This window comes from Mastigoproctus giganteus, chromosome 2 (genome assembly GCF_048544385.1).
Source record: "Mastigoproctus giganteus isolate SK-2022 chromosome 2, ASM4854438v1, whole genome shotgun sequence".
Lineage (NCBI taxonomy): Eukaryota > Metazoa > Arthropoda > Arachnida > Uropygi > Thelyphonidae > Mastigoproctus > Mastigoproctus giganteus.
In genome coordinates this window covers 16,701,307-17,172,013 of record NC_143576.1, presented here as the reverse complement: position 1 = coordinate 17,172,013, position 470,707 = coordinate 16,701,307, and the positions used below count along the sequence as shown (strand labels likewise).

General features: G+C 40.1%; 1 protein-coding gene across 4 annotated transcripts; it reads right to left on the bottom strand.

Annotated features, from left to right (window-relative positions):
* Nucleotides 1–35,788: 35,788 nt before the first annotated feature.
* On the bottom strand, nucleotides 35,789–315,720 carry LOC150089187 (dachshund homolog 1-like). 4 transcript variants are annotated; one of them, XM_090388287.1, is made up of 11 exons: nucleotides 314,683–315,720; nucleotides 212,907–212,975; nucleotides 171,880–172,013; nucleotides 140,838–141,129; nucleotides 90,593–90,684; nucleotides 86,371–86,562; nucleotides 84,210–84,425; nucleotides 72,869–72,952; nucleotides 57,840–57,980; nucleotides 53,857–53,922; nucleotides 35,789–37,291 (listed from the first exon to the last, which is right to left on the bottom strand). In XM_090388287.1, the coding sequence occupies exons 1-11, from the start codon at nucleotides 315,504–315,506 to the stop codon at nucleotides 37,272–37,274; spliced, it is 2,130 nt and encodes a 709-aa protein (XP_090244413.1). In that variant the 5' UTR covers nucleotides 315,507–315,720; the 3' UTR covers nucleotides 35,789–37,271. The 4 variants fall into 4 exon arrangements, with proteins under 4 accessions (XP_090244413.1, XP_090244420.1, XP_090244429.1 ...); XM_090388294.1 differs by having other exon boundaries at nucleotides 86,371–86,541; XM_090388303.1 differs by lacking the exon at nucleotides 212,907–212,975.
* Nucleotides 315,721–470,707: the final 154,987 nt, after the last annotated feature.

The window sequence follows — 470,707 nt, the reverse complement described above, 5'->3', positions numbered from 1 at the left end:
TCAAATGAATATAATCTTCTTTTGGCCTTTTCATATTTTTTGATATTTATATGATGCGGTTTCTGGTAGTTTACCCGTGAATATATTTTAACAAAAGAAGTCCCTTAAGGCTCATCCTTAGGACCTTTTTTGTTGATAATATATGCAAAGGATGTAATTTAGATCAGCCGTTTTTCTCAAAGTATTAACAATCTCTCTCTCGCAAAGAATCTGCGCTAAAAGTGCATTTCATAAGCACGCACAAAGCATCTACGAATCCCTTTCAGAGATTAGACGCCCGGCAAAAAATCAAAAGGGCAAAAACAAATACCCAAAATGTTATAGGTATATAACAAAAGTTGGAGGGAAAAAAAAAAACTAAATCAGCATCTTTCAGGAGGATAATGCGAAGCTTACTGCGTAGAAAAATGGAGGGCTGAAAAAGACCGAAGAAAGGAACAAAATGACGTGGAGAATGCGGAGCGGTAACAGGCATATTTTAAAAGGGCCGGAAAACTCTATCATTATGTGCGAGATAACGCGCCATGAACGGTGGGAGTCTGCTTGAAGTTATTGAAATTTACATCACTGTCACGCACGAGATAGAGTGCGTTCGAGAAAGAGATATGGTGTCGAGGGTGGAGAGCTGCATTCTAGGGAGGACGGTGATTTATAGAAAGTTGGGATTTATGCAAAACTCATATTAATTTTCGGGCGACTGTTCGAGCAGACGCCAAATAACTGTTATTTTGGCAAAAACGCACAGTTGGTGTGTGCAGTCAGAAACCTGATTACACGGCTGAGGTTATTAGTTTGGATGAATTTATTTAGGATTCGTGGATTGGGTGCTTAAGGCAGCTTTCCAGCACGAGGGCAAGGTTAGAGCATAAGAGTCGGCAGTGTTAAGAGCGAATGCTTCTATTATTTTAGAAGCAGATGGAGTACTGAACAGACGATTGCACGTGAGCTTAATAGAATGCGGTGGGGGCTTGGTAAGGGCCGGATATCTGTTGAACAACATTCCATTAGTGAGTAGTATTCTGAACTCGATAATGGAAAACTCACGTACTAAGTTGGTGTAAATAAGGCACATCCTGTTTACCAAGATCCGTTAGATGATTCTCGCTATGTCTTTATTTCCCTTTGACTGAAATGGACTTAGGCAGGGCACAGCTGGAAGATATGACGACATGGACTAAGAAAATGACAGAATGGTACTCAAGAGAAAACCTGGAAGACAACGGAGATGGACAAATGAAATTCAAGAGTTCATGGGCAGTAAACAGATGGCCATTGCACAAAAGAAGGAACTGGAAAGTTGCTAGAAAGGCCTTCATCCTGCAGTGGATTGAAAATGGCTGATGATGATGAACCTTAACTTAATGGACTGCGAAGAGTAAATAATCACAGAAATTTTTTTTCTGTGATTATTTACTCAGTGCTTAATGAATGACGAAATTTGTGAGCGACCTTGTTTTTATTTTTTAAATCTGTGTTTAGAATATTGCAAATGGAAACAGAGTTTATCATTGAGGTTGAGTTTCCTCTGGATAGCTAAACTGCATGCTTATTGTGGTTGGATTTGTCTGGAGGTAAACATTTTTCTTGTACTGGACTGTTCTGGACTGATTCATGTAAAAATTGGAAGAAACACGAAGTGATGATAATTTAATTTAAGCCATATGCTTGGAGAAACTAGACCCAATCCTTGAATCTAAGAATATGGTCTCAGCAGCATTCCTTCCAACAATAGCATTTGCTAGTCAGGCTGAAAGCCTAATGAAGAATTACCTTTAAGTCTGTTATACCTAAAGGGTGTCTGCAGATCTGTTTTAAGGTTTATCCTCTAAACTGAATGGTGACGAATGGATTCACCATATGGTCTGCACACGTAATGACTATATAATGACCTTTGATGTAAGGAATTTAAAAGGATGGAAATTGTTAAAGGCTCAAATGAGAAAAGTACCTCGAATTGCATTATTAATATAAGTAAATATTATTTATTGGGCAAAACATTCTCTACCAACAAACATTGTATAAATAATGAGTAAAATCATCGCAGTGCATACTGGGAAAGAGCTACAAATGTCTACAAATATTAAACACCATCGGAAATGATGGATAGATTTTTTATTATATAACATGGGATCCCACCCAATTAAAGGTACAAATCGAAGTCTGTAGACGAAGTAGGCTCGATTATTTAATTTAAACTTCAACTGTAACTTTATATCTGTAAATTATTAGAGACAAAGTAATTTAAATAGATGGCGCTTGTGTTATCCACTTGTGCGTGCTGTACTATTACTAGATTGTATAATGTGAAGTATTCAGCCATGTTTGAAATGTGTTATCACCAGTGAAAATTAGGAATTTTTATAAATATTTTTAGTGCACGTGTTAACGAAGTTCCAGTCCAAATGTTTTCAAATTCGAGTCAGGAAACGTAGAAGGTCACGTCACAAAGAATTAATGTAAGTTTACCATTAAGAAGAAAGCTGCTGCGATACAAATGCAAGTAAGATTCGCTTAGTTGGAGTTATTTAAAAGATTATTTTCTCTATTATAGGTGACGAACTTAAAAATCTTGGTTTTCAGTATTTTTTCAATTTAATAAATATTTAGGAAATATCTCAGTATTGTAACGTTTTAATTCTATAAACTGTAGTTGGAAATCTAAACGATAACAGTTCACCCCCAACAGCCTTCTTCACCTTTCAAAATGTGCCATTCCAAGCTGAACCGGATGTTGGGCAATAGAGGAACTTTTATTGTTCAAATGTTAATTTTGGTATTAATCATTCAAACGGCAGCAAAATGGCTGAATATTGAGGATTATACTTTAATAAAACTTAGTGTGTGGGAAAGAGAGCAAAGATTTTGAATGACATCATAGCTACTAATTGTAAAAAATAAAGATTGTAATTGCATCAACAAATGTTAACTTAAATCTCACCATCTTTTTAAGAATTTTGTTAACATCAGTTGACCAAATAAAAACGTTGAAATTAAACTGAAAGCTAATTTGGAAAAATAAATACAATAATTTCATCGATTGTACTGATGCATAAGTTGCTATATTTTCTTTTAATTAAAGGACTGATTGAAGTATGGGTAAAGTTCAGAGGCGTACTTGGTTGAAAGTAAGCACCTGAGGCTTTGAATCCTCCATGACAATAAACTTGGAGTAATTAACTGATTCTAAGAAGCTATTGCTCTCCACTTCGGTAGAAACGGCGATTTTTAGGCGTAAATTGTTTTGCACCAATTAACAGCACCCTGAGAACAAGAATCTGTCTTTATTGAGTAGCAGGGACTCAACTAGAGGGAGGAGCACACCCTTACGGTTTCTTAAGACGGAAAATTGTTTAGAAAGGGTGCGGCCGGATAGGAGATGCATCTCATTGCTGAGAGGTTCACAATTACCGAAAAGGGCTTTAGATTTCATTAGACACCATCTCTTTGTGATCTACCAATTTGAATTCGCTATCAAAATCAGTCCATGAAATATTAGAGAAGTCCAGAGTGGATCTTGTACGTACGCAGTAGAATAAAATTATGATTTCTGATAAATAAGCCGAAAACGGTAGCCATAAATGTGCCACGGGTTGGTTGTCGGTTATTCTTCATCTGCTGACTGTTGAGTTCTTTCAACCCGAAGTCTTTAAGCATGAGAAATTGTGCGGGCCTCGCAAGTAATCTTGCGTAAGCATCAACTAAATACTTCGAAAACAATAAATCAAAGTGCGGGCCACTTTGATAGTTCAAGCGAAGGGCAGCTGAGGGATTTCGATAACTGGCACGTATCAAAAAGTTTGAAAGTATGCAAAAAATCTATAATTCATTGACCAACTGAAACAATTGCTTGTCCCCAAACACATCTCGTCTGTAATTACCGTTCTTTAATTAAGTAATTCGAGCTTTCTCTTCGGAGCTGCAATGGAGGGTTGAGGAAAAAAACTTTTTATCTTTGTGTGTTTAGATGATGGAAAGAAACGTTTTAATTTACAAGTAAAAAATCGAAATAGTAGCAGTATCTTTAATTAATTGTCTAGAAATTAAAGAGAACGTAGGAAAACATAGCGTGGTAATTAAATTCACATTATACTGACATAAAAAAGCTGGCTTTATCGTCCCACATCTCACTTCGCTTTAAACGGACGATTTGTCAGCCGCCTTGATCTTTCACTTTTCTCTTTCTTTCTTCTTCTTTCCTTGCATCTTGAAATTTTGCGATACTTTCTTAATTTTTACATTTTACAGCTGATAACCCATTTAAGTTTAAGCGATGTGTTTTCCTATATCAATCAGGAAAGTGTTCATGATCTTTTAATTTAAATTACGTTGTTTCATTCGTCCTCTCTCTGATGGACATTTTTGGCACTGCCAGACCTCTCTTTATGCTTTTCCTCCCATTAATATTTTATCTCCAGTTTTTAAATCCTTAATTAACTTTTTTCTAGCGTTTCTCTCTCTACCATTCAGTACAAGAGTTTACAAATATAGATCATCGATCGAAAGCGGTATATTAAAGAGGATGCTGAAATGTAAACGCACTGGGGATGATCTCTGGGTCTCAAAATCAACAACAAAATGAGGCAGACCATGGATTATAGGTAATTAGGTTATATAAAATTAATAACTTCATTTTCTCCGTGGCGCTCTAGGGAATTCAAGCTGTTTCCAGATTTCTGTTGAGTATTATGAAAAAGAATCCTCCCTCCTACCACCTCCCTAAGAATTATCCTCATTCTTGCATTAACTTCTTTCGTGGTAAATAGACCTGACATTATGATGATATTAGATTTTCGTTGCTGACCGGAGGAACTTTTACCCACCTATTTAACTGGAGATTGGGTCACCCAGGCTCTGGAGTTGGTACAAGGTTTTTGCCGAGTTATTTTCTATCACCTAAAATACAAAGATGGCGAGTGGGCCATGTACGAATATAAAAAACTGCTCAGAGTTGGAGAGCAAGTTATGTTCGAGTGGTACAGATTGAACTTCTCCATATTCATTCCATAGCAAACATGTTATGGGCAAATAACTTTTCTGTTGTCTCACCATTGGACAGCATTCTGATCTACGATGAGACAACTTGGTTTCGATCTGGGATAAATAAATAGTAGTTTTTGAAATCTAGTGAAAAAAAAATCAAATCACGACTGTCCCCCCTCTTACCACGTGGTGATTGCAGGAGACACTGCCTCCTCTCAAGGAACACTTAAGAAACTGTCTGTCACAGCCGCATTGAAGTAGAAAATCGAGTGCTTTTCATCCTTATGCCAAGGGCGTATTAGAAAGTATAAACATGCTCACTGTAGATATTTTTGGCTGAGAGAACGATCGGTATTTTATTTTCACTTTTTCTCTTCAAGCGGCTGTTCATTTTTTCATCTATGTTTGTTTTGTTTTATAATATAAGCGTCTCTTTCTAAAAAAAGAAAGATACGAGTTTTAAAAAGTAGCACCAGCAAGCTGTATCCCAAAATCCCTTTGTATCTACATGAAGAAACTTGAGAAACTGTAGAATGTTGATCAGATTGCGCTTAGTTAGAAACTGTTTAACGGATTCAACTGATGTTCTATTCGGTTTGAGGGTAACTTATTTAAATCTTGGCCGTCGCAGTAGCACATTGGATATAATCACCACCCTCCCCACAGTGGGTAGATAAGGCCAGGGTTCGAATCTAGTGATGCGAGAAATTTTTATTTTCACTTTTTTTTTTTAATCATAACTTGGCCGAGTTAATCGGTCTCAGGTAAGAGGCTGTAAGTTGTTTTTTTTTCACTGAAATTTCGAATTTTCTTTCATGAAACGGGTAAATCGGCCACAGACAGGATACACTCAGTTTACGAGCACAGTATGCTGATGTCTCATTGCCTTAGTTGCTCAACCATATATATTTAAATCTTCTTTAGTGGTTAGAACCATTGATGATGTTGTTACTTTGTTTCTTTGAAAAGAAAATGAATCTCAAGTTGTACTTTAGAAGCAAAATGTTCGTACATGGCCTGTTTTGTGCATCCCTTGAAAGGATCCTAGCTGTCTCTCGTTATATATGTATATTATGTTCCTGAGCATGAGAAATTTGCTTCTAAAACTTTCTCCTCTTACTTTCTTTGCACCTTTACCTCGCTGTAGCTTCAAATTTAATGACTGCTTACCAACTACATTATTTTCCTTCAAATCTCGTGACACTCGTCAGTTTGTCTGATGGCGCCATCCGATCTGTGCAGGAGTGTCGTAACAAAGTGTGGTAATAAATGAAAATTTCCTGCCACGTGCTTGGTATATGTAGATGTTGTACGAGAGACGGTTACCCTATCTTACAGTGACCATGTTAACAAGTGGAGAGTAATGTCTCAGGAATTAGTCGCAATCCGATGCCGTTCTTCGTTCGACATCATAAACTGTCAGCAGAGATGCTTCATCCAGGCCACGCTAGCTTCATGCCGACCCTGTGTCCAGGAAGCTTACAATAAGCGTTCAAGATTACGTCCGCTCCGAGAATGATATGTGGGCAGCATGTGACACCATATTGTGGACTCGTAATCAGGGTAAGCCTTTGGCTCCGTTAGCCATTCGTCTTGTCCCATCTAATTACGGCCCCATTTGTCCTGCACGAGCAGCAGGTTCTCCCCTTTCTTATTACCCTATCAAGAAAACGTATGAGGGTTTCACTCTCTCTTGGGTGTGCTCTTTCTGTGACAACGTACTTCAAGCCGGGCCCGCCGTTTTGTGTCGGATGGAAGACAATAAATGATTAAGTGAGATACCAAGGGATCGTCTCAATTATCGCCGTCTCGAGGGTGGAAACATGGCCGCCGGTATGACAGGGCAGTCAGCCAGCGAAAAAAAAGAAAAATCCAGAAATTAGTAGCAATGATTACGGCAGGATTAGCTGTGTGCAGAGTTATTAAGTACAAGAATTAGGGATGTGGCCAGAGCTGATGAAGTTTCGCCCTGGTCTCTTGGGATATATTTGACGTGCGGAAAGTATGTGTTGAGGACATTGCGAATTATCGCCTTTAATCTGGTTGAAAAATAATTATCCTTTTGGTTTCTCATGTTCTTGGTTCAGTTTTTCGCCTTGGTACTTTTGTTTTTACTAACTTTCCTCTTCCGAGGCTGTTGCTTTGGTTCTTGTTATCGTATTAATAGTTTTGACCAATTTTTTGATTATATCTGAGAAGGAAGTGCATCTGGGGTTTTAAACTTCTGCATCGTCATTGAACTTGTCTCCCACGAACTGTAACTTTGTGGCAGAGACATCTTTCAGATGTTTCTGCCACAAAGAGCTGTTCAATCAACATGGGAGTGAGAATAGTTCGGTCTTTTTGGCTGAATTGCTGTTTAACATTTTAATTTCATACAATTGATATCTTTTTAAATATCTGAACATTTCCAAACAGTTAAAGCCCATGTAACTCGTTCGAGTATGAACAATTTCCATCGTACCATGCACTTAATCTTCGCTAAATCTCACTTCATTTAACGACATCAAATTAATTGACGAATAACATTTTGTTGGTCCAACTGTGATACAATCTTAAATCGCAAATTCCATTAAAAAAAAAAACAGCTTTGCACTAATATTGCTAACTTTATATTGCTAAAATTGCATCTTTTGTATGGTAACCACAAACACGAAAAGTATTGGAATCTATAGTACTTTTGGGTGTTTGAGTTGTAGGTAGGGAAGAGAGAAGTTTTTCTAGAATTTATATGAATAGTACTTCCATTCCAGATGAGAAGGTCATTAATATACTTTTTTCCCGATAATTTGGCCAAGGTCGAGTAGATGGGAAAAAGTCGAGTTCCGAACTCGACTATTTTCCATCTACTCGACTCAACAACTCCTCAGAAAGTGTTTCGAGGAGTTGTTCAGTTGAGAGAGAGAATTGGGCAGATGAGTAAATAACAGGCTATTCAAAATTAGGTTGCCTCTAATAAGGAATATCGGGAATGAACATACAAGTACCACATTTAAAGTGGAAGGAATTTGTACAGTGATAGAGATGGTAGTAGAAACAACTGATGGCTGAGATACCGTTATCGAAAGTAAGTGGGGGTTTGGCAGATTTGGGATGGAAATGTAGAACATCAAGATTCTTGTTTATATCCGGCACGACCACCAGGTCAGTAGGGTTTACAATAAATCATCAATACAAATGTTAATCGTATTTAGCAGTCACGGGTTTGAATCCCCGGTCCACTCGAAGAACGGCTGCTACTGCACTCTCGCCCCTGACCACCCTGCTATGTCAGGTCTTAAATGAGATAGTATTTGCGAAATGAATTAAGAAATTTTTTGGAGTTTTAGATCTTCTCACAGATAAATTGGGCTCTATTATTAGTCTTTAGGTAGCACAGTGGATGCAATTACCAACCAAAACAAAACCGGGTAGAAAACCTGCGTTCAAATCCCAGAAACTGTTTTTTTTTTTCGTCTAAGACACGACCGAAAGTACGCGCAACTACAGACATAACATGCCAACGCCTCATAGCCTTAGTTGCTTCAGCGCTTAAGAAACGCACACACCCAACGGTAAAAAAGCACCGTTTATTTCTCTTTCTTTATTACTTTTTTTTACTGAGTAATAAGCTCAGTAAAGTACTGGGGAGGTTGGCAGTAATGAAAATTTGAGATTATTTTAGTTTCGTAGTGATGAAAGTTTCAGATTATGACGTTCATACGGTAAGATGTACACTGTATTGTCAAAATTAACCGAACACGCACATTTCAAAAGAACCTTTTATTAATGCCATATTTAAATGTGTCAACCGATACTTGCCCTTAATTAAACACTGTATCCTCGTAGACTCCGATAATTTTTGACAACTGGAAGGCGGAAATTTTTGTCCATTTTTCTTTCAACCCAATAGTTAACTCAGCTACTGATTGCAGTCGGTGTATTGGAATAGCCTGAAGCCGACATGCATACCAGATTGTCCGAAGGTGTTCAATGAGAATAGGGTCAAGGCTCTGGGCAGATCAGTTAACTGGGGGATGAAATGTGGTAAGATATACATGGGTGAGACGGGGAGAAGATTCGAAACTCGTATATGAATATGACAAACACTTCCTCTAAAGGGAACACCAAAGGATCCGAATTGGCGGACGACGAGCTTGAGTCTGCCAGGCATATAGTGATAGGAACTTTGCAGTGATAGAAGGAAAGAGATTTTGAAAAAAGAAAAATAAAAAAATAAGAATTTACATTGAGAAATTTGGCGATTCCAGAAGAAAGAAGAGTCCATAGAAACGCAGTGCCGCGCTAGGAAGTCTCGCAGGTTTTTTCCTTGTGGCAGAATAACAAAATTCTCCATAAAGCTATTTTTTTTTTACCTCTTCAACGCGAATGTTTCCTTCCTTGTTCATGGAAAATGTGTTCGAAGTTTACAATCACGATAAATTGAACTTGTAGCTGTCGCTTTCTCTGCAGTTACCTTAAGAAACTAACCAAACCCTGAAGATTCTATTGGCACGATAATTATTGAGATCAAGAAGTACAGGCACCAACATAATTGGCTGAAACTAAATCGACTGTCAGCCCTCGTGGTAGCACAGTTGGTAGAATCGCAGTCCTCCCCACGCCGAATGAAAAAGACTTTAGTTTGAATCCCGTCGATCAAGAGAGGAATTTTTATGGGCATTTTTCACATGGTTGAGTTAGTCGGTCTCAAGCGACGTTGTTTTTTTCTCCCAGAAACTCAGGTTTTTCGTCCAGCTAAAAAAAAAAAAAAAAAAAACCAACCACAGAACACACGCAATTTACAGACAGTATACACGGAGCAATATGGTCTTAGTCGCTTATGCTTAATTTATTAGTAGTAGATGCAACAGCATCTACTACTAATAAATTTCCCTATCGTTGTTCCTTGGTAGAGGCGCCTCCGTAGCCAGGTGGGAAGGAGCAGCAGTGCGTAGCACACGCTTCTTGATTAGCCCGGGGTTCGAGACCGTCACCACCAAATACGGAAGATGCGGCAAGGTCAGGGAATGACCACTGCATATTCCCGGAGCAATATGGCCTTAGTTGCTAATGCTCCTAAAAACCAAATAACAAATTCTGGGGGAAAAACCATCGACGGAAGACAACAGACGACCTTGGTAAATTGTCTTCTACCATTCCCAGTACAATCCACCCAATGCCTCATGTTGTCTTCTGTCAGTCTGTGCGGGGTAGAATCCCGTTGATGACGGGAGGAACTTTAGTGGGCTTTTTTCACTATATGGCTAAGTTAGTCGGTCTCAGGTGTAGATAGCAAGGTTTCCCCCCCCAGAAACTGGAGTTTTTTCGTCCAGCAAACAGACATATCGACCAGAGAACACACGCAATTTACAGACAAAATAAATATGCTTAGATATAATCATTTGCATGGGGACCCTAATGTTATAATTTGTTGTTGTCTTCCGTCAAAAGGATGTCAGAAGAATTTTGAACAGACTTGATGCCACGAAAGCTCCATGTCCTGATAGTATTTCTCCACTTGGTCTCAAAACCTGTGCTCCTGAGCTTACTCCTGTTCGCTGTCTCCTTTTTATATATTTTCTTATTCCACCTGTTTTTCCTTCTGCTTAGAAATCGCCTAAAAAGGGGACGAATCTCTTCCATCTAGTTATGTTCCATTGCACCTTCTTCTACTGTTTCTAAAGTAATGGAGGAATCCATTAACTGCCAACCTTCTTTACATAGAAACGTTCATCAGTGATCTGTAATATAAATTCCGTCAGTTTCGATCCACTAGTGATATAGTGATTTATGTTACCAATCTATAAAAAAATTCAATGGAAACGTTTGATGAAACTCAAGAAGTTTCTCTTGACATTTCAAATACTTTTCACCGTTTTTGGCATAAATGTCTTCTAAATCCGATTCCATCTTTTGGATTGCTGACTGTTGATGATTTTGGATATGCAATTTTCCCTACTGACCGTTCACTGCGGGTGATGGTGGACGGCTCTCTGTCTCGTAACTTCACTAATGCCGGTGGTCCCCAAGGTTCAGTTCTTTCTTCCACTCTTTTCCTCTTGTATATTAAAGACCTTCCTCCATTGACAGTAAATCCTAGCCATAGCTTTGCTGTTGATAGCACATTGCATTCCACCTTCCAATTTGAGAAACCTTGTCATGCACAAGCAGCTTCAACTTCTCCAATACCCACTGCCAATTCCTTAAATGCTGATCGCCAGGAAATTCTCCAATGGGACAAAGATTATCTTAGTTAATTTCAATTATTCTATTAAAATTCAGTTTGTCTCAGTCCTCTCGCAAAAGGGATTTTTCTGTGCTTATCTTGGACGACAATCAGATTTCTAAACAAGCTCACATATTACACTATTAGGGATTACCCTCACGTGAAATGTCTCTTTTGGTATAAGCATTACACAAATATTGCTTCCTCTGCATCTGAAAAACTGAGTTTTCTCTTTCTCAAGTTCTACTCATTCTGTATAAATCTGAAATCCACCGTACCTTTAAATATTATTCCCACATCTGGGACGATGCTCTGTAACCCCTGTCGGGATTCTACATTCCTTTGAAAAGAGGGCAGTTAGGTAAGTTAATGACTCATCTTTAACAAAGTCCCTCCATTCTGTTTCTGCTGCCTACCTTTTCTATAGATACTTTAAGACATTTCATTGTTCTTTTGCATTGACTCCCATAATTCCCACTCCCCTCTCTGTACCAAACCAGTCGGAACACGTGCTGCAACCAATCAGCATCCTTTTACTGTCTCATAGAGCTCTCGTGGGTAGCACAGTTCGTATTACCGCTATCCTCCCTCATCACCAGATGGTAAAGACCTGAGTTCGAATCCCGTCTATAACGACAAGTATTTCTGTGACTCTTTTTAACAATATGGCTGAATTAATCGGTCGAACTTTTATTCTTCTTTTTTCTGGAACAACCGCTGGCACGCATTTCCTGAAAATTACCATCTACAGAAGTTCAAGTCTAATGTCAACAAATATCTTCTTTCATCTTCTCAACTTTCAACCCACACATGGTACTAAATATACATTCTGCTCTGAAAGCGTTTCGGGTGAAAAATTCCTTTTCAAATTAAGTCAAAACACGAATCTGTTATCCGAGATTTAAGTTGTTAAATTGGAGATTCTCGAATTCTACCTTTTATTCTCCTTCCGAATTAAATATGGGCCACTAGATGGCGCGTCCTAACAACCTCGTGCCTTTATAAGATGTGCGTAGAATGGGCAAAAATGCCCATATTGTGTCACGTGTTCAGAGATGGGGCTCGGTTAGGTCTGGTACCTTTCACTTTCGTGATGCGAAGGCAGATATCATACACGCTATGTTGTCTTTTATTATTATGCAAATGAGACATTGGCTATCCAAACATATTAGAAAGGTATGTTTATCAGAGCGGGTCCAGAATGTAGTGGTGTCTGTTTGTCGTGGAAGACAAAAACGACAAGCCGGACGAAATATTATTAACTTGGCGACGAACATTGATCGTCAAAGGGTAATTCGTGACACGAGAATTTAGATTAGGTCACGAATCTACTGAGAAGAAAAGTGACGATATAGAATTGGATTCTCTTTCATCGTTTGCTGAACAAACACCAATTTGGGCACAGACTCGGATATCAGATGGTGTAACAACAAACAGATGTCCGATGCCTATTCATCTCTTCCCGAGTTTTTTCGATTACCACATCCAGTGGTTTTCCAAATATTACTGCGTGCGTACTGAACTCGTACATACACTTCCTACAAAGTTATGAGAAACGGATGGAAGTATAAGCTTTGGAAGGTTATTACGTTTTGATTTGGACTATGAGTAAAAGTAATACAAAAAGAATAATTAAAACGTCTTAAATTAATGTCCTCGTGGGTATATTGTTGGTGGAATTGGCGTCTTCTCCACACTGGGTGGAAAAGACCTGAGTTTAAAAGGTCATCAAAATGTGGACGATTAATAAAGGCATGTTGCGAAAAAAAATGTGATCATTCTTTATTGAACTACCTTCGTATATTCATGAAGCTGATCTACTGTTCATATTAGTAGGATTATAAAATAAAAAAATAAATTAAAAGTTAATAAACGAATTCCTTTAAGAAATTTAGTGAATTTTTTTTGTGCAGAAACAGAACGCCTATGAGAAAGAAAGTGGAAAGACTTTGTTAGAGATGAGTCATTAAGTTACCTAACTTCCCTCTTTTGAATGGAGTCTTGAAGTCTGAGAGAGGTTTGTGGGCATCAACCCAGATGTGGGAACAATATTCCATGGTGGGGCGAATTTGAGATTTGTGCAGAATGTTTGGAAGAAAAATAACGCCGAGAGCGAAAGAGAAAACAGTTTCTTAGATGAAGAGGAAGCAATATTTGTGACGTGCTTATGCAGAGAGAGAGAGAGAGAGAGAGAGAGAGAGAGAGAGAGAGAGAGAGAGAGAGAGAGAGAGAGAGAGAGAGAGAGAGAGAGGTTAGGATAATTCCTGTTAGAGATATGTGATCAAAGGTAAGGTCAGGAGCAGAAGAATCCTTTTTGAGAGATATTAGACAGGACTGTGTTTTAGAAGGATTGAAAAATCAACTAAGTTTTCTTTTCCCCACCACTGAGGACAATTACCTGAAGATCAGGATTTAAAGAATTGGAAGTGGATATTTGGGAAGTTGAACATGTTTTTGCACGGATTAGGATTTCCTATCAATGAAAAGAGCAGAAGGAAAAGCTGAACCTTGGGAAACATCAGAATTAGTGAAGAAGTTAGAGGATTTAGAGCCATTTATTATCACCCGCAGAACAGCGGTCAGAGAGAAAACTGGATACCCAATTACATAAACAGTTGGCAAACCATAAGATGGAAGCTTATATAGAAGACCTTTAGGTCAAACACGATCAAGAGCGTTGGAAATGTCAAGAGCAACTGCTTGTGTTTCATCAAACTTTTCTATTGAATTATTCCGTAGATGGGTAATATAAGCCACTATATCATCAGGGGTCAACACTCACCCCTGATGATGGAATCCATACTGGCGATCATTGATCAGATGGAACGTTTCTAGGTTTTATTCCATTGTACTAATTCTACTCTTTCTGAAGTAATGTATAAATCCATTATTTTAGAAAGATTTTGTGTATTTCTTATGTTATTAGTTTAAAAACTACGTATCTATAGTTTTTAAACTTTTAGGTGTTCCGATAAATCCGAGTGTTTGGAATGCTTTGCTGGTGATTTTAAGGACATGGGCATCAAATTTCGCACTGCAGGAGAAGAGAATCCCCAATTCGTTAACTTGGTCACACCTGTCGATGATCATAGAGTTAATTGTGTACTCCGTATTTATTAGTTGTGGAGATCTGCAGGATGAAAAAGAGATTAATTTGCACTTCGAGGGGTTAGGAGACAAGCCATTTAGAGATAGCCACAGAGAGAATTTATTGAGGGCGCATTGAAGCTGTTGAGAATCGGTAATCTCCTTCACTGCTGAGTAGATCTTAAGATCATCTGCATAGAGAGCGACTTGAATATTGGAGGTGCAAGTGAAGAAGGAATATCATTTATGAAAACAACGAAAAGTAGAGAATCTAGGGAAGAGCCTCGAAGTACTCCACGTAGTGGTATAAAACGGTCTGAGTTCACTTGATTGATGATAACGCTCAAGGAACGATGCATAAAATGTTAATGACACTAATGACAGTACGCTGCTGCAACAGGTTCTAGAAAAGTTGAACTGAATGGCCGAGAGGTAGCAACTGAAGTTTGACAAATGTAAAGTACTACATATGGGAAGCAGTAACCCCAGAGTAACGTATCAACTGCGTGGTACTACACTGATAGTGGTAGAGGGGAAAAGGACCTCGGGGTAATAATGCAGGCAGATATGAAGTTTTCTAAGCAGTGCAGACGGGCTGCAAGAGTAGCTCATGGTGTCTTGTCAATGATATACAGGAATTTTTCTAGCAGGGATAAGGAGGTGATTAGTCCCTTGTATAAGGCAATGGTCAGGTCACACCTAGGGTACTGTGTACAGGTCTCGAGGCCTCATTTTAAGGATGTAGAGCTGTTGAAACGAGTACAGAGAAGGACAAAAATATTAGTGAATGGAACCAAGGGTTGCTCTTACTAAGAAAAGCTTACGTTTTGCACATTACAGTGTCTGGAGACTAGTAACCTGCGAGGTGATCTGATTGAGGTGTATAAACCCTTGAATGGTTTTAGCATGCTCAATGCTGATGGGATTCTTCTTCTTGCTCAGAATAATCACCTGAGAGGGCATAATTCAAATTGAGGAAAGACATTTGTAGGATAGATGTGCGGAAGTTTGCCTTTAGCTAGCGGGTGGTTGATTGGTGGAACAAACTTCCATCTGTCGTTGTAGAAGTTGTTAAATAGATTCAAGGCAGAACTAAACAAACATTTGGAGCGAGTGGATGGGTGAAATGAGAAGGTTTTTTTTTTTTTTTTTGGCTGATGCTATATAAGTTTGCTATCTTCAGTCACGTATAGATTCCGTCAGTGTGGAATATATACTCCATCGAGTATAGATTCCACACTCCCACTCAAAGGAGAATTACCTGATTAGCATTTAATGAATTGATAGTGAATATTCGAGAGCTTGAAGCTATTTGTGCAGGGCAAGATTTCTCAAAATGGAAGGTGGAATGTAATGTGCTATCATCAGCAAGACAATGGATAGGATTTCTTGTCAATGGAATAAGGTCATTAATATACAAGAGCTAAAGAGTGGAAGAAAGAACTGAATCTTGGGGAACACCGGCATTACTGAAGAAGTTAGAAGACAGAGAGCCATCACCCGCAGTGAGTGGTCAGAGAGCAAACCCGATCCAATTAGAAAACACAGTTGGCAGTCCATAAGATGGAAGTCTATAAAAAGACTTTTATGCCAAAAACGTTGGTAAGTTTTTGAAATGGCAAGAGCAGCTGCTTGAGTTTCACCGAACTTTTCCATTGAATTTTTCTGTAGATGGATAACCTAAGTTACTATATCACCAGTGGATCGACACTGCAGAATCCATACTGGCGATCATTGACGAGATGGAAGGTTTCTAGGTATTTTAGGAGTTGGCGGTTGATGGATTTCTCCATTACTTTAGAAATAGTAGAATTAAGCGCAGTGTAACGATAATTGAATGGGAATGATTTTTCACCCTTCACCCTGGCTGTATATGACAAATTTCCAAGCGGAAGGGTGGAATAAGGACTTGGTGCTTTCTTGGCATAAATACTTTTCAGAATTCTTCTGACATCCTTTTGACGTAGGACCACCGGAGGCATTGAATGAAATGTACTTGGACATTGTTTACCAAGGTCATCAATATACGTCTTCGTGCGTAGCACAGTTGGTAGCACCACCGGTCCCCCTCACACCAGGTGGAAAAGACCTGAGTTCGAATCCCATCAATGACGGGAGGAATAAGATTGGATGGATGTCCGTGCAATTTCATCCAAAGTTAAATGTGCAATTAAAAGACACAGAATCATATCGCGATAATGTCTTGGACTGATCACTGTTCTAAAAGAATATATGCTCCATTACTGGTCTATGTGAAATCGCGCACATACACCAACCTTTTGATCGTACATTGTGGTCTACTGAATAGCACGTAGTTTAACCACAGAACACATGCGGCTGTTTTGCAAATTGTATTCCTATAAATTGGACCAAGTTTCATTGGTCAAAATTATGATATTCAGAATGACTCAGAAGTCAGTCACTTCTGAAAGTTAGTCCTTGCTCGATGATTATGCTAAGGGACTTAAAACGCTAAATATTTTTTTATGCAAATATTCTGAACCAGTATGAGAGATTTTCTGGCCCAACTAAGAATGACTTTGGGCAGCATACGCTTTGTCCTGAAGTTGAGACTTTCAATTTATTCCTGGAGGACCAGGTGTGAAATTCCGAAAGGGTGGCTATAGAGGACAATGGCATATATATCATTTCTTAATCCACATCCTAAAAATTACTTACAAATAGATGCTCTGTTAAACATGGAGATTTCCTACTTTTCCTCTAACTCGTGTATTGTTGTTGGTTTTGGGTTTTTAGGAGCATTGGCAACGAAGGCCATATTGCTCCATGTATACCGTCTGTAATTGCGTGTGTTCTATTTTCTGTGTACTGAACGAAAAAACCGCTGAAATGGCCCATAAAAATTCCTCCTGATTTTTATCTTTGGGGTGCATTCTACTAAGACAGTCCTCTTAGTCATCTCTGCATGTAGAACAAATTTATTTTGTGTGGGAGCATACGTGATAGTTTGAAGTTTAACTTTGGGCAGAACTGGTGGTGTTCCACGAAAGGAAATAGGGCCTCTCTTGAGATAGCTTTAAAACTGATGAGCGAAGGGAATGTCCTTAAAATGCATTTCTTCTGATCGCAAATATTCCTTTTAATAACTTACATCCAATACATTCTTACTCAATTCAAGCGCATCTCGCTGCAGGAGAAATTTAATATTTTCGAATAATTTCCTTTTGGTTTGGCGTGCCTGTTTAAATGGCTTATTTTATTATAATAGATTTGGCCCAAAATTTCGAAATTAACTAGGTAGAATGGTGCTTAGTCATAAATCCTTTTACCTGGCTGGATATCGCTTCTTTTCTCCTGAAGATTACTCCCCCCGCCTTTAATTTCCACCCTTGAACAGATAATGAAAGAGGTGCAGGCATTCAAAGAACTCTTTTGTAAACAGTGGAGACCACGTAGCGGACCGTTTTCTTGGGTGAAACAATTGACTCACACGAAATCACAATGGCTACCTTCTAATTCTTTATTTTCACAGAATGCGCACATTAGAATTTCCTTTCTAATTCTACCGGGTGAAAGCGCACGGGAAGCCACACTTGCCATTGTATACAGCTCCCAAATCACACCTGGAATGGCATAAATTTGCACAAAAGAAGTATTACAAAAGGTGCGGTGGGAGCCTTTTACATAATTAATAACAAGAGAGTTTCCATTTTTAAGTGTTTCGGATTTAAATATCTGTAAGTTATATTATTGACACCCAGCACGTTGTTTGTGTACACATGGTTCGTAAATGACGGCTGGGAATGAATAAAATTTACTTAACCACGGTGCATTCGGTGAATAGACAAATGGAAAGAAAGAGGAAAAGAAGATGAAGGCTGGTGGGTTGTTATGCGAAAGTGTGCTCATCAACAAGGGGGGAGTAACACAAACGTTTCTTTTTCCACTGGTTTTGAAGAATAAACAGTCGATATTGTTCTTAGAACTGCCATCCGAGATCTGTGGAGGCGCTGGAATGCCTGCAATGAAATCTTATCTGTCTCAAGGTGTAGGTGGTGCTGGAGGAATTCCTTAGTATCTGTGAAATGGATTCGGAATGTTCAAGTGTAAATATCGCATCAGAACACAACGCTAATTTAAGTCTTTCTTATGGTGATTTACAGTTGTGAGTGTTGCACATAATTTAAAATATTGTAATGGTACTCACCAAAATGAGGGAAGTGGTGTGTGATGAATGCTAGGCAACAGGACGAAGGTTGTAGACAATTGATGTTGAGGGAAGAGTGTCAGGAAATATTTTTAGATTTTGGAGATTAGAGGTCGAGGTGGCGAATGGGTCAGATCACCGGACAGTATTCTATACACAGGTGTAGAAGTAAAACGACTTTTTAGATGTTCATCTTGAAAATAACTGGGTTTTTTTTAGAGCTATCCCTTTATATTTGAACTTTAAACGGACTGAAATTATAATTAGGCGTTCACGAAACTGTTTAAAGAAAATACTGTAGACTCTGAAAAGTATTTGGGTCCACCCTACACACGAAGTAGATTCTAATGTTAGGGAAGAATCATTTATAAAAACAGTAGCTGCTGTCTTTGCTATTATAAGTCGCAGGGGTTAGCTTATTAAGTTTCACATAGGTTTTCGTTTTGAATATCTCTTATTAGTCCTTAATACGTGCCATTGCAGACTTGTTTGGCTTTCCAGATTCAAACAGACCACGTCTCTACTGTCCGCAGGAGTTGCACAGGGTCAGATGCCTACCATAATGAGAGAGTTGAGTTTCAAGAATACTTGGAGAACACCATTTATCAGAATGTGTCTTCTGAAGAACGAAATTTGGAGAAGAATATGCTATGGTCTGGAACTTCTAGTGGTTTAGAATTGGGACGTTGGTTATAGTGCCTCAAAATTTCAGTCACATCACATCACATTGATATTTTTGACAGTTTTACATAGTACGCTAAGGCAATTGTGGCAAACTTTCCAAGCTAAAAAGTCAGACTATACGCAACTAGTTAGGGTTTATTAAAAACCAGAATGGAAGTGCTCGACAGCGTATTCTTTCCGAAAATCTGGATTAGCGCCCACCAACGCTTTCTTCTTTGAGTATGACGCTGACTTTTTGAAGGAGTAGAGTGCATTATCAGATATTCACTATCTTTAATTTGTCGCGAGAATTCAAGGAAGAACAACAACAAAAAAATCACACTCAATATCCGAGAACCGACAGGAGGTGTTGTCAGAGCTCATAGTTATGATTGTATTGCAGGTAGTTAATCTGCATAGACTAGCCTCCACACAAACCTTTCAACACCAAAGTGAGTGCATCGCCATCCAAGTGTGCATCTTTCAAGTACTGTATTGGTATTTGAAGAAGTGGAAAATAATTATTTAACGAAACGAATCTTGATATACACTCTTTTCATCAGATGAAAGAAACTTAGTTACTGCCAACTCATTTTGAAAAGAACTGCACCACCACCCGAACAATAAGGTTTGGGTTTGATTCCGTCTGTGACTGAAAACATTTCTAAAGTCCTCTTCAGTAAAGTGGTCTGTAGTTAGCCGATCTCAGGTGAAGGGAATAGGATTCCTCGTGATTTATTCCTGATTCGAGTAAAACCCTACAGCAACAAGAATCTCAACTATGATGTACGGCGGATGGTTGCAGTTTAATACACACAGAGGAGGGGGGGTTATTTCCGTGTTGAATATTGTAATATGACCAATCGATTACCCAACTCCAGAGTACTGGTTTGAGCAGAATAAAATTGCTTGGGGAAGGTGTGCGACGGTTTATCCTTGGAGGGCTAATATCACTTGCCTAGTTGAAAACTGATGTATTCGTGGACTGGTGAAATAATGCTGTCGAAAAGCATCATAGGTTAAAAATTAAATTATATGATTTGTAAACTGTACATGCATTTTTTCTTAGTATTCCAGTTTTTTTAGCAACGCAATGCGCGCAAATTGTGTACTTGGTATTATAAGTTGTATTAAGCAACTGATGGTAAAATGCAGTTCCTCTACACGTGGAAGAGAGCATAGTGCACGTGCTTATTTTTGATTACTAAATGATAATACCGATTTCCAAGGGTTCTGTAGGTGTGTTTGCTGCTATAAGCTGGCTTTATTTTGTCCTTTTCAAATGTTTAAACTGAATAAATAATGTGGAATTACAGTGGTAACTTCTAGTTACGTAACTATTAATAATAATAAATGGAATTTTACAAATCAATAAGCTTGCCTTTGTACATTAATGAAATAGTAAATGAAAAGGCAGTTGCATTAATTGGTAATATGCTCTAAGTTTTAAGAAAAATTAAAAACTGTAGCTAAAAATTTAGTATAATATCATTTATTATTCAACGTGTCTATACATTTCATCCAAGGATACCTAAATTAATTTCTTTGTGGTCGAGTGGATTTTCAAGCACCACTTGAAATAATACCAAGAATTCGTTGGACTTCTAGGAATGAGTGAAAAGACATGATTTTCCCACCAGTATTTCCCATTCATCCTTTGTTGTGTCAATTAGCTTGGCGTTAATTCAATATAATCCATTAATTAAAATTCTTTACAGGAATTCAGCCTGTTAAGAATCAGAATCAAATTTGAATTGTGATTTCTTTATTTTGTTATTCAAAAACGCTATTGGTAAAAGTGAAAGCTATTCGATATTAGCGATAAAAATTTTGCCACCTCAAATCTTTTTTGAGTTTCTCTCTGTTTGATTGACTTAGAATATTGTTTTTAAATCCTTCATCAGAATGTAAATTAGACTGTTTGTTTTTCGGCTGGAAAACCCATAGAAGGTGTATTGCGTACTCTGGTTCAACGAACTGCAGTCTGCCCCTGTTATCCGTAAATTTTGAATACAGTTTTAAAAAGAAGCCATCGATAGACCTACAGTTCTTCTTCAATGGTACTGAAGAGGGATACTCCTGTTTCTGCAATCGTCCGGCCGAGGTGGTGGAAATAAAGATTCTCTCTCGCAACCTTGGAAATCTTATTGCATTGCTGACTGACTTTGCTGTCTTGGTGTCAATGGCAAGAGATTTTCCATTGAGGATGATAATTTGACTGATTTGTTTAACTAGATTATGAACTGTTCGTAAAAGCCATCTAAACCACAGCCCTCTAGTTTGTAACAAAAACAGAATTATAATGAACTGTAGATAAAATGTATATTAGAAAAAATGATTATTTAATTAATTATAGTACACACGTTCATAAATTCTTTCTTGATTTTCTTTCTGGCCTAATTATAAATTATTTTTCTTGAATTTCTTTCTGTCCTCATTATAAATTATAATCAGAATTTCCCTGACATTTCTAACATTCGACAAGTTACATTTTACACAATAACTGAAAACTAAATTATTAAAAATAAAAATTCACAGAATCCATAATTGTTTAAATTCGTTTTTGGAAAGCAAGTTGAATTTTCAGTTAATAAAGAGGTTCAGAAAGAACCTGACTCGCTTGAAAATTAATACAGAAACTTGGATTAGTTTGTTAAAGTAAGTCAATCCATCATTTTCTGAAAAGGATTAACAAAGGGCATAACAGATGCAAATCTGTGAGCATATCGAATAACACGGTGCACTCTCTTAATGTTTGTGGAATCTCCGTATGAACGAGTTCAGTGCACCGCGTAATGGAGAAAAAAAACTACCAACCTTATTGTTTCTATAAAGCACTATCAAATTTACGTAATTTTATCATTCGCTAAGCTAATCTCTCTCTCTCTGTATCTCTCCCTCTCTCAGTTGCTGTAATTCAATAATGACAATCTGCTGTGCCTAGAACAACTCATACGCATGTTTGGATTTTCTGAAAGGAATGCAGGGGAAAAACTACCCTCCAGACCTCTTCCAAGATATCCAATAATTATGCTAATCTAGGCATTTCACACTTGACTTTATTCTCTCCACTACTGTTCTTGTGGCTTCTCCCACATGCATTTCCTTTGACACCTTTGTTGACTGACGGGCGGCCTCAAGTTCAGACGGGACGAAAGTTAAATGGAACGCGATGGATGAATACTTTTCGGTAAACACAGTTTTTTTATTATAATTTCTTTGCCTGTTTTTCTGATGCACCTTTCACTTCCAGTGAGAGAACGCGTAGAAGCTTCTCCAAGTTGTAACGAATTCCTTGCGAAGACGATTCTTTTAAAGAATTAATGTAGCAAACGAAAGTCATCATATGCTGGCTGAAATCAGTTTATAAACGGAAGACTTCTTTGGACGTTCATTCTGTCCTCAGATTCAGACTCTTGTTATTTTCAGTTACTGGCAAGTGAGTGCCAAAGGAAAGTTTGGTTTGGTTTACATTTTACCATCCATTGTTTTTTTTTAGATCAGAATTGCTTGACATTTGATTATTAAAGCAACAAAAATAAAATTCTGTTAAATGCCAAACTGCTTACGGAACCACTTTATAACGCTAACGTCTTAATGACCTGTTAAGAGCGAAATCATTTTCAATATGTTGCATCAGCGACCATATTGCTCCATATATAATGTCTGTAAGTGTATTCTGTGGTCTATTTTCTATTTGCTGGACGAAAACTCACAGTTTCCGGGAGAAAACACCATGCAACTCTTGCCTGAGACCGATTAACTCAGCCAAGTTTTGAAAAAGGCCCATAAAAATGCTTCACGTCATCGACAGGACTCGAACTCAGGGCTTTTCCACTCGATGTGGAGAGGACGGCGATTCTACCAGCTGTGCTACCCACGGGGGCATCATCATTTTCAATGATCTGTTTCATTAACGAATTATTGTGGGTAATTTTGCTCATCTGTGAATTCAATTTTACGAACTTCCTTTGTGTGATTCATATTTGCCTTGAAAGCTCTTCCAGTGGATAGCTAAGGCTAAGGCCATTCTTAAGTCTAAAACGATGACTGATGTGAATTCAGGTTTCATTTGCGAGTCCAATGAGTGGAATTTCGAAAACGTGCGATCATTCTGTAGCAATCAAATAGTTTTTTTTCCACCTTCACTTTGGTGACTCTATTAGTAGTCCCTGCATATATATTCGGCAACCAAAAAATTAGAAACTTTTTGCAGTTGGCATCAACAGATAATTAACCGTTCAATATGCAAATGTTCAGTATGAACATTTGCGTACTGAACCAATAACCATATACCAATAACTTGTGTTCAGTATGAACGCAAGTTATTGGTATATGATAAATACTGTACACTTTCCTAGGCCTTCTTAGTCGTTCTGCGAAGACCGGTGATTGTACCGATTTTCAGAAAGTGTTATTGTTGAAGCATGTTTAGTAGAATTCACAATTTAGAAAACAAGAAATCGTTGGTGTCCCGAAGGCAACCATTTCAAAAGTATACAATGAGTGGAAGGCGAAAGCAGAATGCAGCTATAAAATGAAGAAATGTAGCAGAAAGTCGCTACTCTAAGAACGAGACCGCAGCAGTTTTAAACGAATTGTGTCAGAATGGAAGGTCCATCATCATGAGTGCAGCAAATGGTTGAAAAATTCAACTTAGGCAAAGAAAGATTGTGAGCAGTGAAAAATGATCATATAGTTCGATGATTCTCGATTTACACTTTTTTTTTTTTTTTGTTCCAATGGTAGGGTGAAAGTGTGGCGTGAACCTCATGAAGCATTAAATCCAGACTGTCCTGTTCACCACTTAAGCATCAGACTGTCATGTCCACCGCTCAAGCATCTGGAGGTGGTATCATGGTATAAGGTACGCTGTTGGGTACTGGCTAGGTTCGCTCATACTGTTAGAAGGTGGTGTTACTTCCAATGAATATCTTTCTGTCGTAGCTGACAAGTCACCCTACAATGCTTCATTTTTATTCGAATTGCGATGGACTTTTTCAAAACCACCACATAGGTATCCACCGTGCAAAAATTGCATCAGAATGTTTCCAGGAATATTCACGAGATTTCCAGTCTGTAACCTGGCTGCTTAATTCTCCAGATCTGAATCCAAATCAGAATTTGGGGTATGCTGGAAAGGCAGTTCGGCGTTGCAGTTCTCTGCCGGCCACAATACGGCATCTGACAAATATCCTGATAGTAGCGGACTTGGCGCATCATAGCTTTAGTCGTTCGTGCACCATAGAAACCAAAATCAACCCAAACCTGATGGTAGAATGGTCAACTCTAGAGCTAGATTCCCGTAATTCTGTAATTCGGGAAAAGGCGGCCCTACTAGATATTGAATAAAGGTTTCTAATTTGTGGCCAGCGACTTCATTTGCCATGTGTAAGGTACTAAGCCTTCAGGATACTCTTGTACGTTGAAGACTTAATATATCGGAGGTGGTCACCCAAGTGTGTGTCACAGCAAGTGTGGACATGTGGATTTAGATGTAGCGTCTGCAGTCCCACAGAGAAATAAACGAACTTCTGTCCCACTAAATAATAGGTTGATAATTTTCCTCATTCGGTCCAATACTTAAATAGCAAAAAAATCCAATTAAAAAGGTTTCTGAAACTAAGGATCCCGGAAATCACTTTGACGAATTAAGTGCATCTTTGGCAAATGTGTGTAAAATACTGTTAACGGCTTTGTAAAAACAGGATTCATAAAAAAAAAAAAAAAAAAAAAACCTATTACGCTCTTCTCTTCAAAGCCGTGTCCACAAGGTAATTCTCATTACAGATACGTACACAAAGTATCTGAAAGTATCCGTATGCGATGTATCTGAACACTCAGTAAGGCTACAAAGCAGGTTTATCCGGAGAGTGACTTCTTGGGGACCGATTATTTACCACACGGATCGCAATGACCACCTTTTGAACTATTTCAAACTGAAACTTCTCGAAGAAAGAAGAATCATGTACCTCAACTTTCTGCACACGATAAGAGACCTTCTGCATCGTATTTCCTTTCATATATTACTAGACTATTCGTTTTTCAAACAAAGAAATCAAAATTGGACTTGGCCAGAAATTATGTTATCAAACGTGAAAATTGAAGTTGATCTTTTTCTGGATTCCAATCAGTGTTAGAGAACACTGGACAGTTCAGTGAATGTTACTGTAGAGAACACACTTAGCAGCTTTAAATGCCAACTGCAGCTTAAGGTTTTCTAAAATGACTGCATACATTTCTTTCAAATTGACAATTTTTGTTTAGAGAAGTATATAGTTCTTAAATACTTCTCTTTCTTTATCGTCTACATAGTAAATGGAAATGCCTTCAATGCAGGGCTAAAATAAATATTACCAGTTTGTTCATGGGAGGGCTGAAGTGGCCAAAACTACATTCCTCTACTTCATGTTCAATAGCGGCCTTCTCTTTCTTGTACAGTGCAGTATGCGTTACATCTTTGGAGATTCCCAATGGGCGTCATTAGGAGATCCAATACTGCTCACATTTCGAAGGTACAGTTTGAAATGGTTTTTGTAGGTCAGCGCCAGACAGTCCACTGAAACGAATCTATTGACAGCTCTCCTGGAAGCATTTGAGTCAATGAATAATCTAGCTGCTTTAAGTTTGACTGGAGCGAATTCGAATAGTGTGTATGGGGGTTGCCGAATCCTCACTGTGTTAAGCAGTTGTAACTTTTAATGTCTTAAAGATCCATCACTCCAAGTCCAAAACAGTCTGGTTCATTTGGCTGACATGGTCTCACTTCCAGTCTTGATGTCTTTCTGAGAGAATCACAGTTATCGATTGCCTCAACCACTAGTCATCTCAGTTGCCCTAACTATTCGCCCTGTAATTCCGTTTTCTTCAAAGGTGTTACTTATGTATATGTCCGCTCTGATTTCTCGCTGGACGTTCCAAATTTGGAACGTCCTCTTTTTTGATCTCTTTTGCCTTAAAATCTATCTACCCATTCTATCAAAATCATCTGTTGCTTCTACAGTTCTCCCAACTCCATTAATCACTAGGAACCTTCTCACTTCCTTTCTTTGGAACTTTGTTTTTTCTAGTCTAACTTTAATAAGGGTGAGTTAATTCTTCTCTGTGATGTTAATGTTCATGACTCCAACTGGTTTAAATTTTTTCTGGTTACGCGGACTCATTTGGTCGAGATGCTGAGGCTTTTAAGTTTCTAACGACCCTGCGCAACTTGTTTGTTTACCTAACACACATCCAGCTCTCTTTCTCACCAACAACTCTTCAAAGTACAAATTAATGTTAGTAGCCCTCTAGGCACCTAACATTACACCTACGATCACAATTTGGTGATGGTCTCATGTCCAGTGGATCTCCCTCCCATCGTAATTCTCAGCCTCGTGTCGTTTGACATAACAAACGCGCGAAGTAGTATGACCTGCGTCGTTTCTATTCCTCTTTACCTAGGTTGGATTACTATTTTAAATCTTCTGGTAATGCTGTTTGCTCAGATACTGTTAGTGAAATGAGTCTTGCAAGGACGAAATCCTCATTACAGTACACACTCATGTCCTTTATCCAAACCTTGGTTTTTCCATTGTGCTAAGTCTGTTCAAGATAAGGACAGATAATATCCAAATTATTTTGAATAGGCAAAGAGTAAGAAACCCATTTCTTGTCCAAATGGTAGTAGAGCCTTTTAGTGTCTCGCTAAAGCTATTGGTCGTCCTCGTGGGTAGAACAGTTGGTAGGACCGCCCTCCTCCCCACACCGGGTGAAAAAGACCTGAGTTCGAATCCCGTCGATGACGGGAGGAATATTTAAGGTCTTTTCACAACGTGGCTGAATTAGTCGATCTCAAGCGATGTAGTATGGTTTTTTCTCCCGGAAACTCTGGTTTTTCTTCCAGAAAACAGAAAATCGACCTCAGAACACGCGAAATTTACAGATATAAAACATAGCCTTAGTCGCCGATGCTCCTAAAACCCAACAACAATAACAGCTATTGGTAGCTACTTTTGACCATCCATGCCTCTGATGCATTCTAATGGTTCTGTTGCTTTCTCATATAAAGATAAAAGCTGTTAATTAGTATCATACTTGTCCTTTAATTCTTTCATCAGTGAGCTCTTTAAATCGTCTCCTACTATGACGAAGTTCCACTCTTAACAGATGGACATCTGAAGAATGCTGGGCAATCTTGATGATGAAAAGTCTTTGAAACCAAATGCACCTATACGTATTTATCGCATCCATGCTTCAGAACTTACTCCTGATTTGTGTTGCCTTTCACACTCTCTTATTCCCCTGGTACTTTTTTTAACATCTGCATGGTATTTTTCTTGTATCTAGTCAATTGCTAAAAGGGTTGACAAATCGCTCCCTTCCTGTTATTACTCTTTCCAAAGTAATGGAGAAACAAATTCAAAAAAGGAGAATACTAATCCATCATCCACCAATTCTTGTACTACCACAACAGCTTCCATCTGATCAACAATTGGCAATATGGATTCCGTTAGTTTCGATCCACTGAGGATGTGTTGGTGTATGTTATTCATCCTTGGACTAATTCAATGGAAGAATTTGATGAAACTAAAGCAGCTTCATCAAGTACTTAGGTTAGGTAAGGTTATGTGTATATTAAGCGCCAAAGCAACTAAAGTTATGAGGCCTCAGTATTTTCCAAGTCAGCCTATTTTATGTTTCAACAGTTATCCCTCTAACCTATAAAGAAAATATTCAAAATGACAGCCTTGAGCTTGGATACACACTTGAACACGCCACATTATGGACTGCTTGAACTAGATGGACTACATTTAAAACTTTCAGGTGTTATTCGGATTTGCTTGCTGGTATCCTTGTTCAACACAATGATGAAGTATTTCACTCTTTCGATGGATATCCTTAAAAGATGTATTTCAGATGTCCTCACGGGTGAAAATTGAGCGGGCTGTGGTCCGAAGAACGAGAAGGCCAAGCAACAGCCTAGTTAGAAAACAACTTGGGGGAGTGGGGTTACAAAAAGTGTGTTACCAACACACTCCTCCAAATACCAAGCGTTTCTTGTGATAGAAAATTAGTTTCGATACGGCCTTGAAATATCTGATTGTAACACGAATAAAGCTCTTTTTTCCTTAAAATTCGCCACACATTTGAGTGCCCTGCACTCTCTGCTGGTATCCTCGGGGATCATGTCACTAGCATTTTCTTCCACGCAATTTAGGACCATTATTGTTATTCCACCCTAAATGCTCATTGGCTTACTTCCATCTGAAACTCGTGTGTTGAATGATCTTGAATTGAAATTAAGACCTACCTGTCTTGAAGCACGCGGTGTAATGTCTGTAAATTGCATGTTTGAAGTTTGGCTGTCTTGTGGGATGAAAAACCCGAGCTTTCTGGGAGAAAAAAGCATCCCAGCCTCACCAGATATTACTACTGGGCCATATTGTGAAAAAGAATATGAAAGCTTTTAACTCATCAAAAAAGATCAGGCAAGCTTTTAACTGTAACGTTTTATTCTGAGGGCGAAACTACTTTGCTCTATAATGCGATTTGTTATTTAGATTTACGTTTTGTTAGTCTGCGTAATTTTTGAACATTAAATTTAGAAGATTTTAACTCTGCTGTGAGTAGATATTTTCGATTTAATTTCTCTCTGGTCAAATCATTGAAAGATGTAACGATATCGCTGTTTTCAAAACTTGATTTTCAAAATAAAAACAGTTTAATATTGGATGAAATTATTTATGGTTTCAAAACAACTGCCGAATTAAGGCAAAACTGAGCACGCCCGAACTAGAACTAGATTTAGTATCTTTCACATAAGGTGTCACGACAACAGCGGCTGCAATCCATGGAGTTTGCAATTTTCCTCTTCGCTCCACCACCTATTTCCTGTCAACAAACTCCAAACGGAATTCACAGATAGTGTTCAAGAAGTATGGTTAATACCTCCCATCTAGACTGTTGCTGGCCAGTCGTAAGATCTCGGTGACAACCACCAATTCAGGAAAATCATAGCTTAAGGAATCATTTAAAAACTTGACAGAGTCTGAGAAATCACTGCACGGTATGAAAACAAAGACGATCGCGTTCAAGGGATGCACGAGTCTGAGACCGATCTTGGATGTCAGTTCTGTTTACTTCTCCCAGTTTTAAAAATGCCAAAACTATCAAAACGATTAGGATTTTTATTAAAGTTGTAATTTAAGTTGCGTTTAATAAAGCGATGTACAGACAGTAATTAATAAAAATTTCTAAGATCATCTGCTGGAGATACCTGTTGAGTAATCATTTTATTTTTTCTCGATAAAGACTCAACGTAAAGAACAGTAATTTGGTATGCAGCTTCCTTTTGAGGGATCTCAAAGTTTCGATAATGCTTTTAAATGATTAGTTAAAAAACTTATTTTGGGTTCATTTAGATAAGTAATTCTTATGGAAGAAATTCGTCTGTAAGGTAACAGAGAGCTCTTTATGGCGAGTCTTTGAATTCCAAAGTTTACATTTTTTTTTGTTATTTTTTCACTCTGTATTTTTTTCAAATTGTGATCATTAAATATTGAAAACTTCTCTGAATTTTTCTTACAAAATTATTTTTAGAAAAATCCTGAATCTTGTACAAAAAATGTGAGATAATGTATTTTAATTTTTGATGCAATTTGATGGATCTGTATAAAGGAGGGGCACAAAAATCCTGAAATTTTGCATGACATCATATATAGATGCCCAAAATCTGTAAGAAAAGATGAAATAACACTATTTCATGGCTGGCTACAGTGTATTAATCTGCGAATGGGTTCTTTCAACAGGATAATGCGCAATGCCAAAGTCAGAATTGTAAAGAACTGGTTCCAGGAACACGAGAGAGTGAATTTCAATTGGGCATGTGTGGGATGAGGCGGAACGAGCTCTTCGGAGTAGAGAATACTATCCAATTTGAAACATCTGTGAGAAGCATTTGTGTCAATATGGTCATTGGGACTATAAGAAATCTGTGGCAACTTCTTTCACCCACCCGTGGCTCCATATTCTTTGTAGAGTTGCATCAAACATGCTAAAAGGAGTGAAACAGTATCCTCATGATATTTGAGCTAGATATTTTATTAAAAATAAAATATCTAGCTCAAACTGTGGTTTCATTTTAATTGGATAACCCTATACAAATGTAGATGCGTTTAGTTAGTCACATGAATGCCAACTGGAAGCCAATGCTCCGCTTCTTTAGTGGACGCCGTTGACCGTAGAATTTTTGTATTAAAATTCGCGCATGAAATTGTAAAATATTAACGCAGTTTAACATCCAGAATGCTTTCAGCTCAATTTATGAGTAAAATTGAAGTTTAAAATTAATATCTGCCTCCGGTAAATATTGAATCCAAAGAAGCAGATTATTGCATTACCATCAAAAACTTAATCTAAATATACTTCGAGTTTTCTGAATTCAGCGTTTTTGCACTGCTAAGTTTATATAAATTCAAAACTAAATATTTTAACTCATGTACATGAGGATACAGCTAATGCTATGATTGCATATAATTTTTGGTTTCGTGTTGTTGCTTTCGATATATATTCTTTTCGTTTCTCATTAAAATACGCAAAAGATTGCTCGTTTTGATTTGCACAAAATCTCGGTGTGTTTTGAATCTTAATATCACTTAACTTATACCAGTGGTGGTAAGTAAGCAAACCTATGAACTCCTGACATTACAAATGTAGGAGTGAAGGGTGCACATAGGAAAATATCGGCAAAAATTTGGTTGTTATTGGGAGGAAAATCCCGAATTTCCAGAATTAAAAACTATGGAGTCCACTTCTGAGACCGATTACTTCGGCCACGTCGTGAAGACTATTCACGACACGAACTCTGGTGAGCAGAGGATCACACCTACTGGCCCCTTGTCATGGTTTAGATTGTCCGGGACTACTAGAAGTCGGCGGTGCCTTCTTGGTTCACACACCCTTTGCTGCATCTGCAAGATTCCAAGGAACAGATACACACCTGTAAAACTGTTGCTGTTTGCATGCTGCTCACCATGATCAGGTTGTTGGAGCTCTTGCACGTATTGTGTGCAGACGGTGGCCATTTTAATTTTCTCATCCTACCTGTAATGTGTGTATCCTCTTCACACGTATTTGCAGAGGGCCGAATTTAAACATGAGGTTTTCTTTCAAGCATGTGAAGAAGATAAAATTGTACAGTTATGGGTTTTTAAATCTAGTATGCGGATTATGTATTCACCTGATAGAGGTTGTTTTTAATATCAAACCTTGAACTGAATTTTTTTCACAGCCTATTTTATAATTTCAGATTTAATGGTACTGACTCAGAACACACGCCAGATAGCGTTGTATTAAAACTTATGGAACAGCTCACAAATCTTTTCCCATTTACATACGTCACTCCTACACCTATATCACCAGGTTACTGCTTTCTTTCATCATGACTGTACACATATCTGATGATATGCATGGTGATTATTGGTATTGTATTAAAATTCTTTCAGAAATTAATTTAAAAGTATAAACATCAAGGTGACATTATTTAAAACTTGGACGACTTTCAGAAGGGACTATTTTTGTAATTCTTTTAACAGCGCATGGTTTCTTTTTATTTTGTAATGGTGTTAAAATGGCATGGAATGTTCCATTTTCGTGTAAATTTATACATTAATAGAAATAAACAAAGAAATTTACCTCTCATGCAATCAAAGTTTAATTTTTCAGAACACATACAAAAATACAGTGTGACAAAAGGAGGAACACAAGAAAGAGATGTTGTAGTACTGCTACAATCTAGTGCGACCGACAAAGGAAAAAAAAAAAAATCGGTGAATGATCTATATACACAAGACAGTTGCTATGTCCCTCTGGGCCGGTTCGTGCTTTCCCACCAGCTAACACAGTTCCAAGGGATCAGGATCGGGATCTTAGTCGAAATGTCCATCTTGCGAAGCATCACTCCTTCACCTGTTCCCTCTTCTTATATCCGTCCCACCCACGAATTCCCCCCTTCGTCCAAAACGTTAAAGCGTAACAATCAGGCATGATGAGCACTTCGAAAATAACCAGTAACAGGCAGCAATCCCATAAGGCCTTTTACACTGATATGCTGGACTACCGGGTATAATAAGGTGCTGAGAGAAGGTAGTTTTGGTGCGAACGAATATACAAACACACACGCGCACACAAAATAAGATACAAATCGTATGGTCCCAACTCTAACTTCTGACCGACACATATACAGACATGCAGCTCGCTAAGCCTAACATTGCTATAAGTATCCAGAACTCAATGTACACACCTGCACCTACCTACCCGAGAACGTGTGCCTGAAACTCAGCGGAGAGGGAGGATGCCGCATGCGTATCAGAACTTTTTGACGTCTTGCCGCTGGTGCGGAGGGAGGTGATTAAAAACTTAATGAACAGTGCGGAGAGAAGTAGAGGGATCAACGACTGATGACACCGCGGTAAACAATGATGGCTGATGACTTTTGTGAAAAGTGAAAATGTCCTCTTGTTTGTGTGAAATCGGTCACTACAAACAGTAGATGAATGACGAAAAAAAGAAACGAAGAGAAATGTTTGCAGACTTGGGAAAAAGAGTCTGCAAACATCCTTTTTTATAACGCCTGTTGAAAACAGAATAAAAAGCCTTCTTTTTATTGCCTTCAATGGTTCCATTCCAGCAAAGATTTTTATGTTTAATATTAGTTTTCTACATTTTTGTTCAACAAAAGCCATTGGTACTTAAATATTTCGATGTTGAGGCCTTGAAAAAAATAATCGTTAAAGGCAAACCTTTATAACGCGGATTTTGCCAAAGCGAGCTAACCTGAAGTGACTACAACGCGAGAGAATTTGGTTTTTCTTGCGGCCAATTATTTTCACTCCCTACAATTAAGAATGCTGACCAAGAGGTTTAGTTTTTTCGTCACTGATCTTTAAGTAATTCCATTCGTGTGAAGTGTCGATCTAATGCGGATTATTACTCGTCAGGAAGTAAAACATTACATCACTTCCGGAGTCTTATGCAGAGGTATATACAAGACTAGGGATGAGTGATACAAAACAGGTTTAAATACAGTGAACAGTAATATGAACAAATACTGGATGTCGATGAAGTTGTTTTTTTTTTTCTTTTTGACTTTCACTCCAGATTCAGTCCGGTGAAGTATCACCGAGAAAGTTCGCAGGCTTTCTGCACTTAGAGGGACAAACAATCCCTCACTAAGAATGTCTTTTTTTGTCTTAAAGGACACGCTTCTTGCTTCCACTGAGGTGGTTTTCTTCTTTGATGTAATAGAAACTGGAAAAACAGCTTTAAATAAAATTCTGTCTTGTGGTGGACAAACAATTGTCTTTGAGCACGCGCACACTTTCCTGGCATACACAACACAAACTATATTGGGCACTTTGGTTTCAAGCATCTCCGACAAAACCAACCAAAGCTCACATTAAAATAATACTAAAGAACATAAAATTACATGGTTTTTGACAGAGATATAAACAGTATTTTATATTTAAAAAATCTTAAAAGATGATTCAGAACTACGTTCTCAGACAGACATGAAAGGACCTTGACTCTTAATTCTTTCTTGGGCATGTAATCGTTGCATACATTCAAGTTTTAGATTTATTTCAGTGGTATCTGTTCTTACATCACATATTAAAATGAGCTTCCAATTGATAATTACATATTTTTCACGTAACATATAATTACAGTCAGATACAGCATTTTATATATTTTTTTCCATAAATTAACAGATGTTTAACCCCAAAATAACGTTTGTTTTCTGGGATATACAACATTAACAAACAGAAGAAGGTTCCATTTGTAAAAAATGATATGTACAGGCAGTTTGAAATCTTTAGAAGGATTCTACCTTCTGATTTATCTAAAACTCGAGTTTTCGTAATGGTCTTCCATTTACTTTCAATTATAAATTGAAGCAAATTATTTAAAAAAAATCATCTGATAATTCCATTATATGTAATGCACTATTAAACAGGGGATATCCATTACTTATTTTTAAAATAAGTGCTGGGAATTGTTAGTATAACTACTTTCTGTGTTCCAGTTCTTAAAAAATCAATTGCTGATATGCTAGTATATGTACGCGATTAAACTTTCAAACAGTAAGAAATTAATTCAGCTACAAGCTTAATAGATGTAAAAGTGTGGTTATTTAAAGAGCTCCCCTACACCTTTTTTAAATTTATAACAGAGCTTTTTAACTACAAGATTCATTGATTAGCTGATGACCTTATTGGGCTATCGGAAGCCATGATAAACTTGGACGACTGATTTATTTTTGATCGTTTGTGTCGAGTATAATTGAAAATTTCCCACTTCCTCTGAACTGTAAGCAGCCTTTCTGTATATGTTCCCACTATACTTCGAAAAATACGGTATTTATTAACCATTTCAGGTGACACGGTGCAGTTTCTAGCTATTTTCGTAACATTCTGGGAGTTGTGCCAGACGTTAACCATTTCTGCTAAGATTAGACTGATTTTCAGTATTTCATTTTCTCATTTTATGTGTGGTATTTAAATTCTTTACAAACACCACCTTCTCGATCGAGAAGAGCGGAAGACATCTAATAATAAAATAATCAGCCGTTTATGGATGGAAATAGAAATTCAGCGACTTGTATACTATTTCAATTTCAGTTAACATTTTAAATTGTATTGATGCTGAATTATTATGTATATTTTTGAAAATCGAACCGACTTTATTGTGATTTGACCCTTTTATCAATTGACCGTCTTGTTTACCTGTGCGATGTATTAAATGTCTGCAGGACTGCTAAGCTTCTTTTGATTACGAGGAGGAATCAACCTTGAAACGGTTGCTTGCTATAATACGGTATTCAAACTAGAATCTTCAGAAGTTGGCCTGCAACTCATGCGAAAAGAGATTATGGTGAGTGTGCCTGGCCTTATACGAGTAGCTGAAGATAAAATCTGTGTCCTTAAGTGGATATAGAAGTCATGCGGAGACCAAACAAAATTATTCCTGTATATAACGGCGAATCATTTGAGAGAAGAGTGGTGGATTGATAGAAGAGTTATTCGTAAAGCCGTAAACTGTATTACAGCAAAACCCGGTTTCATTTTATTCACTCCATATTTTGCAACCGTTTTAGATTAAACGGAGGAATCAAATCTACATTTGAACAATTCCAATTTCAAAATTAAGCGCAAAATAGTCAACTTGGGCTTGCAGTTGTTTGATGATAATATGAATCTTAAAAAAAAAACTTTAGTTGTGTTGAGTACTTTTTTCCCTTTGGGGGTGGGTGTGCGCGCGCGCGTTTCGATCCAACGACAAATGTTCATATAAACGTTGTCATGCAAACTAGGCTTTTGAAGTTAATATTCAAGCAGCATGTTCTGGAACGTTGGAATAAGTTAATTACAAGGATGACCAAGGCGGAGAGATTGGCAAAATTTAAGGAAGAGTTGGACACTTTTGGCAATGGATATGCGACTTATTTATTTATTTATTTTTCTGTCAAATAAGATTATGGAGCTAATGGCTGCTTGAATTTTTAAAAATAGTTTGTTTCAGTGGTAATAAATAAATAAAACAAGCATATATCTAGTGTAAATAAACATTTTTATAGGTACGTGTCTGTTCATTTTTATCTAATTTTTATTATTAAAAACGACAGGTTTTTTTTAGTTTTAGGCAGCCATAGCTCTGTAACAGTTCAGAATCGAACACGTTTATAGCTTTTTACCTGTTTTCAGGTACAAAAAATAATGAGGGACTGAAAGGAAACATAGGGGAGAACGTAAATTATCAGTCGTGAATCCAGGTCTCTTTTCTTTTTCCCCTCACATGATTTTAAGCCAACAGGATGTTGAGTTGCAACTATGTGGGGGAAAATATTCTTAACTGAAATCCAAATTTTAAATGGCAGTGTTAGAAGAGTTCAGTAATCATTTTGAACATTCATTGACCTTTCGAGAATGTTAGAAAAGGTTTATCGTGGAAAGAAAATGCTGATTGGCCAGATATAGTGTGTGCCTATTCATCGCCTATTCTCTTGAACATGCGCTTATAGCAGTTGAATTAACAGGATAACCACAGCAGTACCGTTTAAAAGACCATCATCAAAATTATTTTAACCTCTGTGACTTCTGTTCTTCCGGTAGTTTTAATGGATTTTAATTTATTATCTTAAACCTGAAATGTAATAATGCCTTTAATGTTTGCTTAAGATTTTTGCAAGCGTAATGATTTAGACTCGGTCTTCTGGAGAAGCACTAACTTTAACAGATCAACTGAGAGTAACTAATGTCCACCCTTGTGTATTTACTCATTTAGAAGTCTCAGTGGAAAGCAAAAAGTGATTTAATTTAAGCGAAAGGCTGCATTTTGTTGAGGCTACAGGAAAGAGACTGTGTGGACTGTTTCTTTCTCTCTGAACATGAAAAGCGCAACTTTGCGTTATGTTTTCCTGAGTGATTCTTTACCGGGAGCTTAATACACTTTTTTAACCTCAGTGCATACAAATTCTGATTTGTAAACGCGTTTTCTATTTCTTAAAAATCATTAAGTCTAATAATGGAGGCCCTCAAAAGTTTGGTTTGTTAGAGATTGAGGTTCGCTTGACCTTGCATTGCTCCACTTGAGATAATATACAAAGAACGTGGAACAGACAACTGTGTCTAAGACACTTCCCTAAATCTACAACAATGAGCGTTCGCGTGCACAGCAGACCTATTGTTCTATCTCTGGTACACAAATAGGAAATCTTCGCTTCACAAACAGCGATGCACCTCACACAAGTTTAGCTTTCCGTGACAGCGTTGTGCTCCTTTGCAGCTAGTCGATCCGAACCTGTTCCGAACACCACAATCGACACTGGCGACCTGCAGAAGTCTTTGAAGTCATCAGATTTGAAACTTCACCCGCAAACGAAAGAACAAACATGGGAAATTTCTGGTCTAAGACTGACGATAAGAGAAGTCCGGGTACCACTCCGCGGTCTAGAATCTTTGTTTTGTCCTTAGATATGCACGGCTCTAAAGTGTGGATTTCCGCACAACTGGTGATAAGAGGACAACGAACAACTACAGTTTTATTTTTGTTTTATCCACTGATATGTCAAGCAACACGAAGTTCTTCTAACTTTTTTAAAGCGACCACGTGAGAAAACAGCCACTTGGTTTACACCGACATCGGACAATCTGGAAAGAAGAACAAAGAAATTTACAAATTAAAAGAATCCACTCCTTGTTTATAAAATTAAATTATTAGAGAGAAAAAACATTAAATCAAGAAAACAGCCAGTTATACAAAATACATTCAAAATATTGTTATATAATACATCGTAAGAAATCTCCTGGAGATGGTAGAACTCCAAATATTGCGTGTTCAATATGCTCATCGGGAAATTGCAGAGCAGCCAGTTCAAGTACTGGAAGTGGTGCGTTTGTATTAGGAAGTGGTAAGTTGCAATTACCAACGTCATGAAGTCCATGACCTTGCGAGTCAGTTAAAAATGCAGTGTGTGTATATAGTGAAATCATTTGGCATGTCTAGATCTAGACCACGTTGGAAAAGCTTCCCTTGCAAAAAGTTTTCCAGACCCATTAAGTGGAATATGTACTTTACAGCTAAAAGACCTTTCCACTCATTCATATCTAAGAATACGTAATTTTTGCTTATCTCATCTTATAGGAAAACAAATGGTTAGTTCTCTTGGATTCGATTCCTGGACTCTGTCTTCTGGAGAGTGTTTATCGTCTGGAATCCAGACAGTGAACATATTGATCAATCCTGGAAAAAAATTTCAACAGGCGCAGTATAGTCAAAGCAGCCTTTGCGCCATAAAACGAATTCTTTCTCCGTATAAGTGGACTCCTTTGACCCAGCTCAGACGAGCGATGTCATTCTTTGCGTTCATCTTGATTTCAAATACAAGTAAAGCACAATTTTGCAGATAGCAGTCACCAAACTAGATTTGCTTATGTAGTGCATCGATCTCATACTGCCGAGGCACTTCGCCACGGGTTGCCTAGGTATAGCACTACTTTAATAAGCAGAACTACCCCAATGAAAAAGTATATTGCAATTTATTTATGCTAGTGCGTACACTTTAAATAAATTACAATATATTTCTCCATTGGAGTAGTGATTTTTAATTTTTTTTATTTAAAGGGTTGTGCAATACCTCGGCAACTCATGGTAAAAAATTTATGTGAAATTTCATATATTCCACCTAAATATGGCGCATTGTCATTATGTACCATAGCTTTTTGAGTTTTTTTATCAAAAAACTCAAAAAGCCATTAATGATCAGGTTCCATCTTGTAAACTGATACCTTGGACATATTGAGGAAATCATTTCTTTACACCAACTGCAAAAACGTAACATACAGCATCTGTCACAGTGGAGAGATAAGGAGAATGACGGGTATCTTTTTCTTTTTTGCACTGGCTGAATGCACTTTATGATTAGTTTAGTGAACATCGTATTCTTTCAAGTTTCCTGTTACCTCATAAACTGTTTTCTTCCTTGTCAAGATGCTGTTAGAACTTGTATAAACAACACAAAACGCGATGCCCACACGTGCTGCAAATGAATGCACTTAGCCAATACGTTTCCTCGTAGTTCCGATAATCTTCAAGAGATGGCAGTTAGGTTCTTGAAGGACGCCACTTTCTTCATCGAGTAAGCGTTTCAATTAATCATTGCTGCGAACTCGGCTGATGGAAGTTCAGTTGGGTTTGGAGTATTGTAATTCGTACGGGACTGTCATAAAATGTAAGGAGTATTTCATTTCTGGAAAGACATAAAATTGAATGCTGATTGACTAACGAACGTTAGGTAATGAAACGCTTCACCGAAGGTTGATAAAAGCTTATAAGAAATGATGAATGTTTTTTAAAATACATATTACAGTGGAGTAGGGGGCCCTCTGGATGCCAAGCGATTCTCTGTGCTCTTGACAAAGCAATTACAAAACTTATACAGTTGTAATCAGTAACAAATCCAATTTTCTTAAACTAATCAGACTTCTTTTTGTGCTGTTTTTACTAACCGTACTAATTCTTGCCCTCCACTTGGCCACCAAGTGGAATTGCTCTTGTTTCCACCTGGCGCGGATGGAACCCTGAAAGGAAGAGCCTCCCAGGGCCAAAAGATCTATAACCCTTATGCTCATCGCCTCACTTGGACCGATATCAACCTGACCATGACACTAAATCTCCTAAGAAAATGAGAAAGGGTATCAGCACTCGAGATTTTCTCCTCCTTCTTTATAATGCACTCTGAAAAATCAGTCTTTCAAAAAAGCCTTTTCCGTTCCTCATTTAAAAGTGTGTGTGATCTGCAGTGGTTAAAAGACTGCAGTCAGGAAACTTAGTTTTGGAAACCACACGAATATCCTACTCGATGAGTAGTACAGAAGACGAAATTGTCCAAGAATCGCAAGGTCAGAAAGCTATATATGCCAAAAGCTATATATACACCATCATTCTAGTTCGAAAGGATGGAAAGCTCGTTCCAACTCTCAATATCATACTTTCAGCCTAAATTTGCCCAGTGTTGTTAACAGCTGGTTATTTAAACTGTCATATTTGTCCATTCATTTCGAATCTTATACACTGCTACAAATGCCAAAAGTTTGGTCGCTCACAGGCAGCATATTGAAGGGACTCTGTCTATTTATATTGTGAGTCATACGATCATATCCAGACGGATTTTACTGCAACAGTTCCTCACTGCCTAAATTGTAAAGGAGCTCATCCTGCATACCTTAAATTGTGTGACGTTTGAAAAATTGAAAATTAAATGCAAAAGTATAAGGTCGCAGCAAACAACCATTACTAGTTACACCAAAGAACGCGTATGCAGTTTTTGTGGCTAATCTTTTTTTCAACCATCTCTTTTTATGGCTAATCTACAGCCACGACATTTGCTGCAGTCTCTCAGAACATATTATTGGCTGATAGACACAGCCTCTTCTTTTTCCTGAAGTATAAAACACAGTCAATCCAACCAACAGCACTTCAATTACTATTCCACGTAGTGCATCTGTTACTTAGAGAACGTGTGAAATCTTTCTCCAAATTTAGCACATACTTTTAAAGAGCTTTAAGCATTTATTTTGCAATTATCGACTCCCTTCTGCTGAGGAGCTTTTTACGGACATTATCCTCCATGGGGATCCTCCCACATGGATAACAGAGGACAAATAATATAATCTTCACTAGATAATCATAGTCTTACCCTGTTTAAAAACTGGCAATCATATCAACATGCATTTTTCTTCAGGAATCACTTCGGCTATTGATCTCTCCATCTCTTGGTCCATTTTTTTTATCTATCTGTGGAGTAGGGTGCTTAATGATCTGTACGATAATGACTATTTTTCAATCGTATAAACTCCAAAAAACAATGTCGTCAAAATCGGAGGAATATATAACTGGGGAAACTTTCCTAAAGTCCGAAATGTTCTTTCTCAGACTCGTGTTAAAGAAGAAAGTCCTTGAGATTTTCTTCTTTGGACTGAGTGCCAAACTCTTTGCAATAAAAATAAATAACTTGAGAAAAGTCATTCTGAATAGAAACATACAGGAGGTGGACGAAATAATGGAAATATTCAAATATCTAATATGAAAGTAGAAGTTTTTGTAATGCGGATGGCGTATTTATGAACATGCAGTGGATTTTTTTTTTCTTTTTTCTGTTTCTTAAAGTACTGAAGGAAACATGATAAAAGGAGCACAAAAATCATAATTTCAGTCCAGTCGCCATTCATACTTTTTACAACATCACCCTGACTGTCTTGTGCCAACCGTCAAATATGGAAGAGGGTCAACAGTTGTTTGGACAGACATCTTGGTATTCTTTAGGTCCTACCATCACCCTGAACGGCCGAATTATTGCCACCTTGATATTCCGAATGACCAGGTCCATCCTATGGTGCAAACATTTTTTTCTTACAAACGATGCTATATTTCAAGATGATAATACTGCAACACGCACATTCAGATGTACCCAATCTTCGTATGAGGAGCATGAATCTGAGGCTAGCACTCCCATGGCTTGTCTTCACAATTACCAGACTTAAAGGTCATTATACCACTGTGAGCATATTTGGAGAGAAAAGTGAAAAGCAGGTTTCGTCCACTATCATCATTCGAGAAGCTTGAAACGTTCCTCCATGAAGAATGGTAAAATATTCTCTTAAGACAGTTCAAGATTTATTTGGATCTATTCCACTTAACTACAAGCTATTTTAAAAGCAAAGGTGGTCGAACACCATATTGGTTCATACGTTATAAATCTCTTTTATATCATTGTTTCCATTATTTTGCCCATATCCTGTCGTTCACATAACATAAAAGGCAACTTCTAGTCTCAATAAATAACATGGAACTTTGGATACCAATTAATTGTGTTTGTGATAAGAAGTCTTTTGTTATCCACGTTAAAAAAATATTCTGTTCACCCTGAATTCAATTAAAGCTGAAAAATTCAGATTATCCTGCTTTCTGAATGTTTCTTGATTTAATACTCCACAATAAACCACTTCAGAATACATCTGCATATTCGGAGAGCTATTTCAGCTATGCCATGGCATGCTGATCGGACACCATACTTCATCTATTTCGTGTTAATCAGGTCTTAGACGGTTCCTAGGAAAAGTGTCCTTGTAAAGATTAACACTATTTATTACAAGTGCCCTCAGAATAGCTCCAGGTGCTTTTAGAACGTTTGTAATCCGAAGACTATAGATGCAAATGGATCTCTACTTCAACTCAATTCTAAACAAAAAATCAAACTAACAGGAAATTACATGCAATCCATTCTTGTAAAAGCTCGCTATTGTCATGTGTACACAGATGGTTCGAATTATAAGCGATCCCCTTAGAGCCCCAATGGGACTCCCGAAATCTCTATATTTAAAGCAGTGCAAATGCATTACGAAGTTGGTGCATAAACTCAAAAAATATACTTTTATAAGACATAGGATGAATTTAGGACAATTTTATCGTGGAATTGCAAAACAAAATGTCTACCCAATATTTTCTGTATCAAAACAAAAGGAGCCAGAATTGATTATCTGAACTGGTAAAGGCCTAATTAGTTTGGATAACCCACGTCCCTCAGCGAAGCTACAAGTGGGGATGGTTAAAATGGAGAGTAAAGCAGGTACGGTGTTATTTCAAGACACCTGCGTTTACTAATCTATAAACATCAGGGAAGGGGGAGGCAAAAATAGAGAGAAACACTGTTATTTTGTTTTATAAGGCATTTACTGAAAGTTTAAGTGTATAGTGGAGTGAGGGGGGGACTTTCGTTAGTAGGAGGTGTTAGCGCTACTTGTGGGGTGACAATGCAATCGGGGAAAGGCTTAACGAGGGGAAGATGGAGAAGCCCTCATCAGGGAACGCCAGTAATGACCGGCTTCGTCGGCTAAATATACCTCTCTAGTCGAAACGCTTAGGTTGGGAATGACACTGACAAATGAGGGTTGGCTGCAAGTTTGGACTCCGAGATAGCGACTGCAGTTAACAGTGACGGACTTTATCAGTGAAACCTAAGTCTGCTCTTCTCGGCCGTGGAGACTGGGGTGGAGAACAGGAACTCTTTCAGTGCACATTCTCAATGGCCTGGGAATATGAACTAGTAGGGAGAAGGAAAGCTACTTGTGTCGTCTGTTATCGTACACAAAAATGCGTATTCGTCATTGGTACCAGTGCAGTGTTTCACCCACTGCCCTGCCGCGTGCACATAGTCATGGCAGATGGATCTGCGCATTGGGGAATGCTATCGAAAAAGGCTGATTATTGCGGCCCGCAATTTTCCCGTTACTGAGGCTTGACACTGTATCGCTCAACATGCTGGACGGATATAATGAGGGTGACATCCTATGAGGAGGAAATTGATAAATATTTAAGAGATGTTGAACATCCAGAATGTACTCTGGAAAAAAAAGGAACTGACGGCAGAAAATAAATTGTGTAACTTGAGATTTAAAAAGTAGTTCAAAAGGGAGAGACGTTGAAAGAAAAATGTGTGAAAAAGATGTATGCTATACCAGTTAATGAAAAAAAAGAAAAACACATTTTGGGAGAAAGGCATTGCGTGGGTACTCCAGTATAATATTGGACAAATCTTAAAAGACATTGTTTATTTCGCCAAATTAATTAAATCCAAATATTTTTGCTTGAATTACCGTTGTTTCCAATGAACTCGATTATTTCCAATAACTCGAATTTCACTAAAATAACTCGAAAAAATGACCGGATGGGTTATACTTTAAGAGAAGAGGAGGGCATGGGTTCTTTTCCATGACTTTTCTTGCTTCTTAGAGTAGTAGTGGGGAATTAACGTTTCATGTCAGTGATTTGATCAGATCTCTCTCACTAGTGAGCTCATGTCAATATTTAGATCACTTAATTTGAATGGTCTTGCTCGCCCCAATATTTTAATTTCAAATATCCTAAATACCAAACTCAAATATTCCACATTGTGTTTCTGATGGCTGGCAGTTCAGTTTTTTTTGAAATGCGTGTCCACGGCCCTTGTGCCAAAAACCTCAAATACAACAACTACCACGGTCCACCACTATTCATTCTCTACAGTTCGTGTGGTAAAATAAATCCCACCATGAATTGCAATGAGATGTCTTAAGGATATCATCTACACATTATCATAGGATTAAATTTCTTACGATGAATGGATATGCTAAATACATACGACCTCTCCTTGACTGGTATGATAGTTATGATTGTCGCATCCGTTCCTTAACCAGTAATCGATTATTTATTTACATAATAGCCTTCCCAGGTAACTGGGTGGTTACGATTGCTTTCTATCCAGGCCTTGTGACAAAAGGCTGGTCCGAATCCTGTCTAGATGGCGGGAATGTTTATGGGGACTCTTCTAAAGGAGACTTCAATTAAAGCTGTAGTTAATCGATCTCAGGCAGATAAAATAGGGGCTTTTCGCTGTTAAATATCAGGTTTTTCATCCAGTATGACATGCACATCTGCCTATAAACACAGCGACGTACGTGATACACTTCGTCCATTCAGAGTGCTTAATTAGGGGGTCGAATACGTAATTATTGTAATTATGAAAGATTTAAACTTTAAGAATAAATTTAAAATTTCGAAACTTAAGACCATGACCAAGAGGAATGCTGGAACTGATAAAGCAAATTGACATTAGCAGCGAAGTTTTCTCTCATAAATCGCACTGGGGGTTTATCCGGCGAACTTCTACTTTGAGACGCTACTCGAAGGCAACTTTAGTATCGCTCTTCGCTACTATAGCTCGTGCCCCGGGAGAAACCGCGTAATATGAGGTGTTTAACAGTGTGGTTCCGCTCGGCGGCGATCATTGTAAAACGAAGGAGAGCGAACGAGGACGGCTTTGCATTAAACGGGCTGTCGCCGTATTTTTTTCACCTTTGACAGTCGCCACCAACGTATCGGTGAATAATTCTCTCATATGTTAGCAGAGATAATAGGAGCGATAGGTGATTGCCTGGGGAAGGGCCACGTGAAAAGCACCAAGAATGGTGTATTCCTCTAAAAGAACACGCTGAGTGCTGCTCCGGCTGAGCGAAATGTCGTTCTTTGCCGGAACGGTAAGTTGCGAGCCGAGGCCTGTAGGGTTCGGAGTGTCTTTTATAACTGTCACCTAGAACCGGAAGTGGCAAAGGGTAGAGGCGGAAGTGAAAGCTTATTCCATTTATCACTGCTCCTCCCGCTTAATTTGAATACGATTTAACACATGTCGCGTTCCTGGTGGGCGACATCTTCTCGCAGGTGATTGATGACCCGGGGCTTAGGTCCCCTGAAGCGGTTTTTCGGAGGGGGGGAGGAGTAGTGCTCATTTCCCGCCACACACACAATTCGCAGTTGGCGACGTCGTTTTTTCTTTCCCTCCCCCCCACTCTTCTTCCTCAGCGCGTGCAAATGCCGGGCACCACCGTAAATATGTATGACGGGGAAACTTTCTTATCGTTACTCCCGCGGCGGACGCCGTTGACTTAAATTAAGAACTTCTACACTGCGGACGCCATGTTCGTCTTCTTGCCATCAGTCATTTGGCGATATGTGCATTACAATTTAGGATCTGTCTCCACCCCCCTCCACTCACTCTTTGTTCATGCCCACCTTCATTGTGCTGCATGATTAATGAGCTGCAGCCCAGAAGCTGATGCTTTTCTCTGCGTTTCCCTAACTCGGCCGGGTGCTGTCATCTCCGCCCGTGTCATACGAAAAGGAACGCTATAGCTGGTGTTACAATTCTCTCTCTCTCTCTTCCTTTCCTTCCCCCTAAGCTTCTAAGGTTCTCTCCCCTCGGCTTGCTCACACACACACATCCTATAATTGTTTTTTTTTTTCTGTTGCCGTATTTTTTGCCATACATTTGTTTATCTCTGTTTTTCTCTCTCTCCACTAAGTTATCACTCATTTGCAGCTACAGGTATGAGCATCGAGATCACGTGGAAAGAATAACACGATCCTTATTGACCATTAAAGAGGACGCTGCCCATACCACGAATATTAGAGGAAAATTTTGCTAAGAGCAGCAATGTTTTTCATCCCTAATCAAAATTCTCTTTTGAGAATGGTCATTTCAGGTTAGGACAACGCTCAATTTTTTCTCTCTTTCACGTATAATAAGTAACTCCCTATTTTAAAATTTGTACAACTTACCTTTCTCGATCTAATCCTTTTCTTGGAAGAAAATATTGCAATTCGGGTCAAGTTTATCAAGGTTTTTGCGGTAAACATTTCCCTTAGCCCTACTCCACAGAAAGATGTCACTACGGGGGTTCATGTACTCTGGATTTTTACTTTCCATCTCAACTCTGCTAAAATGAAACCGTTAATAAAACTGTAATTTCACTAAAATTGATTTAAAAATATGGAAAGTTATACGAAATTCAAAACAGGGAGTTACTTATTTGGTATACTATAAATTATCATTTTCCCGATAAATAAAATCGATGTAAATTTTAATCATGTGGATCTGTATAGAATTGCGTTAAGATCTAACCTCTGTATGGTATATCCGTGTTTAAAGATTTATCCTTTTGTGCGATTTATAGTTCTTCGTTTAAGATACTGATTTTTCCTTCTGAAAAATCGCTTTGAAAGATGGATAAATGACAGTTGTTTTGTATATATAGGACAGAAAAGGAGAGAAGTACGTCACAGCAAGATACCTAATGGAATTTGGAACTCTTCAACAAATCAAACAGGGGATATTCGTGTGTTGTGGCGGATCCCAGGGTTTCTTCCATTAGCCGCTGTTGTACATCTTGTGAAGAAGCTTGAGCCAAAGCCGGCCATTTGCACACTACAAACAAATGGCCGGCTTTGGCTCAAGCTTCTTCACAAGATGTACAACAGCGGCTAATGGGTTCACCACAACAACACACGAATATCCCCTGTTTGATTTGTTGGGGAGGTCCAAATTCCATTAGGTATCTTGTTCTGACGTACCTCTCTCTCAACAAATCAAACAGCCGGAAGTGCACTTTGGCTCGTTTCTTCATGTCAGGAGAACTTTTCTTTTTCTGAGCGAATTTTAATTTTCTTTTAATAAATCGCCGCTCGTGCCGCACGCTGCACAGCGCCCTATTATTTACACGTAGTTACAATCGTAATCCGTTATTCTGGTTGCTCCTATGTAACACACTTCAACGCCCCCCTACACTAAAACTAGACATTAAATTCAGCGAAAACCCCATCATACACAAACTCGACACAGTTATCAAAAATATCGAGTCAATAGCCGTGCCCTCTTGGCTCCATGCCATCGTCGCCGTGTGTGTCCGGCAGAGGCCCTGACACAACTGTTATTAGGCCTAGCTTACAACTGGTAGCATCATCAGGGTATCGTTTATTTAAAAATTGCTTAATGTCCCATGTGCTTGTTTCTTTCGCACGTGATTCCTAATGACAATTTCGTCTCGTAACGAGCCAATGTTCCTCCAATAATGGCGTCCTGGCCTGGCGATAATTACTGGGGGAGGGGGCATACTTGCACAGATTAGGGAGAAAAAAAAGTTGGCACGCCAAGCTTGCTACTCGACTATTCGCGTCTGGTGTTATGGTATGATTTCTGGATGGTAATGATCATGACTCCATAGCACACATCATGCGACTATTTTCATCCCTAAAGCTGAAAAAATACATTCATTTATACCACTGCTCTGCCCAGTCTGCTTATTGGAACGTGTGGGGCTGTTTAAGTACCCGAAAGCTTCACGTTAAATGAATTAAGAAGTTTCTCATGTAAATTTTTTCTTCTGTGGTTTCTCTAATTCTTGAATAAATCAGATTTCCTTAACAGCATACTTTGGATCTGTCCTAGCAGAAACCTATAAAATGATTAGGAAATTTCCTAACTGTTTGCGGAATGTTTTTGGACTGATTTGGGAGAGTGCGGGTGAATTACAGTTGTCAGTTTAGAAGAACAGTGCCCAGGGAAGAATCTGTGGAAAAGGCATGCAGCAGATGCTGAACGTCGATGAGACAGATTGGAGAGACTTTAAGGGATGGGTCATTGATCAACCTGACTGCTTTTGAATGGAGCTTACAAGCTCGAAAGAAGTTTGGGTGCACCACTCCAGATGTGGGAACAATATTCCATGGTAGGATGGATTTGAAATTTGTAGCACGAAGAGTTGTTTAGAAGAAAAGTAACGTCGAGAGAGAAAAAGAAAACCTAGTTTTTAGATATTCCTTGTGCGTAGATAAACTGTGTTATTAGGTCACAAGAACTTTTTCACAAGAAATCACTTAGGTCACAAGAACTTTTTCACAAGAAATCACTTAGGTCACAAGAACTTATTCTTTAATAAGTTAAATTGTTGTGGCCTAAGTGCTCTCTTGTGACGGTGATATTGCAAAGACGGCGGTCACTGAAGAAGTGGTAAGAAAATGCCAAAACGTTTGGCTCTATCATGCACTTATTTCCAAGTTGGAACTAAACATAATTAAACCAACGCAGGCTTGAGTGCTTTATTATCTTCAAAATAAAACTTGTGCAGAGGAGGAAAAATATTGGTGATGCTTATGCCAAGAAAGATTAGACGTCAGAGTAATTCCTAATAGAGATATGTGATCTCGTTTAGAAATTTGAGTCATCGCAGATGAACACTGGACTGAAAGATTGAAGTTAACGACTGGAGATTGCCATATAAAGATTGGTGGTGGATTTTCGAAAAGTTGAAGCTCTTTGTAGCACAAGGTTCTCAAAATGGAAGGTGGAATGCAGTGTGCTCTCATAAAAAAAACTGTGGATGGAATCAACGTTATTGGAGAAATCGTTATTGGTTCACCATCAATGCGCGGTCAGATAGAAAACTGGTTATCCAATTGCAAAAAAAAAAAAAAAAAAAAAAAATGTGCAGTCCATAAATTGGAAGCCTGTTTAGAAATTTAGAAGTCCTTTTATGCCAAACATGATCAAAAGTCTTAGAAGTATCTCTAGCAACCGGCTGAGAAACGTTATCGATAACCTAAATACTCTTTTATTAGAGTCTAGAAGCTTTCGAGAGGTTTCGGAGGCACGACCTTTCTCTTTCACTAGATCTTTCCATCGAATTTGTCCAGAGAATGTAACATAAGCCATTGGATATATGATGGAATCCATACTGGTGATAAATGATCAATGGAAGATTTCAAGATAGTTTGAGTTGGCAGTTAATGGATTTATCCATTACTTTACAGAGGAATAGAGGTAAGATGGGACGATAATTGGAAGTGGGAGATTTGTCACCCTTTTATTTAGCAACTGGCTGGATATGAGCAAATTTCCAAGAAGAAGGGAAAATTCCATTGGTGTTTTTTCCAGGTCCTGATGGCAATAGTTTCCAAGAAATGCAACGGCAAGTATATTGAGTAGCATACTAAGATTGTTGATAAAAAAAAAATGAAATAAATAAATAGAAATAATAAATAAATATAAATAAAATAAAAAGTTCTACTATTATTATACAATTCCTTGTAATTATGGAAAGGAAAGGTTCATTCCTTTCAAAGTAAAAGGTAGTTTGGTAATCTGGAATAAAAAAACAGCTGATTGGAATCCATCTAAGTATAATGGCTATCTCAACTGGTCTGTGCGATCCAACTTTTTGCTGCTTTTTCCTCTTCTTGAAGAAACAGACTGAGAGAGACAGAAGGATAACTTCGTTACCTCAGGTGTTGCAGTTTACTCGATTATGAAACCGTTAAAGTTTTTTGCTTTCGCTTCATTTCCCCTTTTCGTTATGAACGTGGGGGTTTCGTCTACGTAGCGAACTGGGCCTTCGACCATTAGGCACCGAATAGGGAAAAAATCTCCAACACAAAACTCTGTACTTGTAATAATGATGGCTGATTTTATTGTTCGGACTGTACACATGCATAATTAAACGGTTTAAATATTTTACACATACACACAGACATGACCTCGCGAGCGTCGTGATGACATGGGGCCTTCATTAGGAAAGCGTGAGAGTTTTTAATGGCTCATTAAAACTACTTGCCTCTCTGTTAGAGTTGATAAGAGACATTTAAATAAGGACAGGCCTCAAAGATGCAGTTAACATTAAAAGTTCCTTGAGATATACTAAAAGTTCTAATTAGAAATTATTAGTGCCGGGGGGGGGTGGAGAAATTGGATTGCCTGAGCCGGTTTATAGCGTTGGCTTTGCTCCAACATTTAGGCTTTTCTTTTCATTAGCGATTTAAATGTGCACGCGGTATGGCGTTCTTAAATATCACCCTTCTACATCACATAATTCCTGTCATCATTTAAGTCTCTTTTGAAACTCGGAGCTCCACTCATTGTGCGTTAAGTCCTAAGAACTTACATCAGTTAAATTCGTTGCTAGTGGTTACAGGTGCAATGTTTGATTTAGGGAGCAGCCAAATGAGTGTGATTTTTAGAGGAAATGCAGCAGTTGAAGTTGTGGAGTTTTCCAGTAACCAAACAAAGTTCTGAATTTCTGGCCTCTACTTCTGTTTCACTAATGATGATTCAATTAATGTAAATGAGGTAAGACATCGTTGCTGTTGATGTGGAAGATGGTAGATGAGAAATAAGTCGTCGGATCTAAATCTGTTTCAGCTTATTGTGTACTTCATAATGGACAGAGAAGCGAGAATTTTTGGGGTTAAAATGCATCCATGCGAGGTCTGACCAGATATTTCGCTTGGTTTAAGATACGATATGGTCTCATTTTCTCGTTATCGACTGAGGAACTGGTGTAAATACCCAAAATCTAAGGATATCATGAAACAGGACTGTGCAGTGCAATCTTGAGTTGTTAACGATGAAACCAGTGATTCTTTGGAATAGTCTAGTTCAAATTAAAGCATTTTTCCAGAAGGAATTTTATGACTTGGTACGTTAGCAGTCTAAGGATGAAATAGGGAGGTATCTTTTATCCGGTAGTACTTAGCAGACAACTTGATGCCAATTTATTTTTATAAATTAGCTCTTCACGTTGCTTTTCCCTAACTGTAATGCGGGATAATTAGATTCGATATGAATGGAAATATTGATTTCCTCTTTTTGTTTCATTCAGGTGGTGTGTGCGATGCTTCCAGCTGTTTTGAAGAGGAGATTTTGGTAATAAAAGTCAGCTGTTTTGTCAATGTCACTTTGTTAGTCGTAGTACTGTTTTTATGAATTATCTTATCTGTTCCCTCTTTTTGGTACTTATAGTAATAATAGTCCGAATCGATCCATTTATTATTTGCTAAAAATTCAGAAACATCAACATATAAACACCAGAAAAAAAGTGTACTTGTGTTTTTCATTTTGATCTTCTTACATCTGTGATTACGCAAGCATTTAATTCTCTTTGAAAGCTGACTGGGAACCATTGCACTTATATCGAGTGTTTATAAAAAGACAGAAAAGAAAAGCTGAAAAGAAAGAAATCGATGGCACACACCAGCAGTGACAAGGCAATTAAATACGGGCTCTAAATTTACGCTTTTTCTAGAAGAAAATGAAATAAAATTAACGAAAAGGAAAGCAGCTGTCAGGATGACAGAAAGGCGGAGCTCACAGAAGTCATCTGTCATCCCGACACCTGCTAGGTTTTCCTTTCGGAAAGTTTCAGCAATCGAAAAGTGAGATAGATTCATTTCAGAACACCGTCACCCCTGTGTTCTTAATTAGATCCAAATCTGCAGCTACAGAGGGAGGGTCAGTGGATTAATGCACGGGTAGAGACACTGAGGGGTGAAACTGTCAGAATACAACTAGAGTATATCTCGTTTGTGGGCAATTACTCCTATTATTTTTATTTTTTATAATTTTAATGGTCAATGGCTCCCAGACGTATTTGCGTGCAATGGCTTTCTTCGAATATAGTCGAATTTACAGATAAATTGGTAAATTAAGACAACCACCTTTTTTTGAGTTATTCCATTAATAAGTTCCTTTTACTTCGATGGTCACCATACTCTAACTTAAGGAGGGAACAGATGAGCTGCTAGGAGAGCGAAATTATGGTTATTAATTTCAGCCAGCAACTAGCCTTTTTATAACGTGCAATTCTAAAAATTCCTTAAAATCCCCAACAGCAACCACATTTAGAATTTCAATTATTCAAAATGTCTTTTGATAAAATATGGGCAATTTTTTCTCCTTTAATGGACGAATATTTGGGGAAAAAAAAGATCCCCTTCAAATTCTTCTTGATTGTCTACGTAATATTTGACACGCAGTTTAAAAAAAAGAAGTAAGGGAGAGCAGGCAGGAATATTAAATGAAAAATATACGTGAATTTTATACCACGAATGAACTCCTTTGTGTTTGTCCTGAACTATAAACAGAAAACAATTTTATTATTTTTAAATTGATTACTGTCTCGAAAAATCTTGTCTTGGTATGCAAAAAAGTCCACAATCCTTTGCTTCAAACATCAATTCGAGTTATTTTACGTCTTAAGGATTTCAAAATGGACTGCTGTCTAAGGTTCCGGCTGATGGTACAAAAACTAGACCAAGAAAAAATTGTGCTCTTCCTCTGTGCACGGTTCAGTTGTATAAACACAAAGAGACTGAACTTGGTTGGAGTTGCCGGGTTATCATGGCTGTCACGTGGATTTAATTGATGCCGGCCGACGATATTAACAAGCTGGCTTGAATATGCAACAGACCGACCCAATAAGGACCGTCAGAGGCGGAGTTTGACGCACGAGTTGAAATATATTCAACAGCGGGATGGCGCTGAATACTAATAGATCTCCCGAATTTCGCCCTTGATAACTCAATATCGCGCCGAATGATTTACAGTTTCTCTTAGATGGCGCTTCGAGCGGGCCATTAAACTGAGGGCCTGTGCCAAGGTTGTTTTTCATCCTGCTCCTCTGTCACTATCGATAATGGATTTTCTCCTAATGTGTTTTGTTTTGTTTGATGAGCGCGCAAGAAGGCAACTTCATATGTTCTGCTGACGCTCTTGATGTACGGTAACAGCGTTTCTAAACGTCTCCCAATAAACTGCCGATTTTTCCCGCCAGTCAGCTCCGGTATCACATTTAATATCCCTTCTGTAACGCTAGGATAAGAATTTTTCTGTTCTTAAATGACTCGCGTATTGTGTGGTTCAATTGGAAGAACGTTTGATTGCGCCGAATGGGCACAAGTGACCCAGCCTGCAGGTTGGGTCACTGCAAACTGTTTTTTAATACTCACACGACCCAAATTGGGAGAATGAAATTGAATTTTCGCTTTGCTAATTACCCTGTTCTTTGAAACCTTGCGCAAAATCGGGATTTTGGCCAAGGTCCCTCATAAAAAGGAAAGGGAAACGTTTAAAATGTTTCTCATTCTTTTATAATCATAATATACGTTATAAGGGAATTCTAAAGAAAAAAGTCTTCATGACTTATGTATGGCTGCAGTCAAGATCTCGGGCGTTGCACATATTTACATACATACATGTTATTAAACGTATTGCACAAATGGCTGGGAATGATTTAAAAGCCTCTTTTATTTTTCTTGAAGGTCAATGGCTGCTGGCAGTTTACTGTAATGGTTGATTAACATCCTGGACGAAATAACTTTGTTCGCACGATACATTTAGCGACGGATTTGAGATTTGGACACGTCTTCATCCGATTTAAACCCTGTCGCCCACCGAATTCGATCATGAAGGCAATTACAGCTACTTAATGCAGTAACACTTGTGTTGGTGACAGCTGCCTTACAGAGGTGGTAATGGAAAACGCACACCTGTGGAAACAGCGAACGCGGAATCATAAAAGAATACTTGATGACGTCACAGTTTGATGGCTGTAATTTCATTCGGCAATTTATGTTGAAAAACAATGGCAGTTCCAGGAAATGCGAATGATGACTGATTTAATCCCAGAAAAGAAACAAAAGAGGGCTTTTTGCATTATGGTTATAAGATATCTTCTGGTGTCCCCAGGAGATATCTTGTAAGCTCACAATAGACGTGAGTAATTTTCCTTGGCTAAGCTACTTGAATCTTGCCAGTCTCCATAAATGTCCAACGATGGCTGTTTTGTTAATCTGTTGGCGAGTTTCTTAAATTTGTTTAATTATGGGACCAATGGGCATCGATTTTCTTTTTCATGTTATGAAGAAAGCGTGTACCGAATGTTTGATATACTGTAATGATAAGCGTAATCAGTTTGTTCCACTATTGAATAACCAATCAAATACAAGTAGAGATGGACACCACACGAATATTTGAAGGAAGCAAACAGAAGTAAATTAAAAAAAGTCACTAACCAACCTTGCATTTTGTGTTCCGCTTCTGCCCGAGCGTTACGTTCTCTTTCAAGTTCTTGTGCAAGTGATTCTGAAAGAAAGAAAGCATACAATATGTAGATAGATAGATAGGTGGCCAGACAGATACTTACACTACTCCTAAGAAATGTTAATAAATTTTGTTTATAGTGATTAGCCTTTCTTAAGAGAAAATATTGCATTTGGGTTTTTTCTATCTGCCAAAACCATGCCATTTACTTATGGTACCGGACAGCTGGATCACTAGAAGGAAACTGAATAGAAACTAGTTCATTATCGCATTTCTGGAATATGTTTTCAGACTATGGCTTTCATTGGTGAACTTGAATACCTTTAGTTTTAAAAGTATTCAGTTCAACCCGATTTGATAGCAGAATTAATGGAAGGTTGGAGTCACTTGGAACGTTAAATTTTTCAGTCGGTGTAAGAGGCGAAATGAATTACAAACCTAGATGAAGCAATTTGGATCTAGATCAACCACTATGGATCTATGTCCAAAATGTTATTTCCATCCGCCATCTTTCTTAATTAATATCATCAGATCTGTTCGTCAGATTCCCAGAAGATTGGGAGTGAATCTTCCCAAATATTTAAGAGGCTTCGTTTGTTTTTTTAAATCCATTTCGCATTTCATTTTTTGCGCTCATGCATACGAATGCTATCCATGCTGTACATTCAAAAATATATCGCTACTCCTTTCTTTATATCTCCCGTTGATTAAGGCAAAATTTAAAAATATTTTCTCGTTTTAAAAGTCGGTTGAAAAACAAAACCGTGTTTATTTCTTGTCTCGAAATCTCAGTCCATCGAGATTCTGTTAAACTGCGCGAGGTATCGAACGATATTTGTAAGGCTAGGAGGGCGCGTGCCTGCCACGGAGCATTTTTTCAGTCAAAATCTTCTTTTTCATGCAAATAGCCATCGTTCAAAATGGTAATGGATCTGTCATGCGTAGTAGCTATAGGCTGGAGTCATGAAACATTGACACCCCTGTATCACCATCTTCGTATTTTACATGAAGAAGCCAGGGTCCGGGTACAGTCGTAAAGCGCCTAGTTGGAGGGCTAAATTGTTAATGTCCGCGCTTGAAACCTCCTAACATGGACGGAGTTCCTGTCTAAACAATGCACGCTTTTAGGAAAATGGCCACCAGGGAAAAACAGCGAACATTAGCTTCGACTTAATTCGTGAATCTACAGCCGCGGGTCGGAAGTGGTTTTATGCCAGTCAGGAGAGCCGCGCGAGCTAAAACTTTCCCGTACATCGGCTGATTTTTCGTGTGCCGGTGGCATGAGTGCACATCCTAGCTAGCCATCCTCTTGGGAGTGCAACCTGCTTATTGAAGACACTTTACAAATGCATGAATGTAGGCTGCCATGATTTCCATAAAATTCCATTTGCCCCCACCAACCATTAGGGTTCTGTTTTAGTAGTCCTGCCTTCCACCGAGGCCCAGCCAGTTTTCATACTTCCTTCAGACACAAGAAACCGTTTCTGCGAGCGTCCGCGTGTTACCACCGAACCCTTCGTGTTCCTCCCCCCTTCCCTGCTCACCTTTTATTGCCGCAAGACCTCCAGCTAGCCGGAGGGGATGTTAGAAATGTGCGTAGCTGTCGGCTAAGCTCGCGACAGTTGCTCGGCCAATATGAAAGTAAGCGTGTGAAAGCCTCGAAATTTAATTTCGTTCTCTTCATGATAATTGATGTCTCCCTAATCACGGCCAGTTTCCGACGAAGGCTCTGCAGGAGGGCCCCGCTTCTACGGTTTTGCAACTTACTTCTTCTGCCGTCTGTCGTAGCTTATAGGAGTCAGAAAATTGAATAAAGGGGGTTTTATGGCAGAAGCCGAAAAAAGATTAATGCGCTTGCTGCGACTGCCATCTGCCGACAACTAGTGAGCCCATTATTTAGCAATCCTTAAGTCTCCTAAACTCCTTTAAAATGCTTTTTGCTCTTCAACATGCCGTACTGCTTAGGTCATCCGGGATGCCGAGAAGTGAACCGGCCTGTTTGATTCTGGCAAGCCATTAGCAACACACTTAAAACAATATTAAATTCTTCAATTAGAAATGGGAAATCGATTTCGGATTCTACTTTGCTAGCGGCTCCCTCTAACGGATAAATTTAATAATACTCCAAAAGACCTCTCGGGATTCTAATGACAGCTTCAAAATTGCGTTGACCTTTGAATTACTCCGCTTCTCTCAGACATGGCGGCGAGTAATACCCGGATGTGTTCACATTCCCTAAAAAATTGACTCATATTGACTCGGTCATCCTTTTTGACTTCATGGTTTAGTGGTAAGAAGAAATCTTCAATCTGATACAGAACACCAAAGAAAACACTTTAGCGGTATAATTCTGTGTTGAATCCAGACCTTTTTCTGGAGTTACTCAATAGATAAAATTAAAAAGACTAAATTTTTTTGCATTTGCACCTTTTTTAAATCCTCTGTGTTTTCCAACTCATATTGGACAAGCTCGTTGAAATAAATAAATATATTTCTGTTTTGATTTTTATGAAATGACAAGCTGAAGCGTAAAAAGAAATTTGGGAGAGGCATGGGGCTTTTGGAAAGTCAGAAGGTGAGGGGAGAGTTTGGTGAAATGAAACCTAGAAATTTGGAATAGATGGGAGATTTTACAACAAAGAATTCAATTTTAAAAGGATAAATCTATGGTAATTAGGGTAATGTTATTTTAGGATTTTAACTCTTTAAGACTACGATCCCTTATTTTATTATACAGGGTCATCACGAAGTCCTTGGGCAGTTTTAAATTTTCATAACTTCCGTTCTATACATGATAAAGTCAATCTGTAAAAAATTAGAAATGTAATTTAGTGAAGTCTAATATGTACTAAGAGTGATTCATTTAGTTTAGCAAAAACTGTATTATTTTTTTGCAGAATTAGGCTTGACCAAATGGCTTCGATAGAAGAGAAAGTAAATCGTGCGCTGTGGTTGGCCGATAAAGTCTGTAATCGCAGTAATTAAAACAAAGACGCACCACACAGGAACTCCATAACTAACTGGATGAAAAACATTAAAGAAACGGGTTACGTCAATGATAAACCACCATCTGGAAGGCCAAGGACGGGTTGTTAATAGTGAGTTATTTGGAGCAGCAGAATTACTTTATTCCTGAACTAACACGTTTAGAACTTACAGGTGATAGCTCAAGGTGCACCTTGTCAATTTGTTCTCAGTGTTAGGCAGTTTCTGAATGAAAATTTTCCTAACGGATGGATTGAAAGAGGTGGACCGATCTCTTGGTCACCACGTTCACCGATTTTGGGCTCATTGGGACATATTAAGACTTGTTTCTTCAACAAAACCTCGCTCTTTAGACGATCTTAGGACCAGGATAACTATCAGGGTATTACTGAAAGTCAACTGCAAAACATCTTTGTAGTTATTAATAGAACTTCAGATTCGGACATGTTCAGAATTGTAATAACTTCATTCCCTCACCCTTTTTTTACAGATTGATTTTATCATGCGCAGAACGGAAATTATGAAAATTTAAAACTGCACGAGGACTTTATAAATAATCCATCGCTATTTAATTATAATAATTTAATGAATTTAAGGCAAAGGCCTCTTGCTGTGATCCAACCAACTATTATTAAATTGAGTCTGTGCCCTACCTATAAATATAATTTAAATTATTATCATTGCTTTAATTTGAATCGAGGCATTTTCAATTTCAAATCAAGGTTTGCTTTCTTTTGAACGCAATTTTCATTACCGAATGGAAGTTTTCCAGCTTGCGCAGTTCCAAATATGGCAAAGAAGAATCCGAACAATTTTCTGTAGTCCTGTTTTTCGCCGTCCCTCATATAGTCCGGGCACAATTACATTTAACCAAATCCTCCCCCCCCCCCCCTCCTATTGCTACCGGTAACATAATTACTTCATCAATTTCTCCCCTTTCCCGAGTTTAAGTGCCCTTCAGATGCGCCACCTACCGTTCAATAGACGAAGTGTCTCGGCTGAACTGTTACGTAATGCTTCCTCGTACTGAGCACGTTTTTTCATCTCGGACTCCAACTGCTCCTGGATTCTGCGTCGAGACCGCTTTTCTTTCTTCAGCCTTTTCTGATAGAGAACTGCGATAATAAAAAACAGATTTAACTCTGAATTCATTCAAAATACAAATTAATTAAAGTAGTTTGAATAATAGTTGTAGACGGATTCTCGGATCCAGACACTTTTCACGCGCTAATAATCCCAACGTTTTTCTTTTTTGATATTTAAATAACCTTCGTGACCTTTAAGAGTAAATGACCTCCAGCAGTACGCTTCGGGAGACGATCGTGTTCTCTTTTAAAAATCATTCTAAAGAAGAAATCCATTGTTAAAATCAAAAAGGTTTGACAGCCCTGACGTCCGTACTCCCCAACTAACCATTAATACGGCTGGGGATGAACTCTTGCATTACATGGAAAAAAAAATGTTGGGGGGCTGTTGGGGAGAAATGGGAAGTTCTGTTTGCTTTTTATTGGCTGTCTAGTAGCTGTTATGTTGGTTGGTGGTTATTGCTTTGACTCACTTCCAAGAGGGGATTTAAATGAGATCTTGGAGTTAGAAAAACTACTACGGAACTGATAGTATTATTTAACTCCTTGCATCCCCCCTTGTGTGACGAGGGGGGGGCACCAGTCTGGGAAAAAGACCAAATTTTTCAGAGCAGACAGCGGAAAAGAAGACCTACAAATGGACAAGGGTATTGAATGGCAGGTTGGCTCGGTGCATTCAGTGGCAGATGTCATTGGCATTTTACGGGATAAAACGTTGCGCGAGGAGACCGAGACGCAGGCGAGCATCAACTTGACAGTGATGAATGACCGTAGTCTCGTACTGCAGCGTTACAAGCGTCCCTCCGCTGTCTTGTGGGGCGCTTCTTCAACGAAGGTTCCTCCCAGTGCCCTGTCCTCTACATAGCACAGCCCTCTGCCTACTCCTATCAATAGAGAACCATGTTCCGATCGCTTGATCTCCCCCCTACCTCCCAGCGTACTGGGGGTAGTAACAAGACAAGTGCTGAGAGGTTACATGAACTGTTGAAATAAGGCCGTTCACTACCAGGACTAACTACTCCACAGCTTTGTTGCCTTTGCAATTGTTGGCACGACTTCTTTAGCGTGTTAGAGAAGAAGTTCCCTTTTATGATTGTTATGCGTTGAATTCATAGAAATCTTCTTCGGAAGCGAGTTTTTCTGAGCGCGATTAAGTCAGAACATCGGCAAAACAGTTAAGTATAGATGATGGGGCGATTCGCTGGGCCGTGCAGAAACAGTTTCTGACCCCATTTCGTCTTTCGTGCATTACAATAATTTACGAAACTGAGTTTAAGAACGTGTAGGGGTCAATCTCGATTGACTTTGCACTCGATGCGTGGAAATAATGTGGATGAGATTCTCTGTTTTGCGAAATCGAAAGAAATGGAACTTTTATTTTTAATATACTATACACTCTTTGCCGTCTGTGGGATGTTACATTTCTACGAGGAATTCGTGAGGAAAAAAAAAGTTTTAGGAGTCATTCCACAGAAGAAAGTGACTGATCTCTGGAACTGCAATTTCTGATTAATAAATGCATATCGTTGATAAAAAGAGGACCATTTTTCCTACTACAGTGGCAAATGGTCCCTTCAGCATTTAAACACCAATTCGAATTATCCGCCATCTGCAAACCTTGCCATTTCCTCAATAGTGCATATTGTAGGGACAGAGCAATCCAATGACCACGATTCTGTTGGATAGCTAGCAAATCTTAAGATTTCCTCTGTATTTCGATGGAGAACACAATGGACTTAATCTATTATGGTAACTGGAATTACCACATATTCTTCATATCGTGTATATTGCTAAGAGTTTTTTTACCATCCAGGGTGTATACTTTTATATTATATGAATCATATAAATTAAAAATACAAAAATTGTAAATCGTAATGCAATAAACAGAAAATATTAACTCAATAAATGGACATTTTGAAATTAAATAAAGGCAATTCAGTGTCCAGGTCTCTTTGTCGGGTACTCGAGATTTTGTACCTCGGACTACATGCTTTTAGATACTTTGAAGAAGTACAGAGGGAAAGTAGAGCCGAAACAAGCAGCTGAACGTGATGAGTCTGACACTAGGTACAGGTTGCGTCATGAGAATTCGATATTAATATTTTAATGGAAATGACCTCAGAAATCGCATCCAAAAGCTATGAACATTCCTTATGATTCGTTCGGTTTAAAAAGATACATCTCAAATGCATCTAGGAGAAGGCTGACAAAGATCGTTGAGGTAATGAGGAAATTCCCGTCTTGTACGAGACTGGGTAAGAATCTAGCTTTCAAAAGCTAGATTTTTATCTTTAGTTCCTTTGTAACCCCTTTGTGAAAATTTCCTTACCGGAGAGGACTGCTACAAGCGACTATGGAATGAGTATTCTCTGTTTTGCTCTTCACCGTGATGTTCAATGTACATGAATAGGGAGTAGCACTGGTAGTAGTGGTTGGATTTCCTCTGCAAAACAATCCAATCTTCCCAAATATGTGTTGCGAAAGTACGTACTAATCTTACCATGTGTGTGTCAACCAAGCCTGTTCAATCCAAGCCATTCATTTCAAATACAGCTTTTAGAATCTCGTGGAGTTCCGTTTTTCCTCCAGAAAATTTTTTATTTAAATTCCATCAGGAAATTCTGCAACAGAATGGGGATTACGAACATGACAGTTTGTGATATGATAACCTTCAGTGTGTAATTGTGTATACACTGATATATAATTAATGTTTTTTAAAATAGTAATACCTCTTTTATGACGTCAACTGCATCTACAACTATTTATTGACTTCATATGGGCAATATGCCATTTAAACGGAAATGACAGAGGATTGTTCTAACCCCCACCTCCGCCCTACCCTTCACTTTCGTGTGTCCTGGCATCCAAGATAGCTACAAATCTTGGTTTGCACTCCAGCCAAAGAGCTGTATGCAGCAAATATTTACAGATAAGGGTAATACATGGGAGAGAGAGAAAGAAGAGGGAAGGAGAGAGGAAATGGTTGGATAAAAGAGTAAAAATAGCTGCAGTTAGCAGCTGTGTGGTGAGCGGTCGGCGTACCACTCTACGTTGCTTTAATGGTTACAAGTGTCGCGATATTTTAGGTGCCTTCCCGATCAAGGATTTCAAGGAGCGAGAGACATCGGCGAGTGTTTGCTGGGGCGCTCGCAGCGGGACTCGATGAGGATGTGAAAACATCATCCACCTCCGCAAGTGCATATGTCAAGGGTAAACAGGCTCTTAATGGTAGTTCCATCCCAGTTAGTTTGCTTCAGAGAAGGGGGGAGGGGGGACTCGTCCTCGTGTGCGAGATTAAAGGCACCAAAGTTACGATTAAGAGCAGTTGGGAAGGAAAAACAGAACCAAGATTTACAAAAGATATTTTCTCTGTGTTACTGTCTTTTCTTGAGAGGCTTTCTCTCTCTTTCGATACTGCTAACAGCACATGGCAATTTCCATTTAGGAAAGAATTTATCTGTAAATTTATGCGCGCATCCATTGGTTATTTCCATTTTCAGTAAAAAAAGTGCATTCTTAGTGATTTTCCTTTTATTTCCTGTTATTTTAATTTTTAATATTTTTTGTGAAGCTTTAGTTCGGTGTTAGGCTTTTTTTTTTTTTTTTTTCTTTTTTTCTTTCCAACGTCTACGTCAAGACTTTCAGTTAGTCCGCTTACGTAGTTCCAAAAAAGGGACAACATTCGTGTTTAACGCTTTCTTAAAATCTTAAATCCCTTTAAGAAAAACACGAGAACATACTTTAAAGATAGTTCTGCATTTCTTTCATGAAAAACGGATCAGCCAAGAATAAATGTAGAGATCCGAGTTGGAATTTCTGCCGAATAATGATGAGTACCACTATCGATTCTCAGTGTTTCTTAATTTAAAAGAAAATCAGTGGATTCTCTAATCCCAAACTTGGAGTCTCTTTAGAGGACCTCACGACTAGCAGGGGGGCTAAACCTCTGCCTGAGTTAGTCTGTCTCAGGCGAGGGCAGTATGGTTTTTTCCTCTCGGAAACTCGGGTTTTTCGTCCAGCAAACAGAAAATCGACCACAGAACACACGCAATTATTAGTCAGCGTATACCGGCAATATGGCCCTAGTTGCTGATGCTTCTAAAACTCTATAACAACAACAGTTCTAAAACAAGCACAACCTCTGTGTGGAGAAGACCTGGATTTTATTGGCACCGGCAGAAACTTTTATGGCTGTTTTGAACGAAAGGAATCAGTGGCCAAGTTAGCTGGTCTCGACGAGGGCTTGCTAGGTCTCTCCCTCGCAACTGTTTTTTCATCCAACCAAGAAAACTCACCTAAATCAAGCAACTAAATAACTAATCGCCTTTGTTTAAAGACTAAACTCTTATTTTACTGTTTTATAAATGATATTTACAAATTCAATCCATGCTTTGATATCGATGAGCTGGAAATCCTGTTATTTCTGTGATATAAATAAATATTCAGTATGTCTTTTTAACTAACCATAAAATACGAAGTAGGTGCTTTATATTTTGCTCAAAATATTTCCTGTATTTTGAGTAAAAGAAAGTAAACGGATACCAATCAATATTTTATGAAGAAGTTGCCTTCTAAATTCTTTTCTTTGTAATGAGATTTCTAAGTTTTTTCTTTGTGGGTACACAAACACGCGCGCATCGGAGAAAAAAAAAAATTAGGAGGAAACACCCGGAAGCTGTATTACTTACTCCTCTCCACTGTTCTGCCCCCACCCTTCCACATACCAACGGCCATGTGAGCAACACATAAACCTCAAGTCTGTAAACAAGCCCTCTCTCTCTTTTCTTTGTATCATTCTCCACCCTAGGAAGAGAAGAGTCAAGAAAAAAAATAGAAAAAAAAACATTCCTGTCGTGTATACAGAAACTTGACAACTCGAATACAACTCGAGCTTCTGTCGTTTAGTTTTGCGAGGACATTTACATTCTCTGACCTGCATTCTCTTGTGCCAGTACCCTGCCAACTCGAACTTGTTCCAGGCAGGAGTGCGCTGCGCTAGGCTGTACTGGGCGTTTGATTTATTTCGAAACCATACCCATGTAAAAGTTGGTTGATTTAAATACGAGCTTTTAATGTTTTTAATTTCCTTCGCGTGGAATTCTACCACTTCACAGATGAGTCAAAATTAATAAAAATGGATCATTATTTCATTAGTGATGGTCTTTGCCAAATGAATACCATCGAATTCTTTCTCCTGTCCCACAATTCTCTAATGCGACCAATATCAGTGGCATTAATAACATAGACCTCTCTGAATTGTGAATATAGATTTATTTTTAAAAAGAAAACTTGAGGGCGGAGGGGTTAAAATTTTCGAGAACTTCTCAAATTTACCTCGATAAATTAGGACATTCGAAATAGCCTTCCTAAGTATGCATCATTTTTAAGAATCATTGAGGCTACCACATGAATCCTACAAGTTCCATCAAGTTTAATGTCCATAGTTCCATCGTGGAATTCGTCGATTTACAATTAGCAACAGTTCTTTTAAATCTCTGCTCTTATCTCATTTGAATATGACAGACATTTGGAGTAGCTCTTCCACTACTTCTTCAGCCAAGCATGTTATTCCAGATACCCAAAATTCCTTTTTATATCACACATCAGCAATTCCTTTATCTGATCTATCATTAATTTCGGTTTGCGAAATAGAATGTAGTTTTGGATTTCTTTATTGCCCAAGCTAATATGTGATTATCTTGAGTAACTGTAGAAGCGATAAATGCCTTAGCATCCATTGATCGTTGCGTTTTGCTTAAATAAAGATCTCCTTCCCGCTTGGCAACTAATTCAGTGTATCTAGGACAACTGAGCTAATTTTAATAACACTGGTGCTTTATTTTCAGTACTGATTCATATTACAGTACTTGCTATGGAATAATTTTTATTGTGAATGAAATCAGCGAGTTAATTGGGAGATTTTTATCTAGTACTAAGTTTACAGTACTAGATTAAAAATATATTATTGCATTTCAAACTTAGAATGAGAATTGTGCTGTATCTTTTTTTTGTAAGATCTGACCAGAATCGTGGTGGTCGTAGGAGTGCTGGACAACTTCCTTGAAGCAAACACCAACAAAGCAGTTAGATCTGAAGTTCAAACTACACACTCCCAAAAGAATACATAAAAGGGACTAGATAGATAACTTTGCGCTCTTTTATAAATTATATCTTGGGTAATATTAATTAAATAGACGTAATTCGAGCACAGTTTGCTGTAGTGAGAAGGCTACAGAACATTGTTGATATACGACAAAGGTCCCAATATATATACAAGTGTCTTAGGTGCCAAATTTCTGCTCTAAGGCACTGGATCGACTTATTTTGAAATTGGTTGTTGTAGGGTTTTAAGGGCATTAGAGCTTAAACCATATGGGGCCGTATATGTCTGTAAATTGCTCTATTACGGAAGGCCCTATACTCTTTATAGTTTCAAAATCAGTTAAGTCACAGAACTTGTCCACTTTCTCTCACAAATGTTTTCGTCAGAAACCTATACAGAATAAATAATTTCCTATTTGAATCTGGGAACAACCATATAAACAAAAGTATATGCGATTGTAAACTGATTGACTCCAAAACCCTTTGGACTATCGCCATTGCTCACTGATAGAATTTTAAGCAAGCCGTATTTTAAAATCACTATTTTTCTTTCAGTGCCTCTCTAAGGTAGTCAGAAATAAGAGATTTCATAGATTAATTAACCTGGCCTGGCTAATTATTAATCCCTGTGTATGAGGAATAGGCAAATGTAAGTAATACAACTGAAAGTAAGGACTTAAGGTCTTAAACTGTTCGATGATGGATAACATGGCCACATGCAATAGAGTAGTTTATTTGTCAAGGGGTTTAGACCAAAATTGTATATTTTATTACGTTTATTAGTAACTCTTTTTAAGTCAAGAAAAAATCGGGGCCTGTTATGTCCTGACAATTTTCTCATCTATTTCAACCCCAGGGGTTATTCGCGATGAATTATTAAGCGATACGGATTAACATAGCACAAAGTAGCAACAGCTTAACCAATACTTCAATACAAAAAAAAAGAAGATCGATGGAGATTTTTAGGGGGTTGAAAGCACAAAGAAAACGCTGATGTTATTCTTTATGCCGATCGCTGCAGTTCAGAAAGAAATGGCATCGCTTAAAATAACGGTAATGCCTCTCGCCAATTTTCGCCTACTGCGGGAGTTCGGTTTTATTGCTGTTTTTATTTAAAAATGAGAATAATGGAAATAGGTAACAGCGGGGAAGGGCCAAAAGAAAGGACGGGAGATGTCTGCCATTCGTGGGTTTGTCAGCACCTGTGCCATATTTCAGGCTAACAGTAAGGACAGCCATCACAATAAATACCGCCGACTTAACACTAAACCAAACGTACGACTGCTCACCGCCAACTTTCCCCTGAGACCGAGGTCCGACCCAAACCACAAATCTTAGGGAAAAAAGACCGGGCAGATGACTGTTAGCGAACGAGGCCGGTGACTTCTGTAGCCAGTTGTGTAATCCCGTGCATTAATTATTTTATGCAATGTTTGTCTGTCTGTTCCCAGTGGGTGGTATTAACTCCCTTTTCCCCCCTCTTGCGGTCTTGCAAGAATCGCTGCGATATTGAGACCTGCGGTATCTCAAAGGAATAAATCATGATTTGAAATAAGAATAAATGCGAACCAATCGGAAAAGCTCCTTCGTTCAATTGTGGAGTAAGAGTTGCGCAATTTTTTTTTCGTTTTAAATCGGTTTTATTCCTTACTTTTCGCTTAACACGTTTACAAAAATATAAATAAATATATTATCGGTTCAGTTTCATTCCAGTTGCATCTCAATTTGTTATTAAAGAAGATCGCTTTGAATTTATTGTATTGATCAAACTCTGTGTTTTGCCTTTACTTACGGTGAACCTGTGTTAACTTCTCTCTCTCTCTCTTTCATATCCACTTAGACTAAAACCTCAAATAGTCCGACCTTGGAAATCGGTCCTTTCCGATGGAGGAAGGTCCGATTTACCAAGATGCAGTTGCTCTAAGTTCGCAAGACCTTAGAGCCTCTCGAGTCCTGTGCGCCCAGAATTCAAACTACCTAAATCCGCAATTATCCGTTGAGTCCAAAGACAATGTAATTGTCTGTGGCCCTACTGGCCAAAGACAGATGCATTGTTTTTGGCTCATCCTGGCTGTTACAAGTCATATGGTGTGTGTGTGTGTCATCATTGACTGTAGAGGAATCATTTCTTCAGAGAACTTCCACTCCTTGATCCACTCGAGAGTTACTTCGACCAAGATTTTTCGTCTGTTCACAACCTTGGCTGTAGTTGGCTTTGGATTGACTGCAGTGATACTCAAAGGAAATAGATGTAATTAAAATTGGAGAAACCTCTTTGGAACTGCTTGCGCCTCACTGTGGACCCCCCATCCTGGCTGTTGCTGATAGTAGTGGTGTTTCTTTGGCACTTTTATGCGTTCTCTTACTTTGTATGTGGACCTAATTCACTAGTGAAAAAGTGTGAGATTATTTTTGAGAGTATTCGATAGTACACTAACTGCACTTGGAAAAAATTCCGTAAAGTTTAAGTATGTTGTTTTTTTCTTAGTATGCAGTGAGTGGGATATTCGTACCATGAATTTGCATCGTCACGTTAAAGGATGGTTGATCAAGGAGTTTTGTTTGTCCTCGTGGGTTGTACGCTTGGTAGGATCGCCTTCTTCCCAACACCGTGTGGAAAAGACCTGAGTTTGAGTCCCGTCGATGACGTGAGGAATTTTTATCGGCCTTTTTCACAATGTGGCCGAGTTAGTCGGTATCATGCGAGTAGTAGTTTTTTCTCCCGAAAACTCAGGTTTTTAGTACAGAAAACAAATAAATATCCAAAAATACTCGTAAATGATGTAGAGAAGGATTTTTGCAGGAATATAAAAGTGTTTTTAAGAAGGTGACGAGCTACGTAGTCTTGATGAAGAGAGACAATTGTATATTCCTATTCTCCATGGGAGGCGTTTTAAAACAGTTGTAAAATAATTCTGTTTATATCTTCCTGATAAATAGAATTTCCCAAAATCAGGTGAGGTGTCGTCCACTTTTTAACTGTCTTACTTTAAATAAATTGAACATTTCCCTTTTCAGAAATTATTTATTTCAGAGTAGTTCAATACCGAGGCAACACGTTGTGAAAGGAGACGCTGACATGTGCTAACAGAGGGAACTAAAACAAGGTAAAGAAAAAAATTTATATTTTTCACTAGGAATATTAAGATTCCTTAAACTAGGGGGTTCTCTCGCTTTTTAAATATTTTATTGCCAAATCGAGGACGTCGATGTTCTCATACAACCAGGGTACAGATGTAGTGGGGGGAAGAGATAGATTAGGGCTTGAATTAAAAAAAAAAAAGAAGTTTAATTGTCATTAGAATAAACGTGGGATGCTAATTCAGAAAAGAAGGATATTTCTTTGGAGAGTCGATGCTTGTTTAACTGGAGGATTTGTTAGGAAATTGGACTCTGCAATTGCTTCGTTAGACTCGTTTGTGGGTGTATTTCAATACATTTAAGAGGCCATAATAATGGCGGGCGATTTTCATTGCCTCAGTAGCAGTCTCTCAACTTCCATTATGACTGGAGGCTGGGCAATGGGGAAGAGGGTTATTTCCTCCAGAAAAAGAGACTTAACGATACGGTTATGACTCATAAAGAACCCGAGCCATTTATTGGTTTGCATTTTACATTTGTTGCTGACTTCGGAGACAAGCTGCTCTTCTGTGTTTCTCATTTACAGCCGCTACTCCTCAATGGGAGAAACGTTACTGGATTCGCTTGGAAATGAGTACGTGGATGAACGGGGCTTCGAATAATTCATTTAATTATAAAAGTAAAATTCTCCATTATGGCTGCTCAAGCTCGATCTCTTTCTTGTGGATTTCTTCCGAGTGTTGTTGGTGAGGATTATAAACCCTCCCCTCCTCCCCACTTAAACGTTATGGGTGTTCTTTAGTAGCTAAAGCCAAATCTTTTTTTTTTATCACCTCACGCATTCTTTTTGCCATCTTTCTCCTGTCGTGCACCTCTCTTGATCTCTGTTTCGACGCTCGAGCACCAAATTGAAACGCCATCGATTGCGTCCTTTTTTCTACCCCAAGTTGCTAAAAACAAGAAAAAAAAGTATTTAAGAGTTGGCGATACTTTCAACAGCTCACGCGCTGAAGGCCCTTAACATGGTAATTAAAACATCCCCAGGAAAGGGTTTATCCCGGCTATAAGCATCCGTTAATTGCTTGGCATAAAAACTTCGTTACATTTTTCTCCCCTCTCGCGTGCGATCCTGGATGATGAGAGCAACAAAGACGCTCCATCAGATGAGAAGCAGAACGAACACAAAAACCACTTACTAACTTTGTATTCCTCGGAGCTCCGGCAAGAGTTTTTAAGTCGCTGCTTACACTCGTGCTTTTCAGCCCCTCCATATGGATACATTATGCATGACTCTGTTGGAGGATGAGGGAGTAATGAGGAGCGCGCGGAGAGGGAAGCAGTCAGTGAGCCGCGTAGCAGACAGTTATAGGCGGCCTAAATCACACAGAAAGTTGTGGTGCCGATCACTTCAAGCCGGCTCTCTTGTGTCGGCCCTTTGCGCAACCGTGGAGCAACATAGCCTTGTAATCCGTATTTATGACGAAACATCGGTATTTGCATTCGCATTTTACTGCCTAGCCTCGCCACCCCGTGGAGGTGACGTATGCCATTAGGAGACAGTCCGCGCACCTCTTTCATAAATTCCATCAAGATCGCAAAGCGACGACGTACGCTTTCGAAATGGACCTCTTCTTCTGGTGCTTCGGGGAAACAGCTAATGTTCAGCTGGCTTGTTTAATACATCCTACAGCCGTCCTTCGCCCCATATAACGATGCCCCCCTCTTGGATTTAACGGTCAGCAGTTCTTTACTAAAGCTTTCCTTTTTTTTTTTCAGCAAACAGAAGCTGCTGTTCCCAGAGAATCCTCAATAAATAACGAAGAAGCCGAATTGGAAACAATTGCTACTGAACGGTTTTATAATTTGGACTTTTATTTTGTGCATATAAAAAGCTTGATGAGCTACTTTGTTTGATATTAACTGAGGTGATTATCCATTTCCAACATAGTTTTTCATTTGGAATATTTAGAGAGATAACTGAAGATCTCAAGGTCATTCTCCAGCGAAGGAAGGACTACCTGGTTGACTTCAGTCCTAAAACCTAATGATATTTCTTTGGCCCAGCCAATACGCTCAAAGACATGCATATTGGCAAGTAACGCGCTTGGGTACTTCGTTAGGTTTCGTCATGTAAGATTGGTTTGAGTGTTGATTCCAGCCGCGGCAGAAATTTCTACAGCTCGATTTTCACACTTGCTGTTATATTTTATTACTTGTTCTTCAGTGGATGTTTCCCCACTTTAGTAATTCCTCTCACTGCCCACGCCTCCTTACGGCAATAGTTGAGCTTAATGTTGCCATGTCGAAGGCGAAATGGCAAGATTGAACTCCCTACCCCAAAGAGTGTCACTTAATCAGTGATCAAACCAGCTCAACTTCCTCAAACATTCCTTCTGTTGCACATGTTTTCTACAGATACTTCCATGACCATAGTTCTCAATTGGTAGCGGTAATTCCGCAACTTTCTTCTAAATACGTAAAACACGAGTCCAACCACAGCAGGCATCTGCCCAAAGATCGCCTCCAAATTCATCATAGCTTTGTTTCTTTCTCCTCCATTACTTCTACTTCCATTCTTCTGCATAAACGACCTCCTTTAAAATATTGCAACCTGTACACGATTCAGATCCACTGTTAACGTGTTTCTTCTCAGTTACCAAAGCCGAGCTCATTCCTGTTTCTCAAGTACTCCAAATTTTCAATTAACTTCGTGTTTTAAACCACCATTAAAAAAATATCTGGGTCACTTTTCAGGTGAATGTTAAATTGACTATAAACAAATTATACACATGATTATAATCTGTATATTTGCTCTTATCACGTTTAGATTACAGTATCGGGAAGTGCCTCGAGCTAAAATATGAAGTTCTTCTCTTTTCATGAGCTTGCCTAGACAAGATAATTATCATGCGAAGCTGTATTAGCCTATTAAGAATGATAATCACATAGGACCTGTTGTATATGAATAACAAAATATTAACTAATTACACGTTAGAGGGAAATGGTGCGATCTTCTTCATTTAGTGTCTGTGATTACCAAAATCTTAAATGCAGCCATCATTGTAATTGGACAACTAGAGTGCAGTCTGGATTGAGGTAAAACTGTACAAGTTATTAGAAATAATAGTAGTATTCAGCATGTATAATAGATAAATCGCTGTGCTTGAAAGTCCCTGTTTTTTACTCTTAAAACTTACATGTGTGAAACGCGTCTCTGGTGCCTCTTCTAACTGACAGAAGAATGGTCATATTCTTTAATCTTTTTGGGAAACTCCCTTTTGGGTAATTTGCCAATGTTAAGGTTCCGGATATTTGAAAATCTGTTAGTGTCTGTTTAGTTGAATGGTTTTAGTGGTGAACAGATTCAACCAAATTAAAAGAAATCCTCTTCCTCCCCCTCTATATCGTTTCGAATTTAAGGAGTATCCCAACGGAGGACATCTTTTACCGCTTTCTTTCACCTGTTGAACTGTGACCTCAAGGTTCACCTGATCTTAGAAAACAGGGCGGATTAAATTTCACGAACGATTTCGCCGCTCACTTTTCCAGTCACTATCAACTTCCACCAGTCTTAGTATGTGCTACGGAGAGTGCGATCGACTCGTGATCACGTGCCTCCCCAAATTCGTAGAGCAAAGGGAAAAAAATCGACTGGAAAAAAGAGAGAGAGAAAGAGAGCCGAAACGCGACAAGCCAAGTGTATGAAACGCTTGAACCATATGCCACAGCGTCTGTTGACTACAGCACAGGGACTGTTACTCAGCCCCCCTTCCACCTCCGTCTCCCAGGATCGACCCGTATTGTCATTTATCATGAGTGCGGCCGACATTTTTCTGCCTCGCGAAGCATAACCCTATAGATATTTGCAAATCACTTAAATTTCGATCCATCTAAAGCTATTCTGCCCCCAGATATTATGTGAAAAGTAGTCTAGGAACATCAGCAGCCTCGGGAGAGTTTTTTTAACTCCCCCTCCCTCTCTTAGTCTCTTTCTTCGTGTCTTAAGAAAGCTATTAATCTTCTGCCAGCCCGGATGTCTAGTTATTTAACACGGAAGGAACGTGAAAGCGACAGTGAGACAAGAAATTACGCGTCGGCTGCCAAATGTAAACATCACCTGTGTATATTTAACGGGCTTTTCTTCCTCTATCTTACCCCACCCCCCTCCATCCTTGTTGGCTGCAAAATTCACCTGCATCACTTCGCTAACGGCTGCTACCTTAGTTGTTCTGTAGACACTTAAACACGAATTAGGCCTAACGAAGAGCAAATTTGTATTTGGGGAAAAAAAAGCTCCACCGAGGGAGTTAATATCCATTTACCATTTTGAACGGTTAATTTACATATAATAGTTTGCAGAGGCAATTTACATTTAGATTAGGGAACATCGAAAAAGCATTAAAATCTTTCTGGATGCCAAATCTTCACTTGAGCTAAACAGGCGTCTTCTAGAAAAACGAGGGCTCATCAGCAACTGACGGAGCGCTCTTTTACTTGGGAATTTTTTCTTAGCTACCCTCCATGGTGCAGTGCAGAAGTCGGTGGAGTATGTCAGGTTATTCTTTTGGTATCGAGAGATCACTGGAAGACATACTGTTGATAGTTTCTGGTGATCCCGGCTGAATGTTAAATGTATCAGCGAGTAAAACTGCAGGTACTGCTGTTCCTTGTCATGGGGCTCTTTAGTCATAAGGCTCATTTCTTACGTTTGATATTTGCGCGGAAGAAGAAAACGAACATTTATTTACATGTTCATATTCTCGACAATATGGTTTCACTGAATGTAGACATGACAGTTTGATGTCCTTGATCGATCGTGGGAGTCTTGAGCTATTAATTTCTAATTTACCACCTGCAAAAAATTTTCCGTTCATTCTTGATCTACGCAATGTTTTTTAGGGGGCCCAGCATGTCCCATATCCCCTCGTTTGAACGGTTCATTTGAACAAGTTATAAATCATGATTTCAGAATTCGTCATTATTCAAATATAAACGACATCATCACTCAAAATTGACGTATACGAAATACTCCACCACTCCAATTTGACGTATACGAAACACTCCACCACTCCAATTTGACGTATACAAAACACGTCATCATTCCAATTCGACGTATATTAAACTCCGTCATTGTTCAAGTTGACGTATCGAAACACGTCTTCACTAAACTCGACGTATAAAAACATGCCACCATCAAAAGACGTGCAGAAAACACGTCATAATCAAAATGAACGTATGCAAACACGTCATTACTCAATGAATCAATGAATCGATTAATAACTGCGTATATAAAGTACGTCATGGGCCAATTATCGCGTAATAGATACGTCACGACTCCATATTCTCCTATGTAAAGTACGTCATTACTCAAATATAATAAATTAGATTTGAGTAATGACGTACTTTCATAGTACTTGCTGTACATAATGCAGTACAGTGGATCATGGATGCCTACATCACAAATCTCAGGTAGGTATGCAGAAGATTCATCGAAAAATGGAATGCTATTTTAAAAAAGAACGAGCGCAGAATTTCGACATCTAATAAGAAATCTTCCCAAATTAGGAGATATATAAAAACCTATTAACTTGAGAGTTGATAAACTTTTAGCTGGTATCTCTTGAAAACATCGATTTTCATTTATCGTACAAAAGAGAAAAAATTAAAAAGAGAAAACCTAAAAGTAATAGAGAAAAAACATTATTTACATAGAGAGGCTAGTATAGTCCACTCACTTCTTGTCCTTTGTTCGTCCAGTAGTTGCTTTTCTAAGTTTTCTCGAATCTCCCTCTCTCGTAGAATCTCCATCTTCAACTCGGCTGCAAGAAATAAAAGAAAATACCCATCACTCGCTGCTCACCACAGAATACAACCAATAATTACAGCACAAAAAGTGGGCTTTGGGTCAAGAAGCCTTAAAGACCCGAGTACCAAGGTTATCTAATGCTAAATCTGAGTGTTATCAGTTTAATGTATTTCTTATGTTGATGAGGATGGTTCAAATATCAGATTTTTTTCCCCAAACCCTTTCCCCTCACTCTTTATGCAGTCAATAATGCAGACCCGATTTGACGGCTTCCACTCCTCTTGAATGACTGGTAAGACCCGCCAAGAGAACGCCACCGACCTACAATAAATTATAATGAAGGGGGATTCACAATCCGGTCCCTGTTGTTTAGATTTCGGTTACGTGCAAATTGTCTTCCCTGTTTTTTATGCGACGAAGGGAGGGATCCCTGGTGTTGGTAGAAGGTACCGTATTTTCCCAAAGAGAGAGGGCGCTTCGATCATTTGTGCTTGCGTGATATTCAGGGGCCGCTGTAAGGAGGCCAAAGACGAGTATATATCATTGCGGGCAGGGTTACGCCCAGAAAACCTTTTACAATTGATAGTATGACTTCGGCTCCAACCCACCCTCCTGTTGCTGTGTACAAATCTATTTGCAACACCGCGACCTGTTATTGGCTTGGGCACCAATCATCTATCGATGTTGCCCTAATGCTGCTATGATCATCAGTCGGAACAGCTTTCACCTGCAAGCCGAAAAGCGCACTGAAATTAAAGTCTTTGGTTGGTAATTTTTATTTGCTTTCTTTACTTTTTTTTCCTGCTTCTTAATGACCAACATTAAACAACGCAAGCGTTGTTATCAGACCAGTGTTAAAAGCAAAGACGTGTACAAATAACTAGAAAGTTCATTTGTTTAAACTTTGGATTTCTACGGTCGTTTACCTCGGTTGGGGCGATAACGTGCTTGCTGTTTTTCATGTTGGGGAGCGGAGTAGTTTTGCGCTTCTTTAGAGGGGACGTGATTCCGTTATAGTTTTTTTTTATAGGGGTATGTTTTAGGGCTTACTCTTAAGATTTCTTCACCCACAAGAGATAAACTACCCTTAGAACACACAATGTGCATTAACTAAAATCCCCAATGTCCATAACTTATAATTTAGGAAACGCGTTCTTCTACAAAACCGATTCCAATCATCACTGATGAACTAGTGGCAAGGAGGAGTTTCGTTAGAAGGTCAGAGAATATCAAAGATGAAGGCTCTGCAAAGATACCCCTCATTCTTAGCGAGCTCAGTTAAGGTTGTTAAGGTATAACTTGGTTGACCCTCAGTTGTTTTGGGTAATGTGTGAGTACTGATGAGAGAAATGAACTTTCATTGGAACTGGCCCACCTTCCCGTGGTGTGGACGAGTACCCAGAATCATTTCTCCAGGTTACTGATGCTTCTGGGTAGCCAAATGGCCACAACGTAACAACAAAACACACAACACACATAATGCACACAAACCTACTTTACCCACATATCTGGCCCATTTGCAGTGATACTCTTCTTCACAGAAATACCAGGCGGAGTTGAATTGACGTTCTAGGAGCCGCCCTTTACAAAAACACAGTCCACATGTTTCAGGTGCACAACTCTATTAAAGTTCTAGGTCATCATCAGCCATTTTCAATCCACTGCAGGATGAAGACCTCTCCAGCAACTTTCCAGTTCCTTCTGTTTTGTGCAATGGCCATCCATTTACTACCCAAAAACTCATGAATTTCATCTATCCATCTCGGCCTTTGTTGTTGTTGTTTGGGGTTTAATGGCGAAAGATCAACTTCGGCTATATTGTGCCTTCCGCCTTTGTCTTCCAGGTTTTCTTCTAGCTCCTTTTGGGTCCCATTCTGTTATTTTCTTAGTCCATCTGTCATCATGTCTTCGAGCTATGTGGCCTGCCCAAGACCATTTTAGTTCTTTAGTTTTGATAAGAATGTCCTTTACTTGAGTTTGCTGCCTAATCCATGTGTTTCTCTTCTTATCTAACAGTCTGATTCCCAATATAATTCGTTCCATTCTTCGCTGTGCAGTTCTCAGCTTCTCTTCCATTCTTTTGGTGAGTGCCCAAGTTTCACTTCCATAAGTGATGGTGGGGAGTATACATTGGTTCATTATTTTACGTTTCAGACGAACTGGGACATTACTCGTCCGTATGTGACTATATTTCCTGAATGCTATCCATCCAAAATTTATTCTTCTTTTGACTTCCAGCCACTTATCATTGTTACAGCTAATGATTTGTCCAGGATAAGTATATGAATACACCATTTCAATTTATAGTTCTGGATAGTGGTATTCAATTGAGAATAAGAAGCAGCAGATTTCTCTAATGGGAATGTGTTACCTATTCGAATTATAAGAAGAAGGCAACTTGCGAAGTATTTCTCGATGTGAAATCCTTCGTCTTAAAATTCAACTATGTGGTAATTATGCAGATGTATTGAAAATGTCAGAGTTTGAAGCTTTACCCATCTGGAATAGCAAATCTGTTACGTCATGCATTAGGAAGGTCGGTACACCGGAAGTGGATGGACCATAACGGTAAGCTCTGGTACCGCTACCAACTAGTAGCAGGTGATAAAATAGAACGCAGTTACACGGCTTAAACTAGTCGGCTGTGATGAATGGTCGTGTCTTTTGTATCGTCCTATTCTCAGTTTCTACGGCCGTGATCTGGAAAGAATCTCCACGCGCCTTTGATTTTATTTCAGTTTTATTGTGTCTCCCCTTCCTTCTGTGACAGAAACCATCCTCCTGGAAGACAGAAGAAGAGAGAAAATATGATGCCACAATGAGTATCTGAGCTGCTGTAATAAGTGTCACTCGGTATTCAAGGAACGGAAGTGTTCAGTGAAAGCAAGGGCCGGCGCAATTTTCAGCACAAAACAGATGCTCAGTTCAGGATGATGGCAGTTTTCCCGTGATCACTTTCCAATCAATTTGGTGAAGCATTCTAACTGCAAGCAGTCTAAGCGAGTATATTTAAATGAACGCGCCTCTCTTGGCGCAGCCAGAAGTCACGGGTTCCATTTCTGAAGCGATAACTGCCTTCGTCTCTTTTCCAGAAAGCTGTACCCAGTCATCAACTCCGAAAGAAGCGAAAGAAAGAGGAGAGGAGTAACTTTCTTTTCTCGCGTTCAGAGACAACGCAAGACTGCCTGAAATGGACTTTGAGTAATTGTGTTTTCCCTCGAATAAAATTCCTTTGGGGGAGGGGGTTAATGTTTTTAATTGTCTGTTAACGAGATCTCCAGTGGCACTATTTCCAAATAAAATCATCTCTAGCTGCTGCTTCAAAATAATGGAGATACCAGCAAAGGGTTGTTTGAAGGAGAAAAAGGGAAATTTATAAAGAACGTCTTCGAGAAGTATTTAAATATTGCGAAGACTATAAACTAATTCTTAATGTACCACCGCTTTAGGTTTTTCGCTGCCCTCCCCTTAAAGCTGGTCCTTCTCCACTGACTATGACAGGTGTGATGCCTTTATCTCGCCCCAGAGAAGGCGTATGTAAAACTTTGTTGCAGCGCACAAACATATGCGCGCGCGCGCGCCTGCATCCACACACATCGATGAGAAGCACTAAATGATGAATTGGCTCTAAGTACGCCCTGTGACCTTTGTGCCGTACATTAAAGTGACCGCTACCACAAGCAGGCGACACCGTTAAGACACTGCTTCACGAGCCGACAATGACACGGGCCTGATAAACAACCTAATTGACTTTTCGAAACAATAGGGGAGGGGGGTGGACTCCCTGTGACTAGGCGCTAACCTTAGGGGAAAAGAAGGGGGTGTCGAAAGGAGATAACGCACCAGTTGTCTCTTGATAAACTAGTATGCGGAGATCAATGAGTGATCAAGAAATGGATGCGCATCTGGTATTGTGTCCTCCGTTCTCGCGAGACCTTCGCACGACCAGCGAAGTTCACACGGATAACCGCTTTTCCAGGAAACTGAAGCACTTCCAAATATCTGCTGGCGACACACTTCTTAAATTTGAAGTTAGAAAATCGAACCTTAATGGAGGTAACTCTGGAGCATTTGATTATCGATTTCCGAATATAATGTACAAACTGCCAACGTTCACTACCATATCAAAAAGGTTCCATTTAAATCCTGGTTTTTTAATTTCGAGGACACCTTGTTGAAGGCTTGAAAATCATAATTTCAGAGGATATGGAAAATCACGCTGGATTCATACCATAGCACGACTAAAGTTCATCTACTGACGATTGTTTTGATGTTTCTCGTCAGAAAAGCTGGACATCATACACTTTCTTTCCATCATCATCACCCAGAAATTGCCACAGTATTTCATTTCTACTTTGCCATTTATTTAGTTTTTATTTACGAACAAAAAAAGGAAGAAAGATAGACATCTTTCTGGGTTGGCTTTTGTTTGGTGAAACAGCAAATATTGTTTCACTACGCTAAATTTCGATTTCAGTAAATCAGGAGACTTCAACATGGAATCGTGCTAACTGAAACTAAATCTGTAAGACCTGCTAGCCTAAGTGCAGAGGAGTATGACCATCTCCATGATAACTGGAAATTTATGGTCCCTTAAAGAGTCAGCAGTTAACAACGTTAAGCGAAATACTTGTTTTAGAAACGATGTTAAGCGAAGACCAATGGTAAGGCCTTTGGGGATCTTAACTTCCTACATTCAGCTTCTGCCGTTAATTAATTATAATCCGGAAAGAAGAATATGAAATAAGACACGTCTCACAACTCAACATCTGGACAGTAACTTCTCAGGAGCTGCATTATGTAAATTCTCCATCCATCGTTTTCCCAAGATTTCTGCATCTTAAATGAAGATAAAACGAATGCATTATTTATGTGTAAAATTATGTTTTTCGTTGGTTTTACGTGCAAACTGTGGGAGTCAACTTTTGCTTCTCTCTTCTTTTGGGTTTTGCGATCCTTTCACTGAACCTGTCGATTTGAACTCCTCCAAGCATCTGAAACCTGATGAACGATCCTACAGCCCCTGCTGCGCACACTCTATGAAATTCCACACATGCTTCACGAGCACTAAGTCAATATACACGGAGAATGGCCAATTCGACTTCATCTTCGTCTCTCACCTCTATATTGATGAACCTGCGTGGTCGATAAGTAAACTTTCATTACTCCTGAGTCATGAAACTTATGAGATACTTCTGTATCTTATATTTCTGTTGGTTCAAATATTAATCGAAGTTTTACCAAATATTTAAAATAAAAGTATCACATAAAGATCTAAACTAACAGACGCATAATACGCAGACGTATCTTATGAAAGTTTCAATTCCATTTTATTGTGACACTGTTTTATTTTAAGCTTCAAAGTACTGTATAATTGCCCTCTATTTGTTAGGGAAACGTTGACACCATTTCGATGGCTATGGTCATCAAAAAATTTACCATATTTCTCGTTACTAATATATACAAGGCCATTCCATCTCTTATAACCCTACACAATCAACTTGAGCTGTTAATTAAGTATTCCCCGCAAGACGTAGTCCTTGCTTAACAATGTTTCGCTGTAACGTTGACTCATTAAGAAACTATAATATTTTTTTCTGCCATACTTTCACCATTTCTGCCATATGGTAAAGACATTTTTAAGCATTTAATTAATTATTATTTTAAAATCAAACTATAACGCCAGGTTCCAATTACTGCTGGACTTTGAGTCGCAGATCTTCATAAACAGTGTATAAGTAGCTTAAACTGAACAGTATTTAGAAAAAGCCTCTTTTCTTTGAAAATACTTTACTGGCAATTTCGAATCATATATTTTTTTTCTTTTAGGGTTTTGTTTTATTGAGCTGTTCGGATTACAGAACAGCTCAATAAATTACAGACCAGATTTCTCTGCTTCAAGTTGGTTTTCTGCGCTTGTCTTTCCTGGGATTCTTTATTTGGTTACAAAGGCTTCTGGTACTTTTTTCTTTATTTAGAAAGCAGTGTTCATTGTACGTCTTTCGAAATAGAGACCGAGCGAGAGGGTGCACTGGATAAAGTTTCGCCGCATGTAACAAGGTACCGTAATAATAATAATAATAACAGTCATGCAGGTAATTTGGGATACGCACGTTGTTTTCTCGGTTGCTAAGTAACGCATAACTGAGAAAGCTGCCATGTTCATCGAGGGGATGGAAGACTGCGGAGTCTCTCCATTGTCATTTGCTGGTGAACAATCCGGTTATCCGCTTCTGTAAACAATAAAGAAAATTTATACCGCGAAAAACGTGCCTTCCATCATCTTCAGCTTGCAGATCTCTTCCAAGTTGAGCCAACAGCCACCGATAGAGGGCTGCTGCTGCGCGAAACAAAAGGCGATCGCCGCCTCTGGGGATAGGTTCTTCGTTTGATCGACTCTAGGGAGTTGGAAATGAATAACCACATTTGGCGGAAGGGCTGTTTACGAATAGGGACAAGGTGATTACAGCCTTATCGCCTGCCGCACGGGCGGTGGAGATGGTACACCAGTTAATGATTTACAGAGCGTGCAAGGGAGCGGCCCCAAAGTGCTCCTCTGTATTCCTTTGTTCACTTAAGACCATTATATCTCAGCCAAGGACCATAATGGACAGATAACATTTGCAAAACGACAGCCCTGTTCCGCTAAACGGCACTGTAAAACTGCGCCAACTTTTGCGTAGCGTTGCGCTCAAACGTATATATTACCACTCATAAAAGTGGAAGAACTCGTAATTTAATCATCTGGAGCTAGGCAACGGCAGGGAAGCGTAGAAAACTTCTATTCTTAATTAAGCAGTACATGCATTGTAGTCTAGCCTTTATCTCAACAGTTTAGGGCATATTTCAATGTGACATTTTTATTGGAATTTTCAAGCAACCGTTGCGCGGGGCTCTCAGCGTGAAATGAAAGGCCCGCTGATGGGCTTTCCTCTCCCCCCCTCGCCTCCTGTAACACACACACTCCTACACACATTCGTATACATACATCCAAGTCATAACCTGCACCTGTTTGTCACTGGCAACCAGTCGCACTAATTCTTGCCTGGCCTCCACTGGCTACATTAAGACTATGCAAGAAAAGCTCTGTTAATTTGTCAGGAATACCGCCCTCCATCTCTTCCCCCCTCTAGTATTTATGAAAGTCTTGCACAGCTCATTAGGACCTGCGACTAATTGCCGTATTTATAATACAACCGTTTCTAATGGCCTTTGTTTTTGTGGTGATAAAGGAGACAGAATAGCCAGGCCCCATACATCTCCGGTTATTACTGTCATGGCGTCGCTAAGAAGGGATGACGACTATATATTTCTCTCTTAATGGGACTCGCTTTTCTTAACTTTTACCCACTTTTTGCCAGTCAGAACATAAATGGCCGTGCCGGGGGAGTTTTACGATAATGCTTCAATTGTTTTTGATTCACAGAAGGAGACAGACGCCATCTGACATCCGTCATAAGTGACATCCAGTTGTTCTCAGACTTTTTTTACGTGGAGGAACGGAGGTTTTTGTTCATACAAAAGATTCAATCCAAGAAGGCCGTTTGTTTCAACCCATTGTGCCGCGCTATTTTATAATTCTTTTTCTTCTTACTCCTGGCGAGTTGGAGAATATTTAGGAGGAATTAGGAGAGAAAAGGGGCGTAGAGAATCCTTTGTTTTCCTCAAGGAATCAGTACGTAAAACAGCACGCCTGTCCTTGGCAGAGATCTGGAAATCCGATAAGACCTAGCGTAACTCAAACCTGACCAGATGCGAAATCAGCAGACCGAGCTGACACCAAATGTGTTACGTCAGCTAAGTGCAGCTTCCGCCTACCACAGCAGGTAACAGGAATTTCATTACACTCCTTTCTCTTTCTATCATTTCATTTTCTATAACTAACTTGTTATGTCAAGTGTTTCGTCCAATTTTCATTTGGAGGGAAAGACGGTGGTGATTAAGAGATCATTGTGTTTTAATGAAACTGGGGCAGATGGCAAACAGGGTTCAGCTGTGAATGCAGATGACAAAGCCTAGTTAAGAAAGGAATTTTTTTGTTAATTTTTAAGCAAACATGGAAATATCTTTGTTGATCCAGTTCATGTTTAATCGATACACATGGCCAATTTATTCCTCTCAAACCACACGATTTTTTTCCTCTGGAACTACGTTCTCTTTTCCTTCTACGTATACGAAGAAAAGAATAGTTAGCCCCACCATACCAATTGGGAACTGTTTGAGAATGAAAATATTGCTGTAAGAAGGTATCCGTGGTTTTAGTCTTAGTATATTCTAAACCCTAGAAGAGGGAATACAGAGAAATACGCGGGAAACAGCCAATTTCGCTGGAGTACATCCAGAGGCATTCAACATTCTTTCCACTTTAGAATAAATGAAGCGGGGCGAATGTAATGAACTGTGTTCTGAAAAGAATGCGATAGAATTAAGATCAGGTAGAATTAGAATTAAAACTGACGCACAGTCGGTTTGGATGTACAATGACCACTCACAGCCGGTTGTCCAGTGGTCCATCCGTCCTTGATAACTTTTCTCTCATTGGACTTGCTGCGCCACTCCAAATTTCATTGAAACCGGTCCAATAGAAATTCGGAAAATTTTTCCATAATGTGGAGGTTCTGGAATTACTTAAAAAGGGTAAATCGGATCGACAGCAGATTTTCAGGGCATACTTTGTCGATACCTGGGTGGTTTTAGGTTCAATTTAGATTCCACAATCTCTGGTTCCACCATTGAAACATTGCTGTAAATTTCTAACAACAGCTCCGATTATTTTCAAAATATCAGGACTCATTTAGAATACTTTAGGGACTTTGTATCAAATTTAATTCCACCCTTTAAAAAAAAAAAAAAAAACTACAATACAGATCTCCCCTCGCGATTATCTAGCAGGTGAATATCAGGTGGTTGGTGAAATTTTAACAAAACCGGAAACTATCACAACTAAAAAACCTTACTCCCTCCATCGAGATCAGTTAACTACAGCGTCGATTGAAGAGGACTTTAGAAATTCCTCCAGTGGCTGACAGGACTCGAACTCAGACCTTATAGAAAGAAGAAAGTATGTGATAATTAATATCCATAATGAAAAACGAGTCTTTAGAGTGGAGAAGGCGATCATTTAAGAAAGCCAGTGTCATTTGCGAACAAATTTTAAGACTGGCCTAAGCGAATAACACAGGTGTGGATTAGAGAGAATAAAAAACTTTATAGAGCGATATCGGTTGTGGATATTTAATAACATTAATGCGATTGCGAGGATCTTTGACCCACCCAAACTGTACAATTACTGCTCATTATTAAAATTTGTTACTTTGTTAGCGCTGGAATTTGTTTCAGAGAAATGGAGAATTAATTAATTTGACTCAGTTGTTGCCTTTGCCTCCTTTCCGCTTTAATTTGCCCTTCCATTATTACTTCCAAAAGATATTTTTTTGCCAAAAACTCCGTCTCATTTTATAAGTGCATCGTGTCGACATCACGTGCAATGGCTTAATTTCTTAACTGCCGCTAAACCCACCGCTTAAAAATAAATTATTGTTTTTATACCGCAAAAATGAACATTCTTTTTTCATGTGCGAACAATATTACAACAGCCTGAGGAACTAACGCTGTCTACTGGCTTTTTTTCTTCCTCCTTCGCAGTCTAACAAGATGATGAATTGCCATATGTGCTTGGTTCAATCTGACCTATCGGTTCCGCATTGCAACGGATGTTTTACCGGGACCATTTTCTAAATTTATTCCTTCACCTTACGTATTACACCGTTCGGGATGCGAGAAGGTTGTAATTCTCCGGGTTTTTCTAACTCTGCTTCTTCTGAGATGCATTTTAGCGAGTTTGTGAAGGTTCTGTGATCACGTTTTCTATCTGTCCGTCACACTACAGCTTAACTTAACAGAAAACGCCCAAGTTCATAAATTTTTCTGGAAAAGATCATGTTTTTCTCGAGTCTGATTTTTCAATGAAATATTTATAAGAGCGTTTCTGAGGGTTTGCAAACAAGGCATCATTCCATGGGAAAATAGTGTCCGGATAAAAATTGCTAAACTTAAAAAAATTAATCGTTTTAAAATTGATTGTGGTGTGGCCACGCAATATTCGTCATTTGCTGGAAAGATATTTGAACTCAGAAGAAACGAGCACATATTTATAGTGAAATTATCTTCATAAAAATTGGTCCACCCTCTCTGAATCCATTGTGGTAAAACTAGAGCGATTACTGATGCAGAAAATTTTATTTTGGACCAAACTGATGGTTGACGAATGGAGAAAGAAATTCTTTGTTATTCGCCCGATTTTGGAGTTCCTGCTCTTCCTCTCCATCATTAGTGTTTTACTGTTCATTTGCGATGGATGTTGTTCGGGAATAAGATACTGCTCGCTGGTATTTTACATTTAAATCAAAAAATCTTTAATACCAGAAGATAACTTCTCTGCAGTACATCGGTGTAATGCTGTGTTGCCACAGTTTGCTGAAAAACAAAATGATTGTTTTTATATTAAAATCCTGTGATATTAGTCAATGAACATAGCAAATGGAGTTCAAATAGTTGTTGTTTTTTTATCAGACTCACGTTTTGTTATACTAAATTAAAACTGATTTATTTTCAAGTTTTTAACATACAAACAATTTTATTTTTATAGCGTGATGGTGTTCAGCTTTATAAATACAGAGAATATATTGTTAAAGATGAGTGAGTCTAAAAACGAGTTACTATTTAAATTTTTCATGGTCAAGAAGAGTGGCTTTTTGGTCAATTTTCCTTCGCACCACACACGGACGATTCTAAGGTGAGTGACAAACCACCCATCACAATCTCGCTGAACTTTAAAAAGGTGGAATAGTTAAAGTACTGCCCGCGAACTAAGACCACAATGGTGAGGCAATATATTTGAGCACCCCTGGTCTAGAAGAAGGATTATGAACTTGTAAAAAAAAACACGATTAGCTAATTTTCGATGTTAACAGTTAAACGCCCTATCTTAGCCACCCTCCCTTGCCTTCCATGTCTGTTATGATTTAAAAAGCTGTAGTTGCAAGTCTGATTCTAGAAAGAGACAGCTGCAGAAAAGCTTACATTTTACCCAATCAAGAGCGGTCTCTTCACTTCCTTTGATAGGTTAGTTTATATGAAGCCACATTTTATAATATCCACATATTGATCTAAGGAAAAACGAGATATAAGAAGCTGGTGTTTTTTTTTTTAATAGGAGAAAAGTTCTTAAACAAATTTATTAAAGATGTGCATACGCTGCTTCCGTTTACCTTTTTCTAGGTTGATCTGTCGCTCTTGCTGCCGGGCGTTGTCTGCCGCTACCTTTAGTAACCCCTGGATGTTCCGTAAAAGTGTCTCCATGGAGGATGCGCTTTGACCGGCGAGTGTGCTGCCATCGTTGACTACATTTGGAAATGCTAGAGGTTGACTTGATGGTAGACGATCGGTATTAGCAGTACTGCTGACATCCGGGTTGTCACTCAGATCTAGAAAGAAACAAAAACAGCATGGCAATGTCACAGGAATTCGGAGCTTACTTCAAATTCCAGTAGCGCTGCTTACTATGTTTAGTGAACACAAACTTATTATGCAAAACTAAGTAGAAATTACCGTATTTATTGGACCATAAGATGCGACACAATTTGGAGTAGCCAAATTAAGGAAAATCATAATTGAAAATCCACACAGCCACAAAAAGATATAATTTTTAGCTGTAAAACTACTCGACCGTTCTGTTTCGTTCCATGGGGTGTAGTGAATCTCGTTCTAAAGCTGTTTCTTTTTCACCTAAAGGACTAGAATCACTGTGTGAGACTCGAAAGTTCTGCAGATGCGTGAACTAGAGATATGCAACCTTTTACAATCTCCTTGATTGGCTGTGGCGCTTGTAGCGGTGGATGCAAAACTGTTTTCTAACCCCACCGATTGGAGAAGGTCAGACATTTTGATTATTTATGTATCCTCCATCTTATCTTGTCTAAAAATCAGAAAAGGTGACTGAAATTTAATGTCCAACAGCTTTTATTTCACATTTTTACAGCTTCTTTTTATATCCATTTTTTGGTCCCCCTTTTCCCCCGCTGTTTTTTTACACTCCTTCTTTTGCCCCCCAAAAGCCTGCGATTTGGTCGAATACACCTTTTTTATCCCCTATCTGGCTGGTAAATTTAAGGAGAGGGGCACCCCTGAAGATTGCAAATTTCAGGATATACACGAAGAAGAAAACTGTTTAGAGGACAGAAATATAAACTCCCCCTCGACGGTTAAAGTATCAAGTGCAATTTCTTTGGTTTCGTCGAAGCTTTTCATCACATTTGTCTGTGAGTTAGTGAGTGATGTTACCAAGATCTCTAGTTGTTGTACACAAGCAATGGCGCCCTCATAATTTCACCGAGTTTCAAGATGGCATAAAAGGTGCCAATGAAGTCTGCTTTTACTTCCACCAAGAAAGCAGAATATTGAGTGACTGATAGTGTTGTTCGCTTTTTTGCTATTATCTTGATGTGGACGACTATTCTGAAAAGGAAAGTGACGTAAAATAGGAGTAATCTTCCTAAGTTTAAACTTCGACCTTAGTTATTGTAAAAGAATTTTATCTTTCATGGGAAATTCAATACACTTTTTCCTGGTCTCTTTATTTCGGTAACATTAATAATAAATTCACTCGCGCTGAGCATCCATGTACACAATTAGTAGACAGGATGGTTGTATGGCTACAGCTGTCCTTATTCATAGATAATAAATAATGTCGTACAAAAACGCTAGTCTCAGTAGAACATTTTTTCCAGCCCACGCACCGATAACTCAGTTAACTAGAGTGAAAGATTGGTAGTCAATTCTGTTTTACTTGGTGTTTGGCGATGGTCCCACTCCATCTGAGGATTCATTTATTGCTGACATACACTGTTTGGAGCTTTTGCTGCTTCTCGAGTTAATGAATTTATTTCGAGCTCAGTTTCAGTCTGAATGGTGAGACTAAGATCTTAACTATGGTCAGATGATCTGTGGTAGGCTTCTGAAACATGGGTTATTTAACTCACTGTGGTCTTCAGGGAACACAGCAGTACCAGTGAGTGTCTTGTAGGTTACTGCAGTTCGTTCGGAATGTGAACTTTTGTGATCTGTTACGGGTGTTATTGATAATCCTTTCAACTCGTCTGAGTTCCCCTAAACTAAGTGCTGCGAGTTAAATCAAAATAAATCTCTGTTTAATTTTGCATTCCTAGACAAAGAAAATTTCTTTTGTTTACATTAATCAATAATGTAAGTTAGTAGAGCATCGGCTATCTGGGTTGATGGAGAGAGGAACGGTATGCTTCATCTCAAATCATATATTACGCATATGCTGCATATCAATGGAAATGGACAATGAATGAGAAATTCAGATGTGTGCATGCGCAATTCAGGAAAATTCTTAAAATGGAGTCTTACCTTGTTCCCTGTCGTCCTCTTCATCATCGTCGCTGTCGTTATCATCGTCATCCGGACACTCGTTGTAGGCCGTTTCGCTTCCACTCTGGTCTCCTCCACCATTGCTGGCACCGGCGCGACTGCTGTGCTGAGAGAGGTTCAAAACCGGACTGTGGCCATTCGCCGAGGCTCCTGCAAGAAGCCAGAAGTAGCCTAATAAAGGCCACCAGATAAAACCCAGAATTAGATCGCTACCTTTGACTGCTGTTTCACGGTAGGTTCACCAGAGAAGTATCGGCAGGCGGGGACACTGTTGGTCCTTGCCCTGATTACAGGGAGGAGCGCTTTCGGTGCTGCCGTTGCTTGGCTTGAATCGTAGCTCACTACAGTTAGCATCGTTTACTCGAGAGAGAGAGAGAGAGAGAGAGAGAGAGAGAGAGAGAGAGAGAGAGAGAGAGAGAGAGAGAGAGAGAGAGAAGTTAGCTTTGAAATATTTTCAACCGAACCATACTTAGAATGACAAAGAGGAAATCCCATTATTCATAGTACTGCATTTGAACCAGATGGCATCCATTATGAAATGATTAAGCACATTTCACCAACATCTATGGATCACCTGCTCCTTTTAAATAACTGACGTTGAACGAAAGCGTGTAACCCTGTATATTCTTCTCTGGTATCATAGTGATGCACGATTAGCAGGTACAGATTTATTGTTCCAGACTTGTACACACAGTTTTGATGATGATTTGGTACTGATATTTTTGTACTATTAAAAATTTTTCTTATTTCTGGTGTGCCCCAGGTTTCGCCAATGATTACTGGATCTTGATTTCACAAGATGGAACTCCAAATAATTATTAGATTCCTTAACTGCACTCAAATATGACGTAAATGAGGCTTAGAAATATCCTTGATCTGTCCTAGGTTACCTTTCTCCGAGTATTTCTTGCGTTATTAAAACAGCCGAGTTAGCACTACGGTTGTCTGAGATCCAACTGGAGATTAACTTTTCTGTTGTGGCAGAAATTAGGCAAAAATATTACTTTACTGGTGTTCCAATTATATTAGGTGTCAATATAGAACTGGAGAATGCTATGTACGTCGACGATAAAAGTTTAGGATGGTTCATCAAGAGGAATGGAATGTATGACACATGGGTTCACTTTGACACAGAAATCAAACGACAAAGCAGGCTTGAAAAATTGCGTCTCCGTCCCTAAAGAAATTGAATGTCTTTAAATTTATAGGCAAATTCATGGTAACAAATTTCTGGGATGCTGAGGGTTTGTGCTTCTTGATTTCCACTGGAACAGTATGGTGTATGTCGCTGATGCGCCTAAAACCCAACAACTTGATTTCCTCTACAGAGGGTCTATCAACGCAGAAAACTATTAACCACAGTTTCTTTTTTCAAAGAAACGCATGGACTCTGACCAAATAAACGTTTCTTTGTCAAACCGTTTATTTGTGAACGGCTCCGGTCTAGTCGGAGTAGAAGCAGAAAATATTTAAGCCTAACTACAATTTTTGACAACTAAAGACATTGAAGGGGAGGCTGAATAAGGTGCTGAAGAGGCTTTTGAGTAAAATGAATGAGGAAAGCCTATCACCTTTCGTAGGTAAGGCAAAAATTATGAGGCACAAATATAAAATTTCAGGGAATAACAGAAGACATGATCTCAGAAAGTTTACTTATACACTTCCTTGCAACCTGGCCTTACTGACTCCTCACCACCCCCGAAAAGTGCTGTAGTGAATTTTCCTGCAGTAGTGCGAAGGAGATAGGCGAGTTTGGAGAATGATTTTTTGTTTTGCTTCTGAATCAAAATTGTGAATCTATGTTTCATTCGTGTTTCACTAGCTGGAGTGCAAAGCTCCCTGATTTGTACACGCAATCTCCCCATGCATAGATTATAGTCAGCCCTTCTCCATTTCTGTCCATCTGGTGATATCATTTCATCTAAAGCCTATTTAAGGAAGCAACACGTTTGATAAACCATAAACGTTGATACTGGTAAGAAGACTCTCACAAATTTTGAAATCAGTAATAATGTAAAGCATATCATAATTGATTGGCAGACAATTTAAGAGGGTCCGAATCTACCTTTGATATCTGAGTGTGGATTGCTTACGACAAGGCTCACTGACTCAGCTGCCTTCGAGGTATCTAAGTCAGCGAGCCCTTAGCTTAACGATTCTGCGAATTCCTTCTTGGAAAGAGTAGTATCTGGAAAAGAGAATCAGTTTCTAATCTATAAACGACGCCTATTAACTTTCTTACTGTTTGAAAGAATCTTTAGAGATTTTGTTTCGCCAATTTCTTCACCCAAAGCCTCAGTGGATGAGAAAATCTTAAAAACCCCTTCGCTTAATAAGGCCAATACAAAACTGTAAAACGGATGGTAGAAAATGAACGCTGACTGTAAATCCATGGTGGTGCTCTTGGACTGTGGATTATTGCGAACTGTAGTTTAATGTAGTGTAAACAGATTTATTAATTTTTGGCAAATAAACTGAAATATTTACGAAATTAAGGAGTGCATTATTCTGTAATGGAAAAATGGCCTTCACGTTGTAGTAGGAGTTTAAAATATCGTTTGGATATCTCCAGAATGAAGGAGGATGAAAATCACTGCAAAGAATTGTCCGGTAACGTCTAAGTGGGTTACAATCACACCAAAAATATGCATTCAGTGTTTTTGCCTTATAAAACTTTCGTGATACTCTCTGGGTTACAAAGAGTAACTTAGGCATCAGGGCCGGTGGCTAGTTACATTGGTCCATAGTCCTAAACTATGGAGAGAAAAAATTCTCTTCGATTATATGGCCTGGCTCTTTTAACCTTTTGATTAACACAAAATACTGCTCAAGTATAAACACCCAATAGTTGAAATTGATACTTTTTCCTTTAAGTTTCATCAGCAGCTCAGAATTATTCATAAGTAACTTTCATTTTCTTGGCATCCCCAGGAAAAACATTGTTGTTTCAGTTAATCTACAACATGGAGGATGTATTTAGCGATACCGATATACATAGACTGTTGGGCAGGAAGGATAGAATAATATAAGGAATAAATTGTTATCAGAGGAAGAACATAGCACTAAAGAATGGAGCATGCGAAACAGATGAGTTGTTCGTAGTAGAAAAGGGACAAGAGGAGGAGGAGGAACATACCGTAGCAGATTGAAACTGCTTCGCTTTTTCGCCTTCTTAATGAAGCGAGAAAACGTGCCGTACTCCCTTGCACCGAATAACTGAGCTTCGACCATTACTGGTTTTCTTGGAGAATATTTTTCTACTTAGCTGAGAGATGCTATTTTGGATAGCGATACGGTACAGCATGAATTCGAGGCTTGCTTGCCAATGATATCAATCTTCCGGCATCTGTACAGCCGAGGACTTCAACTGAAACTTTCATTACTGCGCACGTGCTGTAGTGGCATCGAAAAGCGTGGATCGTTCCTGTTTCTATACCATTCCAATCCTTCCATCTAAAACTACGTCCTGCGGTCTACACAGAAAAGATATCTCATGCGATGCAATTGGATTCGACTCGCGTTTAGTTTTAAACATGAAAAGATGGTCAATATGAATTTTATTTTTGTGTTCGGGGGAGGTTTATGCATTATTTCTGTATTTACTGGCTGAATCGCCCACTTTTTCCAATCTATTTAAATCTAAAACTAAAGAAAACAAGTTGAGTTGATAATTTGCCCACTGAAGAAATGAAGACCACGCGAAGTAAGGATATAAGAACTAATATAAAAAGTTAGCTTTAGAAATAATAAAAGAAACCAGTTTTTATTACCTAAGTAGAACACGAATATATGTAAGTCATGTGATTATTTTATTTAGAACTTCCGCAAGGGTTTCAGACCATTCCATGCGCAGACGTTGCAAGCAGAATTCGAAATTGCAACCCGTTGAGAATAAAGTGAAAAATATTTTCTTTAATTTTCCTTTCGATTAACACGTTTCGGATGCGGGTCCAATTTTAAGTGAACGCACATGTGCCGAACCTCTGGTGATCCTTCCGCTACGATATTCTAGATTATCGGATTCAGTTATGTGAAATGCTTTTCACCAGCGTGCATTAAGATTACATTTAGAAGTGATTATGGAAGAAAGTTGTCTGATTTTAGCACTAGTAGCGATAGCTGAAGATGTTAGGCAGTCAAAGGAACAGATGCGAAATACTGCGAAGGAATCCATAGAGAAAGATAGGAAGAGGCTACTTACCATTAAGGAATGCTTGGTCCTTCATCCTGTGACTGTCGAAGCCATACATCCTGTCTTTACTTTCTGGTATTTCCGGCCTTTCATCCCGTAATCTGTAATTTAGGGAAAGGAATTCGTTTTAAAGGCAGTTTGTATATTAGCAGTTGTATTTGTTGTTTAAACTAGAAATGCAGATTAACATTGCAAAGGGAACCACTCAACTTCAGTCTAATTTCTTTCACTGCTTATATTTTCATTGTATCAACACAGTAGTCAAGAATTTAATAGTTGTTCACAGTTCACCTGCACGCTTTTAATACTTTCTAAGGTAAGTTATTGTGGTGGGTCGCAGTAGCATTGCACTCACTTCTTGCCGCGTGATTGTGCTAACAGTATCTGCGCAGTGGACAATGCAAGATGACGTTGGACCCTCTCATTCCAAATATCGAAAGCTGTTGCCAGATTATGAAAGAGAACGTGAAACACGGTGAATTCTGCACAGGTGGCTTGCAGAGTATGGTGAGAATATCTTACGATGTACGAGTGTCATCATGGCGCCACACGTTTTCAGAAAGCCAAGAAACAACCATCAACTGATCTCATTCTCAGACCGCTATCACAGGTACAAATATTCTTTCCGTGCAGGATCTAATTTTAGTAAACAGACGCGTTATAGTGTGTGGACGATGGATGTCAAAGATATTGACGTTTGACTGAAGGAAAGGTGCATTGCTGTGTCCGCTAGAACATTTGCATTGGCTTGAGCTGGACGAAGATGCGCCCCTTCAAAGAATACGTGCTCGGGAAAAGACATAGGGACACCACTTTGGGTCAAAGAAGTTCAGCATGGTGCAATTCCACAAAGAGAACGAACCCTCATTTGACAAGGTCCAGTCCAGTGTCTTTTAGTATACCGAAGGAGTAATTCGTGTCTATTTTATCTCCTCCTCTTCCTCCTCGCAGGCAGAATTGGGTGTCTCTGGTGGTTTTCACTTGTTTGGGCACTGGGCAAATTGAAGGAGGAAAGAAATTCTAAACAGATACAGAACTCAAGCACCTGTAGTGTCTTCATGAACACCATATTACAACGTCAGCATCGCAACGACGATAAAATAAATGTGCCAGTGTATATAGAGAATACCCTGAAAACGAGTGACATAATTAAATTAATCTTAAATGCAACTAACTTAAATCCTTGTTCAGAATTGTTTAGAATCTAATCTATTCGACGCATGCAAACCTCTGGTGTGTGTCGTGAATGGTAATTTGCGACGCAGTTACAAACACCATGTTTAGACATAAAGTGATGGCTTCTAACAACTGTAACTCATCTTTAATGCTCTGAATGTGCACAGAAACATGGAAGGAAGGGGGGTTGCAAAACAGACAGCGAGAGATGCCATTCTTTCCTAATGAAGCAAGAATCAACATTTGCAAACGTCCTGTTCGGCTTGAGCGATGTAACTTGAGCGCCCCTAGCGGCGAAGCTTGCACGCCTTGCTAGTGACGAATGACAAAATAATTCATATTCACCAGGGTCTGATGAGGTGTGGGACTGTTTAGTCGTAATTAGCTCTGTGACGGAATGAAAGTTTAATTAACGCTATTCAATTAGACAATCCAAAAGGACATGAACGCTTCGAATGACGCTACGGAGGGGTATTCATGATCACGTAAAAGGAGACACAGATCACTGCCAGGACAGCCCACCAGACGTTCATCAGGTGAAACGACAGACGTCTCATCACTGCTGTTGACGCCGACAACTATTACCACGATCTGCGTAATATATTTGCCTTCAGACCATTGCAAAGGTTCCATTTATTCCTCGGAAAACAAACGTTTGCAGACTAATCTCTGCCTTTATTCCCTGTACGGAAACGCTATCAGTTAACGGAGATCTTTCCGCTTAATCACGCGAATAAAACCCACTTTCTGAAGCCTGTTTTTGTTTTGTTTGTAATCAGTAGTTCTGCAGAGGCTCGATGCGAAATGGGTGCTCCCACAATCACTCATGCGCGCAGTATAAGGGGACACGAGCAGCTAATAGTTAAAAATAATAACAAATGAGTATTCTTTGTTTAATCTGCAATGGATCCAACGCTCTATTTCCTTGTTCGTTGGCGTTTTATTGATGATAACCAATTCCTTTTACTCTAGTGCGTTGCAGTGTTTACCTTCGGTGGTTTTGGTTGATGGAGAAAACATCAAAGAGCCCACCTATTCTCCCGTACTCTGATAATCAGAAGAGCAAATAGAATGTCTCATGTGTGGCAAGTTTGTTGTTCGGACTCTCCAGCTCCTTTAAGATTAGGGACCTACTGAAGCGGTTATGTTCTGCCTGTGCCAATTTTGGCAACTAAAACGTGTTAGAGGTTTCGATTGTTCCAGATAAGGTAAAAGAAGTCAATTGGTGAATTTTGTCTTCTCAAGATAACGGAATATAATTTTGGGCGACTTAAGTTGTGTTGAGTTTAAAAGTCTTTCCCTTTTATATAAAGTTTTTTTTTGGATTCAATTTCAACAACAGACAGTCCACCCCATTCTTTGGTATTCTAATAACTAGAAGAGCAAATAGAATGTCTCATGTGTGGCAAGTTTGGACTCTCAAACTGAATTATCTCAAACCACCTCTGTGTCCTGTTAAGATTAGGGATCTACTAAAGTGGTCATGTTCTGTCTGTACCCATTTCGGCCACTAAAATATGCTAGAGGGTTTCGATTATTCCAGATAAGGTAAAAGAAGTGAATTGGCCAGTTTCTTCTCAAGATAACGGAATGATTGTGGGTGACGTAAGTTGTGTTGAGTTCAAAAGTCTTACCAATTTTAATTCTTTAATTTTTTTTATTTTGTGTGAAGTTTCTTCGGATTCAACTTTCCAGCTGAGTTTTTTCGAGTTCAATTCAAATCCGAGTTCAATTTTCCAGCTAACTGATTAAAATACTTTTAAAGTTCCAGATGAGACGCCACCAGAAGGAAAATGCCACCACAATGCATCCCGTTAAAGATAGGTGAAGCCATCACTGGTCCTCTCTTACTTAGAATCTACTACTCCAAAGACGCCTGGCTGCACTATTACGTTCAAGACTGAAGAACTGAAGAGATACCACGTGTAACAACCGGTGAAGGACTGCCTCATTTCTTTATATTTTGTATATTTCCCTCATGCTTATGTAATTTATAGCAATTTTGAGAAAATAATATCCTTTAATTCTTTTAATTATGTAAAATAATAAACACTAAGTTCTGTACCTGTCGGGTTTAGCATACATGGGCCCCATGTAACCGCCAGGCACATGTCCCTGTCTTAACCTCTGTATGTAATATCACCCCCCTAGCTTCTAGCTGTCCAGGGGGTGGCTCTTTGGCAGAGCAATAAACAGATTTAATAAATAAATAAATAAATAAATAAATGACCGATTTTCACGAGTGTTCAAAGGACAGTTCTCGGGTTATCAAAGTGGGCTGTGGCTGTTCTAGCAATTCGCCAGTATTGATTTCTAAAACCAGATGAATAGATTGCAAACACATGATGGAAACAGAGAGGAGGTTGGGAAATCTGAAAAATAAAGGAACTGAAGAACAATATTTTCAATAAAAAAGATAATAAAATAAATTAAAAGAGTGAAGTGAACGAAAAGATCACTCTATTTGCATAAAGCGAATTTTTTTTTTGTGAGAGAAGCCATGCTAGCCTCGATGTTTACATTACGCAGCGAATCTTTCACAAAGATTTACTTTTTTCCCCCCTGTCTTTAATGCCGTGTTTTTAAAACAGTGGAAAACCAGCACCTTTTATACCATAAAATGACTTTGTTAAACTTTGGACAGCCTAAAACTTTGTGGCGAGTGTCAAAGGCAAACCGGTTCTTCCGCCTTTCTTCCGCTAACTGCTTTTCGAACCGACTGAGGGAGTAAAAATAGCGGGGTGGAAAACAGATCGGGTGTTTTACGTTAATTAAGAGACCAAACAGAAGATTTAACGGACTAATTTTATTTGCTAGCTATTCATTAAACTTTGGTCGGCGAAGAAAAGGTGGAGGGAGGGACAGAAGTCCGGGGTTTTGTTCATATTGACTCTGCTCGATTCCTGCTCTGCAAAAAAATGTTGTGTTTTGAGAGCCATTGGAGAGTAATAACAGCGATTATTCCGTTGACTTTACTGCGTGAGACTTGAAAAGAGGTGAAAAAGTGTCCACCAGCAGCAAGTTCATTAACAGACAAAATAAAAACATTCATCAAGTACCGGAAAGGTTTTGTTTGTAGTCTTTTCTCCATCTGCGCGCAGGATTCGTCGAGTGAATACTAAAATGGTCATTAACTCTACCCTATTTCCACCCCTTGATCTATAGCATTGCCAGCAAAATTAACAGTCAGCCTTGGGAAATTGGAATGGAAAATGGGGGAGCGCGAGTACTGCTTCCGCAAGTGGAAGCCCACGTAACGTTTATTTTTGTTGCCTCCGAGTGTAGTAGTACTGTCTCGCTAGGTGGCATTGGCTGCATCGATATTTATAATCGTAGAAAAACAGAGGGAAAAAATATCTTACGCGTGATAGAGATTGCCAAACTTGGTAATACAAGATCGATTTGAATAACAACAAAATGTATTTTGAGTGTTCCTAAATCAAAAAGACAAGAAAAATGGATATCTGTTTCGTAAAAAAGGTATAAGGGCCCTCATTCAAACGCTTTTTATCTTTTAGAAAAATCGCACGGGTTTTAAACCACGAATAATCACGTTTTTCTTATTAACTTCATTTGTTTTTCATCCAGCAAAAGTTCGGATAATTTCGGGGGCGACTTGTCTTCTATCTCCTTTCGCTTTTTTTGAATTTTTGAAAATTATTTTTAAAAAATTAATTTAAAAAATTAGCTTTTGATAAAAAATCATTTAAATTTTGATTTTTTCGAAAAATCAAAAGCGATAAAGTACAAGACTTAATTTGTATATACAAGAATGCCAGGGATATTGTAAAAAATTAAACGAATTCATGCCTTTGTTCGAGTCAAGTAAATGGTGGTGATGTAGTTGGGATTATTGAGACTCAGAGATAAGATATGAATTTTATTTCTGTTAATATTGTGTTTTTAAGAGAAAGATATGGAGGAATGGGCTTAGATTAAAAACTGCCTGAGGGTGGCAAGAATGTTCCTTGAGTCAAATAAAGTTGAGTTTTCCGAAATGACTGGTGGTAAAGGGAAGATGATATCAGGGGTATATTAAAGGCCAAACGACTCGAGGTAAGACAAAAGTCTTTAGGCATGCTTGGTACAAGTGAAATAATGAAATTCGGTGTTTTTCGGCTCGATTAACTGGATGCAAATACGTAAAATGCCAAAATGGATGACAGGTGAGGTTATGATGTTAAAGGAAAACAAGGCTCCAGCGGAGGATGGCATATATTAAGCTATAATTAAAAAGGCCGAAACTGAGAGTGTCAAACCATTGGGAAGAGCGTTTTTTGTTTCCGGAAGTATCCCAAATTGGAACGAGCAAAAAGAAGTACTAGCAATAGAAATAGCGCAGAGAACATGACCGAATGCATTTTCCAGGAATGGGTTAGTATAATAAGTGTTAAATGTCTTCCCGGTGCACAAAAGTGGTGCTAAAGAGGAGTTGAGTAATTATAGGCAAGCGAGTCTGACTCTGTGTTAGTGGAGATCGTGGGATCTGTGGTTAAGAATGCGATTCAGGACAATCTCTTCAAAAATGGTTCCTTCAATATATCCCAGCATGGGTTGGTTAAGAGGAGGTCATGCCTGACCAATCTGGTAATTACTATGGTGTATTCATTAAACAGTTCGATATAGGTTTGACATTATATATGGGCGCCTCCGTAGCCAGGTGGGAAGGAGCAGCAGTGCGTAGCACACGCTTCTTGATTAGACCGGGGTTCGAGCCCGTCACCACCAAATACGGAGGATGCGGAAAGGTCAGGGAATGACTACCGCATATTCCCGGAGCAATATGGCCTTAGTTGCTAATGCTCCTAAAAACCAAATAACAAACAAACAACAAACATTATATATCTAGACTTTAGGAAAGCTTTTGATACTGCTCCACATGGAAGGCTGCTGTATAAACTGGAAGAAGTTGGAGTTACTGGTAAGATCCTACGTTGGATCGCTGGCTGACTAAAAATAGGAGAGAGAGAGAGAGAGATTGTCATAAATGGGCAGCCCTCAGGGTATTGACCAATTTAACAAGTGAAGTCGTTTTGAGCTCCGATTTTTTTGTCCCCTCTTATTTCTAATTTTCATAAATGTTACTGATAGGGGCTATGCAAGGGTCAAAGTTTAAAATTTTAGAATTTTCATATTTATTTATTTTTTGGCTGATGCAGAAAAAGAAGTCTGCTTCGTCATCATTTTGTCTTAATGGTATTTCGTGGTTAAAAAGAACGTAATTTTCTGGATTTAATGAATATATATGCAAAGTGCTCTTCTGTGCTCTTTTTTTTTTGTAATTTGTGGTAGACGTTTTTCACAACTAAGTGAAGCCTCATTTTCTGACTGTTTCGCTATTATTCAAGTATAGAATATATTAATAAATTATTTTAATTATTTATTATTTTAATTCTTCAGAGAAAATGTTTACTGAAACTTGGTTGAATCTATGAATGCTGTTATTGTCTTCAAGACGTTTAAAAGAATGATTTATTCAATACAAAGTAATGAAATGAATTTTCATTCTTAAATACTCGACTACTTTATATTCGAAAATGTGACCATTTTAAATGAGAGGAAATATTTCGTTCTTCTTTTTTTTTTTTCCGAAGAATAAAACCCCTGAAAATATTAATCCAGAAGACGAATGACAAGAACTCCAAATCCATCTTCAAATTAACCCAAAAGAATATATATCCTTTTGAGCTATTGTACTGTCATTTAAATAATAAAGTCATTTTATATTGAAGATCACAGGAATCCGTCCACCATATTAAAAATCTTCTTTCAGTGTCCCACTGTTTTTCCTGACGCTGTGGAAAAACCCAGGGGGTGGGATTTCAGCTATTGTTTCAGTGGTGGCTGTTAATCAATATCTTGATTTTTGATTGTTATTTTACTCCTCTTTCTTGGATGCGTTGATTCAGTGGTTTACCTTCTCCCCAAGAAGCATTTTGGAGTTCATCCCATATTGATTTTCTCCATCTACGTTCTTGTAGCTTTAAAAAAACGGATAGCCAGAGTGTTTGGAGTGAAATTAAGAAATCATTGAGCGGAATAAACCAGTTTTAATATCTGCATCAATGCGATAATCAATTACTTCCAGCATCGCATTTCTCTGCTCGAATCCGAATCGCCCGATTCCTCAATGCCATTCCTCCCTGTAATGGTAACTGCGATTCGGAATGAATACCATTTTTGCATTCGACTTTTCCATCCAATAAAAAAAGAGAAAACGGCATCAGAAAGGAGATAAGAATAATAGCTTCCCAATAAATACGATCGACCACCGATAATCTACCTGACAGGTCTGTAGCGACAGTTTAACGGAGAACCAATTTGCTGGACACAACCAAACATAACGTTCGCACTGAGAGGTAACAATGATGCCGGCCTAATATCAAGCTACAAGATATCATCTAGCTCCTCTGCAGTCGACAACCCCCCTCCCCTTTCCTCCCGTCCGCCTCCCTCGTACCGTGATAAATCTATCTCCTTCATCGGCGCTGTTCCCGTCACACGAATTACACCTTAAGAGTCCTTTCTTTGCTTCTCACCACTGCAGGCTTTCGAAAATGTAGAATCAATACAACACCCTGCTTGACGCAGACTTCTTTGAAAGGGCATGGGAAAAAGAAGAGTTATGATTTGTGTCAATATGGTCGGATTGTCTGTAATGAAAAAGAGAACACTTCGCCTTGCTGTGTTTGGTTTGATGTTTTTCTTTCTCCACCTCTTGTTAACCCCCTTCCCCTCTTTCCCTCTCTCGTCTTCGGCCTCCTCTTACCGAATTCTTCGCTTCGGAAAGTGAGCAAACACGAGCTCGAGTTGAGAGCACGGACTGTGAACACGGAGAGTATAAATTAAAAGGGAAAACCAGTTTAAAGAATGCTTAAAATTACATTTAGAGGGATTTCATTAATCATCGAAAATAAAGAAGTGAAACACATGCGGATGACTGCTGGGGACTGGGTTCCTGCCAAATGAACAACAGTGTTTCATTAAACACGAATGCAAATTACAACCGCGTTCACTTCACTGAACAAATGGATACCAGAGCTCCCGAGGCAATCCTGGCCTCCTATTAGGGACCGTTAATTTGCCCTCATTTGTCTGGAACCATATGTCAGTGCCAGGGCTGCTGGAGGAACGCCGTTCCTCACCACCAAGCCATGTTTGTTTTCACATATTTCGCTCGTGTTGCTACGCCACCCCTCTTGTCTTTACGAGAAAACTCTTAAAGGCGCTGTCAAGTCTGACTAGACGAAGCGACACCAAGCGACCGGGTTGGCAAATGAGAGGGATGTACCCCCGCCGCATTATTTTTACCCGTTTAATGTTGGACATCGACTTTGACCTCCGTTTTGGACCACACTGGATTCGAAGACAGTTGTCCCCTCTCTTATCTGTGGACTAATTCTTTTTTATGGTTTTGGGGAAGAGGACTATTTGAGGAAGAGGCTATTTGACATCGACAAGCCCATCGTGTTTAAAATCCGTCATCTGATGATGACAGTCCGTCCAATTGGAAAGCTTAATTGTCTTCGGTGTAATTCTAACCACATTGTCTTCGCGTTAATATTTATGATGTGTTTGGATGGTTGAGGAAAGCTTCGAGGTCTGTTACGCAATCCTTTTATTTTTCGGTCTTGGTAACTTTGCGCAGTGTCTGAGGGTTTTCGTTCGCCCAAAGAAATGGTAAAAATATACTCGCCACGTATGACCAGCAAATATTCATGTTACGTTAATTAACATTCCACTTGCGAGCGGGAATTTTTCAGCTTGTTAAAGATATCATTTGACGGGGCAATTAGGGAGATTATTTTCTCGAAATTGAGGACCAGCCGCGTAAATTTTAATTATCCTTAAAGGTGGATTTAAGTTCACACTCTTGTAACTGTATATTGCCTGGACGCGAGGGCAGCCCTTTTGGAAATGAAAACAGAAGTACGCGTTGGGTTCGAGAGTTCGACTGACTCACGGAGGGGAGTGCGCGATGGTGGGGATTTCGGATTTTTGCAGGGGGCGCAGCAATCGAATTTGTGGCTGTTTAGAAATCGAGAATTGTGCGCGTGATTTGGGTTTCTAATGGCAACACGAGAAAGCGTGGATACTTTTAACGGACTCGACGAGGATTTAAGGGGGACTGCGCAAGGAGGGTGTGGAATTCAAAGCGCTTAATTTCGCCAAAGAGACGCTCAAGAGTGGTTAGCGTTTCTGCCGTCAAACATCGGCGATGAAAAGGTCTTATTCATTCGGTAATTTCGGCCTTGTAAAAGGCAGAGGTCTTCTGGTCGAGGTCGGTAATCGCTGTCACAAGTGACTGCTGAATGCGAATGAAAGTCAATAGCTCAACAATGCACGCGACTTGCGCCATCACCAGTTGTCGCCTGTTGCTCACTCACGCGAACACGCATGCTCTCATACGATAGTATGCAACCGATTTATTGCTGTTTTTATAGAGCTTTGGTTTCTGCTAAAGACACCTTGATTGGGCACTCTTTTTGAGTTCAACGATGGCAGCTTCAGTTATTCCAGCTGAAGATGCGCAAAGGAACGAAGAAAAACATTGAAAAATAAATAAAAAAGCGTGCATTACATTATTTATTATTATTATTGCTCTGCTCATAAGCCCCCTTTGGATAGCAATAAGCTGGGGGGGGGGGTAATATTTATACGAAGGTTAAAGCAGGACATTTGTCCAAGGTTATGTGACCGGTGATAGTTCATCACCGGTCTCTGCTCTTTTCTGTCAATCTCAGTTTATGATGCCCAGCGTCTTTGAATGTTCGAGCGATCGACAGTGAAGATTGGTGACGCCTTTATTTAGTTTTATATTTATACGGCCATTGGTAGCTTTGGAATCTCGTTTTCTATCAGCTGATGTCGTTATAGTCATAATGGTTAAAACTTATGAATGTTTCCATTAGTTTCTGGAGTCTGTATGCATTCTGCTGGCAGAATTTATCGAGATCAATGGCAATCAAATCTACCGTGTTTCCTGGGACCATGCGTTCAGCCCTTTGAGTGAGGTTGGTGAAACTCGAAGTGCCCTGTGATTAGTCTAGCCAGTGCAAGGAGGTTAGCTGCTACAATGTGTTGTTTCCATGGGGTGACTTAGAGATTGATGTAGAGTTAGACTCCAGAAATAGTGTGCTGGTTGCCATCCGCCAGTTGGGCCATTTCAGGAGCCAGTATTCTGGGCTAAGAAACTTGTTGCAATGTGTCGTAGGGACAAAGGGCATATAGTTGCTGCATATAGAAATGTAGGATGGAGACATCGGAGGACGTACGACCAATTCAGCATCGTGTATTCTCGTTATTTCCTGGTGGTTTGCGCCCACAGAACAGATTACATTTTTGTTTTTGTGTTCAGGAGGCGAGCCTGGAATGCCAGCCCCTCATCCCCTAGGATACGCGTGTCTACATATTCTCTGAGTCAGTGACTGTAAGTCTCTTAGAAAAAATAATAATCAGGAGACGATCCTAGGTATGGGAAATAGGGCTATACTTCTCTTATAATTAGAATAATTCAGGTTTTTACAGGGACATGAAGATTAAAAATGAACACTCTTTAACTGCTTTAGCCCACTTTTGAAAATTTTGGGACCCTAATAAAAATAATAACAATTTAAAATGATTAATTTTGATTGGCGTTGCCACTTAAAAGTGTTGGCCGTTCCTCTATTTGCCTCTTTTGCAAGATAATTTACTATTTATTGTTTATTCATGAATAGTATTCAACTGTAAGTGTGCATGACTAATTATTATCAGAACTTGTTAATTATTAAATCAATGTGTGGCCTAAGGCAAATCCCATAGTTGTGGACAGTATTGAATGCTCATGTTTGGGTTTGGTTGAATTCAAAGAACGCCATTGGATAAAGGCAAAAAATATCCAATTCTTATTTATTTGGTTCTCACTTATTAACATTGAACGCTTTTCCTTTAATGTTTTTTCCCCTTTAAGAAGAAACGTCTTAAACCCTTGCGAGTTTCTTTTCTTCTGTAGTAAGAAGGGGGCACGTTACTTTTGTTAGGCAGTGTACTCGGCAGACTTGTGTACGTATGCAAATGACGATTTAAGAGTGTCCTTCATTTTGCAATAATCCCCGGCTGGTAATGTGTAGAGCAAAGAAGGGAGATGTGGCCTCCATTTGTTTCTCTCCTTCGGGGGCCCCTTCCAATCGTCAAATAGAGAAGCGCATCGTGTAAAATTAGCCCCGCGCCACTCAGCGAAAACTCAGTTGTCTTATACTTCGGGATGGTCGTCCCGTCTCTTCAGTTCGGTCATTATTTCTATATTATAGCGTTCCTCCGTTGGCAGGTTCATCTCGTGCTTTTCCGCCACTTAGGGAATGACACATTTATGAGCACCTAGTTTGCCTTATTTTTCCTACATCTCCGTTTCTCGCGAGCGGCAAAAACCGGGCGAACCAGCTGCTGCACACTAAGCACTCCAGTGTCGGATGACGCGTCTTCATCTCCAGGTGCGAGCTCGGGTGGGGAGGGAGGAAGAAAGAAAGAAAGTGACTGAAGGGGATGGGAGAAGAACAGAATACTCCCACAGCGCCGAGAGATGACAGTCCTTCGAAGGAGCCGTTCCTGGGTGTTTGGCGTTAACTGACTCCGCTACATTCGGTTATTGAGTTAGACACTGGTGACGAGAGTCGCAGCCGATATAACAAAGTTTCCTCTCTCTGTCCCTCCCCCTCCCCTTTCTCTTTTTATAGGTGAAAAGCCGGATGACACCGAATATCACCTCGCGAAGGAGTAGGGTGGGGTGGAGGATTACTGCGCAGGCTACAATTGCGCATTATCCTCGAAGAATATCATTAAAGGGGCAAACATTCATTTTCATTTCGCTCCCGCGCCTCGTAGCTTCTTGTTAGTCTGGCGACAATAGTTGGTACGGGGGGGGGGGGGGGTTTACGGATTGGCGCAACCACTATGTAAATCACTATGACACGTTTCCCCCCCTCCTCCTCCTCCTCCTAGTCGCCCACCCGCCCTCCCTCCCTGCCGTAGGCGAGGACACGGGCGCGTGTCGCCAAGCCGTGTGTCCGTAGCGCCGATAGCGTGGAAATTAAACCTGTATGAAATAAATTCTTCGAAATAATTTATCATGGTTTCCAAGCTGGTCATCGAGCAATATGGTGCGATCTGTCTTTTTCATTTCAAAAGATTAAGTCGAACGGACGGGAAAAGTGGTACACTGCTAGGAGCAGACACCGCTACTCCGGCCGTAGTAGTTGGCAGCTCGATGATTGATGCACGTGGAGGCAAAAAACCCTACTCTTCTTGTTGCCAAGGCACCGTTAGCAATCCATCATTCTGTCGGCTTAAATTAACTTGGAGAGAGATAAAATTTTGCGAGGATACCGAAGAAAAACACCTTTGCTGCGCGAGCGTCTACTATGCTCACTGGCCCATTGCCTCTTATCCCGAGTTTGCATTTCTCATTTGGAAACGAACGCGGCCGACAGTGTCTCTGATACTTTAGTGTGTCCCTCCGTTTGCCGACTCCCCCCCCCCATCCGCTCCGCTCTACCCACCCTCCCGGGCGGTAAGGCGACAGGTACAGACTCACCTCCGACATGACGCAAATAACAGAGAGCGAGCTCTGCAAAAATGGTCTTTGCCTGAAGCCGCCATTTTTATGGAGACCATCTTCTTTGTCACAGGCTGTTCCCACATTGTCCCCGCTTCCCCTTTCATGTCGCTCTTCCACAACACTGGCCACATCTAGCATCGTGATCCCCTTTTTTTGTCCACCTCCCCTTAATGAAACACGGACTTTCAGCATCAGCGTTTTTAAAAGTTCACGTGTTCTTGTTTTCCTCCCTTTTATTTCCAACTAGAAAACTTTGCAAAGTTAAGTTGTCGGCTCGTGCTTTCTTTTTGGGAACCAAGAAGAAGAAGAAGAAGAAATGTTTCTGGCGATCTTCTGATACGTTCCCTTTCGAGGGACTTTTCTCTCGTAATAATAAAAAAGGTATCGCTGCCGTTTTCCGATTTTAAAAGGTCGTTTGTCAACCTTAGAGGGAAATGGATGAAAAGCCGCGTTAAATATTTAAAACGGGTTGGTAAAATCAGTGGCGCAAAAGAGCCAGGTAAACACAAACAGAGAGTGTGCACGAGACAGGCCAGCCGTTATGATGTATTGCCTCGGGGCCTCTCTGGAGCAGTTACGCAAAGATCATGCCAGTGTACAACATACAGCTAACACTGGAACTTGATGTATTGGAGGTGTTTCCGGTGACAGACTACTGACCGTCTTGCGCTAGCAAATGCACGCGCGAGTGCACGACCTGCATTGGTTGCGTAAGAATTCCATTCTCGTTACTTATACAAAGATATCCATTTGTGTGAGGAGCCGTGTCAGTAGAGAGAGCGAGGATGCACGAGTGCAGTTGCGGATCAGGTATTTCGTGCAGGATTTGGGGCTTTCCACCACCTGATACGCGAAGATGCTCTCCCGATTATCATAATAACTCGGGGCTGTTTTTTATGTGTCCTCCCGTAGGCTTTAAGGCAAACACTTCGCTCTCTCTCTCTCTCTCGCTTGTTTTCTTCATCTCTTGTTGTTACACTAAGTGGGTGCCACTGTAAGATCGCAACCAACTGACCACAACAGAAAATGGCCATTTGTTTAGAGAAATCTCTAAGGGCAGATTTATCTCGGTACACGAGGCTGTTGGTCAGAACCTGCCATTTTCTTCGGCGTTATTTTACATACGAGAAAGAATATCTTCTAAGATGGCAGATTCGAAAAAGCAGCGATTTCTGCAGGGTCAACATCCATTGACACTTTTACAAAGACTTATGCAAGATCTGTGGAAGGCTGTTAGACGTAAACTTCGAGAAAAATGGAAATTGGCTGCATTATGAAGACATAACCCTAGGTCTTTACCCTCCGTGCTCAACAAATCTAACTCCTCTTGATCTGTTTTTGTTTTTGACTAAAATTTAAACTCAAAGGGAGATTTAAAGACATTTTGGAGATGTGACAAAACTCGAAAGAAGCACTGCAAGAGATAACTAAACAAGAGCTCCAAAAATGCTTCCAGCAATGATGTAATCTCCTGATAACGCGTCTCCTCTCAAAGAAGACGCAATGTTTTTGTTGCAGATGGTAAAATGCACTTCTTAGTAGCTTGCAAAGAATGTTATACGTAATGATGTTCTTGAAGAAGCAAGGAGAATGACTACAATCGTTAGTTAACAGACTTAACAGAGGGTGTAATAAATCACAGGCCCCCCCTCACCACACCTCAGGTTCGAGGTTCAGTCGTTTTCGTTCGTACGACTCTTTATGTTAGAGATCAAAAAGGACCAAGTCATGAACCTGGTGAATTTAAACGTTGCCATCCTTAATCTTGAACTTCCAGCCAGATGGAAGGTAGCCGGTGAATGCTGGACTATCAAATGGAATCTCATTGTGGACTGAACGGTCGCTTTGATCCAGCACTGGTTTCTAAATATCTCGAGCTGCAACGGCAAACGAGTTCAGAGTCTTGTCCGCTTTCAAATGATTTGAAAAGTCGAATCATTTGAAAGAAGACAAGAAGTCAAATCATTTTAATTCCTTCATTGTAACTGCGCGCAACATTCATACTGAGCCAGATTATCTTTCCCATTTTGATTATTAAATGGATTTTGTCTACTGATGATCGTCTATGTTGGATACCACTGCTTAAGGAAAGCTGGACTGATCAACTGTTGGAAACATGCGTGCTGGGGAAAAATCTTCCGATGTGGTTATCATCATCCATTCCGTATATTAACGGTATGACCTTTAAGATCCGTTTTATCGCTGTCTTAGTGTCGTACATGCCTTCTTCTTTTTTCTGCTCAGCTTTGCCTTGTACTCCTTTAAGGTCACTGCTGTATCTCGAAGACAAAGCGGGACTTTTTGAAGAAATGGGACTTCATTTGACACTTACCAAGAAATTCTGATATCTTAAGCTCTGTATTTCCAGCTGAGTGCACATTTAAGGATACTAATCGATTTGTTCCTGTCATCGCAACTTGCAAGAAAAACAGGTTTGACATCTGTCAAGTTCATCTCTCAGCAACGTTTAAAAAAACTTACTTTTTCCTTTATCTCAATACCGCTAGGCTTCTGATATCGGGGCTCTTTCGCGATATTGTTCTTAGCTTTTCGATCGAGTTTGGAAAGCTGATACATCAACTTAGAAATTTCTCGTTCTTTCTTTGAAAACTATTTTGACCACGCTCCATAATGACCTAGGAGTCCTACGCATTGGTTTCTTTACTCCAAATAATTTAATATTCTTCTTCTATCACTCAATTCGCGTGCATCAAACGCTCCTTTCAAAATACAGTTATTAAACAGTTGATCAGAACTATCTATAGTTTATATTTAAATCTTTCTGTACGTTTTCAGTGCTCTCGTATCTTCTAAATCAACTAAGGAGACGTAAAAGAAACGGGTTTTTCATCCCAACAACGACAAAACAATCTGACAGCAATTGGAATTTTCATAAGGCAACGGTTTATGACTTTGGTTTTTACCTCGGCACGGCGCTGGAATCGCTATTATCCCTTTAGTGCATAAATGCAATTTTTTCTTCCTCCTGCAAGTGTAATAAATGGCTGGCCGATTCCTCCTGCTGCACTGCTAGCGGTACAGAACACCATTCAATAATCCCCAACATTGGAACTGTTAAGAGCTACTGCGCCAAACCTCTCTATTCATGTGCGGCAGAGTTGTGAAGCCATTCTCTTCCCCCTGCCCCCCTCTGTTACTGCGTCAATCGATGACCTATCCCCCAGATAGTGTCCCCCTCTTTTCCTGCTGCGATCTTGTAGGCAATAGAAAACCCATTACTGCGATCTCGGACAAAACCTTTTTCCGGGTCGACTGCTTGTCTTCTTTCGAAAGCGACAGATGTCGTGCCAGTCGGTTCACAGATGGTTTAAAAAGAAGGGGTTAGTTTTTCCTAACTTTTTCCCTTCAGGTTGATACGCGATGGTGGTGGTGGTACAAAAGAGAAAGGCGTACGATTGCAATGCTCGCTGATTCCGCACGATAGGTGGAAATACGGGCCATCTAATCTCCACAGCCCCCCCCCCCCCCTCAACTGCATCTTACTATCTGTATCAGAAGCAAAAGAATCGGCGTACAGCTACTTATTATCTTTAATTAAATTTTGTATAATTAACTATGCAAATGAGAACACTTCTTGGTGGTGTATGGTAACAGCTGCCATCGGCGCCGAAACCGGTAGAAAAGTGCCCCATTTTTATAAGAATGACACAACAGAAGCGCCGACTGCTAAATTGCTCTTGCCTGAATCCACGTGCTGCTAGCGCACCCTCATTGTCTAACATTGGAAGATGACCACTTGGACAACGGCGCAAGTTTAAAAGCATCCTTTGTGGAATTCGCAGACACTGCCGCTGCTTTTCTCTTTTAAATTTCGTCCCGCTTTGAAAGGGAACGGATTCTTTCTTGAGGGATCATCCCTCGTGGTAGCGAAATGGCTAAGAAAAGGTCAGGGAGAAATACTCTGGGTTCTTTACGCAGTAAGGAATCATCTAGGAGCTTTTCTCCATAAAACAAACCGGTTTTTCATCCCAACAACGACAAAACAACTGTAGAACCCACCATTTTAGAGACTTAATTTAAAAAAAACTGAAATTAGTCTTTCAGTTGCCCAGGGTTGCTTTTAGAGGGCTTCGCAGTTAATTAATGCTTTACCTGAGAGACTTCTCGAGATATTTTTGGGCATAATTTACGAGATTATTTTATTTTGCCTTTTAAGCCTTTATAGTTTTTATGGTACATGTAAGGATTCCTCTTTGAGCTTATATTTGGACCTCTGCAGCCACCTTTGCAGTCTAAACTCGGCGAATGTCACGACTCAGTAACGTTCTGTGATTAATTTTAATTAAGTAAAAACCAATCGATAGTATTTCCCCTGGAGTACCCCATTAGAATAAGCAAACGACCTAAGAAAGTTTTTTCTCCTGACTTTTTTGTGATGTTTCGCGCATTCGTGTTTTTATGGAATATCTCGGTGGTACGACCTAAGAAATTAAAGGTCGCTCTCAGTTCTCATTTGTCGTCTAAGTGGGCTTCATTTTAATGCCTGTTGTAAGACAAACTGATCTTGTTTACTTTTTTGTTGTTGTTTTTTATCACCCTGCCATCTCCTCGCGATTGAAAGTTGTCTTCCGTTTACCGTTGTTTATTTTGTGTTCAAGTCTTCTTAATCTTCTCCTTTGTAATCTTCCCCAATAAACGGCATTTTCAGGTGAAGTACTGCAAGGTTCGGTTGGATCTTAAAAGGAGCTGTTTCTTGAGTTGCTTCCTTGGGGGGATGATAGCTTCTTTGATTTTCAGTTTCTTGTTCCCGTGTCTTCTAGAAAATTTCCATCTGCCTGAAACACCATGCATTTGGCGCTCCAATTATAGCGGATTTGTTACTCAAGCGACTTTCTCGAAGATAGGGGGATATATCCCCCTATGTCCTTATTTAAAAATCGAATAAGGTGAATGAATCGAAAGTTATCATTTTCGGTTCATTTCGATGGGGCCTGATAAGTGTCAGGCCCCATCTTTAACTGATGTTGACCACTCAACTGCTGATGAGAAGCAGAAGTACACTGCTGAAGAAATTAATAGAACACGTAGAAAAGGTGGTGTAACTCGTGCGGCTTGTGATGAAGCGGGACAAAATTTAATATGGTGGTGTACCATAGAACAGTGATGAAACGAAGAGACAGGAGAAACTTCGTACAGGTATAAGGGACATTTAGAGGGGTTGTATAAGAATTACCAAGTCACGTTACAGAAGTCGATGCTCGAAAATATGATCACATGACATCAGTCGTATGATCCCATCGAGCTGCTAAACAGGCCTGCAAGCGATGACTGTGCTCGATACAAGGGTGTCTATAAGATTCTGCAGCAACAAATCCCATTCTTCCACCACTGCAGACTTTAGCTGCCCAAGTGACCGAAGAGTTGGCTGTCGGCATGGCATGCGACGCCCAAAGGCGTCCCACACATGTTCGATTGGATTTAAGTCTGGTGATCGTGCTGGCCACGGCAGTCGTTGGATATCTTCAGTTTCAAGAGATTTCATTCATTTTATGTTGTAGCTTTTCTTGTATATTTTAGCCATTCTTTTATTTTTCATTTTATGGTAATCCCTGGCATTTTCTGCCGTGAAGGAAATTTGTAACTTACCGATGTAGACCTATATTTAAATTTGGTAGGACAAATAAAGATTTATTTATTTATTTATTCTTCCACCACTTCAGCTCTATGTGCAGTGTTAGGGTGCATTAAAATGAAATCTGGGGCAACCGTATCCCTAAGAAGTGGTGTATCAAAACATGAAGAATGGTTCGGCTGTTGATCATTGTTCTGCCACACACAAGAACACTGCCTCCACGGTAATTCCCTTTCTCTGATGTTGGAGGGGATGGTACCGCATTCCTCATTGTCTCCAGATGAAATAACGTCTAGAATCTGTTTATAGATTAAAACGGGACTCATCGGAAAAAAGAACTGTTCCTATTTGTCAGTGCTCCAAGTCACATGTTCATGGTACCAGTTTCCACGAGCCCTGCTGTGGTTTGGGGTTAATGGAATACAAACCACTGGCTTCCTTGCATAGAGTCCACTTGAATTGAGCCTTCTTAACACATCCGTTTGGAAATGTTTTCATTTATGGTTGCAGAAACCTCAAGAGCAGTCGATGACAGGCCATCGTACGGTTCCGTCTTGCTGTTAGAGCGAGATAGCGGCCTGTTCTGGTTGACGTAGCCCTCGGGTGACCTCGGACAGCTCGTCTTGTAATGGTTCCTATCTCCTGAAACTGCTTCTGTAGTGCGTAACATATTTAAGCCAACGTGCCACCACCGTCCACGACTGCCAAGCTTCAAGTCGTACAACGGCCAGCCATCTCAAAGAATCATCTAAACGACGATGACATGCCATTCTGAGCAAGCCAAAAAAACGGGAAATAAGTGATGTGGTCGCAATCCATGTTTTTATAGGTATGAATAATTTGCATAATGTGCGTCTCTATAAGGTGGTAGATCGATTACTATTGTTTTTGATATTGGGAATTTGCATGCCAGATTGCCTATTGTGTCAAATATTCATGATAAACATTTTGTTATGTTAATTTTGTTGGGCAGCGTTGTAAATGGTTCTAAGCATCAGCAGTTAAGGCCATATTGTTCCATAAAAACCCCAGTTTCCGGGAGAAAAAACCATGCTACTCTCGCCCGAGACCTATTAACTCACCACGTTGTGAAAACACAATGTCTTTTACACTCGGTGAGGGAAGGATGGCGATTCTATCAACTGTGCTGCCCACGAGAGCAGCTGATGAGAATCCAGTAAGCTCCAAAACACATATTCTGTTGTCTTCTATTTACAAACGTATAGAGGATTTGCGTTTCCAGGGGTTGATATGCAGTTTAAAACAATATTAGTAACTTAGGTAGAACGGTGGATAATTGTCGCTGAGTTGAACATTAGCCACTTATGGATATTATTTGGTTTTGTTCAATTTTTTTCCCCAATTTTTGTTGCAGTTTTGATTGATGCCATTGAAGAAGGGCAACCGTGTGGAAGTAATTCTCTATGTGGTAGTGGCAGTTAGAGAGAGGCTTCAAATGTGTTCAACACACTTCACCCAGGACTACCCACAATTACCGACTCCTGTGAGTGCAAGTTCATAGCGAAATTCAAGGAGACAGGACCAGTGATGGATAAAGAATGCAATGAACCATCACTGGAGAGTTTCTGGCGAAGCAGTGATGACAATAGTGCTTGGGAGGTTTGGCACTCAGCCCGAAAAAGATCTCTGTGCTACATGTCTCTGAAAACTAAAGTGTGAAATTGCGGTTTCGCTGCATCTGGAAGAGAAATCAGTTGCATCCTTACAAACTGCATATTTTTCAGGCACTTAATGGGGATCTTGGTCGACTCATGGAGTTCGGTGAGTAGACATTGTGCTCGACTCATGAAATTCCTAGAAAAGCTACAGAACAATTGTGCTTTTCAATAATGAGATTAATTTTTGTGTCGAGGAACCCTGCAAAGCACATTACTTGTCTAAAAGTAATCTTAACTGCCCTAAGGAGCAAAATGGCAGTAGTATTATGGTATGGTATGTCCTATAGAACGACCGGATAGCTGGCTTATTTTCTTTTGCAACGGGTGGCAGGAGAGATGCGCAAAGCTTTTCCAAGCATTCTAAATGAGGAGATTAATTATCTTAAATGGTTCCAACAATATGGCTCCTACTCATTACAGCTGGGCAGTCATGGGATAGTTCCCTGGACATTAAATTGCAAGGGGGGGGGGACCACTAGAATGCCACCACAATCCTCTGAGTATACACCTCTGGACTTTCACTTGTAGAGCTGTCTCAACGTCAGTGTATGCTGTGAAAATGCGCAATGTCGAGCATTTTAAAGAATGAATTCTCACCTCATGCAGTTCATCACGTTCTCCTGGAGTGATAAAACACTTGCATTGTTGAGTTTGTGAGAACTGTGTTCATACTGACCACATATTTTGAAATATCTCCTTATGATTTTGGACTTATTGGATACTGATTGGTCGGTATTTCAAGCAAATGCTTATTTGTATTACTGAAAATTCCATTTTGCAATTCATTCTTCAGCTTGTCATCCCTGACCCTAAGTCTAACAATTGGGTGGAAGACCATGGGAACAGTAACGAAGTATAGGCCTGTCTAGCATCACGGAATAAACACCATTTCTGTCGATATCTTTCAACAAATAATGATAATATTTTTTCCACTTGAAATATTTAGAGCCCGTTCATTTATGTAACCAAACCAGAATGGCCTAAAATAGAAAATCATATAAATAAATCCTAGGGTAAGTTAATTGCGCTTTTTGGGCAGGTACTTGATTCGTTATTTCGAGTGGAAAGCTGACTCAATACTACTTCAGTTTTTCACGCAGTTGTTAAAAATGAAACAGTATTTTGAAAAAACCACGCAGTCACCATACAGGTTAGCGAGGGATTCTCTAGCCCGTTAGAGTCACAAGAATATACCAAGCATAATCTTCCATTGTAATCGTGACAACTTCCAGAGGGAATCAGAAGTCCATTCTCGGTGGGAGGGAAGATGTAATTATTGTTGAAAATGCCTGATTTAAAAATTAGGCTAATAAAAGGCCACAAAAGGTTATTGACCCTGGTGGAAGGAGGAGGGAATTTCAAGAGCATAGTGTGCTTTTAAGAGGGTTTTCGGTGAAGAAAAGTTTAAGAATATCTTCTTTGGCTAAAAGAGTGCTATTGATGCGGTGGTCTTTCTCGGAGGGGGATGACCAACCGCCATCATATGCAGCCATTTGGTTTGCTTTTGTGCAACACTCAGTTGTACATGTGGGGGCGTGCCAGAAGTGCGAAGTTATTATTAAAATATAGGATGTCAGTAAAGTGTAGTTCACTCGCATGTTGTAAATTTTATGTCGTTGTGCCGAAGACCGAGCATTTTTCCACCCCTTCACCTTACGACCCCTTTTTCCGCAAGCATGTTCACGAGGCATCCGGTTGGCGACAACACTACACGTGACCGTGAACATGTGGTGATAAATAAAACGCGACGCTGTGGTGACACACGAGGAACAGTTGCGCGTGAGTTTGTGGCAGTCATTTGCAACAGGTTCGCATCCGTCTGTCTGTTGGCAAGGGGCAAGGCGATCAGCTCGTGCGTGTGATGGTACCTGTGCTTAGAGCTCCAGTGTCGGGGAGGAGAGAGAGAGAGAGAGAGAGAGAGAGAGAGAGAGAGAGAGAGAGAGAGAGTATCAACACGAGCAGCTGAAAGAAGCAGTGAAATGGCAGTATAATCACACGGCTGTCAATAGAAGCTAGCGTGTGGTCGTCGGAATAGGTGGCACGCCGTGACAGATCCGCGTTCTAGAATGATAAATGACACGAGACGAAAGCCTTGCTGGTTGCGGAGAGGAGGCCGCGTAATAAATGTCAACTACAATCAGGGATGCTTGCTGGGAAGTAGCCGTCTTGGTGTGCGACGCATGCCTTTGGCATCAAGGCTCGGAACTCGACAGTTCTGTTGATAAGGGCGGCTCTATGCAGCCATAACGGGCGCGTCTATTTGCATGAGCCATGCACGATGTCGTCGATGGGTACCCTAAGAGGCGCTTGCATAAAGCACCTGACAAAGCGGATGGTTCGAGGTCGACAAAAATCGTCGGTGCCATCGAGGACAACAGATAGCCGAGGCGCCTCCCAATCACCAATACCCCACAGAATACTCGGAAGGGGTCGGTGAAAAGGGTGGTGGGTGGGCTTTCATTTCAGCCCATCACTCTTCTTCATCCTCGATTCTTCAAAAACACCATTCTCAACCTTTCCACTTTATCTAACATTTATCTCCTAAGTGTGTACGCGCGCATCACTCTTAGCACGAGCGTTAAGTTATTCCGATTCCCTGTTGCCAGGATGTTAGGGAAAGCCCAGAGCACTACAGCGCACAGCTTCATCAGTATGAGGAACATTTCCTAAGAGTTGTAGTTCAGTTGCATTAAAGAGTGTTTTGCAAGTAGCGTGAGTGTTCTACCACACCCATTGTCGTGGATCAGAATGGCTTTCATTCTTCAGTCTTACGGTGAATGTCCAGAAAGAGTCCCACAAAAACTTCTTTAAGGTTGATCTGTAATCTGATGATTTGTGAGGGCCAATGGAACTGTTCAAAAGTCCACCTCTTTGTAAATATCATCACTCCCATTGGACTGTCCTGGAAGCCATTGCTAAACCATGCTTTTTACCTATCCTAGTGTCGATATTTCGCAGCTACGTTGTACCTATTGAAGGAAGCAATGTCCTCCTTCCACCTGAGAAAGGAAATATCAACATTACCATTCTCCTATGGTTTCTTTCAAATATTTCTACAGCTAAAATCTACCGAAGCCTCGCGAATTACTCTGAATTTTTTTTTAAGCTTGCACAACATACATACAGCTCGTGAACACACGCATTTGTGGTAATCATGTCATTTGTGTACAAATGACACGACTACCACAAAACTGCAGCGCTCAATAGGGAAGCATTTCTCTACCCTTCCATATCGGATGATCAATCCTATGTAGGTTTAAGTTCACAAACAGATTTTCATGATGTGCAAACTGAAAAATCCTGAATAAATCAGAGGGAAAGCCCTTCACTCTCCAACTGGTTGGATAACTGCAGCCCCATTCCTCCATCACAAAAGAGATTCGAACCAATATTTGTGATCCAGAGAGTTATCTTTCTGATACAAATAGGGAGTCAGGCACAACAAATAGCTGCCTTCACGATTTCATCCATGACAATTAGTAGACAAAGTTCAGAACCTAGAATAAGCTAATACGATCGTACTGCTACCACTGAACTTCATATTGTGTGTAATATATTGGTGAAACCGTTTTTGGACATACACCACGCCCAGTTGTGTCCATACAGTGTATATGGATGTTCAACGTTTCCGTTTTGTGTACTAAATGAGGCGATGAGGTGAGCAAGCACCACAAGAGACAGCTTCAGCTTCCGAGCAGCTGCGCTACCATGGTAACCCATTTTTTGGAGTGTTTTTCTGATGGTTGTTGGTCCCATACTTCTCCCTGCTCTGTCAACTCTATCTGGAATCACCTTAATAAGGATGCCTTCCCAATTCTTTTCGCCATCCGTTTCATTTTTCAACATGACCTGTGGGTCATTAATTGTGGTCTACGTTGTTTGGGTTGAATGGCCGCGAGAGGACCTCCAAGAGGACCTTTGATCTCTCGTCCAAACCTTCTGAACCCACTTAAAAAGCGGACCCTAATGGGGGAATTTGAATTTCGCCAGTTTAGTAGTGGGGCTACCCTCGCTTTTTCAACCTAATCCTCACCTTATCTGCAAACATTTATCGTTTGTTTCTTTGGGGCTGTCGAAGTGTCAGTGCTCGGATGGTTTAATGTATGACACGATAAATCGTCTCTTCCCGCCAAATAGGTATTTATCGTTGCCGATCGGGCGCATTGTCACCCGCGAGAAATATCAATCTCACAGGGCCGCTCCACTTGGCATTCTAAAATATAATTCGAGAGTCAGACCGACCAAGTTTCCTTATCGTGCCACATTAAAAGCAATGCTGATGATCGGTTGCGGGTATCAACACATCACCAAGCAGAATGGGCCCGCGCCACGAGTATATGTGTGTGTGTGCGGAGAAAGAGAGCTCGCATTGAATTTTAAAGGCCGGAGGCGGTTTTAAATGGTTAAGCTGGCCAGGATGTCAGGTAATGATTGCCTCTGCCCAAGGCTACCTGTATTTTTTGTCATTACGACTGAGTCGCAGGCAGCTATCTGCAACCTCTCAACCCTCTTGTTGTAATGATAGCGGTGTTTTCTGTGCAAAAGTCTGATTCGATTAAAAAATCGATTGGAAGAAGAACACCCCGAAACCGTTCATTCCTCATCAGCTTCCCCAGGGCGTCTGATTATTCATCAGTTGGCAGAAAATGGAAATGAGCTTCAGCCTTCCAACCCCAACACCAGCAGTTGTTGTCTGCAGTTTTTCTTCCTTCTGTTTCTCCCGTTAAGATGCGTGTAGGGAGAATTTCCATACTAGCGGCCATAGAGGGATCGGTGACATGCAATTAATGCACATCTCTCTGAATGCATTGGAGGAGATTAATGCTACTCAGCTGTAGCAACGAACACCTGGAGTAGAGGCTAGGGTGATTAAACCGATAAAATGCGAAACTTTGGCGGCTTCTTTACAAAAACGCGATCGTTCGCCGGTGTAGCTATGGCCCCATAGAATACATTAACCACCTATTACAGTAATTATTTCTTCAGTGGTCCCTTGTGTTTTCAAAAAAGCACACACACACAAGCGCAAAACACACGCACACCTACACGCCTCTCTATAATTGACCGGACACAAAGCGCTTGGTTACAGATTCTGGCTTAAAGGTAGGTATTCTTTGGAGATAAGGAGGTGCTCGTTGGCTGGAGAATTGGCCAGCTGTATCGGGGAGGTGGATTCGTTATTGGAAGCGAAGAGTAAACAGAAGAAAGTCCGAAGTGGCCATCTCCCCTTTGTCACAGCCATGGAGGCCCAAGTTGCAAATGGGCCGATCCGTTTCCCGAATTTCAAATTTAAGCAAATTTTGCCTTTGCCACAATTTCAACGATTTTCCAGTGAACCTTCTGTCTTCTATAAAATTCTGTCGGTTCCGATTAATGAGTTCCTGTCAGTGTTCTTTTCCATCTTTAAATTCGTATTTTTCTCAAGTTACAATTTCCTGCAATACCAACCAAATGTCATGTCAGCAAATTGTGTTTGGATCCTCATAGCATCACCAACGCGTAGGCCGACAATATTTAGGCAACTTCTCACACAAATTCTTGTAGTAATTTAATTTTTCTGACTTCCTTTAAAATTTTTCGGACCTTCCTGGTTTCAGCAGCCAACTTTCAAAGTTATCTTCTTCAAATGGTCAATGACATTCTTTTGGTTGTTTTCCGTGGCATGAAATCGTTTCCCTTTAATCTTCAGAAAGAAAGAGAAGGCCAGCCAGGGTCTGGTGTGAAGGGGGTTGATCTCATTGAAAAAATTTCTTTGCAAAAGAAAGCTTCGGACAATTAATCCAGAATGGGCAGATGCGTTTTCGGATTTCAACTGCGGTTTCATTTGCATTTTGTTATTATTTCTCAGAAATCTCAGCGGAGTCTGTTTGGAGTGAAATTTTCATTCTGGGGATGGCGGGGGGATTGATTATTTCGGAAAATCTGAGGATAATCCCGTGGTGATTATTAATGTCCATAATATTAGTGTATATGCAAATGAATTTGGAAATTTCTCCTTTTCTGTTCTTAATACCTAAATCTGTAAAAAATGGTTTTGGTGTTTTTTATTTTTAAACTAATGTGTATTATATTCTTTCCCATGGTGCTCGAATCGTAAAATACCCCATATTCCTACTCGTTGGACAACCTATATATACATGAGGGGGTTGAAAAGTTTTTAGCCCAATGTAGATCCAACGGTTGTAGTAAAAGACAATATTGCCAGTCTGTGCTGTAACTGTTGTGTCCACAGGAAATTTGAGGGTATTAACGATATTCTCCTTTACAGAGGTTGTTGTTGTGAAAGGTGAAGGTACATGGACTATTGAGAAGAATCAAGCGCCTTGCAGTCATCGAGTACCTTCATTTAAAGGGAATGTCACCGAAAGAAATTCAAGAGATGCAGCAAACATTAGGGGCTGTTTAAACCTTACATCACATCAAAAAAACTGGGTTGGAGAATTTAATCGTAGATGAGATAGTGTTGAAGATGCACCTCACAGTGGGAGGCGTGTTACTGCCATTCATGATCTGATCATTCAAGACCACAGAATAACAGTGAAGCACATTGGGACACAATTCAACATCTACCATGAGCTGGCTCACGATATTGTTGTGAATGTTTTGGAATGAAGAAGTTTCTTCGAAGTGGATCACTAAAGCACTGAATGTAGATCAGAAGCGGGAGGAAGTAAGGTGTCGTCATGAGATCGTGCAACATTTTGAAGCTAATGCAACTCAGTTTTGGGGGTGATATGTCACTGTGGACGAACTATGGGTGTACCACTTAGACCCCTGAAACAAAAGAAAAATCGAAACAACCGAAGCATCCCTCTGTCCCCCCCCCCTCTCCTAAAGAGTTTCAGGAGTAGTAATGTCGGGGATGCAGAAGGAATGATTGTGGTTGATTTCCCGGAACGAGGTGCCACTGTCAATTCCGAGTATTATTCTAATCTACTGAGCCTTTTCCGCGAAGAATTGAAGCTAAAGAGGCCAGGTAAAATTGGCCAAAGGAGTCATCTTGCATCAAACGATATAAGTAGTGTTGCCTCAGTCACAAATGCTCATACAGAATTGTGACTCAGGCAAAACTACATGACTATGGGTTTGAGGTATTACAGTATCCGATCATTCACCAGATTTGGCTCCATCGGACTATTTGCTATTTCGAAATCTCAAAAAAGACTAGAAAATACAGAAATTCGACAATGACAATGCTGTGATGGACGCAGTCAACGACTGGTTTGAGTCGAAATCTGAAATTAATCCAGTGGGTTGCGAAAGCTATAGTGAATCGTGTCAGAAAGTGTGTTGATTTAAGGGGGGGCTATGCACCATCATCAGCCCAATCATACCGGAGACAGTAGGAGCAAAAACTGACGCTTGGGAGTGTGTCCTAAGACACGAATCCTAGCTCCGTCAAGGTTCGTGGCCTGGTGGAGCATAATTACCACCGTATATACTGTTAGCATTGCGTTCTAATAAGTTGCCCGTGGAAATCAAGCGCCAAGTCCCTTGTTTACTTGCTCCGTCCGTCACGAGCATCTGCATCCACTTTATGCCAGTTACGACGATCGCCTGAGAAACATTGAATTGGTTTTCATTTGCCCCACTTGTTGTTGTGGCAATTTAAAATTAATGTTCTCAATTATTTACTGCTATCAATACATCCTCGAGGGACTTTCGAATAATATTGCGCAAAGTAAATTACATTTTCGTGTTCTATTCGACAAAACGAAACAGAAGGAGTCGCTGCAACTGTCGCTGGAGCTATTATCGCGTGCCATTTATTATTTATATCTTAATTTTTCATCTGTGCTAAGCACATATCCGATCAGACAAAAACCACAAGATGACAAGCAGCCTTGGATGTTCTCTTGCTTTACATCGCATGGGCGGATGGTACTTACAATATTATACAGTCCTCAATAGAGGAAACATTACCTCGTCTTTGGTACAATCGAAAAGCGTCAATGGAAAATTAAACTTATAAATTATTTATAGTTATGTATATGTAAACTTTTCAGACAATATAGATCAAATTAGTTTATTCCTAACAACAAAATTTGAATAGCGTGTAGGTTTTATTACCTCTGACTGAATGAAACCCTTTTGACGTAAATGAGATTTAAGATTTTTTATTTTTAGACTTCAGAATGACATTCGCTTCGGTCTTTATGGAATTGGTACAAAATCAATTGCAACTCCAAAACCCTTTTATTCCACTACTGTTTCTAATTCAACCCCAACAAATATAAGTTATTTTAGGATTATTTCGCTAGTTTTAATTCTACTTTTCTTGGAACTCAGCTTGGAACCAGTTTGGAACGTCTATAATGTGATCCACAAATATTATGTTGAATCTCTCTAAATAAAATGTATGAATTTCACACTTTGAAGAGGATCGATGTTCTATTAGCAGTGCCATAGCAAACTGTTTTCCGTGTGCCATCATCTGGCGTTGGTGACCAACAAGGTCACTCTTTCTCCAATGCTTTTGATACACATTGGAGGAAGAAGAGTGATCTTGTCGGTCGATCAAGAACACTCATACACGCTGTAGAAAATTCTCTTCCAACTACTACAACGTTAAGCGCCAAATGTCGTCTTCAGTATGAAAAGATTGAATCCCGAAATATGTAGAGATTTCGGGGTTCAGTCTTTCTGCCAAAGTAATTACCAAAATGAGAATTGAACAATGGACAAGTAACAAAACTGACTCCAAGTGTGATTATCGAGGTGTGAGGATGCGGCTGAAACCACTCCAACCAAACTGTACCCACAAAAACTTTAATTATAGTGTCCATACGCGCTTGAGTATGCTTGAAAATGCGTGTCCTGTGCACGCTGTGCAATATTTCATGAGCCTGTATGGCCTGCTACAAAAAATCAGCAGTTCTTTACAACCAATTAAAACAACATATTTGGCCCTGGAAAGACCATTTGCTGAGAGGAATTTGATATTATCTAGAGCAGATAAAACCGTATAAACTTAAAAATAAAACACTTTACAGATTTAACCAATATCATTTAGACCAATTTTATTTATTTCCTCCTGCTCTCAGTTCGGTTTGTTTGTTTGGGGATGAAAAATTGCAAGATGAGACCGATCTATTCCATATTGAGTCTGAAGCTGGACGAACATAGTAGGTGTACAGCCGAGTCGCGTATTCGGACCTGGATAATCTGTCACCCCAACGAGTGAGATTATTAATTACTCACCATGTGAATGTGAGGCCAGATAGGACCACTAAAAAGTATTATACCACCTTTAAATCTTGAACTTTGTTGGTAATCTCCATGAGAAACATGCATATTGGAAAGCAGAGCAAATAGAATAACTTTTGTGTAATTCCAAATACTCTTAGAGCTTAATTAGTAATTATAACTTTCAGTTATTTGGACAATCGGAAGATTGTTGTATTCATCGCAATGTGACATTCTGTAGTATAGTGGACATGATTCCGAAAAGAAAAATGTGACAAGTTTTGTAAAATTTGCGATTCAGACTAAAGCAGATGTACTTGTGTAAAGCAGGAGGGAGAAAGAAAGGGGTGGCAGAGGGAGTGAGACAAAGAAGTACAGCAATTAGTCAGCCAGGAAATTAATTAACACAAACTAGAAAAACAACACCTTTTTCGAAGTTTGAATATGGCCAGAAGGGACGTTTCTTCCTCTACGTGAACAAAAGTGTCAAATGAGTTTTGGGGTTGTAGCATAAACTATAGAATCTGCCCTTCTTTTTTTTATTTTGACCCTTAGGGGAAAGTTGTGCGAGTGATGTGTGTATAGAAGCGAGCTTCAGTTCACGAATTACTACAAGAATTAAGAAACGTCTTAAAAAGCGGGAAGATGAAAAAGAGGAAGTCTTCTTTAACACTGCTTTGAGAAGAGAATGCTGTTAACCGAAGGGTTGGCTGAACAGTCTCTTGCAGACAGGTTTTGAAGGAGATCTTGGATCAAGGTAAGCTACGTGGAAGGTGTCAAACACAATGCTAGGAACTTACAACTTATCTCTGGTGGTTTCCATGAGTTGGATAAAATTTCTTGTGACCTACATACGTTTCTTTAGTTTCACAAGTATGTGAGTTACGTTAGTCATTTTGGGCAGGGATTTGTTATTAAATCGCAATGTCACTTTACAGTGAACGAAAAGGAGTCCAAAGATCTCTTTAGTTTTTTTCCCAACACTCATGTATATTCATGTCTGTAAATTCATGTATTCTAGCCATGCTTTATTGTATGTGACAGATAACACTCCAGTTGCAAAAGGAAGAGCATTGAAACCGGCAAACTTTGTCACTGAGTGAGAAGATTAAAAATTCCTGCTATCAGTGATCGGATTCGAACTCCCACTTTTCCAAACAGTTGGCGAAGTTATGATTTCTGGAGTTAACACACTTTCAGAGAATATCTCAGAGGAAAGCCGCGTATCATTTTGAATCTGAAAAAATCAAGTGGAAGCAAAGGAGAGTACTCTACTCTAGAGGGCCCTGCCTGCCTGCCACCTAATGAAATCAAATCAAGAAGAGAACGTTGGTAAAACTCATAAATTTGTTTCTAATTGAGGCCTGCAGTAAGAATTTTAGTTAATGCCAGATTAATGGGATGGGGAATACATCTTTTGATCTAATGCCCCTTCTTGCCCATACGCCGCAGCTATTCACTTGTATATCCATCGTATATTAACCTTCGTATTCCGCTGACCCTTCTGATCTGAAAGTATTTTTTTTAGGTGGGGAGGTTATCGAACAAAATGAAACGTTCTTACTTGAACTGTTTTCATCGTGTATTTGTGCATGCGAATGGAGAAAAGATTTTGTGATGGATATAATTAATTTCATAGGTATGTATAATATTCTTGTAACCACCAAACGGACAGGGGGCGGTTGGAAACGTGAAGAAATTAAAAGGGGACTTTAAAGCGAAGGTAAACGCGAACTTTTAAAGCCGAGTAAAGGGTGTAGTTTATTTATGTTTTTATAATGTCGTTAATTTTCTTCAGATTTCCACCCCATCCCTCTGTTTGGTAGATGACTACAAGAATATTATGTGTACCTTGCTCTCAACCACACAAGGGGTTCTTATGCTTTAATTTTATAGGAATAAATAAAGAAATATTCTCAGTCAGAGTCAGAGGTCAACAGGAAAAATTTGAGAAACGTCAAGGGTGATCGTTGGGAAGTACTGGCACGTGCTTAGGATTCGTCTTGGTCTGTACTAACACTAAGCTCGCCATAATTTCATCCAGGAAATATGAATGAAAAGCCCGCACGTGCGTCAAATAGAGGTTACTCACGTGCTCGTGCTGTTGGCCACGGCTGCCCATGAAGACTTTTGGAAGGTCTTATGTCCACCTCGTACACGAAGGTTTCAGCTTGCGAAGTCTGTTAATATAGCACAAGATGACCACTTTGTGGTGTAGTTCTTATAATTTCGTTCTTAATATAACTTCGATAAAAACATTAAATTATTTGGCAACTGCACGGTATAACAAAATCACTTAGACTATATTCGAGATAATCAGTTCAATATTTATAAAAAAAATAATTTGTGGCACATGCCAATGTATGCACTGTATCGTGCCATATTGTGAGGGAGCAGCTTTATTAAGCAACTGTATGAAAAAAGCAGCAGCGCTACACTGAGTGGCCTCTTCTTTTGGTACACCTACAATACTTAATCTACTTGAAGAACGAGTAGATTCTTCCCACCTCTAAACCTCAGAACAGCCTGGATTTTTCATGGCATGGACTCTATGTCGAAAGCCTGCCACAGGGATGCTGGTCCATGTTGATTCAATTGCGTCCTATAGTTGTCGTAAAGTGGATAGTTGCAATCTCTATTCCGATGAGGTCATTCCACTCCATCCCACAGGTGCTCAAATGTATTGAGATCTGGCGAGTGGGGAGGCCCACAGCAAGCTGAATTCATTCGTGTTTTGGAGCCAATTCTGGCATTGTGATATGGTTCATTGCCCTATTAGAAGGGTAATGCGCCTGCTCTACATAATCAGGCCATTTATGCAGAGGTACAAGGTAGAGTTGGATGTACATCTAGGGGCCATGCCATCCAAAAATAAGTTGCACACATACTCTGCTGGAAGAACCCATTCGTATATGGATAGACTGCAGCCATGAAGAGATGCGCCTGGTCAAAATCATTTTCCACGCAGCCTGGCATTCAAAATGTTATTCCACTAGTAAATGGACCAAAGAGCATGAGTCTATAGAGCCTACCTGCTAGGTGTTAGCAGGATGAGGTTCATGGATTCGCGCGTTTTTGCTATATCGGTATGCAAGAGCAGAAGACAGGATTAGTCAACAAGGCAACGTCTTACAAATCGTTCGTTGATGGTATTGGTGCTCCCATGCACACAGTAGTGTCTCGCATGAACTGACTTCTCTTAATTTTAGCAATCGATTCTGATAAACATAATCAGACTTCTACCTATGGTTCTTACTTTCAAATTCCGATGCAACAAGTTACAATTTGAAAAGGGAAAACTTAGTGTTTTTGGTGAGGATTTTTGTAAGCTGTGCCGAGGTTGTCCAAGTATTAACTGATCGTGACATGTACTCAGGGTTGTAAATCTATCCTCCAAACATAATATTTTTTTTACACTTGTATTACAAACTTGAATTATACATATATATCCCTTTATTTTGACAATAAACGTTGGTACATCTTTTGATGTAGACGTGATAGAGACGTTTTATGGTGATCTTCGGAATCAGCGCATTTATGTCCTCTATATTCACTTATTTTCATTGCGGAGGTATGACAAAAAGTATTTTTTGTTGGCTAGTGTAATTTATCTGATGCTCCTTTAAATTTATTCAAATTACTCACTTCTACGGCACAAGATGGAAGTTTATTCCACAAATCAATTACTCTCTGGCTGAAAACAAATTTTCCCTGATCTATCCTACAGCCATCCTATTTTCGATTTAAATTCATGTTTTCATGCGTGTTTGTCCGATGAAAGGGTAAGGATGCCATCAGCATTTAATTTATTCAGTCCACTTAAAGCAAACACTTTAGTAAGGTCCCCTCATAGGTACATGGTTTCCAATCATTGCAATTTGCAGAACTTAAATCTTTCATGGTAAGAGCACCATTTTATATCCTTGTTGCTCTTCTTTGAACCTGTTCCAACATTTCAACATCTTACTTAAAATAAGGTTTGTTGTACATCTGTGTGCAGTACCCAAGATTTGACCTAACATTGCTTATACAACGGAATGAGTAGCTCCTTATCCCTGCTCGCAATTTTCTGTATATCATTGAAAGAACCCGATGACCTGCCCTAGCCGATGAACTGAGACTGGTGGCAGAATGTTGCATTGGCTTGTCTTGGACTTAATGTTATTAATGAACATGTTATTAGTGAAGTGAGTGTCTTCACTTAGAGCACTTCATGTCAGACTGTACAATTATCCCGAGATCTGTTTTGTTCTCCACCACTTTGAGTGGTACCAAACGATTGTTATGTAATTCTGGGACTGTTGTTGCCCATATGCAGCACCTTGAATTTGTCAATATTAAACTTCGATTGCCACTTCTCAGCCCAACTGCCTAATTTCTTTAGGTGCTGCAGTGGCATACCCTGATTCCTATCATAACCCACTCTGCCAGCCTTTGTATCATCTGCAAACTTAGACATTAAGTTTGATACCCTTCATCAATATCATTAAGGCCTCTGTAGCGGAGTGGTCAAGTGCGAGGGGCCACGCGCTTTGAGTGACCGTGGTTCCATCTCCCGTGACTATTAAATACTTATAATAATAATAAATATTCATTTATTGCAAATACAGCAAGCCCATCACAGCGCTAGTCTAGGGGTATAAATTCAGTACAAAGGAGACAAATATAAAAAAACAAATACATTAACAACGAATATGAATTATGAATTATAATTATGAATTGGAGAACATCACATTTGGCTCTCGGATGTAGTTACTCGGTTGCAGGCAGGCAGCTGTTTGTATTTCTCATCATTTGATTGGAAATGAGACTCCTGTAGGCTTCAGAGTTGAGCAACCTCGTGAAATCAACGTTGTGATAATTTATGAGGTGAAGGGATGCATTGGGGAACATCCCGTCCATTTGTTTTAATCTGGAGAGTTTGGATTTGAATTGTTGTTGGTTTCTTGAATTTTCTCTGTTGGTGGGAGTTATTATGTTGGCTAAGTTTGGTGAATCGGCTGCAGAGGTATTAACTTTGCAAGAAGCATGACTTCAGACTCGTTGGTCATCTGTAGCAGAGGCTTTGTTTTTAAGTTTTTATAAAGCTGTTGCCTGGATATTGTACGGGGAAAACGAAGTTTACTGTTCAGCCATCTAAGAACCCAATACTCTAGGGCAAGCATTTCTTGACGGTAACTTGAGGAGCACCAGACCAGATTTCGGAGGCATAAGACAGAATGGGAAAAATGCATCTCTAAACATGGTTTATGACTATTTTTCTATCTTGAATCGCTGCTGTTTCTTGCTTGATCAGCCATTTTGCTTTTAAATTTTTTTAGCAACATATACATAGTGAGAATTAAAGGAAAGATTTTTGTCAAAAACAACTCCTAGGTCTTTGTGAGCACAAACATTTGGGATTGGGACATCTGCAATTTTAATTTCTACGTGGTTTGGTTGTTTCTGGAAGGAATAAGTTATTTGAGCAGATTTGTTCGTATTTATAGTCATTCCGCACATCTGTAAATTCGCATCATGGCTAACTTTGGAAATGTCATCACAGGATTTGGAAATAATAAACAACTTTAAATCATCGGCATAAGCCAGCAGATTTTGGTTTTCTTGTAGAAGTGGTTGTAGAGATGCTGAAAATATAACACTGGAGAGAACACCTCCTTGAGGAATGCCTGTTGTGGTTGTGACGAGAATATTATCAGTATTAGTGGGGAAGATGAGATTTCTGTGATTTAGGCTCTACTGTAGATAGGATATAACCATTGTGTCAATGAGGAAATGATTTTTTTACTATTTCAATGGCTTTCTTGTGATCAATGTAGTCGACAGCACCTTTGATGTCTAAGTAAAAGACATCGCATTGTGCTTTATCCTAAAACGCAGTTTGGATGCGCAAAATGGTGTCATCTAGGCTTGTTGTTGTGGAGCGTCCTCTAGGATCAAAATGCACGTTGGCAGGTGCATTAGCGAAGATCGCATCCTGAAGATATGGCAGCATGATCTTGTCAATAATTTTAGCGATTATTGACGATACAGCAATTGGACGATAGCTTATATGGTTATTACTACTAGCCTGTTTTGGAATCAGGGTAACTCTAAAATCTTCCATAGTCTTGGAAGAAATGGCTGGGAGATGCAACTGGAAAAAAATATGAACTAAAGAATCAGTCTTCTTTCAATGTCTTTGCATGTCTTCATTGCAGATTTCAAAATTGCATGTTTCCATATTGAATCTTATACATTCCATGCTTGAGCCTGAACGTTAATTTGTGTACGCCTGAATTTTTTTGAGCTGAAACGATGCTCTGCTCTTTTTATACTTTGTGTGTTAATACAAATTTGTATTCTTGTGTTCTCTCCATCATATAAACCCCTCTGGCCCTCGGTTGTCTCGGAGTATAAAGAGAGAACTGATCTATTTATTACATATTGAAAAACACTAAAGGAGCCTAGCACTGAACCCCGAGAGAGTTCACTGATAACATCAGTCCAAGACAAGCCAATGCAACATTTTGCCACCAGTCTCAGTTCATCGGACTCCCATTTAGGTTTAAACCTCGAACAGTATGCTGAGGGATTCTTCCTCTTGCTCAGACTACAAGTGAGGGGGCATTAATTCACATTGATGAAGGACGGTTACTGTTGCAACAAACTTCCATCTGGTATTGTACAGGTGATCAGTTTGGAGAAATTCAAGGAAGAACTAAATAAACTGATAGAGGGGATGGACAGGTGATATGGAAAGTGCTGGCCTTTTTGGTTGATGTATAAGATTACTTTCTTTTGTGATTTGTCACTACTAATAGTAATATAAATTTAAAAAGCCTAGTAGCTTCTATGATTACTTCCATAAATTCTTCCCATTTAGAATTTTTTGTTGGTAACAACATCAGCTGGTCCCGCTTACAGGAATTTGATAGTTTGTATTGAATCATGTGTGTATATATATATAGGGTATATAGTTTATATATCCTATATATATATACGCACATTCAGCGTTCAGTGAATCACTATGTACTTAATACAGTGTTGGGCCACCGCACGGATAACACCACCATTCGCCTAGTCATTGACTCCACTAGATGTCTAAAAGCATCCTTAGAGATCTTCGGCCATGCTGCCTGCAAGGCTTTCCACGATGTCGGAACAGATGATGGCTACGTGTCCATACGCCTCACTTCCTGTTCCAAAACATGCCACAGGTGTTCAGTTGGATTGAGGTCAAGCGAATTTTGAAGCTAATCAAGATGGGTGATAGCTTCACTGTTGTTCCTCAACCCACTCGAGCACAGTGCGGGCCAGATGACATGGTGCATCATCTTGGAAGAACCCGTTTCTGTTCAGGAAAAAATGCAACATGGCAGAGTGCACATGGTCTCCTAAGAGTTGCCAGTATACTTCACCAGAGCCGACCGGGCTAGCCGAGTGGGTAAAGTACCTGCCCGGCAACCCAAAGGTCGCGGGTTCGATTCCCGCCTCGGGCTTGGATCAAAGTACTGCAAAAACCTTGGGAGGTGCAATATGGCCACAGAAGCCGATGCGCCAACAACTACCAAATCAAAAAAAAAAAAAAAAAAAAAAAAAAAATACTTCACCAGTGAAACGCTGGTTCATACGCACCAGGGGCACTAGTCGCCATATGAAGCAACCACATCAGCTGCTTGGATAGTTGTCATCGTGCACGATGGTTCCATGGACTCATGCTTCCTGCACCACACACGAAGGCGTCCGTCAACATATAGCACCAGATATTTGGACTCGTCCCACCAGCTCACTCATTTCTAATCCTCCAGTGTCCAACCAGCGTGTTGTTGACACCACAACATTCCCCGTTGACAGTGACCAGCGGGGAGAAGAGGGTGCTTCTTGGATCGTCCTCTGTGGAACCTCATACGTCTGGGTTTGCAGCGCATCGTAATTTGGGATTCTCTTCTTGCATTCCCATATTGTATTGCCATGCCAACTGTCGCACAGTGACCTGCAGTTGAGCTTCGAACAAACACCCTGCACAATCCTTGACACAAAATTTTTATATTGTTACTTATGAACATTTTATTTGCATAAAATATTCGATTATGAATTAATTAATTTATTGTCTAAACAGATTAATTTACTTTTCTTTCCTATAATCAGACTTAATTGGTTTTACATGGTCTCTCTCTCTCTCTCTCTCTCTCTCTCTCTCTCTCTCTCTCTCTCTCGAAACAGGCAAACGAGCCATAGAACACAAGATATACTGACGCTCCATGATTCCTAGGCGCTGCTTATGAGCAACGCAGTCCAACATTCATTCTATTATAACAGCAAATTTCTCGCCAATGTTTTTTTTCTTTTAAATATCTCGATATTCGTCAATATCCATCTTCAACTAATTTTCTCGATATGAAGGATTTGGCTTATGTAGCATCACCTGAAGTTTAATCCACAATATATGTGAAAATCTAAGACACCACCAGGACAGCTGTTTCGAAGCTATTGGCTTCTCATCAGCTGGTTTCTATTGGCATGTGACATTAATAATATTATAAAAATGTGACACAGAATCCTGTGGTAGATATAAATTAGTCTGTAATCAAGTCAGAAGAGAGGTTGGACAAACTAAGGCAGATTACGAGAAGTCTCTGGCAAAGAAAACAGCAAAGATTCTATGCTTATCTTAGCAGTGGAAGGAAGGGGTTGAATCGCAGTGCGCCACTTGATGTCTGTGGGTTAACTGTTGATGACCCTGCTCATGTTGTGGACAAATTTAATAGGCATGTTGCATCTACATTCACAATTGAGCAATTCTTTAGAGAAGGGGATGCCAGAAGTTTACAATCTCTAACGGAGATCTAAATGATGATTTTGTGATAACTGCACGGAATGTGGAGGAGAAATTGTTGAAGATGGATATAAAAAAAGGTACCTGGTGTGGATCGAATATATTATATTTAGGGAGACAGCGAAAGAAGTAAGCAAACCCTTAACCATAATTAGGAGAGCTTCCTTGGATTCAGGGGAAGTTTCTATGGACTGGAGATATGCAAATACATACCCCGTTCATAAAGTGGGATCAAAAGGCAACATGGGTAATTACAGACTTGTTAGCTTAACGTCTGTTCCAGGGAAAATAATGGTCCATGGCCAAAGAAGTCATGCAGGACCATCTGGACAGGCATGCAGTTATACTGCAATAAGAGCATGGATTTAAGGGGCGGTTTTGTCTAACCAGTCTGCTAGGTTACTATGATGCAATGACCAAGGACCTGGATGCAAAAAAAAAATAATTTTGACATGATATACTTGGATTTCAGGAAGGATTTTGATACTATTGCACATAAGATTGCTGTATAAACTGGAGCAATGTGGCATTAAGGACACTTACTGCTATGGTAAAGTGGAAGAAGAAAGAGTGGCTGTCAATGGACACTGCTCTTCATGTACCAATGTCATTAGTGGAGTTCCTCAGAGTTCAGTGCTCGGCTCATTGTTGTTGTTTTCAATATTTATCAATTATATTGATAGAAGTATTTATGAGGCTAAATGTCTAAGTGTGCAGATGATACAAAGGTTGGCAGAGTGGTTAATAATAGTAATGACGGTATTCTACTGCAACAAGAGTTACAAAAAATCGGTCGATGGGTTAAGAAATGGCAGCTGAAATTTAACATTGACAAATGTAAGGCAGTGCATATGGGTAGCAGGAACCCCAGAATAATTTATCAAATGTATGGTACTACACACAGAGTAGTGGAGAATGAAAAACACTTGGGAATAATAATTGTGCAGTCAGAAATGAAATTTTCTGAGCAGTGCGGACATGCTGCCAGGACAGTTCATGGAGTTTTGTCACTAATATACATAAACTTTGCTAGGAGGGTTAAGGAGGTGATATCCCTTTGTATAGAGCCATGGTTAGGCTGCATTTTGAGTACTGTATTCAGGTCTGGAGGCCTCACTTGAGGAAGGATGTTGATCTGCAGGAACTGGTGGAGAAACCGGAGAGGTGATGGAAACAAAAGGGTGATCTTACATAGAAAGGATTCAGTTTTGCAAATTGCAGCGTCTCAAGAGGCACCTGATATCTGATTGAGATGTTTAAAGCCTTGAGTGGATTGAGTAAGCTGGATGTTAATGATATTCTTCCACTTGCTGAGACTACAAACATGAGGGGCATAAATTTAAGTTGAGGAAAGATGGTTGCAGGATAGGTGTGCGGAAGTTTGCCTTTAGCCAGCGGGTGGTTTATTGCTGGAACAAACTTCCATCTGTTGTTGTGGAAGTGTATGGGTTGAATAAATTCAAAGGAGAACTAGACAAATTCTTTGAGGGTACGGGTGGGTGAACTGTGTAGTTTTTTTTTTTTCTTTTTCGTGAACCCAATCCCAAATTGCATTAAAATCGGACAGATAGAAATCAGGTAAAATTATTAATCCCCCCCCCCCCTCATACATATCAAGCAATATGGCGGATGCGCAGAAAAGAAACTTTCTTGGTTTAACCCTTGGGCACATGGAACTCGTTTCTTTTGAGGCGTTTACCTTGTTATCAGTTTACTAAATATATAAAAAATAATTTTCTCATTATATTAATGAGAAGATCCCAGAAATGCGTGTTTCATTTCGATTTTTATCAACGATTTCTGTTGATATTACAAAACATTGAGAAAATATCGTTTTGAGGTGTTTTCAGTGAAGTGAAGACATTACCTAAGTTATTATTGGTTTGATTTGATTCTTATGGCGCAAGGGTACTAATATTAGGGATCTGATGTTAGGATTCTTAAAAGGAATCAATATTACAGGCGTAAAACGCATTATAATTAGAAAGGACCGTTATATCTTGTTGCGTTTTAATCCAGTTGTAGAATTCGGTTTCTGCACGACTGCCCCACAGAAAATGTGTTTTGTTCGAGGCAGTCCAGGAGACATCCTTCAAGAAGGTGTAATACAACTTTGCAGACCTTTCTGCGCTGCCAAACAGCTGAGTTTATTTAACGCAGAGGCGCCTTACCATATCTCCTCTATAGGATAAAAAAGGCGCACCCAGAACTTCCCCTTCTTTCCAGTTTTTCGGGACGGCAGAGGTCGGCAGGGGAGAGACATCATTCTCTCGACGGAAAGCGAAATCGTGACTTTCGTGAGGACTGTTTCTATTAGCGTTCATAATTTTTTTCCGAGGGGAGGGGAACGCGTTGGCCAAGGACGCTCACATTTACGACAGTCCCTTTCTATCCCCGCAGAGATGTATGTGTGTGAGAATCCCTCCCTTCCCTCCGTACGATTTCCGACAGCCTTTACAAAATGCGCCATCCTACGGTCAGCTGCGGCTGACCCACAATCGCACTGAGTTATTGCTCTTGCGTGTGGTCATAACGTGCGGTCACAGCAGCCTAACGAACCTTCGGAGATGACGGCGAACAGGAAAGAAAGAAAGAAAGAAAGACCGCTACTAACTAACTAACTTCGGCCTTTATTAGCGACTGCCGTCTTGCGTGCGGTATCGCCGAATTTACTGAGCTAAGAACGATTTCTGTTGAATTTCACCCCCGACTGATGGCCTGAAGAGCTCCAAAGAGTGCAGAAACCCTATTATTGGAGCTCACTTCACGTTTGTTTGTTTTTTTTTTCTGCGAGCACGAGCTATGATACGCGTTATCCGACCACAAAGATCAGCTTCGTTTCACCATCGTGACGTCATACAATAAAGGGACCCCGAATGCACGTGAGAAAAGCGCTACACGACACCAAATTGAGGTGACAAATCGATACATTGAGCAGTATTTCATTTACTTTTCCGAAGGCCATTTTTGCGTTCTTTCTCGTGCGATTTATTAGCGTTCTGCGCTCCGGGACATCAGTTCGATGACAAGAAGTCCCACTGCGAATTCGAACCCGAAAAATGTAAACGGTTCTTTTGGACATCTGTTTCGAACGTGTGAAAAGAGTCAGAAGTTAAACGTTGGCCACTTGGGTTGCACAACCAATCGAACTTTCATTAGAATATCGATTTTTTTTCATTTTTAAGAAAAAAAAGGATCGCTTCATACTAAAGCAAAGGCAACTGGGTCCATGAGGCGTCTCTACATTGAATGTTTCCCAAAGCCAGTTTGTGTGTGATGAAAAACCGAGGACTTTTTTCAAAAGGATCCTGTTGCTCTCACACGAGTCCCTTCTGGTACTTGCCCATTATGTTTTTAACTCTATAATAAGTGAATTAAAAATATCGTACCTGGATAATGCATAAATACCCTACACTACCAAAATTAATGAGCCACTAATGAATAAACATATTGGGAAATTGTTAATTATGGAAACATTGTAGAAAAGGCAGTGCGGTAGCATGGATTTTTCACTGCTGTTATTGCGATAAAAGACTAATGGACACCACTAATGGAAACCAATCACTTGCCCGATTAGCCTAAAAACTGTTTTGCTGGAGAAACAAATGCTTCCATTGCCATATATGACAAATCGGTGGAAAGAGTCAAAGGGGATTCAACCTGTATTAAAATCTAATCTGTAAAATGATTTTCGAGTCAAAGTACTTTTGGAAATATATTAAGTGATAGCAGATGTAAGTTAGTTTGCTATATTAAGCTTATGAAAATACAAAATGAGATAACTGACGTCATTGGGCAACTTTTTATTTGTTCTTGAGCATGCCTAACAGTTCAAGTGTTTTGAAATTTTAAATTCGTTTTAGATTCTTTGCAAACGATTTCCCGTGTAGAATCCGTGTCAAGTGAACAGAGTCAAGTGGATAAAGCTGCTGATGACAGTGGATTTGTCCACGATTTTTAAGAAACGTTCTGGAGGTTCTTTAAACTGCGATTTTAAATCTGTTCACAACAGCGATTGATGGAAAAACGTAATTATCAGAAAAAACACAAAAAAAGTTTCGATATACGAATGTCTGAAGAGATGATTGTGGATGGTGCAGGACTTGGACCACTGGTGAATTCAGCTCATTATCATCTGTTTCTTGAAAAAGATGGAAGAGAGTGTACATAACTGTCGGTTATACCACTTCAATGTTTTCGCGTATCTCAGTTGAAGGTGAAGTTTATTCTGGTGCGTGCAAGACCCTTCCAAAGTGTGACATGTTCAGCAAAACTCCAGGCTGACACCTGTAAACTGTAAAAACCGCAGTCGCGAGCAAGGAGCATACATGAAACAATTACGATTATTTTGGGAATCTGGAGGAGTAGACTGGGGTTGGGTATGAGTGGGAAGGATCCCTGTTTCTACCCGTATTTATTACTTCGTAAGTGCCAGCGTCGGCTTCCTAAGTGCAGCGTTAATTACGCCGCCAACAACTCTCACTACAGCATCCCGACCGCAAACGTGCGGAACAGTAGCACGTGGTTGTGACAAGCAGCGTTCTCATATATTTTCTGATTCACACTACGAAAAGGGAACACCAAAGAACTGTGTGTGTGTGTGTACTATTCCGTTTCACGGTGACGTCCACTTTCCCATTGGTTTGTCCTTCTGCTCCCCCTCCCCCCCTCCACTATATCATCTCGGGTGCAGCGAAGATGAGGGGAGGGAAAAATGAAATGGTGTGCCCCGACTGCCAGACCGGAGACGTTTTATACCCAACCGATGGCAAAATCAATAGTATTTTCTCGTGCTTTTGTTTCGGCGTCACTTAAATTAACAGGTTTCGCTGAGGCAGACAAAGGGGATCGGCTTTTGAAAAGGAAGACTCAAAATTAACCGTTAACGTCCCCATTGTTTTATAAGAAACAGGTGTCATAAGCAGATGCGCTAAGAACAAAGTGAGAGCGAGGCACAGCACGATAATTAAAATGAACTGAAATTGTGCAAAGAAAAAAACCAATTTTGCTGCTCCTACAACCGCAGATGAGGTGATAAGGAGGTGGCATGCACCTAAGAGGGAACAGCGTTTACCACCCCCTCCTCTCTCCCTCCTCCAACCAGTTATCGCCTTGTTTAAGGAAAATTAACCGATACTCACTTTCCCACAATCCTCCAGCCAGCGCTGTTGCTTTTTGTTGAGATAATGCTGTTATAATGTGAGGTTTTATCAGGATATGCTGTTTGAACAGGAAGCAATGTTTTTTATTGACTTTAGATTGAGTTTCTCTGTTTATTGTAAGTGTGCATATTTCATTATCGCTTTAACTACCCTAGATCCCGCCTCCTTTTGTTCATGTTCATAACTTGTCTTTTATTTTTACTGCCACTGAAACTCGGTGCAAAAGAGTTTTCTAAATTACTTTCATCTTCGTTTTTTTCTTCCATCCCCCACCTTTCACTGCGTCTACTTAACTTTTGCTGCTTCTGAGAGTTTTGTAAACAATGCGCCCAAAGACAAAAGGGTGCCTTAAGATAGCTAAATAGCCTTGTAACCAGATATATGCCTCGAAGAATAATCGGCGAGAAATATAACACCATCGATATCTCAAACAACTTTATTAATCCTAAGTTGCGGGCTTCACCGTGATTAAAAGTCGCAATTAATAAGCATTACGCAAGCGACCCCCCTCCCCTTCCCTAACTTCTGTCAGCCACTGCCTCCGCACCATACAGATGTTCTTTGACAAGGGAGAAGAAAGTAGAGGGGAGGAAGAGGGTTATATGGCTGTGACAAAGCGAGCAGCTTTTTTTGCATAGTGATATTTAATCTTCGCTAAAGGTGGTTGCTATTTACAGAGCGCTTTCTTCATATTTACCTAAAGTGGTTAAGTTTGCTGGAATGGTGCGATTTTGATGTTCAATTCTTTTCGGGTTTCAACGTGTTGGATTAACCAAAAAAAGGACGTTTTATCCTTCTTTGATTGATAGGAAAACGTCATACGCCAAGCATTCGTGATAACTTTCATTCGGTGAGTATCGACCTGGTGGTCTATCGTCTTTAGGAAAAGTTGAGGACCTCGACTTAGTTTTCCTCTATTATTTTACACCTTTGTTTACACTGGAATACCTTTTTTCAATACAGATTTTAAGATTTTGGTCAAATTTTTCCATTTACAATTCGACTAAAACTTAGGTGGAAAAATCTTAAACGTCAGAGGCCATTGAGTAAAGGCCATTGGGTTCATAGCCATTGAGTAAAGGGTTAGAAGAGAAAAAAAGGAACTTGTTATATATTTAAATTTCTGAAGATGAAAATTTCATCTAATTTTGTGCTGAGATTGCATAAGTCCAAAAATAATAATAAATGGAAAAGTCAGTTTGGTGAATTTGAACTCCAGCAGCGAAAGATCGTTGGCCGATTGCAATATTCATTCTTCGAAATTTTGAAAACAAGTCGAAGGCCCTCTAATTCTGCACCTCTGTTCAAAACTGAGTTTTAAAGTTTAAATTTGATCTTCATTCTACAAAGTTAAGGCTATTGAGATTGGCTCAACAAGGAATCTAGAAGCAGTATCCAAAGGTAGGATTTAATAAAGATATTCAAAGGGAAAACAATACCAAGGGGAGTGAAAATTAAAAGTGAATCTTAAATGCTGGAGAGTGCTGTAGATGTGATGTGCTTATGCAAGAAAGGTTAAAGATTAATGCTTTTCCAAGAGGAGAATCTGATGTCATCTGGCGATCAAGGCGTTATTTGAGATTAAGTGCAAGTGAAATTAATTCTCTTTTTTGAGGAATAACACAGGATCTAACTTGCTAGTACTGAAAGTAATGAAATTATCGACCTCTATAAGAGTATGGTAAACAGTTGGGAAGTGGCTATTCAAAGGATAGTCGGATATTGAAAAACATTGGTTGTTTGTGAAGAACGAGCTTGTTAAAGTAAAGAAGTATGCGCAGTAGTATCATTAGCAAAACTTTGAATGGATTTATAGCCAATGGAGGAAGGCTATTCATAAAAGAAAAACGGTAAAAGACCACAGCGGTAGTCAGCCTTAAGTGGAAAATTAGAAGTAAACAACTGCCATCTATCACTCCCAAGAGGAAAGCGGCCGGATATCTGACTTACCACTCAGGTGAGAAAGATGACAAAACATAAGGTGGGAGATAACTGAAGGGGTCGTTTGTGCCATATTCATTAAATGCCTTTGAAATTATAGCACAACTTATTGATTGAGTTTCTCCAAATTTTTCTATAGGATTTTTCCAAAGATTGGCGATATAAGCCAGTAACATTCCCTGCAGACCAACAACAATGAAAGAGACACTGGTGATCGCAATTAAGTGGGAATTTTCATGACAGTTTAAAAGGTGGGTATTAATGGATTCTCCAAGGGCAATAGGATAATAACTGGGCGGTAAAGACTGATCCTTTGCTTGGAGCAGGCTGGATATGGGTAGAAGAGAAGATACGTGAGAAGACAAACTGTGAGCTAACTCTGAAGCCCCATAGAATAATTGGAGAAATACCATCAAAATAAGAAGGCGGGAATAGTAGAATTTGCCACGATTACTAGTAGTACAGGGTTTAGAAGTAAAGTAGGATGTTAGCTCTACTTTAATAAATGTTGTTTTTGAATCATTGGGACTCAAAATAGAGTGGAAATTTAAATAGACGAGGTTGCAACCAGTAACTTCGGCAAAGAATCGGAAAGTATTCCATCTGTGAGAATGATATCAGCGATGCGACCAGATGCCCTGGGTATGCTCTATGAAATCATTCGTTTCTTTTCCAGAGCATTTTCAAAGAGGTGACAATATAAGATCCTCTGAAATCGAACCTCAATATTTTAACGAGTATTTAAGAATATCAAGGCGCTGGTGGACCTGCATCTTATAGGACAACTGACGTCTTTTCAAAACCCAGTAGCCTTAGAGATTATGCTGCACCCTAAATTGCATTGAACTCACCATTCACATCAATTCATTTTTAAGTAGAATCGGAAGCATCTGATTTGGAATGAGAAGAGATTGAGCCATCTGTGCTTTTCTGGGAAAATCAAGATTGTACTTATAAACTGATTTTCAAAGAACCTGCATGTGCAGAAAATTTAGTAGTCGCTATCGCCCATCTAGCATAATCAAAAAGTTAGATGTGAAGACGATGGTTTTGGTCATTGAACCATCAGTAGTTATCAGAAATCAGATGAGCTCATTCACCCTGTTGTTAAATGCTGTTGGTTCGCACTTCAATTTAATGGATGGCAAGGCTACACCATACACTTGGGGGAGTGGCAGGTGTAGAGTGACACTTTAACTTGGATTTACTGACAAATCATTATTGATCTTAATCCCATAGAGAATACGTTTTCAGGTTTGGATCCCTATTTTTTTAATGAAAGAGGGACAGATGAGTAGAATTCAAGGTTATTGAGATATATTGACAATATTTTAATGCGGATTAACTGTCTAGGGCAGTAGCTTCCTAAATGTGTTCCGTGGAGCCATTGCGTTCGTCAAAGGGATCCCAGTGGTTCTGAAAATGCTTCTTTAGTTTTTAATATTTGATGTTTTATTTCATTTGCACACGTTTTAAAAACTCATTTATCGCTTCGATAAAACCACTGAATGATTTTTAAAATTAAAAAAAAAAAAAACAACAACAAACTCATTTTCAAATGTAAACTTAACTACGAATATTATAGTGATCCGGAAATGGAAGTGAGGAAGCCAAGAAATTTTGTTTTTAAATATAGTCCCTGATGTAAGGGAATGCTATGAAAAGTCTTCATTGGCTCCAGTGAAGTCCCAAACGATGTAAGAGCAGATGGACAGACAGACAAACTGATTATATTGAAAGCTAAAAATATATTTAAGTTCGAAGTACCAACGTGACATCTCAGATTATCAAATGAGCCAATGTTACCAATTGTGCTACTCAAATAGAAAACAGACTCAAAAAAGCATTCTTCGCCTTTTTCATCACTTCCAAATGCATCCAACTTTCCAAACGAAGCGCTGCTTTCTCCAAAATGTTAGGTTAATAAATAAATAAATTTTCAAAGTGGCCAATCTCTAATTGGGCGAATTAACCACGCTTAATCCAACTCCTAATTTGGGGTCTCGGTGCAAAATCCGTGGCGTGAAGAATTGGAATTTCCGACAGAGAGAAAGAGATTATGAATAGAAGGAAAGAAGAAATGATTCCGACCCGACTTCTATTTAGAGCAAATACGGTGGGAGACGCGCCTTTTTTCATGCACCCTAACCTATTTGCCTTCCCCCCCTCGTCCCCTTCGATGCCTTTTACAGGGAGGAGGTATTGCCCACCCAGAATGTGATTAATTCGTCCGTTTTCATTGTGAGACAAGCGGGTTTTTCTTTATCTCTACCACTTGCTGAAAGGAACTCTAATGGTGACACAAAAGAATACAATTTAGTGCACGTCATGGACCGCCATATTATCGCTCTATAGCCATCGCTAAGGATCCGCCCCGCGCCTTTCAACTGTCTCGGACTCGACTTTGCCGTTTCCGCTATCAACTCATTGTATTCATTCTCCGACATTGATGACATCTGGCGGGAACCTCCCTCCACCTGCCTTGCCGCATAAGGTAGTTTCCGAGACACACGAAAGAAGGGGATGGAAGGGGATGTCTAATAGCACGCGATGTTCATACAGATGAAAAAAGCGATCATGTAATCCAGTACGTGGGAATGTTCGAGGAGAGGCTCGCGCAGCAGAATAGCGCCAGGGAAGGTTTTATATAAACGTCATAAGCAGTGACCCCACCTTACTGAGCAAAAAAGAGACAGAAACCGTACGAAATTTTAGCCGACTGCGCGAAGATCACGAACACGTGGGAGCGTGTTGAACGGTTGTATAACGAAGATTGCGGACGCTGTAAAGATGGCGTCGATAAGGCGAGCAACACCTTTCGGTCGAATGTAGACATCTGCATTTTCAGCGCTAAGTAATCTCACGCGCCACTGTTACACTCGTGTCTTCGGGGTTCGGGGGGGCCGCCGTGGATTTTTCTCCCTCGAAACCCAGCCAGGACACGGCATAAAAGGAGAGGCGATGGCTATCTACTCCTTGGGGGTGGGTTCGAAGGAGAAAGTTGAAGCAACGAGTAACGAGTTTTGGTTATCTCTCAATCTACCGGCAAACAAACCAAATAAACAACCGGAAATGAGGTGGTAGTAGTTCCGTAAAGGGCTGACCAAAGATTTATGGCTTTTTGAGATGGGAGGATGGAAATGGGCCCACTATCAGTCAGTGGCCCCTTCTTGAAGTCTGTTGAATAAAACGAACATTCTTACTCAAACTCATAGTCGAATAATAATTTAATTATATTATGTTGAGGAATTTGAACTCCTTCTTAAGACAGCTTACCTAAACGAAGGACAGTCTGGAATAAAAGTTTCATTGGAGTTAGTTTTACTGAAGTAATTTAGGAGAAAATGTGTGGGAAGCGAGAGTCAAAGTATTGATGTTCTAGCATGGTTAGAAAAGTTGTCAGTTTTACATTTTTCAACATAAAGATACTAAATATACACTTTGAAAATCAAATTACTTCTAACAGTTTGAAACCTTCTATGAATTGAGTAAAAAAAACTCGACTTTCGGTGGACATATTTTCATAAAACGTCATATTTGAATCTCTCAGATTTGTTGAGCCATCCCAAAAGGGTCCCCCGTGAGAGTAGTTTCATCACTTGCTTCTTGTTTGAAGAGGTTTGGTTGCAAGAGAGGTCTTCGAGTCCGACCTTAGAGAATTTCTAAAAGACCTCTTCAATCGGGGATGTAGTTAGCCAATCTCAAGGTGGATGGAGTAGTTACTCCCCCGTGAGTTACTCCAGGATTTTTAGTCCACACAACATGCAAATTGACCCATGAACACACCTGCACAGATAAATGCACATGGCGCGATATGATCTAAGTTGGTTCACAAATCTCATCTCACGGATATTCATCAATTGCACATCCTGTGAAAAAGCTAAATTGGTAAACATATCAGAGTATCATATACAAGTTTAACACTTAAGCAGCGTTATTTCAATATTCAGCTTTTCCGTATTCGATGTACACTTTTTATTGCTTGGGGATTTGGAAAACCTTTTGAAATTATTTCTTGGGGCCAGGGAAGTGCACGCTCCTCATTACAATCACACTAACTGACGTCAGCAAAGGAAATGCAGTGCAGAGTGAGGACGTGGTTAGTGAAACTATATTTTTGGAATGGTGTCGCGGTTGAAGAATTACAGATTACACGGTTGTTTTGTCCTTCCCGATGACACTATTGGCCACCGATCCACGAGAAATGTCGAGATCCCAGGCAATCTGTCATCGTCTCTGACCACACCCTGAACGGTCTATAATACGGGCTCTGCTGAAAGGAAAAATGTAGAAGGATGGCCCGATTTTTAACGTTGAGACGTCTAGCCTTTTGTGTATAAGAAATGATGGAATGTATACATTCTATTTTCGCTTTGAAAAGAATTGGTGTAGGAATACTATTTCAGTTGCACAGCGATATATCTCCACCATAGTTTGGTTGCGTATTATTCTGTACAAGAGTGTATTCACGGGTCGGATTGATTTATCCACTACTTCGGTTAATTTCAACAAACACTGCTATTTGGGTCAGGTGAGCCATTAATTATTTTCTTAATAGATCTGGTATTTATTCATTTTGCAACAAATGGATTGCATCAGGCCAGATGGCGTCCAAAGACCATTCGTGTTCAAATGTAGAATTAATTGTACTGAGTTAAGCTGAGTACATTATATACAAAGTTAGAAGATGTTTATAATGATGCTGTTTTTGAGACTACTCCTGAACTTGTTTGGGACATTCCACCATTCCTGCTGACCCACTTAAAGCAATGTGAATCAATGCCAATTCAGTTTGTTGATGCTAATCATTCTGCAGGTATGAAGATATGTTTAACCACGCAAGCATCTGAGAGCAGTGTTTGTTTTCATTCCGTTTTTCCTATGAGGGGAAAGACAAAGATATTGAGTTAGATTATGGAGCTTTAAAATTCTAGTTCAAAATAAACACACCTCACAAATATTCTACATAAAATTCCTTACAGGTCCTCGATGCAGTGGCCCATGCGTGCTATGATAATAACGCCACCTGGTGACTATGCTTGTCGAATATTCAACATAAAAAACCCGTTCAATCGATTGTAAACAGACTGAATCGTCACCTACCGGGAGGAGTTCATCAGGTCCTGTCCGTGGGATTGCCTCTCTTTGATCACCGAACTGTCGCTGCGAGAGGTCAGACTATGTCCGTGAGCGTGATTACTGGCTGATAAAGGGAGAGACACGTTACCGGCCATCATAGAGTTGTGATGGGCTGCCGCATGGTTGAGTGCCATGAACGGGAGGGGGTTGATGTGAGGGGGTGCTCCACTTGCAGCAGCCGCTGCTACAGCTGCCTGAGCCGCCGCATGATGACTGTAACCGTTAGGAAGCATGTGCGTTTTGTCGAGTCGCTCACCTAAAAGAAAAAAAAAAAGAGAAAAAATAATAAATACCAAAGCGAGTCTGAACTGGTGGACATTATGTAAACAGCAATAACCGTATAATCACATAGGCGTTGGACCAAAGAATCCAGATTAAAAATAAAGAGAAAACCTAACTAACAACCCCCCTAATATAAAAAAGCTGCCCCCTCTATCCAGAGAACAAATCCACATCACCCAAAGCAGCATCAAGTACATTGAGTTACAACTCCAAGCGAAAGAATTGCATTTTTTTTGGTCTTATTATTCCAACGATTCTTCCATCCGCTAAATTTCTGCTAATTTCTCTCCCGGTTTTGTACTTTCTTTCAAATGAGTGCAGACAATTACAGAAAAGGCCCACTGGGATTAGAAAAGAAACTGTACCCTCAGAGCGGTTGGTCCCCGTGTTAATTTTGATGATTCTTTTCAAGTGTCACGCGAATAAGGGTCGTGTTTTTTACGCGCATTACGAGTTACCCTTGCACTGTGTGCGCTGCAAAATTAAAAAGCTAATAGTACTTCATATAATTAGACAGTTTCTTACTTTCGTTTGTTCCTCGTTTTTCTTTTGTACATGTGGCGTTGGATGGGCGGGTGTGAGCTCTATTGAGTTAAATTACTCCGCGTTGTAGGTTCATCTGACGCTACTGCTTGCGGCAGTCTTTACAACTGGGATTTTATTGCCCTTGAGCAAGAACTCGTCCTGACATATCGCTTACATGCGCCCAAAAAAAAAAGTCCAAAAACATTAGTTTTTAAACATTGGGCAACAGTTTTATACAAGGGTAAAAAATCTCAAAATTCTAAAGCCATTTTCGTGTGTTAATTGGCTTCTTGGAGGAATAGTCCTAATTATGTTTATGGCAATACCAATAACAGTCCAGATTAAGAATAGTTCGGACTGTTAATGTCTGAATCATTATATAATAATAATAATTATAATAGTTAAAGACAAATGCGTTCTCATTCATTTCAGTTAAAGTTTTTGATGTCTTTTAGAAATCGATTTATCTTGAGAAAGTTTAAGTATTCGTTGATAGCGAACATTAACCTTGGGAATAAAAGATAGCAGTGACAACCCCCAGATGGAGGGGAGGGCACAGCTAATCGGGTACAGAAACAGACATATTGAGAAGTAAAATCAAATTTTAATCCTTAGTGAAACTGAGAGGGGGAACACGGATCTAATTTCAGGTGGCACTAGTCCGTCCCTTTTCCCTCTCTTGCTGTGGTGATGACCTTCATCTCAGGAGAAGCTCACTTAAGCGTGACATTTCAGTGGTCGTTTATTTTACTAACCAACCGACTCACCAGATGGCGACACCACAGCTGTCTTCTGTTAGTTACCAAGGGAGGTCAAAGTGTGGTTTCCGGCTGATCTATTGGCGAGACAAAATGTGCAAACAGAGTTCTCTTAATACCTTTGGTACGTTTTTGAGTTGGAGATGTGATTTCTACTCTTAAGTACAAATTAACTACGTAAATTATTATTACTAATAAATTATTACGTATGAACGAGCCACAGGAGGCTATTTTTTAAAGATACTCCTTCGTAATGAATTTCATCTTTGGTGGGCGATCTGTGCTCAATTTTCTTGGACGGAATTTTCGTTGTTCCATTCTCCCCATCCATTCCAAATAAAGAATTCCCAGAGAGCATCAATGAGTGTGGTGGTGGTGGTGCGCGTTTGGGTTTCTTTTTGTTGTGGCCCTGTTTAATTAATGTTGGTGGAAGGCAATAATATGCTCGATGATTGGTTGTTCTTTGTTTATAAGGAGTTGAAGGACGGTTCCTTTTTTTTTCCTCTCTGAAAAAGTTGCGTTTCACAGAGAGAAAAAATCCAGCAATCTTCACATGAGGCGGACTGACTTGGCTATGATTATGAGCTTACAGCATCCCCCATCTGAAGTGTGAATCCGTTTGAAAAGTGGGTCAACCGTGAAAAGAGTCTTAAAATAATTCCGTCGGCGCTATCTGATTCCATTCATTCGCATTAACCTGAAAGCATTTGGGTGTGACTGCCCGAGGGTAGCGCAGCCTTCTAGAAAGTGATTACCGATTGTAAATTTGCCGACATGTCCAAAGTGAGAATAGATGCTTTCCTTAAGAGAAAACTGGGTGATCGCTTGTTGTATATCCCTCTGTTGTCCACCAGTTGGTGTCCAGAGTAAACAAAATCGCGTGGAATCATCAGCAAGCCAAGTTCTTGACTGAGGATAAGAAATCAGAGTTCTTATTTCTTATCCTCATGCTCAACAACCTTATTGACGTTGAATATATCAATCAGACAGGTTCAACGTCCAGCTCGTCAACTCTCAAGAGTTGAATAAAACTTACTCAGATTCCAACCCTGTTTATAAATAAGTACTCGTTGCCTACTTTAATTAGTGAATAGGGAAAATAAAGGGTAACAGGTTCGTGGAAAATTTAATCAACTTCGGTATGCTGGCTGATTAATTAGCTGAAATAAAAAATAAGAGGAAATAAAAAATGCTGTGATGTCAACTGTTATGTGCGAACTGTTGTCAGAAGTCAGAGTGAATGCTCATGGACATTGCAGTTTTTTCTTTTTTTTAGATAAGTTAATGGATAGAGACTTAATTAGAGGTTAACCATAAGGTTGAAAACAATGACATAACAAAGGCGGTGGAGGGGGAACTTTGTCTAGAGATGCGTGTTATGGTTAGCTTCCAAATCTTATTAAGATGTTTTTCAAGAGAGAGAAGCTGATAAAAAGTTCTTGCAAGCACGAAATGTTTTCCAGCTAATGTTCTCGTGAATATAGACAGTAGCGCCGCGTTCTTTTAAAACAAGTTGTAAAGGGCAAGGATTGATTCGAGGAACCAGCAGAAGTTGAGAAATACTCATCTAGATGGAACTTTTGCGATTTCCATACCCATCAATCTTGGTTAGTCTTGAGAGAGGGGTGTAGGAAGTTTTATCTCTCTTCGCGGGGGTTTTCAATCCTCGAAAGAGACGAACCAGTCATGGAATGCATCGTTTACAGAACTATTATGTTAACATCTCATGGCCTTAGCACACATTCTAAGCGATCAAAAGTAACCCAAATCTTCCTAAGAATGTATCCGTTCACAGTTTCAGACGATATTCCATAAATGTTAAGGATAACTGGCAATAACTTCGAACACTTCCACTGTCTTGGAAGAAAATCTCATTCATAAAAACCTAAGGAAAAGCTCAGGATGTCCTGAATATCATTTCGGCTACTGTACTTTAAAGTGATTGCCATTATCAGTAATACAACTGCTCATACCCACCTGAAGCAAAAATCCTCCGCGTCCAGCCTTTCTAAAGAAATTCAGATTACATTTGAATTAATGCGTGCTTGAAACGTTTGCGCTTTCAGAAACGTTACTTGAGGTTATTCTTCGCACCTTGACCAACTGGAAGATCAACATTCCCATGAAGAATTCCACTCAAAGATTATTCTAATTTTTAGCGTGCATATCGGCCCAAAAACAAAAACGTTTCGCTTCATGGCTTTCATTTCTGACTCAAGGACCCAAAACATTTTAGAAACTCTGCTGGTATCCATGCTGATTTGGATCTTTCGCAGTTCTCGACGTCACGTGGTTCAAGCAGTTTTACAAGGATGGGAATATGGGATATTTCAGGCTCAACCATATTTCCCCCATAATAAAATAATTAAACTCTTATTGATTCACTTCTATGAGAGGATTGACCCTTAAAAACAAGTTTTCGTGATGTTCACTCTGGGCTGTATTATTCCTGACTGAATGCTTTCAAATGAATTATGATTTTCCTTTCCAAACCTCACTAGATGCAAGTCATGATTAGACGTGTTATTCCAGCGGAAGCGTCGACAAGGATAGTGTGGAGGCAACCCATGTATCGACGTAGTGTCTAGGGTTTTTAATCAATAGTGAAGGTTCCTACTTTTGATTGATTGATAAAACTCGCAATGAGAGTAAGTCGGCTCGGAAGAAGATACTCCAGGAACTAGGGAAGTCACGCAGACATCACCAAACCCAAGTGGAGAAAGTACAAATTCTGAATCCTTTCCGCCAGATTCATAAACGCGTCCTCCGTGCTTTTTTAAAAACTATAACAAGTCAACCATCTGCGCTTCCTTATCCTGCTTGGCGGACCTGCAGGGATGGTAGTTTCGTTAATATAGAACGGCAAGAACCTCTTTACACCAATTCAGCAAGAAACTCAGACCAATGGGTTTACTCTGTTGTTTGAAACTACGCTTCTCGCGCGCCTTATGCGCAGAAGAATCAGTTTAGAATTGTGTCGAGTGGTGTCAGTAGTCGGTGGAGAATTTTGATAGTTCCTATTGAGAGGAACTACCGAAATTAGAGCAGGTAAGGATAAGAGGGAAGGTCCATCGGTAGATTACGGTTGGTTTGAAAGGAGACAGAGGGTTATCGTGAATGGTTATTCTTCACAGATGAGTCAAGTGGGGGGGGGGGTTCCTTTGGGATCAGTGCTCGGACCTCACTTGTCTTGTCTTTCTAAATGATGTCGATGAGGGAATACAAGGGACGCTATCGAAAGTTGTTGATGACCTAAAATGCTAAAATCTTAGAAAGAACAGAAGACTACACCTAACGATGTCCACCTTCAGGCAGCGTCTTGTGGAACTTCAATTCCAAATTCCATAATACACTATAAACAATCTGAAATGGAGAGAACTTGACTATTTCAGGTCATTTGTTAGCCTGTTTTGCCTAATTACTTTTAATTGTCATTTAAATACACTTACTGGCCAAAAAATTAGAAATCTGTATTCACTATCTAGTAGGGCGACCCGAATTGCAGTAGGACTGCCCAAATTACAGTTCGTGCACGTTTTGGCGTGGATTCCACTAGATGTGTGAGGGAATTAGCTTCGGATTTAACCATTCTTTCATCTGAACGTTTATTAGCTGCTGCTGTACTGTGAGGCCGAACTGCCTTTTCAACATATCCCAAACATCCTCAATTAGATTCAGATCTGAAGAATCAAGTGGGCAAGGTAGATGTTGGAAATCCTGTGATGTTTCTCTAACTATTCAGATACAATTTTTGCACGGTGGATAGTTGCGTTGTCGTCTTGAAAGATTTCGGGCGAAAATGAAGAATTGAAGGCGAATTTGGTCCAATACAAGAAAACGATATTTATTATAGGCACAATAACACTACAATTCATTCCGTACAAAAAGAAAATACCCCATACCATGGTATCACCTCCAGTCATTTCAGTGGTGAACACGAGACAGTTCGGTTGCTTGGCTTCATGAGGTTCACTTTACAGTTTTACCCTACCAATTGGTCCAACAAAAACACCACTAAGAACCTCCAGGAGAGCGTACAGTATTTGATTCCAAGTAACTTGCGATCATATCATGAGGGAAGCAATTTTTCCCCTATTGCTAGCCATTGTGAGATAAATGGCAGCAACTCCAAACGAGTAGGTTGGGGCTATGGGATAAAACAAAAGGTGTCTGACCTACGTTACTGATACTTTGGTGAGTGAATCATATAAGGGTTCATTTTGTTTTCTGGAGAAGAGTATAAGACCTTTTGGAGAAGGAATGATTGCTATTTACAGTAATTGTGTAATCTTTTCGGAGTCTATAATTATAAACGGTTAACGAGTGATTTATGAGTCAGAATTTCTTAAAGTTGAGTGTTGTTAATCCATTGCGTGCATTCATAAAATCGCTTGGATATTAAGGCTTGGAGGTAGTAACGCATCTAGAAGAAAGAACTTCCAGTATGTAGACAGAAGTATTCTACATGCATAGTATGTCCAGATATTTGTTTAAATAATCCTTTCGTCGATTTATGGGGAACAGCGGATTCAAATACAAACTGCCCATTCATAACCATATGGATGATGAGAAGATTTAGCAACGCGTGTCTGTTTAGGATGGGTATTTGGTGAGAATTCAGATCATTACAGGAAGCAAAATGGAGAATTCATTTGCTTGAATTCTCCATTTTGCAAACACAAAATTAATCTTAATTAGATTGCCCGTCTGAAGATGCAATGTTTTGCTCTTTTACTGAATGGAAGCCAATGAAGAATCAAATGGATCACTCGAAGCCTTTGAAATGTGGGCCAGGAGACGAATGCACGAAGTGAGTTTAACTGAGAGAGGTACAAATGGAAATGAATTAAGAGGGGATTCATGAACGTTATAAGGGACATCAAAGTCGCGTATTTCGGAAGCACTCAAAGGCACGAGGAATTTAGAATAACACAAATACACTATTGGACAAAACTTAAGGTATGAGAACAAAAGTGTCGTATATTACAAAATAATTGACGTGTACGTTTTGATAGATTTCAGACCTTAAAAGGAGGTATGATTATTGTGACCACCAGGCACCACTCATAACACACTCGTGCTCTTAATGAGCATGCTTTAAACACCTGATGGAAGCGAAGCATGGAGATATATTTCCACAAGATATTAGACCAGCTCTAATAAACGGACTGTTTCTCAAATATAGATAAGGTCAAGTAATGCTTGTAATCTCTAATTTCCCATGAAAGTGTCCTGTAAGTTAATATATAAACAATATCATAATAATTATTCTTGACAGATATCCCGCGTCAGTTTTCTGCGCTTCTTCATACTATCTGTTGATATGTTTTAAATAAACCCAAAGATAACCACATGTCCTTGCACATCAAGCACAAGTTCTTTTTGATTCAAGAAAATGACTGGTAGCATAACAAGGTGACCAAGATAATCAAATCTATTCTAGAATGTAATTTCCAATTCGATTTCTCTTCCTATTGACCGGTCTGACTTCTTCTGGAAAAATACCTCATTTGCCACATGTTCTGAACATCCTTGCGTAAATCTGAGGACTCTTAGCAGACGTAAGATAAGTATTTCAAGACTTTATGAACATTTAACTAAGCTGTCGTAGGTGGTGGGGGGGCAAAAAGCAGTCGGGGGTTATTTTCTCCCCGTGTTGTTTGTAGTGGAGTGGCCAAGCAGGTTGTGTATGCACTAATTACGCTGGTAAAGATTGTTCGTAGTAAATCAACGCGATTAAGGAGCTGGCTCCACTGTCGTGAGAACCGGACATGTGTGAGTAGAACGTGGAGTTCAAAGAGAGATGCCATCCGAGAAGTGGTTATTTATCTGTTTGCTTTACCCTACATAACCTGACTGTTTTGGGGCTTCAACAGTTTCTTCAAGAAGACTGTGGTGCCTCGGAAATCGTGCAGTAAATCTGCAACACGTTGGTTATTGTGGCTGTCCTGAGCAAAGCGATACTAAATATTAAAATTGCTGGTACTTCGTTGGTGTAATAAAATATTCACCCACTCGCTCGGCGAATGACCGAAAACAAAGTTCATTACATCGTTTATTCAATTTTCTAATTCATTTTTCTTTCTCCCTGCCTTCCTTTTATGTGCACTGACCTCTTCTCTCTCTCTTCTTAACGACTTTTCTCCCATTTTACGATATTAACATCCTTTAAGTTGGATATTACAAAATGTTCACAGACAGAAATTTTCCCTTTCGCGCGTCGTGGATTTACTCTGTAAGGATTCGATCAAAAAGAGGATTTCTTGTCTGGTGTGACCACAATTTCCATTGGCTCTTCCCTGGCGATCGTCACCTGTGGCGTTGCATCACCCCGACGATGATCGTAGACGAATATATGCTAAATGCTAGTACACCTAATTTCCGTTGGGACAAATTGTCTGCACCCCACCGTAGTACCACTTCCACCACTCCCCTCTTCGCAGGCAGCGACAGTACAGCCGGATATTTACCAACGACGGACGAAGCAGGTACACAGCCGACTTTGTGTACATAGTCCCTCTTTATCTCATTACACTGAGCTTACTAAAGCAAATTTCCCAAAGTTGAAGCGCTTTTGAGCTGCAGTTATCACAGACAGAAGCGTTGAGGCAAGAGCCAGACTTAGGTTTCAATACCCCATTCATCTCTGTCACCGCATCGCGGGCAGTACAAGTTCCACAACCGTCTACAGGGAATGGTTGAGGGGGGAAGTCTGGAGGTGGGGGACAGAGAAGTGGGTCCCGTCGCTGATTGTGGAGAGCCAGTTTAAACAATGACGCTTGTTCGAAATTATGACAATGTGTGATTATTGGCACAGCTGCTCCAGTTCTGACCTCCGCGCCTTCTCAGCGAAATCTGCTCTGCTTCAGCGTCTTGTAATGCACAAACAGCTAACCAGTTCGGGAGAGTGAAACTACACACATACAAACCGCGAGCGTGAGCGGTGACAAGTTTTCTGGTCTTTCTGCTTGATCCAATAAAAGTTGTCATTTTTCTCCGGATCCTGTAACTTGGTGGAATTATAACATTGTCCAGGAGTGGCTGCTCGCTGAAGAAATGCTTTTCTGGTTTTAATAACAGATCGCCATTCTGATGAAAACAGACAGATGGAGAGGGAGAGAGAGAGAGAGAGATGTATAATTGGGGATGTGGTTCAGCCGATGGTGTAGACTGCATATAAAGACCGGGCAGCAGATACTAAGATAAAAGATGGTAGTAATAATAAACTTAAAAGAACTGAGAGATTTATCGATTGGTGATTTTAATAAGAAGCATCGCTTATTTTTAAAAGAAACAATGCGAGTTCAGTCTATTTATGTCCCTGATTATTGTTTAATGCATCCTAATATCAGCCACGAAGTGCTTACAGCATCCCAATATCCAATTTGATATTCACTGCTTTTGGAGTCGAATAGAACGTCTTGAACTTTAACAAATTCTACCATTCTTGTGTTGAGCTGCTAAAGTGGAACTAGTTGGTTGTTCGTTTCCTTAAGGAATGTTAACTTGGGCTTCCATTAGGCAGAAGTTAAGGATTTTTGTGGAACACACATAACAATCAGTTGGGTCAAATGTTTTCATCCTAAAACCGATAAATTTTAATAATAAGACGAATATATCCATCAGTAATGCAAGTTTTAGCTTGACTGACTGTTCCTTGAATTTTTGGCCAAAGGCAATATTGCAGAATTTTATAAGGAAGCAAGTTTACCTCTATTTAAAAGTTCGTAAGTAGTTGAAATGTTTTTTAGGGATTCGTTTTCATTCTATAATTGCATTAGTAATACAAAACGTGCACGTATTTTATTTCATGATTTAGATGTAGTTATCTATGATAACGAATCCATCTCAAAGACAACACAATGATACGATGAAGTCTGGTCTCTTTTTCTCTCACGTGTCTGAGTTAATCGATCTCCTGCGGAGTTTGTAGGGTTTCATCCAAAATTCATTCATTCATTCATAACTACCCGCCTAATTTGCTATTGAACTAACGCTGTCTCAGTTAGCAATTAAATTGTCCTGTACATGAGGGGTAGTACATCCGTGAGAAATGGTGTTCGTTTGAGAAACAGTGCAATTGCAGGTTGGCGAAAGGATTATGGAATGAAATAAAAGTATTAGGAGATAATGTCATCACTAGAATGTGGTAATAATGGCCCTGGTAAAGATGATCCACCGGTAATTTGTACTACCACAGACCCACTTGAAGCTCTACTGATCAAGTGGTACGCAGCGTATGAAAATGACATTTCTGTGACATTTTTGCAGGTTTAATGAATGTCGCCAAGCGGGGTCACCTTCAGAATGAATGTCACGTGCATGTTCCAGTGATAAATCTACTTAACAGCCCCCGCCAGCATGGAAGTCAGCACCTTCTGCCAATTCGTTAAAGAGTTGAAATACTAATTCCAGATAAAGGACTTAACGCTAATCGGATTAGGGAACTGTGTAAGGACACACACACACACCCTGGACCGTAAACAGTGTCCCTCCTTTGTCTTCTCTTTCTTAGCCCCCACTCTCTTCCTTCATTTTGATTCTCGTAGCGTGCGAGAAATAGCCCTATTTCGTGGTGTTAAGAAGTTCCATTGAATATCAAATAATTATCAGTTTCAGCTCATCGCTTTATCCGAAGGTATTGTACTGTGATCGGTATAGCCATTTTGTAACGCGTCTAACAGTCAGCTGGGTATGAGGCATTTTTGAACGTGCTGTTTAAAAACGTCCATCAGTAACGCTTATGCGCTCACCAACGATGTAAATAGGATGAATCACGTAACATTCCCCGATAGTGGACACAATCATCATCCTTCCCATTGGGTGGGAAAGGCATAGGTTCGAATCCCGTCAATGAAGCCCCGGGTGCTAGGCGTTCCGTGGCCAAGCGATTTCAGTATTTGGTAAAGCGCTCTTTCTTATGAGTTTTTGCCATATGCAAATTATTTTGTTGTTCTAAATACCGTTTACTGCATTTCATATTAGAATAGCTCTTTCGCACTACGAGAAGTAGGCAAAGGTCCAGTAAGGAAAAACACCTTTCTGTTTCTTTTTCTTATATCACTAACACAACTAACAGTCGCTTGGTCACCTCATGGCATTGCTCTTGCCTCTCCGTGGAGGGGCCGAAAACCTGGTTGATTGTGGCAATCAAACCCGAATGAGAATGAAAACAGATGCGCTTCAAATGGACTATCCAACATTCTTTATATTGAGTTCACTAACGAATCAGTCACTAGATACACTGTCATCTTTTTATATTAAAAATATTTAGATTGTGTAGGCCGATTACCAAAAATGGTACGAAGACTCCAATCTGGCGTCTTATTAGTTGAAATTATCAGCGACGAACATCCCGAGTCTCTCCTGAAACTTATATCATTTGATGGAGTTCCTACCTCCTTATGCGACCCTTAAATCTTCCAAAAGTGTCATTTCATGGGGCCTTTTAAATAGCTCAGAGGAGGAGATTGTCCAATAACTACAGGACAAAAAAGTTAATCGAGCCAAGCGAATAATATTGAAGAAAGTCTGGAAAGTTTTGAAAAATTTATTCCTCCTCTTAGCATAATTTTTACTTTGTCTACACTTCCTTCATCAGTGAAAGTTGGATACCTATACTGTCTTATCCGTCCTTATATACCCAATCCTATAAGACGCTGTAAGTGTCAAAAGTCTGGATACTCCCAAATTGAATGCCGAGGAGGCAAATTGTGAATCAAAGGAACCTATTCATACCGATTGTAATGCCCAATATTTATGATGACCCAACTGCAAAGGCAATTATCCAACCGTTCCTAAATCTTGTGAGCAATGGAAACTAGAGGAAAATAAACTAGATATACAAGTTGAGAACAAAGTCTCATAGCCAGAAGAGAGAAACCATCTAAACATCTGTTACAAAATATGCCGAAACGTCCATATGCTGCAGATCACAGAAATACCAACCAATCTCAACTCAAACAGATATGTTAGTTCCTCCAAATGTGTCAATTTCGGAATGGGCTCGATCGCTACTGTAATCTGCATCTAAATCAATAATATTCCAGTCTCGATAGCGCTTAGTGCTCAATAAGCTCTAGTAATGTATCTGTATGTAAATACACTGCCGCCTATAAGTTTGGGATCACAGCATATGACAATTTTCGTTAATTTTTATTACACATTGAAAAAATAATATTGAAATGATTAATATTAAAAACTGTACTACTCTTTCATCAGAATATCCTCCACGAGATTTTATCAGTGCCTTTTATCAGTGCAGAAGTAGCATTCTGGCGATTAATTTTGTAATAAAAAAGGTAAATTGCAGCCATTAATCAACCCACTGCACGATGGAATCCTCCATAATCTGAAATAGACCATAATCTACCACGCTGGTCTAGTGCAGGTTGGCAGATCAACCGTATTTAGTAGTCAGGGGCTTGAACCCCGGTCTACTCAAGGAGCGTGGTGCTACTGCACTCCCGCTCCTGACCACACGGCTACAGAAGCCTTTTGGAGGAATTTTGTAATAGTGGCTTATTAGCATTATTCCAAGCGATCTGCAAGGTTCCCCATAAATTTTTGGAAGACAGGCAGACTTCACGGACGACTTCACTGTCTAGATGATCCCATAAAAGCTCTCTTGGGTTTAAATCAGGCGATTGTATGGACACGTCATAATTTGTGATACTCCCCCCTCTTGTTTAGTTGCTGGAAAGTCCCTACACAGCTTCGGATCATTGTCTTGTTGTAATATAAAATTTCTTTCACAAAGTTCAAAGGTTATTGCATGTTCAAGGATGCTTTTATAGTCTTCTTTTCTGAAAACTCCTTCAATTCTGACGGCCACCGACTCCAGAAAAACAGACGCAATCCCCATCATGATGGAGCCACCACCGTTCTTGACTGTAGGCACCAAATAATGTGGCACTATTTTTTCTTCAGTTGATTCTCACATAAACTCTACGCTTGGATCCAAAAATTTCAATTTTCGATTCATCCGTCCACAGTACGTTTTACCCCTCTCAGCTGTCTAATGTTGATGGCTCTTAGCCCAATCCAACTGTTTCTTTCGATTTTCCGGTTTTATTAAGTATTTTTGGATCGTTAGACGACCATTAAGTCCCTCTTGTTTAAGACGAAGTTTTGCATTGAATGCAGACAAGGGAGATTCTCTGTTCCTATTGAATTCAGCTCGAATATCAGGCGCAGTAAGTCGTCGATTGCCTTCAGAAACCTTTAAACTGACAGTCTCCTTGAATCGTAAATGGTAGTTCGTACTCCTTTAAGTGAAACACCTAGATTTTTTGCTAATATTTCTCGTGGAATAACTTTCTTTATAATCGCACTTAATTTTTCCTCAGTTCATTATTTCTTGCCACGTTTATCACGAAACACAAAAACCATACACCAAACGCTCTTTCTGAATGACGGGTGATCCATTTTATTATGTGCTCCTCTTACTCCTCAATTTGTATTATTGCACAACACTCTAGAATCATCTACAATCTTCTGTAAATGTTGAAACAATACTCCCACTGTCTAGAATATTCCAGAATCATCTACAACGTTCTACTATATTAAAGAATCTTTTACAATTTTCTACCACATCAGGAGTCGTCCACACTTTTCTGGAATATTCTCGAATATTCTTGAAATTTGCTAGATGTTTCTTAAATATTTAAGTTTTTTGAATTTTATATATAATATAAAATATTTTAATAACAATTGGTAAACAGGCTGGACCAACCTGTTTATATTGTAATCAAAGCTTAAAAAATTGAGAAAAATGAAATCTGATTCCAAACTTTTAGGCGGGAATGTGAACCCCTGGCACCACCATGCCGTGATGGGATTACTTATATATATCTTATATTGCACTTAAAGATTCTATTGTAGTCTATCTGCTAACAAGCGATAAATCTAACACCTCAAGTACCTGCTTCATTAAAATATCATACTCTTATTTTTTCGGCAAGATCGCTTACAAACAGTGTTCATGGAGGAGTAACCGTACTTAGTAGTCTCAAGAGTTCCTTACAAACGAATTCCTCTCCGCACCTGCTTATTAGCCGTTGTGGCACGTATTGTGATTGGCATTTCTTTAAAGCTCATTTCGATTTATCTTCCACCCAATCATCCATGTACAATCCAGTTAATGGAAAATCTTGTTTTGCAATTACCATCTCCTTTTTGTTTATTAGGAGACTTCAATGGACATCATCCATTATAGGATTCTCCCGTCTCAGACGGACGCGTATTTGTGCTTGACACTTGACAATCCTCTGTACAGTGATCACTAACCGATATTGTGTAGAATTCAAACCACCTATTCCAAAAACAGAAACCGAAACTAAATGGAAAATTTCCGAAGGATACTGTACAAAATATAGCAACCATGTCTCTTTGGATGATCCTATCATTGTCTTCTCCTATTGATACTATCACAACGCAGATACTAACAGCTGCCATCGTGCAGTCTCAATTAAGAAACAGTAGGCATACCAGTTACTGGTGGGATTAAAATTGTAACAAAATGAATAAAGAAATAAACGGCATGGAACTTCTTCCACAAATACCCCACCACAGCCAACCTTATTAATTATAAGAGACTTAGAGCCAGAGCACCTTACATCCTGCGAAAACATTCCTGGATACATTTTGCTTCATCCATCAACAAAGATACTGATGCCAGAATAATTTGGGGAAAAAAATAAATCAATTAAATGGTAAATATCCTGCGTTACACTCTCCTATTCTTAATTAGAATGGCAAGGAGATCTCTACATCTGCAAAGATTGCCTTAGGAGCTATGCTCTTTGGATTGTCCACCTGAGCTGCATATCAGCCGTCATTTCCAAGTCCTCATTAGCAATTCAAAGCTACTTGTCATTTACTCTGTACTCAACCACTAACACTATCTGAACTGAATTCCATGAATACCTCATCGCTATCTGAATTCCATAAATACCTCAAGAAACAGCGCTGCTGGTCCTGAGGGAATTTGCTATATAATGCTTCAACATATAGATCAGAAATAATTATCCTCACTGCAAATGTTTTACAATCGGATCTTTTCTAAACACGTTCCCCAGTTCCTGGCGACACTCCTCTGCATATTTATTCGTATTGTAAGTACGAATACTAGATGCATTCGTATTTACAATACGAATTAATTGTAATATAAAATTCATCAAAAACAGCATTCCAAACAGTGTCGACTTGTATGTTGATGGCCTTTACCATGTCCTGTCATTCCCAGACTGAGACACATTGAGCAGCATCTTCAAATATCAATAAATAACATTCAACTATTGATGACACAGAATGGATACAGACTATCAAACCATAGATCTGTAGCGTACATTTCTGCTGCAAGCACAAAATTCATCCTGAACCCGAGTTACATTTGGCCATTGAACCTCTTCCAACCGTGGCAGCATTTTTCTCTCAGGGCTAATATTTGATAAGAAGCTAAACTTCTAAGAGCACGTTGAACATCCGGGAACTATTTGCATTTAGAAAAGGAATATATTCTTTTTCTGCTTCACTTCCGGCCGAATGCAGCAGTTATACTGCTGAGCTCCAGCAATTAACCTTGCTCTGGAAAATATTTCACACCTCTCAATCAATAAAAGCATAATATATAGTGACTCAAAGAATGCTCTCTTAGGCTTAAAAGACACCTCCTCACCTTACAATTCTTCAATAAAGCTCATAAGACATGAGCTCATACGTCCTTCCCATATTCGAAGTAAGGTCTGAGTGGAAAAGATGGCTTCGAATCCTGTCAATGATGTGAGGAATTTTTCTGTGGCTTTTTCATAACTTGGCTGAGTTAGTCGATCTCAGGTGAGGGTAGCATGGTCACTTCTTGCCTAATGACCTGAAAAAAGCAGTGCAAGTCGGTTTCTTTAGTTTGCTTATAACGCTTTACAAGATTTTATCTTTATAGTTGTACTCGTTATAACAAATAATCTTCAAAATTTTGAAGAGCAGTTTCCTAGAAATTAAAAAGAGGTTCCCTCTCGTAACAGGATCATTTTAATCGCCTTAGACATAACAGAAGAATTCTCTAACAGCAGAAGAATGGTTTCGAGATCTTTCAGGATTGAACTCAGAATTGTTTTGACGGTCTTAAGGTTTTATTATGGAATTATTTTTTCCCTTGCAGCTCTGTTTGAAGGCATTGCAATTGCAGAGAATCCTTTCATCAAAAGCGGACTCCATGAGCAAAAGTTTACAAAGTCAATGGGACGTTCACCATGAAAGGTTGAATACAGAATTTTGAAATACATGAGTAATTATGATTTTATAATAGAATATTTAAAAATTTGGCATCTTAGGTTGACATCTAGAATACTGAGAATATACAGTTAAAAGGGATGTCAATTTAATGCAGTTTTTGAGCCGAGTGGCTTTGCACTACAGTTGCACAAGACGATAGGGGTCCGCAAAGACTTTCAATCTGTAGGCTTTTTCATTACAGAGTTTTTCCGGTTCAATTCTTAGTTGATTGAAGAGTTCTATTGTGTTTGCTGAAAAAAAGCGACTTAGGCTGTCCAGGTTTTTCAAGTTTCTTTGAAGAGGATGTCTTGTTTCAGCATTCTTGTGGCTTCTCGACGAGAGTGAAACAAGCCGTCAGTACTGGGAGTGTCTAATCTTTCTGTTAGCAGTTGGGCTAATATGAAAATGTTTGTGTTAATTGTCTGTTTCCAGGGAGGAATACTGAGATTGGAAAGTAGGATGGCTCTAGAGATAGTGAATGGTTCAATCCTGAAAGACAGTAGACCATTCCACAGCTGTCACAATGATCTGCCTTAATTCTACAACAGTATTTTGTACATCCATGATGAACCTTTAGAAAAATGCAACAGTGGTCGATTTATTAAACCAGCATAAGGGACAGGAATTTTATCGGAATTCAAAATTTAAAATTCCAAGTTGCATCTGGTCTATGATGCCAAAAATAATAGTAACTAATATACTCTTCCCAACCAAAATATCATTAACTGAATCCCTGTATCATGCAGGTTCTCTATGTGCCTGAATTACAACTTGGGCTGGAAGTAGCGTGGATTATATTACTTTTGGCCGAAAGGAATTGGATGTACAGCCAGAGCTGTTATCACCTTGAAAATGATTGTGGCCTTTGCTGTAAATATGAAGCATTGCATGGTCTCTTGATTTTTTTTTAACCAATAAGACAATGTCATTTTTAAAGGACCTTAAAGGAAATTCATTAAGTTCCGACTACTCCAAGGTCGTTGATAAGCACTAATAATGCAATAGAACCATAAACATTATTCTACGCAGACCGTTGTTTCCTTACCATATTAGATTTCCACAAACAACATCGTAAATGTAAAATTAAACAGGGAGAAGAGGATTAGTGCGATAATTACACAGAAATAATCTTAGAATCTCGAAAACAGTAAGATTTAGTCAAAACCAAATATTAGGAGAGACAGAAACTTGCCAGAGCTGCAACAAAAACAGGCAAAAAACGTTATTCTGTGTAAAATGGAATATTGTCTCAAATGTGCTACAATATCTTATAAAATATTTAAGAAAATGGAGAAAGATAAAGATGAATGGATTTGCATAGAACGTATCATAACAGAGATAAACCGAACCGGTAAAAAATCAAAAGCAAAACGATTATTGATGATCTCTGAGATAACAAAGTTTCTTTTGAGGAATCAGAGATAGAAATCCTTGCACCCAAAATAAACGTGCAAGACTCCAGTCGTACAGACGCCCTACGGTTAGTTAATAAGCTACTTTCAGAGCAGAAATCTTTAATAAATCGAAGCAACACATATCATCAATTCTCAAAATTCCATATAAATGAATGAGCCACAGAACAAACTTGATACGGTCATTACCAACCGGGACCTTCTAAACAGCAAGTTCGCAAGATATTAACAGCACAGCAAGAACTCATAATGATCGCGGAAAAAGCAAAACAACTGAACTTTTCGTTCAGTTCACTCAGCGAACAAATTACCACAATGTATGATTTGATGAGTTAATTCTGAGAATAACCACGCTTTAAATTGCAATGTGCACGGACTGGAAATTAAACCTCAAGGGGGAACACATTTAATAGTAGTCTGAACGTAGCACCATGAATGAAAATGCTGATGTAAATAACAGGGTCAATAAGAAAACTTCTGTCGCCAGATGATTTTCCATCGGATACAATTTCAAATAATAATAATGATGCCAGATCGATTCTCCGTGCAGATACTCTACTCCCAGCAACTGTCATTGCGAAGCACTCATGGTAATCAGTAGCAAACCATCGGTGCTTTCCGGGCGTGAGATAATTTTTTTCCTTCTTGACTCTTGTTGGAACCGCCATGTGTCAATAACAAATTGGTTGTGTACCGGGCACGGATCACTAACAGTGCTGCGATCCAAACTGATATCTCGTTGCCCAAAATATTGTAAACCGCTGCACTGTCCATGCAGGACAACACCAAGCCAGAAATCCAGAATTAGCCAATAATTAAGTCTGTTGCAGATGAATTGCAAAGCAAGTTATTACCTGTGTTAATTGATATATGCTAATATGCAAATCAAAGCCGGATGTTTCAAGACTCATAAGCCTCTCCAACTAACTGAACTAGTTAACAGAACCAACATTCAGTTCAACGCTGAATTTGAATATCGTTCAAATACTCAGGCAGTCAATCACCTTGCAGATGAACCTCATTTCCCTAATATAGCAATTAGCGAAGTCCCAGTAATGAAACCGTGCCATGCTCCTGAACAGATATATTAGCAAGTTACCTCTAAAATCGACCTCAGTTTTACCATCTGTGCTACTATCTGAAAAAAATTTTCCAAGCAACACCTTCATGGACAGAAATTCACACAACAATCTGATTGATAAAATCAGACAGCCATCTTTCACCTGATATGAACATATAATCTTTGGTTGAAATCGCTGCCATCCACCCTGTCTCATCTCCCCAAACGGCAGCTAATCAGCACCCTCAATCTTGTAAATTCGAGACCATTGAACAATTCCTTTTATCCAGCAACGGGTAGATGTAATTTGCATATCAGAAACTTGGTTCGAACCTGACCAAGAGTCAATAGCCTGTGAGCCTACCGCCGGATTTCCATCGTTCTTCACATCAAGATCTCATTCCAGAGGCATCGAAGTTGACCTAAAATTTGGTCATGCCACGTCTAATAACCCCTTATTCTATGAAGCAGTACTCTTCACAGTGAAATTTAATGCCTTTTTAATCGATTAACAGCAATTTTCATTCGCCAGTTTCCAGATATTGCAACAATTGATGTTGCTAGCGGCTGGATAATAAGTTACACCCCTCATCTACTCTGCGGCGATTTTAACCTTCCACGACATCTGAGCACTCTCCTACAACGACTAGTGAAAGATCTCTTCCAATGAATTTTCCAGTTATCAATGATGAACCAACTAGAGGCACTAGAGGGATTGTCTCGACCTGATTCTGTGTTCGGGTGCTTGCAGAGACGACACTCCATCAGAAAACTTCAAATCAGATCACGACCTAATTGCATTACTTCTGTTACTGCCTATGCCTAACTTCAATTGCTATAATACTGTGGAGAAGAAGGTCATATATTCTCCGACTTTTCTTGATCCCAATAAGTGCCTTGAGGCAGTGCAGTCTATTCCAAGGCACGTTCTTAAAGGATGTGATCCAATCATCTTCGCAGTTGATCTAATCACAAGATGAATAAATACACTCACTCTCTATGCGTCGGCCAAACCATGCGCGTTTCTCCAAGAACTACAGCTTAGTCGACCAAAGATTTATCGTGCAGTTTTGACAATAAGCAGTCCATTCACAGGTAGTGGAAAATCGCTGTCACACCCCAAGATCGAATCCTGTATTCCAGAGCAAAAGCTATTTCAACCGACTCAAGGCATCAGCTATAAAAGTTATACAGATGCTACCTTGTCTACGAGAAAAGCGCCATACTGTTTCCAGTCATTCTTCCGTCATTAATTCAAATTTTGATCCACATAACTAGATGGACTACGTTGCAATAATCAAAGCCAATTCCACTCCTGCAGAACTACTTCTTCAACACTCTGAGCTTGCTCCTGTTGATGACCTCTCCATCATTTATATTACAATAACTTATAAATGCTATAAACTCCCTGCGTCCATCAAATACTGCAGGCCAAGTTAAGACAACTCATTTTCATTAAGTGCCTTAGCCCCTACATCCTGGATGCATTGCTTTCAGTCTACGACTTAGTTTAATGAATAAAACTCAGTATAATGAATACCCTGTGATCCTACTGCCTGAAGTTCAAGTGCCAACATGCCCACACGTTTTCAGAATAATCTCAACTTCTTCCACCCTCCTCAACCTCCCAGAAAAGTACTCCTTCCAACATTAAGCCAACAGCTTATGCCACAGAAAGAGTTCCACTTCGCATCGATCCTTCAGGCCTTTGAAACTAAATCCGAATGAATTATTGACAATTAACAAAGATTGTTTAATAAATAATCTTTATATAAAGATTCAGCAATAATAAAGATTATTTATTTTATTTATCTCTTCTTAAAGTAGAAGTTAAAAGTGGAATCAATATGATTCTTATTTACCACCTGCAAATAAGCGGAAGATGCGTGACACATGTGGCAGGCCCACGTAAGGATAATATCGACTTTGTCATTCCTATTTGAATCCTGACAAAGTGCATTAAGGGGAGGGGGGAAAATGCGTCGGAAATTAATTTGGAGATGAAATAATGTGAAGGACCGAATACTAAAGATAACACAATGCCAGAGAGATAAATTATTTTATTTTAATGTACGTTTATTGTTTCGCTCCCTCCCCCATTAGAGTGATTCAGGGACCATTTTAACTGGGTGCTTTCAGCGATGTCTGATTGGAAACGGCACCGTGCACTTTTCCACCGAACACACAAAACAATGGGCAATGTCATAAAATAAAGACCGTATTTCTTTTGACAACGGTATTGTTCGATGCGAGCGGTTCTGTAGTGGTGCACTGTGAGTCATCATCTGTTAACATGGTCGTTTCCCTCCAGGCGGTTTTAAAACTGTCAGCCGATAGAGGGAGAGCGAAAGAGCAGTGTGACAGGAAGTACCACTAACACGCTCTCCCTCTGACGGTCAGACACACCAAACTCAAATCTTTCTGGACGGTTCCACACGTGGAATAATAATTCGGTACGCAGTGGTACACATAATGGGAAGATTTAAAGTCTGACTACGCTCGGGGATCATCTCTAATTAAAAAGAATATAAAATGAAACAGCCCTTAACTGGGAGCGTACTGGTTGGCTACCTATGGACAAGCGTATCAATAAGCCACTGAAAGCAGTCAACCTCATGTTGGATTATACCATTTGTATGGCTGTGATACTTCGGCAAATAATTCAATTTATTATGCTTTACGTTACGGGATTTTTGTCATTTGGTTATCACAACTCCACCAGCTACTACCAACAAGGAAATGTGGACAAGACTGCAGCTTATCCTTTAATCTCTGTGTGTGACGTCATGCGTAGTAAGTCTGCAAATATCGGTGAACAAAGGAATTAACTTTGGCTTGGTGTACAGAGCCACTTCAACTACTGGACCGTGGTGCGAGATTAACTCTGAACTGAAAAAAATGGTGTTGCTGAAGGAGTTCTGTATGCTAGGCTGGGATTAATGAACTTGAATGAATTAATGTTCACAATGAACTTAAAAAAAGAATACTGGAGCCAAAAAGTTAAGTCACAGCTATAAAATGTGAGATATCTTGAAAAATATTTAGTTGGTGGCATTTTATCCACTCCTTTGTGGAAGAGTGTTTATATAAGACGCTTCGTAATGCTGCGCACGTGCATGATTATTAAAAATTAAGGCTTTCATTGACAATCGTTCGCTTCCTAAATTTGTCCATTTAGGGCTCTGACCACCAAGCTTATTAATCAATATCATGATGATGATCACCCAAAATTGAGGAGATACTAATCCTGCATAATTCAGGCATTTCACTGGAGGTTTGACCACACATGACAGACAACTCTCACAAAGAGCTCTTCTGCTGTTCACAAGCCCTTTTGTCATAAATCCCACTTATTTTCAAAGATAAAGCTTAAGTTACGAAATCGGCTCTATAATTTTTAAGTTGAGGAAATAGGTGGAACCATCCATCACGATGCAACTCAAGGCCATTGCCACAATAGTTATCAATTTCACCGATGTTGAAGGAATATGAACGTGTTAAATATTCTTCATGGATTGCAACATGTTCATAATCAGTTTCGAGACTGAGCCTGAAATCATCTGTAAATAGAATATTGGCTTACTGGTCCTGGCTCTCCTGAGACTGTGTTGTCTGCATTAAGTCAGATGGGATTCCTGTGGCTACTGAGATCTCAAGAACTGCTTGGGTGTCATCTTATGGTGTCCGATATTGAAATTGCCAGTGAGATACTTCATCTCTCCTGATGTTTTTATGGTAACATTCAGAATGCCAATTATAAAACGTTGAAGGTTGTATCCTTTTCTATCAATAACCACCCACTGTTCTAATTCTTCCAATTCTAAGAAGAGAATACCTCCCAGTTCCTGAGTGTAATTTAAATTAGAAGCATGTTCTGGTTATATTTATCATCCTTATCGACAGTGGAGTGTGAGCTTTTAAATGGACACGCTGAGGTCTTAAAATTGGAAATCTGGAGATCATTACTCTTCTATACAAAGCGCACATTCCAGGCCAAGAATGGAATTTGTGCTCTTTGGCGACTTCCCATCGATATCTGATCTAGGAGATGAGCAAACTTGCTTCTGATCTCTGATTTTTTTCAGTCAGGGTCCTTCCAATGGACACAGGAGGTACTTGGACCTCAGGTCAGCAAGTTCAGATCACACACTCACTGGCTGCTTAATTAAATTGCATTGTAAAGTGTCATCTCTATAGTTGGTGCTTCATTTCATTCCTAATTTTAAAATTAAATTATTTTAAATTAATTAAATAGTAATTCTAAAACGTTCCCATTGCCCGTTCAAAATGGCGGATCCTAATTGGCTGGCAGATCTCTCAACAGGCTCGTAGAATTAAGTCAGAACTTATTTCTGTAATTAGCAGTGGAATAATCGCCATTTTCCTTTTTGTAAAACGAGGGACATTAGCGAGTGTCAACCTGACCTTGTGCTTCTCTTGCGGGACACGCTTTATTATTATTAGTTTATTCGAAATCATTAAGCTGTTGGGCGCCCATTAAAAGAAGGCTCGTGTAATTATTTTCGTAATTTCTTAGAGAACTGGTCTCTGATTACCTCGCATTTTGCTCTCCTTGGTTGTTTTAAGATGTTTATTCTTCGATTCATTTTACTTCTTAAGATATAATTGCTGTTAACGAGATTGTTATGTTGTTTTACTTATCAGTGTAGCTACAGGATACTGTAATTACCCCTCTTTCTCCATCTATATTTTAATTCTGAATCTTATTTGTTTGTTAAGTGCACAATTACACTTTATAAGCCTTTCTTTACACCGTTAGACCGTTTGGGAACATCCATCTTCGAATTTGGAAAATGCAATAAGGATTCTTCCCCTCAGGTGGCGGCTTTTTGAATTACTTTTGCGTAATTTTCCTTTGCATTGTCTCCATAGAATCTACCAAACATTCCAGTTAGTTTCTTTTGCAGATGCGTAAGAGTAGGTAAATTTTTGAACTGAACGATTGGAACCAGAGAGCGTCATACTATGTGCCGGCCCCAATTCGGCTGTTTCTCAATTCGGTATGAATTGAGAAAATGGAGTAGGATCTCCCTAATTGAGCGATTTAAACGTCTGATGATGTTCATAATCGGCTAGAGAAGAATCTCTTTAAAAAAGAGGAATGTTCCGCGTGTGACATAGTTCGTGTTTTGTTTATACGCCAAGGCACCTAAGCTCATCAGGCATCAATGTATTATGTGTGTAATAACCAGATGTTACAGAAAAATACCGTACAACTTTCTTCCAAAACCAACTTCCAAGATCCAGTCATGGCATTAAAAGGAAACTTTTAATCTAATTTAGCCATGGCCTAAGGAAACTCTTTCCATCGATTGGAACCCATATGTTTTCCACAGGTCGTTGCAGAACTGCGATCATAATCATTGTGTTAGTCGCCAGGGTCATTGACTTCCTAATCGCTTCCGGGAGCGAATCATCTGTGTCAAAATGGGATCCATTTTGTCACTGAATGAAGCTGTCACAATGGATAAAGTGGAATACAGATCAGTCATTCTTTTCCTCTTTATGCAAGGGAAAACATCCAAAACGATCCAAAAGAAATGGTCGCTGTTTATGGAGAAGACTGCTCAGGTTACAGTGTTATTGCATATTGGCATAAACAATCCAAATGTGGAAGAACTTCAGTGCATGACGAAGAAATCCGCGACCCCCAGCAACTGCTCTAACAAAAGAGTGTTGCAAAAATTGAAGCTGCAGAGTTGCAAACTAGTGTAAGATCTCTGGAGAACATCATCCATCAACAGTTGCATATGAGTAAATATCTGTTAGATGGGATACCAGGCTTCTAATCCCTTACCAGAAGAAGGAAAAGGCACAATGTCATCATGAAATGTTGTCGATGTGGCAGGAAAAGCAAGAGGACTTCTTTTTTTTTTTCGCAATTAGTCACCATAGATGACTCTTGGAGATTGGGATTCAACTCAAAGTTCACGAGTGTAAAGTTTCTCCTCTGAGATTAAAAATCTTTCATACTCCCATTTCTTGACAAAACTTTAACTTCATCGTTTTATAAAGTTCATGCAGAACTTTTCGGAGAAAGTGCAAAAAAATAATTTCCCTAAATACAGTACTTACATTTATGTATAACTTGTTCTAATCTTTTGGACATTGATATAAAAACACATATGTATGATATATGGCCTAAACTTTCCAAACCATTTGATCCTCGGATTATTTTTTGCCTTATTACAACAATAAAACAAGAGTCTTAAGATAATATACACTCGTGAGCCAAAACATTATGACCACCTCCCTAATAGCGTGTTGGGCAGCCTTCCGATGTGATAACCCCCTTTCACTCGGTGTGGCATCGATTTCAAGAGACCGCAGGTGTCCTCAGGTGTCTTCGACCAGCTCGACAGAAGGACGTTCTAGAGTTCGGCAACGGAACGAGGCGCCGGCGAATGCTGCCCTCTACCGCGTCCCACAAATGTTCGATGGCATTGATGTCGGGGATTTGGGGAGCACACAAAATGCTTGGATGCGCTCCTCGAACCATTCCTGTAAAATGCAGGTCTTGTAACATGGGGCGCTGTCCTGTTGAAAGAGTCTGGTGCCAACCAGATACACGGTCGCCATGTGGGGCAAAACTTAGTCCGAAATAATACCGAGGTAGGGTCTGGAGGTGAGTTTAATGGGGATGAGGGGAACTCAGCGTACATAGGGTTTGGGGCAAGGCGCCATCGGTGGCTCCCACAACTGCGCCATTAGTACCCTTTAAAAGAAAACAGTGCTATATGTAAATGCCAGAAATGTGTGGTTTATGTAGAGTTGTGTTGTTCTTCTGGCTACTTGGCTGCAGATCCAGCCCCCCCCCCCCCGGTGGGATCCAACATTCCTTGTACACGCCATTAGCAAGTGAGCCAAGCAGTTGAAATTGCTTCTCTGGCTAGTCTTCGCCAGGATCGCCTCAGCTTCCTGGACGGGAACCAAGTTCACAAAAATAAATAAAAAAGTTAGACTAGTGGGAGGAAGAGTGAAATAAAGCGGTGGGGGGTGCAGTGATAATATTTACCAAACCATGATACCGTCGCCGGGTCTATTTTAATTTCCTTAATCTCATCAGGCAGCTACAAACCATTGGCATCGATGTATCTTTAGGCAATACTCATTTTCAAGTTAAACCGCAGCAAATTTAAGTGGATCCTATTATCGCACCGAAACACTAAATTATCACAGGAAATATGGAACAGAGAGATCTGGAAAAACAAAGTAATGGAATGAAGTTGTAAAGACATTTGCTGATGGGCAGCTCAACCACAATACAAAAATAAACTTTCTTTTTAAAAGTATCTAAAAACTACCAGACAGTTTAGATTATCTCTAAATGGAAAATGATAAGAATTCTGGCTTTTAATATCCTCTCCACTTCCTAAAAAGAAATTAAGTCAATGCTATAGGGGCATTGAGTACACTCGGCTTTATTGGGGGTCGTGAATATGTCTTAGTGGGAAAATTAGTGGATCAGAGAGTTTAAAATTCTTTATATTAAGATATTTCACTCGAAGGAAATAGTAAATAATCTTCGATATTTCGGAGATTATTTGGACTTATGGCTGTCTTCAATAATGCCACAATAATTAATAATGGCAATCTTTACTTTCAACAGTAATCTGTCGAAATTCCTATATTAGAAGCTTATCTCCTCTTATAGTCTTAGCTTCTTTTCCTTCGATGGAAGATTTTCTTTAAGTGAGATGCAGACAGGTACAAAAAAGAAGCAGAAAAATCTTCAAAACCATGATATTGCGTCAAAGTACCTTTGGGGAAAATGGGGCCAATTAGATTTGCATTTATCGTATGGTGCATGTAAGCACCATCTTGCCGATACCGGATGGAAAGGACCTGAATTCGAATCCCCTCAGTGACGTGGAGAATTTTTGTGGGCTTTTATTCACAAATGGTAGAGTTAAGAGGTCTCGGCCGGCATGGTTTTTTCTCCCGGAAACTCGGGTTTTTTGACCAGCAAGCAGGCAAATCGACCACAGAACCTTATGTACAGTATCCGGTGCAATATGGTTTAAGGGTTTAAGTTTCTGATGCGCCTAAAACCTTACAACAACGACCTGTAGGTTCAAATTCACGTGATACCACGAAATACGACAGCATTCTTGTCTTCTTGAAAACTTATGGTGGTTTCACTTCATAAAAAATATATATATTTTTATTTCATTGAGTATTTCAAATCATCTTGGAAGGGCCATCACCTAGAAGCAAGTGCATTTTAAAGAGAATGTGAAACAGCGTTCTTTTCGATTTTGATTTTGGTGTACGTACAAGGAAAACCAGGAATTAATTAATATACCGATAGGCGTACTATATTTCAACTTAGCCTTGTCTATTAATTATTTATTTTTGGGATTGAAGTAAGCTGAATTATATGGAGTTTATTTATAATTGGTAGCAGAAACGAGACTCGCGTTTATGAACCTGGAGTGGGTTTTGTACCACCCAGTTTTGCTTCACAAATGGACCTCTCAAATACCGATTCAGTAAATTTCCTCTCGCTCATGCAGGGAGAACCGAATCAAGAAAATATACAGCCATTATCTTTGTGAGAATGACAGACGAGCAAAGGGCAAACCGTTTTTCTGCAATTGAATGTTTTATGTTTGCCTTATGTCCTTGAGCTGTTTCATTACCTATGAAAGATGGAAGAATAGAAAGGAAAGAATGAAATATCGATGAACATTCCTTTACTACCATACTGCTGACAGCCATGACTAAGCAATGAAAGCTGCCAAAATTAAGAAACTCTCTTTAAGAAGCAAGGCGGACTTGAAGAATTGAAAACAATCTTTTATTAACAGGTAAAGAATCCTGTTTGGCAGAAAGACTGGTTTATTGAGTAGCAAAGGACGGACTTGGTTTCATCGTGAAGACACAAAGAATAAAGAAAGATTTATGACTGACACTTCAGACATGGAGACAGTTCTGTAAATTCTAGAAAGCGTTCCGTGGGCGAAAGCTCTTAGTACCACACGTGGGTGGCCAACTAGGGGGGAATAAACTGACATGAATTAAGAGGAATACAGTATGCGGGTGATAAATTTCAGGGATAAACCTAATGGAAACTGTTGTCGACTGAAACACACAAAAGATTAAAACTGTTTTTATGTAATCTCTCCTTCTAAGATCGTCAGATACCTCGCTGTTTATCGAGGACTATTTAGCAAAGTACGTATCTCCAAACGCGCATGAATATTTATTCTGTCCTTTGTTGAAATTATCTAAATGAATCCATTAAGTAGCGAGGATAAATAAACCATTTCACTAACTTTATTCTTAGCCTTTCTTACTTAATGGCTTTTCTTCTGTTTTATTTTTTTAAACCGTTCTAAGGTCTAATTCGAGCTAATAAATACTCCCATCAAAGTCGATCTCTCAAATCAATGAAACTGTTACCCTTTAACATTCCATGAACTGCATGCCGATAAGGAACAAGCAGTAAGAGCCCTCTGGGAAACAATGATTCTTATCAGAGCAATTATTGATTTTTCACTTTCTCTCTTAACCAACATATGTTTCGGTGTCAAGTATATATGGACCACTGGGCCATATGAATGATATTGTAGAAAGAATCCAAAACCCCAATGGACGAAAGCAGATTGTCGCATGTATAATGAGGTGGGATCTCTTATACTTTGGCTCGCGACAAGTACAATAAGAAACATCTTAAGATTTTATTTGTATTTGGAATATATTTCTTATCCCCGCCATAAACAGGAGTCAAAGATGCTTAACTGTCTCAATTCAGTGGGAATTAATAGATTATTTAATTATAGACATTGAACTGTGGCCGTTATTTGCCCGAGATATTTGAATATGTCAGTCTGTGAATAATGCATTACTTTTACCTGAAACTCTACGTTTAGCGTATACAATAAAAGACTTGATACTTGGTTATCACTTTCCACCCGCTGTAATTTGATATTCCATGCGCATGGGCAGATCGACTACTCGTAGTACAGACGCTACTAATCACAGTTCATATTCAGAACAGTTGGACCAGTTCAACCGGCGAGTATCAAATGATGTTTAATCAGCTGTCCAGACCTTATCGTGGTCCATATGTTATTATCTTCGTACGAACAGATGGTCTCAATGATCCTGCGCATTCATTTTAGTTTCTCAATGTTTTGTTCGCAGCATTTCAGGGAGCAAAGGTCAATGATACATCCAAACGGCAAAGCGAGTAGATCCCATCATTTGGCTAGCTCGAAATTTTAATGGTCATGTCAATAGAGTCACTAGTAATCTTCATCTGTTGGTAATCACCTCTATTGAGCAAAAGTGTTTACACACAATTCAACTCAGTGCGTCTACATCAAACGATAAAAGAAAAGCATACTTTTTGTCTGTGTCCCCCCTCCCTTAAACGACGAAAACGGGGGATCCAAAGAAATCAGACGTCCATAACATCTGTTTACTGTACATTTGAATATTCACTTCACCATTTCTTTGTTAGATTCGGTTGCTTTCTGAAGGGCCCTTCGCAGCCAGTTCTTTTCCAACAAAGACACAAAACTTTTATGATCGCTGACATTCATCGTGGCCGCTTAAGACTTCCCACAAAACGATCCCGAATATACTTTCCTCATAATACAACGATTGTTCCATATCTAGAACTGCGACCAGCGTGACCTCCGAGGAGGCGAGCTTTCAAGTGTAAATTTCGAGATATTTTTCATCTAACGAAGTTGGGCAGAATTCCATTGGTTTCACACCGTAACAAAGTTTTCAAGTTAAGTACAAAAGGAGAAAGCCGGAACTTGGTGGAAGGTTCTCCCTGATATGACCCCATCACGTTTCAGTAGGAAAGTTGGGTACGGGTGGGGAATAAGAGAATCGGGGGGAAGCCATTATCGGCCTGTCAATCAAGCTGTCCATACGTCACAGGCACTTCGATCAGATGTGGTCGCAGATGTGGCACTGCCGTAGCTGCAGGGCGGGCACACTGCCGCAAGAAATGATCGGAATCATCCTGTTTTGTTAGCCTTTCTATTGGAGTGCCCCGTGGAAAGTACGCGATAAACCCCGGGGTTGCTGTGCTGCTGTGTCTTATCACTGCCATCTAGCAGTGAAAGCGACACTGTCCCCCGTGCGGACCCCCTTTCATCTCCCCTTCCTTATATTGAGCCATAGTGACGATCTCTCGTAGACCGTGACAAAACGCAAAACGTGCACACTTCACTAACATGCAGCTTTTTTTTCTCCTTTTGGTCATGTAATTCTTTGCCCGCTGACTTGACGGACGGCGCATGACATGGCGTATTCTATTTCTCCGCTACTGCCATAAAGCGACCATAGACGTAAGCGTTTTTTGTTTCTTTATTTCCGTGTCCAGTGGCGGCCGAGCACCTGTCATGTGAGTTTCTGCGATTTCTCCCCACTCCCTCTTGACCCATTGTCTCAAATACCACATAAAAGTGTCCCTTGTAGCTCGGTGTCCCCGTTTTATCTGAAACAAGATCCTTCCACATGATCTGGACCGTGATTGTTTCCAAGGATAACGCGGTAAAGTGAGCTGCTTCCGACGCGAAATGCTGAATATCACGAATAGCTGGAACTGTTTTCCTTCGGGGAATTCGCTGATTCCAATTTTAATAATGATGGTCTGCATTTCAAGATGTCCACTTTGATACGCAACAAAAGATGAAGTGTTGGATTCTTAAAACCAACCATTAGGGACCATTAGGTTCTTTATTTAAATATTGGAGTTCAGCAGGAAAGTTTCTATTAGTTCAGCGAATGATCAGCGTTCGAGTAGACCATTGTGCGAGCCCACAATATTTCCTCCCTTATTTCCTCCTCTTTTATAGTTCTGTGATTTATAGTTTGATGAAACAATGTCAAACACAACTGCTACCAAAGCAGATCAGCATGGCTCCCTTACTTGGATGGAGAATGTGTTGTTTGGAATATTCACTCAGGCAACTAAAGCGACAAGGCATTAGCATATTGTCTTTAGATTTCGTGTATTTTTTTCTGTTTTATAGGATTAAAACGCGAATTTTCAGAAAAAAAACGAAAAAAATCTTGTTCCTTTTTCTGGAGACTGATAAACTTGGCCACTGGTTGGAAAAGCCCATAAAAGTTGCGTCTCTCTGGACCTCAAGTAATAACCAACTTCTGTCGGCAACGGGAATCGAACCGAAGCCGCTTCCATACGATGTGAAAGCTACCACACTATCCATTGTGCTATCCGCGAGGACCTCCAATACTGAGGATATGTTTGAATTAACTCCAAGGCAATTTTAGCCACAAGACATTGGTGTATCATACTCTCCTTCATCCTTCTATCCCCAAGACGTCCTGCTCCACAAATCCCATTTCGCGACTACCTATCACGTGTTGAAGTTTTGATAAACACCTCTTGTATACACAGCACGAAGTTTTTAACCCTGTCCCACGTTATTTCACAAAAGGACTGATTGTAGCCCATACTGATGTGTTGAGCCTTGTATCTATAAACAGACCATTCTCCTTTGGATGCAAAAAAAACATCAAACATTTTAACATTTTATATATGGAGGCTGAAGATTGAACAGATGTTCAGATTTGCTGTTGTTTTCTTAATTACAAAAAGGTATCATTTGCTCAAGGATTTTGTAATATTTAAAAGTATATTTATGAATTCACTTTGATGATCACAAAGGGCACATAGTTCCGCCTACCTGTAATATGCCCGTTCTCGTAGCCGGTATAATCGCCATCGAGCCGAGACTTCTTCAGCAGCATGGTATGGTTAGGACTTCCGTGGCTCAATCCAACCATGGTCGCTCGCTTGGGAGGTCGGCCGGGCCTGGAACTAAACGGTTAGAGAGCACAGTTACGTCAGACAAACAAAGGGGGTAAATGCCCCCAGTTTACGCTTTATAAAATAACAATAAACAACGAATATGCACTAAGTATTAAAAGTATTAACCAGTTCAGTGCTCCCCAAACTTTTCTGTCAGAAGACCAGATTGGATTGTGAAGGAGTAGCACTCCAAGAATCCTTCCAATTGCTTTTCTTTGTACTGGAACAGTAGTAAAACTGGTGTTCCAGCAAAAACCAAACTTCGCTTTGAAGTAATTGAAACAGGATTATATAGTAGGTGGATTCATAGCCCAGAAATTGCACTTCTGGGTCCATGGTACAGTTTGGGAACCCCTGAATCGACTACAGTAATAATAAGAAACAGACACAACTACGTACATAAAAAAAAACAACCAAATGAATATTTATGCATCTTAAATATTACTTAGATTTCTAAAATTCGCCTTCTTATAGATAGAATGAAAGCAAGATTAACAGTTATTTGTCTTAAGTAATCAATAAATAGAATTCTTTGTGGCTCATCTTAAAGTAGCTGCTGTTTAGGTTTGAATATTTGATATTTCAGTGCGAGGAATTAGCAGATACCTGTATGCCCTAAACATAGACATGATTCTGTTTGTAGTTTCCACGAGACGTTGGTGAATCCTGTAGAAAGAAGTATCTTGGTCTTAGAGTTTGCAATAAAAGTGTAATTATTTTATGCTTTATTCTAATAGTCCGCGGTTTTCTGAATAAATTCTGGCTTTCTCCCAAGGGTGGAGCACGTCATAGAGTTTGGGAAAGCATCTTTAATTCCATCGAAACCAAGATGTTTGGAATAATTCATTTTAATGTCTGATAGTCCTTAATGAATTATTAATGTGCAATTTTTATTTATTTATTTTTTCTTATTTGGGTGTAGACTTGATCAAAGCAGATAACTACGTTATTTAAAGGTATAACTGGAGATTTTTCAAGGGATGTGGGCATCCATGAAGTAAAATAGCTTAAAGGTATGGACACAGTTTAGATTCTAAATTTCGAAATGTATATTTGTGACTTTTTAATGTTCAGGCAAGTACGCTTAAAGGAAGGTTTGGCTCTATTTTTATCAATAGCAGACCGTTTTTTTGAATACCAATGCATATTTGATAAGTCCCTCGACCAGTGAGATTATATTTATATATTCAGCACCAGTGTACCATAAATACACAGCCCCGATATATGAATTTTAATGGTACCACACAAAACATCTTAAAGGAGAGAAAAAGATGTAATCTAACTTACATACCTTGCTTATCAAAGTGTGATTTTTGTCTCAAAGAAAAAATGATTGGGATTGTTCCCCATCCCCTTCCGTTTGAATTCTGTCGTTCGGGCCTGAGGGGGTGATTATGATAGATGAGATGAAGACGGACTCGACAGGACAATGGGGTTGTTTTTAATCGCCGTCAACCGTATATGTTTCCAACATTATGTAAACATCCGTAATAATTATTCGTCATCAATATTCTTTTCAGCTGAGTATTGTAAATGCGCGAGCTTTTAAAACTGCGTACTCGCCAGTCGACAGATCCTTAAGCAAGAAGAAGGCTGCTCCAAACATCCCTCAGGAGGGCAATTTGCATAAGAGAATGTCTGCGTAGAATATCGGGTGCAGTTTCCTCCCTCCACCATCCCCTCCGCGACACATAAGAGGGAAAAAAATCACGTCTTAGAAAGAGTTTTCTGGGGGTTATAGATGAGAAAAAAAGACCTCGTTTAATGTCTCGGTGGGCTGTCTCCGTCTCCCATATTGATTACTCTATTAGTTCCCTTTTTTCTTGTTAATTTTTTAATCACCACCTGCTCCAAAAAGAGCCATAAGCGAGGTGCTTGACGCCACCTGGTGTCGTTCTTGGGGAACATAATTATCGCTCCTTGTGGTTGTTGGCATCGGTAAGTTTAAGTCTATCAAATTATTTCACCTCGTGTCAGCTTGACGAACATGATTCAATTCACCTGCATTTATACCAAACAAAGAGAGAGAGAGAGAGTGTGTGTCTGATGGCACGTGGCCTATTGAAGTTGACAGATGAATGGCAGAGGGCATATGCTAATGAGAATAAAAGGGTGTACTCAGAATACATAATATCACGTTTGACCTACATGCGGTTCTGAATTCGACTAGTGGGAATTTATCCCACATTCTTTTTTTGTTTTGTCTCTACCTTTCGACCCGCCCTTGAAGTTTACTCTTGGTAATTGCTTTTTTGTGCTTCTACTTCGTGGTTTATTGTCTTCGTAAACGTATACCATAACTTGATGGGCGTATAATCTCCAGTTCTGTTTTCCTTGTAATTGTATCTTCCATTAGCTTTCTCTATATTTTGACCACTGCCATACGTACTTCTTCATAGCTTTCGGAAGCTACCAAAATAAACCAGCCTCATCGTATTCTACCATGGATAAATGTTGCAATCCCTTCATTAAGGGTTTTGTATCTGAAGATGTTAACAAATCAGTGAAATAAGCTAAGTCTTCAGCTTCTTTTTGTCACTCTGATCCAAGACAATCCTGATGACTGCTGGACCGATTTAAAAAGAAAAACCTTATTGGACTTATTTTTCAAAGTGCTTCTCTAATATGATTCTTTTTAGATATTTGTTTTTACCACTTTTTTCCTAATTACTGCGAAGGTTTCATCCGAACTCACCACATCGCTGCTGCAATTCAGGGTTTTCACTTCTACTTTAATACATTGGGGAAAATATTGTAATGTCTTGATTTGGAGTGTCAGTTAAAGTCGCAGAGAAATCCTGTTTAGTTGGGAGATCTCTTTTAAACTGGACATTATTAAAATCCTCTTAAGTTACAACATATACGCGGTATTTCCTTTTGGAATTCTGATGACGACGAATGTTATGAAATTGTACTCACCCAGATACCGTTGTGTGTTTTTGAATTTCTCACATCCCCTTCTTTGACAGAAGTGGTTCGGTTCAGACAAAGAAAAATAATCTACATTTGAATAAATTCCTTCTATAAATATTGTATGTAATCGCTGAAAACGATTTCTTCTAATATTCCTTTGGAATTACACATATTTCATTTTGTGGCAGCTGCAAATCTCTTTGTAGAAGCAAATTGGGATGTCTCAATCTACAAAGTAGGCGGAGGTAATCAGTACACCAAGCACTGTCAACATTTACCCAACTTTATTAGAGTGTAAAAGTCTCTCGCTCAAGAGGTTTTGGTGGGCAATAAAGTCTATATTATTTCAGCAAAGTAGTATACTAAGAAAAATTTGCTTATGTGTTTCTGTCAAGATTAGAAGCGCTCATCTTGCTGACACCTGTGACATGAATGTCTCTCTCTTCTTCAGCTGCTTGTAACATTTAAAGAGCTGCCATGTTCCTTCCTTGATGGCTGAGTTAGTCCCTGAAAGGACTAACTCGGTCATCATGCCATGGTATTGGCATTCAGTGTACCTTACATTTGGATTCCCTGTTGACCACGTCTTCACCATCCATCTTCTTTTAGTATCAGTTACTGTTTGTTCCACGGTTCTGCGGAACACATTTTGATATCACTACCTGGACAACTCAGAATCTTGGATAACTATGGTTTCTTAAACTCTTGGTTATTTTTCTTTTCTATTTCAGTTTACCTTTGTAGATGCTCATCGAAAAAAATATTCCAAGTGAATTTATCCGTTTTTACTTTCAATTATTTCATTTTTTGCCAGATTCATTTATCTGTCACCTTAAAAAAAATGTTTTCGGTTGTTTGGACGTTATCATAAAATTCAATTTAAAATTGACGCAGTAATACCTTTAAAAGCGAGTTTCATGCAGAGGATTTTCATTCCCTATCATACAGATGTCCTTCAACGTCTGCTAAACGGCTTCCTAGAGGTATTTGAACAGTTTTTCTCAACTGGCATCTGTAACTCAATGTTTTTCTCCAAAATCATGTTCACCTCCATTCACGGTCCAGCTGCAAGTTTGAGAAACTAACTTTTTCTTACAATCTTTGTTCCTTGTAGCAGCTTTCCTCCACGAAGCCCCTTTTATTTTTAAAGGTTACAACTTACAGATATTAAAATCCAACGACTGCAACAGTCCTTGATCTTCGATTCATTCATCGTAGTAGAACACTGTAGATTAACAACTTTTCTTGTTTGGGACCACCAATAACAAAATAAAAGAAAAATTGTCCATCGTGTAAAATCTATCAAATTCCAAACAGCTCGCACTTTCGTTTTTTCTTTTTATATGTGAAGTAAGGTTCGAAGCTAATTACTTGACTAACCTTAAGTAGAAGATTGATAAATGCGTTCTTTCGTACATGGGCACAAAGGAAAAAAGAAAAAAGAAAGAAAGGAAAAAGAAATCCACGGATTGAATCCTAGCGTGTTGCAACAGAGCCAGGGATCAGCTTTCCCCCCTCACCCCCCTTGCTATTGTTCAACCGTAGCTTCAATAATGGCTTGTCGAGTCGATGAAGCTCTTTATGTACTGTTCTTATGACTGTGTATGAACGTAGATTTGTTGATCTCGATCGATAGGAGTGGAAAAGGAAGGGGAGAGGGAATGAGGGTATGCAGATGAGGAAACGCGATGCGGCAGGATACACGGGCCGTACCGAGATATTACCAATTATTGTCCGTCACAGGGGATTTTAAGGCAGCGAACAAGCAACAAGTTCTCAAATTTTGAAATGCAATTTGGGTAGGTTCCATGAAAGATTTATCTTCTGCGAGTGGTGGTAGGGTGCCACATAAAACGGCACGTGAAGGCTTCTGTATACAATATCTACAGCCAATAAGATCGCCTTGCCGGGAAATAAGTCGTGCAAAAGGGGAAACAAGCAATCCGTGACGCCGAAATTAAGTTAATAATAGCGTTCGGACAGCGTTCTTGTTACAGCTGGCTTCGGTACAAACTATTAACTCCGATCCCATTACCAGGTTCACGCAAGGATTCCCAGAATTCCTTTCGCTCTAAATTTGCTCTACGAATAATGAGATATTTTCCATCTCTCCCTCTCTCTCTTTCTCTTTATCTATCTATCTATCCGGAGCGTGTTAGGGCTGAATTACAGTGCAGCACAATTATGCTTAGTTAGGAAGAACTATGAAGGGAGATTAGCGGCAGCATTTTCCCATTTCTCTTTTCTCTTGCTCGCGATGAACACCAAATTTCCCATTAATTTTCCAAAATAAAAGCGCCCTCTATACATAGTAAGTTAAAGAGTTTAGTTTAGAAGACCAATTTGAAAGTAAAGTAGATGCTTGGAATATTAGTGGGAGGGGGGCGTCAGCTTCGAAGTTCCCTCTCCTTCCTTGCCAATTTAGAAGCAAATTTTACAAACTGCTTACCACGGGAGAATTAAATTTTGCTGGGTTGGTGTTTAATGGTCATACAGTGGGGGCTGGTTGACCATTATTTGGTTACCTGTATCTCGATGCGTTGGGGGAAGAGAAGAAAGGGTGTTCTCCCTACGCTGTCATTCTTAAGACTGATTGATCTGTTGATCTATTCCTTAAATTCGGTGAATTTAAGGAAACGGTTTTGTTTCTGTATTCTACATTTAGAAGTTAGTCTAAGATGGTGATACTGGTGAGGATTTTCTTCTAAAATAAACTTTAGCGTACAATCTACAGAGTCTGAAGTGTAGGGATTTGACAGGGCTGTATTTTCTGAATTATTAAATCAGAATCTCGTTTTTTGTTCAGATTGAAGCTTCGGTTGGGATTTTACTATCCAACAGGTGATCAATCCAAAGTTCTTTGATGAGAACTCTCAGGGAATCCAATTAATTTCGAAACTCTGATGCGGTTTGTGAAAAAGATATTGGAACTTGCTGAAGGCCTCATTTTTCACTTGGTATTGAGAAATAACGAAGCTCACTTTGATTTGATGGTTTCATTAAAGCACAACTGTCGGGTGTAGACTTCAGAAATGTCAATTCTTAAAGAGAATCTGAACGTCAATTCTTTAACAAGATTTAGCTCTAAAAGGGGTTTAAAGACATTGTCTGCTTTCGCGAATAGAATCTCTACTGTCAGCTGCCCTTAAAATGATATACGATTATGCCTTCAAGAAACTAAATGAAAAAACGCCTTTTGTTTAAGATATTTCTTTTGGGCAGTTGTTACAAAATAATGGGATTTGGGGCGCTTTTGAGAAGTCATTTAGGGATCATTAGAGTCACGTAAGAACGGGGAAGATACGTCTCTTCTCCTTTATCAAACATACACACCGTGTGCAATGGCCAAGGTAAAGTAACAAACTTTGAAGAAATATTGTTAGAAAAGACAGTTAATCATCCGTAATCCGTTGTCATCTAATCACGACTGCTACATTTCCTTAAATAGTTCTAACAGAGATATACAGTTATTATCGTGGAGAAGACAGCTTTCTTATACAAGCCAGAAAAAATCGAAGATTAAACTTGAGGAGAAGCTCCTATCAAGAAAACTGGCATTTGATATCATTCGTTTCCTGCGCATGAGCAGTAGGTGGTTATGATGTTGCCATTGTCAACCCACTCACCAGGATAGTTAATTTCATTGGAAACGTGTTTCCAGTTTTTGACAACCCAATATTTTCAAACTTATGACAGCACGCCATTTTGTTTTGCCTTTTACACAAAACTTAATGAATCATACCATAAAAACAGTGTTCCTTCTTCGTACTGTTTCTCAAACATACATCGAATTCATCTTTCTTTCCAGAGGTCCCTCCTTACTTCTTTGTTCCTTCTCCAGATGTGGCACGCTTCGAGGTTTTCCTTCTCTTCTGCGCAACGTATCTCTCTTTGAATGTCACCCAAATCTAGTTTATTGCTCTGATCACTTAAACTCCACATTTATCGCTTCGTTCACTTTCCAGTCGACGCTCTGGCATCGCGACTCCCGTAGTAGCCGAAGAGGTAATAAGTTGCAGAGTTGGACAAGGCCCGAACTGCCACAGCAACCTGCAGAGTTTCTTATCACACAAACATGTTTTCGCCATTTATTCTTCGCTACTTTGGCAGTGGGATAACAAAGGCAGAACGCGGACCGTTTTCGCAGTCTTCGAACTGTATGTCAGCTGGTTTGTGCGAAGCACCCCCCACAGTAGCGTTAGCCTGTTACGGAGAGATCGTCGGCGTCTACATAACTGTGCATTGTGGGTGTGCGCGCGTGGAAGCGTACTTCAATAGGTGAACGGCAACGATGCACACTGTGCAGAGAAAAATAATTTTATTGATACCCTGGAAGTTGGTATTATTACGTTTATCTTTCCTCCCGCGATGTCTTAATTTGACCTCCCACACGTCTGACATATTTAGCAATGGGCCCGCGTTATGATGTATTACGGCATAATTTATAGCGGCGTGGTATTGACCTTTATGCTGTGGATAACCACTGGGTCACCCGACCTGTCCTAACTATTAGGATTCCATTACGTTCAACCTCTCCAACACCTGGTACATGCGTCTTAATTAGCTCACTGGTATCCATTATGTTTACGCAACATATAGAAAACTAATAGCATTCACAAGTTGTCGCCAGCATGCCCCATTTATGCCTTTAATTCATAACGAGAAAGACGAGCTGTGCGAAGCAACTGACTGTGTACAACATGTCGTGATTATTGTACCACTAAATTTACCTTTCGCAGGAGAACGTTAATACAGACTCAAATATTGCGCAATTAATCGTGGCTGATTCGCCAAGTTAAAAATAGACCGGAATGTCTGTAAGGTGTGTTTATTCTATGATCGGTTTGTCTGTTTTGGATTTCTGGGAGACAAGAAATGGTTCTTTCTTTTTCTGTGATCGATTAACTCAAGAACGATGTGGAAAAAGCCAAATAAAAATTCTTCCCTTTGAGATAGGTTTCGACTGTATCACTGAAAGAGATCGAGTAGGTTTACTGATAAAAAACTGCGATTATAAACAGACTTTGCCCAAAATCTCAGAGGACTTGCTTTAAAACAGTAATGGACACACTTCAAAATCATAAAGAACCTCCAAGACATCCTTAGAGTGATTCTAAACAAAAGGTATCTACAAGGCACAAGAGCGGCTGCATCGTACTTACACATCAAGGACTATTCCTCAAGCAGGTGGGCATACCTGTATTTAAGGGGGTTGGAAATTAGCAGAACCAAATAGGAAAGGCTGCTGTGAAAAGTACTGAAGAGCAACTCCACAGAAACTTATGATGCCCATCAAATTTGATTCGGGGGATAACACCAGGGATCTTGCATTTACAACCACTAATCACACGAAGTGCAGTGATAAAGAATATTTTGCATATATGAGCACGAGAAGGAAGGGATCGAACCATACCGGCCCACTACGCGATAATTTTTGTTGGTCACTGATTACCCTAAAGGTGTTGGGCCAAATAAATTTTAACTCGTAAGATGAATTTCTGTGGGAGAAAAACATTGAGGAATTTATGATTAAGGTTGTACAGGATCATCGGGACAATAATGGAATTATAAGAGAAATACAATTTGGGTTTTTTAATGGAAAATCATATCTTGTTAAGTTGCTGTGGTTTATTATTAGCAAAGAATAATTTTGGAATAAATCGATGGGAAATTGGGAATAATTTTTGCTTTCTTCGATTAAATCATAAGGATATTTTCTTTTTGAGAAAGTATTAGTTAAATAATATAATTCTGTTTGTAAATCATTTCATTATGGCAATTTTAGTTCAGTGTAAACCTGCGCATAAAGAACATATTTTTTAAACACCATATGGATGATGTGAATGAAACTTTAGAAATTTCCCAGCGTGTGTCTTTTTTCTATAACTGCAAGTTTTATAGAAAAATATCCTTAACGATTTAATCCACGAAACCATTACACAAAGCAGAAAATAGATTAAAGAGTCCTCAGACGTTCCAACTCTTGGTTCAGCAGGATAATTTTAATTTCTGTGAAGAGCATTTTTAAGAACATGTAATTTTAATAATCGCAGTCCTTTCCAAATAATTTCATTTAACCTAATGCAACCAGTAAGGAGGTAAGTTCCGTAAAATAAGGTCTCAATTCGATTTCTTCTTGTCAGTTCATTCCTGGAACATATGGACATCGACAAAAATAATTATTTAAAAGATTGGAGGAATCCGATATGAAGTTTCCTCAAGGTTGTTGACAGGATGCTTCAACAGTACATGGTGTTTAATCTGTGATAGTCTGGAATTTCACAGATTGTGAAATGGAATGAATTCCATTGCACAAAGCCTTTATAGAGTCCATCTTGAGCACTGTGTGCAGATTTGGAACCACCATTTTAAGAAGGATGAGATCGGCTCGAATAGGAAGAGAACAGCAACATGTTATTGATATAAATACGCATTCTCACAGAGAGAAAGAAATGTGTTTGGTCGATTGCAGAAGTATCGAGGCCAGAAATCTTCTTAGGGACTTAACTCTGGTATGAATAAATTCTCCACCATTACATTGCGTCCACCAGTCTCTCGAACTTATTTTCTTGCTAGAATTTATAGCTTGAAAGATCTTCACCCAGCATTGTTGGTAAGTGTCCACAGGTCAAGCACGAATAGAGTGCTTGCCCCACTGATGTCTAGTCCAAGCTGTTACTGGAGGCTTACATGTTGTTATAAGATGGATTTTTTTTTACCACGCAGGCTATAAAAGAGGATTTAGAAAAAAGTAACGAAAATTTATTTGTAGTTTAAATTTTTAGCTATTAAAAAGTATTCTCTTCCATTAAAAAAACCATCTTCTAATAGTATTTCCTAGTCGATTTTAAAACCATCTACTTTAGGCGCGAATAGTTTAATAAAAAAATGGCGTCTTACGTACAAGACTGCAACAAGTAATTCGTTTTTAAATGTTGAAGGAAGAAACCTATAGAAGAGTGGAGCATGACTTCTCTTTCTACAGAAGAATAACGAATCACCTATTGCTCAAATTAAAGTTCACCAATGGTACAAATATTTAAAAGCAGACCATCACGCCGGCATAGAATCGTCCATGACGGATGATGATATTGTCAGCGTGAAGGACCGCTCTTTGGAAAAATGCACTGCACAAAATAATCGATACGTTGACTATCAGAGTTTTCAAGACTGGTATTCGATGCATCGGCTGTTCTTTGAAAGTACACGATCTGTCATTCATGACAAGCGTAATGTCAAAAAAGGTTTGTTCTCACTCAGATCCAAAATTTTTGACCATCCAAAGGAAGAAACACCGCTAAACGCTTAAAATCTTGAAATGCTGTGGAGTAGACTGCGATGAATATTTACGTTGTATTGTAACTGGAGGCAACAGCTTGAATTATCATTATAACTTTTAACCAATTAATGGAAGGGAGACATGGTCAGCTGGCCCAAGCGTGAACTCATCGTGGTGAAGGTAAAATCTTGCACTGAGGACGGTGGCTGGCTGCTGGTCGTAAAACTGGAAGAGGGGAAAATACTAGGCGGCCGCGTTAAAACTACTCAGTGCAAGCCCCAATGTAGTATACTGTCAGTTCATAATTGGCGGCACCATAACCAGATGACCAATATACACTGTGGTCACTTTGCAAGGTCCCTACCTAATAGCGAGTAATTTCCCCTTTAAACCTCAAGAGAATCTGGATTTGTCATAATGTAGACTCAGCGAAGAGAGAAGTGTGCTATAGGGATGCTATTCGTGTCTACTCAATTGTTTCCCATATGATATTTTGCTGCAATTTGGATGGTATTTTGTTGCAATTTAGATGGCTGCAGTTGTTTATTCCGAAGAGCTAGTTCCACTTCATCCTGCAGGCGCTCAACTGGATTGAGATATAGTGACTTGGGAGGTTGTCGTAGTAGGGTGAAAACATTCGCTTTTTTCTTGGATTAGTTCTGTACGATTCTGTCATCTTGGTTATTGGACCAATGTTGACATTGATCCAATAACTTAAAGTAACTTAAATCAAAATAACTTAAATCTTTCGTCTTGCCAATTCTCGTCTCGAATCGCAAACATACAGGAGCGTCTCACTTCATGGGAAGTGTATCCACTTGGGTCCTAGGCAGCCACTTACCTAACAAAGTGGCCGCCCAGTATATTATATCCAACTAGTATATAACACCGCGAACTGCAAGTCACCGACCAGCATGGCCTGTGTCCAAGAAATCCAGTGCACGTGTCCCACTTAATGTCGTCCATAAAATTTGGTGAGTGAAGTGGACTCGTGAATGTCTACATTGAATCTTAGACCAGCCTGCTACTGTTCTCTTCATAAATGTAGGTAGATTCTCTCTGCAGGATGAACAGCTGCACAATGATCACGAGAGCTGTTGGCAAACTCGCCTGTTGGTTAATGTTGAAATGGGATATGGATGGTGTCTAACTGATCTTCGATGGACAAACTGACTTGCCCATTTCCTTTATAATGTCTCTCAGTGAAATATGCGATGTGGTTCTCGAGCTCCATATTCATTTGTCTCAAGGTTCCGTTCAATGGAGTACATTAAAAGGAGCAGTTTTTTGAGAAAAGCAGAATATAGCAAATAGAATAATCTCAATGTTTCTCGAATACCACGTGATATTGGGTTAGGCAACGTGTTTCTTTATACGTCATCATATGTTCTGTTGCCTCCTATCACCTGGAAATTCATCCATTAATCCTTGCACCTGCATCATTGTGCAGCCGATTATCCCGATGGGCTTGTATCCATCGGGATAATCGTGTATTGATAATATGCTTATGAGGATGGGCGTAATTATTAAAACCTTCCTACGCATCATCATGAGGGATCGCATTCTCTATTGAATATATTTAAACTTTTCAAATGGTGTTTTCCACACTTCATTGTTCCATTATCCAACTGTTTTCCCATTTGTTGCGATTTTACATAAATAAATGAAATAATCTCTATTATTGTTTCAACATTGTACAATGCAGAAACATTTCTTGTACACAACAGAAACATTAATATTCATCACGAACACTGATATGATAGTTTGGTGAGTACAATTGAAGTACAGCTTCAGTTATATTCACCTTATACTGGCAGCTAATCTTTCTAAAAAGATTAGCTGCCAGTATAAGGACAAACAACCTAAAAAATGTTGTGATGCAATTATTTTTCGAGAACCGTGTATAGGTTTAACACTGTTAGTAAGAGACAAGAATCACTTGGATGCATCTATAAATAAATTCAAACAAGGAGACTTCATTTCTATGAATGTTGTCGACCGTTAATCTCAGTAACCATTATTCGACTAATCAAAATGGTGCTTACGGTCGCAAAGTCACATATATGGATTCATTTTCTCTGCAGGACTCTCTAAGGGAAGATGAGGTACATACAGCTTTGTGGTATAGATATCCAAATTATTTAAGATCCAGACTGAGAAGGGATTACATCCGGAAACTGAACTTTAAGCAGTACTTGTTGTCACTAACGGGGTGCACATCAACCTGAATATCTTTTTCAAGGATACTCAAGTGGATGGAAGCAATTGAAAGTGGGCTGAAGTCCTTTAGTCGGATTGAAGCGTTAACCTTTGCTAGTGAAACATCTGAGTATTGATTTTGTTGGTCCTGGAAGACTCACTTAAACAGAATGGAATTATACACACGGCTGACCAAAAATACGAATCTTCGTAATAACACGGTCGAAAAAACAGAACATCCAGTGTGCAGGAAATAAAATCTGAATTCTCCCAAGCCTAGAATTGTCCCATTTCAACTCGTACCATGCGCAGGGAATTGAAGAAACTGGGTATTGGCAGTGGCCTGCCTATTCGCAAGCCACTTTTTTTAGAGAAAAACAGAAAAATCCGCTAGCAGTGGTCCTGGAACTTTGTAATCGAAAAGTGGAACAATGGAAGAAATTCATGTAGTCAGACTAGTCACGATGCATTTTTTTGTGCATTGGTGGTAGGCAGTGTGGCGAGAACCTCACGAAGCGATGAATCCTGCTTGCTACCTGGAAGTCGTATCATGATCTGGGGAATGTTTTGTGGGTTCGGACTGATTCTGTTAATACCGGTGGATGGTCGAACGTCATCCAGGGAGTACCTGAATTTTGTATCGAATCTACTGCACTTAGTGTTGCACCTTTATTTTATGGATGACAATACAACGGCGCATCTTGCCAGAATCGTGCAAGAAATGTTAGTCTTATGGAGTCTATGGGATATGCTATTCCGAGATTTAGTTCGTGGCTCCGAGTACGAAATCTTCCAAGATTCTTTTAAACAGAAATCGTGTATTTATTCTAGGACTACACCGAAAGAACTGCGCGTTTAATTGGGGAAAGAAATAATCCCCATTTGGTTAGTGTTTGTAACGAGGTAACCAGCCTTTGCAAAATGTGTTTTATCAAATACTGGTAGTTGTACTTAAACAGATTTATCTTCTAAACGCAAGAAAACCGAGCCAAAGAGAAATAAGTTCCGAACGCGTTCTAACGAAATTAAGTACTGAACTTTGCTTTCACATTTTTACACGGACCAATTAAAACGGCTAATTAATAATTGGCTCAACGAAACGCTTTAATTAAAGAAAGTTCACTCATGTTTCGGTTACGAGTACCATGACAAGTGTGTGTGTACGTGCACGCGCCAAAGTAGAGGAAGAGAAAGCGAGACATACGGACAGAGATTCGCACGAGTTAATATGATTTCAGTAAAGCTGCCCAACTGCTTTCTGGGAAGTAAAATTGCCCAGAAAGAACTGCTGTCGACCTTCCATTCCAACAGTACATTTTGGACTCGCTTTTGTCTACCATTATCAGATGTAAAACTCAAGTGTGGAGTATTTTTATTCTTTTAAGACTGGTGACAATTCGTTTTGAAATAATGGAAATTAAGTTGCGTTTGCAGTTTCTGCCGCTCTACTCTAATTTACCGTGTGTAATTTATAGCGTGGGAAGGTCTTTGTTGGTGTATGAACTCTCTTTGCTTAAAACTCTTGAGAGGAAAAGACATTTTGTTCGTGCCAGTATGGCTTACAGCAGTACATTAATTATGGTTATCAACAACTTTCTATTCTTGTTCACTTCTTTTTAAAGCATAGGTAATATTGCTTTAAGAAACATCTTCTTTTACACCACCCAATCAAAGTATTCTGACATCGTGATATTTGTAAAAAAACACGAGTATTAATGAATAACTTAATGAGATATAGAACCATTTTGGCTCCAATTAGAGCACCGATCCGTTGTAAACGCTTTGGACTAGTTCCTTGTAGCAGAAGGAATTCCTTTTATGTCCATTCTTCCTCCTGTGTGTAGTAGTCTGTTCAAACAAGTGGATACTCCTGTCTTCAGTCGAAGACAGCGTATTGGCTCTTCTCTTGTCCAGCCCTGAATCCAATAAAACGCTTAACGGTGTTCTATCATTTTCATGTCTGGACTCCGGACTGAGCAGGCTGTTTGTTTGAGTTTGTTTTCTTCACACTGTTCGTTGTATGGATGGAGCATTATGGTGCTCGTACATGGAGGGGTTCTATTTCGATAGAACTTCTAGAGTGTAGGCGCCATGTAATTTTCAAGATGTCAATGCTCGACTCGAAATTAACGATTTTTTCATTACAGGTAACAGTCCTAGTCTGATCCCCCACACCGTGACCCTACCTCATCTGAATTCACTGTGGGTACAGTATGACGTTCCATAGGCATTGCCGAAACCCACACTCGACTGTCTAATTTGAAAGCTGTGCAGAGCGACTCGTTCTTTAGGATCGGGATCCAATGGTCCATGATCCAAGAACGATGGGCCAGGCGCCATTGCACACTTTGGTATGGTGAACAGCAGGTCCACTACAAAAACCTTTATCATAAATTTCTCTACGGATGTGGACACAATTACGTACACCTCTGTGGACCACTATAAATACCAGTCGTACTTTTAAACTTAAATATAACAGATCTTTATTACTATTAATTTTTATTAAAAGAAAAGACTCATATACACCTTAATTTACGAAATGAGTAGAGTATTATATGACTGGCTCTGTATGTCTAAATTTATAATTTAAACCGCCGATATAAGAGGATGTTCTTTTATTATCCATTTGAAATATGATTTATTTGGAGGCCACAGAAGATAAGATTTTGAATTAAGTTCAGCCTTACGTTGCGTGGAAGTATTAGTGGAAAAGAGTGCGCAAATTTAATAAAGTGGTGGTGGTCCTATAAACAAGCACTGAACAGAATGTAATGACTGTGGATCAAAATCGAAAAGAGTGGTATCACCTAGGGTCTTCGGAATCTGAAGAAACTCAGATAGAAATCTGCTCGAATTAAGGCTAATGATCGTTGCGTATAATTGCAACAGCGTCATAATGAATCGTGGAGACATTCAGCAGATTGTGTTGCCTGACAACAATCATTGATCTACGAGAGCCCTTGGCTTTTTATCATCTTTTCAAGAGTAATCCTCCGTAACAAACACTGTCACACCACCTGTAGACGTTAAGAAAGATTGGTGTGCAGGTGGCATTCTTCACCTCCCACATATTTGGGAGCACGTCATTCAGATGACTGGAGATCCTAGCGAAGGAATGCAATTATCAAAGATATGCAAATGAATAGCTCTTTCTGGACCCACTGTGCTTCCCTTACAAGTTCCACTAACCTCGCGAGCTTTCATTTTTTTCAAAGGTTTCACTATTTGGCATTCCACAGATACTATAGAGTCGCCTCCGTGACAGTATAATGGTTTCCCTTTTCATCCCTCGTTTGTGAAGGTCGAAGTTCAAATAGACTGGAGAAAGATTTTAAAAGGCTTTTTAAAAGAGTTTACAGTCCGCCAATCACATGCACAATTGTAGGATTTACATCTGCTAGGGCATCCAGCATTTTCATCCCGAAAAAGAGGTAAAACCATGAACACGTGTACTTCAACAACCATAATGTACATCGACCTGTATTAGACGTTATACCACGCTCTCAGTCGGAAAATGTCCTAAAAACGGGTTTAAGAACAATCAGAGAAATCCATCAAAACGAGAAGACTGATTTCGTTTAAGTCACGCCTGGAGAAACATCAGGGAGGCACCCAGGAGAGAATGTTTGATATAACAGAAAGAGATTGCTGAGGCTGTCGATACAAGAATTGGAGAGGAAAGTAAGAGTAGAATGCTGGACAGCTTTATCTTTGGTTAACTTGCAATAAAACCAGTGGAGTGGGAAAGCGAAATCAGAACAAGTGATAAAAGGCAGAGCTCAGATCGGATCTCCGATGTACAGAGCAATATTAAACTGAACTCGTGGAAATAAAACTACACAACAAGGAAGTGAACTTAAATCCATTTTAAACCACACGCAATCATATTCTGAAAGAAACAATTTGCAGAAAATTGTCATAAAGCGTGTGATCCAAGAATTTGAGGTCAGTTGGAAACAAGGACCGCTCGTGGCAGCTCCACTTCACTACGATGCTTCTAAAACTGAAAATATTCTTCCCATCTAAGCGGGACTCGAACCCAAAACCATTGCACACTGGGCAAGAGCGGTGATCATGCCCACTGCGCTGCCGGTGAGGGCAACTTTGTTTGCGCTATCATATTTAGGCGCAATAATCAAAATTGTAATTTCGAAAAATTTGTAAAATGATTAATCTGTACCCGCTTCACCGGGAGAAACTTATAAGCGGGCTTTGTTTTATGTCTACTGCTTGGAAAATCAACATTAATCACATTTCACAACACTGATGTAATCAATACGAATCTTTGATAAATGAACCGCATTTCTGGAGGATGGACGGTAAAGTTCCAGAAAACTCATTTGGTACCTTCCTCCTTATTTGAAAAACATTAAAACGTTTTTTTGCTCATTTGATTTACCGACTAAACATCAGTCGGTTTTTTTTGTTTTTAATTCGATCATTGGTAAAGGTAAGATTGAATTAACTTTTCTCTAATATGTTGATCGTCGTTGGGACATTGGATACTCGCGTTGTGCGGAATATTTTAAAGATAATCCGAGGGTGTTGCGAAGATTCGAAGCTAATATCGGATAAATTATATGAAAATAACCAAGAGAAAGTGAATACTTCATTTAGCAGCCCAAGTAGTGAAGAGGAGAAACTATCTGTTGAATCTCAAGAGATATGGAGTAAGAATACCGGACTTGTGAACTCAATGCCATAGTCGAACTTTATCAGGTGTCTAATTCTGGGATTGTTTGTTTTTGGTTTCTGTTTCTGATTAAAGCAGTCGATGTCTTGCCCACAATCACCTGTGGGTTCCTAGAAATAATTTAGGCACCCCCAGTACTAGTGAACCGTCTTTGATGTTCCCAAATTTGTCACTAGCCAAAAAGTTAGACATTTTTCTGAAGTCCAGTGCTGTTTCTGCACAGCAACTGTAGGTGGCGCTATTAATTACTTTTCTATCTTTCTTCTTAATAGAGGTATACAAACGGCTTACTTTTCCGTTGTATATTGGCGAAAACTCATTTATCACGACTAATACAACCTCTGCTCATCATCTTCCCGCTGCGGTGAGTTCTGGGATGCGTCTTTGCTGTGCCGTGTTCTTAATAAAAATAAGTAAGCTCTTTGACAAGGAGAAGGACAAAAAACAGGAAGAACTCTTTGGTGTCTGCACATTGTTTTCAGTTTACTTAAAGATTACGCCAGCTATTTGCATCTCACAGCTCCAGCTTCAGACCTTCTCGCGCGCTACGAAAAACCCCTTTTCTCTCTTCACAAAATTCGTTATGAACTGGGGGAGCTGATTGAGTCGAGGTAAAGCCGGCTATAGGGCTTCCACGCACTGCGTTCTTTGATAGGAATTACTGCGATCGGCAAAGGGTGAAAGGGATTGGCTGTCGGGAGTGATCCCCGGCCGACATGAATTAATCAGCATCCGAAGGCAGATTAATACGTGTTTGTGTGTTCGTTAGTCCGTGCCACATTTTCAAAACTTGCTAATTAATTCGTAGCCATTGTAGGCTTCGCTTTTAACAAAGCTCGTCTGCTCGTGCTGCTTTGCTTCGAAGACATAAATCAACGCCAGAGAGAGAGCTTGCCTGTGAAGAGGAGCCAGCAAAAATGGAATGCCAAACATCTGCAAGGTTCTCACCGACCTTCTCCTCTCTCTATCTGTCTATCTATCTTTCCTCTTTCTCTTTCTGGCTCTCTCCTCTTACGTCGACCACTGGAAGTGTGCGCCGCATTAAAACGCAACCCCCCACCTCCCCCTCCCTCCCTCCCGTCTTCCTCGTGCTCTCCCAACGACTCTATCAACAGCCTCATCTCGTTCTGTGTCAAATTTACAACTTTATTAGGTGACCAGTCTGCATGCCTGCCGTAGGTTAGCAGCGGTGCCGGCCGCTGCCCAGTAATGTGTACGAGCAGGCGTTGGCTTTATTAAGGGCTACAAGAAGACCATTTTACAGCCTCCCCGGCGCACAGAAACAGAACTCAAGCACTATTCAAATGGCAGATATAAAACCATTTTATTGCGGCCAGAGTGAATTAAGGCCACTTTCCACGGAAACCTTTCGCTTCTAACTCGGTGCCTCGAGCTTTACTAACCTCCCGAGTGTGTGCACCCCCCAGATCCCCTTTTGTCGCCTCTTGGAACTCTTTTTATTCGCTCGCTGTCCGTTCTGCGGCACTTTCCGCCCGATCGGCGGGAGAGACGGGCCACAGCTGCGCGGAATGTCATACACAGGTCGTTACGATCAGACAGGTCACTTACGGACACCAGAGGTCATGCTCTTTGGAAGGAGTGTCGGGGTCTTTAAGTGTGGAAACGCACGATCTTCGACTTTATATTTGTCTTAAAACACAAGAGGAAAACACACCAAGACGGACATGGCCAATAAATGTAATCCATGTCTCTGCCCCTTGCGAACATAAAGCCCACATAAAACGGCATTACGGCCGGCGTGCAACATAAAGAAGCGTTCCTTTCAATTTCCCATCATCGTCGTCAAATAATAAAACGTCTCGACATTTCACCGGTTGATAAAAGGCTCGCTCTCAACTAGCACACAGCATCGGCGAGCATTCCTGACATACCTGTGTGTAGGACCCACTTGGCCTTTATGTAACAAGCGGCCACATCCCCTCTCACGTGTCCTTTTGTAGACAAGATACCTCGTTTTCTTTGTCCTTTCCTCAAAGCTTTCGGCTATAAATTTAGAAGTGGTAGTAATGAAGTCTTTATACAATGAGCGAAAAAAGACTTCGACCATTATAAACGAAGGGACGCCCTCTGTCTACAAGGTACAATGTCCATTGTGTGTATGCTCCTTGGAGGTCATTTACAGGAAATGCTTCTTCAGCCAGTAATTGCAAGAAAGGGACTTCGCATATTTACCACACGCTTAGGACCAATGTAAATGTTCTGGCCCTCTGGTTAGCTGGGATGAAACAAGTCTCAGTAGCCCAGAAATCTTCCAAACCTCAGACATATTCGCATGATTCCAAAAGCCAATGACAGCTTATAAGATTTAGCTTTCTTTTTTACCTTTCATACTTCGTGGTATTGAGTATCGAATCAGCAAGATTGTCAGGTTTTCCTTCTTCTAACCACTGTTGCCAACACTTTCAAGAAATCTTCCTTTCTCCAATTTAAACGCAAACCTTCTAGACTAGTGGTAACTGTACTCCTTGAGGCGCCGATTGTCTCAAAAAACTAATCGCTTGCATATTTATACTTGAGCACATTCATGAAATATTTAAAACACGTCCGGCCACTTCTTCTAGGAAGGACAATTTTCATTCGTTTATTTATGTTTAATACGCGTGCTCATAAAAATCACACAGTTGGTGCAGGTGTTCTCATTGCATTATTGGGCAAAGCCCACTGCGAAACAGGATTCGTTTCCTTGGATAATTGAGGCTATAATCATTGGTTATAATATCATCTACTGTGACTCCATTTAACTTCGATAAACCTTGGAATTCCCAAGATGGAAATGGTGTCAGCAGCGCGAACTGATTGAGAAAAATACCAAAGCAAAATGTGCATATATTTCTTGCTGAATTGAGAAGGTCAGTTCACTCTGACCTCTCAAGTTGGCAAACACTTGAGTCCATGTCGTATATACATGTGGGTGGAAGGTGCTATGATAGATAGTTCTGTGATTAATCGCACAAAGATGTGAATCTCCTGACCTCCTGTACAGATAAAAGTTAAAACGTGGTGTTGTGTACATGACATTTTGTGGTAGTGGAAATTGAATGAAAACTTTAATTTGGAAGAGTGAGACTTGCAGATGCATTGTAATGTCCAACATATCCGCGAAAGAAGGTTGAAAATGCGTAAAACCCAGCAAGAAAACTTAGGAATTCGTGGACATCCTTGACATGTTCAAAGTGTCCAAGAACTTCAAAGCTCATCAGCGTGATTAATGTTCACTGTACAGTGGTAAAGCTGCGCCTCTTGAAACTGCTTCCGTCAAACAGCCTTCTTTAAACTTAACCATTTAGAAGTTTGATGTGTCGGATTGTTAAGTGCAGAATATGGCCTGTAGCTGGGTCAAACATCCCGTGAGTGATAAAATTTAGCATTTGTTGATGACCTCAGCTTCTATTCCATTTTAGAATTACAATATGCTGCGCTTATTGCAATCATCAAACACACAAAAAGGTAATATTAGGTTATATCTTTGTTTGTATTAACTGAGAAAAAGACTTTGGTCATTAGAGAGCTTTCCATCTTACTCGATCTAACAGCAGAAATAATACAGGTGTAAAGATAAAGGAAGTTCTAGATGGTACAGAGGATCTACGAAGTCCTGACTTTTTAAGTCTATTTTTCAAAATACAAAAAAAAAAACATAAATAAAATCAAAGATGGACTTGTGAGATCATGTCCGACTCAAAGAGAATTTAAAGGTATCTTGGGGGATGCTTTTATTTCGATCCAGCATCTAGTTTAAAGATGGCGGCTACAATACCATAAGCTCCATCCGTTCAGAAAAAAGTGGAATTGGAAACAGTTCATTTGAAAGGGTTGGCTAAATCCGGATTGTGGGTCACAAGGTAGGACAGCAGTCAAGGGTGACTCACTGCCCTTTCGGGGTCTGAGTCCACCGATGGATGGGGATAGTCCTCGTATTGGGGCGGGAAGATAGTAATTAGAGGGCTGGAAATAACCCCATGAACGCATTTATTGTTATTTCCAAAATAAAAAAACTTCTGTCCACGTGGTGGACTCATGAACGACCCCTAGATGCACGCACAAGGTGTAATTTTTCCCCAAATCATCAGTGACCACTTGGATTGGGTCATCTGACCACTGCACCATTTTTTATGACTTCTTTCGCTCGCTTCGGCTGCGAGGGAATACCAAAGCCACATTGCGGTGAAGAAAGGAATTGGAAAAATCTTTGTCGATATCCGCCATTCCACTCACTCCCGTCTCTCCCCCTGCCTCCCTCCCCGTTTCCCTCCCCAGCGCAAATAAGTGAAAAGCTAATAGAAGGATATAATTAATGGAAGCCCGAAATATTCCCCTTCTTTCGTCAATTTAAAAGTCCGAGAAAGCGCTATTTTTTGCTTCCTTATATTCATGGTCTACTTCATTTTTCATTAGCTTTTAGATGAAGCGTTTAGTTGAGATTTAATAAGAACTTTAACAGTTTCCAAGAACTGCCTACATTAGAGCAATACAATGATTAATTTTCGGGGCTCTCTTCATCCATAAAGGCACGAATAATTTGCGCGCGCCAAACTGCTCCTAGCAACTGCAAGTACGTGTATCAAGACGGTTGATTGGGTTATTATAATTTATCACCGAGCCTACGTTTCGGGATCGCACAAGATGACGTCAGGTTACGTGCAGCCATCTGATATTTGCTTTGTTAATGTTGCACGTGCTGTGTAAATAGCCTCGAAGAGCGCATCGGGGTACGCCAGGGTAGACTCTTGTATGACAATCGAGGTTCCCCAGTAATTTTCGCAACACACCCGCTAAGCCTCGCATGCCCTCTTCCCCTCACACCTACACACACGATCAAAGGTAATCACGTGTTTCTGACCATGGTGACAATCAGTTGCCGAGCAACGTGTTGGGTTCCCCCATCTGCCCCCCCATACAAACAAGAATGCCCGCTCACACACCCACACACGCACTTATGGTAAACCTCAAATCGATATTAAGTCTTCTGTATTTATTCGGAAATTTGTATATCAGGGCCGGCCGTCCGTCATCGGCTGCCAAGACAGTTTCCCCAATAAACCTGTCAACAGTGTCCGCTAATTGTCCCACTACATTGTGTAAAACTGCTGTCGTTATTAGATGCGAGCACTCGGCAGCTGACGACGTATCTGATGAACTAATGGACGGAAACTATCGAAATCACTCGACTTTTTTCCTCCTCGTGGCACGTTTCCTCCCCGACATCTCCCATTTCTCCTCGACCCATCGGCCGCAGTCTTTAAGCCATTTTTATGATTCGTGTAGCTTTATTATTAAATACATCCCCACTCCGAACAGGCACACGGCAAAACGGAACGCATATGAATTTTTCAGAAAGCATCGGTTGGGGGTCTTCCGCGGAAAGGGCATTATGTGCAACGTCGTAGTCGGAGAACGGACAAAGCGATGAGACACTTTCATTAATCAGACAGGGAAATAACGATATTTAATATCTTCTGCTGCCTTATGACCACACGGGCGTGCGGAGGCTAGCAGATATATGATATGACCCCTGCCAACCAGGACCGGAAACGAAGGGAGGAGAATGTCAGTAATGAACGACCCCGTGTTCACGGAATTAATATAATTGTGGAAATTTTCGGGCTTTCTTGTCGCAATTAGAAACTCTTATTTGCTGGTGAGAAGGTTGGGTATCGATGAACTCCAACTGCGCATCCGTCTTTTTGACTCTGAACATCCCCCATCTCCCTTTTCAAATAACACCATTTTACCACCATGCTTTCTTTCCACCTTCCTTGGTATCTCATTTCCTTGTGTCCGAGAAAATTTTTGACTCGAAAAAGCTCACTGGGAGGGCAAGAATCTCTAAGCTCATCTCGTATCCAATTTTTTAAATTTATGGAGTCTGTTGTCAATAATTAGCCTCTTTTGTGATCAACGCGTTTGAAATAACTCTTTCTGTTCGTGGCCCAACGAAAATGCTTTGCTTTCTCTGAGTTTCGCATCGGATAAAGTTGGAAATAAGTCATTAGGACTTCTTTGGCTCCATCAGACACACACAGTTCAAGGCTGTTTCTTCGTGTTCAATGCTCACATAAGAAAGATGGTATTTTAGTGTAAACTGGCTGCTGACGCAGTCTTTTTCTCCTTCTAGATACTAAGTCCACCCTGCGTTATGCATTCTCAACAATTCCGGAGGGTTCTACATTCGCAATCATACAAAAAACATTGATAACCAATGATATCCAACCCTTCAATAATTTTTTTTAAAAATACAATACCACCTGCAAATTTTATTTAAAAACTTAAAAAGCAGCCAAATGTGCTTAGCAAAACACACAACTAGAATAAACCTTAAAAAAATTACTAACTGGGATATCAAAGTCTTCAGATCGTTTTAAGGAGTGTGAGGATCTTCAAAAATAATTTGTAGACCAATCCGAGGAGATACGAGAAGTTATATGGTTGTTGACGGTTGAAAGTGCCACATCAGCGAGAATTTGCTACAGAAAAGGTCATTTATGATGAAATCAGCTCGAATGTAGCAGAGATTTAAAGATGGCGTGAACCCAAAACGTTTCACTGCCATCACCTTTTCATGGAAGCCATCATTTTTCAATAAACTTTGCACCGAATGATTATAATTTCTTAGGGTTCTTGAACGGGATCCTTATTGGGATTTGTTTTCATACTTGATCATGACTTGCGATGTGCAATATGGTAAAATGGACCAAAAAAGTTTTGTGGAGTAACCACACTCTAGTTTAATTTAAATTACGCCACCTATCGGCATACCCATGAAATACAGCATTCGAAATGACTTGCCAGAGCATCGTGAGCTTTTAAAGTATTTCAGTTGCTTTTCCACCTGGGAAGAACGGCGATTAAAACCACTGTTACCCTTGAGGGCGATCAGAATTCAGTGAAATCATCTCAGAGGATACTTTAGAAAATCCAGCAACCCCATGAGAACACTTAGATCATGCTTCTAGTACCCCTTTGGATTTTTTGGATTGGATTTTGGGGAAAAAAAAGAGTAATTATTTATTTTTTTTTAGAGTTATGTAGCAAAGATTTCTAAATTCGATTGGCTAGTTCATTACACACCGGTTTTCATGTACACACTGCACTATTCGAAGTTCGTTTCTGAAAGAAAAAATCGTGGAAGATAAACAAAATGAAAACCAATTTAAAGTATTTTCATCCCTTTCATTTTCTCACCTTGTTTCAGAACTCGAATAGGTTTAACCTGCTGCTCCCCTGTCTTTGCAAGGAGCCATTATGATTACAGACGACCAATGGTTGCAAAGAAAGTCAATTATTTCTTCCACCACCCTTGTTCTTAACGAATGACGAGTGATTACTAATTCTGCAAAGAATCATTAATCACGAAAGGTAATGAATTAATGGGTGACACAAAACCTCGGAAAAAGACAAAGACGGGAGGTGGAGGAGGAGGTCTGTCGCTATGTATTTCGATCACTGACGCCAGATGCAAACTCTGCCTGTGGAAGAATTTGAAATGAGGCAAGGTTTAATGTTACCGATAATGAACTTTTCATATAATCTTATTCAGAAAGGAAACGAAAGCAACTATTGGTTGCCGAACCCTCCATGGAAGTTGAGTATTTCGCTTTCCTTCGTTTTGGATAGGCCTGGACTCTGTTCTCGTTGCCAGTCCAGTTGATGTATTCCAGCTGGTGATGGCTGGCTCTTTTAAAGAGCTCCTCGAAGGGCGACTGAATTACATTTTATACATTTTAATTTCTCAATAAATCTTCCTGAGCGTTAAGCTCATACCCTCATTTTATAGTAATTTAAAACAAACTCATTATTTGTTAAGCATATCATTAGCTTTCAAATTGCCCCCAGAAAACAATAAAACGAAATCCGTGTCACGAAATTTGGCCAATTTCTCTGCGTATACTGGATTTTCATCCCAACCTGGGAGCTAGGCCACCACGATCTAGCATAACTTCATGCAAAATTTAAAAGACATAATTACAGTCTTCTAAAAAAAAAATCCACAATAATTTAAGAGTAAACTTTAAATCAGAATAGACTGAACGCTTAATCAGCACATGCTCACTGCTATCAGATTATCCAGAAGTAACAAACCAAACTGGTTTACCTTGGCTTTAAGCAGACCATGCTCGGTAATGTACGCAGACTCAAGCCCGAAATGCAATCAGTCTCCGTTGATGGTTTGAAAGAAAATGTAATCCTAACCTTATCTGAATTTTTCTGTTATTTTTCCAGATGTTTTATAGTTCGATGTGCATGCTTTGAAGGGCCGATCTGCACATTTTGCGGGCTGAAAAATCCAGATTCGCTTACTGAGAAAAAAATTCTTACGCCGCTGCCTGAGATCGGACAACTTCATTGAAGATGGCTTTAAGGATTCCTTTAGTCTTCGATTTGAATCTAGATCCTTCAAAATGAATGGGTCAAGTGACAAACTCACTGTACTGTCATGGAGGACTTTAGATCCTTCAAAATGAACGGTATAGTGAGTTTGGCAAGTGACAAACTTAGTATACTGTCATGGATGACTCTGGTTATGAATGGCTCCATCACGGAGTCTTTAGAACCTTATCCTGAGTTACGACACACTACATCCTCACCCACGACTATCGTGCCTCCCACCCACGAAAATTACCCATATTCTGCAACTATGTTGTTGACAAAAACCATATTAATTTTATGGCCTTGTCTAAAAGAAACGATCTAAGATGCCGTCCTCCTCTGAGTGAACACATGATGTAACATGAGGATAGACAAATCTTTGTTGCTTTGACTTCACTCTGCATTATTGCCCAGATTGCGATGGATTCTTTCAAGACGACAACGCAACTATCAACTGTACAGAAATTGTATCTGAAGAGTTTGAGGAGGGAACACGACCTTCTTAAAGATGTGAATCAAATTTAAATATCTGAGATATATTCGAAAAGGGCAGTTCGGCTTCGTAGTTTTCTACGCCCTCAACACAGCAGAGAACCAATATCCTAACAGAAGAATGGTCAAATATTGAGCTAGACTCGGTCAGACACCTACTAGAATCCATGGTATGACAAGCAAAACAAAGGTGACCCACTGATTAATAAAGGTTTCTAATTTTTTGGCCAGTGAGTTTTTATAAAAGTATAATTTCAATGGAGAAGTGGGGTGGCGTAAACCCCCTTAACGAAATAACTTCATTGATCTGACGGTTTCATTTGTTTTAATATAAGGATCAATTAAGTTGAATTGGAGTTTCATTTTAAACCGCTAAAAACAAACATGTTTGTAAATACTCCATTTCATTATGATATTGTTTTAATTAACTTTATGAAATCACTGAGGGGCGCAAATTGCTTTATTGGTTTCTCCATTAATTCGTAAATTAACGTTTTTATTTAATAGCCTATTAATTTACATTCAATTTACGTAATCATTTGAAAATCGGAATTAATTCTAGAGCTACCCAGCTTCACAAATACGTGAAGTACAAATCATTAATGGAGGAATGGAAAACCCTCCCTCACTTCTAGAGATAACCAATAAGCAAACAAAGTCCACTACAGATTCATCGAACATATAACTGCGCTATTTATTTGCTGCACTAGAATATAGCATTTCTTCCTTTGGAAATAAAGGACTCTTCACTGAAGACTGAGTTAACCGCTCTCACGTTGAAGTGAAGAGTTTCTTAGGATTTTCCCATTTTATTTTTTGACTTATCTTTAATTATTGCTCTGTTCTCGATGCACGCTATACTTTTTGAGGGGAGTGTACAGAGCCAGAAGGAGAAGCTATTGACGTACTTCTCATATGGAAGGACAAGTATTCGGGACTCGACAATACCTTTGCGGCCTCCTATCTACATTTCTATCTTCTCTCGGCTAATATGAATAATAAATAGTTTTCCATTTGACTTCATCTGGAAATGGAATCCGCCCAACGTGAAACGACATCAGTAAATGGTTACAATCGTTATCTCGTCGGGTATTTTTTTAATCTGAGTGGGACAAGGATGCTTCACGTGGGAGAGGAACAGAGAGATAGACAGACGGCAAAGAGGGGGACGAAGACCATACAAAGGATTCCTCCGTACATTCATCTATTGGTCGTAAGAGAAAGGCGACACACCCACCAGCATTGTGCGGTGCATGCTACTCTCCCGATCCCACATGCCAGTGGGATGACGTTAATAACCAACAGTGGTCACCACCCAACATTGAAAAGTACACAGCTGTAATGAAAAGGAAGAGTCATATGTCGGCTTCGGCCCGATAAATATAATGACGATTCATTACCTGTTCGTTTGTGCACGTGAGCCAACGTCAATCAACACACGCGCATCCTCCCCCCCTCCTAACATTAGCATCTTCGATCTTTCTTTACAGTGTGTCCCCCCCTCTTCGCTCCATGACTTATCAGTTGTTCTACGTTTTTAATGGCTGCACACACACACACATCTCGATGCACGAACGCGTCTATGGATATAAATATGGTTGCATTCGCTGCAGTGAGTGGAACCATAAATACGATCAAACCCTTGCGTTTCTACCCCATCCCTCTCGCTGATTAGTGGGCGAAAATATCCGATTCTATCAATGATTGAATGATGCTTTTTCATTATTCAGAAATTATTGAATAGTAGTGACTGGCTTGGTGAGCAAAACAACAAACAAAATGGCTGCTAAAAAAAGAAGCAAAAAAACATTCGCCATGCATTAAGCCATACTTTTCACAATTTCCCTCCTTCCATGCCTAAATTGAAGACTGAATTTCATAATTCAGGTTCCTCTGCACATTACCTCTTTTTCTTGTATTAATTCTGAAAATTGCTACGCCCCCCCCAATCATCTTTAAAGTTTCAATTGATGCTAGAGGATACGAGTATTATGTAAGGTGCAACGATATTAGTGGCTGGGGATGCTACTTCCTGAAGAGTATCTAGAATATTCTTCACTTCTTCTATTTTCTTACTATTCTGAACGTAAAATTATTATTATTAAAGTAAGAGACACAGCATAGTCGGGAATCTACAGAACTTAGAAGGTGCCAAAAAGAAATGTCGCCCTGGTACTTCTGTCACCATGACTTTTTAACAAATTGTGTACTTCTACCGAAAAAGAGTGATATATACCTCTCCTGACAAATCCCCCCTGGTGGATACAGATCGTGTTTTCTTTGCACATCTTTGTTCAACATAATTACGGTTGCTGCTACCTAGATGAGACTCTTGTCATCCCTAAATATCAGCGGTGTCACACTATATCCTGGAGTATGGCTGTCGGAAAACCCCAGTTTCCGGGTGAAAAAAACTTTGCCACTCTCTCTCGAGACTGATTAACTCAACTGCGTATTGAAAGAAGCCCATAAAATTTCCTCTTGTCATTGATGGGATTTGAACCGAGGCTTTTTCCATCCAGTCTGAGGAGGACAGTGATCATGGCCATCTTTGATTTGATGTTTCTTAAGGCATTTAAGTCAGGCTATTTGAGACGAGTTCCTTAAACACTGCTTATGACATTTATTTAAGAAATTCTTCCAAGGATTGCAATTGTCGAGGACGTCATCCATGGTCAGACCTTCGTCTCATATAGCAGTGCGGGGATCACTCCCACTGCGAAATTTTAAAAACCCGGTGTCGTACCTTTTCTGTTCACGTCTGACGTGAACAGAGAAGTTCGAAGAAAGTTGGGGGATGCGAAGCCACATGCAGATGACTCCTAATGGCTCCAACCTCCGGTAAATCGGACAGCATCCGTTCACTATTTTCTACCAATTAAACTTCCCGTTCGAGAAAATGTAGACGTCGTTCGATCTCCGCCTCCCGTGAAGTTACCGATCCTCTCACCGAAGGAAATCACAGCGACAACTTCGTGCATCGGATGCACGAGTTACCTAAACCCACCATCTCGCTTGCCATCTGTTGCAGACGGAAAAGTGGGCGGCTTAAAGAACGTGCTCATCACCGTCACGCAAAGCAAAAGTTTTGGGGAAGAAAAATGCCCCCTGGCGACTATTGACCGTGTTTTCTTTGCACAATCGTTTCGGGCTCTTCCGTATTTGTCGAAATTTTTGTCCAAACTCCGCTTCTGTCTGGATACATGTCAGTCTGGGGCGAAGCATTAGAAAGTAACGAACCCTACTATCGAACGCTTACTCCTCTCCTGCACAATCCTTTCCCCCACCACCACCTCGCTTTCCCTCCCCCCTCTTCCCACCCGTGGACCGGTTTCAGCCTTCTGTGGTGAAGACATAAATCACATTGCCTGACATGTGACATGAACGTGAAAAAGGGAAAAGAGAGAATGAAACTATGTTCTTTTTCCTGAAAAGTCTTTCTTTCTTTCTTCATTTCTCTCTCTCTCTCTCTCTCTCTCTCGCCTTTTTGAAGATTTGCCTCGTTTTATGGAAAAAAAGAAAAAAAAAAACCTCATCAACGCATTGAAGACTTAGAGGAGCGTAGCCGAGTGAGCATGACGGCCACGCTAGCCTAGATGAGTCCCTGTGAGCTGTGGCCGCGACAGTTACCAGAAGTATGGCCAGCAGCGATAAGGACAGCGGAAAATAGCAGCTAAGATAATACAAGCGGGGACATTATTTGTTCTGGGGCTACTGCCTGCTGATGGCTTTGTTCGGCAGTCGGACCGAGCAGATTCGTGATGAGGTGAGTGTGGCGCGTCAGCGTGTCCAACACCCCTGTCTGCATCGATGTGCTTCTTCAAAGTCTAATCTAAGCAGAGGCGCTAATAAAAAAGAAAAGAACTGTTTTAAAATTTCGACTTTGTTTTGAGAGAAAGGGATGGACAATGGAGAATCCCAATGAATCAAAGAAGATTCACAACGGCACTAATGGACAAATACTTTTTTTTTGCACTTGCTTTCAAGAATTGGACAAAATAGGAGTCAACATTTTTCCGTATTTAACGACTTAGGGGATGAAAAGCAATGCCTCTTATTAACTTTTGAAGGAACAGAGAAACACGTACTTGTAGATTAAAAAAAAAAAAAAGTTGTCTTTATCAAATAATTTTTTAAACACGCCCTACCCAATCCGATTCATTCCATCCAACACTTAACAAGTTTGTGTCCCTTTCAAATGAAATTCTATCGGTTGAGGGTCCTCAACCGATCCGCCAAGTCCTCAAAGCTTAGAGATCATCAAGGTTTGAGGACTTGGCACCAAATCCAGGCTAAAAAATATCTGTCAATGTTGCAGGGCCGCAGTATGGTTGCGCGGTTCTGATCTTTTGAGCTTGTCCAATTCTCAAAGTACCAGACTGAATTGTTGTTGGCCTCCTCTTGTCCCCCGGAAATTCATAAGAAACAAAGCCTGCTAAAAATAGATCCGTGTTGATGAATTTCCATCTGTTTCGATTTATTGAAATGCCACCTGTTTCATATCGATAATAATTTTATTAATAAATAGACGCAGAAATAAATAAATAATGGTATAAATTTAATCCAATTTTTTTATAACTGTTTAAGCGGATATCGGAGGATTATGTTTAATATTTTTATGCTTTCTGTATATCAGTTAGATACACAAGCAACTGAGTCTGATATGGAAAAGTCATTTCCGGATTTCAATACTGTGTACAGACGCGGAACGATGTTTGTCCTCGAGGAAAGCTATTAAAGGGATCACATCACGAAGACCATTACCTCTTGGTTAGCAGGCTAAGTAAGCGTATATCCGCGTAGACTTGTATGTTGTTCGAGGCATAATTAGAGAGTCGAATACAGGGTTCAGCACAGATGTGGTCCACGTATGAGAGCAGGTGTGAGCTGGATCTTAATACCTGTTTATTTCTATTTGCAGTTCTTTTATATATTTTGTCCTCGTGTCTTCTAAAGTTATTAGCATCTTGTCATAATTTACGCATCCAAATTAGCCAGGAGTCTTTTATTGACTCGTAAATTTCTATAGCCTTGGTGACATTGTTTCGGGATTCCTGGAATCCAGATCAGCATTGACTCTGGACTTCTTTCGCTTTAAGAATATGAATAACAAAAGAAAAGAAGCGCCACATGACATTTAAAGTATGTTTCTGAGTGGAGATAATGGTGCTTATATGCACTGTGCTACTCAACGGCCCATTGGGTGTGATCTTAGGTGCCGAGGATTGCAAACATTTACCATATACTTTGAAGGATTGTTGGTGAGGAAATGATCAAGGGTGGTTAGGATTGCTGGTATTCTGATAGGTAAATGAACAAGCTGTGTAAGGTCATTAGTAATAGCAAAATCTCTGGATGTCTACAAGATTGGTTCGTGTACCTAGAGAATTGAGGACAGCTGGACATATAAGAAAATCGAGTTGCAAAGAAAATTAAACTTTTAATTTTAACGTAATTTCAGAATGGGATAAAGGGATTTTGAGAAAAAGGAGACAGAAAGAGGGTATTGCAAATTAGGGAGCATGTGACAAAGTATATCAGGAGCGACATACGCAAAAATACCACCTTTTCAGCGAAAGGAATCGTACAGATAATAATTTGGGCAAATGAGATGCGCGCTGGATGAGGTAATAGATATTTGAAATTCTCTCAGAAAAAGTAAATAGAGCTTGGCAGATTGTAGGCAACAGTGGACATCACTGAGATTAGAGCAAAGACCCCACACATTTTTCAAATGAATTAAGATTTTTGAGAGATTACATCTTTTCGCTATAAGATTTATTCCATTAATTTGGCCATTCACGATACGTTAATGCAGATGAGGTAAAAGTTGCGTGGAGTGGAGGATAGGTTGTATGAGCTGATAATATTTATATATGGTGTATCCGCATCAAGATATATTCATGGCCTTGGGAAAATCTACAACCCCCCTTCCGTATACACATCGATGAGTCCCCCTGGTTACAACTGGCTCAATAGATGTAGGAAGATTACACATTACCTGAGCTGATCAGGATTTTTCATAGAGCTTTTACCAGTGGACTGTATAGAAGATAACCTACGAAAATTGTTTTAAATCTAACCTTGTAATATTAGATCATGCTGCTTGTCATAACTTCAAAAGACATGACATACTGTGATAGAAAAAACAATGTCTGAACTCTGCTGTGGACAGTACACACAGTTTTCGCTACTTCAAGCTTTCATTAATTAAAGTGGTGAGATTACACCAGGTGATGACAATCATCCACCACCCAGTATTGCCTTAGTCACAGAAGGTTGGCCATTTCTCTGTGTGGTGCGGAAGTCACACTGTGACCCCTGCTTACGTTGGTTCGCATCTGAATGATCACCTCCAGCATAGTGTTTATGACAGTCCAGTTGGTAGGTATAGTGCCCCATTATACCAAGATATACACCAATGCTAAGCTGCAGGGCCAGTCTTTGCTGAAATTCCACCCTTCTTACTCAAAAGTGACAGTTGAATATAAGCGTCATTAGAGTTGTTTTAAAATTCCAAGTGGCTGGAAGAACAATCATGAGGATATTGAAGTGAGGTGGTAATAAGCTGTAGGAAGATCTTTTAAGTCGGATCAGCGCGATTTACAACAAACTACACGAGCTTAATTATAAACCTACAGCTCCTTCCTTATACTTAATCTTATAGATATTATTTTACCACGTATCTCCAGTTTTATTCCTATAATTTTTACCACATAAATTACCATCTAACTACCGGCCAAGTAATCAGTCCGCAGACACTTCACCATCGATTTTCAAACGAAATAATATTACCAGATTCTCCTTAAGGACAAAATGCGTTCAAAAAAGTCAATTCTCAATACTCAAAGTCGCCCTAAAAGAATTTTGAAATCCCCAAAGACTTAAATTTAGGGATTACTAATGTTTAGAACCTAACTGTAATCTGCTTAAAATCAAGAATACTTTACACCAATAGTACATCGGTGAAAAATATATTTTTGTTCCTTGTGGCAGTTAATAAACGCTGACCCCAAAAAGTCAGTTTAGAAAGGAAGTGTGTTTAGCGTTATTTGTAATAAGAAAAAAGTAGCAGCGCCATAGAAACCCATGTAAAGTCTGAGGAGGACTTTAATCTGTTTTGGCAGTCCTAGTATATCGGGGCTGACATTCCTGTGTGCCTTGTAATCACTGAAAAAAGAAGTAAAAAACCCTCAGCCAAGCCCGATGAGGTTAGTAAACGCTGCGTAAAAAGTGGGGTGAGGGAGGGTTAAGAGTAACTCGGAGGAAAGCATCAATAAAGTTCCTATGACAAAAGAAAAGTGTAAGCATAATGGACAGTGTGACCTCACTTCTTGTCATCCGGATAACAACTGCGCCATTTGTCACTGTCACCACCACCACGATTGCTACCACAACCTAACCTCCCCCCTTCACCCTCCCCATTCTTCCAATGCTCCCGTCTACAGAGAAAGTGGTCATCTGGCGAGCTCAAGATACGGCTGACCTCTGCAGGATTACGTTAACCCATCGTCTCTATACAGGGAAACCATCTGAAAGGGGACAAACGGGAAGATGACAGCCTGCGACAGAGGCGGGCGGTCATCAGAGTCATTATGCATCCCGCACTTGACCACCGCCAGGATCTTCGACGGACTGGACAGCCGATACGTGGAATAAAGTACATTCGCCCCTACCACCGTCAGCTGGTTTGAATAGCTTCGCTGGTAGCAACCAGAATTCTTAATGCAGAAGACGAACCTCCCCTAATTAAGGATCATCTCGGGTAGATGGAGAAGAACTGGAGAGATCTGTCGGCACTCGCGTAAATAATTAAAATAATTGTGCTTTATGACAAGCTGGAGAGAAGAGGAGGCATCGCTGTGAGAGGAAGGACCAAAATAATTATGCAAAACACGAGAGAAGGAAAGTATCCGGAAGAATGAGTTGTACAAATAACGCGCGGTTTTCTTACATAGCCAAGAAAGGAAGGCGAATACGCACGCGGTAACTTGGGGTGCATTCCGAAGGGACTTGGTCGAAAACAAAACACTTTGCCGCATATAGAAACTGGTGTCGATAATTATGCACGCAATGAAGAAAGCGAAGCCGTACGGTTGACCAGCCATGGAATATCCACTTAGATGATGATACAATGCGTTCAACCGATGCTTTCTGTAATTAGCAAAGAATGGAATGAATGTAATGATGTGTTAAGGTGCGTTCTAACTGGACGTGCTTTGATAGGTAGAATTAACAAACGGAGATGTGTAGCGGAACATCTTAAACTTAATTAAGGCACTGCTCTTTGCTGACAGCCCACAGAGAGTACGATCATCTCTTTGTGCCACAATCCACGAGATGCTCTCCACTGTGTGTCACACAGTCACTACTGTCGGTAAGCTTTTCGCCACACAACACTCGGTTGACATAATAATAGCGAACCTTTTCCATACGCTGTAACGGCAACTGTGGCAAAAACTGTCAGGGATTTGATGAACGAAAACAAGGAGGTCGCTGCTCTGTGGAGTTGCCACGCCACGGAGGATCCTTTTGTTGTATGGAAAGCTTTCTTCCGGTTGGGAGAGGTCAATAGAAACTCTCACAACCGACGATCTTCGTGAACACTCTGTATAACTTTATTTCGATTAATATTTTCATTCAATTCTGTTCCTAGAACACGTGGTCATCAGAAGAATGGTAACTGCACTAATGTGCAGTTTGCACGTGGTATTCCACCGTTTTACACTGGAAAAAGTGTTTAATTAATAGCCGCCTTCCCATTCTGCGTGCCAAGGAAAGCTTTATTCTTAATATGGCCACATGACCGAAAGGATCTCGTGGCCATATTAACAACTCAACTCCCAATGGATGAATTTTCACGAAATTTTACATTTCTCTCTTTAGAACGATTTATCGAGCTTTTAAAATCGGACCAATAAATAGAAATCTGGCATTTATTATTTATTTCTTTCATACATATCACATAGGCAATCCGTACTGATGCCTCATGCCCCTAGTTGCTTTGGCGCTTGATACACATACCCCTGACAATCTTTTGACATTCAGGATTCAGGCCTGGGTGATTTTAGCGTACTGGATAAAGCGAGTTGAATTCTACAGCTGGTCTTCAGACTTTTTATCCCTAGACATCTTTTTATTTCCCTGAAAACTCCCTCTACGACAGTAACCTTTCCTTTCCCCCACCACCGAGGTTAATAAACTTATTTTGTTGAATAATTTTATTTAGAGGTAGTTATGATGACCCACCATTCGAGAACCAAGATCTGCAAAACAAAAGAGCTCATTAATGTCTCGCGCAGCTATCTTAACATTTAAAAATAGAAATGAGGAAAAACAACCCAAAACTTATCAGGAACGCTTTAAGTACCATAGAGAAGCATTCTTCCTTAACACGGAAATTCATCAAATCATGGTAAACAGAAGCCACAAGACTGCTGACAGCGCACTCTGAAATCTTATGCCACAACTAATAAGTCACGTGGTTTATGATCAGTAAAAGGACACTTACACTAATAAAGGACTGTTTGCGAATTACTTGTAAAGCTGGACTTTTATTTACTTAATTCAAGAGGAATCTGCGGATGGTTTCGGAGAATCCATTTGAAGATGAGTTGGTTACTTCTATTTCAGACATTACAGCAAGATGGGCCACTTCTCAAACTACTTAAATGCTTCATTTCCTCAAGAATATATTCGTAAATACCCTTCTGGACCCCCTAGTGCTGTCGCATTAATGAAAGATAAATAGCGTAGTCATTTGGATTAGCTTTCAAAAATTGGAAACCACGATTCCCAGATTTCCATGGACTGACATGTATCGTGCAGCTGCTACATTTGTTTTCAGTGTTTCTCGGGTGCTACCGGGAGACACTTCGGAGTCTAATTACAAAAAGAAAGAAAGAAAAGGACGCTTATGGCTAAGATATGTTGTAAAGACAGAAAACATAAAGAAAAAAAGTACAAGAGGAACTGGAGCCAAATAGAATTAAGTTCGTTGATCTTGAACATGGAGAAAAAGACAGAGAGGGTTATTCAGCTTAAAATTTATTCACGCCTTCGTACATTTTTTCCTTTTTATTATTTTTCGATGTTTCTTTTCTTTCTTAGCTCTTCTCATCTTCCTGTATTCTTTCGTCTCTAAAAAAATGGCTTTTTGGTGGATTCTTTCGTAAAAAATAAGTTTAACAGATACATAATTTTTTCCAGAAATCAGCATTCTAAATAATTTAAATTTAATAAATCTTATTATTATCCCCCCCCCCCCCGAATAAAATTTTTATGGGTTTTTTACGCCCTTTTCGAGTGTTTTCTCGGACGAAAGTTCCTTGCCTCTTCTCCTCCTGGAAACTGGGATTTTTCATCCAGCAAACCCGACGACTTGTGCCTTTAATTACCTTCAAATTTGTTCCACAATCAAATAAACAAGGAGTATGGCAGCAATAAGAATGAGGTAAGTCGCTTACAAACTTTCTAAAGAGGTATGAGTGTCGGTTGCCATGTCAATAGTTGCTTTTGGTGTTTGCCACAGCAAACCTCATGGACCTTCTGAAGTGAACATCGTTGAACGTTACAAAAAATGTTAGACGACTATTGAGTTGTTCAGCTTCACATGAACAACTCAATGGTCATCCGAATCAGAATTCAACTTCATGGTAGAATTCAGCTCAGGATAACGCCAATAACTGTTGTTTGAAATGGTGCATCAGTAGTGGATCATCGATGGTGGATATCGCATGGATATTAAGGGGACCTTTCCGTGGTGGAACTCATTTTCTTGCTTTCATTCAGGCGATTTAAACTCGTGACACGGCCCTGGTCAACACGTTATTGTTTTCTGTAATGAAAATCATTTTTATTCGACATTCTTTAGTTCTAATACGTTTGACCAGGCAGTATATTTCGGTGTATTTTCTATGTTCAGGTTACTGAAATGATTGATTTAAGTGGGTTTCTGTAGGTGGATTATATCGACGTGTAAATAATGATAGCCAAATTATCATGAACACTAGGAACAATAAAATAAAGCAAACATGCTCAGCTAAACAAACAGTTACATCCATAAAAAATCATGGCTGTACAAATAAGATGTTTTAAGCAGCATAATTAACGCGAAGCAAATACTGTTTGTACTAATGTTTTCCTTGATCCTTTTAATTCTGCACCGCATAAATTTGCTCTTTCTTTTTAAATTTAGCCTGTCATCATCTACAGTATCACAACGTGAAGAAGAAATAAAAAATATCCAGAATTTGCATATAAATTTAATTGGAAAGAGCAAATAAGCGCTGTAGTTATAAATAAAATGCTATCGTTTTATTTAAAATTCATTTTAATTTCAGCTTAGTCGCTAGACGAGCTTTGAAATGTAGACAAAGGTTGAAGCCACCCAGGATGAAGTTTGCTTGCAGTGAAATGTTCTTCTTCAAATGTGAAAACAACCACCAAGAACGTAGACAAGAGTTGTGATTACAAAACAATCATACGCAATGTGTGTATATACATACTTACAATGTCATGAGATCGAGCCAAAGGCCATCTATTGGTGTACAGGATGGTCATGGTTAAACCACTATGCTGCCTTGAAGGCGTGGTGATGGGAAACAATTGATCTGATTGTCGACAGAGTGAGCATTGGCCGTTCCAGATCACAGAACTCGTAATTTGGAATGGACAATATGGCAAGGAAAGAAGAATAGTTCCAATAGTGACATGAAGGTGAAGGCAGCACTCGATGCGTATGCGCTCTGTTATTGCATGGTGCGCCCTCGCGGATAGCACGGTTGGTAGAAGTGCAGTCCTCCCCACACCAGGTGGAAAAGACCAAATTTTCATGGGTCTTTTCCATAATGTGGCTGAGTTAGTTCATCTCACGCTAGTAGCTTGGTTTTTTTCTTCCGGGAAACTTGAGTTTTTTTGTCCAGCAAACAGAAAATTGACCATAGGCCACACGCAATTTTCAGACAAAATATATACGCCGCAATATGGCCTAAGTCGCTGATGCGCTTAAAAGCAAACAAACATTGCATGGTGCTGTTTGACCAATTATTTTTCTTTCTGCTCCGCTTCCTCGAGAATGTTTCAACTTTAGGTCTCGTAATAAGCGCACGTTACTACGACCTCATTATCTAGAACTTTATTCCTAAGTTTAGGCAAGAGTTTTTAGGTGAGTCCATGCTGCATAACTCTTTTCATGCACCTGGACCCTTATTGGTTAACCAGTGCATCACGTTTCCCAATCCTCGGCCACCTTATTCATCTAACCTCAGTCCATGTAAATCTCAGGTGTTGGGCTATCTCAAGGACAGCATCATGGAAAATGCTGAGAGCAACAAACGACAATGCAATTGTTCAGTTCCAGCATGTAGTTAATATCGATGGTTCTCACATTGAACAACTTAATCAAAATCACTTATGACATTTTGTTTGTTGTAGGGTTTTAGGTGCATTGGCAACTTAGGCCTTATCACCTTATGTATTATGTCTGTAAATTGCGTGTTTCATTTGTCAGTTTGGTGGATGACAAACCTCACGTGAGACCAACTAACTCAGCCACGTTGTGGAAAAGGCCTAGAAAAATATTCCGACCGTCATCAATGGGATTCAAACTCGAGAATTTTCCACCCAGTGTAGGAAGGAGGCCACACGTGACGCATTTTGTACCATATTGTGATCTGAACAGAGTTGTACAGCAGCAGTCATCTGGATAAACAGTTTATAGCAGAGAATCACCCTGGTGCCTACTTCGCAACTTTTCTTCCATTCGTTTCATTTCTATATGGTCTGCGTATTATTATATATTCATATTATCTTTGTGAGTCAAATGCTTTTCATCTGGATGGTTTCCAATGATACCGTTTAATTATAATCACTGTAACAATATAAGTTTTGTTCAATGAAAGCTTTCCTTTAAAGGGATAAAAAACCCTTGGATCGAATGCGAATCATGTGAAATTTCGCCTACAGTCTGATAAATCTCAATCTCAATTTTCTATAAACGCCTAGAATGATCTGACTTGTTTTCTCTTTAAAAAGACAATTTTAAGTTCTTTTGCATTTGTACTCAAACGATTTAGAATTTGAAACATAATCAAAAAACTCCAATCTTTTGATACCATCATCAACAACTTAGTTTTTAAGCCAAGAACTGCTGTGTTTTTATAAATTTAGGGAATAACCATAGTGGGGGAGATCATCAGCTTTAAAAAATTCATTGCGTGCTTTGGAGAAGATTTCTAAACCGCGTCGAACTTGAATTGTACGAGAGTACTGAAGGGTGAATTGCAGTTCTGAATATTGCTAAAACTCGTGCGTCTGATTTTAAGCATAGTAGAAGATTAGGAGATGCTCCCGTGAACAAACAATTCTAGGGAAATATCTCAAGGGAAGAAAATAGGACATCTAACTATATTTGGTTTTAAAAGTTCTAATAGAGTAGCATACTGAACATTGCTCATGTCCATGACATGCAGAGAAATCATCGGATGTATTTCGTATGAAATAAATGAATCCATCCTATTGAAGCCAGTACGAAGGATCTTGGTTCTGGTAGATACGAAGAGAACAGGGAAGACTGTATTACCACCTGAAGTTTCGGAGCGAAATTACCCAATAGGGGGCATACAGGTCGTTCACTGGCACTGAACTCCAGTTCCGGGTTTTTATTTGTGCTACAGATAAGTCAGAGATAATTGAACAATACTGTTCGTATTTGTGTAATGAAATCACGGGCAAACGCCCACCGAGTCTGATAATAGGGTGGCTCAAGCAATTCGTGCCAAAACACATTCGGGGCACTGAAGCACTGAAGCCGTGGGCGCGCTATAATTTTCCCATAATTCCTATCACCTGTAGGCAAGCGATCAAACAAAACAATTATACGTAATAACAAGAGAGGATGTTTTGTAGCTGGCTGATTGCGTTGTTTCCAGACACTCCATCGGAGTAGTAAGTACCGAACTGAGGAGTGTCGCTGCCGTGCTTAGACCTTCGGGGTGAAAGGAAGTTAAAAAGGGGAGGAGCACGAGCACCTGCGAGGGTCAGCGAGCAGGAGGAACACCTGTGAACTGGGTTTCTTGCGCAATTTATTAATGATGGTAGCTGAAAGAAGATTCTGGTTCGCTATTGACTGCGAGTCCCGAAGTTCAAATCCAAACAGATTTGTAAACATCCGCCTCGAGAGTTGTGTGAGCTCCGAGCATTGAGGGATGTCATCTCTTTGACCCAATGGTAGCTTTGTAAACACCCCACAGTGACACTTGAGTAAACCACTGTGTTTGTCGCCAATTTGGTTTAGGGACAACGTAGGGAAGTTGGCAAACATCGACGCTCTTTCTGTAGTAATTGATTGTATAACAGGTTGTTGTGTATGGGATGTTGGCACTGGTGCGAACTTCACCCTGATATGTATCTCTTATCTCACAGTAGGAAGACATTAGTCATTTTCTTCCTGTCGACAACAGCAACAAGTATTTAACTTTCTCGGATTTCAAATCAAAAGATTTGAAGAGTGAAAGGATATTTTTTATGTCCTTTTTAATTTTGTCAGGTGATGATAAAGGTGTAAAATCACATAAAACGCGATGATTCTGAACACTACGAGTATAAACGCACATTTTAAACACCAGTAATAAGAAAAAATGCAAATCAAAACACACATTCCTCTTACTATCCACACTCTATTTTGAATTTTATGATTGCAAGACTCTCACCATTTCTGACCGTTTAAAATTATGTCAGCAAAAGTTGCTTCATCACACTACATCTACATGCACTAAATAAAGATTTAAGTAAGACCAAGAAAAATTTCTAATCAATCTATATTTATTTGAAATCAATCGGGTTAAAGTGAGACGATCTATTTGACTTCTTAAAAGTTAACGAAATATTAAAGCAAAATCTTCCAAATTGAAATAAAAGTGTGTATTTGCTCACTCACCTATACCTTTCCGACCACCCTACGCCTTTCAAACACATCAGTGCCCTTTCTATTCCTGGAGGTTTATTCCTGGGGTATGTACAAAATAAAAAATAATAAACATTCACAGAACTGAAAGCAGGTACGATATAAAATTATTACACAGAAACAAAGTTTTTCTCTACTGTTCTGTGCTCAACAATTTAAACACTGAAATCTTTGAAAGGCATAGGGTGGTCTTAAATGTAAAATAAGAGGAAGGCATCACAACATGCACTACCGTTTTTTTTTCTACAATCATCACTGCACTTAATTTCTAAGTTTGGTAAAAAAGTAACGGATATATCTAAACTACTTATTAATTGTTTAACAAGTTCATACTAATGTAAAATGTTAAAATGCTACTTAAAACTCAATCACAATTTAGATTAAACAATAATTAATACGTTTCAAGAATTATTACAAATTCTCATTATCAGAATGACTCTTTTAAAATGTCAACGTACAATGTACTTTAGCTTAATATATTTACTACCATCTACGTAATACACTTCAGAAATCACATTAGAATTGAGTCAGAGATAAAGAAATCAAGATTATTTGAATATTTCATGAATAAACATTGCCCGAGAAATCATCTTCACATTCGTTTATTGTAACTGAATATGCAGTTCCTAATCACAACTGAATGCTATTCCTAAATGCTTTTATTTGGTTTTAAAAAAGTGGTTCTGTAGGCGTTCAGTTCTATATTTTTCACTTTTAAAATTTATGGTGAACAGATGGTGAAATGTGTATATTCTTATATCCTTTTCCTTTTGGGCCCCTGCGGGCCCTACTGCAGCTGCATCATCTGCAACTATAGAGTGATAAACCACAACAATACATACCTCTTAGCTTTATACTGACCATACCTGGAAAAGTTAAATTCGAATCCAATTTCACTGTGGCCGAGTTAATCGGTCTGGGACTGCAGCTCTCAAAATAGACAATGTATTCGATTTTAGCAGAAGAAGAAGGTCTAATGAGATTCGGTTAATTGGTCTCGGTTTCGATCTCCTCCCATATTTATTCCAGGTTTCTTCAGTTTTTCATCGATAAACATGCACTTCTACTTTTGAACACGCAGTCTAAAGATAGGTGTCACCTGATGGTTGGTGCAGAAGGAGCGGCAGGACTATATGACCGCCCATGGAAGTTGACTCCATAATGCACAGTAGCAGATTTATGCTACTTGATTTCTTTTCAGATAGTATTTGAGTTGTATGGTTCTGTTTCTATTAGGTCAAGTTTCGAATACGCTACAAAGTCGCAGGTGTATAATCCCTGGTGTAGAGAGAAATAATTGGCTTTAATTTCTAGAATTATTCACCTAATAAGTCCAGTTACTGTGTGGGCATGCCAACAGAGCGAGGGCATTAGAGTATGCCAATCGAAACCGTATTATTACTAACGGAGATTGCGTATCACTGTTTCGGGGACATCCGGCCTATAACGGCGTTCTAAGAACAGCGGGGACCACGATATTAATATTTAAGGCCCGCACAGACAATGTAACCACAGGAAAACTAAATTTCCACCCCACTACTCAAGGGAAGTAAAAATATCCCCGGGCGGTGTGTTTTCCTTCCCTTAATGAATTAGCTACAGTTGGGTTCGCATCCCTGGTTCGATCAAGGAGTCCGCTGCAAACACTCGCGGATAAACGGATTATCGTGCGCTATCAGTAATCGCTGGAGTGGCGAAGGGAGAGTCGAAGGAGAAGTCAAACTGCGTTTCTCACCTGGCCCGCTAACTTTTAAACAACAAAATATATTTGTGAACGTTATGGAGGGGGAGGAGGGAATCAAAGAGCCAGCGGAAATGCAGCGAGTGAGCTGTTTGTTTCGGACACGCTACAGAGGAGGTGAAAGGGCTCCTCTAATTATCGATGACAGCAGTGACCCGTATGCCAAATAAATGCCGCGCAAATTAGAATCGGAGTTAATTTACAGTCATTCCCCATCAGTTGCTCTGTCTTGTGATCATACACAGCTACGAGCAGATTTACAATGACGAGAGGACCAGGGGAGGAAACTGATTTCGGTTAACCCTTGAGTTTCGAGCAGCAAACAAAGCGACATCTAACGGTGGGGAAAGGCATTGCAATTCTAAGCGTTTCCTCTTACAAATAAATATTCGGAGAAGAGGAATTTACAATGCAGAGAATACAAGCGTGTATTAAGAAGAAAAAAACATCTAAGGCTTCTTGCCAACTGCGTTGGCAGGAGCAGAAGTGGACACCAACCCATTAAGGAAACAGAGTACCAGCATCCTGTCCACCTTTACAAAGAATTTTCTCTGTTCCCATATAAAAAAATAACAGACCAGTGTAATCTGCAGGTCTTGTGAACCCCCTTTTCAGGAACGTTCCAGAGATATCTGCTAACCATATTATTTAACCACGAATGCCAGCCTAAGAGAGGTTCATATGTCCTGGTCTTCTTGTACACAGCAGTTTTTGTTGTTGTTTACGTTTTGAATGAAAATAATAATGAGGTAAAAGAGAGCAAGCAATCATTTGAAGAATGTTATCAGAGAAAGCAGTTGCTTCTATCTCAGCTACAAGCAGCTTATGAAGATAAAACGAGTCTTGATAAACTGCTTTATCAAGAGAAATTAATTCATCAGCATCCTAAAAATGCAAAGAAAAAAATATGGCTAAAGAGCTAAAGAGATACATGAAAAAGGCAGAAATTAAGACTCAAAGCTTGCTAAACCAACAAGAAACACTTACATGTTCTCCAATAAGAGATGGTAGGACTAAATGAGAAGTCATTTACAAGATAAAAAGAATTTCGAAAAGTATGTATCCTTCATCCACCACAAGATTATTGAAGCCAAATTAATCACGAAAAGGAACAATCAAGGATTACATTTGGTAGAAAAACTGCAAAAAGTTCTAGATGAACTGAGACAGTGTCAAGCAGATTTTAGTACGTTGTTAATGGAAATAAGAAAATATTCAATAAATGTCGATCCTGTAAGGGCATTATCTATTAACAAAGATGGGTCAATAACCCATCATGGAAGGCAGTTGATATCGAAGAACAGAAGATCAGAGAAAGTAGCCAAAAATATGACCAAGTTGCAAACCACGAGTCTGTAGAACAAAAGGGCAATAACGAATCTGTGATATTTAGCAGTCACGTGAGCTTTGATATCTCAGTTGTTTTTTTTTTTTTTGGTTGATATTGCGGGGAAGGTATTCAATCAACAGATGGCATGGTAAAAAAAAAGAGGGATGGGATTAAAAAAAAAAGCAGAAAAAACCAGGGTTGAATATTCGTCTGTTCCAGTGCACTTTGGTCAAAATACTTGGTCACGTGATCCCTCTGTGTCCCCCCTCCTCTTTCATAAACGGATAAGAGAATCAATCCGGCACTTCTTCCTAAAGACTGATTACTGCGAGCTTTTATCCGTGTCGGCTCTGCTCCAACCAAAACACGAAGGTCAAACAGCTATCAGAGATCACCAGGCCAACGAAAACAACTCCAGAGAATCGGGTGTAATCAGGCGTTGGCAGCGTGCGTGAGAGAACTAAGTGGCCCCCCTCAACTGTGCACTCTCGCTCTGCAACCAGGTGTGTGTCGTGGAACTTGGTGCGTTTGGTAAGGTGGAAAGAAGGATCAGACCGACAGTGGACTGCGGCGGCATTCTGCTTGACTTCATGACAAAGTAAATTGTTTAGAGGTGACAAGGGGGGATGACAGAGGGACAAAGCAATCGGACCTGTAACTCCAAGTATTGATTACGTTCCGAGCACCTCACTAATGTACGGCGTCAGAGTTCGATATTGTTCCTTGTTATTTTGCCGGGATGAGCGAGGCCTTCGAGGAGGTGGGGGGGGTGAAAAACAGGGACTTCTGTTGTGTCCCTTTGTCGATTTGCGTCAGGCTGTGGCATTACGGAACAAAACTGAAATGAAATGTCAGAGAGAGCAGCGGCAATGGACGGAAGTTATGGCGTTTAGCCACCGCCGCCGCAGCGCCTGTTCGACCCTCAAAAGATCGCTGCCTTTTATTGCCTCGCCAGACGGCGTACCGGCTGAATGTACGGAGATCCGTTTTCACCTGATTTCGCATACTCCGACGTAAATGTCCGATTGCGGCGAATTCGACACGATCTGTGAGCGCCGGTTTTTTTCTTTCTCTTTCTCTCTCTCTCTCTCTCTCCGTGGCGCTTATGCGATGGTGCTACCGCTGTTGACCCTCGCCAGACGGGAGCTCTATTTGTTGCTCGAGTATTCAATAGCGACTGTCCCCAGAGCTGGTCTTTGACGACGGAGTCAACATAACTTATCGGGATTTGTTCATCTCTTTTTCAAGGGGGGTGAGGAACGGTTTTGAGTTCTCTGCGTTTTTTTTTTTTTTTTTTTTTCTGTAGGTTCTCCGAATAGACAGATATGGACCGTTGTATCGAGGGGGAAGACGGAGACTTTGACCTCCAACTGGTGTCTCTCTCTCGTATTTTACGACTGGGAAAATAATGTTTTTTTTAGGGAAGACGTTCGGAGCTTAAGTATTAGATCTAATCTGTTGCCGTTTATTCCTTTGAAAGTTCAGCCTTTTTTTCTGGATGCAGACGTGGGAAAGTCACGCAAAAAATGCATCCGAAACGTTTTTTAGACCTCTATAAAGTATATCACAGTGGAGACCCCACCAGCAATAGTCGCATAAAACCAGCATGGGGCGGCGAGTCCTCCTTCCTCATAGCACAAAAAATACTATAAACACGCTGATAAGGTGAGGCTGTTAAGGGATGTTCGTAATCGGGCTTCCAATAAAAAAAGTCCCGATTCACTTTCCTCCACAGACAGCTCCTCGTCGAAGAATCAGGGTCGGACAAGGCGTCAATCCCAGGTTATATTCTGTTAAGCCACGGTAAATCGTAAACTTTAACCTTCAACAGAGGACAACAGTTAGTCAGTGTCATCTGATTTTGCTTTTCTTTGTATGCGCTTCTCTGTCCTCAGTGGCAAAACAGTAATCACAGATTTGTCAATTGTTTGGAAGAATTCTTAAGTCCTCTTCAATCGGGGCTGTAGTTTTTCGAGTTCGGGCAAAAGCAGTGGGCCTTTGCCCATGAGTTAATCTGGATTTTTCATCCCGCTCTACGTGGAAATCATTCCACGAACAAGTTTGTACGGACGTATAGATAAACCATGCGCAAGTCAAGTCGGTTTGGTCCCTCAATTTGCACGCATGAGCAGAATAGCTCAGCCAGGAAGTAATGTTAAATGGATAAGGTGAGCCTTCTTATGACATCACGTGCAAATAATTGCGCTGCAAAAATAATTTGGAATAAAGGCCAAACAGCGAAACACCTTTAAGTTAGATGTATTTTGACCCTACCAGTTCTTGACGTGTCAACTCACTTCAAAAGAACCGAACCCCCCTCATAAAATATGTAAATACTCCAGGAAGTATTTATCCTTAAATGTAGATCAAAATGACAATAAGAAGGAGTTCCTTAACTCTGTCTAATAATCTGTTTCTTTAGTTTCTTAAAAAATGCCTTTACCCTCCTTTGTGTTGAAACACTTGGAAATTGTCTAAGGCGGAATGGACCTCTTTTTGGCTATTATTGAAACCTGTCTTAGAACCGCTTATTGACACAGCAACCTTCTCTAATGCAAACATCTTAAACCGGACCATAACTTTTGATGTCTGTATTTGGTTAATAACTCTTAGGTGGGGCGTTGCTGAAGTCGCCCTTTAAGCAATGTAATTATTGAATACTTAGTTGGTGATCTTTGGGAACAGGAATGTCCTAGAAAAAGGGACTTCTTAAGAATATTGTGTCATCATCCTCTGGTGAATGCATCTGGTCCAGTTAGTTTTCGGTTGGATCGTTGTTTTAAGTGTATTGAAAAATTAAGTAATATAATTACTTGACTCCCTCTTCACATTGGTATTTCTCCAGCCGACCTTTTAACATCAACAGTCTGTCAGTCTGAAAAAGCTTCTGCAATCCAGTGTAACTCCCCCACACCGTAATTTGAATCTATAGCCCGTAGTTTATTTATAACTGAAATTTTCTCCTCCTACGTACTTCAATCAAATCTTCTTTCCAATTTTCTCCTCGCTTCAATCAAATCTCCTTTCCAAGCTGTGTGGCCTACAGTTCCAGGAGCCTTACCCCCTTTCAGGCTCGAAGGTTTGCTGATAATTTCATTATCACTGATTTCATGCTTTCCAGCTCCATTCGCATAGTTCCTCCCCACCACGAAGTGTAAATATAGATGCAAAGTACCTGTTCAATTCATCCACAACTTCAGCTGGGTTATCTAAGACTTTCCTGCATCCAATACACAAGGTTCCGATCTGATTCGCTCTTCTCTTCTTTGCATTACATACATGAAAAACTCCCTTGTCCCCGATCTTTGCTCTCTTAGCCAGCGTAACGTTTTCTGTGGTATTACTAAAGATCATTTTGTAGCTGTTATAGGCATCACACTTTATAACGCTCTGTAACTTTTCCATGCCATCCTTTTCTGCAGCATTGCGCCAGCTAGCTGATTCATCCATCTCCTTGCGCTGTATTTTCCTAATGGTATATACACATCCAATGCTTCCTTGAATATATGTTTAGAAGGAATGCCACAATTCTAATGTATTTGTGCTCCGTGACCTATCTCCCCATGTAGCACCTTAGACTCTCATGATCTCCTTCAACAACTGGTTCTTCACTTCTCATCGTCCAGCTTAGAACACCGATCACCCCCCCCACCCCAATGGTTCCTGTACTGCCTATCCCATGGCGTCATCTGCTCAATGGATGATGACCAAGTCTAGAATATTCTTCTCCCTAGAGCGTTCCCCATGAACGCACACTTCTATGTCTATAGAAGCGTATGTTCATGGGCCGATCTATCCAGTGTGCACCGTAGAATCTCAAATAACTCATGGAGTAATCCTACTCTCCTATTGAAGAAGCCTTCAAGGATTCCTTTCCCGAACTCTTCTGCAAACGAGCGAAAAGTTGCGAATCCATTGGCTATGATAAACAGTGGATCTGCTGACAACATTGAGATCATGCGCTGATCCGTCTGCTGACGTCACCTTTAAACGTGCGTGAGCACAATGAAGTGCCCATGGGTCAACGACGATGAAATCTCTACACACCTCAAAGTTTATTGTCCAGAGGTTTGTGTTTGCAACACGACATTGTTTTCTGTCGTATTTGTCACTCAACGTTGGAGAAGATACTGCAGATTCGGTTTTGAAGTGTGATGCCACCCTCCATGTTGTCCAGACTTGTTGACTCCAATAATAGTCGCTATTTCTGATCACTGAAAAAGCACTCGTAGTACATCACTTGATCGGGGTGGCAATGCATGAAATATAAAGCTTAAGGTCAACTGTTGGCTTTCCATGTGAGGCAGACAGTTGACCTTAAGGTACGACCTCTTTTTTGTTACGACTGACATTAACCGAGTCGTAGCTTGCACGCTCGATGGTACGCGCATTTCATATTCCAGTCCATAAGACTTTTGAAGTGGGCCATCGACAGAACCCTAATTTATTTCCACCCTTTTCTTTATAAATCAATCACGAGTCCAGATGAGGAAGGTTTCTGCACGATTGTCGTCTTGGATCATATTTCGCCCTTGGTCCTCTCAAGAGGGAACCACTGTCCATGCATTTACAACTCCTGTTCGGTTATTTGCGAAATTTATAAACCAAACGAGTGCATCGCCCATCGTTCCAAAATCTGTGAAAGGCCCCCTCTCTGATATCACATCCTTCAACGCAGAAACACTTTTTTATATTTAAAAAAAGAAATAAAAACTAATCTCCGCCAATTTCCTGCGTCTCGGTCTGGTCGCTCTACTTTCAGCCGTTGAACAACATCTCATTGTGACGTCATCGGTGTGTGCGCGTTACACGTGAGCGTGCGTGTCTGTTATTAAAAATCAACACAATTATATCCAGGCTTCAAGCAGTGTCTATCCTCGGGCCAGGAACCAGGGGCAGGAAACAGAGGGACCTATGAATAGAGTGCCGAGTGGTCAAACGGGCTCACTTCGCAGTTTCACTGCTTGGGGGCGTTTATGCTCGGCTAACTGTAAACTCCGCCGTTAGTCTTGCCTTCCGTAGCCTAAGGAGTTTGGGGGCGGGCTGGGGAAACAGCCGTTTAACCGAGGACTTCAACGTGGAGCGTACCTTCCTGTTACTTTACACTGCAACGTCTTGGGAAATCCTTTATTTCAGTCCTCATCTTCTGTTTGCCCCCAGCTTCCGGTTTGGTTAATTTGCCTTCCGGAACAGCAGACCCAGAATGTTTCTTTAACATCGTGAAGTGTAGACAGTCCCATTTCCGTGGCCTTTACGAAGAACAGATGTACGTATCCCCAGCCACCCCACCCCCTTGAGTTAAAGGGAAAGAGATAAGCATTTAGGTCCTTAACATTTTAACTCCGAAATCCACTTTCAAGAAGTGATTCTCCCTTCAGTGGAAAGAAAAGAAAAATGATCTTTTTCCACTCAGTCGGATTACTAGCAGTCTCTTAAAAACAGTTCTGAGTCCTGGAAAGGAACTGTTTCACATCCATGAGAAACGATTGCTGTGGGTAGCAACCCTGCAGTAGCAGTCTGCTCAACTACTGTTGCTAGCAGAAACTAGTTTTTTGGGCTCACGCGACTACCTGAATCCGGTTCTGTATGGACATTAGCGTACTGCTGTCAACGCGAGATTTCAGATAATTAGGTCAGAAGCCATTTTCTCGCAGATGTATTAAGATCTTGACAAACCCCTCCACGCATGAACGTTGAATAAAAGATCTGCCCAATAAGGCCACTGTTGGACCAGACAAATTTCCAATGTTCATCCTTAAGATAAGTAGCCCATTTATAATAGATCTATTACTGCACATCTATCAGGAAATCATCAGGTCAGGAGCTTTCCCGCAAGCCTGGAAAAATTACATTGTAACCCCAATACCAAAGATTAAACACCCAAAATTGGCTAAGGATTACAGACCAATTTCTGTCAGCTGCACCCTACAGAAGGTATTCGAAAAAGCACTGCTTCCCACCATCAATCAACACTGCTTCAGCCATAGACCACCACATTTGCACTCAGTCATTTCGGGTAGATCAACAATAACAAACTTACTGGAAACCCTTTTTCGCGTGCAGAGAGCACTAAATGAGAAGGAGCAAATTGATATTATTTTTTTGGATATCTCCGCAGCCTACGACAACGTCTCAATTCCAGCGCTCATTGCGATTTTAAAGTATTATTTTAATGTAAGAGGAAATTTGTTAACTATAATAACCAGCCTGCTAGAACATAGAAAACTTATTGTTAAGCACCAAAAGCTACAATCTTGCTTTACCATCTCGCGAGGAGTGCCACAAGGGGGAGTTCTTTCGGCTACTCTTTTCGCGGCCGCCCTGGAGCCGTTTCTTGCACGGTACTACAATTTTATAACATATGCTGACGATGTAAAATTCTTCATCACTTCCAAAGACCATGAATCGGCAGAAGGTATTTGTCAGATGGCAAATAGCACAATCAGAGAATTTGAGAGCTACCTGGATTGCATCGGGCTCCGTATTAATGCGCAGAAGTCTGCCCAAATGACCATAACTTGCAAGCAGAATAAAAATGACATCTCGATCTCTGTGAACGGGTCTAATGTGGTAAAAGTGCACTCTCACCTGGACCTAGGTCTTAAGTGGGATGACAGACTCACCTTTGCTCAACACTTCGCCCATATGAAGACAAAAATATTCGCCGCTTTATGGGCTACTAGACAGGAACTGGTAGGAATTAGGGATCCTCAGCTAGCGACCAAGTACATTTTAATGTGTGTCCTGCCAATTGCAATGTATGCCTCGCAAATCTGGTCTTCAGCTCCAGATTCACATTATAAGTCCGTCCTTGGGATCGAGTACTGGTTCTTGCGATGGCTTAACAGAATTGCTGGCCACCCTTTTACTATCTCAAGGGCCATTCTATACTCAAACCTTAACATCACACCCTGGATGCAGCGGACAATTAACAGGAACATACACACTCTCGCACAAATGCTCACAGGCAGAGTGGATGCTCCAGTCCTGGATAATATTCTAGTCAAACCGCGTGCCACTGCTAGACGTTGCGGGGAAGTAAATAATCCACTGCGTTCAGTCCTGAACAATCTTAGTAGCCTGCAAAGATTCTTCCCATCAAATGCAGCGAAAATATTTAACTCACTACACATAGATGCCGAAAAACTGTGTGAGGATGCAACATACCGGAAAGAGATCTTCCAGGATTCGTACAGACTTACCGAAATATGAATCGGCTGCAAAGTACCAAAGAATTTAGAGTAAAAGAGAAACTTTCTGCTTTCAGAACAATAATAATTTGTTGACTGTAAAAATATACCTTCTGTAACAGTTATGTAAATATGTAATTTATAGATGGAATTATTAGTGAATTGTAAATATATCAGTTGTATAATGTATGTACAGAATCATCAATGTGTATATATATTAAACATAAAATGTGTATATAATATTTCGGGACGAGACTACGTGTTCAGTATATGTAACCCACTGCACGTAGTATCTCGTACCCTGATATGTACTTAGCACCCTCCTGGCACTTTGCCGTCCCGGGGTGGTTTCCTTATGGAAATAAACGGATAATAATAATAATAAAAAAACTTGCGCGCTTCTCTTTGCCGATGTTCAGGAGCAGTCCTGAAACGACTGCAGTCAACAAACGTTCAGCTTAGAGCTGGATGCATTAGAATTATTTATTCCTCGAGGACAGATCTTGTGACGTCACTTTTAAAAAAGGAGAATCACTTGGAAAATATTTTCCAAATCCTGTTGACCAATGAAAGAATTTCTTAACAGATTTTCCAGTCGGAGTTGTAATTGGCCAACCTTAGGCACTGAAACCAACCACGAATATCGGCTATGAAATACCCATCTTGTGGACTCAGGACAACCGGAAGCTCAAGAATGGCATTGGATCCCATAAATTGTTGTCTAAATGCAAGTTGGGTTCTATTTGGAGGACTGACATGGTTTTGGTTCCCAGAATGTTGCTTACCGTTAGTTTTTTCTTGCAATAGATATTTTTCATGTCAAGTTGGGTCTCGAGAAATTACTTCCACCTCACTGTTGTCTGGTTCTGCTCATATTTTGAAGGTTCCCTCATTCACGGGGAGACTCGTTTCCAATACACATCTATCTCAGTGATGCTTACATATCGTTCGGTTTAATAAATTAGGAAGTCAGAAGTTGAACATGAATGAACTTGAGTTGAAATAGTCTCTGGCGACTGTTCCATCGAAACATATAAAAGGTCGAGGTGCTAATCGCTGTTCTTATTTTTCCCAAGCGTCCTTGTTCTGATACTCCTCGTAACAGGATAACCAAAGCGTGTCTTAGCTTTTAGACGTTCTCGGCGAAGAACGTCCTTCTAATTGATCACCATTAAGAATAAAAGTATCACACGAGACTTTATTTAGGAGGACTTAATGTCTGAGATGCTGTCGAGCCAACAAAGATTTCGCAAGCGGATAGGCGAGAAAAGTTTCGCAGACCACGCCATAATCCGGTACGCAGCAACTGATGAGCACCAGTTAAGCCCGGATAGGAGAGGGCATTGTTAAATATAGTGCGAGATTTGAATAATTAATGCCACATTCAAATCTTTCTGCAGATAAAGAAGGGAAAAACGAAATGGGGCGGCCTTTGGAAGTAGAAAAGAGTTAACAATGAGACAAACAGTACAATCCGCCCTGCCAGTTACATCTCAAAGACTGCATCTCTTTGTGTATTCAAAATATGCAGACGCGCTCTACATTTGGTGGATGCCGCCCGTTTTGTCCTGCAATGACAAAAGGGGGGAATCGCATCTCGTGCAGGTGTGTTCTTCTTCTTGTCCTTCCGCTTGCCGAAGCTTTAAATTTGTCGATGACTATCAGTGGGAAACGCTGGAGTGTGCAATTTAATATGGTACATTGTGAACACCGTATATCAGGAAAGAGGGTGGGGTGTAGGGGGACTGGGGAAGAGATACCCGGAGAAGAGGATATTACGCATTATATTACACGTTCGAGAATAAACCCTGTCAGCCAGAATCATTGTGCGCTTGTCAAAGTTTCAGATTCGAGGCCCCCAGGAAGAAAAAAATATTCGTGTTCGGAAAGAGGATTTCGGAGGGGCGGCGGGGGGCAGCGTAGACAAGACAGGTGTTTGCTTATTGCAGTCACGGTACTAATCCCTGCTGAAGCGGGACGTCCTATTGCCATGCCTTCATCGACGTCCAGTGACAAATTGGGGGAATAGCGTTATTGTCACACCTCCGATTTGACTGCCGAATGAAGGGAACGCCGCGCTTTATCGTGTTCGGGTTTCATCCCATTTGAAGAAGAAGACAAACTTCCAGCGGGGTCGGGTGGGGGGGACAGCAGAAGGAGAAAGGTGGTATTCGTTGTTCGCGGTCCGAATGGTGCTCGCATTGAATGCGTGTGGGATCTGGTCACGGATTCCCTGCTGAAGACCAGACAACAGATCGACTGTTGGTGTGGAAAAATACACGGACTATTCTACGATCGGAATCGTTGATACCAATGTCGCACGGACAGATGTTTAGAACAAATCACCTACGGAAAAGACCGATGACATCAGGTTCGCGATAAGCGACCCATCCCATTTTGACATCTGTCCTCAGTTGGTCGGGCTGCTCACATGCGCCTCTGGCAGAAAGAAAAGTTGCGATAGACAGAAGAAATGTTTGCAGATTAACGAAAGAAATGTCTGTCCGATACGCAGTTGCAAATCAATATCGTCAGTTGTGTGTCAGACTGGCAATAAACAAGAATGCCGGACAGATGGATTGCAGTGCAGATCTAAATAACGTTCTGATTTGCTAAAGTTCAGGAGACTCATGGCGTCATTAAACGCAATTTTTTTTATTATTATAATTTCGTCTTGTTAAAAGTGGAACGAAAAAAATAGAGAACCATCGAAAGACGAGTGTGGAGGAAACAAATTCTGGACTCCCTTGAACAGAGCTCATATGGATTTGGACACCCAACAAAGGCAAATCAGAGCCCATGAAAGAATCGTTAGTGACAATTATTTTCATTTTGAGCCACGAAAGTAAACGCTTAAATCAATAAATTCGAAAATTGACGTATCAGGTCTTACCCGCTAAATTGCAAAACACAGGGACGTGTCAGACATGTATCCACTTTAAGCAGGTCCCGGGAATACCCCCCCCCCCTTGACATCTGTCGCTGTCACCTGTAAGATTGCATCTCATCTGTTAAGTGTCAAAGCGACTAAGGCTGTGAAACGTAGTGTATTGTCCATGTATATGGCGTGTCTTCTGTGGTCGGTTTGCTGGACGAAAATCCCTGAGTGTCCGGGACAGCAGCCAGCCAGCAGAAATTCACCTGGAAATTTGCTGGCTAGCTCCCTTCCCATGACACGTGGAGGCGAGCTGTCTACTTCATTCTCTGAAGATCTGTACTGGACTGTCCTCCATGGCCCTGGGATTCCAGACAAGCACTTTAAAAAACTGCGTGGGGAGATGGGTCTATAGAGGGAGTGGGGAGTTTAGTTGGGGTTAGGTTATTGTTTGAGACAACCTGTGCTTAGCGGTCACAATTAGGACAACAGAGGGAGGGAATTGCAATGCTAGAGTATTGCGCACTACTCTCCAGTGACAGCTTGAGCTTTGGTCCCTCTACTGATAGCGACCGAAAGTTGGCATTCATTGCAGAGACGAAAACATTGCTTAAGACGAAAAGTGATCGGAGTTGCGCACAATTTTAAAATACGCACACAACTGGTGTACAAGTTAGGCATGACACAAGAACCCAAATCCAGTTCCAATATGAAGCAAGGATATGAGGGATGGTTTCGTATTAATGCTGAGATGAGTCCTATCACCATTCTACTCTAAAAACTAAACGAAAGGGCATCAATTGGAAACATTCCTCCTTCCTACCCTCAAAGAGCTCTTGATTTATGATATGCGCAATCAGACTGATGCTGACATTTGTTAATTACAATCTGCTGTCAATTGAGTTTCTTCATCATGATGCCATAATCAACGCTCAAAGGTACTACAACCTGTAGGCACGTCTAGAGAGGACAGTAAAATGCATCTTCCCACGCTTCTTTGATGAGAAGGCTACTGTCTTGGATGACAATTATCTTCCGCATTGTCCCTACCCCTATGTGGTCAACCTTAACCCAATTTCGATAGATAAGCGCTTGTACAAACTTCACGCAATCTCTTCTTATCCATTTGCATCTTTGGACCATCACGGAACTTACAATCAGTCTCTTCTTTTGGCAGCAATCATTTTTTCTCCAAAAAGAGGATCGAATCCCAAGTGCTTTCGCAGTTACACAGACATCATTTGGTAAATAAAATTATTTCTTCCCTTTAATGTCCACTTTTCCAATTCTTTTACAACTCGCGATGGCGATTGAAGATCCGGATTCTTCTCCTCTTTTATTTAGTTATTTTATTTTTAAATCGGACAATGATTATGGCAGACATTTACTGACGTTTACATGGTCCACTTCTGTCACCGAGTGACAAGACTCTTTTCATACCACAATGCTTACAACGAGCCACAGCACCCTTCGTGACTTGCATATAATGATGCATCAGAACAAGGCGATGAGAAGTCACCTACTTCCGCTTTATAAAGAGAAAGGTGCAGAGGAGGGGGAACCATCGTACACACACACATGCACCAACCTGGTCCCCAATTTAAGGAAGCATCAATAAATTGGGGACTAGGTTGGTGAAGCTTCCCAATTTATTGGGAATTTTCAAAGATTCCTCTTTGGTTGAAATACCCTTCGTATCAAAAGAATGCAGCTCCAATATCCTTTAAGAGAATTGAGCTTCCTTAAATTATTTTCTTTTAAGATTGAACAGGATTGAATTGAATTTAAATCACTAATTTATATTTCATTTAAAATACAAATATATATTTATATAAATTGATTTGTTTATTTAAAATTTTAAAAGGTTTAAATTAATTTAAATATTAAATTTTAAACATTTAAAATAAATTTACAAATATTTTTAAAAATAAATTAGAAAATTTAAAATTAGATAAGATAGATTAGATATAGTAGAAACATATGAGGACCTAAAGGAGAACCTTGTGAGACTCCGTGTATAGAGTACAAGGAAGAAAAGTTTCACCTTGCTGTTCATGGTCAGGTTCAGTAAATGCTTATTATAGATAAAAATATGATAAAATAAATGATATACATCGAGGAATGGTTCGTTATTCTCTCTGTTTAATCCTATTGTTTTATCGATATTACCGTATATACCTGAAACTAACGCATCCAAGATTTTTGAATTATTTTAAAAATGAAACTACTGTTCCTGCATTCCCCATACCGTATGAATTTCTTACAATTTCAGTTCTTGAGTACACTGAGTTGCTAGTTTATTAGGTAGTCTAGTGGTCAAGTGCCACCATGCACTACCTGTTGACCCCGGTTGCTACAAATTGGATGGTTGCGATTCTCTACTCGGCAGAGCTCGTTTCACTTTATCCCATGTGTGCTCAATTAGTTTTTGATCGCCACAGTAGGCTAAATCCATTCATTCTCCAATTCTGTACAACTTTGGTCTTGTTGCATAGTGCATTACCATCGTTATCATTACATTTGTAGAACCCATTCGCAGATGGATTCACTGCAGCCATGAAGGGACGAGCCAGGTCTGAAACGATTTATACAGAATCTGCTGCATACGAATGTTGCTCCCACTGGGTCCTTGACAGTGAAAAAACTTTCGCTTTGCTCGAGGCACAGTGGAAGATTTTTCGTGCGCATCAAGAAAAACATTACACTGCATTACATTGCCACCATCAGCCTGCCTTTTAGACACCTGGCGGGATGAGTCCATGGACCCATCCAGCCTAGTGCACGCATGGACTCTTGCTCTTTTCGTCGTATTCTGCTCATTCACTCGGCATAAAGAAGCAGAAGTTGAGATTCGTCACCCCAGGCAACATTTTTCCAATCCTCCATTGTCCCATGTTGCTATTTCTGAGCCTGATGTAGCCATACCTTCTTTCTTTTTTGCAGACTGGAGTGGAATCTGGTTGGGTCGTTCGCTTTGATATCCCATCCGTGACAAAAGCTAATATAGGTACATTCTGAAATGCCTGTTTAGTTACCACTGGTCTGTCTTGTGAATTCCTGTGACTGTGTTGTCGTCCTTGAGCATAAACAGAAATTTCATTTATTTAATGTTATGGATTGTTATTTGCATCCTTTTTGTTACCCTGCACATACCTTGTCAGCTTCCATTAGCCTCTCCATCAGTGAGCCATTTCCGACCACATGATCGATGCCATCTGGATGTTATTTGGATATTTCACCAATCTCGGTACGCCCGAAGCAAAGTCATGCGTGGAAATCCCAGCAGGGTTGTGGTTTGAAAGATACTCACACTCGTGCTCTCAAGATGCTCTTTATAAAGGCAGCTAAGGTCACGAGGCCTAAGTGTATCGTGACTATAAATTGGGCATATTCTATGGGGTTTTTCTGGATGAAAAACCCGAGTTCCTGAAGAAGGAATCGTGTACTCCTCTCCCGAGACCGACTAGCTTTGCCACACTCTGAAAAAATAAACATATCAGTTCCTCCCCCCCAAAACGTGTTTATTTTTCGTGATGGAGAAAATACAATCATGGATTACCCCGGTAAGAAGACGCTTTCAGCGACCCCTAGAATAAACTTAAAAATGCGAATTTTATTTTAGTTTAATTCTACATGGAGAATTTAAGTTGAGGACAGACAAATGATTGGTTGTGTCCTTCACGTGTTTTTGACAACATGGACAAATTTTGCGTGTCAGCATCCTCTCGGGAGGAGAAGAAAAAAGAAAGCAAGCAGACGAATATACGATTTAAAGAGTGCGTGGAGCAGTGGAGCTGCCTTATATGTGCATCGCCCAGAGCTACAACCTTCAGACTATAAAGAGCGCCTTTTTATAGTTGGCTTAACCTCTTTTCACTGATTTTTTAGAGCTTTCATAGGACACATATTTATTGCAGCGCCAGATGTTGTATCAGCTGTTATTAGCAGTGCGGACCATTATTATTCCGCAGGAGATAGTCTAACAATGACCCTGTAGCCAGGTATTGTCGGCGAGACAATAACTACCGGCACGTTTGTGGCTGTTAGCAGTCCGCGCGTTCCGAGTTGTTGAGAGGGGAGGGGAAAACACGGCACGGTCTTGACATTATCAAAATGTCAAGTTCTTATCGGATCCCTATACAACGCGCATAATTTTAATTAAACAACCCACCTGTCTGGTCTCGCTAGTTGGGGAGGTGTCCGCAAACTGGGTTAATTCGACTCGTAGAACAATGCGCCACGAAATATAACGTTCCAGTTTGGAAAACAGTAGCTTTCCGCTGTTTGAGGTGCTGTCGGAGGAGGCCGAGATTAAGAAAATTCCGTAAAAGAACGAGCCATTTTTAATTGGAAAAATCCAGCCGGTTGTGAGCGATTTTAAATGTAGAAAAATGGCGGTTTATCTACTGATGGCCAAACATTCCTTTCAGGTACACGCTCGCTTTTTATGGTGATGTCTTTGAAAGACGTTCAACGACAACAAATTTTAACCACACTTCTTTGCACTTTCACCTCCAACTTCGAACACGCATGCTACCACAGTCAAGCCCATGAAATTTCTGGATATGCACGTCCGAAATCCTGGCTAGAAGCTAACAGAAATTCGTGACCCAATTTAAGAATCACGATGGCGTTACGCTTGTCTACTGAGCATCACTTCTAGACAACCCTAGGGGGAGTGGGGATTTTCCCCTACTTTTCATTCATAAGGCAGCCTGCGTATGACTAACTGATATTCCAGTGGACGAGTACGAGTTACTTGCCATCCGCCATTTTGATTCAAAATGGCTGACTTCAACAATACGAGGTGGACAAGGTTGGCTGGATCTTGGAAAATAAACGGGAATTGTGTTGCTGATCAAGATTTGAATATATGATCCCCTAAAATAAAAAGCTGGATAGAAATTTTTTGTTCATTAATTAATACCTTTTTATTTCGTGTTTCTGATTAGTAATTAATTAATTAATACTCCACTATTTATTTATATTCGATAATCAAACATTTCCAGATAATTATTTACCTCTTTCTGATAAGTAGCTGTTCAAGTTGACGTAATTTTTAAAGTAGCCCCTGTTGGTGAAAGGGGACCACCGATCCAAGACGTGACTGGGGTTGTTTAACGCACGAGTTGACAGTTGCATTTTAAACGCGTCTACAGTTCCATTAATCAAAAGAAAAAGTTACTCGATGTTCTGGAGCTCAAATGGACGTCTCGTTATAAAGCGGACGTTATAATTTTAATGGGTAAAAATTTAAGGTAGGATAGATGAGGTAAATCAAAGGACGATTTTTTACTGGGTGTAGTCAGTTTGTTTTGTGGGTGGGAATCAAGAAGTTAAAGAAGCAGCTGGAGATGGGACAGAGTTAAGGTCCCATCTCCAGTGGATGTCAAATTTGGAGTCCCCGAGAGCTAATTTTAAAAAATACCCTCAACAACAGTGCGCGCAGTTTAAAAATAAACACGTCCACGTCACGTTGTCATAAATAAGGAAAAATCTATCGCCGCGTTCGTAAGAGTTCTGCGAATAGTTTTAAGTGTTTTCTTTTCAGTCCTTCACTTTGATAAATAACTGTTGTTTGGAGTGCATGCGCACACTGTGGTATTGTATCAAGTGGTAGTGACGTCACATGCCATTATTAGATTACTCGTCAAAAATAGTTGCTGGCGCATCGCGTTTATTGTGCAAAACGTCAGCCACGGCCTCTGGTTCGTTTTCCTCAGCGTCCGTTCACTGCCATGACATTTCTTTGTTGGTTTTCATGTCGCCGACGCTCTCTTGGAGCATTCCGTGGACGTGACTCCTTTGGCAGAGAGCGCATTCAGCAAGCGTGACTTCGGCCCTGGCATTGTTGATTCCATGTGACCAAGTTCACTGTTTGTACTTATCGCCGGCCCTCTTGTCACGCCACAAAACAGGTGTGTCTCATAGAGTTGTCGTGGCGAAGTCGTGTAATTGGGAGCGAACGTTTTATAGGTTCAGGAGGAACACAATAGTTGGACAGATTACTCGAAAAGGCATTTAATCAGCACTCCTTTGAAAGGCAACAAAGACAGTGGTCATTTTGGAAGTGAAAGGAGTTATCTGGTGTAGAAGGCGTCTGCGTGTCAATGCCCCACCCACTTTTGTTCATCTGCGTCTGTGATCCCTCGCAATATCACCGTTTTGACTTTCAGTCAACGCCGGACGTGACTCCTTAATGGCGTCTGAGAGAACCATAGAATTTTTTAAGAAGTAATAGTTTGTTTAATTGTTCATTTCTCACGCGCCCTATCAGGCACGGACAGGCGCTTCTGTTCACCAACTCCGGAACAAAGCAACGACGTATTAAAAGTTGAACGACTTCTTGCCCCCTTTGGACCTGAAGAAGCAAACAACGCTGCCTTTTCCCTAACAACCTTCTCCAAACACAACTAAATAGTGGAGTGTTTTCATTGCCCCTACCACTAATTAAAAGGCCAATAATTAATTTACAGAGAAAATATCGGCTAAGCCGAGAAGTTTTGCCATGTATAATCAACAGAGGGGAGTTATTACGCGCGTGCTAACTGTGACGCACTTGAAATCCCGCAGAAGGACTCTCGTCGCTGGAGAGGTGAGAGAAACGGAGAAAGAGATTATTCTATGACCACTGACGATAGGGGCGGTGTCACAAACAATGGGAAAAGAGCAAGCGATCACCTCTTTGTTTACCATTACTGCGTACAACACATGGCTTACGGCTGTGTCAACAGGGCGGCTAACACTTTCCACTTTAACCTCCGTTGGCGTCTTCAACACAACGGTGGACACGCGCAAGATGGGACACACGGGTGGACATTAACCAAAATTCAATAGTCTCAGATTTGTTCTGGAAGTTAATGCGCCTTATTATTTCCAGTGATTAGATTAGGTCCCAACCCGGTATTGTTTTCCCGCGTGCCTTTCACCAATATGTCGAAAGGATCTCGTCTACTTTGGACTCGGGGCAGCATCTTCCGACCTCTAATGTGTTTAACTTTGGGATAAGAGGCAAACAGAAAATGCCAGATGATGGAGGACTCGTAAATCTTACACAAGAGATTGCGTGGCCACATTGCTTGCAGTTCCGCTCTCTAATTATTCCACTTTCAAGCAGATTAATTGGGTAACACCGTTTTCGGAACTGGAAGTATTCTTAAACTGAAGCCTTTACTCCCTTCAGGATGGAGCCTTCCTCACATTCTTGATCGGGTCAAGTGCCAGCAGTAGCTAACGACATCCATATAGCAGATGTGGAGGAATCTCCTAAAAGTCACCTTATATTCTGGTTCAGAAAAGAAACTCTGATTTTTCATTCCGGGATGCAACCACACTGATCACACGATCCTTGTAAAGTTTCTCTGGTGCAGTCATCCGACCCATCTGACATAGATGATTATTTATTTCTTTGGGACATTCTAATGAACCTCGAAGACATTAAAAATTCCGCGTTTAACATTTTGCTCCAGCTTACTGAAGACAACTGCACTTGAAGAATGAATATTGGGCAATGTGGCGTAACCGAAGTAATGCATTGAGTTCGCTGTTTCTTTTCTTTCTTTGCACGAGCACCAAAACGAATTCCGGTCATCGGTGGCTCCAAAAATAGTAAATAGACTATTGATCATCTTTCTCTTTCTGACCGCTATGGAAAGAGTGGGATTTATTGTTTCTATTAATAAAATTGTGAGCATATTTGATAATTTCAAATTTGACATTTTTGAATACAAAAAATTTAACTAAATTATAAATAAAACAATATATACACAAACGATTTGGGCTACCAGGAGCCCGATGCGCAAAGTTAATAGATGAGCTTCCCTAGACATCTTCCCAAAGGGGCTCTCCCAATAATTTCCAAAATAGATAGTAGCTTTATATAAAATAAACAGTAGCTCTGGAATAGATAAGAGCAGCACGAATTCCCTCCTCTATTCCAGATCAATTGCGAATTCCATCTTGCAACTCCAGTTTGTTTTTTGTAAAAAAAAAAGCAGTTAAAAAAAACGAATCTGAAGTTGAGCAATATCTTGCTGTACAACAACGGATTTGCTATTTAATGTCTTGTGTATATACATTCTTGGCTTTTATATGAATTAACCGCTTTTATCCATTGGGTAAATACTCTAAATCTGAAGATGGTTCCTGGGTTTTGAGCACATCGAGGCCTCGCCAGGTTCAACGAGATTACTACTGGAATGGGACTGCCGCTGTTGACACTGTTTTCCTTTCGTCATTTAGAGAAGCTTCGAATTCTGACACAACGTTGGTTTTCTAAGAGGACAGAAGGACCGAATGCTGCATTCGTTATGCACAGCAGTTGTAGGGTTTGGACGGGGAGCAAACCGGTGGTAATTGACGCCATGTTTAACCTGGAGATTACACCGTGTTCGTGCGTCATCCCTCTGCATCAATACCTTATCTTTCTTCTTTCACACATTCATCTTAACACGACAGCTTGAGAGTTCGGGTCCCCTCCTCTTTCCCTCCCACCCACACACCTCTTCGCCGAAACAACAGGTGCCGTGCTTCGTCTCCAAACAAAGTTATTCTGTTAGTGACTAATAAGCATAACGCGGGCCATTTGCATACCGGGCAGCCTAATTAGGTGGCAGATTAGGGAAACTAAACACATTTGTTTGCTCCCTCCTTCCTACAGCGTTTCTGCTGCTTCCGATAAGAACTCTTTTGGCGTCCTGTGATTTATCGGACCTACGTGACTGAAATGCTAATGAGGAAACAAAGAAGACACGTAACGTCACCTCCTCATCCGCCATCGCTGGAGAAAAAATAAATAAATAGAATAAAACATCGGAGGATCGCAACCACAAGATAGGTATTGGAGCGATGTGTGGTTTTATTGGAGTACCGGCCGAGACCAACCTGCGAAAAAGTTAACCCCAACAAATGTTTCGCTGTTACGAAGACTAGCAGGTGGAGACTCTTCGGGAAGAATAGATATCAAAAACTAAAATGATCTGAACTAAAACGTTAAGTTTCTGGTGTTGCCCTTATTGGATGTGCATTCGCTTTCCCAATCCGTTGATTGTAAAATAGTATTATTTATTTATTTTTTAAATTGCGGCTCACTGAGAGGTTTAGCATAAAACCAATTTCATGTTACTCTCTTCAGTCTAATAATCTCAGTCTAATTTGTCCATGACGACTCCTCCATTATTGATTGAGCCTTCAGGTAGACCTGTTACCAATCCCTTATGTCATCTCACCTCTGAAAATGCAACTGCAATGAACATATTTTGCGCAGATTATTCTGCCTGATAAACTCCATCTGCTCCTCTCCATTCTTCTAATTTTGTTAGGCCCGTACTAGATGGAACACTGTTGAGCCTCGTTGAAAGCATGGATTCGTTTATAATTCAATTCCAGTGGAATATAGAAAATTATTGTTATGCGCACGATGCAATAAATGTTAATCTATTTTTGTATTTCGAAAAACCAACTGCTGTCCTCGTGTTATTATGAAATGTTTAGCAGCTGACTTAAATAGAAACTCGTCTTTACACTTTAACTGGCCATTTTACTTATATTCCTCTGGTGGAATATGCGTAAAATGGCAAATCTCCAAGCAAAAGGATCACTGATTCTTCTGCTTGGAGATTTGCTTATACCCAGCCATTTCCGAAAAAGGTGACAGATCCAATTATAGTTCCACTTACCTCTACTCTTTCCAAAATGGACAAACTCGATGGAAAAAGTGTGTAAAACTCAAGTATTTGCTCTTGATATTTCTAAGCTTTTGATCACGTCTGGCATAAAGGCCTTCTGAATAGGCTAACCCCCTTATGACCTGTCAACTGTTTTGGAGTCGAGTGTCCAGTTTCTTTCTGACCGCTCGCTGGGGATGATGGTAGACGACTCTGTCTTCTAACTTCTCTACTAATGGTGGTGTTTCCCAAGGATCAGTTCATTCTTCCATTTCTTTTTCTCTTGTATATCAATGATCTTCCTCTACTGATGGGAAACCTTATCCATTGTTTTTCTCTTAATAATACACTACGTTCCATCTTCCAGTTTGAGAAACCGTGTCCACAAACAGCCTCAATGCTTGAATATCCACCACCAATTCCTTCAACTGGTAATTCTCCAGTTGGGTGAAATAAACTCCTTAACTTTAATCCTTTTGAATCTCAGTCCCATCTTATTTCTCACAATAAAAGGCCTTCTGCCCCAATGCTCATCTTCGATGACTCTCAGCTTTCTAGACAAGATCACATATTATACCAGAAATATTGCTTTTTCTCCATGAAAAAGAAAGAAAGAAAAAAAAAACAAAACTAGGTATTCTGCCGAAAGAAAATGTACCATCCTGGCACATTTTCTTTTTGCCAGCGAGAGTATTTCTTCGTATTAAGAACATCTTCAGCTATTACCTATTGCATCATCACTGCTCTCCTCCAATCACTTGGAACATAAATAGAATTTTAATCACAACGTCCTGTATTCTCAAAACCAATGGGAACCTTTATCTCATTAAAGAGGAATTAACACATAAACAACCTATTAAGCAGCGTGCTGTATCAGAAAAATATGCCACTCCGTTATCCTATATGCTGCATGTCGCCTGTATGGTCTGGTGCTGATGAATGTCACGGGAAATTGATTGACTTCAGAGAATAATGGATCATTAAATGGGCGTAAGCGAAGTCTGGATACCCAACCACCAAATCCTACATATTCGTACTGTTACATTAGCTGGCTAATAAAATTGACAGGGAAGGTGGACTTGCCAACAGAAACAAAAAATTATATCGAAGTACGGCCCTCTAAAAAATATATGAACATAAATTAAAAAAACCTGACCCATTTCCTAAATAACTATAATAAAAAATTGTGATCCCACAAGTTAATTAGGATGGTAAATAATGATTGGAAACAAAAAGAATCATCCTTTAAACCCGCTAGGTTAAATTGACATCACGAATCCTGTTAAATCATACCATTGCAATGCTCCCATATAAGAAATAGTCATTGCGCTTGACTTATTGGACTTAACCCATGACGATTATCTGCTCAACCTAGTTTTAATAAATATTGATATTTTAACAGACAATAACTTCATTGTCATGTTCCCTAATATTTGCAAGAAAATACGAAATTTTTAGAACTTTATTTCTAATATGGTTCCACTACATCTGATGGATGCAATTAAAGAAAGAATCGCGACTTAGCGAGTTGTTGATCCTCTAAGATGCAAAGCTAAGGTTGCGCAGTCAAAGGGGGTGTACGAATAAAGCATTACAGTTGTCAAGTTTTAGAAACTTCACAAAAAGTCACCAGAAGTGAATATTAGAAGAACAAACATCAAGATCTTGTACCTGGATCTGCAGTTGTTTTCTTATAAACTCCAGCTTGATCAACAGTCGAAACGTGAAGTTCAATGTAAACTGATTTTGCTACTGCCAAAACATACTGAACACCCCGTTGGTCTCTTAAAAATGTGTAGCATTTTTAAGAACCAGACGGGACTGGAACTCAGGCCCTTCGATGACGAAAAGAATTTTTGTAGGCCTTCTTCACAACGTGGCTGTGTTAGTCGGTTTGAGGGGTAGCATGGTTTTTTTCTTCCGAAAACTCCGGTTTTCATCCAGCAAACAGAAAATCGACCTCAAAACACCACAATTTATAGACAATATACTGTACACGGAGCAATATGGCCTTAGTCCCTAAAAGAAAACAACAACAACAACAACAACTCTTGATAACGTACAAAGAATAAATTATGGCCTGAATTCCTGTAAAATAATTTGTTTTACACGAGAGGGAATTACTGAAAAATAATCTACCATTTTCAAAAAGTTACATGCTTGGAACGTTACATGAAAATACAAGTGGAATGCAGCGTATTGGAGCATGCGTGACAAAAACATGAACATTCCCTAAAAACAGTTGCTTCTCCAAGTAAAGTTTTAACCATTACATCATTAATAAGTAGAACTGTAACATTTTTTCTTCAATGTCTTCACTGGACATTAAAAATCAAGAAATAACCTACATGCGACTTAACAGAGCTCAGAAGTTCAACTTAACATAATATATTGTGATAGGGTTTTAGGGGCATCGGCAACTAAGGCCATGTTGCTCTTGTGTACACTGTCTGTCAATTGCGTGTATTCTGTGGTCGATTTTATGTTTGCTGGAGAAAAACCCGAGTTTCCGGGAGAAAAAAACCATGAAACCCCGCCACTAATTCAGCCACGTTGTAAAAAAGGCCCCATAACTTTTCCATCTGACCACCAAGATGGAGTCCTTGTTCTAAACCAATTAAATCCAAGCCTCACTGTCGGAAGAAATGAAGAAAAGTAACTTGACAAAACAATTCTTCTAATTTTGTCCATTATGCATAATATCCTGGACGTATTTCTCCCTTCGAAAGTATTGATCGTTGCCTTAAGAATCAAAGGGTTTAGCATCGAACATTCCATCTTTAATTGCTCAATAATCATCACATGATAGGCGTTGCATAAATCAAAGTATCTTCCTTCCTTCATAAAAGGACCACCCTACTTTCATAACCGCTTACAGATTGGCTCAACCACCATCTTTTCTTCCTTAATCTTTCATCCAGCTGGCTGTTGGCGCAAACAACAGCCATCAACCATAAACTGGTTGTTTGCCGAAGCCTAATTCCATCGGTTAACTGCGCTGTTCACCGGTAGATGTCAGATGTGTTCTCTTGGCCAGTCGATAGTTTGTGTCAATAGAGAAAGAAAAGAACCAGCTTTCCTCGATCAACCGTTTCGTCAATACTTTTTGTTTCTGCGTCCGTTTGTCTCCACTGAATGGGGCGCGCTATTTGCATCTTCGCGGACACCACCATTAACAGTGGCAGCGCTCAAATGGCTGGTATTATTTTAGACAAAATAGGAATCATTAACTATGAATCATGTTGTCATTTAGCCGAAGAGATAACATCTCACCATCGAACTGTCAACATTGTTTCGCTCCCGTAAGGGCGGCCGGAAAGACGGGCTCCGTACAATGCACACTATTTGTCGCCACTGCTACGAAAGAAGGCAGTCAACAGAGATGGATCCTCCTGTAAAATGCGCGTTATACGTGCTCGCTTCAAGTACGGTATTATCGCCTACTTAACACTGCACATAATATGCGCAGGGGAGGGGAAGATGGTTGGGGGACCTTGCAACGTAACCGAGGAGGCAAGGGTTGTTTTATTCGATAATTAACGCCGCAACATATATACAGGTGCGTTTAGGAAATGCGGAAGTATCTGCTGAATAGCAGCTTTTTTTTTTTGACCTTTTGAGGGTCGGTGAAGATAGAAACGGCTACAGGTTCCCTCGATTATAATCACGGGTTTAACGCCAGCGCACTTAACCGACCATTAGGAGCGTTCTTAGCACTTTAGGAAACGAAGAGTTTATAGAAATCTTTCTCGAAAATAACTAAGGAGAAGGAAGGAAGAGACTGGGGAGGGGGGTGGGCACTCAGTTACTTGAATTAGAGAGATTTTTTCCACAGATATAAAGAGAATGAGGCCACTTCTCGCTTGCTTCACTCAACAGCAGATTAAAAAGCCAGTTCCATTATACCACAGTACAATTCTGTGGGAAATAAACGCATTTTGGGGGCATCGATGTATACAAATACGCTAAAAGGGAATTTATTTAATCCAGACGAATATTTCAAGAGAAAGAAGAGATGAATAGGATTATCAGAGGATGAAATTTAATTTTTCGATGTGGTTAAAGAAACCGAATGCGGAAAACTATGCGATATGGATCCTTGAAAAGTTTATCTCCATCTATTGTTTATAGTTCCAGAATGGTAATTATGAAAGCATGAACGAGTCGCTGAGACTTCAGTACTCATCTCAATGTCAACTTTTATGGACTACGCGGTGATTTTAAAGCGTGCATCAATATTCCCAACTGTGCGAATGCGTGTTGGGATTTTCCTGAGAAAGAGAGACTTTATATTTTAAATTATCTGTAAAGGGGTATTATGTGCGAGACTTCTCTTGGGCCGAACTCCCACGGGGTCCATTGGAGAATGCGTATGCAGCGCCAGACTGCCACCAGTCTAGCTCCTATTCATCCATCACAGGAATTGCCGAGTCGGTGATTGGAATTTGGATGAAAACGTTGGAAAATAGGGAGGAATGTGGACTTGTAGGATTTCTGTTTATCGACTAACGGAAAGAAAACCTCGGGGGTGCCAGGCTGGAAGAATTAATTGGCGCGGCCAAATTAAAATGTCCCTCGAATAGGGCGAGGCAAAGGGGCTTTCATATCTCCCCCTTTCAAGAGACAACCCGGGAGTGTCATGGCCGAATAAACCCTCAGTCCTTTCGGTCACATTCCGTACATTCTTTATCTTTGACTTGTCAGAAAATATTGCCCGAAGAAGACAATATTTGCTCTTCTTTTGTTTGCCATTAGAAGATCGAGATTGTGGCAAAGTACAGGCGCATTTGGAGTTCCAAAATTTCTCTTTTCTTCGTTATTTCCCAGTAATTCGGCCACTGTGAATCCAACTTCGTTCTATCCATGCGAGAAATGTAGAAAAATAAAGTTCGATTGTCATCATAAAGTTTATGAAAGCTATTCAGACTCAACCGGAGGTGGTAAACGTTGGCTCATATTTGGTGCAATTCTTTTTTTGGGGACTATGAAAGGGACTGCCATCGATCTGTCGCGGGCTCACTGAAAGTCTTTTTCTGCGTTTCTGGGCACATTACTCACGTAGTTCATAACTCTTCCCTCGCGCATATGCATCTACTCCACATGTAAACGTAGAAAACCACTTGTGACTGCGGTTCCTGGAAAGAGTTCATTTGTTCTGGTCGCCGGACCAGCAAAAGCTAACGTATTCATAATTCCCCACTATTAGCGTAGTATCCTTTGATATGTAAAGGGGAACTTAATGAATTTTGTGAGCGTCTTCTCCCCCCATTAATTATGGCATGGACGTGTGCGGGAACAACTTAAGTTCCCATCTCTTCTCGGTGTCCTCCCACCCACCCCCTTCTCTCACTTCTTCGTGAGCGGGAACTGCTCTTCGGCAATTATGTACGATTCTGCCTCGTGCAAACATTGTTGCCGACGGACAGGAAAGGGATGTCGTTCGTTCTTGGGGACTGCCATTTATATTCAAATAAAACTAAGCACTCCTCCATTGTCAGCGGCAGAATGCGCAATCTTCACGTACTGACCGTGAACGCTGCGCGAAGCTACGGAAGGGTGTTTTACACTTGTAAATGCATCTACCTGGCCCACAAAAGGGGTAATCTAAGCTGTGAAGAGTGGGGCGGAATAAAAATGGGGGTTTAATGGTTTTTAATGCGCTCTTTCCAAAGCCATTTCATTTCTCGTCTTCAAAGGCTGCGAGGTTTTACACACCACCACCGACTCTGCTCGCGTACCATGTAGTTTTAAGCTGCTCGTGCCGTCTGTTGGTGGGTTTTGTTGGGTAGTCACTTTAATGCCGAACACAGCCTCCTTGGGGCCATAACTCTCAGCTGGAGCTGCCCCGCTCTGAAAGGAAGACTATGCTTTATTATTATTTTAATAAGCGTATTAATAGAATTTGGTCTTCCAAATACCACTCAACGTTCATACACTGCACGAGAAAGTTATTAGTAACTCGCTGCCTCTCCTTTAAAAATATCCTCGCGCACTTCCATTGCTGGATTTAATCTGATCCCAACTCGTCTACGGGTCTCTTTGGGCTTCGTTTTTGGCACACATCCAAGCATTTTTACTCTGGACTTGCATTTTCTTCGTATCTTTTCGTTATATCTCTGGCCAATGTTTTTCAAATTTTGAGGGGCAACCTTTGAACCCCCCAAAGGGTCAAACGCAGTTATTCAGGAAAGAGCAAAAAGAAAATGGAAGTATTTTCATGGGCTGATTGTCACATCGAAGATCTTGAATCTTATAACGCTTTGTATCCAGGCTTTTTTCTAAAAAAATTTAGAAATCCATCCTGCAAAACTCCATCAGACCATAAAATACATCTCCATCCTGCAAAACTCATTTTCCATTCTGCAAAACTCCATCAGACCATAAAATACACCTCCATCCTGCAAAATTCATTCAGACCATAAAATACACCTGACCTTTGTGACCTTAGTTCTTAATCTAAAAGAACCCAATCAGAGCCTTGAAAATGGGGGGTGCCAGCCATTCTAAGGACGCGCAGTTTATCACTTGCAGGTGTACAGAACATTTCACTTGGAGGCTGGGGATGGATTAGCCGCATTCCTATTTTATTTCCAATATTTGTAAATATAAACAATAAGATTCTGGAATTCAATGGAGGTGTAGTTAATTAAACGTTTAATTTTATTAAATTTAAATCGTTACTAGATAATTCAGTAAGATAAAATATTAAATCTTATTGGAGTGTTAATGAAGTTTCAAAATTAATGGATTTTAATAACTTCTATTAATTTGTAGATGTTGGAGAACACCTTGATACTTCTATAAAGGTATCTACTTGCAAAATATAATATTCCACGAGTTCACAGAAGAGGTTCTCCTTCGAAATACTTTCTAGCAGATATCCATAATATCAAAATGAGCGGGACACCATTTACACATGACTTGCCCCTTAGCACAATCTACATTCGATCTTGGAACTCCAGATAAAGTCTGCGACCCTTAAGCATCCTTTTAGTATGTCAAGAAGGTGAATTGTGACCTTCTACCCTGATAGTAACGATAAAAGCGATAGTCTTCGGGCGGAATGTCCGGACTTCTCCATCAAATGCAAGATTTAATTTGATTCAAAATATATTTTGTTTATGTTCTGTCTTCAAACGCGATGAGAAACGCTCGCTGGGTGGGCCACAAATGGACCTTGACGCCCGCGGTGCCCAATCCCACAAAAAGAAACACGCGAAGCCATTGAGTAAACTGAATGAATCTGTTTCTGATCGAGGACCGTTTGGATCTTTGCATTTGACCCGTGCATTTTTGATCTTCAGAATACAAAACTGTGTCTAGACAAGCAAATATTTGTGGGGTGCTCCTTTCACGCTTTCGCACAGTGACCCGGGGCAATATGAGGACTTTTCCAATGGCGTCTCTATTTATAAATAAACCTGAAGTTTACACAATAAATTGCGCTGAGTTTACATCATTTCTGCAGCGTTTGATGGAGAAGGGGGGTTATCTTCCCTACGCTAGCCACATCTAACCGTCTCTCCCCCCTCCCCTGTCAATCGGGCTGGAAAGCCACCATTTCTAACTACAGATAAGCGTGTATTTGTCTCCTCCTCCCTCGTCCCTTTGAAGCGGTCAAAGATTTTCCCTCGGGGCAAATATCTTCGGGGGAACGTCCATATGTCGCGACGTGGGACCCTAGACGGGTCCCCGAGTTGAGAGAGGCACCCAAGCGTGTTTCATTTGAAGCTCGGGACAAAAAATGTTACACAAAAGAAACCACCATCAGAGCTACTCTTCACCCTGCACAGATAGCTGAAGGTCTAGTTTCCTATAGCAACCATTGTTAGGACAGCTACTCTCCTACCCAGCTCTCTTTACAAGCAAAGTTTCACTGCTGGCCACATTTCTGATTGTTCTCGGACAATATCGCACAGGGGACGGGTGGGGCAGGGAGTAGTTGGTTCCTTCCAGCCCAGTTGTTAGTTACCGAGTTGAGGATATGAAAAGTAAGAAAAAAATGGAAAGAATGATTGAAAAGAAACAGATGGGACAAAATAGCCGAAAATATTCTTATAGTGACTGTTATAAGGTTGAGCGCAGAAGTTTTCTTCCCCCTCACATATTCCATCTTCCCTTGTGGAAAGATGTATTCATGGTGTCGTGAATATATCTGAATAAAAAAAAAAAGAATCGCTTTTTATTCTTCCTTTTAAACAGCCGATGACTAAGAAAGATTCTTTGCTGGATTACGGTCAAAGGCAATCTCAATAATGAAATTTAGGCACCCAGAAGTCGAAGAATAAACCGCATTCAGTCCTATATGAATATAAACCTCAAAATGAAATTCTAATCGAGAGAGAGATGGACAACGTTGACATTATTAAGAAAGCTTTTCCTAAAAGGATTTCTTAGAAAATTTTGAAGAAAACGAAGATCTACCATGCGTGTGCATGGTAGATCTCCTTCCCCATGCTCTTTTTTGTATTTCTGATACGTTTATAAACAGAAATACAGATGATTGCAGAGCTGTCTTTTTATATTTATTTAAAGATGGCCTTTTGGTGTTCTCAAAGACCACAAATCAGAACTTTGGTCAATGCATACCAACTCATCGGACTGGAGAGGAATGGAGTAATATTCAGCGAATGTCCGAGTTTACTTAGGCCACCAAGCGATCGATTATTCGACAAGACAGGGGATATTCTCCCTTATTTTTCTCACATGCGTGTATATAACAAGACAGTCCACTACAGACTAAAATACCAAAGATACAATAAAATAAGTTGATTAGTAGATTTGGTGTTTAGTGTCAAAACGCCTCACAGACTGTTTTTTCCAGGACAAAGATCATCTCTCTGAGAGCAGGACGTCCACTTTGTATCCCAAAAACAGTTTATAATATTTTCCAAATCACTCGGTTTGCATTGGATCGCTTCCTGTATTCTCAGTTGTAGAGAAGATTGCATTTTTGTTCTCAATGCCAATTAGGAGCCATTAAAAGTTATAAAGCAAGAGGATTGGCAACGAACTGTAAAATCGGAGGAGGAGGGAGCGTGTCGTGGAATTTTGATACAACTACAATTTCGGTTGGCTGAATGAGTGGTGGAGGTAGTAATTAAAGGGCATTGGTGTTTGTTGAGAGGATACGCTAATTACTGCACTCAACTTACGGCTTTTTCACTGCGCACCAGGAAACGGGCTCTGTCCTCTTCGAGAATGAACCTTCATCTGAGAGCGCGTGACGTAATCAACACTCGCGAGACGGCCACGCAGGTGAGATGGGGTGGGTGGTGACTACCAGTTCAGGAGTGCGGGGACTAAATGGTGCTTTCTTTGTGGGAAAACAACGATTGTCTGAGGTGCTGCAAATCACGTTCTCCTTTGGAGCAACATTAATGATACGATCTTGGAGGCGGCAACAAACAGTGTGTTGTTTGGAAGAAACAATGGCAGGTTGTTTACGAAACTCCAGTGATACATTACTTGGGGGGTTGAGATTTGCAGAAACGGACAACGAGCTATTAAAGAATGCAATAAATCTCGGCTGGAAGAAGGGAAGGAGGGAAAGAGATGTCAAAAGGATAATAAACAGCTAATATTCGATTGGTGATAAGCGATACGTTGTTTGATAAGTTTCATTGAAAACGGAGCTCAATAATCGAATTGCTTTTCAACCAAATTAGCAACAGATGTTTGGAAAACGCTTTGTTGGGTGAGACGATGCAGATCCCTTACTCTTGGTGGTACAGGCGCTTGCGCAGACATTTCATAACGCCAAGTAAAAGCAACGTTTAGAGAAATTGCGTGACACAGCAAAGTACTGTTGGTCATCAAACTAAAGCGTAGAAATGAGGACAGCGTCCTTTGCACGTGATGTTAGCTGAACGTTCCTACTGCGCGCAGTCCGACGAATTCCAGTTCTTACGACGAGGGCTATCGCTTAGCCTCGCGGTATTGGAATGAGCATTGGGTTTGTGTCTTCTGGTGTCACCAGATGGTAGCACCTGTCACATCGGAGAGTAATGACAAACCGCTTTACATGACATCGCCAAAGAAGTGGCCAAGAGCAGATAAGCGAGCCTTTCAAGAAAAAATCAAGGATCAAGCAATAATTCCCGAATTCTTACCCAATCAAAAAGTACTTATGACAATTCAGTTTTTCCCTTAATTCGTGCCAAATATGATCCATAATATTGGACGCTAATTGCACTGCGCCTAATATGCTCTCAGATATACAAGAAGCATCATTTACATTAGAGGAATGCAAGAAGTTGGATTGTACACGGATATGGTCTACAGTTTGTAAGCAGTCTTCTGCAGAAGACTGTGTACAAACTTTGGAGCAGCATTTCTTCCAGTTCCAAAGACTGTGTACGCACTTTTAAGCAACCTTCCTTCCATGTTTTTTATTTACCATCTATTGGATTCATCAGAAATTAATCAAGGATTGCAAGAGATGCAATGATCACCAAAAAGCATTACATTAGAAATGGAGACTCTCTCTCTGTCCTGAATTCAAGAAGTCGTGGTAAATGAGCAGCAAAATCACTCAAGTTATAACACCATTGTAGGGCTGAAGAACTTGGTGCAATGTTCTGCATCCCTACAATGGTGTTGTAGACTTACTCCAGTAAGTCTGATAAAATAACTTACTCTGTCTTCTTTTTCTGATGACGCAACGATACTGATCTCGAGGCACACCAATAGTGTTATTTTTACCCTGACTTACCACAAAAATTCACGTATTCCAACTCAATCTTCTGTTCCAGGACTACTTTATCACCATGGACCTCACTAATAGGAGTGTTAAACTCCGGCCATCGCGTTAACGCAGATGGGGGATAGACAATGGCAATTATTGCTTGTTTTTTGCTGGGGTTGTTATTACTGTGTTGAGGCAAATCAGCAAGTGGACTTCAGAAGCCCAAATGGCATGTTCTGATTGGTGGAAGAAGGTAAAAAACGTAAGGTCTTTTTGATATTTTTCGATCCCCTTGTTAAAAACAGACAGAACTCAATACCCATAATGCTTTGTTCTTTAAAACTTCGCAACGACTTTCTTCTTTATCCTGTGGAAAAAAAGACATCTGCCGGTGATTCAAATTTAAATTAGCACACTTACGCATGCGCACATGCAGATGGACAAATATGCGTTACTCTAACAGAAGGGAGAAACAGCTCAGGTGTCGTATAACCAGGAGGGATAGGAAAAGAGGGTGGATCGCCACATTAGGCCGACCGTAGAACGCTTGTCTGACCATTAATGATATTCTAGCGTAGCGTTAATAATGGCTGGCAGGGACGCCCCAAGTAGATCTGCCAGAACCGCACATTCCGCCAACTGTGCCCCCTCCTATGGTCACTGCGCGTGTGTGTGCGCGCGCGTGCGCGCCTTTGATGGTAGAGGGAAAGTTATGGACCTCGATGTATTCTCTTTGCTCTTCTTGTTTGAGTACTGCACACTTTTAAATGCATCGATGAATGATTTCAAAAATAATTTCTTAAAAGCACAGTAGAACACGCGTTTGGATTAACTTTTGAAGCGAATAATATTCGCTTCAAAAAGAAAAGATTTAAAAATGTGGATAACCCGGGTTGGCCGCCATCTCAGCTTTTCAGATAACTACCGCAAGAAGGTGAAACGGACGCACGAACACACGTGCGAATAAGGGGAGTGAGGGGGGGGGTTCTTGCTCGTAACTTGTGAGCTCTAGTTTTTAACACATTATTTTAACGAACTTTGAGGCAAACGAGCACACTACTAATGATGCTACGTTATTAACGCCGCTGATGGAAACAAATCACGCGATCTCTGAATATCCTCCATCTTCAAAAGCTAGAGAGATGCTTCTGGAGAGGAGATGATAAAGTACAGAGGGATGCAGCAGCATGACGAAAAGAGAAGATGAGGTTTCAAGCTGTAACGTGCTGAAGAAAACATCCATTTCGTGACGGTGATGGATGCTGCAGGGTAAGAAGGAGACGGAAAGGGAGAGATGGATAGATGCAGAGGTGAAAAGTGAGGGTGGAGAGTGAAAGAAATAAAAACAAACGGTGAGAACGTTTGGAAGAAAAGTAGTGATGAAAAGCGATAGTGAAAGAGTTGAAATAATAAACGGTAGCGAAAAGGAAAAGAAGGATTCAAGATTTGGGCGTTTTATACGAACCTCTAGAAAGAGATGAAGTCATTAAGCTCGTGGAAATGAAGGAAGAATACAATGGCGAAGGAAAATAAGAAGAGGGCTGTTCGGAAAGTACTGGCGTGGCTTTGGCGCTGTTGTCAGCTACTGATGTTTGTGGGCAGCGCTTCCATCACGACTCAGTTCAGTCCCAAACCCTTGAATTACTTAAAATATCATTTTGGAGATGACGTTGTGAATAGTGGAAGAGTGCTCGAATATTTTGTGGGTGTAAAGAAGCAGGAACGTCGATCCAAAGTAATGGTTGCTTTTCTTTGACCAGGGAAGAGTTGTGCACTGCCAATATGGACCATAAAGGCAACTAGTCGACATTCTTTGATGTTTGGAAGGTGGCCTTGATGTTCTTCTGATTTAAAAATCACAAATGGAGTTTGACACACGGATCCTTCACAATCGGCGTCAGTATACCACAAACTGGAGGCCCCCCCGTGTGATTCTTTCTTCTTCTCCAGCTAAATCTTCGAAAGAAGCAACAATTCCCAAAATCCAGGGATGCGTCTAGCATTACAGAAAGCTGAAATAGTTTGGGAAGTGAGGGGAGGTGATTGGTCTTTATGCCTCTTCTTCTCTTCCCCCAGCCTTCCTCTCTCTTCTGCACGTGTAAGCACCCTCAATCCCTTCAGCTATCTGCATGTTATTAAGTATTCATGGAATACGATGCTTTTCCGTGATAAACAAGTATTTCGCCTTCTCCGTTAGCATATGCAACGTATTAATGCGCAAAAAAAAGCATTCCGCGATGCCCCCCCCGAAAAAAAAGATATTTTTCTAATTCTTAACTTTTCTCCGCAATTTGTTGCTGTCCTGCGGCCCAGAAGATCGTAATTACGTCACGAAAAGCGGACGCTACTCACGTGACCCGTTGCCTCATTACGCTAATGCACGTGCCCTGACGTGACCTGTGACGCCTTGCGTTCTCCACGCACCAGCCTGCCCGCCGCGAACCGAGCGCGCGCTCACATACACACACACACACAAACACATGGCGGTCCATAAAAAGCCCTCCCCTTTCCAGGTATGTCCGCATTTCCTATCCGCGAAATGTTTGAAAAGGAGCCGGGTTTTTTTACCCCTAAAGAGGGGTGGGGGTGGGTATTAATTTGTAAGTCAAAGGTGGGAAAGTACACGTGACCCTTCGCATAATCCCATCCCACGAGACCCGCTCTTAGAGGCAGGGGAAGATGCAGAAGACTATCACTTTATATTCACAAACACCAACTACTTCCGAAGTAATAATGGCCCCTTGTGTTGAGGGCTCGCACCTGAATCAAAGTGTCCTAACTTACAAATTCAGTTTTGGTGGCAGTCAATAGTTTTCAAGAAAGTTTGAAAAGACTTTTTACGCGCGTATTAACATAATGACGTAGTTTATTGAACAATCTTTCATGAAAGAATGAGGCGGTGGATCATTTTAGTCCTCTTAGCATTTTGGCCCGAGTGGATGAAATATTTAAAGCGCCATAAAAACATCACAGTTTGGAAGTCTGCCTCGTAAAGTAAGAAAGTAGCATGGTGGAGAGAGAGATTTGTCTGTTTTTGGTGGTAGCCGGCTCTTTTCGGTGGAGTAACATCGAGCCAACAGCAGTTCTAGATGCGAATGTGGGCTTTTCAATACATATTGCAGAGCCTCGGGTCCTGTGGGAACCAAGATTTTGAACTCGAAGTTGATTTTCTAAAAACTGTGGTAAAGAAAATGGTTCCCTGCATTACAGTTAGGAAGTCCTCCGTTTACTGTCCTGGTTGGACTAAATTTGGGAAGTACAGTTTGTTTTCTTTTTCTCAATACAGTACGTGAAAAGTCCACCATACTACTGCTGCAAACAATTTGAGGTTGGGAAGATGAAGATTTTGGTTTTATTCTGCTAGCATTATATGTAAACATCGTGAATGTGTTAAGGGCTGGGAAGGGGGAACCTTGATCAGACATGCGAAGGCGGGTGATACCAGCTGCAGTTATGGTTTTATTGGAGCAGTGGAATAAAGGTAATGTGTTGCTATCTGCAGAACAGTTAATCTCTGAGCGACTCCATCTTGTGGAACAAACCATTCACAAGGACTCGTGCCATTCGAGTGGGAAAAGAGATACTCAGTGACTTTTCAGCTGCCTGAAAATCATGTAAACATTCTTTTTAAAGTCCTCCCCTGTGATTTCGCACGCACAGTGATTTTCCCTTTTCCACCACCTTTCAAAACTGCTGTGGTACAATTTTCTGCCTCCTTTCCTGTGTAACCTATACTGAAATAGTTCCACCGCTTTTCATTTTCAATGAGGGAATCCATATTGGTGACCAATAATCAGATGGGCGATTTCGAAGTAATTAAAAATTGGATATTACCATTCCTTTATTGCTGGTCAAGGAGCAGTGGGATGTTACTTGAGTCCGTGGCTGTTGTTGTTATAAATGTTACGCTGGACCCAGATTCATTATTGTTACTGTAGGGGCCAGATGAGAATAAGTATCCAAAAATTAAATTGCGGAATTTGCAGATTCAAATAAATGTCTTTATTGAATGTAGCGTGTGTGGTGTCCATCAGAGCATGGACTGAGGGGAATTATTGGTCCAAAATTAGGATATCCGCTATCTTTCGCCCCCCCTCCATCCGCTAAACTGACATCGACCGTAAGACTGTTCCCTGAAACCACCTTGTCCCCCTTCCCCCCCCGGCTTAACAAATCAAACATTTTTCTGCGGTGGGGAGGCTGTCGTGGGCGAGGAGGCCTTCAGTGCTGAGCTCCTCAGTCACTGATCGGCAGCGTGGAGTCCCTCAGAATCCCCTGACCATTACCCCCCCCCCTCAATCAACAAGCCAGATCCGAATCGATCGCTCTGACTTTTCGACGTCGGCCGCAATGCGATCTTGATACGATCGCCTATCTCGGAGTCGGCCACACTGTGTCCCTTCCGAATCAATTGCACTTCGCAACACGTACCGAGTAATTGATCGCCGAGGCCTTTTAGCCGCACACACACCGATCGACGACGACCGTTAACCGTTTCCTCGAACGCGGCAGTGGCGTTCCGCCTGTTGTTTCTCCTCGTGTCGATAGTGGCGGTAAACAAAGCCCCAGCACGTGGTACAGACGATGCCCAGCCGAGGAGGGAGGGTGGGAGGGAAGCTCGCAGCGATCATGACCGACAGGTAGGAGTAATGTCCACAGAGCGACTGAGTGAGACGAGGGGGGGGCGGCGGGAGTGGAACAGAGCGAGGTACGGAATACGCAAACGGAAATTGGACTTCGCACACGTGGAAAACGCAGCGGAGGGCGAAAAGGAGCGGGCAGGTGTGCCGAATGAGGCGTATCTGGACACGGAAAAGGTGTCGGACTTGCCGAAACAATAGCGTCCACTTCTGTGGAAGTCGGCAAAACAATCGGCCGTCGAACATCTCGGAGGACACACGGAGGCCGAGCGTGAACGCTCGGCTACTCCTGCAGGACGGGGGAGGGCGCAGACTGAAACTCACCTCTCCACTTTGCGTGTTAGTTGTTGTCTGATTGCAGCCATCTTGGTCTGGCTGCCACCTTCCGGTCATTGGAGGAGACATTAAGCCAGTGGAGAATCCAGAACTGTCCCAAAACCGAAGAATCGGTGGACATTTGGATTTCTTTGCTTCTAACGCTCTTTTATGTTCTTAACACCTGCCATCTGAAGAGATGTTAAGAACATTTGCGTTCATCTGAGATGAACCGAAGAGATCTACCATCTGAAGAGACGTTCTTAACTACTCTTCAGATGATATTATCGAGTCAATTGTAATTTACAATAAAGACATCCTGTTCTGCACTATCTTATAACATAAAGCGCACCTACATTCCTCCACAAAAATATTAGACAAGCAATCAACCATTCTAATAAAATGGAGCAGAATCCAAAATGAATAGCTCGCCACTTGATAATGCACTCACACGAGGTCGTGCCATCAGTGTTGACTTCACTATGGGAACAGCTGTTGGTACGAGCAACTTCAGAAGAGGCGTGGTTACCGATGCTGGTGCAGCGGGTGAATCACTACGGCCCATAGTCAGCGTCCATCAGCAAATTTCGACAATTTCTCTGCACTTCCATCATCGGTGCCACTAAAGAAGATGCGGATCAGAAGTGTCCCCAACAGTGATCCCTGAGGGACTCCACTGGTCTACCCTGAGGAACTCCACTGGTCTACCCTGAGGAATGTCCATTTATGACTAATAATGACTCACTTCTATCTTTTAGCCAACCCCTAAACCCACGAGGGACCTTACCATTAACCAAATTGCTCCAGTTTATATAATAGTTTTACACGAGTAACCGAATGTATGTGAAGTTTTGCATTATTTTTTTTAATTATTATTTTTTTTTTTTTTTTGCCACGACTGGAATCGTTTCTCCTCTGGATTTTCTCCAAAGACCCAAAAGTGTCCCTTTCAGTGAAGTTTTGATATTTGGAAATTTAAAAAAAAAAAAAAAATCGCAGCCAAATCGTTGCTCCATCTGATTATTTTAAATATGGAAAAGTTCCATCTGAAGAATCACTTTTCGCATCAGAAATTACCTCACCGAGAACGCTGCGTAAGGCAGCGAGTTCTGTCTGTCTGTTCCCACGTATGAAACTTCGCTGTGAAGGACACATTTTGGATCTTTGGAGGATGTCCAGCAGAGGGTTAGAATCGATATCAGTAAATGACGGTTGCTAGCCTAGTGGGCAAACGCCGGTACGATAATACACGCATTTCAGTTCACCATGGTTCAATAACACGAGACTGCTAAATACAGCGATGTTCTTGTATTCCCTCTATTTGTATACTGCTCGGACCATACGCGCATTTCCCAGAGTATAAGCAGAAAATTTATTTTTATTTAAATGCTTCCAGTTATGCCCGAATAAAATAACTTCGCAGAGGACCACCCAGGAGTGGACAAAAGCGAATTATTGGTAATTTGTAACCCAAAGAGAATTCAACCTACTTATAAAGTCCTTCGTGGAATATGTAACCAAGTTTCGTACTATTGTGGTAGGCATATCAAAATATCCACTGACCTTTCTCGCTAATTACGCACTCATCAGAAGGCCTCAATGTCCACTCTGTAAACTCTTGCGTAATAAGTCTGTGTAGTAATGAAAGGTGCGCGCTTCCCCCTTCTAGACTTCTGCATATATCGAGGACGAAAAACGCGTGGATTGAATTGAGCAAAAGCCACGAACAGTTCGAGATGTCCAGTGTGTATTCCGATAGGCCTAACGCATTATCATAGTATGAACAGTCATGCACCCGTGAGTACTGAACACAAAAGAGAAGCAAATTGACAAATCCAAAGGGGTATTTTGAAATTAAGGGAAAACCTTTTGACGACAAAGGAGGTCATGTCAATCACGATGCTTAATTTAGGTCATACCAAAGTAAAGGTTGAATTAAATTCAGGCACACCGCAAGGAGGAGTTCTCTCAGGTCTCCTATTTATGGCAGTAGCATTAGTCTGTTAATTGTGTACATGATTGCATGCGGAATAATCTTAAAAGTTTTCACATCAACACACAGAAGTACGCGCTAATAACTTTCATTTAAATTAAGATGCTAGCAATCCATCAAGTAGAGACATCATGGAGAACTTTGGAGAAGGTTGAGTGCCATAAAGGTCTGGGTCTTATTTGAAATTGTAAACTTACTTTCGACAAGTACCTACACTGAGCGGCCAGTTTATTGGGTACACCTACTTAACAGCAAGTAGTTCCCTTTTGCCCGCAGAACAGCATGGATTCATCGTGACATGGACTCCAAGTGTTAGAGAAGTGTACAGGGACGCTGGTCCACATTAATTGAACTGCTTCTCACAATTATTGCAAATTGGATGTTTACGGATCTCCACATCGAAGAATTCATTCGTTATTAGATTGATCTGGCGACTAAGAATGCAAACCACACCAGACAGAGTTCACCATCATGCTCCTGGAAGTTATGCTGCTGACAATATTCCAGTTAATATTTTTAATACATTGAAAGATGTCTATGTCCGATTGTAATGCATGGTGTCGTTATGTAGTCATCGGTTCCACCTTATCAGAAGAAGCTCCTGGCAGTGGAGTCCTGGTTTAGCTAAGCAGACAGTTTAATTAAGTGATGCAGAAACCTCATATTCAATCGAGCTAGTTAACCAGTCAAGGAAATTTAATCAGAACAAAGTCCAGAGAGCATTGATATTGATCAGACTGGAATTATGAGTCATCCTCAATATTGGCCTTCTAACAAGATGCAGGCGCTTCAACATAGGAGTAACAGATTTGCAAAACCTGCCACTTCTAAATTATTGAGCCATCTACAGCAATGATTTGGTACAAACTGGGATTCCTTACAAAATGGTATTGCATTTATATTCGCCGGAATAAATAAAAGGTTAAAGCGAATTTATTGAATTTAAAATGGAAATGGCCAACGATCTCCAACTGCCATTGACTCGGATGATTAAGACATTCGCAACTTTGGATGAATCCGTAACTGAGGTCGAAGCTGTTAGAAGACAAATGGCACGTTTCGAAATACCACGTAATGAAGCCGTTTGGGTAGGTGAGAGTCTCTGACCCTTTTGTACATCATTTGACGCCCGTGTAACCCACGCAAGCGGCGACCAATTAGCAAGTTTCAAATATCTGCAGGTGCACACCGCAAGGGGTGGCACAAATAGGGCGTGTTTGCTGTAGACCCCGTGGGTGTTAACCTTAGCGAGAAGAAGAAGAAGAAATGGATGGGAAAGGGGGTGAAGGCAAGTGACGAAGTCTGTGTGTGGTATTCAGGGAGCAATCATACAGAGTGACAGCGCAATGCCCTAGGGTTTGGCGATTGTCCAGCGTTAAACCTCCCAAAGATTACGATTTTTGGATTTCGGGAGAGTTAGCGGAGGCGGAAAAAGGATAAGAAGTCCGCTCCCTCTTCCTCCCCTACAATATACACTTCTCCCTCCTGACCCACCAAATGCCCCATTTTTTTCTGCAAATATTACAAACAAATCCTAGTGAATATCCTGGAAATATTTACTGTTAATCACGGCCTTCCTCCTCCACAGCCGAATTAAAGAGTTCACCATGGCATTGTCCAACTTTATTGGACAAGTTCTCATAAAATATCTGGCTATTAGAAAACTTAATCTTATTTTTTCTGAACCGGCATCAAACTGAAAAAGGGCTGCTGGCTGTATTCACAGTTCGATTCCAAAATACACCCTCCCCACACCCCTTCATTTTATCCCCGAAATACATCTTCTTCAAACTAATCATTTTGGTAAATTCAAATCCAGTGCCGCCATCTACAATAAAACTGGGCCACGAAATTCCTCTTTAAAATCTTACGAGAATTAAAAGGGGGTTGAAGGGGGAGGGGTAAAAACAACAACAACAAACGGATCAATGCGAGTTCCTGTTCTGTTTTTTTTTTTTTAAATCACAGGTGGCGCTAATTGCACGCACACAGCCAATATGGTGCCTTCCGTCATCCTCCTTCCTCTTCAAACTGTGTATATGTTGTTAAACAGTCGAGACGCAGCTGAGGACGCAGACCACTTCACTGCGCCGTCGAAAGCGGCGACGAGCGGACGGAGTCACTCTGGTTTTGCCGTCGTCATCCCTTATCTTCGCATGCCCGCGCTTCCTGATCCACTGCACTCAGTTTACTTAGCGAGATACCCGGTGTTTGGCCATAAATAAAGGCTGGGGAGTTTAAAATTAAGCAGCGCCTATCTCGGCAGAACTGCGCAGATCTGGTTTTTGTCCCTGCCAGAGGACCAAACGAGGGAAGTGGTCTGGGGCGTGGGTGACCATTATGCTCGTACAAGAGAATTTGAGAGCGAAAGAAAATCTCTTCTCTTGCGAGGAACATTCGTAATGTCCGAGACATTTCTGAACTGAAGGGGATATCAATCTGATAATCTCGCTTTGGAGGATGAACGTGAAAGGGTGAAATATGGATCTGATTCATCTCTTCCGAGGTGCTTTCTTCTTTTGAGGCATTTGTTAAATGGTTATAACAAATCAAAAGTTAAATAAATGATCAAGTTGCCTATAGAAAAAAACTACAATCATGAGGCAAAACATTATGGCCACCCCTGCTTCACCTAGGAGTGACCACCAACCGGCGTAGAACGTACAGTTGCTGAATGTAAAGACCTGATCCAGATCACCGTCTAAGTACACTTTGAGATAGCCCATTTTTATTTGACCTTTGGAGTACCAAACTGTCCAGTTTGTTAGAATTTTTCAGACGATTTTTTCTAGTGGAGGCCAACAAAAGAAAGAAGGTGGCCAAATCCAAAAGAGACGAGATGTTCTAGATGCTGGCCACATTGAGACAAGCGATATCTACAGGGAAAAAAATGAATTGCGAAGAAATTTCCATCTTTGGTTGTCCTGTGAAACCGATGTCATGGAGATTATATCCTCATCAACTTGGATTGGAACCGTTGCCAGAAGAAAACTGCTTTAAGGCTGTTGGCAGGAGGTGATGTCTGAAACCGCACAGTACCTTTTAATTACAGTTCAAAGAAGCTTTTTTTTGAAAATTCTAAGAGATGTTAGATTACCAAATGAAGTCAGCAGAGGAATCAAGTCAGAGAACAGACTGATGCACTGGTAAGAAGAGGAAATCTTAACGCCGTAGAAGACTTAATATTTTACTGGTTTTGGTCAGAACATGCCTAAACCACTGGCATGGGAATAAGATATTCGATGTTGGTCTGGACTTCATTTTAAAGTATAGCAATGCCAGTCAGAAAGAGGCTCCTCTGATGAGGCAATTCACAGAAAGCAAATGGAATTGCAAATATGGATTGGCCACGAACCAAAATCCCGCGTATCCCATGGAGGGGGACGCGATGCTTGTCGCAAAAATAAAATTAAGCTACATGGGTTATCTTAGTGGAAGAAAGACGAGGTTACGCAGGGGTTGGAAAGGTTTGAGAACCACTGCCATAGAATCCAGAGCATAAAAATGGCAGCACCATGCCCTGAAAAGTTTCATTGCACCTTAAATTTTCTCTCCTCTCCCACAGACAGCTCATAGAATTTAAGACCACTCTTATCCAGAAGAGGTGGAATACTGCCCCACTCATTTAATCGATGGCATCACTGTAAGCTTGAGAGCTCATTATACGTGGTCATGATTATCCCATTCCAGTATCATTCTTTGGGGATCCGCGTTGCTTTTCGGCTTAATATATATCATTTTACTGCTGATGCCCAGTAGAATACGAAGTACTGACAGATTTTTTTTTTTTTTTTTTTTTTTTAAATCTGTGTATTGAGTCTAATAATATAAATTTAAGTTCTTGGAGATGGTTTGTGTTTTAGCAACCTGACACAGCGCATGTTAGTATGTAGACATTCTTCTTTTGTATTAAATTTAATTTTATTTATTGAGGGGTGTTAGTTTTTGTTCGCTAAGTGGCAAAACACTATGAGTCAATATATTGTAGCTGTAGTAGCGTGTATTCTTCGGTCGGTTTGATGGACGAGAAAAAACCGAGTTTCCAGGAGATAAAACTGGATACCCCTCTCTCTGATCGATTAACTCAACTACATTACCGAAAAAAAAAACAAAAAAAACATACAACAAATTTCTGATCTTTCACAGGTTATAACGAATCAAGAGTTCGAAACCTTTATCACAGGTTTCGAACTCGGGCCTTTTCTACCCGTATGGAGATTACGGTGATTATACCAACTGTGTCACCCACGAAGGCTCAATTTAAGGGGTGGTGGGAGAATAGTTTCTGTTTTATATTAATGAATCAACTTTGTTGTAGTAGCCATGTCCATCAAAACGGACATGGCTACTACAACAAAGGCAATTTTGGGACAAACGCTACTGGAGTGTCCTACTATCATTGAGGGCTAAATACACTCTCAGAGAAAACAGAAATTTGAACTAATAAAATTTGCTCAGGACCTTGATGTCAAACCGCAATGATTTTGACACTGCTAGGTTTACGAACCAATTGTATGCATGCACTTCAACATGTATCTGCGAACCCATGATGGCTTCGCCATTATGCCCATGCGATTACTGATCGGAATAGTAGGAATGGAATCGTTTTCTCTTGAGAAAAAGAATGGTTCACCTTCTATGAACTGAGACCTGTCCATCTTTTCATCAAAACGAGCACTTATCTGGGCCGAATAATCTTTTAATTGAAAAAAATGAATATTGTGCTGGTGATTCATAGACATCAGTAGGTGCATGAAACAGTGTTCCTTCTAATATGCTGATTCTGTCAGGTGGAAGGAGGAGATTCTGTTCCCAGAAAAGACCTAGCATTAATCAAACAGGAATCAGAAGGTAAAAAAGTGCCCAATAGTTTATATGGGTGATAGTGTACCCTAATTCGGAAACATTAACACGTGACTTCTCTTAAATGAGCGAGATAAGTTTCTCCATTGAGGTGAGGGCCTCTGCAGCCCAGTAGTCAGAAGTGGGAGTGCAGTAGCACACGCTCTTTGAGTAGACCGGGGTTCAACCCACTGACTTCTAAATACGGTCGATTTGCCAATCCGCGCTAGATCAGCGTGGCAGTTTATGGTTATTTCGGTCAAAATGAATCGTTGAGGAGGTTTCCATCCTGCAGTGGATTGGCTGCAGTTTACCTTTTTTTTATGTTAGGGGAGGACAGGGTATACCAGATGATTTGTTGTACCCATCGTATTTTTTTCTACCCCTTTAGACAATAAAGACTTCTTAACCCTAGTGACTAAGACAACGTTCCTTATGATCATTACTCCCTTTTATAATCTAAAGGGATCTCAGTTATTTTACAATTACGAATTGTGTTTCAATCTCTTTTAAAGATTGAAACACGCTGTGCACAGAAAAAACATTATAAAAGCGTATTTATTTTCCATGACTTAGCTTTACTAAACCCTCAGAGCAGTTGCTCCAACGTTCTTCTGGCAAGATGCATGTTTTATGGAGATTGTGCATGCGCATTATCCATTAAGGATCTTCCACCAACATTTGAACTAGCTAAATGGATGTACAATTTCCATGTTTATTTTTCCACGATCATTTGGAGGAAATAAAATGATTGTCCACCTAATATACTTCCTTTATCACAGCTAATCGTGCTGACATGCTAGATTATCGTGGATCAAGTCCGGTACATCAAGGTCTGGTACCATTAAGAACAAGTGAACATGGCAATGGTAATGAATTCGCTCAGACACGTATCTGACCATGTATAACTTCCCAATTTATATAAGAAGAAAACCCCACAACTACAGTTTCTTGATCGCATCTAATTGTATGAAATTTCGAGAGTTATGACGCAATTATGACGCATGTGTTGGCCCCAGAACATGAATAAAATAGCTTTAACACTAACGACAGATGTCTTGATCTTTTTCCTGATAGATAACAAATAGAAATTAATCTTAGCAAGTTTAAGGGGATGGGGGAAAGCAGGAAGAAACTCTAATTACCAAAGACCACACTTCACCGAAATGACTTTTATTTATCTTAAAATAGTTTCGCAATTAATAAAAATCCTTATTAAATTTAATTTAATAATATCAGTGAAATTAATTCACTGATCTTATTAAATTAATATAACATATTCTAATATTAATTATGAGCAGATTTCGTGATATACACTCCCTCCTAAAAGTTTGGAATCACGTTTCACTTTCTTAATTTTCAGTTAATTATTAAAATATGACCAATTTGTTTACTAATTTTTATTAAAATATTGTGTATGAAAATCAACAAAACCTTAAATAATATTCCAGAAAGGCGTAGAAGATTCTAGAATCTTCTACGCCTTTCTGGAAAGATGGAGTATTGTTTGAATATTATAGAAGATTGTAGACGATTCTAGAGTGTTTTTTCAATAATTTAAATTGAGGAGTAAGAGCTCTAACTTATAAAATGGAACATCCGTCATTTAGAAAGAGTGCTTGGTGTAACTCCTGGGTGATAAACATGGCAAGAAATAAGGAACTGAGTGTTATAAAGAAAGTTATTCCATGACAAGTATTGGCAAAAAACTAGATGTTTCATTTGAAGAAATGCAAATTACCATTCGATGATTCAAGGAGACGAAAATGTTTAAAGGACAAACCATGATCAGGACGACCGATGGAAGCGACAAAATAAGACTAACACTGATTTCTAAACGCAGTCTGTGACTTACTACACCTGAAATCCGAGCTGAGTTCAATAGGAACAGAGAATCTCCCATGTGTACATCCACTTTACAACTTGGCCTTTGAAACCAGCAGAACTTCATGGTAGTGTAGCATTCCAAAAACCCTTATTAAAAACCATAAAATCGAAAGAAACGGTTGGTTTTGGCTAAGGGCCATCAACATTGAATAATTAAAGAGTGGGAAAACGTACTGTAGAAGGATGAACCCAAATTTGAAATTTTTGGATCGAAGCGTAGAGTTTATGTGAGACGATCGACAGAACAAAAAATTATGCCACATTGTTCAGTGTCTACAGTCAAGCACAATTAAAGGAATTTTAAGAAAAGAAGGCTATAAAAAGGTTCTTGAACATAACGCAATATTCCTCTGGACTTCGACTTTGTGGAAGAAATTTTATATTACAAGACAATGACTCTTAACTATGCAGTGACTTTCTAGCAACTAAACAACAGGAAGGGAGTAAAGCAATTTATGATGTGGCCACCCCAGTCGCCTGACTTCAACTCAATACAGCTTTTATGGAATCATCTAGACCGTCAAGTCCGCAAAGTCTGCCCATCTTTAAAAAAAATTATTGGAAACCTTACTTGGAATCATGTTAGTCGAAACATTGTTATAAAATTAATCACCAGATTGTAACGTCTGTTTAAGGCAGTGATAATTAATTAATTTTTTAAATTTTTTATAATTAAATTTTTTTATAATTAATATTTTTTGCTGTAAATTTTTCAACTCATTGTTTCCAAAGAGAACCGTGTTCTTGTAATTACAGCAGTTTTAAAAGTTATGGAATTAAGCGTGTTTGAAAATTATTCAATCTTTCTCTTTGGTGCAAAGAGATTTTACAGGAATTAATGCAGAAGATGTGAATAAAAATGGGAATATGACCATAGCGTAACTAATCCTCAAGGGAAAAAATGCAATAAAACCCGGTAGATATGAATAACAATTTCTTTCTGTGTCCCCTCCGAGTTGGGTCGCAGCCGCTGGTGATCTGCTGGAACTTGAAGATAATACTTTCAGCGTGTAGACTCAAGGTGTTAGGGCAGTTGTTTCTGCAGCCACCCCGGTTCTAACCAAGTGTGTGAATAATCATTACCTTTCTTCCAGCGTTGTATTCGTGAGGTGGGAAGCCCTTGAAAGAAACAGCTCCAAGGGGAGTGGGGGAGACAGAGAGGGAATGTACCTCTGTTTATAGATGTCGATAATGCGTGTTTTTTCGGAGTGCTCTGTCCTACGAGGGCATCGCAGCCGTCACGCCTGTGACCCTTAGGTCCCTCATCTGCAGTCTTCACCAAAAGATTGATTATGACGAATGCTTGTCATCTTCCTCGCTGAACCCCGTCCTACAGTCTTTGACGACAAAAGCTGCTCAATCAAGCTCGGATCTGATACTCTTTGCCGGCACCGGTGCCACTTAGAATATGTCCGTGAGCATGTGTGTGTGTGTGTGTGTGTGTGTGCGTGCATGTATATGCATGTATACGTGCGATGTGTGCGCATGCTGTCAAAACAGTGGATGGTTCACTTCCATAGTCGGACCAGCAGCGGGACAACAAACCGATCAGTCTAGCAGTGTCATCGCTACTGACAGTTGACCTCGTTCGGTGTGGTCAGCAGACGCGCGAGGTATTGTGCTTTCTCCTGTTTTACCGAGTAGAAGACGCGAACGCAGAAAGGAGAGAAACTTCTTTCGGTTCTCCCAACGCTGTCGCGACGTTTCCGGACGCTAATCAGTCACTGTCGCGCTAGTTGGATTTAACAAGGGGTTCACCAGCAGCCCTCCAAACAATCATGTCCCCGTTCTGTTTCCACACGGACTGTTGTGGAAGATGCAGGGTGAGAAGGCGTTTATTCATGGTGGTTCTGTTTCCATTACACGTTACATTTCCTTTCGAGAAACTTCGGAATTTCCCTGGTACAAACATGATTGCTCCAGGGTGTCTGGCATCAGTTGCATTGCAGATGGACCAGAAGGCAGGGATATTCTAAGCGCCTTTATTTGCGACATTCGTGTTGACCAAGCGGACAAATCTATGTGATAGGTAGGTGAAAGCAACGTAAAAAACAAACAAACAGTAGATAAGGCGATAAGAACGACAGTGGCCTTTGGTCAACACAACTTGAGTATTGTTTGATGTTATAAGAAAGAATTAAAAAAAAAAATATATATATATATATATATAACATTTCGGGAACATCTTACTGCAACCAGAATACTAACTGTACTAATTTTTATGTGGAAGAGGTACCTTCAGAAGTATTAGGACGTTGAAGAAAATGAATTATTACCAAAGAAATTACTAAAGTGTGGAACAATCACTGGACAGAATGACCTTATTGGCAAGTTTAAGATAGCACAGTCATTTGGAATTACCATCGATGCAGCCGGAATGGGCCTTACTGAGCTCTCCGTGATCTGCATTAGTTTCTTCCCAAATCTATTTTATAGGATTCAAATCAAGACTCGGGGACAACCAAACCAATTAGCCGTCTCAGATTTGTAGAGATTTTTACAGAAACCTCATATTCCTAAAACCAAGATATGGTTTTAGGAATGGGAAGGGACATTTTTGTGCTGGAAGTTGAAAGAGAGAGTTACACAGAATTCTCTGGCTGCAGAAACAGGAAATTCGTCGAAAATGTCAATCTGCCATGCAACCATGAAGATTTTCTGTACTAAGATCAACGGCGCGAGGCGTTGATCTTCGTACGAAAAGTCTTCCAAATCCGCGCCTCTTCCTTTCAGATATGGTATGCATGCCTTATTTGGTTTGGCGCAAAAACATTAGAAGTATGTTGGAGCCCTGCAAACTTTACAATTGGGATGATGCATTGTGGTAGATCTGTTCGCTGGACTTCATGAACCAGAACTCAGCTGTCAGATTTGAACATTGTACAGCACAAATGGTTGCACCATAGGACAATTTACTACTGTTTCGGAGTCCATAAACGTGGTTTAACTGCTGAATCACCTTTTTGTCTTCAATATTTTCACCACTGTAGAGAGTTGTATTAGCTGATCAATATTCGATTGTTAAGCACGTTGTATTAGGTTTGCCCACAAAGGGTGCAGTGCTTAGTTTGAACCGAACACGAGAAAAATAAACAAATAAATACACGTGATAACCATAGCCATGTTCTGTTCTGGTCATAGATGAATCATGTTTTACAAGAAATGGAGCTCTCTCTCTCTCTGGACACACTCGTGCCTGGGCAGAAGAACTCTTCGTACGATCGCCAGCACTTACCATTATCAAAATACCTTTTCCTTCAATGTTTTTCGTGGATGCCCTTTGGGCCAATCTTATTGGATGTTATTTTTACCTATGAATACGTTTAGTGAAGTAACAGGGAGACATCACTGCTCCAATGACTACCGTATGTAGCGTCAATGTACGGCGTACTCTGTGTGAAGTAATTGCTGTATTGACACTGAACGTTAACAGAGTACATTTAAATACGAGGACGACCCAATTCCATCAGGGAAGAAATGTTTGTTCGCTTATAATCTGCATTTTTCAGAGATTGATATTTTTTTTATATTTATTACATAAAGCGGTCCCAGCCAACCAATGGCAACCCCGCTGTCAGTTACACATAATTTAGCAGTACTCTTATATACTCCCTTTCCTTTTTCCCCAAGTACAGGGAGGGAAAAAACCTGCCATGACCAAAAAAGATTGATATGAATAAATTGGAAAATAATCAAATTACATAAAAAATAAAATATACATATAATTAAATTTAAGACAAAGTCCAAACTTCATTGGAAAGATCTGCATCTGTTCACAGTCTGTTGGAAGGCCTGCAGCGCTAGGAGCTGCCGAGAGCAGAAATTCCAGCACAATGAGCTGGAGTTGTAGTGGATATAGCAGACTCAAGCCTCCACGATTTCACAGAATTCTAGGTAATTCGGCATACACTATACCGCATTACAAATCCAAGGCTTCCAGATACAGAAGAGTCTTCCGCCTAAGAAATATTGCAGTTGCAAAGGCTTGGAAAGCCAAGAAGTTCTCCTGTTTATCAAAAAGAATTGTCTCGCAGCCTTCTGCCATAAGATTCAGATTACTAACCCGAGATACCAATTCAGTTCGTAGATCGCAGTACTCCTCACAGTTGTACATAATATGTTCCCATGATTCTCTTTCGCCACAATGGCAACTAGATCTGTCATTAATATTTTTCATTTCGTCATTCCTGAACTTGCACCTCCTAAGTTCAAGCTGGTAGACCGCTCAATGGTTATGATCGTCGTCCTTTCAGAAGTCTGTATCTGATTCCTTCCATCAGTAAGGAAATTTTCTGGACAATTTTTGCACCATGGCTGTGTTACTTGGGCGAGAACTCCACTGTTTTCCCTGTTTTTCATCCAGCAAGCAGATAAAACCACCATAGAACGCATAAATTACCGCCATAATTTGATGCAAGGAAATTAAGATAGCTTTTTAACTTTCTTAAATTATAAATAACAAACAATAAATCCCGAGGCGCATCTTTAAGTGGTACAACGCCTGAAAATCAGAAAGTGCAAGATCATGTGTATATGTGTTGGATGCGAAGAGTATCAAATATCAATTATATGTTCCTTCTGCCAGACACAATCATCAGCTACACTTCAGTGACCATCGAGGATATAATCACCATCCTCCCACACTGGGTGAGAAATATCTGGGTTCGAATCCCGTTTTATTTATTCGCAACTTGGCCGAGTTAGGTGGTCTCAGGCGAGGGTTGCATTTTTTCTCCTAGAAGCTCGCAATTTGCAGCCACAATATAGTGATGTGAGTGTAGTTCCAAGGAGCTACATTTGGGGCCCCCCCGCCTCTTTCTAGATTGAGAAAAGGAAAGCCACTGCAATCAAACAAGCGCTTTGATCAACACCTGTGGAACTCCCCACTGATGAATGGCTTCCAATATTAGCCACGAGCACACGTGAACTTATAATTACATACTGCAGTTGCCTATCTGTTTTCTCGGTTGCTGCTAAACTTTTGCATGATTGCTGTCACGAGAGCAGGCTTGGCCTCTCGAAACGTTTCAAAAACTTAGCTCGGCGCACGATTAGGCACTTTTGGCGCAACCCAAAAGAAAAACAGAACAAAAAAGCTAATCCTTTCTTTTGTTTCTTTTTACATTTCATTTCGCAGAATGCGGACGTGAGAAAAAGCGATTACCCTGCCATCTAGCAGCACCTGCGAGAAATGTAAATCTCTATAATATGAACCGCGGCTGAACTGCGTGACGTCTTGAGTATGTGTGCCGTTAAAACAACACGGAGACCAGAAAAGGTTGCCCGCTCTTACAAACTGCGGTCCCTTCTCAATTAAAAAGAGGAGGTACACAACGCGCGAGGTCACGCGATCTCGTCGTTTCTTGTATTCAAAATGTTTCACGAAGCTGTTTGCTGTGACATTAATGGTTTTTGTAATTGCAACGATCTCAGTGGCTTCGGATAAAGACGTGGCTTAGAACTTTGCCTCGATGTGCGCGCGCAGGATACGAACCTCGAACGTTTAGCTCTCCCTGGTCACTTTCTTTAGAGACGTCTGACTCACTTGGAAATGGCTAGGTAGGGCCGACGTAGCGTGACTCACAAAAGTCAGGGTGTTCAATGTCAAACGCTCCGCCTTTCGAGATGGGGTCACTGTTTTGGTGCCTCGAAAACCTCATTATTTTAGAGGGTAAAGAATGAATTTAAATTAGATGACAGGGTTGAGAATATCTGTATTATGCATGGGCTTTTTAGCGAAAACAAGAAAACGTTAAATATGTGAGAATGCGTGTAAGGCCTGACCTCTAAGATCGGATAATGAACGACACCACCAGTATTTGCATAATGATAACGTCGTCAGTTTTCAACAAGTTGTTTGGTCACCCTGATCTCCATTTTAAATGATTTTAATTTGAACAAGTTCCAACATTACACCATTGCTGATCTTATTAATCACCGGAGATTTCAGTACTAATGTGTTCTCTTGGGGGATCCAATTCACAATAACAATAAACAATATTTTCAGTTACGTCTATTCACCAAAACGTGAGACCAAAATGTTGTTATTTTTAAGATTAACGTGGTGCAAAATAGAGCCAGCCTACATTTCGAAAATCTGGAAAATACCTCATAAATATCGACTTCAAAATCAACCTGAAAAAGCAGCCCGATTTTTTAAATTTCAGAAATCGATTTAAAAGGGAAAAAAATCATCGAAATCACTGACATCTGAAAATTGTCTAAGCTAAGCTGTGTGCATATTATGGCAAGTTTGTTTATTTTGCTGGATGAAAAACTCTAGTTTCCATGGAGGGCGTGCAATTCACTATCGAGATCAATTAATTTGGCTTCGACGAAAAAAGCCCACAAAAACTTTGCCCCACTTTACAGGATTCCAACCCAGGAAATTTTCTTATAGTATGAAAGCACAGCCATCATAAAAATTCTACTACCCATCAGATTTAAAACAATAATTTCGAAATAGCTGCATATTCACCAAACTATTTGAACTGAAAATCAATATGAAATATTTTTCCATCGTGCGTGTTGGTCATAATTACACACTGGATCCTTGTTGGAGATTCCCCCTACGGCCATGTTTTCAAACCAAGACTGTGCAATATGGGCCAAAAGAGAAAAGGACTCTTCTCATACCGCTTCCACAATGCAAGAAAGCTGGAACCATATGGCATTCGTTGTTTAGAACGATGACCAATGGTCGAAGTCCAAACTACAGAAACAGCACTGATGGCTTGATTTCTAATTTGGTATCCTATGATGACCTATGATTGTCCAGGAATTTTATTATTTAAAAAACATGCATACGTACCAGACTCACCGAGCTCATTACTCCTTTTCATGATATCATCCCTCCGCACTAGCACACTTTTGCTATCGCCTTGGCAAGGCGCTCATGCCAGCAGCGCAAAAAGTAGGCTGAAAGTGTAGTCAATTCAAGACATCGAGATTTCTCTTTTAATAGAAATTTGTTGACGCAGCGTTGTTCAACGCTTCGAGTGAGTGTCTGACGCCAATCTGTGCTGCTTCTAATGCGTCTGCGCGGAGTGCAAGGCTATTTGCCAGAAAATGAGAACTGTGTTCCCACTATCTGCCACGAAGAGTGTTTTGTCGTTTTAGTGCGTACACCTTCGAATAAAAAAAGAAAAAGCCCACAAGTCCAGTTCACCTTGAATTACTCTCGTGGTATTAATGGTGAAAAATGAGAAATGAACTCAAATAGCCATAGTTTCTTATCAGAGCCAGATATACATCCCGGGATTTTCTGCAATTAATCCGAGTGGAAATCCTGTTCACCCCACAACACGACATGTTAATCATTCGCTTTCGCGTGCCATCATCACCCCTCATTCCTCTCGCCCACAGTTCCAACTATGCTGGTAATACGAGTAAGAATTGTTCGCTCGTGCTGGCATTGGTTTTTTCCTTGGTTTCCTGCCGCATGTTTGCCTTTCTGTTGCTTCTTCTCCTTCGTGCTATTTGCACTTTTCCAAACATTGCTGTTTTCTCTTTAAACGTTGTGTGTAATGACATTTCGGCATCGTCCATCATGGGGATCGACAGATGAAGGCACTGGGTGGTTGTCTTCGCATCATCCTCCTCACATACTGATAGCGCTCAATGATAGGTAGTCAAGCGTGCTGCACGTGACAAGAAGATAATACCATTTCCTCGTGTCTGCTGTCCGTAAAGTAATACGCTTCAGAAATATTATAAGCCAGACTGCAAGGAAGAAGTCCTCTCCGATCTGCGCAATTCACGCTTATCAATCGCTTGTTCCTTGTTTTTATGAGGGCAACATTTCGAATGAAGACATCTGGAAGGTTGCTTCTTGTCATGTGACTAACAAGGTGCGTGGAGGGCAATTTTCGAACATCCTTACAAAATAGGAAATGAACTCAATATTTAAATTAACCGTGGGCTACATGGGTTCAAAGAGATTATCTGCAATCAACGTTTTTTTTCAGTACTCTTGCAGAACGTATTCGCATTTAAGTTGTTGTAGTGGGGTTTTAGGAGCATCAGCGACTAAGGCAGTGTTCGTCCGTGTCTACTGTCTGTAAATTGCGTGTTTTCTGTGGTCGATATTCTCTTTCCAGGATGAAAAACCCGAGTTTCAGGAAGAAAAAACCATGCTGACCGACTAACTCAGTCACGTTTGTGCAAAGGCCCATAAAATTACTCATGTCATCGATTGGACTCGAACTCAGGTCTTTTCCATCCGGTGTGGGGAGGAAGGCGATTCTACCAACTGTGCTGCCATGCGGGCTTGCATCTAAGATCTATAGACATTGCGAATAGTTCAAAAACCTCATATGACACTACTACAGATATTCTGATACCCCTAGGGCTTGGGAAAATAAAACCAAGCCTGTCATCCAGATATCAGCAATTACGTTCACGCTCGAAGCAAACAGATTGCGCAACTAGATGGGTTGACGCGTTGAGTTTAGCGACTTCCAACTGGATGTCATCGTAGGTCGCCATATCAACAGTAATTCCCCAGTCTAAGATATTGCAGTTTTTGCCATTTCAGCAAAAAAACTGCAACACTTTAGAATTGGGGGATATTCAAAATTTAATTTATGAAGGATGTCCATTTATATCTGCATCAGTCATCCCGCACGAACAGCTCAATGGAGTACACATGCTAAAAAAAAGTAATTCTGTACATTAGGATCTTATTGTGTCTCCTTAAGTTTTACAACTTATTATTAAAATTTAACCCGCTCACTTTCAAAATTTGACGATACCCCGAAGGGACGCACTAAAAATGTCATCGAGTACCCAGTTTGGAATGCCTGCCCGAGATCAACAGTGGCTGAAGTAATCACGAAATGGAAACGCCACTGTGCTACTACAGCTGGGAAGTGTTCGCGAAGAATGCAGAAATTAATGGAAAGACATTGTAGGATGCTCAAAATATCTATACAGTTGTCATCAAATACTGTCAACGAAGAGTCAGGAATGCCACAGGATCTGATATTGGTAGAAGGTAGATTGGGTTTGGTATTTGGTGGAAAGAAGGGTTGGTAGAAGGCATTGCATTTTGGGGTTTATTTTATTTTAAATACCAAAATAACACTGTAAAAACTACAGCGGCGACTTTCACAACCCATCGTAATTGGCCTCTGGAACTTTAGATAGTTGTGTTACGGAGTGTCAAATCATAGCACATGGCTCTCCGAGTTGATGGCCATTTATTGGTCTGGTGAATGCCTGAAGAACTTTATTTACCAGAATGGGTCGTGTCGACTGTAAAGTTTAGTGGAGGTGTAGTCGTCGTCTGGAGTTATTTCTTGTGTTTTGGCTTGGAACATCAGTTGTTATTCCTGGCACAATCAATGCCACGAGTTACAGTGAGATTTGGACTATCCCGCACTTGCTGCACTGTGCCAGCTTTATGGAGAGGACCCTTTCTGGTTCAGCAAAAGTGTGTATTGTCATACTGCGCAGCCTGAAGTAACTTGATTTTAAGCTGGCGTATAAAGCTTCATTGACCTGTCCAAAGCATTGACCTTAATCCCAGTAAGCACCTTTGGGATGAACTGGAATTGCAAGCTTCGAGCCAGACCAACACGCCTACATTCAGTACTGAATTGATCGCTCTGTTAAAGGAGGAATGAACCAAAAAGCGCCTTCCTGTTACCAAACGTTGGTTTGGAGTGCACAGATGAGGATAGTCTATAATTAAGACCAAAGGTTGACTAACACATCATTAAATAAATGCTGTTACTTCTGGCAGTATAGTGCATATTATATATATAGTTCTTCAATGCCCATAATTCTGTCACGTTCCCATCACGGATTGATGTGGTGGTTCTGTATCAGTTTATTTTTGTCTGACCTTTTAACTTCTTCTAACAGACAATAATCCTTTAAGCGGAAGGAGTAGGGCTTCCACCCATTTAGTTCTTGGTTTTCAGCCCCAGAATATTGCAAGTTGACATTGTACAGACTTGATACACAATAAACCATATTGTCGTACTGTGATCAAAGTAGTCAATGTACTGAAAATTCCTGGTCGATTTGCTGCTTGATGGATGAAAAACCCAAATTTTCAGGAGTAAAAATGGACTCTGCCCTCGCCTGAAATCGAATAACTTAGCCACATTGTAAAAAAAAGCCCATAGAAATTCCTCGCATCATTGACGAGATTCGAACTCAGTTCTGTTGAATCCAGCGTGAGGAGGACGGTGATTATACCAACTGTGCTACTTACGAAGTTAAGCGGGTAGTCTCTAATAAGTATGCAAACTTATTGTAATATTATTATTTCTGAAATTCATGAATTGACAATTTAAATTATCTGCCTTCTGTTATTCGATGTTTTTATTTTAAAAAGTTTCTGTGAAGAAAAGAAAACAAAGAATTCTAATTTTTGACTGCATATCAGACTGGCTTTATTCCAACATTGCTACGAGAGGTATGACATCAAATTCTTCTGAAAGAAGCTTTGATTCAGGGATTCAAGCCACACTCGGTCATCACAGCTGGGGGTTACTGCAGTGTACAAAAAATAACATCGCCTGCAGAACTCAAAAAAGATTTCACTGGCACGAACAAATTAATAATGGTATGTTAGGCTGGCTTAGGTGGGTTTTTGCATTTTTGCCAGCCACTGAATATTTTTATAGTATTTAACAAAGAAAAAGTAAATTAAGAAAATTTTACAAGGGAGAACTGCAGTGTGTCCGAAATAATTCCATTTAATTTCCATATACTGTAGTGGGCAGCTGGATCAACTCCAGAACAGACCACACATTGACTTCCGTGGACCACCTGCTAATTAACAGAGATTAAGAAAGAAGCTCGCTGAAATCGTTAGACGAAAAACATACTTTCTTCTCCTTTATATGTTCTTTGAGGCGGTGGCATGACTGCAGTTTCAAGGGGTTGTTTATCAATCATATTTAGAGCAGAAGCTTCTGATACACAAGAGTTATAAAACATTACAGCACGTGAGTTGGCAGGAGTATGAGTTTTAGACGTAACAAAGAGCAAGTGAGTTTAAATGCAGAACTACTTAAAAATGTTTCAAAAGGTTCTCCCCCCACACGAACACAGTATGGCTGGCTTAGCCAGTCTGGACGAAGTTTGCATGGTTTTTTTTTACCCCTTGTTCTTCGGGAAACTTGGGTTTTTCATCACCGCAGTTGACCATAGAATATATGCGATTTACAGGCATTATATACTTCTTCGATGCCTCTTGCAAACCCCCTCTTGCTGATGTGATCTGAGCAATATCAACCAAGGCAGCGCGTTATATATTTGTCTCCAATCATCGGTTCAGAGCACTGCCATATAAGAGTACTTAAGGTGGTATAGAGTAAGGAAAGTTAATTTCAAAGAACTTATTTTGGTAGGCATGAATGTAGCCTTCGTATTAATGGCCATAACAAGAGATGGTTCAGCTCCATATGAAAAGAACAGAACTAAAAAACAACTCTACCATCACTGCAAAATGTAGGAGTTCCTCGACCAGTTTCTGTACAAGTTCATCATCCTTACAGAGATGGTCACAGTTACCCTTAATCATGAAAGGGTCATCGTCACGTTTGCTAAGCTACTGGTTCGGTTTCGGAAATCAAACTAAGTTTTCTGGTATATATTAGTAGAAAATGGCCGCTGAGCTACGTTAGTTAATTAAAACTCGATAAACCACGAGCTTCAATTAACAAACCAATTAGGTGTAGTAGGCTCACCTTTGGCTTGCCCAGTGACAATATCAATCGTCCTTGGAACATTTTACCAGCCCTCGTTAAAGGCAGCAGGAATTCGTGTCCACTCCTTCTTCAGCGCACTCGTCAGTTCAATCGTAAAAGGGAGGCATACTGTTTGCGCTTTCTAGAACATGGAGGGACCCATTTCTATTGAACGTTCAAGAGTGTGGGACCATCAAACTGTACTAGATGTCGGTATGTAGCGTGTTTTTTTCTCCCGGAAACTCGGGTTTTTTGTTCAGCAAACAGAAAATCGACCAAAAAACACACGCAGTTCACGATCTGCGAAGGACATTGACAATGATGCACCTACAGGATCAGTCGTGAGCACGAACTGCGTCTAGGAGGGGGCGCCGAATTGTACGCAATCTTCAGTCAGAATTCTTCGCTCAAGTCAGAACTCTGGAACTCCACCTGAGCCAAAGAAATTACTGTTTGTTACATTTGAAAACGTTAAGCGGTTTCCAAAGTTTTAGACTGGCGGATTAGTAAGATTTTAACGAAAAGTAATCATTTTTTAAAAATATTTGCTGAATTGACATTAACATCTTGCTTAAAGATAGAATCAATCTCTGTGGTGGTAGAATTGTACCAGGAAAAATGTGGGCTTCTGTGTACCACGTGCATGGAGATTTGTGAGGTTATTCCAAGGTCATCTGAACAATCCCTGCCCAATGGAGTTGCCCACTTTGGGTTGTATTAATTGTATGTAAATAGTGACTTGGCATCTTGTATTTATGTACATTTTTAAATTTCTCTGCTGCTGTGTACTTTCGGAAACGTGAAATATGTTTCCACAAATCCCACCAGATCCCATAGCTATTGCCAGTTTCAACAGTTAAGTGCCAGCCCACGTATGCACTTCCTGTCACGAATATTTTAATGATGTAGAGGACCACTTCGAACTGACTAAATAGCTCATTATGACCTCGTTGTTCCCAAACTAAATACTGATTCAAACACTGGTGGGATCTTAACATACCAGTGTATGCAACGCGCTTGTATCTATGATATAATTGACGTGGCCGTTGATTGTACCGTTAAAAGAATCGTTATAAAATGTCATCAATCTTGTATCAACAAGAATATATTATTTGTGGACCAGATCTCTAAATTTATAAAACAAAACAGCGAAAATCGATGAGAGTATTGTTGCAGTCTGGAAAGCACGGGGTAACTCAGCTAACTTGATTACCTCACTGTGGTATCACGAAGTTGACAAGATACCACATCTTACCATCTTTTGTTGGCTATACCTCGAACATTCTATACTTGAATCGACTATACGCCACGTGTGTATTTTGTACCTGTAATCTGCTTGTCATTCGGGTTAGATGATTTACAGGATGAAGCACTTCAGTTATTAAGAATAAAAAAAAACAATTCCTGGTATAAAACACGCTTCATGATTCTGAAAATCAGTAAATCCTTCTTCATTTCCGACAGGAGGTATTCTTTAAGTTCGATAAGGAACGGGACTCCAACCTAGACCTTGTACAAGCGGTGTGGAACAGTGACGACTATAACCATCTCGCTATTTGGAAGGACACCATCTTAATTTCGTTGCAGTGTGAGATTACACCAAAAATCCCCATCCTGATGTTGTATGCACCGCAGTAACCCCTCGGAATTAAAAAGTACTCTCCAAGAAGTTTCCAAATTATTCTTCTGAGCACTGAGGTCATGGCTGCAGTGCAGAGGCAATCGCCATTTAAATAAATAGGCTGACTTATTAAAATACTCCCTTTAAAAGCGGTTGAGTCCCTCCTCCTTTTCCGTGCTGCTCACTTTATTATTTTATAAAAGAAAGTCACATGACTTATTCTGTGTCCTCAGTAACACATCCCATTAGCACCAGGTTAAATCTATCAGAATTCCTTCCAGTACTACTTCAGGTGGAAGATTGCTTTCTTCTCGTTCCTTACATACATTTAATTTAGTTTTTACTGTTTCTTTATTCCACGTTTTGTCTGTATTTCTCAGCGCCCTTCACACATTTCCAGCCTGGATTTTCATCCAGCTGCTGCACTGTGCAACACAATATACGATGACATAGAGTGGAGGCGCTTCTCTTTCACAGTGGAGGCGCTTCTCTTCTGTCAAACATGACTCAGGTAACGCTAATCGAGAGAGAGCGCGTTCAAAAGCAAGCACTGGCGAAACCAGGTTCACCCCATTCGGGCCAATGCAGGCAATATGGCGCAGAAATCAAATTCGCGCCAGCATAAAAAGAGTCCTGAAGCGGCAGTACGCGCCGGGATGTAACACGTCGGATGACGTCATGCTCTGTCGTCTTCGGGCGATCGCAAGGGCCTTCGCAGGTAGTCAGCAATTGCCTTAAACGCTATTAGAGAGGGACTTTTAACAAATTTTGTTCCGTAAAATTAAAGCTCCCCTTTATGACCTTAAGTTAAAGAAGTGGAAAAAGCCGCTTCGCTCCGCTGAGGCTGTTCGGTCCTTGGGTGCTGTACTGACGTGTAGTCGCACAAAAGGAACGTTCCGAAAGGCTTCAGTCGTCCGAGCGCCTCACCACGACCTTAATAAACAGTTCCGACAAATCTGCGAGTGTTAAAGCAGAGACGCCGGCGCTGTTTCCAATTCCGCAGTCTTAATCCGTAACGTTCATCAAATTCGGCTGTTTACCCGGCAGCAGAGCATCCGCCACGGCGGCGCGGTCGGGGGTTGTCTTCGCGCACCGTCAGTTCGCTTGCGGGAGGTCTGTTTCGGGCCAGGGAACCCAGTGGTTAGTCTAACACGGAGGAATGCCCTCTCTTCCGCTCTGTGCTGAGCGTCACTGATGCAACGAACCCCGACCCGGGACGTCGGTGAGTTAAGCCTGTTTTACGCCTCTTGACGACCTAAGGTCGGTTACGACAGTACATTACCGAACCTTAAGGTGATGGGCGACAGCTGACCACCTTGTAAATAGCTACACAACGACAGCCCCTTCTCAGAGGCCCCGGCAGTTGATAAGTACTTCTGAGGCTAGAAAAGGCGTATTCTTCTCCATGTTAAGGCTCTCGAGTGAGAATCAAAGCCTGAATCTTCCGGATGATACAATCGCGAGCATGTTGCACTTCGTGAGCACAGCCAGTAACCCCCTCCCTCCCCCCACTTAACAACAGTATAACCCTCTTCTGAATAACAAATAACTCGCCGTTGGCCCCGGCCAAAGATGGGGTGGATTTATAAAGATTTCGTAGAATTAGTTTCCGTCCAACTTTTTGCCCTCCTTAACGCGGCATTTCCTATTCAGGACTTATTTAGGAGCTGAAAAGGGACGGGTGCATCAGCGGCACTAATTGTATATGAGCAAATGGAGCATCCACGCTTGATTAGTCCATTGTTTGCCAACAAGTGTGCGCCACTGCTAGCAGCATCCACACCGCATACACAGCTGGACTACCTGAAGGCTTGGCCTTGTCAGTGGGGAGTGCAGTTAATGATTATAGATGGGACCTTGATGTACCATCTCCTGCCAATCAGGACTCCGATGCTTCTTGGCTACTGGTGTCAAAGGTGAGCGTAGCCTGGTGTATGAACAACGCCAGTTCGCCATCTTGAAAAGTCTACTGTAATTGACCACATTTCAAGTTTCCAGGGTTGATATAAACAAAGTCTTGAAACATCTTACATCAGTATTTAAGTAGGAAGCAGCAAATAAAAAACAAATAGATAAAAATCCCCAACCAAATCAAAGAAAACAATTGAGAAAACACTCCTTATTGTGGCTTTGTGTTATTGTCCCACACAACCATTACTGCTTTTCATTTTTAAGAGAGATGTCATTCAGCGCGTTTGGAGGGAACGAAACATTAAGACGCCCACTTTAAGATATTAAAGCTCTCACAGTAAATGTTATTGTGGTCTTAATACCTCATTAACACGTTACGACCAACTGCGTTGGGTGTTATAATATTTTTCTGAAGACAAAAGCTCTCTCCAGAAATGATTCATCTGCAATCGGAATTATAAAGAGTTTCTCTGTTTACAATGAAGACCAAGAAGAAATAATAAGAGCGCGATTATTCCATTCACATTTGGTTGTTCGTTAGTTAATCACACCGATGAGGGGTTATTATTTTAAGAGGGTATTATTAAAGCTTCTCTTCTCCTCATGTTATCATTACACAGATGTTTGTAGATTCACCATTTAGTGATAAGGTTGGACAAAGTGACACACGCTCAACGAAAAATTTCTTTTCTAGAAAGGAAAAGAATGTCATAATTTTCATTATATTTTAATTTATACTACATGCAAGATTGTATTTATTAAAGAAAGGGAGCTTGATTGTCTTTATTCAGCTCTCTTTCTTTAATGAATACAGTCCAATCAATCATTCACACCAATCCATCTCAAGACAAGTTGGAAAGTGAGTACGTGCCTGTTTCAGCATGGCTCCGTCCATATTGCAACATTTTAATCCACATAAGATTATTTATTCATTTTTTTTAGCAAACCTACTCAGTTGGATCCCATGCTTTTCCAGGAGCATGATTAGGTTGAGGGTTGGTGAAAGGAACAGGAATGAAGATTATAACTGTGAAAGTTGTTAAAGCGTTGCGCTTTTTCAGTAACATGGACTGGTTGAGGGTTGCGAAGCTAAAAGAAACTCGTTTACATAGAAACCACAGGAAAGGAAAGTTAATGAAGACAGGTTCCCTTTTTCTAGCAACATGCGTTTGTGAAGGTTGGGAAGTAGCAAGAACTATTGACTGATGCAGAAATAGTACCAAAGATACTTTCTTTTTTCTCTTAAATTTCTCAACTTTCCTAACTGTCACAAATCCATATTGCTAGAAGAGAGCAGGGTTCCGAATTCTCAAAAAGAGAACCTATCACCACGAGCCCTGGTGAGAACGCCTCAGTGGGACATAGCACTTTTCCCTGTAGGGGACTTGGACTCCAACTCCTCCCCTACACAATCCCCAGGTTAGCTTACCTGCCTACCCTTAATCCATCCACAGTACCAGCCTTCTACTAACTCCTTTCACCTGGGTTTGAATCCCGTCGACGACTGGAGGAATTTTTATTTTATTTGTTAAAAAGAACAACGTGGCCGGGTTTGTCGGTCTCAGATGAGGGTAACTTGGGTTTTTCGTCCAACAGAAAATCAACCTCAGAACACACGCGATTTACAGACAATGTACACGGAGCAATATGGCGTTAGTTGCTGATGCTCCTAAAAACTCTTCAACAACAGCTAACTTCTTTCAGTAAAAACTATAGCGCGGTGGCAAAGCGAACGTCAGAAGATGCCAGCATCCATTAATGATCTTTACTTTTGGTCTCTAGAACAACTCCTCCCCCCTGCCCGTGTGTATATTCTAAAAAATGCAGCTTACAGAAGTGAAAGTAAAGTGCGAGCAAGGTTCCCTTGTTTACCAATCTTTAACCTGTCCTTGGCACTTTTTTAATAGATTCTTCTAAAAGAAGAACGTGCATTAAAAAACGAAAGTGGATAGTACGCTTCATCAAAAATAATGTCAAGAGTTTGCATTTTTTTCTTGTCTTGCTCTGCCATAGCCCGAATTCTCCCAAAGAATTCATCGAATCACTGTAGCCACCAGTTTTTCTTCACAAAATTGTCACATATACGATGAATTGAAGTGATCCCATATAATTCTGCCACATTTCTCCCTATATGGTTGTAAATATTCAAATATTTGGGGACACCATGAGCATGTACGCTAAAATCAGGTTTAGTGATATTTGAACAACCCAACACTTTTCCTTTTGGATTTTTCTCAGTCCCTCAAAGAAATGACAGTATAATCCGCTAGCTCACTTTCTACTTGTTCCTTAGTAGTTCCAAAACCCAAAAGGGACCAATGACGAAAAATTATCAGCAAAAAAACATTGATCGAACAGAACAGATAGTTATGAAACAAAAACTGGTAACTAAGTGGAACATCATTGGATACTGGAGCATTTGAAGGGAACCATCTGGTTCGAAGAATCTTTGGTATCAATTTGCATCGTGAAGCACCAGAGAATGAACAAGCAATCTGAACTCATGAACCAGTCATGATTGGTACACATTTCACACCAAGAGAGGATAGGTAGACAAGGAATGTCTTGTTGAGAGATATTGGACCAGTTCCAGGTCCAAAAAGTTTACTACTTAAACTTTTTAATTCTATACTCCCTATATTTATTTTACAACTGATTATAATTGTAATTATAGTTTATAATTAAACGGATGTAAATATTTAACATTTGTGATCAATATCTGGAATTGGAGTGGAGGTTTGTAAATATTGGCAGTTATACCAGCTTTTCTTGTCACGCGGGTTATATTATTTAATGTGTGTTCATAAAGATTTAACCATAAAGAAACCTTTTGTATATTTATGGCTACGTAAGTGCTTCCTGGGTACTCTTAACCAAAAGTAACATTAAATTTTGTTTAAAAGGATGTTAATCGCAATATAATGATCATTTAAATCGGCGGATAGATCAAATTAGTGAATGTTTTATGTTCTGGGTCTTTCTGGAGTAAAGGGCCAGGTGTGATCAACATTTTTAGCGTTAATTGACTGCTTAAATCTAGCAATTAACTGATTCATTCTCTAATAGATGCCGGAATTGATTACCAAAGCGTATTCTGACTGTTCTAATTGTGAATCAGGGCTTGATCAAAGCGGCGAGATCTGCAGTCGGGTACTTTTTCCTCGGGCCCATCCCGGTTTTGTAATTTCTAAAAGACTGAGTTTGCGCTATTTTCCCTGCAGGAATGAAATCTGGTTAAACTGGGCCCTAAAAGTTTGAAATGTCTAAGTGCGTCTCACGCTGATATTTAAGATAAGATAGGTGAATACGTGAATTCCATGGCAAGTTTGATTTGGTTCATGGCAATTTGGAATTGTCTTGCCATTATGAGAATGCAGAGACCGAGTGAAGATCGTCTCGTTTGTTTAAGAAAAAATTCCTTAAGTCACTAAGCTGTTAGAGACTTTTGGAATAAGTTGCTGTCTTTCTTGTGGAGTTGGAAGTCTAACGAAACTTAAAGACGGGTTTGAGAAATATTTGAAAGAAGAGGGTGATGGTGACTGTGGTTATATTCAGTTCCAGTGCTCACTGGCAGCCAGTCTTCTACGTTTTCCATTGAGAGGATGAAGTAATGATCTTCAGCCTGCTTTCTACTCCCATACAATGCAAACAAAATTCACAGATATCCCAGTGAGACGTGTATATTATCAGAGTGGGCGCCATGTTGGAACAAGATGGCGTCCACTCAGATTTTAAGCACTGTTCGTTTCGAAGTGGTGTTTACACTCCGATATTTAGTATGGAGGATTTGCACATTCGCAGGGCTCCTTGACATCTCGTCCTTCATTGGCCTCTAACCTCCAGCCTCTTATTTCCTCAGCTCGTAGCGCAACTCTGCAAGGAGACAAAACTACATTCTCCCTCTTTAGTTAATCTGTTTCTCCCCCACTTCTCTGTCGCTTTTATCTCAATGTCTTTCTTTCTTCTGTTTTCACGTTTAGCTTCCTTTTTTCCTCGCTCGATTCCTCTCATCCTTTTATTACTCTTCCACTTTTTTATCCTCGCCTGTTTTTTCCTCCACATCTTCTCCTACTGTTTTTTTTATATTTAAATTTTTTTCCCTTCTTTTGAACTTTTATTCGTCATCCCAGGGTTCTCTCCTTTAAAAACACCTCCTTTCTGCAGGCTTTCGTTTGGCTCTGCTTCACTCTTCTGTCCTTATCTTTGCCTCCATCCGTTCACTTCCTCACTCTCCACCACAAAGCAAAACACACTTCCATCATTTCGGAATGCGTCTCAAATTTTCTATTGCCCTCCTTACCGTCGAATTTCCCCGTAATAACCCCTTACCACCCACATTAACTGCCCTCCCCTTCTGCAAGCAACAAATAAACGTCTCAGAGAAGGGCGAAACTACTTCGACAAAACGACCGTCAATAACGCTCGCACGTTCCATGACATTAGTAGTTCGTCTTAAAGGCATACAACTTAAACGCTCCCAGGACAACAGGGGTCGGGCGAAATCCCGCTCTGTACTTCACCACAAGGGGCGCTCAATGGATCATTAGGACTTGTAAAGTCGACTGCTCTCCGTCATTCCCGTGCTGGTGCCAACTGCAAAACGCATACCCAACAAGTTGCTATCGATTTTCGTGGTACTTACTTACTAGTCGCTTCACACGTGCCGATCTTTCCCCCTTGCGCCATCGTTTCCCGGCTTGTTGCAAGCCATGGGAATCGGAGCCGTTTACGCAGCTCGGCCACACGGCGACACTGATCCTAAGCCGAACATTTAATCGCATTCCTTCTCCGATCGCCCTGGCGGAGGTGAGTTTTCCGGCAGGGCGTCGAGCCGTATTAGGCAATCACAAGTTGCACGTTCGGGAAAGTTTCCGCCGCATTTTGCGCGTGGTTGATCGGATGTTACAATCACACACCGAGGCAGAGCAGGCGCTCACGCGCGCGCTGGCACTACAAATGTCTCGGGCTCTTCTACGAGTTCCGGAGGTAAGCTGACGTAGCAGCTCGTGCTAAACTGAGGATCTTGTTTCTGCCGTGGTACATCTGATTGCCGATTTCTGGGCGGCGATCATTGATTTCGAGTGCGTTTGGAGACGGACGCTGATTTCATTGCACACTTCGGGTCACAGAGGGATCCGTCTTCGCTTATCCATCAGCGGGAAATGAAAATACTGCGCAGTTGCAAATCCAGTGAGGCCTCCACTCGCTACTCGAGTCCTGGGAGATTAAAATATGTTTTAAGAACTTGTTTTAATCTGTTTGGTACATAATCTGGCCAACTAGTGAACCCATACCTCTTCAGTGTCTTGACTTGCCTTTCTCATATCTGCAAACCTCGATATGGGACAGGAATGACAACACAATTTTGTTACACTCAGGTGGGCAAAAACATTGTCAGCGTCATAATTGATTGACACATCATCTACAGTATCTTCTATACATCCTGGACCTCAGTGGAATCTCGTAGAACATATAGGACCTCAAAGTCTAACTGGAAATGGTCATTTCCAGAATGAGAGAAAGGCGCGTTTGAAAACCAGAAAAAAAAAAAAAAAGTTGAAATTTGGCCTCCATAAAGAACCCAGATACAGCATGGTGAATAAATAAACATCCTGATAGGAATTGCCCAATTGATTCGTCTTATTTCTTTGCCGAAATGGAGCACTTAAGGTATGTCATACGATACGATAATATTTTCACTGCTAATGTCACTTTGACGCTCGGAGTCTGCCCCTGCATTGAAGTAGTCGTGCGAGTTGTGCAACTGAACTCTCTACAGACCCCCACCCCACCTCACAAAGGTGGGGCGAAGCTCCACCAACTTGGCGGTACTTAATAATGAAAACGGAAGTCGTTTCGCAGTCTGTTTTTATACGTGGCTACTGGGCACACTTTCCAGACATTGATTGGTTTTCGGCATGGAAACTCTGTGCAGACAACACATAATTTCTCGTTATCCGTTTGGAATGCGAAATGAGGACGTGCACCAGAACTAGCGAGGCTGATTGTGACAGAGCACAATTGGACAATAGTTGAGACAGATCTGGATAATGTCTTTTACCTCTTTGCCACTCTCGCGTTTTTATAGCTTCTCCCTTTTTATCTCCAAGTTTTATGAAGCTAAATGCTTGCATAACGTAAGACACAAACGTACAGGTCCTCACCGGTCAGGACAGCCTTGAATAACAAAAGATTCTAAAACAATAAAGCTTCTTTCCCCTCTTCCTTATCTTTCAAGGATGCTGGAAGGTTAACTTTGAGAGCGGTTGGTCAGAATGTATGTACAGAGTTTTATGGGTATGAGAGTTCTCTGTATAAAAGTCTTTGTAACTGCGTTCCTCTTAAACACGATGGGCCAACGGGTATATGGTTGGCTCGTGAGTGATAGAGAAGTTCTCTTGCATTCTCACACGGGCTGCAGGTTTATTGCTTTCCCTTCTGTGGAACTCCGGTCATTGCTAATTAACAGCGCACTCTCGCTACGCACAGAAACAAAAGTTCGAACCACAACAAAAAAGAAATTCAGTTTCTAGAAAGATAAGTAAATACGACATTTCTGTTAGTTGCTCTTTTTTATAGGATCTTTATGACTGCTTTGAGCGCCTTTGAATGGGCAACCATGAGCTGAATCTCAACTTGTGAATTCGTTCCTGGAAAAACAGTTCTGTTTTTTCCCAGGGAGGGCTGAATCTGACGAATCAAGGAATGGATTGAGTTCCCTTTAGGTATTTCGTCATCACACCATATCCTTGTACAAGCATTACTTGAATATTTATTTCTTGAAAATATTAGTAATTCCATAGACACTTCAGAATATTTCATTTTTCCTTATGAAATATTCTGAAGTCATTGAAATTTAGAAATAAAAGCGGTCTCGGCTTTTAAATAAAAAGCTACCAGAAGTCACTGAAGTGTATTTTACTGCGCACACCCTAGTACAGATTCTTAGATAGCAAATAAAGAAAGTGTTGGTACAACACATTGAATTTCTTGAGGAGAAGCCACTACGTAGATCGTGTTAGAATGGAGTCAGGCCCGTAAGGTGAATGGGTTAATTCCTTGAAGCTGCCTTCTCGAACAAACCACTTGAACTTTGCACGACCTGTAATAGGGGACCGCTGTCATGGTGAAGATCCCCGCTCGTCAATTTTCTTCGACGTTTCTCTGTGATAGCTTCGTGTAAAGCTTTGAGTGTAGCACCGAACACATCACCCGAGATCGTAGCTTTGCTGAGCTGGAAGAACTTCTTTCCAGCTCCAAAAAAACTGTGGCCATGATTTTTCCAGTAAGTCACTGAAAACTTTGAAGTTTCTTTTGTTGGAAGTGAATACTTTGTGCTTCGTATCGATCCCCGCTTTGTCTCGGAGTTCACGACATCCCTTTTCGTTTGTAGTCAAAGTTCCTGAAAGAATGCCTCATGAATTCTTTAAGTTGTGTTTAAATTTTGCTCAAAAATTTCCAGTCTGGCTTATTTGTGAACTGATGTCAACACTCGAGCTTTTTAAGCAACTTGACCAGGATCAGGCTTCGATATCCCAATTATTTAGACGATTTCACTGTTCTGTCATGCATGACCAACTGATGTTTTGTAAAAAAATGTCTGCAGCTATTAAATCCGCAAGTCATCCTCCGATGATTTTCCTCCCCAACAGATTCGTATTTGCTTAAATTTTGAAAACATGAATTAGCAGACTCATCATGAACAATACGCATCTCGCAATGAATTATTTCTGGAATGTTCCCTCTATAAAAAAATTAGATCAACCTCAATGTTTCAGTTTGATCAAGTCCATCTTCTACACCCGTTTCGTGTGATCAAAAGAGTTTTGGTAATACCAACTTTTAGCCGACGAAGACAAAGAGCGCTGTTTAACATTCCATCCAGTTTAAAAAAAAGAAAAGACCCAAATCAATCTAACTGGGTTGGGATTTCAGTGGCTCTTTGAAGTCCTCTCCACCATCGCCCTCTTCAAAGCTGCAATTGTCGGTGTAAAAGGTAATAATATTTAATAGCGGCTGTCGTAAATAATAACCAGAGATATCAGGTCCACTGCTGCAGTCATCGATGCATCCATTACTTTTACTTTTAGCCGCAATTTCGACATTGATAACGAAATATAATTACTATTTAAATTGCATATGTCTGTGTCCCCTTCCCTCAGTTTGATATATCGACAATGGGCGTACAATACCTTGAGGGATTCCTCACGGAAATACCTACCTTTTCTTTTTTCTTTTTTTTTTTAACTCAGCGACAAGTGGTTTGTAATTTGAAGGTACTCTTCGGCGTTTAATTTTACCAGAAAAGGCCAAGCTAATTCAAGAGCGACTACACACCTGTTTATCGTCAGACTTACCCCTCCCCTCCGAAGTTTCATGGCGTAAGGCCATGTTGCTAATAGTAACCAAGTATTGGAATGCAGCCAACTGTTACCCCATCATGGACGGTGTTTGGTGTTCCTTTATTCCAGCACATTAACCATTCCTCGCATGTACACATTCACTATGGACCAGCCTGACAAGAGGTGAGGTCAGCGTCTCTGAGGTCACTGCGTCCTCTTCGTTGTGTGTTTCTCTTCGCCGATATCCCTCCCTTCCCTTAGCGGCAAAAACCTGTTTACGGCTCAAAAATAATAAGGAGGGGGATTCACCGACTACATTTGTATATCAAGGGGAGGGGGAATGAAATGGGCTCTCCTTTCATTCACATTGGTTTTTGTTACAGCCAGTCATTAAACGTAATAACAGGATAAGTGGAAAGTGATAGAGAAGATGGACGGCGTCAAATTGTCCTCACTATTCCCTGCAACCATTGCATGCCGAATTATTTCTGGGAGTGTTCCAGGTAATAAGTCTACCTATGGTTGACAAGAACAGTTCTGTTTCGTTGGTATGTGGACTTAATAGCTGGTGGTGTTGGGTATTGGCTGACACTTGCGAAGAAAAGGCAATAAACGTGAAGCGTTCGAAAGATGTCCTCATTCAAATCTGGACTGAAGAAAAATCTCTTTTATGGAGTGCAACGCGGACTTAATCCAGAGTTTTTCTGGGCCTGGACATTAACTGGGTGATTACTATAAATGTCCTCCTTTCCTGATTAAAGTGTATTTAGAATATTAAGCAAATGGAAAAAGCGGCTTAGTTGGAACTTACCCCCGATTTCCCCCCAAAAAGTCGAGTTCCTGGTGTTGTAACACAATGGTTAAGGAGACGCTGATTTTTACTGTCAGAAAATTCTCGCGCCTTTTACTGTTATAGTCATTTTAATAACTGTTCACGAAGGAAACTAATGCTACAGTGAGTGGGGAACTGCTATTAAGGTAATTATCTGCTTATTGAAATTCTTCTCAACCCGTTCAGGTGTGTTATTATCTACACGTTGTTCCTTCCTTAATCGGTAATAAGGGACCCATTTGTATGGTCCCACATTTCTCTTCGGATGACAACAAAAGTTACCCGCATATACAAACCTGTAAACTAATACTCAGGTACACGTGCCTGTTCTGATATCCGCAATGTGGGCCATTGCACATTTCTCTAGAGGAACTGGTTTCAGTACTTCGTCTCAGTTGCTGATTCAATCATTATCGTGGACTTAATTTGAAACAGCCTGTTCTTTTTTGAAGGGCCACAGTGCTGAGAGAATGAATATCTTGTCCAATGTTTTCGTGAAATAATAAGGATTGATTCTACACTAAGAATGATCCCATAAATAGCAACGTTTGGGTTGTTTTAGGTGAAATCAAGATCAACAACTCTCAGGAAATTGTTCTTGAAGTGCGTATGAATTCGCATGGTTGCTAGTTGAGTCTCCACTAATGTTGCGAAATTTCTGATGTAAATTTTCGGCCGGTGAATGCGTTTAAAAGGAATGTCAATCCTGAGATGATTAAACAAAGGATTAAACCAGACTATAAAAGAATAAAATAAAAATACTGCACGAGCATCTAAGATAAGCTTCAACGCAGAAGCTGAGCAAGTTGGGATGAAGATAGTGGTGGAAACAGTGACTGTCACCGTTTCAGCTCAATCGATATTATAAAACAATTATTTTAATTAATAAATTTATTAAATTTAAATGAAATTTCTCAAAAAATTAGGAATTGTAACAAATTGCAACAAAAGTAAAAAGCTGCCACTACTCATCACTCTTCAGCGCAGGAATGTTTGAATTGCTAAAATTAAACTTTAAAAAAAAATCTTAACCTTTCCCTCAAAGTTCTAGGATTAGTACAAATACCATATTGGGACCACCAAAGAATTACCTCATCTATCCCTGTGTGTTATATCTTTAAATTGTGCGTTCGCTGGTCGGTTTGGAAGAAAAACTCGAGTTCCCACAATCCTCGCCTGAAACCGACTAAATGAACCAGAGAGAGTGCAAAAAAAGTCCATAGCATCATTGACGGGATTCGAACCTAGACCTTTTCCTATTGTGGGGAATACGGTGTTTATGACCACTGTTACCTGAGGACAAAATTCTGGGTCAGAAGACTTAGGTACAGTAGTGCGTTCGCGGACCACATTCGACCTAAGGAAAAGTCTGCTCCAAGCTGAATTCGAAACTTAAGGATTGCGATGTTTTATATCTTTGAGCCTCTTTGTACGTGTGTTTGTGCAATTCTGTGGCTCACGTGATACATTCCTTCTATTTAGACTTAAGGTGAGAATTTCGTCTCGGAACTGTTCGATAAACAATCGAATATTTCAGCAGAAATCTGCAAAGGTGTTCGCATACTTCCTCGAAGCAGTGCCTTTAAGTGGTATTCTGCCATACCAGTTAGCAGTTCCTTTAACACTTTACTGGTGCTACTGGTTTTAGCGCAACATTACTCATCTACTCAAGTCAGAAGTGTATTCAAACCAGTTCCCTTCTTTCTTTCGCATTTCTCCAATTAGCCTTATATCAACAAAGTCGGAGAGAAAAAAACTCTGAATACGCAATTAGTTCAGAGAAGAGTTCCAACTTTTTTCTTCTTGTTTATATGCTGGAGTTCCATGAACGGTGTCACGGATATTAGTACGATTTCATTTTATTGTGTCTCTTTATCAAGAGGCTGGTTTAAACTTAAAAAGTAGCAATTGTTTCCTAAGAAGCATTTAAACCGAGGAGGAGGAGGAGGAGAATACGATCACTGAATGAAAACAAAGCATTTATTGTCGTAGTTAAAATATCGAGTGGAATAATTTTGCGATGTTAGTCATGTTACACGACGCATTTTTTATGTCCGATGGAAAGAGAGACAGAATGATACCCATAATAATTGACAGACAATCGTAATCTAATAAAAGAAAAGAGCGAGGCACCATTCGTTGACTACTAACTGCCCTTCGAACGTGGTGTCAAAGACCTCGATACGCTTTGCAGAACAAACGCCCGTACTATAATACAAAGTTATCTTTCCAAACGCACCCCTTCAGTCAATAAAAGCGTTTTTGTCCGACTATTCTAGAGAACTGTGGCGAAGAATACAAGTGTCTCCGCTCCAAACAAGGACCTACAAGGCTATGAATGGGACTGATTATCTTTTATCTAGTAATGGCAGATGGATTCCGTCTAAGGAGCCACGAAATGTGAGAAACAGCGTCCACAGTCAAGTCCCATATAAACAATGTCAAGTACCTTGAAGAATTACTTTCTCTGGCGTTTCAAATTGAATGCTGTTTGAGAAGCAATTCCCGCCTTCCACCCCTCTCCCTCTGTGTGTGTGTTGTCTCAATTACAGAGAGTAGGAGTACTACAGGAACGTCAGCGGTGAGGTTTTTCGCTACAATTATCTTAGCGATTTGCTCAGAAGGTATTCGAATATTTAAACAGCATTTGGTCAACTCTTGCAGATATTTGACTGTTGTTAACTAATTCTAAACGTAATTAGTTCGTCGTATTTAAAGGTAATTTCGCTCTATTAATAAAAAAAAATCCAAGCTGTTTCGTTTAATACACTAAATTGAATATCTGACAGCATCCCAAATATTCACAAAGTTTCCTGAACACCCCTTTTAATAAAGCTACATAACCTGTGATTGATCTCTCATCATTTTGCATTTTTGATGGCTTTTTGCCAATTTAAACGAGTAAATTACGTAATTTGGAACTTAAAGCGCCCACACGGTCATGGCTGGTCCAACGTATATATTCTGTGGAAAGTGATATAGAAACGTGAGCGTGTCTGGTTGGTTGTAGTAATAGATGTAATCGTAAACTCAACCCAAGTTCACATTACATTATTTATTTGTTTTCATTACAGAAAGTTCAAAGGCCCAAATAAGGCCTTGATCGTTATGGTTGAGTATCCTACTATAAGTTGGGTGAAGTAGATGAGCTCTAATCATGCTGCTGGAAGAAGAATAGCTTCATTTAGAAACAAAGGATTAAACCAAGGACATTTAATCGATGGTGGAATTTTTATATATTTTTCTTACGAAAGGCTTGGGTTAGGCTGTTTGCGCATCTTGACCCCAGGACACAATGGTGTCCTGAGTTCCAGATACTTTGCAAGCTTACAGGATCCTAGATTTTGTTATAACCATTTAATAAAGGTAGTCGAGTGCTTGGCAAGTAGTGCGCTTCACGCGTTATATCGCCTTGTGCTCAGAAAACTAAGGCTATGAGTCATTAGTATATGGTATCGTAACGTGTGAATTGTATGGTAGGTTTGGCTGTTTGCTGAGATGAAAAATTTAATGTCTGAGAGAAAATACTCTGGAATTTCGATCGAAATCGAATAACTCGGCCAAATATTCCCATAGAAGTTCCGCCCGCCTCGATTGAAATCGAATAAAAAGTTTAGGATGCTGGGGACGTTGGTATTGACACTATCCACCTACTACCAACGAGGACTTGTAGAAAACACTTAGAAAAGTCCCATGTTCCGCTTATGTAAGCCCTCGTGGGCAGCACAGTGGTTATAAGTTACGCCTTCCCCTCCCTACACTGGTTGGTAAAAGCCCGAGTTCGAATCCAGTCACTTATGCAAAAGATTTTTTGTGCTTTCACAACATTCCCCAGATTCGGGCGTGAGTCGAGTGGTTTTTCTCTTGAAAACTCGAGTTTTTCGTTCAGAAAGAAAACTGACCGAAGAATGCACGCAGTTTCAGACACAATAAATGACGCCTCATGGCCTTAACTGTTTTGGCACTTAACGCCTAAAATTCATTAATGGTGGCACCAAATTACTTACATTTATTAAAAATGAAGGGTGGTTTTCCGAATTCCCCTCTAGTCTTGCTCATATCGGATGCCTCTGGAGCCCTAGATGGACCTCCTGTTTCTTGTAATTAATGTTTGCAAAGAATGTCTACTCTGCTAATGTGTACACACGTTTTTTGTTAATTCTAATAAATATTATTTTTTAAAAAGTATTTAATTTTCTTAAATATTAGACATTTTTAAAATCAAAATTAAATATATAGTGTCCGTAAAAGATCTAAACAGTTTCACTGAGGTTCGCACCCTCTGTGGGAGTGTGAGAACCAAGGGCCCGAATACCCAAAAGTATTGATGGGGCAGATAGCGAAGAGCGTTGTGGATCTCTAAGCGACGCTGAAACTAAGAAGAGTGAGAAAGACACAAGATGGTAACGGATTCGCATATCACCACAGTTCTGGATCGAGAAACCAAATTAATAAAAGAGACGTTATCAAAAAGAAACATCTGGAGCGAAAGTCAGCAACGAAAAAAAAAGATCAGGTAATGAGCAGCCCTCCTTCCTCCCCCATCACCTTCCCACACCACCATCAAGACGCACTCCGCCGTCACGGGCCATAGCTCAACTGTAAACCGTCGACTTGTTGCTAAAATGACCGTACAGGAGAAACGCGCTGTTTACTTGACCTTCCGCCCTTTCTGTTTTGGTTCAACAAAGGATTCGCAACTGCAGGACGTCAAAGGAGGGAGAGGAAATTAAGTCAAAACTTTTAAATTGCTAAGCAGTGGAATCACTTTGACAAACACCCCGTGTAAAAGATGCCGCCTCACGAAAATTCCCAACACTCCGAAGACTCGTTAGCAACGTTGCTTCAGTAGGTTGGTTAAACTGCGTTAATTTTAAGCTTGCTGAATTCGTTCTGGGTAGCTGTCGGACCCGAGTTTCAGGATGTAAGTCAACGCTCAGAAATAGCGATTATTATGAGAGCATCCAGGTGATATCCGAAAGAGCCAACACCAAATTGTCCTCGTACCAATTATCTCTCGCGATATCTGCCACGTTCAATCAAGAACGTGCTAAGCCTAAAAATGGAGTTTTCTGTTTGTGTTCTGAACATACGAATCCGTGACAGCGATGCCAGAGTTAAAAGAAAGATGTCAGCGTAAAATTAAGAAGATAAAGGGTATGTTGAAGGAAGAGTGGTTTAACCGTTATTGTTGTCCAAAAATGATTTTATTCGGTTGCTGGGCTGGTTATACTCACCAGGTTCGAAAAGACTCAGGTTCGAATTCCTTCGATGATGCGACCAACTTTTATGGGCTTTTTTCATTCTGTGGCCGAACTAGTAGGTCTGAGGCGAAGGAGAAGTAAACAGATTCACTAACGTGTTAATTCGCCACTTAAGTTGTTGATGGACGAAACCCTTTACGTAATTGATACGATAGATCAGGAAGTGATATGTCTTGCATCAGTTCGCAGAAGTTCTCATCTGCAGCCCAAACAGGTTCGTTTTAAACGTCGAAGAGAGGAAGCCTGATATGATATGTAAATATCTCATAATTAAGAGTTTTCATACGCTATCTGACAGTTTACTTAACTAATGGAACGTACTCATCATTAATCCGATCAGTTTCATGTTGGGTATCACATCTAATTACCATTTCATTTCTTAACTTTGTTTCCTTTTTGATTCATCCGCAGACTTGATTTCTCCTATTTCAAGCAACATCTCGATATTCCTGCAGTGCTGGTTCTTGTAACATGCCAGAAGAGCTATTTTCGAAATGTGTGGCCTTGAGTTTACCTCACGTTCTGGTCTACATACTGCACTTTATCTTCAGCACTATCATTACGCACAAAATATTTAACCAACCGAATATTGGACAGCAGTGATATTTGATTTATCATATCCGGAACTTATTTTAATATCTACTGTTACTGAGGAGTGGTAACGAGCAGGGAATTGCCTTTATTTATTATCGCCTCGCTCAATGATTTTTAGAAATGGTGTTATCTGTTTTATTAACTTGTTGGGGGAGGGAAACGCTCTGAGAAAGACAGAGAACGCATGCGTGTAAATTGAAGCAGCTTCCTGAAAGTGAAAGAAATGACAGCTGGCAATTGGAAATGTGGCAGACAAAAAATGACCATCATTGCAATTCCTCCGTGATCTACAAGATATTCAGTAAGTGACCAGATGTCTGTCTGAGTGCTGATGATTTCGTTGCAGTGCGCGAATTCCAGTAGTTGTGTTGAAGCGCTAATCTTAGCAGTTGACAGGAAGTGTAAGATTCAACGCTTGTTGACTTCATTGGAATGTTAAATGCGCAGGATTTATTAAATGGAAACATCATATGAAGTGAAAAGAACTGCGGTATTTCATGCTTGGGTACTGATTATAGTGGTCCTGTCACTGATGGTGATATTGTTTCTTTTACCATTTGTTGGATTATACTTTCGAGTGAAAAATTGCGGGTTTAAAACCGATTTTTGGCAGTTCCCTTTCGAGCGTGCATTTGTGAAGAAAGAGGATTTTCCTACGATACCAAACTGTGACTGAGACCTTGCTAAAATTCGAATAAATGTAAAATCACGCAATCTTTTTCATCAAATGACAATTGGCCACCTAAGAAGAATGTTTCGTTTTATTTTCTGAACCTAAAAAGCGGTGTGGTGTTTGGATTTGTTGAGCTGAGGAAGAGGGAAGAAAAGGGACACAAAGTGACCAGTGAACTGCGCAAAGTTTGGTGTCAAGTCGTAAATCGTCCTCACGTGACGACGGACTCTGGACGTCCCACTGTACCCAAACAATTTTTACGATCGTGTGGCTGGATTTCTTTAGAATCGCAGTAGCTTTACTGTTTGTTACCACTGTCCCACGTGCACACGATCAGCTATCGAAGTTACGATTGGTCGGAAAGCTCGAACACCCATGATTAATATCTTCTTAGCAGGCTCCTTGGTTTTCCTAGCCTTACTCCCAGAAATATCCTTGCTGCTGACAGGTGGACGAGAGTAATAGTCCCAGATCGGCTCATTTATCACGACACACAGAGGTTCGATCCCCCATTTTTTAAAATACATTCTCCCCTCTCACGCACGCTCTTGCAATCACTTGGCCGTTCAAGAGGATCATTGACATGTATTCTCCCTCCCCGTAAGTAGTCCCGTCCGCGTAGGTCAGCAGCGGCAGTGCTACTGGCATTTACTTAGGTGATTATTACTATCTGACCGCGGGGTCGAAGGAGGCCTTTACGACTGAGCAACCCAAGAAACAGACTTTTGGCAAAGCAGTCCCTCGTTTTTCATAATGAAGTAATGCCAACTGGCCCTTCGAGCCTCCAGAATTGTTGGTTGCCACTGGCTACGTTTAAACACAAGACTGAGAATTAGTTTGGAGAAATATAGCTCGCAGTTATTTCCAAGCAATAACCGTTGTCCATATAAGAAATACGGTGGCTTTCTGCTTCTTTCATTTGGATAAATAGACATGTTCCACTTTAAAATAGAGTAGCTTCTTGAGTAGGTGAAGTACATGCGTGTGCTGAGCATTGTCTGTTTCCTATTTCACTAACAAACCCAAATTTTTATTTTTATTTAAAAGTGAAAAAAAATGATTTTTCTCGTGTAATGATTTTCCCTCTTTTAGCAACCAGTCTCCATTTTCTTAAGCAGTTTATTCTGTATTGTAGTAGTTCAAACAAGCAGACTAACTGTAACTACTTATTGTAAGGAGTATTATTTATCATTTACTAGAAATGATAAATAGCCCTGAAGTCCAACCAATCTGGAAACAAAGGGCAGAAGGTGGGGGGGGGGGAGGAAAAAAGCTCCAGATCGGTGCAATTTGACAAAAAAGATGTGAAGTCCCTGTATGAAAAATGCCAAATGGATGGCAGTAAAGTGTAAATGAACAAGAGAACAGAAGCTTCGTACAATTACGTATAGTTTGTTTAGTTAACTAAAAATTAAATAAACCTTTGTTTAATGAACTTTGAAATGCAGTGCAAGTGAATGTCTCATTGTCAACAGTGTATGATCTGACATTATCCATTAGCATTGGTAAGGACAAAAGATGCAAGGAAGCCAGCTTTTACAGCGTCATCCAAAAAGAAAAAAAAAAATGCTTATGCGACCTACATCCACTCCTGTTATTCTCTTATCAACGTCAGAAGTTACCAATCCTTGAATTTCTTGAGACTGTATACTTCGACCACTGAGGAAGGCAGGTTATTACAGTAATCGACAACACGCGAACAAAATACTTTGAGGCTGAGTCCATTCATTGTCCCAATATCTTTCAGTCATACTCGACGATTTTTATTTCTCCTTTTAATATAAAATTTCCGTCATCGTTCAAATTTTTAATTGCTCTTCGCCCCTCCTCGTCAGATGACCCATCTACTACATCCATCAGGTCCTTCCCCTCCGTCTGGGAACGCGTAAGTTCTGTAGCCAAACCCTTTGCATCTCTCACTTGACGTGTCGCCCATCTATGGCTTCCAACATAAAGCTGTTTCTTCACATGTGGTCTAGGACCATTGTAATGCAACTGCCATTCTTCTAACCATGCATGAACCCTGGCCAAATTATTAGACATTAAGCCTAATCCATCGTCATCAGTATCATTAATAAATATAGAAAACAACAATAAATATATAGCTCGACCGGACTCGTATCATTAACTACTCCTTTGGATTTTTCAGATCACCTGCATATTTCATCACCTCCCTATTATTCCCTTGCCATTCAAGAAAACCACGTACAAGAGAAAGATCTACGCCATCAAAGCTTGCGAAACATCGTTTATAATCCTGGCGCACTCTGAAGAATGACCATTTATTACAACCCTCTGCCCACTATCCTTCAGACATCCCTTAATCTACCTCAGGATCTTTGCCCGCAATCTCCAATTGATTCCAGCAGTAGAGCAACCTCCCATGTGGAATGGTGTCAAATGCTTTGTTAAAGTCCAAGTACGATGTCAAAACTGTAACCAACTCCCGTGTGACCACATTATAGTAATTTGTCAGGTTGGTCAAACAAGATTTTCCCCTTGCACATCCTTATTGGGATCCAATAAGCGTAATTCATCCTTGTCCAGATCCTTGGCTCTCATCGCTAATGATTTCTCATATTCAGATTTCGCTTGCTTAACCGTGGTTACAAGTCAATTTATACGAATGCAATATAGATTCTGATATCTTGTAAGAATTATGGTTGTAAAAGAGTGTATTCTGCTTTCATGCAAATAGGCGAGAAAACCCCCAATTTCTTGGAGAAAAAGAAATCCATAGGCGAGATTTGAACCATTGCAGAAAAAATATTAATTCGTTTTTAATAAAAGCATCATAATGCTATTACAGACATCTTAGAAAGATGTCTGTAATAACATTAGAGGGATGCTCCATTAGGTCTAAAGATTACTTCATAGAATAAGAAAGACGACAGAAAGAAAGCTGTCTTTCTTTACGTTTCCAGATAATTTCATAATTGGTTTACAATAAATAGAGAATGTGCTCATAATTAAAAATCCTTGTAATTCACTCGTAAATAAATGATATGAATTCCCCGAGAACAGCAACAAATTCTACCGCACCCTTGAAATGGTCCATTTTAAGGAAATGTAAGAAATCTGAAAATACTGAGAAAAATAAACTTACTCTCTTTGCCTGCTAATTATTGCTGATTTTTCTTCCTGTGTGTGATATGGCTAAGCATTAACCAATATTTAAATACCCTGGTTAGAGGTTCAAACTTTTGTACCTTGTATCCCTCCCCCTTTTTTTTCATAAATTTCGTTCCTCCATCTTCCAGAACAAGTGAAAATAAACAGATTTGACATAAGATTTAACTGACTGTACATACTTTTATAAATGAATGTATACCTCAATACATTTAATCTCAAAGATCGAAATAAAATACTCTTCATACCTGTATTAATGTGATGCTTTGTGTTATTTCTCTAAAAAAGTTCTTCATAAAAACAACGTCCCTCCCCCTCAAAAAAAAAAAAAACTAAGTGTGTCCAACTCTTTGGGAACCTCTGCCCTAGATCATAAATAATTTTGGGTATATAATCTTAAAAAATCTATCTTCGGGAAATCACAGCAGGTCCATTCGAGCTAAGGAAAAATCAAAGTTGAAACCCCATTTCCTTACATGCACCCTGCCAGCTTCTTATGTAACTTCACATACATTGAACTAATTTTAGTGGTCCACCATTTTACTATTCCGAGTAGCTATTCCGAACACAGCCGAACTTGGGTTTTTGGCCCATCAAATAAACAATCGATCAAAGAACACAGGTATAAGTTGCTGATGTGCCTAAAAAAACCATCAACCAATATTAAGTGGGTAGAAAAGACCCAAGTTCGAATCCCGTCGACGATGTGATGAATTCTTATGATTTTCCAGAACGCGGCCGAGTTAGTCGGTCTCAGGCAGGGTAGGTAGGTGGTTTTTTCTCCCGGAAACTCGGGTTTTTCGTCCAACAAAACAAAAAATCGCCCATAGAAAACGGGCAATTTACAGACATATAGGACGCAATACTGCCTAAGTTGATGTGCCTAAACCCTGCCACAACTTTTATATCGTATTTTAATATTCTAACCTATTCATCGTAATATCTGGTTAAAATTCCCTCTAACTGCTTAACTCCACGTCCTCCATTTCCTTTATAGATTGCAAATTAGATTAACACATCAGATGTATTCTCTTCACGTTTAGCATGCAAAGGCCATCCTCAGTCTATTTATTATGTATACTCATGACATACAGTTATCATAACACCACACAACTTCTTCCACTTTCAGTCACTGTTCATACCTGTTTTCCTTTACATTTAAATCTATTATTCATCCTGCATATTTTCTCTGTCCAATTTCTTTCTCAAACTTCTTAAGATTTATTTGGCACGAATTTGCAGAAAACATGGTCCATCATTTTAGCTCCATGGATTTGCCGCTTTGTTTATGTCCACCATGACAGTACAGTGGCTTCGCCACCTGTCACTACTGTGGAACAGTTTTTGGTTCAAATCCATCGATAAATGGAGGAATTTTTCAAGGTCTTTTCAACCGGAGCAGTAATTAGACAATCTGAGGTGGAGGGACTAGAGTTTCCAGTTATAATTCAACTCCAATTGTATCATGTCCTGTCTACAAACAGCGCAATTTTATTATTTAGATTTCGTGCCATTCAAATTCAACACGTTTCCGTCTTTCTTTCACTTTACTCTCACGGCAGTGCTAACTGGACAATCCCAAGCGGGTTTTACTTAAATCTTAAAACCCAAGTTTCTCCATAGACAAGTGTTTATCTTTTTTAAGGCTTTAAAAATAATATGGTTGGCTCTTATTGGCAAAGTCATAATGGAACCTTCCCCTCATTTTAAGAAATGTCATTGCTGTCTCTCTTTAAAGCTTACTACCCGGCGGTATCTATAGCTGTGCCTTTCCTAGGGGAAAAAAGTGTGTAGCAGTTATTGACAGAAATAAAAATTGATCTGGTGGGCTCTTAGGGTTAATGTAAGGGTGTTTCTTAATGAGAAGTTCTGCACGTAGTCTTTCAGAAACATACTCCGTGCAACTGGAATCAATAGTGTAGCGGAGCAAGGAGAAATCCACAAATCCAAACATGTGCAATAATTTCAGAGCTAAGTAAATAAAGCATCTGTGGATTACTGTAATTTAGGGAAGGTAGGGAATATTCCCGGCGAACTTCTGAACTCGTATCGGATATAAAAACAACTAGCAATCAAAATTTCCTCTGCTGGCAGGGGCGGGACAACCATTCAACAGTAATGGATTATGTAACAGTGGAACATTGAAGCGAGAAGGGGACGGATAAGTGCTGATTGTCATTTGTACCAGATATTGAGTTCCTTCCTTCTAGATGTAGAGATTTAACAGCAACTGTCCCTACAGTAAATTTAAGGGCCGACTATTTGGACAGGAGGGAAGAAACAGAGAGAGAAAATAAAGTAGAATATAAAATTGTTGAGGATGTGGAACAGAGATTATTATCACCTTCTGTGTTTACCACAATCGCTTTATTTTTTCAAATAAAAGTGGCTTCGAAGACATCGATTCATTTATGATGTGACGGAGTCATCTTATTATTTTAAACCTCTCCGCTAGTGGCTTACATTTTCCTCAGGTCTGAGGGGTGCTTCACGTTAAGCGAAATGTGCCCTTCTCTCAATAGATCTGACATCATCTCCCCCTACCCTCAAAGAGTCCGTTACTCAAGGCTCTTGCCTTCGGGAAACTTTCCGCTCAACCCTACCCCCTCCCCCCTCACGGATGTAGGGGCAGGAGGGACGAGCCTATCGACCGAACAGCTACACTGTCTGACCCCTCTCTCCCTTTCCCTTTATGTATTCTCATTTCCTAGCGTAGAGAAATAAATTTTGCGTCTAATGATGTTCCATCAGGAGAAAAAGTGGGAAATCATTAACTGGGCTTTGTTGTTACCAGTGGTATAAATCACGCGTGCCAGATTTAAAATATTCAGGAAATGTGAGAGTTAAGTTAGGTTCTGTTTTAGATTAAACAAGTATTCTGCAGTTTTATGGATGAAAACTCGGATTTCCGAATAAAAACCGTGCAACCAACGCCTAGTTAACTTGCAGTGGGTTAAAAAAAACCCATAAAAGCTCTTCCCAGGGAATGGAAACAGTCTTTTTGCTTTGTAGTGCAAAATAACAGCAGTCACAGCGCTAACTTCCATGGCGAAAGTTGTAATCGAAGTGTGAAGACTATTCCCAGTTAGAGTCAAATAATATTGTTAAATCTTGAACTTAAAAATTTTTAAATATTTGAATGCGTGGTAAAAATCATCAAAGGCTCTTAAGCGTCATCTCCAAGCTAAAAGAGATGACTTTGTGGTACACAAAATACATTGTAGGGATCTTTCTTAACTTTAGCAACAGCCTCACTGAGTTCAGATCTCAGCGAGCTGATATAGTGGACGCGGTAGCATAGTGCTGACAATCACTCAGTGTGGATGGAAACTAGCTGGAAGAGGCCTGAGTTTGGATCCTGTCAATGACGCGAGGAATTTTTATGGGCAAAGAATTCGCGCATTAGACACAATTAACTGACTGCTTATAGTCTTAATTGCTTTGCCACTTAAGCTGATATAGCCCCACATAAGGTTGGTTGTTTGAAGATTTTTTACGCCTAGACTACTTTGGTAGCAGTACTCCAATTCATAGGAGGGAAAGAAAGTAAATCGAATATGTCCGTACTAGTGTGGCGACCAATTTGCACGTTGAGCAGGATGAAAACACCTAGAACTTGGCTAACTACAGTCCCCGACTAATGAGGAATTCAAGAATTCCTCCAGTCTCTTACGTGGTCTGAACCCTTCTTTTAAAAACGAGTGACTAATGGTGAACCTACTTCACTGTCATGGAGGGTCGTACTTCAGGATAAACAGTTATGTACGAAAGTTATATCAATGTTTATTCTTGTTCTTAAATTACACCAACTATGTTCTAAAGTAAGAATAATATTGATATAATGTTTTAAATACTTCAAGAAATTTAAATCATCATTTGAAGAAAAAGTTTAAGTTGATGCCATAAGAAGTGAGCTATAGGCTGATTTCCTCCCTAGACAGTCTGTTATTCAATAGCGCCCCTCTTTCTCCTTTCAAGGGTACAAAAATAAATAAATAAAACAGAAAGCTAAATAGTTCATTTGGAACCTGGCCCATGTGGTTAACACCTTAGGAAAATAATAAAGTGCAAGTGGCGTTCTCATTCTATTAGAAAGCGTTAATTTTCCATTTAGGAAAAGAACTCTCAATAAGAAGATGAACTCTTCATAGTAATCGAAAAAAAAAAAAAACTCGTTGACAGTTTCAGTAGCTGAGTGTAACGGATGCTCAGAAGGCGGAACAGTGTCACGGCTCTAGAGGTGCGATAAGTCAGTGAGAACCCTATGATAATAGTCCGGAACCGGTAGTCGGTGCACGTTATATGTTGTCTTGAACTACTGTTGCTCAATATGAACGGAATCGGACTTGGAGGATGTTTTAGAAGAGTCAGATTACTTTACAAGATGGCACCCTTGTTTATCAACCCATAGACTGGATTTCAATGTCTTAAGTTGCTTAGTGTGTCTTGTTAAATAAGTACTGGTCAATTAGAGAGGTCTGTTACGGTTACTCCATCAGTGGAACGATTAAAGTTCGAGCTGCATAGCAGAGGAAACATTCTCTGCTATGCAGCTCGAAACACTTAGGGCACTTTCAGGTGTTTTAGAAGTATTTCCTCTTAATGCAGCAAGAATGATTTCCAAGTGGCCTAAAGTCCCTCCCTTCTGAACGCTGCCTTAGTCCATCCTGCATTGCAGTGTTCAAATTGGTGTTTAATTCCTTAGAAATGTAAATCTCAATGCTCCCCGTATCAAATTCCTGTAATGGACTTGATCTTAACAAAAGCCTGAGTCCTGATTCTTCTGTAGCCGCCTTACCGCTGGAGGTGATTGATACATCCCCTCCTCACTGAGAATACGGTATAAAACAAAAAGTGGAATCATTTTCGAGATGACTTTCTAATTTAATAGAAAAAGTTTTGAGAGTTTTCTCTATTCGAACAATCGAATTAAAGTTAAGCTTTAAAATTATCAAATTAATGCAGAAATAAAACCTTACCAACGTGCACAATTCTTAAAAAAATAATTGAAATTTTGGAATTGTCTTAATTATGGCGCTAAATGCGCAAGATATAATGTTTCTACGCTGAAATTATACAAGAATTATTTAGATAAAAGTAAATCTGAAACAGTGTTTACCAATCATCCTCAAAGAAATCTCAAAATTAATGTAAGACCAATTGCAGAAAATTAGTACTAACTCAGTTCCTGGTTTCAATTACAAATTTCTGGCACCGAGTTGTTCACTGCCTGTTTGAGAACTTTTGATGTTTATTGTACATAACGCTTCCTTGATTGCTGTGGATTGTGCAACACATTCACTGGATTGATTCTGCCCAAGAGAAACAGTTGTCAATTCAAAAGAAGCATTTCTCGCCAAGGAAAAAAATGCTGAATTCATTTCAAATCCTTGTTAGATGCAGTCAAACCTTGCTTGCCTTTTACAGGTTTTGAGCGAGTAGAGGTCATTTTAGTATCAAAACCTTATTTCGACCGTGGAATCTTAATTATGGGTTTAGTGTTAGCGCAACTCCAGGCCTTCCCATAATCCTCAAGGCCACTTACGCGCATCTTGAATCACTGCCCGCGATTATGAAGTAATAGAAGCACGACACGGTTACGTAAAATGTAACCACTCGACGACATAGCGGTGCAGTAGGTGGAAAAGGAGTGAGTAACTGCCCAACACGGCAACCACTGCCAACCCTTAAGACCCAGTGCAACGTACGCCTGTCTTACGACCGCCTTCAAAGGTCACTAATGAAGCAGTCGGCTGGCCAGACGGGTTGGGACGACATCGTGGCCTCCTGAGACGGCTGACACAACACTCATGTGGTAACTACAACCGACGATGGCGGTATCCGATGATGTGAGGTTAAGAAGGGGGAACTGTAAATGATACCTTATATTTTAAAGGATTTATCTACAATGCTTTAAGTCAGATTGCACGGTTTATTATCAACGGTGTAAAGAAACTTTCGTCGAAGATTTTTTAGGATAATTCTCTCTACGTCCCTTCTAATTGGGAAACTTATATCGCTGTTAAGCTGACAATGTTAACAAAGCTACTTAGGTTATTAAAAATTTAGTAGATATCCTTAAGTAAAAACTAATTTTATTCTCCATGAACATTTGTTAATCCGGGCCCTTCACTTTGTGAATCTCAGACCTCTAAATTGACTAGATGCTGGCATAAACATGATTTCAAAATGTCTATTTTCAAAACATTTTGGTCTGCCAGTGGACTGGATTCTTTTACAAGCATTTTTAACTTAAACAACTTCTCTTTAGTTATTTATGGAAATAATTTCAAACCAAAACAGTTTAACCTAACAGAATGATTATATAATACAACGATAACCCACTGATCTTATACCCCTTTAACTCCCACCTACTTTACTTTACAAATGTAGGAACTCATGGGATCGGTTTGCTATCCAAAGATTCCGAGTCTGATCATTTAAATTCAATCCGAATAATTGAAGAAACGCCTTTGACCTGTTAGCTGTAGCTTTTTAGCTGTGGGTGAACTTTGGGAACTCGAATAACAGGTTCGGCAATCTGTTTCGGACAGATTTGTAAATACGAGACTCACTCATTCGACTGATTATAATTACTTCGACACACACTGGATAAATCAAAGTTAGCGTCTATAATTATGTCTGCATATTTCGTTACTACCAGCTTTGAAAAACGTGGATGTCAGACATCTTACATCCATGAATTTCAAAATTTTTCTCACAAGCTATTGGAAAAGAAAATATGGCATCTACAGCTGCGTGCTCTTGCAGGGTTCTTAAGTTCAGAAAGATCTCTGTTTGTCCTTCTCTTAGGAGATCTCAATCTTCTAGCGGAATTGCGTTTCGTACATGGAAATCAATCTGCGCCCCCCTTCTGGTTAATCACATGATCTTCAGTCACTTCTTCCTGATTAATCAGACAATTTTAATATTCCTTACTTCGTGATTCACGGTTGATGGTTTACTACAAGAAAGTCACGGGTGATCTAAGTGAATGATTTCTGCATTTTTCTTTCTTTTTTTGGGTTGTGATTCTACAATTTAAAGTTAAGTACAATACTCCTTAATAGCGAAAGTTCGCTTCCGGGTGAATAACATGAACTCTCTGACTGCTGATGATTGGCTAGCAGAGACTTGTGCCCATAGAGCTAATTACCTAATGATAGCATCGCAAAGGTAATTTGATATGCAAGGCAATTGTATTGTCAGTTTACCCATAGAGGTGTGTGTGTGCAAACAGTCATAACAGGATCATTTCATCGAGGGAATATAAACTATTTTTGTACACGCGAAAGCAGCAAATCCCGTTTTAGTAAAGTACAAATATGTCGTTCTTTCAGATCAGTAAATATTTGTTTAAAATATGGTCAATCACAGGATTCAATCATGAATAGAGAGTTGCAATTCAAATCAAAATCATAACAAGAACAGAATCACTTTCAAATCGAACTATTAATGCTAAAAGAAATCAAATGTTTGACTAATTAATATCAAGGAGCCTTAAAATTTATCCATCTACCAACTGGATAAATGAATGGTCCTAATTTTAGTTAAATTACTTGAGCAAAATAAATGAACAGAGTGTACACAGACCATAAAAACAACGCTGGCTTGTTGTCAAAGAATATTCCAGAACAGGAAATATTTTTCAAATGTGCGCACAAAGTGAGGCATGAGAACTTGTGGGAGGGAAAACTTGGCCCAAGAAATGTCTTCCATTAAGAAGACATTCGCTCCTGTTGAATTGCAACAACAAAAATAAATCAAGATAAACACGATGGGACTGTATGGCCCTTTTCCAAAGTATCCTACAAACGGGCATTCAGAATTAAATACGAACCAACGTTTTTCTGAAGTTCTACACATTTGTTTGGAAATTTTAAAAGCGCACCATCACCTTGCATTCCCGTTTTTAAATACAAATTAGTAATATTTCGTACACGCACTATCAATGCATGCTTAATAGTTCTGTTTTCGTTGTACATTAATTTCAAACCGGTAGTGAACAGAAAAAAAAAAGCAAGTTTGTGTTGTCCGTATACATATTTAGAAATCTCTTGTTCCTCTGTTGGAAAATATTCATATATGAGGAGAGTAATCTTTTTTTTTCCTTATTAGAGAAGAGAAGCTTGTGTGTTCTCTTTCTGTGTTGATTAATACGTGTTCATTTATGCGATGCTTAAGTCTTCCCCGTATATAACGCTCCGAATGTTGTGAGTACTGCCAGACCTCATCTTTTGCCTAGGAGGAAGAGGAGAACTCTCGAGTATCGCGTCTCTCCCTGTGAAGTCATGTAAATTACGCTATCACATCACCATTACCTACAGAAAGCAGGTAATAGTGACGGGTTCCACCTGCTCCCCGAAACTTAACCCTCTAATGAGAAAGCCCCCTCACGGAAAGCAAAATTCCAAGCTATTAGCCACGTGATCCACTGCTTTCTTAAACAGAATCAAAAAATGACACGAACGTTGAAAAAAGTTGTAAAATTATCCGCAGAAAATTCATCCGAAAAGGAGTTTCGACGTCTTATGCCAGTGGGAGTGAATCAGCAGAAGTACATTGACAAACCTCTAAGTTATCAGAAATCATCAGAGGACACAGGTGAGGGCAAAATTAAAATTGGTATTCCAGTAATTTAGTTATGTTTTTGAACGAATTACGCCTTTCAAATAAGTAATCTGTAAAATAAATTGATGTCGTGGATGATCAGCCATTCAAATACAAAATTGGACGTGAAATTGGTATCTAAGAAATATATAATATTCGTTCACAAGAAACACTGTGATCGTGGATCATTTGATGCATTCATTCCGAGCAGGAGTGAGTTAATTGGTCTCAGGCGGGACTGCAGGGTAACCCCAGTTCTCCAGATTTTCTACCTGCAAAGAGACAGACTGGCCTTAAAACACACAGATGTGAAGAATACTACGAGAAACTCATTACTATGAATTTACATCGGTTGGGTTGGTTTGCATTAGCGCCTAAGGAAACCTAAGTAAGACTAGCTAAGACCAGCTTGGCTTTCTGCTGGATGAAACATCAGAAAATAATCGTGGAAGATGTATCTACAATGGCGATGTTTCTGGGATAATACAAGGAAGGCAGAAGATTCTCCAGATACTTATGATTATTTCATTTCTTTTCGTAATAATTTTCATTTCCATGTGAAACAATTTTGCAAAAAAGCGAGGAGAGGCTGCAGCATTCGCTTTGTGGCAGAATGAGAGATCCGAATACGGTATCTTCCTGGTCTGAACATCACCACTAAGTCCTCACGCGTTCATCTAGCATTTATAAGTAATAATGATGATAAATTCCGCTGTAGAGAGATACAATTCGCTTGATCAGTTCTCTTCGTGACTTCTTGTGAGCGACAGAAACTAAAGCATAAACTTAAGCTTCTGGATGATTGGCAGCTTAGTCCATGTGTAGCATTTGCCCCCGTTTAAGCAGCCAATCCAGGAGAAAACAAAAATCAGAAATTGCAGTAGTTCAGTTTGTTTTTTGTCTGCTTATTCTATAATCTACTACTAAGTAGGGGCAGCTTACATAACAAGCAATTATAAAAATGCACGAATTCAAAGGAGTGTGTCAAAATATTCCAACTTGTTTGTCGTCTTCCATTGAAGCCAACTTTCTTTTCCTCCAGTTAAATTATTCTTAAAATGGAGATTTTATTTACTGAAATATTTTTTCAGAGATGAGAGATGGTGACATCCTTCTAATGAATCATTCAGTTCAATAGAATAGTAGATATTCTCCCACTGTTACCCCTCGATAAACACCATTTAGCTTTGTAGCTGATAGCGCAGGTCACGACTGCCGAGTTCGAATTCTGTTAAGGCGGAATTTTCAGGCGAAGTAATTAACTTTGATGTTTTTATTTCATGTCTTAAATAAAAAAAAAAAATCAAGCTTATATCCACAATCACTCTGTTTTGAGGCTCAATTATCCACTGGGCACAGTTGGAGTAATGCTTAGCAAGCTCACAAAAGCTTATGAAAAAATTTTAAGGTCAAAATAGTCTCGGATAACTCGAAAATAAGAAAATAAAACTACCAAATCAAACATAATAGTTCACTTTTATTGAATTACTTTAAAAAGAACTTTTTATGATTATAATAATGCATCTGCATGTGTTCAGAACCCAGGTTTACATTATGGAACTCGCACATTTTATACACTGCGAATGCAAGTGCTTATGCGAGTACCTGGGGACTTTGAAGATTTAAAGGTCCTGTTTTCCAGTAACAAACGAATCTCAATGCCTAGAATGTTAACTCGGTATTTTGAAATGTATTTTCAAAAAATGTATTGTATGCGAAAACTATTTTACTTTGTCTTAGGTATAGAAATTCAGGAATCCTAAATTCTGGAGTCTAAGCGCACACGCGTCTCTCCTATATTCGAATCCGACACTGGCAAAATTTAAATTTAACATTTCATTCAGGATGGACCAATGTGAAAGTGTGGTCTTTCAAGGATCGGTATTGGTACCTCCCATTTATAATTCTCATAAATGACATTTATATCTGACGCTGACAAATATTGCTGATTAATTGATGGCCACGCTGCTTCAAAAAGACTTGGATCGGTTGAACGTACAGTCTTTAAAAATTGGCAACTAAATTTTAATATTTCTAAATGTAAGGTTTGGGGGACAGAAATTCTGGAGAAGATAAAGATGGTTCAAGACGAAAGAAGTTTGATGAGAGAAAGAGACTTAGGTGTTATGATTTAATCTGACATGAAATTTTCCATGCAGTGTAAACGGGCGGGTAAAAGACTCATCGTGTCCTGACATTGATTTTTAGGGCCTTTGCTAGTAGGGAGAAGGACGTCATTATCCCCTTATACAAGAGATGGCGAGACCGCATTTGGAATAGAACTTATGGAGAGGATTCAAAGAAGGGCAACCAGATCAGTGATAGTGCAAATCAATGCTTATATGAATGACTTGGACGGTGTGGACAGCAAAGTTTGATGACTGAGGGAGAAATCTGATTGAGACGTATAAGGGTGTTAGTAAAATGAACTAAAAATAAATTTTTAGTGAAATAACTTCTTATTCGTCTAGTAGGACGGTTTGTTTTCGAACAAGAACGGTGGGGGGGGGTACGCAAATATAGACTCTCAGTAAATAATAGAACGTTAGATCTGATGTGATTCACCTATAATTGTTGAACAGCCGAATAAGTAGCCTCCCATGTGGGAGAAGAGGTGAGACTAGCCAAATTCAAAGCGAAATGGATGCTTATAGGAATAATATGAATATTCTGTTTTATTTTTATTATTATTTTTCTTTGACTGGTGCAGAAAAATTGCACTTCCTTGTATCTTTCGGCCTTGTTATGCTATCTCGAAAATTCGTTTTATTTTACTCTTCTTTAATAGCTAGTGTGATTCTTCGGCAACACATACTCACACCGAAGTTTTCTGGGAAATGACATTTGAATGTTTTCGTCCCGAGTTGGTAGAATTGCCATCCTCCACACACCGGGGAGGACGGCGATTCTAGACCTGAGATATAGCCCTGTTGATTATTTAGAAAATTTTATGGCCTTTTAGCAACTTGGCCGAGTTAGTAGGTCTCAGGCGACAGTAGCATGGTTTCTTCTCCCAGAACCAGGGCTTTTCATCCAGCAAACAAAATGGATCACAGAACACAGGCAATTTACAGACAGTATATATGGAGCAATATGTCCTTAATGCTGGAATCCCTATTTTTAATTAATAAGAGAAATTATTATTTAAACCCCGAGTTATTTAAGCATTTTATTCAGAATTTCAGAAATGAATTGGCAACGTTATGTACTCTTGAATAGCCAACGTACACATTTTAATTCTTACACACGTTTAAATACAATCCCAATAGCATGTTATTGTATCAGAATCCTTCTAATAATCTATTTTAGAATTTTGTCAAATTCTTAAACGTTCATCGATAAAAGACTGTTCTTATATAAACAATCCCATATTAATATCATATAAATGTCCCAGAATTATAATATCACTTATTAATTACGATCAAGTTCGTTGTAATCATGTCCAGGTAGTGTCGTGTGCGTATTTGTAATCAAAATCATTTGAAGTAAGTGGACACGCCGATAAACAGCAACATGGTTTCATCTGACATTCACAACAGCAATTGTGGTGCATTAGACAAATCATGCATCCTCTAAACCCTATGGTCCTCCCTCAATAGATGATATGCTTCAGTGGAATGAAAACCATATTAGCGCCGAATTATCAAACACCCTAAAGAGCTGATAAACTTAAATGACAAACTATTAATTTAAAAAAAAAGATAAACTCCATCCGGGAATAATTGGATATTTTTATAAGTTCAGGTTGCTTAAGTTCGATGGATCGACTTGAGTTGAATAAACGCAAAAACAGCGCTGATGAATAAAAGAAAGTTGCATGGACACAGCTGCGATAAACTTAAAAACTCTAAAATTCGAAATCTGTTTATGGATTTATCATTTTATAAAACGATACATCCTTTCTTTTCTCTCTGGATGATAAATGCAGATGATGCTACTCACAAGAAGAGTTTGCTCTTATGCTAATGAACAAGTCGATTGGAAAGGGAGAGAAGAATGGCACATGGATATTCTCCTTTATTAATGAATTTAATACGCGGTACTGATGAATTTAATACTTGACTGAATGTTGTTTCGGAAGCTAAAACCCTTAAACATAGTAGGCACCAATGCTCGCACCACCTCATTTCAATGCAATCGTCTAAATTGCTCGTGGAGGTGCTCAGAACCGTCGCGGATGGATCGTGAGCCAGTGGAAAATTGTCATATAGCTGGATGAGTCACGTTTCATCTTGATTATGTGCAGTAGCCCAGGTGAGAAGGAAATTATATGAATCACTCAAATACGATTATACCACACCAATCATTTCACACCGTGGAATCTGATTACATTTCGATTTTCTTCTTATTCGTCGAGTAGTTGATGAAATTTTCAAATATTTTAAGAGTTGCAGGTGATTTGGTTCATTACTTGAGTATCTATTTTAATCTTAACGTAAACAAAGATTTTGGTATCGTTTAAGCCTAATAACCTTCTTCGAATGTCTTGAACGCGATGATCGGATTCCGAACAAGAATTCGTAATTTTAAAAAGAGAATTATTATCCTCTGAGTGCATGTTCCTCTATTAAGGTGAGTATATATGATGAGAGTTATGAAAGTGTCTTTAAGGTCCGTTACCAGTATGGACTGTGTTCGATATCTTTAAGAAGAAAACTGAAATAATGGTGTAAATTTTGGCGCAAGTTAAAATTATCTTCGCTAGCGCATTCTCTACCTTCATACACCAAAAGTTAAAATAATGTACAAAATGAAGCGAAGATTCTGAGGTAAGAAAACAGCGAGGTTGCTCATTGTGTTCTCTTCTTGAAAACTTGAACTTTCAGGTTGAAAATCATTTGAGTGCAGCCAAATAAATGGTCAAATTCCAGAGTTACCCACTCCGCTTATCCGTACTACTGTATACCCCAAAACACAGTAATTTTCTTGTGGACTCTATCGCGTAAACTCCCTTGACCACACATATCCATCCTGAAGTAAAATGGAAAATTTAAATTTATTTATTTGAGAATCTCTGTATTCTAAAGTTTATGGAAAATCCTCCTAACTCACATTCTTAATGTAAAAATTGATTTTTGAAGTTCTTAATTTTCTCAGTAATGTGCTAAAAGCAGTAATAATAAAAGGAAGATATCTTATCTATGAGATAGCTTCATAAGAAACTGACCTCCAGTGTGTAACACCGGGAAAGACTAAAACAAGAAAGAAACGCCACTATCATTTCATATTGAAGAGGTCTGGATTCGAATCCCATCAAGACGGGAGAATTTTCATAGGTTTTTATGATACTGTTGTCAAGTAGGCCATTATCGGACAGGAGTTTTACGGTTTTTCATCCCCGAAATTTGGGCTTCTCATTCATTGTTGCTGTTTGAGGTTTTTTGGCACGAACGCCTCCTGGGCCATATTGGGACTGTTCATGATTCTGTCTAAAATTCTTATCGATTTCTGTAATAGGTTAAATGACCAGAAATTATGCACATACAGACACCACCACAATGCCATCTTTGCATTTGCTTTTGCGAAAAAAAATCAGAAGAAAGGGTAGAAAAATAAAGAAACGAAATCTTTAAGATTTCCTGCTTGATATCACAGCAACTTGTGATGTTGCTGCTTTACATACCAGAGTAATGGGGATCTCCATAAATACTAGATTGAAACCGGTATTAGCGAAAATAAACACTTTCCAACATGATCAAATATGGGACAGTACGAGTGTTTTAACTTCCACGCGATAATTCAACGCCCAACTCCTAAAAGGCCAATTTTTGACAGTTCAGTGATTTGTCTGTGCTGCAAAAACATTACCCACATGAGCAGACTAACACCTACACGGCTTAGGTGCATTTCTGAAGAGCATCCAGAGAGGGAGGGAGATCATCTGCATCAAAGTGCCCGAGTAAGCTGTTCCCAACTTTCCTCGCCATCGATTATTGCAAGCGAGGAGAGCAGGATGACATCTGATCTCTTCCACTGAGATAGGGAATTCGAAACCATTCAGTATTACATCGTTACTGACTGCATATGAAAGTTAATGGAGTTTTGGAGCTATTTTAACCGTTGATGGACAGCATCAACCGAACACAAAGCGCCAACAGAAAACAACAAAATTGAAATCCTGATTTTTGAATGTATGTTTTTTGTTTCTTAATATTGTAAATAAACAGGAAGGTAAAGCCAGGTCAAAACGAAGCCTATTACATCTACTTCCTGCTTCCGTGATGATCAAAGGTTTCAGCAAGTTTTATCTTAATAAACCTTGCGAAATTAAAGTGTAGAACAAGAAACTTGGGGAACAGTCCTCCATTAAAATGCCGTATACAAAGCGCAATCAGTGTCCAGATTTAGATGTGGCAGACAAAGCAAATATTCTTTAAACCTTTCCAGTCAGAAAACTGGAAAATTAAGATCCTTCGCAAAAGTGAAGGCAGTTCTTTTTTTTTGGACTTGAATTTGGAAGCTAGAAAAGCAACTGGGCTACAGCAGAAATTCTGTTTATCTTCCTTAGAGCAGGAAACCGTTTTCTTAATGAGGATCCTTACTTGAGACAAACACACACTCTCTCATCAGCCACTCCTTAACTATTGTTCTCTTGAGATAACTTAAAAAATGAGATTTACTCGTACATCATGTAGACAAGTTTCCTGTAATTATCACGTGACAATTAATATACAGCGCTGGGCTATCCCTTCATAACACGTTTTTCTTATTCGGGTTTCCAGACATTGTAATCTATCAAAATGCACAATGAAAAGGGGATATTCCTTGTATGCGAACTTTGTGTTTTGCGCTAACTCTATCCGGATTTATTTAACAGTAACTTTCAAGAAATCGATTGAGTCAGTCCTGTCGAAATTGCTCATTCACTTTCCAAGTACTTTTAAGGATTTTTTATAGAAGTTCGTTTATTTCTAAGGGGAATACGAGGTTAACAACCCTTCAACAATATGCTAAGTCATGTGGCCTGACGGCCTCGTTGCAAACATGGAGAATATCTGAAGTATGTTCTTTGAATCAATATTTCCTAACCTTTCAGTTTCTTCGTGGAAAAATGGATTCTTCAAACAACAACGATTTAAATTCTATTGTTTTTTGGTGAACCTATTTAGAGTATGGTTTAAATATAGTCCGCGTTATAAATCATAATAGGGAGGTTGGGAATTATACTTAGCGTGACTCTCAAGTTACACGAATGCGAACAACAAAGAATATAAGATGAGAATGCACCATGGAGTGTCTTAATGGCCAATCGGGTATTACTTGTTTCAGGTTCACAGCGAACCCGGAGGATAAATTAATAATGAGAATTGTCAGAAATATGCCCCTCATCAAATTTGTTTTTCAGTGTGGCAACAGCCATCATAAAGGTTCTTTTTTCCGGGTATTCTTCAAATTGTTGTTCTATGGACGATTTGTTTCCACATCAGCGAGGTTTCAGGGTTTGAAAAATTTCCGAGATTAGTAATAACCTCAGGATTGTTTCGCGTCTACTTTCTACGATTGCGTTGTTGTCATTAGTGAGGTCACGTGAGTTTGTATCGTTAAGACAAGTAGCGTATTATGAAGAGTGGACCTGTAGTGAACGCAGAAGTGGGCTAATTGAAATAAAGAAAAATATATTATTCCACTTAAACGCTACTAGTAATGAAACGAGCGGGTAAAATTAAATACCAGAGGGCCTCGTTTACAGGGTCTGATAATTACTGTTTGCATTGCAGGATCTCTTGTGATTACAAACTTACTTCAGTTTACCATTATTTTTCTGGCATATCGCCTCAGCGAGTGCTCTCATTTGCCCGCAGCTTGATTCTATCTCTCGCCAGAAAGCCGGCCTGTAATATCTGCCATGAGAGCTCTTACACGTATCTCGCCTTTCCAGCCTGTGCTGTATCGTTTGCATGCCGCAGAAGAGGTTAACCCCCCCTCAACCTCCGCTTTACCCTGGTACCACGAAGCCAGTTTAAGACGGGCATAATTAACTGAAATCGTAATGTTCTCCACACCGTTTGCCGTTGATCCAATCATGACCACAGTCTGTTTGCAACAAGATGACTTTTGTCCCATGGACAAAAGTCATCTTGTTGCATCAAAAGTCATCATTCTCCATCTATACAAACCGTAATTGGTGGGGGCTGAATTTAGGACAGCAATAAACTCTTTAAAACCACCAGGATCTGATCGTTCTTTAAATTAAGAAATCATTTGTTAGAAGATATCCTTTTTAAGCAATTCGAGCTACCCTTTCAAACAGCAGCTATCTTATCATTAATCATAAGACATTTTTCATTGAGAACAAATATTCTCCTTCACGAGGATTCGTACAGCAATGTCTCGAGATATATTAGACATTTATCAGTACCCTGTTAGGAATACCTTCCCAACACGCCCTGTCATTGGTGCGTAAACCTGTCAGTCATTAAATACACACGTTGACCGTAGAGAACCCGTTCCAATAAATTTCAAAGTTACTCCTTTTCAAGTACTAAGATGAAAGACTTTTACAGCTGTGGTATCAATACCATTTGTATTTATTTCCTCTCCTGACTGCAATATTGCAAAGATACACTCTCAGTATCTCCAGTGGCTGCTTCCTTGTGAGTCTGCCAACTACTTAAAGGATACAACCGAAGTAGAAAAGCGTGTTTCAATCTAATTTCAATTTAATCCAAGAAAAGTTTCAAAATGGGAGTATTTAAAAATAAATTTCTGCCGATAGAACTTTCAAGAAGTTTGTCTTCGGGTTTCAGACAGTTAGAAGTGTTTTTAATAAAGAAAAAAAAGAGAAAAAGGTACTGTTGGAGATATATGCAGAGGAGCTAGGTTAGATGATTCTCTTAAAGATCAAAAAGTCCCCATTAACAGACGAAGGAGAAGCACACTTTGCAGATCCGCGCTCTAATTACTATTATTATTTCGTTCTATCTTGAGGCACTGGAGTTTAATGCAATGCATCAGGCGAACCTCGGACTAAAAAAGCTGAGGACCATCGCAGGAGTCATTGGCCTTCTAGCTCTAGAATCATGCAGAGTATCTATAAACTTTAATATGTTGATTTAACTACCTTGGCAACGAGCTGGTTTGGGTTAATACGATGTGTAAAATACAAGGTTAGCATTCGCTGTATCCATCAGCATCTGCTCCTTGGTAGGCGGATTGGAAAGCACGGGTCAAGTGAATATCCACCACACTTCTGATATTTATCGCGAATAATTATCGGTTATGGGCTCGCAGCACAAAGTTAGAACCCTCCTTAGTTCCCGTCATGCAACTCAACCAAAAGAAATTCTGGGGTCCTCTGGTTGTTTGGACAACTTTATTGTAGCCCTTAAAAGGTATAAGGATGCGAAAACTTCAAAGGGCGCCAATTTTTGAGGGTGTCTGAATATAAGTGACCTTATGGTGCATGAGATAAACTATATAATTAGATTAGGCGCAGTTTTAATTGAAATATTAACTTGTTTTGTGCACACTTCCTCGATATCAAAACAAGACTGGACCTTTTAGCCATAGACCTCCCCCAGAAGCAAAAATCCCACGATGACGTGTCTCCTGGATATATGCGCTGTATTTCTACAAGTATAATGGTAATATTTTATAACTTTATTTTCCTTTAAGACAACAACACGTGCCTGTCTTGTATGCCAACCTTTCTCCAATAAGAAATTGCTCAAAAATCCTACTGTCCAACAAAAGAAAATGCCCACCGTTTCTATCTTAAACTTTGCAGCTGCATCTGCATGGAGTTTGTCAAAAGGATTCATTTATTCTCCCGAAATTAACATTGCAGATAGGAGGAATCAAAGACCACAAAAAGCAATGCCCCAGCCAAAGTAAATCTTCCAGAAAGAGACAGATTCCCAGAAATAAATACATCCTTCCATTTTAGCATTATAAAGTGTGCTTAAATAAGGTAAGACCCGTGTAGACTTTTAGCCGTACTGCAAACAAGGGATTTCTAGGAGTTTCTTAAGCTCGCAACCACTTGTAAGAACACTTCCTCCGCTGCAGCCTCCCTCCTACTGAACCAGCACTTGTCAGCCAGAACGGCTGATCCCGGAAATCATAATCGTCCCAGACGGATTTATTGGATCGTTTGAATCGAATTGAAGGGGAGGTGCAGGAGAGACGCGACTCCACTCCTTAGTATCAGCACCACTTCTGCGATACCCTCTCACGTGCAAAGCGCTCAATTTTTCTTCCCGGTCCCCCACACCTTCGAGAGAAACGAGTCACTTTTGGTGTAGTCGATATGACGATCTGATTATCTGTAAAGCGGCTTCGGCTCTCAATGACTGTTCCGCGGTGTGGGATGGAGCAGTGGCAAGCGTCTGTACTTTACGTCAAAAACATACGATTCTTTCGTTTTGTGCAAGCGATAGGCGGCACGTAATACGCTGCAGTCAAACGCGGTGTTTTTATCCCGGCATGTACAGCTGGATGAGCAGTTCGGCGGATCTAAACACACGAATAAATATCTGGCGATGTCCTGTTACTGACGGGTCGCTTCAAGCTCCAATGACCAGCGCGCACTTCGCACAAGAACCTCTGGGGACTCTTTTTTATTTTTTTAATGGAGTTAAGACTGTAATGGGTGGTGTAGTAGATGTAAGGCAGATTGCGCAGATGGCACTGCTACTTCAGCGCCTAATGCTTTGGCCAAATTGAAGTTATCCCACAACCGGGTGAATTTATAGTTGGGTTCTGTCCTCTTGTAGCATCTCCTTTACCAAGAGAATACTGCTTTTAATGTTTCTTGAGAAAATCGGCTCTCTTTCCCCACAGAAATTTCGAAGAACATCGAAGAGAGCGATTTTTTTTTTAAAGAATTTAAATAGAAAGGGTTGACGCTTGTAAGAAAATTGCCATCGTTGTTGAAATTCTGTCCAATTTTACAATAGCTTATTTTTCCGGTTTTAAATGAAGAGAAGTTTAATCTCTTTAAATATTTATCTTTTGTAGGTGGGTTTTTGTAATAAATTTTAAATAATTCGCGCGTTACAAAGAAAAATGCAAAGTTGGTTTATCCAGAAAGTCATCTTCTTATTGCTAAAAAGGTGTGCATCTAAGAGAATGGATGGAGATTGGACCACGATGTTATTGATATAATATTTGAAAATAAAAATCTTTTTTGCTGTCAATCACCAGAATATTTTAATTAATCAGCAAAACTTTCAACCCTTATTTGAAGTTCCACCCCAATTCCATTGTACCATTCGAAACCAGTAGAAGAGTGGATGTGTTGATTCAGCACATCTGGGGAGAACCCAACCTGCGCATAATATACGGCTACCAGGGTTACAAATTAGAGTCTGGGGTCAGTCAGCGATTATCCAAAATAAACTTCAACTTTCTCGATGTCATCTTAACATCAAAGTATCATCTCAGAGCAAATACCACTCATAGTCGTATCTACCCGGGTCCTGTAGCTACCAATATGTCATCAGTAATGGAAAAAATAAAATAAAATAAACAAAATGGCCATTTTTGCAGTTTCGTTGGAGTGTTATGCGTGTTTATGAAATAAAAATTGAACCACGGATTCATCGCAAATTGAATCTCCACAGGATGCCTAAAGACACATATTTTATACACTTGCAGAGTTTTCTTAAGGGAAAAGAAGGTAATTAATTATTAGGGTTAAAATATGGAAGCTTTATGTTCCTTCTTAAAACCGAAGTCAGGTAGGAGAATGGTTTGAGTGCCGATAATTGTGTGCACTGAGTACTGTTGGTGGTGGTGGATGGACTCCATCGAGGAGTGGAATGGATTAAGAGGTCTCGTGTTTGGATATTCATCGTGCAAAAGCGAGAATAGCGAGATGTTAGCAATGTGGGACGCAATCTTAAAGGAACTCTATATTAAGTACTAGTGGAAGAAAGGTGGAATGAGTCCAGTCCACTCACCTGGCTGTAGTGCAGTCCTTGTAGAGGCTATCAAAGTCCTTACAGGAGAGTAGCTTGCAGCGGTTGACCCCGGGTTGGATGGCCCCCAATCCTCTCAAGATACGAACCTGCTCCACGTTGCAGACGATGGGGGTGATGTCCAGACGCTTCAGTTTGGTGTACACAGTGTGCAAACCCCCCACAAGGTGTTTCAAGAACAATTCAAACGCTTGCGGCAGGCACAGGAGGTACTCCCCATTCACCAGAAACGCTGCCACCTTAGCGCCGCGATAGTCGATCAGGCGGCAGTCGTTGATTGTAGCGTCCGCCGGGATACCGGGGGGTGACACAGGATGAACCGGCCGCTCCAGTCTCGGAGCGCTTAGTCCGTAACTTGCCATACTTACGGCGTGGTTGTGAGTCCCGTTTCGGACATTGGTCACGAGTCCCAGGGGGGATGTGTGAGGTATGTGGTGAGCCTCGGACACGTGCTTCGCTACGGAACTGCTGAGTCCTGCCATGGTAGCTGACGACATAGGCGGAGTGTAGGGCTTGCTAGCAGGCACGGGGGGCAACATGACCCCTGGTGGGCTGGTGGGAGAAGTTCTTGGCGGTCCTAATCCCGCTGACCCTGGCGACCCGAGTCCGGCGATCGAAGCGAGTGGCTGTCCAGTTTTTGGGCTCAGAGCAGATGGCGGCCCGAGGAGGGCAGCGGGAGTAGGGTTGTTTATCGAGGGTTCACTGAGCAGGCCGCTGCTGTCGGGGTTGGGGGAAGTCTGCAGGGATGGCGGAGACGACATATCCGCCGATGGTGAGGTGGTTCCTTCCCCGCTGCTGCCGTCCATGCCAGCGGCCGGAGAACGGCAACTTCGGCAACTTCAGACACCGTCAAACTTGGCGAATCTCAGTTGGTGAGCACGCGCAGTCCCGTAGTATCCCCGTCACTGAGCTCCGATTCGGAGCGATCGAAGCCTGCCTGCCTGGCGGAGCGTCGCTGCAAAGTGTAGTTTCAGTCAGCGCGAGCCAGCGTGTCGTTAAGGAACTCCAGCGCAAGAGACGCTGCTGATTACGGGAGCTCTCGTCGACTATGTGGGTTGATTATACCCAGCTCAGGGCGACTCTTTGTGTTCGCGCTCTCGCTCTCCTCCGGAGCCCCGAGGCGCACTCTTACGGCTTTTGGCCAATACGCTTCACTCGCGTCTGGGGCTCGCGCACACTTCAACTCGCGGACGTAACGGACAGGCCAATACAAAGCACAAAGTTTTTTAGCGAGGGATCGAATTACAGCCAGAACCGCTTTCACCAATGGTGACGAAGATATCGCTGTCTCGGAGGCGGGGATCTTCATCCGACTGCACCCTGTTCCTGCCCAGAGTTTAGGGGTTCAACATACCTGGCTCCCCTCTCGGGGGGAACACGAAATATTACTTCTTTGTCCTCTGTCTGTCTGTTTGTTTTTTGCGTATGTTATGGCCGCTCTGGCTGCGGAGGACCCCACTCGGAGCCGAAGAAGAAGAAAAGGTCGTCGTCGTCGTCCCCGAACAGACACAGTCGGCGCGAACACCGCACTGTTTTGCGAATGGAAGGTATTCTTGCTTCGTTCTTTAATGACGGAGGTGAAATGTGTGCCCTTTAATCCACTCGGAGCGAGTGTGTGCGCATCTCCAGCAAACAGTTGCTCTGCCCGGCCCTGAGGTGATTGACGTGAACTCCTCAGCGACAGTGAGCATGCGATGTAGAGGGGCTGCTTGAGAAGGAGAGGGAGGTTGGTACCGAGTAAGTGACCCGCAATAAAAAGTTCGTTTTTAGTGAATTATGGTTTTCAGATTATCTTCTGCACAACAACAACAACAACATTTAAACCACAACATCTTCTTCATCTCCTCCTTTCTTGATTTAGCAACACCAATAAAAATAAGGAATGACGCGGATAATAAAGAAATCCGGGGGATGTTCTTCTCTCCAGATCCTGGGGGGACTCAACGTTGGGGGAGTTGGTCCGTGTCTGTTTTGTTGTTGTTTTTACATCCGGTCCAAATAAATCGCACGTTGTCTGCGTGTGGAGGAAGTGAGCCGCAGTATTTCTTAAGAAATATTTCTGATCTCATTTTATTTTTCTAAACGCTCGAGGAAAGTGGAATTTGATTTATTTTAATCCCAAATTCCACAGATTCAGTTGGTTGCCCACAAAAAATTATCAATTTTCTGATGAATGTATTTAATCATAAATAAAACATTATTAAGAAAAAAAATCTTAGTGTCTGAGAATATATAAGATATTGGTAAACAGAATAGTCTTCACGCTTAAAGTGCGCGAATTAACAGCAATTATTTCATGTCTTTCACGCTCAGAAGATAAAGTTTCTTAAGCTGCGTCCTTTCACTCTTTAGACACAACCGGATTTGAACATAAGAACCCTAATTCTGTCTTTTTAAATTTTTGAGGTCTTGGTTCCTTTTATAACTCGCAGATGAAAGCAAAGATGACTCTTCCTACCATCCATCCCTGCTTCTTTTCTTCTGGTTAGGTTTTCACTCCGCAATGCTCAATTTTGGGAATCTTTGGATCGGTGGATGACTATTGGCAACGAGGTGGCAGGACACTCGCGAGCTATTGTGAACTGTGCCTTAAACGTGCCAAGGATGCTACAAGGTTATGACAACAAAATCGAGCGATAAGATAGGTGTGCCGAAGGTGGGTTCAAGGTCAGCCGGGAGTTACAGCATCCCCAGATATCATCCTAAAATTGAGAGACTTCGTGTGGACAATTGCCAACTTTTTTCGATTCATCTCGAAGCAGCCACAGGGACGACAATTTTAAAGCCAAAGTGTACGCAGGAAGGGGAACTGTGAGAGATGGTCTATGGCTTATGCTCTCTTTGGTTGTTTGGTTCCTTGGCGATTGTGGTTAATTGTTTATCGTTCTGTACAGGTGGATTTTCAAGGACTGATTTGCACATATATTCTCTGACGGAATATGAACCAGAAATGCTTCAAACCTCTTCGAAAGGGTACTTCAATCCAAAAGTTAAGTTGCAGACCCAGCTTGCGATAGCAACTCAACTTTTCGACTGCAGTGTAGTTGTTCGGCTAGTGTGAATGCAGCCAAAGCCTATTATGTCTATAAATGCATTCTGTTCTTCTGAAGGGAAAACAAATGGGTGAAACTCTCGCACCATTGACCCAACCTGTCAATATTGAATAAGATAAATTATTTTTTAAAAGTTTCTTGATTTATATCCTGATTCTTGCATTGTAAATGAACTAGAAATTTTCAGTTGGAAAATTATCGTATTTAATTATATTTATTTTAAAAAGTAAACCCCTTCTACGCAAGCTGCCCACCTGGATATCTCCTACTCTTATTACTTCTTAAGGAATGTTGGGGTACCTCAAGGTTCTGTTATTTCGTAGTTCTCTTCTTCATCAAAAACCTAGTCAATCAACTGGAAATCCTATTAATTAAAAATCTACCATGACCCTCGTGTTTTGTGAAGGATACTAATGGAACATTACCCCAAGTATTACCATCAGCCTCCAGCTAGGGTGAACTTAGTTAACCCCAGCTGGAGGTTAACCAGATATCAGGTGAGTTGTTTCCTCACCTCATATCTCTCTCTCTCTGAGTGACATCTCTATACATATTGAAAACTGTTAGCTCTGCATTCCACCATATAATTTTGTTCCTATATTTGGGAAGGTGTCCTCCTCCACGAAACAACTCTAAATCACTTTCACTTTATTAAAAAACAGTCAAATAGATCAATGATCCCCAGCTAGCAAACTGCTCACTCCATTTCCAATCCAAAGTTCAGTTTGTGCTTCGTTACTTTTCAATAGATGGGGTCATTAGTGTCATCACAAAAGAGAAATAACTCAATCCACTTTTTTTTATAGACTTAACAATTTCTGGAAGCCAAAATGAAAATGGCGAATCTCTTGTTGCTTTCGCTGTCTAGGCGTTACTAACTAATTAAAAATTAGAGCTGATTTTCTGACTCTGTTGTGCACAGGTAGACAGAGAGGTGGTGTTTATTGTTAACCCAGTTGAAGACCCAAAGAGGTTTTACTGTGTGGTGATGGCAAACACCGAAATTTCCACGGCATACAAGATGATTGGATGAAGTGAAGTTTTCAAATACTGGCTAGTGGTGTCGACTTCATTTACGTTTAGAAGATACTGTTTACAAATCAAATGGCGGTAATTCCCTTAATAGAATGGTATTAAGGGTTATTTGCTACAATGGATAAAAGAGTGGTTGAGTGGGAGAAGACAGAGTGGTCATCAATGGACGCTGCTCTTCGCGGACTGATGTCATTAGTGGAGTTCCCCAGGGTTCGGTGTTGGGCCCACTGCTGTTTTGTATATTTATCAATGATATTGATGAAGGTGTATCAGGCTTAGTGTCGAAGTTTGCAGATGATACAAAGGTTGGCAGGGTTCTTAATGACAGTAATGGCAGTGTGCTACTGCAACAGGATCTAGAAAATTTGGGCAAATGGGCTAAGAAGTGGAAACTGAAGTTTAACTTTGACAAATGCAAAGTACTGCATATGGGTAGAAGTAACCCCGGAGAAACGTACCAACTGTGTGGTACTACACTTAAGGTGGTACAAAATAAAAAAGACCTGGGAGTAATGGTGCAGTCAGATATAAAGTTTTCTGAACAGTGCATACAGGCTGCCAGAGCAGGTCATGGGGTATTGTCAATGATATATAGGAATTTTGCTAGCAGGGAAAAGGAGGTGATTGTCCCTCTGTATAAGGCAATGGTCAGGCCACTCCTTGAGTACTGCGTACAGGTCTGGAGGCCTCATTTTAGGAAGGATGTAGTTTGCTTGATCGTGTACAGAGCAGGGCAACAAGATTGACGAGGGGAACGAAGGGGTCCTCTTACTAAGAGAGGCTTAAGTTCTGCAAATTGCAGCGGCTGGAGACGAGTTTGATACCGAAAATGATAATTCCGCGATTGTGAAAGTTAACGCTGCGGATAAAATACATCTGCTACAGATAGCTGCAGTACTGGCAAAATCAAAATAAAGTAATAATTCAAATAAAACAGAATATTCATACTATTCCCATGAGGTGAACTTCACGAAATCCAGCCTTCTGTTATTCCCTGAGATTTTGCATTTGCGTGCCCCTGGTTCCTCTGTCACCCATGAAGGGGAACCCTTGCTCATTCATCTTAACCCTTTCATTGCCTTATAAACCTCAGTTAAATCTCCTCTTAGATGTCTGGTTGTCAAACTTAGCAATCCACACCTTCTAAGACCTTTTTCGAATGTGCATTGCTTTGCACGCATCACCAATCTGGATGAAAAAAGTACCATGTCTTTTTTTTAGGCGGGATCTCCAGGCCTGAATACAAATTCTGATTTGAATATTTCAAATTCTGCATAACCATTACCTTGTAGAGATGGATAATGTGGCCCCTCTCCCTACTAGCAAATCCCCTATAAATCATAGACAGGACTCGTGTGCCTTTCTAGCCGCCTATTTATATTGAATCATAACAGCTAAGTCCTCTTCCCCTTGAACCACTTTTAACTCTTCTGCCCCTAGCTTATACACGATTGACTCTAGGATCTCTGTTTCCCAGCCCTCTCGCTCAGTTGGTAGAATCGCCCTCTTCCTCACACTGGGTGGAAAAGACCCGAGTTTGAGTCCCGTCGATGACGTGAGGCATTTTTATGGCGCTTTTTCACAACGTGACTGAGTCAGTCGGTCTGAGGGAGGTTAGAATGGTTTCCCTCCCCCGGAAATCCGGGTTTTTCATCCAGCAAGCATAAAATCGATCAGGCAACCCTTGAGATTTACGGAGCAGTATGACCTTAGTCGCTGATGCTCCTAAAACCCCACAACAACAACAACAACAACGGTTTCCCAAATGCATAACCTTACATTTTAGAAAAATTAAACTTTAGTTTCCATTTTTTGGACCATATATGCCACCAGTCCGTCTTTTTGAAGCCACATGGCTTTGTTGAAATTGTTAACCACCTTCCCCAACTTCAAGTTATCACCAAATTTCACAGCCTACATTTGATACAATAGTCAATATCATTTATGAAAATTAGAAATAGGAGAAAACCCAACACTAATCCCTGAAGGACCTCATTTGTTACGCTATTCTACTGTAAATTTCAATGACGAGTATCTGTTAAACTCATCCACCATTTCTGCTGGCCTCTTTATGGACCTTCCACAGCAAACAATTAAGGAACCTATTGGATTTACTGTCTTCATTTTCTTATTCACATATCAGAAGAATTCCTTGTCCCCGTTCTTAGATGTCTTTGGTAGTGCTTTCTGTTAATCAGCTTTGTCCGGTCTGACTCCATCAGTGGAGCAAGGCAAGCGATAATTTTTTTTAGCAGAATAAGGACGATATTAAACATTTATAAGTAGACTTATAAATGCTTCAATTTGTAATTTATCTTGATTAACAAGGCTTGATATCACCTGCATTGATGATGCAGATTAGAGCCTTCATAATCCCTTTAATAACGGAAGTTAGTAAAGGGGGATTAGCAAAGAGGCCGTAAAAAATTCCAAGGCTCTTCCCCCACCCTTGAAATACCCTAGAAATCACAAGCCACTTGATAAATAAATAATTATTTACACGAAAGTGTACGTACAGATTTGCGTTCTAGGAGAGACTGTATCAAAAGGAGTTTGGTTTCCTGATGGAAAAGGTTTTCCTCTTGGGCATCATTAAGGAGACGAAACGCATCCTGTATTTCTCCACAGATTACAGCAAGTTCAGCTTTTCCACTGAAGGCAACGAGTATTTCAGTTTGAACTGCAAGGACAGTGGTCACTGTTGATCATGTATTGCACGTGCTCAGGATTATGCCCTAAGTGATGTTAAGCTGTGTAGTGGCTTGACAATGTGGGATTGGGAATTTTTAGTTGTACAACAGCATACATTGCCCTCTTTTTATAGTTGCAGTGAATACCATTCGGCATCCCTCACAGCCATAGGATTGAGGTTAGCTGAGAATCATGAAGATTATAAAGTGTGTGAAAGGTTAAAATCGCCACAGGTGTGCGTCGCAGATCCTTGAAGTTAGTATTAGCCACGTAGTGCGAGGGAGCCACCGACTTTTCCATGTTTGTTGATTAGTCTGTGTGATGATTTATCTCAGTACTGGGCAGATATAGATAATAAAGTCTGGTAATTTATTGGAAACACTGATTGTTATTAATAAAGCTTCATATTTATGAGTATCGCAGGAGATTATAGATGCAGTTTGCTGGATTTATTGCTTGGGAACAACATTACACCACCACTTGAGGAACCTCTTGAATGTTTAATAGCCAGCAACCTCCACGCACAGAAGAGATTCTTGGTTTGGATTTAACTGTGCCTCAGTTATATAATATCAGCTGAATTATATTACAGAAGTATTTGCCTTAAACTCTTAACATTTTGGTCGAAGATTTCCCATGTTGTGGATATGGGAGGTGAACCTTACTGTCCTCACCTGAGACCGAATAACTCAGTCATGGAGTTAAAAAAAAAAAAAGGGCCTCACATCGTTAACGGAATTCGAACCTGGACCTTTTCCACCCAGTGAGGAGGACAGTGATTATAACCAGCGCGCTACGGCGAAGACTAGTGCATTGAACAGTCTTGTTCAAGTAATGGTTGGGATTGATGTCTTCTATTATTTGATGATTAGCTTTGGACTTATTTAGCTGATCGTTCAGGTGGGTGACATTGGTACCCTGACTTACTCTAAAATAATCCTTTTTTCATTCTTGGGGAAATTATGAGTTGGTAGTGGAAATGGAATTTATAATTGTGAATTTGGAATCGACTCTCCTAGAAATTCCTTATTAAAATACTGTCAGACCAAAAAGAACGTTGGTGTTACAAAATACAAGTCCTAAATATCACATCCAGTTTTGAATGGGTCATACGTGGAGTCTTTTTTAATACCATGACTTTAACTTTGATTTTTAACAGTTGATCACACTCCATCCCAATTTCTTGTGGTAGTGTATCGGTAGAGAAAGAGAGTCTGGACACCAGGAGGGCCTATGTTTAGCCGATCTCAGCGGAAAGAGTCGGGTTTTTCCCCGTGAGTTATATATACATCCGAATAAACTGAATTTGAATTTGCCACTCTTCCAGTAGTGCTACGACTAGTCCTCTTCTTGATTTAGAACGCTAAATAAGACAGAACAAGGGTTTCTGTCTTGATTCGAAATATTCTATAGTACAGTTTAATTCAGATCTTGTCTGCGGGCTGGAAATGGCTGGTTCATCACTTAGTTCTCCCCCCGGACCACCGTTGCCCATGTTTTGGGAGACTTGTTATGCTGATATAATTACGACCTCTTCAAAGAATTACCACAATGAAAGTAAAGTCCAATTGTTCAAATTGTCACAATAGACAGCTGAATTCGTGATTTCATCGATGATAATCAGACTCTTTACTCTGTCTGGCGAATAGACACGGCTACTTCCACACTTCTTCCAGCAACCGATGATGGTTCCATCCATCATCGAATTTTCATGTCTTTCATAGCCTACTTTTATTGTTATCTACCTGTAATCTGAATTCTGGATTGGGTGTCCCAGTACACGTTGGGGGTTAGTGCAGATCACACTTATAAAAATGTTAATCGTATTTGGTAGTCACGGGCTTGTACCCCGGTCCACTGAAAGTGCGTGTACTACTGCACTCGCGCTCCTGACCACTCGGCTACGTCAAGCCTTAGCAGTAGAAGAAAGGGGTTGAATCACATTGTGCCACTTGATGTCAATGGCTTAACTATTGATGACCTTGCTCAGGTTGCTGACAAATTGAATAGGTATTTCGCATTTACATTCACACATGAGGAATTCTTTAGGGAAGGGGATGCCAGAATTTTTTCAAAGTCCAATGGGAAGCTAAACGACTTTTTGATAACTGAAAGGAAAGTGGAAGAGGAATTTCTGAAGCTGAACATAAGAAACGCACCGGGAATGACTGGATGGGATCTATCCAGTCATATTAGGAGAGGCAGCAAAGGAGGTAAGCAAGCCTTCAGCCATAATTATGAGAGCATCCTTGGATTCAGGGGAGGTCCCTGCGGAATGGAGATGTGCAAATGTATCCCCAGTTCATAAAGGGGAATCAAAAGGTGACATGAGTAATTACAGACCTGTTAGCTTAACGTCTGTTCCAGGAAAAATAACTGGCTAAAGAAGTAAAGCAGAACTGTCTGGACCGGAATGCAATTATATTGCAATCACAGCATGGATTTGTTAAGGGGCGGTCTAAGTCTAACCAATCTGATAGGTTACCATGATGCAGTGACCAAGGAACTGGATACAAAAAATAGTTTTGACATGATATACTTGGATTTGAGGAAGGCTTTTGATACTGTTGCACCTAAAAGACGGCTGTATGAACTGGAGAAATGTGGCATTAAGGGCAAGTTAATAATGGGATGGCTTAGTGGAAGAAGATAGAGAGTGGTTATAAATAAGCAGTGCTCTTCGTGGATTAATGTTATCAGTGGATTCTCCCAGAATTCATGCTGGGCCCATTGTTGTTTTCAATATTTATTAATGATATTGATGTAGGTATATCCGACTTAATGTCAAAGTTTGCAGATGCTACAAAGGTTGGCAGGTTTGTTGACGACGGTATTTAGGGTGAGCTACTGCACCGAGATCTGGGAAAATTAGGTCGATGGGCTGAGAAATAGCAGTTGAAGTTTGACATTAACAAATATATATGAGTAGCAGTAATCCCAGCGTAACTTATCAACTGTGTAGTACTATACTCAGGAGAATAAAAAATCAAAAACTAATGGAAGAGGGTAATTGTGCAATAAGATGTGAAATTCTCTGAGCAGTGCGGACATGCTGCGAGAACAGGTCATGAAGTTTTGTCAGTCATGTACCAGAAACTTTGCTAGTAGGGATAAAGAGGTGATTATCCCTTTGTACAAGGCCATGGTTAGGCCGCATTTTGCATACAGGTCCGGAGGCCTCACTTTAGGAAGGATGTAGATCTCCTGAAACTGATTCAGAGAAGGGCAACAAGATTGATGAAGGGAACAAAGGAGTGCTCTTACCTAGAAAGGCTTCAAAAATTCCTCTATATTAAAAATTCACCAATATTTTAAGACATAAAAAAGTTTTAATTTGTTTTCTACTAGAAGCACGATTTCCGATTTTCTCTGCCTAGAATTATTTTCTTTTTATGGCTAATCCTGAAAGACCGCAACCACATGTCTTTAGTACTGATTAGCAGATTATATGTCTTACAGATTGCATTCACCACACCATTCACCTGAGCAGCAAGCAGTACTGGTGTTGAAGTTCGGATTAAACTCTTAATAAGTCACACCACCAAATTTTTGGTTCCAGTTGTTTATAAAAAAAGTGGCGAGTATTTGAGAAAATATTAATTTTCTCGCTCCAGAACTGTTGAATACTTGAAGGCGACACTGCGTGGATCTGTCTCCAAAGTGTGCTGGTAATAGACAGAAGAGCTTTAGTTATAACAGAAATTTATCTTTAGCAGAATTCTAAGATCCGCTTGATCTCTATTGCATTGTCCCAAAGAGGTTCAGGACCAAGAAGAAGGCTGTACTGCGAGGTGTCCTTGCGGGAAGCAGAGTGGTTGGTTATAATCATCGCTTTTCCCATTCCGGCTGGAAAGAGCCTGAGTTCCAATCCCTTCAATAAAGCGAGCAACTTTTTTTGCATTTTTTTCAAAACGAAGTGGAGTTAGTCAGTCTCAAGAGACAGTAAATTGTCTCCTTGGAAAATTGGGTTTTTCGACCAGAGAACTCCCGAAATTAATGGACATTATTCACATGGGTAAATGAGGTTATTCTTTAATGGTCATAATATGAGGTTTTTTTTTTTTTTCCAATGAGGTGACGATGACAGGAACAGTAGAAAAAGGTGTTTCTGCAAAATTTCCTGGTGAAAAAATAGTTTCCTGTTCCTCTACTTAAAATCTTCTTTCCACTTATTCTTCGTTGTGTCGCATATAATTCTTACAAGATGAGTTAGTAATCTTGTAAGAACTCATCTTGTAAGAATTATATGCGACACAACGAAGAATAGGTGGAAAGAAGATTTTAAGTAACAGGGATAGATACGTGGAATCCATAATCCCATTTCTGTTCCTTCTTATAAGTCCAACGAATTTAATAACTTTTAAAAATTATGTAGAGAATATGTTTATGAAAACCAAAGTTGTGTGAGGGTGTACTGCCTTAATCAGACATATAATGAACCACTTGTACAAGGCCGTAGATGGGCAGAACGAGCGTGGCATTTGGATTGAAAAGTTTTCTGCATTTTGAAAGAAATAGATCCTCATTTGTTTGGATTTCATCTCGGATATGTTAGCTGATGACCATCCTAAGAGTTTATTGTGATATTTTGAAATTGTGAACCGTTAAGGTTCACAATTAATAGAATATATCTTTAGGGCATTTGTAAGCATTACATATAAAAAATAGATTGTTAACCATCAGTTATTTCAGGTTGATCATTTATATAAGATGTGTACCACCAGATGGTGAAAAGAATGGCGAAAGAGTTTAGTAGCAGACAGTATTCCACAGTGTATTGCCTTTTGTTTGTATAATAATTATATTTCAGAAGTTTAGGGCCACTTTATAAATTAGTTGAATTGAACCTGTTTTAGCAGTCATGAATACATTCGGGACTGAAGGGGCAAGATGTTGAAGGACGATATGGGCGTTGCTTGTTTTCCCGTGGAAGATCAGAAGCTTTTTATCTAACACCAACGAACAGACGTTGCCCAACTTATTAAGTGTAGAGTTGTTGTTGAGGGCAAATAGACTCATAGAATCAGCCTTGTTTGTCTAAAAAACAGTCAGCTGTTACTTGACATTTGACAAAAATTCTTGCAAAGTCATCTGCTAAAGCAATTGATCTAACCAGTGTACCACTTACGATTATATTATGTTCAATCTACTTTTAATTGGTTCTGCATGGGGCTCTTCTTTAGTTTCAAATATATCTTCGCATAATTTGATTACTTTGTGCTCAGATTTGTTGCGGAACAGGGGCCACCAGTTTGAATACCAATATGGATATTTGCGATTGCTAGCACTTGGGTGGAGGAACAATATTGTTGATAAATTTGTCTATGATGGTAAGAAAGCGTCCAGAAAATTCAGGGATGGTAGTTTAAGGTAGGTCATCTCCAGATACTATTAGATCGAAGATTAATGGGGTACGGTGAAAAGTGGAGTCGGGATATTACGGTGCTGTTCAATCTCAAAACTCTGCATAAGATGGGTGGTGCACTTTAGATATTTAAATTTATAGATGAACTACAAGAATCATTAAATTTTTCATTACACATGACACATTCTATTCTTCGTAGGATTATGGTGATATCGAAATCCATGACGTTTCTAATTTTACTTAATTTTGTGGATCTGTCCCATAACTTACCTTACCGGTTTATCAGCTTATCATTTTAACTAAATTATTTTCTTCCCTTTCTGATTGAGCAAACGCCTGGTTTCCTTGTATCTTTTAGAGTATACTAGTACATGCCAATTAGCTATTTGAGTCCACAGCAGTTAGTATAATTTTCTTTCCCTTAAAGATTATTTCGTGCATGTCAACTTTCCAATGATTTCACACTAAATTGTTTTTTCGTGCGGGAACGGGTTGGTCATAAAGCAATGAGACACGATTTTTGATTCGTGGTGTATACGTCCCTCGTAGTGGGCTATTAGAACTGATTACAGTGCGTGTTTGCTGTAGATGTACGTCTGTAAAGAGACTGATATTGTAAAACCATTTGAAGCCTTTGTTAAAGGTCCCACAATGACCCAAAACCATCGGTGACATCTGAAAGACCCAAGGTGGAGTTGACGAGTCAACAAGCGTGAATTGGTGAGGCGTAGCACATAATCTTCAGTATCGATTCTGTAGTTCTCGTAGAAAAGCGTTGCTTGAAGAGAGGACTTTTGTGTGAGAGGAAACAAAATATTCTCAGTCAACTCCAAAATAAGTAGTTTTCACTCAAACACACCCCACTACCAGGAATCTATTACAAGGGAAGCCCCAGACATGTATTCGTTCTTGTATCATAAATTACTAGTTCATTAAATGGGGAAGATAACTATCCGTTTGATGGTGTTTCTTTCTCAAGTGACGGGAAGATAAAAAAGCGTATGTTAATGGCTGTTCAAATCAGGATATCGAGGATTCATCCAGTAGATGAACCCAACAGAGGAGATTGGGCTAAGATGACGAAATTTTCCTTCAGCTAGGCTGTGGCTATGAGATCAATAGTTTGAATAAATTCATGGGAGAACTGGACAAACTGGTAGAGGGGATGGGTAAGCGATATGGGAAGTATCGCTTGCCTTTTTTTTCCGGCTGATGCTGTATAAACTTGCTTTCTTGCAACATATGTCACTACTAATACTAATATTTTTAATTAACAATTTCATGAAAACTATGTTGAACGCATTAAAGGTGTACACTATACTGCCAAAAGTATCGGGACATCAAAGGGATTTCTGAAGATTTAACCATATTCGTCATACACGTCAGGAATAAGTATAAAAGAAGAAGTCAGTGAAAGAGAGCAGAATAATGAAATGCAGTAGAGTGCCGAGGCTTCTGGTTATCTATTTCCAACGAGGAGTTAGCGTAGGACACCATATTAACACTAAAACTGCAATACCCTACATCAGTGGTGGGTAAAATAATTTTTTGCAATCTACTCAAACGGAAAACGTTTTAGCAGATTGCAGAAATTGACAGAAAGAGATCGAAGGGCTACTTCTCAGAAGAGTGATACATTGATCCTGTAAGCCCTCGTCGAATACTGCCAACCAGGCGTTCAGAGAGCCCACAGGAACTGATACTACTTCAAGGATGATTGCAAAGCTACATTCTATGCTTATATAATCTCCGTTATTGAATGAAATATTGCTGTCACTCACAAATGGAAACACTAGGGATTCCACAGCTATAGACATGTGGAATGACACTAAAGACGATAAAATGTTAAGTACTCTGAAATTGTTGTTTTGAGGCTGAAGTTGAAGTATAGTTCCGTATGTGTAAGCTGCAGAACGTACAGTGATAATATAATTGGAAGACAATAACTTTTTGAACCGATACCCTCTTTTCCTCAGATGTGTTATAAAGTGCTGTAAATCAAGTTTAATCCTTCACAAAGGTAGAATAGCGTTTACATGATGCTGGCTTCCACACATCAGTAAAGTAATCACCATTAGCCAAATTATAGAATTCACAAGTTGTATCCTTTTTAGTTCTCTGCAGAATAAAATCTTAGGCACTCCATACTCCAACATACTAAGACACCTAACCCGTGGAAAATAATAATCAGTCCTAAAGTGGAAAACCAAAATATCTGTTGTAAACATCGTACGCCAGTGGAAGACAGAAGCTGACTTGACCATTCATCTCAATCCAGGCAGACAACCATTAACGAACCACAGAACACGCGAACAATTGAAACGAACGTTGAGGGTAAATTGCAAAAGTACCATTAATGACTTCAGTCGAGAGACGGTTGACGACCAGGATAACTGTATTGCCAACAACCATTAGAAAAACATGCATAGGTTACCATGATTGCGATGTGCTCAGAAGCGGAAGCTGTCTCCCAGATGGGCCTCACTGATGGAGAAAACAGACGCATTTGACTTTACAGCAGTTGAAGAACGCGATGAAGTGATGAAGCACACTATAACGTCCAGACATCAGACGGGGGCACTAGGTTGTAGGGTATGCTCAAAGATCGTTACCCAAATTGTATCCCAACAGCGCTGAAGTTCAGCGTTCATATTAAGCTAAGGATCTGTTTTATTGCCTTGGACTTAGTGCAGCGGTTGCTGTTGATGAAAATCATAAATGCAGCTGTCTGTTGGGACATTCTGAACGATCGTTCCTTTCTTGCTTTGTGGCAAATCTTTGAAGAGAGACGAAATCGTAACATCATGAAAATATTTTGTGTCACAAAACACGATCGGTACAATAATGAATTGAGCAAACCATTGTGGGAAACAAGACTTTCTGGTTTAAAAAGAAAATAACTTGAGGCATAGAGAATGAGTCGAGCAAGGTTGCATCCCCCACATGTCAAAAACTTGTGAAAAGTTTAATCCATTAACAATTTCTTGTTTCCGACCAGATTTTTTTTAAATTTAGCGTCACCATATCCCATGTTGAGGGACAGATTACTGATCAATCGCTTTAAGATCCTTAAGTAAAGAATTTATCTGTGTAGCGGGAAAAGTGGATAACTGAAAAAACTGTTTCTGTGGTAGGATTTAAATTCATTTTCAACTGACCATAAGTTGAAACATCTTCTAATTCTAATAAAGATAGAAAGATTCTAATAAAATGTCTTCAAAATATCTGGGCCTTAAAAAAAAAATCATTATGAACTTTAAACCCGTTTTTAAAATTATTGAATAAGCTGTTATGTAATCATGGACACCAGGGGCGATCCCAGGATTTTCTAAAGGGGAGCTAAAGCAGCATTCCGGAAAATCATTAAGCTTTAATCATCATGTAGCCATAAAAAGTCCACATTATTTTTATCATAGCTGGAACTGCCTCTAATTTGCACGCATTGCTTTGATCACTAGCCTACAGCCTCCATTCAGTCCTCGTTGGAAAATCAGCCGTCACCAGCATCTAACAGCTTCAAAGTCGAAGCTGTCATTCAAATTCTCCAGAACTACTTCTCAATTCAAGGAACTTGCTCACCCTGATTGTGGAAATTCATAGAAAAAGAATCCCCAAATCAGACAAAAGTGGGTACAGTACATCTTCCAAACTTCTTTAGAGATTTTGTAAGATAGAAGCGCATAGAGATTCCATTCGCAGCTCCAGAGTTCCCTTCCTTATGGCCCATACCAGCTTCAGCCCATACATGCTGATGACTTAAACGTGTTTATCCTACCTAACTCATTGGTTGAGCATAAACTTTCTCATTCGAAGCCAGTGATTGGGAGATCCAGAATCTACATCAGAAATGTCTAGTACCATGCAGATTATCATAAGTCTCCTCAGATCTTCTTTATGATGACGTTTCCTAATAAAATTACCAATAAGCACCAAGGACAGCGCATTTTTAATAAATCTGTGAAAAAAATCCTTCTACCATTGGTAAAAAAATAAGCCCAACATTTCGAATAAAATCAAAATAAACAGTGCCATCTGGAGCAGAAAAAAAGAGCTTACAGGGATTAATCAGCCGAATACCACACGAGTTAAAGGTTTAAACCCGCATTTTGCTCCCTGGAGCCATGATAGGGTCTTCTGCCTTCTCCTTTCAACCTCAGAACCGCTGGGCAGTGAAATACTAGGAAATGAGGTGGATCAAAAAGATTACTGGGGAATTATTTGTGATCGAGAGAACACCTCTCTCTCTCTCTGTGCCATTCTTGTAGGACTCGAGCATGTTAGCAGCAATCAATGCTAGAACAGAATTGAATAGGGAGACAAATACTTCCTTCAACCAAAGTCCTTACGAATAGCACACCAGTTACGATCATTGTTCTTCCACAACTTGTGGAAAAGGTTCGAATCCCATGAAATGAGTTAGTCTCATTTTTTTTGTTTCGAAAATTTGGGTTTTTCTCAACACAAAATAGGCAGATCGACAATAGAATAGATGCAATTTACAATCAAATCGTACTGATGCCTCATCGCCTGGACTGCTTTGGCCTCAAAACAAACTGATAGTTCAGGTGATGTCTTGGGTGATTAGCTTTCGTACTAGTCAGGCGTGATTATGCAAGAAAAAAAGTAAATTGTCATAATTAGGGACACTTGAAAATTAATTGATCTGCCCGTGTGTATTATTCCTGTAAATCGAGTGTGAATCTCTGGTCGATTTGTCTGTTTTGCTAGACGAAAAACCCCGAGTTTCCACGCTAGCTTCCCCTGAGATAGATTAACTGAGCCAAATTATAAAAATTCCTCATTCATTGAAAGGATTCGAACTTAGGTCTTTCCACCCGGTGTGTGGAGGACGATAACTGTATCAATTGTGCTACCTACAAGAACAAAAAGCCCACACAACTTCCTCACTTCTTTGACAGGATTCGAACCTGGGCCTTTTTCCACCCGGTGCAGGAAGGACTGTTGGGAAGGATTTTGATTCACTACATTGGTACCATATCTCCCTCCATTTTATAAATACTTCAGAAAAGCCGTTGTCTGAGGGAAGAACCTGTTAGTCGACCTCTGAGCTAAAGAAATTTAAGTCATAAGAGATGAGATCTGAATTACAGGGAGGGTGGAGAGCTGTTGATGCCTCACTCATCCATTGTTCTCTCAACAATTGAGCTTTATACACTCTTGCATTGTCATGATTCAGTAGTGCCTTGGACGTTTCCAAATCGGGTCTTTTGTGGTCAACTTTGATTCAATTTCTTTAAAGGTTCGCTATAATGTTTATCAGACACAGTACAACATTTTTCACAGTATAAATGTAAATAATATCTTTCATATAGATGAAGGCAAGCGTATCTTTCATACGCTTTTCACAGGCTGTGCATTTTCTGGGAGGGGAGGGTGGAGGCACGCTGTGCTTCAACTACGAACTTTTTACATATCTCCAGTGATTATTCTCCTTAAAAATAATTTTTATGAAATTGCTGGGCCAAATACGTCTACAACCAACCAATTCGAAGAATTCAACGTAAACAGAAACGTGGCAATCTTAAATGTGTTTTCAAAATTCTTGGGTGCACCCACAACTAATACCTAAGGCCTCTTCAAATATTCTGATTGTACACTGCTGTGCAAAACTTAAGAACCAACACTCTTTCTAATGGTTACAACCACAAAATCTTTACTTAAGGTACTCTTTACTGATGAGAGTAGATTCAGTCTCAGCAACTAATCTGGCGAGAGGTTGCCACACAGTGTCATCTCGCAAACATCACTGAAAGGGATCGATATGGCGGTCGAGGTGTTCTCGTCTGGGGAGACGTTATCTTGGATGGACGTACACAACTCCAGATACTGGATTGTGGCACTGTAACCGGTGCATGCTACTGTACTGAGGTAATCATTCCCCATGTTCATCTGTTCCGAAGTGCCATTGGCCCCAAGTTCGTGTTTATGGATGATAAGGCCACACCCCATCGCTTGATATGCTTTTGGAAAGTAAGGACATTGTTCGTATGGATTGGCCTGCCCGTTCGACCGATCTAAATACCATCGAACACATATGGGACGCTCTGGGGAGACTCTTAGCGGCACGTCCACACCCACCAGAAAATGTTCACCAGCTGAAGGTGGCGCTGACAGAGGAATGGACGATGTTACCGCAAGAACTTATCAACAACATTGTTCCAAGTATGGACAGACACAAAGCCTGCATCTACATTAGGGGTGGCCATACCTCCTACTGAGGACCACCTCTTTCTTTTCTTCCATCTTTGGCAGTGATGCATCTGTGTCATGGCAGCCATTGATATGTTACCATTTTTGAATAAAGTCCTTCTGTACCGTTTTGTTTCCGTTGTTGTTTCCTTCATCATTTCTGTACCTCACGAGGTTCCATTGGTATGATTTTCCCATATCCAGGCCACTCCTATGAGAAGCTACAGGTGAAAACCTGACTAGTCCTTAAATTTTACACACCAGTGTAATTCGTCGTCTTCAAGGACGACAGGAGATGATGGACATCAGTTACTAATGTTAGTATTAGCATTAGTGGCAGATGATGTAAGGAAGTAATCTTATACAAAACCAACCAAAAAATATATATATAATAAATAAAGATAACAAACTATCCACGCCTTCTTTAAACCCCCCCCCCCTTTTCTAATCCATCTTAAATTTATGGTTATCAGTTCAGTGGTGTTGCCACTTATCACTCCTTTGGAGAGGTCTGTGTTCCCCTCTTGTTATAGACTATACCAACGTCTTAAGTCCTCCTCAATCGAGGCTTTAGTTAGTCAATCTCGGGCAAAAGGAGTAGGGGTTCCATTATTAGTTATTCTAGGTTTTTCAGCGCGTATAATCACAAATCTTCCAGAACACTGAGACACTGGTGCAATATGGTGTTAGTCGACGATAGTCATCTAAAACCCTACAACAACCAACCACCTTAATTTTATTCAGACTGCTCACTTCCACAATACCAGATATACCAGATGGAAAGTTTTTTTTTTTTTTTTTTTCAAATGATCAGTTAATGTCTGGCTGAAAGCAAATTTTGGCACATATATCCTGTCATCATCTCTTTTCATTTTTAATTTATGTCTCGGTGTGTGCGTGTGTCATTCGAGAAATAGTAATGATGGGCTTTAGTACATAGTTTACTCAATCCAATTAAAGCCTTAAACACTTCGATCAGGTCTCCTCACAGGGGCCTGCCTTCCAGGCACTGCAATTTGCAGAACTGATATTTTACCCATTCCAGCTGCCTGTCTGCACTGCTGAGAGGACTTCACGTCGGACTGTACTATTACCCCTAGGTCCCCTTGCCTTTAACGCCACACTGCTCCAACTTGTACAACATTCTTTTATGTGGAACAATTTCAAAACCTTTTCGGAAACCTAAGTATATGATATCAAAATTATTTTTTGCATCCAGTTCCTTTGTCAGTGTGTCATAATCTCCAACCAGTTTGGACCGAAAAAAGATCGCCCCTTAACAAATCCATGCTGTGATTGCCACATAACTGAATTCCTGTCCAGATTGTCCTACATTATTTCTTTTATCAGTGACCCAATTATTTTTCCTGAAACAGAAGTCGAGCTTTTAGGTCTGTAATTACTCAATATCCTCATTAACCCCATGGTGAAATGGATTTTGATTCATCAGATTCCTCTGCAAAGTTCTGTTTCTGTTGGTGTTTTGTTTAATGGGAGGAAGCAGTCACATTGCTCGCTGTTAATCTGTTATTTTCTTCTTGGGAATATTATCCTATGTGTTATGAAACATACTGGATATTGATTTAAAGAACCATAGGCCAACAAGGCATTAAGAGGTGGGTGTATTTATTACATACATGATGTGGCTACTTTATTCTTTGGGGGCTGATTTGGACTATGTATAGCGCAGCTCGAACCTCCATAGACCCTCCTTCTATCACTGAAAGTCAAAGAACCACGGGTAACATTCTTCTCCAAGGACTATTTGGCGTTTATAGGTTTAGGTTTAGCTTCTGCAGTGGCGTATCATCTCGTGGTTTAATTATATGAAGGTTCTGAGCGCGGGGATAGGGGATGGAAATGTAAGGATGCTGCACGAGATCCAAAAATGAAAGGAGAACAATGAAGTAAATTACATTGCACCAGACTCAAGGTCGTGATGACCATTATGCCTGTGAGCTACAGATCTTTCATAAAAACTAAGTATGGCGAACTCTTGATGGATATTAGTCGCGCCTGCCCTTACGTCTTTTCCCGACATACGGTAATGATGTTCACCTCTAGTCAGCGGTTCGGCAATCGAATGCAATGTGAGTGAATATTATTTTTTAGTAAAATTAAATTATTCTGTACTGCCTCTCTCTCTCTCACATGTTTGTCTGAAATATATCATGGTATACCTCTGCTTATTTTTGGATTTGAATATTTTAGGGGCTAAAAAACGCGGACCAACCATAATCTCGCCGTCTGAGATAGGCTAACTACAGCTTCGAATAAAGAGGACCTTAGAATCTCCTGAAGTCGTCGACGAAACCGAACCCAGACCTCTCCAAACGAGTGGCAGACGGCGATGTGTCCTGTCGACTACACTGCCTAGGAGAACTCCCATTGCCAAAAACCACCAATTCGGCACCCTTTTTTCACCCTTTCGGCAGAATGCCAACCTCGGCTAACCCAAGAATGCAGCTTATTGCAGTGGTTGAGCTTTTGTGGCCCTCCTCAAATGTGGAATTTCCGTCATCATTCAATTCACTTGCGTTTTTTTTTTATCGATTTCGAGGGCATGCTAGATTCTCTCTGGTGGGCAAACACCTTCGATCGATTGAGGATAATAAATTGCACTAAACAACTATACCTTAAAATAAGGAATTACTTCAGCACCCGCAAGGTCCAAGTTTTATCCAAGCACTGTTCTGTTTTAAGACCTGTTGCACGGTGTCCCCAAGGATTCATCCTGGAACCCCTCATATGGAAGATTGTTCAGGACGGCTGACTCATCAGTCGGTTCGATAAAACACACAAAATCGCCTACGCAGGTGATTTGGTGCTCGTAGTTCCTTGTAGGCACGCTCTGCGTTGGAACTGACAAATAATAATATTATATTCGACCTTTCCAACTGAAGTGCTCTGAACAAACTTAACATATCCTCAACTAAAACGAAAACGTTGATGTTTAAGTGAAAACTCGACTACAGTTCACCAGTCTTTACAATCAACAGTAAATCTATCTCTTTGGTTCCTGAGATTAAGTATTTCAGTAGATGACAAACTCAATTTTATTTCATGTGTAAATAACCTAACAGTCATGATAAAAAAAAAAAAAAAAAAATACATGCTCCCTAATTAGGATCTCCAAACAGGACTGGGCGCTTAATCACAAAACGCCCCAACTTTATTATAATGCCGTTTTGGTCCCTACAGCCAAGTATGGTACTGGGACATGGCTCCATAGACTGCCCAAACATATGTGGACACGTGTTGTGTCTTATGTAGGGTGGCCCCTAACGGTTAATTTAACTTAGCCGTGGTGCTCATTGATGAGATACGAAACCCTGTAAAAAGATTAGAAATGAGTGTAGCTCTGTACTCATTTCAGGCCATTTTGTGCTATATTTGTGCAGTGTGTGTTTGTGTTGTTTAGTTGTTATTGGCCACTTTACTACCAGGAAGCAGCCAACATCAGGAAGGCTGCTTCCCAGTACCCGTCCACGCCACGAGGAGGCTGGCCGCAACTACGCACGTACTATACAAAATATGTTACATCACCCATAGGAAGAAGCGCAAGTCGTACTGGTGCTACGGTGTCCTGTTTTCAGGTATGGTGGTCAAGACCGCAAAGAATCTCCCATCCATTGGAAATAGTGCAATACCAGTGAATGCCAGCAGTTTCCGTACTCAGGAAGCCCAAATCTGGGTACGAGCAGGTGAAAATCTCGTCTCTAATAAACTGGAGTCCATCGAATCCTGCCCCCGAAGGGGCTAGCATTAAAAAAAAAAAAAATCCTGTCCCCAAAGGGACTAGCATAATAAGATAGCTTTGATTTCCAGGAGAAAAATTATGTGCTTAGACAATATGTCTTAAACCTTGGTAAACTGGGCAAAAGGATAAGACATGTATAATGTCTTATATAGGGCGATACCTGAACGTCAGTTCACTCTGCTTTGGTACACTTTGAAGAATATAGAACTCTGTTTCAATCCAAAAAGCAATATTGAAGAGAGGAGGATGATTATTTTCCAAAAGAAATTGGTTACATGTATATGCCATGAGAACTTGCCTAAATGGTAGGCAGAATCAAGAGTTTTATCATCATTGGGAAAAAGTCTCTCAAGTATTTGATTGGCAGTTTGTGTCCAGTTTAGAGTTTCAGTATTATTCAAGGTTACTGTATTAAAGACATCATTAGGAGTTTATTTCTACTTATTTTATGTATAAGACTCCACGGATCTTGATTTCCAGTTGTGTATGCAAAGTTCTGCCATGATTTGACCTTATTATTATATATTGCTTTAGTATATTTCCTCTTCTCATTTTTATAATTTAAATGCGTCTTGACCTCGACTACAAGTAAACTTAACACACACACACACACATTTCTGGCCGTTTTATAGAATCTTCCATCACGACGTTGTTGACCTAACTGGAGCCGCCATACGTAAGATAATATACGCATCTACTTTGCGAATTCGCTTTCTCCTTATACACCTCAATCAAGTTCCCCCACCCCAAGATGCCTTGTTTCCAATCTTTGTAACTCACTTGTTCCTACTCTACATGGACGCCCGTTTCCTTACCGTGCGCCTTTCTGGCCACCTGCTTATAAAGCATGGGGTCTGATGCTGTCAGTACCATGCTTTGTAGTTAATCTGTCCAAATCATTCTGAAGGTTAGTCAGTCGTGCATCATTGACCAACCTCCCCCCACCCCTCCACATTCAGATTAACTGCAAATGTCGGCAGCGTATCCTTTAATAATTAAACTTCGACTCGTATTTCTCAGCTTTTCCCAGATCTCCAAAACCCTTTCTGTGGCATTGCATAAATATCTAATATCAGCATCCAAAGATCTATACCATCCATCCTGATCTATTTGCACCACCGGACACTTTGGATATTCGCTTCCTTCGAATAACGCATCGTGTTAAGACGCATATATCTGCCCATACTTTTTTCCAGTCACCCCCTCGAGGGTGCAACATATGTTAACCAGTCCTAAACACAAACGTGCAACGAGACCTTACAGAAAAACCTTTTGCAAGCGCTATCGAAGTATCGTTTCATATTGTGGTTCAAGTTTCCAAAGGTGATGCATGTGTGAATGAAGACAGCGATGTCAGTTTACGTGCCAGATTTTTCTTACTTGGATATTCAAGTAAGTTCACCACTTTTTAGTTCTTAAGACGTTGGTATTTGTTTCTATTTCACGCAGGGGCATTTTCTTATTAGCTGAGCGTCTCCTGCAGTTAAAGGAGATCCTTTACAGAAGCTCTAAGCCGATGAGATAAACTGGAAAATATTTTAAGTAGCCAGCGACTGTATTATGTTCGTTTACTAAACGTTATTGTTGCAGTACCCCAACTCACCCCCGAGTTTTATTTATACTGGGGGAGTTGCATAAATCCAGCGATAAATTATGATGTGGTGTGTGAGCCTGTAGTTCAAAAAACTAGCATTTAAGCGCCAAGGAAACATGGAGTTCAGTTTTAGTGGAACTCTGAGACAACCATTTGCCATCATTTTATTTCTTGAGAAGGATTTATTCCTTGAAGAGTTCATTGGACCTTATCTTGAGCCCTGGTTACTCAACGTTTAGAAAACAATAGTTGCACAGAATTTAATTTCTCACTTATCATATCATTTTTTATTAGGTATGGTGAGGGTTGGTTAGTCTACTCCAACTTAAAAATACGACTCTGATTTCGTGTATCATTTGATCAAAATATTTTCGAAGATAAAAGGTTTTCTAGTTGTACAACCACAGCCAGTCGTGAGTTGTTTTTATCCTTGAATTTCTACTTTCTTTCCAGGGGACTTTTATTGTAATTATACATTAAGGCAGAGGTTATTTGGGTTCATCTACTTATGCGCAATTTTGTCTTCGTAAGTGGAAATTAGGAGGATGGATGGCTTTTATCGAAGGCAATTGTAAACATTTGTTAAAAGTCAGTATTTATCTAGCTCGTGGAAAGAAAACGCTTGTATGTGAGAGCGATAGAACGAGAGAGAGACTGAGCAAACTGAATGTGGAAGGAATGTGATTAAAATTGACAAGTAGCTAGTGTACCGTGTTGACAATAGAGAGAAGAGCCTGTAAATCTAGCCACCAACTGACAGTTATCAAATTATATTATGTAGATTACAAATGATTCCAGACGCTACTGTACAGTTTAATACAGAGCATGCGGGCATCACACAGACGGGAGGTGGTCACATGTATTATGTCAACAGTCATATTATTGTATAAGGATCAGTGAACTGAGCTATTTGTTCCCCTGCTAGCAAACCGGTGTTACCTCAGAGGCGTAAACAAATAGAAACACGGCAACATTTCGATGGAGAGACTTTAAGTGTCTTCCATTAGATGCGTGACATACAATCGGTTCCCGGTAAAAATCTCTTTAGATTGACAACAGAATGTTTGGTTCGCCCTCGTGGAGTTTGCCGTTGGTGGAACTCTGGGGCGTTGAATATGTCGGGTCTTGTTGGGCTTCGGCACAAACGTGTTTCTTGAAGTGGAGGTTAATTGCTTCTAAAGGTTAAAAGACACTGATTGAAGTGCGCGCTTCAAATTGAGTAAATCTTTAAACGATGAGGGTTAGGTTTGCCAATTAATCCTTGGAATAGACTGGAAATTTAAGAAAAGTAATTCATTTATTGGGAAGTATCTCAATATTTTGGTTGATCATCACGAATTCTTCTTTTGTCAATAATCACCCAACTGTTGGTAAGTCTTGATGCACGTGATGTTTTTTATGCGTACAATGAACGTGCGGATAATGGGGAACTGTGTTTCCACAGGCTAGTCCTCCCCCGTTGGTCACAGTTTCTCCTAATCATTATTGACATTTCTCCGAGCTCTTTTCTCGATTTATGGCACCCCATTCCGTCCCTCAGTGACCAGACAGAGGATGATGATAGCGATGATGTCATAGGAAAAACAACGGCACCTAGTGGCTTAAACTGACAGGAGGAAAAGTGGAAATAAAATGAATGCTTGCGTGAAAGCAAACGGGGTGGTTGGAGAGCGGAAGAGGAAGGGAGAATGAGTACACATTGACGTGGTCTCTGCTAAAGCCAAGGATTTAGGTCCCTCGTGAATGGAATTATGGGATGTGTAACAATTATCTGCGCTAACGCAGTGCTAGGGTGTTTGGTTATACACGCCCGAGGCTCTGCTTCTTCCCATCTCAGTCTGCACAGACAACGTAACGTCTGTGTGTGGTGCTACCACGAGGGAATTTTTATTCCGCTGTACTCGCTCTAATGGGGGAAGGTCTTCAACCATTGTTTGGTCTCCGACTGGAAATTGTAATGAACTGTAACTTTATGGGCGCAATAAGCAAGGCGAAAAAAGTGTTAACAACACCACGAGACGGATACGCTAATTTACAGTGTTTGCTTGTAATTTGCATTTCTTCCATTCTTTTGCACTTCTTATTTATCTCCTCGCGTCCTTTTATTATCACGTGTGAAATTTCAGCCCTTGCGGGTAACGCAGTGGGTATAATCACCATCCTCAAGCCCGTGGGAAAGACTCGAATTCGAATCCCATCAATGACTCCCGAATTTTTCATCCAGTAAATCGACCGAAGAATACATCCAGTGACAAGACGTGAAAGTCCAGAAAAGAAAGTCCAGTTATGAATACTAATAAAGAATACGAGTAGAAACTGATGGATCTGCATCCGAATAGCATCTCTCCTGTTAGGAAACAAGCGCTCGTGTAAGAGTAGCTTTGGATTTTAATTCGTGGAGAAATATGGCTACGTGACTGGCCACAATTATAGGGCCATTGTATAAAAGTTTTCTTAATAAGAGTCGTGCAAACTCGAGAAATGCTGGCTCGCGTGTCGTGTGCATTGTGTGAGAATTTCTTCAGTCAAGCATTTAAGTTATAGTCGAAAAATTTGCTTCCTATGATTAGAGTTTAAGTCAGCAGTCGCTTTGTAGATTCATTTCCTTCATTTTTCAATCATTTTTGGGTAAATAAATGAATATTATTTTGGCTCTTGTCGTTAATGGGGTATTATTTAACGGCAGAATTTTTTTACCGCTCAAAACTTATTGATTTTTAATTTTTTTGTTATCGAAGTGCCCTCTGGCTTTCCCCTACGTAATCAAACAATGCGTGAGATAGTAGGTGTGTACATTAGTCTGGGAGACCCATCCTCCTCTTCCATCTGATTTAATCCCTCTGTTTAATCAACAGTCCAAACAAATGTTGCTGCGCCACGATCGCTTTTTTTTCTTTGCAATTTGAAAAAGTGATGAGCATTGAGTGAAATCCAAATATGGAAATTGGTCATCGTGTTATATTCTTTGGTTTTACTGGAGTATGATTACAATTGGTATTTCAACGTACGACTGTAGGATTCTGTCTTCGAGAAAATATCCACAGGAGTTAATTCAACTACTGGCCATATCCTCTTCTGGACCAAACTCTCTGGTATTTTTTTTATCCATTTAATATTTTAATGATCCTTGAATTCGAAAATAGATTCTCAATTATTACACATTTAACTTTAATAATGGTAATCTAATCTCGCAAAGCAAACTGTGAAGAACTCTGCAAGGTGGCACGCTCCTCTGATCCCTGCTCTGAAGATGTAACTACAAGACAAAGAACTGAGAACTAATCACTTGAGAAACTGCATTAGATCTGACGAGTGCATTAGATCCTACTCCCTGGGAACAATATTCGCTAAAAAGAAGGATGCGGTTCCGGTTATCTTGGATTCGAAGCAATAAAAACTACTCGTACTTCCAAATGCAATGCAATCTAACTTTATCGATCAATTCATACTTCATTGACAATTCCTTTCCACCCATACTCGATAACTTTGATCGAAGTTCTTTAAGTTGGTGCGCTGTCGGAAACATTAAATACCACAAGTAAAGATTATCTTTCTATTACAAGAGATTTTCTTTCCTCTTCCTTAAAGGGGAAAATCCATCCATGGAACTTGTGTACGAGGTACCCACAGTCTGCTGAATTCGTCTGACTCTGTTCCCTCCACTTTTCCAAAGTACCACGTTACATCCAGCGTTATCTTTAGCTTAATATAAGCAAATTTCGCAAAAATCTCCTTGTCAGATTCATCCGTGTGAAGAGAATTCGAATTTTCTACCAATAGCCACTTTCAAGAAGCGGCCCTTCCAGCTATTTGATCAACATTAATACGAAACCATTGGATGGAAAATCCAACAATATTATTATGGTCTGTACTATTTAAATCACATAAAGATGTTGGCTAAATCTTTTTTTTTTTTTTTTTTTAACCCAACCACGAGAGGTATTAGAACCTATAGTACTCAGTACCGTACATCGATTGAGAAGATGAAAGAAGATATTTGTTGATATTAGATTTAAATTTCTTTAGACGATAATTGTAGGGAAATACGTATGAAGGAATTTTAATCCAGAAAACGAAAGGTGAAGTAATACATGAGGAAGAAGAAAAGTTCGTTCTGTGAGTTTGAAGTTGAGCAGTAAAAGGATGTTGGCTGGTTGCAGCTCATGTTCCTTCTGGTTGGAAGAGAGTGAGTGAGTGGAAATTATAAATGACAATTCAAAAGAAGAGTGCCCATGGAAGAATTTATAGAAAAGGCATGCAGCAGAAAGAGAACGTCTGTGAGATAGAGAGCGGAGAGAGTTTATTGGAGATGAGTCATTAATTAATCTAACTGCCCTCTTTTGAATGGAATCTAGAAGCCTGATTGAGGGTTTGGGGGCACCACCCCAGATGTGGGAACAGTATTCCATGGTAGGGCGGATTTGCGATTTGTACAGAGTGAGCAGCTGTTTGGATGAAAAGTAACGCCGAGAGCGAAAGTTTTTTTAGATGCAGAGGAAGCAATATTTGTAATTTGCTTGTACCAAGAGAGATTAGAAGTCAGGGTAATACCCAAAAGAGATATATCATTTTGCCTAGAAATCGGAGTGTCACTAAAGATAAGCATAGGAGCAGAAGAATCCTTTTTGCGAGATATAAGACAAGACTGAGTTTTAGAAGGGTTGAAATCAACTAAGTTGTCTTTGCCCCACTGGAGAATTACCTGAAGATCGGCATTTAAGGAATTGGTAGCGGATATTCGAGAAGTTGAAGCTGATTGAGCAGGGCGAGGTTTCTCAAAATGGAAAGTGGAATGCAATGTGCTATCATCGGCAAAACTATGGATAGGATTTCCGGTCAATGGAAAGAGGTCATTAATATACAAGAGGAAAAGAATGGGGGAAAGAACCAACCCAACATTCGTGGAGAAATTAGAAGGTAGAGCGGTCTGAAGAAAGTTTATTGGAAGCTTGTTTAGAAGACCTTTATGTCAAACACGATCAAAAACCTTTGAAAGGTCAAGAGTAACTGCTCGAGTTCACCAAACGTTTCCATTGAATTTGTCCATACATGGGTAACATAAACATGTACACTGAGTGATCACTGAATTAGACCATCCCTATGAAAACTGAATGCGACACATTGACAATGTGAGGTAAAAGAGTGCCGAGTTAGTCGACCTACGTAGCATAGATAAGGTGTCAGTGGTTCAGTAGGTTGTAAAATTCCGAGCGTGATGGGTAAAAGGAAGGATTTATCGGACTTTGATAAAGGACAGATTGTGGGTGCTGGACGAGCTGGTGCCTCGATTTCCCAAACGGCTGAACTGGTGAGGTGTTCGAGAGCCGTCGTAGTTAAAGTGTACAGGGACCGATGGCAAAACTGCAAAGGTCAGCAAAAGGTTGATGTTAGAAGTGAGCGCCGGGTCCGACGACTCGTACAGGCGAATAGGCACAGCACTATTCAAGAGTTGACCACCCAATACAACATGGGCCAACCCGGAACTTGCACATGGGTAATCCACTGTCGTGAAGGTGCAAGCAGAGGATTTGGACCCCACAGACCAACTGGACTTTGCCAAAGTTAGGTCCGCTTGTGTCAGCTGAATATCAGTTTCATTAGCGCTTTAGACTTCCAGGTAACAAACCCATCTTGACATACTTTTTGAGAGAATGTCTGAGACAGCCTCAAGGACCTAAAATTTTGTAATACGAGTTTTCTCTATTGCTGCAATACTTATTGTTTTTGGTATGAGGTGTGACTTTAAATTCTTCTTTTCATATTGTGCTAAATATTTATCTTCATATGTAATAATGAGGTCCTCCTTTCCGTCTTCTCAATCCTCTACCCATCAATGGTATTTAAGAGTACTGTTATTTAGTTCATCAACCTTTCTTATTTAGAATTGTTCTTATCACGAGGAATTACGATGTCAAATAATACTGTAACGTATATTTTCCTTTTCACGCAGCAATTCTTTGTGGGCAAAGACCTTGAGCGCTCCAGTAGATAATGGGGTTAAACCGAAAGGATCCAGCCATGTATAGCAAACATCCAAATTATAAAGGTTGAAAAATTACTGACAGCTACTGTTAGTCGGTTCAGTCAACAGCAGCAACTCGCTACATTCAAATTGTGGGTAATTAATATGATTGGTGTAGATGGGCTATGGTCTTTTAAGTAAAATGTAAGTTTTACTCGTCACCTAGTGACTCCAAGTGATTGATATTTTCTACGAAGTTGAAGGTATACAAAGCGAAAAGACACATTTACATTTCCGTGAAAAACAAACCCTAATTACAGAATTAGAATTCATTAAAAGCTGTAAGAAAGGGTGAAAAGTGTCCAACAGGGAAACCTTTTGCGATATTCAAAATTTGCCATTTAATTCTGTGTTCTTTAATACAATAAGGAAAAGTAATTAAGTCAGTCAGAAACGCCGAAGTGCGAGTGGTTTATGTAAACTCGGAACCATGAAGTTGGATAAAGATATGGATGAGTGGGTTAACCAACTGAGGGCCGACCGGAAAAACCGTATTGGGTCCCGTGTGTTAAACAGAGTGAGTTCTTCAATTCCGGGAAAGAAAAGCATAAAAATTATCTTGAAATGAATTTACTACCGCTTAAACTGGTACATCTTCTTTGTGCTGTGGACGAGACAGAAATGGAGAGATTGAGAAATTCTTTTTGTTGGCCTGCAGCTGTTATTGCTGGAAACGAATAGAAATGGAACGTTGCCACTGTAACTTAGCTTATCTTCTTCAGGCAGCTGGTTTTCAAACGTTTTGGAGTTGGAAGATTCCTAATGTTGGCACAGGTATCGAACGGTTTGAGTCTGAGTTAGCAGCCTGGCACCTGAAACAGAAATTATAATTACTTCAACGTAGTAATTTCAAATAATTAATTTGGATTTGTTCACAAATCAAAAGGAATCTTGAGTTGTTCACAAATATTTCGTCAAGCTCCTGAATTGTGAACAAATCAAGGGCTTAATGTTGTTATTAAACTGTAATATCTTACGTATTGCAGATTATATGTCGGATCTTAGAACCTTTTCAATTTGAATGTCGATCATGGTGGATAAATACACAAATAATGCGTTGGTATTGAAGCACGTCTTTTAAAACTTTGAACTTTTAGGAGGTAATGTGCTAAGGTAATCTTGTTGCAGTAGCTTATCTGGATTACTGGATTACCCATTCTGGTCACCTTTGTATAATCTGCAACTCCTGATATGGCTTCATCAATCAATACTAAATGAAGAAAACAACAAAAAATACGACCTAACTCAATGTGAAATAGTTGCTAATCTGTGTTTGATTTTTTGAAATGCAACAACCCTTTTTGTTGAAGTCGTTATACATCCACGCATAATTAAAGCAAACTCAGGAAAGCGAAGGATTTTTTAGGCGCATCATTAAAGGGATAATTAAATCAGGATGGAATTTAAACAAAAGATTTTCTTAAGTCTTATTATCAAGAAAGGTAACAAATCACTTCGTTACAATCTTTAAGAATCAAAGAAAGGGCGGAAGTATCCCTTCAAGAATAATGGTATTTCTGGAAATGTTAAAATTACTTCCTATATTTTGCAGAAGTATTCGAAAAGGACCTAAATGCAAAGGGCCCAGGCACTTTAGTCGTTGTGGATTATAATTTTGACTCAATGCAAGTCCTCCTGAGTTCTGAATGGAAACCTGAAGGCCCCGGGCTGTTTCATCTGTGCTTAAAGCCCTTTCATACATTAGGAAAAATGGAGTTTTTTTTAATATAACGCGGCTTACTTTTAGCAGTCAAGTGGACTCGAACCACAGTTACCACAAAGGCATAAAGAAAAACTCCTTATTCTATATTCGGGAACGACCACACAAGTCATAGGATTTTTTTATATAGTTATTTGATTAAGAATAAGAATAATATTGCTTTTTGTATTCAGCAACCACGATCAACTCATATAAAAGGTATATAAACCTAGGTGACATCCCCCAAGGTGCCGAGTTCGAGGGAGTGCTGTCCACAACAAAGATCTCCAATTTACACAATTACATTTCAGGCTTTTTTTTTAAGGACGATGATTCGAATCCAATGAAATTGGATTAGGTCACCAGATTAGATTCGATTGAAGTTCGAACACCGAAAAGATGGGAGAAATTTTCCAACCATCACGGGAACTTCGGCTTTTCATTCAGCAAAACAGACAAACAGTACACCGACGCCTCCTGGCCTTAGTTTCAGATTCTCATACTACTCCACTGAATTTTTTTTTTTTTGCACATAGTGTACTTCAGAAACACCAGCTGTGAATTGCAACGTGGAATGTCATGGCGCAACATGTTCTTTGTGTTTTCAACGTTTATTAGTGGGTCACAGTGAGAGAGTGATGAAATTGTGAATAACACTCTCCATCGCTCCCCCAACAGAGAAAAAAAAAATCTTCTTCAATTACTTTCTTCGAAGCAGGTTCCCGGAATCTCCGGAAACACTATTTGAGATGACCCCGGAGATAAAAATCACAGGTTTTAAATCAGATAACATTGGAGGCCACGTCAGTCGCTTGCTATACAGCTGAGGGTTGCAGTTAGAAGCCATCTTGTCCAAATTTTCTCCAAGAACTCCACGATAACTCCTGCAGTATTCAAGTTACCAGCCAAATCTCCAAAGATAGAAATAGTACCACGAATAGGCCTTCATAGAAATAGTACGATGAATAAAAAATCACCCTGTACATTTCTTAAGGCAGAGTAGTGGAGTTAGCAGACACCTCTCTTAATAAATAACCAATTTAAATTTTTAAAAATAATTTAGATTTACTGAAGATTACATTTCCAGATGAAGATTAGATTTATATTGTATGGTCAGATGGAGTTGAAACTTTCGTAGAAAACAAAACGTGTTTCCAGTGATGCCAGCAACTGTAAGGTTGAAGGTTCCGACAAAGTGGACATGATCACATCCCCACATAGGTTAGAAAAAACATCGATTCCAGTGCCAAGAACCCCCCTTTTTGTTTACACACCTGACGAGTTAATTTTTCACAGGTGTGTATAGCTTAATTTTTATTCATTTAATGGATTTCTTATTCCTGCAGCAGATGAGCCCCCTCCAGTTCCAACTCCCGCGTGAATCCAGAATTTGAACTTCTGTTCTGCTCAAAATATTCATCGTTTCCCCAATGAGTGTCAAGCCGGCGAGGCAGGTATACATCAAGCGGAGGTTACAAAAGGCGTCTTGGCACTAACGCAAGTTACGAGGTCATTCTTAGTCTGTTTGACCTGCTGCTGCTGCGCACTCAATGACGTCACCTCCACTAAACGGACAATGCTATTGACCGCTCGGTTACGCCACCCCATCGTTCCTCCACTGTCTACACACAGTCATCTGCGGTTGTCTGCAGTAGTGCGCCAAGCGTCTTCCGTCGACGTCTCTTCGGTCCGCCCGACAGGTAAGTTGCTCTCCTTAGAAGGCAGGAGAAGGCAGACAAACGACCCGCCTTCTGCCACAGCTCCGTCCAATGATAGCAGTTGTTTTGCAATCGGCATACAGTGACTACGTCGGACTGGTGCTCAGTGGACAGCTATTTCTGGTAGACAAATTTCGTTCCCAAAAGTCTGTGTGCGTGAGACAGTCCACGATAGTGCTGACACATGCACTCGATGTACAAAGGTAGGGGTTACTTGCCTTGTGGAGTAAGGCACTGAAGGTTGTTCTTTGGTGCAGTGCTGTCGTTGGCTTTATCAGAGTTTGGAGCCTGGACAGCTGGGATTTTTCTGGAAGGCACATCGTGTTTGAGTTAAGAGGTCAATCCGAAATAAGTTTTAGACACTGGTCTGGACGTCTTAATTCGTCTTTCAAGTTCAATGAAAGTAATAGTTTGTTTAATAGATGTTACTTCGGGCTTTGAGAAATAAAACTTGTAATTATTATCCATAGACCAACCACTTATACTTTCTCATTATCCCTACTCCAGATATTCATTCGCTTTCCAGTTATTTTTAGGAGGTCTCCATCCTGCAGCCGATTGCTGCAGATTTATTTATTCAATTCAATTCGAGTAACAGATTTCGCCCCCGAATAGCAGATAGGGGTTATAAATTACAAAAAAAAGTAAATACAGAATGAGAAATGTTACAGGATTTTTAATTTTCAGGAAGGAATCTTTTAAATTTCTTAATTTGCGAAAAATCCTTCGCATCAGAAGAAATGGAGACAAAATAAATCTGCAATTTGTTCCATAAATAAGATGGAGTTGATTTGCATTTCCCATTATTTTTGGAATGTCAAAATGTGTAAATTTTTCATGGGAATGGAGGCATAGAAACTGTGAGATTACTGTTATCAATCATGCGGGCTTGACCCAGAGTCAAATCAAACACGTGAGCAACTGTCTTGTCTCTTTGCGTTTGCAATAAGACTGCTCGTTTTTCCTTCTTATAGTAGATCAAGCCTATTTTAAAAACACAGTAGTCACTTTAAACCAAGAAGGTTTGCATTTATTTTCTAAAATAAACAATCTCTAGAACTATTCATTACATTTATTTATCACCAGTTCTTTTAAGTTAACTTCTATCCCAAAACTGTACTCTTGTTTCTTGCCAACCAGTCCTCTGCTCTCGTGATCATCTTCAATGACACTTGGATCTCTAGACAGGCTCACTTATTTCTATTAGGGGTTACTGTAAATCCTAATCTCTCTTGAATCTCAATTCTGTCATAGAATACTGTTTCCACATCTGGAGTGGTAACTCCAAAACCTCTCAAGCTTCTAGGCTCAGTTCAGAAAAAGGACAGTTCAGTTAATTAGTGACCAATCTCCAAAATGGTCTCTCCACTCTCTGTCTCATAGATGTTCTATTTCTGCTGCATGCCTTTTTTATAGATGCTTCCATGGATACTGTTCTTTTGAATTGGCTTCTATAATTCTCCCTCTTTTCCAAACCAGTCCGAATACGTGCCTCACACAATCAACATGGATTCATTTCCAACTCCAAACTCTTCCACATCAATTATTTCTACTTCTGTTTTCTGGAACAACCTTCCTATTTCTTTTTTCTCAGAAAAAAAAATTGTAGTTTTAGTAAAGTCATCTTTGTTCATTTGCAGAAATGGAAGTAGGAAAAGAGATGAATTTCTGACACTGATGGGAATATTTGTAATGTTTCTCTTAATGTTGAGATTAACTCCCATTAAAACCCGCATAATCTCCACTTCACGTTGCAACATCCACTAAACGACAGCAGGTGGCGCCCACCAAAACACGCTGTAATGTTTCCAGGAGAATAATGATGAGATAGAGATTTTCCTTTTTTTCCTACCTCCCCTTCTGGGAGTGTTCCTCTTTCGACAGGTTGATTGCTATGTGACTTTAATGCTAATCTAATGCACTCTTCTCATAGACGCAAGTCTCTCCACGTTCCTCTAACCCGGAGCTGTAGGTAATCGGGCCCCAGGTAGGGCACTATCGAAGTGCTGTGGCAACTGTGGTAAACACTGGCTGTTCAAGTGCGAATCTGCATTCTACGCGCCGAAAACATTGCACTGCAAGTAATCCATCCAGGACATAGAAGGACGCAGATCTGTTTTAATAATTTGAATTCGAAATTGGACTGTGAAGAAATCAAGTATTGCTAACAAGACAGTAACCATTATTTTTTTGGAACCAATTTTTGATTACTAAACCTCGCGTTTTGAAATTTTCTGTTTTTTTTCTCTCTTTCTTCCTTCCTTTTCAGAGATTCGCATAGCTTTGTTTGAATTTTCCCTATAAAAACAAGTTTGTATAATGCTCTATAATAACAGTTGAGTGCGCTCCGGTTTCCTTGAATAATAGTATCCTTGAAACATGGGGAAAATCCATTCTGTACAATGATTCCATTGGACAACCCTTCTCTCAATAGCAGTTAAAACTGCAACCTTTCTAGTAAGAAGTTCAAGTACATCTCCATTCGTATTTTAGTTCTCTGGAGCAGTGCTCGAAACTAATAGAAGGCAGTAGATTCAGAATCATGGCAGTTCGAGTTATCCACAACACTGCTCTTGGACAAGCAAGCGTGCTGAATTCGCAGTTTCTGAGATGAAACGATGTCCTTTTGTTTCCATCTGACAGACGCTTCACTTAACCAAATATTGTGATGTGAAAATATTTTCTGTTTATCGAAGCTGTATGCATCTTTCAAGGATCTACCTTCCTATCTCTAAGTGTTGTACAGTCCAGTGCAGAAAACCTATGTTTATTCATTCTCAGCTCAAAAAGCTATGATGGAAGTTAAGTTCAATCTGATTTCTAGCCAGAAGATCTCAATTGAACTTGTTACAGTTAGGTACAATCCAGTTCATCTTCTGCTAACTAAACTACAAACATTGGTAGCTGACTGGTACGGGCGAAATTAGACATCTTGTCCCATCTCTTAGTGGTAGGTGGGCTGTACCAAAACCTCTTAAAAACAGCTGCCACGATATGGATCGACACAACCGATTAGCAATTCCTCCAGGAGATACCGCGTGCGTCACTTTGAAAGATAGCACCTGGATATCAAAAGAAACTTCTCTAAAACAGGAAGAAACGTTAAGAAGTCATTTTTCATTGAGACAGCGATGTGTGATTCTCTGAAGTGGGTTGTTTCAGAGTTCCATTAAATGGTTTCCAAGAGGAAGTTCCCCCTTTTGTCTGTTATTAGCCAATGCTATTAAAACAGAGAAAATGTTTCGTTTTTTTCTCCTTTCTCGATTGTAAATTTTCCACAAGGCAATGCGTCCAGTAATCTTTACTGACACGTTGCTGGTCATCAGAATGCTTAACCATTGGTATTCCCATAAACTTGATCATGTCGGTGAATCCCACACCGGGTAACTCTACCAGGAAACGTCAACGGGCTGCTGCATGATAATCCACACGTGAACCTTCCTTCACCTTAACGTTTCATCAATTGCGATACCACCAGCTGTCTTCTCACATTTTGGACACACTTAATGAAGATGCGATCTTAAAGACAAGCGTCTGAATCTCCTAAGAAGGAAATTAAAACTTCCTTAGAAGGAGGAAGAGAATGCTGCATGCCAACCAGTTGTGTACAAAGTCGGCCCCCACATTTGTGTGGAAAGTGAGTTTTTCGTTTGTGGCATGGAGATGAAAGAATGTTAATAGATGAAGTGCCTCTGGGAGTCCACGATGTATAATGGACATCACGTGTCAGAGAGCCTATAATTAGCCTAACATTTCAGTGCGACCTTGGTGATGGGGGGTTTTATGGATACACCCTACAGCGAAAATGCCGTTGTCATAATAGGTGCTGTATATGTAATACACACACACATACTTGGAGTTGCACGAGACAAAGAACAGCCCTACACTGCCAGGGTATGGAGGTGTGGTTCGCATAATAGCATGTTCCACCAGTGGCTGATATCGAAGATTTACGAAAGATTATAGGACTGTGGGTAAAATTCGTATTTTTTTGGTCTTTATTTCGGTTTGGGGGAATTCGAAATAAGGAGGCGTTGTTGGGAATTACCGTATCGTTCCAGACATGCGACCACTTATTACACTAATGCCATTTTCTTCCCACATCATTCGTGCACGCGCATTTCAAGAACAGTAGAACGTAATGACTACTATCGCAATACGAAACCTCGATTTTAATCTCTGATAATCCATCTCCTTTAATATGCTTTCGCGCTTATCTCTCTTGAAGGATCCATCTCATTTGAAGATTGAAGTGCGCCACAACTCGCACTATTATTTTCGTTGGCAACCTTTCCTCACTCACTGTGTCATTCTATCCTGTCGTCTTTGGCTTACTTAAGATTAAAAACATCACCTACTCCAAGCCTTAAAGAAAGGTAAATTCTCTATTTTACTTGTCGATTAATCCTCTGAAGATTGAGGTTTGAGAGAGTGTATACAATCTTCTGGTATCATAACAAGCTTGGTAATTCTTTACTTATTTTCTCTTCGATTTTTAATAAACAAATAGCAACACGTACCTGAGATCGTAGAATGCAGTCAACATTTTTGTAATTTACTTTACTTATTTCTTCTTGAATTTTAATAACATCTGAAGTATAACACGTATTTTACTTTTCTCTTATTATTAATAGAACATGAAAATGGTAATGATTCATGTTTAGCAAACTGATAATCAATGAGGCAAGATGCCCTCTTTAGATTACTACCATGGCAGCCGCAGTTACCCTCACTCTTTTTTATGAATGATGGATATGAGGGAAGATGGCGCATTTTACCTAATAATATTTTAAGACTATTATATGTTCAACATAAAACAAGTTGTGGCTGTATATAAGAAGGAAAATTACTTTGTGTAGATGTTTAATGATTTTATAGAATTTTTTCTGTTTATTCTTGTATTTTGTTTTCTTTTTTTTATATATAGGATATAAGCATCACCCCCCCCCCCCAGCTAAACAGCTACTAGGGTGATGGAAGGCTGCACAGGAGTGTTCATTGATAATAAACCAATCACACGAGGGCTATTCTATGAAGAATGATCGTAATTTTTCATGAACAACCGTACTGCTTGCTATTTCTAGTCGAGCTACAAAATTTAAGTCCAACCCAAGCTGGTTTGGTCTTAAATTTTGGTCGGAAGACCTGAGCAGCTGACTCGTGGGCGCGGTGCTGACCTTGGCGGTCGGTTAAGTTTATGCCTGTTCAGTTTCGCCTACCTAATAGTGGAGTGACATGCGAGGAACAGTATGCTGCTCTTCTGTCTCAAGAAAACATCAGCTGAAGCGAAGAAATGTTAAAAGAGGCTTATGGTGAACCTACACTTCCATCTTTAAAAAATGTTTAAAGATGGATGTGATGAAATAGCAAAAATCGGCGGTCCTGGAGTTCCAACCACTGCTGTCACCATAAACATAACCATAAACATTCCTCCTCCTGTACTCGTGAGCGAAGATCGTTGTACAACAGTAAGGCAACTGGAAGAGATGTTGAATATCAGTAAAAACCACGCACGGTATTGTCCATGACCATTTGCATATTACATGTGTTTGTGCATGTTGGATTCGAAGACCTGAGCAACAGCAAGTTCGCATGGAGGTTTGCCAGGAACTGCAATCGATGGTTACTGAAGATGGCGAGATTCTGCACAAGGTGATAACAATGGATGAGACATGGCTTCATTTTAATCCAGAGAGCAAGCAACAAAGCTCTTTGTGGAAATCTTCGTCATCGCCAACACCGAAAAATGCAACAAAAGTTGTGGCTTCTGCAGGAAAGGTTATGGCCATCTCTTTTTCTGACATTAAAGGATTGGTCAACCAGCATGTTGTGGCACATCATACGACTGTTACGGGACCTTACTACACTTTGCAGGATCACATTCGTAGCAAGCGACCACTCAAGTGGGCCGATGCTTCATCACGACAATGCGAGACTCCACATTGCTCCATCTATCTTTTCCGAGTAAGTTTAGGGCTTAACTGATTATGTCCTTACCTTCATTCTTAGAGAGCTAAGAGTAGAGACAAGGCCATCTACTAGCTCGTAGATACAAAAAACAAGAGCGTGGATCAGACTGAAATCTTAAAAGAAATTATTTGATCGAAATTGAAAAATCACAGGAAATGGAGCAGAAGTGGAAGCTGACTTGAATAGATACTTTTAAACGATAGTCTAAAGACCATTTGAACCATGAGGGACCAATGACAAGGAGTCAGACTGCTGTAAATTAACTGACATGGAGAAAGAGCTCTGAAGAAAACTGCTCATCTTGTTATACTGAAAAAGTTTGCATGTGAGTTAAAAAGTTAAGAGTTCATCATTAGACTAATTCTCCTGGACTGGGAACTCAGTGAGTTTGACTTTCTTGGTGAGAAAGTGGTAGGATCATGGAGTTACTGGTTGAAGATACGATACAGGACTGCCTAGATAGGAATGGTGTCCTTAATAGATCACAGCATACATACGTTCGTGAAGGGGAAATCTTGCCTGAACGTCTTAGTTTGATAATCCTGGTATCTCAGCAAATCTGGCATCTCGTTTGAAAAGAGTGGAATCTACTAGATTACAACAATAGACCCACATACAGAAAAAGAACATGCCACTTTTTACAATGTTGCAGAATCCCTGCGCTGTTATTTTTGATTCAATGAATCTTGGTGAAGAAATGTTTTTAGCCACAATCCAAAAGATTGGCGTATCTTCAAAGACAGTTTAAATAAAATTTTGAAAGCATTGTTACTTCTCAACGGGAATATAGATCCGTCGATACCCCTTGTGATGCTCGAATTAGAGATCAATTGTGACCAATATAAATGGGATATCTGTGAGAATTCAAGATGCTGGAGCTCCTTCAGATATTGCGAGTTAGTCTAAGTAGCCTTGCTCTTTCTGGAACCACTGGGCGATGTTACTGAAGAGCACAGGGATGAGGTACCATTAGGAGGTATAATTAGTGGAGAAGAGGTATCAAGGAAGGTCGGATCAAGCTATGATGGGAAATTAGGTCCAGGATGATTACACTGACCACAAAAGAGACTCGTTTTTAGGGATTTTTTTAACGTCTTTTTTTATTGGCAGCTTTAAGTTAGCGCCAAATATTCCTTAAGCAATTCGAGGAATTGGATTTAATGTTCAGAATGAAACCACGAATATTCAGGACCGGATACTAAAATCTGGAGAGGAAAATAATGTTTATGGCGAGAAGGTTCCTTTTCCATGCATCACGATGACAGCCAGCTCTCAGAAAGACGTCGACGCTTGCACACAAACGCGAAGAAAATGCTTTTCCATTACCACCGAGGACCAGTTAACTCCAAACATCCTCCGATATCCTTTGTGCGTCGTACACAAAGTACGCCTCAAAGAACGAGCGGCGTGAAAGTCGCCAAATTTGTCCAAGTCCGCTACAAATCCGGACCACTAAAGGAAGTACATCTTCAGCTTTTGCGGGATTCGACAAGGGTGTTTTACATCGTAAGCCGGGCCCGCAACAAGAGCTTCCTTTTCTTCGACGCTAAAGAAACGCTCCACAGCTTCCGTTATTTACCTAATGGCTCACCTTTCGCGGCCGTATTCCGCTCTACATGTGAATAGCGTCTTTAACCATTATCATTTCGTCTCTCTCCACCATGCGGCCCACGTAATGTCATCGCCGACAAACAGCGTGCCCGCTGCAGTTATGAGGGGGTGGGGACGGGGATTTCTGCTCCTCTGCCGTTGATGACCACACCGCTGATACCAAAGGTTAAAATATGCAGCCCGTCAAGAAAACAGAGAGCGTTTTATAGTTCCGTTGCGCATCAGTTAATCCGCACTGAGGATACGGCAATGATGGCGGAATTCGCACTACTCGGCGCGGGACAATTTCGTGCCGTAGAAAGCGGTATTCCGCGGCGGCCTGAACAGGTTCTTATTCGCGGTTTATTACCGAAATCTGCCAACTTAGGACTGTCGTAATTCTCGAGGCCGCGCGCGACATTTGCATACACATATCTGGCTTTGCTCTCCTCCGTGATAAATTGAGGCTCCGAGCTTTGTAAGCGATCATGCAAGTCGCATTTTGATACGTCATTACTCAGCCCACTGATGTTCCCACCGCTCGCTGCATCCGTACGAAGCTCGGGACTTGATGCGCGCTCGTGAAAATGACAAAAAAAAAGCGATGAAAAAGATGCAATAAAGGAGCGAGATCTTTTCTAATGATAAGGCAATAAAAATTTGCGTCTTAGAAATGTTGGCTATCAGACTTTATCTCTCTCTTCTCGTTGTCTCGTCTTTTTTTGCTCTTTTGGATTTCTCAGCTGACTGCATCCATCAGCTCATTACCAATCCGACTTTCTCTCCCAAACCATTGTTCGATGATTTTCTTCTCTCCCTTCAATTGTGTGACCATTAATCGATGTTTGCTCTTTTTCACATTCTCTCTCATCGTTGCTATTAATTTGAGACTTTTCAATCCACGCTGTGTTGAGTACAGCGTGGATTTGAAATTTTTCAACTTTCTGAAACTCCAACGAGTCCTTTGAAAAAAAGCATAAACTTCAACAGAAGATGGTCTCCTACAGTATTTTCATCAGCACCCACCATCCATTTTCTTAACGTGCCAACAGTGCCTTAGCTTTTTTTTTGGCCTTCTGATTCGGATTAATCTATTTTAGGATGCGCTGAACCTATGGTCTGCAATTTTCCCTCTAACTTTTGCCAAGGAATTGTTACTCTTGCACGATGAAAAGGATCTAAAAAAATGGAGACATCTTGAGGCATCTGTTTGTGCAGGCGACATATAGTTGCCTTCCCCCATACTTCTCTTACGAGTTCTGTCATAGTTTCGGTCTTCAAACATTGCAAACTCATCATTGAATCATCCCTGGTGATTTTTACTCCAATAACTCAATCCATAGCCATATCTGGTATGAAAGTTTAAGGGAAGCTTCAGTAGTGGTGTTATTTGAAGTAATCGTTGTGTGTCCTGATGACGGTGAGCTTCTTGGCTTCCTTAGTTCCCACCATCTTTTATTTTGGGTTAATCTGGGTTGTGTATTTGCAATGCGACGTCTGTAGGCGGCCAAGGTTATGATATGATATACAGGGTTGTTAAAATTAAAGTATCCCTATGTAGAGGGCTCTGGAGCGAGTTCTAAGGCTCTTACTGTACTGAAGAGAAATTTGGACAACAGGTACAATAAAGAATGAGCTCGCCATTTATTGGGAAAAAAATTGTTACAAAACAGTACAAATCTCTTGAACAGCGCTACAATTGTTCAATGTGTCCTCCATTTTGGTCAACAACATTTCCATTCGAAGAACAGCATTTTCTACAGCAGAACGTAACATGTCAACTGGAATAGCCAGCACATGACGTCTAATGCTGTCCTTCAGATCTGTCAGAGTTTGACATCCTTCCCGATACACCTGGTTCTTCAAAAAAACCCACAACCAGAAGTCGCATGGGGTGAGGTCCGGTGATCGGGGTGGCCAAGATGTCTGGAAACAACGGCTGATGACCCGTTCGTCTGTAAAGTGTTGCCTTAGCAATCTTTGGACACAACGGTGGATGTGAAGTGGCACACCATCTTGCATGAATATAGCACCCACGTTGTTGCAGCTCTAGTATGGCAAAATTTGCCAACATTTCATAATATCGCTATCCAGTGACGGAACAAGTGCGGGGTCCAGTCTGTGTTAGCTGTTGAAAAAAATATGGCCCAATTATTTATGTTGCCGTAAATCCACACCACACTGTCAATTTTGGAGAATGCAACGAGACCTCTTGGATAACTCGAGGGTTTTCTGTTGCCCAAATGCGACAGTTGTGAGTATTCACTTGTCCATTTAAGCAGAAGTGGGCTTCATCACTCCAAAGGATGTTCCATGGCCAAGTGATATATCCAGTGACAGAAACTGAAGTGCGTATGTGAAACGAATATCTGCATCACCATGCTTTAGCTGCTGTAGCAGGTGCATCTTGTAAGGATAGTACCGCAACACCTGACGCATTACTAGGCTTGCAGTGGAATACGGCATGTCCACTTCACAAGAAACAGCTGCCACACGAAGACTGACTCGATAGATGTACTACAGCCATAGCCACATCTTCAACACGAGAGGAGTCCACTCGTTTTCGATCTCTACCTGGTTGAACAACAAGATGTCTTCAGATTTCGCAATCATTTTGCGGACAGCATAAACAGCCATAGGTACACGTGGGTCTTCTGACGCCGAAATTCTCTGATAGCCGAGGCTGGATTGTTGTTGTTCTGATGGCACAGCTCCTTCACAAATAGCGTCTTTTCCTGCAACGTTGTTGGCATTGCTGCTGTAGTTGCAGGCAAACATCCTGTATGATTTTGAAGAGACTGCTTTGCTTTTATACAGTACAATAGAGCTGAGTAGTGGCGCTGTGGCAATAACTTACGATTATGCAAATAAAGTTGACCACTCATACACTTCTAAACATCAGTTATCTCTAAAGGATTGTTAAGGCTTCAGTCATTTCTCAGTTGAGCTCGCAGTTCAGGATTCTCCCCCAGCTACGTGTCTACATTCACAAACTTGACTTCAAACCAAAGCTTAAAAATCTTTCTTGTCCGATACTCTTTTGATTGATTTCTCTGTTGTTTATCAAATATCCGGTTCGCTCGAATCCACCGTACATAAACACATAATATCACTGATGATGGAAATGGTAGAACTGAAAATTTAAGAGGCATCCTCCCAAGGCTAGGAAAATCTCTGAATGATATTATCCATTTGGTGGATGTTTAAAATAGAAGACACGTTTCCTCTTGAGAGAAAATACCTCTGGAGAATTACAGAAAGACGTCTATATGAAATTAGATACTAACCAGTTAGTATCTAATAACGGCATCCTCCTCGGTTTACACGAACTGCAAAGTGGAAAAACCGTGAGGCACTGTGGAGAATGTGGAAGGGTATCAAGTTCATCCCAAGATTGCTATAAAGTCCTAATAAACCAAATGATTCGGTTAAAGTGAACTCAATTTCCTGAGAATTACTTATTTTCTCAAAGTGACGCTGAAGAATTAACTCTCCTGAATCGGTTGAAAATTATAGTGGAAGTAACTTAGAAAACAGTTGCACATGCGTAGTCCATAAGGTCGTGGGTGTCTTGGTTGAACGTAGAAGTGACGTCTCCCTTTCTTTCCTGGTAATTTCAACTTCCAGATGGTCTGCTCGTTTTATATAATTATAAAAACAAGAAGTGCTGGTAGCCTGTTAAATTTACTTGGAAAAAAAGGATTGTCCAAAGGACAAATACAATTGCCTGTGGAGTTGAGAGCTGGATGAAGAAATTGATTAAAATTCAGAATCTTAATCTGTCTTGGTCTAAAGTTTTAACAGAAAATAGCATCAAGTAAATAATGAATGGAAATAAATGGAACACTTGGTATAACAAATTTGTTTCTTCCTTTTGCTGTACTGGTATCTCTGCCAAGCTCACTCTAAAAAGAAGGTAGAAGAAAAACTTTTTAATTCTTATCAAATGTTCCAGCTTTTCTGAATCTTAACATTTTTTGTTGTATGTAAATAACATTGAGTGTGTGTCACGAGGGTCTAGTCTACTGCAGGAATACGTTCTGAGTACAAATTTGAATAATAGATAAGCAAAGGTTTATGGATCCAGAGGATTCAAGTTTTTCCATTCTTAATTTGGAACCAGTGACGTGACAGGCAGGTGGTTACCACAAAAAAAAGTGTTCCACCTAAGAAGTGCAACTCTCATTACAGATTGAATTCCGGTTTTGAACAACCAATATGATGTGCTACTCATAGTTACATAACTCATCAAAGGGTTTGATGCTTTCCATGGACCCATTTCCTTGCTTTTGATTAACTCTCTCGTTTGGAGTTTAACCTGTTTTTTGGCTCAGTTCGAATTAGCCAGCCCTCTTGGATAGCACAGTTGGTAGGATCTCCGTCCTCCCACATCGGGTGAAAAGACTGGAGTTCTAGTCCCATCGATGACTGGAAGACTTTTTATTGGCCTTTTTCACAATGCAGGCTAGTTAGTAGGTCTGGGGCGAAGGTAGCATGATTTTTTCTCCCGGAAACTCGGGTTTTTCGTCCAACAAACAGAAAATGTTTTCAAAATAGAGGAAACTTGCGGACAATCACTGAGCAACATGTCCTTAGTCGCTGATGCTCCTAAAATCTTACTACAACAACGAATTAGCCATTTTCGCTTTCATGGTTACTGTCTGGGATTTTTGTGTCACCCAAGTAGTAAAATGAACACGGCCATCATCACCTCCGATCTCAATCGCCATGCTGAAAGAAAGTATAGAGCAAACCGATCTTTCTGTTGAAGGCGGGCCATCTCTTGGCAGGCAATGAAATTTAGTCTTATAAAGAGAATGAGTGTACTCTCAGCGAAGGGTCGTGCTAAAAGAAGTTAGATATTTCTTGATGATGCACGAAGCTGTAAGAGACAAGCATGCACGATTCAGCCATATTTGTTATATGGTGCTGAAAACCATAATTCATCAGAAGATGAATTAATCTTTCTCGAAGTTGGGTACGTGCTTCTCAGAGTGCTGTAGCGAACAGAGAATAAATGTAATTTCCCCTAACTGAGTGGGCAGTGATGCGTCAATATTAGAATTCGATTCAGACACAGGTAGAATTACTTCACCAATCTCAAGCCATGGTAGAGCAACTTGTACGACGTGTGACAAGACGCTGCCATTGCAATTGATTTTGTCCACAGCTACAAGGGGGATGGATATCTCTATCTTGACTCGAAATCCAACACAACTTTTCGCACCGGCTCAGACAACTGGCATCGAACACGGTTTAAATAACTAGTGCTTAGACAACGTTAAGAAGCCTCACCTCCATATTACTGATGACCTAGGTCCGATAGAGGTGTGGTGTCCGAGAGTGCAACTGACTTTCCCCGAAATGGGCGAGACACTGGAATCGCGTCTTTCTGTACAGACCATAATTAATTTACATCGCCGCGCTCGTAGTCGCTGCCAAAGTTTAAATCATCCGTGACACAGGACACAGCGCCCTCTACTCTTGCCTGGGTTACCTAAGTTGTTGGATTCAGCCGTTGCTTTCCTATTTTCTGCGCCGCTGCTTTTATGGCATTTAGGAACTATGGCGACATAGGTAATTGTGCAGTAATCAAATTTGGTGGTGCACGAGGCTGGGAAGGGGAGGGGGGTCCGCGTCAATTAGAGCGTTGTCGGCATCAACGGGTAGCGAAAAGTACTGACGGAGAATCTAGATTTGCGTGCACTTCCGCTTTATCGTCTTCACCCGCCATGGCGATCTTCCTCTTAACACCCCTCCTCCCTCAGACCATCACCCCCAGTAGGTTATAAAAGGGAATCTGACATTCGCAGTTGCCCCCAACGTCTTCCTCCAAGCAGCACGAAGAATACAATGAAATATTGCGCACCAAATGGATGATATAAAAGGGAAAATAATTGAAAAAACAAAATGGAATTTCTTAAATACGCGTTAGAGTTCATAAGTCTTCTTCTGTCGCGCTACTTTCTCAAGCGCCGTCTACCGGGGAGGTTAAGAAAACCCGCAGACAGCGCGAGTCGTGTAGAAATACGTTACAAGGTGGGATTCCCTGCCGAGATGGAATTCTCGAGTTGTTATTGGGAGACCCACGGAGAACACAATTGCCGAATTATGTTTGTCTTTATTTCTGCACAGACAAAGAACAGCTGGTATGCGCGTGCTGTACAAGCAGTTATTTACGTGGTACCCTTAACTCGAGCGTGCTCAATAAGATTCGGTAATCGTTGTACAGATTAAAATTGCTTCTAAAGTTATCAAATGACACCAGCGAGAAGTCTGAAGGTTTCTTTTCACTTCCTTAAAAAGTTCTTCTTGCAAAAAATATTAGACTCACCTCTGTCTAACGGTGGCATTTATCAAAAGGGAATTGCAGTTTCCAGATGACCTCTGGAGGTTTATGCCAAATACGCTAAGTGGATCTTTGTAGTGGTTGATGAACTTGACGTTGACTTTTCCGATGGAAGCGTGACAAGGCTCAAAAAAAAACTGTGGTTAGCTATAGCCACGACCACCTTTTTGTATTTATCAATATTCATTTAATATCAATTAAATCTTGAACGTTGGGTTGGAAACTGCATTACTCAAACTCAATGAACAGTCTGTCGAAACCTATAATTGCTAAACCGTATATTGCAGATGGGTGGCCGAAAATACAATCACACCTCGAGTGGAAATTGAAAATTCGCCCTACCACTCGCTCTATTTGATACTTTTGAAGTAGTGTTGATAAACCACGTGCATGATAAATTAACTTTTGACACGGAAGGTGGTAAAATTACATACTTTACATGACAACGTTTGGAATCTTCAGTTGTTAAATTTGGACTCCCTTAAGAAAATTACCAAGATACGAGTGTCATCTTTGTGAAGGAAAACTTGGGGGAAAATCCCAAGAACACTTTCCTGAAATCGACTAGCTCGGCACTGAGCAGAAAAATCCAGAGGATATTTCTTTCAATAGGATTTTGCCTGCCCTTACCCAACAAATAGACTGACACGTATCAGAGGATTTAAAACACCCAACTATCCTCTCAAAAGACAAAAATGCTGTATCCCTTTGGCCGGATGACAAAATCCGAACTGCAATGAGAATAAAAAATATTCGTGCACACCACTATTGCTACTTCACAAAAAGGGCAGTTGGCAAAACCAGGGTGGGGACGAAATTGGTTTCGAACTTAAGACCAAATTGCTGCAATTGCATGACTGCCATAAAAGGTTAACATCTGGAAAATTTTGTTTTACAAACACAGATGAATATTTCCAAAAGGAACCAAAGGAGAAAAGTTGCACGAATGACTACTAATGCAAGTTAACAGAATGCAGTAGAAAGAGCATTCAACAGATTATCACAAATCGAAAAGGATTTCGATGTCAATCGTTGATAAATTGGGGGATTAATCATTAAGAAAGAGGAACCATGAAAACTTTCCCAACTTTTGACCGTCTTAAGACGAGAACTGCATTTGCAGAGCTATCATCGAGAATAACGGCCATTTTTAATTTTACATGTTTCTTTTCGTGCGTCCATGTAGTCATGGAGACAAATGGCTACACGGAAGTTGCCTTCTTTGAATATTCGCTGCAATTTTCTGGTTTTATTTCTACATTAAACACGCGTCGCAATCGCACTAATCCTGTAAAGGCTGTAATTTTAAACAAATATTTTCGATATAGTGTTAATCCAGAGTGCTTATCACCTTTCAGTGGGACCCGGGGTGAACTAGATTATTTCCCATCTCTTAAAAACCTGTTTTGAAGCCCTTGCACAGAAGGCACGATCGCTGTCGGCCACAATGTGTGCAAAAAGACGTGGGGGTTCGAACAGAGCCTTAACTTGGTATTCCTGCATTTAGGGAAAACAATAGAAATTTGCGCCCTCTAGTCTCAAGAAATAAATATTCAAAAGGTAAATTAAAATTATAAATGTAGAATTATTTTCGTTTTTCTTGCTCCGTCCTGATTCCGGCGCTGGTTTCGAATCATATGCAAGCGAGAGGAATTTTTTATGGACTTTTTTTCCCATCGTGGCCGAGTTAGCCGGTCTCGAGATGGGAGAACAAATTTTTTTGTCCTGGGAATTTTACTTTTAAATTCACAAAAATGGATCCGACCACGACATACACCCAATTTCAGATACAATACAGAGACAACTCATAGCTTTAGTCTCCTCGCCGCAAAAGCAGTCAGCTAACGAACTTGTTTCCAAACTGCTGAGTTTTTGTCAATCTATTTGCAGCACCAGCTGCCTGAACCTTTGTTTGTAGGCTGGCCGTGTTCAGTCGTCCAGTGTCACTGTACTTTCCCTCCGTCTCCTCAATGCCAACAAATCTAGGTTAGCATTAAAATTACACGCGCAAATGTATTCTCACAAAATGAAATATTCTGCAGGCTAACTATTTGATAGCCTGCAGAATATCGCATTTTATCACTTTTGACTACTCGCGATTCCTGCACGGCTCCATATAACAGAAAACCCAACCTAATGCATCCGGAACACCAAAGAGTCTCGAACCGATTCCTCACATTACCCAGTGTCACTTCTAACGTTTCCTCATTACAGTATAACCGTGTCCACGAGCACTTTTCTTACACCACCAGAATTCTGCACGAGAAGACCAGGTCCGAAATGAGCCACCCTGTTGGTTCTTATCAGCCGTCCATAAGTTCTGGTCACGTGCAACAGCAAGCGGAGGTTTTAAAGTTTAACCACTAGACTCGCAGCTTTAGTCACCTCTCACCCCCTCAGGGTTTCAGCCCCTACCCGGCTGGCCGTGTCCGCATGAGTGTGCAGCGAAATGTGACAATCACCAACCATGCAAAACAACGCCCGGAAATATTATTACATCACCGCAGCTTTTTTGTTGCTAGGTTACCGGTATCCATACGCGACCCAAGGTTTCCTCTCCCCTCTTCGTTGGTCCATCTGTTCCCTCTAAGTCCCCCCGGAAAATGGAGTGGTTCGGGCTGCTTGTGTCTCTAGAACATCTGGTTTGTTCGCCACGCCGGTGACAAGCTACGTCACAATGACCGGCTCGTGCTACCTGGTCGCTCACTCCTTCGCCAAAATAACACACCGCTGGCTTCCGCTCGCGTGGAAGGATAACAATAACGGATCAAAGAAGCGAACAGAGCACGTGCCGGCCTCGTGTCCCTGTCACGCAGTGTGAGCACACCCCCGCCACTCCAGTTCGTGGGTGCTTTCCAGTAATCGTACAAATATCGCGAAGAAATAAAAAGAGAGAGATCACTTCGGATGCGATCCGTCCAGGTGGAGACATTAACGGCCAAACGCATCTAGTCTCGTGCCTTTCGACCACACTATCGTGATTACTGTCTGGCAGCGCTAATTATCTGCCGCACACCGTAAACCTCTAAGACCAGTGTCCGTAATCATTCGATTATAGACGGCGCTGATAGATCGCTTGTTCTTCCCACCGCTAAGAGGCTAATGCAGACGACGGTCATCCCGCGTGCTGCTCAACTGTGTGCACGAATATGCTAAGATAGTGTCATTATCGGGGCTGCAGTCCGCGAAATGTTATGAAACAGCGACAACGCCATGGCCGGGATCAGCGTGCAAACTACAGATGACTCGCCAAGTACGAACCCCCGAAGATGCGAATTCAGTAATGATTATTCGGTTTAATTTATTGCATACACCCACCTGGCCACCCCCTTCACACACATAAGGATCAAACATCATCATTGGAAAAATAAACAACATTCAGTCTTCTTTCATCAAGAATATTGACAGAATTGACAAGTGTTTCAACTTATACTGAGAGAATTGACAAGTGTTTCAACTTATGCACTCACAGGACTGGCGAGTGTTTCAACTTATACCAAGAGAATTGGAAAGTGTTTCAACTTATACTGCTGTATCAATTGAAACACTTTGGTTAATATTAAGAAATTAAATTAAAATAGATTTTTTACAGTTTTTAATGTACTTGTTGTTCCCCCATGCTTTTAAGGCTACTTCTTACAAGGAGGTGAAGAATTTCTCTAAAAGACTTCCTTCATAATCATGCTTTGGAATGATGATTAGCAGCGTCTAAGAAATCATTTCCATCTGGTAAATGTAAATCCTGCTTTGTAACAACAGCAGCTATGTATCACGTGGACACAATATAATTATATATAAATATTTAAGTTTAGAAATCTTAGATTTATACTTACCTTGAACCGTAGTGAACCCGGGAACTGCAGACATAAATTACCGTTTTAACAGCATCAAAAGCTTGCTACATGACGCGTGACTGAAGACCCTACAGGTGGTCCCACTTCCTTCTGAACAGGAACGCGAGAAATAGACACCGTGGCGCCATCTGGTACGAGAATTAAACACTATGCAGTTTGTCAAAGGAAATCTTCCCAAAATCGAGAGTTTTGCATTCCTCGTTTTGTTTTTATTTGAAGACTGTTTCAGGATTAGAAGAAACCTGGATATTATAATAACATAAGAAGGATCACTAATTTAAGCAACAATATGTTATTTATGTTTTCCAAGCTTGGTTGTAATAAAACTAGTACAGCACATGGTAACCGGAACTTCGTCAGTGCTTCCACCTAGTGATTTAATGCGCTCGCGCGCGCACACACACACACACACACACGCATAACAAACACTTTTCGCAAGTAGTTCTCGACCTATAAAAAAAAAGTCTGGTTATTTTTCTTCGTATAAAACGAGGGGAGATGCATTATAATTACCGTATTTGCCGGAAGATAAGACGCATCCACATTTTAAGAGGAGAATTTCGAAAAAAAAAAAAATCCTGTTTTCGCCAGGGCTACAAATTTATAGGAAATCAAATCAACTATTAAAGAGATTATTATTTTTTTTTCTGGAAATAATGGCAGAGTTCTAGTGACAGGTGCGAAACCTTGGGAATTTTTTCAGAGAATTTGCCGAATTCATCCATGATTTACAAGTTATGCGTTGGAAGAACAGGTAGTTTTTATTTATATTGCCACGTTGGGTTGAGACATTCAAATAGTCTTAGGAGTAACTTCGTATCAGGTTCGGTTTTATTACAATCCATAGGAAAGGCTTTCAATTAAGAGTCTAAAATTATCGCCCTGTTATTCTCATTTTGAAATATCATAACCAAAATTTTTGATACTGTTATGCACAAAAAATTATCACAATACTTCATCCCAATGCTCTCGCCTCATTTGCATGATTTTCACCTTAATCAAACCATGATGAGTAAACTGGGTGGGTGTTGGCTACGCTGATCTGTCCTGGATAGTTGACTCAGTAGATATATTCTAATTCATGAATTAAGTTAGAATACCAAGGCTTATTATACTCATTGCTGTACCGGATTTAGGATTACGGTACAGGTTATCTTGGAAAGTTTTCTGGCGTTGCAAACCTGGATGCCACAAGAATAATCCTTGAGAAGATATTAAATTTTACCCTTACTTTAACACAACATATTCAATCGTCCCTAATTCATTCTCTGCATTCTTGGAAGGAACTTCGAAGAATCTCCAATAAAATTGATAACTTAAAGAAACGCCAAAACATTCACGCTCATGTTAAGAAGTTTTTAAAAAAAACAAACAAACAAACAACAAAATGTACGCTGTCCAGTCAAGGACTCAAAGCATTATAGCCACCCCACTGTTCTAGCAATTGGCCATTTCCCCCCCCCCACATGGTGGCATACTTGTCTCGGTGAGAGCCGGTAAATATGATGGTGCAGATTCGTGGCATGCAGTCCATGCGAAGTTCTTAATCAACATGGGCAAGAGACGTGATCTGATGGACTTCGAAAAAGGGATGATTGCAGATGCCTCGCCGTATGGCGACGATACTGGCAGCAAGAGATGTACCCACCCACTTTTAGGTAGGTGATCGTAATGTTTTGACTTGGACAGTACACTGAGTGGACAGAAATCATGGATACTTTCAACCTGCACAATAATTGTGCCTTTACAATGCAGTCTCAACATCACCTCCATCTACCATGACTGCCGCTCTGGCTTCGCCTCCCACCAAGTTAACTCACCACTGAAATGACTCCACTATCTGGACGGGACTTCTTTGTCACAGGATTGACACTACTCGGATTTGATCCTCTCGGATTGACTCTACCAAATATATCTTCATGCAGCTACTGAAATGACTTCACCGCCTGGATGGGACCTGTCTGTCCCAGGATTGCACTACTCGAATTTTACCTTCTCGGACTGGACTCTGCCAACTATGACTTCACGCAGCATTGTTGCCAATGCCACGTGGCGATCCTGAACCCGTGCTCCCTTGCACGGCCCTGTTTCTCCCCTGTCCTGGCTGGGAGAAGGTGAAGGTTCCATTGTCTCCTCCCCGCCGCCCCCTCTTTCCTTCTGGTGTGGCATGGGCCTGCCTCACTGATTTTGGGGTCATCTACTCTATCGACCCAATACTTCTGTCTCTCACCGCCCCAGCCTTTAGTCTCCCCTCCCCCTCTAGCTTTCCAACTAGCGTTCATCCCATGTCAAAATTATCCTAGCCCTACACCCAAAATTCTTAATTCCAACACTGTATGACTTAAAACTCCTTTGGCCTGACCCAAACTCTAGCGCCCCCCCCCCCCATTTTTTTTTTTTTTTTTGGTCCTAGCCACTGAAATCCCAGGAAATTAGGTGGCAGGACCTGCCAGAGTACTTATTTAAAAATACTGGTGTACCTGGCTTGCCTCCACGGGGCTAAGTGTGGGCAACGTTGGGCCTCAGTAGGGGTCCAGCGGCTAAATGGCCAGATGAACAACGGTACACGACACTACATCCAACAATATCCATACACTTGTAAATCTCTGGCCTTTACCGTGTTCTGTAACACACGACAATATAGACTACACGGAGATGGGGAAACCCCTGGTGCCTTTATACCCTAAACACACTTTACCTACCTAGTAACGGGTAGGCCCACCTTTTGCCTGGATAAGGGCAGTTACACGGCGAGGCATTGAGTCCAATAGTTCATAAAACGTCCCATAGGTGTTTCCACCCATGTTTGCTGCACCGCTGTCCATAATTCCGTCGTATTCCTGGGTGGAGGATCGCAAGCTCTAAAGGACCTTTCCACAGCATCCCAAAGATAGGTTCATATCCGATGAACTGGGAGGCCATTCCATGGTGGTAAAATCTGCAGAATGCTCTTCAGACCATATTTTTGTCACCAATATTCTGTGGGGAGGCACATTGTCCCGCTGGAACAGTCCATTGCCCTGTGGGTGCACGATGACCATGAAGGGATGTAGATGTCTTCAAGGGTGGACACGTAACCTGGAGCGTTCAGACATGCGTCTAGACGTACCAGAGGTCGTAACATGCGTCAGTTGAACACTCCCTAGACCATTACCGACCGTACACCTGCCTGAACCTTTCCTTGTTGACATGAAAGGTGCATATCGTTTTTCGCGGTTTCTGCCAGATGCACACCCTCCTGTCCTCTCGAAATAACTGGAAACAGGACTCATTGGACCTGGAAGGAACCTTCCAGGTCCAGTGAGTCTCCAATCATCCAAGGTTTAGTGCCATTGTTCCATCGTCCAGTTGAGGCGCAGAGTCCTGTGTCGTAGGTGTCACAGCCAGACCAGTCCTGTGTCACAGCCAGACCATTTTGCTTTGGGGATGATAATATAGTGGGTCCCATAACCTATTGCGGCTAATGGTCGCCTGATGGCCTTCATGAAGACGTTTCTGGGACCTCCCTCGTTGAAGTTGGATGTGATTTGCGCCACTGTCGCTCTCCGGTTGGCTGAAACCATGCGAGACAGAGGTCGACTGCCACGTTCATCCATTACATTTCTCCGCCCACAGCGCTGTCCACAATGGGATTTTATTCCGAAAATGGCGTATTTCCGATAAACTCTTGATACATATTTCTATACCACCTCCGGAATAGAGTGACCCATGCATCAGGCACTCACCATCATCCCTTTTTCAAAGTCGGTTAACTCAACGTTTATCCATACTGACATCAAATTACCTACTACGTGAATGCCGTGTACCTATATACCTACCAAGTGGTGGGTTCGTCCACTAGCGAGAGGGGTGCAGCGTCGCGTTGCCCAGGAACCAGGTATCCCATGAATTCTGTCCTTCCAGTGTATATTAGTCGATATATTTCGTTCAGTTGTAACAGGAGTAAAGCTCGAAGACATCGCCTATGTCTTTATAATCTTCAGTGTGGTATGTGGTCTTGTTCCTATAACAGAAATATTTGATGAATCTCCTTTTGAAACTTTTCGTCATCTTCCACGAATGAAGAGAGAAAGAGAGTGGGGTGGATTCCAGTGGATGGGATGTCATTAACAGTTGTGAAAAGTAAGGGTCTTAGCTTAGATCTCTGAGGACACATCTTTTCACCCCATTGGGGATGATAATGTGACCATCATTAGATTCTGGGGAGATTCCGCGGACTGTAAAAATCCCAAACCTCCCCCCAATCCACAAAGGAGATGTGGCTATTATATTAAGTGGAGAAATTTGTGATTTGCTCCCATTAATTAACAAGTGGCAGAATCGTTCGTTGGATCAGGAGCTGGATTAAAGATAGGAGCCAGTGTACACATAAATGGACATTCTTCGGGGTGGATCAGTGCAGCAAGTGGAGTCCCTCTGGGATCAGCATTGAGGCTACTCCTCTTTCTTATCTTCTTTAGAGAAATTGATGAGGGAGTGTAAAGGAAACTGTCAAAGTTTGCTGATAATTTAAAGGCATGTAGGGTTGTTAACGACCACAGCCAGACCATTTTGCTTTGAACTAGACCATCTAGTGGCAGCATTTTCTGAAATGCCGAGCCACACTGAAAGAAGTTTCTGAAATATCCATACAACTCCACCAAATAGTTTTTTTCTGGAAGTTGCCAACTTATATCCGAAAAAGGCAATTTTATCCATCTGCAGTTGCTACCTGAAGTCCCCCTACTCAATGCAGTCTATGTTTAGCTTCATTTATTTGATTCTAACTTGTGTGAATGTTTATTAACGATTATCCCTTGGCATATAAATTATTTTAAGGAAGGAAAGAAGGAAGGAGGATAATATTCGAAAATAAACACCCCTTCTTGGGAAAAACTCAAGTTACGCACCGCACTAATAAATGTCTCTTGCTTCCACATAATACAGTTGCCACAACGAAACTGCCTTCTCCACCCAAAAATATCCCACTCTATACGCAATGACATCATAGGCTTTGTTGCCATAGTTACCTCGGTGACTATGGCAACGAAGCATCTTCTGTTAAGCGATATCTTGTGCCATAAACGGATACTTCTATATATAGTGCACGCCGCTTCTCGTTACGTTTTACGCATGTGCAATGAAGGTGATTACGTAACATCCGGATTTGCTCTTGATCTCTGACACGTTGCGTGTCTAATTACTGCTGTTTTCATACAGTTCGTGTGGCTGTCGGTAATTCATCAAAGAAAATGCTGTATCTGTACCACTGCCAATCTGACTTCTTTCCAAACACCCTGTACATATGTACATACAGGGTGTTTCTATTAAAGCGTCACCGGGGTCAGTCTCGCTGATTTTTAAGGTTAGGCTACTACTTTTTGTCATGCATATGACGTGACGCGGAGTTGCCTAGCTGTTGGCAATGTAATGTACTTCTGTACACAAAACAGGGGTTGTTGGGTTTCACGTGCGTGAATTTAAAGAACTTCATAAAGAAAAGAGATTGCATTTATTGATACGAATGTCATTTCGGAGTTTTATTCAGGGATGAAGTTTGGTTCCACTTGGCTTTCATCAGTAATCAAAAGAGCAGCGTGTGGCACAGTTGGTGGGACCGCTGTCCTAACCACACCGGATGAAAAAGACCTGAGTTCAAGTCCCGTCGATGTGAGGAATTTTTATGGGCCTTTCACAACGTGGCTGAGTTAGTCGGTCTCAGGCGAAAGTCTGAAAATCGACCACAGAATACACGCAATTTACAGAAAATGTACAAGGAGAAATACCTTAGTCATTGATGCCCCTAAAACCCTACAACAACAACAACAACAATTAAATGCTATTAAATTCATAAGAATGACAAGAATTTGGAGTGGGAATGGAGACCATGCGGGAAGCACGAACAAGAACAAGAAGGAAAGTACGCTAAGCAGACTTAAGCTTTGATTTAACAGTAAGGTACCTGGCACGATGGAACCAGGCTCCAGCCCCCATAAATAACAATAGGAATAAAAACAGCTTTGTCCATAAGACGAAAGGTTTTTGCATTAAATCCTCACTCCTGACTTGAAATGCGAACGAACATAATTATAAACTTTTTAATTTTATCAGCAGGATGAGTGATATAGAATAGAAACCTCAGTCGATTGCTAATTTTAAGGCCCAAATATTTAGTTGTTGTCGCAAAAGGAACAGACTGGTTATTAACTTTGATAAGTGGAGCCCCCTTGTAGAAAGATGGCCCTTGAAAACCGCCATACTCGAGAAAATATTAAATTATTAAAAGAAGTCCAGTTAAAAATATCCTTTAAAACATTGTTTGCTTTAACACCCAGCTGAACTCTTCAATTACTCTAAAAAATAAGGCTTGCTCGTCAGCAAAATCTAACGATTCATACTTCTTAAGAAGCCATTGATTGATGATTAGGTTTCATAAAAAGGGACCTAAACCGGAGTCCCGAGTACAGCTACGAAAAACAGATCTAGTTATGGAATCATATTGGAGGCTACAGTAACAAATCTGTTGGAAAATAAATCCCTAATGGTTAAATAAAGCTGCTTAGGACATTGAAGAAGACTGAGACGTTGGAGGACCTTTCCCCGACAAAGGGAATCAAGGGCGCCTTCAAAGTCCACAGAAACAACAAGAGTGTAAGTATAGGTGGTGAGATGGACGAGTCTCATAAATCCAAAAAGAGCATTTGAGTGCCACGACCAGGGAAGAAACCATGTTGCTTAACAGCAAGCCAACCATTTTTCAGGAGTGTGAAAAGTGTAAAGGACAGCAATCTTTCAAACACCTTCCTCTTTGCCAAATTTTTATAATAATTTAATAGTAAAGGAGATACGACGAGTGGGCAAAGCCACTTGCATACTGTCTTGAACAGTGGGTTCCTTGTATACCACGACGTCTTCAAGGTTCCTTAGAATTTCAATAGAATCAACATTTTTCACAGTTTAAATTAGTGTGCATTGTACACTAATTTAAAAAGGATCAAAATGGCCGTTCCTTATAAATCGATTTCCAACACGTCATTATAAAAGTCTGTCTGTCACAACTTTGCAGCTGCTTCTTGTCTTTTCGTGAGACCCACAGAAAATCCATCAACTTCTTTTTACACATTTCGGAGATGTTTATAACTTTATATTTTCCTCGACTTTTGAAAGTAATGGATTGCCGAGCAGTAATTAACATCGCCATCTCGAGACAAGCAATTTCCTGACTGTTCGGAGACAGTTTGTTTTGCCAGACACGGCAATTGCTCAACCGACAAGCATTTCCTCCCACATCAACCCACTCGACCATTATGCCTTTGTAAGGAACTTGACAACGTACGCGCAGATTGCGTGGTTGGACTCGAGTTTTGACGTACCCTTTTCAAAGAATGGACCAAACTGCGAAGGACATCGCCCAATTCATTACCCATCGCTTGAGTTCGGCGTTTGTGCAAATCGCAATTGGGCGTGCGGCCATTTGTGTTCTTCAACTTCTGTCAGATTTCAATAAACCGCGTTAGCGACAAGTACATTTAATAACGCCATTATTGCGCTGTCATTACGAGTAATTTATGCCCACTCGTACAATACGGCTTGCGCATATTCGAATTTCAATCCCTCGCTCTCAAGGCCCCCCTCCCCCTCCGTGTGATTTCTTGCGGACGCCAACAGATGGAAAACAATCTCGCATTGCTTTATTTATCGCCAGCGTCCCTCCTTGAGTATTGATCTGTCTTTCTGTTATCAACTACAAATCTGTAAACGCAAATGCACCCACACAACCCCTTTATCGCGAGCCTTTACTCTTTCCATTGTTGCTAACAATACAAAACCAGGCGCGCTGTATCGCGTTTTTCATCTGTTTCTCGCACTACTGCTCCTCCACACAACGGTCCACAAAGAACCCCTCATCTTGTTGCAATTATGGCAAGTGTCGGTTCGATTAACAACGCAGTTTAATGGCGACAGTCATCATTCTACAGCTAATGACAGCAGAGGGCTCTTCGATCGCGGCCTCTTTTTGGCCTCGTGATGGCTTCCAACGAAACTGTAGTAATGGAAGGCTTAGCTTTGTCATCCACTGCTTACATCTGGGGAGAGATTGTAAAATCGAAGCAACCCATAAGTTCAAATGCTCATCATTGACTAGCTTTTTCTCCAGCGTCAATTAAGAGAGTCTATCTTTGTTGCCATTACCTCTTGCCCCGGGCACTAGCTGACGCACGTTTGCCCCCGAAAAAGACTTCAAGGACTGGATATTGGAATGCGCAAATAAACGAATCTAATTGTTCGCTTTTAAATGCACGTTTGGTTCCGTTGGAAAGGGGCCCTCGGACACCTGAGAGGAGAGTTCTGCCAATGATAAAGGAACTCTTCTGCTCTCAAAAAGAATGCTCTTGTTGTTGAGAGCCACTGAACAGACTTTGTTCATTAGTAGACGAGAACAAATTGGTGCCGTGCAAGAATTCTGTGGAAAGCTCCTGGAAAATAGTGGTGGCGCTGTTAGTCACGGGCAGTTTAAATAGATCTCTTCTGTAACTCCCACGGTAGAGTGCGAATGTTCAAATATATGCTACTGGCACGAGAGAGCTCTCAGTTATCACGAGATGTAAAATATCCTCGAGAAGAGCACCTGTCAAGCATTTTAGCTGTCAGCTGGTGCGAATTCTTGTTGGTAGCGTGCAGTTTCTGTAAAACTCCCAACTCCATAAGCGCCATAAGAGGGAATGGAGTTGTGGAGATTTTATTTTTGCCTTTTTCCTTCTCTTCAGCACTTTGTGGTATAACTGGGTACTCTCAAATTACATTACTTAGAACGAAGCTTTAATTAAACAAACAACACTTGCAGTAACCATCTTTGCCTTCCTCTTCCAGGGACTCATTAAAAAAAATACAAGAACACGAGTTAAACATCCCAATCACTTCAGGTCACCATCTCTAGATAAATTGTATTTTGCAATCGGTTTTCCCTTTTGCTGGATGAAAAACCGGCTGAAAAAACAACTGCACGATCCTGGCTGAAGGCTAACAACAACTCCTTGTAAAAATAGCCAATAAAAGATTTTCTGCCACGAAGGGATTCGAACCCAAGCTATTTCCATAAACGCGAAGACACACCAGTTATTAGAAGCGCAATTTGAACTTGTATTTGCCTTTTCCAAGAATCGTTAGAAGAAAATTTTGCCAGTACACTTCCCAAAGCCATTTTTGTGCTTCCTCCTCGGAACAGACAATAGTTTCTGAGGTAAGTAATTGTCTCTTCCCTAAGATTGACCTTTACACAGGTCGGAATGATTGGAATGAGCCAGCGGAGATTACTGCAACATTTAATGTAACATAAAGGGCGAATCACTAGAGCTTGGAATTGGTATGTGAGAGTCAGTGGAGAATGCCATTCAGGCAGTAGCGGAACACACTGAATGTTCTTGCTAAGGGTGTCTATTAATTGAAGCCTGAAGGAGGGTTACGTCTATCTGAGCCCACTTCGGATTCTCCAGATTTCATTTAAAGACGCACGATAGATTCCAACAGGACTTCGGCATCAACACCAGAAATACGAGCCATTTTACCCAATCAGAAGGAATAATCAACTTCTAATAGTAATCCCTCAGTTATACCATGAATGATGTAAAATAAATTTTAAGAGGACAACTTGATCGTTTAAACGAGTGACTGAATATGCTTTTAATAAATTAAAACCTTGTCTTTGGTGAACTATATCTTATTAAGCCACCTTTTAAGATTTTAGCTAAAGAATATGAAAATTGCTGAAGTTCTTTATCTGTCAACCCAGTGAGTGTGCAGCAATTGAGGCACTTAGCGAGTATGGATGCAAATACCGGCCAATAATTGCCATCTCAATGTGTCCACCATACTGCCCATGATAATTTGAAAGCGAGGAAAAACTCCTTGAGTGGAAAATGCAAATCCGGAGCACATTTGTATCCAGTCGCCCATTTCCTCACTCACTCCGATGTTCAGTCACTCGAATGTTTTGGTTAATGAACCTGTCGCTAAGCCGGTCGTTTAAATCTGTTAAGAATGGCAATCAATGCAATTCCCCTCAATTTATTTGACACTGAACAGCATTCATAATGCATTAATGCGGTAACGTTACATTTCAACAAGTTTCAGATCTGGTTAAAACGCATTTCTTTTACTACGTACTTCATATGGTAGTCGTTCAGGGACCCTCAGTGGTAGCGTCGTGGCTTTTTCTTTTCGAGAGAGATCCGAGTCGTTTCGTGTCTTGGTTTCTGGCAATGTGGAGGATGCGCAGAAAAGAAATATTCTCTGTTCGCGCATGTGAAGTTTATTGAAGAGCTCGTAGTTTTGTTATCAGTTTGCTAAATATATAAATCAAAAAGTATTAAAATCGTTACGAGAGTGTTAACTGTGTACTACGATCTGAGATGCGTTATTGGTGTATTAAATCAAGAAAATGCGTGAAATATGAGTTTTTCGTTTTAATATTTATTAAAATTCCAGGAAGGTTTTAATGAAAATTGAAATGCAACACGTAATTCACATGTTTCAGCCTTCTACCAGTTAACGTTCTGTACTGTTGAAAAACAATATTTATTAATATTACTTTTAAGTTTGCGATGGCTCTGACTATATGAGCATCCTCACCATCCTTTCCTCTTAAACTTATGAATACGGAATTCCCTTGTATCATTTTGTGGTGAGTGTTACTTTAAGTAGAATGGTTCAAAGAGGACTTTTCGGCAAAAAATATCATTCCTGCTTCGCCCATTGCCAGAAAGTTCCACTTTTAACTTCACCAATCCTTACGTTTCGACCACATTGGCAAACTGCTTAACCCAGTGATTTCCTTAACTTGGTAGGCTATTTTGACTCAGTTACTCGTGAGCCGGATTTAGGGAATAATTTCGACAATAGTTTATTTGGATTTTAGCAAAGCATTTGACTCAGTCCCTCATGAGGTTGCTATATAAGCTTGAACAGGTTGAGATTACTGGTAAGATTCCAAGATGGATTGCTGGGTGGCTGCAGGACAGAAGGCACAGGGTTGTGATTAATGGACATTCTTCAAATTGGTTAAAGGTAAGGAGTGAGGTTCCTCAAGGATCAGTTCTTGGACCACTCTTGTTTCTCATTTTCATAAATGACATCGACGAAGGGATAGAAGGCATGATGACAAAATTTGCACATAAGGTAAAGATTGGCAGACTAGTATCAAGCAGCGCTCCTTCAGGATGACTTGAGCAGACTTCAGAGATGGTTGGAGAAGCGGAAACTATGTTTTAATGCTGCTAAATGCAAGGTTGGGGAATTGCAACCCACAAATAAATTATAAACTTTGAGGTTAAATTAAAAACAGTGGAGGAGGAAAGGGATCTGGGAATTACAATACGGGCAGATATGAAGTTTTGTGAACAGTGTAGCCAGGAGAGCCCATGATTCCTATCGATTATTTATCGAACATTATCCTGTAGAGATAGGGAGATCATAATCCTACTGTATAAGGCAGTTGTAAGACCGAATTTGGAAAACTGTGTTCAAGTATGGAGACCTCATCTGAAGAAAGACATCGAGCTTCTTGAAAGGGTCCAAAGACAGGAAAATCGAATGGTGAAATCGGCAAAAGCATATGAGGAAAGATTGATTATGCAGACTGCAGAGCTTGGCAACCAGGCTCCTCAGAGGTGACCTGATTGAGGTTTATAAGGCTCTGAGAAGGATTAGTAAAATGAGTGAAGGTGGAATTCTCACTGTTATAAAGAATTCCAGGGCTTCAGTTTTATATTGGATTGTAGGAAGCTTTCTTTTAGCCAGCGAATCGTTAATAGCTGGAACAAGTTGCCCTCACAGGTAGTCGAGGCTGACAATTTGAATAGATTCAAAGCTCAACTGGATAGTTACCTGTGTGAGGAGGGAGGCATATAACTTGTGTTTTCTTATCTACTTGGTTGTTTTATTTTTCCAATGCAGCATAATCCTGTGGCTTTCTTGCACTATATGGCGAATATTGTCAACTTTGAGATAAAACTTTCTACTTCAGAGTTTATATTCTTGTTAAATTACTCAGCCCTTTTCATCCTAAACCATTTTCAACTCTCTTCCCCAGTTCTTAAGTAACTCTTGGATTCCTCGTATTCCCTTTTCTCTCTAAAACCTTAAATTAAGAAGGATTGAGTTTCAGTTTCTATTTTTCAGAGCATATCTGCAACTGTTCAATCAGTTTGAATCAAAATGCTCTGGTTCTGGTTGGTAACTGCCCTTCGTACGTTCAAATCATCAGAAAACTTTGAAACGTTCAAAACGTCTACGTTCTTCCTACGTTCAAATCATCAGAAAGCTTACCTGTTCCATCGTCGGTGATCATTAAAGAAGATTAGAAAGAGGAGAGGATTCAATTTCTGATCCATGAGTTCACGTGGAACCGTATCCGAAGATTAATGTCGAAGTTATATCTTCGTTTTATGATTTCGTAAATCAAGATGTCCGCTTCAAACCCATGCTGCGATCCACAGAGTAACATTTCTATCGAGATGGCTGTGCATAACCAACGCGCCATGACCTTGCTGACCATACAAGTCAAATTCGTCCTGTAACTGACGTGAGTTCTTAAGGTTGGTGGGTTTCTCTTTTTATTGGATGAAAAACCATTCCACTGGAACGAGGCAATTTTACTCTAGACGCTATGCCATTGAAGCGTAGTGGCTAGTGTAAGATTGCCCAATTGAACTCTACGCCATGGAAGCAAAGAATGTGTTTACCATTTCTAGCGGGCAATATACTCTTTTTTGATTATTGAAGTTACAACATCAAGCTCCTTGTCTTCTCAATCAGCGCTCTGTTTAGCGTGTAATCGTTAGCCTGTTTAAAAATAAATTTTAGTCTGTCCAACAAGTCGTTGGGAGGGAAAAGAGGTTGGGGGAGGGTACTTTACTTTCCATTTATTTTGAATCTCCGTGTCATTTATCTTACCACTGGAGAAAGTCGCTTTGGCAGCTTCTGCCCAAAGAGCCCCTTGATAGAAAGTGCTTTCCACTCTTCTGCCATATTAGTATAGTTAAAATCTCGTGCAGCCTTGGAGTTAATCCGGCTACTTGTAGTTGCAATTATATTTTTGCATTTCGATGTGGCTGCTTTAATAAAACCTTTCATTAAAGTGAGAGCTCGCTTTCTTGAGAAACGGGTTTAATTAAATTTTCCACATTCGCCTCCATATTTCTTTGTCTGTTTCTTGAAGGAGATCCGCGTCTTAACATTAAGATCCGCAACGACTTATATACGCGCAGTAAACACACCTCAAACACAAGAGATTTAGATAGGGAACCATTCATAACAGAGGGGTTAGCAGAATCAGCCGAACTCTATTAATAGAAAATTAATTCACGTTTCACACTACTGGGTTCAAGATTAATTTTTGTTCTCTCTCTCTCTCTCTCTCTCTCTCTCTCTCTCAGGCACGTCTTGGCGAAGTCTAATTAAATGAAACCTTTAGAAAATGAAGGATGATTTCTATAACGCTTTCGTCATTTTTTACGTACATTATATAAGTTTCATTTTACTTCGTCCCCTTTCACCCCCTAGGTTCCGAGTTTCACGATTTTCTACGTTTTCTTTTTCTCTGTACACCGGTGATTAGGGCGTGTAAGTCATGGGCGAAATCCTAACACCTCTCCACATCGTCGGAGAGAACTAAACGTCAGTGATTGATAATGTTGGAGAGGATCGAAGCTGATGGGAAGAGGCAGGCGAAATATATGAATAATAAGGGAGGAAAGAACGAAGAACACGCACGGCGAACGCTGTTTTTATTAACAACATTCTCGGCGCATGATCACTAAATGCTCAAAGGATTATGGGAAAAAGAAAATATTAATAGATGTTCAGTATTTTATTAATAAAAGGTACGGAAAACCAAATAAAATAGTTTAGAAAAGCAACCAGAAGAAGCCCCATGTCGTGTAACCGGCGTTGAGCTCAGATTGGTGTTTTCGTCCTGGGTTCGTGTGGAATTCCAAACATTTTTACTGCATTTGTCTTCTTAAATTCACCAAAGTGGTTGAACTGCCGCATCGAACAGGACATGACATTCTCTTTATATTGTACCATTATGGCATCTTTCTATTAAGGATAAATAGCTTTTAAATTTATACTAGCTGTTCATTTGTCACGAGGTTTAAAGTCCGAACTTTAACATCCGTACTCACCAAGAATTTGTCTAGAACTTCCCTGAATTTATTCAACCCACCCACTTCCACAAGAACAGATGGAAGCCTGTTCCAACAAAAAACTACCCTTGGCTGAAAGCAAACTTCTGTCCTGCAACCATTCTTCCTCAACTTCAGATTATACCCCCTCATGTACGTCTCAGCAAGAGGAAGAATGCCATCAGCATTGAGCTTGCTCAATCCATTCAAAGCCTTAAACACCTCAATCAGATCTCCCCGCAGGAGCTTAGTCTCCATACGCAAAACTGAAGCCTTTCTAGGTAAGAGCACCCTTTTGTTCCCTTCTCTGCACCCGTTCCAACAGATCCTTCCAAAATTGAGGTCTCTAGACCTTTATACAGTACTCAAGATGCGGCCTAACCATGGCTTTATATAAAGGGATAATCACCTCCTTATCCATGCTAGCAAAGTTCCTGTATATCATTGACAAAACCCCATGAGCTGCCCTGGCAGCCTGTCTGCACTGCTCAGAGAAATTTTTGTCAGATTGCACAATTACCCCCAGGTCCTTTTCATTTTCCAATACCACGAGTGTAGTACCACAAAGCTGATACATTACTCTGGGATTACAGCTTCCCATGTGCAGTACCTTACATTTGTCAATGTTAAACTTCAAATTGCCATTTCTCTGCCCAAAGTTTACGACAACCTTGAAAAATGTTACAAATGTGTCAATACTGTTTGTCGTTTTTAATAAAATTTACAAAATATTATGGGCAGAATTATAACTTTTCTCTAGATGGGATAAAGATTCGTGCGCAATATTCATTATTAAAAAGCCTTTTTAATTTAAGGACCCCATCACTTTTTTCGTTGCAATGAGCGGCTAGATTTGCTTCTTACTACATCGATTTTATGTTGCTGAAACAATTTACTATTAGTGGCCTTGACATTACACTACTTTCAATAAAAAGCGCTGATCTCCAACGGAGAAATGTTTTAAATTTACATTTATTGAGGTCAGGCGGTGTCAGCCAATGTTTAGCATTCCTTCCATGATTGTACAGATCATTTACTCAGGCAACAAAGCGCCACCGTCCAGGATCAATTATTAAGGCAGCACAATAAACCACCATCCAGGATCAGTCGCTAAGGCAGCACAAGATTTGCTCTCAACATGCAAATCAACTCATGAACACTTCTACAAACATAATACACGATGGTTAAGTACAGTCTAACTCTCTGACGCGCATAAAAAGCACCAGCAAACTTGGATGTTAGCATTATTGTGGATGTGTATTCGCTGGAATGTTCAATCCTTCACATTGTCTACTTCCCTACTGGAATGAAAAAGGTCGAACTATGGAATGGGTAAAAGCAAGCATCGCCCTACTATTAATATCTGGACACTTACGTATCTACAAATAACTTTTCTTACAGGTTAAGTAATAAAGGGTGCTTGAAACGTTTAGCCTTTATGACAGCCTCTAATCCCCATGGAACACTCTCCACAAGATTTTAAGGACCTCCGATGTTTTCCCAAATTTGAACGATTCACTTCATCCCAGAGGTTCTCTATAGGATTGAGGTCATAACTCAGAACTGGCCGGTCTGTTCTCAAACCAATCCGTCACAACCAGAGCGGTATAACATGAGGCGTGTTCCTGCTGGTACAGGTGTGTACCATCCCGAAGTTGTGCTCCATGTAGATAACGCATTATTTTCCAGGAAGTCTACATAGAACTCAGCATTCATGGGTTCCCCCAAAACAACGAAGGGTCCCAGGCCGAACCATGAATAAACAATCACAGACCATCATGCTGCCTCCGCCAAACTTCATTGTCGGACGATACAGTCCGGTAGGTAGCTTCTCCGGGCATCCGCAACATCCAGTCAAGACCGTCAGACTGGTAGACCAAGTACCAAGGCACAGCTTTTCATTGCTGTACAGTCCAACGACTGTACAGCAATGGCACCAGTTCGTTCAGTTCCAGATCACATCACCAACCGTCGACGTGGGGGATCTTCAGTGCAGTTGAAATGTCACGTACAAATGGATCCTAATGTGGCACAGAATATGCCACAAATTCTGTTGGCTCCAGGATTCCATAACCTTGGGACCCTGAAGCTGCTATTCCCCGATGGATCCGAACTTGATCATTACCTAAAAATCCTACCAGTTCTATCTAACGAAGGCCTCGCTTAAAAGAACCAAAACCCAATTAGCAGAAACCTCTAGGTGATTCTCTAGAAATACATGGCAAGATGGTCTCTGTCATTGATGAGGGTGATCAAGTTAATGAGAATTTCTTATTTCCAGGTCATAGTTTGTATAAAAGGCATGTTTGTCCCGATCAACTGTGTAGCAGGACATTGTTTTGGTTTTGATTGCATTTGGTGACGCGGACACTGGACTTCGATGACCAGTCACTGTACCAAGACTTAAAAGTTTTGGATCTAGTTTATCTGAACGGTGGCAGAGGATTTCATTATCAAGATAGGATTTTGTTTCGGTTTTTGAAAAGGTTTCTTCGTAATAATGCTGAAAGCAGTTCGGATCTCCTTTCACGCTGCATACCATATTACCAAAGTTTCCAAGAAAAGTTACCGCAATGCCCTTCCAGCAATAATGAAGTACAAGCGATCCAAATCCCCGCATTTCACCCTCTCCTTCTGTCCTTCGTAACCTGTTTCGGAATGTTCATTTATTTCCTCCTTCTCTCGCTCTGGAGGTGTGTACCGATGGCCACGCGGTTGATTTAACGACCGATTCTTCGTGTTGGTGCTGCGTTCCTAATCCTAGTTAAGTTAAAAGGTTCACCGAAACACCTCTCCAACTCCGGCGACTTCCCTAACACACCGTTAACACTCCGTAATTGGGAATGATAGAAGGAATCGAAACGCCGTTTCAATCAATTCCCTTGTGAGACGCCGGATCACGTGCGGTCAGTTGGTCGTTCCTCGCCACTGTCCAGTCGTCGTGACGACCGTTGGCTATGTCACGAGGCAGGCCGCGGGTATTAAAGTAAACAATGATATATAGCCTCGTTGGCAGGAAGCGAGAGGTTTATCGGGTCTATAAAACAATGAAGTAGGCACTATGGGCATGTGTGCCGGTCCTTTTATTGCCTCCTCCTGCGAGCTGGAAGCTTCGCGTGTCTCTGTATCTCTTGATTTCTCCGCCCCCCCCCCACGCTTTCTCGCCCTCGTGTTCTCTCCTGACGAACCATTTTGTTATTTGCTCCCACAAATGGATCTGTCAATAGAGTTTATCAGAAGGGGAGATAATTCCGACGATGGAATAACTGCCATCTGCGACATCAGAGTACAATGTTTCTGCTCGCGCTATTCGGAGTATGATGTAGAAGGATATTGCTCAGTCTGGGAATAAACTTAAGATAGAGTGCTAAGCAAAGAAACGCAAGAGCGAGGATAATGTACAGAATAATGAAAGTGCTGGAACAGTTTTAAAAAGAAAGCCACAGATCACTGGAAGTTGGCGGTTACCATGACTACTCTCGCGCCCTACAAGTGCGCTCTCCAACACGCAAAGATAGCAGTTAACCGAACGGAGAAAGTGGAGTACATATTTCAGAAGCCTCCCCCTTTCATCTTATTAAAATATCTTGTTTCTCTAAATGCGTTCAGCACGCTCATTTATGATGATTTTGCGCATTAGAATTCTCCTTGGGTTGCCTCTAATGAAGCCATGAAAAGAAAATCTCATAAGATTAGCGACATTTCAGCACTCCTTAAAAGGTCTTGCAAAGAACCTGCTTGTTAACAGTCATGGTGAATTGCCAAAAAAGATTTGAAATTGCTGACCTTGGAAGTTCTTCCAGCAATGCATGTTGATGATCTGATCCGTAAAGCAAAGCAAACAACGAAATCTATCTCCAAAAATAAGTTTATCCAAATGAACACTTGCTCATGAAGGACTTACCAAAAGTGGATATTTCAGATTGATTTTGATACAAAATTAATAGAGTGAAAACCATCCACCACTATCGGCGAATTTTCACCAATAGTGGAGGATGAATATCATTGTTTTCTCTTCTTATGTTTCTTGTTGCTTACAATGTCTGGGCTTCCGTAAACCGGCACCTATCGGAGGTGGGGTGCTCTACTATTTTAAGTCCAAGAATATTTTTAAATTCCTGCCAGGTAGAAATAAAGATTCTACGTTGGCAATTAAAATAATCCAAAGAAAGCCAAGATAATCCAATTTCAACACTGCTTAACCAAATGCTAGACGTTGTTCTTGTTTGTCAAGCACTGTACCACAACAGCCGAAACGTTAAAGTATAATAATGGTACATGAAGGACAGAAGACCGAACACCGCTACCATAAATGATCACCGAGTCCAATCTGTATGTCTAATCTACATTACTGCAATAATTTTATAGTAAATGTAACTTCAACCATAATTAACTGTATTTGGAATAAACGAGATGTTAACTAATCCAGTCTTCCAACTGAGATATCCAGCAACTTGTTCTATTTTCGCCCACTTCAGAAGACCAAGTGCTTAACTCGTCATCGATTAATATCCACTAGCAGAGTGGTTATAATCAGCGTCCTTCCCACAACAGGTGAAAAATAAGCCTGAGTTTTTATGGGCTTCTTCCACAACGTTGCTGAGTTAGTCGGTCTCTGCCGAGGATTGCTTGTTTTCCTTTTTTTTTTTCTTATTTCCAGAAACTGAAGTTTTTCATCCTGCAAAAAATCTATTTAAAGATGGATTTATGCCGCTTTTACAATGATATGCGTTACGCTTTATTGGACGAATAATCAGATTGCTAAGTTGTTGTAGTAGGGGTTTTAGGAGCAACAGCAACTAAGGCCATAAGCCAAATGGATCAAATTCCAGCCTTCCTATCGTAGGCTGATGATATTGTATGCTACTTGCCATGCAAACGCCATGTTGGTGATTCACAAGAAAGACAAACCTTCTCTGAATCCGTAAACAGCTACCTAAATACATTCTGTAAGTATGCTAAATTTTTTGGCCTATCAGTCAATCCAGAGAAGTCAAACTATCTCATCTTTACGCCAAGTCGGATGACTTCTACTGATACTGCATCTTCTCTACTTCCGGTATTGGCAGGAAATGTCCTGACTCCCACAGACAGTGTCAAATTCCTAGGAGTAATCCTTGATGCCAACCTCACCTATAAAAAACAAATCCAAGCTCAGTGTTCCAAAGCCCTGAGAGCGTTCTGGGGAATGAAAATTGATCTGTGCAAAACGCACAATAAGAAAATGATCAAGAAGTACCTCGCAACTTATTTCTGTAGTGTACTCTCCTATGCCGTGGAAGTTTGGTCGGCGGCACCACCCACCAGCCTCAGGAAACTATGGGGCCTCGAATTCTGGGTGCTGAAGTGGGCCAACTTGTGGTCGCACCAGATCTACACATCATCTAAATCTGCACTCTGCTGCAACCTGCAATATACGCCCACAGTCCACAGAGCCCATGTGCCAAAAATAAAGTCACTATTGTATACAATTTGTGTTAATAAAGAATCTTATTATTATTATTATTATATTGCTCCGCATATATTGTCTGTAAATTGCGTGAGTTCCGTGGTATATTTTGTTGGACGAAAACCCCAAGTTTCTGGGAGAAAAAACCATGCTCCCTCTCCTGAGACCGACGAACTCAGCCACGTTGTGAGAAAGGCCCATAAAAATTCCTCACGTCATCGAAGGGACTCGAACTGAGGTCTTTTCCACCTTTTGGGGAGGACGGGGATTCTACCCCTAAGTCGTTCAAAGAATTAGCCTGCTGTCTGAATCCAGATTGACACGGTAATTTGTGATGCAAGATTGAGCATAGGATGATTGAACCAACAACATCTCATCAAATTATGCAGAATCACGAGAAAACTCGTGATCATCTGATTCCACCCTCGTGGAATCAGATGATCACGAATCAGTTGGGAGAATCGCAGTCCTCCCCACACTGGGCAGAAAAGACCTGAGTTCGAGTCCTGTGTATGACGTTAGGAATTTTTATAGGCCTTTTTCGCAACGTGGCTGAGTTATTTGGTCTCAGGCGAGGATGGCATGGTTTTTTAGATCTCAAAAATAGATCTCAGAACACGCTCAATTTACAGATAGTATATGCGGTGCAATATGGCCTTAGTCGCTGATGCTCCTAAAACCCTACTACAATAACATCCTCTGATTCAAACATACTTTCAATTGCAAAAATCATTCCAAACTACTTTACTCATCTCCTGATTGGTATATTGTTTTTCAATTCAGGATTTAGTAGTTTGGTGCCCTGAAAATAAGATCCAATAAGGACCCGCAACCAACGGTAATTGCTTCGTTCCGGGATTCCCTGCTACCGTGGGGACGTGGAGTAATCACGCTACTGACCCTCGGTAAATCCGCCTTGCCATTGCTACCTTATGCAGAACTCTTTGTTGCTTCTCTTTGCCCATTCAAATAGACGGAAATCGATTTTTTTTATCACACCCGATGGAGACGTTTGAAATTTAACCACCAAGATCCATAATTTGGTTTATAAGCTGGGAATGTTAATTGATGGACTACTCTGTTTGAATATTCTGTTTGCTTCAGCAAATGAAAGAGGAACATCTGGAGTGGTTAATAACAAGGCAATTATCCGCTTACCATTGCACCAATTTGTATGATGCCTGCTGAACGAAGTCCATATCTTTAGTAGTCTCAAAGGAGGAGGAAAATAACTTAACGTCACCGCGAACATGAGCATGTGAACAGTGAAGCGATATTTGTTGATGAAGACCATGGAAACAGGTGGAAGCCCTCTAATATCCACTCTCAGGGTAAAATTTACCTGAACTTACACTTAGGGCAATAATTATGTACACGATTGCTGATATTGCAAGATGGCCCAGCGTGGAAGTTTCTTAGCTAAGTAAGGCTTGTGATATACTGTCCAGTGCATGGGTCTAGGCTTTGTATATGATACCTACGTGTTCGCTGCTGTCCACAAATATCTTTTTGGAAATTGGGTAAAATAACAAATATTTAGTGATAATATTGCTCCACTTGGAGTACAAGCTATGAGAAACCTGATGGTGCCAGTCATATGCCCGTACATTGAGCCCACAAAATGTTAGGCATGAAAGTAACTCGCAATTTCCTAACATAGACTTTACTTGAGGAGGGGAGAATCCACTTTTGGCTGAATGCCCGGAGAGGGTCAGTAGATACCGATCAGATCTTCTCTACAGATGTAATTGAATAACTGAGATGGAATTGTTCAGATTAATCTAAAACCCTCCTTTTTCCAGTGGCTACTTCCGGTCCCATATTAGCTTATAGTTTCTTGTGTGGGTGGTCACTGGTTTGGAGCATTGGAACAGTGTTTAAACTTCAGGAAAGGGACAGGGAGAAATGTGGTACCCTCAAAGTTTTGTTTCCATGAAAATACTTTTGCTGCTTCTCTTCCCTGTTATTCCAATCTCAGTTTCCCTTTCCAATAAAAAAATCTTATTTTTAGGGCCCTCCCTCATGAGCTCAGGCGATGCCAGGGTACACTCAACCAGCGTATCTAATCCCTACCACCTGTCCCGGCTGCCCGCGCCTTATAGGATAACTGGGGGTCAGTGGTTTTCTACAAGGCTTAAGCTAAGAAGCCAGATGAACGAAATTACCCCACACTACCCTATAAAGACCACATATCACTCACACTGTCTGGCCTTTACAGGGTTCTGTATTCAACACCAGCGAACTGACCGCAGAGTTGTGCGAAACCACCGCGCTTGACCCCAAGAACTGTGTATCATGTTGTTGAATATAATTAAAGAAAAGGTCCCGAGGAACTGGAAGGTTAGTCGTAACGAATCTATCCTTGTTGAAATGCCATTATTAAAGGCTCAGAATAGTCAACTAAGTATTTGGTCCATAGTTCTGCACAATCATTTAATTTACCTTTAAGAGTATCTATAACGTTAATTGTTTTGAAGTTATCTGAGTGAACCAGTGTGCAAAGGTAGAGAGATTAAAGGGGTGCTCCATTTTTTTCAGATAGGGGAAATGAGGACGCCTTTTTTTTCCAAATTATAAATGGTGTGTATCTAAGACTAAGTTAGAAATTATTCTTCTGTTTACAAAGCGAAGATTTAATTCTCCACTTGACCAACTAAGTGAGCACATCAAAGTGTTCGTCACCATGGCTGTCAAGTGCTGTTATGTTGGATGTGAGGTTCCTACTGTTGATTTTGTCAAGTTCCAGAAAGGCTTGATGTGTCTTATAGAGGCCAGTCTTCTGAGACGAGTTCCTTTGTAATTCTCGCTACAACTCGCTTTACGTTTAAATTTGGTCCAGAGTCAAGTGAGTACCAATTTTGAAATGAAGAGTTGATCTCTGGCACAACATCATGTAGCACGTATTCGCTGATGTTGTATACTCTTTGACATTTCTAATGAGCTGCCGATTGGCTTTAAGGAAGTTGAGAGTGATTTCCTTGACACATGTGCTGAAATCTGGAACATTGGAAATTTTGTAGGCTTTGGCTTTGTGGTCTGATGTAAACGAAGCAGTTCTTGGGTTACTGTTTTTCCTCAACAGAGAAAATTAGGTGAACTGGGTGCCAAACTGCATTTCATAATTTTTTTTTAGATTAAGATGCACAAAACAAGTTAGATGCGAATTATTTGAAATTTAAGAGAAATATTATCTTTGTACTCTTTTCAGGCTTGGATTAGTTGGCTAATTTATCATCCGAACTATTGTTTGTTATTACCCATCTTTATTGATCTTTACCCAAGTCCCTTGACCAAAATGCGACCTTGAATGTCTCCTAATTGTCACTGATTGCGACCCCCCTTAAAGTAGCTTCTGACAGTGGCGCCAGAATTAGTTAATGGTAGTTCTCCTCAAGCATTGCCATCAATTCTGTCTGTAATGCAGCAGTCGGATTTTAGGTGAGAGTTGAAGAGGGAGCAGTTGGCTCTTGGAGTTGTTTTAGGAGTCCGATTCTTTGACACAAGCAGAAAATCTCCTTCAGGAGTTGGCCAAACATGGCTACTGATTCTCCATCCTCATATTTTCTAATAGTTGTTTAATTCAACCGGCGATTAGTGGTTAAGCTTCAAAATGCACGCCGTTTCATCGTCAGAGCAGTGATGTGGGAGGAAGTATCTCCAGGAAACTCGAACAGGACATCCCATAAAGCGCGTGGTAGGAAATTAATCCCGAGCAGACATATACAAACTTCCACGTGTGTGATTTCATGGCGTGTCTTTCTCTATTTATTGCCCTCATCTCTTCACCGCAGCCACTTGTCGGTGATGTACTTCAACCCCATTTACTCCGCGCGCCCCCCCACCCTCGAAAGAGGAGAAACAGATAAAGACACCCTTACTTTAGAAGTCCGCGTGCAAAAATATATCTTCCGCGTCACTGCTTCTTCGCGACAATATCGGTGCATGTCGAATTTACGACTTTTTTCACTCGCTTCTAATTACGGCCCTGTCTCGCTGCCGATGGCCGCAGTTACGAAGTGAACGGAACGCGGGAAAACGGGCGTGTGTGTGTGCGCGCGCGCGGAGGGAAGGCAGGTGCATATTATTCTAATAAACTTGTGTCCCAGGCGACCGCGCGCAAAACGATACTTGTAGCAAGAGCGGCTAATGGATAGTAACTATAAAACCGATCTCTCTGGTGAGACGCTGCCGCCTCTCCGTTTCTCGGGCTCGCAGATTGTCTCTCACCCATTAGACGCAATGGTCCGAGAAGCGAGGGAGAACAGAATGCCGTCTGAACCTCCCGTGTACCCGCCGTTGTTCATGCATGATCGCCTCCTCCTCTCTCCCCTGTCGAAACCGCATCCTTCCTGAGCGCCTTATCTTCCCATTGAGACGATTTACAGGGCGTCCGCTCCTCTTTGTGCCCGGCGTCTGCTCTGCTTGTTCGGAGAATTAGAGTGTTGCTCTCTTCCTACTCAACTTCCCCGACTTTACAGCCGACCTCCCCCCCCCCTCCCTGCGCGACTGCAGCGCCTCCTTCAGCAAAGACCGGCAAAGATGCCAACTGCCTTGAATGATGCAACCGTTTCCATTAAAAATGGCTCCACTAAACTTGGCATCTCGGAGGAGCGCGAGGTAGTGCAGATGCACCTCGTCTACTTTATCAGCGTTGGCGGAGATTAGGGCAATCCTCGCAACAAGGACATTTTCGGGAGGCGGAGGTGTCTGCTTTACGTTTACGTCCAAATCCACTTGTGTTAGACATTTCGCGGCGGCCGGCCCTGTGATGCTGAGTTACCGATTGCGTCCAGCTGCCGATCATCCCCTTACAGCCGGTGGCTTCTTATCTGGCGGGCTGCAGCAGCGCTTTCCTCTTACCGGAAATGACCCAAATGCGCGCTTTTAATACGGCCCATAATTGTGTCCGATCGCAACGTGTGCCGCCTTTCACTCGTTCCAACTATTGTTGCCGTCAGGAAGAAACGCTTTTGACGGAAATGGCCGGGTCGCCATAACCGTATTTTATTGTCTTATCGGGCTCGTGTCACTTGTTACCTCTGTGGAGTGTTTGTATAACACAACGCTGCCCTCTCGTAATGCGCCTACGACGACTGTGAGCTTTTCCCCACCCTCCCCATGCGCCGGTCTAATCGCAGTTCCCCCCTTACCCCTCCCCCACCCATCTAGGGAATTTCGGCTGACGGACGATGGTCGCAAGAAATGTTGGAGACGACACCAATCGATCGGCTTTTCATCCGGCGAACAGTAGGCCTTCGGAATGTCTTTTGGCAGTTTCGCATATGCACTGTTCGCGCACTTACCACCACTGTCTTTCTTTCCATTATAACCTCACCCCTCCCCATGCTCGCACCACCCTCGCTGCGCTAGCAGAAGGGGATGCTCGAGAATGGGGCGCAAAAAAGCAACACCTACGGATCGGAAAAGAACATGTATATGCAAAGCTAAGCACGTGTTCGTCAAGCCTCAGCCGACATCCGGGTATCTGATAAATGGAGTGCCGCAAGTGACAAATATTTGCCCAGCACTCTACGTCTGACAGATCCGAGCTAAGTTAAACAACAGTCGACTGGAAAGTGTCAGCGTTTGAGCTGGCGAGATGCCTTTTTTTAAACTGGCGTATCATCATAGCGCGTGAATTATAACTGCCTTTCTCCTTTTCATATGCGCCAAGAGAAAGAGATAAGTAGGGACACGAGCAAAAGCTTTGTTTCTATATATAGATACATCCAGACGAGTTGGGCTTCCTTAGCATTCGCAGATCGCGTGATAGCGAGCTGTTTCTGCTGTAATCTCTAAAGATAATAAGAGGAAGACAAAGCTGACCACGGGCAAGAGATGGGCAGGAAACGACCAATAATTACCTGCATAAAGTGCGCCGTGTACAACAAAACCGCAAAGTTATGCGTGTGCCAACTGCGCGAGCTATTCAGCTTTCATCAAACGCCTTTATTCATTTACTTTGATGGTCCAAAGCTTGGCGATTCTCGCGAAATGTTTATTACTACTGCGAAACGGAACATCTTTGAAATAAGCAACTCGCTGAACGAGGGTTTAATAGGGTCTGTTTGGCGAGAAAGGCAATTCCAGGTCATCGAAGCCTCTTTCGAGCAACTTACCCGAGTCACTCAAATTAAGCAGATTCCTGCAAACCGTTTTGCTTTTCCTTTTTGTTCTTAGAAACGGCTCCACCCTTTGTCTCTGTGTCTTTCCAAAATAACCTCCAAGAAGTGGGCCCCTAGGTCTGTTAGGTACAAATACAGTATTCATCGCAGATTCGTGATAATAAAGTGGAGAAGAAATAAGGGGTGCGTGTCTTTGAAGCTTGTTTCTTATTGTATCTTTATGAGATCCAATTGTCAACCAGCTTGAGCCAACACAAATTGATATCCATTAAAAACTCTGGCGTCATACTGAGATAAACGTCCATGTTTTTTCACCTCGAGATTAGAGATCCCCAAGCCATTTACTGTCATTTGAGTGGTGCCTTTAAATACAAAGTGCGGAAGGTTCCTTCTATAAGACTTGGAGAGCCGACATTGGCAAAAGCTGTTTCTAGATCCATAAAGATGGCAGCTCTTTCTTCATGTGTCTTCAAAGATGAGTCCCACGATCATTCCATTTCAAAAGTGCGTGAAACTCAGCCATGTCTATACTTGATATGAATGCTCTGGGGAAAAAAACTCCCTATCTTCGTACCCTGAAAGTTGCAACTTTTCAAATTTCATTCAAGGGTTGCCCAAAAGCACCATACTCGGGGGAAAGCAATTTTAATTTCGTTTGATTTATACATGATTATGATTCCAAAATATAAATTATTTAGAAGAAACATGGGGGGCGGGGTCTGCCTTTTTCTTCTGATGGAACTTCTCCCACGATGTGATCCTTGAAAGTTGGTTTATTGAGCTCCACTCGTTTAAGTAATTATCGAAATCATTAATACTGCATCCCACTCTCTAACCTTGTACCGACTGAATATTGCTGCTTGGACTGGAGTTGCCCTCTGGTAGTAAATAAATAAATGATGCTCTGCCAATAGCGATTACCAATAGCCACGTGATAATGGCAAGCAACCAATATCTATTAGCTAACAGGATTAATCTTAACAACCTAAAGACTAGAAGCCATACACCTCGTTCTAATAGTTTACATAAGATAACGCTGAATGGAAATCTCTTGTAATATCGCAGTTTAAGTAGTAACACCACACGAGACGATTGACGTTAGATTGCCTACCAGGGTTTGGAGGTACAGGTTAGCGATAGGTTGTGATGGAGTAAATATTCACCGATTGCGAAGAGGCACGAGTGAGGAAACAGAACTGATTTCGAGGACTTAGAATCCAGTTCCAATTTTCAGATTGAATTCCTAACTGTGTTCCTCTGAAAGGTATCTCTTTCAGCTGTTGAACACGAACTGTGTGAGAAGCGAACGCAGCCTTCCTTATTTTTTTTTGCACCGATGTAGAGCGCGTTTTTCCCTTAACATGATCGTTCGGGGTTGCGTGTCTCATTCGTACATTAAGGAGATAATGAACATTAACCTTTCTCCGCATTACCCGCAAAATGATATGCAAGCAGTCATCAGGTTTCAATCAAGTGCTGCGAGTCTAAGTAGTTTCTGACCCATTGGTTCCAGTAACCTAATGCACTGCCAAATTACCAGCACAAGTTAGTAACTAACCCATTAAAGGCGAAAGAAATCGGCAGGTAAGTCTTACCCAAAGCGGACACACGTACAGCAGTTTGAGCTTAACTTCTTTAGAAGTCATCAGCTACTACGTCTGGCTTCTTAACATTCCTCTTCATCTCACTAACTTAGTTTCGATAAGATGCGATCATTACGCCGATTGTAGCAATGAGCTGTTTCTTACATCGCAGATTGCACGTTGCTTGTGGGTGCGGGGCTCCCAAGAATGGGACTTTTACGTTGGCAATAATGAATGGATGCATTTCGGGGAGATGCGAATATTCCATCTGCATATTTGTACACGTTTACTGGGTGGTTGTTACTGAACTTAGTCTTGGTTAAGAAACTCGTCAAATCTTAATTTCATCGTCTTCGTGATGAGCAAAAGAAATAAAATCATGGTATGGAAAAATGTGAAAAATATCGAATGAACTAATTGACATAACAGTAATTAGTTTTGATATTTGCTAAGAGAGTAGCTACTTGATTTCGAAGAGTTTTGTGTGATAATTAAATGTGCGGATGCAAATATGAGTATTCACATGAAACGACCACAGACCCATATCCACAAAAGATCTTTCTGGAAAAAGAAAATCGAGTTATTCGATGGGAGTTGTGCAGCCAACGGCAAGACTGGGCTGTGGAACAGTGGAAAAAGATCACGTGGTCTGACGAGTCTGGATTTACACTTTGGCACCAATGGTAGGATGAAAGTGTGGTATGAAACTCACGAAGGGGTGCATTCAGACTGTTTCGTGTCCACCACTTAAGCAGTTGGTGGTGGTATTAAGGTATGGTCTCGGTCCGCTCATACCGTTAGTTTTTATTACCTCCTGTGAATATCTTTCTTCAAATCGGAACAGCTTTACCCTGTAATGCTTCATTTATACGAATTGCAATGGATTCTTTCAAGATGCCAACGCAACTTTCCATCCCACGTCTGAAATCTCGGGAACATTCCTGTGGTTTCCGACTGTGGCCGCCTAATTCTCCAGATCTGAATTTAATTGACAGTGTCTGGGATATGTCAGAAAGAGCAGTTTGGCTTTGCACTTTTCTACCAATCATAATACAGCTGAGTTATTACTTGATGGAAGAAAGGTCAAATTGTAATTTTGGGAAAAATTGAATAAAATCTAATTTTTTAGCTATGGATGATGGCACACCAGTATCGTTGGAAGGCATTTTCATGCTTCCTGACTGTTGTAAGTAGACATGCAGAATGTCGTGAAACCTTTAAGAATTTCTGTTCACAATATGGTTGCCCTGCCTGACACCAGTTGAACAACAGATATTGACGATTGAAGAGATCTGCCTGAAATTTTGATTGTCTTCTAGGTATGAATACGTGAACGGTTAGTTTTTCAAGACAGTCAGTGTAGTAGCAATGACTGTCGATACCGTTCAGATTTCTTCTCCTCTTTATCAACAAAGACCAACAAGTCTTCTTCCTAGTACATGGTCGTATTTTCAAGTACACCGTAAAACCTATGACCTCAAATTTCCTTACAAAAATTCCTCACAGATTTGGAGTAATGTGGTCCACTATGGAGATTATGCACACGTTGATATTCACATAATACACCTTGAGCATTACATCTCTGCATGTACCAATTCTTCACAAATCCCCCACATTGTATCCTTGACTGCCATCTTCGAATATGATCGATTGGCTAATATTAGGACTATTTCAGATTTTCAGCTCTTTCCAAGTACTTTGAGAGATAAGGCCTCAAACCTCGAAATATTCTTATAATCACAGTGTGCTTGTATTTTCTTAGTGAGAGAGAAAGAGATCAATGGATAGATCTGTTTCTGTATTTATTTAGTGAAGAAAAGAAAACTCTCCTAAAATTGGAATAGTTTATTAACACCCCCATTTTTATTGCAAGTTTCACTGACAAATTGTATAAAAAGGTCAACAGAATAATAACTGGGAACAGACAGAACGAATCGATGAAAAGTGAATTACACACACTGCGTAAAAAGATGGAAAATGAAATTTAAGAGATAAAACAAGAAAAGATGGGACAAGCCTCGCGCGCTGAAGATAAGAACGGACAAGCAGGAAATCGAGTAGGAGCAGAGTAATAATCCTTAATCCAATGAACAGCTTCCACCAGAGAAAATCAAGTTTGTCGACAGCGCCATTTTTACTCCGGCCATCACAGTAAAGGTGCCGACTGGTAATTAGATCCATAATTCCGCGCTTGTTCATAATTAATACAACTAATTCACGTGCTAATGTTTGGTCTCGTGCAGTTAGAAACGCAGTGCACATAAAGGAAAGTAATTCAGTTAGAGTGGAACTTCACGTTATCCGTTTGTCAGTACATTCAAAAGGCTGAAATGTCTGCACTAAACGGGACCACCAGTTTAACTCTTCCAGGAACCATTTGTTAGGATTCGTTCAGCTTTGCATGAACGCAATTAGGTCTAATTCTTTTCGCCTGAAAGAGCCGACATCGCCAATGAGTCATTATCACCCCTTTTCTCCGTCTTAGCGTGCGCTGAAGACTGGCCACACCCAAGCTCGTAACTTTGTTCAAAGCCATCGAGACTCGCGATTTATCTCTAGCAGTACTTCGTTTACAATAATGGTATACGTCATTTATATTTATTTCTATAAAAGCGTAAACGAATGAAGAAATACTCAGAATTCTGTCCAAAGAATAATACATTTTAATTGAATTCCCAGACCGAATTCAAATTTATAATTCAATGATCCGTGACCATTTAAAATGTACGACATTTCCATAACAGAAAAAAACCATTTGTTACGCTTATTATCAAAATTAAACGTGACCTTAGGGATAAATAATCTCTCCAGTTGCACTGCTGTCCCATCTCTGTTGCCAGATGCGAATAGTCCAATCAGCGTGTTTTTCTTGGCTTTAGTAGTAGTAGTAGTAGCAGTGGCATGTGATGCAAGAAAGCAAGTTTATGAGCCTATGCAGCATCAGCCAAAAAAAAAAAAAAAATCACACCATTCCCTCCAAATGCCTGTCCAGTTCCTCCTTAAATTTATTCAACCTATCAACTTCCACAACGACAGATGGAAGTTTGTTCCAGCAATTAACCACCCGCTGGCTAAAGGCAAATTTCCGCACATCTATTCTACATCTGTCCTTTCTTAATTTGAACTTATGCCCCCTTAGGTTCGTAATCTGAAAACAAGTGGAAGAATTCAGCGTGTGCTCAACCCATTCAAGGCCTTATATACCTCAATCAGATCACCGCGCAGGTGCCTAGTCTCCAGCCACTGCAATTTGCAGAACTTAAGCCTCTCTTGGTAAGAGGATCCATCTTCATTCCCCTCACCAATCTCGTTGCCCTTCTCTGTACACGCTGAAGTAAATCTACATCCTTCCTAAAATGAGGCCTCCAGACCTTTACGCAGTACTCAAGGCGTGGCCTGACCATTGTCTTATACAGAGGGATAATCACTTCCTTTTCCCTGCTAGCAAAATTCCTATATATCATTGACAAAACCCCATTACCTGCCCTGGCAGCCTGTCTGCATTGCTCAGAAAACTTCATATTTGACTGCACAATTACTCCCAGGTCTTTTTCTTTTTCTACCACCTTAAGTGTAGTACCACACAGTTGGCACGTTTCTCCGGGGTTACTTCTACCCATACGCAGTACTTTGCATTTGTCAAGGTTAAACTTCAGTTTCCACTTCTTAGCCCATTTGCCCAAATTTTCTAGATCCTGTTGCAGTAGCACACTGCCATTACTGTCATTAACAACCCTGTCAACTTTGTATAATCTGCAAACTTCGACACTAAGCCTGATATACCTTCATCAATATCATTGATAAATATACAAAACAACAGTGGACCTAACACCGAACCCTGTGGGACTCCACTAATAACATTAGTCCAAGAAGAGCAGCACCCATTGATTACCACCCTCTGTCTTCTCCCACTTAACCATCCTTTTATCCATTGTAGCAACTTACCCTTAATACCATTCTGCTCCAATTTGTACAATAGTCTTCCATGCGCAACAGTGTCAAAAGCTTTCCTGAAATCCAAATATATGATATCAAAATTATTTTTTGCATCCAGTTCCTTTGTAACCAGATCATAATATCGTATCAAATTTGTCAGACAAGACTTTCCCTTAACAAACCCATGCTGTGTCTGAATTATTGCTTCATGTCTAGATGATCCTGCAATGCATCTTTAACCAGTGACTCCATTATTTTATCCGGAACAGAAGTTAAACTAACTGGTCTGTAATTACTCGTGTCACCCTTCGATCCCCCTTTGTGAATTGGGGATACATTTGCACATCTCCAGTCCGTGGGAACCTCCCCTGAGTCCAAGGACGCTCTCATAATTATGGCTAAGGGTTTGCTTAGTTGCTTTGCCGCCTCCTTTAATATAACTGGATAGATCCCATCCACCCCAGGTGCTATACCAATGGCCATACCAATAGTAAGATCCTGGAGTAATGGCCAAGAAGGTAATGTCTTCACCTTTTTTTAATACAATAGCAAAGTGCCCGATACACAATATATGATGGCAAGGGGCCAACCAATACCTGCACGGCATTGGTCGAGACTGTTCTGCATAAATTAGCAACAACGTAACGCATTGAACGCTGTATAGATAACAATTTCTGTTTAAATTTAACATTTGTAACTGTAAAATACCATATCGATGCCCCATAAGCAACTATGGGTAAAAAGGCTGCTTTGTAGTACAAGTTTAAAACCCTCCTTTTTAATCCCTAATCTGATCTGGTCAACCGAATTATAGCTGAACTGAATTTGACTTTTTCTTGCAGATAGTTTAAATGAGGATAAAATGATAATCTGTCAGCAATTCTTATACCATAGTATTTCACTTCTGATACTAAAGGACTCTGAACCCCTTTCGGGTGGTCGACCGTAATTTAATTTACCCTTAAGTAACACCATAACAGATTTGGTTGTGGAAATCAATAATTTATGCAGATTATTGAGCACTAAAGCACTAAACTATCTGAAACCTGGGCCACTTTTTCTTCTAGCACAGATCTGGATTTACCTGTTACACAAAAGCCCAAGTCATCTGCATAAGCAATTTTATACGCATTTTCCATTGATCGATCTAGCCAAAAATTAAGCACTAAATTCCAAAAAAGGGGGCCCAATACAGACCCCTGTGGGCACCCTCTCAAGAGCTTCCTTTCAAACTTTAAATGTTTGGACTTAAGAATAATTTTCCTTCCGGGTAGGTAACTTTGTATCGTTCTGTACAAAAATGTTGGACACTGCATCCCCCCTTAATGCAAACAAGATACTGTCATGCCATACCATGTCAAAAGCTCCAGTAAAGTCTATAAAAGTAACTAACACATACTTATCAATTGCCTGACTAGTAAATTTCATAAGATCATTAATGGCACCCTCCGGAGAATGTCCTCCCTTAAAGCCGTATTGATGTGGCAACATCAATCCAACTCGATCCATGAGTTGACCAAGTCTTAAAACAAGCAGCCTCTCAAACATTTTGCCAAGATTGGCCAACAACGAAATCGGCCTGTATCCTCTTAAGAAGGTCATTTAGTTGTTTACCTGGCTTAGATAATAATTTGATCAAACCAACTTTCCAGATTCCTGGAAAGGTACATTGAAGTAAACACTTATTATACAAATTAACCAAGATACGAGGATAAATTTCGATCAACTTGAGAATGGCAGCATTTTCTCCTAAGTCAGGGTTTTGAAATATTTATTTATTTAGAAACAGTTCGCAACTCATTCAAAGTAAATAATTCAGCATCATCAGACCCAAGGTAAGATAAATTAAACCGAGTTAGTATGTCTGGTGAAGGTTACGTGTCTACAGAAAACCGGTTAAATAAGTCCAGTGTGTTGCTTGTGAATATCCTATGAAGGCGCTAAATGATTCAAATGGTAGTGCAATGGACCCCAAGCTGTGCCAGGACCTCTCCGTTGATTCCGGTGGGAGGAAATCATTCGGTCAATATAAAGCGAACCTATATTTCATTAGGCATTTTGCTCGGGTATGACTGTTATTTGTCTGCAGGGCTACCAGGATGTCTCACCTAGGGTGGCGTAAAGAACATCCTCTGATATCGTTGAACGGTTTGCCAAGGAATTTAAGTTACCTAAGGGTCAAATACTCAGAATGCTTTTCTTTTGAGATGTTAATGCCGAGTTCCAAATAAGGGGCGCAAAATTTTAGAAAAACGCATCTTTGTATGTGTTTAGTGACTTGTTAAGAATGGTTAGTTTCTGTGAGCAGCTTGCGTTGCTCACAAAAGTCCGGGGTTCTTTTCCAAGAACCCTCAAAGTGACACCTGAATCAGCTGCTCATCCCACACAAGCCCAAGATCCTAACGATGGTCGACTACGTTGACTAGTTGCCCATTGAGGTCAACTTGAATGTTATGTTTTGCCTACTTTACTGGAGAAACACTTTAGTGAGGATTTAGAGGGGTTCAGCCTCAGTCCGATGATTTCTAGGGTATTAATATGCAGTGTGTATATGTGTGTATTTTTATATAATCTGTGCATTATTCATCATGTTCTTGCAAGCTGATAAACATTACTATAGAACTGTCCATGTGATGCCATGAAAGGATCAAGGGCCAACCAAACAAAACTATTGCATTAGGGTCACCCGGTAATTTCTTACATATGTATACTCAATAATGTATTGTATCCCATTTGCCTGTTTTGCTGGACGAAAAACCCGTTTCTGGGGAAAAACTTGCTATCTATGCTTGAGACCGACTAACTCAGCCACGAAGTGAAAAAAGCCCATAAAAGTACCTCGCTTCATCGATAGGATTCTAACCCAGGACTTTTCCACCCGGTGTGGGGGAGCACGGTGACGATACCACTGTGCTTCCCGCGCAGACGGAATCAAGGACATGTGGACATGTAAGGGGCGGCTCCTAGAAAGCAGTTCAACTTCGCCTCGTATCTCTTTGCAGAACAGAACCTCTGTAAACGGGCCAGAAATTTTTGGTATAGGTTTGTGTGTATTATATGTGCGTCCTGTTGTAATGTTCTGGCCCCTTGGCTACACAGAAGCATCAATCACCTGGAGAGATGACCTACTGGATGGGACACCTATGGTCTCAGAGTATGAGATAAAAAAAAACTCTGGAGGCTCAGTGGATCTGTAAGGGCAGCCGCAAACTGAGTCCACTTGGATTGAACCTTCTTAAAACAACACGGCTGGAAATATTTTCATCTGTGGCCGCAGCAACCTCAACAGAGTTGATGATAGGATATCGTAGGGCTCCGTCTTGCTGTTACACCTAGATAGCGGTGTGTCCTGGTTGACGTAGCCCTCTGCAACATTATCCAGCTCTTCTTGTAATGGTTCCTTTTCTTGTTGTTGGGTTTAGGAACATCGGCGAGTAAGGCCATATTGCTCCGGGTATATTGTCTCCAAATTGCGTCTGTTGAGGTCGATTTTCTGTTTGCTAGTCGAAAAACCCGAGCTTTCTGGAGAAAGAACCACGCTACACCCACACCTGAGATCGACTAACTCAGCCACGTTGTGAAAAAGGCCCATAAAAATTCCTACTGTCATCAAACTCAGGTCTTTTCCATCTAACTCAGGTCTTCTCTACTCTAACTCAGGTCTTTTCCACCCGGTGTGGGGAGGATGGTGATCCTACCAAACTGTGATACCCACAAAGGCAATAGTTCCTGTCTTCTGAAACTGCTTTCATAGTGCCCAGACGACATTGCGTGATAAATTAAGCCAACGTGCCACCTCCGCCTGCTACTGCCCGGCTTCAAATTGTCCAACGGTCCCCATCTTAAGGACCCATCTAAACGACGATGACTTGTCATCCTGAGTACTGGAGATGTAGTTGCTTCCCGTGGTTTTATAGGCGTGAATGGTTTGCATAATGTGCGGCTCTGTAAGGTGGTAGATCGATTTCTATTGGACATGCGGAATTTCTGCGACACTGTTCACAATAAAATATTTTGTTCTGTTAATGTTGTTGAGCAGAGTACTAGCCCTCAGGTTACACCTGTGTTCTGGGTGAAGTTGATGCTTATATCTCCTTGCTTCGTGAGGATTGTCAGTCGACATCAAAGTCTCGTCAAATAGTAAGCAGGTGCCCAGAAATTCTGAAGTACTTTTGTGAGATATTTAGGAAGGCAATTGGTAACATCCCATCGAATGCTGCACTTACATCAAAAAACCATATGAACAGAGGAAAGCTAAATGTGTTTTTAGTTGAATGTATTTGTTTTATCAGATGTTCAAAATCAGGTATATTTAAGAACTAAAAATACTAATTTTAGCGCACGTTTGATGATTGAAAACTATTTTGAAGGCCAATTTTGTTCGTCCTTTTGAGTCAAGTTCAATAATTCTGAACTCGCTCGGAAAGTTGGCTAAAATGGATGGGAGTAAAAGAGGAATTTAAAGAATCGCTGGTTGAACACATTTCTCGTATCGGAAGGTTGATCAGCGCATCAACTCCCCAACTGTGAAGAGGGAATGGCTGACACACGCTTTCAAAATCAAGAAACTTTCAACTCGGACACTCACTAATATCGCGCGACGAAATAACCAGTAGATCACTTAACTGTCCACGCGACCGATATTCCAATGTGCCGGCACCCTTGCTTGGCAAGCAATCCTTCCTCTTCATGGGTTGAGGGTTTAAAAGAAACACATCTGACACGAGAACAAAGACAGTGAGAAAGATACACATACATGGCGGCAGAATTATAACCGGTCTGACGTTGTGTAAAATGTGGAACGCTGTCCAGAGAAACTATCTCTCAGTGCGATCGCGATAAATAAAGAGGACCATGCCAATAGCAGGGCAAGTGTTTGTGTGTGCGTCTACAGCTTGACTTCAGTTATTGACTAGATCCATCACCTTAATGACGGTTTTATTGAATAAACAACGGGAACTCCAAGTTGTCACGTGATTTATTATAACATTATTAAAATGGATATAAAGACCCTTTCATATATTTCTGCTGACGGTGTTGTCCCTAAGAGCAGCGCAGAATGCGTTCGAAGCCAGACAGAGATATTAATTGATTCGATTTATTTCTCAGTTTAAGCATCATCGCTCTAAAAAGAGAAGAGGGGTGGATGTCAACAGAAAGAATCAGTTCCTTCATAGAGATGAGTTTTATTGTTGCTCACCAACTTCTACCAGTGACGTATCACATAATGGCTGAATCGCAGTCATTAATCTTCCGAAGCAAAGGCGGATTCTTATGAAATTTTGTGTCTACAGCGATACACCCCTATGACGAATGTTCCTCGGGGTACAGAATGTTTTGCAATCACCATACACGCTCCGAGATGAATGCGGACCTATTTTTTTAATGCATTCGCTTTCATATAGCTCCAGAAATTCCAACCTTTACTAAAATCGCAATGCATCTGTTCGTTGCCCTTTCGTGTGGCCAATGAGGGTTTTCGCCCATGGAAGGAATAAATAAAAGACGCATTTGGATGCGGATTGATTGATTTTGGTTTTTATGGCGCATGAGCGACTAAGGCCATGACGCTCCACGTCCGTTTGGATGCACAAATTACAAGAGTGACTTGTATTCGTATTGCCATCAGATTTATTAGAATTGACGCCTTTGGTACACAGTATGGTTTACGCTATTTTTAAATACTTCCAGAGCGTATGCAATTTGCGAAGAATAGGAAGGCGACCAAACCTTTTCCAATGTTTTGGATCCATTGGCTACATTCCAGTTTTAGCCTAATTCCAGTGAGCCAATTGCAATCCAGCCAAAGAACCGTTCTCTGTGTGGATCAAGAATTATTCAAATTCTTGATCTACGTCTGCAACATTGATCCAGCGGATAAGACTTGGATATATCAATATCCACAGCTTATGGAGACTACCAGAAGGACACGTTCTCCGTTAGATGTTTAATGTCTTGTAGCTACCACAGTGGTTATAATTGGCATGTTTCGGATTTTGGCCTATCCTTTTATTTATTTATGTCGTATATTGGCCCAATTTGAAACGCTTGGAGTGTTCCTTCAGTCCTAAAAACCGACGAGACAAAATTATCCAATAAAACAGGAAAAAGTGAATAACTGAAATTGAAGCTCCTTAATCGAAATCAGGTAAGGGACGGCGTTATTCACTCTAGCGAGCGAAAATACTTTAATCTTGCTGCGCACCAGGAACCCCGCGATAAACATGACACTCCGAACACTCCACCTTTCTCGTAGGCAGAAATCACCTGACGTGATATCCAGCGAATTTGCTGCCCGCGAACGAGGAGAGTGATGGCAAATTATGATGTCCCGGAAGTGCTCTCGAATGACCTCATTGACTCGTCGGCCGGAGCAACGTACAGAAGAGCGCCATCTTGCATAAACATAGTCGTTACCGATATTTGCTTCTTTGGAGGGGAGGGAAGTTGCACGAGTGGTTAAGGATGTTAGAACAGTGATGTCGCTTCGGGGCGAATATTTAGCCGGTAAGTATTTTTTTTTCAGGGGAGAACAGCCACAACACACACAGGCACGTGACACTTCTACATTGTGGGATATTTACAATGGGGCATTGATGCGACTGCAACCAGAGCATCTAATTTCGTGTGTTCACACCACTCCACGTTATACTGTAAGCTTCCTTTGAATTTCTTCTTTAAGCCACCTAATAAATTTCGGTCAAAAATAAAAAGATCGCGGAGGGGCTTAAACTCTAGCACGTGAAATCTCGGTGGAACTTACAGCAGAAAGAATTTTCAAACATACAAAAAGCTTGTGGGGGGGAAAGGAAAGAGAGTCAATACTAAAACTAATTGAGCAGTTTCAGTCGTAAGGACACCATCTCTATTGATGCAGAAATTTCATCCTCTTTAATGCATTTCTCTTCCCGAAGAGATTTCATGGTTCTCCTACCATTATCCCTGAATTGGAGTGCAGTCAAAAGGATTTTATAGGTACGTAAACAAAAATAGATGAGCCCCAAATTTCACACTTTTGGTTAGTTGATTTGTACACACAAAATTGAATTAAATGAATTATGTTCCCTTAAAGGCCTAGGTGGACAGTTGAATTTAATTTGGGATTTAATCTTTCAAGGATAGAATGTTTGATTGTAATTGGGGAGACTAAAAATCAAAGAATGTTTTATTGTAATTGGGGAGACTAAAGTAGGATTTTTAACTAAATACCTGATAAGAGATTTTTGCATCCTTTCTAACTTTTTTATTTTCATGGGGCTCCACACCTGTGTTGACTTATAGTTATATAGTTACTAACTTATAGTTACTAATAGACTTAGTAACTATAAGCTGGTTTCAGAAAGAAAAATTACCTTTTCTTTTTATTTACTATTGACAGACTAACGTTAAACTGCTTCTGCCTAGCCGTGGCGGTGTCAGAAATCTCGTAAAAGAAATCCACCCTCACAGAACTAAATGGATTAACCGTGGACCATAACTAAAAGTTTTCCTTCGCTAGGCTCTGCGCGGGTAGCATAGTGATATCGTCACCGTCCTCCCCACGCCGGGTGGACAAGGCCCGGGTTCGAATCCCGTCGATGACGCGAAGTTTAATGGGCTTTTTCCACTCCGTGTCCGAGTTAGTCGGGATCAGGCGTAGATAGCAAGGTTTTCCCCCAGAAAAATAGAATTTTCGTCCAGCAAAGCAAGCAAATCTACCAGAGAACACATGCTATTTACAGACACAATGCACATGGGTAGTTGAAAGTAAATTTTCGGGTGACCCTAATATAATAGTTTAGTTTTTTTTAGTCCCTTTTTTTAGGACAGAGACTAACTCAATGGTGACTCTGCTCAACCCAAGAGAATTCGAAAGGATGTCATCCAACGAGGCCTTCCCTACTTCCTACTATATTCTCTGACCAATCAGCCTGTTGACTAAGTTGCTTCCATTCCTTTATCCAGAAACGTTTGAAAAATCGGTGGAGCTCCAAGAAGGGTTAAAAGACCATTTAATTGTGGGGACCACAACATTATCTCATTCGACAGAAAATCCGACTTCCCCTTCTTCACATTGCTTTAAACTCTTCTTAATGAGTCATGGTACAATTGGACCAGATGGATGCAACTGAAGAAATAGTTCCGGAATAAAAAAATCGAAGTCACATGCGCGAAATGAATCCTTGATCGGAAAGGTGGGAACGCTTGTCTCAACTGGTAACATCATACTTACTGCCAGCACTCCAAATTTGCCTATTACTACGAAAGATGATTATCTAAATAGTCAATTCGCCCATTCATTTCCAATCTTGCATGTTGCCACACGTTTGGGTACTCACAGGTTACGTGTCCATATGACTCAGTTTGCCCTCACTGAGGAATACAAACAGACTGCATAGCGTCATCACCTCTCTGCCCAAATTTAATGATTATGCAGCCTACTTCAAAGCTTGTAGACACAGGAAACATAGTAATAACATATAAAGTTCAACAAGAAGTGACCTATCAGCAGGCGATAAAATAAATAATACCAAAAAACCTTGGGGCATATTATCTTACTACGCAAAAACACCAAGTCGATAGCACCCCAAACAGATTCTTCGGTCCCGCCGAATATATCTCAAGTTGACTGGGATCGATCCCAATTCTCAACAGACATAATTACAGAAATCATTGACCAGGCTGTGATACCGGTTCCCATTCTATCTGAGGTATCATCTACTCCTGAATTCCTGAAATTTTATAAACTACCTTTTTAGACTCAAAGATTCAAAACTTACCCAAGAGAAAATGCAATATTCAACATATATGGGCATAGATGATATAAGTAACCAGGACGAACTAACCACAAAACATTAAACCGGAACCTAATCTTCGTCCTCCATTAAGGAAAGTCTACACCAAAAATATTTGTTTTTCAGGTGAGTGGATTTTACTTTGAATCCTGCTGATGAAAGATGTTGCAAATAACCATATTTATTTTGGTAATAAAATATTTTCGAAAATTTGACTTTTTTTTTCCGATAATCGAGAAATCGTCATTCATTATTTTAACAGAATATTGTTTTAAGATGAATAAAAATGATCCAGTTCATTTATGGAATTCAGAATATAGAACTAAATTCAATCTGGTGTGAGCAGAAAATAAATGTTTTCATAGTTCTGGAGTGGAAGATACGAATACAGAAATGAATAAGGCTGTAAGGATGAATGAACAACGCCAAGGCCTATTTTATGAATAAATTTGAGACAAGATAATTACATCTTTTGATTAATGGGCTATTTGGTTAAATAATTATTATAGTCATGAAAATATTTGGTACCTTCTCTTATCTGTAAACAATTTACCATCTTGACTTGAACATCTTCGCTCTTTAGAATATTACATGAAGTGGCCATATTGAGCTTAAACTCTAGAAATGATAAGCGCAAAGTTGTACACAAAATTCTTAATTTCCCTCCGACTTTTAAGCTTTGAAAGGTTTATGTCTAAGCGCATTCTTCTAAAAACCGGACTCGTTGGTTGGACAAAATTTCTGTTCCCAAAATGTACTTACATTTCGAAGCATTAAACTTCAGTTACCATTTCTTCGGATCATAATTCAACGATCCGAGTCTCTTTTAAGCATCATAACTTGGTTCTAATTGTTAACCATCCTTTTCACCTTCAAATCATCAGCAACATTGGCGGTTTCCTTTGAATACCATTGTTAATATCATTTAGGAAAATGGGAAGGGGGGGGGGGGAGCCGACTCCTTACCGATCCAAACTGCTACAGTGGTCCACCCTGACTATTTATGACAATCCTCTAGGACTTTGTCTAACTTCTTCCGGTTTATATAGTAACCTTCAATGACGGATATTACCTAATACATTCTAGGTACATATTGCCAAAATTAATACCCAACTGTTTAATGACTTCATAGCAGTAATTTACTAGATTGGTGGGGAATAACAACCCTTTAACACACCCATGCTGGGATATATTCAAGATACAACTGTTGTCGAGATGGTTCTGAATGGCACCCTTAACCACAGACTCCATTGTCCACAGAAATCAAACCTCTACCTAATCTCCTCAATCTACCTTTTTGGACTGGGGAGAAACTAGCACTTCTCCAGTCGTGGAGAAGCTACCGGAAGTCTAATGACGCTCCCATTAATATTTCCAACGATTTGATACGCAGCATTGAAAGTAGATTTGGATGATGCTTTCCTCCCTGCAGCCTTTCCCTTCTTTAACTTCAGTAACTCATCTAACAAAGGTTTCTCCGAGAAGATTCCATCACTCATTTTACAGAAATCTGCTTCCTTAACATTCCGCAAAACTGAAGGGTTCTTCCAATGAGCCTTCCATTTCAACCAATTAAGGGGCCTATTAGAGAGGCCTCTTCTTTTATGTTTTCACATTGTTTTGGACCAAAAGGATTTCAATATTAAGTTCTTTTGATATTGTCATTTTAATAACGAAAATTAAACTCGAATTTACTGTTTGTTTATAGCGTTTGACGAATAAATGTCTCTGTCTACCTGTAGGAAGGGGAAGTTTAAAAAGTATGACACCAAGTCATTAAGAGCGAAAGTGCTTTAGTGATATTGCGATAGAATTTGGCCCATCCTCTGACGATGTCTTCCCTGCACAACACAGGAGCATTGCAGTAAATAGCGCTTTCCTTCTCTTCTGCCCAACAGGGGCACAATGAAAACTAATGGAGCTCGCCACCGACATTCTGTCCTTCTTGCCGACAATTCTCAGTAGAGAAGGGCGACACAAGGGCGGGTGGAGGACTCACTCTCAGCACGTGCACAGACATGTAATCCCGCATTTACTTTGCCTCTAGTTCATTGACGATTACGCTTCTTTTCTTTTTTTTTTTCTTTCCTCCTTCGCGCTTGACTTTCGCCTCTTTTACTTTTATGGGAGCGTGTTTGTGACTAGACGACACTCACCGGAAACGTCAAACGCAAACATCCCCCACAAAAGACGGAGTCATGGTGGTTGGCAATAAAATAAGTGCGGATACCAGGCGGCTGGGCATTCCCAGAGGTATCCGTCACTTCATCACGAACACCCATCATACCGCGTCTCCTCCTCCATTATGATTATTTTCCATTTTATGAGGGACAGTTAAGCCATATTTCGGCCTTCATTTCTCCGCCGATGTTAGGATTAAGGATGTAGGCCGCGCGCGCTACGGATCTCCGGCGGGTTATAGGGAAGACTCACGTTGCTACCAATTGGGGTCGTAAACTTCCTTTTGATTGCCCGGCGTCGACCGCACGAGGCCTGCTCGTGACGAGGGGAATGGTTGTTTTGGGTAACTCCAAGAATTAACGGCATCTCCAACCTCTTTCATGACCACGCATATGCCGGCCAATAATATCCCTCGTTTTTTGCCATTTTTTATTCGCAATTTCTTGCTTTGCATTAGAAAAATCATCGCACAATAACCCGGGCGTCGACTGTTGCTTTCCTTTCCAGGGGGGTTTCGTAAGCCTTTTATAAAATTTTAGCGCGGGTTATTAGTTCTCCAGAAGGAGGTCTGCCAACACGTACAGGACATCATTTACATTGCAAAGTTGGCAGTTGTATTAATGCCTGATTTTAAGTGGCGAATCTTTTCGCTAATGGGATGTTTTGTCGTGCACGTGGAGCAGTTTCGGCCCACACACCAGCCACGTGCAGTCCCAAGTTTATCATATACATATCTAACTGGAAGGTACGCTCTTCTCTGTTATTGCCGTATCTTCGCCGAGCTGACCTCTTAAATAAAGATCTTCCTTTTGACAGGGCGCGCTTACTCGGTTTCTGTGAATATTTAAGTGGGCAATACACACGATCTCGTTGCCATTTTATTTCGCTTCTATTCGATTAGTTGAATTGACACGGTTTGTTTTGGAAAACTTTTTCTTCGCTGGAACTTTGAAAGTTATTAAAGAGCGACTCGTCTGAGATTGCTCTCATCCAATAAATGGTTCCAATGTGAAACACGAAGGCAATTGACCAGGCTTCGTTTTCGCATGTCACACAGCTCCACTTTCCCTTTTCTCACGTTACATCTTCTTCCCAACTCTTCCCTTTCAGCATATTTTCTCTTATAGAAGAGGATGATCCACTCTTCCAAATGATTAAACTCCAAGACATTATCGGTTGCTAACCTTTCAGCAATCATTGAATTTCACATCATGAACTTTATTCTGGTGACTTATCCAATCCAGTCGCAATATAAATCTAGAATTTAAAACATTTCAGTCCAAAGTGTGGGGAAAGGATTAATGAAAGTATCGCAGCAGAAATTTGAAAAAAACTTTGGTCCAAAGACCAAACAACAAAACGGGTACGTTGTAAACTGGCTGTGAGATGATTAGAAAGATCTGAAAGTGCAGTCCAAGCTTTGAGTCTTCGGAGATTGCGTAGACAAAATTAAAATAGAAAAATCATGTATATAACGAGAAACATTCCTCCATCACTTCCAGTAAGTGTCCATATTGGTGTGTTTGATGCAGCTTCACGGAAAATGTGTTCATCAATGGCGCGAATGCACTTGCCAGAGTTTTCCTTCCCTTTATGCAAAGATTTAAGATGTTCCCCAAAGATAATTTCTCTAATGAAATAAACGCAGACTCTTCTAGGGGGAAACCCATATTACGCGCCGCACTATTAAATGCTGTACTATCCTCAAATACCACTACTGTAAGAATAAATTTACCATATTTCTCCCCACATCCAGTACATCCTATACTCTGTTGCCATGGTTACTTCGGCATAACCTAGTGAAAAAAAGCAGCTGAAAGCCATGAAAGCGAAGCCTTCTTATGGAATTAGCTATATGGGGGTCGTCTGAAAGGCACTAATATGTTACTAACGGTACGGGGGGGGGGATATGTGGCGGTGTAGCTAAGCAGCTGCTCTTGGCCTCTCCTCCTCTCGAGGTAGCGCAATAGATGGCGTTGCTGTTCTCTGAGACTGGGGACAACGGTCGAAGCTTCCTCCTTCCCACCCTCACGAAAACTCGCAGTCACTTTATAGACACCATATACTGACTCCTCACTGCTGTAGTTACTAAGAAAAATTCTAGGTGGTTTTAAGTTTCTGAAGAAGCTTCAACTCACACTCCAACTCCCATCTTACATGTTGATGATGGTTTCTTGTCTCGTTTCCTAATGAAGAACGCCAATGGAGAGGCAAGCTTATTAAATATAAAATACAATCCACTCCTCACTCACCCCCCCCCCATAAATACATAAAAAGAAACTACGATGTGGTAGATCTTTTATGATATATCGAGAATATATTTAAGCTTCCCCCGTTATTTCTAATATTCACTGAGAGTTGATGAGCAGCCGCTTTAACCTACGATGATTGGTGCCCACCATCCATTAATATGGAGAGAGATTCATACCCGAGCATCTCTACTTTCATTATCACACGATAAGGATTAACTCTGGCTTAACGCGTACCTGTCTCTTCTACTACTCTCTTAATCTCACCTGTCACTGGGGGTAATTCATCTACTCGAATTAATTCTTTGCTTTGACTAATCTCTGACTTCAGTTTGGCGTGTCATCGAGGAATTATCTTTGACTTTGCTTTTAATTCCTCCCGATTTACACTTTTCTTACGCTAACAAGACATCTAAAGGTGATCTTTCGATGGAGGTTGAGGTAATCTGCAGTCGGGTTTATTCGCATCGTCTTAACCAAATACAAGAAGTGGCTTCTGTCAGAATCGAGTTTCGCTCTACTTCGATGCCACGCTTAAGCCCATTTCTGATAGTTAAGTTCAGATTAAAGTTGGCAAATGAGTGCTTGGAGTCATTTGGAATGCACAGACATTTCGATTTGCTCCTCACCTCTGAAAAAGTCGCTTTAAGAATCCGTTAAGATGGTGACTACAACGACAAATGGTTCACATTTCACAAAACATCTACGATGGAACGACAAGCGGTGGTTTCGGGCAATTGGACTCCCGGAGGAGCCATCGCTTGCGACCGCGCTTGTATTCTCAAGACATGAAGCAGTGATCCATTAAACATTGATGGATCCGTAGGAAACGTGGCATAAATCACCAAAAAAAAAAAAACACTGCCTGCTCTTCCCTATCGAGTTCGTGTTTCTTTATGGGCTATGAAATTCTGCGCATTCTATTCTCGCGCGTGATTTTCATTAATTATCTGCGCGGGCAAAATGGAAACATTATGACCCAAACAATATCTGCATTCTATGAAAATTCCTGATTGATGTTCGTCTTCAATTCTCAATCTTCTTGTGGTAAAACACTAATTACTTTCAATTAATTTCGTTCCAAAAATATCCCTTTTATGATAATCAATGGTACACACTGGTATTTATAGCTGTACCAGACAAATACATAAATTCTATATTCTTATTTTCTTTTCTTGACAGGAGTTTTATTATGTACCCAGAAGCACCTAACTTAGCCGCATCTGTTTGGTTAAAAAGGAACACGTGATCTTTTATCGAGTCCACACACCCTTAATATAATGTTGCCAGACCTGTCATAGTTCTGACTTCTCATTTGTAGATGCGTCTAGCACGGCTCTTATAACTACTCTTCTTTCATAGAGCGTAGGTTCGAATCCCGTGTCCATATCACATCATGACAGAGTTAGTGGGTCTCTGGTGAAGGGTGTCTGGTTTTCCTTTAAGAAACATTTTAACCAAACAGTCTTCGCTCAGAATCGAAAGTTTGAAAAAGGTGTGGATGGTCATCAAAGAAAGATGGTCATCTTACCTTCTTCCAGAAAGAAGATCCTTTACTTGTAATTTAGCACCGTGTTGCGATGCTCCCTCACCCCTCTTGCATTAGCCGTGCTCAGATGTACACAGCTCTCGTGCGATAAGCCACCTTACGATTAAACAAACGTGACGCATTCAGTTATTAAAACGTTAATTAGCCCTCTCTCTAAGATGACTTCTGTTGTCATTTCAACCACATAAACGCCTCATTTGTGCCCAGATATTTATCTCCCCTTAATTTACCTGGCTATTATCTCCTTCATTATGAACCTCACAATAACCTTTCCTTTTCCACGATGTGTTTTTCCCTCTCAAACCCTGCAGCAGTAATGTGCGCAGAATTTAAGTTATTTCAGACAGTCCTCCCCTCCCATATTCTATAATTAGTTTAACCGTTTTTATTAATTATTCCCTACCTTGGTTCATCTAACATCCAATTGAAATTAGTTAAATAATAATCTTATAATCCTAATTTCTCATTTCGTTGAAAAGGCAGTTGGGCAGATGAGGAAAACTCGGGTCGAATGATGAGGTAAAAAATGGACACCCACCCTCCTTCAGAAATTGTATTCTGGAGGAGGGTGGGTGTGCCTTGAAAGGTGACTGTCATTTTATTTTACTGTACTAACGGCACAATGTTTTGAACATATAAAGTCAGATTTAAATATGAACTCCTCCCACACAAAGTTTAATGAATATATTTTAAAAATGAATAGTGTGCAGGCTGCATATTTGCAGAGATATACAGCCAATGGCGGGGTTACTTTTGTGTTTTTTCGGTGTAAAGAGTGTGAGGAGATTAAGCGCCAGTTTAGAGTTGTGATGGGCAAATATCGAAGAAAACTGACAGCTTCGAAAGAATTAGCACTATGTACTCAGCTGCCTGGCTGAGCACTGGAACCCAAACAAGTTCATAAGACAACATAGATGAATTCCTAACGGTAGAAAACGCTATCCCCCAGTAAATAGATAACTCTATCGTCAGGGAAGAGGGAAATATATTTTGGAATAAGAATATGTGGAATAAGATCAGATTATATCGGCCAGGTGCAAAAGTTAAAAATGTTGTACCATAGTTATCTTGTAGAGCACAGAAGGAAACATTGTTCTGCAGATTGGTGTAAATGATATTAAGAATAGGAGATTCGGGGATGTACTTGGACAATATTGAGGAAAAGGTGCGAGTTAGGATTAACTTTTAAAATGCCTACAATTCTGTCCAGTCATGATAAGAAGAGTACACGATGTCAGTCGTGAAGGAACTGTGCAAGGTTTCCGAGGTAGAATTTTTCCATGCATGGTCTGTGCTTGTTGGAAGGAGTATTTTTACAGTGATAGGATCCATTTAAATGGAGGGATGCAAGACTATTTCACCTGTAATGTGCTGTTTATTAAAAATAAAATAAAACCTCCTCCCATTCCTCAAAATAATTTCCTTACCCTTTAGAAACGCCATTTTATACCCTGCTTAAAAATATTTCCACGCCCATACAGGACATCATTGCAAGCATTTTCTTATACAAAATGAAGTCTTCAGCTGTTGGAGTTTCTCAGTCTTTAAGGGACGTGACAGATCTCCTCGTTGGATATTTGCGTGTCGAGCTGACTTCACTATTTCACCTCAACACGTCAAGTGAAATAACAGTAGCGTGCAACTCCTTCAATTGCTGAAGGAGTCAGTTGCTGCTCCTTTAGGTGCTCCTGTTACTGTTAGCACCATCATCATCACTTTGCCGCTGTACTTAGTGATACAGGGGTCGCCCTTGCAACTGATGTAAAACTTTCTAGGACACACACTAAGCTTTCGATTAATTTAACGTCTGGGTTGGCCAGCTAAGGTGGAAGGGGGTGCATCTTACAAAATAGTGACGAACAAATAAGTCCTTAATGAGAAATAATGCAATTATTTACTTTTCGAGATACGAGCACCATTTCGGCATTTATGATGGGGTCCACACAGCGGGGAGACAACAAAAAATAGGACAGGAAAGGGGACGTGTGGAGCAGGTTCTGAGAAAAAGCGAAGAGAAAGGGCGAGCAAAAAAAAATTAGAAAAAGTGAAAGGGGACAAGAAGGAAGGAAATTATGAATAAATTAATCGAAAAATAAATGAGCGGAGTGGCAGACATCGAACAAAAGAGACAGATAGAGAGAAAGTTGATAGTGAAAAATGCTGGCGTTTTTTTTTCTTTTCTTTTTTTCTTCTTTTTTTTTCCGAGAACGTAAGGAGAAGATTAAAAGAAGGGGAAGAAATCGGGGAATAAAAAGTGAATGACAGAGGCAGGGAAAGACGATAAACAGAGGTAGAACAAATGAACTAAATTACACACAAAACAATGCTCGCGTATAATCCGGACAGTGGTGACGGCGAATTAAAGGCGATCGTAATATTCGTGATGCGGAAGATTGATCATTTGAGCATCCCCCACGTTCGGCAATATGGTGCGCGTTGATAGAGCACGTGATATATGCCAGACGAAAACTCATTAGCAACCTCAGAACAAAGGCGCACATCAACGACTCTTATCTGTAGGGCGACTAGAAACGGCGTGTCAGGCAGGCGGGATTAAAGCGGCAGTAATAGCTCTAATCCGATCACAGCGGGTCCGCTGATAAAATTAAAGATGTTTGCAATCAAATCTTTCAGCCATGCAGCTGTTGAAATGAGAAATTTTAAATGTGCCGGCAATATTTGTTTGCCCTTTATAGATTCTACTAATTATTACCATCCCTCTCTTTGCACTTTTCCATCTCCTGCTAGCTACAAGTGCAACTTGCCCGAGTTACACAATCTCTTCGTTCTTTTAATATTTATTATGAAAATGCGCATTCGCTTTCTCATATACGAGAACCGTATTTTTGGGTGCAGAAGAGACAGATAGAGAGAAAGCTGATGGTGAAAATAGTGGTCTGCACGTTTTGTAGGTTCTATAAATTGTAAGGGGACCACAATTTGCTCAAAATTTGAAACTATCGTTTTGAAAACCCACAGTCAGTACTCGTTATCAACAAACTTTTTCCTTTAATCAAACTTCTCCCAACATTGCGCACAAAGTCTTTCTGATAGAAGATAACAATCAATCTTATTGGTTCTTATCAGCAAGATTTTGTTGAGGAAAAACTACTGGAATACATACCCATTGAAAATCGGTCGAGAATGTGGTTTATTCAGGAGGGTGTGCACCAACCCAATTTACCACGATGCGGCTTTTTAAAACGTGGAGTACAATGACAGATGATTTAGTTGGAATTATCCTATACAATGGCCACCATGATCACCTAACCTCGTACTCAGATAATTTTGTGTGGGGTCACATGAAATCCATGGTTTATTGAAAAATATAACTGTGGCAAAAAAAAATGAGGTAAAATCTATTGAAGAAAAGAGTGGCAAAAAGCTTTGCCATTATGCTAAATTAATAGATGGGATAAAATTCACCATTTCGAGTTACTTAAAGTACTTCTCCCAAAGGTGTTTCTCTTAGTATTTTGGGAAGGAGAGTGAGAGAGATGGGAATAGTTCCAATCATAAAGAACAGTTTTTGCACATGATACAACTTCCTCCTTACCGCAGATAATTAACAAACACAAATCCTGCATCAGCCCACTAACTGGACAGTATGCGTTTGGCTGTCAGAGAACTGATACCAAATTTCTTAGGAAGAATGGGGTGTGTGTTTTCAAATCACGTTTCACTTTGGTCTCTGGATCGAAACTTTGAATTCATTATATTGGAATGAATTTAGAACATTTCCGATTAGATCTTAACAATCCTGAGAAGTCCAAATTGTTTGGTCATGAGAAATGCATGTTTTCTTTCTTAAGAAGTTCAAAAATTTTCTACAACAGGTGAAACTCTGCTTCGAATAATCATACAAATATATTTGCTCTGACACGTTCTGTAAAATATAAATGGTATAATGTTCTTGCAGTAGCACAGTTCATATAATCACCGCCCTCCCTCACACGGCTCCCCAAACGCCATCTTGGCTACTTTAGTATATCGTGTATAGGTGGTAGATGACTTTCATCAACCGGTGAAATACCACCACTTTTCTTATTGGAGGCTTGAAGTGGTGAAACCCATGTTTAGTCTCTAGAGCAAAGTTTCCGGCATCCCCCTCCCCCATAGTTCTCCTTCAACCCATGCACGGTACTAAGTACTATAGGTTTTGATACCTTTCGTGTTTGGGGTTTTCATTAAAAAAAAAAAAAAAAAAAAATGAAAGTTATCTAACCTCATTTTTACATCTGTTGATGGTAACTCCAACTCATACACATTTCAGCCTGTGTTTATTCCCTGATTTAAACATATTTTAACTCAATAAATAACCATACCAACTGAAACAGGTCTGGTTCTTCAATACTAAAGCCACTACCTGCTCTTCTAACAACAGAAATATGGTCTTTTCGCGGATTTCAACAAGTGCAACAGCCAGAGAACCCACTTGATACATCTAAACTGCGCAAGTCATGCTGCAACGCCCTCACATACGTTTTATTTAATTTTACTTGAGAGAAAAGGAGTTTGTGAATGCTTCCAGTCTTGGCCAACAGTGCATGAGGAATGAGATTCTCCCCTGGGTGAAGGTAGGAGGTAATCGTTCATCATGCGGACTCCATTCCAGAAATCTCAGACGTCCAGAGATTTCTCCATTGTAAATATGATGAACGAATTTTTATGATTGAGTCGAGTTGTTTACCTTTATCCAAACGTAAATATCCCGGATGGGTTTTCTTGTTTAAATATTAGTTCAGGAGTGCATCCACCCAAATATTCCATTGTCCAACAGCAGCATCGATCGTATTGTGATTTATTGTAATGATGTCCGCTAATCGGAAAAATATTCTTAAAGCCTTCGTCGAGGGGTCTTTATTAGATGTCTCCTTCACTGAACTGATTCCTTTTCCAAATCCGTCTTTTAATGCTCACTGGAGTGTGGCGCTGATTCCTGCACGAGTTAACCAGGATGTTTTATTTGTCTTGCTCGAAAATTCGCAGTGATATCCGCACAAACGCTTGTTTGGCTCAACAGGCGGTTTTTATCGTTAATAGAGGGTGGTCGCAGTTCCACCGATAAGCAATATTCTCAGCTTAGTGATGCGGATGGCTGTTTCATGCTCAGCTTGGCCATTCCAAAAAGCAGTGGCTGTGCACGTTTTATTCCTCTCGCGCCATCTACAAACAGTTGTTTACGACCAGCGATTATTTCATATTCGCTAACTATCCGCTCAATCTCCGTAGCGGCAGCCACAGAAGGTTTCGGCAACTTTACGGGCACCGCGCGACAACTTTCGCCCATATCCGAGCTGGTGTCAAGATGTCAAAGTAGTCATCACAGGGAGAGGTCTGGTGACGTGGATGTTGTGTTAGGTACATAATTATTACCGCCAACGTAATTAATTAACTGCTTCCTGTCAGCTTCCACTACAGTGGCCCGTCTCTTGCAGTTCTTCACCCTCCACCTGGAAACACTTTGTCAATTCTCACGGACACGCTAAAGACACGTGTCACAGCTCGGATGAATTGTATTTGGACTCGCTGATCTGCCCTTTTTCCACGCTAGCCCATTTTCGAGTTTATTGGGTGTTTACGCACCGGATGGGTTCATTTAGCCAGGGCCTACTTCGATGTACTACTGCCACGTTTAAAAGTTTAATTTTAATTCGTCTCCACATGTCCATTTACCACAACTTCATCCCAGCAGAGTCTCCAAGGTTAGAAGAGTCGTTCGTATTTACTGACACAAAATAAACTTTTTGAATTCTTTCTAATAGTCGCTATTTATCTGAACCTGTTAAAGTTATCGATTCCTCCAAGGTGAATTTCTTTGTGACATCGTGTACGCTAAAGATTTTGCCGGAATTATTTTAAGAATGAGGGCTTATAAAATAAATTTATCTTTTGTAATGGGCAATGCAAGTAAGATTTGTTTTCACTCCATAAACAGAGAAACCGTCTATAGAACCCATACAGGGGCAATTTACAACAGTTACCCACGTAAGTGCCCTTGTGGGTCCTCGAGGCATCGCCGTCCTCTCCACCATGTGAAAAAGACCTGAGTTCGAGTCCATTGATGACGTGAGAAATTTTTATGGACTCCTTTCACAACGTGGCAGTCAGTCTCAGGCGAGGATAGCGTGGTTTTTTCTCCCAGAAACTCTGGTATTCATCCAGAAAACAGAAAATCGACCACAGAACACGCGCAATTTAGAGACAATATACAGAGCAATATGGCCTTCGTCGGTGATGTTCCAAAAACCTTACAAACAACAATAATCCAACTGAGTTTGGTCTTCTTGGTGTTTTTCTGAATGGATTTTTGGTGATGGCGAAACTGCAAAATTACAATCACTGAAGAAGCGGATGAGAAAACATCCCCGAAACGCACTATTTTTAGTCTTTTAATAATAAATAGATTTTAAACCCTTCGTAGGCTTTAATTTCAAGTATTTTAATTTCTCTTTATGCAATGTTGCCAACTGTTTGCGTGTTGGTGGAAATAAAGAGACCAATGCGAGTACTTGTCTTCCTTAAACTTAAAAAAATGTTAAAATTTGATGCAAACAGGATCAGCTGTGTTTATTAATAGAATCTTCTGCGAACGGGTTTTATTATACAAATTCTCCTTTTTTTTTGCTTCTGTTTGAGTGTTCCACTAATTGAAACTCGTGTTTTTCATCCAGCAAACAGCAAATCGACCAAAGAACAGAGTTTGGTGTGTTTTTGTGATATGCAACTGAAAGATTACAATCACTGAAGAAGATAACGAGAAAACGTTCACGAAACATACTGTTTTCTGAATATTTTAATAATAAATAATTTTAAATCTTCATAGGCGAAATGCCTTCATTTCAATTTCTCTTTCTGCAATGTTGCCGGTTTTTTGCACGTTGCTGCCTGTTGGTGGAAACAAAGAAACATGCGAGTGGTTGTCTTCCTTAAACTTAAAGAATGGTTAGAATTTGATGCAAACAGGATCAGTCGTGTTTATTAATAGAATCCTCTGCAAACGGGTTTTATTATAAGAGAATTCTCCTCTTTTTTGCTTCTGTTTGAGTGTTGGACTAATTGAAACGAATCGCTGTGACGCGTGAACATCGTCCGACCACAACTAAGCTTCCTTAATCCAACCTTGCCGATGTGCCTGGATGTCGGGTTGAGAGATACGGCCTGCGCTGCGGCAATAGCCCCGAGACAAATGAGACTAAGGTGATTGTAACAGAAGCTTAGGCTTAGCTGACCATACTGTTCTTACGACGGGGAGCTTAACGCCTCACCCTACTCTCCGGAGCGGGCAATCATAGTGTTGACCCGGTGATAAATAAAAGTTTGGCTCCGCGTGACAGAGATATCACCGTAGGACGGCCTGATCTTGTGCCCCGTGACAAGAGTGGACCTACGGTGACATATGAAGTCATAACTTGCCGGCGTCGCCTTGGAGGGTGAATTAAATTCCTGGAAGGCCGCGAAAAGACAGTCGGTATCGGTGATTGCCGCAGGAAGAAAGTGGTTAAGGATTATGAAGAAATGGCTGTGCAGCGGGATGGAGGAAAGAGTCGAGAGGGAGATATCTGGCCGCGCGTTCTTGTGAGATGACTGAAGGTAAACCGGACTGACAGCTAATTCATCTAACTCTATCCACCGCGCACAGTCCAACTTAACGAAAGTATTTGAGCGGACACGATGACCCGAGGAATGTCGACACCTCCGTCCACGGCAACTAACTTTGTTAATCCCTTGAGCCCGGAAATTTTAACAGGACCAAAAAGAAAAACGACGCGCTGTAGCCCCCTTGTTCAGCCCCTCCACATCGCCTCTCCCTGCATCTCTCACTGATGAACTGTTTATGACTTAATGCTCTAAGCGACCCAGCTCTCTCTCTCTCTCTCTCTCTCGCACACAGACACCCACACACGTACACACGGGCGCTCTCGCGCATTTGCAAGATTTGAAATATGACGCAAGCGGCAAATCATTATTGAAATGGTCTCGCGATCTGCGCCATTAACCTCACCTTAATGAGCCCGGAAACTCTCGCTAATTGACTTAATTAATTTGCTATCAGATGCAGTTTCTGTGAAGAACTGCACAAGCCCTCGTGGTTATTATTGGATCTTAATTCTCTAACGGCTCTGCCGAACCTCCTAATTACATAGCTAGTAGCCTAAACAGCTTGATCTTGCTCCTAGCTTATTACAACGTACTTGAAAAGGTAGTGTTCACAGTTATAGCATTTCTGGATTATAGGAGAGCAAACACAGCGTTAAACTACCTTACATCTGGCTAGCTGCCTCTCTCTTTTTTTTTTCCCTTCCCTCCCTCTTTCCAGTACATCTCTCTGCCACTTTTGACTCTCGTGTTCGATTCGCACGAGGCAAATTAAGCAAAGGCGAAAACAAGATGCGCATAATTTTTGCGAAATATAACCGGCTCATAACTCTCGTGTGTTCAATGGTCTCACTGTCTATCTGCAACGCCATCCAAGTATCAGAAGAAGTGGCGCGCTTTTTCTTTCTGCCACCATCCTATCGAGTTAAGAGGTATTGATGAGAGGAGAGTGTTAATTACTCTAATTACATAACAATAACCGCACTAATTGAGGCACCAATTAAGACTAAATTATATAGCCATATGTCGGGGAAACAGGTGCGTGGGGCATTTCCCTTTTGCTCTCCACCACCAACACACACAAAATACAGTCTCATTAAAACAACTCTCATTTTTCTGGACTAATTAAAAACTCTTAATGAAGTGGAGCGAATCTTGTTGAAGTGAGGAGGCGGTTTGTTTATCACTAGGCTGCAGCAGGCAGGCCGGATTGTTACGATGCAAAGGATGATGGGGGATGCTGCACATTATAATAACCCAGCACGTTTTATCTCATCTTTTTTTCCGGCCCAACTTTTCTTCTGCCTTCTTCATTACTCAAATTAATCGCCTTTTTAATTATTTCTTTCAAATTTTGCTCCGATGAAGTTGCCATTTCGCCATCAGTTTTTGTTTTTGATGGCTCTTCTAACAAAATCGCCGTTCAGCCTTTGTTATCTTCTCCGAAAAACAGAATAGGCGTACAGTTTATGGTCGTTAGGGTTAACTTCAACTTAGGGCAACTTTTTGCCGGCCAGTTTTACATCAATCAGTTGGTTTGTGGAAATGTTCATTATCAGAATGTTGCGTGTAAAACTTAAGACAATGCGCTACAAATAACTTTGTCTCGCTGAATACGCAGCCAACGGCGCGATTTCAGTGGACTGCCCTTGTCTGTGAACCATTTCTGTACCACGTTTACCAACCAGAAAAAAATCTGCTTTTATAAATACCACGCTGCCTGCAGTTGAAGCAATAACCGAATGAATCCTGAGAAATCCTCTTTGGCGTCAGCTTCTCTTTAATCGGAATGATTTTAATTCGATTAACTTCGTGTCTTGTAGTTAATGAATTTCGAAAAATGGCGTTTTTGGCTCTTTTCATCGGTTAAGATTGTCTTTCCTCAATCTTGATTACTGTATGCTTTCTTAAACTGAGATTTGGCTATATCCAAGTATTTTAATGAAGAATTCCCTCCAACTAACCAATAAGATTATTAGCAGTGATGGAAATATTAAAAGGAAGAGAGACTCTGCTTTGATTTTTATCATCATAATTTACTGGCGATGGAAATTGCTTATTTTAACTCAACTGAGAACAAGAAAAATTTAAATCCGAAAATAAATGGATGATAATCTTCCATTTCTTGCCTTCACTTGACTGACCTACTCTTTTCTGCTGAGAGAACAGGTAAACTTGTTGTTAATTCGCAGCTTATGAATATTAATATAATGCTGTTGTGGAAATTTCATGTTGACGATTATTTAGGGTTCACTCGAGATGTTAATCACCATGATCCATGGCCCCAAAGAATGGCTTCTGGGCAAAATTGTGATGCCCAGATTTTAAAATTTAACAATACAGGATTCCAGCCAGACTAAACCATTTCAACGATTCTTTAATATTAATTTACCTGGTTTTCTGTGGACACTAGTCTCCTTTAAATGTCGAAAATAAATTTCCTTCACAACACCGTTCTGGAACTGGTTCTCTGGAAAAGTTGATTTGGAGTCTGTGTTTGTTAAGCACTGTCCAACCTACACCAGGTGAAAAAGACCTACGTTCGAATCCCACCAAAAAGAAGCAAGGAATTTTTATGGGTCTGAGTCAGTTGAGTTAGTTGGTCCCAGGTGAGGGTAACATGATTTTTGTTCTCGGAAACTCGGATTTTTCATCCAGCAAACGGCAAATCGACCACAGAACACTCGCAATTTACAGGCATATTGTATACAGCGGAATATTGCCTAAGTTACCCATTAGCCTACAAAAACAGCCTGTTAAGCACTAAAGAAACTAAACTATGAGGCACAGTAAATTCCGTTTTTAAATTACGTATATTGTGTGTTTGAATTTCCTGTTTGCTGGTCGAAAATTCCAACTTTATGGGAGAAAGAACTAACTTGGTAGTCGCAAACAGTGGAAAAATATATTATTTGGTCTGACTAGTCTCAATTTACACTTTTTTGTGCCAATTATACCATGAAAAGTATGGCGTGAACCTAGTGAAACCATGCATCCAGACTGCCTTGTGTCCACCACTTGAGCGGCAGGAGGTGGCAGCAGGACATGGGGTATATTCCCTTGGTACGGACTGGGATCAGTCATACCATTAGAAGGTCGTGTTACCTCCAATGAATATCTTTCTGTCATATCTGAAATGCTTCATTTTTTTTACCTGGCCTCGATGGATCCTTTCAAGGCGACAACGCCGTACAAAAGTTCATTTGTAAAAACTGTATCTGAGTGATTCCAGGAACATTACCAAGATTCCTCTACCCTCTCAACCTAATTCTCCAGATCTGAATCCGCTTGAGATTGTCTGGAATGTGTTGGAAAGGACATTTAAGCTTTGCATTTCTCTACTGACCGCAATACAGCAGCCGATAAATACCTTGATGAAAGAATGGTCAAATCTGGAGCTAGACTGCCTCAGACACCTAATAGAATCAATGATACTACATGCAAAGGCTGTAATTCAGGAGAAAGGTAACCGTACTAGATTTCGAATAAAGATAAGTTTCCAATTTTTTTTTACCAACTTATTGAAAACTTCTCTATAGTAAATCTTGATCAGAACTGGATATGTGAAAATTGAACAAAATTTGGCCTCTCTGAAGAAATGTTTGAAATAATCATAGTTCAGTTCAGAGCGCCATTGAGTGTTACTAGTTGTGTGCATCCTTCCTTCTGCTTGAGTGAGTCTGTTAGAACTCTACAGATATCACTGGTGGAGAATCTTGCATGTTGAGACAAGATAATGAGGTTCGCAGCAAGTTTGTTTTCAAGGGATAACTTCTTCCAAGTTAGCGAACATCACTGACTTCGAGATGGTTGGTGGGTTCCGCGTTTATTAAATCACCATAGGATTTAGTGGTTTAATTAAATTATTAATTCAACTACCATGTGGTTTTAGTATTCCATGTTGAGAAATTTTGATAATTACTGACCAGGGAAGAAGAACAGTTACCGATGCATACGTAAAAACTGGTGTAATTCATCACTGAGTATACTCTATGATCATTCTGAAGCTATTGGTACCATTAAGTTCCTCTTTTGTGTTCTCCAGTGCTACTAATATTTTGATTCGTTTTCTTTGAAGTGCAGAAGAAATGTCAGGTTCTTATTCCAGGAGATCCTCTGGTCACGGGATTTTCTATGATTAATTTCCGACGGTGAATTTAATTAGTCTAAGTTAAAATTTGATCGGGTAACCTCTCGATTTCTTGTAGAAACGTGTTGTGAAACATTGTAGTAAATAAACAGTTTGAGGTCGTCAGAATACTCTGGCATATGAAGATAATTATAGACCAGTTCACCTACAATGGCAAACAGGAAGGTGGAGGAACCCTGCCTTGTGGAACTTATATTAAAGTGGTGTATTTATGCAAATGTTCTGGATGAATGATCGAAGGATGGCTGTCAGCATTTGAAAACGTTTCCATCGATCGATGTTCAAGTATTTTTAAAACATGAAGAAAAGCTGTAAAAGTGACTTCATCAAAGGTGACTTGATATCCAGAATGATGCATCAAATTGGGATTTCTTGTTAATGACCTTCTGAAGTCCATCTATCGTTTCTAAATGATTGGTATTGGTTTAACTTTTATTGAAAACTGTGTTGGATGTAATTAGGTCTGTGGAAATAGCAGTTGTTGACAATTGTGGAATAGAGGATTTAAGAAATATATTTGAGCCGCAACTTATTTCTATGGGTTTAAATTCTATATGGGATTTTGAGTTTTCTGTTGACCGAAATGGATTTCCAGTTAGTTTCTTCCAAATATTTGAAAGAAAGCTGGTGTGGAGGATCTCTGTGAAGTTATGAAACACAAAGTGGATAACAAATGAGCTGAAGATTATTATCATAAAGCAGGAAAATGGGTCAAGCCCAGCGACCAGCGTGGAAAGCATTTTATTAATTATGGTAGCCATTTGCTCCATGGAGATGTCGATGGAGGACAATATGGGCCATGCATGACAATAAATTTTTGATATAAAGCATTTTCAACTTCAAAGAATTGATTGAAGGTGGCCTCGGCCCATGTATGATATGCGTCTAAATCACTGACTTATTTAAATCTTCCAGCAGCAGATAACAGTATGCTACTCCGGCTTTTTTTTTTTCAGAAAGGTCACTCTATCTTTATTGAAAGTAATGAGGTCTAAAGGGGATCGAAGCTTTCACATTGTCGAGAGGATTTCACCTTTTCAACGAAGGTTTCAAGTTTTGATTGAAGACAAATATTTGTCCCGAATGATGTTTTTTGTATTCCCTTTAGCATCAATTTTTGCGAGCTCATTTGATTGTGCAGAAGCTGTTTGTTCAATATTAAGTAATGCATACTATTACAGTTAACTGTTGTAGGATTATGAAGTATGAGATCCCTATTCGAAAACTGTTTTGAAAACGAGCTTGGCAGGCTTTATTGGAAGTTACAGCCAAGCTTAATTTATAAAAGGTAAATTTAAATGTTTCCAGAGTATGTTATAGTTTTTAAAGTTTCAGGAATAGCAGGAATTTTGGGTGGTCTTGATTCATGCTCAGATCAGAGTGGAGAAGCGCAATGTCTATGCTTGGTTTAGATTCATGGTGTTCTGGTTGTGGCATATTAAAATCACCAGTAGCTACCTTCTTCAAGTGAAGACGAATCCAAGTTTAGGGCTTCATTTTCTGTAAATCATTATTATCAGGAAAAAGCAGACAGTGCAAATCTAGGTAGAAGAATAACCTCATATGAATGTGGCACGCACTGCTTCGAAGCTATCATTTGCGTTGTGGACAGTATTTATCTTGATGATTTGCAATACAAACAACCGGCTCCCCTAGACATTCTGTAATTTGAAATGTGTGCCTGAAGGGCCTAATATCTGATTGCTTAGGGACTGAAATCTATCTCAGCCAAGGGTATAATTCAAGTCTGAGAGAAATAACAAATATTGCAACTAATTTATTGGCTGAGCTTTGTACATCATAAAAAACACAAGTTTGCTAATAGGTATCGTTCCTGTAGGATGAGAGAGCAATGACAAATATATTTATGAGCGTGTTCTTATAATATACTTTTGCATTGGAGCTTTTCAGCCAGTTATGTGAAAACAGGTGGGCTTGTAGATCAGATTCACCACGAGACGAAGGAGGAGTATGCCGAATAAGCTTTTGCATATTAACAGAAATCCAAAAAGTCCTAATATATTTCATTCTGAAATACACTTGGAGCTGTCTCAGTTTAAAATCTTGTGGCAAACTTTAAGCAGGATATAAGGCTGGTTTTAGACGCTTACATGGTTTGCCTTTTAGAGACATACAATTGTATGGCCAGATCTATTCTCAGGATATTAGAATTAGCAGAGGCAAATGATGCAAGAAGGAAAGCCTGTATAGCCTCAGCCAAAAAAAAAATAAATAATAATAATAAAATAAAAAAAACGACACCTCTCATTTTCACCTGTTCATTCTCTTCAGTAGTTTGTTTAGTTCTTCCTTGAGTTTATTTCAACAGTCAACAACCCGTTGGCCGAAGTAAGTTTCCGCCCATCTATTCTGCAACCGTATTTCCTCAATTTCAATTTGTGCCCCCTCACGTGTGCGGTCTGAGCAAGGGGAAGAATTCCATCAGCATTGAGTCTGCTCAAACCATTCAAGGCCTTAAACACCCCAATTATTCCTCTCAGGTGCCTAGTCTCTAGACGCTGCAATTTGCGGAACTGAAGCCTTTCTTCGTAAGAGCACCCCTTTGTTCCTCTCGCCAATCTCGTTGCCCTTCTCTGTACTCTTTCATCAGCTCAGCATCCTTCCTAAAATGAGGTCTCCAGACCTGTACGCATTACTCAAGATGTGGCTTGACCATTGCGTTGTGCAATGGGACAAACCCCCATGAGCTGTCCTGGCAGCCTGTCCACACTGCTAGGAGCGCCTCATATCAGACTGCACATCACTCCAGGTCTTTCTCATTTTCCACTACACCGAGTGTAGTACCACACAGTTGTCATGTTACTGCTACCCATATTCAGTACTTTGCATTTATCAGTGTTAAATTTCGGTTGGCCTTTCTTAGCATATCTGACTAACTTTCGTAGATCCTATTGCAGTAGCATACTGTCATTAATCACCCTGCCAACTTTGTATCATCTGAAAATTTGAACATTAGCTTGATATTCCTTCATCAATATCATTGATAAATATAGAAAACAACGATGGGCTCAAGAGAGAAATCAGCAGGATTACATTATTAACATTAGCCCATGAAGAGCAATCTCCATTGATTACCACTCTCTCTTTTCTCCCACTCAAACCTCCATTTAGCCATGACAGTAATTTTCCCTTAATGCCCCACTGCTCCAATCTGTACAGCAGTCTTTTATGTGCAACAGTACCAAAAGCTTTCCTGAAATCCAAGAATATGATATAAAAATTATTTTTTGCATCCAGTTCCTTTGTTACCATATTGCAGTAACCGATTAAATTGGTCAAACATGATTTCCCCTTAAAGCACTCATGCTGTGTTTCAAGTATAAAAGCGGCTTTGTCTAGACAAACTTGCATTATATCTTTTACTAGCGGCTCCATTATTTTCCCGGGTTAAGAAGTTAAACAAATTCTCGTGTCACCCTTTGATCCCCCCCTTCTTGAATTGGGAATACATTCGTACATCTCCAGTCCACAGGGAAGTAAATAAACCCTTAGCCGTAATTATAAGTCCATAATGAAGCCAACGATGTTCTCATAATTATGGCTTAGCGTTTGCTTACTTGCTTTGCTGCGTCCTTTAATATAACTGGATAGATCCCACCACCTCACGTACCTTTCTTCTGTTTAACTTTAACAATTTCTCTTCCACTTTTCTGTCAGTTATTACAAAATTGTTTAGCTCCCTGTTACAGTTTGATAAACTGGTGACATCCCCTTCCTTAAACAATTCCTCATGTGTGAATATAGATAGAAAATACTCAATCAGTTTGTCAGCAACTTGAGCAGGATCATCAATAGTCGAACCATCAATATCAAGTGGACCAATTTGATTCATTCCTTTCCTCCTAGAGTTTGCATAAGTAAAGAAGTCTTTTCTGATTTTCTTTGAAAGAGATTCACAGATCTGTGGATTTATTGGATCTCTTTCAAAGAGATCCAATAAATCCACAGAAATCATGCTAGTCTGTGCAACCAACCCACAAGTTCCAGTCAATATCTGGAAAGTTAAAATCATCCCCCATTACAAAACATTCTGATTTACTGGCCCACTCTATTTATCTGTACAGTTGTTCGTTGTACTCATCAGAGTCATTAGGCCTATAACGTACTGTCACTCTCATTTTTTCTTTCCTGTGCTTATGTCACACCAAACTGGCTCAACATTGTACTGGCTACACCTTGTCAACCGGATGCACTGTCTTAATTTGTGCTTTTGACTAAGAGCATGACCTCCTATTCTGTCCTTTCTGTATTCATTGTACTTCTGTATTCAAATCATGGATTCCTTATATCTCAGCGACATCATGTCTCTTAAATCCCAACAGTGCCTGCATTTAACGTCTTGACCATCACTTCAAATTCATCAAATTTGTTTACAATATTCCTAGCATTGATGCACATGCAAATATATGTTCACCTGTTCTTACCCCACGTACATATTTGTTTCTTGGTGACTCCCGGCAATCCTTGAAATCCCCAGCACCTCCCTTTCCCGGCTGCTGCTGATTCCAATAGAAGCAGTGCAAGAATCACTTTCACCTCTGCCTGCGGTTACTGCTAATCGTTTACTCTGTGAAGTCCCCCAAGCTAGTAGTTTTCCGACCCACTCAACGCTGCCTCGATAGCATCAGCAAATATTCTTTCACCTTTTCTATTTAAGTGTACCCCATCCCTGTTGAAGCAGTCTGTTAACAAGCTGAAAAACATTCTATCCTATGAGCCTTGCACGATCTCTCCATGCCCGAACTGATTAACAAGGCTGTCATCATATACTTCTCCCTATAGTGTCTGGGCAGAATTGCAAACGCCTTCAATTTTAACCTTAACTTCCGCCTTTTTTTTAACATTGCTGTGTACTTGTTAAGTAAATCTTCAGATCTCTTACTCTTAATGTCATTAGTGCCCTCGTGTACAACAGTATTGCATTTTGTGCCCTTAAAATATGATATCTGTTCTACAACGTCATCAACCTTTGTCCCTGGCAGACGTACCGTGGTCCTTTTCCACCTATCCTCTTTGCAAAATATATTTCCCGGTTCCGTGACAAAAGAGACCCCGACAGCAACTAGTTACTATGGGACCAGCGCATTCTGCCTTGGAGATTGCCGATGTGTTGCCTGATGATCAAGTACAACCTTTGGCGTTGATGTGAGCAGCATTTAATTCCTTCGAGGGCATCCATCCTCTCTTAAAGCTGTCATAAAGGCCCATAAGAACGCTGAGTTGTCGCCTAATATCCTTACACTCCTTTACATCGAGCACACACAAAAACTTCCCCTTGCCAATTCATGTCCCATTCCTGATATCTCTGCAAACATCAAACAAGCCGTACATCTCGTAAGGTCATGATTCGTACCACAACTGCTGCTCTCTGCAGAGCCACATCACTCCCACTGTCTTGAGCCCTTTGCTTTTCTGCTCTGCTCTGAAGCAAGGTTTTCGTTCAAATTCAGTATAATTAAAAATACTTCAGAACCACATAAATCAAATGCAGTAATAACACTATGCACCGGTTATGCTATGAAGTTTGCATTATTAATTATATATAATTAAAATTCGAGCGTTCTTATTGATAACCAGTTACGCAGCAATAATATTACCACGCTACCAAGTTTGAGTTATAGGTATTAGGCTATACCAGTTGGTTTTGGGCTGGACTGGGCTGCACGGTTTTATCTCCCGGAAACTTGAATATTTTGTCCAGTAAACAGGTAAACTTACCGAAGGATATGTGCAATTACAAAGACAGTGTACTGACTCCTCATAGCCTTAGCTGCTTTGAGACATAATAAACACTTAAGCGCAACCGTTTTCCACGCTGTTAAGAGCAATTTCAAAGTCTGAGCGGTATTGAAGACCATTATTCGAGAAGAATAGTTCTTAATTAAGCAAGGTTCTGGGGGTGTTCGAGATTAGAAATTTGTTTCCTCCAACCATCTCATATATACTCAGTGGGATTCATGGTTGCAGGCTTCAGTAGCATTTCGTTCAGGAAATGTGTCCACGCTAAAGAAGCACCAGTTGTGTTTTATGAAGTGAGAATTGGCCTCCATCAGAAGGGATTATACCTTAAATCTGAAAAGGGAATCAAGGATTTCCTTACTGTGGCAGTCACAGTTCCTCTTTCGAAGTGCGAATTAGTACTTTCATTGCATATTATGCACGTCCAGACTATCAATAGACCACCTTCTTAGCTTCCCCTACCTGTAACCTAACTTTTCCCTCTTACACTACAAAAAGTATCCGGACACCCCTGTTTTCTTAGTCCTGGTTCAATGGAACCGATTTCCAGCTCTCACTACACACTACTCAGATTAGATGTGTACGTTTAGAGGATACCTGAAGGATGTCTGTCTGCTGCGAGGATGCGATGTGATAACGATGAAGTTCCAAGGAGGTTGGCCTCGTGACGTGGCCTAAAACATTTGGTGGTTTGAGGGAACAACTTGGAACAACTTTGTCCCTATTTGTATCAGTTCTTTGCTACAGATCCATGTTTGTTTCTAAGGAAAATAATGCGAACTTCAGCCAGCATGCAATACCGCCAGTGCTGTTCGAGAATGGTGTTCATTACTTGAGTGTATAAAGTTGAAACATCGGGCGCACAATTTCGATTTGAACCCAATGAACACCTGTGTGATGAACTGAAACTTTGGGTGAGAGGACCAACACGTAGCACATCTGCAGATCAAGTGTCCACGACAAATGGAGAACTATTTCGGCGACAGTCTATCGTTCGTTGGAAAGTGTACCCAAGTGGATGGGATGTGTCAGGGTAGCATAAGGAGGTCCGACACGCTATTGAAGTGAGTGATGGTGACGTCATTGTGAATCTGTTTGGACTACCCACATTTCCTAATTTATATCCCCAATTTCAGTTCAGTTTACACGTAATATATTTGCAAATTCAATTGTACCTCAGGGGCCATAAGATCGTACGGATTATTTAAGTTTAACGAAGTGTTAAACAGTCCAGTTTCACAGTCCAAAAACCTTCAGTTTCTCTTTCACTGTTGATGCAGCGTTTCTACTGAGCCGTTAATCATCCTGCACACATTTCAGAAAGCTCCATAATGTGTTGAGATTATTAAATCTAGTAACTTAATTGACTTGTTCTGACAAGGTACGAGTATAAAATGCAATAATTTAATCTACAAATGCATTACGAAATGCGATGTAATTTTTGATGAGGTCATTTGACAAATTCTGTTTGATATTCTTACTCGACATTCAACCTCATTCGACATTCAACCTCCTACTCTGTATAACTTTATATAAAGACAGTTTCAAATTCGCCATATTTCACCGTCTAGCCAAAGGTAGAAGCTTAAAAGGGTGCAGACATGCGACATTTTAAGTTCTGATAGAAAACAACCCCACGATCATTCTGCCCATGGAGTTTCAGCAATAACCCTACTACCTTCTGGTGGCTGCTCTCGAGTTATTTGATATTAACGTCTCCAGGGAGATCAGACGGCGAGGTAAATCCGAGGGTCGTGGGAGGTGTAACCAGAGTCCTATATAATTATTTTACTATATTTACGTTGTTGAATTGCTGGGACGAAACCCAGGTGCATACGAGCCTCCTGAAGGTTGTATCATCAACGAATATAATGGAGAAGCCTTTAATAGACTTCATTGGACTTTGATGCTGAGTATGGCTTGTCATCTGTGCTGCATATGTAATTAAATATGTTCTGTTTTGAAGCAAAAAATTTAATAGAGTATGCGGTATTTATCTCAATTAATTTTGAAATTATTGCCGGTTAACCGAATTTGGAAACTGTCATAGCCCCCATTAATCTAATTCGGAACTCACGTGATAGAGCAATTTTAAATCATCCGTGAAGACAGAACTACAGTGGCTGACAAAAAATTATATCACCTAAAAAAGGTAACATTTGTAGTGAAGCGTATAAGATTACAGTCATTTTGTTTGTTGCAAAGCAAAGGTATTGCGTTAGATAACGCTTCTATTGCATCAGACAGTAATTGCAAGGTATTGCATCAGCCGTTTCTATAAATACGGCGTTGGAAGGGTATACACGCTCATTAGAATCCTGTTTTGCGGAGGTGTAAGCATGGCTTCATATGTTCAGTTGACACCAAGAAAAAAATGCTCCTGATCTAAAACTGGACTTTGAGATGGCCCCTGGTGTTGAAACAAGTGCACAACTTTCGGAATATGGTCTGCATGCCTATCGGCCCAAGAAGAAGCCTTTGTTGACCCAACAAATGAGGAAGAAGCAACTTTCTTGGGCTAAAACGCATGTTTCATGGACGAAAGAGCAATGGGACACCGTCATCCTTTCTGACGAATCGGAATTCAACCTGCATAATTCATTTCATTTATTATACACACAATTTTATACACGGTCTCAAGAATTTTTATACATCCATTTATATACAACATTTATACAGAAGATTTATATATAATTTATGTACATTCCCATATATCTATATCCATTCTATATAATAGAAACTGTATCGATAACGTTTTGGGTGTCACCTAGACACAAATCAAACTCCATCTTGTAAATCTGTGTTAGAAACAGTAAAACTGTCTAAGGGACTGAGAATGTTGTATCTGTGTGTTAAACAACTTATCCCTTAGCGAGCCATGACCCGTTATGATAAAAGAAGTGGTCATCGATGCGTAAAACCAATGGACTGCCTTTTTATTTTGAGCAAAAAGTGCATCCTCTATAAACTGTCGTGTTGTTGCTCCAGTTTCACTCTCAGTCCATTTCTCTACCACACAGCAGAAAATTCTGCCCATAAGTTCTGTTTTTCTAATTTAAAGTCAACTGCAGGGCTGCTTTCAATATTCGTAACCTTGCATGAAAAGCATTTTTGAGGTTATATAACATTCCTCTGTATGCTGTATATAAGTCTAGAGGGATCTGTCCAAATATAACTTGAAAAGCACTAGTAGAAGTGGTTCGGCAACACCTATAGGTAGCCTATATCATAGCTCTTTGAAGGGAAACTAGTTTGGCCTTGATCTTAACATGTGTCGCTCTGGTGAACCAAACTCCTGTGGCATAAGATACGATAGGCAGAAAAATAGTTTTTTAATACAACACAAGTGTTTTAGACTCCAAGGCAGTAGACTCCATTCAACTGTAAGTAAGACGAGTAACATTAAACTGAAAGTTCTTAATTTTATCAGCCAGTACTTCTTTACCCTTTTCCTCCAAGACTAGCCTGGATCTCCCAGCAATACATATCACTAGATCATCAGCATAGACCAACTTGAAACAATCTGTATTATTCCTTGTTAACCATTAATCAAGAGCCGGGTTCCAGAGGAGAGTCCAGGGACTGCCCTGTTGACATCCTCTGGAAACAAACTTGTTGAAAACTAGATGGTGTGGCACAACTTTAATCTGTCTATCACTGAGGTACGATCTTAGCGTTTGATAAATCAATTTATTACAATTTGCTAGACGAAGAGACCTGAGGGCTCTTCAACCTGCATGGCTCTGATGGGAAGCGATATGTCAGAAGACGAAAATCGGAGGCATACCATCCTGATTGCATAACACCGACTGTAAAGTTCCCCGCCGCATCCTCATGGCGTGGGGATGCATAACAAGCAAAGGGGTGGGGCGAAAAGTTTATTAATGAAACGGTGAATGCGGAAACCTACACTGCTACCTTGGAGGAGGGCCTGAAACCCGTTATTAGGGATCACCACACAGATGTCCAAAACTGCATTTTTCAACAGGACTCAGCACCTTGCCACACACCCACAGCAAAATTGGTAAGTTTTATGCTATTTAGATTTAATGATGAGTTTGTCTTCTTGTCTCGCAAGGTTAAAACATACTTACACCAATGTTTTCCCTCTTTTTTTCTCCCTTAAAGTGCAATCGCACCTCAGAAATGCTGGCATTACAGTGTTGCAACAGTTCAGATTTGAACCCTATTGAAAATTGCTGGTACATAATGTCGTCTAAAATTGGTCAGAAGAAGCCAACAAGTAAAATTCATCTGCATTGTCAGGGTATGGTACCACAAAATTGGGCGATTCATATGGTGGATTCATACGTCTGAAATTAGAGTATACATGTTATCTAGGGAAGACAGCATATTTTTACTACTTACTATTTTGATATTGAAATGTTCAGTACAGAACAAAGTATTTATTGCAAGGGATGAGATTGCTTGTGATCAAACAGTAGTTTGGGAACATCTGGGTCAAATCTATTTTCCAGTCATTTATATGGTGCCTCGGGCATCTAAAAAACTTGAAGTGCTTCTCGCAGCTCAAACAGGCGATTGAGGACTTTTCCACGCAAAAGCCATCGCAATTTAGTGTGAAAGAGTTGTATGTAGTCACCTCCCATCTCATCGCTGGGCATTTAGAGTGCAGCCTTTAACAAAATTGATAATTTGAACAGCTTTATCATCACTTTTTTTTTAGATCTGTGGGTGACCAGAGCTTCTTTGTGTATACATGTCTTGATTTTGCATCTGCAACAATTGTTGCACCAGTGCAAAATCAAGTGTTATTTGAGAAGGGAACATTATCCGTAGGCCCTCGTGAGTAGCATAGTTGATATAATCCCCGTCCTTCCCACACCGGATGGAAAAGACCTCAGTTCGAATCCCGTCGATGACGTAAGGAATTTTTAAGGGGATTTTATGAATGGCTGAGTTAGTGGTTTTTCGTCCAGGAAACAGATAATTGACCACAGAACATACCCAATTTACAGACAGTATACACGAAGCAATATAGCCTTAGTCGCTTAAAAACCCTATTACAATAACGATCCATAGCTTTGCGTGCTTTGTCTCCAGTCGTCACTTGCGCTGTCACTTTGGTTGCACATTCTGCTAATGTCTCGTCAATGACTTCATCAGCTCCGGATTTAGGTATTAAGTACGCCAAACAATATGAAGCTTCAAAAACATTCATATTTTTACCTTCCATTATACTGCGCCTTATTTTCTGGGAGTTTTGGAGATCTTTGCGCCTGTTGTTGAAAAATCCTACAGGCTCTCCTTGCTATTCTTCGTCTTGTATCGAAATGGCGTGTGAGGCTGGATGGTTTCATACATTTATCAATGTCTTCTAACAAATCGCAATTAGTGGAACAGACTCCACCTCATCACCATCCAAGAAAATCCCCAGTTTAAGATAATCTTCATCATATTTGCGAGTGTTTTTCATTTTCTTTGCAGGTGATACCTTTTTAATAAACTTCCAGATGGTTCAGGCTCTTCACTTATTTGTCATCATAGATGCGTGATGAAGATTTTTTCCTGCGTTTTTCCTCACAGTTATCACTGACACTTGCATTTTCTTCATTTCTTTTCTTTGGTACCTTTCAAACATCCCATTTTATCTAGCCAGCAATCCATATTAAGTGGTTTAACAAAAAGAAAATAGAAATTTTCTTAATTAATATACTTCCCTTCAAAATACGGCAATGGTTAGGCTGCAATTCTTATTTCACATCGTGGCCGAGTTAGTCGGTCTCAGCGAGTGTAGCATGGTTTTCTCTCCTGAAGACTTCGATATTTTGTCCAGCAAATAGAACACACGCTATATACGGCGCAATAAAATCCTGGTACTCCTAAAATCCTACAACAAACAAACAATATTAAGAGGGATGTTTCCAAGCAACACAGTCCAGTATTTCTACGTCTTACCCATAGATCAGAATAAATTCAATGACGAAAAAGTCCAAAGATGCCAAATTCTGAGAGTATGTGCCACTGGGTTGGTTAGTATCTGTGTTAAGCTCAAAAGCAGCTGAGGCTCTGAGGCGTCAGCATACTGTGTCTATAATTGCGCGTGTCCTTCGGGCGATTTGCTGGGCGAAGAACCCGAGATTCTGGAACAAAAATGCAGCCCTTGTCTGAGACCAACTAACTCAGCTACGTTGCGAAAAAAGTCCATAAAATCTCCATCTTTGACGCAATTCGAATTTAAGACTTTTCCACCCAGTGCGTGTGAGAGAGAACGATGATTACAAATAACTGCGATGCCATAGAGAGCGAACACGTGCCTCCAAAGTAATATCTATTTTTAAATATGTAATTCAAAATGTTTTCTAGAAGTAATTTCCTGTGGATAATATTAATAGAATATCTGTCAAGGTTGGTGCTTAATAGGTTGTATCGATTGCAATTCTATTTTGAAAACTTCTTCGCTGAATACCGATCAAAAAATAATCCAGGGCCCCTTCTGACGCATCCTTTATTTCTTGTTTGTTTTCTGGTGATGTCAGTAGATGGCGCATCAATCCGCCCAGTGATGAGTCACGTTGGTAGTCGTAATGCGGCTTCCAACATTTTGTCAAAATCTGCACGTGTTTCTGACAGCGATGTTTTTGATGGTTTGTCATTGTGTGAAGAACAGAATGAGAGAAAAACTACGAACAAAACTTAACTCTCAGTAATAATAAAATTTCTGCTTCAACCAGTCACTAAATATTCATCTAAAAGTAGGCATGTTAGCACTTGGTTGGGTCATTTACAAATTGCGCCGAGGCAATTAAGACCATGAGGAGTCCGTATATTAGACGGTCGATTTGCCTGTTGGATTGCAGAAACTGAGTGAGTTTTCTGGAGGGGAAGAAGCCGATTAACTCGGATTAATTGAAACCGATTAACTCGGACATGATGTGAAATAGCCCTTAAAACTAACTCTGGGTAACACCGGGTCCGAATCCAGGTGTTTTCCCTACTGGGTCGAAGAATAACGATTATGACCCTGTGATAGCTGCTAGGACGCTTTGTGTACGCTAACCTGTAATAGTTGTCCGTCTTAACTTTGAGTTCTTAACCTCTTCATCTGGGTTGAAGTTGGGTTGCCAGGCAGGTACTTTACCCACCCGGCTAGCCCGGTCGGCTCCAAACGATTGCAGCATTAGTTATCATTTTGTGCCACACACATTGAAGCCTTAGCATCAACAGAGCATTTTGTTGAGGGTCCAATGGAATTCAACTGGTATCGTTTATTATGAGATTCTACCTCTACCCACGTGGTAGCGCGGTTGGTAGAATCTCCTTTTTCCCCACACCGAGTGGAAATGACCTGATTTCGAATCCTGTCGATGACGAGAGGAACTTATGTGGGTTTTTTTCACTATGTGGCTGTGTAAATTGGTCTCAGATGAGATTAGCACGATTTTTCTCCCGGAAACTCGGGTTTTTGTCCAGAAAACATGCAAATCTACCATGGGACACACATAATTTACAGGCAAAGTATAAATCTATAACGGGGACTTAAAAAGTGTTTTGTTCATTTTATACATGTTTTCATTTCATCTTAAAAGTCTACATGAACTTTTTTGGTTACCTGGTATAACTTATTTATATTGAATCTTAAGAAAAATATGCCTTAGTTTCCCTGAATCATAATCATAACTGTCCAAAACTGAGAGAGAAAATCGTGCATAATTGACATTTTGGGAAGAGATCGACGTCTCCAATTCTTCTCCTTGAAGCATTCCAGTCGTGGTCATTCTGAGTAATATTCCAAAGACCTTCCTTGCAACACATTCCAAAGAATTTAAAGAACTTCTGCCCTATTAGCCCGTGCGCCGATCGCTGCCTAGCCGTTCGAGCCAGTGTCTCCGAGTATACCCTTGAACAGTCGAGATGCTTATTCAAAAAGAGGGGAATGATGCGGTCCTTTCATTACGAAACCTCACCAGCCTCCCTTTTCCTGATTTTAGAGAGACGGGAGCTTGTTTAGAAAAGATGCCAAATCATGCAGTTCCACATCCTGAGTCGAAACTCTAGTTCAAGGCTGAATCTCCACTGGTCCGTAAAGACCACCATTGACCCACGGAAATGCTGGACCAAGCTGAACTCAACAATTAAGTGAGGGAATGATAAGACTGGTGAGTCAAACCATGCGAAGACAAGTTCAGTATTATGAGAAAAGAGGATACGATACAGACAAATGCCGTTGTCTTAACCAAATTATCCACCTTCATGATGTAATCACTGCAATCCCTTAAGGGTGTTTCCAATAGTCCCCCTTCCCCCACAAAGAGACAGGAAAGTCGCACAGTATACAAATAGCAATTCTACAATAAATATAGCTGTTAAAAAGCGTGAGCAGCTAGTTTTTGCAGAGTTGCACTTACAGGGGCGTACCCAAAATATAACAACAAAAAGAGAACAAAGAAATAACTCATTTTCACGTGAAACCTTTTTTTCTCCTCCCAAGAGAAAAACGTTTCCCTGTGAGAGTTCTGTTTATAGATTTTCGATAAACAGTGTTCAAATCGGTTTAATTTAAGCCTCCAATTCTCAATAAAGATTAAAATGAAACCGAAGTTGCCTTTCAGCAGTCACGAAACCCTTGTCCATACATTTGATGCGAACTCTCTCTGTTAATTCTTGTTTGATTTTTTTTTCTCAGAACGACGTGGCCAGAATCCATAATTTTCAAAATAATGCTTGTGGGGGAGACTATATTCAAACTCATATTTTTCAGTCTTTAGCCGGGACCTTAGAATGGTTGGTGAAAACGTTATTTGGGCAGTGTTCCTGCATAATCAGACATCTGAAAATGCAACAATAAGGAACTTCTCCACATGCAGTAATAAGAACGTACTTTCTTCAACTATATGAAGTATTCACCTGTATTTCAACTGTATGAAATATTGATATTAATTTGGTATTTGCCTTCTTCGTCGCTCCGCGGTAATCTTGTCAGCTGAGCCTCCCCTTCTAATGAATGAATAAATATAGCCCGGAGGATTTGATTTTTAGAATGCGTGATATACACGCACTGCCCGGACACTTGCATATCCACAAATAACCATTATTTATAGGAGGAATAATAAGGTTTGCTGAAACCTTTAGCCTTCATGACACCCACTAGTCTCCGTACAACATTCTTGACTAGTTTTTTGGTGGCAGCCACCAGTTCGGCCTTGTTCTTTGGGCGATCTCGGCGTGCACGTACCCGACGATTCAATACATCCTAAAGCTGCTCGATAGGGTTCAGATCAGAACTCTGGACTGGCCAATCCAAATTTTTCACATACCCCTGTCCTCAAACCGCTCTGTTACGACCCGAGCAGTATGGCATTGCGCGTTTTCTTGCTGATACAGGTATTGGTCTTCCCCGAAGTATTGCCATAACGTTGAAAGTGCATAATTGTCCAGAATGTTCTGTTATTGCGCAGCATTCATGGTTTTGTCGATAACGACTAATGGGTCCAAGCCAAACCACGAAAAACAGTCGCATACCATGACACTGCCTCCACCAAACTTCATTGTTGTGAGGATACAATCAGGGGAGAACTGTTCCCCTAAATTCGCCACACCCAGGAACTGCCATCAGACTGGTAGAGTGCAAACCTCGACTCGTCTGTCCATAGGACTGTTTTCCACTGCTGTACAGCCCAGGATTCGCGCTCCTTACACCATATTACTCGGCGTCTAACATTTGTTGAGGTGATCAATTCTGTTGAATTGTTGAGGCAATTCGGTTGAATGTGTCATCTTGCATGCCCACTTTTGCAATTGTCTGCTCGAAGCCGAGCGTGATATTTACAGTATAGCAGGTTCTGTGACGTGTTGCATGCGTAGGACCTGTTTCCCCATCCATGGAGGAATGTCTGGATATTAATGGTAGGGTTGCGTACGTTTAATTTAATCGATGTAATTCGTGTCGTTACCATAGCATTGCTGTGAACAAAATTGTTTCCCTCTTATAAAGTTTCCGAAAACAATAAGAGAAGGGTAGGTGCCAGAGAAGAACTGTAAAGTACTCCACAATTTGTTGAGAAGTTAAAATGCATTGGGTCATTTATCATAATATATCAGAAAGGACACTGGCCACTCGATTAAAATCATCAGGAGACATTAATACTTAGAAGGCTTTTTAGCACCCCCAATGAAATACCTTTTGAAATGCCTAGAAGCAACAACCAACGTGTAATAAATATCCGCTAGAATCTCCTCCTCCCGCAGGGCATACCTGAGACATAAGGAGTTCTAGAGTTTCTTAAAGTATTTTTGATATCCTTAGAAAGCTCGCATTCCAAAAGAGTTCTTACTCGTTTTAAGATTGTTGGGTTTATACCAAAAACTGTTTCCTTTTTAGTAGGCTCACTACAGGGTGCTTCGTGGCTACTTACATTAGAAGCACTCTGCTAATCATCATGTTCTTGCAAAATATCAGCTTGGAAGCGTTGTGGAAGTTGCCTTTGGCTTACACTGTTTTGCCTCTATTTTAACCCATCTGTAGGGGAGAATGAATTTTTTATGGGCTTTTACAAAGCGTCGAAGTTGAGAAGGTTGTGCTGTTCCCTCATCCCCTCCTGGAAACCATAGAATTCACGGTATTTACACCCGGATGCACTGACTCATAGCCTTTATTGCAAAAACAACAAACCTCGCGATACTTGCGGGCCATTGTAACCGGAAATACTCTTCCATGGTAGCGAGTTAATCAATGAATCAGGATGGGAGAAAGAACGATTTCTTTCGTGGTCTTTCTCGGCGCAATTTCTGGTTGCATTATGAAATGTCGAATCCTGCGATTAAGGAATCCGCCCAGAATAAGAACTTCTGTGTTTCATTCTTCGCTTTCTGTCCACGCCTTTCAGTTTCCATCTCATTGCATTTCCGCCATTCCAGTGTTCTCCGAGTCCCTCCCCTTCTACACCCCCTCGCCCATTCTTTCTTTTCCCCCTGTTTATCGCTCCATCTACTTGAGAAACTTACATAATCCTCTTCAAACTTCTCTACCAAGCGGCTCAAGAGGCAACCGAAGCTCCCTCTATGAACGAAACTGCTCGCTAACAAACAAAACATTTTAATTAACCCACTTATCAGCGCGGGAGCAGAAACTCTCTTCATTGTTTCTTTTGTCTTTTTGCACGCATTTTTTCCTCTTCTGCCTTTCTTCTTCAAAAGTCGATGGCTGTTTGAAATGGGAAACGGTTTTGTTTCGCTGGCTCTATCGCCTCGGGGGTAAGAGGGAGGCTGCGCTCGCTCGAACTCTTTGTTCCGCTTTAATTTTACTCACTTACAGTAATTCATTAGGAAAAACTAATTGCGGCAACTGTAAAATAATTAACTCTTTCTGTCACTCCCGAGTCTGCCGGTAATGAATGTTGCTCACAGGAGGCGTTCGTTTGGAAGGGTGGCTCTCCAAGCGCCAAATCCCGGAGAGTACGCTGTCATTAGTGAAAATCGCTTCCAGATGTAACTCGTGCTGTCTGTTGGGGCGATTGATGATGGTAAACGCTTGGAGAACGCTTGATATCTGCGGCTGATCGGACTTTCGTTTTCTCGCTCTCCCATGCCCTGATATTATCTTCTGGCTCGGTGCGTGCGAGTCTTATATTTATCACAGCTTACATTTAATTAGTTGTCACCCCTTAGGTGAATCGGTTTTCCCCGGCTGTCAGAAGGTAAGGACCATTGTAGTGCACCGTGGCCACGAGCACTCACAAGGAACGCATATTAAAAGCGTCGTGAAATCACACATAAAACGATTTTCCGAAAATAGCGTGGAGATTTGGAGGAAATTACGGGGGTGGAAGGATCTACTTCCTGTGGCTTGGGCACCCGGCTAAATGGGCAGAAGAGGACAACGGTGATAGTGGGAGTACTTGGCGCTGATAGCTGCACATAATTTGACGCTCGTTCCATTTGTCTGAAGCGAACACCGAAAGTGAAAAACGATTTCCAAAGCCATCAGACTTTCGGTAACCGCATCGGTTTCTTTTAGCCTCCCCCTGCTCTGTTCCCCCATCTCCTGTCACTGTTGCTCGTGGATTCATGGGCGAGTTACCCAAATGAAAGAATATCAGCCGGTATTAATGCTTTAGGGTTAATTTAGGGGGGAAAAAAGCGATACCAGACGCAGATTATGAATTTTCTCTGGTAATTTTTACACCAAAGTGGCGTGTTTCGAAGCACTTGAGTTCGCCCCCAATAAAACAGCCTTTCCAAGTTATTAGTTCGCTCTTCTCCACGTGTGTGTAGTCATTCGGGGAACAGGAGCGACAGATGAAGAATGAAAGAGAAAATGGATTACAAATATATAAATATAGACAGATGCAGTGGAGATTAGGAGTTAGGTAAAGGAAAATCGATCAGCTTGGAGTGGAATTAGGAAAAAGAGAATGGACCTAAAAGGTCCATTCCAAAGGAAACAAAGACAGGGAGTGAAGATCTAACTTAAGGGAATGAGTAGATTATTATCAAATCTATAAAGTCGTCACGGATGTTTCACCGACTTTCCAAGAAAAGGTAGGAACCAAAATGTCGAGACAACTCCCCCAATAAAACACAACTTATTCAAGTTTCTGATGGAAACGCACATGGAAACAAAAAGAACTGGCTTTTATAGTTGGTTTTACGCGTACCATTAAAGAAATAGGAGGATTAAAGACACTGGCAGTCCACACTTGAGGTACATACAATATAAGGAGTGATGAAAAATTTTAAATCGCTATGCGAGAAACTTGAAGTGGCATTGCTGTTAAATTCGGTCCATCTTTTGATTACACTCTGTTTTCACGAATAGATGGATTAATAAATCATTTAGGATTAGCCTTTTGAAAATGTAAACTTTCTCTCGCGCATGTAGAGCATCCTAATATCCGAAAAGAAGAAATGATTCGGAAGGTAGATTGGTGTATTTATGACCATCTGAACACAGAGATGATAAATTCGTGGGTCTGAAAAGATTAATAAATGGAGCCATCATAATTGTTGGTGAAATATGAATATTTTAGGCCCAACAGTATGGGCTGTAGAAAGTCAAATATTTTATTAAAAGAGTTGCTCGAAGTAGAAGGAAATCTTAAAAATAAAGAAGTCGAGTCCACGAGAATAGAAGCAAAAGAATGACTCGGCAAAAAGTAATGAAAGCGGCGATAGTAGGAGACAATTCTTTTTCCCTCCTCCAAGAGTGAGGATTTGGCGGCTACTAAATTACCCGAACGCCCCCTTGCGTCTATTACAATATGATTCCCGAGGCTGCTTACTCATAACACCAGACTTTGCGGTAATGGGCTCTTTATTCTTTCTTTTCGTTCCCCTGACGGGCTCACGATATAAGGCCAAGTGAACCATGAGGTAGCAGCCATTCATATCAATGTATGTTCTACGCCAGGTCTACGGTTTCCTGGTCGAACAATAACGTCATAGCTCTCACAATCACGAGCGCGGGGAGCATTCCAAATCAACCTAGTGGCATCATTACGGAAGAAGAGACGGCCTGCACTAGCGGCCTAACGGCTTCTTCAAGCTCTAGACGACGGAGCTGTAAGTCCGAAGAAAAAGGGGTAGAGTTCTCAGTCGGCCGTTTTTCATTCTGCTATCGCTCCGAACCAGGAAACCAAAAGCAATTTTCCCGTTTCCTGAGGAGTGTAAACCTAATTTTCCGGGCCCTCAACGGGCATCACAGCCGCACCATAACCACATAAATCTTTCGGAATGGAATGTGGGAGCCTCAAAAGTTCCTCCAGCCACGCCGAGTGATCTGGCCTCGTTCGAGCGGAGAAGCGTACTTTATTTTCCATGCATCGCCAAGGATTGTCGCTTCCTGGTGTTCCTTGCGGCAAGTGATGTGAAAACAAATGCTCCACGCTCTCTGCCAAACAATCTGCAATCCATCCTCCGGGGAAAGAGCACTTAATGCTTATCGTGCATCAGCAGCGGGATTAAATTAAGCATTCACATGCAACAGATGCCTCAGTCAAGAGGCACGGCTGAGGAAATACCGAGACTCCAAAAGTATCGCGAAGCAGATATTTGACTTCCACTGACACCAGATCACCTTCTTTCCCCCTCTCTCCAATCCCCTTATTTAGCTCCCCCTTCTCTCTATTGGTGACGCCACATCTACGTGCGTCGCTGTTTCCCAGAAGCAAGGCGGGCGACATAAAACGATACATTTACAGACCGGCTGTCATCTTCCTTTAGTGGCACTAACAACAGATACATTGGAGATAGCTTCCTTCCATATTCGGTTATTTAAGCTGTAATGACTGCAGGGAAGATTCCAGGCGTTTACCTCGAAACACCACCAGCCAGTCGTTTTGTAGACGTTGCCCCAACTGTTATTTAAGAGTCCCTAACTTTCCAAATGGCATTCGCAAATAATGGCGCTTATAAAAAATATTAATTTCCTCGAGACGCAGTCCAAGTTTTCTATTCCACGTTGCGCATTCTATTATCAGAAAATAGACGCAGTTTATTTTAAGATGATCATTATCTTGTGAAAAGTGAGCCTATCAACCTCATGCATCCCCAGATGTTAGGTTAATAAGCCAAATTTGTCTGTAATTTTTTTGTTCCTTTTCATGCGCTCTCTTAGGCTTCAGCCCAAAACGTATTACAGTATTTGAAAATACACGAAGCTCGCTCTTAAAAATGATTAGGTGTCTGTTAGGCCTTTAAACACACCCACTCACGTGTACACACACACGCACAGATCCGCTTGCGTTGCTTCAAGTCCAGCCATTATTTATACAGCTATCAATTCATCCCTAGATGTTGGGACTCCAATATCCGTCATAAACTAGATCAACCATGATCTTCATGATATCACAGAATCCGACCTTTGTAAACTAGCCAAATCACATCAAGATCAAAGGAATGGAATTACTTCTTTAAAATAATACTCAATCGAAGGGAGATCTGATTGAGGTAACATTTAATTGAATTCATGTTCTATAAACCAAAATGTATGAATGGAAAGTGTTGTTTCAGAATTAACAAACTTTTAATAATAATACAAGGAATTTATCCCATTTGGATCGATGACTAAAGTTACAAATGTTTGGGCAAAAAACCCACTTTAAATTCGTAAAGAAACATCTCTTGGATCCATATTTCTAATTTCTACATTTAAACATAAATAATCGACGAATTCCAGCCTAAAAGTAATTCAAATAATTTCGTTTAATACTTGTAATAATCCGAAGCAAATGATAGCGATCAATAATCATTCGATTCTCAAACTACTACAGTGGTAATGAAAAAGAAATGAACTCTTCTTCCAAAGTATCGAGGTATATTTTTACAAAACTGTCAAGGTGTGATAGTGTATTCATAAGATGGTGGTTACTACTCCTCCTTAACGAATTTAAACAGTGAGAGATATAATTTATTTTTCAATAAACGAAATTAGTTACTCCAACATATAATTGGAAGTTTGTAAAATTTAATGGAGAACGTATCCAAAGAAAGACACTGAGCTTCTTGAAAGGGTCCAAAGACGGGTAACTCGCCTGGTGAGATCGGCAAAAGGGCGCCCATATGAGGAAAGACTTCGAATATGTGGGTTGCAGAGTTTGGAAACTAGACACCTTAGAGGAGATTTGATTGAGGTGTTTAAGGCTCTGAGAGGCATCAGTAAAATGAATGAGGACAAAAGTTTCAAGATTATAAATGATGCTAGAACTAGGGGACATAAATTCAAGTTACGGGGGGGGAGAATGTTTAGATTGGACTGCAGGAAGTTTTATTTTAGCCAGCGAGTTATAAATTACTGGAACAAATTACCTTCATGGGTGGTAGAGGCTGACATTTTGGGGAAATTCAAAGGTCAGTTGGATGATTACCTATGGGAGGAGGGAAACGCATAGGTTTTCCTTTTCTTTTATTATTATTTTGCTATTTTTTTCTTTCTTTTTTGGCTAGTGCAGTGGCCATTACCAATACTAATGCTAAAATTGAAGCAGATCTAAAAATTGGAGGGGAGTGTCTCTTATTAGGGAATATGTTTTTTTTTAAAATAATGAAATCAGTTGTGTTGTATATTTGCATATGTGGTATTACATTTTCACGGTGATGCCTATCTTTTAATCGATAGTGAGAAACCATTCAACCAGAAATTATCTCGCTAACCAAATGTATTTAAACGTTCATTCGCCTTTTTGTTTGTTTTCTTTTGAACACGACAGATAGATGTGTAATTTTTAGCTAAGCATTTACCGTTTTAAATCTGTAGAAAGAAATCCATAGTACCTTTTTACTTGAAGCAAAAAGCGATGATCTTGGTTCAACTCATCACATTCTTCTATTGAAGCACACTGAATGCACTTAGAGAAAATAGAAATTGAATCGGGTTCTATACTGAATTTATTTTTCAGTTTAATATCGCATAGATTATATCCTTTCGGAACCTCGTCACCATGGGTATTTCGTCATCAGATGTCATCTCGATTGAGCAATGTCTTGACTCTGTGAGAATTTTATTTCCTGTAGTTTAGGACCCAATTGTGTGTGTCCTTTAGCTAATGCTTGTTGAGTGTATAGGATGCATTATTAATGATCCATGTGCTATCAGCTTGTTATAGTTTTAGATATCTTTATGCTGAGGTTTGCTGATATTTAAGAGTTAAATATGTTGCCTTCCCGTTCTTTTTGTCTCTTGGGGTGTCTGAGAGAATATTAATTACTGTGATGCTTAAAATTTACTTGATCGCTGACTTCATTTTTATATTATTTTGACCTTTATATCCTTTGAAACAATGAAAAAGGAAAATTATATTAGGATCTGCACTGATGGTCCACAGGTCAGGAAAGCCAAGCAGTACAATGAACTGCAGTTCAAGACTGAAACAAAAACCATTATGAGAAATTAGGGAAGAGGTGGTACGCGTTACTCGCAAGCAACTACATTGAAACTGTCTTGGTACCAATAGTAATGTATGCACATAAATCTCGAATATTGGATCATGAGATGGCTTTATCGTGTTACTGGTTATCCCCCCCCCCCCGACCATATCCAAATTACGTTCCGAATCTGACATTTGGAACATAATTTCCTTACAGCCAAATGTCAAAAGACTGGACGTGATAATCTTTCCTACTCGCAACCTGATACTTACCTTTAACGCACTACAGAGCCCTACGAACGCAAAATATCAACTCGTCCAATCCCTCAATGAAATGGATGTAGATCGTGAAACCCTCATCGGATGATACCATGCCCCAAATAGTCGTGCCAGAGGATATCGATTCGTGAAAATCACTTTTCTCGAAAAAAAAAGGCAGAACCAAGTGAGACAAATACAGTGCTTCAGCCAAAGGCACGCCCAGAAGCAAACAATAGATAAACTCACTCAGTAGAATTTCCTCGGCTTCTGTGCCAACATTGACGACCCATCTTCGTGACCTGATATCTCAACAACTCAACAGGTATCGCCGAATCCATTTCCAATTTTATGTACATTATAATCTGTTTTTGATTATAATGTACATAAGATTATGTATCCAACACTGTATATCCAAGCTACAGACTTGGATATACAGTGTTATGATTTCAAAACCTTGAAACACAATTGCTAACTTTGTTTTTTATTTCAACAGCCATCGCACGCCTTTGAAACATATTCATTAATTGTAGATGCCAATTAAATGAAGAATTCATGGATAACAATCATCTTTCTCCCTCTCTCTCTCTCTCTAATCGAATCTATCAAGCAGTATGTTTCCCGATGCTCTTCATTAGAAGCAGTCAGTCATCCACTTTACAATACAACCTCTTTCCGGTACTAATTGAACTGTTAGATAAAACTTCTACTTATCTTCGCAGAAACCAAGGTAGAAAATGAATGAAGCTGATTGGACAAAATGTAAAGCATTAGTGACATTGGGTTTGGAAACTACACTTCCTTCGTGAAACAGTTACATATGTTACAGAGAAAACATTGGTTATTGCCCATGCTATTGTCCTAATTTTCCTGAAATCAGGAAAAGATCTTGCCTACCTAACCCATTACAGACCTATTACCTTAACCAGCTGCCTTTATAAATTATTCGAGAAAATGGTTAGTGGTAAACTTAGATTGTATCTAGAAAATTATAACATCAGCCAAAGAGCTGAGTACGGTAAGGCAAAGCATGTCAACACGTGGCGTACCTATAAAGTTAGACGACTCCACAAGAAATGTTTTCATTTGATTGGAACTCTGGTCCACCATCTGTTTCGCCATCAGAGGATCCTTCGACATGGACTCCTCGTGACGCATAATTATTTTCGTACAAACGTCCTACAATAGTTGCCTTAGCATTTTTTTCCAGGAAGAGGGAGCTGGGTTGGCTGTGTAATTAAGACAGGGATTGATACCTAGCCCACCCTGTTCATAGTTACATGAAAGCACTAGCTGAACGGCTTCCAAACACTGTGGACAGACACCACTGCTCAATGATGATTTCATCGTTTCCTGTCATTACCAGCCTTCGCACGTAGCACAGTATTTATAATCGCGTCCTCTCACATCGGGAGGAGGACAATTATAACAGCTTCAAGGAGGAGAAAGGTGCATCACCAAAGTAAGAATATAGATGCAAATCAATGTTTTCTGACTTTCTGCACAGAAAACAACACATGTATTCATTTTTCTCAGTACGTAGACCTCATCCTGAACAATAATTACTATTGGGTGTGCACGAAATGCCGGTTAAAACCAGCTTCTTTTCTTCAGAGCCTCCTCTGACTGTAAGCTAAATTTCCATGAACATGTCAAACAATTGAGAATCAGTTGGCTATAAAATGCTAAATATCCTAAAAGTGTTGGCAGCAACCGTGTATAGTATCACCTCACTTCAATTATACCAGGACTTTCATAAGTACTTCACTCCCTTCCTGAACATCTTAAGTGGCCATTATTACTAACGCCACCATGGGAACTCCATACCACAACTTCCTGTCCTTTAACCATCCGATTATCATGCTTCTCAAGCAAACCCACCAAACTTGAATCTACTTTAGACAAGTTGCAACTGCTCCAAAGCTTCTACCACTACCACCATGGATTGCACGCACATCAGAAACTTTAAGATACCTCCCATCCAGTCCTTTATTAAATTTTAAATTCTTTAACTGTTCTCGCAGAACAAACACTGAATGCAAAATGAGAAACAGACAGTTTTGCAGATACCAGGACATATAGGAATCCCAAGAAATGAACCGGCAGACTAGGAAGTGAGATCAGGTACCACACCATCTAACAATAGAAAGAAAATACGTTACCAAGACTATAACAGCTAATTCGGTGCACTTGTCTACACCTCTGAGAACCAAACTGCGCAAATCAAAGAGAAAGCTGAGACATGTTAAACCAATTTTGCAAAAATGAGAATTTAGTTTTAGAGCAAACATACAGGAGCGAACTGGACATGCAACTGCTACTCGTACCTACCTTTTAAGATGGAATAAAGAATCTCTCAATATAGCATCTACGTGTAGCAACGTTTACCCTCAATCACATCGTTGTATAATTGCACCCTTGAGTACTACTTTCCCCACAATACTGAAAAGTTATCCAGTGAAATTAGATTTCTGGTTTCTGAGAGCTTTTTGGTCTTAAGCCAGGGTTCCATGGAAACTCGTTTGTTTTATCCACTAAAATGGAAAACTAACCATAGAATACACGCAGTGTACAGCCATTATACACTGACGCCCCGTGGTCAATAACATACCTGTATCACCGTCAGACAGGTCCATTAAATTTTGATCAGGCAACCTGGTCCATGATCATTTAATTAAGATCATTTAATGATTTTAATAAAAGGCGTTAAAACTTTTTAAAATTTTATTAAAGGCACGTGTTTATTCTTTTAAAGTTAACTGTGAATAATAAAATGGAAGTTAACTGTTGTAATTTTAATATTTATTTATTCAAGTAGATCTGTTCACTCTGTCCACTCCATTGAGTAGATCTGTTCACACGGATATATTTTAATTTCCAATTTGGTGTTCCAGTTTTATCATTCCATAAATTTTACCATAAAATACAATTGAATTCTTCTTACCACAGTAGAATCATATTGATAAAAATACAAAGAATAATTATGGCGTAGAACTATACATACTGAATTAAAGACAACTTTTTAATCATAAAATATTTTATGGTAACAATTTTTGATAATAGAATGAAGTAGTTTGTAGAAAATGCGTACCTTATAGAATACCAGTTTTTAAAATGAGAAGATTCTACTTATCCAATTATTAAGCGTATTGCTTGAGGCTGATGGAATGGGGCAAGCAGAAAAAATGTTATTTATGCTCAGTGGGTCTGCCATTAGTTGTAAAGTTTTTCTATTTAGAATAACGTTTTTTCCCAGAATCATTCACAGCAGCTTGGAGTTGAACACGAAATACCTGAAAGGAAAATAAAGCTCAGCCAAGTCATAAGAACTTCTTTTCTTCCGAATGAAAACCCAACGACACTCCAGAGTTAATCCTTCATTCACGAAAGAAAAAGATAGCAGAAAGGCAACAACAAATCATAATCCATGCTTAATCTCACCTCAAACTGATAAGATCATCTCAACTTTTTCTATTAAAAAGCTCCATCTATCCATTAATCAGGTGGAACAGAACGACAGCCAATATTAATAGCCCACAAACCGCCCAACATCTTTTAGACTTTCCCAACTTCCACCTCTATTCAAAGCATCATTTACATTTGGAGCGACAGAAAGGCGACAGCCCCAGGTCTTGGTTTCCTCGAAATTTCACCTAAGCACCTGTCACCAACGGGTGATCAATCCTGCGCGAAAGAAAACGTTGCCAGCATGTTGATAGACAGAACAATGTATAGCCGTCAGAGTTTGCACTTATTGTCTTCTTATATGGCTTGATAACGCTTTATCGTGGCGGAGAATATAAAGACGATAGAAGAAGTAATATCCCCGAAAGTGACTCCTTTCCTACAACACAATAAACTGATATAGATTCGCTGGCAAGTATGAGATCGGCGGCTCTTTGCTTCCCCCATCTCCCATGCCCGTCTCTTCCTCGGGCTTTGAGGGGTAGGGGTCTCCGTATGACAGGGGGGTGATGTATGGCCACGCGCAAGATGAATGGTTTGTAAGGTTTGCTAAGTATACGAAAGTGCGCGTGAAAGAACTGAGCAACCTGGCAAACCGCGCCAGCCGGGATGAAAAGATCTTCCTGGAGGTGGTTGTTGGATGGACTGTTGATAAGAAGCAGCACTAGTGTGGCGTCAAAGTTAACACCCCCCTTCACCTCCTTGGGCTGCGGGAAAGATTATCTAACGGGAATCATATAATCGATGAATAACAATAGCAAAACCAACAAGATACATAAACTGTTAAGCAAGATGGATTATTAGCGACATTGTGAACTAACACCAGGTAGCGCTGTTTTAATATTTAACGATTACCTAGTGGAAAGATGGTTGGAGTTATAAAAATGCTTTTGTGTGCGTGTGTGATCACCATGGCAACTATCAGATGTTATTTGGGAAATCTGTATAGAATTCTGAGAGGAAAGAAACGGGTTCTTTCAGAAATAGAACGAAGGAATAAAAAAGGCGCACGCTGAGAAGCAGTTTCCCAGAGAATATACTTGTGGTATCGTGCTGGTTAACAGTCGCCTTCCATTTATTCCAGTAAATATGGTTTTACGGTCTGCAGATTCTACAAAGATGAAAGTTTTGGCTCAATTCTTGGGGACAAGTCACAGAGCCGCCCTCAATACGAGAACATCACCATTTATCAGTAAAAATGTAAACGTGGACGTCAGTCGATAGGAGAATGGTTAAGAATATTTTTATAAGCTACAAAAGTGACAATAAATCGCCTATTATCAGACAGTGGACGATTCCTCCTCATTATCTGGAACCCTTTATTGTCTGATAGTTATTTTTACGTATGGGACAGAGGACGCACAGGTTGCTCTTATTGAAAAAAGCTGTCTACTGCACAAAACAGATTTTTCAATTGATCTGCCTGGTGTTATAACCACTGTTATAACCACTTTAATTTCGACACACTTTTGGATGTTACAGCTTCCCTGCAAATTTCCTAGACTTTGCAGAGAGGAAAACTTGTAAACTTTACCATAACTTTACCATAACTGATCTGGCTGGCAGCAATGTGTATATAACCAACGCCCACCCACGCTCTATGAAGCTTGAGTTGGAATGACTCAAGAATTAGTTTTGGAATTTTTCACAACGGGGTTTAGTTAGTTGATCGCGAAGTTTGCATGTTTCTTTTTTTCCCACAAACTTGGGTTTATCATCTTCTGAAGTTGTTGAACCACTTTAGCCAAAGGACCAACAGCAAAAATATTCAAAATGCTCATTAAGAAGCTCAAAAAAATACTCAAAATCCTCATTAGAAAAAACGTAATGTAACAATACTGGTGGACAAAAATATGGTAGCCACTACCTCTTATACACTATGGTAATTTGCATTTGCAATTCATTACTTTCTACTGGGGCCCCGTGTGCCAAGTAAATTGTGACCAGGCGATTATCTGTACGATCTTTCAGTAAGTGATCTTCATAAAGCGATTAGTAGTTCTTTTTAAGTTCCAGCGTTTTAAAAAAAGCTGTTTATTTCATAGAAACTCTTCTACCTAAACGTTTTTGTAGAGAATGTGGAAGAAAAACCACCTTTCTTTTATATTTTTCTTTCCTAAGTACTTATCCTCACTAACCACCTCTTGGTCACACCAGGCACTGCTCCTGCCTCCCCGTGGAGGGGCCAGAAACCTTGGCAAGTTGAACTGCCAAGGGCTAAAAGGAGCAAAATATGATCCCACCTTTAGAGCCGACAAGTTCTCTGCCACAGACTGAAACTGATTATGACATTTCACAACCCAAGAGGTTGCAAACAAATTCTCCAACAACAGAGTTTCCTACATTTTTAAATTTGCATTCACTTTCAGAACAACCTCTCAGTAAATGATCTCCTTTTCTCATCCAAAAACACCTGGAGAGTATTGCAGAATCTCCTAAGACTGCAATGGGGCTGCAATCTGGAGACCTACTATTAGAAACATCAAACCGTAGACACTCTGAGAAACTCTTACTACTTACAAATTTTGCTGGGATAAGTTAAAGTATCTCCCCATGCTAGTTTGGATCTGTGGAACGTGACGGAGGAAGAAATAACTCAAGAGCTTCAAGATCAAAATGTTATTACAGCAAAAAGAATCCTGATTAAAAAAAGACAATCTCACACCTACCAGGAATATTATCTTTATGTTTAATTCCTCAAACCTGCCGTCATCGGTAAAAGCTAGTTATCTCCTTTGCCATGTCCGTCCCTATGTTCTCAATCTCTTGAGATGTTACAAGTGCCAAAAGTATGGCCACTCTCAGACGACGAAACGCAGGAACTAATGAGGAATAACTAGCATGGCTTTAGGAAGATCAGGTCTTTCTTAGATCTCATGATCAAGGCTGAGGCTGCAATTCGCAATGCCTTTGTAAAAAATGAACACCTTGTTGTGGTATCTATAGATATAGAGAAGACATTTGATACCACCTTGCGCCGTGGCATTCTCAGTGACTTTCATGCTCTTGGTCTACGAGGCAACCTGCCTATATTCATTAGGAACTTCCTCCAGATCGTTTGTTCCAAGTTCGATATCACAACTGGCTTTCTACGACATTTTTACAGGAAGAAGGAGTACCACAAGGATCTGTACTGAGTGCAACCTTTTTTGTCCTTAGAATCAATTCCATAAAAAAAGAACTTCCAGATAGTGTTGAGACTTACCTTTACGCTGATCATCTTTCTATTTCTTGCCATTCTCAGGACATGAGATCCATTGAACGGCAATTGCAGATATCCCTGAATAAAGTCCAAAAGTGGGCAGCATGCAATAGCTATCTTCTATCACAGCAGAAAACTGTTTTAATCCACATAAGTTGCATATAGATCCTGAACTTCAGATGTTAAACTTTACCATTCCAGTGACTAACAATATCAGATTCTTGGGATTAATCCTTGACAGGAAGTTAAATTTCTTTGAGCACATTAAATACGTACGTACTACGTGCCTCAAAACGCCGAACATACTAAGAGCTTTATCTGTCCTATCCTGGGAAGCAGACCAAACATCTTTGCTGCTCTTATATAAAGCGTTTATCAGATCCCGTTTGGATTATGGTGCTCCACTCTATGATTCTGCCCGAAAGAGTACAGTACGCTGGCTGTATCCCATTCAGCACAGTGCATTGAGGATTGCACTTGGTGCTTTCAGGACATCTCCGATCCATAGTTTATATATTGAAACTCATGAGCCCACTCTTACTTTCCGCAGAAAAACACTACTTCTTAAGTATGCAGCCAGAATACAAAGTTGCTGTCAGCATCCGGTTGAACCATATCTGTTTAATCCACCGCTGCAAAATCTCTAAAGAAATAAACCCAGTAAAATAAAACCAGCAGGCTTACGACTTATTGAATTAACTCAGAGTTGGAATGTTCTTATTACCAACAAGCAACAACTTTATTTGTTGCTTGTTGGTAATAAGAACCTCCTCAATTCACCTGCGATACGTATCTTTATAAATGGGAAAAGAATGATCTACCGAGACTCAATGTGAAACAATTCCATTCAAACAATATTCAGAAATATGCCGATTGTTTGCCAATATTCACTGATGGCTCGAAATCATATTCAGCCGTTGGAGCAGCGGCAATATTTCCTTCTACTCTCTTTTCATCTGCCCTTCCACCTGAGTATAGCAGCTTCTCAGCAGAACTCCATGCAATATAATTAGCCTTAGAAAACCTGAATCACTACCTATCTGTAAAATACATAGTATACACGGATTCTCTCAGCTCAATTACAGCAATGCAAAACTTTTCCTACAAGGTTCACCCAGTGTTAAATCAAATCAGAAGTTTTCTATTGCGAATTGAAGAACGTCGTCAGTCAGTGACCTTTTGTTGGATCCCTGCACATTCGGGGATAAAGGGGAACGAACTTGCTGACAAAACTGCCAAAAATCCATCAACTTTTGATTTAACCTCTGCCCCCAGTCCTACCCTCTGACTATAATCACATCACACAAACAGCATGTCTCGCGCAGTGCAAAGAGCTATGACACACCCAAACCAATAATAAACTCTATCAATTAAAACAGGAACCAAAGCTTTGACGCTCTAGCGCCAAAACAGTGCGAAAAAAAGAAGTGGTACTTGCACGGTCACGAATAGGACACACATATCTGACTCACCTCCATCTACTTACAGGAGAGTGTCCACACTGTTCAGCACATTTAACAGTGATACATATCCTGATTGAATGTCCACACTATCAACATGACAGAACATCCATCCTGTTTTCCTTGATAAATCTATGAGAACAGATGACATTACGAAATATTATCGGCGAGGATGCAAACATCAATGGATTTTTCTCTTTTCTAAAAAAAAAATTGGACTTTATCATAAATTCTAAAAGATATTGGTAATAAAAAATGAAGGGGCTGACATCCGAACTCTGTTTTTAAGCTTTTTCCTATGAATAGGCGCACTATAGCCCCAGCAGCTTATGCGCCCTTAAACCCCCATAAAACACACTTTCTACTGGATAATTTTACCATTTTTTTCATTAATTTTGAGACATTATTAGTAACATTTCATCCACTTCATTAGTATAATTAAAATATTGGCGAAAATCAATGTACGCTAATTCTATCCACCTCTGTACTTGAAGTACTAATTAACTGTACTCCTGAATGTCAAATATTCATACAATGAGAGGTAAACTAACTGTTGACAAATTAGCTGCCTTGGAGAACACGTTTTACGGTATAATTATCAGTAAAAGAGATCAATTTACTTGCAGACACTGAAATCCGACTATGATGATGCATTTGGACAACATTCGTGTTTTAAATTATGGCTGCAGTAATTACTACCGTGATGCATCGCTTAAAGTTATTTAAACTTGTTTCTCTAGCATTATCTGCCGGTTCATATAAAAAAAATCACTAAGAATCCTTTAAATGAATTCAAGGGTTATTTTGATCCACATCAAGGGTACAATGAAAATATATGTAACTGCCTCTATTCGCATTTCTGACTCCTTTAATCTGCCTGAGCTGCATCGGCAAAAAGATCCTTGTGCCACCTTAATTCAAATGTATTCCATCCCTACAAAATAGATTCTTCTTACTCATTAAGATGATCACGCTGATAAAAAAAACAATTCCCCACGAAAGACAATTATACGTATCTATATTTGTTTTCTCAACCATGGATCCCAGTACACCAGGCCCATTCGTTACTACTACCTTTATTTCAAAAAAGTTACCTGGTGCCCTAAGAAGAGAGTTGCCCAATAAAACTAAATCCTTCTGAACTTGAACAGCTGACCATTCACTTCTGATATCTGAAACAAAAGTACATCACCTGGCAGGTCGTTCCAATCCCATTAACTCTCAATGTCATTTTCTCCCAAGGACATTAACTGGCTTCTTCAGTGATTTGATGTTTAGTTCAAGTTTTACTTGAACTAAAAATAAGAAAAGCCTCATTCAGATAATGAGGCTTTTCTTTACCGAAATTATTCTGCCCACCCCCAGTAGAATAATTGGTATCTGTGGGTGGACTAGTGATAAGTGAGCGGACTAAATATGAATAAAGAAGCCGCTCGACAGACTGTCTTTTGAAATAGAAGGTGATGGAAACGCGATGAGATGCTACCCAGAATTAGAATCCCTCACCAATCCATCAAAGTGAAACAGGAGTTGCGTTGTGATGCACTACGCACATTTCTTACTTTTTCGGGAAAGTAGTCCATTGCGATGTATCTGACGGAATGAGTGATCATCAGGAAACATCACATCCTATTACGTATGACGATGTTTCTGTTCACAGTGTTCAAAGGATCCAAACACCTCGACACTTAAAGATTTTGTATTTCCATGGTATGGATAATTTACACGCTAATCAATGGCTACCCCACACTTAAATTTTACTGTCTGTTCGCTGCTTAACTGAAGTTATGCTTTATAGTTATAAAATATAAACATTTTATCCTCAATTCCAACAGAATCAGTCATTTTCAAAGGCGTTATACGAGCTTGATGTATCTTGATATGGTCTCTGCAACGAAGCATGAATCCCACTTAGCATCATGAGTTTACTGATTGTACTGAGTGCAGTATCGTGTATTCTATTGTATGACTGACGTCTTAGCAGTCACCAGGAGAAGTCCTGGCTAGAGTGGAAGCGGGCTGTCCACCCAGTTCATGCTGCCTTCCGCATATAGTGTTTTGGAAGGCGAGCCTTTATTAATTCACACGAAATTAGGCTACCTGTGGTCTGGGCATGACGAAAAAACACACCAGACCATGAAGATTTGAAGACAAGGTGGAAGGAACATTGGGTGGAGGAAGATCACCCAAGTTATAGAATGCGGAGAATAAAATAAAAGGCTTGTGACTAATGTATTGAAGATGACAGCGCCGGGAATGAAAGAGAGAAAGGGAAGGCATCCCCAGCAAGAACGAGAAGACAGTATCGACAGGGATGGGCTCCTTTAATAGGACAGGAAGAAGAATAGTTCTTTTAGGACTCGGTGCTAACAGGAGGAGGAGGAGGGGGAAGCAACTGAAAGAAGATTTACTGTTTTTTGTTTTACTCTTTAGAGAAGCCCTTTGAATTTTTCATCCAGCAAAAACCAACTACAGAATGTTACCTAATTTACAGACTCGACGCAGCATAGCCTTGGCTACTCCAACTTATCCTAAACAACCGAGTCTCTTATTGTTTCGAGACTTTTTAAAAATTTCTTTTGATAGCCTCCCCTTCAGAACATCTGCCCCGATACAGTGATTGAAAACGAGGTCTCGCCCTTGTCATTCAGAGACACTATCCTTGTGTGCAGTGCCTTTCAGTACATCCTTGACCGAAGGCAGTGCAACAAATTTAAGACGTTCATTTTCTTTTAATACGAGCATAATCCCGAGACTCTTAACGTTATCTCCCCGGGCAAAGTGTACAATTATTTTTCCTCTTCTTCCTTTCGATACCATACTGCTCGCCCTTTCCATACTCAATCAGAGCTGAACCCGAAAGCGTCCCAGGATGCCTTAATGTCCTCTACCAACCGCAGTGATCCTCTGTGTGGTCGCAGGAAGCGACCTCTATGAGAGCAATACTGCGAGTGTGGTGAAAAGAAGGCGTTTTTTGCCAGGCAGGCACCTAACGATGCCTTAGGAAAACACAGCCCCACCAATATTACCTTGTGTCTTAATACAGTAGTTGACTTTTCTAATGAACTGCCTCTAGCTACTGCTCTCTCGAATTCCACCGTCTTCACGGTATGTTTTCTTTAATTAAAGCGGAGGGGATAAGAAAAAGCACGTGAAGTGTGTGAGGCGACATGTAATTAGTTAAGTGTCAGGTTTAGGAGAGCTTTCACGGCGGTGAAGGCAGCGGTGGAAAATCCGCGTCAGAAGCAGATTTCGGCAAATAGCGCCAGAGAGCCTCTTTTCCCCTTTTTATGCTTAACAGGTCATTACATAATTACTTCCATTGATTTTCTATTAACGGTTTTTGTAGCCGGCGCGTATTTCTTTAATTTGTTAATTGGTAATCAAATCCTGTCAAGAAAACTTCCCCCGACTTTGCTCTCCACGCACTCACGGACAGGGGAAGAGATGTAATTATTTTTCTTGCTCCGATTTGCGGCCGTAATTAAAACGTTGCTTACATCCCGAAGATCTTTGGGGCTAATGTTTCAGCGAAGTTCTTACTATTGGCCATTTCCTATCCACAACACTCTGATGGCTACAATGGCTCCGCGAGGTTTTCTTTTTTTTGCCTTTTTTCTTTTTTTTTGGGGGGTGGAGGGAGGTGGGAGAAGCGTCGCAGAAGTAACCGCGTTGACTCGATTGCTTTGGAATATATTTGCATCCACGTTTAGCTCTTTTGAGTCATTCAGTTGGCAGACAGAGTTTTTAGAGTTTCTTTAATCGTTCCAATGAATGAATGAAACACACCCAAATCTTTAATTCCACAAATTCGACTCAGGACTGACTGTTCTCCATCGATGAAGAAAGTCCCCAGCTGGTTCTGCAATTGTACTCGAAGTCGACCCACTGGCATAGACAATTTATTGCAAGAAATGTTTTCTAACACCCATGATTAGTAATTTACCATAAAATTTAATGAAATTGCTAAAGAGGTCATTCTAAGTTACGGTTGTTATCTCCAAGAGATGTATTCTTTTAACTTCGAGTACATTTTTCAACCCTTTGAGACACCATCTATAAAAAGCAGCGGAAATGTCTTTTTTTTGTTTTAGTTACTTTTGAATGATTAGCATTACTTAACAAAATGAAATATATATACCAGGTCGGACCCATTCTGAAGTCCCAAAAACCTCGGAACTGTAACTTATAGAAAAGGTGAATAATTGACGCTCACCAGAATGGACAAATTTTCTCTAGATGACCCTTCCCGAATTCACTGCACATAAAAACACCTTTCGTCCAACGAGTAAGATCTAAACATTGAAAAGCAAATTTCTTGTTTTAATTCAGTACAGACTGTATTTCCTACTGGCTTCTCATTTTAGAAATTACAAACTATGATACAGTGAAATAATGAACTCGATTCCACTCCAATAACGCGACCATGCGATCATACCTGTTTGAAGATGTTATTGGTATTAATCAGACAAGATGTCTACCTTCCCAATGCACATTCAGCTTTTAAGCCAGTCGTGTTATAAAGCGTCAACAGTGCGTGGATCACCAAGTCCAAGTTTCCCCCAATATCTGCAGGGGATCAGCCTTTTTGGTCTTTTCTCTAAAACTGATGATACCAGACACACCTGACTGTATTCAGGATCCCTGTGCTTAGCCCAGCTTCCAGTTTGAAGATTATCTATATTCTTACTCAGAGATTAGCTCAGCGAAGCGGCTAGCAGAGCAATAGCCTTCGTACCTTGAAGTTAAAAGCACCACTCTAACCAGGTGTTAGTTTTAGACACTCCAAGCTATTGTCTCTCGGTGTATCTAATAAAGAGCGAGGAACGTTTCTTTTAGCAGTGAAAACAGTCTCAACTTTTGAGAATGGGCTCTAACAGGCGTTCGAAACATTCAACTGAAATACTGATCCATGCACACGTGACTGCAGTGAAAAACAAAATTGTCATATTAGGCTACCTGAGAACAACCCCATCATCCCATATGCATTATATCCATAAATTTTATATATTCGCTGGTCGGTTTGCCTATTTTTCTGGACAAAAAACTTGATGTCCTCTGCCAAACCGACAAACTCAGCCACTTTGTGGAAAAAAGTCCATTAAAATTCCTCGGGTCATTGATGAGATTTTTTTGTTGGGGTGAAAAAAAAAACGTTTAATTGCGCTATATCCCACAGATGTTCAATCGGGTTGAAATTTCGTGAATAAGCGGGCCGGAGGTATAGTAAAGCTGGAGGATGATACATGGCATGATACATTATTCTGCCAGAATTAACCTTCTCCCGATGGATGAACTGTAAAAATAAAGGATGGACTTACTAGGTAACAGTGTTCAAATAGTCGGTGGCATTCAGCGTACATCCACCAGTAATAGAGGCTAGACATGCTCAATGAAGACATTCCCCACATTATCCCACTTCCACCATCAACTTGCGATGTCGACACCTTGCGCTATGGACCACTGAATCACATTGCTGTGGTCCTCCAGTATATAGTATACGGTTTCTCCACTTGTTACTCTAAAAGAGTAACAAGTGGAGAAAGGTCTTGGTTCGAGCCCGTCATAGAATGGAAGAATTTCTGAAGGCTTCTTCAATCAGAGCTCTATTTATCTGATCTCAGGGTGGAGGGATTCTTTTCCCATGATTTATTCCGTGTTTTTCAGCCACTACAGTATAAAATCGGCTCGTAAAATGCTGCAAACACAGGCAGAGCATGTCCTAAGATGCTAAAGCGTCTGAAAAAAAGTTATGCTGCTAATGAGAATAACTGGAACACGGATTTGTCTAAAGAGGCAACCTTTTTCCGCTCCTGAAAGTCCAATGTTAATATTCCTGCGCTCACTGTACTTGGAGCTTAGATGTTTGTGTTTAGCTGACAATGGGTTGAATCAGATGAAGTCGACGATTCGTGCTCGGCCCTCTCTTGTTTGTTGTCTTTCTAAATTATGTTGATGAGGGAATATTAGGGAAACTGTAAACGTTTGCTGATGACTTAACTGAGAGAGTGCCTAATTATCAAAACCAGGCTATTCTGCTTGAAAAGGATTTGAATCGACTGCAGATATAGTTTAAAAAAATGACAGCTAAACTTGGGGAACAGAAACCCAGGAATAGTTTATTGACTGGAGGTGAGGAATTAAAAGATGTCCAAGATGAGATGTCATAACGTCCTTGGTTCCAACAGATTACTAAACAGGGAAGTTGTATTATGTAATTAATATTACTTTAATTTTAAACTTCACTGTATTGCTAGTGTTGCTGTTTGCAAAGAAACCTAAGATCGATTACCACTTTGTAAATTTAATCCACAGTTACATGGCCAGTCTCACTGAGTAGACCAGAAAAAATGCAGTTTAATATTGGTTTAGGAAAAATTATAACGAGGCTGTGGTAACACCTAAGTACCATCGCTCTCAAAAACATCATCCAGAGGAGGAGGGTTACAGAGAAGAGAGGGAAGTATTTTAGTGAGTGTTTTTTCCCTTTTCGTGCGATTCATAGCGAATAAATTGTTTCTTACGGCATTAGCACTTTTTTAAATCTTCAACGCCTTCCGCTGTTTGCCCCTACATTTGCCACGTGACACTAACACGTGCTGACAGCGAGAGATGGGTGATAATACGGCTTCATTTTTATTGTCTAATTAGCATCAATTAGCCCTAATGTTACTCCGGATAAACATTAGCTGTCTCGAAATAAGTGGACTGTTCGCCTTCAGCGTTCTCGCTACATTTTGCGATCCACCAACGAACACACGTTTTAATCCCCAATTAAAGTGCACACAATTCTTATAAGATCGCTTAACATCGAGAAACTGGCACGTTCCTCCCATACGTACGTTCATATAGGCTCCTGTGGTCATCCATAACGTCCGCTTTCAACCTTTGGCAATCCATATTTTCGAGCAGTTCCTTTCTTCAAGCAGAGGTGTCTGCTTCTTGTATATTTTTATTGTTATTGGTATGGGAAGGCACATCTGAACAACCTGCAGCCTACCTCAGTGCGTATCTCACTCGCGAAACTGCCTTCTACACTCAAGCCGATTGGCACGAATCTCCTTTGTAATATTCAGCCAAACGTATCAAGTGAATTATTGCAATCGCTGCAAGTAGAAATGGTTACTTCGAGCTCCAAAAACTTTGAAATGAATACAGAAAAGCATGGCATTGGTATGTATGTTATATTAAATGGATAAAAATCTCTATCTCTGTAGAATCCAGAATATTAAAGAGTTCACTGTACCAAGCACAGAAATACTTGGGTTACAATGATATGATTGATTAAAAATTATCTGTAAAATAAATTTTTGCTCTCTTCTTTGGGTAGCCACTCAGATTCTCTGGTGAGCAGTTTGAGAATATTTCTGTGGGAAGTGAACTGGACTGGCATGATCAGAACGTGGTTCCACTGTTAAGAACTTTAATGCAGCAGTTTGGGTGTTTATTGGGTGAGGTGGCAAGATTCAAATCATGTTTGTCTTTAGCCAACCGCCATTTCGTTTAAGCAAATTACTTCTTTAAGATTAGTAACTACTTTCAAACATAAAGTCGCACACGCTGTATAACTCCTTAAATTTGACTGATATTAATGAAAATTAAAACCAGGAATCAGTTCTTCAGGAATCGACTCCACAGTTATTAATGATTCTCCAGAGGAGGTGATGAAAAACCGCGCGTTATCCAACGAGTGCAGACTAAGCCTACAAACGTTTATTATACTCAGTTTTTCTGGCTAAATCGTTGATTCTGCAAAAAAGGGAGGTGTGCGTGTGTGCGCGCACTCTTCTAGTCTCCCGTTAGGGTCTGATCCCTGCGGTGTTATTGTTACTTTTAATCCTACTTTGAAATGTGGGTGATTTTGTTGCCTGGTAAGTCTACTCGGAATGTCTTTTCTTGTCAGATGTAATGTAAAGTTTACTTATGGGACCTAGGGGAGACTTAAAGATTAACGATTTAGCATCTTAAGAAAGCCCTGCCGTTTTCATCGCAGGTTGCACTTTAAGATTTAGCACCTTAAAACATTTGAAACAATTGGAATTTCATGCGAAGAATCCAAACACTGGTGCAAGCTGTACCGCGCCGACTTAATGAAAATTTATAAAACTCCCTCCCCGTTGTTTTTAGGGTTGCTGGCCATTTTCAGAACCTCTCAGTGACTTCTCTAATCCTTTGTTTTCTTTCTTTGAGATAAAAATAAAACATCATTTCGCCTTCCTTTCTTTGTTATTCATTTATGAAAGAGTAGTTCGAGAGGCGAATTCTGCTGATCGAAATTTAATGACATCTTTTATTGTTTCTGATTCTACGTCCATGCTTATCAGGTCATAGTCAATATTAGATGTGTTTTAATACGAAGAAATGATTTCGAGAATGGTTAAGGAACTGTAATTCAACACGCTTAATAATGTCCAAAGTAGTTCATAATCATTAGTGATTTTCTTATATTATTACAGAGTATAAAGACACTTCTTATATGACTCAAACTTCCCTTTCTATAGACCTCTTTGCTTTGCAAAAACACAGCATCGAGAATGGAAAAAATGTTAGAGCATTTGCCCAACAACGTCCAAGTTAGCTGGTGTCCGGTTCCCATGTTTTCTCCCTTTCCACAAACATGGGTTTTTCATCCACCAAGAAGTGCACACAGACAACAGAATTCCGGAAATCTGCAACCAATTACAAGAGCCAGTTATGGAGTTGGTGTTGGTTTTTTTAATTCTTTTTCAATTTTTCGTTCCTTTTGGTTCGAGTGGGTGACTTTGAACGCCAGGAATTCAGTCATATGCTGGAAGGATGTTTGAAACACCGTGCAGTGGTCTGAATCTCTCCTGTTTTTACTAAATGACCTTTTAGACAAAAGACATAAGGAGACCATCACGGTTTTCTTCTTTAAAATGACCACTGTGTGTCACATTTCAGCCACTTACAACTCAAACACTTTATACACCTTTCCCAACCGATGCCAATACAAACGAATGGTTTCATCACTCATTTCTGTATGTACCTAGTAGTAAGTTCATTAAAAAAGTCGTGGTTACTGTGTGAATCATGCGATTCAGTACACATTGAATGTACATACGGACTATGAGCTAAAAATTTCATAATTTTAAGAAGTAGAAAGGATGTCTTGCCTTTCATCAGCTTGTCGATTTTAATCTACTTTATAATTCTCGTTCTAGTGAATCAGAATTATCCGGCGAACATCTGCAATAAAGGCACGTGCCATATTCGCATAATCGAAATTTTAAGGATCCGGACAAACCCTTTAATTCCACACAGATCATTAAGAATTTCTCGGAAAGCTACTAACCGAGAACCGCTTTGAATTATGCACTCGTAATATTCCCTTTAATCTTCGGACTAATCCATTACTTAATTTCATAAGCACAAGGGATTCTTTGCCGTTGGATTAATCACGAAAATTCACTGTCCCGAGAGATTGCGAATTAACTAGAAATGCTCAGATCACCGGATGCATTGGGATATCTAACACTTGGATGTCAGCATAGTTACACTCTGCAGAACAAGAGATAACTGAGTGGTAGGTTAAGGATTTTGTTGTTAGACGCGTTGATGGCGAAATTTGGTGTCTTCGACTCTTAAGGGTGAGACCGAGAAAATTTCTTTCTTAAAATCTGTTTCGTACATAAATGAAAACATAAACAGCCATGTCACTGTGTTTAAATTTAGAATCGTGTAAATTAACGGAATATTGGATGGTTTTAATGCATAAAACATTTCAACTTGAAAGCAAAATTTATTTAAAGAAAAGTTCGCAAACTTCTTGTGAAATACAGTATATAAAATTGCAGGTATTGAAATTATTATTTGATAATGGAGATGAACTTTGACAACAAATTATTAGAAACCCACCATCTGATCATTTGTTTTGTAACTGAACTGGTATATTTTTATTGCTACGAATTGTCATGAATGGTGTTGAGCAATAAATTGTAGACTGTTTGTCCCCTTCTGATACTTTCTCTTCTCATCAGGAGGTATATTCCCACCATAAAGTCAATAAGGTCAGATGAAACAGTATAACATGAGGAAAGTTATTACATTTCGGGTGACTCAATTCAGGGAATTTTTGGAATGTACTGGAATTGGACACTACTAAAAAAAACTATTATATTTAGGCCACTCGAATAATTAAATTCATTTTCCGTGCTGTGTGTCTTATGTCTGTTGATTGCATGTGTTCTATGGTCGATTTGTCTGTTTTGCTGGACGAAAAACCCCGCTTGGGGGGGGGGAACCTTGCCATCTACACCTGAGACCGACTAACTCAGCCACGGAGTGAAAAAAGCCCATTAAAGTTCCTCGCGTCATCGACGGGATTCGAACTCGGGCCTTTTACAACCGGTGTGGACAAGACGGTGACGATACCACTGTGCTACATGCGCGGACTACTGGAATTGGACAATCGTGTTTCAATTCCAGTAGGGGCTTAGAGGGGAACAGGCATTCTGTGTGTTATCAGACACTCAGTCTAAAACACTGATGGATCCAATATCTTTCTATTTCAGAAGATTTAGGAGAAGTCCGGTTGGCCTGCCTCCCTAAAATCCACTCATGCACACCTTCTCGATGGTAAGCCCTGTTACGTCACTTAGGTGGCAACGAACGTGTAGAGTAGTTCTCTTCAAGACGCCTGGTCAGCGTGAAGAGGAAAACAACCAAACCCTCCAGCACAATGGAACAAATGGCCCTCAGTCCCATCGGCTTTCACTCCCCCTTTTACAGCAGCGAGAGGATCAGGGTGGAAGCAGAGGGTGCTCAGGATCTTTGGGTACGATCAGGCTGCCATGCACAGTAAGATCGCTCATCTGTGAAGACAGGATATTAGAGCTGGAAAAGGAAACAGAAAATGTAAGTTGGAATATCATCGGTTTGGCTGAAACAAGTAGAAGAAATGAATCACTTATAAGTTTATCAAGTGGACATCTGCTGTACACCAATGGACACAGTGAAAGGAGTGAAGGTGGAGTTGGCTTTGTGGTCCGTAAAGATATAAAAAACAACATTTTGGAATTCAAAAGTACATCACCAAGGGTGTCAAAACTACTACTCAGGATTTCTAAGAGGTATATGCTAAAAGTTATGATTTATGCACCAACATCGAGCCATGATGATGATGAAGAGGTTGAAGAAATGTACACCGAAATTGAGAGTCTTCTAGATGAACAGAAAACTCACTACACTATCATTATGGGGGACTTCAATGCTAAGGTTGGAAAAAGACAAAACAGCGCAGAAAGGGGAACTATAGGAAATTTTGAAATTGGTGCAAAAAATGAAAGAGGTGAAAGACTTGTGGAATTTGCAGAATCTAGAGGAATATCAGTAATGAACACTTTTTTCAAGAAAAGGGTGAACAGAAAGTGGACATGGAAGAGCCCAAATGGATTAACAAATAATACAAACTAATGAAATCGACTTCACCTTCACTAACAGAATATATATTGTGAATGATGTTACCGTCCTGAACAAGGCAAATGTTGGAAGTGATCACAGAATGGTAAGATGTACACTTGATATAAATGTAGGAAAGGAAAGGAAAAAACTGACTCGAATAAATAATACAAAAGTCTTTGAGATAACAGAAGAGGAGAAAAAGCAGTATGTACTAGAACTTAAGAACAAGTTTGAGCTTCTGCAGAATGCTCAGGACCAAGATATCGACGATAAATATTACAACTTTCTGAAATTGATAAAGCCTAAGAAACCTATAGGGAAAAAGAAATCCAAAGAAGAAAAAATTAGTCAAGAAACACTTGTCATGATGAACCGAAGACGACAAATGAAGAGCAAGAAAAACACTGACAGGGAGAAAATTGAGTATACTGAGTTATGCAAAGCCATTAGAAAGAGACTCAGAGAGGACATAAGAAGATCTAACACAAGAAAAGTAGAACAAGCATTAAGGGAAAACACAGGATTTAAATCAGCAGTAATACAGAAACACAAATGATATTGAAACTGAAGAATGGTGTACTTATGAATAGCAGAGAAGGCATAATTCAAATACCAGAAGACTACTATAAAGAGTTATACAAGGAGCGAGGGAATGATGCCAGCAGTGGGAAAGATGGATCGCAAATTAGTAACACATACAACATACCTGATATCCTTCCTCATGAGGTTGAACATGCATTGAAGAAAATGAAGAATCAGAAAGGCCCGGGGGAAGATGAAGTTACTGTAGAGTTGTTAAATTTGGGAGGAAGAGACATAACACAAAAACTGGCAAGACTTCACAAAATACATTAGAAAAGGTGTGATGCCTAAGCAGTGGAATAATGCAATAATAGTTTTGCTGCATACGAAAGGAGATAAATCAGAAATTGGAAATTATAGACCAATTAGTTTGTTATCCCACATCTACAAGTTGTTCACAAGGGTCATTACTAACAGATTAGAAAGAATACTTGATGAGAATCAACCGAAAGAGCAAGCTGGCTTTAGAACAGGATTATCAACTATGGATCACCTTCACGTAATATCACAGCTAATGGAGAAAGCAAATGAACATAAAACACCATTATGCCTGGCATTTGTGGATTATGAAAAGGCATTTGACTCCATACAGCATAGGGCAATGGAAAGACAAGGCATTGATACCCCATATATTATGATTTTGAAGAAAATATATGAGAGTGCTACCTCCCTTATTAGACTAGACAAAGACAGTAGGAAATTTAAAATCGAGAAAGGAGTTGGACAAGGAGACACAATATCTCCGAAGCTGTTTACTGCTGCCCTTGAGGAAGCTTTCAGATTAGACTGGTCACAGAAAGGAGTCAATGTGAACGGAGAGTACCTAAACCATTTACGATTTGCAGATGACATTGTGGTCATTAGCCACGATCCCAACGAATTAGAGGAAAATCTTAATCAGTTATGCACAGCTAGTAAGGATTTTGGACTAAAGATGAATATGGCTAAAACAAAAGTAATGATGAACAAGTATGCCAAGGAAAGGGAAATAATGATTGAAGGAGCAGTAATTGAAAAGGTGGAGTCATATACTTATCTGGGACAAGTTATTAGCTGTAATAATGATAAATGGCTGGAAGTCAAGAGAAGAATAAATTTTGGATGGATATCATTCAGGAAATATAGTCACATACTGTGGAGCAATATCCCAATTTTTTCGAAACGTAAAATAATGAACCAATGTATACTCCCCCACTATGACATGGAAGTGAAACATGGGCACTCACGAAAATAATGGAGGAGAAGCTGAGAACTACATAGCGAAGAATGGAATGAATCATATTGGGAATCAGCCTGTTAGATAAGACGAGAAACACGTGGATTAGGCAGCAAACTCAAGTAAAGGACATTCTTATCAAAACTAAAGAACTGAAATGGATTGGGCAAGACACATAGCTCGAAGACATGATGACAGATGGACTAAGAAAATAGCGGAATGGTACCCAAGAGGAACTAGAAGAAAACTTGGAAGACAACAACGGAGATGGACAGATGAAAGTCATGAGTTTGTGTGTAGTAAATGGATGGCCAGTGCTCAAAATAGAAGAAACTGGAAAAGTTTCTGAAGAGGCCTTCATCCTGCAGTGGATTGAAAATGGCTGATGAGGATGATATTTCAGGGGATATCAGTAATTCCTTCAGTCATCTCGGACAAGTAAACAATGTCCGAGATGATTGAAGGAATTACTGACGCCGGATCTATCTGGCAAGATGTGCTTGACATTGGTTCGAGACAGAGACTTCGATATAACAAACAGAAAGTCGACTTTCTGATAATGTCTGATCTGAACAGTTAATAAATATTTTCAGTAAAATTCTTTAAATGCTTGTTAAACTAGAAACACAACAGAACAACGTTTTCTGAATATTAGGGAGTAGCGTAGTCCGATGTTTTAGAACAGGAGGGGGATAGATTTAAAATCATTGCAACCGGGAAGAATCGCACTGTATTACTTAAAATCATTGCAACCGGAGAAACTGCAATGTAAATCTACTAAAAGACTTCAAATACAACAGAAACATTGATTGTTCGAAGTCTTTTAGTAGTTTACTCTCACGGCACTAAAATGTTCGTGAAGATTTCTAGGATAGAATTAAAACATACCTGAAAAAAATGAACAAAAAACTTGGATCATCCTCTGTGATCGTTTGACCAGAAGGTACAGCCAAAAATCAAATAAAATAAATATATTCCATCAGACACAGAAAATCTTATGTTGCTGAATTTAAAATTTATTTTCTGTTTTTATTTCTGCGGTGACCACACAGCCAGAAGAGTTCATAAGAGAAAATAGTATTAGTATAACCATATAATACAAGAAAGACACATGTCCGTTGTCCATTAATCTGCATTATTTTAATTCCTGTAACATAAAAAAAACTTCAGTTAACTCAGGATCTTCTTCCAACCCTTTCCGTTCATTACAACTATTCATTACCAGTCCGAGTTCTTACCATTTCCAGTGCTCTTTGATATTCTGGACATATGACGTCCCTTACTGAATGGCAAACATCGCGCTTACAGTTAGCACAGCATGGCTCCTGTCTTTGTTTGGGCATTCAGCGTAATGACCACAAGTATGGGAGCTGTGAGTACAATATTTCGTAACATGTCCATAACCAAGACATAAAAAGTATCTGGAGGTGCCTATGCGAACTTACTGCCAAGTATAAATGATCCAATGTGGATATAAGCTTATATAACCTTGGGGAGAGAGTAATAACCTAATGTACAAAAGCTCTACTTCTAGACTTGGTCGTAAACCTAAAACTAGTGTCTTTCTTAACTTCCTCGAACGTGATCCCGCGCTCTTCCAAATTCTTGCAGTATAATTCTTCAGTGATATCTTCCTGATTTAACTCCCTAGGATATGATATTATATTATATCATATATTATCATAGATGGGTTGCTCTTTTTGAGAACACCAGTTGTTATTCCAACAAACGCCACAACATCCAATGCAACTTCATTCACCAAATTCGTCTTTGTAGCCATTTTTCACTTCAGAACTCGATTTCAACTCACTACTGTCAGAAGCTCGAAGAATCATAAGATTTTCCCCAGACCTAGGTATACCTTCCTTGGGACGAGTACCACTCGCAATCTCTGCATAAGTACGCTTTACTTCCACCCCCTGCACTTGCATATGATCTTGAGTATGTCTCCTGCCTTCTTTGTAACCTTATTAACTTCTGCCAAGCGGAAGCTCCTAACGTCTTTCCTCATTTTAGAGATCCCCTCGCATATTGACGATACATCTTGAAAGGCGTATGTATTTATGGTCGCCGGTGACCCCTAGAAATATGTCCAGATCCACCTGTTGTCACTGTTCTTCATTGTTTCTTTCTATGGAAAAGTAGCTTGGCAAAATCTTGCATTGCTACATAACGACTATAAGTATTTAGACAAAGAGTTTCATTACCAGGACTTAATTAGGTATCACCTCAATCAGTTGTTGTCTATAAGGCAAATATAAAGGACAATTATATAATATGTGACTCCAAGTTTCCTCAGATCTACACAAATAAAACGGATCCGATACAAAACAGTATAATTTACTTCTTAACGAGCCGTGCCCAGTTAGTAGATAAGATAGTTCCACACTAGGATAGAACCATCTATTCTTTTCATAATTAAAAGCAACCATCACTCTGATTGAGATACTCTAATAATTGCCATACTAAAATTCCTAACCCTATTCATTAAATGATTTAAGTGTGGCAAAAAAGTTAACTTATGATCCAATATAACCCCCAGATGCCTAGTCTGAGGAACCACTGGAATTTGCTTATTATTTATTTTTATTGTTGGTGTCCTATTATAATCAAGATTGCCCTTTGATAACATCATCACTGTTTTGTTTGCAGAAATCTTTAACTTGTTAGTTGTTGTACACTTACGTAATTCGTGTATAATAAAATAAATAAATAAATTTTCTGTTTATACTCCGGGACGACCAAACGGTCAGAGGAGTTCACAAGACAGACAGAAGATCTTAAAGTAACTCAGCACATAATCAAATGGCCTTGATAACCATTGATTTATAACTAAATTCCAAAACAGACCCCTGTGGACATCTCCACTAGTAACCATCTTATTAAATTGTAAATGATCTGATCTAACAGTAATTTGCTGGTTGGTCAAATAACTATAACTTTATACAAATTAAAAGGACAGTTAACTTTTCTTAACTCATGTAAAATACTTTGATGCCTAACGGCATAAAAAGCCCCCTCAAAATCTATAAATAGAGCTAATTCGTAATTAAATCTTGAATTATGTACGTGTATCAGTAATTGCTGTAATCGTCCATACAACGATCTCTCATACAGTTTACTAAGATTAGATAATAATGATATTGGCCTTGG

What these genes read in the sequence shown, in the direction of transcription:
- LOC150089187 (XM_090388287.1), bottom strand. Translation starts at nt 315,506, where the DNA reads ATGGACGGCAGCAGCGGGGAAGGAACCACCTCACCATCGGCGGATATG. An exon ending in GGACCAAGCATTCCTTAATG is followed by an intron (nt 86,563 to 90,592) that starts GTAAGTAGCCTC and finishes GGCCTTTATTAG; the next exon opens with GCTACTTCTGGCTTCTTGCA. An exon ending in AGCGGAACACAAAATGCAAG is followed by an intron (nt 37,292 to 53,856) that starts GTTGGTTAGTGA and finishes TCTTCTTTCCAG; the next exon opens with ATTGTCCGATGTCGGTGTAA.